Below are 576,716 nucleotides of genomic sequence, written 5' to 3'. Positions count from 1 at the left end.
GGGACCCGCGGCTTCACGGAAAGAAGAGCAATCTGAGAAACATTACCAATGTCACAGGATACAAGCGAAGTTTGCCCGTTTAGCGGAGGCTTCAAAAAGGCTGGGGAACTTCAAGTGGCCCGTGAACTAGGGACTATGGTGACCCCACTCAGTTTGACACAAACTAGCCAGAGAGTATGAACACAAGCTACCACTGGGAACTCACACTGTCATTAGCTCTACAATGTAAGTGCTTCAAAAAACACATGAATGGAATCTTTTTTAAATTTTTTTATTAAATTTATTAGGGTGACATTGGTTAATCAGATTACATAAATTTCAGGTTACAGCTTTATCATATGACATCTGTATACCAAAGTGTGTGTTCACCACCCAAAGTCTAGTCTCTTTCCTCACCATATATTTGACCCCCTTTACCTTCTTCATCCTCCCCCCAATCTCCTTTCTCTCTGGTAACCACCATATATGTTGTCTATGAGTTTATTTGTTTTGTTTGTTCATTTGTTGCTTTTTGTAAAAAGCAATATTTGCACAAATAAGTAAAAGTATGCGGTTCTTGTCCTTTTCTGTGTGACTTATTCCAGTTAGCATGATGCTCTCAAGATGAATCCACAGTGTCCCAAATGGCAGTATTTCATCCTTTCTTATGGTTGAGTAGTATTCCATTGTGTATATGTACCACATCTTCTTTATCCAATCATTTGTCAAAGGATACTTACTTAGGTTGTTTCCATGTCTTGGCTATTACGAATAATACTGCAGTAAACATAGGGGTACATATATCTTTACAAATAAGTGTTTTCAAATTTTTCATGTAGACACCCAGAAGAGGGGTTGCTGGGTCGTATGGTAGCTCTATTCTTAATTTTTTGAGGAGCCTACATGCTGTTTTCCAAAAAGGCTGCATCAATTTACATTCCTCCCAACAAGGTATGAGGGTTCCCTTTTCTCCACATCCTCTCCAACACTTGTTAGTTTTGTGTTATTGATAATAACACAAAAGTCAATTCACGTAGTACCTGGAAAATGATCTCTATTGAGTGATTTACGTAAGGGCAATATCTGAGTGCGATTCACCATAAAGGCCAGAGACTGGAGGGATGTTCAGAATATCACACCGAACATAAAAAACACTGGCCCAATCAGAATGGATGCCAGTACCTACGCCTGACATAAAATATATATAAGAGAAGTGTAATGATGGAATTCTAGGGCATCAGAGCTGCAAAGTACCCTCAAGATCTTCTTACCCCTTCCCCCACGCCCCCTTGTGGGGGGCTCCACTTGTCCCAGGGTTTTATCTGCCACGTGCATTGGGTTTTCCCAGAAGTTCAGCTCATCAGGTTCCCTTTGGTACAACTAGGAACTTTTTGTGTTTTGTCCATGGACGGTGAGTAATGCAATTAGGAAACATAATTACACAGAAGCATTTTGGTCTAAATTCTATTTATTGAAAGCAAGCTGATCTGAGTTTCCTTCCAAGAATAAATCATGGTGACACTTATCCTATCCCAATGGGATGGAAAAGCTGGCCTAGGGTTTTGTGCTTCGGACCTAAGGTTCTATTTGAGGCCATCTCCATGCAGAGAGTCACCAGGGTTCCTGTGCTGGATTTGGAGTTAAAATTGGGGTTCCATGAAGAAACTGCATCTAGTGAGAGCATCTAATATTAACCTGGCTGACAAATCAGAGCATGAAAAAGCACAAGGAGAGCAGGGAATTAATGTTAAACTCAAAAAGTTATAATTAGTGCAGGGTGCCCCTGAGATTGGCACCATGAAGGAGGGACCACAACTGAGAGACCACCCCACCCAAATCGCTGTCACAGACGAGTGTGAATCCAATTGAAAACTAAAGACACATGGAATGGGATCCTAGGCCGCAAACCCAGGGAAGCACACATCTCAGGGTAGGGATCTGCAACAGGGCCCAGAGAGCAGGTTTGGGGTGACGGTTTCTTGCTATAGAAGAACAAGACTCTGCCCTTCTCCATCCCAGTCTCATCTGTCTGACAATGGCCAGGTCTCCCAGCAGATCTGACCACACATCAGGCGAAGACGTTCATTCAAAGCCCCCTGCTGCCCATTCAGAGATGAATGAAGCTCTGTTGCACCTTACCTCCTGGAGTACTTGAGCACTCACTTGAATACTCGAGTACTCAAGTAGTACTCCAATGCTCAAGTACTTGAGTACTCCTCCTAGGAGTACTCAAGGTAGTCAAGGCTGCAAGGAGGTAGTGGTATGGTCAGGGAAAGAGGATGTGCACCAGGGAGAACCAGGTCACAATGCAAGGCTGAGAAGTGATGTATACGTATTGGGATGTTGAGGAAGACCCATAGATCTGACCAGCAGCATAATTATACCAAAGACCAATGGCACTTTTTTAGGGTCATACAGCTTGGTGTGGAGAACACATAACAAAAAGCAAGAGAATAAAGGTTTGAAAGTACAAACCTGGATCTATTCATGGTCCTTCTACCTCCTAACTATGTGACTGAAGGCAAGTCACTATAGATCTCTGAGCTTCAGCCTCATCAGCAAATTACACCCAACAAAAGCAAAAGAAACAAAACCAAAAAATCTGAATTCCACTGCTGATTAAATGAGGTAACGGACTTAAATTACCTAGCACCATTACTGGAAAATATAAACATTCAACAAACATTCATCCTTAAGAATCTTAGTTCTCAACAGAAAGAGGAAACCTGAGCAAGCAAATGCTTGTTGGAATTTAAGTACACTAAAAAGAGCAGCAAAATGAACAAATGTGACAAACCCCAGACTTGACCCAGATAAGTAAATTTACTGAATGATTCAGCAATGATTGAAACCAAAAAACTGAAATAATAACGCTTGCCCTGCTCATACCCAAAATGAATAGCAATGTATTATTCATTACTCCTGAACTCAAGCCAGGGTGTACAGTAAGCCAAATTAATATTGGTCTGGTGGCGTACCTCGAATTCAGTTAATGGAGGAGGAAACATCATGGCAGCATATTGGAGCCCAGGGCAGAATTCTTGGTCCATAAGCTGCTTCAAGTGCAGGAATCTGATTTTTTTCCATATATGAGAAGTTTAAGAATTTCACTCCCTGTCTCACACCAGCAGAGAACGTCCTCAACGGTTCCCTTCCAAATGCAAGCACAGTCTTTTAAAGGACCTTCTCTGAAGCCCAGACTCTCAATGGACTGTGAAGGCTGGCTATCTGAGCCTGGCATTAACTCTCTAATGATGGATTTTTTTTTAATTTTTTTTTTATTTTTTTTATTTATTTATATTTTTAATTAGTTTCAGGTGCACAAGACAAAGCAAAACTTAGACGTTTATCATTTATATCCCTCACACTGTGTGAACCCCCCTCCCCCCATCCACTATCCCTCTGTACGTTCCCAAAACCTCTCACCTTCCCCTTATCCCCACCCCCCCGCCCCTCTAGCAACCCTCTGTTTTTCCTCCATGTTTCCAAAACTGTTTCTGATTAGTTCATTCACTTATTCTTTTCTTTAGATTCCGCATATAAGTGAGATCATATGGTATTTGTCTTTCTCTTTCTGACTTATTTCACTTAACATAATGTTCTCTAGGTCCATCCATGTTGTTGCATAATGATGGATTTTTTAATGAATAGTCAAGGGCTTTACTTTGAAGAAGAAGCTGCTGGTTAGATTTTGCATTTCTGTCTTGGTATAACCTACACCCATAATTAGGGTGACCATATATTTTATAATGGAGACTGAGACACATGAATGTGAAACAGACACTTAATAATTTAGCAGAGCCACCACAAAAACCAATATGGTCACCTTATCATATGGTCATAGAGTGTATCTTCTATGAATTCCAGTTAATTCTTTAAGACACTTCAGAAGTAATCTGAGAAGATATCTACACCCCTCCCCCCATCTTCCACAGTTACTAAATCCATCCTAATTTGACAGCAATAATTTTGGCAGCTTGCCTACATGGAGACTTTCTCAAATATTCAATTTAGTTTTCATATACATGTTTCCTTTTATTGCACTCATATTGCACCAGTTTATATAATAATTACATTATGTAATCACAATAACAAGTGCCACTGGCATAAATACACCTGACTGTTGATGAACATTCAACTCACTAGAGGGTGGCAGGGCACGGCACAGTGACAGTAGCCCAGGAGCTATGGAGATCATTATAATATGAGTTAGCATGTCTCCCAGAGGTAAAAGGTGACAAAGCATAGTGGTTAAAACCACGGCTGGTGGCTGAGTTCAAGTCCCACCTCTGCCACTTAATGGCTGTATGAACTTGGCCGAGTACTTAACCTTTGAGCTCCCCCCTCTATAAGATGAGGTTATAATAGTATCTACCTCTTAGTGTTGTTATGAAGATTAAATGGCTTCATAGAAGTAGAGTGCTTAGAGAATATGTCTAGAACATAGCAAATACTGTGTGAATCTTTGCTATTATCATTATGATTGTTATTAATAGAAAGCATTTTTAATCTAGTGAACTGGTTAAGTGGAGTTTGGTTGAAGGTGCTTTTACTATATGTGACCAAAAAAATGTCTACATTGTCTAGAAATAAATATATAAAAGACAGTGAGACAGTCTTGAATTCAGAGGGAAGATAATTATATCAACAAAGACTGGGAGAGGCCCATCATAATCAAAACATCTAGAAATGGGTGCTCTGATGGGTGACTCTATTAAGAATTGGGGGACTATCCAAATAAGGGCACACAGGTAAAGTGTTCAGCCCACACCAACGCAGTGTGACTTGAGAAATCATGCCATGTTCAAAAATGATTGGAAATGTGTTGGGAGGGAAAGGGAAGCCAGAAAGGTAAATAGGGGTCAGGCCCATTCCCTGGAGGAAATGAGAACAGACATGGGGCACAGCTTCTGGAGCTGCTGTGGTTGCTGGCGGGGAACTCCCAAGGGGTCTCCTTAGCGAGGAGGGGCAGGTCATGGCCATATACCCACTCAGCGTGGAAGTCAGCAAAACTACTCCAATTGGAAACCCAGATAACAGATATGAACCCTACCGTGCGAGAACAGCTCAGGTCTCTGTGCAAGCTGTCCGTCACATCTGGTTGTTAGCACGTTTACAGCAGGATGTAAACTGATGTTCAATTACCCACGGAACTTTATCATTAAAACAGAACTTTAAAATATGCATGTAGAATTTTTAAAAATAGCTTGCACTAACGAAACCAATTTTTAAAAGTCTGAAACATGGCTTCGCCAGGTTTTCAAAACCATCTGTTTTCAAAGCCTACCTTCCTCCTTGTTTACCGCAGTCTGTCTGCTGTTTTAACAACCTCCAGTGGGATTTCACATGCCTCATTATGCAAAATCACTGCTTATGCATTCACTCTGCCACTTGCCTAACTAATCTCAACTCATAACACCTTCCTGAGGAAGATTCCCAGCCTGGAGTTCTCCTACAGGACTGTAGATCAAGAACAGCGGTAGAGAGCGTCGGAGCAAAATTAAACGCATCCTCCAGTGTATTACTGTTATGAGACAGGCTTGATCTGAGACCCTACTTGAGGTAAGAAGCAAAAAAAGCAATAATGATTATAACATAAATTCAAAATCTCTCTATTCAAAAATAAAAAAAATAAAAAAAAGAGGAAGACCTTGCATCAGGCATAAGTTAGACAGTCAAGTTTGATCCCCTTCTTATCCAATGCTCTCCTCCAATAAATCATTTATTCAAACATTTTGAATTTCTTCCTGTGCATAAGGCTTTGGGCTTACCATCCTTTGGTTCAGAATAGTCAGAGCCTAGGTTCAAATCCTAGCACTTCTGTTTCTCGGCTGCATGGCCTCAGCCGGGACACTTAGGACGACTAAGAGCCAATTAATCATCATCTAAATGTTGAACCAGGCAGGTAGGCACCAGGGATAGAACTGGTCATGTTAATTGGCCACCAGAGAAAAGGTTGGATTTCCTGTGGATGGATCAGAGTCTCCAGTTCAATGATGCACCTTCAGGGAACCGACCACTGAACCAGACCCCCCACCAGATGCACCAGGACAAAGTAATGAGCGACGCCTGTGCCAAGTATGCAGGTTCATGGGCTAGGGCAGAGATTCTCAACCCTGGTTGCATGTAAGAGTCACCTGGTAGATGAAAGGCGCCAGCATTTAAGCCCCAGTACATCTCCTACATTCTCGTTCAGTTAGTGCAGAGTGAGGTCTGAGGGCCAGATTTGTTGTTTTCAGTAAACTTTTATATCGAAGAACAGCATGATACAATAAATGACACAAATCTTCAATGGACAGCGCAATAAAAATTTTTAGAAGGTGAACATGCCCGTGGAAGCACTGCCCAAAACAAGATATAGAACATACCAGCACTCCAAAGCTTCCCTCCCGCATTTCCCCGTCCTTGATTCCCCGCTGCAGGTAACCGCTATTCTGACTTCTGTCACCACAAAATCACCTGCTGTCAAACTTTGTAGAAATGAAATCATACCGTATATTTTCTTTTTTTTTTTTTTGGTCTGACTTCTTTTGCTCAGCTTACGTCTATGAAATTCACCAATTCCTTGTGTATAACAATAATCTCTGTGTAGTGTTCTATTCTGTATTTTATAGTTCATCCATGATCCTGATGATGTACTTTTGAGTTGTTTCCACTTTGGGACTATTATGAATCATGTTGCAATGAACATTCCTATACATGTCGCTTAATGTCCATGTAGCTGCATTTTTTTTTTTTTTTTTTGATATGTATCCAGGGCTGGAATTGCTGGACCAAAGCATATATGAGGTTCATCTTGAGTAGAAAATGTCAAACAGTTTTCCAAAGGACTTGAACCAATTACATGCCCACCAGCAGTGTATGACCATCTAGTTACTCCACATCCTCATCAATTTTGCAAACGTTGGTGTATAGTGGTACCACATTTTGGTTTTAATGTGCATTTCCTGATGACTCATGATGTGGGATCCTTTTTCATATGCTTACTGGCATTTGGATATACTCTTTTGTGAGGTGCCTCTTTTGCCCAACTTTGAAATTGTGATGTGTTTCTGTATAGATTTGTAGTTCTTTAAATATTTGTTATAAGACTCCTTTGGAATCTACGCATTGCATATATCTTCTCCCATTCTGTGATTTGCCTTTTCACTTCCTTAATTCACGTCTCCTGACGAACAGAACTTCTGAATTTTAGTGCTCCAATTCATACATCCTTTTCTTTAGGGTAAGTGTTTTTGGGGTCTTCCACACTTTTTGCATAAACCCAAAGCCATAAAGATGCTCCTGTATTACCTTCCATAAGCTATGTGTTTATCCTTTCTTACTTAAGTCTACAATCCAGCTGGAATTGATTAGGGGATATTGTTTGAGGCAGGGGGTCAAGATTCATTTTTTTAAAGAGAGATACCTAATTGCCCCAGTTCTCATAAAGACAAAGCTTCCCCACTGCATAGCGGCTGTCAGTATTTCTTTAAACATTCATGGTGAGAAAGTTGATTTTAATATGCTTCCAGGGTTGAGATTTACTGCTCTAGATCATAGAAAAATAAGAAGTCCTCAAGTGTGAGGAAAAACTGCAAAGATATGTAGACCTCTGATGTGGAAAAACTGTCCACACATTTGAGTGTAGGTTTAGGGAAAATTGACGTTGAGCTGAGATATCTAAACATCCACAAAACAAAGCAGAGCAACATCCAAGAACAACTGAGCTTGGATCCTGTCCCTGACTCTTCCCAGATTCCTCTCAAAGGACCCATGAGAAAATGGTGACCATGGCACCAGCTTCAGGTCCAGGATATGCTCAATGGTGAAGCAGGTGAGCGCCCTTGAACCTCACCCAGGAACAGCGAGGCAGCATTGCTGGAAAAGAAGGGGGTGCATCCCAACCCACAAGTCTTATTTCTCCTGATCATTGATTCTTATGAGCAAAATGAGGCAGGAACCACTCCCCTTTCCCAGGAGAAGAGACTGAAAGATGGGCAGGGTGAGGGACTTGCCCCAAATCACCAGCAACTTGTGTCAGAGCCAGAGCCAGAAGCAGTCACAGGAAAAACAAGTTCCCGAAGGTGTCCATGTCTCCGAGCCTTCAGAATAAGGCCTCCATTCTCAGAGGAACAACTTGGCTTTCCAAGGCTCACTTGGGAGACTTTAGTAATTAATTACTGGTTGCAAACTGGCAAATTGGAGTTAATTATCTGGACAGATCTAATTGCAACTACAACTTTGTTGAAATTAAATAAAACTACCACCACTTTAAAGTGCACAAAGCCTTTTAAAGGCATTACTTAAGAATGTCTGAACATGTCCAGCCAAGACTGAGCTCTCTGGGATGCTGAGAAGAATTGGTCTACAGCACAGCGGTCCTAGGTGTGCCCACCCCTGCACCTCATCCACCTCCCAGCTGTCCTGACATCCCAGGAAGAAAGGAACCAGCTCCTCCTTCCTGCTTCTGTCCCATAGTTTGTCCGATTCAAGTCTAAGGGGGCTGCCATAGCCTGATGGCTTCTTCCCTGCAGCCCGCATTTCTCTCCCCACCTTGAACATAATCTTGTTATGAGCCATGGGCTCTCACTCCAACAGAGCCTTTTCAGGAGGGCACCTATGTCAACAGCCTCAGGAATTCAGCTTCAGGAGGTTACACTGAGTCTGGCTGGTGCCTGGAGGAAGAATAGGAGTTAGCCAGAGAAGGAAATAAAGGCATCCCACAGAGAGGGAAGGGATATGCAATGTGCTGAAGGCAAAACAGAGTCTGGAGCAGAAGAGAAGCTACAACTCATTCAATGTGGCTAGCGGTGAAGGCGCTTCAGGTGCAATGAGGCTGGAGAGGTTGGCAGAGAACAGGGAGAACCTGTAGGCCATCATAAAAAGTGGAGACTTTGCCCCAAAGAACATTCTGGCCATAGGAGTGTATTGAAGCAGGGCAAGATGGAAGGACTTCCCGGTCTTAGAAGACAAAGTTGTGTAACTGAAAAATGCTCTGAATTGGGAATCAGGACACCTAGATTCTTATCCTCATTGGGCCAATGGGCCAGCTGCGTAAGTTCTCTGCTTCTTCATTTCCTCCTCTGTAAATGGGAGCAAACCCTTGTCTAACTTCTTCACAGGGAAACATTGGGGAAATTGACACTTCATGGCTAAGTTGAGAAATCTAAACAGCCACAAAACAAAGCAGAGTTGGACAGCAGTAGCAACACCCAAGGACGACTGAGCTCGGATCCTGTCCCTGACTCTTCCCAGATTCCTCGCAAAGGACCCATGAAAAAAATGGCGACCATGATGCCAGCTCCAGGCCTAGGAGCGGCTCAGTGGTGAAGCACATGAACGCTCTTCAACCTCACCAGAAAGTGTCTCAGACGAGATCACGCGTGTACACTTGGAAGCCTCAAAATACTACCCAGATGTCTAAGCCTTGAAAGTCGCTCGTATTTGAAGACACAGACCACCCCTTCATAGCTGCCTTCCCCACCACACACTCAGGAGTCACCATGGACATAACCTAGAAGCCCACCAACCCCACAGCCCATCCTGGAGCACGAAGGGCACCACGTCATCAGCCCACCTTCCAGTCAGGTGTGGAGTCACCCTGCTGATGTGTTTATCCAGGCAGTGGAGGAGGCTCAAGCCTCCCCATCATTTCCCCCGGCTCCCACCCTCACTAAGTTGGACCCCGTAGGTAACTGGTTTCTGGGTTCCATCTCTGCCTAAAATTCTGATTTACCACTGACATTGTGACCTATTGAACCATGGCCCACCTGTCTGGGCTGCAGCATAATTTCTAGCTGTGTCTGTCCCAGTCCTTGAGAAGATCCTTTGGCCAAGATGGAGCCAGGGCTGACCTCTCCCCAGTGACCAGAGCCCTACAAGGGTCAGTTCAACTTACGTGGTAATGTGTACAAAACTCAGACGGGCAGTGAACCTGAGAGGTAGGGAGGAAGAACCAGTCTGAAGGGCAGGATTCCTCTGTGTGACTTTGAGCAAGACACTTAATGTGTTCATGCTCCCATTTCCTGCCCTTCTGAAAGGTCCTTTTTAGCTTAAAATTCCCTGTTAATATTTTGATGACATTCATGCAGGGAGAACACAGATGTGGGCTGGAGCAGAGAGAATCCCACGGTACCCATCCACCTCTGATCACTCAGCACCAGACGTGTCTTGTGTGGACAGGCAGCTATGGCTCTGCGTCCGCAGGGCTGGCAAAGTCAGGGAGACACACAGCTGACACTCACCTCCCAATGGCCGTACAGCCACCGCCCGCTAACTCTGAGCACCCCAAGTCCAAAACACCAGCACTGTGTGAAAAGAAAGAACTCTAGCCTGGGCTCCAAGACAGCTGGGTTCTGGTCCAGTCCTCCCACGTGGCCTGTGTGATTCTGGGAAATGCTTCCCCTCTGTGAATGTCAGCTTTCTCAATTAAAGACATAGGGATTTGAACTAGATTCAGCTCTGAGACACAATAGCGATGACACTCGTAATGACAGCAGCTGACTCCGAGGCTTAGTCAGTTGCAGATACTGGACACCTTACAGACGTTGTCTTCTTCAGTCTTGTATAACCCATAGAGGTGGGACCTGTGTTTACATAGTTTTAGGATTAGGAAATGGGCACCTGCCAAGTTCCTACAGAAATGGGCTCCCGTGAGCCTTACCCACCACCCCATACTGCCTTAGGACTCGGTTCCAACAGTGCTTTTCTGCTTCAGCCAACCCAGTGTGTGGCTTCCTGTATGCAGAGGACCCACGGTATTAGAACAATGCCAGCTGGAAGTAGGAAGTCATCTTGAAATTCGATAGGCTACAGAGAGAAACCTCAGACAGGGAAGAGGACACCCCCTAGAGAAACTGCTTGTGGTTAGCAAGAAGTAAAGAAAGCTGGATTTCAAGTCCTAGGCAGGCCTTCAAGACTGTGAAAATCACTGGAGTGAGCCAAACCCAGCATCAGAATACAAGACCAAGAAGAGGAAACTCAGCCAAGAGCCGAGAGCTGCCCCCAGCATGTCTGTGAGTCACTGGAGAGGACAGCGCACTTGAGGAGGCCCTGCCTGGCCAGTGGGTCCCTCCTCCCTGCGAACACCAACCAGGCCTGTGCCAGGCACTGTGAATGCACTGGGCAGGGCCCCTGCCTCCAGGGAGCCAACAGCCGGCCCGGAGAAGACAGGCCCGGGCAGACCTGCCCACAGCACAGAGAGAAGAGGCGAAGCTGATCCAATGAGCAAGGGCTGGCGATGCCTCCAGAAATCAGCTCCTCTCGCCAGGGTCAGAAAGGCTACAGAGAGGAAGTGATTTTTGAGCTGATAATAGCACTTGACAAGGTGATAAAGAGCATTTCAAACAGAAAAGAAAGAAGGAACAAAGTTGCAAAGACATGGACATAGGTCCAGGGAAGGGAGGTGGCTGGCGCTGGCAGTGCCCAGGAGAGTAGAGGGCAGGGAGCTCAGAAGGCCCACAAGGCGTCAGCTAATGCCACACATGCAGGAGTGTGTTCTCCCTCAGCTTCAAATGTCCTAAGCAGGCCAGCTGTATTGAGAGCAACCAACCAGACAGCAGAGCGCGGAGTGGAGGATGGATTGGGATGGGAATGGCTCCAGGTGGAGACACCCCTGGCCAGAACAGATGTGGAGAGGAGGCCACGGATCCAGGAGACAACTCAGAGGCCAAGATGTCAGGCCTTATTGGGGGCCACACTGTATTCAGGTGGGGGATCTCGGGGGTTGTATGCCCCAGCCCTGCACTCTGAGGCAGCCATGCTGTGGGTACAGGGTAGCACTGTCATCCTGAAGCCAAAACACAGAGGGAGGCAGCTGCTCACTCAGTTTCTCCCAAGGCTTGTTGCTGCCACTCAAGGCAGCTCAAACTGGCACTTCAACATCTGGCAGCTGGCTGCTCAGCAAGCTGGTTTCTCGACACTGATCTGGCCACACACACATATGCACTCATACAAGCATGCACAGTCACATACACACACATGTGAGCACGCAATGCATGCATATATGCAAGCACATACATGCACGTGTACAGTCACACACTTACCCAGGTCATGCATGCACACACCTGCATACACACACACACACACAGGCAGCTCCTCCATTCCAGGCAGGCTCACCCCCTCCCTCCAGGCCTTTGCCTAACCAGGGCCCTTTCTTCATCCTTCCTGCAAAGACTCTGCCCCGCCTGACTGGCTGCAAGCTCTCTTCTCCAAGAAGTCGGTCCTGAATGCTCCACACTAACCATTCACCATTGGGGCCCCATGACATCTTTCTTCCCAAATCTCTTACAATGCTATTTTAGACAACAATAACAAGGGTTATGAGGGGAGTAAGAATTGGGGGATCCAAGGAAAGAAACTAAGTGCTGGCTGGGCCTGGGGTGGGGAGAGTCTTGGGGGGAGAAGATACTATTCCATTCTATTCGCTGGGGTCTGGACACTAGGCTGATAACAGCAGAGAGAGCAGCCCAGGCCCAGTCCCTTTGCTCAGGGTGCACAGGTGGCCGGAGTGACAGATGACTGAAAGTGGAGTCACAGAGAGACAGGGCCCTGAGGTGGGCAGGGGCCCTTGGGAGCTCTAGGGCAGGGAGGGGTATGAGGCACAGCGCTTTGAGGGCCTCCCTAGGTTCCCAGAACTAAGTCCGAGGCACACCCCAGCCAGAGGCCCAGGCTCAGCCTCCAGCAGCCTAGCCCCAGGCAGCAGGCCCCCAGGCAAGGGTGAGACCACCTCCCTGGCTGGCTGGGAGCTCAGCGAACTGAAGAAGGAGAGACGCATAGGTGCAGCAGTGCCCGCAACTCAGGGAAAAGGTGCTGAGAGCACCAGTGGCCACAGCAGAGGGGTCTGGTGGGTGGAAAGGGAAGGAAGCAGTTAGTATGAGCTGGGCCTGGTGACCCCCTGGGGTCTCCGAGGGAGATAGTAGGGGCAAGTGGAGGGAGCTGAGGTCTATGATTAGCTGGTAGGGCTTGAGGCAGCCAGACTTGCTTTGTTGCTGTCACCGAGACACTCTCCACATGTCTGAAGCCCCAGAATTAATCCATTCTTCCTCTGACAGATCCTGCTGAGTCCCTGGTGTGCCTGCCCCCCACAGCCTCTGCCTCAGAGAACTGACGAGCTCCTTAATGTCAAGAATATCAGAGGGTGTTGCAGAGCCAGGAATAATTTTGCAGGCTGGTTTAATTTGTCCTGATGCTTGCACTCTGAGTCCGCCTAGATGAAAGACACCGGTAACTTGTTTCATCCAGTCTGCCCTATCCTGGGGCAACGGAAACCAGCCCTGGTGGTCCCTGAGCCCCACTGACAGCAGCACCCTGTTGATCAGCCAATTCCCACACCCCAGAGCACCTGCCATTTTCTGGGGATCATTAGACTGTTATGAGGACCGTTTCCTGAGAGGGAGATTAGCACATAGTCTAAGAGCTGAGGGACTCAGAGAGAGAGAAAGCGTCCTCTTTTTCTTGTTGCTCAAAGATGGTCTTGCAGTATAGTGATGGTGAGGAATCAGACAGATTCTTTCATTTCAGCTCTGCCACTTCTTAGCTGTGCAACGTTGGACAGGCTACATAACCTCTCTGAACCTGTTTTTCTTCATCTGGTAAGTGAGGCTAAAAGAAGTAGGGCAGTCAGAATGAAGTGACAATGTGAAGTGCTTAAACCTGTGCCCAAAACGTGGTGGGCGTTCACCAAAATTAGTCCCCTTCATTCTTCATTGCTGCCTCTGACCTCAGGGGTGGTGAGGTGTGAAGGGATAAGCCCAGGCTTTTGAGATACGTTTCCCTGAGTTCAGCTCCAGATCTGCCATGTATCATAAGTCACCCTGACTTTCAGCGCCTCAGCTTCGGCAATGGTAAAATTGGAACAATATTGGAGAAACCAGAGGGCAATGCAAGAACCTAACACTAGGCGTGGAGCCCAGTCATGCTCAGCACTGCACGTCCGCCCCCTTGCTGGGAGGAATACGACAATGGCCGCCAGGGGGCGCTGTTCCCAGGTCAAGAGCGGCAGGGTCCTAAGCCCCAGCATTTATGCCTTCCAAGGGCTGAAGCAGGTCTGACCAGGAGCTTTCTCCATCTTGCACTCAGGGTGACCTAGAAACTTGTTCAACTCCTACCATGAGTGGTTTGGTACAGATCCACTCCCCTCACTTCATGGATTCTAGCGCGACTATGAGCTATTGCTAATGTTGACAATAAAATGATTAAGATGGGGGGTTCCTAATGGGCAGTTTTTAAATGTTTCCACTTAATGGCTACAGAGAAGATCAATCCTTGCAATTTGCAGTCTGTGAAATGTCTTTAACAGCTGCCATTTTCAGAGTACTTCCGCCAGGAACTGTGTGGGGCAGATTGATTGTGAAAGTGGCTGCTCTTTTCAACGTGACGTTGCAACTCCTCCTATCAAAAGGTGGAATCGATTCCCCCACCCCTTGAATGACTTACTGTGGCCAATAGAATGTGGTAGAAGTGATGTGGTGCCAGTTTGAAAAGGTGTGAATGCTTCTGCTGTTCCTTTGGGCCTCTGCCATGTGAATAAGCCCAAGCTAGCCAACTGGTGGCTGAGAGACATCCAATAATTCCAGCTGCCCACTTAGCCAACTGCCAGACATGTAAATGAGGCCATCCGAGAGAGCCAACCCTCAGCCCGTCCATCAGTTCAACACAGACACATGAGCCAGCCCAGCCAAGATCAGCCATGCCTGACCCACACCAGCAGAATGCCTTGTTTTTTGTTTTTTGTTTTTTTGGCTCCTGAGTTTTGTGGTACTTTGTTACATAGTAAGAGCTAACCAACACACTGTGTTAAGTCACTTGATTCCATTATCTCACTTTGTCTTTATAATAATATCAACCCTGTGAGCTAGAAAATTTTATCTCAATTGTACAGTACAGGAAATTAGACTTTAAAAGGCTTTAGCAACTCACCCAGGTTGTTGCATCCAGAAATTGGTAGAGCCATGAGTAAACCTCTGAGCTGCTTGACCAAATAGGCTATGTTCTTTTCACGACAGCCACTTCTCACTTTGCCCTAGGTAAGAATCACAGATAACAGGTTACTTTAAAGGGGGGATTGGCGAGGTCCAAGCCAGGGTGATTGCGCTCAGGATGGGACAAATCCTACTAGGTAGCTACCGTGGCTGGCCCTTGTTAAAAACCCTTTCAGAATTTGGGGGGGCAGGTATTTTTTATCTTTACATGTGACTTCCCGTCAGGAATCTCAGTCCTTTCCGGCAAGTCTAAGAGCTGTAGCTTGGACCTTTTCTTGCTTTTTAGTTATGGTATTGGAGGACAAACAAAGAGACCATGCATAGGGGCAGAAGGGGAGTTTTCAAAAAGAAGTGCTCCTCAGGACCCCTCAACTGCAAGTGTTCATTAATTCATTTATTAAGATATACAGCATGAGAATTCCAGGGAAAAGAACAAGTGCCACTTGCACTATGGAATGGCCAAATTTTCCTTTCAGCCTCTAAGACCCAATAATGAGCACATGCCCTGAATTATTCTCCAAATTAACTGCTTTGTGGGGGGAGAGCAGTATTGGCAACCCCATTATCTGTCAAACGGTACTCAGCTGCACCCATGAGGTTTGGGAGTGACATTCTTGGGCCTAAGTTATAGGGAGGCAGGCTATCTATTGCTGAACATAAAGCCAGAGGGACGGAATGGGCTGCCTCACAAGGTGGTGAGCCCACCAGCACCAGGGGTATGCAAGCTGAGCCTGAGTCCGACTGGAGGGATTGCTATTTTCCATAAGACGCTGGGAGCTAGATGAAATGACCACTCCGTCCCCTTCCAATTGTGAGATTCTGTTTCATGACTTGTAACAGGTGAGCCCTTTATCCACAGAGAATTATTTCCTTGACTATCTCATTAGAGTATCTGCGGGCATGTGGTCTTCGAACATCTTCAGCGGCCACAGCAGCATGCGGGTATCAGACACTATAGATGACTTGCCAGCAGGATGCTGAGTTCAATGAATCATTAAAATTGAAAGCATTTTCCCACTTGGTTTAAAATTTCCAGCTTTGATCGCTCAAATTGGGGGCCTAGCAGGAGGCGTTTCAAAAGCAAATTGTGACTGATGATGTTATTTTGGCCTCAGTCGGGTTGGGACTTTGGGTGACCATGAGGCATCAGGCAAGAAACCTCTTCTGACACGTTACAAAATGTTTAGATTAATCAAATTTTAAGGCTGGCTCCTGCATGGGGAGGATGGCGCTTGTGGGAGTGGCTGGAACATTTTACAATATCTGGGTTTATCGCAGAGGGCGATGCATTTGCTTTTTCAACAGTTACAAACATTGAGTCAGACAAGTGTTGCATTGCTATGTTTAATTGGTAAAAAATACTCTAATTAGATTTTTAATAGATGTCTTCTGACAGCAGACACACAAAAAATGATTGATTTTTCTCATGAAATCTTTGGAGGGGAAAATCTCTTGCTTTCAAATTTGTTTAGAAGCCATTTCTCTGAAGCCCCTTCAGTTAACATTTGGGCTGTAGCAAGCCTCTCATGCGCAGAGTATGTTTCAAATATTAATGGGGGTCTAAATCTGTGTTCTTTCTCAGCTCAACCTTATGCACTCAAAATTCATGAGTATATATTGATTTAGGCAGCCTTCCCAGGACCCTTATACCACTGGGCTCTTTTGTTCAATGTTAATATGCCCCAACTTATCAATTATTCACTTGCTAAGTGAAAGCAATATAAATCTAGCAATCTGAGCAAAAAAAGAACTGCTCTTTCCTTTCGACAATGGCAGCATTGCCTGGTGACTTAGCCAACCGAACGTTTGATTTAGTGGTAACAATGCCTGTGGGTCCCACTGTGTTTTCTTCTCTTTTGTTGGAGGTGCACATATAATAAAACCAAAATTAAATATTCACCCTCTGAAACAGGTTTTCACATCATACTTTGAGAAGAAAGAACAATAAGATCAGCGTCAACGGTTTAATACAAGGGAACGTTGGGCTCATCCTAAGATGGAGGTCTCTTTCCTGCATTGTTTGTTTTAGTCCATCTCTGCTCCCCTGTGATGGCTGTGACCTTGGGCCATGTTGATGACAGTAATCACAGCTGCAGTTCATGTAGAACCTACCTCTGGCTGCCAACAACCCTGCAAGGCAGGTGGTGGTACATTGTGCCGATGAAGAAACTGAGACGCAAAGAGGAAAAATTGCTGGCTGAAGATCACAACCCAGAAAATGGTGGAGTAAGAATTTGAACCCAGTTTGACTTACTCAGAGTGCATGCATGTAATTACCTTGGTATGCTACCCTTCAGCCTAATCAAGGTCACATAGCTGGTTGGGATCCAGACCAAGGGCTGACATACTCCAAAAGCCCCTACTCAACCTGCTTCTAGCATCGATATTCCAAAGATGCCTCTGAAACTCACCCATGTTCTCAATTAACAAAGCAACAGTCAGTAATACTAAGATATTTTTCAGTTTTATGTATAAAATGGGATAGTAATGTACACTTCATATAATAGTTACCAGGATTAAAGCAGATAATAGTGTTTATATTAAGTACCAAATGTACCTTAGACCCTCCATGAAAACTGGTTTTTATCCCCCTTTTCCCTTGACTCCTTTCTTGACCCTGGTAGGAAAGAGAATGTAGATATGTTGGAATATTTGCAGCATAACTTAGAACTACAAAAGGTTTCTGGTTAATTAACTCTGTTAATCAGATAATTCAATTAACCACAATACTCCCATTAGCCCTGAGCAATTGATTAACGGAAGTTTTATTGTACACAAAGCATTACCGAGTGTCATCCAGTAACACTATTTATTTAAGAAATGGAGGGAACAAAGGAATTTAATGTAAGAAGTGGCAGAACCAGGCTCCTTCTCAGCCATCTCTACCCCTTCCCTGTCCTGGGTGCTTCTTTCAATCCATTTGCTACACACTGTGGCCAAGCACATCAAAGCTCCTGCCCACCCAGGACTGGCTCCAGTGGAATCTTCATCCCACTGGCTCCACCCTTCTCTTCTCATGCTGCTGGGCAATGCAGTGGGGCGGACTCTATGTCTAATTTAATGCGTCAGGGTTCTTTAGAGAAATAGAACCGATAGGCTATAGAGTTATATTGAAAGAGATGTATTATAAGGGATTGGCTCACACAGTTAGGGAAGCTGAGAAGTCCCACCATCACCATCTGTAGGTTGGAGGCCCAGGAAAGCCTGTGGTGTGCTTCCAGTCCAAATCTGAAGGCCTGAGAACCAGGGGAGCCAGTGATGTAAGTCCCAGTCTGAGTCTGAAGGCCTGACAACAAGGAGCGCTGATGTCTGAGGCTGGGAGGAGCTAGATGTCGCAGCTCCAGCAGAGAGCAAATTCTCCCTTCGTCTGCCCTTCTTTTCTGTCCAGGCATCAACAGATTGGATGATGCCCACCCACAGTGAGGAGGGTGATCTTCTTTACTCAGTCCACAAATTCCAATACTAATCTCTTCCTGAAACACCCTCATAGACGCACCCAAAAATAACGCTTACCAGCTCTGTGGGCATCCCCTAGCCCAGTCAAGTTGAGACATAAAATTAACTTCCCCCTCTTTATCTTCTTAATTTACTACCTAACCATGGCTCTTCCACATTTTTACCCTCCTAAAAACTCCTCTCTTAAGAGACATCTTGAGGGGGTGCTGATTGGCTCAGTTGGTTAGAGCGCAGTGCTCATAACACCAAGGTCACCAGTTCAATTCCCACATGGGCCAGTGAGCTGCGCCCTCCACAACTAGAGTGAAAAAAAACAATGACTTGACTTGGAGCTAATGGATCCTGGAAAAACACTCTGTCCCCCAGTATTCCCCAATAAAAAAATAAAAATAAAAATAAAAATAAAAAAAAAAGAGAGACCTCTTGGGAAGGGATGATACATCCAACATAAAGAGTCGTATCCCCTATCGCTGGCTCATCACTCATCCCAGTTTGCCCAGAATACTCTTGAATTACACCTATGTCCCTTTGGAGCAAGCAACTCCTTCTTAAAGGCAAATCATGTCAGGTTTTCTGCATTTCCCTTTCAACTACATTATCAGACTGGCTAATGGGAGAAATGCTGCAGCAAAGTGGATTGGAGGAAGTTCATTGGACAACGGCTCTCGTAATTTTATTGTTAATGAGTTGGGCAAGAAGTTTTCCTGGGACTGGCCATAAAGCTTATAATCATTTCCTGTTTGCATCATTAAAATTTGCATCAACATTTGTGAATGCCATGAGGAGGAGAGATCCAGAATGACGTCAATAGACTGGAATAAGAAAAGTCTGCAGAGACTGGGAATAAAAATAAATCATAACATGATGATACTGAGAAGGAATAAATGTTACCTCATGCCTCCAAGTCCTTAGCCAGGCATCACAAATGCAGAGTGGCTATGGCCTAGCTCAGGAACAACGTGTGTCAGAAAGTCCTGTAAAGATGGTAGCAGCCTGGGACTGCCCAGGCATCTGTGTCACCAAGCAAGGAGACCCTCCCTGAAGAGAAAGATCACCTGGAGGAAGCAGGAAGATGGAGACAAGATCGAGGGCCTGATGCAGCGGGAGGCAGAGCCCCGCTATGCCCGGAGCAGACACACTTCCAGGCCAGTTCAGTAAGCCAATATATTTCTTTCTTTTTTTTCTCAAACTATTATGAGTGAGTCTATGAAAAACTTGCCACCAGGAGAAGCCTGAGTAAAATAATAGTTAACGTTTATTGAGAGTTTCTTTGTGCCAGGCACGGTGTTACGTGCCCTGCAGGGCCATCCTGTGTAATCACACAGCACACGCTGCCATAGGTGCTGGGCACACTCATGCAGCAGAAGATACAACAGAGGCACACAGAGGGTAAGGGGCTTCTCCAGCGGTTCACCCTGGAAAATGACTGGTTTCAAACCCAGGTCCTAGAGCTCCACAGTTGGTCCCCAAACCAGCAGCAGTGGCACTCTGGAACTCGTTAGAAACGCAAACCATTGGGCCCCACCCAGACCTGATGACTCAGACACCTTAGGGGTGGGCCCCGAATCTGTTTTAACAGCACTACCAGGTGTCTGTGGTGTGCGCAGGTGTGAGAACCCAGCTCCCAGAGTCCCTGAACCACTCTGCTTCACCTGGAATGCAGGTTGTGACAGCCCCACGCTGGCAGCACTGAGGGGCATTTGGAGTCACTGCTTTGACCACACCAAATTTTAAGCACAATTCACCTGGGGCGACAAAGTGAGCACAGGCATTGAAGGTTTGGGAAACAATGTCATAAAACTGAGAGTCCAGAGCCACCAGATGAGAATGAGCACCACCCCAGTCCGGGAGACCCAGGCCCCCACTGCAGCTGCTAGAACTCGCGTGCTTCATGACGTTCTGCCCTCTGCCCCTTAGCTGACCTCATGGGTCTTTCTTAACCGTGGCTGCATATTGGAATCCCCTGGGGCACTTAAAAAGGGCTGCTGCTCTGGCACTACTCACAGAGATTTGGAGTGACTGGTCTGGGGTGTGTTCTGGTCACCAGCATTTGTCAAAGCTCTCTATGTTGTTCTAATGCACAGCCAATCTTGAGAACCACTGGCCTGGCCAAGGGATATTTCCAGCCTTTTCTTCAACACCATTCTCATGGCCAGATGAATGGGACTCCCCCTTTCACGGCTGCTGGAGGAGCACCTTCTCTGTGCAGACGCTCTTCTCCACTGGGGGGTTCCCGCCAGCCCTATCTTCTCTGCAGAGTTGGGCTGCATGTGGAGGCCTTGCAGTGGAGGAGAGTGGGCTTTCCACCAACTGCACTCACCACCATTAGTTTCAGGAGCTAAGACCCTGGTTCATAAACCCCGGGAAGGAAGGCAGGCAGCGGCTCCACCCACAGGGTGTACCCAAATCTCATTGGAACAAGCTCCCCAGGTGCTGGGCTGAGAATCACTGGTAGTGTTAAAGAACATCTACTTAAAGTCAGACGTCCTGGGTTCAAATCCCAGCTCTGTCACCTCCCATCTGATAAGCCTGGGCAGCCGAATCTTCCCATCCTCAGTTCTTCATCTATTGCTGCACAACAAGTTACCACACACTTCATGGCTTAAGACAACACCCATTGATTGGCTCACCATTCTGTCAGTCAAGTATCCAGGTCCAGTGTGACTGGCCTCTTTGCTCAGGGTCAAAATGAAGAGGTCAGCACTGCAATCTCATCCGGAGCTCAGGGTCCACTTTCCAGCTCATTCATGTTGTTTTGGCAAATTCACTCCTTGCCACTTTAAGACTGAGGTCCCCGTCTTTCCGCCCAGCTCCCAAACAAGGATCACTGTCAGCTACTAGAGTTGGCACTCACATTCTTGCCGTGTGCCCCTCGGTCCTCAAAGCCAGCGGGGAAATTTCCTCACCCTGGCTCCCTCTCACACTCTGTATTTCTGAATTCCTCTGTCTCTGACCTCCAGACCCAGATTTATTTTTATTTTCTTTTTATTGTCCGGTAATTAGGTCAGCCCCACTGTGATAACCTCCATTTCGTAAAGTCTGCTGTGTCAGATGACATATCTAACCCTGGGGATGAAATCCATCATATTCAGTGTTGGGATTATGCAGGGTGTGAACACCAGGGAGATGGATCTTGGGGCCATCTTAGAACTCTGCCTACACCAGGGAATAATAGCACTTAGCTTGCAGGATTGCCGTGAGAACTAAGATAAGGCCTGCTAAGCCTTGAGCACGGCGCCAATCACACAGCAAGCATTCCATACATGAGATGTTGCTTTTCTTGGCAGACTTCTGAGTCCATGTCCCGATCACTAGAATTCCTTTTCACAGACAGCCTTTGCTGGGCTCTCCACCTGAAATCCACCCTCTCCCCACATCAGAGCTCAGCCCATTCTGCCATGTTCCCATGGCATGGATGCCCAGGAAGCATGAGTTGATTGGACACCCAACTTAGGAGCATATGAAGAGGTTTCTGCTGGGATGCCAGGGCAGCAATCCAGCTGCTCTCCTCTGAAACCAGCACAACGTGCAGTGTGAGAGTTGTGGTGATACATCAGTATTTCCCCCTGATGCTTTCAGAAGCACAATACGAGTACTGGAGCTGTCAGTGTTAATAACACACTACAATCCTGTCCAAAAAAAAAAAAAAAAAGCAGCTTCTAAAGGCAGATAAAGAGAATCTAATTGAAAACATCATATGCAATCTTCTCTAAGTAGCAACTACAGCATCAATATTTAGTAACAAAATTCTGTTTTGTTTTATACCCCTACTCCTAAATTATTTACAGGAAAACATCAAAATGCCTGCTAGTTCCTACTTAATGAGGTTTTCTTTATAAACCCTGGACTGTGAAATAAGGGGCCTAAAATGGTATTTCTTGCTTTGCAGCCAACTCTCAAAGTGACCTCAGGCAGATCTCTTTCTCTCTCTGGACCTCAGGTTCGTCATCCATGGGTGGGGCAATAGTGATAAATGATCCCTGAGGTTACTTTAAGCTCTAGAATCACAGGAAATAATTCCCGAATACTCCTGTCTACACTCTTCTCACTAAGTAATCATAGGGCCTGCATCTCACAGCAGAGCGTGCAATCATCCTATGACAATGTCTCTTCAGGTGCATGATGCCTCTCCAGGTGTGAGATATCTCCCCAAGTGTCCATGTCTCCCCAGGTATGTGATGTCTCTTCAGGTGTGTGATGTCTTTCCAGGTATGTGATGCCTCCCCAGGTGAACTTTGAGGTCCTGGAGGCCTCAGGCTGTTGTATACTTCATTCATTTTCTCCTTGGATATTCACTGTGTGCTGACTCTGGGTCACATATTGTTCTAGGCCCAGTGGATACAGTGATAAATAAGACACCATCCAATAAAATCAGGTTGTAATGTGGCTGCAGTGAAGCTTTGGATGTACTGGGCACAGGGCTCAGGGAGAAGACACAGAAGGAGGAGGAGATAATACTGGCTCTTGAGGGGGGGTGGGAAGGCGGCAAATACACAGAGCAGGAGAGGAAATTCTGGGGTGTTGGTATCTGGAAGTTGCAAAATATTGGAGATGAATGAAGGATAGCTCTTGAGGGACCTAGGAGGATGGGAGATGATGGAGAGGCAGGCAAGAGCCAGGGCTGAGAGGCTTCGTGTAACAAGCTGAGGATCTGAGGTTGAGCCTTGCAGACATTGGGGAACACTTGTGAGGACTTAAATGTTAGTCAGCCAGTATTCACGCATTGCATGACTGTAGAGAACATCTTTCACATCATGTCCTAGGTTAGTGATGCCCCCACAACTCCACTGCACATGTGAACAGGGCCCCTAGAGTCAGGGAGCTCAGCAGCTCTGCAGACAGCAGTGACAAGTGTGACCTGGAGGGGACAAGACTGAAACAGAGAGATGTCAGGGGGCTGTTGCCATGGCCTACGAGAGAGCAAATGAATTCAGTACCAAAGCAATAGCGCAGGCTCCTTCGTTCACAACTCAGAGCACCAAGGTCCAGGCTAGACCCAGTAATAATACTTGACTGGAGTATTCAAGTGGGTTAAAAGCAAAGCAACCATACACCAAGTCGTGCCGGCAGCAGTAAAGGGGCTGGATAAGAGATGAGAATGGTGCCTGCTCGCCTCTTCTCTGCAGACAGTGTGAACGCCGTGTGGACAGGTAGCGCATTCATTAGGAACACAAATGGCCTCTAGTAATTCTGAGAGCTATGTCAGTCACAAGCGACACTCATGCCAGGCATCTCCCCAGTGAACGTCCTAACCAGATAAGTCTAGATGCAGGGTAGAGTGTGACCACCTGTACAGCTTTGTGGGACTGCAGATGGGGGCACCGCACCCAGTCTCCAGCAGAACATCAGAGCTCCCTGACGGCTCCTCGCTCAGGCCTCAGCCGATGAGCTGACAGCCACATCTGCACTCGTCCCAGATTGAAGCCTCTCCTCCTGGTGTCTCACCAGCCAGCATGAGACCTGATGTTCTGCACCCCAACACCGAAGGGGCTCTCACTGGACACCAGACGCTCTCTCTCATCGTTCTTTCTTAAGACTCCGTTCACCTTGCCTAACCCTGTCGCTTGCAAACATGTGTGACTCTCTTGTGTGGAACTGCTCTCCCTAGACTATTGGAAACTATTCTCTGGCCAGAGCCTTGGTTAACGCCCATGGAAAACCAAGTCAGTAGGACTAGATCCGTGGCTTTATCCTAATAAAATCTGGTATTGTGGAAAGACACCAACGTGTGTGAGACTGCTGCTTCGATAGTCACGTCCTGCTCACGACACCATGTGCCCTCTGAAGGGTTTTCTGAGCGGATTTGGAAGTTCTCACGGGGCCTGCAGCCCTGGAGCCCCCAGGACTGAAGACCAGAACTCCCTCGTTCCAGAGCACGTCCCTCTTCCTCTTCACTGGCGGCACCAGGGGCCACACGCAGGGAGCTGGGAGGAAGCAAGGGAACCTGCAGATGCAGCACGGGGGGAAGCCTGCCAGCCCCCGGGGTGGAAGATGGCCTCCTACTGGAGTCGCTGAGCCCCACCTGCAGCCCCTCTCACCCTGAAAGCCCTTGGTTTGGATGGAGGAAGCCTCAAAGCCAAAGGCCTGGACTGAACCATAAATCAGAACCAGGTGTCCTTTGAAGTTCATTCACTCTCAAAGTAGGTAAATCAAGAGGAGTGTGAGGGCCTGGAAGGATAGTGTGACAACATTACAAAAGAAAGAACTCTCAAACACATGGCATCATGCCCACTTTCCATTATGACCTGGCACTACACAGTAATTAAAAGGACGCCCACGAGACGAGGCAGATGACCATAAAGCCCCGACCCGACTCTCCTGGTAATTATGGCATCAAATTAAGAAGGCCTCTGAGCCAACATCTCAGCTTCTATGATGCGGTGACAGACCTGTTGACCCTACTGGAGGGAGAAAGGACAGGACCGTGGAAAGTGTCTCACTACCATCCCAGGGGTTCACTTCTCCCTCCTCCACATTTCCTTTGAATTATCAGGGGCAGGCAATTCTCTCTGATGTGTCAGTATAGGTTCAGTTTCTTATCTTCATGTATTTGTCATTTGTAATATGGAATGTGTCCTGTCCTGGGTGGCTTCCTCCACCTTCATGGGTATATTTAGATCTCCAAAGTCTGTGAATGCAAATTGAGGCCACATTTCCATTAATGCCCAAATAATAATGACGTGGAGGCCTACCTGCCCATGCAGCTACTAGGGGTCCCTCATGTGTGTTTTTGAGAAACCGGGGTGTTATCCATGACACTTAGAGGGGGTCTGTTCCTGTTCCTATACTGAATGTCTGCATCAGCCCTCCTCACTTCTGGCCCTTCTGAGGAAGTCATCCTTGAGAGGGCCCCATGGTGCCAGGGCTGGCCCCCCCAAAGAATAGGATCCAGAAGAAGGAATGCACCAACAACCATGAGCCTCACTTTGTCATGTGGATCCTGGAGCAGCATGGCTCACCCAGAGCCTCACACAGTTCCTCAGGAAAACTGGCCTCAGCTTCTGGATAGAGCCTCTATCATCCCACAAGTAGAGCCTCTATCATCCCATGGATTGAGCCTCTCCCATCCCCTTCCATCCTAAACACACAACTAGAAGCTGCCTTTGTTATCAAGCCAAAGGTCCGGCTACTTGACACATGAAAGCCAAAACTGGTGAGGCGACGCTGGTAGAAAAAAAAGCAGGTTTATTATGATCCAGCAATCCCACTCCTAGGTATCTATCCAGAGAAATCCAAAACTCCAATTCAAAAATCTTTATGCACTCCTATGTTTATTGCAGCACTATATACAATAGCCAAGACCTGGAAACAACCGAAATGCCCATCAGTAGATGACTGGATTAAGAAACTGTGGTACATTTATACAATGGAGTATTACGCAGCCATAAAGAAGAAAGAAATCTTACCATTTGCAACAACATGGATGGACCTAGAGAACATTATGTTAAGTGAAATAAGTCAGAAAGAGAAAGACAAATACCATATGATCTCACTTATATGCGGAATCTAAAGAAAAGAATAAGTGAATGAACTAATCAGAAACAGTTTTGGAAACATGGAGGAAAAACAGAGGGTTGCTAGAGGGGCGGGGGGGTGGGGATAAGGGGAAGGTGAGAGGTTTTGGGAACGTACAGAGGGATAGTGGATAGGGGGAGGGGGGTTCACACAGTGTGAGGGATATAAATGATAAATGTCTAAGTTTTGCTTTGTCTTGTGCACCTGAAACTAATTAAATAAAAAAAATAAATAAAATAAATAAAATAAATGAGGTAATATATGTAAAAAAAAAAAAAAATGTAGTTACTCCTAGGAGCAATAGCACCAATTAGCTCTCACCTGTGGAGGGAGAATTGGTCTAGAAGAGAACCTATGGGCAAGGGGAGCTTCAAAGAAGAGACTGAATACCTGTAACTGTGCTGTGTAGTATGGAGGCAGAAAGCTCCAGAATCCCCTAACAATCCAGAATATACTATTAAAAACTGGCTATTAAAACAAACAAACAAAAAAAAAAAGCAGGTTTATTCCAAAATGCCTGCATTAAGGGAACACAGTGGACTCCCTGTTACAAAGACTGTCTTGCCACTCTTAATACAACCAAAAGTTTTTATAGGCATACAAGGAGGGGCAGAACAAAGGAAAGGAGAAGTTGACCAGCCAGCTCCAGGAAAAAGTGCTTCCCAGAGTCTGGTCTGCCTCAGGGTCAGGAGCAGACGGAGCCCATTCAGAAGCAAAAACCTCTTCCAAGTTACCGGGCCAGGCGCGCACTCAGCCAGCCCGTTGAAACTGGTGAGTGTGCACAGTAAATGCATAGCAAACAGAACCATTACGCTTTGGTGGGAAGGCAGCAAAGAAAAGAAAAAAAAAAGCTTTCAAAATGTCCCAAGCCAATCCATACTGTCAAATTGAATTACATCAAAGATTTAAATCTCAAAATAGAAGGTATAGGGTCACGGTTACACCATGTCTTTTTAGAAGTAAGCAATTTTATCTGAGCATAAATGTAGCTTAAACCTTACTCACAAATGCAACGGTTCTCTAAAGGACAAAAATCTGCAGCATTACCCCTGTGCCTATGGTACAGACAAAGCTTTTCAGATCAAACAGAGCAGTTTAGTTCCAGGAAGCCACACTGTTTCAAGCATCTCCATTTCCAAAGAGGGTTTGAGCTGTATGTGAGTATATTCCTAACCTAAAGCTGCACATTGATGGTTTCCATTGAGCAAAGGATCACCTGGAGACAAAAGATTATTCCAGAAAACCAAAAATACTTACAATCTGGCGTTTTACTGAAAATGGTTGTGGCTCCTTATCCTTGTTCTAAGTGACCATCAGAGTTCCTTCTATTCCACGACTCTAGTCACGTCCGTCTTCTCATTTAGTCTTCAAACTCCTCGGGACAGCAGAATTTCTGTTGAGAGTTGAAACTGAGCTTTTATCACTACTTCAGTAAGGGGGTGGGGGTAGCAGAGAACCCTGTGATTTGCCTTTGGGATGAACCCAATGAGCAGAAAGAGCAAAGCATCTTGTGTATCAAGACTGGGCCTCCTTGGGGACAATCAGACAATCAAGTATGATTCTCAAATAATGAGGGAAGAAACAGCTTTGGATTTTAAAATGAAAAACCAGAGGCTGCTCTCTGGGTGTGCCCTTTCCTCCAAAGAAAATGTGTGCACACAAACCTTTACATTTTGAAAATCTAGGTGGCCCAGCAGAGGCAATCAAACTATTGTGTTTGATAAAGAACCCGAGATAAGCCTCTTTGTGTTCAAGAGACTCTGAGAAAGAAAAGTGGTTGGCAGGGGGAGGAGATGGTTCTAGGTCTTGTTAAGCTGGCAGATCCTGCATGTATCATCTGTCACTGTCCAAGGAAGAGCTGGGACCTAAATTTAGAGAAGAAAATAGTAAGTTAAGTAGCATCCTGCTAATGCCAAGAACAGAAGTCTGACAGAAAGGCCTAACCCAATACCATGCTCACAGACAGGGCTTGTGGGGGTGGGCACCCAAGCTTCCATCAGGATTCCTTTAGAAGGAGGTGCTGCTGCCCCATAAACTCCCTGGCCACCACCTGAGTCAGCATTTCAGCCAGTGCACGGTGGCAGTTCTGTGTACCAATTTCCCTGGATGTACCTTGAGTTGGTTGCTGGGCCTCAAGCTCTGTACTGTTGGGATGTTCTAGAACATGCTGGTAAACACTGAGCTGGAAGACAGGAATGGACACCACTGTTACACGAACATGACATAGCAAGCCTTTTCACTACATGTCCCATCACTGGTTTACAGCTGGACCTACTGCTACCCACTTCCTTTGCTCCAGCCACACTTAGCTACCCTCTGTTCCCAGACAACCCATGCTCTTCCAAGTCTGCACTTCCCTCTGCTCGAAAGGTCCTTTCTCCTCTCCATTAAGTGAAATTACATTCATCCCCCGAGACCCAGTTTAGATGTCACCTCCTCTGTGATATGTCCCAGACAAACTGAGTTTAGCTAGGAGGGCATCAGTTAGAACCTATTCATTTCCAGAAGGGAAGGTGGTGGGAGATACAGGAGGCAGGACAGGGATGGAAGTGTGTGCCGGGTTCGGCAGAAGAGGATGAAACAGGGCACGGTTGCCATCATAAGCTCCTCCAAAGAATCTTTTCAAGTATTCTAGAGAAATTGCCAAACGAACACTTTGCTAACTCTCTGTCCCTGGTAGATTCAGCAGCCATGACCTCAAATGCACTTAAATCATGGTGGGCAAAGCACTTCAACACTTTCAGTCTTCCCACACGTCCACACTTGAGCAGAACAAGCTGCTCTCCCACCCCCTCGCTAAAGGGATCACTCCACGTCAGGCCCAGTGTGAGCCCCCCATTCCAACCGGCTCCATACCGCAACCTTTCTCATTCTCTCACTGCCTGGTTACTGTTCATCTCACTTTGAACTTCAAGCCATATGCAGCCTTTGTACCTTGACTTGTCTTTCAGCTATAGTTTTGCTTTTTAGGGTTGCTTTTTTTTTTTTTTCCTCTCTTCTTTGGCTCAAAATGCATGTGGGTAGCTTTTTCCCCCTTTTTTTCTTTATTGAGGTAAAATGTACATAACATACATTTTACCATTTTAATCATTTCTAAAGGGTACCAGCAGCACCAGGTACATCTGGAGCATGTGTAACCATCATCACTATCTAGCTCCAGAAAGTTTTTATCACGTCAAATGGAAACCTTGTGTCCCGTAAGTAGTCACTAACAATTACCCCCATCCTCCATCCCACCCCAGCCCACGGCAACCACTCATCTGCTTTCTGTCTCTGTGGATCAATATTTTATATTGATGGAATCATACACTGTGTGATCCTGTGCAACTGGTTCTTTCACCTACATAATACTTTCAGTGTTCATCCATGCTGTACTTCATTCTTTTTAGGGGTGAATAATACTTTATTGTATGGACATACCACCTTTGTTTATCCATTCATTGGTGGACATTTCATTCATTTCATTCATTGATTATTCATTCATTGATGGACATTTGTGTTGTTTCTATCTTTTAGCTATTAGAATACTGCCACTATGAACATTCATGTACAGGTTTTTGTTTGAACACCTATTTTCAATTCTCTTAGGTATATATCTAGAAGCATAATTGCTGGGTCACATGGCAATTTAGTGTTTAACTTATTGAGGAAACACCAAACTGTTTTTGTGGATAACTTAAAAGTAACACCATTACTACTCAATCCATTCCAGAAGATCTTTCTTCTATATGCTGGCTTAGGGGTAGTACCTGGAACTTGGAGAAAACTCAGACTTGCCCTGATTTATTATAGAATGTCTTGGGTTTCCTCCAATCTTCATACCTTTGGATAGAAAGTGCCAGATCAGTATACGGCTCCAGGTTCTTTATAGCAGAGGCAGAGAGGGCTGGAAGGTTGCACAGGCTTTTGCAAGTCGGGCCTAGCAGGGCATGCTTGATTTTCTCCTGAATTGTATTTGGCCAAAACTCAGTCACTTCATCTCAAACTGCCCTCAAAGAAGGAGGGAAAGTGTTCTCTTCCTGAATATTGGGGAAGAGTCAAGTGAATCAAGGCTTGGAAAAGATAGCCATGTTTCTGGAAAAGGCCTGAGGTCCTTACTGGCATGAGCCATGGAGGGTTATGGAAAAGCAGCTCTGGGGCCTGAAAGAAGGGTCAGGAGAATGGATATGGGTGGACAACAGGGTGACAGAGTGAATGGCAGTAACTCCTAATGACCGGGCACCAGGATTCGCACGGTGCCCCAGAGCACGTCTTCTGAGACATGTCCAAGTCCAGGGTGGCGTCACAGGGCTTCAAAGCTGGAAAGAGCCAGAAACGTCATCTTATGCCATCTTGCCATTTTATAAAAGAAGAAACTGAGTCCAAGAATGGGGAAGTGACTTGCCCACATCAAAGTCCCGGCAACACAAGTCACTGGCCAGCCATCTTGCAGAATTACATTTCTCCCAAGAACAAGCCACTGCAGTTCTCCCAAAAAGGGACCTCCAAATATGGAGCAGGAGCTACTTCAGGCCACTTCTGAAACTGAAACACTCCAGGTGCCTCAGGGATACACATCAAGACCAATTACTCTCTTATCATCCCCCGAAGGCCAGGCAGCATTTGACAGTCCACGCTGTCCTGGGAGACCACGCTCCCACGTCCACGGGTTTCTCTCACTCTTCTTGCCCCCATTCACTTCAATCATGTTGAAAGCCTCTCGGACAGCACTCCAACTATTCCACATGCTAAAGGCATCAAGTTCAGGAAAAACTAACTTGACAGGTTAAAATAAAAACAAGACAATGAAATGACTGCCAAAGTCCTGTGAATATTTTAAAGCAGTTCAATAATGCAGAATATTATTGTTAATAAAAAGAGGCCATTGCATATGATTGTTACAATAATGACAAAACCAACTATCATCATTGAGTCATGTTGTATAAATACCAACAGAGACAAGAAGCGCTTGATTCCAGAGTGTGCCTGACTTGCCAATTTCAAATCCCTTAAACTTCTCATTAGGTGTGATTTTTAGTTGATCAATCTTTCATCTCAGACAGTAACCTTTAATGGAGTTAATTAATGGAACATTTTTAAAGTCCCCTTGTAATTTTTTTGATTACAGTTATAAAATACACCATGATAACCTTTCCTGCTTTTGTAATTACTGGTTTGTGAAATTCCAATTATTCCCTTTTTATGAACAATCACCTTTAAAGAAAGTTTCTCTGGTCATTGTTATGTAGCTTTTGGTTTGAGAACAGAAATTATAAACCACCACAGCCCACTATTACGGGCCATAAAATCCATGTCTCATAATGTTCTGTGTAATTACGGACTGCCTTAAATTACTCATCTCTCCATTGTCAGCCTGCATTGTGATTATCTGTTTATATGTCTGGTTCCTCCACTAGATTCTGAAATGTTCAAGGACGGGCACCTGCAAGATGTAATTCATCTCTGAACCCCTCAGGTTGAACGCAGGATCTGCCCCACTCAAGATTCTTATTTCTTGAGTAGATGGGTGGCTGGATAGGAATCAGAGATACCATTTGGAGTGCTTCATTTATTTTGTTCAATCAAAAACCACTTCCTCCTTCAAGCATTTTTTTTCAAATATAATACTGGTTTGTTTGATTTTGAGTTCTTTCAACCCAATCTGAAGGAAATGATCCTAAATGTTAAAAATCGTTATCTCTGAAAAGCTAGACAAATGATGGTTTTTGTTTTTTCCTTCATATCACTTTGTATTTTTCAAATTCTCTGCAATGAATAAGTAGTTCTTTCCACATATTAATAAAGGGAACCTTTAAGTTCTAGTTAAATAAATCTGATCTTAAGGAAAAAATATGTAAGAACTACTACGCGCAAAGCACAATGTATAAAGGCAAGCGCAGAGCGCCCCCTCCAGGTGGGAGGCGGCATTCACTTATCGCCTGGGCCACCTTGAGGCAGTCGTGTCAGAACTCTGCTGCTGTTTTCTCAAATACAAAATTAGGGTGAGGGATGTCACGATCTCTAAAATCCCCTCCAGATCCTCCATTTCTGGTTTGAATAATTTTTTATAATAAGTAATCCATATCACTAGTGAAACATGGATAAAATTATCTGAGATGGTGAGATGACTTCTAGTTAGGCGGTCAGGACAAGTTTCATGAAGAAAGTGATAATATAACTGGGTTTGGAAGCATGGATAGCATGTCATTCTGCAATGAGGAAGGGGAAGGGTTATACAGAAGGAAGCTTCAGGAGCAGAGGTGTGCGGGGGAGAAGCAAAGGGGGGAGGGAAAAGTGAACTGGCTGCAAGTAGAGCAGCAGGGAACTGGTGAGGCTAACAAGGTAAAACCATTTACTTGACGAGTAGAAATCCTCAAGATGGCAGAGCTGAAATCATATGACTACATCTTTGCATAAAATAAAGCCATCGTGTGGCTGAAATGGTTGGGTAGCATAGGTCACAACAGAATCCTCTTAGCCAGCAAAATTGGGACTAATGGCATATCATCAGTGAAAAGTGGGTTAAAATATGAAATCATAAAAGGTGATATAAGCACAACTGCAAAATCACATTTTAACTTAAAAAGGCACAAATATGCATCCTTCATTTATGTACGTGCTCACTACTTGGCGTTCCACCTGATTTTTGAATCTCCCGTTTTATACAATGAAGTGGAACAAGAACTTAAAGACACTTCAAAGCAGCTAGGACCCAGGATCCTTCCCGATTTATATCTTTCCCAAAATTTTACAGTTGCTTTGCCTGCACTCAATTTGACAGCAGTTTTTAAGCAATTTGCCTTTATTAAGTCTTTCCCAAGCATTCAACTTAATTTCCATGGAAATGACAACTCTATTACTTTCATATTCACATTCCATCAGTACTGCAATATTTACCTAATTCTGTAATTGCTATAACAAATATATTTTGCATGAACAGGTTTGGGACAAGTGCAATCAACTCTTGATAAGGATGCAGTTTCCCTGAATGGAACAGCTGTGAACCTCAGTGGGCTAAGCATTGGTCAATGGGTTTTACATAGGGAAAGAAGACCACTGGTTAGGACAGCAAGATGGGTAAGTGGAGGTCAGTTAGGAGTACGGTGTGCTGGTAAATGTTTAACAACAGGCCCTTGGTGGGGGACTGATTTGCGGTGTTTGCACATTTATGTGGTGTCAATGCTCTAAACGTGACATCACTGAATGTAGAGTTGGGAAGAAATGTACAATCAGCTCTAATGACCAATAAAGCCAGCTCTAGTACACACCAGTGAAGAGCATACGTTTGGCCATGGCAATAATCGATCTTTCTAACTGAACTGTGAAGCATACAAAGAGGCTGTCAAGAATTTCCAGGGGCAAGATGGTGAGGAAGTAAATGCTGTGCTTGCCTCCTCTCATGACCACATTAAAATTACAACTAAATAATCAACTTGGAGAACCAGGTTGATTCAGACTAGCTGAACAGAACTTCTATAACTAAGGATATAAGGAAGAAGACACATCGAGACTGGTATGAGGGGTGGGGACATGAGACAGCCTGGTCCCACACCAGCCTGTGGTGTTTGAGCACCAGGAAGGATATCTTGGTGGTGGAGGTGCCCCCCACCCCAAGGAGTGAGGGGTCCCAGTCCCACACCGGACTCCCAGCCCAGGGTTTCAGTGCCAGGAAGAGGAGTACACACAACATCTGGCTGTGAAAATCAGTGGAGATTGTGGCTGAGTGAGATGGAGGGCTGCTGGAAACCAGACATCCTCTTAAAGGGCCCATGCATAGATTCACTTGCTCATAGGCACTCACCGTGGGCTCTGGCAGAGGAGTGGCAATTCAAGCAGCACTAGAGGCGTACAGTGAAAGACTGAGTTGAGTGGCTTCAGGGTAAGAATTGGAGGAACATCCATCACTATCCCTGTGTTGAGCCCTTCTCCTGTGCAGCCAGTAGGTGGGCACCATTTTTCCTGTGTTGAGCCATCCCCTAAAACAGCCGAATCTGAAACTGCATTGGTCTGGTGAACTCTGCTTGCTCTACCCCAGTGACTCCCTGGGGACACTTTGGACAGCCTGGCAACCAGCCTCACCACCGTATTGCCAGAGGCACTGTCAGTGGTAGGCAACCAGCCCCAACCCATGCTGCAGTCTTTCTCGAACAACTCTCAGGGATCCTGTGAGCTGGAGATGGGTAACAGCTGGCCTTGGTGTGCTCTAAGATTTTTGCAAAGGGCTATAGGCTCAGAACTGGTGCCAAACCTGAAACTGTATTAACCTAGTGAATATTTGTCCCACCCTGGTGACTACCTGGGACCCTGACTCACCCAACTTGCATACCATCTGAGGCTCTTTCAGCAGCTGAGCCTGACAGGAAGATGGCAGGTGGCAACAAGCCTCAGAGTGCCCTGGACTTTCTGTTAAGCTGTCCCAGGCACAGTACTGATGGCAGCCAGCCTTGGTTCTCAGTGTAGCCCCTCCATCAACGCTCCAGGTCCAGCCCAGGCAGCAACCAACTGCTGATAGCTTTGTAGCTCCTACCAAGCAGCCCCAGGCTGGTCACAGGAAGTGGCTGACATTGGCCTGCACAGGAGTCCCTCCCAGAAGGCCCAGAATCAATACACCTGAAGGCCAGCTTCAGACCATAACAGAGCACTACCCAATCAACCCACAAGTGGTGCACCCAAAGGGTGGTCTCAACAGACACACCCAGACAAGCCCTCTGGGGTGAATATCCCTGTAAGGTCAGCCCACACACAGCAGCTCAAACACTGCGGGCATGGTCAATTCTCACAGTCAGTTAGACTGAGAATCTATTTCACCCACTGACTTACCAACAGCAATCAAGTCTCATCTACCAGAGGAGGGCAACCAACAAAATGGAAACTCCTGAAGTACATGGCAGAGGTCATCAGGGAGGCTGTGCCACTGGGCCAACAGGACACCTACTAAATAAGGCCATGCAGAAAAGATGAGCGATATATGAGATCTACCTAATACATAGAAATAAACACAGAGAAGAAGCCAAAATGAGGAAACAAAGAAACATATTCCAAATGAAAGAACAGGAAAAAACTCCAGAAAAAGAACTAAATGAAATGGAGGCAAGAAACCTGGATGCTCAAAGAGCTTAGCGAGAACTTCAACAAAGTGACAGGAAGCACAAAAAACGACACAGAAGCCATACGAAGAACAAGTCACAAATGAAGAATACAACAACTGAAATGAGGAATACACTAGAGGAATCAACAGCAGACTAGATGAAGCAGAGGGCTGAATCAGCGATTTAAGAGAAAAGGTAGCAGAAAACACCCAATCAGACCAAAAAGAAAAAAGAATTTTAAAACATGAGGAGAATTTAAGAGACCTCTGGGACAACATCAAACGTAACAACATTCACATCATAGGAGTAACAGAAAGAGAAGAGAGAGAGCAATGGATCAAGAACCTATTAGAAGAAATAATGATGGGAAACTTCCCTAAACTGGGAAAGGAAATAGGCATACAAGTCCAGGAAGCGTAGAAAACCCCAAACAAGATGAACCCAAAGAGACCCACACCAAAACATGCCATATTTAAAATTACAAAGGTTAAAAATAAAGAGAGAAATCTAAAAGCAGCAAGAGAAAGACAACTAGATATTTACAAGGGAGCTTGATTGTCAGCTGATTTTGAAACAGAAAGTTTGCAGGTCAGAAGGGATTGGCACAAATTCAAAATTATGAAAAGCAAGGACCTACAACCAAGATTACTCTACCCAGCAAGGCTATCATTTAAAATTGAAGAAGAGATTAAGAGCTTTCCAGATAAGAAAAATCTAAAGGAATTCATCACCACCAAGCCAGTATTATAAAACTGTTAAAGGGAATTCTTTAAGAAAAAGTGGGGGAGGGGAAAGAACATAAATATGAATAATAAAATGGCAATAACTACGTATCTATCAATAACCACTTTAAATATAAATGGATTATATGCTCCAATCAAAAGACAAAGGGTAGCTGAATGAATAAGAAAACAATGCCCATATATATACTGTCTACAAGACACTCACTTCAAATCAAAAGATACACATAGACTGAAAGTGAAAAAACGGAAAAAAATGTTTCATTCAATTTGAAATGACATAAAAAAGCTGGGGTAGTTATACTTATATCACACGAAATAGACTTTACAACGAAGACTATAATAAAAGACAAAGAAAGGCATTACATAATGATAAAGGGATCAATCCAACACGAGAATATGAGCCTTGTAAACATTTATGCAGCCCACATAGTAGAACCTAAATAAAAAGCAAATATTGACTGACATAAAGGGAGAGATCAACAGTAACACACGCATAGTAGGAGATTTTAACACCCCATTGACACCAATGGACAGCTCTTCCAGACAGAAAATCAACAAGGAAACCGTGACCTTAAATGACACTTTAGATAAGATGGATTTCATTAATATTTTTAGAGCATTTCACACCAAAGTAAGAGAATATACATTCCTTTCAAATGCACATGGATCATTTTCCAAGATAGACCACATATTAAGCCACAAAACAAAGTCTCAATAAATTTAAGAAAATTAAAATCATATCAAGCATCTTCTCTGACCACAATGTGTCACGTCCTGCATGACGAGGGTTGTGGGGAGGGAGAAGGGTGGTGCAGGGTTAAGAAAAGACAGTAGCCATGAATATAGAATACAAACCGCAGAGCCAAGGGGAACAGCCTCAGGGACTGAACCCCGAATCAGGTCAACGTGTAGTTTTTATTGGTAAACTTCTAAAGAGGTAAAAGATTGTTAATCTCAAGATCTGTGTGTTAGTAGCCTGCTGGCTGTCTTTCTGAAAGTTCCCATTGTGTTTCAGCCTGGATTTTGCCTTCACACACACAGTCACATCTCCAAGGAATCCATTGAAGGGGAGGGACCGATATAATTCCATTGGGTCTCAGTTTGCTGAGACTTCCCCTCAAAGGAGCTTTTCCGATATCTCTCCATCAGGCCTCAGTTTGCTGAGGCACTCCCTTGTGAAATCCTGGGAAGAGCGTGGGGGAACAAACGGTTTGACAGCTGTAAGGCAACAACAATGGCATGAAACTACAAATGCATTACAAGAAAAAAAAAACTGAAAAAAAAACACAAATACATGGAGGGTAAATAACATGCTACTAAACTGTCAATGGGTTAACAATGAGATCAAAGAAGAAATCAAAAGATACCTTGAGACAAATGAAAATGACAGGACACAACGAAAGCAGTCCTCAGAGGGAAATTCATAGCAATAAAAGCCTAACTCAAGAAACAAGAAAAATCTCAAATAAACAATCTAATCTTACACCTAAAGGAAGTAGAAAAAGAAGAGTAAACAGACCCCAAATTGTGAAAAAAAAAAAAAAGGAAATAATAAAGATCAGAGCAGAAATAAATGAAATAGAGTCTAAAAAAACTAATGAGCAAATAAAACCAAAAGCTGGTTCTTTGAAAAGATAAATAAAATTGATAAATCTTTAACCAGACTCATCAAGAAAAAAAGGGAGAGGACCCAAATAAATAAAATCAGAAATAAAAGAGAAGTGACAACTAACACCACAGAAATACAAAGGATTATAAGAAAATACTATGAACAATTATATGCCAACCAATTGGAAAATCTGGAAGAAATGAATAAATTCCTAGAAACATATAATCTTCCAAGACAGAATCAAGAGGAAACAGACAATCTGAACTGACCAATTACTATTAATGAAATCGAATCAGATATTAAAACAAAACAAAACGAAACAAGAAGCAATAGTCCAGGACTGGATTCCTTTATTCCTCCACAGGTGAATTTTTCCAAACATTCAAAAAAAGAATATTCTCAAACTATTCCAAAAAATTCAAGAGGAGGGAAAGCTCCCAAGCTCACTTTACAAGGCCACAATTACCGTGATTTCCAAACCAGACAAAGACATTACAAATAAAGAAAGTTATAGGCTGATATCCCTGATGAACATAGATGCAAAAATCCTCAACAAAATATTAGCAAAGAATTCAGCAATACTTTAAAATGATCATACACCATGATCAAGTGGGATTTATTCCTAGGATGCAAGATTCATTTAATATTTGCAAATCAATTAACATGATACACAACATAAACAAAATGAAAGATAAAAATCATATGGTTGTTTCAATAGATGAAAGGAAAGCATTTGACAAAATCTAGCATCCATTTATGATAAAAACTCTCAGCAAAGTGGGAATAGTGGAAACATACCTCAACATAATAAAGGCCATATATGACAAAATCATATCTAACATCATACTCAATAGTGGAAAGCTCAAAGTGTTCTCCTTAAAAGCAGAGACAAGACAAAAATGTACACTTTCACCACTGTTATTCAACAAAGTGTTGGAAGTTCTAGCCATAGCAATAAGATAAGAAAAGAAATAAAAGTCATCTAAATTTGAAAGGAAGAAGTAAAACTGTCATCATTTGTAGATGACATGACACTATATAGAGAGAACTCTAAGATTCCACCAAAAAGCTATTATAACTGATACATGAATTCAGTAAAGTAGCAAGATACAAAATTCAATAAAGTTGCATTTCTACACACTACTAACAGATTCTCAGAAAGAATTTGAAATTAAGAAAACAATCCCATTGACAACAGCATGCAAAAAATAATAATAATAATAATAAGTACACCACCCACAACAGCAAAAAACACCTAAGGAGTAAATTTAACCAAGGAGGTAAAAGACCTATACTCAGAAAACTGTAAGACATTTAGGAAAGAAATTGAAAAAGGTACAAATAAATGGAAGCATATACCGTGCTCATGGGTGGGAAGAATAACATCGTTAAAATGCCCTACCTCTTAAAGTAATCTATAGGTTAAATGCAATCCCTATCAAAATACTAATGGCATTTTTCACAGAACTTGAACAAATAATCCTAAAATTTATATGGAACCATAAAATACCCCAAATAACTATGGAAATCTTAAGAAGAACAAAGTTGGAGGTATCATGCTACCTGATACCAAATAATATTACAAGCCTATACTAATCAAAACAGCATGGTACAGGCATAAAAACAGACATATAGATCAATGGAACAAAAGAGAGCCCAGAAATAAACCCACGCCTACATGGTCACTTAATCTATGACAAAGGAGGCAAGAATATACAATGGGGTAAAGATAGTCTATTCAATAAATGGTGCTGGGAAAACTAGACAGATACATGCAAAAATTGAAACTGGACCACCTTCATACTCCATATACAAGAATAAACTCAAAATGGGTTAAAGGCTTAAATGTAAGACTCAAAACCATAAAACTCCTAGAAGAAAACATAGGTAGTAGACTCTCAGACATTGCTCTTAGTAATATTTTTTCTGACATATCTCCTCAGACAGGAGAAGCAAAAGGAAATATAAACCAATTGGATGATGTCAAACTAAAAAGTTTTTGCACACCAACAAAATGGAAACATGGCCTACTGAATGGAAAAAGATATTTAACAATGATACCTCTGATAATTTATAAAAAACTCATACAGCACCAAAAAAAAAAAAAAAAATGGAATTTAAAAAATGGGCAGAGGACCCAAATAGACATTTTTCTAAGGAAAACATACAGATGGTAAATAGACACATGAAAAGATGCTCAAAATCACTCATTATTAGAGAAATGCAAATTAAAACTACATTGAGATATCACCTCACTCCTGTCAGAATGGCTATCATCAATAAATCAAAAAACACCAAGTGTTGGAGAGGCTGTGGAGAAAAGGGAAACCTTCATACACTGTTGGTGGGATTGCAAATTGGTGCAGCCACTATAGAAAATGGTTTGGAGAGTTCTCAATAATTAGAAATAGAACTACCTTATGACCCAGCTATTCCACTTCTGTGTATTTATCTGAAGAAATCTAAAACACTAATTCAAAAAGATATATGCACCCCCTATGTTCACTGCAGCATTGTTTACAATAGTCAAGATATGGAAGCAATCTAAGTGTCCATTAATAGACAATTGGATAAAGAAGGTGTGGTACATATATACAATGGAATATTACCCAGCCATAAAAAATGAAACCTTACCATTTTTTACAACATACTCATAGATGAACCTAGAGGGTATTATGCTAAGTGAAATAAGTCAGACAGAGAAAGAAAAACACCATATGATCTCACTTACACGTGGACTGTAAAAAACAAAATAAGCAAACCAAACAAACAAAAATAAAAACAGAAACAGACTCATAGATACTGGCTCAAAGAACAAACTGATAGTTACAAGATGAAAGGGAGTTCGGGGGGATGGATAAAAAAGGTAAAGGGATTGGGAAGTACAAATTGGTGGTTGTGGGAATGCAGAATACAGCATAGTGAATACAGTCAATAATATTGTAATAACTATGTATAGTGTCAGGTGGGTACTAGATTATTCAGGGGAATCATTTCATAAATTATATAAATGTCCAACCACTGTGCTGTACACCTGAAACTAATACTAAATAATATTGAACATCAAATATAATTGAAAAATTTTAAAAAAATAATAAATAAATTTAAAAAGTAATACAATGTTTTTCAAAATTTCCAGGTTAATGTCTTTCAAACAGGCTACTTATTTTTTAAAACAAGGAAATAGTCTTGTAAAATAACCTTTCAGCATGTTGCACTCGATTTCCACTCAGCCGTGTCTGTGCCTTTCTCTGTTCCCCATCACTGTGCTGATAACTACGACCTACTCTCCAGGTTGAAAGTTTTCCCGAGTCACCCACATCATTCATATAATCCCTCAAACTCAAAATAGATCCCCCGGATGGACCAGACCTGATATACAAACGGGGACCATTAATGAAGAGGAGCTGGAAAAGGAGGAAATGGAGTCTGCTATAGACTAAAATGTCTGTGTCCCACAAAATTTATTTGTTGAAAGCTAACCCCCAAGGTCATAGTATTAGGAGGTGGGTTTTTGAGGAGGTTATCAGGTCATGAGGGTGGAGCCCTCATTAATGGGATTGGTGCCCTTATAAAAGAGGCCCCAGAGAGCTCCCTCCCCCACTCCACTATGTGAGGACACAGTGAGGAAGATGGCTGTTGATGAACCAGGAAGTGGGCCCTCACCAGACACCAAATCTCCCAGCACCATGATCTTGGACTTCCCCGGTCTCCAGAACTATGAGAAATAAATTTCTGCTGTTTAAACCACGCAGTATATAATATTTTTGTTACAGCAGCCTGAAGAGTCTAAGACAGAGCCTGATGCCTAAGAGGAGAGGGGCTGTGGGGTCTCCGCTGCACAAGCTCAGGGAGCTGGGTGCTTTGTGCACCTCTCCACATCCACCCTGCCTGGCATAGGCAGCCCCTCGGAGACAACTGCCGTTTACTCCCTGGGATTTGACAACACACATTATTTTGGATGGGAAGTCATGAGTCAGGGGCTTAGTCCTACAGTTTAAGAAACTTCAACTGTGTGCCACTAGCCAGGCATTCCCTGTGCAAGGACCTAGTTCCAGCCCTGCAGCCCTCAGCCTTCTCGGGTGGTGAGGGAGCAGTTTGACATGCCTGAGTGAGTGGTTTTCAACATCCGACACATTATTTACCATCTTCTACTCCATCAAAGAACGTGGGTCTCAAATCAAGTGAAACCAAAAACCCACATTTTCTGAGAAGGAAATTAATGTGTTTACAAATATTCTGGGTAGCTGTCATTTATAGAGCCAAGGTCTCCAACAGCACAGCGCTTTTGTTGATGCTTTACAATGCAAGCGAACAAAGCAGCAATTTCATTAGTAATCGGTGATTGTTACAAATCTGGTGAGCATAAATGTTATTATTATGGCAATTACCGTAAAATGCACAGTTCAAAAGAAATTGTCATAGATATGGAGGTGGGGACCACTGAGGATAACAGAAGTCTTAGAAATCATCATGAAGACCCCATGCAGCTCCCTAGGGTTCACTCTTTACCTACTTGTTACCTGTCTGAGCACCTGCTTAATAACCACTGAGGACTGGATGGTTTCAAGGACCGTTTTATTCATCTCAGCCACTTCTACAGATTTTGATTCTCAGAGGCTTATCTCGCATCACCTCTGAGGAAAGCCAGCTTCACCCACTCTAGCATTTAACCAGCCTTCCTGCAGCAGTGTCTCGGCTCCATTCCTTCCTCAGACCTCCCTCTGCAGGAGAATGGCTGAGGGCCACAAATTTGAGAGTTGGTGAGTGTACTAAAGCAGATCCCAACCTGGTGGGGCTGTCACTGATGTGTCCACTGACCTTCCTAAACACAGGCTCCCAAAATGTCCTCTCCCCATTCTCAGAGCCCCACTGGGACTCTGACACCCTCATTAGGGCCCCCTTTCAGCCTTGCTTCCCTTCCCTTCGGTTCTAAGCTAGTTGTCCTCACACTTTCCATTTTCCTCGTGTATGAGCCACATAAAAGTGGACACTTTCTGCCCTCCTACTTGATCTTCCTCCCACACAGCATGGAGCCAGCATCTCCAGGTGCTGTGGGAGAATGGAAGGGGAAAACACCAACGGCACCAGGAAATATAATTTGGGGGTGGGGAAGAACAGTTATTCTTTCAAAATATTATGCCACCACACTTTGAGATATCACTGGGGTGGGAGTAGGTGATGAGACCCCAAAGAATATGCTCAACTCACCAAAGCTGGGCCATCATCCCCCTCTGAAGGAGGGGGCCCAGGCAGCACTGCCTCTCTGTGATGTTGAGCAGCGAGGCGCACAGAGCTTCAGTGACACCTCCTGCAGGTCTGGCAGTGTCTCCTCCTCAGCCTCTACTGCTGAAGGCAGGGTCCTCCCCTCCCTGAAAAATGCCTCCCAAGCAAACACAGACAGCTTTTTGTTTGGGAACAATATCAATTAATGTTTATAGTCTCATTCTTTCTCCTTCCTGTTCTCCCTCCCTCCCTATCTTAGTCAGGGCTACTATACCAAAATACAGACTGGGTGGCTAGTAAACAACAGAAATCTATTTCTCACAGTTCTGGACCTGGAAGTGTGAGATCAGGGTGCCAACAGTTTTGGGGGAGGGTCCGCTTCCTGGTCTCAGACTTCTCATTGCATCCTCACATGCTCACATGGCAAAAGGGACAAGGGAGTTCTCTGGGGCCTCTTTTATACAGGCACTTATCCCATTCATGAGGGCTCCCCCCTTATGACCTAATCACCTCCCAAAAGCCCCACCTCCTACTACCATCATCTTTGGGCGTTAGGATTTCAACAATATGAATGGGAGGGGGGGGGCACAAATTCTTAGACCGTGACATAGATGGTTTTTTCAATAATGAATTTTCTCTAATTAGGTTTGGAAGGTTCTAGAAAGGTGATCCCAGCATTGTTCCAAGGGTTCTGCTTTTGGCACTTGAGTTGAATCCACTGGTTCCCTGCATAAGCCTGTGGGTTAACATATTATACGTGAAGCTTTCTAAGGGACATCAATTAGTTTTTCCAAGAGGTTGAATGGGGGGCGGGGGGTTTGGAGAATCTTGGGACTGGAATGAGAAGGACTTTGAGATTCTAGAAGAACCTTTAGCTGAGTAAATAAGGTGACAGTCAGTCTCTTGGACTTTTGGTCATGCTCAAAGACACACTTGAGCTAGCTTTTCCTATTACTATTTTACTTCTACTAAAAAGTAAAGATGGGAAAGACTGGTAAAATAATAGAGAACAGGTGCTCTAGAAGGTAAAAATATAAATGGTGAAAGACGATCAATTATAATAATAATAACTAATAGAGCCTGTTTTTCACCTACCAATTTGGCAAAGATGAAAAATAAATCAATGCCCAATGCTGATGTGTACACAATGATAGAGGCATCTTATCTACTACTTGTTGTGGTCTAAATAAGTGTGGTGGGCAGAATAAGGCCCTTCCCCCAGATGCCCATGTCCAATTCCCAGAGCCTACGCCTGTGTTACGTTACATGGGATGGGTGAATTAGAATTGCTGAAGGAACTGTGGTAGCAACCACAATGATAAACTGACCTTAAAACACAATTGTCCGGGATATCTGGATGGGTGGGTATAGTCACAAGGGCCCTTAGATGTGAAGAGGGAGGCTGAAGAGAAGATTATGAGATGTGAGAAGGACTCAGCCCACCATGGCTGGCTTTGAAGATGGCGGAAGGGGCTCTGAGCTGAGGAAGGCAGGTGGCCTCTCAAATCTGAAAAAGACCAGGAAATGGAATCTCTCCAGAACTTTCAGGGAACAACACTAATACAATCGGTATAATTTTCATGGAATCTACTTTGATAACATTTTTTTTATTTAATTTTTTTTTAATTTATTGGGGTGACAATTGTTAGTAAAATTACATAGATTTCAGGTGTACAATTCTGTATTACATCATCTATAAATCCCATTGTGTGTTACATATTTTAAGAGTCTGAAATGTTTATGTTATTTGACTTGGTAATTCTATCGTTAAGAAACTATCCTGAGGAAAGGTATCTGTGCTCAAAGGTATTCCTTGCAGCAGTAGTTATAATAGCAAATAACAGAAACAACCTAAATGTCCAACAACATGGCACTCGTGAAATAAATCTTAATACAGTCATATGATGCAATACTATACAACCTAAAAACTCAGGTTTTCAGAGAATAACTGAGATAGGGACAAAGTTACTCAAGGTAGAATGAGGAAGGAGATTTTATGTAAAGTGTGATAGTCATTTCATAAAACCAAATTTATGTACACATATGATATATCAAAATGCCAAAACTAGTTGTCTCTGGACACCAAGATTATAGGTTATTTTTCCTTTGTTTCCTTTAATTTTCCTATTCTCTAAATGTGTACAATGACTGTGCCCTATTTTTCTAATCAAGAAGACAAAGACAAAAATCTCCAGGGGGCCTAACAAGGATACTTTACAAAAGAAAAACAATACAGGAAGTGTAGAATTCCTTACGTATCTGTAAATGAGGGTGGCTTTGTGTCCCAAAGAAAATGGCATCTTCGAATTCTGGAACCTCAAAGTCAAAGGGGCTCTTAGGAATCCACTAGTCCATGCCCAACTCTGGTCTGAATCTCTTCTTTGTAAGACAAAATCTGAATTAGGTTTTCCTATGAGGAACGCTGAGAATGGGACGACCTGTGCCTCTCCTTCAGGGTCACCGAGGGCCTGTGGCCTGAACGTTGAATATGTACAGTGACCTATGGAGATAAGACAGAGGAACTGTCTTCATGGAGCAGGCTCAGGTCCAGTTGCTCCCATGTCTTACTGGACTGTGAGGTCTCAGAAGGAAGCATATCTGTTTTATTCCCAGATGTGCCATGCACATAATATGTGGTCAATATATATTGCCTGTGGAATGAATCAAGGTAAAGGGATTGAGGTTGGTTCAGAGCAGGATCAGGTTTAGCAGTAATTGACAATGTAGGGATGGTGGGGTGGCTAGCCCTATGTGTACTCCACAGCATCCACAGGGGTGTGACAACCTGTGACTAACATTAGTATAGGGAGTAGGCCCTGGATACTTGAGGGAAACTGGTCTTGTAGGTTCAAATGAGATGGAAACATAGTTCCTTGGAGAGGGCCAAAAAGGGGTAGGAGATGTGAAAAGTGTCTTCGTGGCCAGTTCCCTGCCCTCCTTGGAACCAGCTCAAGGTCAGACCCCCGTGACTGGAACTGGGCTGACTGGCAGCAGGCAACACCAATCACAGGAGTTTGCTGAAGTCTTATTTGCATGTGACCAAAACAAGGAAGTTCTTGTGCAATATACTTATAAGGGATGAGAGTAGCGTTGGCCTCGCCATGCCAAGGCTCAGAATCTGGCTTTGGGGCCTTCTGATTTCTCTCCACCTCCCAGCTCTGCTTCTCTCTGTAATTTGGCCTCATTCTTTTCTGCAGTTGGGCTTCTTCCATGCTGTGGGGAAGGTGGCTCCAGAGTCACATCGTTCTAACCCCACGATCCCGAGGGCCAGAGGTAGTGCTCCCAATATAGCCAGTAGAAAGATACTAGGAAGGAGTTCTGACTGGCCCAAGCAGAGTCCTGTACTCACGCCTGAACCAACCACCCTGGCCAGAGGGATGGAGTTCTCCAAATCGCCAGACCTGGATGCCCACTCCTTTGCATGAGATGAGATCACCCCTCTGCAAATAACAGCCCCTCTAGAGCCATTTGGAATTGGGCGGCATGGCAGTTTCTGGAAGGAAGGGGATGCCTGACAGCCCTAAAAAACAAATACTTTGACAAATCCTAACTGTTCTTCCTACCTCTGCCCACCTCCCCTGTCACTGTGTCAGCACTCCCCCCCCCCATTTTATATATGAATCATCTCTGTCTTCTGCAGATTCCATCCTTTCAGAGTTTCAATAATGGGCCTCTTAATTAGGCCTGTTCCTCACTGTGCTTCGGTGCCTTTGGTTGTGTGACACGGGGCTGCAGGGAAAAGCAGCTAAAGAGGACTAATTAAGACTCAGAGTGCTTTCAATAATGTACATGGAAATGAACAAATTAACTGACGACGCCAAAAAGGCAATATTGCCCCAGTGGGGATTCCGCATATGGAGATAACATTAAGGAGCGCAATCGTCATTGAGAGGAAACTATGAATTATGAGTGATATTCAGTCCCATTACCTCTGAGGTGTCAGATGTAATAGCAGGAAAATGTCATAAGCTGTTAGGCGACAAAACAAACTGAGGTTAAGAAAGAACAAGTCGGAGAAGCAGTGAAGGGAACAGTGAGAACATGAGTTGGGAAGGAGTCGCTGGCTGTTAGGGGTCACGTCCCAGCGAAAACAGTCCCTGGTCGCTGACCAGTCTTTGCAAACATGTGACGTTCTGCTTGATGAAAGAAGATTCCTTTTCCATCTGTTTGGCTTGGAAGACAGCTCTACACACTCACAGAGGATCCAATGAGTTCCTCTAGGAGTACATTTAGGACAGTGGGCCTCAACATGCTGTCTCAGGACCAGCTTCAGCAGCATCTGGGAGTTGCTTAGAAATGCAAATGCTCAGGACCCACTGCAAACCTCCAGGGTGTGGATGGGGAGGGTGAGGAACAGCCAGATGATTCCAATTCAGGCTCGAGTCTGAGAACCACTGCTCTTGGAATGAGGAGCTTGGGGTCTGGTCCACCCATGCCAATTACCAGCTGATCTGACCACTTAGCCACGTTGGTGCTCCCATCGGCCAACATAACAGCCCCTGCCCTGCCTTCCTCACCAGGTTTCTATAGAATCCAATGAGATCATTGAAAACAGTGGAAAGTGACACAGATGTGATGAATTATGATTACTTCACATGCAGATGGTCCAGCTAAACTGAGGATCCCAATTTGGAGACGCAGGGGGAGATGATGTAAAGGTGAATAAAGGATGTGATGTGAAACTTGGATTTCTGGAAAACATTGCAATTTTTACTTCCCAAACAAAGGGTCTTTAAAAAGGGTTGCTGGCTCTCAAACACCTTCCCCTAGACAGCTTTCTGATGAGTTAAGTGTAAAGGTTTCAGAAACATCTGGTTCTCATTTCCCTTTAAATTCACAGGAGCATAAAGATTTAAAAAGAGCTAGGGCTGGAAACAAGTGCTTTGCCAAAGCCCCTCCACAGTTGAAATGGCTCCAGGTGCTCAGCCCGGGGACATGGGGTTGGGCTCTTCATCCAGGCCAAGGCCAAGTCCTAGGGAGCCAACCGCAGTGGAACATGGGGCCACGCTGTACCTGCCAAGGTGGTGGCCCTGGGACTCCTGGAGAAGGGAGAAGTTAGACCTGGGCAGACATAAGCTGCGTGCTCCCTTCCCCCCAGGATGAGCTACTCTGATGAGAGACGGGAAATGAATATTAAAGACATCTTCAAAGGGGGAAGGAAGCCCAAAGTAAACGTGCAGCTATTTGGCTGGTAGTAGGAAGGCAGAAGGATTGGGCAAACCCATTTTTACTGGATGCAGATTTGTAAGCTTCAGCGACATCTTAGTTGAACCACTTCTCATAGGATGTTAGAGCCTGAGAGGACTCCGACACCTCCAAACCCACTATCTCCTTTCCTTTCAGATGGGACGCTGACTCCAGGAAGGTACAGGTATTGGCAGCATTAGGGTTTGAACTCAGGTTTGGAGCTCCTGGCGGAAGGCTCTGGACGAGTACCCCAAAGGTCAGGACATAAGACATTTTCTGCTGTATCTTTCTCTAGGGGTCAGCTCTGACGGAGAGGGCTGAAAGCAAGTACTTGTGGGTAAATGCCAAACATCTTGTAAGTAACACAGACCTGGGCAAGGATGCGGATTTCACTGCTAGTATCAGATTCCAAATCAGTATCTCTGAGGTGCATGGAGGGATGTCCAGCCCAGAGCCTACCAGAGGGTCCTGGTAGGGCCCTTCACAAACCTTATAGCTTCCTCACTGGCCACTCCCTTCATGACCACTTGCTCTGGTTATTGATAAAAGCAGCTCTCAGCGGTATCAGGGTGGGAGGAACCTAGGGAACCTGAAGAGCCCGTGGAATGAGACCTTATTTGCATCACCAAGTCTGGTTGCTTCACATCATTTTGGTATCAGTGTGGGATGTAAATAAATATCAGATAAAAATGTAAAGCCAGTAGTGCCTTCCCCTTCCCCTTTCAGACCTGACCAGCTCTCAGTCGCTCTATACACACACCTTTCTCCCCACCTCTGCTCACCTTAGCTTTCCAACATGCTGCACCTACTGAGGGGCTGACAGCTTGCAACAACCCTGCCCTGGAACAAGGTCAAGAGCAGGCAAGGAGAGGGATTGGTGCTTCCAAATCCAAGGGCTGGGCTTGAGGTATGATGACAAGCTACACAGACCTGCATGGGATCACCAACATATGCAAATGACGACCCCAGGGGTCACTGCAGGTAAGGAGAGAGATTTATTTGAACACCCTGCCACAGAAAACCCTGTGATTGTCAAGTGGTTTATCAAATCTGAATGTGCGCGAGGGAATTTCTGGCTGCTTTTGTTTGAAGGAAGTGATTAGTTTTCTGAACTAATTGCCAGTCTCTGCACTGACACACAAACACATACACACATACCTAGCAGTGTCTTGACAAACGCTTGGCCCATCCATCAGAGCTGAGCATGTTCTTGGAGGGCTAATTGACCATGCATAAATTTCTTATTGAAAATTATAGCAAAAAATGTAAAAGGGAAGAAGATAGTTTCTGCAATGAATAATTAAACCAAAGGATGCTTCTTCAAGGAAAAGTAGGGGGATAAAGGAAGAGCAAAAGTCCTATTTCCAAACTTAATGAGAGACAAATGCAGAGATAGAGATTCAGAAACATTCCGGACTAGCATTCAAGGCCCCCTAAATACTGTCTTTTTATGGCCTTCTTCCCCATGGCTCCCGACATGAGCTCTGTGATCTAAATAAACCAGGTTGTGTTCCATTCCTGGAACACACTTTCCTTCCTCTCTAGCTTCATCTATGCTATGCCTCGGACTTCTCTTGGTCCACTATTTTTGTTTGCTAAAATACAACCAACCTTTTGAGACCTCAGCTATCTCTTACTGAGTGCAACCCTTTCCTCTTTTGTGCTCCAATTGCATTTTGTTTAGATGTTTCTCATGAGCTTAAATTTTAACTTTTATTGTAGTTATGTTGGACATTCCCCTCCTCATACAACTCTAAACCACTGAAAAACAGGAACAGTAAATGGTGTTTGATTCTGCATTCTCAGGCCCAGTTCTCCATCAGGACCCCATGAATGACATCTAATTTCTCTGAATGTCTACAGCATTCTAACAGTACTTGATTAAATTCAATTGTATAACCGGACTGTTGAATCCTGCCTCTTCTAGGTTGCTGACTCATTCTTTCATTTACTCAGAAAATATTCATCAAATGCTGAATTTCTTCCTGGCTTTCCCCTAAGCACTGGGAAGTGAATAAGATGTATATATATTAGGGCTACCATAGCAAAGTACCACAACGTGGGTGGCTTAAACAACTGAAATCTGCTGACTGCCAGTTCTGGAGGTTAGAAGTCCAAAATCAGTGTCAATAGGAATGGTTGATGCCTTCTGAGGTCTGTGAGGGAAGGATCTGCTCCAGACCTGTTTCTTTGGCTTGTAGATGGCTGTCTTCTCCCTCTGTCTTCACATCTTCTCTGTCTACATGTCTATGTCCAAATTTCCTCTTCTAATAAGGACACCAATCATATTGGATTAGGGCCCATGCAAATGAAATTGTTTTAATTTAATTGCCACTTTAAAGACCCTACCACCAAATACAGTTACATTCTGAGGTACTGGAGGTTAGAACCTCAACATATGAATCTTTAAGAGGGCACAATTCAGCCCATAATAGTATGATTGTTGCTTTCACAGAATTTATAATCTACAGGAAGATAGAGATTAGTAAAGTGGCAACTACAATGTTGTGTGATCAATGGACAGTAATAGAAGAGATATAAGAAGTATGGATGGAGGAACATTTACTCCAGACTTGGAGGAAATGTTTAAGTTGAGACCATTGTTCTCTGAAGAAGTTATAGAAAGTAAACTTTCCAGTTGCCAAAGCGAGTGGCATAAGTTGCCTCAGGTTCAAATGTAGGTAGTGTCCACTCCACCCTTAACAGACGCAAGAAACAGCAGAGGAGGCCAATGCCTGCTCCAAGGCCTGGAGTTTTACTCCTGCAGTCAGAGACGTCTGACACAATGTGGGAAGGACAGTTTGAGGATATTTGAAGAGGAATGAAATGGCCTGAAAAAGACTGTGCCTCTTGGTGACTTGAGATTTCACTCATTGCGATGAAAATCATCAATGTCTGGTCACGCTCAATTTGGAGAGATTCCCAAAATAGGCATCTCCCTTGCTCAGGACTCTTGCTGAAGGAAGTAGTATAGATTTTATTCAAACTACTACAGCATGGGAGAGAGACTTCAGGGTTAAGCGGGTCCACAGAAACAAAAGGCAAGCATGCTTTTAAATGGTGCGTTGATTCAGTCCATAGATAGCACCTGGGCAAAGTCACTTGGGCAATGAGCTTGTGGAATTGCTGTGGCTCAGCCTCTAAAATGTGATTCCCTCTTTAATCATGGGAAAGAAACTAACATTTATTGAGCACCTGCTATATGCAAAAATGTTCTTGGTTTCTTTACATGTGCAATTCCATTTATTGACTCAATAATACTATATAATAATAGTATGTAATAATACATTATGATTGTCCTTTACATTATTGTGGGAATAATCTATATTCCCATTGTAGAGATGTGGGAAGTAAGGTTAGGGGCATTAAAACAATTTGAAAAACGGCACATAGCCTGTGAGTGATGAAGCAGGATGTGAAGCTGGGAGAATTTCCTGTTCTTTCTTCAAGTTATACTGCCTATGGGGGGTGGGGGGAGGGAGACAGAGAGAGAGAGAGAATGATATGATCTGAATGCTTGTTTCCCCCCAAATTCACATGTGGAAATCCTAACCCCCAAAAGTGATGGTATTAGGAGGTGGAGCCTCTGAGATGTGCTTAAATCATGAGGTTGCAGCCCTAACTAATAGCATTAACATTTTATAAAAGAGGCAGCAGAGAAATCCCTAGCCCCTTCTGCCATGTGAGGATACAAGAAATCTGCGACCTAGAAGAGGGCGTCATCCAACCATGCTGGCAAGCTGGTCTTGGACTTCCAGCCTCCAGAACTGTGAGGAATAGATTTCTGTTGTTCATAAGCCACCCAGACTATGGTATTTTGTTATAGCAGCCCAAACAGATTAAGAAAATCTCCCATCTTTCTCACTCCCAAGCTTTGTTCATTTTCCCAAGGAGGCCTTACTAGAAATGGGGAAGGTAGAATCTTTTCCAGCCATCATTCCTCAATGGAACCTGTCCAGATTAATTGTCTCCACTCCCGGAGTGGTGGGGAACCTGGAATCATGCTATGAAACAATATGTCCTCTATCCTGTGGTGACCACATTAGAGATTTAAAGGTAGGAGCAGAGCCTCAGACTTGGGAGTTAATAAGGGAATCACCAAAGACCTGAGAGCCTTTGGCAGTGGCCCCAGCAAAGCCCAGTGAGGCCTCAGGGTGCCTGCAAAACAGACTTGCCAAGGGTGTGTATACCTCAGAGGCTGCAGGGAGTAGCGGGCAGTGGTGGGGCGAGAGAGAATGCACAAGGGATGTGTCTACATTGGATCAAGACTCTGGGATGAAGCCCAGTTTCCTTGCCATGGTGTTCAAGGCCCTTTTCCATCTTGCCTCACCCTGCTGTTTTGGTTTCATCTACCACAACAGCTCCCCACCATCCCTGAATCTGAACTCGCTGCCATCATGCTTCCATCCCTCTGGGCATATGCTGTTTCCTCTATTTGGAATCCACTTCCCCACTCAACTTATCACTGGAGCTCCATCTCCCATGTCACCTCTTCTGTGAAGCCCTCAGTGATCCTTCAACCCACATGGCCCATGAGATTAACCGCTGTCTTCTTCCTGTATCCATAACTTTAATGCATACTCTAGAATTCCTGTTATGAAATTATTGTACTCATGTGGAACTGTTTCTCAAGTGCCCAAAATAGGTCCCACTCTGAGAATGAAATGTAAATCAAGTAGACGCAGTCCTTGCCCTCAAATACATTATGGGGAATAAAGACAAGCCACTGGTTCTCACAGATAATGGTGTCCTAAAAGTACATCAGAGAAGCACGTAGGAATCAGAGCACACTTGCTGGAAGAAGTGGGATCCTCTCTGACACCTGTAAGATGAGCAGGAACCAGGAGAAGAGAAATATTCTAAACAGAGGAACAGCAATTTCTTTAACAAATGGTTATATAGCTCTTTACTGGTTTCAGTGAATTGCTGTAAACACTCTGAGACAGATATTATGTTCATGCCTGTTTTACATATGAGGAAATTGAGTCCCTGTGAGAGTAAGTAATCTGCCCAAGGTCACATCATTGTAAAAAGAGGAACTGAGATTTGAGGCCAGCAGTCTGGCTCTATAGTCCAAACTTTTATCTCTACATAATGCTGCATGTATAGCAGCTTAGAAGGAAGAGAGAACCCAAGAAGTTATGATGCTTAAAAAGTTACAGTGGCTGGGTCTCAAAATGTGGGCAGCTTGAGAGGAGGCTGAGGGCCAGCAGGGCCTTGAAGGTAAGACAAGGGCTTGGGCCTTCGTGCTCCCGACGGTGGGAGGCATGACTACAGGTAGCAAAGCCTTGCCTGACAGCGGAGAATGGGTTGGAGGAAGCAAGGGGGAAACAGATGTAGGCAGGTAAAGGCGGCTGTAGTCTTACAGGTAAAAGAAGATAGTGCCTTGTGCCAGCAACAATGGAGATGGAGAAAGCAAGTGGCTTTGAGAGTTATTAGGAGATTGGAGAGACAGCACTTGGCAATTGATTGGAAGTGAAATGAGGAAAAAAGAAGTAGAGAGGAGGACGCCTGGTTTCTGATATCCAGTTGGGCAGTGCACGATTGGTGCTTCCATTTCCTGTGATGAGGAACACAGGGAGAGAAGCAGCTTGGGAAAAGAATACAGTCAACTCAGCTTTGGATACAGTGGATATAAGAACATAGCATAAACAATAGGTGTGACAGGATACATAGATGTGAAGCTTAGGTGAGAGCTCAGGGGCCAAGATGTGGGAATAATCAGCATATAGATGGTTTGAAGAGGTAAACGAAACCACCAGGGACAGCATGTATTACTGAATATAAGGGCAAGACATCAACATTTAAGGACAGAGCAGTAAAAGAGAACACAAAGGAGATAATACTAGCAAGCAATTAGCCTGTGTTTTGTGCCAGACACTCTTTCAAGTATTTTGTGTGTTTTAACTAACTTGACCTTCACCACAGTCTTATGAGTCAGAGGCACAGAGAGCATATGAAATTTGCACAAACGCACACTGCAGGTAAGGGCTGCAGCCAGGATTTGAACCCAAGTCCACGTGCTCTAAATCCTGTGCTCCTCACACACTACATTACTATGGCCAGCAACCTGAAACATGCAAAGAGGCTGTTTCAAGTAAGATGGAGTAGTCAGCAGTGTCAAATGCTTCTGCAAACTCCAGAAAGACAGAATTGAGAAGGGCTCACTGGATTGAGCATGAAGCCCACCATTGTGGGCTAGTGTCGTTTCCTGGAGAGATGGGGCAAACAGCAGACTGCATTGATTCAAGGAGAGAAGAAAATAAGGAAGAATGAGTACAGACAATTCTTACAGACAATTTCTTTCAAGTACAGACAATTCTTTCAATGAATAGAAAGAAGTATAGGAAATACAGTAGTAAACCAAAATGGGATGGAGGAAATATCTGATATTTACTCAGGAGAGATTTGGGCATATTTAACTGATGTTGGGAAGCAAAGGAGAGGGGAAGAGAAGGAGGGCTCTGCATAAGCTAGGTACCCAGATAAGCGGAAGAGATGGGATCCAGGCTGTAGGTGGAGATACTAACCTTAGTATGGAAAAAAGGCACCCATCCCTCCATGGAACAAGAGGAAAGGGCGGGGAAAGGTTCAGATGAAAATGAGAGCATATGTTTACAGAGGGGAATTTGAAGCCATTTGTATCTGATGATTTCTATTTCCTCTCTGAAATATCAAGTGAGAGCACCTGTTGAGCAGAAAGGTAGAGGTGGCAAGTACATATGTTCTAGGAATGTCTGGGTGTTTTCTCTTATTGGAATTAGGGACAATGGACAATCTTTTTTTTTTTTAATTAACTAAAGTTCATTGGGGTGAGAATTGTTAGTAAAGTTACATATATACACAACGGAATACTATTCTGCCCTAAGAAAAGATGAAATAGTGCCTTTTGTGACAACATGGATGGATCTTGAGATTATAATGCTGAGTGAAATAAGTCAGACAGAAAAAGTCGAGAGCCATATGATTTCACTGATATGTGTTATATAAAACTGGAAAACAACAAAGGAACAAATGAAGAAACATGGACAATCTTTACCCTAGTATCTACCTAGCACAAGGTTGAGACATAGTAGATGTTCAATAACTGCACATTGCATTGTGTTGCATTGGAATTTCCTGAGAATCTCAAAATGAGATCCTAATAGCAGGAGTTTGATGAACATAGAATGATCCACCCTCGTCACAGCCACGTTTTCCCTGGGATAAATTTGAGCCTAGAGAGTTGAGAAGTATAAACCCCACCAGGTGGCCAAAGCATGTCCTTCCAGCAGGGATCTTGAGGCAGGATGAGGGAGCTTAAGCTCTCCCAAAGAAACTGAGCAAAGGGTAGCTGGACGAAGGCCACTCTTTGCAAAGCAGGAACGCTGAAGTAGCAATCCTTTCAACAGTGAACAAGAGCAGCCCAGGTTGCCCAGGATTCATATCCTCCTACAAATTTAGGGACTTTGCTGTGGAAACTTGTGCAACACTTAGTCAGCCCACTGAAGCAAGTCTTGCTCAAGCACCTAGTTAATCGTTCAACTACAACCTCTACATATGACCCAAATGTAAAGTTTATCCAGTCCTCATAAATGAAAAACACACCCTCCACAAAGTTAATGGCCATGGTCTTATAGGCTCCCTCTTCTAAAACAGTAGAAGGGAGTGTTCTTCCCAAAAAGTCACAAGACTGGGGCTCTCAGCCCAGCTTTACATGAGGAGCAAGTCCTAGGTCCAGTGGTGGCATTCCTGATCTTTGCTCTGAGCTGTTTCTTCTCATTCCTAAGTTAGCTAAGTGTTAGGTTAGAGCACCCTAACTTAATCCATCAACAGTATTTTATTTCATGAACCAGAGCCATTGGTGGCACAAACTCTGCAGACACAGCAAAGATCCAGTATTGCTACAGCTCTGCTAGGTGGGAACCACAGCATCGCTAGTGGAATCCAGTGGCGTGGAATGGAGGCTTGAGAGTGAAAGTGTTGGACTCTCTTTTGGCCTTAGATCTAAATACCGGATTCAGCTTTAGGTATTCAGGATATGTGCTCTCCCAGCAGAGCAACAGGATACACTTCTTTCTGCACATAAAGTCATGGCTTTATCGCCAGACACAAGGGTGATCTAGAAACAACAGAAATTGGAAAATGAAAATTAAATTCAAAGGACAGTTAATGACAACTCTGTAAAGCAAAATGGCGTGGCCTAAATAACTCCATCCCACAAGCCAATTCACTTGGTTATCTGAGAGTACAATGAGAAACTCACCACTTCTGGGGACCCAACCAGAAGACCAATTTGTGCAAAACTACACATTTGGTGCAAGTCATATTCTTTTGTGGCACAAGTGCCTGAAACACTTACTCTGAAATTTTCCAGGTCAAAACCGTTCCATAAGACTCTCAGATGTCAGCGATGCACACATCTGGGCCTTACAACAGACATAAACTTCTTTGAAAGGAAAAGAAAATATTTGTCTGGTTCACTGCTACTCCTAAGAAGTCTGGTCGCCTCCAGGATGAGAAAAGTCAGGCTTCTTTCATAAATAAACAGCAATTTTTATAGTCTTTATGTCTAGTATCTACTGTAGCTTTGTTGGATCTATTTTTACCTGTTTGAAAAATGGAAAAATCCATGGATCAAATCCCCTCATCCTTCCACATGCACATAAATATACAAACTTAAATTTTTCTTGCTAAGAGGATTATGGACTCCCTGAAGCTCTTCTGTGAACCCCTAGGATAGCTTAACCAGGAGGAAACTAATGCTATAAAGCATATGAATTCTGCTTTAATGAACAGATAATATCCACACTGCAAGCACTTACTAGAAAATTCAATCAGTTGGTTGGTTCACATGTGAGAAAAGCAGTCTTGAGTATTAGTCAGCTTTTGCTAAGTTGCTGTAGTAACAAGCATCCCCTCAGTGTCTCAGTGACTTTCAACACACGGGTTTCCTTCTCACTTGTGCTACTTGTCCCTCATGAGTCAGCTGCTCCTCTGCTCCTCACTTTATCCATTCAACCCCAGGCTGAAGGCACAGTCTCTCTCTGGACATGTTGATCCTATTGCAGAGATGAAAGTACAGTGACTAAACCTTACAGTGTTCTTTAAAGCCTCTGCTTGGATACAGATACAGCACTTTTGTTCATATTCCATCATCCTTAACAGGTAACATGGCCATGCCTGCCATTGATGGAATGGGAGATATTCTCTTTTCACAGAGTACGCGGGTAAGGGTTACTGTGGAATGGAACCCTGTGGGGTTGGGCCTGATAGAGACAGGCAGCAAATATTTTTATGAAATCATACAATTTACCACATTTGGGGACGTGCTAATCAATATCATAGGTTACAAAGTTCCATCTTTTATTCAAGGCAGGAAACAGAAAGAAAGCAAACCTTACTACCTTAATCGACACCCATCAAAACACTCCTTGAACTGTAATTCAAGGTCATGGCCTTTGGGCTGAGAGTCAATGTCTGAAAGAGGAAGAAATATTACTGTTGAAGACACTACCTATTAGCTATTCAGTGTCCCTGAGAAAATGATACATCAGCCTGCAAATATTCCTCGTCTAGTTTATTGTTTACTACTGGAATAAAAGTTGGCATTTCCTAAAGAACTGATTTGCTTCTTTCTATCAGATGATGAGCCTGAGATATTACTGAAGATTTTCATCTGGCTTCCGTTAGCAAAATGTTTAAACATGTAGTCTGCGATTTCAAGTTGAATTATGTCTTCCTATTTTTATATGGCATCTCTTTGCTCCTCGTGACTTCATTTTTTAAAATAATATTTTGAAGTGTTTTTTTTCTAGTTGGAAAAGTGACCAGACTTATTACAGAAATTTAAGAAAACAACAGAAAACACAAAGGAACAAGAGTTATCCATAACTTCATCTCTCCCCACAAAAAAACAACTCCTGATAACATTTTGGTATGTTCCTTGCAATGTTATATTTATACTTATTTGTATATAAATATATAAGATATGCTTTATTTATTATTTATATTTATATATTTAAATATATATTTAAGAGAATAAAATCACCTCCATTTCTCTTTTCCCTCAAGTTCTCCAAAAGAGACTGGGGACCAACATGGTCTATAGATCTAAATTTAAGTCTTTTCCAAACAGTAATTTTAAAGCTTTTGCTGTCCATTTTTCTGGCTGAAGCAGTAGCCACAGAGGTATGGTGAAGCTGCTTTTTATGTGCTTTTGAATTATTCAGTCTTGAAACGGTGTTTTATAATATTAGTGAAGCCTCATTTTATATACAATACTATAAATAATACCAGGCCACTAAACTGAAAAAAAGTGTTTCATCAAGAATTGCCTAAGTTCAAAGCCCGCGGGACAGGATGAGAATGACAGTTTGCACTCTATTGCGTGGAGAGCAAAGATGTCAGCTGGAAAACAGCAACACTCCCGCCCCCCAGTCTGTGGGTCTGGGTACTCCACGCCACCCTGTGTGTACATGAAAACTTCTCCTGGGAATCTAATAATTCTCGCACTATTATTTCAACATTTACTAGTGTTGTCATTTAAAATACCTTTTCATGTCCTGTAACAATGTCACTCAAGCGTTCATAAGTCAGGATACGCATGCCAGGGCTAATAGACACATCCCCAAATCAATAGCTAGCAGCAGAAGTTAAAGGTAATAAAGCAGCATGGCGTGCTGCGTGCTGACTTAGGAAGGAGGCGACTCTCAGCAGAAATGGACCGTGTGCACCATGAGACAGAGACGGCAGTGCTCAGAGCAGTGCCGTTTGTGACAGCCAAACACTGGACACAGAGCAAACGTCCATCGGGTGGAGCGGGAACTGCATTACGGTACACTCCGCTGACAATGGCGTGCACAGGCAGACGGACGCCAGCTACAGGCTGCAGCACGGATGAACCGTACAGACGTGGCATCGAGCAAAAGAAGCTGGACCCACAAATAAATCCGTACTCCATGACTGTGGTAATATAAACTTCAAGAAAAGAGAGAAGAACAAACTTGAGTGTTTGGGAATGCATGTTTAGGTAGTAAAATTGTGAAGGAAAGCAAGCGAGTGATTTCTAATAAAAGTCAGGGTGGTAGTTCTGTTAGGGAGCATGGGTGGTGCTTGGCGGGGTGAGGGCATCCAAAGGGGACTTCCGGGTGCTGGCAGAGTTCTACCTCTTAGCCCAGACATTGGGCACACAGGCGTCTGCCTTGTGAGAAACCATGAAGTCGTGCGTCTTTGTTTGTGCATTGTGTTGTACCTGTGTTACGTTCCACAGTATACAAGATGACAGATACCATGTGACAGGCTTGTATCCCAAATTGTGACTCTCGTTGTCCTTTGTGCATATCCTCCCCTAACATCTCTCACTTTTAACCCGAGGGGCCTCCTATCGTAAAATGAGAACAAAGATTCGAAGTGTCAGAGGGAGGAGATAGATTAAAACCAGTTTCTCGCCTTCCAGAAATTAGATAAAACTGGGGGTGGGCAGGGGAAGAAGCATCTGGGAGGAGGGAGGGAGATGGCAGGGGAACTGGAGAGTGGGGCCTTCCGCAGAGGTGCAGAACAGAGGGGTCCAGATTGCCCTTGAAGAGTGACCTTCACTACACACACGACTCACACAACAAACTCCCCACCCACAGAAGACGCCCTGCCTGCAACAGTCCAGAACTTCTGTATGAAGACCCAGCACACTCCCCCCAACAGAGGGGAAGGCACTTGGAATCACTATGTGGACATGGGGACAAAAGAGAGACCCCTGTCCACTGACCAAAGGATCCCAAATAGAAGGGGTGGAAATGCACCCATCAGCAGGAGGCCTGGGGACGCCCTCACTGTTACAGACATTTTGCTCCGTGAAGGTCAAGATGACCCTGCTGTAAACTGAGGACGTTAGCAAGGCATCCTCGCCTCACAGTTTTCATGGGCACAATTTGCAACCTTTGACAGAGCTTCCTTTTAACATTGTTGCTTTCCCAAACTAACAACATTTGCACTGAGCTTTCAAAACATATTCACAACTGTTATTTAAACTTAATTCTGTGTTTAAATTATTTCAGTGCTGGCTGTCATTTTCTTTGATCCCCACTCAGTTGTTTGTGGACGCTTTATCATGCACGTGCGTTGAGTGGCCGGCCAGCATTTTTGTTAGCTTTCTGAGCACAGGTTGGTGGGTGGTGGTGTCCTGAGTCATCTATGTGAGGATGCCTTCCTTGAACCTCACACCTGAGCATCATCATGTATCGGCTCCTTTCCTTTCAGAACTCTGTCATTTGTCCGTCTCATCTCCTATTTCATGCTGCAAAAGGGAAGCCTGACTTTAATTTTTTTGTCTGAAACTTTCTGTTTCTGGAGTATGTGTGGGTGATTACTTCTTTGTCATTAGAATTCAAGAATTTCACCAGATGATTTCTAGGTGTTGATCTGTGTTCATTCTTTTAGCCTGGCGCCTGGTGAGAACTTTAGATCTGCAGATGTAGGTCTTTCTCCAGCTCAGAACTGTTTTATTCTGTTATTTCTTTGACTGCCACTCCTATTCCCTGGTTGCCATTTCTCTTTCTGTGACAAGGTTTTCAGAACACTGCAGCTTCGTCGTGTGTCCCCCAGAGCTGTCCTGCCTCTCTGAGCTCTCATTTCTGATCACTTTGTCCTTTCCTGAGTAATCTGCTGAAGTTTACATCCATTCAGGGGTGTTTATTCAAATAGGTTAGTATTTGACCTATTTCCTCCCCTCCAGCTCACATAGATTGACTTTTCCACTGTGTATTTTCGTCAAAGGTGAATTCCACCCACCTGGCACTGAAACAAGAGATATGTTCCTTTCTGCCCCAAGAACAGACTGTTACAATAAGAGCAATGCATGAGTCAGCTGTAGCTGGCAGACTGTCAGAGATCCTGGAACAGCCCTTGTCCTAGCTCTCTTGCATATTCATTGTACATCTGGCATCTGACCTCCAAAGTGCAGCCAAGAGAAAAATCAGAAGCTAGTTCTCTGCTGAGCAATATCATCCAGATGCCCCATTTCTGATGCTGGCATTACACCCAGATTCTTTGCGGGAGCGCCTTAACCATTTACTCATTGGCCATCCAAGCAAGTGATACAATTGCTATTCCAATTACCTGCAAGCAAGAGATGAGTGAAAAAGTCAGCTCTGGCGGGATTTTAGATTGACCTCCAAATTGTGGGATTTAGAGTCATTCCAGGAAGTTGAAATCATGTCAATCATTCCAAGGACAGGAGATGTTTAGAAGAAAACACTTCTTAATTTTTTATCATTTTCTGAGTTACCCCACAATTGCCTCCATAAGGCTTTTCTCTTTAAGGTTCCCTGGTAGCTCTGTCACCCAGTGCATTCAACACAGAAAATGCCAGGCTTTGTGGTTGTAACTTTTGAAATGTAAATGATTTTTAGCGGTCTTCTTTATCTATAAAAGCATCTCATATCCTTTCTAGGAAAGGATATGGTATACATTTAAAGATCTTTGCAACCTAAGTGGACTTGGTTTCACAAACTTGTCAATACAAATGTCCTCACGTTAACACTAGCACTTAAATCTTAGTACTTAAAATTTGGTAAGTTTTCTCGCCTACTCACATGGCAGATCCAGCCTCTTGATGACCTTAGCCAGGTGTTTTAGCCTGTGCTCTCCCAAAAGGCAGAGGCTGAGGCAAGGGCTTATGTGCAGGTATTTTATTTTGGGAAGTAATTTAGGAGTATAATCTGGAGCAAGTAAAATCGAGGGGAAAAAAGCCAACGCGGGGCTGTGCCATTAAACTGACTGAGTGCTGTGTGAAACTGGGGCTCTGACCTCCAGAGCACAGCCACTAGAATGCCCCTCAGAATTGCTTTGCCTAGGATGGTAAAAAGGTAGCATTTCAGTGCCAGCTCCTATCCCCCTATGGTCAAGCATTGCCCTGTGGATGTTGGTTCTCTCACATTTCCAGGATTGTCAGGAGCATGTGTCAGAATGGCTGCATGGCTTTTGCTAGCATCCCAAGAGAGGCTTCAGGGAATAAGGCAAGAGATGCTTGGTACAGTCGAGGAGAGGTGCTGCCAAGGTACACCTGCAGGCAGCTGGTTGCCACAGCAACAACCAGACTGAAATGCAGTCTGAAAGGATACAAAGTAGAGCACAAAACGTGTCCTCTGCACTGGGCATTTGCAAGGAGTGGGTCTTCCCTGTGTCTTTTCAATAGTTACAACTATGGTAACTAGCAGATCCAGTATTATATAGGCATCGACTACAGAAGGGGACCCACCACCTTGTATATGGGGAAAGACGTGGAGATGATGAGAGAGAGAGAGAGAGAGAGAGAGAGAAATAGAGAGAGAGAAATAGAGATAAATATTCTAGTTAATAAAATTAAATGAATGGAACACTTTCTAAATAAATATAAATTTAATATAAATATAAAAGTACATATGCTGGTGGGTACTTTTACCCACACAAACTTAACTCTCACTGAAAACATGGGCAGTAGATATTATCTCTGTTCCATAGATTAGGAAAATGAGTTTCAGAGAAGTAATGCTCCAAAGATTACACCACTAGCAACTAACCATGCCAAGGTTTGGGTTCAGGAAAGTATGAAGAAAAACTACTGCATTGTATGTTACTCAGGATGCTCAGATCTATCAACATTATTTTAACAAACACACTGGTTTCAACATTGTTTCTTATTTAGTTGATTGGTTTTATTTTAACTTCTGTGAGTGCTTCGGGCTTTCTTTCCCATTAGCTGGTGATTAATGTTGTATTACCAATAAGAAAATGAAAATATAAACATGGCAGGGATGGCTTTTGGTAATATGCATGCGAAGTTGATACAAGCCAGCCCTACCATTGCCAAAACAAATAGAAATGTTGCATACATGACATAAAGTGTAATGCAGAGGTGGATTCAAAACTGAGAAGTCAAATAAAATGAGAAAAATAAAAATACAACAGAAACCAAGCTGAGTCCACAGTGACCCACTTGGTTTCTTCCCCAGATTATAGATCCCAGTGGCTTGTGTTCTAATTCCTATATGGGGACAGGGAATGTGTGTTCAGGGCTGAGAAGAGTGAGGAGTTATATCTAAACTATGTGTATGAAATCCAGAGATTTCAAAACTGCTTAATCCTTAACTAGGAAATCGATGAATTCCATCTACCTTCCTAAGGAGGCTAAAGAAGGTTTACAGTTTATCAAAGCTTTTGGAAAGCAAGTTACCTATAAAATATCCAAATTTCAGGTAAGTTCCACACAAAGGCACAAAGTTAAATTACACTATTTAAGAAATAGAGGAACTGCCAGTCAAATATTTAACACAAAATCTACACAAGTCTGTGGACCCCCGAAATGGCATCAACAGAAAGAAATAGATAACTGCTCTGGGGGAAAGAGACTTCCCACAGAATTAAATCATCCCTGACTGATATCAATTCGCAATACAGAATTGCTGAAATGTGAGAAAAATAAACTGCATTGAGGGAGAGTGAGTAGATCTCTCCTTAGAGAGATTTAGCTCCAAAGAACTGCGTATAATGGAATAAGGAAGAAAACTGAAGTAGGTAGGTTTGAAATGACAAAACAGTTAACAGTTTAAAAAATATATATAATGAAGAACAGATCAGTATGAAAAAGGAAGAAGCAGATTTGGAAAGGAGTTAATAGAACTTTTAGAAATGAGAGGGGGAACCATCAAACATTTAAAACTCAATGAATGGCTTAAACAAAGAATCAGAGAGAAAAAAATGTTGTAGTGATAATTGGTGAACTAGAAGACAAATTTGGAGAAACCACCAGAATACACCTGCAAAACAGAGAGATGGAAAAGATGACAGACAGATTAAGAGCCAGGGAGGATAACATAAAAGAATTAAAAATGAACAAACGCATTTGGAGTTTCAAAGGGCAAAAATAGAGAGGGTAAAGCAATAATCCAAGAATTTGTCCTTGAAATTTTTCTAGAACTGACATAAGATTGAAGAATCACAAGTTCCAACATCCAGCTAGTTTTTAAAAAGAAAGAAAGAGAGAGGGAGGCAGGGAGGGAGGGAGGAAGGGGGGCGGGAGAGAGGGAGGGAGGGAGGGAGAAGAAGGAAAGAAAGAAACTCTTACGAGTAATCAGGGAAAAAGGTAAAGTATCTAAAACTAAATTATAAACAGTAAAGTCTTCTCATCAGCAAAAGCTGATACCAGAAGACCATAAAATAATAAAGTGCTGCGAGAAATAACTGCTGGCCTAGAATTCTACATCCAGATGAATTATTTTTAAAAATGAAGGGAACAGAAAAACATTTGCAGGAAAAGTCAGATAAATATTTTCACTCACATGCCCTCTTCAAAATAACTACTGAAAGTGTAATTTAGTAAAAATAAAATTGATCTGAAAAGGATGGTATGGGGTGCAAAACGCAGTAATGAACCCCTCCCCCCAAAAAGATGGACATATTGATGTCTAATAAGCATTTATAGTAAAATAATAATAATAAAATTTTAAATAGGGAATGAGATAAAGCAATGTAGAACTAAAATATCTAATAACAATTAAATAGAAGAATGAGGGAGACTGGAGTTAAGGCATTCTAAATAACTTGTACTTTTCAAAAGTAAAACAAAAATAATTATTAACTTTGAAGTATCAGATGTGCATGCTAAAAATTTTTGAAGGAACTGCTTATAGGTCAGAAAACAGTACAATTTCTATAGCAATAGTGGGAAAAGAAGTACCTGTTAGACATTTATAGATGTCTGTTAAACTGAGGTCAGAGCCCAGAAGTTAAATATGGAGTCAATTTCTAAACCATTAGACAGGACGTGATCAGGCAGGTTGTAAGTGTCCATAGAAAAGGGAAGCGATCTGAAGAGGGGCCCTGGGGCACTGAAACAGGACGCAGCTGGACGAAGGAATCTTGTCCTGCGGATGAAACTGAGGAGGAGGAGCTAGTGAGGTGGAGGAAACTGGGAGAGCTGTGTCCTGGAATCCAAGGGAGTCAGCGACCAACTGTGTCACATGTTTCTGATAGGCCAAGTAAGAGTATGATGGGAATTGGCCACTAGATTTGGTAATGTAGAGGCCATGGTCAAGACACTGAAACGTTTTGAAAAGCACTCATTAGGGCATACAATATTGATGAGGAAATAGGCAAACAGAGAACCATTAACATACCTCTGCATGAAAGGGAACTTGATAAATGACACAGTTTGCATTATAAAATAACAAAAGAAAAAACATTTCGATAAGTGATGCCAGGACTACTGGTTATCCATATGAAGGTGAAATTTAAACAATAAAAATCAATCAATTAACTCTGTCTTTAGATGGGAAAGTATTTCTTCAATCAGTCGTAAAAAGCAGAAATCTTTGATAAATTTGACCTTATTAATGTTTCAAACTTCCTTCCAAGCCGCATAAACAAAGTCGAAAGTTAACCAGCAAAGCAGAAGATCTTAGCAATCTATATGCAAAAGATTGTCCTCAAGATTGTCCTCAATAGGAAAATGTAAATAACTCAGTAGAAAAAAGTGGCAAAAATATATGTGGATAATTTGCAAAAGAGGGAAAACCACGTAGTCCATAAATATGAAAAAGATTAAAATGCTTAGACCTGCTAGTTATCAGGGAAATGCAAGTGAAAAAAATAAGATATAATTTCGTACCCAGAAATCTGACAAAAATTAAAGTATGCCAGTGGAGAAACAGGAACCACAGTAACTGCCACTGGGAATGAGAACTGGTACAACCACTTGGGCAATAGCCATCGAAGTTGAAGATTTGCAGCTCATACAATGCAACAGCAGCACTCCTAAGTACATTCCTCAGAGGAACTCTCACATCCACGCATAAAGAGACTGAAGTATGTTCATATGTCAACCTGTATAAAACTGAGGTATTAGAAATGATATAAACACTCACCAGGTCAATTAACTAAAATATGTTCTAGAAATGCAATATTACACAGCAGTGAACATATAACCTAGAACTGTACAAATCAATGTGGAAAAAGCTCAAAAGCATAACTTAGAATGAAGACAAGAAAAGTTGCTGAAGGATAGTATATTATAATAACATTAACATAAAATTTATAACACAAAAGTCAGTCTAACATTTCTCGTGAATGCTAACGTAAGGACATCGATGAGAACGAAACCCTCCAATTTCAGAGTAGTTCATGCCTCTGGTGGAGAGAGACAGGGAAATGATATCAGAAGAGTCCAAAGAAGGCTAGAACTGTATCCGTAATGTTAGCTCTTGACAGATCTTTGAGATATGCAAAACAGTTAAGTGGTTAAATGTTAATCTGTATAATTACGGCAATGGCTACATGAGAGCTTCTAATCTTATTTCTGGCACTTTCCTGCGTGTTTGAGATTATTCTATGAAAAAAATAAAAGTAAGCATGATGGAAAGTATGGGAAAGGGAGTGATTGCAGAGATTAATAGATGGAGATCTCAATAGAGGCCAAAGATAGAGGTCTTGATTTGAGAGTTAATATTGATTGTTGTTTCACAATGAATTATCCACAGCCTATGACTGGAAACCCATACAATTCTCCCAAGGAAGTAGGAGCCAATTCAAAAATTATGTCCTTTTCTTGGTTTTACCGGAAAACAGCTTTCAATTTCACAGACATTCGTATTTATGTATATAGGAAGCCTACTTTCCAGATACAAATCTCTGAAAAGAATTTTTATGATTAACACAAGTAAGTCATAAACTAAAATTAGTGCATTACTAATGTTTTCCAAGGATTCTAATTCGGTACTCAATTAGAAAATTTGTTTACCATCCAGTTCAATACTGCAAAGCTTCCAATATGTATGTGTTCCAAATAACTGCAGAACTTCATGGCTTAAAGCAACAATAACAGCTATTTTGCTCACAACTCTGTAATTTGGGCAGAACTAAATGGAAATAGCTTGTCTCTGCTCCACTCAGCAGCAGTAGGGGTAAGTTGAAGGCCAGGCACTGGAATCATCTGAAGACTCATTCACTCACACGTCCGGTGGTTGATGCTAGTGTTGGCTCACACTATAGCTGAGGCTTTTGGCTGAAACATCTACACGTGTCTTCTCTTTGTTGCCTGGGATTCTGCATAACATGGTGGCTGGTTTCCAATGACAAGAATCCTGGGAGCGCGAGCCAAGGCCCACATTGCTTTTTACGACATAGTCTCCGAAGTCCCATAATGGCATTTCCTCCACATTCAGTTGGTCAAGACAGTCACAGAATTCAAGGGACCAGAAACATGGCAATGTCCATTGCTGGAAAATACAGCATGTACAGACATACAGAGCAGCGATCCATACAATCCCTTCCAACTCAGTAATTTTCTGAAAGAATATCTCTATGACTCTGTGTGTGTGTGTGTGTGTGTGTGTGTGTGTGTGTGTGTATCCTCAGTACTCTCAAGCTAATCATGGTTTACAGTTGCTATTTTTTCTTTTTAATTTTAAATTACAATTTGATAATTAGCCCATAATTATCTCTTTAGTTTGGTGTAGGTTATTTCACGTACATTAATCGTGCATTAATCATGCATGTTTATGTCAACAATGGTTTCGGTATATAGTTTTATAATAATTGGAAATTAAGATGTATACACGGTGTTTTAAGTATGAAGCATCAATAGAAATGTGAGCGATCACCCCAAATGGACCTCACACATGAATTATGTGCTGCTCATGAATTCATGCTCTTGTAATAACTTGCAATATATTATCAAGTGTCATTAAAGTATTTTTAAGTTTATAAGCATTTTATAAAGTAAATGGATAAGCTCGTCTTGAAACTTATTTAGCTCTTTGTATAATTATTAAAGTGAATTATTTTTCATTTGGAAGTCGGAGTGGGGAGGAGCGAGACTATAGTGCTTCCCGCCCCCCCCAGGTACCTCAGGTGGGTGCTGAGCAAGGTCTGCTGAACCAAACTGAAGTTGTAGAACTCATTCATTCATTCATTCATTCATTCACTTATTTATTCACTCAAGACAGTTGAGGAAGGTGGAAGAGAGGGGGAACCAAGGATGACCTCAAGGCTTCAGACTTGGGCGACTGAGTGAATAGTGCTGTTTTTCTAAGATGGGGCAGACAGCAAGAGGGGCAGGTAATAACCTCTCCAAGATGGTGACTTCGTCTGTACAATGGGGGCAACCTATGTACCCTGCCAACCTTCTTATCAGCATTGCTATTTAGATCTTAAGATCTCCCTACACTAAAGAGGTGCCAACATGTGTCATATTTTGGATGAGTCCCTCTCTACCTACACTGGGCTTGGGTTATCAACAGCTAAGACACTCACTCCCTTCACCAACCAATGGTAGGAACCAGGGAAAAATAAGGAGAGCATGGGGAAAACAACTGATTCTCCACTTAACAAAAATAAAACTTTAAAAAACACATGCACAAGACTGTGTACTCTTGCTAGATTTGGTGAATAAGACCTGTGATATGACTCCATCTTGCAATAGTAATAATGGGCTATACTGATCTGTCCCCTTGTCCACTTATTCACCAGAAGTATGTAAATATTGTAAAACTGAGGAAAGAGAAAGAGCGTGAATGACTGTACCTCAACACGACAGGACCTGCAATCTCAGGCTCATGACTTCCCATCTTCAACCTGCAAAACAAAAATCTTATACAAAAAATCTTATCAAAGCATATGCATTCCTGACCATCACCTGCAGCCCACTTACTGCAGAACCCCAGTCCACCAATTATTTGATGACTTTGAGAGTTCCAATCCATTTAATTCTATGACTTTTTCCTTATCTATCACTCTTCTCAAGTCCCCACTTCCAGCTTTACACAGTTTAGGTTTCGTGTGTCCCTTGCTATAGGGCCTCTTTACAAGCATCTCTCACTGCAAGATTCTCTACTGGCAGATCCCCACGAGAGCCGACCACCCACCTCTTCTGTGCGTGCACTCAGAACGCGAACACCACTAGAGAAGAATTCCCACAGTCATGACAACTCGTCTCACCTTAACTTTGTGACCATGTATCATCTCAAATCAGCGCTCAGCACTGGCCAACAAGCCTGTCCTAGTTCCCTAGCAATTTTACTTTCCCGCTTTCTGAGATGCTGTCACAACTTCTTCCTCATCAAACCTCCGAAAGCATCCCAACCACCTAGGCTGACAGCATCACTATGTGCTCCTTTAAGAAAACGAGAACTATCAGGTGAGAGGTACCTGTCTCCCTCATTATCAAATCCAGCTCTCTCCTGGCATCCACACACATATGCTCTATCTCCCGTCCAGTTGCAGGGGATGAATCATCCCTGATCTTATCAAAGCTGCCTGAGCTCTCCATTCTCTCCTCTTCACCCACTCAGGAACTATATCACTACAATTATCCCCTACAGTTCTATAAAGTGTTCCATTATCTCTCATTTAAAATACCATATCCCAACTCCACGTTGCCTTCTAACTCCTGGCTTATTCTTAGCTCCCTTTTATGGTAAAATTTATCAAAAATGTTTTCTAAACTTACTGGATTGCTTTCCTCGTCTCATTCCCTCATAAGTCAGTAAAATAATTTTCATGTAATTTAGTCCCACCACATTTTTTAGGTAAAGAAGCTGAGACCCACCTTCCTTGTGTAAAGGTTCCCACAGCTCATCAGTGGCAAAGGCAAGACTAGAACGTCTCTGAATTCCTGTGCCTTCTCGGATGTCCCCACCACACACACACACACACACACACACACACACACACACACACACACACACCCCTTTCATCTCACCCCTTATCCTGCTGACTTCAGTTCATTAGAAATGATGTCAGAAGGGTTTTTCAACCCACATTTCCCCGGAATAGACCCAGGTGAGCCAATCACTCACGTCATCGGCTCCTCCGCAGTCCACGCCCACGTTCAGGCCTTCCACACCTCCGCACAGGTTCCACAGGTATCTGCGCACTCGAGAGAGGTAGAAATGTGAGTTTGCCATTCACATTATCTTCAACATCCCTTGTTTCCCCAAGCTCAAATTGAATAAATCATAGCTGCAATTTAACTCTTAATCAAGAGGCCCTTGAGTCTGACTTCGGAGACTTACTTTTATGGCTCCTTATGTGTCAGGTATGAAAATGAAGAATGTCTTTCTTGCTCCGCAGTGATGCTCACACGCAGTAAATCATAGAGGCCTGGCAGTGAAATGAGACTATATTTCAAGATGTCAAATGCTGAGGGAGGGACCGGGCCCAGCGGCAGCAGGGACAGAAGAGGAGGGTGCAGGAGGCAAAGCTCAGAAGCTCAGGTGTTGGGGAAACATGCATTCTGGAATCCAGGCTGACGCTGAGTAAAGAGGAGGTGTTTCACTCTCAGTGTTTTCTTAGTAACAGTCCTGGGGCAATTGAGCACAGCATCCACAGGCCGGGAACCCTGTAATTGGAGGGGAAGGCTTCAGTTGCACAAACCAAAGAGGAATCTAGTCCCTGCCTTGCAGTCTGTTGGGGTCCCATGCACCACGCTGTCATTCATACAGTTGAGATTATTACCTTGGCCAATAATATACCTTTTCCAAGTGTCCCCCAAGGTGCCATCCCTCACACTCACACTCATCATTCTCTTCGTCCCTGTACTTTCTGGCCCCACACTTAGTTTGCATGAGCAACTTCTGGCATCATCTTACTTTGGTTACCAGGATACGTAACCCACTTTATGATAACTGCCTACAAGCTCAACCCTAAAAGCCCTTCTGATTTTACCGATAAATCCAGAAGAATCCTGCTGTCTTTCATAGTTCCCCAGGTCCTCCATTCTCCTATACTTTGTCTAAATTGGTGGGGGCGAGACGGAGTGGAGAAGAGCTCTCACAGAAGCTTCTTCAGAAAAAATGGAAAGTTTAGTTAACCAACTTTTCAGTTATGAATATCATTATAGAAATCCAACCTACACTAGCTGAACAAAATAAATCGTCTTTGTCTCCTACAACACAAAGTCCAGAGGTAGGCTTTCCAAGGCTAGTGCTATAGCTCCATGATGCCATCAGAAACCCTAGTTTCTACTTATTTTCTGCACAACCATCCCTTAGTGAGTGCTTCTTGCCTCATGGACACAATATGGTCGCTTTACCTCCCACATCACATCTGAGGTTCAGGAAACATAAAGAGAAGGATCTTCTGCTGGTCTTGGATAAGCGCATTCATGCCTCTGAGCTCAACTGGTCCATGATGGCCTCACTGTGATGGTTGGCTGGCTGTCAGCAGGAGTGACAAAGTTAACAGCACTACCTATCTCTCATCATCCAGCACACTAGCCTGAGCTCTTTTCACACGGCAATGGTCACAGCTTTTCAAGAGACGGTCATTTCCAATGTGCAAGCACTTTTCAAGCCTCTGCTTTTACTTCACTGGCCGCTTCCCATTGGCCCAAGCAAATCAGAGTCCATGTGGGGAGGACATGATGTAGCGATGGAAAGAACGTGTTGCCTTTATGCAATCTACCACATTATCCGAAGGAATTTGCATTATACCAGTTATAACCTACTTTGTTCAAACAAAAATTAATCATTTATAAGAAAAATCTTAATTTTAAATAATTTTATTTACTTATACACATTTTTGTTAATAAGCGTGTTTTCATTCTCCTTAGGTAAAACACTTAATGAGAGTAGTAGCACCACATCATTGTTCTATTTAAGTATCAGTTTTGGAAAAGTTAAGGTTATGTCAAAAGCATGTCCCTATTTGTACAATTCTCATAAACCTTTTTGTGCCTCAAGTGAGGCCTTTAGGCATTTGGAGAAAGCAGGAAGGGCCCTTCTCTAACCAGGTGCTCAGAAAAGATGGGGTCTGACCCTGGGCCCACCTGGCAAACAGAACGCGTGGAACAATTTAGGAGAAAGGTGGGGCAGGGAGGGTGACACGGACAGCATTGCCTGAATTTTTCAGTGTCATTCAGGGGAGTCCCCAGGAGACCTGAATGACTTAGGAGACCAAAGATCCAAGCAGGTGTGGTCATTCTCTGCTGCATTTTGTCAAAGGTCCTTGCACCTTTTCGGTCATGATACTTGGCTAGCTGAACTACAATTGTCCTCTGAACACCCAGTCTCAGCAGCCGTTTCTCTTAGCCATGAATCCTCAAAGGCCATCCTGGCCTTAGAGGTCTGCCCCACCCTAAAATGTTCAGTGGGTTCGCTTCTTGTTTTTTAGGCTCTCCAGTAGATGTCTCCTCAGAAAATCCTTCCCTGCCTGGGAACCTCCAGTAGCCTCCAACCCCTCCCTGATTTATTTTCATTCAATTGTTTATTGCTAGCTAATATTTTCTTATTGTTCAATTAGTTGCTTGACTGATTTGCTTCTCTAATTAGAAACGTGAGTCTCAGAAGAGCAGAAATGGCCGAAGCGTCATTCACCAGCAACTAGCACCGCGCTTGGCACTTTGTGGGTGCTCAGCAAATATTTGTTGAATGAATGACTGTCCCCAGTGATTTCTTTGAAGTCAAAGTCCATATTTTAATCATTTCAGAAAAAGGAAGACGGAAAAAGGAGAAGTGAAAGGGTAGCCGTACCAGAAGTTTCCCACCTATGTCTCATTGGCCAGCTTGTGTCATGCATCCACCCTGAGCTGCACGGGAGGCTGAGAAATGGAGTGTCTGACTAGGAATGAAGCTTCCCAGACAGTCGGGGTTCATTTAGCAGTGAGAGTAGGAAAGAATTTTGGCAGGCAGTGAGGCAAAATTGGCTTTTCTGAATTGGCCTGGGTTGTTACCAATAGCAGAAATGGTTTTGAGAGCTTGTCTCTTGATGCCACCAAGAAGAAAATCCCACCCATTGTAAGATATAGAGAGAGAGGGTGGTGCACACCTACAAAATTTGTGGTTGGCCATCAGTCCAGCTGCGAATAGCAGTGGAAAGAACAGGTAGGAGGGACATGGAGACATAAGACTGAAAAGAAGAGAGAAAGCCTCTCTCTCAGAGCTTCTATCCTCATGCTCAGCATCTCAAAAGCTTCTAGCCCCTTCTTCGTGGCCCTTGACTCCAGTACCCAATGCCAGTCCTCACTAACCTACCACCACCCAACCTGTGACTACAACCTTATACACTGCTGCCTATGCTGCTAATGACCCTTCGGAGGTGTCTGGACACAGCTGTCCTCCCCAGTACTGTTGCTGCTATCACCGCTGTGACCTCAGGATTGTAGATGTTGCCCTTCCACTTTGCCACTTCCTCCAGCACAAAGGAGAGGCTCTTGCCATATTCTCTCTAGTACAGCTGAGAAGAGGACTTAATGGCAATAATACAGAGGGAAAGCAACACAGATAGTAGCTTACTACTACTAAATAGGCTATACAGACCCATCCTGATTTGCACCTGGCCTGCTATCACATGACCAGGAAACTCACCTCCATCAGTGGAAATTCATCCAGAGTCCCTATGCCCAAGAGTGCAGGCCAAGCTCAGTTCTACCCATAGAGCAAGAAAACACTTTCTGCCTCAAATCTAAGATCTATGATTGCAGGTCAGACCATTTATCCCCTTCCAAGGAAGCTCAGCCCCATCCACAGGAGAATAGTGGGACCCTAAGGCCTTATGGAGACAATTATATAGCAGCGCAGTATCATTTCCATTCTCAAAATCTGGGTCATTCATTCTGAGTGTGGAGAACAACAGGAGGCTGCAGCAGGTCAGTCTACTTCCTTTTCAGGTTATCTTCATTAGGGCTCATAAACTCTAGGGTTGCTCCAATCTTGCCCATTGTATGCCCCCTTACCCCACGCTCCCTTATCCCAATTTTCAGACCACCACCCCAGTTGCCCAATGTACCCTAGCCCAAATCTTTCCAACTTCAATGTTTTAGAAGCTCTGACCCCACCCATAATTTCCACCTTGGTCTGTCACAGCCATAAGTCATAGATAAGCTTGTCATCTACAGGTATTTAATGTGTAGCTTTTATGAAAAAGATGATTAGGAAAATGAGGGTTAAAAATCAACCAAAAGGGGCAGCCGGTTAGCCCAGTGGGTTAGAGCGTGGTGCTAATAACACCAAGGTTGCCGGCTCAATCCCCTCATGGGCCACTGCGAGCTGCGCCCTTCTTAAAAGGAAAAAAAAAAAAAGAATTACCCAAAAGTACTGTGCATGAGAGATAACATGAGTCACCAAGGATGGTTCAAAATAACTAGAGGGACAGGACAGTTAGCAACACAGCAACTCCAGCATCCCAGCAATGGTTGCCTGCAAATCCAAAGATAGCAGCTCACCAAGAAATAACAGGAAGGCAAAAGTAAAGGCAGATATTTATAAGGTTTGGGGGTCTGGGTTCAAGTGACTTAAGGCAGTTCTTTCAATGTAGAGATCTGATTTATACTGGGCAAAATTCATGTTGTAAGAGTTTAGGATGGATGGACAAGGTAAGGGTCTTAAAGCAAGTCTGGATACATATGTAGTTGTTTGATCATTGAGCTGTTTGCCTAGATGAACAAACTATTGCCTGAATAAATTGGTTTTAAGAGACTTTCTGATCCAACCAGTGAAGTTATGTATTGGTTTACAGTCTCATCTTTCTGGGCAAGAATTCCCTGACACAATTTAATACTTATATTGATACATATGTGGTCTCATTTCTCAGTCTAGGTAGCTGAGGTCCACATGTGTAAGTGGTCTCAATCCAACACTGAACAAGAATATAGCCCTGCCCCAGGGGTGGCTAGGAGCCTCCGCGTGTCCTAAGAACACAAGACTGGTTAAGGGCTCATAGATATTCACCAGACTTTTAACAAACCAGGCCTAAAGATATGCAGAAGAATATCTTAAGGGGAGAATGGGAGCTTTTGAAGCCTAGGACTTCATATGAAGTCAACGAGAACATTTATTGTCGGAGGGAGATGAAAAAAGATGCATTATCTCATCAGTATTTTGTTGTTGTTGTTGTTGTTGTTTTCAACTATTACGTACATGCCCTTGCCACCCAGACTTCTTCTGTTTTCTGAGATACCCATATTCCATGCATCCACTGCATAGCTCCTTTTGGATATCTTTTTTTTTTAATGATATGCAGAAAATGCAGAGAAGCTCTCTCCGAAGAACCATCCTCCAGTTGCCTGAGAGTCAGGAGACAGGCCTGGCATCCTGAAGACAAGTACTGCCCTGGGGCACCCTGCAATATCCCAGCCTTGACCTAGGGCAGGCAGAATGCTTCCTAGTTCACTTGGAGGCAGCCTGGATTAGTTCTTTAAACACAGATCCGTCATGAAGTGAGGCGTGGTAAATTTAAAGTTTTTCAAATACAAAGTTTGAAAAAAACATAATAGTTTTAGGCATTGCTACAGGAGGAAGGGGGTCAGATGTGAGTGGGTCTCTTTCCTTCCTACCAAGAAGCTAGAAATAAGATTACACACTGAGAGTTAAGCTATGAAATCATCCAGAGAGAATCAGAGAAGAGCTTTGCCAAATCACATTGAAACAGAGTGGCTCCCAGGCCCAAGTAAGACTGGACTGAAGATATTAACAAACCTAAAGAAAGAACAGGCTCATCCATGGAAGCATAGAAAAGAGAGAACCAGGAAAACAACAGTTGGCGGTGACCACCCAAGCTCTGTCCAAAGCACAGGACACCTTGTTAAATGGACTTTAAATGTGACAGTCTCACTGGCAAGGGAGCTCCCTATTATAGACATGGCTTCAGCAAGCTGTCAAGCCCTGAAGCCATTAAACTCTCAAGATCACATAATTAAAAACCTCTTTGCTTAGATTCTATGCTCAATAGGAGACCTCCTGGTTATTATGCGGCTTCCCACAGAGCTTGCCTCCAGGGAGAGCATGTGCTGCAAGAGGTCTTAAGGGTCCACTCCCTCAACAGTTACAGTTCTCGTGACAAATTATAAAATTCTCACTCTGATTTTACACATCAGACTGCACTATCTAAATGAGTCATTTGCTGAGAGATGGATCCACAATTGGTTGTGTAAAAAATTACATTTCTGAACCTGCAAGACTGAAAACTAGATTTTGAATGATGGAGAATATATGCTGAGATAGCTACCTGGATTTCGCCTAATAAAACCCAAACCTTATTGCTCACCTCTCCTCAGCAGTGAAGCTTGTATTATCATTTATCTAATTATCACACTACTTTTATTTTTGTGCAAAAATACAGCCTGACATCAAAATGACTAACTTAACAAATAAATATTTGGAGCACAACCCATGTGCAACTTGGAAACTGCCGATAAAGAAGTGGAAGAGATTCCAGGTCAAGATGGAAGCTGTGCTCATGCATGAAGGCTCTCTCCCTCCCAAAACACACAGAAATACTACATAATGCATATGGATTTTAAAAATTCAAAATACAAACTCAAAAGCAAAAATGAGGAACTCCAGGTGACAGAAACACTGAAGAGAGTATGAGTTGAAACTCTATGGCCACAGAAGTAACTAGCCAGACATGTGCCTTGCAGGCTAAGGCTTTAAATCCTCCACAGAGGCTGGAACTCAGGCCACACCTCCACATTTGGCACAGGAGCTAGGTCTGAGCCCCTTAATAGGAGCCAGGAACCAGTAAATGTCTTTCCCGTCCTTTGAAGTAAAATTAGAAAAACTTCACTCACTGGCCCACAGCCCTTAAAAAAATGAATCCCCTAAGTTCCACTTCCTGAGAGTATGAGATTAGCATTCTCAAACTACTTATGAGGTGTGATCAAACAATATGGTGAATGTTTAAATAAATAAAAATGTATTACAGTAAAAGACATATTGCCATTAACCCCCCTCAAAATACTCCCCGTCTCTTCAAACACTCTTATCCCATCGTTCTTGCCACTTCCTGAAGCAGTTCTGGAGTCCTCTTTCATGAGTGTCTTTAGTTGCTCTGTCATGGCTGCCTTGATGTCCTGAATCATTTTGAATTTGGGGAAGAGACAGAAGTCACACAGTGCCAGATCCAGTGAGTAAGGTAGATGAGGACACACTGTAATTTTTTATTTGACAGAAATTGCCGTATACCAGAAGTGACGTGTGACACAGAGCATTGTCTTGATGGAGGATGATTTATGGCTCACTTGAAAACACACCTTCTCTCAACCATAGCTCACACTCTACTGATTGCACCAAACAAGTTGAAACTTGTCACACACTGTTACTAAGGTTCGGCGAGCCACTTCCCGTATTGAAGATCCCTGCCGTTTCGTTTAATGGCACTTGGCAGCCACACTCACCATAGATTTTTATGACAACAGAAAGGCTCTGTGTCACATATTGCTTCAGGTACGGCAATTTCTGTCAAATAAAAACATTACAGTGTGTCTTCATCCACTTTATTCACCAGATCTGTAAAAATGTAATTTCTGGCCCTTCCCTAAAGCCAAAATGACTCAGGACATCGAGGCAGCCACAACAGCACAACTAAAGACACTCATAAAGAGGACTTCCAGAACTGTTTCAGAAAGTGGCAAGTACGATGGGATAAGTGTGTTCCAAGCAAGGGGTGTATTTTGAAGGGGATTAATGGCAATGTGTTTTTTACTGTAATAAAGCTTTATTTAAACATTCATCGCACTTTTTATCATACCTCATACATGACACAAAAACATTGAGTCAAGATATATATGTAAAAAATTTGCTGCTAAGATTTCCCTTGTGGTCTCAACAGAACAAATATGAAAATCCCCATAGAAAATCCTCTGCAAGCCAGGACATGTACCACCATACTTCATGTTGAAGACATGGTCCAGACAACTCTTGAAGAAATCTAATGCTCTAGGAGATCATCACCAAACACATTAAATAGCCATATTCAAAGAATCACAAATAATAGATCAATATGAGTGGGACTTTAAAATAACATTACTTGATGTGTACATATATGAAGAAAGAAATAGAGTCTATCAATGGAAAGATCATAATGAAAACAAAAAATATTTTGAAAAAGAAACAAATAAAAATTACAGGAAAAGTGATAAAATACAAAAAAGAAACAAAAAAAAATTACAGGAAAAGTGATTGGGGGGAAATACTCTATAGATAGATTAAACAAGAAATGAAAGGTAGCCAAAGAGAGAATTCATGAAATGGAAGATAAAGCTGAAGCAATCTTCCAAAATGAAGCGAAGAAAAATAAAACATAGAAAAGAAGAATTGGGGGAGGGGTACTCCAAGATACATACAAAGGGAGTATTAGGAGTGAGTAGAGAGGATAAATATAGGAGTTAGAATGTGTTAGGCTACAAGTAATAGAAAGCCCAACCAATAGTGACTTAAATAAGGTCACTTTTCACCCACAGTAAGACATCTGAGAAAGAAGCTGTCCAGAGCTAAAACAACAGCTTAGCAATGCCAAAAACAAACAAATAAATATATAAAGAAATTCTAGGTAGATTAAGATATAAACATGAGAAGTAAATCTTAATAGCATTAAAAGAAAATACTGGAAAATAATTATATGACCTACCATAAAGAAATATTTCTACAAACTTTTTCTAAAAAGCAGAAAATTTCATAGGTTCAATAGATCAAAATTTAAGTTTCTTGAATGATAGAAGAAACTTTGGGCAAAAATGAAAGCAGCAGGTTGAGAGAAAATGTTTGCAGTCTCTGTAACCAACAATAATTAATATCCTGAGTTTCTACAAACGTCAAGAAAAAGAAAAGCAAAGCAATTAAAACTAAAAAAGGCAAAGCATAAAATAATGCAATGCATATGGAGGAATGACCCTTAGTAGACAATGAACATATGAAGAAGTACTTGTCCTCATCTTCACTAGTGACTGGGGAAACGCAAATTAAAACAGTGAGATGAATTTGCACAATATCAAACGTTGGTGAGAATGTGGTGACATGGTAAGTGGAAACTGTAAACCTTGCTGGAGGAGCTCCATTATAGTATAGCCCCTTAGAGCAATTTGGCAAAGTCTAGGAAAATTTAAACCTAGTAACTTACATCTAGGAATATACTAGAGAAATTTTCTCATGAGCACTCAAGAAATTTTTAGCAACCTTGTCAATAACAGCAATGAATTAGAAAAATTCTGAATGAATGCTCATTAAAAAGGGAATGTCTTGACAAATTTGGCCATTTCCGCAAAATATATATTACTACTAAAATTGTTAAAATTAATCAACTAAATTGACATATATCAATATGAATAAACCAAAGCCCAAATTATGAATGAATTAAGAGGAATAGTTACCAAAAACCAAACCATGAGTATAAAAGAGTTGCAGAAAGATATACACAGTGTGTACATTTTAATAACATTTATGTAAATATTAAAACATGTGAATCAATCCATGTACAGTTCACAGATAAACATGAAGTAGGACCATACCCTCCTAGGTATGATAATGTTTGTTTCTGGGGAAAGAGTGGAATTATCTTAGGAAGGGATACAGACGGGACTTCAAATTTACCTTTTGTTTTGTTTTTGAAACAACTAAAACAAGTATGATAAAACCTGTATTTGTTCATTACAAGTAGTAAGTGTACTGTTACTTGTTAAATTATTCTCTATATTGTCTTAACATTTATTCTTTCTAAATTAAAAAAAAATCAAGAAGGAAACTTTTTAAAATACGTGTAGCTATTTCTAAATGTGTTTTTGAAAGATTTGCTTTTAAATGTTGACAAACATAGAATAAGTACAAAGGTAACAAATAAGTGAAGTCCTACTATACCATCAATTCATCTGTTCACCCGTTTACTTATCCAAATAAATCATGTAGCTCAACATTTCTTGTTTTGGGAATTAGGAACATTGCTGAAAGAACCATCCTTATCTCCTACCCCCCATTCCCCCAAAAGCAATTTTTTTCATTAAGCAAAAACTGGGCCTGTGATAGGAGTCAGAGTAGAACCCAGGGATGACAAGTTAAGATGTCCTGATGAATTGCTGTTTCATCTCAGTGAGATCACTCAACTCTTGTTTTCGTGTTGGAAAGGGGTTTCTAATACATTACTCAGGATAAAGCGTCTCTCCTTTCCAAAAAGGGCTGTGTGTTGGAACCAGTCTCATATACATAATCATATATAGCCTCGTGCAAGCAGCGTTAGAGCCAGCATCTAATTGGTGCCTTGACCAGGCCTAAGACAAAAAGCCTGTTTCAATGCAATCAATATTCACAATGTAAGAAAATGAGGGTTGCACAGAGCAGAATAGGCAAGATATAGATTTCCACTCACAAGTCAGCGCAGAGCTAAGGATGCACCCAGATCACCTGTGCAGGGTGAAGTGTACCCTGAGAGAGCCTGGACTTCTCACCAACCCGCACCCCCTACATTCCCACCCCTCCAGTCTGGTGTGCCCAAGAGGAAACAGGCCCAGAGAAGAGATTACAGGGGCAGCATGGGTAACAGATAACAGAGGAAAGACCCTGTGAATGTTGGGATTGAGTAAAAAAAACTGTGTTTGTTTTTAAAGTCACTAATCAGGAAGATGCCGCTGCTCTTTGCCCCTACTATTACCCAGTAGTGAGGTCGTGAGGCATTTTCAACACCTCAGAATAAACGCTTGTTGTTTAAGGCATCCAGTGTGTGGATATTTGTCATAGAAGCCACTGGAAACTAATACACCCTCCTTTCACTAACCTGCTTTTCTCTTATCTGTGCCCTGATGGGAAAGGCCTCACCCATCCAGTTGCTTGGCTGAGAAGATCACCGGTCTTGTCCAAAGGTCAGGGACAGCTGTCTGGGTGCTCACAGTCCACGGCCTGGCCCAGCATGCTGCTCTACCTCACCGGCCTAAGCAAAGCGTTGCCTCTGCCTCTCCCTCTGCCTCTGCCTCTGCCTCTCCCTCTGCCTCTCCCTCTGCCTCTGCCTCTACCCCTGCTCCTGCCCCTGCCTCTTCACTGCCTCTCCCTCTGCCTCTGCCTCTCCCTCTGCCTCTGCCTCTCCCTCTCCCTCTGCCCCTTCCCTGCCTCTCTCTCTGTCTCTCCCTCTGCCCCTTCCCTGCCTCTCCCTCTATCTCTCCCTCTGCCTCCGCCTCTGCCTCTGCCTCTGCACATGCTGTCCCCATGTCTCTGGCTCCCACCAGACATTGTCAAGCCTTGGGACAAGTAAAGCAAACATCCTGAGTCAGGTGTCTGCACATCAGAGCTGTGCCGCTGCTTTGGCGATTCCAGGTGCTGGCACTCCTGCTATCGGAGTTCTGTGAAAGAGAGAGTCGACTCTGCCTGGCTGGCAGCGTATCTGTTTGTCTATCATTCAGCCTGTCGTTTCCTGAACGGAGTGTGAAACTCGGGCCTCCCACAAGACTGACACACACACAGGTGCTCCAGGCAGAGCAGCGAGGCGACAGCTCTCCCTGAGAACGGCTGCCTGCAAGGAAAAGAGGGCATGGAGATACCATGGCCCCACACGATAGAGACTTGACTCACAATTTCCGCCATGGCTAAGGAAATAGTGTAATGAATCCCAAACTGAAGTTTATTGCAGGGATCCGGCAGATGGGGCTGAGGCCCAGGCTGTTGCCCAGAATGACACTGACTTGCATGGGTATCAGCCGTCTTGTGAGGAACAAGCCTGAAGTTCACTAACTTTACAGATACAAAACTGCAGTGTGAAATACTCTATATTGGGGCTGTTTATTTATTATTTATACTCACCTGTTTCTCGATAATAAAGCATCTTAAAATAATATGAAAATAATACCAAGAGGAAAAACTGGAGGAAAGTAATCAATACAAATGAGGTATACAGTGGACACAAAGTTGAAAACATCATACCACCCACATACGAGGACTTACTATGAGAAGCCAACGAATTTCAAAAATAATGTGAAAGGGAAAGCCTAAGCAGTTAACAATGTCTGTGAGATGAAAAAAATTAAAGCAATTACTGAGCGAAAGTCTCTTTCTTTATACTAACGTGCAGTAGACACCATACTGTATCACAAAGCACCTCCCCGACAGTTTCTTATTAGTAGACATGACAAGGAGTCTCGTGGGCACTTTCTTCTCCTGATGGCCCTTGGGATCTCACCGGAGTAAATGCAGTTTGTGGAGACAACGTGGTGAGGGAACAACCAAAATAGGAAGAGAGCGATTTCTGGACTCCTGGCCCAGTGCTCATCCCAAGTTGCTAACAAGGCAGGATGCGGTGAAGCAGGACAAGAAAAATATTTCCTTAAGGATTTTCTCCAAAAGTGCGACAATGGGGTGGGATTAAAAAACAGCTCAGATCTCAAGGTTATGACAGTCAAAGGACGCCTGAGGAAGAATCATTCCAAACTGAAGGAGACTAAAGGGACATGACGATTCAATGCAACCTGTGATCTAGGAGAGTGTAATTGGGACAGTCAGTAAAATTTGAATATGATCTCGGCATCCATGCTAACTTTCTGATTCCGGCAGTTGTATTGTGGTCCTGTAGGAGAACACACTTGTTCATAGGAATTATGCACAAGAATATCCAGCAGTAATGGAGCATCAGGTCAGCAACTTACTCTCATTTGTTGAGGAAAAAAATAAGTTTTGATTGTACTTTCGTAAGTTTAAGAATGTTTCAAAATTTGAAAATAAATTTTAAAAACAGCTCAAAAAAATTCATGGGATGAATACATTCAAACTTGTACAGATATGGCCAAAAGAAAATGTCTTCTGGGAGTTGGCACAGGTGATGGAGGAGGAGGAGGGGGAGAAAGGCTGCTCCCTGAGGCCTGGCTTTAGTCATTTGGAGGAGAAGGAAGGTAGGAAGCCACATTTTGATAATGACTTCCAGGTTTAACAAAATTAAAGTGGGTCAGCAACTGCAAAGGGAGGAGCATTTTATCCCCCAGGCTGCAGGGAATTAGTCAAAGTTAATAATAGACCCACTAGCTCAAAGCTACAGGAACAGTTCCCACATCCAGCATGATGTACCCAATTCTGAAGTTGTCTACAGCTCTCACTATGGTCTGTGTGTCATCTCAGCCTGTTCTTTCTTGAGCATTGAGGCAAAAGAGGCAGCCAATGCTGAGGCAGAGTTTGAAATTGCCTCTGAAATATGAAGGAAAGGTTCTGGCTAAGCCACAGCCTGCAGACACGTGACATGGGAAGGCTGGGTGGGGTGGGTCCTATGAAGGTCAGTTGAATGAAGAAGCCACATGGGAAAGAAGTGCAAGATCTGGTTCCAGGGCAATGATCCACTCAGAAGAGGAGGAGGCATTCTGAACAGGATCGGATGTCTCACCCTGACTAGGCTTTGGTGCAGGTCCCCACTGGCTCTTGCTTCTGCCCTAGGGAAGGGATGTTGCAGTCAGGCCAATAAACACTCTCCAGCCTGACTTCATTTGTAATCAGGAAAGACCACCTCCCCCTGACCAAGTCATGTGACCCTCATCATCTACATGCCGTTACTTATTCAACAAAGCCCTGTGTTAATGTGTAAGAGCGGCATAATTCTAGGTATTTGCTGATTACAGCTGTGAGGCACAGGAAAGGACACAAATATGCAGCTGTCAAGCTGAGTGTCTCATAATCCAACAACTCACAAGGAAAAGAAAGAAAGAGCCTTCCCAAAGCAGATCTGTCTTGAGTTAAAAATGGCTGTTTCAGTGGCAGGCTAATTTCTCCTCTCTTCCCTAATAATGGCTCATCACCTGTCGTAGGATGTGAGTTGTCAGTGTTGCGGACGCTAAGAGTGGAGAGCAATTGCATGTTGAAGGCAGAGTTTTCCTCTATCTTTCATGATCTCTGTTCAGAATGTTCCCTTTGCAACCTTGATCATGTCCAGTGTTTCATGATGCTTGCCCTGGCTTTCTAGATTTGTCAAAACCTACCAATGATCTGTTAGCCAGCATGGTCTGGGTCCTCGGGGTAGTTCCCTCAGGACAAGAACCATGGATACCTGCAAATAGATCCCAGCATGGGCGGGAAGACATCAGACCCTTGACTTCAGCCCCAGCCGCCCGAGTGCAGATGCCAGCGGCCGTCAGTAGTGGTTCTTCTGGTGAATGCATTTGTTTCCTAAGGTCATGAGGTGGTGGACACCCCCCCCAGCCCACCCTCTCCCCATTTCTTGGGTCAGTTTGGACCGGGGAAAGAAGTGGGGCCAATGAGCAGATACAGAACTGCTACAAACCAGCATCACACCGGTGCCTGGGGCAGGAATCACAATCGGGAACCCAGTCAGCTGCACAGACCCAAATACAGTGGCATGTCTGGGCGGGGGCTGGCTGCAGCATGACACTCCTCACTGCTCTCCCTGGCTGCTGTGGGAGTCGGAGGCTGGAAGCCTGAGCCCCAAACTCTGGGGATGGACTGGCACACACTAATGAATGCTAAGATGGGACTTGGGAAGAGAAAGGGGGGCCCTCTGTTAGTGCATAACATAATATATAGTATATACTATAACACCACGTAATATTAGGTCCAATATGTATTAAATTATGACATATTTTTCATGTTACCGTGGACTTTTTTTTTAAAGCACCCAATGGTGGACAGTTAAAAACAATCGAACTGATGACTCCTCTGTTTCTCTCTTAATGTGACACTGTGATCCTATGAATCCCTCACTTGGCAAAATCAAGGCTGCCTGTGGTTAAGCTGGTTGGGGCTGGCGGTTTACAGACGCTGACTGCTCATCAAGCTCGGTTACACCATTCAATATGAGACCGCAGCCCGATGTTGCACCATTTTGTACAAAGCGCCCTGCAGACCTCGCCTTCCTCTTCTCCTCTCCTCCCTCCCTGGAGAATTGACAAAGACTACACAGGGCCCTCAGCTCTTGGCTGAGACCCTCCAAGGAAACTTCCAGATCAAAGTTTCAATGCTTAGAGGGCTCAGCCCTGCCACCCCAGAAACGATCCGATGACTCCACAAACGAGACAGCAGTGCCAGGTGTCTGTGCCCAGCGGGTGCAAATGTGAACAGCAAAGTTCCTAACCAGCCACGTCCCCCGAGCCTCCCGGCCGGGGGTCCATCCTCGGAGTTCCCCACTTGCAACCACTGGACAGCTTTCCGCCCACGCTCAGAATTCTTTGCAACCGGACCCCAGCCTCTCCTGTCCCACCACGTCTGCGTCCTATCCTTCACTCCAGGCACGTAGAACTAACCTCCACGGCCTCAAACGCCCCGTTCTTAGGTTTCGTGGCCTTTGCGCACGCTGTTCTTTCTGCCTCAAATTCCCTTCCCTTTGACTAACGCCCACTCAACCTACAGGACTGAATCCAAATAGCAGCCACCGTGCTGCCCTCTCTGGGTCCCCCCTGCACACCACTCGTGCTGCTGGCACACCTCCAATCATATTGGGTTATAAATTCATTTCTGCTCAGTGTCTGAGTTTCTCAAGGACGGGAGTATAGCTCATGTTTCCAGTTTCTTCAGGAAAGCCTGGAATGAGGTCCAGTCCAAATCCAGCTGATAAACACTTTCGAATGAACTAGAATTTGAGGAGTACATTGTCACTTCCAAAGAACTTCCCCACCCAGCTTCCAACGGGGCTGCTGCTGCGGACGGCACCTATCCTAGTGCCCCCAGTCCTGAGACACCCACTGTCACATTTCAGTGAAGGTTAGAGGACACAGTTCATTTCGCTGAACTACAAATGCTGGATTAGGACTGAGCTAATTAGTGGTGGTGGGGGGGGGATTCAAAAGCAAGACCTTGCTTGGAAAGATTTGCATTCTAGGACTTGCATAAACAAAACAGTGACAGAAAGGTACGTGGCAAATCACTTGAGTTAAAAAAAAAAGTAGGAACAATGATTTTGAAAATTGTCAAGTTCTGATGCATCAGTGGGTCGTGAAATCAATTTGGTGAATCATGACTAAAATTTTGAAATGAAGTGGAATGGGGTGGGAGGGGTAAGACAAGCTAGGATAGCGCAGCACACAATATCAGAGCTAGTACATCAGAGCTAGTAAGAGCATTCTGAGTGTTCTGAGCAGGCATCGTACATGTTTCTTACTCTGGGTCATGGCCAAAAGTGTTTGAAAGCCACTGTCTTACAATTCAGAGATCAGCAGGGAATACAGCAATGAGAAAGTTAGCCACAGTGCTTTACATAAGAAATTTTCTCCCAAAAAGGATGGAGAAGGAAGGAAAAGAGAGGGAGAGAAACAGGGAGTAACCTATGATCGAAGGTTAGAAAACTTCCCTGGTAATGAGTTGTCAAAAAATATTTGAAGGATGAGATAACTAATGTTCAATTAGAGGTTGTTTGGCGGAAACAGGAAAGATTTCTGAAGTCTTTTAACACATACTCAGCCCTTCCTTGACCAGTACACGCACATTAACCCACTCTGCAAATAGCAAGTAATGTGTGTTTAAGCAACAGGACCATTGATTCCTGCTAATTATATGCAGAACAGAGACAGCAAGACAGCCAAGAGGTGTGAAGGGAGAGGAGCTCACAGCAAAGGAGAGCATAACAATGCAAGCCCTCCAGGAATTTGCACAAACCTTAGTGAGTAATTTGTACAGTCACAGGGAGCAAATGGGGGCCTGGGTCTCTTCTGTAGGTCTGAAGGGACAGGGGACATCAGACAACATCCAAGTCTTCTGTGCACGTTCATACTGCTTGGTGGTGAGGAATGCCACAGTCGGGTTACAAGGACAGCTAAATGACACACCACCCAATCCAGCCAGATAACCCTCTATCTTCTCCTCCAGAAGCCATCCAGATGCCATCACATACATCTGCAGAGATGGAGATTGTGCTGCTCCCTGCAGCTGTCATCTCTACATCAGTTATAACACTGAGGCACACAGAACAAGTCTGATATGCTATCCCCTCTGAATCCTGAGTGCATACTCTCTATCCCCTGCCCTAAATCCACTCTTCTTCTGACCGAACAGCCATAAATCCCCCAAGATTCCCTAGGAGGCCACGTGTTCTACTCCCCCTCACTATCTAGTCACCCTCATCCAAACACATGCCACCTCATCCATGGTTCCTTTACAGCGCTCTAGTTATGGGGGGCCGTGCACAGGATCCAGAAGCCTCGCGCCCCCACCCCCACATTAGATGATATACTTGCAGTAAGGCAGTCCACGGTCCCAGGAATAATTGTGGCTGGCGGCAGTCATCGAGTTTGTCTAATTAAGCCGGTAGGAAGTAAGAAATTTGTGCACGTCTTGTCTAGCTGCCCCATGGCTTTCAAAGCACGAGTTCTTGCTAATTCAATATAGAGAGTCTGTATTTCCTCTATGGATCCTAACAACAGAAAATGTGATTTCCTGCAGCTTATTCATCATAACCAAGTTCCACCATAACAAAACAATTGAATGTTCCTGCAGTTATAATAGTGTCGTTGCTATTTTCACCCAATAATCAGTCTCATGGAACTTTTTCCTTGGTCTGAGTTTTTGAAATCGTGATATTGATGGATATTCAGCTTTGTGGAACAGAAAGAGAATGGGCATGAGTGAGGCTGCCTGGGCTCAAAGCCTGGCTCCATTGTTTATCAGCTCTGTGACCTTTACAAGTGACTTGACCTTGACCTCTCGGTGCCTCACTTTCCTCATCAGTAAAGGAAGGACAATAAAAGAAGCGATTGGCTGTTGTGGGGTTTGCATGCAATAGTGCATGTGAAGTCCTCAGCGGAGGGCCTAGCTCCAGGTGAGAGTCCCATAAGCACTGTGACAACATAGTCTGTTGCCCAAGTTGGGGTAATTCTAAGACTGAAAAGGAACACTATTAAAATTACGTAGAGACACAGTATTAACTGGGACATAGGGCACACCTGTCCATGTGCATCAGCCTTGATGATAATGATGCCGACATTGTTCATACCAGAGCCCTCATTTCCCAGACTACTAAAGAATGAGATAACATCTGTGTTCTAGGATTGTTGAGAGGATTTGAGACGATCTGTATAAATTGGCTGGCACAGAGAAGTCAATCAGTAAAAAGGAACTTTTTAAATATTATTTTTATGGCTTCCAGCCCAAAGTTCATTTTCTTCATGATATAACCCTTCTGACATTATAAATGGGGGAGGGGAGATTCCTGCATCCCGTGGCTTTATATTCAATTACAACCAGTTAATAACTGAAAAGAAGGAACAGCCATGCACTGAGAGTCAATCTGAGTCCTTTCTTGGCTCCAGCTGATGAATATAAATGATTTGAAAATTAAAAAGCCATTAGGTTATTAAAAATAGCTTCTAAGAACAATCTCTCAATAAATTATTTTCATGCTTAAAAACCTAACTAGAAAGAATATAAATGGTAATACAGGCCATCTGAAAAGTCAATAACCAGATATAATGGTCAATTTCTCTGATATTATTGTCTAATTAAGCAATTTTGCTTTAGTAGAGATTGCATGTAACTGAGTCAGTACAGTCTAAAAGTAATGTAGAACCAATTTCTTTCTAGCTAAGGAGAAAAAATATAAAACTTTAGGACAAGGAGGAACAGATTCTGATTTATGTTTTGTGCTCAACTGGCTGACTTTCCAAAGTGAGATTCAAAAGCTAAAAGGGAGCCTGTCAAATGAGCCAGGGGCTCTGGGACGCAGCAGCCCTCTGCAGGCGTGTGTACCTGGCGATGGGAAATGCTCTGTCTTCACGGCCTCTTGCCCACAGAAGCAAGAGGCTCTGAGTGGTTCTCTTTCAGTTCAGTGATTCTCAGGCTTTGGGAAGGGAGCTTTTAAATATCCCCATGCCCAAACCTCTCCCAGACCAATCAATTCAGAATCACTGGGAGTGGGACAGCAGCTGCAGTAGTTTTTACAGTTCCCCAAGAGATTCTGATATGCACCCAAGGTGGAGAACCCCTGTTCTGTATGGTTCCTGAAGCATCTATTATAAGCACCAGTCAAGAAGTCAAAAACTTCCTTCAGAACACGACTTTTCCAGTTCCTGGCCTCGGTGCCCTGGAACTGAGCAAAGCAGGCCAGCAGGTTCTCTACATGGCTCACTGACATGCCTGAGGAGCCTGGGATGACTCACCCCACATGAAAACTGCCACATGAAAAATGAAATTTCCTTGGGCTGAGAGCAAACCTCACTTGGACGAGTGTGAGGGTTCATTTTATGTATCAACTTGACTGGGCAACCGGGTGCAAAGACATTTGGTCAAACATTCTGAGTGTTTCTGTGAATACATTTTGAATGAGATTAATTTTGGAATTGGTAGACTGAGTAAGCAGATTGTCTTCCCTAATGTGGACAGGCCTCATCGAATCAGTTGAAGGCGTACATAAACCAAAAGGGCTGACCCTCTCCCAGGAAAAGAGAATTCCCCCCGTCTGACTGCCTTTGAACTGGGACATCGGTTTTCCTGCTTTTGGACTTGAACTGAATCATCGGCTCTTCTTGGGTCTCCAGCCTGCCAGCCTTCAGTCTACAGCAGAGGGTTCCAAACTTTTTTCAATGTTTTTTACCAAGGGCCATATGTGGTAAAATACACAAACAGCCAGGACAGTCACTCAAGGTGAAGTACGTATTGCCTCACCTGGTTTATTTAAGTAAACTAAATATATTTTTGGAATTTGCTGAGGGCCAATTAAAAATGGATTGTGAGCTGCAGTTGGCCCACGAGCACAATGTGGACACCGTTGGTCTAGAGCTACGCCATCATCTCTCCTGGGGCTCCAGCTTACCCACTCACCCTTAATATCTTGGGACTTGGCAGCTTCCATAATCACTTGAGCCAATTTCTTATAATAAATCTCTTTCTATATATACATGTATACATCCTATTGGTTCTGTTTTCCTGGAAAACCCTGCCTAATACAATGAGTCTGCTCCTTACTGTTGTCCCCCAACTACTCACCTCCCTAGAAACCGCAGCCTGCCCCTGAACCAGTGGCGTAACTGGTAATGCATGTGTGAAAAGCAGCTTCCAAGATGGCCTCCTAGGATACCCAACTCCTGGCATTCACACCCTTGTGTAGTCCCTTCCCACACTGTATCAGGGTTGATCTGTGTGACCAATAGCATAAGGGACCGAACAGTGTGTCACTTCCTAGGCCAAGTTCTCCAAGGCATTGTGGCTTTGGTCTTGCTCTCTCAGATGAATCACTCATGGAAGAAGCCAGCTGCCATGTCGTGAGGACACTCAGGCAGCCCTCTGGAGACATGCACGTGGCTAGGAATTGAGGCCTCTGACCAACAGACAGCAAGGAGTTGAGGTCTCCTGATAATAGCCGTGTGAGTACGTTTAAATGCAGATCCCCTGCCCCAGTTAAGCCTTTAGATGATCTCAGCTGATGGCATCAATCCCTGTCCTGCTCTCCATGCTCACCTCCCACAGCAGCGAATCCTGTCAGCTCTCTCTGAACAAGGTATCTTGAGTCCATCCGTTTCTCTGTCTCCTCCTAGTGCATGCCACTGCTATGTCTCACTGGATCTGTTTCAGTAGTCTGCTGACTTATCTCCCTGCTTCCGCTCTATTCCCCTTCCAGTTGTTCTCCACATATCACACAGGGAGAATTTTCTACAACAGCGGTTCTATCAAAGGTTACCAAACTTTCTCAGTTCACATCACTCTTAGTGACTCAGTAATTTTTTTTTTTTTTAACAGCACCTCTCATCCAAAAGGAATGCCTGTTTTGTCAAGGTCAAACAACTTAATAAGTATTTATGTCCTAACAAAGAAGTAGCTATTTGAAAAAAAGTAATACATATAAACTGAAAGAAAAAATTAATATTTCTGTATCATCCTTAAATAATCACAGTTATGTGTGCACCTGTTGGGCAGTGCACAATTCTTAAGCCTCTGCCATCCTCATCTCCTGTTCCATGTTGATTGTGGCTTTTTATCACAGCAACTGCCAACCCTAATAATACGGTTACATGTGCTTCCCTTGGGTCTAATCCTGCTGCTCAGTTCTGCAGTGAATAATACTGACATAAGCATGTTATTGTAAATGCTATCTGTGAGTGCTTAGTGCTTTTCATCAACCCATAGTCAAAGCTGAGAAGACTATCCTATGGTTTCAGAAGAGAATGTAAGTATGCTGAACCTACAAATACTAACCTGATGCAGGGGGAGGGGAAGGAAAGAGCAGCAGCATTTAGTTGTGGAAGTATTCCCTTCAAAAATAGTTGTGGAGTATTTCATTCAGGGTTATGGTGGGAGCCAGCGGAAGAACTAAACACTGAAAGTCAGTTGAGTCTGCAGAGTGAGCCTACGGGTGGAGGTGGGAAAGACTTTTCATTTTTGTACACTCTTTTTTATATCCTTCTGAATCCTTTGTGTAACCACATGAATGTTACTTTTATAAGGAAAACAGAATCTTGTATTTCCTTCCATATGGGGCTTTAATACCCCCTTCCACCAGTCTTTCTTCCATTTAGCTTCCCTCCTGACAAACCAGTCTAGTAACTCTTTACACATGTGCCAGGCATGGTGTTTGACTCCAAGGTTTTGCTAATATCCTGTATCACATTGCTTGTTCCCTCTGGGGACATTTCTTTTCTTTTTTCTCTTTCTTTCTGTCTGTCTGTCTTTCTTTCTTTCTTTCTTTTTAGCATGTTAAAAGTTTTAATATGCAGAGAGATATGACAAAATGTAATTTTATTTATTTTTTATAATTTTTATTAAATTTATTGGGATGTCATTGGCTAGTAAAATTATATAGGTTTCAAGTGTAAAATTCTATATACATCCTCTATGTATTGCATTGTGTTCATCACCCAAAGTCAGTCTCATATGGTTCCTTTAGACTCTACAAAGGTGGCTGCTAAATCCTCTATCTGACTCCTTAGCTTCTAGAAGACAAAGAGTATGTCTTAGTCTTATTAATATGTGAGTCCCCTCTCTTTGCCCAGATTAGCGCCACCTACAGAAGATATTCTATAAACAGTTGTTTTCTGACCCCAAGTCCATTTGGCTACCAAAAGAGAAGCCGAATATTAGCCTCAAGCGAGCACAGCATTTATTAGGCTGGTGCAAAAGTAATTGTGGTTTAAAAGGTTAAAATTACTTGCAAAACAAGTACTTTTGTACCAACCTAATACTTATTTGTCTTCTCTCATGGACTCTGTTCTCCTTGATGACAGTCATAGATTTTTATTCATTCTCAAGTTATTAGAGACTGATGGATGCTACCCAAAAATACAGGCAAAAACTACTGAACACCTGAGAGTGGAATGAATAAATGAATGAATGAGTGAATTCAGAAAGTTGGAGGGAGAATCACCTAACATCAAAACTCCTTGCATCTGCAGAAATTACCTCATTCCTTCAAATTCCATTTTCTGTTAATCTTTAACATTAAACATTGAACCCTTTTGTCTGTATCTACCATGCGTTCAAACCTATAGTATTTAAAGGATCTATGCTAGAGACCACTACACATTTATCAGAAGTCCTCATTTGGGCCTGAGTTTGTCTGAGAAAGGAGAAAGGGTTCTAGATTTGTTTTGTCTTTTGGTTTTGGTTTTGGTTTTAACTCCCCTCAGTAACAACACCCAGAAATTCAGCCAGGATATCGTAACCATATTCTCTCTCTCTCTCTCTCTCTCTCTCTCTCTCTCTCTCTCTCTCTCTCTCTCTCTCTCTCACACACACACACACACACACACACACACACTCACACACACAACATCCATCTCTCAGCCTCTTGAATCCCATTGAAAGCCCTGAGGATCTGCGAGGAGTTATGAAAAATGTCCTTTGTGTGACACATCTTCAAGTTCTTCCCTGAACCCTTGAAATACTTCAGGCTGAAAGCTATTCCCTGTGTTGAGTGCAATACTGTCTACCTCTTAAAGACCTTTTGACTTTTCAAGAAGTAGTATTCCACACTACTTTGGGTGCTAGGAAAGACTCCAGTTACCAGTAGACACGATTGGGGTGCGACCGTGAAAATATACCAGCAACCTGCTCCATATTATCCCACTTATGCTCAGCAGGCCCAGGACTTCTGTATCTGGCAGGCATTGCCCTTTCTTAACTTCAGCAAAAGGGCTGGTAAGAAGGTTGCTGGCTGCCACCGTTTATCAAATATCTCTCCTTTGTCAGGCACTATACTACATATATGAAGAACCTAAGACAGCGGGAACATAGTATGTGTCACCTAAGGACCAGGGATCACTCCCTCGGTGAGTCTATGGATGGGCAGCAGAACTCAGCATCACTGTCACCTGGCTGCTGGCACTGTGATGGCTCGGCCCACCTCCTTGTCTTTCATGCGAAAAGAATCAGGTGTCCAGTGTCTCGCTTCTGTTCACAGTCTGGGCTGGAGGGCAGGGTTCGGGGTGTGGAGGGGAAGTAGCCTCCCTCAGCAAGGCAAACACACGTGTGTGGATTTGGAAGAAAGATTAATGAGGTTCAGCCATTCTCCACGGCAGCTTCAAGTGACGAAACCCAATTCCTGCAGAATCCATGTAAATGAGGGAGCGGGTGTGGGAGTCCCCACTCTCGTTACCTTGTTCCCAGGACCCTCCTCTGCACATAGGGGCCCACATGCCTAGACTTGCAGGGTCCTTCAAGTGGCCACACCTTAACCAGCAAAGACAGAAGAGGAGAAGAACTTGAGAGGTGAGTTCTCCTCAGGTTGAATATCTTTAAAAACATATAGACTCAGTCCGATGAATTGTCCTATAAAGGTTTCTCCTTTGCTAATGCATCCTTAGATAGGGGCAGTCTAGTCGGACGGTAGGTAGAGAAATCGTACCCCCAAATTATAAGTACTCTATTATTGTTGCTGTTGTGTGGGCTTTCCATATAGTATCTCATTTGAGCCACAAACTAACTCAGCATTATCATCTCTGTTTCACAGGTGAGGGAAATATACTCAGAGTTTGCTGGATCTTCCTATTGTCAATTGTGTTGATTGTTTCCCGTAACTACCCTTCCCTATAGGGTTCTGAGTAAGAGATGGCCACAGTGGAAGTTGTGCAAGATTTGGTGGAACAGAAGTGAAGTGAAGCAGGGGCCATTGGTCTCTGAAGGATTGCAGGTCAGATAAAGTGATAGATAGGAACAGACATGCCCCGCAGCTTCTAGCTTATTCTTTCTTTCCTCCATTCTACGCCCAACTCTTCTTCCAAAATGTTGACTCTGCTGACCGATAGTGAACCTACCCCTCCCCCCAGCTTTTTGGCCGCAGACCCACAATGTCTCCCAATAAACCTCGACATGAGTTCCCCTTTGCTGGCCCATTTCAGCAGCGGAATATGCCCAGCCTCCTCCTCATCAGGGCTTCAGAAAGCCAATTAGTGACTTCTCATCTCCTGAAACTCTTCCTGGATCTAAAGTCTAACTCCCTGGAATGCATTCTTTATTCCAGATAGGTCTAGTTCTGCTTCCCAGACCGAACTCTAACCAGTAAAGAGACATTAAATAACATCTAAAGGCCACAGGCCTAGGATGTACCAGAACCAGAAACCAGGTAGCTACGAATCAGCGGTCAGTGCTGAGGGGGGAAGCGAAGTGCACAGCTCCCCTAGCCCCAGGCAGACACATCGCCCAAGTCCACGACAAGCCAGCTTGGCTACTGGAGGCCCTGGTCCCAGAGCGTTCCACCCAGCAGTGGTGTCTAGAGCCCAGAGGCAGTAGGTGAGACCCTCAGTTTTGTGGACACTCACTTCGTCCATAAGCAAACCCAATCAATGTCCAGGTAACAAGATGAGCCCTTCCTCTCCCTCCTTCCCAGGAAAGAGAACAGATCAGCTATCAGAATCCAGCCACACAGACACCACCTCCATTTGTAACTGAAATATGAGAGGCATCGGAACTTGACTTCAGGAAGCAGAAGTGGCTGCACACCAGGTATCCTTTGTAAAACCCACCTGGGGGCAGGCTGCGGCCATGAGGACCTGCCCGCCCTGGTGAGCTTGTCCCAGGGACCAAAGAGACTTCAGGAGGAAGCTTCAGTGATACCCTCAGGAAGAGGGTGCCTGGGGAAGCATAGGAAGGGAGGCACTGACACCTTTGGATTTTCCACGAAGAGCGTACTGAGCAGCATGACACCGTAACTAAGAGCTCACAGCCCAGAGACAAGCAGGTCAGGGGAGCTGCAGGAGAGCTGAAGGACTCCAGGCTTGCTGTGGAAGGAAGGCATCCTGTGTTTGATGGTGGACCACAAAGGACAAGTGAAGCGTCTCTACTAGAAAGTCTGAGCAAGCTGCGTGGTCTTGTGAGTGAACCCCGTGGATGCTGACGTCCTCCCAGCCCAGCCCCCTCTAGAAACCAATCTCCTCTCACACCCATTTGTCCTGTCTCTACTCACCACTCGGGATCAACTCATTCTAGTTTGTCGCCATGATCACTGGCTTAAAGTCCCAGCTAGGCCACTTCCTCTTGAGCCTGTTTCCTTCTCTCTAAAATGGGGGTAAAAGTAGTATCTATCTCAGAGCTGACCTGAAGATTAAGTAACTTAATAATGTAACTGGCTAAGAAAATGCAGCGCTCACTGCAATGGTTTCATAGGTGCTGGCTCTTATTAAGTACTTAATGTTTTCCAGGCAAAGCAGAACCCTTGACTGCATCAAAGGCTGATGGATACTCGTGTGTAGCTCAGCCCCGGCACAGAGGCCACTTAATAGGCATGACCTGCTCATAACAGGCAACTACAGTTGGATTCTGTTATGGGTGGAATTGTGTCCCCCTGAGAAAGTTATGTTGAAGTCTTAACCACCAATACCTCAGAATGTGATCTTTTTTAGGAAATAAGGACTTTACAAAGCTAATCACCTTAAAATGAGAACATTAGCATGTGTCCCACTCTTATATGACTGTCCTTATCAAAAGGATAAATTTGGACCCAGAGACAGACACACACAGAGGGAAGACAATGTGAAGACCCAGGGAGAAGATGTCCCTGTGACTGGAGGATGCATCTGCGAGCCACAGAACACTGAGGATGGGGGCAAACACCAGAGACAGGGGAGGCAAGGCTCTTCTAGGGTCCTCAGAGAGAGTACGGCCCTACCAACACCTTGTCTAGCCTCCATAACGGTAAGACAACACGTTTCTGTTGTTTGAAGCCACCCAATTTTTGGTACTTTGCAATGGCAGCCCTAGGGAACCAATACAGACCATGGTGTTTACCTTTCACAGAGGTGCCTGGACTCTGGAGCAGTGGGGAGACCACCTCCCACTTGTCACGTGGATGGGGAAGCAAGAGAATTCAATCAGCAAAGAGAGCAAGAAGAAAATAGAAATGCAGAAAAAGCAAGACATAGAGAAAGCCAACTTGATTGCTATTTGATTATGTTTGGTCTCTTCTTACAGACTGAGTGAATTCCTTCCCTGAAATCTGAGAGCACCTATATGTCCCCATAACAAATTTTCCTTTAGGTCTTAATCTAGCTCAAGTGGGTTCTTACTGTTTGCAACCAAAGAGACATCAAAAATGCAACAGCCAAAAAATAAAGAAAACAAAACCACAATGACCCCTGTGGTTCACCATTACAAGTGCCACCTCCAAGACCTGGCAGAGTGTGAGCACCAAGGATGTAAACTGTCACGGGCTCCCCACATGACAATGGAAGGCGGCTTCCCAATTAGATGGCCATTCTCCTTGACTTCATGGATGCCTAGAAGTTAACCAGCAGAAGAAACATTCCAAGTAGCAGGGACCCTGTTTTATTCTTGTGTTTCTGCAAGATTAACACCGAGCTGGTAGACGTTGGGAAGGTTTTTATTATTCTTGAGCTGAAAAACAATCAACCTGGAAACAAAACCACTGCCTAGTTGCCATGCTAAATTGAGCCAGGCATTGAGAGATTGAGCTGTCCCACATCCTCCTGCTTTCAAAAGGAAGCCTCAAATTCTCTGCCAATTGAGACCACATCTATTGATCCCAAAGCAAATTGACTCCCCTGCCTGTGTATTGCAATTCAGACTCAGACACTGAAAGATGTTACCTTCTAATCACAAGAGCAGCATTCGAGCTGCACAAATATTTGCTTTGTTCCTCCACACTCCAACAATTAAGCCAAAGTATAGAGGAAATTCACATTGCAGCAGGTTGAATAAACAAAGTGGTATGGTTAGTAGACACCTCAAGGGATGCGTGGAATTGGAAGGCAGGTTTCATGGTTGCACAATAGATCCTTCCCTTTCCCTCTCATCTCACGATAGAATAATCGCAGGATGTCACAAATACAGTGATCCAATAGACCCTTGATGCAAGTGTCCCCCATACGTAAGCATCCTTTTCTCAGCCTGCCCCAGAATCTCAACGATCCATTGTACCCTGCCCTCAGGTTTTTTCTCCTTCTCATTTCCCCTGTTTCCCATTCTTTCTCTGCTTTCCTGTTCGGTTATTCACTTGTTTCGTCTTAGTTGGGGGTCTAGTGGGAAAGCAGCCTTCTGCCAGAAAAGAGGGAAAAGGAAACAATGAAAGCATTGTCCATCTGCTGTGACATCAGGGGAAGAAAAGATTTAAAAAAATAAGCGTGGGATTTAATTCCATTCTAGGGTCAGTCTTGCGACTGACAGACCCCTTGGCCCTGGGCCAAGGTGTCCTGTGTCCTTGCGGGCCGAGCCTGGTATAACAGGGAGATGAACAGCCCAGCTCTGAGATGAGCTACTCATGCAGTCTGGCGGCTCTCATTCACGTCAAACCACAGGAAAAAGACACAGTCCCCCCTCGTTCGCAACCAGGAAGCTCAACAAACCCCACCTTTGAGAGAAACACAGGAGGAGCCATTCAGGAAATTACTGCTCCCTGCAGGCGGGCACCACACTGGGCACCACACTGGGCACCACACTGGGCACCAGCACAGCTCTCTGCTTGTGGCCAGGTGGTCACTGGCATCTGTTCTGTGCTGGGCCCAAGAGCTATAGAGACAAACAAGACACTCACCAGGCCTTGGGGAAGCTCCAGGTCTGGAAGCAGACAGACAGGAAGCAGACAGGGCCCCGTGAGGACACACAACGTGGGCGGAACACACTGTGCTGCAACAGAGCTGGGCCGGGAGACACATTCGAGTGAAGCAGGTGAGGAAGGAGACAAGGGATTCCAGCAGAAGGAGCAGCATGAGAAAGTCGAAGGCATGAAATCAACATGGAGTGCTGGGCAAAAGCAAAAGGAGCCAAAATTATCACCTGGCCCAGGGAGCCTGAAATAGATTGCAGGGAACAGTACAGAGCCAGACCTTACATCTCGTCCCCTAGGTGTTTAATTAGTGCTCCTTGACCATGAATATTTTTGTGGGAAAATACACAAAACATAAAATTTGCTATCTTAACCATTTTTAGTGTACACAGTTCAGTGGTATTAAGTACATTCCCATAGTTGTACAATCATCACCACCGTCCGCCTTCAGAATTCTTTTTATTTTCCCAAATTGAAACCCAATATCCATTAAACAATAACTGCTCATTCTCCCCACCCCACTAGCCCTTGGCAACCCCCATCCTATTTTCTGTCTATGAATTTGACTACTCTAGGCATTTCACATAAGTAGAATCATGCAGTACTTGTCTTTCTGTGAATAGCTTATTTCACTTAGCATAATGTCCTCAAGGTTCATCTATGTTGTAGCACATTAAAGAATTTCCTTCTTTTTTAAGGCTGAATAATATTTTTAAGAATGTTTATACCATGAGAGCGTGGAACTTTGCAATTAAATTAACTCAAACTCAATAAAATAGGCATGAAAGCTGCAAAATATAAAATTAAAAAAAAAAAAAAAAACCTTTTGTTCCTCACGACAGAAAACCCAACCCAAACTGACTGAAGCAGAGAAGGGGATTTGTCAGCCAAATGACTGAGTTATCTGGGGCAGGGCTGGCCTCAGGCAGGGCTAGATGCAAGGGCTCCTCACTGTTATCACCACCTGTCCTGGCAGGAGCCAAGCGCTATGCTGGATACTAAGGAGAGAGGAGGGACTAAAACATACATAAGCCCAGCCCTAGCAGAGCTTGAGTCTCACCTTCTTGTCTCCCAACTGCTATGCCCATGGCAGACATCTCTAATCGATCCCTGCACTCTCTATGCTGAGCTTGGCTAGGCCTTGGCGTTTGCCTTCATACAGTGCTCCAGAAAAACATCACTCTTGGATTGGAACTGACTCGTGAGATAAAGCCGCCTGCCACCTTTTCCTAAACCATAGTGACGATTGTTGGAGCCAGCAATTATGTGGAGCTCACTGCATGTGCCAGGGGGTCAGCCACACTAACCCATTTAGTCCTCAGAATAGCCCCATGAAGCAGAGACTCTGTCACTAACCCCATTTTCCTGATAAGGAAACAGAGGCACAGAGAGATTAAGTAAACTGTCTAAGGTCGCAACAAGTAGCAGATTGTTGAATCCAGATTGGAACCCAGGCAGGCTGGCGACTCTGTGGGGTGACCTGAGGAACTGGCCAGCCCCCTGCTGAGCCCCTATCCCATCTTTTAACCACCACAGAGACATGGAGCACAATGACAGGATTCTAGAGAAATTACAGCATTTTCTAAAGTGCTTTAGCTTTTTATCCAAACTCAAAGAGGAGCTAAAATGAATTAAATTATAATTGGACAATATGGGTTTTTGACTTGTAATTGTTGTAATTAATTTACCATCAATATAATGCAAGGAGTTAAAAATAATTGATTGAAAATGGTTGAAAACCCATTGAAATGTAATGTGTACAAGTGAAATACTCTTCTTACATATAAAGTACTTAACTGAATATGACATACGCTAATAAATCTCTGTCTTATTCATTACGGGCTGCATATGTTACAGTTCACAGACAAGCTTATCAATGGAGCATAAGAGCTGGTACAATTGCTCTTTAAATCCCTCTCAAGACCCCCTTTCAGCACCAGAATGTATTTCACAACACTGCAGTCCTTTAAGCCTCTGTTTCGCATGCTCACATGTGCATTCTGGGAGGAGGGCTCAGTTGAGGGCCCAGCGCTAGGGAATCACCACACAATGGCCCCGGAAGTGTCAGCTGGGCTTGTGGTTCAGGGAGTCAGTACGGTGAAGGGTACTGCTCTGGCACTGGACAAACCTTAGCTAGGCCACCTACAACTACAGGACTCTTAACCTCTCTAAGCCTTAGTTTCTTCATTTGTAAGAAATGGATAAGCAGATTACCTTCTTAAAGGGCTGTTGTGAGAATTTAGAGAGAGTTACCCGTAAGGCTATGATTTGTTTAAAATGGGTTTTTTTTTTATATTGTGATCTGCATACTAGATATATACTAGAACAAAATGCCAAATCTTCATGCATTTTTTGAATGATTTCCCCAAAGGCCACTGTTCAGGTGCCAGCATGTAAGTGGGGATAGTCATATGGACCTCACAGGATTGGTGTTGAGATAACAATTATCACCCAACGTGTTTTGGTATCCCTCCAGGTGCCAGGGACTGTGCTGGAACCCACACAAAGCAATGAATACGATGAGGCTCTTGCCTTCAGAGAGTTCACAGTCTAGCGCAGGATGGATAACTAACAGTATGGCAGGGCCACAGTGAGGTGTGTGTGTGTGTGTGTGTGTGTGTGTGTGTGTGATCTGCTGGGAAACACTGAGCTGCTTCAACCACTCAGAGGACCCGCCTTACACCTCCTCAGTGGTGTCCTGTGTCCGACATTCCTATCCAGCGGGACCATTGGTGAAGGAAAGCTGGAGTGATGGGACAGAGGGTAGAAAGAGCAAGGCAGGGCCGGCCCGGTGGCTCAGGCAGTTGGAGCTCCGTGCTCCTAATGCCAAAGGCTGCCGGTTTGATTCCCACATGGACCAGTGGGCTCTCAGCCACAAGGTTGCCAGTTCGACTCCCGCAAGGGATGGTGGGCTCTGCCCCCTACAACTAACACGGCAACTGGATCTGGAGCTGAGCTGCACCCTCAACAACTAAGATTGAAAGGACAACAACTTGACTTGGAGAAAGTCCTGGAAATACACACTGTTCCCCAATAAAGTCCTTCCCCAATAAAATATTTAAGAAAAAAAGAAAAAAGAAAGGAAAGAGCAAGGCAGAGCTTTCGAGAAACCGTGGAGCTGGCTGGCTTAGGAAGAGAACATACGGGAACACTAGGAGCTGGTTGGACTGGACCCCAGGCAAACTAAAACCAACCTCTGGTGGGAAAAGGAAAGTCGGAGCTGGAAGAGAAAGCCAGTCCTGATTTCCAGACACTCCAAACACAGGGCTGATGGAAGCCAAACTAGCCGTAGGCCCCACCTGCTGGTGTGTTGGATACAGCTCAAACATCACCTGCTAAGTCCCCAAAATGGAGGTCACAGCAAGACACATGCTCTGCTGCCAATGGCCCAAAATAAATCCACCTTCCCTAGATGGGAACTGTAGAGGGGAAAGCCCAATTCTGTGATTTGTCCTTCAAAAGGGAGGGAGGAAGAAAGGGGAGAAGGGAGGGAAAGAGAGAGGAGGGAAGGAGGAGAAAGGAAGGGAGGGAGGGAGGATGCATAAGTTTGGGGCCATTTCCAGAGCCTGTGAGGACCACGTGCCCTGAGCATGTGGATGGGGCTTATTGGAGAGTGACAGCCACTGCTCTTTATTTCAGTTTTACAGCCAGTCAAGGAAATTCTGTTTTGCTCTGAATAAATCCACATTAAGATAAAAGAGACATCTGGACACATTTAACCCAAAAAGAAATCTCTCTTTCTGAAAGGAACTCACTTTCTACTTGGTAGGGATATCAAAAGGCAGTTGTAAGGTGACATAAAAAGCATGGATTTTGGCATAAGACAGATCTATGTTCAAATCCCAAGTCTGGCACTTACTAAATACCTTTGTTCTGAGAAAATCAGAATGTCTCTGAGTCAGCTTTTCTTATACAAATGGGGAGGATCATATGGACGTCACATTGTGGCTGCTAGGACTGTAAGTTCACTCATATTCACTGAAACCCTTGCACATACCAGGAACTGTGCTAGGACCCACACAAACCAACGGGTGAGACGAGGCTCTTGCCTTGGGAGAGCCCATAGTCTAGCCCGGGACTGATAAGAAAGAGCCACAGTGCTGCGTGTCTGCTGGGTGCAGTAGTCTATGTAACACAGTCAGTAGCTAAGGCGGAATCAACTGCGCTGAATAGTAGAGCAGGTGGAGGAGAGTTCATGGAGGAAAGGTGTTGAGCTTGTCTCCAAGGATGAGTTAGAGCCTTCTGGTAGACCAGACATCACTGGTGTTCCAGGCAGAGCACCTGCAAGGGCAAAGGCATGTGCCAGGAGATGAAATGACAAAAAAATGGGAGGAGGCAGCGGAGGGGGAGGGGGAGCACAGACCCAGCTGGCGAGGGTCTCACATGGTGAACTAAGGAGTCTGTGTTATCCTTCTTCACCAATGTGATGATTTAACTCTTACCTTATTCAAACAGGCTTTGAGGAAGCCAAGTGTGAACTTCATCTGAAGGTCATTGAAGAATTTAACTTAGGGAAGTAACACGATTAGTCATAAAGTTGGTTAAAGTATCTGAAATAGAACATACTCAACACATCCTGGTTTCTTTCTGTGCACTGAGATGGGGATAATTTCATTTTCTCAACACATCCTGGTTCCTTTCTGTGCACTGAGATGGGGATAATTTCATTTTCTGGATGTTTCCATCTTCTAATCCATTCATTTTCTGAATGAATTTAGTGCTTCCATTCCATGCCATCATCTGTGGGGATGAGGAATAGAGAGTGGGGTCATGTCATCAGGGTTGAGATTGAATGAAGCCATTGTCAAAGGGAGAGGAGAGGTGAGAGGAGCAGAGCAAGCAAACCGCTGCACGAAGAACCCTGGATGCTGTGGCTTTGACAAGGTGGAAATGCATTTCTCTCCTGTGTAACAGCACAGGAAGGGTAGGCAGCATCTGCTCCATGAGGACCTGCAGGGAACCAGAACATCATCTTCACTCTTAACTTTGAAGTTGTGGCATTTCCACATCTGCACTGAGGAAGTTCAGGGTGAACTGTTCTGGCTTGAAGGGATTTCCACAAAGATCATACTGGCCTGAATTCAGTTACATGAGCCCATCTACGTTGAGTTTAAAGTGCCACCAGCCTGTCCAAGAGAAAGCTAGAAATGCAGCATTTGAGTGGAGTGGGGATGGGGTTCTCTGGAATTTATGTCGCCTGGAGCCCCTGGTCTTCTCACAAAATGCCATGCTGGCTAATGAAGGCAGTGTTGTCAAATAATAAGAAGGCAGCCCTGGGTTACAGTCACTGCTTGGCTGCTTACCAGCTTCAAGACCATGGACAAGTTGCTCATTCTCTGAAACGATATATTCATTTGTAAAAATCGGTTGTGATGATGATGGAAATATAAGTCTAATGAATGCTGCTTTCCTTTCCTTGTGAACAGAGGTGTTTGAGCTGAAGTCTCTGAGTAAGACTAGGGTTCATTGAAGAGGTTTATGGGTTCCCTGGAGTCTTTCCATCAGGGGAGCTTCATTGAAGATGCAATTTAGAAAGTCAATATCACAAGAAGTTAGAAGTCACAGAGCAGTAAGATTCTCCATCTTTCAACCAGCATCACTGAGCACCAGCACAGAAGCAGACCTGGGCTCAGCTCAGGGGACAGTGTGGCCAGATGGGAAAAGGGCTGGCTTTGAGGTGGAAAGTTTGGGCTCAGGTCCAATTCTGCCACCCACTGGTTGAGTGGCCTCAGGAGAGTCATTGGATCTCTCTAAACTTCAATTTCTTGATTAATAATGACAATAATGATACTTGCTGCTATGGAGGGTGGGGCCCTCGTGATGGAACTAGTGCCCTTATAAGGAGAGACTAGAGAGCATTCTCTCTCTCTCTCTCTCTCCACCATGTGAGGACACAGCGAGAAACAAGCAAGAAAGAGGGCTCTCACCATGAACCAAATACAACAGGACCTTAATCTTGGACTTCCAGCCTCTACAACTGTGAGAAATAAATGTCTGTTGCTTAAGCCACCCAATCTATGGTATTTTGTTTTAGCAGCTAAGCTAAGACACTTACCTTATTGGGATATTAAATGAGCTGCTGAAAAAGTAAGTCAGGTGCCTAAGTCAAAGCTGGCACATAGCAGGTGATCAATATATAGTGACAATAATTATTATCATCACAATTATTTCCACCATCATTTTTATTACATAACTCCTGCCCTCAAGGTGCTTAGAGTCTGGTGGGGAAACAGATCTGTAAAACAATGTTTGGGGCAGAATAACAGAAGTACCTCAGCAGCCCTGGGGGTTTTAGAAATAAGGAGATCTTCCCCTAGGAATAAATCTGGACTCATACCAATAGCCATATAGACTCTTCTGCTGTATCAGATACCCCAATATGGCTGAGACTGGAGCAGAAGCTCCTGGGCGGATGGGTGGAGCTGCAAAATATAGCTTCCCAACTAGCTAAGTACAGCTCTGGGCACACACAGCAGGCGTGGAAATGCAGGCGTGGAAATGCAGGCTGCCTCCCGAGTTGTGGTACACGATGGCACCCTTCCGGGTGCACAAGCTGTCCCTGTTGCTGGTGCCAGAAACATTGTTATGGCAATGTCATATGGAGATGGGTTTGCCACCCCACCCCCAACTACGCCTGGCAAACAGTTAACTGTGCTTTCTTTCACTTCAGGTCCATATGCCAGCTCAATTCTGATCAGAGTATTACAAATTACAGTCTGTCTCTACACAACATTCAAGGAGGCTCATTTCTCTTTCTGTGTCAACACATTAGTTTCAATTGTTTGAAAGACCGTGCAAGATTGCGTTCTCTTAGTTCAAAGATAATTTCTTTTCTCTGTTCCCCGATGACAGGGCCCCTGGTTAAGATGTTCACCTCTCCTTCCTACCTCATGCCCCCCACATGATTTAATCTGCCTGGGGCAAGCAGGTTGTTTTGTGATCAAAGTTTGCAATCTAGCAATTGGAAGAGAGATTAATTAAGGAAGAAAGGATTTTCTCCCTTCTTGTGGGTTCAAATGCTTCTTTAATAAGAGGAATCAATGGGAATCAAAATAAAGGAGCGGAAACTAGGTTCTGTGTCCCCTCCCACCTCCCGCTTGAACCCTCCCCCCCAGTCTCAGCTATCAGGCCCGAGGGCACGTGAGCCTTTGGCAGTCTTTCCACTGCAGCCCACTTCAGATGCCCTCAGAGAAATCAATTGAGCGCCTCTGTAGGGATGAGATGGACAGAAGGAAATTTAAACAGGATTTTTATAAATTTCATCAATACCAGCACAAAACAGAAGCAGGACAGCTTTATTGATTTAAACATTAAAATAACATGTGCTTTCTTTGCATTTTCCCAGAGGTGATAATGTTTCTTATTTTTAATCTAGATTGAAATCTCAGAGACTTTCCACAAGCCCCTTGTGGTGATTATCAAAGATTAGTAATAACATGTCTAATTAGTGTAGAAAGACATAAAAATCAATGGCAGTGTGAAATGTTACACTGACTGACAGCGCTCAGAGGAGAGCCTGCCGGGCCTCCTGAGACAGGGCAGCACCTGGTAGCCTCCCAGCTCAGCTCCAGGCCCCAGGGGTAGGCTTAACCCCATCCCGAAGGAAGCTGAGGGCTTTGCAGAGGCTTTCCAAGTTCCCACGTACCTTGCTTTGAGCTTCTGATGTCTTTGTTGGAGGAAATGATAAGAAAAGAGAGCATGATTCACTGGGGTCTCGATTCTGCTTTTTAGTGCAATTCAACAGTGTTTACCCAGCACCCCCAGGAAACAAAGGGAGGAAAGACCCAAGCCCTGGCCTCCAAAGGGCCCTGCTCCACTGAACCAGAGGGTCCTGTGGATGGGGACCTCCTCCCGGCCCCTCTTGCACTCAGAACTGAGGAGGAAACTCCCACCGGTTCGTTCAGTTGCATGCGGACGGGAAATGAAGGTTCCCCTTCCATCCCACACAAGGCAGCCAGGCGTCCACTCCCTGGCCAGCTCATCCTCTGAGACCCTGTGCCCCTTCTCCCCCGGCCTCCTTCCCTCCCTTTCCCGAGGCCCAGTGTGACCTCGGCCAGACAACGAAACACTGCCATGCAAACTCTTCCCCGAGGACCCTGCCACACCCAAGAGGGCGTCTTCTTGGAGCTTCCGTTTCTGGCTTCACCTTATGAGGAGGCAGTGGGGGAGAGTGGCTCTGGGGGTCAGAGTGAGAGAGACAAAGAGAGAGAAAGACACCGAGGACATTCAGATATAAACACATGGATTATAGCTTATACATAGCTATGTCGCCCCATTCAAGTCATGCTAATAACAGTGTCCTAAGAGGTGTGACTTAGGACCACAAATGAAGGAGGTGTTCATTCTGCCTAGGAGACAGGACACAGAAAACAGGTACATTGGAGACGGGACTGGAAGAATACAGAGGTGGGAAATGGAGGTCACGTTCATGAAAAGCACATGTACAGGGGTGGAAGCATCCAAGCGAGGGGGAGTGGAGAGAGGGGTCCGTGTGGTTAGAGCAGTGACTGTGTCCCCTCCCCTCATGGCTCACCCCGCCTCGCCACCAGAACCACCAGGTGCCTACTCAATGGGCAGTGTCCAGTGTTTATTTGGTTACATCTTGCTACTACATCTGGCCCTGTAAACCACTCCTGCCTTCTAAACACATCTTCTTCTTTGTCTTCAGCAGCTCAATGGCCTGTTGAATTCCCCTACTTCTCTCAGTCTTTTGTCTGGGTCTTTCTTTCTCCCCCCTGTTGATAATCTCCGTGGCTCCTCCAGAATGCACCTTCTCAACCTTCTCCCATTGGATGCTGTCATTCAGACCCATGGCTTTACCTCCATCTTTATCCTGATAAGTCCCAAATTGCCCTCACCAGCCTATGCCTCCCTTTTCATCTCCAGACCCACATGTCCAGTGCCTTGCCTGACATTTCCTCTGGAGTGTCCTCTAGACGGGAACCACTCACTCCTAGAGTCCAGAACTAAACTCATGTCTCCTCCAAATAAGCTTGTCCTCTGCGAAGCCTTCTGGCAGGGAACGTCAGAGCCATCCCATCATGACCCTGCCAGATCCCGCCAGAGTCCTTTCTGTCACCACTGTGCCCTGTCAGCCCTGCTCCCCCGGGGGTGTCTGCCACATTCCTTCTCTTCAGCGCCACACAGCTGTGGTGCAGGGCCTCTTTGCTACGTGCCCAAACCCCACGAGAGCCTCCTACGGTCTCACTGTCTCTCCCATTGTCCCCTCCCGTGATGCCCCTGGCTGGTGCAGAGCTAGTCCTAAAACACAAATGTGATTGCGTTGTTCTTCCTTTCACTATATCCCCAGGCTCCCACTGCCTTCAAGATGAACTGAAAACGCCTCAGCTTAGCACACAGGTTCTAGTTGACCCATCGCTGGCAACTGCTGGCCCCCAAACATTGCCTTGCCAGCTAGATGCAACCACTACTTGTATTGTCATTAACATATTAAGGCATTTCTTTAATTCATCATTTTTCTAAACTGAGGCTCCACCATGGCCCAAGCACTGAGAACATGGTCGACACTGCAGACAATTTCCTTACTCGCTTGCAGCTCACAGACCAGCACAGAGATGCAGATGAACAAAATGCAACAAAATACATAGTGAGTTAAACCACACTGGATGTGCTGGGGAGCCAGTTGTGGAAACACATTAGGGGCTCAAATTCAGACTTAGCATCTTCTAACTTGCTGCTTCCTCGGAGACAAATGTCCTTCCTCCCTCCTCCCTTCATATACCAGCCAGTACCTTTGTCCCCTAGGACTCAACTCAAGGGCTGGCCCCCATAGTTGACTCCATTAGCAACCTCTTCCTCTCCTGTTCCCACAGCACCCTATCCTTATGGAGCCCTCAGCTCTCTTGATTTGCTCCATGGCCTCTGCATCTACCGTGTTTCCCTGAAAATAAGACCTGGCCAGACCATCAGCTCTAATGTGGCTTTTGGAGCAAAACTTAATATAAGACCCGTTCTTATATTATATTATACTATATTATATTATATTACACCCAGTCTTATAGTAAAATAAGACCCGGTATTATATTATATTATATTGTATTATATTATATTATATTATATTATATTATATTATATTATATTATATTATATCTGGTCTTATATTACAGTAAAATAAGACCAGGTCTTATATTACAGTAAAATAAGACCATAAGTATTAATTTTTGCTGCAAAAGTATTAATTTTTGCTGCAAAAGACCATTAGAGCTGATGGTCTGGCTAGGTCTTATTTTCAGGGAAACACAATAGGTTTGCAATCAATGCTGTGTCTTTCTCTTTTACAAATCCCTGGAATCTAGCACAGGGCCCAGCACAGAGCAGGCACTTGATAAATATGCATTGGAAAAAGTGAATAAATGCAGTGTCACAGGGTTCAATTTTTTTCTCTTGTCAAATGAGAAAGGAGCCAGAAAATAATATTGGAATTCCTATTCCCTCCCAGAAAGGTAGGTGCCAACACCTCAGACTTACTAGGGAAGAATCCTTTAGAGGCTTCACCCTGGACAGTCTCCCCTCTGAGTGGGAAAGAATGAGGACCTCCATGACCTGGGGTGTTTTGAAGGTCAGGGTCCATGGAGAGAAAGTAGAGGGTCTATGAGCTGTGAGGCGCCAGCCCCAATCCCAAACCAGTGTTTCCAGGGTGAGATGGGTTCTGGAAGCAGGCTGTGAATGTAAACTGAAAGGGCTGCACTCTAAGAACAACAATCTCAAGGGACTGAGCCTGGAGTGCTTTCAGCCATGCTGGGGATGAGAGAGTGGCTCATTCTCAGAAATTCCCAGGCGTCTCTGCAGAGATTTGGATGCACCCAGCCTGGGAGAGTATGCAGGACAGAGTGCCAATAGCGACACTGTGTGGCCATTAGAAGCAACGGCAGGCTCTGATCGGATTCTGAATGTGGATATGGAGTTGAACCCACTTCATTAGGGACCATGATGCTTGAAAAAGTCAAGATTCAGACAAGCTTCGAGAGAGATACTAAGTTTTTGAAAATAAGGCATGTTGGCTCTTAAATAATCATTTGGGAAAATACAACCTAAGTCTTTACTGGCAGTTGAAGTTCGGGGAACTGTTCGAGCAAAGGGTAGGGCTGTGGGGCTGTGGGAGAAGAGCCAGGAAGGTAGCCAGGGCCCATTGGCAAAGGCCAGCGAATGTCACTATGCAAAGTTTAACTTTTAAGTTTTATTTTTGAAGTTTGAAACAAATTTAGACTTATTTTTTTTAAAAGCTTCATCGATAGTATAAATAATTCCCATATGCCCTTGTCTGCCTTCCCCAAATGTTAACATCTTAATGCAACCACAGTACAACGATCTAAAGTAGGGAATCAAAATTGGCACAATACTGTGAATCAATCTACAGACCTTATTCGAGCGTCTCTGATTGTTTTACTAATGTTCCTTTTTCTGGGCCAGGATCCTTTTTGCATTTAGTTGTTACATCTCCTCCAAGTCTCCAAGAGTTCTCAGTCTTTGTCTTTTGTGTCCTTAATATTTTTTGAAGAGTGTTGACCAGTTATTTTATAGAATGTTCCCAAATTTGGATTTTTCCTAATATCCAAACTTCTAAATTCAGCATCTCATATTTTGGCAAGAAAACCTTTGGAGTGAAGTGACGCCCTTCTCAATACATCAGATCAGGGGACACCTGATGTCACTATGTGTTTCACCACTAGTGGTCTTAACTTTGTCACTCGATAAAGTGGGACCTGCTGGCTTCTCCACTGTAAAGTTGCTGTTTTTGTGATTAGTATCTGAGAAGGAGATACTTTGAGACTATGTGAAAATCCCGTTTCTCATCATACTTTTGCCCATTCATTTTACCATCTTTTGGTGATTTTTACCTGAAAAAAATCATTACTCTGGTGTGTGCCTAGTTCCACCATTCCTTCTGTATTCAACAGTTAGGACCCTACTATAACGAAGCACTTTCCCTTCTCTTCAGCATGTTTATTTCATTATTTACACATATGCCCAGTGTGGATGCCTAGATAATGATTTTCTTCTAGGTATTATAATCCATTACTATCATTAATTTCATTGCTCAATGTGTATCAGATTTGGTCATTGGGAACTCCTTCAAACTGGTTTCTCTGTCCTTTTAACATGGCCCTGACATATTTTTAAAGCAATTTTTTACACGTTGTCACCAAGCTATTCCAGGCTTATGTTGTGCTTCCCTTGGCCCAGCCCAGGGAGCAGCCACTCACTAATGCTGTTACACCCAATAGCGCAGTCCTTACCACTGGTGTGCAAGCGCTCTGCAAGCTCACTCTGTTGTCTGGGTTCTCTTTGTTCCCTCCTTCTGCACCAGCATAGGGCCCAGCATTTGATCATTTCTTTGCTTGGTAAATTACTGGTTATTGGGTAAAAGAGAATTTGTGGCATTTCTTCAATGGTTCAGCAAGGATTTGCCGAGCACTGACCATGTGCTGGTTGTTGAAGACAGAGCTCACCCAGGTCTGCATCTCCCTTCCTGGAGCTCAGGAGCAAGTGGGGGACGTACCCAAGAACAGCATGATGCTGAGACCCCGGCACCAAAGACAATAGGTATTACATTCCAAGGAGGACCCATGGCACATGCAGAACTTACCAAAGAGCTCTCTAAATTTGTGGAGTTTAACAACTCTTGAACCTCCCACCCACGCCAAGGGTTAAGAGTGGAGGTTAGGGAAGGAGTCTGAATACAGCTTCTTTGGAGAAAGCTGGGCTCAGTTCCAACCCCAACCCTATCTCCCAGGGGAAGAGACACTCTCCTAAGCCAAGCCTGGTGTCAAAGACTTCAAGGAAAGGATATTAAGAGAGGATTTTTAGAACTACCTGTTGATGGTCTGTGAATCCCACGCCCTACAAAGGGAGAGGGCTCTGGGGTGTCTGTACCTCACCCTAAGCTTAGAGAGGGGGTTATGGGGCTTCCATAGAAGCCCCCAGAGTACTTAATACATATTCCCTAAATTGGAAGGCATAAAGGACTGGTGTCTGTTTCTTACTGAGAAATATAAAGGGTGAGAGATAGGTTAGCTAGTTATTGATAGGCAAACTCTAGCAGAGATGGAAGCCTTTGGGTTCTTCCTTTCCCAGTGTGTCACGACAAAGCATGCATGTGTCTCCCATGGATGGGTATGGTTTTAGACCATATCCAACAGGGCCACTTGAGGGGCAGTGGACCTCAGAAGAGAGAAGCTAGAGGCACCCCTGGAAGTATCGGGGCCAGATAAAGAGGAAGCGATAGATTCAAGGAAGATGCATCATCACACCAAGGGAGCTACAGGTGACAGGGCCTCACAAACGGAGTGAAAAAGCAAAAAAAAAACAAAAAACAATAAAGCCCTACAAACGTGCCCCCAAAAGAAAAAGCCCCTTAAGCCCCCGAGGGGCAGAAAATGTGGCATCAGAGTTCTCAAATACCAGGCACACAGGATGCGGCTTCCCCCCTACCTCCTCTCCCTCCTCAGACCCCAACCCTGTAAGATCAGAAGCTGGTGGTGGAAAGATTAGGTACAGGGGTGTCCAAACTGCGGCCCGCGGGCCAACTGCGGCCCGCAATCCATTTTTAATTGGCCCGCAGCAAATTCCAAAAATAAGTTTAGTTTACTTAAATAAACCAGGTGAGGCAATACATACTTCACCTCGAGTGAGTGGCCTGGCTGTTTGTGTATTTTACCGCATATGGCCCTTGGTGAAAACCGTTGAAAAAGTTTGGACACCCCTGGATTAGGAGGAGGAGGAGGAAAAGCAAGGAAAGGAGGAAGAGAGGAGCTGACAGCCACCCCTCCCTGACTTCCCTGTCTGCACCGGGCTCAGCATTGGGAGCATCAATCAACTGTCAAGCAGGTAGCAACTTTTGATTTTTAAATGGGACTAGGATTCTGTTTTACAACTTCGCATGACCGCGAGTGTTTCTTCCCTCTCGGGACCACAGGGGTCAGTCGCAGGGCCTGGCCCAGCGGTCACCAGCGGACAGGGAATGCACTAGTCCCACAGAGCAGACTTGGGGGGATGGGAAGGCAAACATAACGTTGTTTTATGATCACAGCCCATTTGTGTGTGACTTACACAAATGCTGCGACAGGTGTGTGAACACAGCACTGTAAGAGCCCAAAAGAACTCTAAACAAGCCCTTCATTTCCGGGAGCGTCAGTGTCTTCATCCAAAAGCAGAAAGAAAGGAAGTGTTTAGGACCAGATCCTCTGAAGAGGGTCAAGACGATAACAAGGAGGAAGGGACTGTGTGTCCAGGCTCTGGGCCGGGCCTCTTACCTACGTCACCCTATTTAATCTGTGCCTAAAACACAGAAATATGGTTAGGTGCCAGAAAGAGCTGCAGAGAAGAAAACCCCTGTTCTCAGAGGACGCCTCCACACCAGAAATCTTCATTTGTTGCTGGGCCCAGAGGGAAGGAAAAACAAAAGGCTCAGAACTCCTGGATTCAATCAGCTTTCTCTTATTTATTTTCTTCTTTCTTCAGGAGCACTTTTCACCACCTGGCAATATTTCTCCTTTTAAGCCAGGATTTGTGCTTTTAAAGCTTTGTAAAATGTGCGGCTCAGGCTTCGTTTTCCTGGCAGGCAGCCTGCTCCCCCGGGCCCGCGGCCCCCCACCGCCGCTCTCTCGCTGATGTCACTGCTGGGAGGTGGCACTGTCGCCAGCCCCGGAATGCGGAATGCGAGCTTTTGCTGCGAACCGAGCCAGCGAAAGGCTCCCAGGAGCAGATGTTTCTGTTTAAGGCTGATAGGAGCTGCAGGGACCACTTTTCTCCCCATCAGTTTTCAAGTTCAGCAGGCAGCTGTTTGCCAGGAACACAGAGCCGGATTCTAATGAAGTTCGTGGCTGAGCCGGGCCTGAGCGACGGAGGCCTGACCAACACCAGGACGAGGTTATTAAGGAACCCTGGGAGAGAGCTGGCGACGGGCCATTCTTACGTCGTCTGGAGGAGAAGTGACTTGTTTTCTGGGAGGCAGTTTCATATTTTAAAAAGCGTAATCAATGGGAATTGCCAATTTAGTCTAATTTCAGCCAGGGATTATTGCTGGGCTTAAAGGAAGAGCTGCCAATGTTTCAGTGTATTGTTTCTGCCCCAGAGCACGCGACCCACGGCGCATGGCGCAATCACGCATGGCGTTCCCATAACGCTAACCTACCGTTCGTTGTGGAGTTGGGCGGGAAGGTTGGTGCTAAGCAGCGTGACCAACACCCCGCCTAATGGCCACTCCCTCGGTGGGCACCTGCTGCACCCTGTTATGACGTGGGGGGAACCAGGAGTCCTCACACCTGCACCCACGAGAACGCTCCTTCTGGTGACATGGTTCCCATACTGGTCCCACCCGCACAATCAGCATGGGCTTTGCAGAAACCCTGGTCTAGTCAAATAACCACATGTAACTTTGCTAATACAGATTCTAGTTCAGCAGGTTTCTACTCTGGTCATTTCAGTAGCAGGAGACAAGTGTTTAAGAATAAGTTTCTGATGTGGTTTTGGAGTGGGAAAATTTTAACTGAGAAAATTCCTAGGCGTTGACTTCAATTTTTCTACAAATTGGAAAATGACTCACTTATTCTTTATTTAGAAAGTTATAGAAACAAACCTTTCATTTTACAACAAAAACCCCATCATAGAATAAAACCCATCTGGGGGGAAAGAGATATTAATTTAAATTCATTGTAAAATAGGACCTCTCCTATGTGCACGTTTGATAAGGGAGAGAATATATGAGAGAAAATAAAGGGCATTGCTTTCATTGAGTGATTAATGTAGATCAGGAGCTTTCATACATGTTACCCATTTCATCTGCACCACAATTCTAAGGGGTTGATTTGCTATGCAAATTTTGCAGGTGTAAAACAGGCTCAGAGAGATTAAGTAATTTGCCTAAGATAATACAGCTAGTAAATTGTTAAGTTCAGGGTTTTTGTTTTAATTAAATATTTGTTTCTAAAACTGCTTACACAAGTGATAGCTATATAGGAGAACACTGAAACTCACTGAGAAGTTACCCACAATACTCAAAGATACCTACTTTTATTTCCATGTATGCACGTATGCACACATACATTCATATGCACATTTTAAATGGAATCATATGCATATTATTATATATTAGCTTTGTCGTTTTACGTGTTCTAATCATGATTCCTTGTCATCCACATCATTTTTCATTGTCCCATAATACTCCCTTGCATTGCCATCCCAAACTGTATTTAACCATTCTTCTATTAGATAATTAGGTTGTTTCTAATTTTTTTCTGTTATAAACAATGATGTGATAAATATACTCGCAAATAAATCTTTGCTGTCCCCAGAATTGCCCTTTAAGATGAATTCCTACAAACAGAATTTCTAGATCTAAAAACAAGCACATTTCAAGGCTTTTGTATATATTATAAAATCACGCTCCGAAAAGGTTGTAGGTACCAGGTTAAGTCAGTGTATGCAAGCACCCTGTTCTCAAACTCAAATACTGTCATCTTTTGCAAAATTACCAATTATGCAGTAAAAAAATGACATCTGTTTAAATTTTTGTTTCATTAATTAGTAGTGATAACTGAGCTGGTTTCGTGTTCCTTGGTCATTTGCATCACTTCTGTTGTGAATTGCCATTTATGTCTTTTTTCCATTTTTTAACCAGGGAAATTATCTTTTATCTTACTGATTTGTAAACACTCTTAATATATGAAGATTATCACACCTTTTTCTGTAATATATGTTGCAAATAGATGTCCCAACTTATGTTATTTTTCTAATTTATGGTGGTAACTTGCCAAACTTAAACTTTCAGGTTGTCAAATGTACTAATCAATCTTTAAAATTCCATCTTTGACTGGAACATAAAAATCAACATATATGTATCCTAGTGTTATGGAATTTTTTAAATAAAATCTGTAATGTACCCTGAAATTTAATTTCCAAACTGTTAGCAATTCTTTGATTAAAATCATTGCCCTGACTTTATTGTACACTAAATTGCTAAAATATGCTTGGGCCTGTTTGTGTACTTTATACTCTGTCCTTTGATTTACTTGGCTCTGAGCCAGGGCCACCTGCCTGAGTCATTGTAGGTTTACAGTTGGCTTTCATACCCAGTCATTAGACGCTACTTCTTTCTGACCACAGAGCCTGTGTTTTTCCACAATAACTTATCTGGGGGCTCAGGGAGGGGATTGTCACCATGATGGGGTAAGGAAGAAAAGCTCTTACAGAAGCGTATCACTACTTCCCAGTTGTCACCAGAGCTGGTCTTGCCAAGAAAAATGAAATGAACAGAAGACTGAATGAACTGTGTGTATCAAAATGAGACAGTTTTCTGGAGAGTTGAAAGACTCATCCCATCTTAAAAATATGAATGGAAGCTAATGGACGGCTACTATGTGCTAAGAACTATTCTAGGCTCTGGGGATATGGAGATGAATAAGACTCAAAACCTGGTTTCAAGAAGCCACAGAGTAGTGACGTGTATAGGAAATCAGACACACTGACTTCATCTCGTGGCCATGTCTCAGCTGGGGCCACCAGCCCTGAGCCAGGGTTGGTTCTGCCTTGGTTTCTGCTAAGGCAGGAAGTACCTAAGCAGTCCATCTTCCCTCCCTCCAGTGAATTTGCTACTAAACCAGCTGCCTACTTTTCACCAAGTGCTAAAAGATTTTAGTTTTGTGTCCTAATTGTTAATATGGACCAAATACAACAAATAAGAACACAATTGCAATACCAGAAAAAACAAATTTTAATAAATCAATCAATCAATAAATCAGGTTCCTATGAGCCTTCCCCAGAGGAAAACAGTATCCCTTCCCTGAAGGCTGTAACTCTGAACAGTGCTGACTTGTCCTAAGGTCAAATTTCACCCCCCTCTACCACACCACGCTGGGGCCCAGACTCCCGCAGTCGAGGACCTACATACAGATCATTCCAAGTAGTTCAGTCTCCAGGTTTCTTCTTCCATTCTTGTCCAGACATTGTTAGTTGACTGAACCAACACCCCTTTATTTCTGGCATTTACCCATCATATTCTTTGATGGATCTAGGGGTGATCCTCCGACCCAATTCTGTTGGTGATCAGGACGTCTCCAGGAAAGCTTATTTTAAAAGCCTGACTCAGCTAGAATGTCCTTTTGACTCTTTGCAACTTCTTCCTGCCTGGAACATGGATGTGGTGGCTGGGACTACAGCAGCCACCTCGTGATTATTAGGCAACAAGAATGAATACAAAAGCCTACACACTAAGAATAATGTACCAGAAGAATGACATCCTGTGTCCTGCCCCTGACAACCACTAGTCTGCTGTCTGTCTCTATGGAGTTACCTGTTCTAGACATTTCATGCAAATGGAATCATACAATATGTGGTCTTTTGTGACTGGCTTCTTTCCCTTAGCATGATGTTTTCAAGGTCCATCCATGTTTTAGCATGTATCAGTACATCATTCTTTTTAATGGCTAAGTAATATTCCACGGCACAGATATAACACGCTGTGTTTATCCATTCATCAGCCGACGGACATTTGGGTTGTTTTCACCTTTTGGCTATTGTGACTAGTGCTGCTATTCATGTACAGGCTTTTATTTGAACATCTGTTTTCAATTGTTTTGAGTATATACATAGAAGTGGAATTGCTGAGGCATGTGGTAATTCTGTGTCTAACTTTTTGAGGAAAGGTGACCTAACTCTTGGAAACTCTTTTCCTTATCACCCGGAGGACCCTCCCTGAGTGCCCAGCCAGGGGCTAGAGCTCTGCTCCCAGAGACCAGTCTGCAGGCTATGCACGCTGTCCCGCTAGAGACACTCCCCCCTCACCATGCTCCCTCCACAAGGGGCCCACCCAGAACTTCAGCTTTGAGCCCAGCGCTGACCATAGGCCACTGTCTTGCCCAGTGTTTGCTGTTCCTCTGGAACCCAGCTAGACTGCCTCCCTAACTCCAGGTATTGGAGAGAGCACCTCAGGCATGAGAGAAAAATCAGAGATGGATGAGTGTTCCCAGCTCTCCTGGGTAAGTAGACTCAGGTGGAAGTTTTAGGGGTGAGAATGAGGGCCAGAGAGGACAGGACTGGCACACTGTGGAGCCAACTGTGATGACCGGGTGCAAGGAAAAGCTAAGACAACAAACTAAGTAGAACACTCAGGCGAGTGCCAGACATTCTCAGCTGGGCGCAGGCAGGAAGCAAGGAAGAGGCAGAGGGAAGAGCTATGTGTCATAAACTGGACGGAGTCTCAAGATGCAGAGGCTTTTTAGGGTGTCTGAGACTCCCAGAGTGGAATGCTACTAGAGGCACGATGACACTCATGCCAAAAATACGAGTCTGGGCTTGAAACAATTCTTCAATCCCCCACTCCCACTAAATTGTGTTAGAGACTCTAAGAAAGTCCAAATCCCAGTCAATCTTTTCAATGAAATGTGCACATAAAAGCAGTAATATGTTTCTGTTATGAGTGGATAGACCAGTGCATTTTTCATATTACAGATACAAGAGTTTCAGGCATAGATCTTTGCTTTATGTAATCCCTAAGTGCTAGGAAAGAGTGTCAAAATTTAGAAAAGTTTACACACATTTATGTAATAACTCAAAGTGGTGAAGAATGAAAAACCCGAAGTTTCATCTTCTTTTTGTTTCCAAGGAGACTAAGTGTATTATATTGCAGTATTCTATTACTTTGTAAGTGAGAGAAACAGACACACACACTTCCCCTACCCGTAAAGAAATAAAGCTCATCACTCATACAGAAGATGTGGGGCTGTGTTCTCCATTTCACAGAGTAACAGAATCGCAGAGCAAAAAGGGCCCTGGGAGGCCACCTGGTCAAATCAACTCATTTTGCAAATTGAAAAGCTGGCCCTGCAAGGTTAGGTGACTATTCAAGGTCACCGCGAGTTATCCGTGGAGCAAGGACAACGGCTTGGGTCTTTTCCCGTTGCTCTCCCTCCTTTCTTGTGCTCAAGATGAGATTCCACAGAAAGGTAGGAATTGGGCATTGCACACCAGTACGCCAAGGGTCCTGCTTTTGCTTCTGGTCACAAATAACTGCCCAAACCTTGACACCTCATACACAGAGTCTACGTTCCAAATCATTTTCCTCCTCCCAGTGTTGTTACATCTTATTCAGGACGTCTGAACATGGGTGTTTGTGAGGGTGGGAGACTGGCCACTTGGAAAGTCTGACCCTTGAGGCTGATGCATTGAGGCTGTAATAAGAAGAGGACAAATTAGAGATGCCCCCTCGGGAGCACTGAACTTCTGTCATGCACGTCATCAAACTGACTCCTATAAACCCCACAAGACCCTAACAGTGGGTTTGATCATTGCCTCCACTCCTCGCCTGATGAGACAGGCACAGGGGCACACAAGCGTGCCCAAGGCTACAGAACTAAACAGTGAGTGGGATCTCAACCCAGGCCATCTCCCCCATGGCCCATGTCCTCAGGTACTTCCCTCTGGCAGAAACAAGGGAGTAGGGTGGGCTTATTTACTGATTTGTCCATTTCCTGCCATATACTCTCCACTATAGCACAGCTGTGCCACCAAAACCAGACATACACTTCACAAGCTGGTGGTGTCCTTTGTCTTACGTAGGACTTTTTAAAGAGGAGAGAAAGGTTCTCTGAGAAAGGCTGGACCCACGTGGGGAATGGGAACTACATTGAATATTAGCTTAAAAGCAGAATCACATTTAAGTGCCGTTAAAGACGCATGCACACGTGCCCAGGCTCGTCTTCCCCTCTCCCCATTTCACCTCTCAAGTGCCTGGCTTAGTGGTAGGAAACAAGAGTCAGACACACCTAGATCCAAATCCAGCTCCAGCCAGGAGATACGCAGAGTGGGGTCCTGACATTCATTTCCAATTCATCTCTCAGTAGAGAAGACAGGAAGACCCCCAGCTCACTGGGGTTGGGACAGTCATCTCTTTTCATTGCATCACCCACTTCTGTGACTCCTTCACAACATCCCAAATCCTTGTTCCCAGCTGGTTTGGGACGTGAGCTCCTGTAATTCTATAATATATTCTAAATTCCTCATGTAAGTACTAGGAATTTGTGAGGATTTGCTGAATCACCTTACATCTTGGCTTGTCGACAGGCTCAAAATGTACCCTACATACTAACTATTTCTCCAGAGTATAGCTGAGGAAACTGCTTTGGCCCAAGGCAGCCTGTGAAGTGGCCCCCACCATTCCCCATTTCTGCAATGGTGGCTTTTGTCTGGGTGTGGAGACTGCTCTCGCCGCCTACCTTCTGCAGCTCTCTGCTCTGCCCTCACACGCAGGAGGATATTTCCGCCTGAGATCCTGAGAAGGCAATGTTTAATATCACTCCCTCACCTTCCTCCCCACCCTATGAGTCCTGGAGACCTAAATATTGAATTACATCATGGCCCTACTGTGGACTTCCATGGTATACACACTCACTGTGGGGACAGAGCCAGGAGTGCAGTTTCCAGGCTCTCGGCCTCACGTGGAAAGGTGCTCACTCAGGTAGTAAATGGCCATCAACTGTGATTGGATGGCCATCAGCTGTGGCTAGTTGGCCGTCAGCTGTAACCAGTGAGCCATTGGCCACTAATATAACTGCCGTGGCTACGCTAACAAGAAAATGGGGACCAGCAAGATGGGGCCTGAGCTCGCAAGCACGGATTGCAGTTAGCAAGTGAGGTTGGTTTGCAGATCGTGTGGCTCCTGCTTCCTATGTCTCCAACCCAGCCACCAGCGAGACTATAGTGGTATGACTCCCCTATCCATGGCTCCGTGAGTGTTCCTTTTTGGCCTCACCATGTCCTGTGTTCTTATGTGGGGAGCGGGAGCTGAGACCCCGACTGTCACCCCGCACGACACTCACACGCGTGTGCAGAAAGACTAATCTCTTCGTTTCTGTGGCTGAGAACTGATGGAAGTCAACGCTCATCTGACGCATGGTCTTTCTCGGGACACGTCTGCGGAGACAAATACAGTTTTCATCTGCCATACAAATTTCACCGTGATGAAACAAAGATTGGGCAGAAGGTCTCAAATCAGTGGTTTGAGACGTGGACTCTCCATATGCTGACAATAATTGGTCAGATAGCCTGCCTGCAGCCCTGTAAATGCAGTGGAGGTGTTACAGATGCAATTCCTGGTTATCATTGGTTCCATCACAGAGCATCGAGCATTAAGGAGAAACACATTTGCGATTCCATTTTCCTCTGGAAGAACAGATGCTCACCGGCCTTGGCCCTCTCCATCACCCCTCCCGCCCCTGGATCACTCCTGTCTCTCTACAGCGTCTTTCACTTTCCGCATATTAACATTGTCCCATCTTTCTTGTCTTAAAAAATAATAGTCCCTCCCTAATTGCAAGTAACTCTTAAGTTCAATTAACACTGAACCATCTAGATTCCATAGTGCGGGAGGAGAAACGAGCTTCGTATAGTCTTCCGTGATTGGTCTCTTCAAGCCCACTCCCTACAGTAACACTTTCCAATATAGAATTTTCTGAGGTGGTGGAAATGTTCTGTGCCTACACCGTCCAGTAGTGTACCCAATAGCCAAGTGTAACCATTGAGTACTTAAAATATTGTTAGTGTGACAGAGGAACTGAATTTTTATTTTCTCTCATTTTCACTAATTTAAATGTAAATAGCCCCACATGGCCTGTGGCTACCATACTGTTTGGGGTTTGCCACCACCAGATATCATTGATGTCCACTGCCCTCACTTTATAAGTCACTTTCAGTAGCAGGAAGTCTCATCTTAGTGATGAAAACATCTTGCCTGGTGTAATGATCACATAATTACAGTCAGGTCTAGAACAATAGCCACACTCCACGCTTCTGTCCACTTACAACCCCTCCCCTCTGCCCACCCCACCCGCTTTAGGGCTTGGGTGGTATGTGTTTGGGGTGGCAGTAAAGGATAGTTCTTGTTTCTTTGTTCCACCTTCTCCTCTTCTCACCAGCTTCATGTCTCATCCATCCAGGGTAGAGCAGTGTAGACTGGCTCCCGTTCTGAGGCCCTCTGGACGTGGGAGACCCACCGTCGCCACGCTTCCTCTTCTAGGACAGATTTATGGGGTCTTTGGACATCCCCAATCAGGGCTGATGAGGAGAAAAAGGGTGAACAAAAGTGAGAAAGTGAGCCTGCAGGGGGACTGCCTAGGCCTGCCTCCCCGCCCCAGGGACCGCCCAGGTTCATCCCCTAGAAAGAAATCTCAGATGTCCAAACACTCCTAAAAAAAGGAGATAAGATCCAACTGGTATTAACTGGTTTCTCACTCATGCACAAACTGTTAAAACTTGTCTGTTACTTGAACTCTAGCCTCATTATAATATAATTAAAATAAAATGAACATTAAAGCTTGCGCCCCACCCTCTACCGTGGGTTTTTCTATATGCATTCTGGGTAAGAGCATGCACAGAAAGAAACTAGTTGTACAACCAACATGTGTCAAAAATGACCTCAGTCTATACGTCACAGCTCCTGCTGTAAGGAAATGTACCTACCCTTTCCTAAAGCTGACCCCAAGTTAGGTGCAGTGGTCCGTCCTGGCAACTTCTATGCGGGCATCTTTCTTCTGGAATAAACTCACTTCCTTGCTCTCCTCGTTTTAGGCTGAGTCTGTGAATTTTTTCACCTTTTGCAAATGACCAGGGGTTAATTCCAATGACACAACAGGGACTTCTTACTGTATTGTCCTGACCTGTGTGATGCCTCACCTCCTTGGGGGGCCACTTAGCTCAGTACACACCCCTCAACCCTGTCCGCCCCTCATTCAGGCCTCTTAAGTGTCCTTTAAAGACATCCCCAGGTGGGGTCGGTTTCCCTGTGTCTACAGCTGGTCCCCAGACACACAGCCCTCAACGGAGATGCAGCAGCCAAAGACTCCCAGTTTCTGTCCGTGGCCCTTGCAGTCTACTCTCAACTCAGCAAACCCCAGGATCCTGTGAAAATGTAGTCACACAGGCCCCTCCTCTGCCACACACTCCCCGCTGACCGAAAGCAGAAGCCCTCACAGTGCCCCACACACGTGGCTGTGCAGAATTGGGATCTCCTGCTAGACCTTTAAAGTACTGATTCCTGGATCCACCCCCGGGATTTGGATTTAATGGGATTCTGATATGAGGTCAGGTGTGAGCGTCAGGATTTTTAAAGCTCTCCAGGTGATTTTAATGTGCAGCAAAGATTAAGAGCCACGGCCATGCCATCTCCACCACCGGGACCCTGTCTCCTCTCTGTCCTGCTCTCCCCCGTGCCCACTCTTCTCCAGCCACAAGTGCCTCAGTCACTTTGGCTGGCTTCGGCCCCAGGGCCCTTGCACTCGCTGTTCTCTCTGATTAGGCTGCTCCTCCATTACCTCCTTCAGGGCCTTGCTGAAATGTCCCCTTTTCAGTGACATCTTATTAAAAACAGACCCCCCCCCACTCATCTACTAACAGCTGCCCCTCCCCGGCTTTCTTCTTCTTCACTGTAACTAACACATTTGGTATACAATATATTTTGCTTATTTACTAGAATTCAAGCTCCACCAGGTTAGGAGTTTTTGTCTGTTTTGTTCACAGCTGTATCCTCTGTACCTAGAGCAGTGATGACACATGATAGGTGCTCAATAAAGCTTTGTCAGGTTAACGACAGAGATGTTGTCATATTCATCATGAAATCCCCAGCACCCAGCAGAGTAAAGGAATAAGTGGGCACAGACTAAGCCTGGCCTGGGCTTGGTAGAGACCGTTCGGGGCATGAGAAGGTCGTGGAGGGAAAGAGTGACCCCCTGTGAGTCTCTGGAGGGTCCAGGTGGGTTCTGATCCCAGTCTGTTTCCTGTCCCAACAGACAAACACTCCAGGCAGTGTCCTGGGCAGCAGCCAGCCTCCTACAGCCAATGAGTCTTGTTAGGTCCTGGCTGTGGACCACACCACGTGCTGAGAGACATTCTTCAACAGGCCCAAGGTCACAGGAAGGAAGTAGGAGAACCAGGACTTGACGCAAGCTTCTAACTTGGTCTTTTCCAAACACTGTGCTGTTTCCTTGTGCTCCAGCAACTCAAGGACCCACCTCATGAGTGTCACATGCTCTGCTCCTGGTTTGTTTCACGTCTCCCACTGCAAGATAATGGTAGCACCTTACTGCTCACGTGCCTGTTTGTGCTGAAGCAATGTAGATCCTCAGGCTCCTGCCATACCCACGGTTGAGGGCTAGTCCATCACTATTCACGGCGCCAATGCCGCCCACAGATGCTGCTTCCCACAACTCTTCCAAAGATTGCTCTGTGGTGGCTGAGGAACCAGATACACGTCTCACCCAGAATACACAGGTTGATGTGAGCAATGATTCATTTTCCATTACATTTACTGTTCTGAATTTTTTTCGCTTTATTGAGCTTTATTGACGAACAGGAATTGTATACATTTAAGGTGTACATCACAATTGGGCATGATCACACCACAATCACGCTAATTAGCATAGCTGGCACCTCAAATAACTGTCCTCTTCTTTCTTTTCTCTCTTTTTTTATAGCAATAGCACTTAAAATCTACCCTTTTAGCACATTTCAAATACATAATATAGTATTGTCAACTATAGTCATTATGCTGTACATTAAAGTTTTAAAATTTATTCATCTTCCACCTTTTGACCAAAGTCTCTCGTTTCTCCCTCCCCTACCTCCAGCAACCACCACTCCATTCTCTGCTTCTACAGTTTGACTATTTTCATTTTCACACATAAGTGAGATCATGCAGTGTTTGTTTTCTGTGTCTGGCTTATTTCACCTAGCATAATGTCTTCCAGGTTCATCCATATTGTCACAAATGGCAAGATTTCCTTCATATTTAAGGCTGAATAATATTTCGTTTTGTGTGTGTGTCATGTTTTCTTTATCCATTTAGCTGTAGATAGAAATTTCATATCTTAGCTCTTATAAATAATGCTGCAATGAACAGGGGAGTGCAGATGTCACTTCTAGATCCAGACTTCATTTCCCTTGGCTATGTACACAGAAGTGGGATTGCCGGATTACACAAAAATTAATTCAAAATGGATTAAAACTTAAATGTAAGACCTGAAACTGTATAACTACTAAAAGAAAACAGAAGGGGAAAAGCTTCATGACGTTGGTCTTGGCAACAATTTTTTGGATATGACAACAAATGCAAAAATAGACAAGTGGGATGGCATTAAACTAAAAAGCTCCTATGAAGCAAAGGCGTAAGCAGGGTAACAAGGCAACCTACCAAAATGAGAGAAAACATTGGCAAACCATGTTTTTGATAAAGGGTTAATATCTAAAATAGAAGAAACTCATGCAACTCAATAGCGAAAAAACCAATACAGTTGACCCTTGAGCAACATGGGAGTTAGACGCACCGACCCCCCTGCTCAATCAAAAATCCACATATAACTTTTGACTCCCCCAAATCTTAACTACAGTACACACCCATTCCTCAGTATCTGCAGGGGATTTGTTCCAGGATCCCCTCCCCACCCCGCCCCCTGCGGATGCCAGAATCCCCTGATGCTCGAGCCCCTTGTATAAAATGGTGTAGAACAACGCCTACAGTCGGCCCTCCATGTCTGCAGATTCTCAGTCTTCATGAGAAAGACTTTTCGATCTGCTCTTGGTTCAGTCAGCTGATGCAAAACCCAGGGATACAGACAGCCAAGTGTATATTTATTGGGGGAAAGTCCATGTATAAGTGGACCCGCACAGTTCAAACCCATGTTGTTCAGAGGTCAACCGTAATTTGACTAAAAAGTGAACAAGGGTGGGAGATGAGGGTAAGGGGGATCGAATATATGGTGATGGAAGGAGAACTGACTCTGGGTGGTGAACACACAATGGGATTTATAGATGATGTAATACAGAATTGTACACCTGAAATCTATGTATAACAATTGTCACCCCAATAAATTTAATAAAATAAAATTTAAAAAAAAAAAAAAAGTGAACAAAAAACCTGAATAGACATTTCTCAAAAGAAGACATATGAGTGGCTAACAGGTGTGTAAAAAGATGCTCAAAATCACTTATCATCAGGGAAATGCAAATCAAAACCACAAAGAGATATCGCCTCACACCTGGTGGAATGGCCATCATTAAAATGACAAGATAACAAGTGTTGGTGAGGATGTGAAGAAAAGGGAACCCTTGGACACAGTTGGTGGGAACAAAAATTGGCACAACTATTGTGGAAAACAGTATGAAGGCTTCTCTAAAAGTTAAAAATACGGTTTTCTGAATTTACTAGTTTAAAAGTGGAACAAAACATTTTCCAACCATTGAACACCTTAGACTAGTATCTCTGAATTTGATGACACTTGAGGTTGACCACAACACCCTGCCTTCTACATGCCAATGCCATCAAAGAGCATGGGGAAGGACCCAAGATGGACTGAGAAGCATGGTCACATTCCTGCAAAGAATACCCATCCTTCTTCCAGCAAGGATAAGCATGCCATTCCAATTGAAGTCAAGAGAGGACATGGATTGGAAGGACCTTTAGACATTGCAGAGCAGTGGCCTTGGAAACCCTCAGAGGAAATGAGCACATCTGCCCACAGAGGGCTGCCTGACATCTAGTGCACAGCCATGGGTGCCACCCACAGATGCACATCTGTTGTAAAGTATACCTGTTGCCACTCTACCACCTTCAGGTGCTGAAGACTAGAAGTGGCACTAGTGGCACCACAGTCAGAACAGAGATGGACAAATGTCAACTCATGGGCTCACAGGTGTGGCTCAAGCCAAGGGGTTGGTGCTAGACTGACCCCTAGACCCCTGAACTCAACTTGGCCTATCAGATGTGAGTGGAGAGTCACCCCAAAACAGCAGGTCAGCAACAATCTGCCGGACCTCGTGCAGTCTCATAAAAGAAACATACTGACCAGCAGGTGCAATCTGCTTGCCAGGCTGCCCTCCTGGACCTGGAGCCCAGCTACAAGGTCCTAGAATAACATAACATCACAGGCAAGATTCCTGGAGCTCCTTGGGCATCTGGCCAAGCCCACGGGTGAGGTAGGGGTCAAAAACACCCTGACGGGGAGAAAAAAGATCTCGGACTCAGTATGAACATAGGCTATAGTAACCTGTAATAATGACCTATATGAGCACAGGCTCTAGTGACCAGAATCACTGGGACAGACCTGGGCCCGGGGCATCTTGCATAGACGGCAGAGGCAAGCCAGCCACTCCCAAGCACTGGAGAGGAACTCAGATATTTTGAGGGAGTCACTATAAAGCATGAAACCCCCAGAGACACAAGGCTCAGGGCAGGGACCCAACTCACCTGAGTGTAAAGGTGATGTTGTTTCCTGCCCTGTAGGAGCCCAGAGCAGTAGAAGGAGTGGAACAGAAGGAGAGTAAGAGCAAGGTGGGAGGACAGGGAAAGACATTCACAGGCTCACTGCGGCGGGGCTGGGAGGATGGATGAGCAATAAAGGCACAAAAGCCACTTGAATGCTGGTGGCAATGCTCTTGCTGTGCCGTCTCATGACGGGGGTCCAGTTGGTCGTTCCTATTTTCTGGTGGCCACTTGCATGGGTTCTTTCCCTGGGCAAAGAGACTCCCAGTGGAGACCTCCAAGCTTTCACCCTTCACTGATGTATGTCATGCACTTTCCCACTAGCCTCTGTTTCTGCCCCTCAGCCTGTGCCTGGCAGGACCCTCGCCTCTCATCGCTATTTTCCCTGGGGTCTCTTTGCCCGGGCGTGTTGTCCTCTTAGTTGGGATCCTTACAAGGCGACTCCAGCCCAGCTATCCTCTCTGAGTCTCTTTGGCCTGTGAGGACACATACTCTTGCCAGCAGCTGGTGGACAAGTCGCTTATTCCAACTGCAGTCTTTGGTCCTCAACTGCACTTCCGCCTTCCTCAAACTTTGGGGTCACTTACATTAGTTTCCCCGTTTTGTTCCATCCTTGAAGCAGCAGCATAAGTCCTCAGCCAGAGAGTCAGAAGGCAGTCCCCCATCTGGCAAGTATCCACTCCCCAAATGGGATTAAATTTAGGAATGAGATTGAGGAGCACACCCCCCCACCACCAACCATTGAGAAGAGCCAACACCAGAGCACTGCACTCTGACTCTGGGGTGACCTGAGTCCCAGAACTCATCTTGGGCCACCCAACTCACAGATCCTGCCCAGGTGGCTCCAGCGCTTCTAGTCAGAGATGTTGTTCAAGATCTGAACTGATTGCCCCACACTTTCAGTAATGCTAACATTTATTGAGGCCCTACTAACTGAATGTACCATGGAAAACGCTTTGCAAGGATTCCTCCCGTCAGTGCTCACGTGGCCCTGTAGGTAGGTATTATTGCTGCAACTCCTTTACAGCTGAAGACACAGAGCCTTAGAGAGGCCACAGAAGGTTCCACGGGGTTGCACACCTGTTAAGAAGTGGAGCTAAAGACCATGCCTGCAAGTCTGACTCTAGCGTCTGTGCTCTGAAACTCAGCTCTCAGCACTCAGCTCCCTGCAGGAGGCTCCCGTCACCCCTAGAAGTCAAACGATTAATTGTATAGCAAATGGTTTAATGCCTACATGTCCCCCCTTCCCCTTGAGGTCAAGAACCTCTTATTCACTGCTGAATTTTTAATGTTTAATATTGTACTGTTTGCATAGCAAGTGGTACTCTAAGACAAAGGGAGAGAAGCTGGCTATGCCTAAGACCCCAGAGCTAAAAAGGCTGATTACAAGGATTTATAGCCCAAGGTCAACTAGACATAATACAAAAAAAAAAAAAAGAAATTCAGGAGAATGAAACACACAGAAACTTGTCTTTGCCACAGCATCAATTCAGCTCATTCGCTGTGGGAACTAAGGGTTGCCGCTTCAGGACCCAACACTGTTCTGATTGGGAACCTGTGAGCTCCTGGGCTTGTCAGAGGGGTCCCTGCCCAGGCAAGTGGGACCTTGGGCCAGGACATTGAGACGTACAAAGCCCAGGGCCTCTGAAGTGTAGAAAGGGATGTGGCTCATGAGAAACATGGTTTTGTCCTCTTTAATCTTCCTGCTTCTTTCCCAGAAAGGTAATGCTCTTGCAGCATCTCAGAATATGTCTTTCATAGGATAAAATCTGTCCAAAATGTGCCACCTTTCTCAAGAAAATATCATCGCTAAAGTCACCAGCATCGATCCAAGAGAGTGAAAAACAATGGCTGTGACGTCCCCATTCTTCAACAGAGCTGAAAACCAGAAAGTCAAAGCCAAATCAATCCCATCCAGGAACCCGAACACGCTGTCGTATATTTTGCAAATTAGTGAGAAAGTAGCAGAGTTTATGCTGTGCATATACAGAGACTCGTGTCCTTGCTAAGACCCAGCGGTTTCAGCTAATTTAGGATGTGCCTCTGTCTGCGGGGTGTGTCACATGCCCCCCCTTTATTTCCACTGATGCGTTTGATTCCCCTTTCAGATGTAACAAGCTTCCTGGGCTGCTACAAGAAAATAACCGCAACCTCGCTCCACAGCTCACGGTCTTTGGGGAGCAAATGCCCCCTTTTGCTTTCCCCATTGTCACCTTGGCTTCTTCTAGGGAAAAGCATGTTGAATCGCCAGACCTCATTATAAGGAATTATGTATGACCCAGTCGAAAGGAAGCACTCAGTTCTTCCCTCAGATCTGCTATGACCTTGGTCCTGGGGTCACAAAGGTCAACCACGTTGTCCTCAGAGTTTGGAGACAGATATGCTCACAACAATTGCAGTGCCACTCAATAAAAGTTGTCATAACCACTTTTACTTAGTGTTGAGGGAACATGGGAGAGTTAGCAACTAACTCTGCCTTGGAGAAAACAGCGAGGTCTCCATGTAGGAGGTGACATCTGAGCAGTGTCCTGCTGTGGACCAGGGCTGGAAGGAGTGTCCCAGGAAGAGAAAACAGCTGAGGAAAAGGCCCAGAAGCATAACAGTGTGAGGGTTATCAGAGAAGACACAAGTGGAAAAGGACAGGTATAGCTTTTCAAGGGGTGGCCAGGTCATGTGCTTGAACGACCTTGTTGGCCACGCAGGTGGTTACCACCTTTGTGTGCATGTCAGATTAGCCACGACCTGATTCATACCAGAGCCACACTATTACGGATTCATAGCATTTTCAGGGCGGAGAGAGTCTTTTGAGAGGATCACAACAACCCATGCATTTTACAAATTAGGAAATTTAGAAACAGAGAGGGTAGGTGACTTGCAAAGAGATCACACAGAAATTTAGGGTGGCTTCCGTGACCTTGAGGTGGTGGCAGGACCACATGTGGCTCCAGAGGTGACGTCACCAATTCCGAGCACATTGTTGGGCATGAAAGTTATGCTCCCAAATATAAACTATGGTATGATTATGAGTGATTTTTATTACATTTTTATACTTTTCCCTATTTGCCAAAAAGTTCTACAATGAATATGTATTACTTATGCAATCATAAAAGTACATATTTATAAGGAAAAAAATAGTCGTTTTAGTCCCTGGTGTGGCTCACAGCAGACCTGCCCTAAAGAGGATTTCACATAACTTGGAAGAGTGGTCAGAACAGGTTCCTGCTAAATGCGAAGGGAGCCAGGAAGCCGAGTTTTTGTAAACAAATTTATCTCCACTTGGATCTTTGGGGCTTTATATTTTAAGAGACATTCTTTGGCTTCTAGTTGACTTGTTTCTAAAAGCAGACACCTCGCTTGCTCTTCAAATAAAAAGTGTATACGGTTCTTCAAGAGAATGAAAAACAGTGGCTGTGACATCAGTGCTGAAATTCACCAGAGTGAATTTGGCAATAACGCTCAGAACACTTAAAACATCCCATCTGGATATTTATGCTGTGCAATTCATCAGAGATGTGCATAGAGGTTGTTTGTGGGTCACTCAGCATGGTGCCCAGTGACCCATTTTTGGTGGAGGCAATAGAGAAGGGAGGGAAGGAGGAGGGAAATGAAAAGATCTGAAATTGCCTAAAACAGCTAAAAGCCTGAGAATCAAAGACTGGTTAAACTATCTGTACATAAATATCCTGTTTGGGGTACTTACATCTATGTACGCGATGTGATGAAAGCAGAATGCAGACACCGCGACTTTTGTTTTCCAGAATGTCTGTGTGGGTGCATATGTTTGTATGCTCAGACCCTGGATGGGAGCGCCGTGTGTGATCTTCGTTTTCTTTCACATATGTCTACTCTCCCAAAGCTTCTGCAATAGACACGCGGTGTTCCTATTACCCGAATATTCACAAAAATGTACTGTGAAAGAGCATAATTTAGACTGGTCAGGAAAATGTCAACAAGAACAAAATTAACCTTTTGGGTGTGCCTACAATGGTCTAAACACGGTGCTATATGCTGGGGTCCCAAGGAAGGGTCAGATACGGTTCCTAAGTCCTTGAACCCAGCGTCTAGTGGAGGAGACAAATTTAGACAGATTAATACAGTGCGACATGATCAAGTGTTGCCCAGGACCAAGAAGAGGGCTGCAGGAACACAGAAGGGAAAACATTCAGCTGGGGGGATGGGGGGAGAGGGGATGTACAGGGGGAGGTGAGCGATAGCCGTGAAGAAGGGGCTATTTGAGCTGGGCTCTGACGAGGAAAGAGGAGTTCATCAGGAGACCAAGGTCAAGATAGGGCGTTCCCATAGCCAGAGCAGCATGAACAAGGGGAGAAAGCAGGGTCAGGGCTGGGCAACAAGGAGGGACGCAGTGAGGAAAAGTCCTGCGTGGCTGCTCACAACTTGGACTCCATCCTGTGGGAAATGAGGAGCCCACAAGAGATTGGAAAAGACGGCTTCTGTAGTCGCATTAGGACAGCCTCAGTCAGACTCCAGCAGAGAACACAAATTTAGCCAAATCATTTCTTAACAGTTAGCTGTTTTTTGGTATTTTTTTTTCTTCAGGAGATTACGGGTTGTTCCCTTTATTTCTATTCTCCCCTTTTTATATATGCCGCCCTGTTGCAAAATTAGTTTCATAATCTAAAATATTTGGGGAAAAGAGTTTCATAGATAGTCAACATATTTTTCACTTCAGATGCTATCTCTTCCTGTGATTGAATAGTATTAAATCAGGTGAGAAATATCTTCCCCAGAGAAGTCATTGCTTCCTCTGGATTTGCTTCCGGTTGCTCAGCCACGTGTCTCTGCGCAGGTGTGAGCACCCCAGCTCTCAGCGTTTGGAGCCTGCTTTTTTCACTCCCGTAAGCGTTTCCCTGGGTTGTCATCCGCTCTCTAAAGCACTCCTCCACGTGCCCTTTAATTGCCCGTGAGCAGATGCTCCGTGGCTCACTTGAATATCCCCCACCTCTGGACTTGTAATTTGCTTCGAATGTCCTAAAGTAAGTCTTCCATGAACCACTTTACATGTCAACTTCTTCCCTTGGAATTGGTAACTAGAAATGAGAGTTTCTGCTAGGGGTGAATGGAATCGATCCCAAAGGATTTAGAGAATATGGACGTTTTTCAGACTCATAAGACTTATTGCCAAGCTGCTTTTGTGTGTGGTGTGTTTCCATTCACACTCCCTGTGGAATACGATTTTTCAGCTGTTGCTCTTTTTCATAGCAACTGGCCTGGATTTTAGTTCTATATCTATCAACCGAGGGCAAAACTTCCTTCTTTTCTCACCCTGAGTTTCCTTACTGAGGGAGAGGAGGCGGGAGGTTTTACAGCTAAAATGTGTGTTTCTATTCTCTATGACTAATACATTTGGAATTAAAAGAGTCTGTGCTTTTATTTTTGAGCTATTGCACTTGAAAAAGTCATTTATTTTCGGCCTCCCTTCTTTGGCTCCATTTTTCCAAGGTGAAACTAGGCATGAGACAAATCTATACAGTATTTTTGCCACACACCCACACACCAATCGCATTTGCTGCCAGATTTAAAATGCAACAGTTACAGAGCAGTGCCTATTATTTGAGTCAACACGATGCCCTTACCCTAAAGTCTGGTCACCATTCTATATAATTTATTAATCCAACCCAGAAACAAGGCAAAGAGAAAATGCACATGGACTTGAAGTGTCTGTGGTAATGAAATCGCTTTTCGGTTTCGTGTCCGTATGAGTTCATGCTCATTTTCATTTCTCGATTTCTTCCCAAATTTGTTACCCCAGTGACTGACGCTCCAATTACAATTTCCTTCCCTCGCTTGCTCCCATGTTATCCAATAAATGCCATGGCCTTTCACGGCGCTGTGCATTTATTTTCCAATTACTGTGGGTAAACAGGGATGAGCTAGCAACTGAATTGAAGCTTTTCAATCATTTGATTTGGTTCTGAGCAAAATTTCAGAGATTGAGACATACACATCAAGGCCATTGTCTACAGAAATTACCAGTGTTGAGAGAAACTGCCTGAATAGCCCCTCTGTTGCAAAGAGCAGTTTCCGCGGGGACATCTTTACCCCAAGTGACTTCATGTTCCAAAAAGACATGTTTCCAAGTCTGTCAGAATGATGTCCTCATTTGTTTCAATTCTGAGCTAGTGCCCATCAGCCTCTTTCAATCTCCATTAGCAGGTTGGAAATTTATTTAGCAAGCCGACAGGTACTATTTGGGGGATTAATGACCACTGATTTATGAATATTGAGCAGCATTTCAATAATCGGAGGCAGAGTAATCGCTGGTGGCTGTTCTCACCATTACAACCCACAGCAATCACTCAAAGCCAGTTAAATGATTCTGATTTATGACCTTAACCTTCAGGGTCCACTCCATGTGCTCTCTCAGTGTGTAAACTCTAAAAATGCAATTCCCTTCACCTCCAGAGAGCCAATTTAAGTCAACATTATGCATGAACCGAGAATGCAGGAATTCTCAGATCTCTTATTTCACTCATTAAATTTGCACCGAACATCTTGCAATTAAAATTTCGTATAGATTTCTTCTATGACTGACATTTGGCCTTGATGAAATGAGTTCAAATTTGGTCTCTCAGAAGACTTCGAAGGAAAGAGATGGGTCTGGACATTGTTTCGAGAGAGATAATGATGGGCATTAATACTTTGATTAGCAATTTGGACAGACTCATGGGTTGCCTCCACCACAGTGAAAGACACTGGGGGGCCAGGCCAAGAATGAGAAGCAAACCCAATCTGCTTTGAAAACTCCGCTTGTGTCGTTTGGTAGTAATGAAACAAGAGACTCAGGAACTCTTAGAGCAAGAAGAATCCTTGCTGATCTCATAGACCAATGTCTCCGTGTTTCAGACAGAACCTGGTGCTGGAGGGGAAAGGCCTTCCCCAACAAGGCAGCGATACAGGTGCTCACGAACGTCTCCGTCCGTCAGCCTCCTCCAGTGTGACCATGGAACCACATTCTGACCCATGGAGTATTAGGGAAAGCAACGACTGCCCCCTGCAGGCTGCCACATAAAAATCTTCCACAGCCAGCCCTCACTCCCTTCCCCCATCCTATACAGAGGCAGCTGTGTGAGTGAGACATAAACATGTGAAGCCACTGCAGTGCAGGGGTTGCGTTGGCTGTTAAACTCCTCTGACACGTCCAAGGGCACATGTGGACCAGTAAACCTATCCATGAGTAATCCACCCAAGGGCACACAGTTGGGAAGGAGTAAGGTCTGGAAGCCAGGCTTCAAGACTGAGAGCCCAGTGCCTTTCCTCTCCGTTCAGATTGGATGGGGCTTTTATTTTGTTTTTGTTTTTGTTTGTTGAGTAATCCAGATAAAAAATGTTCGCATCTACGTAGGTATCAGGACCTCACCTGACCTAGAATTTGGAAAAGTAACTCCCCTCTCCATGTATCTATTTAAATGGATATATATGCACCAGGGCCATTGTTTTGTTTGGTTGCAATGCATGTGCATGGGGCAGGGGGCATTTTGACAGGAGGAGGATAAAGAGGTTTATTGTTGCAGAGTTTTTTGCAGGAGTAGAGTCGAGGAAGAAAGAGGAAAGATGGAAAAGCTGCCATGTTGCCCACCTCTGCCAAGAAGACGAGGGACTAAAACAGCATTGCAGCCTGAAGAGTCAGGTCAATGGAAGACTGCCTGGGATTCTAGGCACTGAGGTGCTGCTTCAAGGCTCAGGACACAAAGCAAAGCGGGGAGGGGATAACGATGTGTAAATGTTAACAACAGGCTGGGGGATGGGGATCCTTGATACATCGTGTTTGCCAATTTCCGTGGTGTAAATACTCCCACTGTGGCCAAGTTCAAGCTACCCACATGACGTCCTTAACCTCGGAGTTGGGAAAAGATGTACACAATTCTCGTAAGCCAGTAGGACCCAGCTCTGCCACACGACTGGGAGGGATCCAGGAAAACTAAGTATAGCATCAGCACCCTGTAGGTTTGAGGGGGCCCCAAAGATGAACAGCTGAGCCCAGTGCAGCAGACTCTCATGGAAGGCACCAGCAACATAGGTGAGAAGGCCCCTTTCATAGAAGATCTGTGCACAGGGCACTGCAGACAAGGAAGGTGAGATGGCAGAAAACACATGGACACATCCTAGGCACAGGGACCTTGTTAGAGGGACATGGGAGCAGCTCAGAGGCATTTTTTCACCGGTCAAGGAGAGAATGTAGCATAGTTTGGGTATTCATGTTAATATGTCTTAACCTTTACCCAGAGGCTGCCAAGACCTGGGCCATGTTGGATACCCAAGAAAGACAATGCTGAACAAACTATTTTCCCACCTAGAAGTCACTAATACCTGCCATATATTTGGTGGGAGCAGGAGAGGATCAAAAACAAAAGGGCACACAAAGCACATTGCGTGGTAGCAAGTGAACTGGAATTTGAGTAAGAATATCCAATTTTAGTCTCCGTTCTATCACTTCACATCTTGAATTCAGTTTCTTCAACTATAAAATAAAAAGTAGGCTCCACACACACACAAAGAAGGAAGCAGTCTTCCTGTATTTCACAGGTTCCGTAAGAGTTCATGAGACAGGATGTGTGAAACACCTCCTGCCCAAGAGCCATCTCTCCATCACTCAGAGAAGCTGAGTTCACTCCGACGCTGAGCCAGAACAGCTGTCTCTCATCCTGACGGAAGACTTCCCCTGTGCTGGCTCTGCTAACCTCAGAGCCAAGTTGGAGGCAAAACAGCGTTCGGCTGGCCTGCCTTCTTCCTGGTTGGCCCAGGGGACGTGCAAACCCAAACACAGGGCGAGCACAGAGGAGTCAGCCAATCAGCTTCACTGATTCAGGCCGACTGCTGTTTACTGTGTCAGCTCCAAATGCTAGGCAGGACCGCTCTGAGGACATGAGCAGAATTCAACAAAGATGCATCAGGCCCACAAACATGTGAGAAAGACCCTTGCTCCCTGGGAAACATGGCCCAGGAGAGGGAAGCGCAGCCATCCTGCTCAAAGCCAGCCGACAGCAAGACAAAAAGGAGGCAGTGCACTTCCCCGAGCCTTCTCCGTGCCCACGGCCTCTCTCAGGGTGTCACCCCAACTCTACCTCACCAGGTAACAGCAGATGTGACAGCCTGTAAAGGAGGGTCAGTAAATGTGACACAGGGCATACCACTCATCACACACCCTTAATCTAATTCCTTCATTGGCTTATCAGTGAGCGAGTGCTTGGCAAGCACCTCAGTCCCAGGCACAGAGCGAAGAACTGGGACACAGGATGTATGAGGCCTGCCATCTAGTAGCTGTTTGGGCGGAGCAGAGAGGCAGGGAAATACATTTGTAAACAGATCACAGCAATAAGATAGTACGGATGCGAACCTATTACATACATAGGGCCTGGGGGGACCCAGCAGGGACCCAGCGGGGACAGTGGCCAACCTCGCCTGATGGGGAGGCTCAGGAAGGGATCCCTGACAGGTGCGTCACTTAAACTGAGTGGGTATTGGAGAAGCAGTCAGTCTAGAGGGAAGTGGTGTTTAGGGCATAGGGAACAATGCAAGTGAAGGCACTGATACGTGAAATAGTGAGGCAGTTTGGGGAGCTGCTGATAATTCAGTAAGTCCAGAGTGTTGGCAAGAGGAGCTTTCATGAGAGACAAGGTTGGAGAGGCGAGCGGAAGACGAATCAGGGCTGACCTCACTTTGCCCCCCGCTGGCAGATGCACTCTATGTTCTCCTGATGGGCACTGCTGCCAGCTTTTTTTCCAGAACCAAAGCAAAGGACATCTGCATGGCTCAGGACACAGGATATAGTGACGGGAAGCAGGATGTGTATCTCCAAGCTGTGGGGTCATGCAAAGCTGCCCTGGACCCTTGTGGGGAGAGAAGGTACAAACACAGTGCTGGCCCCGGGAGCCAATTATCTGGGCCATGCCACTGTCTGGCAACATGATGTGAGGGGCAAACGTGGGACCAGCTCCTGGGACGCACCTATGGGGTGTGCTGGATACTGGCTCACAAAGGGCAACGTGGATTATCACAGCCTATCCAGTCCTCATCCACACACGTCCATGACATCAGCCATCTTGTGATTTCTCCGCCCCGTGCGATCCCACTTCACAAGATGTGGCAATGCTGCCAAAATGCTGCCCTCACATTGCAAAACCCCACCGTGCTCTACAGAACTGTCCCAGGCCATCATCCCACTGGCACCAATAAGTAGGTGGGATGGGGAGCATGATTATTACATACTGGAGATCTCAGCCTGCATTCATAAGCTCCCTGGGCTCCGGGCGCACACGTGTGCATATTGCCTCAGTGGCTCTGATTGCCGGGAGAACAGCTCGCACATGATTAAGGCAGACTCCTCGCAGTCAGGAGCTCCTCGAGGGGGCTCTCGAGTCGGCCTCTCTGTTCATTACAGGCTTGTTTCTTCCCCCATTCGTTTAGTGGTTAGCATGGAGCATATGTCACTTCATAGATAAGTGCTACTCTAACAATAAGCGCTGCAGCAGTAAGTCGGTGCCTGCACGTGACTATTGGCACTGCACACGCATGTTAACAGGGTGAGCATTACCATTCCCATTTCATAGAAAAGAGGCTGAGGCTGAGAGAGAGGCAGCGCCCCCGAGGCTCACAGCTGCTCCCTGTGAGAGCCGAGCTCCACCAGCTTTGTCAAACACTGTCTCCTAATAAACAGGCAAGTAAGTGATCCTGGCTGACCCTGAGACAGAAGCACTGCACAGCAGCACCCCCGGGGCTGTCTACAAGAGCTCCGTGGGCTGAGAGACCCTGGAGGAAACACACCATCCCTGTGAGGGGCGTCAGCAGAGTGAGGCCTGAGCTGCCAGGCCTCGAAGGAGATTATTAAACAACCTTTGTCAAAGTCCAGTTAATCCTCCCTACCTGGAAATTCTTTATGGCCTCAGAGGAGAAGAAAGAGAGAGAGAGAGAGAGAGAGAGAGAGAGAGAGAGAGAGAGAGAGAGAGAGAGAGAGAGAGAGACTGTATGTGTGCATGAGCGTGCATGTGTGTTCATGTGTAAGTGCCAGAGAGAGACAGAGAAACACAGAGACAGAGAGAGCTCTAGACTGATTAAGGGAGACAGAGGGCCCCTCAATTTTCAAAGTAACATTTGGGATCAGTTTTTAAAAAATTGAAACATGTTTCTTTCAGTTGGGGTGAATATACGGAGTGCTGAGCTGCAAAACATGAGTGCATGTCAGACACAACAGTTGAGTGTTTTCCCCAACATGGGGCTCCCCCGTCCAATCCTCACGCTGCTTTTTATCCTTGTTTCGGCTCTGATGGCAGTCTAGCCGGTGTCGTATCACACCAGGCCCACTGCGTGTGCACCTCAGGTAGGCAGAAGTTCCCAACAGTGAGGACTTCTAGCGTGTACGTCACTCTACCCACAGTGCCCAGCCAGCCGTCAAACACATGGGAGATGCCCAACACAGACTTGTTCACACTCCAGACAGGAAATCCAGCGTGCAAACAAACAGGTGTGGATAGGACATGGCCACCACAGGGGAGAAGCAGGGGCAACGCACAAGGGGCCCCAGACAGATACTTATACAGCCACGTTCAAGGCAGCATCATTCACACGAGCCAAAGAGCCATCAACAGACGAGTAGATAAACCAAATGTGGTCTCTCCATACAATGGACTGTTATTCAGCCATAGAAAAAGAAATTCTGGCATATGCTACAACATGGACGAATCTTGAGGACATTATTCTAAATGCAAGAAGCCAGATACAAAGAAAAATTATTGTATAATTCCTCTTATGTGAAATATCTAGAAGAGGCAGATTCACAGAGACAGAAAAGGAAATTAGAAGTTACCAAGGGCTGGGGGAAGGGAGGAATGGAGAATTATAGCTTTAATGGTACAGAGTTTGTGGGATGATGAAAAATTCTGCAACTAGGTAGTGGGGATGGTTTTACCACATTGTGAATATAATTAATGCTACTGAATTGTACACTTAGAAGTGATTAAGATGGTAAAAATTTACGTTATACATATTTTGGCACAATAAAAAAAAAAATCCAAAAAGACGAAAAGGAATCGGGTTGACGGATGGATGACATTGGCAATTGCAGAGTCTGGATATTTGGGGGAAAAGAAAAAAAAACAGCAGGTCAGAATGGAGAAGAGTTAATTCATCCCTGAGCATAAGAGAGGGCTTCTAGGAGGAGGTGATAACCAAATGTGCTGTGAAAGGCATTGATGAAGGTCATTCCAGGAGCTGGAATAGCACATGAAAGGTTTTTGCCTCTTACAGTTCCTGGAAATGAGATACATATGACCTATTGCACCCTAAGCATCACCTTATTACCCCCACAAGGGCTCTCTGGGTTCTAGAAGGAGGACCATCTACGTGCCCCAAGGAGTCCACTCTGCACTCTCACTGCCCAGCTCTGCTCCGCCTCCATGCGCCCCCAACCTCCTTTGCCCAGCCAACACCGACTCTCCCTGCTCTGAATTCGGTTGTACTCCCAAGCTGTTCCACACATTCTAAGAACTTAATTACACACTGCTTTGTATTACTTCCTAATTTAGGGTCCCCAAAGCCATTCTGTGATTTACTAATCCCCTGAAATGCCCTGTGAACAAGCGTTTCTATCGTCAGATAATTTGGGGAAATGTGGCAGACAATCTCTCCATCTTGAACAGCACAATGCACAAACGCTTAGTAAAGACTCTGAGAAGCACAGCAGTGTTTAACTTTGCCCAGTGTGTTTTGCAAAATTATTTGTCCACACGACTCTTTTTTTAACACTAGTTAACATCTTGCTGGACTCATGGGACCCAGGTAAGGAAATTCTGCCCTGAGAGATTCACAAACACAAACCTTGTCTTCCCAAGAAGAATGTAGGCTCCTGGAGGGTAGCACCTGTGTTTGCAATTCCTTTCCTCCCCTCCCCTCCCAGTGCCAAGCACAGCACCTTACCATACATCCTGAAGGATCCTGTTGCCTTGGCGACCAGCGCTGAGTTGCTATTTCCGGACGTTCTCTTCAGCTTTGGAGCCCCAGGAAAGCAGCAAATGCCATAAGGCATTAGTCTGAGTGTGCAGCACTTTCAGCAAAGTGGCGTTAATAGCGTTCTGTGCATCTCATCAGCCAGCGCTCCCTGAGACAAGCAGGACGAGCTGCTGCCCGGTGGCACGTCACCAAAGCCGCCTCCTCCAGAGCCCGCTGCTAAAAGTAATGCTTCATTCTCTTTTATTTTCCCAGCTAGTTTGGAAGGAGGGAAGTGGTGCTGCATTGTTTATGGCCTCATTCTTGGAGGTAATATGAGCCCTCCGGTGAGTAACTCCAATCTCTGTCACACCATCTGTTTTGTCATCGTCAACAGCTCCACTGTGCTTGTGGAGCACTTTATGGGGATGCCAAGGCCCAAGGGTGTTCTTCATGCCTCTAATTATAAGGAGAGCGAAAACTCCACCTGGTCGCAGAGAAGGAGGCACAGACACGACTTCCTCCTTCCTCCCTTAAGTGCCCCCTGCTGGACCCTCAGCTGTTTCTCCTCCATGTTGCAGTGAGCTGGGGGGCTCTGCCTGGGATGGAGAGGGGCCTAAAGCTCTTCATAATAGCACCAATCTGCCCACAAAGCTCAAGGAAACAGCCCGTGAGTGGTGGGGGTGTCTATGGCCAGTTGACTAGATATGGTCAAATAGCTGCATTGTGACGATAAGCCATGTTTGGGATGAACTTTCATCATGGCTTGTGTTCATTTCTTCCAGGACCTTCCTGGTGCCTCCACACTGTTGGTGGCACAGCATGTGTTTGTTCCAGTTACCTGGGGCTTTGTAACAAACTGTCCTAAGACTTAATGGCTTAAACAACAATCATTAGCTTTGCCCACAAATCTTCAATTTGGGCAGGGTTGGGAGGGGCAGCTCATCTTTGCCCCATGAGGTACCAGCTAAAGCAGCTCACTGGAGCTGGAGGGCCCAATTCCAAGGTGGCACACTCACTTGGCTGGCAAGTTAGCGCTGGCTATGGGCTGGAAGTGCAGCTGGGGCTTTCATCTGAGGACCCTGCTTCCTTTCCACATGGCCTTGCTTTCCTCTCCATGGGGCTGCTTGGGCTCCCTCATAGCATGGTGGCTTGACTGGCTCCAAGTATTCCAAGAACAAGGAATGGAAGCTGCCTGTCTCTTAAGATCTGGGCCCAGAAACTGGCTCAGCATCACTTCCGTCATATTCTATTTTTCAAGCAATCATCGAACCCTCCCAGGCGTAAGAGAAGGTACCACAGAGCCCATCTCTCTGTGGGAAGATTTTCAAAGAATATGTGGTCATCTTTAACCTACTACAGTGCTAGACACTCATGATTTATGGCAAGCCCTCACCTTGGTCCGTGTGAGCTGGTACAAAGCAAAGCTATCTGCCAGTCCTCAGCACCAGTCCCCATCTGTGAAGAGTTTAGCTGAACTACTCCATACTATTGCTGCCTTGGCACCCATTCTGTTTAGCCAAACAGCCTACGGGGGCCTTACACTGACATTAGCCCTTCACGCAAGCACATGCCCCAGATGACACCTCTCAGAGTCACAAGCAAATGAAAGTTTCTGACGTGACTGCCCAGCGGTCCATGGGATAAAGTCTCCCCACCTCTCAGGGCCTGCCCCTTGTACACCCATTATGTAAGACCCCCATGGAGCTTGCCGCAATCCCACTCTTTTTGGTTTGAATTGACCAATCCGGCCTTAGTCTAGGAACCCGACACATTCCACCCACGTACGTAACAAAGGCACGCGCAGCTCCTGCTGCCTGCACCTGGCCTTGACCTCCCTGCATGGCCCCTCAGGGAGTGCCATGGACCGCCTCCAGGACCGGTGAGAAAAAACTTCTCTGTGTTAATTCCCCCTGGTCTTTGTTGAAAATAGGCTCACCATCTGACACACAGGGGTTCTAGTCTACAGGTGTCAACGTAACAAAGTCACAAGGCCATCTCAAAAGGAAAGGAAGACTATCACTTATGAAGTCCCACTATGGGCCGTTCACTGCAGGTGAGTCTGTCAGAATATCATCTCACTCATTCCCACAATGACTCTGGCAGGAGAGATGTGCTCCCTCGTTTAACAGGTGAAGAGACTGAGCTCAGAAAAAGATCGGAAATGTCCCAGGTCACACAGCCAGGAATGGTGGAGTCAGGATTTGAACCCAGGTCTGCCTGGTTCCCAAGGCTCTGTTCGTCCTGTCTTGTCCAGGACTGCATAAGTCTCACCTGAGCTGAAGCATCTTTTGGTTCATCTTGGGGCTCTCCACCCAGGAGCCCTGCGAGCCCCACTGAGAGGTGGCTTGGTGCACACTGCTGGACTACCCCTTGGCCTATCCCTGACCTTCCCCCCACCATTCATTGTCCTGGAGAGGCCGGATGCTGATCTCCTGTGGTGAAGAGAGTGCTGCATTCTACTGCTATCCTCCCGGCACCCAGCCGACCTGGAGCAAGCATTCCACACCCTTGTACATGGGTCTGACTTCTTCTGTGCTAAGGGTCTCCATTTAGCACTTAGTATTAGTTCTTGGGCTGGACCCCTGCCCTGAACCCCAGGCTTCCTGCCTAGAACCTTAGGCCTCTGCCCAGCTCTTCCCAGTGTCCTTCTGGTGGGATCATGGATGCATGCTGTTCATTCTCTCAGCCCATGGCTGGGGACATCACCCAAGTGAACAAGGTGCTCGTAAACCCTACAGTGATGCCTGGAGACCTAGCATGCCACATGCTGCTTGAAGCCTCCTGCCATTAAGGGTCACTGCCAGCTTACAACCATCCCTATGATCTCTACACCTGCCCCAACCACACCTGACCTCTTTCTACCAAGCCTGTTGCTCCAGCCCATGTGCAAGATCTTCTGTCTCTTCTCTAAAGTCTGGCTGATGCCCCCAGCTCCCAGCAGTTAATCTGATCACGCAGCCTAGTGTTATCATGCCTCAGGCGATGGGCAATGACAGGAAGAGTATTAGGGGGAAGCACATCAGAACTGCCAATGCATTTCTGAGCTGCAAATATATAACCCCAAGCCCCCACCCCACTAGATGACCAACCACAGAGTCTCAATAACTACCTCATTCAACACACTGCTTCTTCCTGTCTTGGGTTTTCATCCTTTTCCTCTTTATGGTTCATCCCCCAGCCAATGCTACTCCCTCCCTCTGGAATCTGACCTCCAGATTCCATCTTTGTGGCCCTAGACTTTGTTCTCACATTTGTCATCCTTGGGGTCAGATTCCTGTAGAAACCTCCTAACTGGTTTCTGCCTCATGGGTTCTCTGCTGTTCCTAAAACACAGTATGTATTACGTAAATGAAAGCTCTTATTTAGTTTTGGTTATTACCTTCATTGTTACCTCCCTCATTGTTTCTATCAAAGGACAGGAAACCAGAGAAGGGCTAGGACTTTTTTTCTAATATATAAAATAAGCAGCTCAGGCATGATAATGAGTTGGGGTAACTTCTCTAAACCCTGAACATCGTTCAAGAATCAGCTTAAATCTTACCTCCTTCAGGAAACCAACCCTGATTGCTACAGGAGGCTGTCCTTTTTCTACATCAGAAAATAAGTAGTCTTCACAGGAAACAGTGCCATGGTTGATTAGTCATGTCTGCCATGAGAGCAGGAATAGGAGAATAACGTTTTCCATGCCATGCATCTTTTATTGCTGGGCTAGATAATCTCTATGGACCTGTCAGACCCTGTGTGTGTGAGTGTGTGTGTGTGTGTGTGAGAGAGAGAGAGAGAGAGAGAGAGAGAGAGAGAGTGTGTGTGTGTGTGTGTGTGTGTGTGTGTGTGTGTACCCAGTATTTGATCTCCTTTATGGAAACAGACCATGAATCTTGCCACAATATATGCATGCCATCAATTGTCACTCTATCATTGTAGCATTATTTCTCCACGTTTTGCAAATGCTTGCTCCTTTTGAATCCTATACTACATACAATACAAAAATCCTTGATAGGTGTCATCTGACCTTTTCTCAGTTAATGCCAGTAGTAGCCAGGTAAGTGAAGGCCTCAACTCATTAGCATATAAACATGAAATGGATTCTATTTTTTCTCATTGGAGCTACAATTGTGCTGTCAAACCTCCCTTCTTCCTGGGCTACAGGCTGCTCTTTTAACATCTAATTCAATTTCATAATTTCTGATTCTGCTCCATGTAATAAAACACCCCTTTCTGTTCTTCGGGTCGTCCTACTCATTTTACAACATACCCTTGTGTTTGGTGCTAGATTCTTGTCTTCCTCTCCCTTTTGGTGCTAGCTGAGACTGGACATGCAAGAGATTTGTGAGAGAGAGTTTCTGTTCTCTCAGACAGGCCACCACTCAGCCTCTTGCTGCTGGGGTCTGCTTGTCAATAGGTGGTCCGGAAGCGGGGAGTTTGCCTCACCATAATGGCTTAAGTGTGGCTGCCACTGACATGGGGGAGCTCAGCACTGCCTGGCCAATCGGCAGGACTACCTCTGCTTCCCCATCCCACCTCCAGCACACCTGTGAGTGAGTCTTCTCCTTTCTTCACTTCCTTCACCCCCTGCCCCAGCACACCTGGCAGCTCTGCCAGCCAGCAACAGGCAAGTAAGAGCCATATTCTAGCCTCTGATGTAGTGGTGGGAGGTATTTCACACATTCCAATCACACAGGAAGTTGTAGAGAGAGCAAGGAATTTTTCAAAACACATGCCTGTTAAGAGTGATTGCTCCTTCCCCACAAACTCCATGCTCTCCTTAGAGACTTGGTCCTGTCCTCAGGCCCCCATGCACTTTCTTCAGTGACTGGAGGCTGGGAGACGGGTGGCGCTAGTTCTGCTGAGTTGCCACTCTCAGCCAACTCCAGGGTGCAGGAGCTGGCTCTATCGCCATAGTTCTCTGAACTCAGAATTCAGGTGCTTACTAAGCACCTTTTGTTCTCATTTGTGGCTTCAATAGGTAATAGGAAACAGGAATAACTCCCTAGGCACTGCACACCATCCATCACACAGGGTCATTAGTTACCTCCCAGCAGAAGAGGCTGGTGGCTGAAGCCAAGGTGACCCCTGTCATAAGCACTGGCCACAGCCTGGGCCCAGATATGTCAGGGTTCCTAACATGAGTGGTATCCGTGGCAGAGGACTGCAGGCCTGAGTGGGAAGCTCACATTTCTGTCCTCAGGAGCTAGCTGCCTCGGACGTGCTCACAGTGACTGCTTATAAAATGGAAGTGTAAGGAAGAGAAAGCAGGCAGCCCTAAAACCTGAGTCTGAGTTCTGCTCACACTCTCTCACCTGGCTCTCAGTGTCATGGGCTGAATTGTGTCCCACCGTCCAGAATCCATATGTTAGAACCCTAACCTCACCCCACCCCCGTACCTCAGAATGTGACTATTTAAAGATATAGGCTTTAAAGAGGCAATTAAGTTAAAAATGAGGTCACTAGAATGGGTCCTAATCCATGTGACTGGTATCCTTATAAGGAGAGGAAATTTGGACACAGAGGGAAGACGATGTGAGGACACAGTGAGAAGACGGCCATCTGCAAGTCAAGGAGAAACCAGCCCTGTCGACACCTTGATCTTGGACTTCCAGCCACCAGAGTAGTGAGAAAATAAATTTCAGTTGTTTAAGCCACTCAATCTGTGGTGCTTTGTTGTGGCAGTCGGAGCAGACTGACACTCAGGAAAGGACAGGGTTTCTAGTTACTTGAATCTGGTAGGCAGTCCCTAAACCAGCCTTCAGGAGAGTTGAGAAGGGCCAAGGGATTGTAAAAACAGCCACGTGAAAGGCAAAGGCAGCTTCTGCAGGGGTCACCCCAACCGGACAGCAATGGCAGCAGCTGGGGCCTCCACAGGGTCAGGAGGCCGAGGCCTCTCCTGGGGTCACTACCCTGCCCAAGCCCACCCCCACCCCCAGCAGGAGTGGCCAGGGCAGCCATGAGTGTGGACATTAAAGAAACTTCAATTCTCTCAGAAAAACACATCACCACCCTGGCATGCGAGAGAAGAGTAACATCTCTCTTTCATAATGGTCCTGATTATTCATTTTTTAAAAATCCTAGAGACAACTCCTCTAAAATATCATATTATGCTATAAGGTATAGTTCACAAAACTGCAGACACGTCCTATGTCTCCATTCCCTCACTTGTCCAGAGAAGTGGTTTTAGTCAAGACAAACAAAAATCAATACATTTCTTTATTCTCACAATATTCCATTCACATTTGTGTCAAAAACTATAAAATACTTCTGAATACAGTTATGAAGAAAGGTACAAGACACACATAAAGAAATAACACATGTTTATTAACATACATAAAACAAATTCTGAAAAAACGGGAAAAATATGATATGCTCAGTGTTGATAAAATTTAATATATAATTTTAATGCAGTTCTACATAGAATCCTGACCAGAGGATTGTGTGTGTGTGTGTGTGTGTGTGTGTGTGTGTGTGTTGGAACTGTATAAGTGTCTTAAAAAATCATCAATCAATTTAGTTTTGATCAAGAAATGGATAAATCAGTGGAACATGGCAGAGAACCCAGAATTAGATGCCTTTGTAGATGAAAAGTTAATTTATGACAAGGATGGCAATTTAATTAAAAGGGAAATGAATGGATTATTTATAAAATGTGCTGGCAAACTCATTATCTATCTGAAAAAAGTGGAAACAGACACCCCACATTATCTCTTATATAAAAAAAATTCCAGACGTACTAAAAACATGATTATGCAAAGTAAAACCTAAAACTTTGCAAGAAAATTTAGATGACCACATGTAAAATCAGAATCTAAGTAAATCTAAGACTAGAAACCCCAAACTATAAAATACAGACCAATATACTTAACTATGTAAAATTTCAGACTTGTGTGCAAAAAAGAACAGAGTCAAGAGACAAATAATCAATCTGGAAAAAGTATTTTAGTACAGATGCTAGACAAAGGTTAATACCTATGATATAGAAAGAGCTTTTGGGAATTTAAAAGAAAAGATAAGCATCGCCATATAAAAATGGAGCCACCCATACATTCCTAGACAATTCATAGAAGAACAAATCTACATGACTGATCAATGCATGAAAATATGCTCACACCCACTGCTAGTCAGTGAAATGAACATTGAAGTTGCAATAGGATATCACTTTATACTCCTCAGGGTGGAAAATACTAGAAATAGATCTATAGCATGTATTGCGAGCAGGGAAAGAGTCTCCTCGGATGTGAGACATTTCTGCCTTTGGGAAAGCAATCTGGTAACATTTATCACAAAATTAAAAATCAGATATCCTGTGACCAAGATTCCCACTCTGAGAAGCTTTGCCACAGAAATAAAAGCAACAATCAGTAAACTGCAGCTTTCTTCATATAGCAAAAATCTGGAGTCAGAATGAATGGTCATAAATGGAAGAATAGCTGAATAAACGGTAGTTCATCCCCACCATGGACTAGAGCGCAGCCATTAAAAAGAGAAGATCAGAGTCATACCAGATGATTTAGAGCAGGGTTTTCCAAGATTTTTTCCATGATCACCCTCCCCATGAATTTTAGTGCCACAGATACAGTGTACATCTGTTTATGTTGTCAAACAGGACTGTGCTTTGGAGGCCACTGCCCATTGTAATACCTAAGATTTTGTTCATCTCTTAAGAACCAATTTTTGTCTCCTTGTGGTCAACATTGCCCTTGTTAAAAATGCATGATTTAGAGAGAATTCTACGTCTTCTAGAGTAATACAAAAAGCATTTATAAAAAGGCACCATTATTTTTTAAATAAACAGTGACCAGAAAAACTTTTATATGTGTGTGTGTGTAACCATCTGTGTAGAATTAGACAAATACAAACATGGAAGAATGCAACTACGTTAGGAACATGGGCATGTGGGAGCGGTGCAGTGGTGGGGGTGGCAGTGGGGTGGGAAGGAACCCATGTGACTGGCTGGGGAAAGAAAAGAGAGAGTGAGACACGTAAGAAGAGGAAAGGGGGAAAGAGTGTAGAGGTTTTTTAAGCATATGAATGATTGAATTTATGTATTATGCAAAATTACGTGTATATGTGAATATACAAATAAAGACTATAAATAAAAAGTAATAATTATTTTTAAAATCATAGGGACTCACTTAACAGCCCTGAACATTCCTTTAGAGAAATCTCACATGTGGCCAGCCGAGAGTCACCTCCAGCCGAGCGTCACCTCCAGCCGAGAGTCACCTCCAGCCGAGCGTCACCTCCAGCCGAGTGTCACCTCCAGCCGAGAGTCACCTCCAGCCGAGAGTCACCTCCAGCCGAGCGTCACCTCCAGTCCAACCAGATCCATGTCTCTGTCCCCCCATTAGGCTGATCTCTTCAGAACCCCTGCCTTTGTGCATCCCGTTTCCTCTGCCTTGAACGCAGTTATGAGTTGGATAGTATCTCCCAAAAATTCATCTGTTGAAGTCCGAATCCCCAGTACCTCAAAATGTGGCTTTATTTGGAAACAGGGCATTTATAGAGACAATCAAGTTAAAATGAGGTCTTTGGAGTGAGTCCCAATCCAATATGACTGACATCCCTATAAAGAGGAGAAAGTTGGGTGCAGATACAGACATGAACTGAGGAAAGCTGATGTGGAGATACACAGAGAAAGCCACGTGAAGATCAGCGTTACACTCTACCACAAGCCAAGGAACCACTGGAAACTAAGAGAAGCCCAAAGCAGATCCTTCCCTAGAGGCTTCAGAGGGATTGTGACCTTGAGGACACACTTGATCTCCGACTTCTATCCTCCAGAACGGTGAAAAAACAAATCTCTGTTCTTTTAGTCACTCAATTTGTAGTAGTTTTTTTAAGAGAATCCTAGGAAACTAATACCTTTTCCTCTTCTCTGGCTGGTGAATGCCTATGCATCCTATAAGATCTATGTAAAATTTCCCATCCTCTGAAAAGCCTTCCCAAATTAGTCGCCCCTCTCCTCTTCTGTGTCCCAATAGTACTTTGTGCATGCCATCCCATAATACTTACAGATCTGATTTAAATTATTTAATAATTTAAATTATATTTAAATTGTCTTTTCTGCTAGATCTTGAGTCCATTGAAGATGTGGGTCATGTGTCTTTGCACCTACTTTTGCATCCTCTGTGGCCTAGCACAGTACTTACTAGCACAAAGCAAGAGGTTCACAAATATTTGCTAAGTGAACAACAAATACCCAAAATAAAGCTTTTCTCTGTGTCCCCTCAAAGCAGAAAATGAGAGCGGGAGGCTCCTAGGACAATAATTCTTCTGTCTTGGCCAGCCTCCTCAATCCTAACAAATTGACTCGATAATGAAAATGTCTTTAATGGGGGCAATATGGCAAAAAGTAATTAGCTCCCTAATTGAAATCTAGAACTTTAAAAGCAATTAATGGGCCGGCCAAATTGTCCTTCAGAGCAAGAGTGCCACAGCAAGTAGCCAGGAGGAAAGGATTCCAGGGAGGTGTCGCCCGAGCAAACCACATGGGAGGCAGGCACGTCCACATGGGGAGTGTTCCCCTTCATCCACGCACAGACGCCATCAACCAGGGCTGGCAGGTTCCACTTTGCTCCAGAAGAAGGGGCTTTTCTAAGTGAGCAAAAATGTCCACCACCACCTCACACTCATGCTTAGCACTTGGAGGAAGGGGGAGGAGCCCCTCTTTCTGAGTCAGTCACCATTGCCAGTGCCTGACTATTGAAGACACAGAATCCTGAAATTCTGGTGTCCTTCCATCTTCATGGAAGCCCTGACACAACTGCAGGATTTTCTCTGGCCTCTGTCTGGCCTCCCGCAGGGCGGGCCAACCTCCTCGGATTTAGCACAGCCCTTCTTCCTGCCTCTAAGGAAGCCGCTGGAAAGTGGGGATCAGTGATAACATACTGCAGGGCGGCAGATGGCATCTATATTTAGAGGCCCTTCGGAGGAAGGATTAATGCCATTAATGAGAAAATGAGAGTCGAGTGTTCCAAACGAATTCTAAAGAAAACCTTCAATTTGTCCCATTACGACTGAGATGTGTCCTCCTCCAGAATTCATACATTGACATTTTGACCCTCAGGACCTCAGAATGTGACAGTACTTGGAGATGGGGTTTTTAAAGAGATAATTAAGTTAAAATGAGGTCATTAGGGTGTACCCTAATCCAATAGGACAGGTGTCCTTCTAAGAAGAAGAGATTAGGACACAGACACACAGAGAGGGACGACCATGTGAAGACACAGGGAGAAGACGACCATCTACAAGCCAGGGAGCGAGGTCTCAGAAGAAACTCTGTCAACAGCTTGATCTCAGACTTCCAGCTGCCAGAACTGTGAGAAGATAAATTTCCGTTGTTTAAGCGGCCCTGTCTGTGGTGCTTTGTTACAGCGGCCCTGGTACACTAATACCTCCCCCATGTCCACAGGACCCAGCACCATCTCCTTAGCTTAGCATATATTGCGCTTGGTATGCTGGCCCCACCTGCCCTTTTGGGCCCCTTCCCTCCCTCCACCAGGCATGTGGCCTTTCTCCATTACCCTAAATACATCATGACCTTTTATGCCACTGGGCCTCAACACATGACCTTCTGTCTGTGGGGATCACTCTCCTCACCGTCACCCTCCTCTTGACTCAGTTCAAATGCCCAGACTCAACTGACCTTCCAGACTCAATTCAAATGACCTCTCCTCAGAGAGACCATCCCAATCTCCCGCCCCTACTCACACTAGAATCAGCTGCTTCCTGCTCTGCCTTCCTCTTACTTTCTCTTCATCAGGCCAGAGTTCCATGGGGGTGGGGGGGGGAGGCAGCCTGTGTCTTTCCCAGCTTTGAACTCCCACACATAAGCACCCCGCAGTCAGTCTATGGAATGAGGGAACTCATCAGTGAAATCCATGTCCTATGAAAGAGTCACAGAGTGAGAAAGAGGAGTCTGCATATTGGCCAGCTAGTCTTGGCCACCTGAAATGGCCCCATGGATGTGACAGATACAGACAACTAGGACAATGGATGTAATGACAGCAGCCACATATAAGCAAAGAAAAAGCTTGGGGCTTAGAGTTAGGAATGCTGTGTTCTAGTCCTACTTCTGGCACTAGCTTGCCTTGTGACATTGACTGAGTCACCTAACCTCACTCTTGAGTCTGAAGCTGGACCAGTTCGTCTTTAGCTCTGAACAAAATCCTAAAAGATTGTGATTCTACAGTCAGGGACAAAATAAAATCCAGACCTTTTGCCTTTCCACGCCCAGACTTATTCATGCATTAATTTATTGTGCATTTACTGAGCACCTATAACTTGCCAGGAGAGTTAGAAGTTTCCAGGGGAAGCAATATTGAGAAGAATCTTGCAGGAGGCATAGAAATGAGAAAATAGCATTTACACGGAAATTGACTTTCCCAACTTCAAAGAACCTTTCCAACTCTAAAAATATGATGTTTTGCCATTCCAGACACAGACAGTACTTCAGTTAAGCATGAGGGGTGGGAAGAGGATGCAATGAGTTCCAGCATTGGGAACAAGGCAGACAAAGGTCAGAGGCAGAATAGCCAAGAGCCAACTGAAGAGAAGAGAGCCACATTCTGGAACAGTGAGCACGAGGACACACGGGCTGTGGACGCACTTAGAAAGGGTTTAAATATTAACCTGAGGAGTCTTCACTGTATTTAATGGGTAACTGTTTCTGATCGGGGAGCAAGCTAAGCAAATGTGTGTGTCGGAAAAAACCTACGGGAAGATGCTTGGAAGTGGGGTGAGGAGGGTGATTCTGGAGGCAGGAACCCATTTCAACCATTTCAGAGACCAAGGAAATGGCTCATGAGACGCATGATGAGTCCTGGGGCAGGTCTAGGGCTGGGATGGAGAGAGGGTTTTGTAGGTTCACTCAGGATTGCTCAGCTCTCGGAGACTCCAGCTTCTTCCAGTCGCTGTCTGTGTCAGAAATCAAGGTAGGCCAGGCCCAGCAGGACTGCTGAACATTCTATTATATCCTAAATCCCCAGGAAAAATGAAAGAGCTTCCAAGTCAGTCGTGAGTTGGAATGCTTCTCTTCTCATCAGCCCCAATCCATTAACACACACACACACACACACACACACACACACACACACACACACACACACACACAGCTTTTGTCTTTTCATGGGAAGCCAGAGAGTTGTGTAGCCGATTATTTACTTTAGAGAAGATCCATGTGGTTTAAATTGGAGGCTTCAAACAAATTGCATTTGAAATTGAAAGGGGGTGAAGTAGCCAGATGTATCATCAATTTAGGAAGATAACTAGCATTTTCAGTTGCTACCCTAGCCTGTTTTATCCCACTGTTACTTAAAATAAAAGAGCGCAAGCTGAGGGACTAAATTTCTCAATCTGGGCCTTTGACAGGAAACTGAAGGATTCATCTGCAGAATTCTTCCTTTTTCATTAAGACCCAGGCCTTTTCTTTCCCAATGAATGAAGATGATGCATCTGAATAGCAAACTGAACCTCCTTCTCTTCTTCCCTCTCTGCAGCGTCCATTTGCAAAACAGGCTAGTTAATTGGGTTTGGATAGAAGGGAAGTGTAGAGCCAGGGTTTCTGAGAAGAGGGAGGAGACAAGAGTCCAGCAGACAGCCCTGCCCTGCCTGAGAAGGAAAATGGAGCTCCGTGAGTCTGTGAAATCACTAGCTCGGAGGCCCTCGAGCAAAGAACAGCCTCTTCATGTCCTATAGCATCTGCAAGGACACGTTGGGAACACGTTTTGACATGTGACTATTGCAGTTGTGTATACTATCACGACAATGTTTATCAGGAAGGGACCCCCCCCCCAGAATGATGGGACCCTAATTTTACCCAGAAGCAGAGGGAAGAAAGTACTTCCGCCTCTGAAATACCACCCTTACAGACCTGCTTCTATGTGACACGAATGTCGTTAGATGTCAGAGTCTGAGCTGTCAACTCAGACAACACTGGGCTGGAATCCTGCTTCAAACATTTTCAGGCTGTGTGATGTTTGTCTGGGAGGCAACCTTTCCGAGATCTGGGTTCCTTGTCTGTAAATTGGAGTAATGATGGCACTTCCATCCTCACACAGTTGCTCTTAGAAATAAATGAGATGATGCATGTAAAAAAATGTTTTTTGGTAAAAGGTTGAATATAAGGCCCAGTGTGGAGTAAGTGCTCAATAAATCATAGCTATTACAACCATCACTGTTGCCTTTTATTAAATTTGGAAAAAGCCAACTTGGAATCTCACCCCAGTCTCTAAAAAAAGCTAGAGCTAGTCTCGGGTCTGAGTGTTTAAAAATATTTCACATGAAAGACAGACTGGCTGGAGGGGGAGGGAGGATGAGGTATCTGGGAAGGGAACACATCACAGATGGCCCATCAGGAACTTCACAGAGTGTCGCATCAAGAGATACCTGCCAGCTCAACCAGGGATGAATCTTCGATGAGGACCAGATGCTACTAATTGGCGAGGAATCCTGTGGCTGCCACCCAAAGAAGAGAACAGATTCTTTGTCACCACATGGTTGTTTTTCCTTTCAAATGGAATGTGTTAACTCTTTCAAATATTCGCACTCGCTTCATTCTCCGAGTGCCAGTGTCCATGTTTAGGAAATCTGTAAGAAAGACACTGGGCATTTATTTCATTGATTCTAATTCTCTGTTTAACAAGCAACCCTCCGTCCCATCTGGCCTTTGGGAGGCCCATCGATGACACCCTCTGGATGGGACATCAGTGCAGTGTCCCAGTGTGGGACGTAGAAGCTCAATCCTTCTGCTCTCTCCGCCCGCGCCTCCCTTAAATCATTCCTCTCCACCTCTCTCTCTCTCTTCCAAATTGTTAACTCTTTCAAAGACAAGGACTGGTCTTCGCGCCCTCTATGGGGGGCTCTCAGAGCCTAGTTAAGGGCTTGCCACAGGGGAGAGCTTTGCTCAACAAGTAGACAAATACAACATGAGCCACAATTACATTTGCAGCATTTCCTGCCTCCTCCATTCCCATGCCTCAAATTAACACCATCTGCTCCCATCTCATTAAATTATTTTCTGTCTCTTGACTACATCATGCACGCCCACACATCCATGCCTTCCTACCCACTTGTCTTTCTGTCTCGAGTCCTCTGCATGGAAAGGGGCAAACCCCAGAAAAGGAGAATTTTATAGAGCAGAGGTCATCAAAACTGCATCCCGTGACTCCAGCCCACAGCCTTTTTTTGTCAGTAACAACTTATTGAAATGCATCCACTCCTATTTGTTTTCCATCACTGCTTCCATGCTACAACGGCAGCATTAAGTAGTTACTTGAGAGGTTGTATGGCCTGTCCAGCCCTAAATATTCACTTTCTGGCCCTTTTGTAGAAAAAGTTGCTAACCCTCATTTTAGGGGCAAAAGCACAAGCAGCAGAGTGATACAGACTTCAGTTTGAATCCTGGCTCTGCTAATGGTCAATAAGTAGCCATGGGAAAGTTTCTTCACCCCTTGGAATAGTAGTTACCGTATTTCCCCAAAAATAAAACCGGGTCTTATATTAATTTTTGCTCCAAAAGACGCATTAGGGCATATTTTCAGGGGATGCCTTATTTTTTCATGTACAACAATCTGCATTTATTCAAATACAGTCATGTCATCTTCTTCTGGAACATCCTAATAATGTACTAAATGCGTCCGTCTGGCTGATGATCTTAACTGGGGCTTATTTTCAGGGTAGGTCTTTTTTTCTGGGAAACACGGTATTTCTCAGGAGATAATAAAATCTGTTTGACAAGATGATTATAAAGACAGGATAAAATAATATGTGAAAAAGGTCCTAGTGTGGTATCTGGCAAAGAGTATATGCTCAACATACACCCTCTCTCCCCTTCCCTCCTTCCTATGTGTATCGGTCAGCTCAGGCTGCATAACAAAGTACCACAGACTGGGGAGCTTAAATAACAGGACTTTATTTCTCTCAGTCTGGAGGCTAGAAGTCCAAGATCAAGGCACCAGCATGGTTGGGTGAGGACATTTGCCCTGGTTCACAGACAGATGACTTCCCACTATGTCCTCGCAGGGCAGAGTGAGAGAGCTGTGTGGGGTCTGTTATAAAGGCTCTAATCTCAATCATAAGGGCCTAACCCCCCCCCATTTAGTCACTTCCCAGAGACCCCCACATCCTAATACCATCAATTCAGACATTAGGCATCCTAGATGGCATAGCTACAATATGGAGGAAACCTCGGTCCACAAAGAGGCAGCGAGATGCCCTGGGGAATAGTGAGACCTACATCAGACTATATCAGCAGCAAAATGGGTTTATTCTGCTTGAGCCACTGAATTCAGGGTTCATTTGTTATCATGGCACAGCATAGCCCCTCTTATCTAAGGCACGTCCCTATCACAGCAAAAACAGGCACAAAAACTCAGCTAAATTCTGTTTCCTAAGTACTCTATTCCTTGGACATTGGTATTGGCAAGTCATGGTGACGGGAACATGGATCATAGCAGAAGCTGGCAATCCAACAAAAGAGAAAAGATAAGCAATTGTCTATATAGACAACAAAATGGAATAAATGTCACCAGGGAGAGACAAAAGTACTATTAGCAGCCTTCTGGCAATGCTGTGAACTAGATAGACCAAAAACATCCAGTCACTGCAAAATAACTAAACATGCTAGATTAACAAAAGAAAAATGTCTTCTTAAATACAGAGCCTAGTAGTCTAGAAAGTAAGAAATCCTTCAAAGCCAAAAAATGAAATGGGAGCAGAAATCCGGGAGTGTAGTACAATGCTGCACCCAACAGCTGTCAAGCCTGGGGTAGCTTTCAATCCCCCCAGGATCCTGTACTTCACCTCATGACGACACAGGGAAAAGAAGACATCCAGGGACCCATACCGGGTTGGCAATGAGAGCACACATTCTTGCACAACGCCAGGTTACCTGGGGCGCTACTTTCAAGGTGGCAAGAACAGAGAAGAGCTCTCCCCTTGCAAGAGCGGATGAAGCGGTAAGCTTCCCTGCTTAAAAGGAACGACATGGGGGTAGGAGGTGGGGATTATTGCTCAATCTCCCTGGAGAATTCCCAGCCCAAGTGGACACCTACAGGGCTTTGGGAACTGAACTTATACTATTTAATTTTTTTTTTTAAGCCCACTTTGAGAGTTTCATTTAAAGTGGTCCTGAGTTAGTAGTACCTTCAAACAACTGGACAACATTCCCCCCAAAAAAACTGATGTGAATGTACATTCTCTGAACAAATAATTATCACGGATATGTAGTTCAATAATTTGAGTTTACAATTATAAATCACAAAACTTATGAGAAAAAAATATGACAATAAGAACCAAAAAAACCAGCAGCATCAAAGTCACAATGAGGGCCTGATATATATAGAATGTCCTATGGGGATGTCACACACCTGGCAGTCCCAGGCGACAGTGATGGGGCCCAATCTGAGAACCAAACATGAGAGTTAAAAGGAAATGCTCAGAAATTGGCCAGAGGTCTGGAGTGTCCCTACTGATAGTCAGGTAGTCCCCTGTAGTAGAAGAAGACAAGAAAGGGCTAAAGGATCACAGCACTGTCTGGAGGAGTGGCCCCATCATGAAGGAGGCAGAGGACACGCCCAGGTGCACAGGACACACAAGCTGGTCAGGGAGGCCAGCACCTGCCCTCACCCATTGTCATGGGGCTAGCTAGTCCCCAGTGGCGTGGGCTTCTCCAGCTGGCACTGGTCTGTTCCATCCTCTCCTGTGTCAACAAAAACAATTGGAATAAAGAAACGCAGCCCATCTGCCACTTAATGAGAATGAATGCGCACTAACAACGTCAGTGTCTTAGCCAGCTCAGGCCGCCATAACAAAGTACCAGAGGTGGGGTGGTTTATCAACAACAGAAATTGATTTCTCACAGTGCTGGAGTCTGGAAGTTCAAGATCAGGGCACAGCATGGCCAGGGTCTGATGAAACCTCTTTTCCAGGCTGCAGACGGCTGGCTTCTTGTGGTTCTTTACATAATGGCATGAGGGCAAGAGAGGTCGTTGGTGTCCCTTTCATAAGGGCTTCACCTCAGGACTTATTTACCTCCCAGAGTCCCCACTTCCAAACACCACGACATTGAGGTTCATAACTTCAACACACGAGTTTTGGGGAGACGCAAATGTCCAATCCATAAAACTCTGTTTTATTTGACTTTCAGAGGAACATAAACTCAAAATTGTGAAAGAAATAAAGTTAGTGGATAATAAAAATGAATTAGCCAAACTCTTTCCAAATGAACGGGCAGAGGGAGAGACAAAGAGAGATATCTGAGTTCCGAAGTGGCTAAGATCCAGAGTAAATATTCAGCCTCACCAAATTACCCTTTTCAGTTTCAATCTTTTATACTTTAATCATCTCCAGCCATGGACACGGTTCTTATCAGGAAGACAAGGGCTCAGAATGGGCACAAGGATACTGAAGGTGAAATACTATTACATTTAATGCTATAATATCATTAATGCAACTGCAGTCAGAGATCAAGGACTTTCCAAATTAATTATTTCTTGTTCCAACACACACCATGAAATGGGCTTTCTAAATCAGAATGACACATCCCAACCTTTTCTTTATTAAGATAATTCTATTTTATTTCTTGGATCTTTGCAGCCTAGACAAGTTTTATAAATATTCAAGAGAAAAATTAGGCAGGAAAATGCTGGATAATGCATGAATAGCAACCGGTTGACTGAGACAGAGGTGCCCTGAGAACTCGCTTTAGAATCTTGCTGCCTTTCGTACACAAATTCTGCAAATCTGGACAGTTCTCTCCCTTTGGGGTAAGATTAGCAATCCCTGTAAGTACACTGAGAGCCTATATATCCTTCTTGATTTGCATTTTCCATTTTAATGCAAGAGTAAGGAAGGGAAACTCACTGCTTGAAATATGCTCATTAAGTTCCCTCTGAATTGAGTCTTTACGGTCAGCAGTAAAAATTAGGCAAAATATTGATAACTTGCCTAGCAATGATCTCTCCAGGGTGGGCCCCTAATTGCTGGAATAACCGATCACCTGCAGAAACTGCTTCCACCCCTCATTTTGGTCTCCAAAAAAATGTACATGTGCACAAAGACCATGAACCTCAGAAATATTTGAGGAACTTGTTACCCGTCCACACCAAGCAAGCAGGGGGACGCGTCCATTATGCCGGTGACAACCGCTTTTGTGGTTGGCAGAGCATTTTACAGGAGCGTATTTGCTGATTTCCAGGATGGGACCATCAGCTTCCCGACCCCCAGGTTCTTCTGCTCTCAGGCAGCTGGACAGCTTCTTCAAAGGAAACGCTTCCTGTGAAAGGCCTCCAGTCGGGGTGTCACCGTTGACTAATGGCCACGATAATTGGTTCTAACCTATATACCTTCTGAAAGCATCACTCTTGACTTGATCACTTAATTCTCCAAACGCCTTAGACTGACGGGAAAGTCTGCTATTTTACTTGCAAAGCTGATTGCAAATTATTTTCTGATTGCAGGTTTATTTTGTTTGTGACAAAATGTTTCCCGCTAATTGCTAAAATAATCTTGTAGGAACTGGCAGTTGAACACCTAATTTATTAACCCACTGTAGTTTTCTCCCTAATCCCTGTTTTCATCCTTTTATTTATTTTAAACACCTACTTACAGGATCATTAATCCTCATCAATATTGTCTGCTATCCTTGAACTACCAGGGCTTTTTCTGCAAAGAAAACCATACAGTCAATAAAACTCAGCACTCAACGATTCGTCTTGCTCGCCAGGCTTTCTTTCTGGGGGCTGAGGGACAAAGAGAAAAGCCCTGTCAGCTTGATCCATGATGGGCAATGGAAAGCAATAGAAGTGAATCTTGTTGCTCAATAGAGAAATATCCATTCTTCATTTGCCTCTGGCCAGCCAGAATATTTACAGTTGCCAGATTCTTTTTTTGAATAGCCACAGGTAGACAGAGCAGTACAACTCTTTCAACAAAATTCTTATCTGAATAGCATGCTTTAAAGATATTTTGACCTAATATTAAGCAGGAGGAAAATAAATACAGACTCATCAGAGTAAAAAACACTAGTGGCAGAAGTGACCTGGTACAGCTCACTAATTATACAAGTGAGGAAATTGAGGCACTGGGCAGTTGAGCAACGTGCCCCGAGATCCTGTGCTAATTAGGACTGAGTTTGGATTGACAAAAAGAATCCCCACTGCAGCGCAGTATTTGAGTTCACCTTCCATCCTCAAGACTTCCTCTTGGTTATTTTGCATTTGAGATGGAAGGAAACAGTGTTACACATAAAAGTTCATTTTTCTAGGGGCTTGTGCACAATTACAGACGATAATTGACTTTTCCTAAATGCTCACTGTGGAGAGAGCAGTTTTATTTCTTTAAATATTGCAGAAGGTTAAAGCACATCACATCTGAACCCAAAGACCTATCTCAGAGACTGCCTTTTATGGAGGGGTCTTGACAAATGTCAGTCCATGCCAAGCACCTGAGAACCCTCTCAACACTGCCTTCCCATCATTCAAACCCAAGCAGAGAAAGAAGGAACCCAGGTTTTGGGTTGAATAAATGAGTGTATGACATTTTCTCTGGGCTTTGTTAGGAAGTAGTAATTCTCAAGAAAGGACTCTTATCGAACTCTAATTTTCCCAGGTCTGCTTGGCCAAAGTTCATGTCAAGTTCACCTTAATTCATTTACCTTCTTGGCTGTGCTTCAAGCTTAACTACATTAACTCTTCCTTCCTGGTGGGCTCCCATGTTCATTGCAAACCCTTTTCTGTACCTGGCAGGGAACTGCCTATAATTAGCCTTAATGTACTCTTGGAGCAAAGATACGCACGTTAACAGCCAAAATAGAAGGTTAACTACAAACTGTGCAGTAATGCAATGACCTCCCAATTATCCCTCTCAATGCTTAAGGAATGAATAGGAGGCATTAAGCCCAGTCCTGCAGTAGGGCCCCTGGTTATTGGAGGTGGGGCAGAGGTGGGGGAAGCGAGGGGCGGGGAATTAGTAGGGCTGCTGTGGGCAATGAACACCAGGGAATTCTGCTGCTATCTCACTGGAATTTTTCCTATTGGTATTGGATTTCTTTCAAATTCTTCTGCTTGGTGTACCCTGTAGAAGGTGGATTGGGTTAGTAGAGTATCCCATATCTCTCTGGTTGAGAGTCTCTACTCAGCAATGGCCTAGTGCAATGACCTAATGCACCCCCTACTCTGTATAGAGGGGTGCATTCCCCCAGAAGTACATATCTGGGGGGTAGCTAAGACCTCTGAGACAAGCAGCTCATCAGACATTGGCCAGTCATTAATTTGGGACTGGGATGAATAGGGTACATATCCTGTCTAGGTTGGGCTATCCCACAAAACAGGGGCCCTGCTCATCAGGGGAGACCTAAAAAGGGTGTTTAGCCAAGGTAGCCTGATTTTAAAGCCAAGAGGAAGGACTCTAGTGCAAAGAGAGATGGGGAAAAGCATTTCAGAACTCAGTCCGCCCAGGGAATGCTGGCATTCCTCCTTGGCTAGAATATGGTACCGGGCCTTGGAAATGACTTAAAGGAGCAACGAGGGTTGAGGAACACAGGCCATTTGTGTGCCAGCCATGTCAGCACCCACACCCGACTGATGTCCCAGGTGAGGTCAGCTACTCTTTTTATTAACAAGGACTTTATCATTGGTCAGCTGCAGCAAGCGAACCAGTATTCAAAACATACCTTTTATTTCTTAAAGTTCCCCTTGCTCTTTCTCATCCAGTTAACAGAGATCATTTTCATTCTAATTATATTCTGTGATCATATTGGCTGCTATGGTTACCTACAGCTTTGTGATAAACCATCCCAAAACTTAGTGTGTCTCGTGGCTCTGCAGGTGGGCCAGGAAAGTGGGTGGGTCTCTCTCAGGGCATCCCCTGTGGATGGCAGCTGAGAGTGCAGTCATCTGAAAGCTCATCAATGTCCAAGGTGGTTCGATCACGTACCTGGCATTTGGGGCTGGCTGCCGCTTAGGAACTTAGCTGAGACAGTTGACAAGGGCACCTATACGTGGCCTTTCCATTTAGCTTGGGCTTATCACAGCCTGGCAGTGGGGTTCTGAGAGGAAATGTTCCAAGGAGAAACATTCCAAAAGACCAGGCAAAAGCCACAAGGCTCCTGATGACCTAGCCTCAGAAATTCTAGGCCATCGCTTCACCACATGCTATTGGTCAAACGAGTCACCAAGGCTAGCCCAGGTTCAAGAGGAAGAAAATCAGCCTCTAGCTCTTGATGCAAGAATCACCACACACGTACTTACAGAGAAGGAAAGAATTGGTGGTGGGCATCTTCAGAGACTGCCTACCACATTAACAAGAATCTAAACTTTATGTCATCTGAAAACCTACTATAAACCCGTTCTTCATTCAGTGCTATCATTGAGAAAAAGCAGTAAACAATATAGGACAGCAGAAGAGCATGGGGACACATTGCTGGACTTCTCCTTCTAGGGTTTCCAAAGTTAATTTTAACACTTTATTAGATGGAATTAAGTTCATCTAAGAGTCACAGAAAAACCCCAAACAACAGTGGCTTTAACACAGTAACAATTGGTTACTCATGTAAAATCTGTCCAGTGGGGGAAAGCCCTGGGTAGGTTTTCATAGTCTCTGCCCCACAAAGTCCTCAAGGACCCTGGATCCTGTTAGTCCAACACTCGGCCATCCTCAGGACATGGCCCTCATCCTCAAGGTCCAAGATCTTGATAACAATCAAATAATGAATGAAATCCTGAAGAGTGAGTTATCAGTGTGGGTGAGACTTCCCAGCTCCCAACGTGGGGAAGGCTGACAATGGATGGGGGCAGGATGATTGCTCAGGATCAGCAATTGACAGACAGGAAGTGAATGCAAACTGGATCTAAACAGGAATCCTGGAAAAATTATATCAATCGTCCGGGGCCAGAAATAGGAAACAAAACACATAGGTGAGGAGCCAGGTGGGTGCCAGACCCAGTGGGAGGTGAGAAGTGAAGGTGAGAACAAAGACAAGAATCCAAGACATCTAAAGTAAACAGGTCAAGGTGTCCAAAATCCATCCCACTGGGCACAGAACATGTGACAAGGGGATCATCCGCCTTGCCAAAGAGTCCAGGGTCAAGGCAGACACTTCAGTCAGAAGAGAATCTACTCAGCTGGGGCCCAGAGGAGAGGAGAAGCACTTACTGCAAGCAAGCCTTGGCCACCTTTGAAGAACCCAGACAGCCAGGAGCCACTTCAGATGGAAAGCTGCCCCAGCTCCATCGAGCGCTTTCCAAGCGCAGCCCTGGAAAGCTACGGCTGCGGCTGTAACAAAGCCAGCTGTGCCCCCAGATAAGCCTTTTGTAAGGCTGGTTACTCCATTTTGTTTCACATAATTTATTGTTCAGTACATATTGATAATACGATTGTCAGCCCAGCAGACATTTTCATTTTAATAGTTCGCATGAGATACCACATTATTGATCCTACACCACTAAATAAAAAACGCGTTTGTCAGGGGAGCACAGAATGGCTTTTAATGGACACAGCCAAACACCTGCTACTAGTTAGGGAAGAAAAATAACCATCCTGCTGCAAGGACATCTGGAAGCACCATTGAAATGCTCCGTTTTAAGGATTAGCAGAACTCTCAGAAAACAGAGGGTGCTTCTCCAAATGTCCAAAGACTGACGTTTTCATTGATCGTAGGAAAAGCTACCATTGACCAGGAATCTACTATGTGCCAAGCGTTTTGATTTCCTGTACCTTATGTGGTCCTCATGGCAATCCTGCAAATGCACAAATCGCTACATTAAAGGATGCTCTTGGGAGCGAGGCACAGCATACACTGCCGGATGAAACGAGCCGTCACAAGTGTCTGTTCCTCACTTAGCGGAAGTCTGACGGCAGGTGCTCCCAGGGTGGCACAGCTGCTCATTGATGTCAGGGCTTGACTAGCCTCGCACCGCTCTCCGCAGGCCCACAAGACAGATGCCGGGCAAACCAGCAACAATGGATGCCACATTCAGATGGGAATCACAGGGACCATGAGTGACTGAAGTGATTCAGCCCCTATTCCATGACTAAGAAGGAACAAAGAAGCCAGAACCTTCATCTGCTTGGTTTCAAGCTGAGTTTTCTGGCCATGCACAACAGCACCGCTTTACCAAATACACCAAATACACATGCTCTGGGCTGAACTGTGCCCTGACCACCACCACCGAAATGCGTAAGTTGAAGCCCTAACCCCCAGTACCAAAGATGAGACTGTATTTGGAGATCCATTCTTCAAAGAAGTCATTAAGTTAAAATGAGGTTGTTAGGGTGGGTCTTTAGTGGATACGACCAATGTCCTTACAAGGAAAGGAGATTAGGACACAGACACACACAGAGGAAAGAGCATGTGAGGACACAGGGAGAAGACGGCCATCTGCAAGCCAAGCACAGACACCTCAGAAGGAAGCAACCCTGCCAGCTCCTTGATTTCGGACTCTGAGCCTCCAGAGCGGTGAGAAAATAAATTTCTGTTTATCTGTTAAGTCTCTTCTCTCTTCAGGAATTCCCCCCCACCCACCCCGCACCAATGAATATATGATTTTTTTCCCTCAGTCACTAATTAGTATTTAACAGTGTTATTGATGTATAATTTACATACAATGAAGTGCACGTATTTAAATTGAACAATTTGATCAGTTTTGACATGTGAATACACACATGAAACCATCACCACATGCAACAAAACGAGCATATCATCAAACCCCAAATGACAAACCCCAAAAGGCTTCTTTGCACCCCTTTGTGACCCCTCCTTCCTGCCCCATCCCTACCCCAGACGACAACTGACCAGCTTTCTGTCCCTTTCAGTTAATTTCTGTCTTCTAGAAGTTGTATACAGCTCTAACAATTAAGTTTGCGAACTTATTGCAATCATGTTGCTAACTTTTTCTTGATATCAGAGGGATTATTCATTATGAATTTGTACCAACTGGACAAGTAACCAAGTTTACTATTTGCAAGTGCTGAAAGGCTGTGTGAAAAAGACGAAAACGACCTGAACTTGTTCCCAACAATTCATGGCTCTTGCATCACGACAATGCACCAGCTCACACGGCACTGTCTGTGAGGGAGTTTTTAGCCAGTAAACAAATAACCATATTGGAACACCCTCCCACCTCACCTGACCCAGCCCCAAAGACTTCTTTCTTTACCTGAAGATCAAGGAAATATTGAAAGGAAGACATTTTGATGACATTCAGGACACCAAGGGTAATACAATGACAGCTCTGATGGCCATTCCAGAAAAAGAGTTCCAAAATTGCTTTGAAGGGTGGACTAAGAGCTGGCGTCAGTGCATAGCTTCCCAAGGGGAGGACTTCAAAGGTGACCGCAGTGATATTCAACAATGAGGTATGAGTTCACAAACTTAATTGTCTGACCTTCATATATCCTTTCGTGTATTTGGATCTACTTTGGAAACTTCTGTCTTGTTCCATTGATCTTCTTGACTCTCCACATGTAAGCATCTTACTATTGCCAAGGCTCTATAATGTTTTAATATCTGCCTAATCTTCCCAACACACTTTTCAAGTTTTCAGTGTAATCATTATTATTTAAATTTCCATTTGATCTTTACCATCTTATCTAGCTCCAAAATGGGAATCATTAAAAAATGCTATAGATTTCCATAGCCCATCCTAGACCTACTAAATAGGAATCTTCATGAGAGGAGTCCAGTATCTGTTTTTAACAAATGCCCAAGGCACCAGTCAGTCAGCCAGCACGTGCGAACCAAAGCTGAGGAAAGCTGATGCTCAAAACAGCCAAGTGGTCTTGCAACTACTCAGGTGACAGCCTGACAGGTACCTGTGGAGTTTGATCGCTACAGGAACAACGAGTGTCTGGCAACTAGTGACACTCAATGCATTTACGCTTGATAAATTAATAGACAAAAGGATGAACTCAGAGAGAAAACTGACACTTCTAATGGAAAGGGCCACTGAAAGGATTGGCTGGGAAGCACCTGCCAACTCAGACACCACTACAAGAGAGGCCTGCCAAGCAGAAAGGAGGGGGAGAAGCGGTGCCTTCACTGAAAGGGCCAGCAGGGTCAAAAGAAGGAACACCAAAAGGTGGAGAGTGACACACAAATGATACACACGCCTAAAGGCAATGCTCGTGTGAATGGTCTTGTGTTTGCCCAGGTGATTGAAGCAGATGTCACAGCTTCAGGCTTTGGAGGAGGAAGCTAAGGAGAGTTGAAGGAGCTATGTGAAATGAACAGTCCCTGCGAGGACTAATTAATGACAGCCAGAGCTAGCCTCAGAAGAAGAAAGCCCAGGGGCACAGGCGTCAGTCCTCCTGGGACAAGATGGCTCCTGCTGCTGGGGAGGAGGCATTCATCCCAGCAGGGCAGAGTCAGGGGCTGCTCCACGGAGCTGGTCCGGGGAAGGCTACTCAGAGTAAGGGAGCTCTCTCTCTCTCTCTCTCTCTCTCTCGCTCTCGCTCTCTGTCTCTCCCCTCCCTCATGTTTCTGCCTCTACCCATAAAGATAATAAAATTCCTGGCCAACTTCTTACCTGCTCTAAAGAATGCAATATTTGAGGGAGCACACCTGTGTCCCTCCCCAATCATTTATTATGTCTTTCCCACTGATCACCTAAAAGCAGATTTTCTGGGGAAGGTGTCAACATGGACATCTAGGAAGGGGAGGCCAGGCCAGTAGAAACTTCAGGCAATGGAGAGGACCAGGGAGGACCAGCTAAGGCACGGTATGTCTGAGAAGTTGATCTTCAACTCACCCATCTCACAGGAATGGCTGGCATTGCTTTGTATTCATTTTTGCACAAGCTGAACAGGCAGGCGCTTGGCCAGAGTCACCAAAATGTGTGTGGAAGGTGTGCCAAAACAGCACAGAAATCTCTCTGAGCCTCTCTGGCAAAGGCATGCTTCTTGTGCCTTGTAAAATCATTATGCCACACAGATGCAATCAGCAACCACTGCATGTCTTCACAGGGCAGGGGGGAGGGGAAGCCCAAGCCACCCCCTGGGAGCTTGCTCTGTTGTCCCCTGCTTTAGGTAACTCTCTCTATAAGCTCACATAGTCTTTGCTGTTAAAGAAATAGTACATCCTCTAACTGTATCTGTTGACATCTTTCCATCAATCATGTCACCATCCCATCGTGACAATAATACAGTGACAGAGGGTACCCTTGTGTCAACTTCTTTCCACTCACATGCAGCTCATTAACAGACATAGATTGCAGCTCGTGGATTCCTCCCAGTTGGAGGCACCATTAATTTGTACTAGCAAGGCCTTGATTCCTCTGGGCAGATAAGCTTGCAAGAGTGGGGGCATGTACATGGAACCAGGCAGCACACTGGGAGAGCTGAGCAGTCTCTGGAGAGCAGAGAACCACCCACCAGCCTTCAGTCTATACTTCTGCAGCTGGAGAAAATTAAATGAAAGGACCAAAGGCTGCTTAGAAAGAGGAGAGAGACACAGCATTTCATAGTTTATCCAGACACGGTGAGACCTAGGCTTTACTGAGTGCTCACTAGGTCTGAGTACTAAGCCTCCCACATTCTCTCCTGGTATCCCCACAACAGCTTAACAGCTCTGGGGGTATCAGCTACCATTGCCCCCGTGTACAGATAAAGTAACTGAGGCATTGCAATGGTAAAGGATTTGTCCAAAGTCACACAGTTAGGAAATGCTGAAACCAAGATTTGAACTGACAGCAAAGCCTGCAACCTTCATGGCCCCCTTAAAATAAAAAAATAACATTTTTAAAGTTAAACACATACATTTGAGTGAGTGTGTGTATATGTGGGGAGGGAGTTATAGATCCCAGTTCTACAGAAACAACTTTTATGGCTGCCTCTTTATAATCTTGGAGTGAACACTCCCCAGGGAGTATAAAGAACTGATAAGTGAGACATTGCTACCTCTGATCAGGAGTGCAAATGGGGCTGGTGCAGGCCAGGTAGAGCAGACGACGAGCCCAGGGTGATTGGAAAGCGGGGTCTGGACCTACATACAGCGCACGCACAGCACAAGCATGGGCCTGGCAAAGGAGAACACCCACCTCCTTCGTGACGTCATTTAAAGTATAACTGCATTCAGCATGTCATAGAGACGAAAGTGCTGTTCCTCCATGCGATTCCGTGCTCTCGACAGTGATAACTCGTTCAACCTGTGAGCAATTACTTAAATATTCAGCACTTTGCATGCATGACTGACTCAGCACAGTAATCGGAATCATGGGAACATGAAATTTTGGAATGGAACAGACCTTAGAGGCCACAGAATTCGATACCTGGATTTCTACAGATGAGGAAATGGAGGTCTAAAGAGGTCCTGCTGTTTTCCCAACATCTCTGGGTGAAGACATATCCCCCTGACTCCTGGTCTTACATCATTTTAGCGAATAAGGCTGGGAGAGCGGAACCTTGCTGCTGGATCATTGTTTGATCTGTGCAATCATCTAATAATTGAACACAAACACAGGTTGCCAAATAGATGTCCAAATCACAAGTTACACAGCTATGATTCTGTTCTCGGGATTTATAAAATACCCAAGGATAGAATCATATAACCATGGAACCATATAATGCTTAATTAATACAAAACATATATTCATGGTACCAATAACGCTTAACTTATGCTAAATCTTAGCTACCTGGAATATGTAACAAAATATAAACAGCTCACATGCCTTTTCATTTCACAAAAACCTGTCTCCTATCTTAATAAATTGTTCCTTCCATTTCTGTACATTTCTATTCTTGCAACTTCCAGTTCATGTGTATTAGAATGCTAGTTGACATTCAGCAGATATAACCCTGACAAAGAAAAGAGGGAAACAAAGCTGATCATTTTTCAATGTTTCTCAACTCGTACATGCACAAAATTTTCATTGGAGGGGTTGTATATATGTTCAAAAATAGAAATGTCAAGTTAAGTTTATTAAGACAAGAATGTTGACTTATTTCAAATGTGCAACAACTCTTCCTTAAATGGTACCACAAAGATGTTTGAAAAATAAGACAACACTGTGTTGCTCAGGGTGTGCTCAGGATGGACATGCTCATTAATTGCTACTGGAAGTGTAAGTTGGCATACCCACAACAATACACTACTACTGAGTGGCATTAATCAAGGAAGACCTGTTGGAAGAGGTGGGCTTTAAGCCAGGTCTCAAAGAAAGTTATGGACTTGGAGGAGCGGAGGAGGCCAAAAGGTCAGAATGGAGAGAGACAGAGGCCAACGAGAAGTTGCTGGGCTCCTTGACTCATGATGCCTTTCCTCCATCATCAAAGTCAGCAGGGTAGCAGCTTCAAGTCTCTCTCAGACTCTGACTCTCTGCCTCCCACTTCCCTCTTTTAAGGACCCTCATGATTCCATTGGACCTTCCTATGTAATCCAAAATAGTCTCCCCATCTCAAGATCATTAACTTAATCACATCTGCAAAGTCCCTTTGCCATGGAAGGTGACACTTACTGGCTTGGAGCATGTGGGCCTCTTTGGGAGCCATTCTTCTGCCTGCCGCAGAGCGTAACCTGCCACGCCTTTATTTCCTCATCTGTATCATGGGTTTAATAATATGGTACCCACTTCAGAGGATTGCTGTCAGGATTAAAGGACTCAATACTTCTCAAGTGCTTAGCACAGTGCCTGGTACCTGGAAAAACTCAAAATTTAGTACTATTTCTATCTGCCCACCTGAACAAATTGGTGGGATTCCCTCCTTCACCCTGGATTCCTTAGGACAGTGGTTTTCAAAGTTTATTGACCATTACCCCGTCCCCCAAAAACACATTTTAGATCACATCCCAATATACCCAAAGGTTTATACACTTACACAGTGAAAATAAATGTTTCACAAACAAAACCCCACTATATGTAATGGATTCTGACATAGTCCTTTGCAGTCCATTTCATTTTTCACACAATGAAATAAGCCGGTGGAGGCCTAGTCAAGACTTCAACCCTAAGGTGAAGAGATCAAGAAATACAAATTGATAGTTACAAAATAGTCACAAGGATGTCGGTACAGCACAGGGCATATAGTCGATAATATTGTAACAACTATGTATAGTGCCAGGTGGGTACTAGAATTACCGGGGGGGATCACTTTATAAATTACATAAATGTCTTTCAGACATTTATGCTATACACTTCAAACTAATATAATATTGAATGTCAACTGTAATTGAAAAATAAATTAAATAAATAAAATAAAATGACTTCAACTCTGGAGTCCAAATGCAACATCTTTTCTTTTTTCTACCTGGTACAACCAACACCCAGCAGAAGCTGTGCAAGGCTGCAGAGACCTTGCTGTTTCTTCAAATGGTCCTGCTTTATGCTGCGGTGAGTTGGATAAACTGAAAGGGGAGAACTGGGAAACAGGGGCCGTAACTGCCATGGCAGACTTCTGCCTTCACATGTCAGCATTGCACAGCTTGTGATCAGCGAGTGGCTTTAAGGAAGCTGACAAGCTTTAATTTGTCAGCCTTCTTGTCTTAACGCTGGGGAGCACCTAATTGCCCTGTCCTCCTCATTCGTGCGGCGTGACTGTGGTGACTTGCCACTGGCTCATCGAGCCGACAAGGTTTCTATGACAGCTTCTCTTGTCCACGCAGAACCAAATCTGGAGAGGCTGTCATTCGATTTGACAAACTGACAAGATAGCGCTGTCAATCTCCCAGACGGGTGAGGAAGCACAGTGACTGACAAAATCTAAGGGTCACGATGAATCCGATCGTCCCCGTGTTCAGTGGCTGACAGCTGATGAAGCATTCCTCCAGCGCTTCAAAGCCGACACATTTCTCACCTCAACTGGCCTGAGAAGTATGTAAAGGTGACTGACACACGTATGCATTTCACTCGGGATGTGACAGGCCTGTTAAGGCTTTTGAAGAATCTTCTGCTGCCACTGCCCACGTGGCCAGTGTAGTCACCCCTCAACATTGCCGTTGGCTCCCAGGTCACTTGACAAGATTATGCGCTTTCCTGATTCACAGACACCTGGGATGTTAGATCTGAGGGGCCTTAAACACCCAACCTAAGCCACAAAGGGACGTGACACCCAAGGACACTCACGAGTAGAGACCTGAGGGTGGACAGACACACTCATTAATAATAATCATGGACATGAGTCTCATTTGCAGTTACATTATGTCACCATTCTTGCCTCAAATAATTACAGTCAGTTGTTCTCCACCCTGGCTGCACTCCAGAATCCTCTAGGAGCTTTTAAGAAGTATCCATGCCTGGGTCCAATCCCCAGAGATTCTGATTCTGTTGGTCTGAGGTGGAGTCTGGCATTCAATATTTTTTAATAGCTCCCAGGGGACTGAGTTGCACAGCCAAAGTTAAGAAGCCCCTGGAGCCTGACTGCCTGGGTTTAAATCCAGGCACCACTGTTTACTAGCTATTGGGCAAGTTACTTAATTTTTCTGGGCCTCAGTTTCCTCAACTGTAAAAACGGGAGTGATGATAATAATACTTCATAAGATTGTTTCAAGGTTTAAATGAGTTATTAGGTATAAGACCCTTAGTGCATTGCCTGATCAATAGATGTCAGTTATTTCTATTATTTAATGTTAAAAAAAATAAAGTTAAACTGAGCAAATTTGAAGATCTAGTTGGCTTTATTAAGCAATTCATGAATCAGGCAGCAATCTCTCTCCAACTAGAAGGGCGTCTCCAAGGAGTTGTACAAAATGCAAGGATTTTTATAGGAAAAGAGTGGGCCAAGGGAGCTATCAACTACAGAAAAGAAAGGATTATTTGGGGGCTGGGACATCCTTTCTTTGGGGGAAGAGTACTGGAAGAGTTTTTATCATGCAGATTGCCTCTTTTTTCCATAGGGGATGGAGAGGGCAGATTCCCTTTCTGGTGCTTGACTGGAAAATTCCATACTGGTTAATTAACGTGGTGTTTCTGGGAGAGGCTAAAACTACAGTTAAATCAGGCATTAAATGTAGGTTTGATATCATGGGCTTTTAGCATGAGTGATGCCATTTTGTGCCTGTGGTTGGTTGGTTGGTTGGTTTGTTTGCTTGTTTGTTTGTTTTTAACAAAGGACTTCCTATATTTTACAAAGGGCTCAAAGAGGAGACTTGACCAAACCATGCAACACTGAGTTTCTCTTCAGGGTCTTTTTTCTAATGTGGACTGTGAGAGAGAGCAGTAAAGAATAACTCTTAAGATAGGGTTTTCTCTAGAAAACCATTAACCACCAGTCAGAGACAAACAACCAGTGAATTCAGATGAGAAAAGGAGACCAGCCAGAATTGGTCAAAACCAAGACGGTGACAAACGTCACCTCCAAGTAACCTCCAGCCACATTATACGGTCATTATAATATGATGCTAAATGACACTCCCCTCAGGGCCATGACACCTCTAAAGAGGGCCATATAAGAATCAAAAAGGAGTGTATCCCCAATTCCCAGAAAAACCCACCCCTTCCAGGAACTAATAGGAATATTCCTCCCCCTTATTTCTATACTAAAAAGCTTAACTAATAAAAACCACAGCCAGGGAGGATGCAGCTGTCTTTCACTCAGAGGCAATCTCTGCTCTACCTATGAAGCAGATCTTTATTTAATAAACTACTTTCACTTTACTTCCTGGCTCATGCTTGAATTCTTTCCTGTGTGAAGGCAAGGACCCTCTTTTCCTGTAACACTCTAATGGTTTTAGCCTAAGCAACTGGGAGAATGTTTTGTTCTGCTTCATTTTGTCTTGTTCAGTCTTTGTAACATACCCATTATACAGATGAAAACACTGTATAGACTCTGAAAGGTTAAATAACTCACACAAGATCATAAGATCTTGGGAAGCAGTCAACCCAAGAGTGTAACCCCAGTATGTCTAACTCCAAAGCCCATTCTTTCTTCCTACTCTGAGTTCCCACATGGATCTGAGTCTGGTCTTAAAGAAGGCGATGAATATGAGTGTGGGGCAGTGAAAGGAAGGGTATTCCACTTGGGTGGGAGTCATGGATATAAGAATGGTCTAGGTTCTTTATGCCTTAACGGTTTATGATTTTGTGAAGGTGACAGTGCTATCCCAGGTGACAAGCAGGCTGGCCTAGCTAGAAAAAAGGGCCCTCAGGCAATGAGGCGTGTGAGCCCAGATGGAGAACACACTGATAAAGGGGCCCAATACCACAGACTGAAGATCCTGGATGGTATGCTCTAGGAAAATGAATGTGTATCTCTGTTGCAATTTCTTGTTAAATTCTGCTTAAATGTGTTATGCTAAATCATGCAAACTGCAAAAAAACACAATGTGAGAAATTATAGAGCATGGATGATCCATTTTCTTCAACAAATAAATTGCAAGAAAAACAAAAAGAAGGTAGGAGAAACTGTAGATTAAAAACAAATGTAATGGGTGGATTTGATTGGATCCTGGTTCAAACAAACTAAAACATGCACGCACACATGTGCAGTCTCTCTCTCTCTCTCTCTCTCTCTCTCTCTCTCTCTCTCTCTCTCTCACACACACACACACACACACACACACACACACTTAAGAAATAATCTTGGAAATGTGGATGCTGACTGGATGTCTGAGGAATTAATGAATCCTTTCTTGGAGTATATTATAGACTAGTAAGCAGATATAAGGAGGTAAGTTGTATATCTTTGTTATTATAAGACACAGGTAAGGGAGTTCCAGAGAGAAACATAAAATGCTGTGAAGGTTCTGATGAAGGAGTTTAGTGTCAGAAGAAGGGAAAGGAAGCTCCCTTTGATACAGCATCTTCTGAGCACAATTTGAGCCAGGCCCTGCCCTGAGGCATCTTATAATTAGCAGTGGCTCTCAAACTGTCCTTGACAGAATCCAGAGGCCTTCTTAGGAGTCCTGCGCAGGCCCACATCAGTGGCAGAGTGCAAACTGAATGGTGAGACTTCTTTAACCAGAATAGCTTAGCTTTTTTGAGTCTCCTGGGGAGACTTGAGCCAGAGAAAGTGTATAATTGAAAAGAACCTTGAAAATCTCTGGTTTATGGGTTTCCTGGTTATCTCCTCTCAGCAAGCTACCCTGAGCTCTTTCAAAGCATCAGCTTTGCCATTAAGGACTTTGCTGAAAGTAGAAGAAAGCCTGCTTTTCCATGATCTGAACACAGACACCAACTAACTACAATTCAGCTGACGTCCCTGACTTAAGTCACACAAAGCACATTAGAGGTGTGCTATCTACTTTGCCTTATTAAAAAGGACACTGGAGCAGATCAATTTTATTGCAATAAATCTTATCATTAACAAATGGCAGGCATAGATCTGCATGGTAAATCTGATGGTTATAAATTGTTTCAACTATGTATTGGGCCAATGAGAAAGACATAATTCATAGCCAAGAGTTTCAACCAGACGTGTGGGTCCTTATATGGGAAGGAAGGTCCTGGAATTTTGTCTACAAATGGAAAAAGGAGATCTGCTACGGAAATTGGAATTTTGGAAACACAAATAGGTCCTTCCAGGTTTGATCTCGACAACAACAATATGGCAAGGCAGGAGAGAGGTGGCAAAAAGTTCTACTCCTGCCACCAGCACCACCGTGAACCCCTACTTTAGAGACCCAGAGTCTAACCACCAGCCAGAAACCAAGGCAGGGAGCCTCCGTCCAGTGTAAGAGCTGCTCCCTTAGCCAGAGCTCCTCCCCACCCCCACCCCCACGACCTTCCCCACCTCTCTCTGTGTCCTTTAGGACATTACCTCCACAAGGTATTCCTCACAACACTAGTTCCTGAGATGCTCGCCAAAACCAAATACCTGTGGTCAAATATATCTGGAGAAAAGCCGCATATAACGTGCTCCTTTTTGGAAATCCATATCACCATTACTCTGTATAATGGACACTATCTTGTCTCCCCAGTCGCCTTGGCTCTGCTGGAAAGTGCCCTTCCCCACGCCTCCCTTTCGTGTAGCTACTCAGGGAGCAGCCATTTTGTTCAATGTGACCGGCTACACCCTTGGCTGCAGTCGATTGGCTCAAGAGTAAGCACCTGACCTAATCTTGGCCAATCACAGTCCCTTTCCCAGACCCCACCTGCTAGCCACATTGACTGGTCCCAGGATGGACAGTTGATGCAAGACAAGGCAGTTTTATTCCCTGGGAATTTGAGAATGACACAGAGAAGTCAGTGTCTTTCTAGAGCTTGAAGCTATAAGAAATAAAGCTCTGAAATCTGTAATCACTACATATTCCACCATGATGACTAGAGCGGTGAAGGAGGCTAGGATGTTAGGGGAGGAGGGGCAAGGATGATAACAGATGCCCAGTAAGGAGTAGAGATGGGAGACAGCTTGGGAGCTTTTGAGCCCAGGTCTAAGCACTTTGGGAGCCCACTGTACTGCCAGCCTGAGTAATGTGAGCCCTCCATGGAGGCCTCGGAGATAAGTTTCCCTTTCACAACATTGATTTCTCCGCTTCAACCAAAAGGGCTCAGAATGATTTACTGCAGTAAAAAAAAAAAAAAGCCCATTTAGCTTTGATGAACCTAACATTTCCAAATATATTTGACCACTGACTAGTTAGCTAGTTAATTGAATTATCTCTTCTATCGTCCTCACTTAGAATTTCTATCCCCTTCCATGAAATACCCTTTTGGAAATGCTGTTTTACACAGAAAACTCCCCAAAACACGACATGGCCCAAAAAATGCGACATATCTATGAAAGTTTATTTCATAGGTGTGAACTGGAAGCAACAGATTCTATGGACTGTAGATTTTCATAGGTTACTCATAGCAAAAGAACTATTGACTATTTCAATTATCTGGAAATACAATCATTTTCTCTCACTCAAGGGACCAGATGATGGGAGTAAGAAAAAATTTTCAGTTGTGAAGAGCTACCCTAGATAAATTCTTGCCACTCACCAGAAATGTGGTTAAGGGTTGTGCACATCAATTTACCTCTACCCTGAGATCTAGAAAGGGAATTCTGGCAGAATGCAGGCACCCTATCAAGGGGATGAAAGAGAATATACAGACCTGGAAAAAACTCTCTTTGCTCAAGGATATAAATATATATAAATATAAATATATACATATGCGAAATTTAAAATTGGATCTTTTTGAAGGTTGGATTTCATACACATAGGAAAACTTTGCCCTAGTATACAGAGGTAAAGTTTATCTTGGAAATCACTTGATTGTAGGACACAGAAGAAATGTTTGGAATGCACATGTTTTGTGTTCTTAATTTTTTTTAATTAAGAAAAGGAATTTTATAAAGCAAGTTTTGAATGACAAAATGGAAAATCAGAAATGGAGACTCAGACAAAAATGAAACTGGCAGAGTTAAGAAGAGGGCATGGAAGCAAAAAACAGTAACAGAATTAAAATCCCAGTGGCGGCACTAACAAGCAAAAATCAACAATGGGAAAAAAACAGATTGGTGGTAGAGATGATTAACCAGATAAACTCAGTAAGATTGAGGGGGATAAGAGGAAGTACAAAGAGATAAATATAATAAGAGAGAAGATAATACACATGTAGGCTACAAATCCAATATCTAATCTCTAGATTAGTAATATTCTTAAAGATGAAACCAGAATATGTTGGCAGAGAGCAAAAATCAATGATTTAATAGGAGACAATTTTCCTGTGCTTGAAAAAAACCTCTGAGCATGCAAATCAAAAGGACTCACTGTTTTAAGTAAGGTTATGAAAAGAGACAAATTAGCCACATTTTAGTGACATTTTTTCAACATAGAGGTTAGAGGGAAAATGTCACTAAACTAAGCAAAAAATAAAATATAATGACAGGTCACTTAACAAAAGAACCAAAATCCAGCTGACCCCAGATTCTACCAACATAAACAGAGAAAAAGAAAAACCAAAAGCAATGTCTGTAGAGTGTTGAGAGGGAATTCTGTGACCCAAGAATTCTTTGGCTACCCTGGATGCTGTTCATATGCCAATGCAAAGAAAGATAGTCTGAGTTCAGAAATGCCATTGAAACTTCTGTTATTGATGCACTCTTCCTAAAAACCTTAACTAAAGTTATAATTCCTAAGCCTAGCAAATGAATCAAAAGTAAGGACCCAAGACTAAAAGTTATAAAATGAAGCATTGCCACCATTAACCAGAGATTGTTTAAATAATTGACATAAATATAGTAATTAAATGAATGTCCAAATCTACAAGGATTCCTGAAACACAGGTTAATATATTATTAAAAATGTCAATATGAATAAACACATGTCCTACAATGTAGGCCAGATGAGTCTGGCATGGCCTGGCAAGTTGACTGAGAAAGTTAAAACACGTAACGAATTCCTCATTTCAAAAAGAGGAGTCACAAGTTCTTGTATCATCCTTGCTTTTATTTTTTATAGGAAATAAACAAGCAAAAATTTTTTTGAAAAATGTAAAGTTAACCACTTAGTAAAATTAAATATTGACTGCATGCTATCAACTATCACAAGAGAAAATCAAAGCAAAGAAAACATGGTCCATAAGGCAGGCTAACAAAATGTGAATGAGTAAAGGCATGAAGTAATATGATAAAAGTGAAACCAAACATATTAGTCACGATAATAAGCAAAAATGGGTTCAATTTTCTTTCTTTTTTTAATTTATTGGGGTGACAATTGTTAGTAAAATTATATAGATTTCAGGTGTACAATTCTGTATTACATCATCTGTAAATCCCATTGTGTGTTCACCACCCAGAGTCAGTTCTCCTTCCATCACCATATATTTGATCCCCTTTACCCTCATCTCCCACCCCACACCCCCCTTACCCTCTGGTAATCACTAAACTATTGTCTGTGTCTATGAGTTTTTGTTTCTCATTTGTTTGTCTTGTTCTTTTGTTGTTTTTGGTTTATATACCATATATCAGTGAAATCATCTGGTTCTCTGCTTTTTTTTTGTCTGACTTATTTCGCTTAGCATTATACTCTCAAGATCCATCCATTTGTCACAAATGTTCATATAAATGGGTTCAATTTTCCAATGGAAAAAAAAAGTACAGATTCAGTTTAATTAGCATTGTGCTGAAAGTCCCCAAGTGCTCTAGAACATGTGCAACAACCTAATATGCCCTTCCTTCACAGATTATATCATAGCACAGAATATATATTCCTACATTTATCAATTTTTGTAATTATCTATTATGATTCTTATTTATCGAAGATACAGATGTATATATAAAATATATATGATAAGTATGTTTTAAAGAAAAAGATCATTTGAGCTCCCAAGGAACCACTACCAGAAGAAAAATTATAGCCAGTATTTATTAATGAAAATTTCATAAATATTTAGATATCAAAAATAAAACAGGGGCAGCTTGTATGCAATGTGCAAAAATAAAATGTATTTTAAATGCCTTGTAATTTTCTAATCGACTCGTCTTTATGGCGGCTGAGCTTTTTGCTCATCTCCAACCCTCCCGTTCCTTTTCCAAGTGCCCAGCAGCTCAAAGGTAGGTGATTTCACATTCCAGGTTTCCAACATCATGTCACTCTAGGTCAGGGGATCCATAAGGCTCTTCTTCCTGCAGTCTAGAAGTTGGAAGGAATATTCCAATTTAGTGATTTCACCCTTTCATGCCTTGGGGTAAAACAATCAAGCAACTTTGTGTGAGTAGAAAGACACAGCATGATCTCTTTATTCTCCAAATTTTTCTGGAGCTAATGGAACCCACCTGAGTTGTCCTTTCTTGCTCTGTCAGTTGCCAGTCTCCCGGTGTGCAAACCTAGTGCACAACTCTTAAACTACTTGCTAATCCACCTGCACAAATCTGTTACAATCATAGGTTCCCCAAAAAGAAAAACTATAATCTGTTTAGGTTGTACTTCCTAAGAAAATTAAAGATTCATATTAAGTATTTCCTTTTGGAAGTTGAAAAAAAAATGAAAGAATTAAGAGGACAAATAGTTGCTGTCCTTGCGATGCTGTGCTGTTAGAGGGATTCCTGGCATCCAAAAGTGAGAAAATGCAGACAAAACACCAGGTGGTATGCAAACACACTTGTCAAGTTCACAGAGCCAGGAAAAGCTATGCCTGTAGCTTATCTGCCCCAAGTGGATTAGCTACTAGCGGAGACATGGAGAGTTTGTTGAGTTTACAATTTTCATTGTTAAATTTGAAAAGAGGAGAAACATGAGGAAAATAAAATGAAGAGAGGAAACTGAGATGTCAGAGCTGGAAAGCTGCTGAGAGATTTGTTCTAATTCCTCCTCTGATAGAGAGAGGAGGAGGCTAAAGCCCAAATAAGTAATTTGACTCATCCCAAGCCCTAAAAAACAAAAACAAACAAACAAAACCTCATGTGGATATGATTAATAACAGACACAAGGAAAGGAAAATGGGGAAATTGACCAAAAAAAAGCCCAATCTCATGCTTGTCTCCCCCCAGCTGCAGTGGGTGCGGACCACAGTATTCAGGAGTGAAATAGACAGAGGGGCCAAGTCTATTCCAGAACACATCTCCCATAATCTGCCAATGGCATAGTCTCTTACGCTGTTTTGACTTTTATTTCAGTTACTGCTGCTACGTAACAACCCACCCACCCCAAAATGGAGAAGCTTAAAACAATAACAATCGTTTCTTTTACTGGTGGACGTGCAATTTGGGCAGGACTCAGTGGGGACAATTCACCTCTACTCCATCATGTCTGGGGTACAGCTGGTAAACCTCAGCCAGTGGGGGCTCTGAAGGTGCATTCATTTGTCGGTGGTTGATGCTGGCTGTCAGTAGCTTCCTCACCTGGCTTGTAATTTTCTGAATTGCATCCTGTTGGCTGGCACCCTTACACGTGGTCTCTCCTTGTGGGCTGGGCTTCCTTGCTGCACGGTGGCTAGGCTCCAAGAGTGAAAGTCCCAACATGACCAGGAAGATATTTCTTTTTATGGCCTAGCTTCAGAAGTCACATATGCCACTTCTCCCATGGTCACCGGTGACCCATTCCATTGGAGGGGGTACAGACCTCATCGCTCAGTGAGAGGAGTTGTTACATTGTTACATTGTTAAAAGAACATGTGGAATGGGAGATCTTATGATGCCATCTTGGAAAATGTATTCTGCCACAGCTTGAGACAGAGATCTTCAACTGAGGCTTGAGTGGGGAGAGAAATTTGCACTTTTTTAGGCTACTTTGGGGTTTCAGGGCTAAGGCAAAGGTGGGGGGGGGGGGGTTGAAACAGCATAATCAAATGTTTTAATTCATATTTGGAAAACACGAAAATGTTTTCACAACACAGACTTCAGAAAACAAAGCTTAACAAAGTCTTCTTGATTGGTAGGAATACACAGACAACACTATGGTTCCCAGAGGGCCATGTCAGGAAGGTCTAAGACTTTTATATTCACAAAAGAGAGAGAGCATGGGTTTAAAACGTTTGAAATTTACTGGCTGAAGACTTTGTCTTGCAATAAAAGTTTAATCTCCCAGGAAAGTCAGTACATTTAGCCTGCTATATACTCTCCAGTAAAAACGGGTTTGTCATAACTTTTTATAAAATGAGATTTAAGTGAGCGTGACAAAATATGCCAAGACCCTGAATGTGTGGGTGGGAGAGACACTGCTGAAAAGAGAAATTGGAATAATAGCAAAAATTAGAACTCTCTCATCATTTTTCCCAGGGCCAGCTCCGCCTATAAGGGTCACTTGTCTTCACGGGGCCTGTGCTGCTACTTCTTGTGCTATTATCTAGTCCTTCCAGAATGTTCTGAGAGCATCCAGAACATTCTGAGAATGTCCACAGAGTCAGAAACATGTTGGAGGGGCCTTTATGGATGGCACACATGCCACTATGCCCCCTTCAGGGCCACAACAGACATTAGTAGCTGATGACTGGACTCTTCCTGCTGATTCCAGACGACCTCAGGCTCCTTCTCAACAGTCCTCCCTGCAGTCAGCTTGTAGTACATCTGATATAGTGTAGCAATTCTCAAACTTTGGCTTCAGAACTCTGCATTCTTAAAAATTATTGAGGACTCTGGTGGGCAGAATAATGATGGAGCCATTAGCCAGGAAGGCAGAACCACAAACCACAGAGGTTTATTCACAAGGTTCAAAAGGACTGAAACCTAATGGAGTTTGCCCCAGCTGAATTTCAAAATTGTTTAGGACCAGTGGTTTTTTTTGGTTTTTTTTCCCTTCCATTTTCTCCCTTTTGGAACCAGAATGTCTGTAACTGTTATCCTGTGCCTGTCTCACCATCGTATTTTGGAAGCAGAGAATTAGTTTCATTGGGAGGAATTGAGCCCAGGATAGCTCATACCCAGACTCACATATACCTGATTTAAATTACTTAGATGGTAACATGTGAGACTTTTGGAGCTGAGGTTTAGATAAGATTTTAGACTTTGAATTGATGCTGTAATGGGTTAAGATTTGGGGGGACCTTGGATGAGGTGAATGTATTTTGCATGTGGGACAAAAGTGAATCTTTGGGAGCCAGAGGGTAGACTGTGGTAGGCAGAATAATGGCCCCTCAAAGATGGCCACACACTTCCCCCGTGATCCTTTGAATATGTTACTTTACATGGCAAAGTGAATTAGCCAATGCTATTAAGGGTAAGGATCTTAAAATGGAGTAATTACCTTAGATTATCTCTGTGGGTCAATCTAATCACATGAATCCTTAAAAGTGGAGAACCTTTCCCAGTTGGGGTCAGAGAAAGATATCTGGCTATGGAAGCATGGTCAGAGAGATGCATCATTGCTGGCTTTGGAGGAAGGGGGCCATGAACCAAGGAATGTGGGTGCCTCTAGAAAATGGAAAATGCAAGGAAACAGATTTCCCCCTAGTGCCTCCAGAAAAAGACAGCCCTGCCTACGCCTTGAGACCCAGGTCAGATTTCTAACCTACAGAACTATCAAATAATAAATTTGTGTCATTTTAAGCCACTAAATTTGTAGTAATCTGTTACAACGACAATAGAAAACTAACACAGACCTCAAGGTCTTCTGTATCTATAGATCTTTACCATACTAGAAATTACATTCAGAATATTTAAAATTTTTATTTAAAACAAGAATAATTACCCAACTATGTCTTTACATTAATGACATATTCTTATGGGAAGCTGTCAAGCTCATGGTGGCAGATACAAGTTTCTCAAAATTCAAATAGTCACTTAAAAGCTTGAATTTTATCATTGGTAACAAATACTGTCAATTATTATACTTGAAGTGACAGCCTCACTTGGTACATTTGTGAGAAAGTGGTTCCATGGCTTTGCTGTCAACTGTACTTCCACGTAGAAACGGTATTCCGCGAAAAAAGGCAGGTAACTCAGCTTACAACTTGAACAATTACACAGGTGCTCTTTCTCGAGGCAACCACTGCACTTCAGTGTGTATACTGCCCATCTGGTCACTCAGAAGAGTAGAAAGAACTGTAGTCAAGGGCTGAGAGTTAAGAACATCAATCATTTTGACTGCTTCATCAAGTCTGCCTTTTTTTTTTAACCGTGAGTGCATGTGTGAAAAATATGGTAAGACTAGTGATTTGATCCCACTGTGAAGGCACCATTGTTTTTACACCATCAGTGCAAATGGCAACTCTGTGACAATGGCAAATAAATACTAACAATAACAATAATAATAATAATGTGAAAATAGTTTTGTCCTCATGAATATCCTGAAAGCATCTCGGGCACCCTCAGGGTTCCGTGGACCATACTTTGAGAACCTCTGATCTAGTGCACCATTTGCATTTTGAAGGTGAAGTAACTGGGGCCCAGAGAGGGAGTGACTGACTCCAGGCTTCAGAACTTTCTTGCCGGGTGCCATAGGTCGGGTTTTCCAGGCAGCAGACTCTGAGATGGAGTAAGTCTATAGGATATTTTTAAGGGAGGCTCCCTTCCACACCTGTGAAGGGCAAGGAAGGAGGCCGCAGTGTCGGGGAGGAGTTTAGCTGCTATCAGGCCCACTGACAACCTGAGCTGACCATCCGAAGCTGAATGACCTTCTGAATTTCCCGAGTAGGACAAAGAAGCGTTGGCCCTTGTATTCCCATATTGATCAGTCACCGGGTGAGGATCTCTGAGAGGGTGTGACTTTGGCCTCAGAGCCTCTCTGCAGTAGGGCAGTCCCTGAAGGGCTGACAACTCCCCCAGCAGCTGGGCACCAAAGTTTTCATTGAAAGGGATCACACAATGTGACCACTGGCAAGTGAAGTCCCCTCTCAGCTTTGATTTCCCCGTCAATAAGCTGTTTCCCAGGACGTTTAAGGTTAAATAAGCAGTCACGGGAAACGCCAGCATGGGGTTCAGCATCCATGGGTGCCGGCTCCCCCATGTTGCTCACGGTCACACAGTGGGACTGTGACCAAGCAGGGCCTCAGCCCCGGTGGCCTGTCTGCCGGTCACTTTCCCTCTGTATTTTGCCTTTGCCTGGTGCACAGCGCCCTAACTAACGAGACTGAGAAAAAGCTGTGTATGCTTCAAACACGCTTGCTGTTCAAGGCTTCACACTGAAAGTTGCTTTGCAATGAAACATTCTGCGCTTGAAATCGACAAGCTATGACTTGTGAACAGATCCACAGACACGGAGGCTTAAGGATTTCATTTGACTCCACTTCAAAGCCATCTCCTGCTGCCAAGGTGTCCCCGGGTTTCCTGGGACCTAGATAAATATTCTATTTGCTTGCACAAAAGGCTCTGAGAGTGACTTATTACTCGACACAATAGGTGACTTAATCTGTAGGTCATGGTTAAGTGGCAGCACCACTTGGCAGCACAAGGCAGGCCGCCTAATCTCCCAGGAGGCTTGGATCAGAACAGAGGCTGAGGGTGGCTGTGCTTGGAGCCAGAGCGCACTCTCAGCCTCCAGGTGTCAAGAGAACGTGGCTGTTTCTAGTCCTTGCTCCTCGGCCACACGCTCAATTCATCTTGCAGCCATCAGGCCAACCTCCTAAGATACTCCCAAGAGGTCGTTCCACCTCTGAAACTTTCCACATCTCTCTAGAGTACACTGCATTGAGTTCAAACTCTATCACCTTTTAACTTCCAACACATACATCCTGCCCAGAAGAAGCTGGCTCTGGACTCTTTTCTGTTCAAATTATATGCACCATACAACTTGAGACTTAATTATACACCATCTTAGATGTTCACATTTATCTCTTGTGTTATGATCAACTCAGAGCAATGCACTGAGGTGTTACAGTGCTCCAAGGTTTGGTCTGAGCAGGTGACACAAAGATGAGCCAAGCATCCCCTCTGTCCTAAAGGGGCTAACGTCGGAGTCCCACACACAGAGCCATGCTCTAAAACAGGCTGTCACTCTCTTCCAAAAAGCTCCTCTGACTCCTGGCCTGAGGAGGCAGCACCAGGCAGTGAACGACCCCAGCTTTGGAGCCCAGCCAATCAAAGGTACATCCATGCCCTTCCACCAGCCATCCTCAAACTACTCACTGTCCAGCTGGCCTTAACCAGGTGTGGACTCCTGCCAGTTTTAGCACCAAAAGGCAGGCATCTCCTCTACGTATGAATAAACATAAGTGCAGAGATAAATAATAACTACACTATGTGCCAGGAACTATGCTGAGGGCATTAAATGCATTAACAGACTTAATCTGAATTCTCTGAAGTAGGTGCACCTATTATCCCCATGTTATAGATGAGGAAACTGAGCCTTGGGGAAGTAAGGACAAGCCCAAGATCACACAGCCAGTAAATAGAAGAGCCAAGAGTTGAACTCAGGTGGGCCTTGTTCCAGAGACCCAGCTCTCAATACTAATTTACTTGGGAGAGCCACTGATGTTTGTAAGCAGAACATATGTATATAGCCCGGGCCAAGTGTATTATCTAGATTGTCTCCTTAATCCCAAAAACCCTATGAGATGGGGTTACTATACCCATTTTACAATTGCATCTCAGAGGTGAACTTGTACAAGGTCTCTCAGGTAAGTAAATTCAAACCCCAGGCACCATAAGGCCAGAGACAAATGCTTAATTCATATGCTATGACACTGTCACCTCAGCTACCCAGAAATCAGACACTGGCGTAGCTGCCTCCTGTAGTAGAATCACCTGTGACTCAGGCAACATCATGAGCAGTGACAGGACCTGAAGTGGCTCCCCAGTCTCATCCACGTGCGTCTTCTGTTCACAGGAAACGGATGCCTGGCTCTGAGGAGAGTCTGTGTCTGGCTGGGGAACCATCCGGCCGCAAAGCCCCAGACAGAGCCAAAGCATGGTGTCCACAAAGCCCTGTGCTACAGGCTGAATGTGTGTGTCCCCCAAAAAAGGGATTTGCTGAAATCCTAATACCCAATGTGAAGCTATTAGGAAGTGGGGCCTTCAGGAGGGGCGTAGGGCATGAGGGTGGAGCCCTCATGAATGGGATCACAGCTCTTATGAAGGAGACCCCACAGAGCTCCCTGTCCCTTTCCCCATGTGAGGATGCAATGAGGAGTCTGAGACGTTGAAGACAGCCCTCACCCGACCATGCTGGCTCCCTGATCCGGGACCTGCAGCTCCGGAACTGTGAGAAATAGATTTCTGTTGTTTATTAGCCACCCAGCCTGTGATGTTTGGTTATAGTGGCCCAGACTAAAATCTCCTGGCTGGGAATTCGCAGGCTGCCCCTGTACCCTCCCAGGCCCCTGGCTCCGCAAGACCTCAGGGCCAGGTGCTAGGGCCTCAGGCTTTTGTCACACAAACATGGATTGACGTTCCTCCCCAAAGGGAAGTTTCGTTTTAAGAGACCTTGGGCAAACCCCTTCCTGCTTTGGTCCCCAGTTTCTCTGTCCCTGAAATGAGAATTAAATGAGCATGTACGAGAAGGGTTTGTCCTTTCTAGTAGCTTGGCAGATGGTAGTTACAATTATTCACAATTGTTGTTATTGGCCGTGCCAGGCCGCCTGGACAATTCCCTCCACTTGGTCTGGGATCCAGGGACCAAGTCTGGGGAGGACCTAAATGGATCCAGTCCTTTTCATCAAGACTCAGCTCCTCCATGCTGCCCTCTCCTTCATCACCTGTACCTTCAGACTGAATTTCCACGTAGAAAGAGCACTGTTGGCCTCAGCTTTCCCCGCCCATTTGTCTCCGGGGCCGGCTTCGAGGCTCTCATCCGGACATAATCAATGTGCTAAGTGCAGGTCGAGATGAATGGTCTGTTACAGTTTTCCTGCGTATCTCATTCATCCTAATGGAGAGCTAATGCGATAATATTTAAAAAGGTAATATTGTAATATGTATCTCAATTAGCTGCCGCCGCCCCTGTCAAGCAGAGCTGGCAGGTTGGGAAAAGCAGGCTCTGAGGGACGGACCCCACAGATGACTGAGGAGGCAGGCGGGGGAGAAGCGAAGGGAGCCCAGCCCTGGCAGCCCAGCCCTGACAAGAGCTGCTGGAGAATGTCGCCACCTCGAAGACCCTTGGGCTTCATTACATTAACAGTGTGACCTCAAGGTCCTTCCATCCTTAGGAGAAATGCATTTCTCAGCAAATTATTCTATGGCCGGTATATCTCAAAATTGCATTTTGATACCAGAAACCTTCCAAGCAGGGCAGGGAACCCAGCGATGCACATTGTGGGGCATGAGGGTATTTCTCTCCTCTTGAAATGCACACATGTATTATTGCCTCCCCCCCCCCATAATCACTTACTCCAAGAAAAGCCTCATTAACTTTAAAAGAGAGAGAGAGAGAAAGCTGGAGCGTCCTAACAATAGTCCGTAATTACTTCACAAATGGTTCTAAGGAGTAATTATGCCATTAGTCCAAGTGCCTTCTACTTCAAAGATTTCTCTCTCTCTCCTCTGGTGCCATCCATCTGGGTTAGGGAATCAGAGGGAACTCCTGGGGACCTGAGTGATAGAGACCCAAGCTGCATGCACAGGGATTTAGAGATGCCCTTCTTAGCTTGTCTATTGTCCAACCAACCATTCCTGCAAAAGACACCTCCCCAGGGGAAGGCAGGATGATGCTAGAGCAGAGTTTCTAAGGGAAAGAGATTACCAGCATTAGGAGAAAGCACGTGCAGGCAACCGCCTCTAAGGGTTTCCGGCCACACTAGATAAAGGGGCCTTTGAGCCTTGGTTAGCTTTACTCATGGGTTTGGAATGACAGGCTGTGGCCATGTGATGGTCGCCCCACCCACAGTTAATCTATTTAAGTGGGGAAACCTGTGGTTTCCCTAAATCCTGATGAGAAGACAAAAAATACAGTCCACCTCCGATGGAGGCCATACTCCACGTCAGTACCTGTCCTTGGCTCATATTATCTAATAATCCATGCTGTGTTTTAGACCCCCTCATTTTACAGATGAGAAACTGAGGCTCAAAGAAATGAAGTCACCACCCCACATCACACACTGGTAAGCTTCCGTGCTAAGGTGATCACGCAGGTCTGTCGAGACCCAAACTGGAATGTGCGTTTTCAACAAGGAGCTGGTGACTTTGTAAGGGTGATGGTGTACTTTTCAAAAGCCACAGTTTAGTTTCCTTTGATTTTTATTTTTATTCTTTCTCCTTTCCCTCCTACCTGATTCAATAACTGTGTTTCCTTGAGGCTACACCCTTACCTCTGTAATCTGATTAATTGCCAGAACGCTGACCTGCAAGAAACTGAGTCAGCCCTCAGACATCTGGATGCCGGCAACCAGGCCTCAGGTTTGGATTGCAATTTTCCATCAGATGGCATATGATCACCCCTAAGACCAGGTTGGAGGTAACCATCACAGAACAAACCGGACCCCAGGAGATGTTCTCCTGGACGTTAGCCCCAAGGAGTAGCCTGACTATCTCCCCCTTTCCTTTGTTCTGCTTCTTCTCCCGTACTCATAAAGAGTCCTGACTGTTCTACGAATAGGGAAAATGGCCTTTGAGACAGCAGTCCACCATCTTTCCAGAATGCTGGCATTTTAAATAAACCTACTTTTCTTTCCACTAACACTTGTCTCTCAATCATTGGCTCACGTGCAGCAAGCAGCTGAACCTGAGTTTAGTAACAACGTCACTGCAAATAAGAAAAACTACCTTACTTCCCTGGCAACTCATTATGATTTGTTAATTTTTCTTCTCTGCCTTCTCACGACCTCTGGGAGCAATGGTGGTGAATGCCATTTGTTCAGCAATCACTTGTTGATGGGGAGGGCATTTAGATCACCTCAGTATGGATCCATAGGCAGATGAACAAACAAGCCAGCACCCTGCGACGGGCCAGCCGTCACGAGTCGGTGGGTTCCCGAATGGGGGAGTGGGAATGAATAAAAGACACTCTCACATATGATGGCGATCGCGGACTTCAGTGATCCTGAAGACTCTAAGTTTATTTTACTGCTCCCATATAAGCAGTTTGAGCACGTGCAAGTGTGTATTAACATAACAAATGTAAATTCTTTAGCTTTCACATAGAGGATACAAAATTCACCGAAACTCACAAGTAATTATCTTATCAATTGCCCTGATAGGCATCAGCCTTCTGTGTCTGGGAACTGGCCGTTCCCACCAAATTCCTCAGCAGCTTACAAGCTCAAGCTCCCCTCAGGTGCAGGCAGAGACAATTGCCTCAGGGGGAGGAAACAGGTAGCATAAACCGAGCCATTCTGCAAAGCTCAGAGTTTCCTGTAACCATGGCTCCCCACATCTCCCCCTTTTTTATTTTATATGAACAAAATCCATCCGGCCAGGATGGTGAGGTGACGGCGCCTGTCTTAGGCATCCCAGGACGCCTGCCTCAACTTACCCGTCATTGGTACTTATATTTTATCATACAAGCCCTGTCTTAGGTGTTGAAGCGGCTCCCAAGTATTTGCCCGTCGTTGACTAACCCGCCCCTCATAAATGCACAGGGGTGAGAGTCTTAAGACTTGCCTTAAGCTCAAGCTGATGGATGTCTAATGAGGATGGGGAGTAGGCACAGAACCAAACAGACACAGAAGCCCAATAAACCTACTCAAAGCATACTCAATTTCTTTAAAAACCTACAAACTTCTTTCAGCATACCAAGGTCCAGAAATATTAACAGGAAGCATAACAAAAGATGGTTGTTTAAGTATCATGAGTTCCTAATGGTACCCAAGAAATACAATTTGCTAAAGAACAATTACTACAGGATACACTAAATTGATTTCCTATAAAGTGTACATTAACATTTCCAATCAACAGTGCATAAGGAGAAAGAACACAAGCAGATATATTAACAGTCTTAGCAACAGTAGTCCAACCTCTAGTCCCATCTTTCAAGACACTCACATGACTGCAGGGAGTGCCTGATTTACAGAACTCAACTATTTGAACAACTTCACCCATTACTCCCATAAGTCTCCATAATGAATTTTGCTGATATTGTGTATCAGAAGTCCAAAATCCAGAAATCAGTTCTCGGGCCCATCCTGACTGGTTACTTCTTGACCAGTTAATGATGTATCTGCCTGTTCCAGGAATGTCATAACGAACAGGATCATTGCCAGGACAGTCTCTCCATGGGACAGTCTCAATATTTAATTTCAATCTTTTATTGCAAGATGGATGTGATGGAGGGATGGGCAGATTTATTCTGCGTCCTCCTGACCAATCACCTAGCATATTAAGACGAACAGTCCATCCAACTAAAGAGTCATTAATGTGCATAGTGACAGGAGAACTACGCAAGCACCAAGATGTTGACCTATTATTTGCAATACAAATAGGCAAACCTGTTCCTGTACCATTATAAGTGAAATTCTTTTCCAAATGCTGTTTCATATGTCCATCAGAGGGCAATCCTAAACGCCTGAGTATCATTAACATAGACTGGAATCTCAGGACCGTCCCACACAGCGGGGTGGAGGATTGGTGGATCAGGTACATAGGCCCAATACGTCTGGTCAGGTTCCGCTTGGCAAAGCATCAGTAGCATCATCAATGGGCTGAGGGTCCACATGTCGCACCAATCGTTCTGGCAGCCACCGAGGGCCTTCTGCATCCTGTGGAAAAACACATACATGTCCTCGTCCCCATATGAGGACTGGATCTGGGCCTTGCCAAGAGCCCGTAAGTGGGTCTTTCCATTTGACCAAAGCCTGAGGGGCAGTAGAAGGATGCCAAAAGCGCTCTGCAGCACTCTTGCCATGGGCATCCAAGGTCAAAAAATTTTGAATAAAGAGAGAATGAGACAAATAATTATGAGGTGTCAGGGGGTATAACTCCCCCTTTTTTATTTTTTGTAAATTGATTTTTAACGTTCCATGAGTACGTTCAACAATCCCTTGTCCTTGGGGATTGTAAGGAATGCCAGTAACATGATTGATCGAAAATTGCTGGCAAAATAGAGCAAATTTTTTGCTGGTATAACCTGAGCCATTATCTGTTTTAAGTTTTTTAGGAGTTCCAATCATGGCAAATGCAGCAAGACAATGTCTAATAAACTGCATCAGGCCTTGAATCTGTGCTTTTGTAAAAGGAATAACAATAGAATCTGGCTCCTTTCCATAAAATTTTCGAGCTTCCAAGCGGCTCTCCTGAATTAAACTGGCCACAAATTCATAATAAGGTGTAAGATTTTTTTTGTGCAGCCACATGGAGGTGTATCCATCTAAGTGGCCCTTCTTGCCACAACACTGCTGTGGGTGTATGCTTGGTGTCTAAAACATACACATATAGAGGTTTAGAATAATCTAAAAAAGAAACATGCTGTTGCTGAATGGCTTCCTCAACCTTAGAAAGAGCCTTTCGTGCAGGCTCAGTAAGAGACCTGGGCGAGGTCGGATCAGAATCTCCTTTTAAAATTTCAAACAGTGGTTTAAGATCTCCAGTAGTTAGTCCCAAAGAAGGGCGCAGCCAATTAATATCTCCCAACAGTTTCTGAAAATCATTAAGAGATTTAAGATGATCTTTTTTAAGCTCTATTTTTTGTGGAGTGAAATACTGAGCAAACAACTGAAATCCCAAGTAAGAATAAGGCTCACTTCGCTGTACTTTCTCAGGTGCAATAATAAGACCTGAGGCTAGAAGATTCTTTTTTATATCTGTAAAGCAAGCTAACAACATTCCTTCTTTCTTACAAGCCAATAAGATGTCATCCATATAATGAATGATATACACAGAAGGAAACTGTTTTCTGGTGTTATCAATTGCTTCACTAACAAACTTCTGACATAAAGTGGGGCTATTAGCCATACCTTGGGGGAGAACTTGCCATTGATATCTTTTCATAGGTTTTGAAAATTTGGACTATGAATACTAAAGGCAAATCTCTTACAATCTTGGGGATGGAGTGGTATATTATAAAAGCAATCTTTTAGATCTAGCACTATTTTATAAGTATCCTTTGGAATAGCAGAAGGATGAGGTAATCCTGGCTGGAGAGCACCCATAACTTCCATAGTTTCATTTACTTTTCTCAAATCCTGTAACAATCTCCATTTCCCTGATTTTTTCTTAATTACAAAAATGGGTGAATTCCAGGGCGACTCCCTGAATTGAGTCTTGCCTGTTGATACAATACTTCTTTCATAGGCTTTCCCTGTATAGCTGCCGCTATGGCTATGCCTTGAGTAAAAGAGGGGCCCACATCAGTACACAGGCGAATGTATTCAGATAAATCTCCTTTCTTCCTAATTGGCCTGATAACGGCTTGACATGCCGAATTGGCATTTTCATAGGCAAGCTGCGTTATAAAGGACTGGGTAGCCATTGACGCCCCAAAAATCCGTCCAGCCGCAGTGGTAAGGCGGGACACAAAATCTTGGAAGGGCTCATCTGCTCCCTGTCTTATCTGAGATACATGTTCCTCTTTGCGGGAAGTTTCTGGTAGCATACGCCAGGCTTCATTTGCAGCGGCAGAAGTCTGAGCATAAGCTCCTGCCGCAAAGCCCATTTGGTTTCTTATTTCAACATAAATGCCTTCACCGGCCAACATCTCAAAAGTGATGGGAACTCGCCTCAAATTGTTCTGATTAGCTTTCTTTTTGCAGTTTTCATAAAACTCAGATCTCCATAAGAGATGATCGCCTCCCGAAAGGCAAGCATGAGCAATAAGCTTCCAATCCTCTGGAGGGGTGGCTTCAGTAGACAGAATATCCAAAATTGCCAGGGTAAAAGGGGCAATAGGCCCATACTGCACACAAGCCTCTTTCAATTCTTTTATCTGCTTCCACTGGAAAGGCCTCCAATCCCTAACCCTACGTCCTGCCTGATCATATCTTTCAAAAATAGGATATACGCCAAACTGCTCTGTAGATTCCCCTTGTTTGTGAGCCTCTTCACAAGCTATTTGAAGAGGGGATAGTACAACAGAGTCCGATCCTGGCTTAACATAACTTGGCGAAGGCTCTGCAGGCATGTCCCAAACCGGGGACTGCGGCGGAGGTCTCCACCTACAGGACTCCTCAGGAGGTGGTGCAGAGGGATCAACTATGGGGGGATCTTTACCCCGAGGACAATTTCCTCCGTCTACAGCAACTTTAAGTTCTATCAACTGTCCCTGAATCTTTTTTATTTGATCTGCAAGAGAAAGTGCAGTATCTGCAAGTTTCTCGTCCTCCCGAGCCACAGCCACTAAAGGAGGGTTTTTGTCCCTATCATATTTGACTCCCTCATCTTCTAATTTTTCCTGATCCTGAGGTTTTAAATCTTCCCGGTGCTCGACCGGAGTTTTCTGATAAACAGGCTCTTTATTAACCTTAAGAACTCCCTCTAACAACTTTGCGCTCTCTCCCTCCTCATCACCGGCTTGTTTCACTTTCTCTAATTTGCATTCCTCATGTTTAAGGTTCAAACAGTCTCGGATCAAAGTCCACAACCCGAATGTTTCCACAGGGACCCGCTGAGGCCCGTGGTCAGTGTAAAAATCCTTTAACTGTTTTCCCACTTTCTGCCAGGTTCCCAGACTGACCGTTCCTTCTTCAGGAAACCACGGACAAACTTCTTTTACAAATTCTAAAAACTTATCTAACTGTTTTCTGCTCACCCGACTGCCATGGGCGGCAAGCAATTTCTTAAGTCCTCTAACATACAGGTCCTTGCTGCTAGCGTGACCCATTCTTTTCCCTAACTCGGTCCTTCTTTCAAACAAAGAAACAATCAGGTGCCCTTCTGGATTGGGGCCCAATCAAGCTCCGTGACAAAAAGTCGTGGAACTATCAATCATTCACACATTCATTCAACCGAGGGGATCGTGTCTCACTCACCGTGCATCCACTGATTCAGCTCTAATGAGCCGGGGCCCTTTCCACGCGGTGTTCCTCACTGTTACCCCCGTATTCGAGCCCCACGTTGGGCGCCAAGTGCGACGGGCCAGCCGTCACGAGTCGGTGGGTTCCCGAATGGGGGAGTGGGAATGAATAAAAGACACTCTCACATATGATGGCGATCGCGGACTTCAGTGATCCTGAAGACTCTAAGTTTATTTTACTGCTCCCATATAAGCAGTTTGAGCACGTGCAAGTGTGTATTAACATAACAAATGTAAATTCTTTAGCTTTCACATAGAGGATACAAAATTCACCGAAACTCACAAGTAATTATCTTATCAATTGCCCTGATAGGCATCAGCCTTCTGTGTCTGGGAACTGGCCGTTCCCACCAAATTCCTCAGCAGCTTACAAGCTCAAGCTCCCCTCAGGTGCAGGCAGAGACAATTGCCTCAGGGGGAGGAAACAGGTAGCATAAACCGAGCCATTCTGCAAAGCTCAGAGTTTCCTGTAACCATGGCTCCCCACAGCACCCATGGCCTCTAGGACCCCAGCCCCTGCACAGGCAGGCCTGGAGCCAGGACCCAGGAGCCAGGACTCAGGGAGCACAGAGTAGGTGGCAGCCACAGGCTGCTACAGAAGGATGGGGTTCTGGCCTATGGGAAGAGACAGGGGTGGCCTCACAGACATGGAATTTCAACTGTGCCAGAAGAATGTGGTGAGTTTTGAAATCCAGGGCAGGCCTCACAGGCCCTGGGTGGCTGCACTGGCTGCTCCCACTTCCAGCTGCTCTTGTGTTGAGTTGAAACCTTTTCCAAAGGGTCCCAGCTCTGTCCAGGCTTCCTCCTGCTGCAGCAGTAACTCTGCACCCCCACCCCAGGGCTGCCTAGTCTGGCTTCTCTGCCCCAGCGAGGCTGGGAACACAAGCAGAGAATCCTCCCAGCCCAAAGACGGGATCCCTCGGGGCTGCTCCATCTGCTGGTCCTTGAGCAGCTACTATTGGCAACTGCTCCCAAACTTCGGTCCTGTGTGGAATGTCTCACCAAAGCAGGGACCCACTCCAGGCAAGTCACCCAGAGTCCCCCAAGTGTCTAACCATAGAGGGTCAATAAATATTTGTTGAATGTGAAATAAACTCTTTACAGGCTTTGTAAAAATTAACAGAATCCTCCAAGGACCCTCATTACTATTCATTTTTTACTAGATGAAGAAACAAAATAAGGTAAATCATAGAGATAACATAGCAAATGAACAGCATTTGAACCCAGGACAGCCAGAGGTCCAAGCCCAAGCTTCTTTAACCAAATGCCTCTTCACAAGGCCAGGACCATGTCGCCTGCATTGCCCTGGGGCCTTGAACAGTGTCTAGTCTATTTCACAGAACTGGCATCAGCTATTTAGTGCTACATAACAAATCGCCCAAAGCTTATTAGCTTAAAACTAATAATTTATCACCTCAGTTTCTATGGGTCAAGAATCCAGACTGGTGCCTCTGGCTTAGGGTCTCTCAAAGCCTGCAGCCACGCTGTCGGCTAGGGAAGAATTTGCTTCCAAGCTCATTCTGTGGTTGTTGGCAGGATTCCGTTCCTCAAAGGCTGTTGGGCTTGGGGAGAGGACCTCACTTTCTCCCTGGCTGTCAGCCCAGAAGTCTCCTGCAGTTTCCTGCCACATGGGCCTCCCCATGGTGCAGCTCACAACATGGCAGCTGGCCTCATCAACGCGAGCAAGAAGGACCAGAGAGAGTGGGAGTGAGACAGAAATCAGTCTTTTTATAACTGTCCTAGTCTGCTTGGGGCGCCATAACAGATACTGCAGACTAGAGGGCTTACACAACAGAAATGTGTTGTCTCACTGTCCTGACAGCTGGCAGGCCAAGATCAAGGTGTCGGCAGAATTGGTTCCTCCTGAGGGCTGTGACAGAATCTGTTCCCTGCCTCTCCCCTAGCTTCTGAGGGTATGTTGGCAATGTTGGGCGCTGCTCACCTCGTTAATGAATCACCTTATCTCTGCCTTCACCTTGGTGTTGTCCCTGTGTTTGTCTCTGTGTCCATATTTCCCCTTTTTATAAGGACACCAGTCATACTGGACAAGAGCCAACTCTAATGACCTCAGCTTAAGTTGACTACGTGTGCAAAGACTCTGTCTCCAAATACAGCCCCATTCTGCAGTACCGAGAGTTAGGACATCAACATATCTTTGGAGGGAGGACACATTTCAACCAAACAGCAACTTAATCTTGCAAGTGACTTCCCATCATTTTGCCATAGTCTGTTTATTAGAAGTGAGTCAACAGGTCCAGGCTCTAACCAAGGGGTGGGGACTGCACACGGCATGGATGTAAGGAAGCTATCGCTCCCCACGTCTATACATAAACTCTTGAATGAGTGGTCTACCATCTATCGTACTTCTGCTGTAATAGCTTGTACAGTTATTTCTCCCCTGACCCCAGGCTGTGTGTGGGCTTCATGGAAGCAGGGACCATGCCAGATTCATCGCTAGAACATTCCTAGCACCTAACACTGACTTGCCACATGACTTGATAGACACCCAGTCGATATTTGTTGAAAAAAATGAATAAATAAGTAAATGAATGAGTAGCGAATAATGTTTCTCTCTGTCTACTGGAGCAATCGCTTCTAAACTCTGGATCAGGAGCGCATCATCATAGGCCATTGCCATTCTGTATGTCTAGGATTAAATGGATTCTCCTCTGGCAAGTCCAATCTTAACTATTGATCAGAAAATTAAACACTTGTTTATTCAAGGGGGAAAAGGCAGCATTATCTGCATACAAAGACTTCAAGGGGCAAGTCAGTTGTCTGATGAGTAATTTTCCCTACCGTTTAATAAGACCCACAAGGTACATCTGTTTCCATCACTTTGATCAGAACTTAAAAACAATCTCAAACATGCTGCCTGATGTGGCATCTACCTGACAGATGCACCGGGAGCGATTATATTGTCTTGTTCCATCTCGGGAGCAATTAATGAGAGACAATTTGACTGGCAGCCTTAGATGTGGCTTCTGAAAGGCGGTGGGGAAAGGGGTGGATCAGAGCAAACAGACTCCACAGAGAAGCTGTGGGAGGTGTGCACAGGGCCCACAGGGAGTCCTGACAAGGAGGAGAAACGAGGGCCAAGTCCAGGGCTGTGGGACCTTGTTGAACAACAGACCATGTTCTCAGAACTGGAATTGAGTGATCGGATCTGCTCTTGACAATCATGGGAAAGCCAGTAGATTAATTCCAGAGAGCCAGTTTGTCAAAATAAAATAATTATCGACAGAGCATATATGGAAAAGAGTGTCTGCATTATTCTGGACGTGTGTGGACTGGAACTCAGAAGGCGTGTGTTTGCATCTGTCCCTGTCCTTTGCTATCGTGCTTCCCCGAAAATAAGACTGGGTCTTACACTAATTTTTGCTCCAAAAGACACATTAGGGCTTATGCTCAGGGGATGTCATCCTCAAAAATTATGCTAGGGCTTATTTTCTGGTGAGGTCTCATTTTCGGGGAAACACGGTAGCTCTCTGATCTAAGAGCTCTGCCTGTGCCTCAGTCTCTCCAACTGTAAAGTGGGGGTAACAGTCCTTAGAGTAGAGTGTCATGGACATTATGTCTGTGAAAGAGCCCAGATGAGCACCCAGCTTACGGCTGTTGCTGGTGTAACACATTCAGTCAATCAGCTTTCTGTTGCATTCGTCAAGCTTGGCCTTGGCTTGGGAAGTAGTTTGATAATGATTTCTAAAACGTAATTTTTTTGACTGAACAATTAGGGAGAAATCGGTGTGTCTGTTCATTAACTCTAGCTTTTGTGACTTCTTGAGCTATATCCTTTTGTCACGTGTGTATGTGCACGTGTGTATGTCCATGTGGTGTGTGTGCATATATGTGAGTGTCTGTGCATGTGGGTGTGTATGTATGTGTGTGTTCCTGGGCTTCCAGCAATTATTTGTACTGTCAAAAACTTTGATAAAGTCCTAATAGCAGGGCAATTGATAGTCAGTTTTCAGGGGTTCCATTCAGTCCACTGCATGGAAAATCATCTGTATTCAACCACCACTCATGGGGGATATAGTGCAATGTTTAAGAACACAGACTCTGTTTCCAAAGGGCCTGAGTTCGAATCTCAGCTCTGCCACTATCTTTTGGACCCATCCCCTGTGCCTTATTTTCCACATCTGCAAACCAGAGATAGTAACGAGCCCACCTCGTAGGGTTTTGAAGATTAAACAAATTAGGTTCTACTGTAGAGTCACAGCCTACAGGGCAATCCCCTGGTCCTAGTGTGGCCGCGTTCTGCTTTGCTTGGATGACTCTGGGAGGTAGAGCACTGCTATCATTGCAACGTGCATTCAGGGAGGGCAGTTTCATCCAGCACCCAATGCACAGTGAATGCAGGTTTGACAGGTGAAAATGAATTAATAAGTAGATGCAAAGAATTGCACCTGCTGTAATGGAGTCCATTGAGAAAGAAAAAGCCCAATCTATATGTTAGATTATTTTTAATAGACAGAGGCTGTCTAAGTATTTGGTAAGGAGGAAACTATTGATAATTGATCCCCTCTATCTTTTAGCTGGGTCTTTGAATGTTCTCTGCCAAGCAGAGCTGGACAGTTTACAGAGAGAGGGAAAGGGCTGTCCTGAGCAGCCCACTGGAAGCCCGATCACAGACTGGCTTCCCCATCGTGGCCAAGATATGTCTATACTCAGCAGGATGTCTGCATGGCCCAAAGCCCTGGGGTAGCCATTCCCTTCTGGTCACCCCCAGTGCAAAACTCTCTGAACATGTCTTTCCTTCTCTTGTCAAAATCTACCTTCTGTATGACTAGATGCTGTCAGTGTGATCTATAACCTCCAGGCAGGCCTGGAATAGAAGCTAAATTGCCTGAGTCACTAGCAATGATAGAGTCATTCGGCAGGAAATTGGAAATCAATTCTTGTCATCACTGTACAGAACTCCTTTATCAAGAGTTCCAGCACTCCATGTAATGCAACCGAGAAGGCCTTGAAGGCTGATACAGGAACAATATGAGAACAAGAGAAAGGGTCGTGTGTGTGTGTGTGTGTGTGTGTGTGTGTGTGTGTGTGTGTGTCCAAAAACATATCAACATATCAACAAAGACAGTGCCAAGACCCCTCAGGCTGGTAGAACACCTTGGCTTCCAGTGGATGGAGACATTGCATCTTAGGAAGGCTGAGGACTAAACGGTGCATCCACTACAGCCCACTTGAAAATGAGATGCTTTTCCTGGAGCTTGTTGCAGTCCCTCCTCAGAAGAATACCTTTGCCTGCATTGGGTTAGTGCAGGACAGAGAACAACATAGCCGTGTGCCACTAAATGACAGGGCTATGCTCTGAGAGATGCACCGTTAGGCAATTTTGTCCTTGTGGGAACATCACAGACTACCCTTCAGCAAAACTGAGTGGACTAGCTCACTACACAGCTAGGCTGTACGGTACAGCCTATTGCTCCGAGGCCACAAACCTGGACAGCACATACTGCACTGAATACTGCAGGCAATTGTAACACAATGGTAAGAATTTGTGTATCTAAACATAGAAAAGTCACAGTAAAAATATGGTATAAGAGGTAAAAAATGATATAGGGTACTTACGATGGGTGGAGCTTGCAGGACTGAACGTTGCTCTGGGTGACTCAACGACTGAAGGTGGAGAACATGACTGTACACGACTGCAGACGTTGTAAACGCTGTTCACTTAGGCGGCCCTAAACTTACAAAACAACATGAGATCAAATCAAGCATGAAAGGAAATGACGCAATCAACAGACGCAGTAAACACAGATGTGTGAAGCTGCTGCATACTGTAACATTGCATACTGTTTTACAGCAAACTTTTTAATAACACTCTAAAATAACGATAAAAAGTATACTATAGTAAATACATTAACCAGTTACATAGGCATGTAATGTCATTATGTACTGTACACAATTGTGTGTGTTTGCTATACCTTCCTAGGAAAGGCAGTGCAGTGGGTTTGCGTGCACCAGCATCACGACCGACACGTGACAATGTGTTAGGCTGCACTTATGGCGGCCATGACATCATGGGGCAATGAGAACTTTGCAGCCCCATTATAATCTATGGTGCTACCTTCATATATGAGGTCCAATATTGACTGAAGCATCATTATGGGCGCATGACTGCAATAGCAATGGGTCCCCCTTTCCAGAACACTGGAACATCCTCAAGGAATTCTCAGGTGTGTTGTCCCAACAGACAGCACGAAGACCTTGGGGTTGCTTTTGATCTTCAATGGGCTTGGCCTCCATTGTTTGATTGTTTCGTATTTTGAGAGGCAACAAGGCCATAAAAGTTACCCAAAAGATTTGAGTTCAGGTTCTGACTCTTTTACTTCTATATACTCACATATATAAGTGTGGAATTCTTCTGAATCTCATTTTTCTATATTGTCCATAAAATATAGAAAGTAGCACACATACAGTTGTGGTGAGCAAAGTAAATAAGTTTGTATATGAGATATGCCATGTAAATGTACAATGATATATAATGATTGGTTACTAATATTGGTGTAGCTACTTACCCATTAGACCAATGGGCAAACCAAGTCCCAAAGAAGTGAAATGACTTATCTAAAACAAGTTTATGTGAAAAATAAAAGGAAAACCAACCATTGTTTTAGGTTATAAAACACTTACTCATCAATAATGGATTTTGGAATAAGGGTGTAAAAATCATACTCCTCCTTCTAAGGAAGATGTTTGGAGAGCATTGGGTAAGAGCTCACAAATTGGGGCCCTCGGTCTTCTTCTCCACTGGCACTCACTCCTGGTTTGCAGACACCTCTGAGTACCCCAAACCTCACCCTTCCTAGTGGTTGTAGTCAGCTTCCCCATGAGAATCATTCTAGAGAACTCTGAACACTATGGGCTCACACTATCGAATCCCCCTCACTGCTCAGTACAGGAGCATACATGTTGAAGAGGGGTGTCAGATGGCTGCTCCCATATCACCTTCATCAATATCTTACCCTCCCACAGCTTGGCTCAAGGGCCCATCTCCCCCAGGAAGCCTTCCTGACTGAACCAATGCTCAAGGATCTCTCAAAATTATTGCCTTATTTATTTGACACCTATTTCCTGCCCTCCACCGCCATAAATCTTGAGTCCCAATCTAACTGCAAGTCCCTTCAGAGATGAGGCCACATTTATATCCTTGAATGTCCATGTGCTGTGCTATGGATTAGGGCCACCAAGCGATGCCCAAGAAATCTTTGATGAGGATGGGATGATGGTAATAAAGTGCTTCCATTCCTTACTGGACACTAATAGTTGTAGGTCTAGTGGAGAGGCAAGGGCTAAAAGTCACAGATTTGGCAGACGTAATGGCATGACATCAGTATGTCACATAGGTCCTCCCTCCAAAATCTGTGGCCACGTGGCATGATACTGGAGTCTCAGCAACACAGCTGGCAAAAAAAGAGAAGAACCAAATCAACCAGTGATACACTGACCAGCCCTGAGAGGGTCAGCCAAAGTCCAGTAGACAGGGTCCAAGGCTGCGGTGAGCTAAACCATGGTTCAGGAGTGCACAGAGATATGAAGGAACCCATCCAGAGGGCAGGACCCTGCTGAGGGAGACCAAGCAGCAGAAAGTGCTCCAAGTCAGGAGATAACACCTTCCCTGTCCTAGGCATCAAGCCACAGCCCATGACCCAAGTGCATGAGGGAAGCCCGAAGGAGAGGGCTGCTGTAACAAAGAGCTAGACTCCATTTTTGGCGTTTCACTACTGACAGCTTCCAAGTCCCATCACTCCTCCTTCCACTTCTGCACACATCTGGGCAAGATGGTAAGAAAGCCCAGATATAGGTGGGAAGATCAAACCAGATGTACACAGGAGCTCTCACTTTGGCCCCACTCCATGAACACCTGCTGTGGGCTAAATTGTGCCCCCTACCCCAAATTCATGTGTTAAAGCCCTAACCCTCAAGTGACATAGGAGGTGAGGCCTTTGGAAGGTGATCAGGTCATGAGGGTAGGACTCTCATGAATGGGACTAGTGCCCTTGTAAAAGACACCCCCCAGATCTCACTAGCCCCTTCAGCCATGTCAGGTTATGACAAAAAGACAACTGTTCAGGAACCAGGAAACCAGCCCTCACCAGGCACCAAATGTTCCGGCACCTCAATCTTGGACCTCCAGCCTCTGGAACTGGAAGAAACAAATTTCTGTTGTTTATAATTCACCCACTCTATGGTATTCTGTTATCGCAGCCTGACAAGGACAGGACAGGGCGTGTAATTAGGTTCAGAGGAGGTCCTGAGGTTGGGCCCCTCCTAGTGGAATTAGTGCTCTTCTAAAAAGACACACTGGAGAGCCTGTGCTGTGTCTCCACCCTGTGAGGACACAGCAAGAAGGTGTCTGTGTGTGAGCTGGGAAGAGAGTCTCTGCCAGAAGCCGACCAGCTGGCGCCCTGATCTTGGGCTTCCAGCCTCCAGAACGGTGAGAACAAATTTCTGTTGTTTAAGCCGCCCAGTCTGTGGTACTCTGTTATGGCTGCCCACGCTGACTAAGACACCACCATAAAACCCAAGCCAATCTCCTCTCCCTGTGCTCCATGCCATTGTCAGAGCAACATGGGAACCCCCACCCCTCCCCTGCCCCTGCTCTCCCCAGAAAGCCTCATTAGGTGAGTAACAAACCCTTTCATATTCTCTTAGTGCATCTGCAGCATCATCGTCTCAATATCCAAGCCAAACTTGGGGAGGGGGGCCATCCCACCTTTGTGGGGTGACCACAATAGCTAGCAATCCCCAGGGAGGATATTCAACCCCACACAGTCAAACAAGCTGGGTTTTGGGGCAGGAGAACTACAATTCAAGTCAGTTGTTCTAGCTGGGCTGACATGGAGCAGAGGTCAGAAAAGACACAATGTGAGAAACTACGTGAAACCCTAGCTCCCACAAGACCAACGCCAGACCCTACTTTCTGGGGCTCTGCGGATGACAAGGCAACTGCAGGGCTGAGCCCACAAGTAGAGGCACATATGCTGCCACCCAGGAGGGACCAAAGAGAGCAGGCACTGATTCAGTACGACATGTTTATGTAAAGAAATTCCCCCTCTAGGGAAAACCTTGGCCCTGCCCCAGCTATGCCCAACAGTAAACTTCACAGCGAAGCATTCAAGATGCAAGCTGAGCTGAAACTGTAAGTTGGCTCCCCCTAACTATTCCCAGCCCTGTGTTTCAGACCTTCCTCTTTTTTTAGAGATAAAAAAGCTAAGATAGTCTATATTTATTCTCCTTTCTAGCTAGGGATAGCATTGTGACATTGTTTTGGACAAGGAGCTATAAACAGAAAATTTCTAGGGAAATGAGATCCTCCAGATTGAAAAAAGTGATGCCCAGCCAAGAGAAATCCTTTTGTCTCTTCCTCCTTCTTTCTGCCTGGAATGTAAGTGCAAAGCAGCGAAATGCAGCAGCCACACTGTGGCCACGAGGCTAGAGGAGACGTGCCAAGGCTGACGGAGCAGAAAATACCAGGACCTGAACTCACCCTGGGCTGCTCTCCTATGAGCTTCTGCTTATGTGGGGAAAATAAACTCGTGCTTGCTTAAGCCACTGTAGTTGGTGTTCTCTTACTCACAGACAAATTGTGAGACAATAAAAAACCTGGCACATCAGCAAAGCTAGAAGAGAAACCCACTGATGGCTGATGGGGGACACAGTCTTTAGCATTAGACAGACTTCATCTGTGTCTCACCTCTGATTTCTCACAATATGAGTGGGCTTGGGCAAGCTACTTATCTCTCTAACCCTTAGTTTCTTCATCTGGAAAATGAATGTGATAATAGTACACACTTCAAAGAGAAAATGCCAGGCTTAAACGCAAAGCACTGAGCTTAGGTCCTGGCACAGAGAAAGTCCTCCGTAACTGTGAGCTATTTTTGTTAAACTGGTTGTTTCAACAAGGTCATTGTCTCATTTTCCTTGAAGTAACAATTACAATAGTCCCCCTTCTCCACGATTTCGCTTTCCGTGGTTTCAGTTACCCACAGTCAAATAGAAAATTCCAGAAATAAACAATCATCAGTTTTAAATTGCACGCAATTCTGAGTAGTGATGAAATCTCACCCTGTTCTTTATCCTGCCCAGGACGTGAACCATCCCTGTGCCCAGCGTCTCCATGCCGTGTATGCCCCCTGCCCATTAGTCACTTAGTCACCGTCTCCGTTATCAGATCGACTGTCTGGGTATCACAGTGCTTGTGTTCAAGTCACCCTTTTTTTTACTTAACAATGGCCCCAAAACGCAAGAGCAGTGATGCTGGCAATTCAGATATGCCTAAGAAGAGCTGTAACGTGTTTCCTTTAAGTGAGAAGGTGAAAGTTCTTGACTTAAAGAAAGGAAAAACATAAAACTATGATGAGGTTGCTAAGATCGACAGTAAGAATGAATCTTCCAACCGTGAAATTGTGAAGAAGAAAAAGGAAATTCGTGCTAGTTTTGCTGTGGCACCTCAAACTACAAAAGTGACGGCCACGGTGCGTGATAAGTGCTTAGTTAAGATGGAAAAGGCATTAAGTTTGTGGGTGGAAGACATGAACAGAAAACGTGTTCCGGTTGACAGCACGGTGTTGCGCCAGAAAGCACTGAGCCTGTATGAAGACTTCAGCAAGGGATCCTCTGAAAGGACTGACACCAAACCATTTACTGCAAGTAAGGGATGGTTACACAGATTCAGGAATAGGTTTGGACTGAGAAATGTAAAAATTACTGCAGAGGCTGCGTCTGCTGATGAAGAAGCTGCTGTCACATTTCCGGCAGAGTTGAAGTTGGTTAAGGAGGGAGGTATGTATGCATAGGAAAAACATGGTATACACAGGGTTTGATATTATCCGTGGTTGCAGGCATCCACTGGGGGTTCTGGAACATATCGTCCACAGATAACGGAGGACTACTATGTGGATAAATTAATTATAACTTTACCATTTTTTTTTACTTTTTGACCATTTAGGGGCTTTTGTGCTGCCATGTTATTCCTATTCAGAGGCCAATGGGTCACACGAATGAGTCTCTAAATACAGAGGGAGACTGTACTGTGAGCTGTTACTTCTTCCTTAAAATGAAGAGCAGAGACAGGTCTTTCAAAGGGGCTTTAAATATATCCCCAGAGGAGTGTCAAGGTCAAGCTCCTGTGTTCCTAGGGCAGTGGACTGGACCAGTTTTTCATTTGGGAATCAGAAAGGTAAATATAATGGGCAAAACATCAGAGACATTGGAAAATCCTTCCCCCGACTTCTCTCAATGAAATGTTTCTAATACACGATTGAAGGTTTGCTTCCATAATGAACATTAAGCTTCAAATACAAATCCACTGGGGACAGAGGGTACATGAACCTCAGTTCTCTTTAAAGTACAGATGACTGGCATCGGGTCTTTCTGGAAAGCAGTGGAAAGGGAGAAAAATGTAAATGCAGAAAGAGGAGGGCAACTGCCCGATGACACACTTTGCAACGTTCACAATTTTGCCAGAAGCTGGTTTTCGATGTTGGTCCAATCACAATCCCTGAATAACGCATTCTGTCTTTCCAGGCCTTAGGATCACCCTTTCCTCCCCACCCAAAGGTCACCAGCCAACTGGAAGCCAAAATAGCCAGGACACCTGCCAGGCAAGTGCCCCATCACGTCCCAAATCTCAGCTTGAGACGGCGACTGTCACAATAAGGATTGCCATGGGTGTGCTGTAGCCTACGGTGCCCACATCCAAGACCTCCCATCGCTGGCTGCATGATGACGTCCCCTGGCGCCACTGGCCCCCTCAGGCAGGTGGGGCTGGAACAGACAGCACCTGCCAAGCACTCTGGGAGTCACTGGGGGCCTCCGCCCATGGCTTCCAAGCACTGACCCGTCCATTAGACAAGCCTCTCCTTTCCCCTGAAGCAGGAATGCAAGTGTGTACACACCCGTGCACGCACACACACGTGCAATTTAAATATAACCTCATCTGATCTTCCCAACAGCCCTGTGAAATGGTCCGAACAAATATTATCCCAATTAATGGGTGATGAAACTGAGGCCCAGCCAGTTTAAATAACTTGGCCAAACTCAACCCAACTAGTAAATGCAGGCCTAGGCTCTCTGCATGTCCACTCGCGGCCTCTCTGCATAATTGCCCTAAATAACTCCTGTATGCTCCACGCAGAGGATCATGAGGCCACCTTGCCCCTCAAGAGCAGCAAGAAGGTTTTAAATTTTCCTTTTCTTAAAGTGCGGAGATATTTTCAATAGTTCCCACCTCGGTAAGCGTCCTCTGGAGGAAAAAGAACCCGATTGGGGAACAGGCCCCGCATAAGGCCGCAGCTAAATGCCTAACAGCTTGGGTCCTGGGTTTGATTGCGGGCGATGCAGAAAAACAAAGGCATGCTTACGCTGTGAAGAGGCCTGCCCGGCCTCAGCGCATTGTTTCCTGCCGACATTCAAGACGTGTGAGAAGCGGCCTTTCAATAATTTTAGTGTGTTATTCTCTAGGACCTTTGAAGTTTCTCTTATGGAGAAAACATTTTCTTAAGTTATTGGCTTTAAAAAAAAGCAAAATATGGGAGCCTTATGATCTTAACTCTCGCAGCTCATAAATACTTGTGCAGAAGCAGTAGCCAGGCCCCATAAGGGCCGTTCCCTGTTGTGGAGGAGGAAGAAAAGTGCCTCACCATGTGACCCAGCTCCCGCCGCCCCTTTGTCAGGGGGAGAAGGAAACGCTGGCTGCCGGGGCCTCCAGGCTGCTCCAGCAGACGCACAGAAAGAGGCTGAGAAAAAGCCACTTTTCCGTGGTCGATAAGATCCAGGTTCATCTGCGAACTGAGGCAACACACAGAATTTTCTTTTAACATGTCTCCCCAACCCCTCCTTTTTTCGAAATTCTGCCTTGAACCGAACTGCACAAGCAATCTTTTCAAAGACTATTTTTACCCCAGCATTCCCTCTTCCGGAACCTTCCCAGGTTTCTGTGGCCCACTGTGTTCACTCAAACTCTCTGACCCCAGGCCTGCCCGCCCACTGTTTGCTTCCCTTTAGAACCACCCACAGTGGCTGCTCTGTGAGGGCCCCACCTCACCTGGTCTCTCCCCCTTTGCCTAAGTGGCCTCTTTCACCTGTCAAGCCCTCCTTGTCCTGGGGCCTTCCAGGGCTTCCTCCACCACTGTGTTTATAAAAAGTGTGCCTTTGGCTTGGCAGTCAGGCAGACCTAAGTTGCCTCTGCCACTTAAGCTGGCTCACACTTTTTGGACAAGGTGAGTAGGAGAACTAAAACCAATCAGATGACACACACCTGTAGCTTCCTGCCTGGCACAAAGGAGGCACGTTACCTGCCTGGATAAACACAGCCAAGCACTTCCTCCCATCCACGTAAAAAGAGACCAAGTGTTATGTGTGCATTTCTTGGTTCTTCCTTTTAGTAAAGATGTTTAAGTGCATTTAATACACGTATTTTTAAAATTAACAAGCAACCCTTTCCCCCAAGCAACCTATCCTGACTCACCTGACATCTCTCTGACACCCCCTTCCTTTCTTCCTAGTGAAACTGCCAAATCGGGAGCTGGCTGTGCCTGCGAGCCAGCCTTGCCCTGAGCAAGTCTTCACTGCTTTGCTCTGCATCCTCTATGGGTGCTAATAGTCTCTGCCCTAAACCAGGGCAGTTTGGCAGCAGTTTGGACAGGACTGGGGCCATGCAGGTCAGAGGAGAGAGAGAGGAATACAAGGGTATGGGCGGGTGTAGGGCATCCCCGGGGCTAGGAGCCAGAGGGGCACCCTGAAGTCTGGCTTGTCCCCAGTGGGGACATGCCATCTTCAGGCTGGTAGGGCCCACGGACAATCCCTGCTTTGAGAAAATAAATAAATAAATGAACAGACAGACTGCCCATTGTGCAGCCTCCAAATCAGAGTAGCCACATCCTGCACCTGAACACCACTGAGATGTATTCAGCCAACCCACTATTACCCAGGTACATTGAAATGTGAAGGTCAGTTTCCTTCAATGGCCTTCTGCCTGATAACGTATGGCTGTAGGTGGTCTTGGGAGGACTGCAGGGTGAGCGGAGAGTTACTAAGGGCACCTTGAGAAGAAGCTAGGAGCCAGGAGATTAAGACATATGCCCCTGCCCAACCAGAAGCCAGGAGTCCATGTGACCAGCCCTGTGGGGTAGGGTGAGCTCAGACCCCATGGGGTGAGGCAGGTATCAGCAGCCAGAAGATGCATAATGCAATTAGGAGGATAAATGGAGCTGATGTTCAAAAAATCTTCCAGAATTGGCACAGTGAATAGAGCAACCTAACTCCAGGCCACCCCATTACCAGAGAAGGTGCCTTCAGTTTACTGTGTAGGCCAGTTTAGCAGATGGTAGTAGCAGTAGGGTTTTGTTTTGTTTTTAATGCTTTTTCTGGTAACAAAATATATCCTACTTACAATGAAGCACGCAGATGGACCTGATACCATCCCCATCTTCAGCAGCAGTTATGAGACTAGGGTCTGGATTATTAGACTAGTCCATTCCTCTCACGGTAGTGATTGGTTGGTACAGAGTCATATGACTTGAGATGAACCAATGGCACTCATCCCTGGGACTTTGGCTGGAGCTGTGGTTTGAGGGGTGGGGTTTGCTTTCTACTCCCTGGGATTCCTAGTTTTAAAAACAACATAGATCTATAGCTGTTGGAGGCCATCCTCTCCAGCACATGGGGAGAGCCTGCCTATGAATGAAACCCACCCAAAAAAAAAAAAAAAGAACCAGGAAATGAAAAAGGGAGAGAGAGCCCTGATGATGAATGGGTGAAAATCTGGATCCAACCATACCTGAAGAACATTTTTGCTTCCCTTGGAATTCGCTGGGACATGAGCCAGTAACTGTCTTCTTTTCTTTTAATTCAGGTTTCTGTTACTTATAACTAAAATCATTGTGACTTACACACCTGGCTCATTGGCTCAGGGCCAGGCTGAGCTTCATTCTTCAGGTGTCTTGTCTTCATTCCTGGATGGCAAGCAGAATTGGGGCAGCACCACGCAGAAGCACCAGCTTCACAAAAGTGGGGCTGGGGAGCGCATGGTACCTCTCAGGTTACACCCCCTTGGCATAATGAAGAAAACCCAGAACTTGGCATCAGGCAGATTATATTCAAGTCTCCATCCATCCATTTACAAGCTGTGTGACCTGGCTTGGTTATTTAATCATTCTAGGCCTTCATTTTCCCATCTAAAAAATGGTAACAATAACATCTACCTCGTAGGCTTTTTGTGAAGTTTTAATGAGATCAGGAATATAAAGGACTTGATCCTGTGTCTGGCTCACAGTGGGAGTTTGATAAATGGCAGTAATTTTATGTCACTGTGGTGTATCTGTCCTCACATGTTCAGCCCTGGGAAGAGGAACAGCACAGATTACAGAAATATGTATGTAAGATCTTCAGAATAGCATTGCAACCAATTGTTTTGATCTATGTTTTGTTTTTGTTTTTTGTTTGTTTGTTTTTTAACCACAGCTGCTAAAATCCAACCAAATTTCCCAGAGGGATAGACAAAGAGGAGAAAAATCACCGTGCTATAGCCTCTGGGTGATAACGACTAGACCCAGGGAGGGCATGCAGAGCTGCCTCTGTTGGGGTAGAGAGGTGAACATGAGAGGCCCGCCTCATCCATAAAGAAAGTCTCACTCTCTGCAAGTGACGTCTGTGAAGTCTGCGTCACAGCCCCTCTCCTCCCCCAGCTCACACACAAAGGCAGGGTGGAGTAGAGGCACCACAACGGGCTCGGAATCTGGAAACCAAGTTCTGGTGCGGGGTGTCACCTGTAAACTGCACTTGGATATCCCTCAGTTTCCCCATCTGTAAACTGGGAGTGCAAATCAGATGGTTCCTAGGGTCCCTCTCAGCTATGAGCCTTTGAGTTTATAGAGACCAGTGTTAATTAGGGATCCGTCTATTTGTTTCAAAATAATGTTCCCGCCTAAACGTTCTGAGATCTCCTTCCGTGGACGCCTCCTCATCCCGGCTCCCATCCCATTCATTAGGGGTAAATTTGAATCAAATCATAACACTGGTACGTCATCGAGCCTTTTGTCCTACAGCAACCGGCGTTCGGAGGTGTTCAGCGTGGGGAGAGACTAGCAGGCAGTATGGTTCTCAGAGTGCTGTCCCCAGACCCACAGCATCAGCATCATCTGGGAACCCAGGAGAGAGGCAAATCCTCAGACCCCAGTCCAGACCAACTGGGGGTGGCCCCCAGCAATCGTGTTTTAACAAGGCCTCTAGGGAATTCTGATACACACCAGTACAGTACAGTCTAAAGCTGCACTGTCCAATATGACAGCCACTAACCATTAGCTATTTACATTTAAATTAGTAACTAAATAAAACTTGAAAATCAATTCCTCAGTCACACTAGCCACAAGTCATGTGCTCAGTAGTCAGAGGTGCCTAGTGGCCACCACCTTGGACAGTGCAGAAATAGAATATCGCCATCATTACAGAAGGTTCTATTGGAAAGGGCTGCTCCAGACAAGCCTGGCTTTCTGAGTGTGGTCCACACGCCAGCAGCACTGACCTTACTGCGAGCTTCTTAGAAACATAGACTCTCCCACCCTACCCCAGATCTGCTGAATCAGAGCCTGCAACTTCATAAGATCCCTGGGTAATTAGAATGCACCTTAAAGTCTGAAAAGCACAGGGTTGAAGGATTGGGGCTACTGCCCCAACACTGCCAACACAGAGTAGAAAAGCACAGAGCCCACCAGCATTAGGACACAGCAACATCACAGCCTCCATGAAACCAAAATTGCCGTGACCACACATCCCAACAACACAATGGCTTCCAAACAGCTCAACCTTACAATAGACATGAGTCATGGGCATTACGCCCTCCATAAATGACAACCGCATAGCTAGGACTACAAACAAGATCCTGGCTACATACAATACACCACCATTGTTGCCAGAAGTTACATCGCTGTTCTCTCTATCATAGTATCCTCTTGTCATCTCCCCCACCCAACTGGGTTCCAAACTGGCCTTGGGAAAGGAGGCTTCTCCACGAACCTGTACTATGAGGGACAGAGACCCTTCAGGACTCACTGTCACAAGTTCTCAATGGCTGTAGGGCTGGCCATGTCTGTCTGTGGTGTCTGATTTCTGCCGAGGTTGAAATTCACATTCAGCTTCAGCTTCCTGTGTTGCCACGGAAAGTCTCCTTGTCAACAACCCCTGAGCCCAGAATGAGACTTCACTGCTCGTCTCAGAGAAGAGGATCCCACCAACTTGTAATCCAGACTCACTGAGAGGCTGCAGCCCTCCCACCAGGAAGGTCTGCTCACCCCCAAATTCAGCTCTGATGAGAACATCCACTGACAAGACCATCTCAAGGTCCCATGCCACAAGATTGGTCTAAGGCGGTTTCCTGAAAAAGGTGTTAGTGGCCAAGGCAAATGGATAGCAGTGATGTCGTCATGGCAACATTGTGGTTTGTTGGGGTTTTCCCTGCTCTGTGGCCTCTTGGCTACACCCTCAAACATGGCCCATCGTGATCATAATAAAATCAACTAACCCCTGCGTCAGAGTTGTGACTTTACATTAGCCAGCTGCTGGCAGATTTGCAGGTCTGGGTGAGCGGTTTTCAGAGGGTCCTAGCACTGGCTGATGCTCCTGAGACCACTAGTCTCAGACCAGTAAGTTGCCCTGGACCGGAAACCCGAAACGGCAAGCTCCACTCTCATTGGCTGGACCCCAGACAGATCTCAGAGCCCACGTTCCTGCCTTGTTGATGTCTGAACAAAGCCAAAGGCTTGCCCCAGCCTCGATTGACCCTGAACTGAACCCATGTCTTTTCTTCAGCCCCAGCCTGGCCCTGAAAGCTGATGTCAGGAAAGGCACCCTGGGCTGAGAGTCAAGAGAGTGGGGTCCAAGCGCCAGCTCCACTGTTCATTAAGCCTCAGTTTTCTCACCTCAAAGAGTGGGGGATAATAAAGTGTTCCATTACTATGACTGTATGACGAATCACACTAAAATTTAGTAGTGTGAAACACCAATTTGTTATGTTCACGGATTTTGTGGGTCAGGAATTAGGACAGCATAGCATGACACCTATCTCTGCCCTGTGGTGTCTGAGGCCTCTGCTGAAAGATTCCAACAGCTGGGGCTAGAACGGCTGGGGCTCCTCCAGCAGCTCTCTCTGCCTCTCTGTCTCACTGTGGTCTCTGCTTGGGATCTCTTCTGCATGGAGGCTCTAGGGTAACTGAATTTCTTACATGTCAGCTCTGGATGAGAGAGAGAGAGAGAGAGAGAGAGAGAGAGAGAGAGAGAGAGAGAGAGAGAGAGAGAGAGAGAGAGAGAGGTTGACGAAGGGGAAGTTTTCCTGCTTGGATGACGCAGCCTCAGAAGTCACACTGCATCACTTTTGCCATTCTGTTGCCTGGGCAGTTACAAAGTCTGTCCAGCTTCAACGGGAGGGAACACTGGCCCCATCTCTTGATGGAGGAACGTCGAGGTCACATCGCAAAAAGAACATGAGGATGTGCTGCGTATAGCCATCATTTGAAACAACAATTGGTGCCAATAATATCTTCCTTAAAGAGGCGATGCAAGGATGCAGTGCCACAATGGCTGTAAAATCGCTTGGGAAAAGTGCCGTCTGTGTGTTCCTACATCCCATATACACCGCCTGAGCAACTGTGCTGTCCTAGACACCAGGGGATGCCCTCAAATACCCTGTCCAGCTGGGACACGGTTCTCATTCAAGGGGGGAATGTGAGAGAGACGAGCACTAGCGAGGAGGGAACTAGGAGGGAGCGGGGGATGGAGTGATGGACAGAGAGGTGGACAGACAAACATAACATGAGTGCAAGATTTTTGCTAATCATCAAGGGCTAATATTTGGGTGGTAGCAATAATGATGGCAGAAATCCTGGAGAGATGAGAAGACACTTGAAAGCACTTTCCTTTTCCTTTCTTTCCTTTTTGTGTTGTTTTGCTTTGTTTGTTTGTCTGTGTGAGTGTATGTATTTTCAATTGAGGAGACTTACTGTGTTCTTTCCCCAAACGCAAGATTCAGTCAGTCAGTTACTTATCTGACAACCGTTTATGGAGTGCCTGTTACATGCCAGGCACATGGAAAACTAAAAGATGAACAAGACTTGGTATGAGCCCTGAAGGGAGGTTGAAATGCACACTTTATGTAACTGACACGAAATGGGCACAGGAGGAAAGCAGGAAAGCCCCCATCACCACCCCTCCCTCATTGCCCCCTGCCAGTTTCCAGTTGAATCTGGCTCTGAAAAACCAATGCTCCCTGCCTGGGGTTGCTGAGAAAGCCCTAGAAGACTCTTGAAAGCCCTCCAGAGCCCTGGGTAACCAGAACCCTCAGCCCCAACAGGGAAGGACGCCAGCCCCCAACATCTTGGTGGTCATTCCTTTTCGGGCCCTCTGCTGGCCCCTGCCTTTCTCCAGGCCTGGCCTCCACCATGAAGCTCCCCACATCTGCCTCTAGTCCCTTGTTTCCCCACTATTTAGGGGTTAACATTTTCTAATGTTCCCTGCAGGGTTTGAAGTGCAGCTGTTACTGCCACTGGAAAATTGCTTTTTCAAATTGCTTGGCTGGCTCTTGGAAACGACCACAGTGCCATCCTCTGGTAAAAGTCAGGATTCCACTTGCTACAAGTTTCCCTCTGCTGTAGGAGGCTTTGAAATGAGTCCTGGGCTCCTTCTGAAGGATACCCCACTCCACGTGAGACCTCACTACCATCATGTAGCAAAAGTCCTGGAAGAAGAATTCTGGAAATCAACAGAAAGTCACCAAGAAGCCCAAATCCTCAAAGATAAAGAATGCTCAGGCAAGGGAATTAAACTCCGTGGTCCCCCTTTCGGTCAGCAGGAAACTTAGCCTGTGGTATAAGTGCAGAGTGGGCTGGACCCTCTCTCCTGAGATGGGAGTTCACTGGCAGAGAGCATAATTGGAGGGACAAGAGGTGGCATGGCTAGGTGTCCAGATTGGAACTCAGTAGTTTGCACTGAAGCTTTCTGGCTGGGAGAAAAAGAATTAAGAAATTGACAGATATATACCTATATATGTAACACATATTTTCTCAATAAGTGAATTTTATTATTGTGTTGGAATATGAGTTTCTAGATTCATGTACTCATTTTTTAGATTCATTCATTTGTTTATTCTATGTGTATTTTATAGTGCCAGGCACTGATCTAGGTGCTAAGAATACAAAATACACCAAATTCCTGCTGTCATGGAGCTTGCATGATAGTAGAAGAGACAGACAATAAATAAAATATATAAGAAAAGTATACAGTATGTTAGAAGCTGCTAAAGGAAACAACAGCAATAAAAGATGATAAGGAGTGAGGGGGTAAGTCATTGCAAATAAGGGTTCAGGGAAGGTCTGAGGTGATACTTAAGGAAAGACTGAAAGATGGTGAGGAAATAAAACCACGGGCTTCTGGAGGAAGGGGATTCCAGGCAGAGGGAACAGCAAATGCTAAAGCCTTGAGATGAGAGTGTGCCTGCCACGTTTAAGGACACTGAGAAACCAATATGGCGGGAAGAGACCAAGTGAAGAGAAGAGTAGACAGAGAAGCAGAAAGACAAGCACTTGGAGGTCACTGTGCAGACTTTAGCTTTTCCTCTGATGAAAGGGGGCCCTTGCAGGGTTTGAAGACATGGTCTGACTTATATGTGAACCTCTGAGCACTCTGGCTGCATATTGAAGGTAGAAGGAAGGGGGGATAATCGTAGAAATAGGTGGAGTAGTTAGGAGGCTACTGCAATAATCTGAGCAAAAGAAGAATGGGTGGGACCAGGGTGGTAACAGTGGGGGCCATAAGAAGCCACCAGAATCGGATATATCATGATAGTCAAGCGAAATATTGATATTGCTGACAGGTTAGCTATGGTATGAAAAGAGAAAGAGGGTAACTAACGAGGACTTCGATGTTTCTAGGCTGAGCAGCTGTAAGGCTCAATCCAGGGACCAATCACATCCTCCCTCCCAAAAATGTGAAACGAGAGAGAGAGATTTTGCCACTCCCGGGCAGGGGCTGGAATGGAAAAGTGATCAAAGTCGGGCGAGAGCATAATGGGTAGCCATGTTGGGCCACATGCAAGGAAAATAAACAGAAGATGGAAGAGAAAGAGGGATGGGGAAGACACACACAGATGAGAAGGAGTGAGAGGGATCACCACAAACTGAATGGAGAAAAAGGCCTCCATCCCTAGCTCTCCAGAGCTGTTCCAGTGCAGAGCCACCATGTCACACAACTCTCACGACCACCATGCACATCATAATCCATGGAAATAGTGCCTTTCAAGTTGTGCAGTGCACAGCTTGTGCAACTGAACATAGCAATCCCGTCCCCAGCTATATTTCATGCCTGTGACCAGATATCCATGGATTGCCTATTGTACCTTCCTTGTAATCCTTCCCCTTGGGATAACACAGTGCATTTCTGTTCGTTTCCAGGAAAAGAGTTTTGACAAAAAAAAAAAAAAAAAAAAAAAAAAAAAACAGCCTCAGGAGGCAAAGACCATTATGTTGGCCCCAACTCCCTTGACTGACTGAGTGATTGGCTCCAAGACCATCAGTATCTCTGTGTTGCACATCTCCAGGAAGTATCATTCATCTTAGGGGCACAGAACCTAACTGCTATTATGTGTACTGCTGCGGGGCCTGGCCATCCCCTTCACAGAAACCATGATCACAGTCTCTTCTGCACGTTTGTCGTGTTTTGGCACTATAGACCTATACAGATGAGATTCTGAAAGACAGTGTCCTAAAGCTCTCACCAGCCAGCTGGGATACTGGTTTGGTTTTGGGCTGAGTTTCCCCCAGGTCAGGGATTTTGAGTCAGGGCTGAGTGGCTGGTGGGTCCCCTACCTGGGGGTGAACTGCCAGTCCCTTTTAAGCAAAATCATCTGTATACATCTCACCATCTTTTCTCTGCCCACCCCCATCTTTGCCTGGGAGAGCAGCAGTGTGATACAAAAGCTATTGCCAGACTGTAATCTACAAGTAGCACTGAGAGAGGCTGCTGGTCAATAAGATTTGAAAATTATTCCCTGCTTCTCATCTTCTTCCCTTTTCAGCTGCCTACAGCCTGAGGTCCCAATGTTCAAATCTCCAATTTATCTGTGTTGCAACCCATAAAAGTTTTTGTCAAATCTCGTTAAAAACCAATTTTTTTTCACATCAAAAACAACAAAAAAAGGAATTTTTTAATAGCAATCTTAATATTTATTCACATTTCATGTGCCATCTACACTTCGGATAAAGTACATTTCCCCAAAGACATCCCCCATGTATTCTGAACACATTGGAAAACCCACGGTTAGCGTGCTTGTCGGTTTTCCAAATATCAGAGTGTCCTCCTCCTCTCCAGGCTGCCACTGATACATCCAACAATTTAATTCTGTTTTTAATAAATGGAAAGATCAGAGCGTAATTCAAATGCTGTGGCATTAGGCATTTGTTTGATGGAGGTAACATTTTCCACAAGATACATTTCTGTTTCCTAGGGTTATTATTAAAAACAGAAATTGAGCTGTGTATTGATGGAATCAAACTGCCGCAAATACATTGTGTGGATTCTGAAAACAAAAGAAACAATGGATACTCTCAAAGACAGCCTGAGTGTTGCCTGGCATTCTGGTACGTGATGTCTCAGGCAGCAGTTCCAAGCGGTCCCAGACCAGCCACAGCAGCCTCACCTGGGAAATGGAAGGACAGGAATATTCTCCAGCCCACTCCTCACTCACTGACTCAGAAGCCCTGGGATCTGTGTTCTCACCAGCCCTCCAAGTGATTCTGATGAACTCTCAAGTGTGAGAACCAAAGAGTTCTAGGTATTGGTACTCATTAAAAAGTGGCAGTAAGTTATTGCTTAAGAAAGACATATCAAATTGGGATTTAAAAAATATACGAGGTGTGGCCAGAAAATATGGTGAATGTTTAAATTTTTAAAAAATTTATTACAGTAAAAGACATATTGCCATTAATCCCCCTCACTTCGTACACACGTATCCCATCGTTCTTGCCACTTTCTGAAGCAGTTCTGGAAGTCCTCTTTCATGAGTGTCTTTAATTATGCTGTCATGGCTGCCTCGATGTCTTGGATCAATTCAAAACATTTACCTTTCATTGTCATTTTGACTTTGGGGAAGAGCCAGAAGTCGCACGGTGCCAGATCTGGTGAATAAGGTGGGTGAGGACACACCATAATGTTTTCATTTGGCAGAAATTGCCACATACCAGAAGTGAAGTGTGACACGGAGCCTTGTCATGGTGGAGGATGAAGTAAAGACGCTCACGAAAGAGGGCTTCCAGAACCGCTTCAGAAAGTGGCAAGGATGGGATGAGTGTGTTGGAAGTGAGGGGGAGTATTTTGAGGGCAATTAATGGCAATGTGTCATTTACTGCAGTAACTTTTTTTATTTAAACATCCACCATATCTTTTGATCACAGCTCATATAGTCCCTGTGTCTGAAGAGAGGTGGATATCACCAGGCAGGGGTAGCTGACAGCAGGAAAATCCTAGCATATTGTGCTTTAGGAGGGTTGTTCACTTAAAAATATCAGTGAAGGTCCTACATTGTTCCACAAGTGGGGATTTGGGGCAAATAAGCAGTGCTCCCTGCCTACAAGGGTACCTGGTTTTGTGGGAGAGAGACGGACAACCCTAGGGATCATTACATGCCGTAGTATTAATTCAGACATGTGGACTGAGCCATGGAGTAAGCACAGAGGGAAGCCTCAGTCTGGCTGAGGCAATAAAAGAAGTATCCACAGGGAGGAAACCCCTGAACTCAGCCTTGAAGGAGCAGGAGGAGCTGTGGCGGAATCAATGAGAATTAGTCTTGGGCAAGGAGAACTGCATGTGAAGAAAGCACGCGACGGCCCAGGAAGCACTGAGAAGTATGTGGCAGTTTGGGTGGCTTTAAAATTATGCTCCAAAACCAGCAAAGGGTGCCATTTTTTGTGAAGAGGTGAGCCAAGGGGTTCGGAATCATGTCCCAGTAAAACTCTGCCTGCCTGTTGCCCAGGAAACATTTTAAAGTCACTTCTTCATTAGATGCTTGAATTTTTTTTTTATAATATTCCTGCTGGTCATATACCATCTCTAGGACAGCCCCTAGCACTTCTGCATTCAGAAGACCACATATGTGCTGAGCATGGCCCCTCTCAGAAGGAGACAGAAGAACTATATCAGGGAAGGAATGAAAATCAGGGATCCCAGGGTCAACATCCTGTGCTGGTCAGCAGTTCTTCCCAGCACACTCGCCAGATGGCCATCCAGCCCACCATCTACTGGCTGATCAGCTTTGGGTAAATTTTGTAAACTCTCTCTGCCTCAGTTGCCTCATCTGTGAAGTGGGTATTATAATAATCTCTAATTTATAAGATTATTATGAAGATTAAATTACTGAATATGTATAAAGTATATAGGCCAGTGCCTGCAAACAGTAAACATCATACACGTGTTAGCTATTCTCACCACCACACCACCATCACCACCACCATCATTATCACCACCACCATCACCATCATTATTACCACACCACCATGGTCATCATCATCTTCGCCATCATCATCCTCATACAGTCTGTTCAAGCTCAGAGCTTGATGATTGGAGTTGGGAAGAGCAGGCTAACGGTATGACCATAGCTGATCACAGTGAACTGACAAAAGAAGTGACTTGCTTGATCTGTAAAACATAACAAATGGCTTCCACCCAAGGTCTCTTGAAATACTCTTGGAACCCAGCCATCGCCTCCTGTGAAAGCATCGTAGAGATGCTCAGGTGGAGAGAAACTGAAGACCCCGGCCAACAGCGCCAGCAGCGCGCCAGCTGGCAGCCAGCACCAGGTTACCGGAAATGTGAATGAAGCATCTTGGAAGTGAATCCTCCAACTGTTCCACCCAGTCCTGCACCCAGCTGATGCCACATGACACAGACCCAGCCGTCTCCATCAAGTCCTGTTCAAATTTCAAATGCAGAAGCAAAATAAATCATTATCATTGTTGCAAGTTTCTAAATTTGGAGGTGATCTGTTAAGCTGCAATGAATAATTGAAATATCCTGAAATAAGTAAAACATCTTATCACTTACCTGTGAAACACCCTTAAAGTCCTGCAAAACAAAGCATGTAAGGGAGCCATTAACAGCTGATCTGAGTCGGTGCTGGAAATTAAACATAATCCTGGTGTTAGTTAGAAGACTCTTCTTTATGATGAGGCACAACCTTGCTCTCCTTAACCTCATTTATCCACTCAGCAAACACTTCTGAATACCCACCACACAGGAGGCACTAAGCTGGAGCCTATGGAAGGCAAAGGTGAACCAGCCACTGTCTCAAGGAGTTTATGCTCTAATGGAGGAGCTCAGAACCCCTGAACGAGGCAGTGTGTTACATGAGAAGAGGAGCATTATATAGAGCTAAGAAAACTCAGAGAAGGGAGAAACGTGCTCTGCCTGGGAGGGCGGTGTGAGGGGCACGGATAATCGTGAACTGACTCCAGAGGGATGAAAAGGATTTCCCAGATGGAGAAGAGGAGGGTGATGGGGTAGAGGAAACGGGGTTCATGAAAGGACCTGGCACTTTCAGAGATCAATTAGGAGGCTGACAATGTGGGGAGCAAATGGAGTGAAGCAACGCATGGAGAAATGAGGCTGGGAAACTCAGGTTGGGGTCAGATCAAGAAAGACTTTGTAAACTAAGACTTACTCTACCTTGAACACAGTAGAGAGCTACAGAGGGCTAAGCAGGGCATAGCAGAAGCAGATTTGCATTTCTGAAAGAACAGTCTGGCTGTAGCCATAGGATCAGACTGAAAGAGGGCAAGCTACGAACCTTTTCAGCAGCCTGGTCAGTAGATGAGGGGGTGCTGAATTAGGGCAGTAGGGATGTAGAAGGCACTTCTTCAGAAAGTTTACAAGACCCTATTGGAGATCAGTTGGGTGAGGCGGAGAAATCACTCAAGGATGATTCCGGATGTCTGGCTGGAGAGGTGCCATTCCACCAACTACCAATGACAGCAGGAACAGGCATGAGGGTGGGGCAGACAAAAGGCTTCTTCGGTCCTTGGGACACCCCAAATGCTGATTCCATTTCACATGCTCAGTCATAACATCCCAAACTTGTTGCATGGGTATTTGCTTGATTCTCTTTGTTCCCATGATCCTCTTGTTTTTTAATTTCCAATAGGATTAGAATGCACGTCTGACCAATGGGGAGAGTCTGATCCCCACACCAAGAAAGAAGGGACACTGGTAAGGGTTTTAATATCTTTTTAAACGTCTTTTTCAAGGATTACAACATTAGCATGTGGTGTTGAAAACATTTGAAAATGCATAAAAGTATAAAGAATTATACAAAAATCACACTCAACCCCATTTCCCAGAGAGATTATTAATATTTGGGGATATTCCTTTTCAACGTTTCTTCTGTTCATACGTATTTGCTTTATCAGATTAATATTATATGAGCATTCTTCTATGTCTCTCAAGTTAACATAGAAAATACGCTTTTTAAATCACTGAATAGAGTCCAACATAGATGCACCGAAATGAAGTTAACTTCTGCAATTGGACATTTCAGCTGTTTTCATGAGTGTGTGTGTGTGTGTGTGTGTGTGTGTGTGTGCATGTTTTGTTTTGTATTGTGCTTTTGTTTTTGTTTTTGCTATTATAAAAACCTATGTCAAGCATGTTTGTGTCTAAATCTTAGGTGTCTTCTTCTAATTATTTCTTTAAGACAAATTACTGGAATGGTCTAAGGATTAAAAGATTTGAACTATTTTTCGTTTTTTTTTTGTTTTGGGTACTTATGGCAAAGTTTCTCCCCAAATAAAAAAGAATGGTTTTTCTTTTTACCCTTCCCTAGTCTACTGTGGAGGAAAACACGTGGCCATGCTTTGGGAGCCTGAAGTTTCTGGAAGACATTTACTGACTCTTTCTGGGTGGAAATTTGAACCACTTTCCTCCCCCCAGGATGGCCCAACCCTGTGATTTACAACCGGTCTGAGCAGGCTCAGCTGCCGCAAATGCTGTCATCACAGGCTGTCTGTCGACCAAATGGAATAAAACCTCCAGGGTTATTTGGTCTCTGAGCAAACACAGGGGAACAGTGGCTGGTCTCTTCTGCTTCCAAAGGAACATGCTGCTTTAATAATACCCAAGAATGCTTTTCTGGACTCCTGCTCCCCAGAACTTTTCTGTCAGGCCAGGGGCCTCTTTCCTGAAATGTCACGGTCAGCCAGCCAAGTCCATGGCCACCTCCATTGCCAAGCCCCCAAGCCCTGTGCAAGGGCTGTGGGACATGCTAATCAACTGGTGTCCAAGGAGCATGACCAGCGTGCCTTGACCCAGACCATGGACCCCCCCACCCCATCCAGGGGCTGGACAAACTGCAGCTGGCTGTGTGCCTGCATTTCAAACTTTAGTCCAAGCCAGACAGACATAATAGTGCTTCACTTTAGGAAGAACCCTCTGTGCATTGAGAAGACGTGCAGAAGGCAAGACCTTGAGGCTGTAGGACATTAGGAAGATACTACAATTGTCAAGGAGAAAGATGTTGACGGCCAAACCAGAGATGGGCAAGGAGATGGAGGGATGGAGAGCTCAGGAGACAGAACTGATGAAACGTGATGACTGCAGAACATTCAGACTGCAGAACCGTTAACAGACTCCAATTTTTTCAGCTAACAATGATAATCGTACCTGCTGCAAAGAGACTTTGTGGGTCAAGTTAAATGACACATGCCAAGTGCTCAGAACAACGTCTGGCTTAGTCAAACTCGATTATCGATTAAGTCCTAAAATAAGTATGACTTATAACAATATCATTATTTTATAAGCCTGCAGGTCATGGCCAAACATATAGAGTTAGGAATCAGCATGTAGATTGCAGGTCAAGCCACAGGAATGGACAGGACTGCCCAAAGCAAACCTGCACAGAAAGGAGAGAGAGGAACAGGGTGTAAATATGGGGGGCACCGATGCCAAGGAGCTGCTCGGGAGGGATTTGTGGGGGAAAAAGAGTAGAAAGAGCAGCTCACGTTGAACCAGGAGAGAATGTGTCACAAAAGCCAAGGAGGAAAAGTATTATCAAAAGGAGAAGGTGCCCAGAGTGGCTGACGAGACAGGCAAGACCAAGGTGGGTGCCACCCGCTAGCGACGTAACCTTGAGAGAAATCCTTAACCACTCTGTGCCTGTTTCACTTATAAAACAGATATAAAGTAGATAGAAAATGGATCCAGGGAGTTTTCTGAGGAAGTAGCCCAGCAAGATCGTGTTTGCTCATCCCTTCTCACTTTGGGTTCTTGAGCCCCAGTCTATGCCATTAACATATCGATCATGCTGGGGGGTTTGAGTGGTGTTGAATTCATCCTCAAGCTCTGAAAATGTGTTGGAGCCCTCCTTGTTGTGGAAATTTGGGGGTTTTATCCCCAAAGGTACAAGGGGCTTTGCATAGCTTTCTCAGCTCTAACCCACAGTTCCTGCCTTATTTACACACAACTGTCCTGTGGAGTAATGTTAATGAAAGCCGGGACAACAAGGGTCCCCAAGAGCGGTCATACACTATCAGGGGCTAGAAGCGTGTAATCCTCCACCACGGAGCTAATGTCCAGCTCTGACTTCTGGACACTGGACACAATGGCAAACAAGGAACAGGCTTTCCTTCCCAACATCCCACAACACTGTTTTACCACTAGAAAGCCTCAAAAATCCTGACAGAGCCATCTCAGTTTTTTCTGACCACTACACAGAGGAAAACTGAAAGGGGTCGTTCATCAAGGTCCAAAACAGCCCAGAAGAAAGTCCACAGGTGCTCACCCTGCTACACTCCTAGTATCAGAAGGCCACTAGCCCCTTGCAAAGTAGTGGAGGGTCAGACCCCACGAAGGACTGGGCCCAGGCAGGTTCTCCATCCCTAGACTCAATTGAATGCCTCTCCTTGACTCTCACACTTTATCCCACCATCTCCAACTACACCTCCTTTCCTCTTTCTCTTTGCCCTCCGGCTATGACACTTGGGTTACGCTTCCCAAACCCTTGGCTCCTCTCAGGGAGGTCTCTGCTTTGGGGGGTATGGGGACAGGTAGAGCTGATCCTACTAAGGCACTTTGTCCTTACAGGTCATGGAAACCCCCTGCTTAGGCCTTGCTGGCTCTGCCCTGCCCCCAGCCTTCCGTTTTCAGAAGTCTCCTCTCACCTCTTCCCTGAGCACCCTAATCTGGTCCCCATCTGACATTCTCTCCAGCTCTCACTTGGGACCCCACTCTTACCATACAGTGATTCACCATCATGGCTAAAAACCTTGTTTTTAATACTTTTGACACTGAATTTACAGTGAGACCCATCATATCCTCCCACCTCAGCATCCTGGGGCACACAGGTGTCTGAGGTACCAGGTTCTATTCATGGAGTCTCTCCCCTTGGAGAGTCCATAAAAATCATCCAGGAAGTGAGGTGCAGAGAACTTGGTATAAGGTACCATGCTGTGCCCTCCACTCTTCAAATGAATGTTTTCAAAACACATTGGCATCCATGTGATCACCACTAAGTCTTCAAAGTTGCCCTGTGAGGCGGGCATCATCCCTATTTTTGGATGAGAAGACTGAAAACCAGAGTGGTGAAGTGCTGCCCAAAGGCACACAGCAAATACGTGGCAAAGTTGGCATCAAGAGCTAAGTTTTCAGATTCAAAGCCCAGGGTTTCTGTCCCAACCACACTCTCCTTCTGCAGGTAGCAGGGACTGAGCCTTGGGCAATCTCCAAGACTGAGGCCACAACTCAGTGTTAATAGCCACAAAGCACAGACCTCATGACAGTGACAGTTCAGTGACTGCCAAGGCTGAGAGGGCACAAAGTGAGCAAACACTGTCAGAACGAGGAGGCTGAGAGAGGCTAATGAGGGAAGGGGGCCAGGAAGTCAACTCCAGAACAGGGCAGGGTCCCATCAGGTGCCCCTCTCCCATAATGTCACTGCTGTCCCCTCTGTATACTTGCAGATGGCCTCACTTCACAACAGCCACCCCCCTTTTCTGCCCCCTCAGGGAACTGTCTATGCACCCTCCTCGATATTCTACCCCATCCTGGCCTCTCGCCTGGATGGAGTGACTCACGTTGAGGCATTGTACATGAGGACTCCAAAAGACACCATCTTAGCCAGGATCCCCCAAAACAGCCTGAGACAAGGAGCTGGGTGCAGAGAGTTTATCTGTGAGGTAATCCAGGCAGGGGGAAGAGTGATATCAGAAGGGTGTGAAAGCTGATAAAAGATGAGTAGCAAGGTCACCACAGTATATAGTATAGCAATTACCATGTGTTCTGTTGTATCTTGGAGGGCTCAGAGACGAAACGCAGCCAGCACCCCCACTTTCCAGCACAGCCAAAAAACAGTCTGTACTGTATAGACAGACTCTATCCAATTCAACCTCTGAGAAACATTCAGAATGCTCAGAATTATCCTTCTGAAGGCTGGGGTGTTTATCCACAAGTCCCCACCCCTATTGGTCATATAACATAACTTAATCAAGAAAATGACATCCCTTTATCTTTGCCACATGCTATTGGTTAGATGCAAGTCGCAGATTTTACCAACACTCAAGAGAAGGAATTATACAAGGGAGTGATTCACTGGGAGTCACCCTAATGTGTCTCTACCACACTAGGTCAATGGTTCTCAACCTGGCTGCACCTTAGAATCACTTGGGAAGCATTTTCCAAAAACCAGCATTTTGGGGCCATGCTCCAGAAATCCTGATTTAATTGTCTTGGCAAGGGCCTGGGCATCATCATTTTTAAAGGTCCCCAGGTGATCCTAGTGTGAAGCTAGGGTTGATTACTACTGACCTGAGATATAGGAGAGGAAATGGAGTTCCCAGAATAAAGCTGTCTCAGCCCAGTTTATGAATCTCAGTCATGACCTTCTCAAGTCAAGAGCAATCTCTATTTTTCATCCCCAGCAAAACTAGCCACCCCAGCTTCTCATTGCACAGTCCCTGCCTTTGAATATGGAGTTAGCTGGGCTCTTGCTCCTCGCCTTTGTCCATCCCAGTCCTTTTCCTTCTTCCCACACCATTCCATAGTTGCACATAACTCTGGATCCATATTATTTTCTTCTACCATTATAGTCACCTGTGTCATTTTCTTTCCCTTTCACCTCCTGTATCCATCAGGCTTCTACCAGAGAATCAGAACACCAGGAGATGTGTATAATAAGGAACTTATTATAGGTATTTGACCTTGTGCACCTAAGGCAGATGATCACAAGGTTATGTGAGGCTGTTGCTTCTGTGTCTGATGCAAGGAGCCTGAGGTCCACAGGGCAGGTGGTCAGGAAGGGAAGATGGGTATGAAGTAAGGAACAGCAAAGACAACCTGCAAGCTGAGAGGATAGACTAGAGCTCTCACTGGTCTCTCATCGCCTCTGAGTCTCCACCTGCAATGATGGGACTGATCTGCAGGAGAAGCTGGTGTCCTTCCCCCCAAAGCCAAACAAACACAGGGTCCAGGCATCAGAGAGGCCAAAGCCAATTAAGTAAGCCAGAGACCAGCACACGAGAGCTGCAGACGAGCCCACAGCTTGCTCCAACCTGCCAAGTAAATAAAGAATGTGGCTTCTGTTCAATGTACACCTTCTAAATATCATGTATGATGTCCCATGTGACCCAGGCTAACCCAGAACTAAGCAGGGAAGGTGATTCAGGAAACATACTTTCAACTTAGCTAAGCTGACATGGCACAGACCCACTGTACTCCCTCTTTCTCTCTTACTTTTCTCCGTTTCTCATTGTCTTTTTTCCATACAGATATCTGAAGGCATTTTCATTTGTGATAATCTAATCCTGTGTAAATCTAAATATTTAATTAGAACCTACAGGTGTTCAATTTTGTGCTAGTATTATTGGGTGGAAGGTGGGGAAGCGATCTGGTCAAGGTAGTGGGGGAAAACCCACAGTGGAAGTCAAACCTTCACCTTCTCACCCAGGCTGAAGACGTTACAGGGGCCCACATTGATGTAACCCTGCGGGCTGACTCCCTGGGCCTTCTAGGTCAGGGCCAGGACACTCCCTGCTGCTTACTAGGTCCTTACAGAAAAGAGTTTTCCCTGGGTTCTGCAAAACTGAGACACTGTCCCTGGCCTGGGGCTTGATGGTAACTGCCACTGCTATATTTCTTTATGCTGATATCTTTTGCTAAAGAAGTCCAGGCTGGTGCCCACTGCTTTCGACAACACTCATCTCTGAGAAAACTGTGAATGATTAACACAATGAGCATCAGATTTTGAAAAGATATGAGTCCCTTAAGTTACAAATGAGTAAACTGAGGCCCTGGAGAATCAAATCACTTGTCCACGATCATTCAGCCAGGAAGCAATAGATTCATGTTTCCAATTCAAGTCCCTGGCCAGGAATCACCCTCTGACTGTGGCTACTCTGAAATAAAGACTCTGAAAGTAATAGGTTTGGTCGCCAAGGGGCAGGCCAAGTCAGGTAGCCTCCTTCAAATCTAGGGCAGACATTTCTTTGAAGTAAGAGTTATACCTCAGGGAATAAAACTCTGTCTGCTCAGAAGGGATCATGTGAAATTGGGGGCCCTCTTGTAGAATCGTCTGGCCTCTTAGCTTAAGCAGTTAACATGTGTTCTGCTCTCTCTTAGAGGTCTCTGAGATGAAACACAGCCGGCCGCCACACTTCCCAGCACAGCTGAAAACAGTCTGCAGGGGACGACTATCTGGAGCAAATCAGTCTCACTGCAGTGAAAAATAGCAGATGTCAGAGTTCGCCAGCAGCCCCAGGAAACCCGAGCCCTGCTGCCCTCAGCTCTGCCCTCACAAATCATCCCCTGAGCAAATCACTCACTCACGCAAGGCAGCTTCTTGGCTCCTGACTTCCTTCTGCCCCGGAGGCCCAGCTGTGGCTGCCAAACAGGTTCATGAGCTGGAAAGGAACCCTAGAATCTCCTGGGGTGGGGTGGGGTGTATCATCCAGGAGGTTTCCTGGCTCCAAGCCAAAGATTCAGGGACTCGTAGGGCTTTCAAGTTTGAACGGACCGTAGGGAGCCTCTCGTCCAACTCTACCATCTTACAGATGACGAGGCTGAGGCCCTGACTGAGCAGGCTTCTGAGGCTTTGACAATGACCCTCACCAAAGCCAGCCTTGGAAAAATCCAGACCTTGGTGAAGTTTGTGTCGACCCTAAATACCTTCTGCAACAGCCAGCTTTGACTGGATAAAAAGGATGGATGGATGGATGGATGGATGGATGGATGGATGGATGGATGGATGGAAAGGTAAAGAGGGAGGGCAACAATAAGACAGAGGTAAACAGAGATAAATAGAAGGAAGGAAAAGAGAGATAGAGGAACAGAGAGAGGAAAGGAGAGAGCAACAGATCAGGCACTCACCTTTTTGTCTTTGACCCACTGGAGGTCACAGCAACTCACAGGTGACCTTCACTGTGGCTCTTTTCACCTTGATTCCCAGGCCAGAGGTGTTACAGGGGCCTCTGTTGACCTATCCCGGTTGGTTGCCTCTGTGAGCCACCAATGTCAGAATGCAGGACCCCTCACTACTGCTCACTGTGCCTAGGGATTGCCTTGGTAAAGGACCATGCCAAAAAGAGTTTTCTTTGTGCATTTGCCTTATCTTTGGAACTTGCCAGAACTTGCTTTCCAATATTCCTACTCATCCTCACTTATTCCCCAGACACATGATGTCAACTTGACCATGTCCACCAAGGCCAGGCCCCTCTAAAATTCTCCCCTCCCAGTCACCACCCCCAGCCCAGAGCATGGCTCATCAGACGGTGCTCACTCCCAGCGCAGGGCAAAGTGGCAGCTCAGTGTTGGGGATAGATCTATGGGATCCCACCCTGACTCTCTTCTTCACCAGCAGGATGATTTTAGAGGGATCATGTGACCTCTCACCTATAAATGGGGGCTATTTTACCCAGTGTTATTGGGAGGATGAAATGAGAGTAAGCATTTAGTACAGGGCTGGGCACATACAAAAGGGCTTGACAAATGGAGGGCTCGACAAATGGAAGACACTTTTAGGAAAGCACCCAGCACAAAGGCCCAGCAGAGCAGATTCATAGCAGCCATGAGTATTATGGGCCACATTGCCAAAGCATGTGGCCTCTGTGACCACAACATCTGGGATGTAGCAAACCCTTTCTGATGGATTAGCTGTTGGCTGATGCCCTATTTTCTCCAGCAGGCACCGGGGAAGGAAAGGAAGAACTGGTTTTGATTTCTTGGCAGCAAAATGGCCAAATTTGTGAAGCCCATGAGCTATAGATTTCTCCAAGAGAACACAGTGTTGGTCTCATGTCCAAATCCCTGCTGATCATAATGTATTCATCCGCCCTCCACTTCCTGTGACCATTTAGCACCACTCGGAAAGCAGAATGTGGAGCAGGAGCAGCTGTGCGTGTGATGTGGAGGGCTGTGCCCCATTGCTGGCATCTGCAGGGTTGGGGAGGGACACTCCTTCAAGCTTGTACCCAGGGTGCAGGGTGGTTTGTGTCCACCAAGATTCGGGTATTCCATCTTTAATCTGGATCTTTAAGGAAGGGGGAGTCTTAATTGAGAAGAGAACATCAAGTGTGAATGATACATGATTCCTTTCAACAAACATCTGTTGAGTACCTACTGTGTGCTAGGCCCCATATCACCCTAAAGGAGTCCACAGTCTAGTGATACAGTCACACACAGATCATTTCTCTCTGTGGCAGTTCTGAAAAGGGGGCCTAGGGAAGGAAAAGGGAGGGACGGCCTGCACAGCCTAGTATTCAGGTCCCTAAACAAGTTACCTGAGCTGATATGGAACGACCAGGTAACTAACCCACAGGACACACAGGTGCAGCTAATACCAAGCACTTCTCCATAAAAACCAGCTAAGCTTTCCAGCCAAAGTCTCTGTCCAGATTCTGGTCCCCACGTCCTCTTTGCAGCATCTTTCCCTTGGACTCCCTGGACCACCAGGACGACCACTTTCTTCAGGCTCATGTCTCCAGGAGCTGGGTGGGCTCCCCAGAATCCCTCATTCCCTTAGACCCCGTGACTAATGTGTAAGTGTTTCTGTGTGAGCTGCTGTGGCTGCCCCTCAGGACACCTCTATCTCTGCCTCTGCATTTTCTTGCTGCTAAGTGGGAAGTTATCTCAGGAAGCCCAGCATTCCCTTTCCGTTTTTGCACTTGGCTTTAGGACTCTGCATTATCTATGCTGAGCTCCACTTCCCTGGGTCCCAATAACCTGGGAACCTTAGATTCTACTTGTCAAACTACACTCTTTCTCTCTGGCCACTTGCCTTAAAAGGTAAATCTCAGAAACACACCACCCACACCTCAGTAGGGACGTACTTGATGGCATCTGCCTGTGGACTCCTCTGGTTACACTAGCCAGTTGCTACCTGGGCTGTTTTGGCCCATGGTCTGTCCTCAGCGCATCCTGGCTGTCACATGTCTGTGATTTCCTCACCTCTGAGGTCTTCAGCAGATTGGCCCTCAAGAAACTTTGTCTTGATAGCCTTTCCTTGCTCACTTCTTGCAGAAACACACTTACCATTCCCTCTGTTGTCCCAGGCATATGAAGACACTCTCTCTCCTTCTTTCCCCTTGTCCCTTGATAAGAGCTGAATTCTGATATGCCACTGGGGACAGAACCATAGAGACGAACACCCCAGATGATCTCCAATCCTTTCCAGCTTGCTATCTACCTGCTTAGGGCTCCATCTGGTCAGTTTCAGGCAGGTCAAGCCTGCAGGTGGGATACAGGGGCTGTAGGCGTGGCAGTGGTCCAGGATGCGCCGAGGACAGACCATGGGCCAAAACAGCCCAGGTAGCAACTGGCTAGTGTAACCAGAGGAGTCCACAGGCAGATGCCATCAAGTACGTCCCTACTGAGGTGTGGGTGGTGAGTTTCTGAGATTCACCCTTTAAGGAGTGGAAGAAGGCAGGAGATTAACTTATTCAACAGCCATTTATTGAGTGCTTTCTCTGCACAGGGGCCAGAGTAGACCTTGGGATTCCCAGTAAACAGGACAGATGGATTCTCTGCTATTGGAAATGTTTTATTTAAATGGAGAGAAACAAATATAAATAATGTAATTTTAGATCATAGAAAGGGCTATGAAGAAGAAACAGAACAGCAGACCAGGAACCAGAAAGTGATGGGGGTGAGGGAGATGTGTTACAATGATGAAGTGATGTAAGCTGACGTCCGAGTGGTAAAAAGGTGGCAACTGGGCAAAGATCTGAGGGCAGAGATTTCCTGGGTTGGGAGGGGGTGGGGGAAGACGAAGTTAATGTGTAGCAGAAACAGAAATAAGGACAGTAGCTAGAGAAAAGTGAACCAGGAAAAGTGGAGAGGGGGCTGGGCAGGAAGATGAGGAGGCGGGGAGGGGTGGAGGGGGACCTGTGTTCGCTCCTGAGAGGGGACTGGATTGTGTAGCCAATGTTTACACTTTGGGATTGTTTCAGCTTCTGGTTCCTCACAACAGGTATGAGCCCTGGTGTGGGATGGCCTCTTATGGCCCTTCGGGCTCAGAAGCTGCCAGTCCTGCAGCTGTAGTTCTGTTCGGCCGCCCAGCCAGATGAGCGTGTTGAGTCCTGAAATGTCCACTCCCGGGAGCCAGACGACTCTCAGCGCTGGTCCAAAACAAAAGCAAACTAGCCTGCCAGGCCCCAGGCGTCACATCAGAGGCTCCGGGAGTAGGTCAAATTCATGTTCGCGCAGAAATAACATTGATTTGACCTGGCTGCAAGGCCTCTGCCTTTTCTCTAACCCCCTCCCTTGGGCCTGCTCCTTGTTTCCCCAAACCACAATTCCAGCCATCCCCACCCCCACTCCCAGCCAGCGTTCTAGGGGTGGCCTGGCTGACAGTACAGATTCTGTAAGGGTCTGGCTGCCTGTGTTTTCATGCACTCCTGCTCCCCTTCCAGAGCTTCACAGAGGCCAATAAAGCTTCAAGGTCCCCAATTTTCAGGGGTGGGGATAGCTGGAGGAAGGGGAAGGGGACATGACTTACAGAGCAGAGGTGCCTGACCCAGGCAGCTCAACTGCAGCAGCCACCCCAGGTTTGTCCACTTAACTCTCACATGAGAGGCGGGCTCGGGGTCCCTGGGCCAGGCAGACGAAGTGGAAGGCGGTGGTTCTCACACTGTGAGGTGCTGCAGAACCTCCTGGAGGGCTGGTCCACACGGATCACTGGGCACCCCCTCTCCAGGAGTTCCTGACTCAGTAGTTCTGGGGTGGAGCCCGAGAATTTACATTTATAACAAGCTCCAGCTTCTGCTGCTCCCAGCACTTTGAGAATGAGGGAGAGAAATGTGGACACCCATGGGGGAGGGGGGTCCTCCCAACAGTTTCAAGGAGAATGAATTCCACTTGGTTCATTGCTCTCTCCCCAGGGCTAGACACATAGTAAGTCTTCTTTTTTTTTTAATCTTTATTAAATTTATTGGGGTGACAATGGTTAGTAAAATTATATAGGTTTCAAGCGTACATTTCTATAATACATCATCTATATATATGAGGCATATAAAACGGAAAGCAACAAATGAATAAAACAAACGAAAAATCATAGACAGTGTAAGTCTTCAATGAAGATTTGTTGAATGGATAACCCGAAATCAGAAAATAAAGGCCCAAGAGCCTCCTGTCTTTTGGGTGGGAGAAGGCAGCTCTGAGGCAGAGGGCCGGTTCCTTCATCCATTTAACTCCTCAGCTCAGGCACTGGGGTTCAGCTCAATGTCAGCGGCCCCATCCCTCTCCTTCCTCCTTCCTCTCCTCTGAGCTGGGAGCTGCCTCACTGACATGCACCCTCACAGCTGCAAGGCTCACTTCTGGATCACTGAGAAATTGGTCCGATTTGAAAATGTCAAGATCTCGTTAGCAATTCCAATGGCCACAGAGTAATTATGCCTTTTCATGTTCTAGTGTGTTACACTGCATCAAAACTGACACCAACGCCTGGTTTTATAATACCACGGCCTGGAAATAAATGTCCAAAATGATATGAAAATGTTCTAGGAAGAGATTAATAACTGCTCTTCCAGGAAGAAAGATAGCCCTTTTCAACCAGTATATTATGTATTTTTTCCTCTTAAAAAAGCCTCTCTGATAGCATCTCTCCTTGAGGGGAACCGAATTATATTATCACTCACAGGCAGTAATCAATTCTGTCAGCTGCAGGGCTCAGCTGCTAGAGGCAGGAGTGTGGCGGGAGGCATGGGAGGGAGGCGGTTCCAAGGGGTGGGCCCTGGAAGGGACAACTCCCCACCCCACCCCACCGCCAGCCCAGAGTTTTTCTTCCCAGAGTAGATGGAACCTGGATCTGCTGATTTATGAGCACTTAATTACAAAGCAGGAAGGCTGGATAGGGGCAAAATGGCATCTGTTTACCTAGAAAGACCCTGACTGGACACCTGGGAGAGAATCCTTCTCTAGTCCCAGCAAGGAACTAGGAGATGCTGGCCCAAGGATGGGCCTAAATAGCAACTATTTCCTGAGCCTCCTGCCTTGAAGGTCTCATAGTCCAGCTGGGTAAAACAGAAAAGGGGCCTTGCCAAGGGTGGGCTGGGCACTTCCTAGGCATCACCTCCTTTAATTGTCTCAACAACTTTAAGAGGTTGGCATAATTATCCCCATTTTATTGATAGCAAAACTGAGGCACAGTGATGTCATCACTTTCCCAAGGCCACACAGGTGAAAGAGTTGCAGCGTCTGGAATCTTAGCAGGTACTTATGACTTTGAAGGCCTCTCTCTTCCAGTACTCTATTGCTTTCAAGGCAGCAAATGCCCCCACATAGGGACCCAGACAGGGAGCAGATGTCCGAGCCAGAGGCAGCAAATTTCAAGGAGGCATCACCCAGTGCTGAGCTGGACAAAAGATCAAGATTAAAATGCAATGGGGGCCCGGCCCGGTGGCTCAGGTGGTTAGAGCTCCGTGCTCCTAACTCCGAAGGCTGCCAGTTCGATTCCCACATGGGCCAGTGGGCTCTCAACCACAAGGTTGCCAGTTCAATTCCTCGACTCCCGCAAGGGATGGTGAGCAGCGCCCCCCTGCAACTAAAATTGAACATAGCACCTTGAGCTGAGCTGCTGCTGAGTTCCCGGATGGCTCAGTTGGTTGGAGCGCATCCTCTCAACCACAAGGTTGCCGGTTCGACTCCCGCAAGGGATGGTGGGCTGCGCCCCCTGCAACTAGCAACAGCAACTGGACCTGGAGCTGAGCTGCGCCCTCCACAACTAAGACTGAAAGGACAACAACTTGACTTGGAAAAAAGTCCTGGAAGTACACACTGTTCCCCAATAAAGTCCTGTTCCCCTTCCCCAATAAAATCTTTAAAAATAAAATGCAATGGGTGTGGTGGGAGATGGGTGTGGCTGTAAAAAAGCCACAGAAGGGATCCGTGTAGTGATGGAACTGTTCTGTATATTGACTGTGTTGATAGCTACTCAGGTGATAAAACTGCAAAGTAAACACATATACACATGAGTACATGTAAAACTGGGAATGGCTGAATAAGCTCAATGTCAGTTTCCTGGTTGTTGACTGTACTATGGTTTTACAAGATGCTACCATTAGGGAGAGATGGAAAAGGGTGTACCAGACATCTGCATTATTTCTTACATTTGCATGAAAATTTACAATTATCTGTAAACAAAATGATTATTTTTTAACTAAATGGGGAAAGCATTCCAGGCAAGGGCCATCCCATGAGCAAAATGACACAGGCTAGGAGTTGACCATGGACATCCTCCAGGCTGGGAACCATCTGTTGTCTGATGGGAACAGAAACTCCACATGGTAATAGGTGATGTGATTGGCTGTCCTCGAAGACAGGGACCATGGCTTCTTCTTGTCAACCCTCCAGCTCCTGGTACAAAGACTGGCAGGTTTGCTTGTTTGTAGCTCACCCCCGTATATATCGGTACCACACTAGCCATTGATTTGGGAGATGGTATGACATCATGGAAAGGTAAAGGTTTAGTCACACAAATCTACATTCAATTCTTGCCTCTGTCACTTAATCATGTGGGCCCTCAGGTAAAATGTTTAACCTCATTAAGACAGTATTTGCTTATCTATAAAATGGAACTAACAGCCTACCCCCTTTGATTTAGGGGATTCAAGAAGATATCTGTAAAGTAAGATGCAGGGTACGTGGTGGGCACCCCGTAAATGACAGCCGTTGGTAGTACCATCTGGATGGGGGTAGGGACAAAGAACAGAGCTTCTCATGCCTGAGACGCGAGTGGCGCCTGGCCCTGTGAGGAGAGGCCATCTGAGGTGTGTGTAGAAGAGGATGGAGGGGACCTCCCTTAGTGGAGATTCAAGCCCACAAGGAACTGTCAAGATGGAACATCAAGAATTCCGTTTGCCTGAAGATCTCTCAACCTCTTAAGCTAGGTAATAAAAGAGGTCTGAGACTAGGAGTTAAGGCCATCAAATGGGAGAGGGCAAATGAATGGCGGACCAATCCCTGCCAGGGGCAGCAAGGAGCTCTGGCAGGGGCAGTGGCTTGAGGTCCAAAAGGAGGGCTCTGAGCATGGTGATGACAAATGTGTAATATTAGCCCAGCCCCTGGGGAATTTACAAGGGTCCCAGGTCTCATACCACCTTTGGTTTTTTAACGGTCTCTATGCATCCCTCAGTCACCGCAGGAAAAGAGCTCCACTGTTCTCTCACTCTTCCCAGCCCGGTTTAAAAATAATTAGTCATTTTATTCAGAGATAATTGTAAGTTTACATGCAAGTGTAAGAAATAATGCGCATGTCTGGTGCACCCTTTTCCACCGCTCCCTAATGGCAGCATCTTGTAAAACCATAGTACAGTCAACACCAGGAAACTGACATCGACCCTATTCAGCTATTCTGTTTCACATGTACTCGTGTGCATATGTGTTTACTTTGCAATTTTATCACCTGTAAGTTCAAGTATCCATCAGCAAACATACACATACACACATGCACACATACTCATATACATATCCATACATACGCATGCATGTACATATATACACACAATTATACACACATACACATGCATGCATATGCATATACATGTGCATGCATGTGTGCACATGCACACATGTATAACTACACATGTGTGCATGTATGCATGTGTGTGCGCACATATACATATGTGTACATAAATACACATATGCACACACACTCCATCCTGCTCTCGACTCCTTGCTCACACCCAGTTTCCAGCCTCAGCTTTGTCCCCTGGGCTAGACACTCATCACCGTGTCTCCAGCCATGACCCTTTCACCCTCTCCTCTACATAGCGTTGCTCTAAAATCAATAAACACTATCTAAATCATCTTGGTTCCAGAACTTGTTACCTTAGCATCTGAACTGCATGGCTCCCACTGGCCTCCTTACCAAAGGCTATATAAAGAGGAGAAGATTGACAAAGTTTGGTCAAATTTTAGAGCCCAGGTGACAGGGAGACACTAGACAGCTTGGAATTCCAGCTGCAAAACATAGTGGGGGAGCAGAGTGGAGAGAATTCCCAAGAGTAAATATTTAAATGATTGCAACTGGGGGGACCTTGACTCTCTCCCAAGGCCTGGGGAAGCCAGGATACGTCAGGCAGACCTGGGTGACACCCTATGCCCTGTCATCATGCTCTGTGACCTCAGAGCAAGGCCTCCAGCCTTTCCCAGGGAGAAGCACCTTCCTCCCCTCCAGACCTTGGCTGAGGGGCTGTGGATGAGCTCCCAGGCGCCTGGCCACGTTTTCCCCGCAAACCTTGGACCTGCAGTGGAGAGGTAGGAAACAGCGCTGAACAGAGCATCGTTCCTAAAGCAAACCAGCCATCTTCCGAAGATGGGAATTGGCAAAATTAATGAGGCCGATTACTGCCAGCTGCTAAAAGGAACTTGAAGGCTTTTGATGTCAGTACATTTATGATGACAGAGTAATTAGAGCCAATTAAGGAAAAAATGGAGCTAAGAACAGTGCAGTCAGTTCATGCTGGCTGATTCTCAAGGGGCCTCAGACCCTCTACGGACACCCCAGAAATGCTCTTGGGGAGCAGTCTGCAGTCATGGCATCCTCTGGCCTGTAGGAATACAGGATAAACTGAGCAAGGACAGAGCTACGGGTGAGGTACACTAAGCCTAGCTCTACTAATCTAACAAGCTTCTTAGGACACCGTGAGGGTAAGGAGAGCAAGTTAAATCCAAAATCAAGACTGTCTTGTCGAGGTGAGAACCAGCAACTGTTCCAAAGAATTTCTGTTTCAAGTAGGAGTGCAGGGGTTATACAAGGTTAACTAAGACAGGAAGCCCTCCGTTGGATTCTTGCTCCACAAAGCATGACAGGAAAGCTGCATCTACATTGGACAGATGCATCCCAAGGCATAAATGGATGCAGGGTGTTGCTACCAATGGTGGTCCCATGACAAGCAGCTTTTCTAATAGGTGGGTGGACTGTCCAGAACCATCAGCATTCCTTCTCTCCAGCTTCCATCTCCAACCAGAGGCACAGATTTGCAAGTAGGCCAGCCGGGACTGGGCAGAGTTGGTGGTCTGGAACAGGAAGGAGGTAACTGTTCTTACCCCAAAAGTCAAGATGTGGGAAAGCAGCTGAATTTACAGCTCAGAGTGGCTCATGACCTCGGTTTATCTGCCATCCTCTATCTACCCTGATCTTCCCAGGGTTTTTCGAGAAAGGTATTCCCTTGACCTTATTCATAGGCTAACATAGGAAATATTGACATAAGATCAGGGGAGCTCCCAGACACCCCACCCACCACTGACTTTCTGACCCCTGAACCTTGCTACCATGAATTGAACTCCTTACCCCGCCTGGAGAAACCCAGCCTAAAATGCAAACTCCCCCAGGCAGGGGGTGTGAGAACCAAAATTCTCACTCAGACGATAATGGCGCTACTCCTCACTCAGCCACCATGAGGTAAAGGCGGCCCCCACTCCTGCCACTGTCCTCGCCCCGTCCCTCCCCACGGCAGGCCCAGGTGGGCCAGGGCAGGGTTCTACAGGGCCGAAAGTGGGGCAGATTTTCATCACAATTGAAATAAAAACAAAGAATAAACTCTGAAGCCCATTTTTTGAAGACCCACCCCACCAGATGGAAGTAAGAGGCACCTCTCAACCATTTAGTTACAGCTGCCTTTGTGCTCGAAGGTCTTTAAGACAAGAGTAGAGTGAAAAATAAGCACAAGCTCATAAACGTCCAAGTCAGATTCTTTCCCAACAGGCTGAGGAAACCAAAACACATGTGCTAATCCCACTGCTTACCCTGACCAGCTGCTTCCATGGCTGGTCTGTCTGCCTCTCTGGGCCGATTCACTCATCTGTAAGGTAACAGAGGGACATCATGTGGTCCTTAAGTTCCATCCACCTCCATGAGCCTAAGGTTCTGCACCCACCTCTGATTCTCAAGTACTTTTGCTTAAGTGCAATCACAGCGGGGAGAGAAAAACCCTATAAGAACCAATGGCTATATTTCTTGGCTAAGAAGAACCATTTATTCTGGAAAATGAACTCCATCCCTGATGTGGGCATTAAATCAGCAGCATCCTGAAAGCACATGTTCAAGGCCGCAAGAGACATGCGAGTCCAATTAAAATATTTAAGCGAGTTTTCTTTCTTCAGAGGAGCACAAAGTCTAACTACATACACATGTCTGGCATTTTCTGAGACTCATGATGAGGTTTTTGCATGAGCTGTTTGGTGTTTGAATTTTATTGGATCAATACCAGGTGTGGGTCATGTAAGGAAAAAAATTGGAAAAATAATGTCTGGAGTGCTATTCTTTCCTTATGGTTTCTATGCCTTCTCTTTATTTCTTTAGCCATTTTACAAATACAGGACTTGTTCTGTAGTTTCTTTCAGCCTGTTCTCTGTTATCTCAAGTGCCTTTGTTCTCATGATCAGAGTTAGAGGTCTTTATCGGGCACCAACATTGATGCTTTATCTCCATGATACCAGGGCAGGCACCAGGAATGCCACTGGGTGAGCTGCTGTTGGGCTCTCCAGGAGAAATCGTGAAGCAGACCAGGTATGAGGTTCAGACTTCCTGTTGGTGATGGACAGTGTCCTTCTATTTCTGAGGAGTGTCCTGCAGAAGGAGACCAAACTAATGTATAAGCGAATTACCGACTCCTGGATCTTATGCCAGGAAACTAGTTCGTCGATAGTAGAAGTATATCTGTTAAGGGACAGTCTGAGCTGCTGCAACAAAAGAGACCCAAAACACAATGGCCTCGTCAAGATGAAATCATATTCATTTCTCACTTAACAATCCAGAGAAGTCATCCCAGAGCTAGGAGGGCAGCTCTGCCATCCTCAACATGCAACTTCCCTCTCTGGGTCCAAAATGACTACTTCAGCTCCTGCCGTTCATTACACCTCCCTCTAGTCAGTGGGGAGGGCGAAGGAGCAAGGCAGGTGCATGCCCATTTCTTTGAAGATTATGCGATGAAGACTGCTAATTATCCATCAAGATCTGTTGTCCCTTCTTTGGAGACACTACATTTTCCCACCTGCTGGCCGTTGGTTATGACCATGAGATAAAATTCTCTCCAATGGAATGTAAACAGAAGTGGAAGATTAGGAAGGAGGATCTTATGGGTCACATACGGAAATAGCACACATTAATCGTGCCCCACTTCATTGGCTGGAACTCAGTCATATGGCCCCACCTGCCTGCAAGAGACACTGGGACATGCAACTACTTGTGTGCCCTGACTCAGGCTCCCCTGGCCTCCAGCACTCAAATTTCCCCCGTGCAAAAGAAAGGGAACCAGCCCTCTTGGTGCACATGCCATGAATTACAGCCGTCATTTGTAGACATCAGCATAGTAAATTCTGTGTGGTAAGAATAATCATTTCTGTTTTGTAAATGGGGCTCAGAGAGCTTAAGGAACTTGCCTAAAGTCACACAGCTAAGCGGGACTGTGATACAGACACCGGTCCCTCTCCACAACCCTTGCACTTTCTTTCCTCCACACCAGGATGTCTCTGGGTTCTTCCTAAGCAAAGTACCTTTGTCTGCCCCGTAGAAGGGATCACTCTGCCACTTCACACTGACTTATACACTGTAACTGTCCAATGGGGATTGGAGCCAATGTTGATATCATAAAGACATTTCCTTAGAAGATATTTGCTCTCCAGATAAAGGCAGAAAAGTGATCCAGGAAGGAGTCCAGGGCTTTCTGAGTCACTGCTGCAAGAAACACAGGTCTAGAACCCTTCAGGAGACCATGAACCTGGGCTCATCATGACAAAGTCCTGGAAGGAAAGAGGTCAGAAGCGAGGTGTGTTTACAACAGCAGGATGATGGGGACAAGGGTCGTATTACCACTGTCACCCACAGATGCCAAAACAACACCTTCTCTGTCTTACCCCCAGTCCCCACATATGCAGACCTGCCCCAACCTCTCCTTCCTGGCCCTGGGACTATCGTGGTGCGATTCCAAGGAGATCATGCAGTGCTTCTGGCTGCATGGATGGCCTGTCTCTCTGATTGTGAGAGGCGTGTGTTTTATTTTGACATCACTATTAGTTCGTGAGCCATAATAATCCTTCCTGCAGCCCAAGATGAGAAAGTCTAAAATGGGATCATTCATTCAGTCATTTTGTTAGGAGGCAGAACAGCATAGACACCAGGGACAGACTGAGTTCAAAACTCAGCTCCCCAACTTACCCAGATTTGTGACCTTGGGCAAACCATTTAACCTCATTGGGCCTTAGTGTCCTCATCTGTAAAATGGGATGATAGTCTCAACTGATGCCAGGAGACACTTGGAAAATCTTGCATTTCAGGCTTGGTGGCTTTTTGGCATGTGTCACTTCTGTTTCCTTCTGAAAAGGCAGGAAATTAAGAACATCCACAGTATTTCCTCCCCATCATGATACCCAAAGGCTGGATGTTTGCTCCAAAACATCATTTATCCTTGTTATATTGAGGGAAGGAAATGAAAGCATAAAATGCTTTGCAAAATTCCTTTATCTTCCTCTCTAACTTGAAAAATTATGCACACTTGCTACATTGTTATATTCTTATTAGAAAACAAATGAAGTCTTCCTCCTAGGGTTCCAAATGAGCAAGGAGTAATTGGGTGCCACCCCTGTCAGTCATCTCAGATCTAAAGGCCCACCCCCAGGAAGGCCAGGTTGTGCCCACAGAGCTTGCCCATAGACAAAATTCTCTTTTTTTTTCAACCCCTCCACTATTTAGACATTTTTAGAGGAGAGGGTGGAAATTTATCCAATAAAGAGCTGATAAACAAGGGAGAATATTATCTCATTTCATAATGTTATCTTGAGTAGAAAATAAAAGGAAATTTGTTTTAAATCCCTTTGGTGTCATGTCTACATCTTAGTTCAGAATCTTTTGCTCATCTTTGCTTGGTGAAAGAACCAAGACATAAATGAAGGCCCACCAAAGCAATGGGGCGACCCTGATCTCTGGCCAGAATGTCCCAAAAGCCACCAGGTGCGGTTATAAGGACCAGATGATGAGTGGTCCACGTAAAATGCTTGGAAAGGGCCTCAACAGTCAAGGACTGTAGGAAGGAGAGCTGACTGGTCCACGTACCCCAAGAAAAAGAGGTCAGAGAACACTTCCCAGGACCGTGCCCCTGATAAGGAATGGGACAAGTCCAGCAGAAGGACGCCAGGAGAGAGCATCCAGGCAGACTCAGAAGCAGCTGAGCATATCGGGGTAGGCAGGTGTTTCCGAAGAGCAGGAGTGTCAGCAGAAGTGAGAAGTGGGGGCGGGCCTGAGATGAGGTCCCCAACCAATAAAGGAAAAAGACGAAGAGATTTTCATGAAAATGAATGGATAGAAATATCTGTGAAGGGGGAGATGAGATTAGAAAAAAAAGGACAATAAAAGAACTGGAGATGTTTCCCTCCAAGCTGAGGTGGGGTTAGGGCAAAGGGAGCATGACTTATGTTCCACTGGGCTCAAAATGAAGCAGCAACAGCAATAAAGACATCCGTTCCTGCAAATAAAAGAAGGCTAGGAGTTAAAAATGCTAGATTTGGTGTAGTGGCTCAACCATGTCATCAAAGACACAGGCGTCTTCTGTCTTCCTTCTTTGTCATCCCCAGGATGTTGTTTGCTTTCTGTCCCTGAGATGATTGCCTCATGGTCACAAAAGGGCTGCTGAAGCACCACACAAGCACATTCAAGGCAGAGAGATGAAAAAGGGTAGAAAAGTAGCCTTGTTCCTGTAGCATCCTCTTTTATCAGAGAAAAAACATCTTTCCCAGAAGTCCCCAGCAACTTGGCTCATGCCTTATTGGCCAGATAAGTCTCAGGCCACCTCTAGACCAATCAGTGATGATGAGGAAATGGATTATCATGACTGATCTGGGGACTCGAGTTTTATGCTCTGGGTCGGGGGCAGTTTTACTTTCCCTGGGCACATTGCTGCCTGCCTGCGTGTGGAACAAATTGGGACCTGTTCACATAGAAGGAGCGGGTAGAAATGGCTGCTGAGTGGGCCGCGTCCTGGCACAGAATGTACCCGCCTGGAACTGATGCTTCAGCTCCGTGGGCCATGAGGGAACTAGGAATGCCATTCCCAGGGAACCAGAAAGTGTCCTCTCAGAGACAGAGGGCCAGAGCCAGAATGGGACTTGCCCGGGGTTATTCATCTAGAGTCTGGCAGAGAACTCCCAGCCAGTGCCACCTCCCAGGACCATATTTGGGTTTTAGGTGATTTTATTTACTTTTTATCTGTGGTAAAATATACATAACATAAAACTTACCATCTTAAACATTTCCAAGCATTCAGTTCAGTCGTGTTAAGTACATTTACATTGTTGGGCAACCGATCTCCATAACTTTTTCATCTTGCAAAACTAAAACCCAGACCCATTAAATAATTACTCCACATTCTCTTCTCCCCCAGACTCTGGCAACCACCATTCTACCTTCTGTTTCTCTGAGTCTGACTATGCTGTGTCCTTCATATAAGTGGAATTGCACATGTACGGTTTGTCTTTTTGTGACTGACTTATTTCACTTAACATAATGTCCTCAAGGTTCATCCATGTTGTAGCATGTCAGAATCCCCTTCTTTTTTAAGGCTGAATAGTAGCCCATTGTATATGTCCATTATACTTTGTTAATTCATCTATGGTATCAGTAACACTTGGGTTACTTCCTCCTTTCAGCTATTGTGAATAATGCTGCTGTGAACATGGCTGTACAAATATTTCTTTGAGACCCTGCTTTCAATTCTTTTGGATAAATGCCCAGAAGTGGAAATGTGGATCATATGGTCGTTCTATTTCTAATTTTTTGAGGAACCTCTGTACTGTTTTCCATAGGGGATGCATCATTTTATATTCCCACCAATAGTACACAGGGGTTCCAATTTCTCCATAGCTTCGCCAACACTTGTTATTTTCTTCATTTTTTGTTTGTGTTTGTTTGTTTAATAATAGCCATCCTAAGGGTATGAGGTGGTATCTAACAGTGGTTTTAATTTGCATTTCCCTAATGATTAGTGATGTTGAGCATCTTTCCATATGCTTTTTGGCCACTTACATGTCTTTTTTAGAGGAGTAGCCAAGTCCTTTGCCCACTTTGTTGTTGTTGAGTTACAGGAATTTTCACATTTGTTTTGTACTTCGGAATGTAAATTTGTGGGTGGCCTCTTCTCTTCTAGCTGCCCTCACAATGACTGTTATGTTGAACCTGTCTTCTGCATTAGGGGCCAAATTCAGCCACCCCCCAGGAGAGCAGCCTCGGGATGGCTCCGTGCCTGTTTCCTGGGCGAGAATGATGCCAGACCCCAGCCATGTTGCCTGTGGCAGGGTGAAGCCTGGAGGTATGCAGACAGAGGGCACTACTCCCAGCCTTGAGGCCTCTGACCCAGGGTGGGCAATGGTCACTTCACCCTGTGCATGACGTCACTCTGCCAGGTCCTCCCCCCTGCAGGGTCCTCCTGCAGCTGGAAGCCTAGTGCTGGGCACTGTACAAACAGGTGGGGGCCAGACCACAAATAAAAATGAAGTCTGACCCCTTATCTGTAGCAACCAGTCCAAGAAGCCAAACGAGGGCTCCTATAGCAATCAGCTCAAACAGCCAAGGCTCAGTCAACACCAGACAGCTTCCAAATGCTTGTCCCCACTTCCAACTTAGGACCAGCTGAGGAAAGCCAAATATGGTCCCCTAACCAGTCATATAGGATGTAACACAGCTAGTGAGCCGGCCTACAATTTCCTGGTGCCAACAACCTCCAATCCTTTTTCCACTATAAATCTTCTAGCTTCAAATCTCTGCTAAATGCAGGTGAGGGTAGCTGACTCTCTTGCTAAGCAAGCTTCGACTAAACAGCCTCTGCTTTTCTTTTGTGGGTGGTCTTCATTTATTTCCATAACACACATGACCTTGGGGAGGTTGCTAGCTTCACCTGTAAAATGGAGAGATTAAAAAGAGTATACGCATGGGCCAGCCCAGTGGCTCAGGCGGTTGGACTCTGTGCTCCTAACTCCGAAGGCTGCCGGTTCGATTCCCACATGGGCCAGTGGTCTCTCAACCACAAGGTTGCCAGTTCAATTCCTCGACTCCCGCATGGGATGGTGGGTTGCGCCCCCTGCAACGAACAATGGCAACTGGACCTGGAGCTGAGCTGCGCCCTCCACAACTAAGACTGTAAGGACAACAACTTGACTTGGAAAAAAGTCCTGGAAGTACACACTGTTCCCCAATAAAGTCCTGTTCCCCTTCCCCAATAAAAAGAAAAAAAATCTTTAAAAAAATAAAAAGTACACGCACATATGTTATAGAGTAGCTGTGCGGAAGAAATAAATTCAAACTTGCAAAGCAGCCAGCACTTTTATTATTTCTCCTTATCATCATCATGATCATCAGTATCACCTCTTACATAGTCCTCTGGGAGACCTGGGTTGGGGATTAATGGCCCCAATTCACAAGTGAAGAAACAGACCCAGAAAAGCAAGCGGTTCACCCATAGTGAGTTGGCGGTAACCTGGGGGTGAAAACCAGGTCTTTAGGTACTAACTCGGGGCGTTTTTATGGCATCACATTGCCTCCTCATTCCAAACAGAGGAGGTCTTCTATTTAGGGTAACACGTTTATAGTGACATCTCTAATAGTGGTTGTCTAGTCACCTCGGGCTGCCATAACAAAGTACCATAGACTGGACAGCCTTAACAATACACATTTATTTTCTCATAGTTCTGGGGGCTGAGAGTCCCAGATCAAGGTGTTAGCAAGTTTGGTTTCTTCCGAGGCCTTTCTCCTTGTCTTGCAGACAGACGTCTTCTCCCTGTGTCCCCACGTGCTCTGTCCTCTGTGTGTCAGCATCCTAATCGCCTCTTCTTAAAAGTACACCAGTCATATTGGATTAGGGCCCAGCCTAAGGACCTCTTTTATCTTCATCACCTCTTTAAAGACTTGATCACTAAATATTGTTCCGTTCTGAGGTGCTGGGGTTAGGACCTCAACATATGAATTTGTGGGGGACACAATTCAGCCCATAAGAAGGCAGCCTATGGGCCCCGCTGCCTGGCTGTCAGACTGTCCACCACTTACCAGCTGCGGAACCTTAGGCAGTTACTTAACTAGTCTGTGCCCCGCTCTCCCCATGCGTAAAATGGGCTTAATAACAGTGACTACCTCACAGGGTAGTTGTGCATTTAAATAAGTTAGAGAGTAAAATCCTTAGAATAGCCTCTGGCATACAGGAAGTGCTACACAAAGGTTGGTTATTACTATTAACTATTATTACAACTCTATCACATCTGGGTTCGTTGTTATGGAATCACCTTTCCAAGGTGAAATTTTGAGAAATAATGACAATGAAGCAATAACATAATGCTACCACGTATTAGTCTTAATAAACACAAGGCTGCAGGCCAAGTGATTTTCAGGTTTATCACCTTGAAGCTCGAGAGATGCTGTGGTCTCAAATGGTCTCAAGTTTTTAAAAGGCCAAGAAGATTTTCAGGCAGGTCCCAGCTAGACATGTAGGGAAAATGCTAGATAAACTCAAAAGCTGCTACTCGGTCGTAGTTAATATTGGTATAAATTGTCATCTTAGGATTGTTGTTAACTATTTAGAAGGGGACAGCATGGTGTAGAGGCCAGAGTGCAGCTTGAGGACAGACATCGAAAGGCTGGTGGTCCCTGTTTCTCATCAGGCCAGTCCTCAGCTGTCCACAGCGGGACCAGGGAGAGGCACATTCTGAAGTCACTGTCATCTCTTGCTGTAGAGGTGGAACCGGTCTCTTGGTACAGCCAGGCCCCTCGAGACACAGTGTGTTTACCAGCTGAGAGGAAAGCCTGAAACAGCCCCATTCACATTTCACACACCGTGGCTCAGTACCTTGCGGCCAGCCATTCATGACCTAGTGTGTTCCTAAAAAAAAAAAGTTCTCCCCCAGAGAGTTATCTTGTAGTGGGTCCCTGACGTAACCTTTTTATTTGCCATACCACTTTCCATGTACCATTCTCTGTTCTGGTCTGAGCACACAGTAAGCACCTAGGCGTGACTTGTGGTTCAGTAAAGAAAAAAGGAGCAGGCTGGGCTCACAGCAGAACACAAACAAAAGGGCTTTGCCTTGCCGTCGCCTCCCCCAGCCAGATAAGCCTTACAAGTGTTACAGCTTCAGAAGGAGAAATCTTTAACCCAATTATGTCAAACCCCACTGGATACATTTGATCCGGGGAAAAATATCATCTCTGGCACTCATAAAGAATATTAAGGTATTAGCAGCCGTCGTTTTAGAATTGCACTGGAAGGGGAGCTGGAAATAATTGCACATCAGTTGCTCAAAAATCAGCAGTAAAAGAAATTTACATTAGTGTATAAATTACCCTCTCAGCAATATAAATTAGGATTTTATACCTCCTAATGACAACTGTACAGGCCCTGGCTGTGCTAAGCAGAGATTTCTTGGAGGAAGGAGCGGCTGTGCTCTGAATCCAGCAGGCACCTGGGCCTCAGTGCTGAGCTGGGGAGCACAAGTGATTTGAATCTGACTGTCACCAGCCTGGAAGCCCGCCCTCCTGGAAGATTCTCCAGTTAGCCGAGCACCAGGGAGGCATGCAAACCCAGGGCAGGCTTTGCAAAGAACAAAAGTGATTTGCCTCCCTCATCCCAACAGCACATGCGGGGACACACACACACACACACACACACACACACACACAGCTCTCCCTTGGAAACAAAAGGCTCTGGGTTTACTTGGAAAGCTGTTATGTTATCAACACTTTGGTTAGGAACATTTGGTGGCTTGAGTTGCAATTCCTCAGCTTTGTGACAGAGCAGCCTAAGCCTAAGTTTAAAATCAGAGGCCATCTTTGCTGGAAGGGCCAGCAGAAAAACCTAGAAACTCCTCCCAGTTGGGAGGCCAAGGCCCAGGGAAGACGGGTTGAGAGGACGGGTGGGGTGGGAAGAATAGGGGGCTCTTCCTGGGGCAGAAGACAGATGCCAAAGGCAATGTTGCTGCACAGGGCAGATGGCTGGGACATGAAAGGATGTCTCTGGCTTCAAAGGTAGAGGGTCCATGAACTCAAAGTCCACCTGTCCATCTGTGCATCCATCCATCTACCCATCTACCCAACTATCTATCTGTCTGTCTGTCTGTCTGTCTGTCTGTCTGTCTATCCATCCACCCATCTTTCAGGTCTGTATGCTTCTTATGTTGCCTTCTTTCTCTCCTACTATACAGACTGACTTTTTTCATTCAGCCAAGGAAGATGATTGCCAAACAAAAGCAAAACAAGAAAACATACAAATAAACAGAGCTATTTCTTCTCAGTCTGAGGGAGAGACTTGGACTGGTTCTTCTTGGTTACATGCCCACCCGCTGGACCATTAACTGTTGAGAGGAGATGGAATATTACAATTAGCTGGGCTTGAGTCACGAGTTCACCACTATCATTTGAATAAGTTGTCGTGGTGGTGATAATGGGTTTACAATTCCACCAAACCCATGAAGAAAGGAAGAAGAGTAATTCTCCCAGAGGAAAGAGGGGTGCTAGACCCTCTAGCAAGTACTTTGTTCAAAGGGCCCAAAGAAATGAGTGATGAAGCCAGAGCCAGGACGCCCTCCTCTCCTGGTGACCCGAGCACCTTCTCAGGGCCCTGCTCCCAGTGGGAGACGTGGAGGTCGGGGCAAGACCGAGCAAGGGAAGAGCAGCCCCCACATGCTCCCTCTCTGGACCATTTAGAGACAGCAGCCCATGTACTGGCCTGTAGGAGAGAGAAAATGGAGCGCCGTGGGCCTCAAAATACAGCCCGGGCTCTGGCAGGCTTGTCATCTAGGATTTTAAACAGCTCCCCAAGCGATCTCAGTGAACAGCCAGCATCACAGGCTCTGGCCTCAGGCGCTGGGATCTCCAGAAAGGCCCTCTTCAAAGTGTACATGGGGTCCGGGCCATATCACACAAGCAGGGGTTGTGCTGTGTGGTTTCCTGTGGGATTCATCGTACTAACCGGTTAAAGTGAAGCCCTAGAATCACCGACTCTTCCAGCCTCCCCCAGGAAGAGGATAGTTGGTGGGGAAACCCCCATCAGAGGTTCTGAGACAGAGAGGGCCCCAGCAAGGTCATGCTAAGGTCGTAGCTGAGATGGGACTAGAAGCCACACCCCTCCTGTGCCTTTCCAGCCATCCATCCACAATGGCTGCAAAGTGGCATCTTCTGACCCACTCTCCCACCCTCATTTCCCTCCCAATTTAAGCTGTGGCTTCCCTGCCCTTTCTCTGTGGGTCCCCAGGAAGTCTGGGGGGCTCCCTGAATCGGAAAATCAGGGCCAATAAAAAATATCTGGGGCCATGACTGCTTGTTTCTGCCATGTTGGGGTCTTACATCTCCCTTTGTATCAGAAACCCTTTGAGGAACGCAGGGCAATAGTGAGATTGTGGGGAAATGTGTCGGGAGAAGCAAGAAGAAGAGGGGTTGGTGCTTGCTTGCTGTGTAGAAGCTGTGTGAGAGCATCCTAATGACTGAAGAGTCTGGAGCCTCAGTCTCCTCCTCTGCAAAATGGGGGCACTGGTACCTCCCTCCCAGGGCAGAGGTGAGGGCTGAGGAGATGAGCTGTGCAAGGATCTAGTCCCTTTGCCCAGGGGAGGCCTCTACTTCCTGCCCTCCTAGAGGCCAAAGCCAACGCTTGCCCTCTCTGCATCCCCTGTTTGCTGAGAGCCAGGCCCTGACTGACTGTTGATTAATTAATGTGGAGAGCAGATCTCCACAAGGGTGTTTTCTGATGATAAAAAAAATCCCCAGAGAATGAAATGTTATGTGTCACTTGTCAACAAAGCCTAGCACTTTTCAGTGAAATAAGCATCTGATTCTGGAAAAACTTAATTAAAACTGCTGCTGGCAATCAAGTGATTTACACCATCATTCCCAGCCTGCGCCTGGTGACTCCCTGGGGAGACACCAATTATCTCCTGGGGATGTTGTGAAATTCTCAAAATACTCCTCTAAACAACATGAATCTTTCATTCATTTTAACTTTTTAAAAAATCAGATCATGCAGCAGTTTTCCAGAAGAAAACTCCAAAGTTTGGAATCAAGTGAAACCTAAAAGAAATGGGAGGCCCTTGCAAACAGGCCCAGTAGGCACAGATCTAAACCCCAATGTTCTGTATTTCATAAAACACTGGTTGAAGGCCCACTGTGTGCTAGCCACTGGGAAAATCTCAGGCCCACTCTTTCCCTGGTGAACTTGAGAGGAAATGGGCTTTGTAAACAGAGATGGTTCGGCTCTTGGCCTCTCTGCCCCAGGAGCAAAGCCTGGATTATCTGTTTCTTGCATAAACCCAGGACTGGCAAATGCCCCCTGGAAAAAGCAGCTGCAGATCATTGGCTCACCTCTCTGCCATCTCCGTCCTCCAGAGTCTCAGCCCCTCTGGGCCTTGTTGCTTCCACACTTCTCTTGCCTTTAGACAGATAGTTTTTGTATTTTTTTTCTAACTTTTCTCATTGTTCTTAGCAAGACTGCTGACCTGCCACATATCATCCCATCCTCCCCAGAAGTGCATGTTCAAAATTGTGTGTTTGTGGTCATGAAACACAGCCCTGAGTTTATATGGAATAAATGTGTTCATGCTTTCATTCAATAAACATTTACTAAGTGACAGTTGATGTCTCCCGGCCCATCACTTTGTAGGAAAGAGGGTGCCTCCCCATCAGAGAGTGAACATTAAGCTGAGTTGTTACAAAAGCCTCAGCCTCCACCCCTCCTGACTGACTGCTGTAGAACAGTTGTCTTACCTTCTTGCAGCTCTTCGGGTAGCATTTTACCCTTTATGACCCCCTTTCTCTTCTAATCTGCCTTCCAGGCTCTTTGTAACATTGTTTCATCTGGATAAGTAAAGAGCTGTGTAGATATGGTTAACATTTGGCATATATATCGTATTACCCATGTCTGTACCCATGTCAGGCATCATTAAATAATCACAGGAATTTTCCCTCTGAACTAATATATGGCTTCAGAATCACATTTGGTGCCATGCTCCAGTCAGCCACTACCAGTCAATCACAGAAAGCAAGCACGATGAAACATACTTACCAGCCCTGGGTGAAACAGTCCTTAGCCCTCTCCACACCCTAAGGTTCTTCCCGGACTTTCCACCTGACCCTGGCTCCTGGTGCCTCATAGTTGAGCTTCAGTCCCTTGTACAGACCTCATCGGCTCTGACCTTCCACATTCTTTATCCCACAGCTGCAGATGACCCCTGGATTTGCAAACCTTCCGCTCACTTCAATCAATTGTTCCTAGTCTCAGTACGGGTTCACCCTCCCCTGGTGACAGTCCCCTTCCTGTCCTCCCAGCCAGGCTCAGCTTCTTCCCCTTTATCCAGAGCCCCTCCATCCTCTTCCCAGCAGTCTGAGTACCACTGGCATCACTGCACTGGCTTGAAGGCTACGTTGTAACCCAGTGAGGCCAGTCTGAAGCATGGCCACATTGGAACCGCAGATCAGGAGGCCTGACTTCCAGGCCTGGCTTTGCCTCCAACTGTGGGAACTCAGACAAGCACTCTTCCTTTCCAGGCCTGTGTGTCACCCTATTGAAGGGTTTGAACTACATTCAGGATACCAAGTACCTGGCAGGCATGATGCCCCTTCCTATTCCCAAGTCCCTGGCAGACACCACTAATCCATCATGGGACTCTTTCCCACTGGGTTCTGACCCACTGACCCAGGACAAACAACTGGAGTCAGCCCATGGGGTACCATTTGTTCACCATCCCTGCGCCATTAATATCCTCATTATTTGTCCCACAGCAACTCTGAAACCAACCTTCTCTAGCCTCCTTAAACACTCAGCTGTAACCATTCCCATGTGTGGGAGGCAGGATAATGGCCCCACAAAGATGTCCACATCCTGATCCCCACAGCCTGTGATGATTTTGCCTTAAATAGCAGAAGGGACTTTGCAGGTATGATTAAGTTAAGGATCTTATGACGGGGGATTATCCTGGATAATCCGGCTGAGTCCCTTGTAATGACAGGGTTTAATAAGATAGAGGCAGGAAGATCAGAGTCAGAGAGAAGATGTAAGTACAGAGCAGAGATGAGAAAAGAGAGAAAATGCTTCATGGCTGTGAAGATGGAAGAAGGAACCACGAGGCAAGGTATGTAGGCAGCCTGTAGAAGCTAGAAAAGGGCAAAGAAATGTCAGGGATTCTCCCCTGGAGACTCCAGAAGGAACACAGCCCTACCCAGAACTGTATGAGAACAAATCTGTGTTGTTTTAAGCCACTCAGTTTGTAGCACTTTGTTACAGCAGCCACAGGAAACTAATCTGGCATCCTACCACCAGCCCCACCTCTATATCTCTGTGCTGTGAAATTCCACCTTCCCTCCACCAGGTGCCCGAGGCATCTGTCTGGAGAGCACGCTCTCTCTCACCTGTTGCACAGGTATCCAGAGCTGTGTTTTGCCGGGACCACCAGCAGACTCTAGACCCCATGGGGAAAGAGCTGTGCCTTGTACCCTCATGTTTCCATGATGCCCGGCAGCAGAAAAAAATCCACAAAGATGGGCCAGCCCGGTGGCTCAGGCGGTTAGAGCTCCATGCTCCTAACTCCGAAGGCTGCCGGTTCGATTCCCACATGGGCCAGTGGGCTCTCAACCACAAGGTTGCCAGTTCAATTCCTCGAGTCCTGCAAGGGATGGTGGGCTCTGCCCCCTGCAACTAAAATTGAACACGGCACCTTGAGCTGAGCTGCCGCTGAGCTCCTGGATGGCTCAGTTGGTTGGAATGCATCCTCTCAACCACGAAGTTGCCGGTTCGACTCCCGCAAGGGATGGTGGGCTGCGCCCCCTGCAACTAGCAACAGCAACTGGACCTGGAGCTGAGCTGCGCCCTCCACAACTAAGACTGAAAGAACAACTTAAAGCTGAACAGCACCCTCCACAACTAAGATTGAAAGGACAACAACTTGAGTTGGAAAAAAGGCCTGGAAGTACATACTGTTCCCCAATAAAAAGTCCTGTTCCCCTTCCCCAATTAAAAAAAAAAAATCCACAAAGATGCCTCTGCCCTCTACTAACTGTGTCACTTTGGCAATCCTACTACCTCATCTGAAAAACATAGGCAGAGGAACAGTACCCAAAGGGATGTTGTAATGGTTTAATGAAATGATACTCAGAAGTGGTCCCAAGGACCCATGGAACCGGAAATCTGTTGTTTTCCTGACCCACTGATTTGATCATGTACACTATGGGCCCAGCCCAGCAAAGCCTCACAGCCTCACTGCTCCATCTGTACTCATTCTTAATCCTAGTGAAAACTCTGTAGACCCAGGTAATCCCACTTGACAGGTGTGAAAACTAAGGCAATGATTCATGACCTTGCATATACAGTCTCAAGACTGTATAAGGAAGTGGTTATCACCTCCAGACACTAAAGCCAGACAGTGAGTTCAAATCCCAGCTTCACTACTTATTAATTATATAAACTCGGGCAGATTACTTAAACTCTCTATGCCTCAGTTTCCCCTTCTGAAAAACAGGAACAATAATACTGTCTACCTCCTAGGGTTGTTGTGAGAATCCAGCGACCACTGACAGATAGGAGGCCTCTTCCTTCTCCCCTCCTCCATAGGTTCTCGGGAAATTTTCTCAAAGTCAATTGACTCTCACAGGTTTCTTCCAGCCCTAAATCCTGGGGGTGTGTGCACCTCCTGATTGGTTAACGCCCATCCACGCTATCACAGTGACCAATGCAGGGTTAGCTGAGGTCCACTGGCTCATCAAAGGCCACTCTGGACCTTGGCTGCAAGGAAGACGAGAGGCCTGTGCCTCCCCTTTCTCCCACCCACCTTGGGCCCCAGCTATTCTTCGCGTCTGCTAGGCCACATTCCCTCCATTACTCAAAATGTCATCGTAGAGTCGGGCTACCGGCTGCAGGTGCTAACGGAATCCTCCCGGGTGTGCAGCAGAGGGCCTTCGCCGAGGTTCCACCTTGCAGCCAAGGCGCCTGAGCTTATGCCGCTGTAGCCCGCCTGTTGCAGCTCTCAGCACTGGCCTTGGGGAGCTCCAGCCGCCTCTGCTCCTTGCTGGCTCCCCCAGAGCCTGGAATCCCGGAGACCAGAACAAGCCTCTCCCACAGCTGCCCCCTATGACCCAGGGAACGATGGACAGAACGGAGACCCAGGGATACACGAGCAGCAGCTACTCACTGCAGGACCCAAAGATCCAGGTGTGAAATCGTGCGACAGACATCTGCACTAGAGCTGACAAGATCTCACCGCTGCTCTCTCCTCTGAGAGAGCAAGGAGCCTTCTGCTTCTCCTCATGTCACCACAGACACAGGACCTGCAGTACACAAGGAGCTAATAAATGCTAAAGGGATGAAGGGAGGGAGGGAAAGCGGGAGGAAGAGAGGGAGAGAGGAAGATAGGGAGGGAGGGAGGGAAGGAGAGAAGGAGGGAGGGAGAGAGGGATAAGTGAGTGAACAAATAAATGAGAGAATGGATGAAACATTTGCTTCCAGTTAAAATTTTTTATCCCCAGATAAAAGAAGTTTGAGGCTTCAAGGACTGGTGTGTGAGATATTTGCGCTTGGAGGGCGTAATAGGGGGTAGGGGGCAAACCACATGAGACCCACGCTGTCTCTGAGGATGGTAAGTGCACTGAGTCTGACCCTGCACAGCTGGTAACTCCACCAGGCACCTTGTGGCTGCCACCCAGATCCTTAGAGAAACTAAGTCCCCAGAAGCAGGGGACTCAAATCCACAACTTACTCAGAAACCTAGGCTGGCTGGCCCAGACTAGGGCTTTCCCACCCACCAGAACAGTTTGGAAGGGCCAAGAACACTCTGTCCCTTGCTTGAAGAGACATTCTAGGGCACGTCTCCAGTAGTGTTTTATCCATGGTTCAGCCAGCCTATGGGATTAAGGATATTAATCCAGGAAAAATCATATAAATTGTTCCTTTAAAGGACTCCAGTCACCCTTAAAAGAAAAGATGGGAAGCGGGCTATACAGAGATGAAGAATGAAAGCTCTGGACTCAAACCAGCTGGCCCAGCTCCTCCTCTCACTAGCTGGGTAACCTTGGGAAAGTCACTAAACTGTGTCTTAGTTTCCCTCACTACAAAATGAGTGTAATTCCCATCTCATGAGACTATTTCAGGGATTAAATGGAACAGTGTCTGGAAAACCCTACATGGAAGTACCTGCGCATAGTGGGTCTCCAGTGGCGGCTTCAGTGACAGTAGGGGTGATGTGAAGATGGTGACAGCGTGGTTCCTGGTGGGGACAATCAAGCTTGAACCCAATCACCATGATAAAAGGAAGAATGTAGTACGTGACTATGGCATAATAAAAAATATAGCTGATCTTTGTTCTCAGTTCCTGGAACAAACCGAATTTCTTGAATGATAGAAGTATCTTTTATTATTTATAACAAGTCCCTTTTGGCTCCTGGCAGAGGGGCCCCTAGACAGCATCAGGATCTGGATTGGGCTCCAGGAAAACCAATTTGATTAGAGAGCTGAAACTTTCAGCCCCACCCCCGACCTCTGGGGAAAGGAGAGCAACTGGAGATTGAGGTTAATTACGCGGACAACGATTTAATCAATCATGCCTGTATAATGAAAACTCAGGTAAAAACTCTGAAATGATGACGCTGGGGAGCATCCATATTGGTGAACGTACCCACGTGCCGGGAAAGTGGTCCACCAGAGAGGGCACGGTTCTGTGCCCCTCCCCATACCTGGCCCTGTGTACTTCTTCCATTTGGCAGGTCCTGAACTGTATCCTTTCTAATAAAACTATAATCATAAGCATCATGCCTTCCTGAGTCCTGAGTTGTTCTAGCAAATTCCAAACCTGAAGGGAGGTTGTGGGAACCCATGAATCTGTCGTTGGCCAGGCAGAAGTATGGGTGGCTTGGGGAAACCCTAGACTTGCAGGTGGCATCTGAATTGGAGGCAGTCTTGTCGGTTGAATACCTAACCGGTGGGTCTGCAGGACTCCAGGTATTTAGTGTCAGAACTAAATTCAATTGTAGGACATCCAATTGGTTTCAGAGAATTGGTTTCGGAAAATTGATGTCGAAACAAAGCAACATGAATGGGGAACAGACGAGGAGCTTGGGGGTGAGTCCAGAAGAGGGGAAAAAGAGGACATCTCCTAGTTGAAGGTGTTGAAAGCCTGCTGCCTCATCCCCCTCCCCCTGCTTCTCTCCAGCCTTCCTGTCCTACCTTTGCTACGTCCTAGGAAACAGAAAGACAAGGTGGAATATGAAGAAGAGACATGACCAGGCCCAGGACTGATGGGAGAGGGAGAACCTCAGCCCCACCCCTCCCTCATTTTCCTGCACCCGCCACAGCTTCCCTCTGTTCAATCTGCAGGCTAATGATTCCGGGGAAAGAGGGTGAAGTGCCTGGGCAGATGAGAGCCAAGCCCAGGGAAGAAAAATGCCCCAGGAGAGGCAGCCATCCTCCCAGCAGTGGGACAACACTCGGGAAGATCTATTCCAAGTAAGGTCTGTTCATGATGAATTCCCCCCCTCCGCCCCCCAGAGAAACACTTCCCCTTAAGTGTTAATAGCAGAATCCATAAGAAAAAAAGTTTCCTCTGAACAGAGCATATTCCTCAAGGGCCACTTTGTTTCTTGCTGTGGAGTTATGACCCTCCAAGGAAGGCTATCTTCCCATCAATTGCTTATTTCTAGTGAGGAGAGGGCCTGAGTTTGACAGACAGGACAAACATCTTGCAGCCAGTCAGGCAACAGGCAAAAGGAGCAGGGGATGGGGGAAACCAGTAGCCAAAATGGTGCACTGAAAAGTGGGTCTGGAGACCTGGATTTAAAACCCCAATCTATTCTCACCAGTTTTGGGACCTTAAGCAAGTCATCCCTTCTCTCTGCCTTGGTCCTCTCAGTTTCCAAATGGGGGTAATGCTATCCACACCTAGGGTTGTTGGAAGACAAGATAAAATGATCCATATTAAGATTCAGGGCCCAGAGGAGGTACTCAGTCACGTGTATCGACCCCATCCATCATCCAGCTGGTGCTGTTCCAACCAGGCCCCACATCAGAAACACCAGGAAACACTCTGAAAAGACTCCTGGACCCCAGGATGGCAGGAAAGCACTGCAACGGCCGAGGAGCTGCTCTGCGGAATCAGGACACTGCTGACCGATGACCAGAATGGTGTGCGGAGGCATGGGGGCGGGGCGGGCAGAGAGGTTTCTCCGTACTATTACTTATCTTTTGGTATTCTAGAACGATCACATCTTCCTTTCACATTTTCCTTGGCCAAGATGCCTAACAAATCTGTCTCCATTCTCAAAATGCTTCTACCATATTCGCCGATTTGTGCCAACTTCCAGGCGGGTGACCGAACTGGAACACACATCAGCATCCCTTGGAGATGCAGGAGGGGAGCTTATTAAAACCCAGCTCCCTGGGCCCCACCCCCAGAGAGTCTGGTGCAGCAGGATTTGCATATCTAGCAAGTTCCCAGGTGGTGCCCATGCTGGTGGTCCAGAGATGGCACTCCTCCTGTTCACTGAAGGCCAGCAGCCTACTTTGTGCCCACTACGTCCTGCTCAGAAAGCCATTCCACCAGAATGTCCCATTCTCCATCCATCTCCATGGCCTCTGTTTTTCCTATTCAAAGTGTGGGATTGAAATCCACATACTTGGGAGGGGAGTGGTGCACCCAGATCCATTCTCGGCTCTTTTCTGGCTGGCTCTTCTTCTGGGGGTTGCCACTACCCTGGACAGTACCTCTTAGGTGCCTGCTGTGTCAGCCCACTTCCTGGGAATAGAAGGCAAGAACTTAGATGCGTAAGAGGGCTATACAAATACGGCATTATTATCCCCAGGAGCAGAATAATAATTACAATGTCTAGGCAGGACTCACTGGGTGCCAGGTCATTCTCTGTGTACTCTACACATACTAACTCACTGAGTTTTCTCCAGCAAACTGTGAGGTAAAGGCTAGCCTTAATTCCATTTCACAGATGAGAAGATGGAGTCACAGAGTAGGTAAGCAACTCGCCAAGTTCACACAGGCTGCAAGTGGCAACTCCAGGATTGGAACTCAGGTAGTCTGGCTCCAGAAACCAGTCAGCTTTTAATGTTACAGTTGACCCAAAGCTGTTCCGTGTTTAGTTGACCGCAGACCCACAAACACACATAAACAATGTGTGTAGAGGTTACTTTTCCATCTCAACCATCTACAGGGCAGTAGGCAGCAAAGCAGTGGCCTCTGAACTTACCTCCATCATTACGTGACTGTGTGACCTTGAGGTCAGGGTTACCATGTGCAGTTGTGCAGGTTGTTTACTGCACAAAGTTAGCCATTTCAGTGGGCCAGTAGCAGCTGAGATCAAGCTTGTATTCTACTCTGCTCACGAACCCTTGCCCCCAGGCACGGGGCTGTGTCTGCCTGAAGGGGGAACCTTTTTCTAATACTCACAGATGATTAAAATGGCCCTACTTAAATTATTTCCTTTCTAGGTCTCAGTTTTCCGCACTTGCAACCTGACAGTGTTCTGTTGAGGTGACCTCTAGGCCCCTTATAGCTAGGAAATTCTCTCACTCAACAATGATTCACTTTGTGGGCTCACCCAGCAGCCATTCCAAGCCCTCTTGCCCATAGATTGCTTTTATAAGCACTCAAGCTGGCTTTCTTGGACTAAATCCCCAAAGATCTGCTTCCTCTCCCTCCTGAGAGCTCTGACTGAAGCTGTGGATTTTGATCACACAACTTCCTCCTGGCCTTTTCTTCCTGGCTTTCATCATTTTGCTCGTTGCCGCAGACGTGCACTGAAGAAAAGCACAAAAAAGCTCCCACTGGCATGGAAAACAGAAACATCTGCCGGCGTCCGTGGGCAGCTGGCTGTGGGTGTCCGGCGGCAGAGTCGTTTGCACTGAATCAGTTCCTGCTCAGATCTGCACACAGCTCTGCAAGCAATAAACTTTCCAGACAGGACGGCTGCATACAGTAGGAGAGCATTGGCTGGGCTTCAAAGGCCTCCGTGGAAAGTGCAGGAAAAAATGACTTGAGTAGGAGCGCCCCAGGAAATATTATTGCCCTCCCTCCTCTGATCATTGCCAAGCAGCTCCAGTTTCTAGCTAGCACAGCACAGCTTATTTTAGCCATTTCTTCTTTCCTTCGGTTCTTCCACATTTACGGAGCACCTCCCCCGTGCCAGCCACTTTGTCAATCTACACATATCTCCAGGAATCCAGGTCCTGTCCTCGAGGGACCCACACTGTAGTGGGAGATAAAGATATATATAATCAAATAGCTGTCATACAATGGGAGGGTTGATGCCGCTTTAGCAACGACCAAATAGTACCATTGTTCACCATCCCTGGGAGGCAGATTCATGAATCAGAAAGAACAGTGGGTTGAGGAATGCAAAGCTGGTGTTAGACACCCACTCCACCATTACCATTTCTCATTTCTAAAAAAAAAGTTGCTAATAGCACCTCACACTTCCTGGGCTGTCCTGGCTCATTGCAATCCCCTGCTATTTCCATCACTAGTTGAGAACTATCAGACGAAACTACTTGTATTCTCACCCCATAACCTCTTTTCACTAAGTTCATGTGCAGAATCCAGACATAGTTCACCAGCCACTGAAAAGACTGTCTGCTTGTTTCCCCGCATCGGGCTGCAAGAACAAAGCAGTATCAGAGCGCCTTTCCAAAGTCTGCAGTCAGCAGATTCCACCATCCTCCTTTGTCACCCTTGACCCCTGCCCAAATGCAAAGCTCTCCCATTACCCCCTCCCACCGGGGGCACCTCTCCTAAGGACCCACCCTCTCGCCATCTGGAGTCCTCATGACAAGGAAAACTTGCTCGCTCTCCTCAACCCTCAGTGACATCACAGAATGCTCCTTTTACAGCTTGCCTTAACTCTAACCCAAGGTACAGGACAGTTTCAACAACACAGTGGCATCAAATGGTCCCAAAAGACTGTATAAGATAAGGGCAGAAAATTATACTTGGGTTTTAACAGCAAGGCCATTGGAGAGCTCAGTGTGGCCAGTTTTAGTGGAACAAAGTCAAAAACGCCAGATTGTGTTGGGTTGATTTGTGTGTGGGAGCTGAGATAGAGGAAGAGGATGCAGTGCTTTCCAGAGGCGTAAGGGAAGGGGAGACAGTGTGGCAGCAGGAGGAGATCAAAGGGCCCAGTGGAGGACACAGGTGGAGAGCCACCTGAGAGAGAACTCTTGTGCCTTGACGAATGTTCTCTAACTCCATGATGACTTAGTCCATTAGTGCATAAACTGGCGCACGCTACACATCACAGCGTAGGCTAGCGTACTCACCCTACAAGTCAGGACACTCGAGAGAGGCCAAATATCTTGCCAAGGTCACCCAGCAAGCAAGTGGCAAAACCAAGGGTGGAGTCCCCGTCTTCTTATCCTCTGAACTTGGTTACGCTCCCCGTGCCATGCAAATCAATTCCCTGCAGTTAAATAAATGATGTGTGTCTCGGGGTGTCATAAGCATAGGCAGGTGTGCCAAGAGTCCACTTGCAAAAGGACTGGGAGAGAATTCATCCTGGGAGAGGAACGATCTCAGGACAATGAGCTTGAGGCCTCAGAAGGAAGCATGCGTAACTCAGAATGTGGCACAAGTGTGGCACAGCAATAGAGTCACAGGGGACCTCCCCCAGCTGTTCCCTCAAACTCACATCCAAGTCCTCTGAGGACAAAGAAGTTATTAGCAGAACCCAAATGTGTTGTTTCTGTAAATTCTGCTATGACCTTGGAGCAGAAGCCACACCCTGGGGAAGATCCTGTGGCTGAGGGTCTTGCACAAGTTAAGGGACCTTCTCCACCACCTAGCCACGTAGTATGTCACGATGCACATGCACTGCTCTGAGCCGTGAGGGCAGAGGCAGAGCAAGGGACGGTCTGAAGGGGGCCAGCAATTGATGGCAAAGCCACAGAGCCTGGGGCAGCCTCGCATGCCCAGCAGGCCCATTGGGGATGCAACTGGATACAGCAACAATGCCCAGCGAGGGGCAGTGGGGTCAGTGGCCAGGCCTGGCAGGACCAGGCACAGTCATGAGCCATATGAGCTACCCCTGAGGGCTCCAGAAACACATGGGCAGGGAACTAGAGGTGCTACATCCGCAGGTCATGCACCAGCAAGAGGGCACGAGGCCTCCCGAAACTCAGATTACAAATGAAAGCCTGAGAGAAAAAGAATGCCCACATGTACAGACATCCCCCTTTCCACTCTGTCCATGCCTTTACTCACGTGGCCCCCTGGCATACCCCCTTCTTTCCTTCTACTTATCTCCATCCTTCTGATTGCCAAGGCAAGTGAGGCCCGTCCAGGATCTTCTGTCTGTCCCTCTGCCGCCCAGGCCTCTGAGGCTTTGCTCAGACAGCATCACTGTCAGCGTCACAGAGGAGCCTGTACTTGTCTCTTGCTTTGACAGTGTTTTCTCTCCCTCTGCCAGCTGACAGGACCCAGGAAGTCTGGGACATCCCACTCTGCTTCCGGCACAGGGCCTGGCATCAAGAATCCCCCACAGTGAGCCTGCACAGACTCAGCCTGGCCACACCACCTGCTCCACTGGGCCAAGCGAAAGCGGCCGGTTAGAATGGGGTCAATTGGGATGAAGCCATGAGTCCTCATGGAAGCCTTCTGCCCTCCTCAGGTTGCACAATGGCAGTATCCCATAGCCACCAACTGTGACTATGCCCCGTAGCCACCGAGTGTGACTGTCCACACTGCTGGGACAAGACGTGAAGCTCTCATTAAATTGTCAGGATCTCTGTGACTTCCTCCTGTGTTCTGTTTCCCATCCTGGCTCTTATAGGCTGAATTGTGTCTACTCCCCAACCACCACCTGCCAAAAAAAAATTGCAAATTTTGAAGTCCTAACCCTCAGTACCTCAGAATGTGACTGTTTTTGGAGATAAGGTTTTTAAAGAAGTAATTAAGTTAAAGTGATGTCCTCAGGGTGGACCCTAATCCAATATGAGTGGTGTCAGAAGAAGAGGAGTTTAGGGCACAGACGCACAGAGAAGACCCTGTGAGGACACAGGGAGAAGGCAGCCATCTACAAGCTGAGGACAGAACCTCAGGAGAAACCAACCCTGCCCACAGCTTGATCTGAGACTTCCAGCCGCCAGAACCATGAGACAACAAATTCCTGTATTTAAGTCACCAGTCTGTGGCATTTTGTCATGGCAGCCCTAACAAACTAATACACTGGCCACATTGCATTGAGTGGTTTTTCTATTCCAGGTCATAAATGAAAATGACTGGTCACAAAGGGCCTCTATTCCCTCTCCTGCTCAAAATTCCAGAATGAAACCATCACTGTTGAAATTTTCATTCTTGAAGGTATACAACTTGCTCAGCCTCTCTAAATACCTGGTCTGAGAGGAGTGCTGGGACAGGGGGCGTGACTATGCAAGTCCCTTCACTCCTATCCCACCCTGCCTCCCACAGTCATGCATCCAGCCGGCCAGCTCCTCCTGTAGGTTCCACCTGGACCAGGTAAACTAAAATCCCAAACCTTCCTTCTTCCCTTCTGTATCACCCAGACTCTCTCTATCACATTCTGAATTCTCTCACAGCCTCTAAGTAACAAGGTCAAGGGCAATTCAGAAGGAAATCTACCTGGGGTTCTCTAAATATTGATGAAGCAGAGGCTCATCCATAGTGTTGAACTTTGATTTATCATTTTAATATCTTTGCAAGGGAATGGCACATTTGTAAAGCAATATCACAGCCTTTGTTTTTTAAACATATTTTTATTTTTTCAATTACAGTAAACATACAATATTATATTAGTTTCAAGTGTACAACACAGTGATTAGACATTTATATAACTTATGAGATGATCATCCTAATAAATCCAGTGCCTATCTGACACCGTACATAGTTATTACAATACTACCAACTATATTCTCCATGCTGTACTCTATACCCTCATGACTATTTTGTAACTGCCAATTTGTACCTCTTAACCCCCTGTCCGCCTTCACCCATGCTCCTCCCCAATCTGGCAACCATCAAAATGTTCTCTGTATCGATGAGCTTGTTTCTGTTTTAAAGTCTATTTTGTCTGATATAAGTATTTCTACCCCAGCTTTTTCTTTTCATTTCCATTTTCATGAAATATCTTTCCCATCCCTTTACTTTCAGTCTGTGTGTATGTGTTTTGATCTGAAATGAGTCTCTTGTAGGCAGCATATGTAAAGGTTTTGTTTTCTTATCATTCAGCCATGCTATGTCTTTTGATTGGAGAATTTAATCCATTTACATTTAAAGTAATTCTTAATAGACATGTACTTATTGCTATGTTATTGTTCATATTTTTTATCTTTTTTTCTTCTTTTTCTTAAAGAAGTCCCCTTAATATTTCTTGTAATACTGTTTTTGTGGTGATAACTCCTTTAGCTTTTTATTGTCTGGGAAGCTCTTCAATTCTAAATGATAGCTTTCCTTGGTAGAGAAATCTTGGTTGTAGATCCTTGCTTTTCATCACTTTGAATATTTTGTGCCAATCCCTTCTGGCCTGCAAAGTTTCTGTTGAGAAATTTACTGACAGTCTTATGGGAGCTCCCTTGTAGGTAACTAACTGCTTTCCTCTTGCTGCTTTTAGGACTCTCTCTTTGTCTTTAGCCTTTGGCATTTTAATTATGATGTGTCTTGGTGTGGGACTCTTTGGGTTCATCTTGTTTGAGAATCTCTGTACTTCCTGGGCCTATATGTCTATTTCTTTCTCCAGGCAAGGGAAATTTTCCATCGTTATTTTTTAGATAGGTTTCCAATTCCTTGCTCTCTCTCTTCTCCTTCTGGTACCCCTATGATGTGAATGTTGGTAACTTGATGTTGTTCCAGAGGCGTCTTAAACTATCCTCATTTTTTTGGACTCTTGTTTTTTTTCTTTTTGCTGTTCTGATTAGGTGTTCTCTGCTACCTTTTCTTCCAAATCACTGATTCGATCCTCTGCTTCATCTAATCCCCTATTGATTCTCTCTAATGTATTCTTCATTTCAGTTATTGTATTCTTCATTTCTGACTGGTTCTTTTTTATGTTTTCTGTCTCCATTTTTATGTTTCTTGTCTCTTTGTTAAAGTCCTCATTTAGATCATTAAGCATCCTTATAACCAGTGTTTTGAATTCTGCACTTGATAGATTGCTTGTCTCCACTTTGTTTAGCTCTTTTTCTGGAACTCTGTTCTGTTCTTTCATTTGAGACATGTTTCTTTGTCTCCCCATTTTGGCTGCCTCCCTGTGTTTATTTCTATATATTAGGAAGAGCTACTGTATCTCCCAGTGTTAATAGAATGGCCTTATATAGTAGGTGTCCTTTGGGGCCCAGTGGCAGTGTCTCCCTTGTCACCTGAGGTGGGTGCTGCAGGTGTGTCCCTTATGTGGGTTGTGTGCACCCTCCTGTTTTAGTCGAGCCCTGGTTGCTGTTTGCACATCAAGGGGAGAGATTGACCCTCTGGCTGATTGGTTGTGAGGATTGGCCATGACAACAGCGGAAGAGCTATTGTGCAGGGGCTGACTCTATGGGACAGGATTCACTTTAGTGCAGCTCTGGTGCCTGCCCAATCTTTCCTTTGGGTATCTCTTTGTGGAGGTTGTTGGGTGATACTCTGGTATGGTCTGAAGCTGGCCTCAAGGTGTGTTGATTCTTGGGCCCCTTAAGAGAGGCTCTGTTGCAGGCCAAGGTCAGCCACTGCCTATGCCCTGCCTGGAGCCACTTGGTGTGAGCTACAAAGTGGTCTGCAGATGGTTGCCACTTGTGCTGGGCTTGCAGGTGCCTGGGGAAAGCTAAGCTGCAAGCTGAGGCTGACTGCCCCTAGTGCCAGGCTCAGGGCTGCTTAGCAAGAGGTCTGAGGCACACTGAGGCTAGATGCTGCTTGTCTGAGGTTGGTGAACCTTTGAGAGATTTTAGGAAAGAGTGCAGCATGAGCCAAGACAGACCGCTTGAATGGAAAGTGGCTTGGGTGTGCCTGAAATGTGGGTGGAGTGGGGTTTCATGGAATCACTGGGGGGGGGGGGGGTTGTGAATGGTGTTGTTAGCCAAGAATCACTGGGGGGGGGAGTGTGAATGGTATTATGTCAGCCAGGATGATGGAGACTCAGATATGGCAGCCACCTGTGTCTGCACTCTAGGTGTGAGGAGCACTCAACAAAAGAACTATGGCTTCTGCCAGCACCTTAGTCTGGGAGAAAACTGCCCCTCCTGCCTCTGCCCTGAAGCCAGTCAACTCAGTTCCTCTCCGTATGTCCCTGACATTTCACGTTGCTGCCCCAATGCTGCAGCTCAGAGCAGGTGCATCCATCAGTGAGTAAGTTCGTGTGTGGGTCCTTTAAGAGGAACATATGGGACTCCAGCCACACTTTCCACTGTTTTTCACAGCCAAAAGTTGTGAGGACTTCTCTCTGCAGCACTGGAAACCCGGGCTGGGGAGCCTGGCGTGGGGCTGGGACCCTGTACTCCTCAGGGGGGACTTCCACAGCCAAGATATCCCTCTGGAGTTTTAATTGCCACACGTGGGTGTGGCACAGCCTGCTGGGCATTCCACCACTCCTGCTAGTCTTGACACGGCTTCTTCTGTATGTCCTTGGTTATAGGACTTCTATTCAGCTAGACTTCAGGTGATTCTCAATGGTGATTTTCTGTGTAGTTTAGTTGTAATTTTGATGTGGCTGTGAGAGTAGGCAAGCACAGAGTTTACCTACTCTACCATCTTGACCAGAACTCCTTGCAGCCTTTAAATGGAGAGAAATCATTTCTCTTGTGCCAGGGCGATGAAACTCCACTCTTATAATCTGAGGTCCAAGAGGAAATCTTCAGGAGAGGTTAAGAGCTGCTGTTTGTACTTACTTAGTACAAACTAAGTAAGTTTCTTTCACATCCTACTGAGCAAACCACTTCACAACCACCAACGTGCCAGTATTAAGACAAACTCACCTTCCATTCAGAGCGGTGGCTTGCAGCAGGTGGGTAGAAGGGATTATGGGATGAAATGTCCAGGTCCTTTTTCCAGGGAGCCCTTGCTGCCCAGTGGAGGGACTGTAGTCAGCTGGCAGCCTCTAGCTGTCCACTCCTTGAAAGTCAGCCAAGAACTGTCTCACCCAAAGTCACATCCTTCCCAGGCAGCCCAGGCCTGGTGACTGAGGGAGGCAGAGATATAAAGTCCTAGCCATATTGGCCCAACATCGGACAGCTCAGAAGGGCAATACTTTCTCCAGAATCCCCCACTGGAGACATCACCATTTAACTTCTTCCTGTACTCAAAGCTGCTTCTTCCCCCTTCCTTCTACAGGTGTGATCCCTAATAAATATCTTGCACCCAAATTTCATCTCAGCATCTGCTCATGCAGCATGAAACAAGTTGAGGATGCCACAGAGGAGCTGGGAACTATGGCTGGAGTCACAGCTGGCCCTGCCCTGCACAGGTCTGGGTACAGAGGATTGTGCAGAGGCAGTGAGCCTGACCTTCCCTGTAAGGGTCACCATCCTGCCAAAACTTTCATGACACCAAGAAATGCACAAAATAAATGAGCTGTGCCAGGAGACTAAAGAGGAAGTCTGGAGCTCAGGTGCTGTGGGCCATCCCTCATTGGATGTTAGGAGTGAGAAGGAAGAACACTTTGGAATTGCAAGGAGAGGATCTAATTGGGAGAGGAAGAAAGTGAATTCAGTTCTGACTATATTAATTCCAGTGGGATCTGGAGTAGAGGGGAGAAGGAGGAGTGAAAGTCTCGGAGGTGGGGGATGAAAGGGTCTGGAACTCTGAGCAGCAAATCGTCCTAGAGATATAGATCTGGGGGGGCAGTCATTAGCATTTTGATGATGCAATTGGAAGCATCTGAACACAGGAGCCTGCTCACAGAGTGTGCAATGTAAGAGAAAGGGAAGACCTGGGATGGGCACCAAGAGTAAGGATTAATTGGTTCCAACCATAAGGCTTTGGGAAATAAATTCCTGTGGATGGAGGTGGTCATCCAAGTGTTCCCCAAAGAGAAGGGTCTTGAGCTGAGACTGGAGGGGCAGGTAGGAGGAGACCATATTTAAATCATAACAAAGAAGGTGTAGTCAAGAGGTGAGCATGGGAGTTTTGGAAATGGATAGTGGTGACGGTAGCACATTTTAAGTGTATTTAATACCACTGAACTGTACACTTAAAAGTGTTATGATGATAAATTTTATGTTTTTGTATTTGTACCACAATAAAAAAAAATTTGGAAAAAAAATTACTGACAACACATGTAATGATACAATGAAACAAACATTGGCCAAATGAGCTTTAAGACCTTAAATAGGGATACTGGGAGGCTAAAAAAAAGAACAATTAAATATCATAGCATTTTTTTAAAATTATAAATGGTCTAACTAACTCTCCAAGCTGCGATTACAACCTAGCTCTTCACAGTCTCAAAGATGTGCTAAGAAATATAGAGCAACTCATTTCAAAATGGAGATTCAAGAATTATGGAAACAAATTGTCATCTTTAAGTGGATTCACCTTTTTTTCAAATCAAAGAAATGAATGGGAATCCTAGAGTTCCACGAATATTATTTCAAAGCTCCTAAATGTTAGCCTGTTATATACTAAACAGGAAACAGAGACCGGCCTCTCTTCCTTTGTGAGCTGCCCTGGCCTTTCATGGGAGACCTGGAAAATAATGGCAAGAATCTGAGATATTTTACACTAGTTAAAAATCTTAAGAATTATTTTTCCTATAAAGACAATGTTTCGGGAAATGCTTCCTCCTTCCAAACAAAAATGCTAGCCAATAGTTATTGTTTAAGTGATCTTTTTGAAGGTGTTCCAGTTAAAGAACAGGCACTGGGCCATATTAAACAACAGGCTTGTAACGCAAAAAAAAACTTAAAAGATGAGAATGGGAGACAAAGAAGAGAAAAAGGTATTCGCTGTTGTCAGCCACTCACTGCTCTGTGTCCTCATATCACCAAGCTTCACTCTTCATCTATAACATAAAGCCACAGATGCCTCCCTTGCAAATTGTTGTAAGGATTCAAGAGGATGCGAGGAAAACACTTGACACAGTGCCTGTCACTTGGTAGGTTCCAAACAAGTTGTAAATATCGTGATGGTGGGGGAAATCTTGCATTTTAATATGCAACAGCAGATACAGTGGTTCTGTTTTACAAATCATTTTCCAGGAGCAGAAGCATTATTCACCATATCAACAGACACCTTTGGGCTGGTGATCTATCAAATGCACTTCGGGAGGGATCGTGATTTGATCCGCGAGACATGCAGACAGATGTACTGAGCAATGACACCGTAAAGGGTCTGTTCCCAAGTGGCTGTCTTACAAACACCACCCCCCACCTGCAGCCCACAGGAGAAGACCACCATCTCTGAAAGCAAGCTCAATTTTAGAGGGAACAAGAGCATGAAGTGCCAGACGCCTCATTTTTGTATTTCGTTTTGTCCCCAAGATAACTGTACTGCGTAATTGCTATCATCCTCATTTTTACAACAGAGGAAATTGAAGCTCAGAGACACTAAGAACCTTGCCCAAGGTCACACAGCAGTAAGTGGTGGGACCCGGATTTGAAGCTGGGGTTCTCAGCATCCCACTCCACTGCAAGGCTTGCTGCCTTCTTTCCACTTGTGTTGCCATGATCTCGCTGCTCTGTATGCCTCCCCCTAGCTTGCTTACTTTGCTTTCCAGAAACACATCTTCATCACAACTCTTCTCCATGAAGCAATCTGCTGACACCTCAGGTTAAGCGCAGCCGCCTTAGCAGGGTCTCGGGCAAAGGGTCAGTTGGCCTTTCTCGCTCCAACAGACTTCTCCCACTTTATCCCCTCTTCTACTCCACTTAGACAGCCCCAGCCAGGCCCATGTTCTCAGTGTCCCCAACAACCCTCCCACCCCAGGCCCAGGGGGGTCTCACTGTGCCCTCTGGATCCTGGCCTCTCCGGCCCCACCTCACCTGCTCCAGGCCGCTCTCCACAATGGGTGGAGGAGACAAAGGCCGCTCCTCACTGTGTCACGGTGCCTTAGTGCCTTAAAATGACAGACTTGTTCTCTTACAGTTCTGGAGGCCAGAAGTCTAAAATAGGTCAGCAGAGCTGCGTTCTTCTGCAGACTCTAAAGGAGACTCTGTTTTCCTGCCTTTTCCAGCTTCCAGGGGCGTCCGCATTCCTTGGCTCACAGCTCTGTACCAACTTCCAAGTAACTGCATCATTCCAACCTGTGCTCTGTCATCACGTCTCCTTCTGTCCCTCTGCTTCCCATTGTCACATCACCTCTGACTCTGACCCCCCCGACACCGCTGCCCCTCCTGTGAGGACCCTTGCAATTGAACTCACCTATTTGGATAATCCAAGATAATTTCCTTCTCTCAAAACCTTTGACTTAATCAGACCTGTAAAGTCGCTTTTACTCTGTAATTAACATTCGCAGGCTCTGGGGACTGGGACGTGTTCATCTTGCACCTACCACACCCACCTTTTAAACTGTCCTTATGCAACAAATATGAATTGTGTGGTCCCAGCTCAGATGTGTCCATTTTCCTATGGAAACTCAGTTTCCTTTTTGAGTCGTTTCTATTTAGCAGCGGAGAACTTAACCATGTTGCTTCTAGATATTCTGATCACTTCTGGTTTGAACCAAGTCCTTGAGGCATAACTCTTCAAAGCCAAAGATCATTATCTTTGACACTACTCACTTTCCTCTCTAAGCTTCCAAGGAAGGGACATGTGTAGATGAAGAACAAATGGTGGGTGAGTGACAGTAATCCAGGCTCTCAGAACATTGGTTTCCGGTGGACTCCAAAGCCAGAAGAAGGGCAGATGTCAGCCCACCCTGCATGCCACACAGCCTCCCGGTCACACGTGTGCTGGGTATCATGTCCGTTCCCCACATGGCAGCGGTCTTCACGCCCAGTGCACATACATCACCAGGGCTCTTGGTAAAATGCAGAGTCTGATTGAGTCGGTGGAGGAGGATGCGGGTCTGAGGGTCTACATTCGTGACAAGCCCCTGGTGATGCCACGGCTGTGGGGCCACAGGCCACCGGGGACCCTCAGGGTGTGGCCTGGATGGGCTGCCAGCACAGGACTCTCCACACTGCACAGCACTTGCCGCCTGACTGCTGCCACACACCTCACTGCTGAGAGGAAGACGGCAGGGTGGGGTGAGGGGCAGATGGCCATCTTAACCTCACAGGCACCCACAGCCCCCCTGTGGTGAAACTTGGTGCTTATTTCCTCCCTTATACAGGACCAGAGACAGCCTTGCGTGCCAGCTGTTAGCAGCAGAAACAAAATACAAGTTGCACCACCAAGTCCCATGCCCCAGCTCCCAACCTGCACCATTTATCATCCATTCCTTCGGCCTGTTATGACAGGAGTGCTCCATGTAATAACACACGTGCACACACACACATGTATGCACAGGCATACACATGCACACACACACATGCACACACGCACACACACACACACGCGCACACGCGCGCGCACACACACGTCACTCACTGCGTATTTCCTCAGCCTTGCCCTTGGCCCTCAGTCAACTCACCTGTCTCCTGCCTGAGCTCATGTCCTCTTCTGCTTGCTCTGAGGCCACATGGCCCCATTGGGGTCAATCAGACCCTCAGGCCAGACCAGACATTTGCACGTGTGGGCTCAAAGAGCAGCAGCAAGCATGACCGTGACAAGGGCAGGACCACAGCTAACCCATAGGGTGCCTTTGTGCAAATTAGAAACAAGTACCCCCTCGGGGCAGATGTGGCCCCCAGGAGGGGGCATTCCAGCTGCCACCCTCCCACCCTATGGCTGGGCACCTGCACTGCGGAAAGAGGGATGAGAGGTACCTGGTCTCAAAGGGCTTCCTCAGTCCCTCTTCCCACACCCCTGTGCCCCAGAGTTTCCAGCCAAGCAAGCCAAAATACCATCTCCAGGAAGAAATGGTAAGGTTTCGGGGAGAGGGGTAGTCAAGCTTAAAATCCCTAAGTGCCAGACAGTCAAGGCAGCAAAACTCAGAAGGAAAAAATTAAACTTAGGGCTAGAAACATATTCATCAGCATGAGAAAAAGAATTGCTTCTTTGAAGCCCCCATCAGCGAGGCAATGGCGTGCAAGGAAGCGGCCCACAGCTGGGCGAGCACCGCAAAAATCCCAGGTAGCGGCCGGCTGGCATGAAGGGAGACTCACTCATCGCCAGAGAATGAGAAAAACGCTTCCACTTCGGGAAATCCACTTCTCCCGGGAAAATTGTGATGACAAAAACTCCAGGCAACGAGGTTCCCAGCACAAGCGCACCCAGCAGCTTTCTCACCGAGGTTGTTGGCAGCTCAAATAACTCTCCTCCGCCTCCCTCTCCTTGTTGGCCCACTTCCTTTGGCGCCTCCAGAGCCACACTATGTGCTTACTGAAAGGAGCTGGGTTGGCCCTGTACTGAAAGATGAGTGTGGACACTTCAATCTCTTCAGCCAGAAGAGCGAGTCGTTCCCAGGGTTCTGGCTTGGAGAGCATGTGAGTCAGGGCAGGAGAGGGGATGATGCCATAGCAAACAGTCTCCAAGTCTCAGTGACATAAAACAACAAACGTTAGCACTCTTTGCTGCTAGGCGTCCAGCGTGGGTCAGCTGGGGGCTTGGCTCTGTGTCATACTCATTCCAGGATCCAGGCTGATGGGACAGCCAGGGCGTCAATCATTGCTAGTCACTGTGGTAGGGAAAGAGAAGCAGACAGCACAGGAACTAGCTCTTGAAGCTTCTGCCCAAAAGCAACACACACATTCACTCACACTTCACTGGCCAGAACAAGTCACGCAGCCAAGGCTCACGTCCAACAGGAGGGGAAAGGCAGGCCTACCCAGCGCCCAGAGGAGGGAGCCAGGACAAGTGTGAACAGTCCTACCCAGGGAGGGGGAAAAGAAGAGAGGAGAGAACCGAGGAGGGGGCGGGGAAGGGAGAGGAATTGAGGAGAGGGAAGGGGAGGAAAAGGAAGGGAGGGGGAGAGAGGGGGGGAAGAGGAGGGGAGGGGAGGGGAAAGGAAAGGAGGGGAGAGGGAGGGGAAGTGTAGAGAGGAGGGAAGGGAAAGGAAGCAGAGAGGAGAGGAGAGGAGAGGAGAGGAGAGGAGAGGAGAGGAGAGGAGAGGAGAGGAGAGGAGAGGAGAGGAGAGGAGAGGAGAGGAGAGGAATGCCCAGTTGTCCAAAGCTGAGACGTCCTCTGAAGAAAACTCCTGGATAATTGAGAACAGGCTTTGGTAGTTTGATTTGAGGGAACCCTGAGGATTTTTAGCTCTCTTCTGGCTCTGTTGGAAGGAGCTAAAGCCTGGGGCGCCAAGAGGGCTCTCTCCCCTCTCCTCCCAGAGGAGGGAGGGCCGGCCACTGCCACCAGGGCCAGAGCCCAGATCATTCTCTCTGATTCACCTTGGCTGTCTCCTGACTGACTCCCCAGAGGCCCCTTCAGCCCACTGAATGTCTTTCTGGGAAATCTCATTTCGCACCCTGGCAGCATGCTCAATTCCTCCTGTCAGATCCTGGAGGCAGTCCTATAAATAAGGCCGGGGTTCTTTATTGCTGGAGTCAGCAGAAGGCTTGCGCTCAGGATGTCCTCAGCACACTACAGTCACATTTTCATAAAACCTGTTCTTAGAGCTTGGTATGAAGAGGGTCATGGGGGGGGGGGGCAGGGGCTGTAAAACAACAGGCCTGTCTTTGCAGCCACGGCTCCTCGCCCTTTGGAAGGTCTCAGGCCTGCATGGAAGCCTGGAATTAAAAGAAAGCGCCAGTGACCTTGTCCACTTTCAGACAGAGGGTGCAATGGCTGTGATTCATGGGGACTTCTCTGACAGGGCTTGCCTGCCTCCTGGTGACCCCGGGCCTGCAGCAGTGTGCTGGTATAAGCCAGGCCACCTACGGCTAGGCCTCTCGCCCAGCCAACCTCATTCTCAACCCCCCACCTTCTCTGGCCCAGCACCATCTTCCCACCGACCCCCATGGTGGCAGGAAAGTGCCAGTGAATTCTTCATATAGTCAAAGTCAAGGCCTCAGGAAAGGAGGAGTCCTGTTCCCAGACTCTGCTGTGCTAGTGGAGCAGGAATTGGGCTGTCCAGAGAAAGCAGGCCAGGGAGAGGGACATATGTGCAGGTGGTAGATGCTAGGGCAGGAGGGAATGTGTGAGCTGGAGGCAAGCTATCCTCACAGTGAGAAGCCTGTGCAGCCAATGCTGTGTTCATCAGTTCACCCAGTTCCCCTCCCCCCAGTACATGGGCAGCCACACTTCTCAGTCCCCTTCAAGCTAAGCTGGGCCATGTTCTAGCGGTCGATTTCACCAATGAGTTTAGGAAGAAGTGATAGGCATTGCTTTCAGTCCAAAGCATAGGAAAGCCAGCACGTGGCCCTACAGTTGTCTCTCCACCCCCATTCCCATCACTGGATCATAAAAGAGCCCCATGTTTAGATGGAGCAATGAGATCAAACGAGCCTGGATCACTGAATTACCGCATGAAGAGTTGACCTGAAGCATCACACAAACCCTCAGTGAAATTAGGAGAAACAAGAAATAAGTCTTTGGGGGTTAAGCCACCGAGACGTTGGGGTTGTTAGTTACCATAGAACTATCTAACTTATCTAACCTATCTTGACTGACACTGTCTTTCTATGTCTGACCTAACTTCTTCTGAGAAGTGGACAGCTGGGAGTCAAGATACCTGCCCTCTGATAGAGAACTGGACCCAGCTCTGAATCACATCTTTAAAATCAGAGACAAAGACTGAACATGAAGAAAAGCCTTGGCCAAAAAGACCTCACTATGCTTTCTTATGAACCTCAGTGTCCATCTTTTTTTTTTTTTTTTTCTTTTTTTTTTTTTCTCTTTTTATCTTAGTAAGTCTAGCCAAGGGTTTGTCAATTTTGTTAATCTTTTCAAAGAACCAGCTCTTTGTCACATTAATTTTTTCTATTGTCTTTTTGTTCTCTATTTCATTTAGTTCTGCTCTAATTTTTGTTATTTCCTTTCTTCTGCTGACCTTGGGTTTTACTTGTTCTTCTTTTTCTAGTTCTTTAAGGTGTAACATGAGGTTATTTATTTGGGAGTTTTCTTGTTTCTTGAGATAGGCCTGTAATGAGATAAATTTCCCTCTTAAAACTGCTTTCGCTGCATCCCAAAAATTTTGGTAGGATGTATTTTCATTGTCATTTGTTTCTATGTACCTTTTGATCTCTCCTCTAATTTCTTCTTTGACCCAGTCCTTCTTTAAAAGTATGTTGTTTAGTCTCCATGTATTTGTGTTTTTCCCCGCTTTCTTTTTACAGTTGATATCCAATTTCAAAGCCTTGTGATCAGAGAATATGCATGGTATGATTTCAATCTTGTTAAATTTGTTGAGACTGATTTTATGTCCCAATATATGGTCTATCCTTGAGAATGTTCCATGTACACTAGAAAAAAATGTATAGTCTGATGTTTTAGGATGAAGTGCTCTATAAATGTCAATTATGTCCATTTCTTCTAATGTGTCATTTAGGGCTACTATTTCGTTATTTATTTTCTGTTTGGATGATCTATCCATAGCTGTCAATGATGTATTTAAGTCCCCTAGTATAATTGTATTTTGGTCAATTTCTCCCTTTAGTTCTGTTAGTAGTTGCTTGGTGTATTTCGGTGCTCCCTGATTGGGGGCATAAATATTGATGACTGTTACGTCTTCTTGTTGTACAGTCCCCTTCACCATTATGAAATGTCCATCTTTGTCTCTTGTTATCTTTTTCACCTTGAAGTCTGTTTCATCTGATATCATTATGGCTACACCTGATTTTCTCTGGGCACCATTTGCTTGGAGTGTCAATTTCCACCCTTTCACTTTGAGTCTATGCTTGTCCTTGTAGCTGAGATGTGTCTCTTGGAGACAGCATATGGTTGGGTTTAGTTTTTTGATCCAATCTGCTACTCTGTGCCTTTTTATTGGTGAGTTCAGTCCATTTACATTTAGGGTGATTATTGATATGTGAGGATTTCCTGTCATTCTATCCTTAGTTTTCTGGTAATGTGTCTCCATTGTTTCTTTGCCTTTTTGTTGTTGTCTATTATTTCTGTGTGGTGGTATTCTATGATGTTTCCCTCTGTTTCTTCTTTTATTTCAGTATATATTTCAATTCTGGATTTATTTTGAGTGGTTACCCTTAAGTTTATGTAAAAGAAAGTTTGATATTTAGAGTATTCCATTTTCTTCAGCACGCTTACTTTCTCCATTCCCAGATTCCGGTTCAGGCCTTTACTCTCCCCCTTTTTGAGTTGTGGTTGCCACAAACTGTCCCTGTTGATGGTGGTCGAATAGCCTCCTTTAGTATTTCTTGTAGTGTAGGTCGTGTATTAGAAAATTCCCTCAGCTTCTGTATGTCTGGAAAGGTCTTTATTCCTCCTTCATATCTAAAGGATATCTTTGCTGGATATATTATTCTTGGCTCATGGTTTCTCTCTTTCAATCGTTTGAATATTTGGTTCCACTCCCTCCTGGCTTGTAGAGTTTCTGCTGAAAAATCTGATGATAATCTAATGGGCTTTCCTTTGTAAGTTACCGTCTTCTTTTCCCTGGCTGCCTTGAGGATTCTTTCTTTGTCGTTGATTTTAGACAGCTTCAATACAATGTGCCTTGGAGAAGGTCTGTTGGGATTGAGGTAACTAGGTGTTCTATTTGCTTCTTGGATTCGAGGGTCCAGTTCTGTCCACAAATTTGGGAAGTTCTCATCAACAATTTGTTTGAATATATTCTCTGTTCCCTTCTCTCTTTCTTCTCCTTCTGGTATGCCCATTATTCTTATATTGCTCTTTCTGATGGAGTCAGAAAGTTCTTGTAGAGTTTTTTCATTTCTTTTAAGTCTCAAGTCTCTTTCTTCTTCTATTTGTGTCATTTCCAGGTTTCTATCTTCGATGTCACTGATTCTTTCCTCCATCTGGTCAACTCTACTACCTAAGCTGGTTATTTCATTCTTAATTTCTTCTATTGAGTTCTTAATCTCCAGAAATTCTATTTGGTTCTTTTTTAAGATTTCAATCTCTTTCGTAAAATGCTCATGCTGTTCTTTGATTGAGTTTCTGAGTTTCTTTAACTGCCTATCTGTGTTTTCTTGTATCTCGTTGAGTTTTTTCAGAACTGCAATCTTGAATTCTCTGTCATTTAAGTCACATATTTCTGTATCTTTAAGTGCCTTCTCTGGAGATTTTTCACTTTCTTTCTGAGCTATCTTGTTGCCTTGGTTATTCATGGCGATTACTCGTTTACTATTTCTCTTCCTAGACATCTACAGGAGTGACTTCTGCAACAGGTTGATAGAAAGCGGTCTTTCTTTTGTTTGCCAGTACTTGTTGGTAGAATGTTTTATTGTTTCTCCAACTGCAACTTATTTTTCTTCTCCCACACAGTAGTGCTATGTTTTCTCTGCACTATTTCAACTTCTCACACAATGGGGGGATTCCCTGGGAGACGGGCTTCTCCTCTGTTAATAGTTCGTCTAGGTCACAGGGCGCAGTGTCCCGGTGGGTATGCGGAAAGCTTTTGATGTTCCAAAGCTCTTCCAGCTCCTGATTCAGAGCCCGTAGGTTTCAGCAGTTCTGTTTACTCCTGCAGGGATCCGCCCAGATAGGTGGGGTCAGGGGCGGGGTGAGTTGTGAGAGGTGGCCCAGAGCAATGGCGGCGACCACCACCACAGCCGGTCCTGCTTCCACAGCTCTCTCCCCTTTGCTGGAACTAGTTGGGCTGTGAATTTGTGTTTGCGGCCCACAGTTCTCAAAACAGCAAATTTTCTGTTGTTTTGTTCTGACACTGCTACTGTTTCGCTCCTAGCACCGGGCAGGTGGGGGCGGGGCGAGCTCTGGAAGGGGAGGGAGGGGGCGGCTAGTCTCAGTGCCTAAGGCTCCGGTCTCTGCTCGGCAGTGCGGGCTTAAACCACCATTTTCAGCCTTTTCCCTCAGTCTTTTCTCCGAGGTCTCTGCCGTGAGCGTTGGGTTCAGCCGTGTTATATGCTGTCCCCTCAGCCCTGTGGAGCCCTGGCGGAGCCCTAGCAGTCCGATCTCCCGCAGCTGCGGTAGTTCCGGGAAGCAGCGAGCTCGGCGCACTGAGCTAGGTCTGCGTCCTGCGCCTGCGGGGCTCCGTCTCCCCGCACTTCTCCGTTTCCTCCTCCCTCCACTCGCGCGAATCTCCCACCTGTAGGTGATTTCAGTCGGTAGTGGGCCTCTTCGTGTTGCCTGTCTGCTGTGCAGGGAGTCCTTTGTGGAGTTTTTGTTGTTCGATTTGTTGTAAATTCCAGGGGAGCTTTACAGAGGCTCACCTCACTCCGCCATTTTTCCGGAAGTCTCCTCAGTGTCCATCTTAACTGCCATCCTTTCTGGACATAGACTGGATCTACTGAGGTACCTGAGATTAGATGTTGGCTGTTCTCAGGTATATAACAAAAGGAAAAACCAAAATTGTGGAAAGTGATCATCTTTTCTGCATTTTTTTTTCCAAGTGAATGGCCCTTCTCCACCACTCCCACAAGAGAAAAGTTTCAAATTTCAGGTCATGATCCACTCGTGGGTAAAAAAATCAATTTAGTGGACACAGACAGCATTTTTTGGAATGGATCAAGATAAGTATTCATGAAATTTTTGTTAGGTTTAAATGCATTTATATGTACATGTGAGCATATAGAAATAAATGCAAACTCTGTTTCTTACACTTTGGATCATGCTCAAAATGGTTCCAGGAAACAACCCACACATCCATTGACAGATGAGTGGACAAATAACATGTGGTATAGTCGTTCAATGGAATGCTACCCAACAACAAAAAGGAAGAACCCACTGATACACTTATTAATATGAATGAACCTCAAGAACAGCACAATGAGCAAGAGAACCAAGACACAAAGGAGCACATACTATATGATCCTGTTTCTATAAAACTCTAGAACAGGAAAACTAATCTAGAGTGCCAGAAAGCAAAGTGATTGCCTGAGGTGGGGGTTGGGTATTGACTTTGTTATAGGTTGAAGTGTGTCCTCAAAAAGTCATATGTTGAAGTCCTTACCACGAGTACCTCAGAATGTGAACTTATTTGGAGATAAAGTCTTTATAGAGGTGTCTAAGTTAAAATGAGGTCATTAGGTCATTAATCCAATGTGTAATAAGGTGAAATTTGAACACAAAGACATGCATAAAGGGACGACCATGTGAAGAGACACAGAGAGAAGACGGCCATCTACAAGCCAAGATGAGAGGCCTGGAACAGACCTTCCCCTTACAGCCCTCAGAAGAAACAACCCTGCCAAACCTTGACCTTGGACTTCCAGCATCCAGAGCTGTGAGACAACAAATTTCTGTTGTTTGTGGTACTTGTTACAGCAGCTCTAAGCAGATTAATGGAGACTACGAAGAGGCATGAGGGGATTTGATTGGGGACAGAAAGGTTCTATATGTTGGTTGGGATGGTAGTTACATGAGTATACACATTTGTCAAATCTCATCACACTGTATACTTAAAACAGGTGCATTTTGTTATAACATACATAATTCCTCAATGAAGCTGATTTTTAAAGTTTTTTAATAAAGGACTCAGGGCCGCTGAATTAGATCACATGGAGAAGCAGGGAGATACCCCCACTATCTTAAGCACTAGCTGTGTGCCTCAAATACACCACCACCTGTAACCCTCACAGCAGCCCTTTGACCTGAGGGGTGGGAGTTTCCTCATTTTTTAAATTAAATTTATTGGGGCGACATTGATTAATAAAATTATAGGTTTCAGGTGTACAATTCTATAATACATCATCTATATACTGCATTGTGTGTTCACCACCCAGAGTCAGTTCTCTTTCCATCACCAGATATTTAATCCCCTTTTCCCTCATCTACCACCCCCCCCACACACACCCTCTTACCCTCTGGTAACCACTAAACTGTTTTCTGTGTCTATGAGTTTTTGTTTCTTTCTTTCAGTTTTCTATCCCGTGACTTCACTCATATGTGGATTCTTTCTCATTTTAGAGAAGAAGAAACTGAGGCCCAGAAAGGTCACTTATCCCAGATCACACATGGTCTGAGTGGCAGAGCTGGCTTTTGAATTCAGTCTGCCTGACTCTCAGGCGTGAGAAGGTTTGTTGCAATTCTATTTCCTAGCCAATATCATGGACAGTCTCAGACTCCTATAAATAAGGGTAGATCCTAGGCTTTCAGCTCTGCAGATAAACAGACTTGTGAGAGCCTCTCCTTCACCGTGAAAAAGAAGTTTACGGTACAAGGAATCAAGTCCTTGGAAGAAAGCCACCACCTGCCTCCCGGCTACAGCTGTGATTCAGACGAACACGCATCCGTCCTCTCTTGAACTCTCCTTATGGATGAGAATAAGAGGTGGCCCAGCAGGAAATTTTACTAGAGAGAATACATAGGAAGCACAGGTAAATAACGAAAAGAAGATAAAGGAATGAAAAGCTATCGCAAGAAAAGGTCCACAGGAAGCTGGTCAGCATCTTAGGGAAGGGTTGTCACGTGGTGTTGGTCTAGTTCAGAAATTCACCAAAAGAACATGTTTCCCTGAGCAGATTGACAATTTCCTTCAGTTCCGACCAGTATTGTCTAATAAGTTTCAATCTGTCTGTCATGAACAGGAAGACATTTGTTAACTGGAGAAGGGTTTGGATACCAGCCCTGTGAGTGGGGTCCAGAAAGTCTGGACAAGTCCAGGACACTGACTGCCAATTGCTGGCGTGAGTGCAGTCTGACAGGTCACACAGAGGGTGACAACCCCGGGGTCTGAGCCCAGCTGGAAAAGGTGTTGATCTTGGGGGCTTGGAATTAGAAGGAAACCATGAACTGCAGTTGTCTTCATTTGGGTCCCCTGGAAACAGAGCCTGAGACAAGGATTGGAACACAAGTAGCTTATTTGGGAGGTGATCTTAGGAAACTCTGGTAAGAGTGAGGGAAGGGGAGGCAAACGATAACGAGGGGTTATGGAATGGGTGAGCAGTGGGGACAATGGAGCAGAATCCTACAGGACTCTTGGAGATCACGTGGGACACTCACGTCCAAGTTTTCCCATCTGAGGGGTGAGGGAGCTGAGCCATGTTTCCCTCTGACTCCCCCCACAATTGGTGAGGGCTGCTGGCAGGTGAGAGTAATTCTCCAGCATGCAGGACCTGTTGGGCCTGCCTAAAGAAAGGCTTCAGGCAAGGAAACAATGCTGGCTTCAAAAAGTCTGAAAGTGCGTGCAACAGGTAAGCGCCCAGGAGATATGGGTGTACTGTATCAGTCAGAAACTTATTTCTGCTGTTCTGGAGACTGGAAGTCCAAGATTAAGAGGTCGGCAGGGTTAGTTTCTCCTGAGGCCTCTCTCCTTGCCTTGTAGACAGCTGTCTTCTCTCTGTGTCATCACACTCTGTGGGTCTGTGTCCTAATCTCTCCTTATAAGGACACCAGTCATATTGGCTGAGGACCCACCCTGAGGACCTCATTTTACTAAATTATATCTCTAAAGACCATATATTCAAATACAGTCACATTCTGAGGTCCTGGGGGTTGGGTAAGGGGACCCCCCCTTACCCAATGAAGTATGAAGCGTAAGGGGCCACAATTCAGCTTATCATAGGTGCCACCAGCTTCTGATCAGTACTCAATAAGAGGTATCTAGTTCATAATTTAGAAAGTCAGAGTGAATATACACATATGAAACCATTATGTTGTACAGCTAAAACGAATACAATGTTATACATCAGTTATATCTCAATTTAAAAGTTTTTAACAAAAAATAAGAAAGGTGAGCATCAGGTTTGAAAGTGAGCAGCCATAATAGAGGACATTCCACAAGTCACAATCCAGAGGGCAGTTGGGACTCATGGCGTTTAGGATCGAGTGCTGGGAAGGATGGGATAGTGTTGGAGGTGGCTTTGTGGGGTGCTAACCGTGTGCTGTCAAGGTCATCAGCATCTGCCCATCTCCTTGCTTCCAAGACTGCAGGTGGTGGGTCCCAGGCCCTGTCGCTCCCCTGCACAGGCTTGTCAGCTAGTGATCAAATAGGTCCGTCGACTTAATGATCCAATGATATAGGGGCGTCCACAGAGCTCAGGCCATAGGGCTAAGGCAGCCTTGGCTCATATGTCCTCCCTCCCACTTGCAAGCAAGCAAGTTCCTTCACCCAAATCAGCCTCTGTCCCCAGATACATACATAAAATGAGAGGAATGAACCCTGCAACAGTCAGAGAGCCCCAGCCCAGTCCCTGCACATATGCAAAATCAAAAAACTGTGCATTCCATCACACACATTGCTAATGGGGGTCAAATGGTTCAACCTCTTCGCAAAACTATGGAACTATCTACTATAGCTAAAAACACCCCTACCCTATGACCCAGCACTTCCACTCCTAGGTATAGACCCAACAGAAATGACCACATGTGTCCACAAAAAGTTACATACTATCTGTATTCACCGTAAGCAAAAATGGGAAACACCTACTGTCCATCCACAGGAGAACAGATGGTACAGAGAGTGTGATACATTCATACACCAGAATGCCCACAGCAACTTGGGTCAATAGCACAGATTGAGATCCCTCAAGAGAGTGACGTTTCAAAGTCCAGGGACCAGGTATTACTCATCCCTATATCCCAGCACCCTGTACAAAATAGCTGCCCGCTAAGTGGTTTTTGGAATCAGCGTGTGTGTGTGTGTGTGTGTGTGTGTGTGTGTGTGTGTGTGTGAGTGTGTGTGTGCTCACGCACACACCTGCCCACATCCAAAGCTACCTGATAATCAAGCAAGGTGACTGCCAGCTGCCACCATGGCCCGGGTGCTGGGAAAGGGCCACAGCTGCTTATGCATCCAGTCAGCCAACATGAGGAGTTTTCAATAAACTCACCCCATCCCAGCCAGCCTGTGGCAGCTGGAGAACCCTCATTAACCCCACACACCATGGTGGCTAAGGGGACCCAGGGCTGTACTTCGCCAGGGTGGCACCGGAAGGCTCCCTTGTTCCTTCACTTCTCCATTAGGTTCATGACTCTCTGAGCTCTAATTCACCCAGCAATCATTAGAGGTGGAACCGGCTTGTGACAGATTTGTTCACAGATCAAAGTCATCTGACAGAGCATCTGGAACCTGCGCCCGAGCACAGCGTGCGGCTCCAAGTGTCTGCACACAGCCTGCATCTGGGCAGGTGGAGTAGCAGAGAGGGAGAGCCGTAAGAAAGCCTGGTAACCCCCGCACCTTGAGGCTGCCAAAGCATTGCATTGGGACCTTCAGTAAAGCCCTTTCACACCACGCCCCACCACAATGTGACAGGAGCAAGATTTATTACCAGGTGAGATTTCCTCTACCCTCCCCCATCTCACTGCCTCTCTCTCATCCTGCTAAAAATACTTTTTTGTCAACTGGTTCTAGGATACTTATGATACCAAGCCAAACTGATCTATGTAATGAAAACCTGTGAGAAAGAAAGTGGGGGAGCAGGGACCCAAACACCAGGACTAAGGAAGAGGAAGCTTCGATCTGGCAGGTGATAGTTTTGGAACTGCCGTGGAAAGTGGAAATAGAGGTGGGAAAGGTGGTTCCAAAAGTGTGACCAGAGATTATAAATGGGGACCTCACTGGTGTTCTTCAAGACATCTAAATTGGAATCTCGTTACATCACCACATAAGGGGCTAGATGCACAGGAACCCCTGCTTCCACTTCCATGAGTTGGTCATTGTGTCACTGACTGATTCTCGCACTAGACAGTGAGTCTCCACCCAGGTGTGAACCAAGCTCCACTGGTTACCCCTGAGGGTGGGCAGGCCAGGAGCTGTGTGCCTGTCACTGAGTTCAGGGAAGTGCTCAAGGTCCTGCTGACGCTGGTACACGTACACCTGCTGCACGGGAATCGGCAGAAGGACAAAAAGCCCACCTTCCCCTGACAGGAGCCTGAGGACTGTCAAACAAAAGTAAATCCAGACTCACTAGGGAGAGCCTTACTCCAAAGAACTGGGGTGGGGAGGGTTGTTGCAGTAGGAGGGACAGGAACTGTTGACAAAGAAAGAACCTGCTGACCATGAGGTCTGCCAGCATCTCAAGAATAGGACAAAAAGAGTTTTTCTTTTATAGGCAGGAGTAAGCAAGACTAGAAAGAACGAGTGTGGGGAGATGGGATGAAAGAGTGGGGTGAACGAGTGTGGAGTAGGGCAGAGAGTATTTGACCCTGAAGCCAGCCTGCTCTGAGAAGGGGCCGCCTGCTGCCAAACATAAGGGGCCTGGGAGAAGGAGAGAAGCTTAACCAAAGTTTGGTGAACGAGCATTTGTCATTGATCAGTGGAGACAGCATTTCACCTAACCATTTATGAGGCAAAGAATGCGAATTTGGAGGGTCTGTGTCTGGCCTTGCCATCAGTCAGGAGCACAGGCTACAGCACAGCCTGCTCACCTGGCAGGGTGGCTGCACTCAGGACAGGCCCCCCGTGCAGTGAGGGACACTCCACAGGCGCCTAAGGAGACAGATGAGCCCCAGGCAGGAGGAGCTCTCAGCCCAGGCTTCACTTCCGAACACCAATCTCAGGCCACTCTCCAGCCTCCATCCTGCTGGCGGGGTGACCCACTGTCTGCGCTTTATTTCCTAACTTCTGGGTTTCCTTCCATCTTTTATGACTCCTCACACAAGCGTTAACAGCTCCCCCCTACCCAAGGAAGAGCCACTGGGCCACTTGTTTCAAAAATCTTTCATGGGGGGCCGGCCGGGTGGCTCAGGCGGTTAGAGCTCCGTGCTCCTAACTCTGAAGGCTGCCATTTCGATTCCCACATGGGCCAGTGGGCTCTCAACCACAAGGTTGCTGGTTCAACTCCTTGACTCCTGCAAGGGATGGTGGGCTGCACCTCCTGCAACTAGCAATGGCAACTGGACCTGGAGCTGAGCTGCGCCCTCCACAACTAAGACTGAAAGAACAACAACTTGAAGGTGAACAGCACCCTCCACAACTGAGATTGTAAGGACAACAACTTGACTTGGAAAAAAGGCCTGGAAGTATACACTGTTCCCCAATAAAGTCCTGTTCCCCTTCCCCAATAAAAAAAATCTAAAAAAAAAAAAAAAAAAAAAAAATCTAAATGTGAAAAATCAAAACTTAAAAAAAATCGAGGAAAAAAATATAGAATAAAAAGAAAAAAGTCTTTCATGGCAAAAGACCTATTCTTGCTGTCAAAGCTTTGCCACAGCTCAAGCACATGGCGGTGGATTCTTGTAACAGCCACAGTTGAGCTTGGCTAGGCTTGTAGTCTGCTATTGGCGGGTCTTTTTGCATAAATTGAAGAGTTGAGTCACTAAGTTTGACCTCACTACACAAATGATTCAGATTTTCATATTTTTAAAGACCATCAAATGTTGGTAGTTTGCTAACAATTACTAGTATTTCACCTCACACCCATTGGGGTGGCTACTATCAAAAACAACGGAAAAGAAAAACTGTTGGCGAGGATGTAGAGAAATGGGAATATTTGTGCATTGTTGGTCGGAATGTAAAATGGTGCAGTCACTATGGGAAATAGTATGGGAGATCCTCAAAAAATGAAAAATTGGATTACCATATAATCCAGCAAATTCACATCTGGGTATATGAACTCAGTCCAACTGAATTGAAAGCAGGGCCTCAAAGAGATATTGCACACCCATGTTCACAGCAGCTTTATTCACAATATCCAAGAGGGGGAAGCAACCGATAAGTGGATAAACAAAATGTTATCTATACATACAATGGACTATTATTCGGCCTATAAAAGGAAGGGAATCTTGTCCCATGGATGAATCATGAGGACATCATGCTCAGTGAAATAAGGCAGTCACAAAAAGACAAATACTGGATTATTCCACTTGTATGAGATGTCTAAATTTGTAGAATCAGAAAGCACTATGGGAGCTACCAGGGGCTGGAGGAGGGAGAGAAACAGGGAGCTGTTGTTTAATGGGTTCAGAGGTTTAGTTTTGCAAGATGAAAAAGTTCTGGTGCTCTGTTGCACAACCACGTGAATCTACATAACACTCTGAACTATAAACTCAAAAATTATTAAGATGGTAAAGTGTATGTCACGTTTTTTTACCTTAATTAAACAATTTTTTTTGATTCTTTAAAAAATGTTTAATTACCAGTCCTTCACCCTGAAGGAATGCATGGTATACCGGAAGGCCAGAACCCTCCAAACCAGCGGGATGGTCACTCTTCACGGTAGTGGCATGCTGTCTCAGCAGAGGAGTGTTGCTGCTGTCTCACCTGGGTCCTGGGTGTAGACATCACCTTCATCTCCCAGCACGCCAGCACTTTGGCCCACAGGCCAGGACCCTGCCAACCTGTACAGCATCCTCATGCTCATCAGGAACGCACCTTCCTCGGAGCCAGCGCTATCTGCACATGCCTGCTGAGAGACAGAAACCCTGCGCAAAGAAAAGGGCAGCCTTTCCTTTGGCCAGAGCAGGCCTGTTCACGATGCATGACTTGGCCAGCAAGGTACATACTGGAATTCAGCCCACACACCCTCCTGCCAGTTACCTTTTTTCAGCACACAAACTACATAACCAAATGTGGCAGACCCGCCCCTGCCTTCCTCCAACCAACACCTCCAGCATCTAACCTGCCTCCACAGGGCCTGTCCACCCAACACGCCATTTCCTGTTAGGCCTTTCTTGGGTCTCTGCTGGCCCTCAGCTGGGCCTAACTTCATTTCTGGCCTTTCCTCCTGCTGAATGTCTGGCCCCTAGGAGGTCCACATCTCTGATCCCGCCACTGCTGCCATCACCATTTAAATTCTTCCATAGCTTGTAGTGTATGAAAGAAAAGATACAATCAATGTATTTACATTCAAACCGAATGTACAGAAGTTCAAGTACATTTGCTTTCCCAGCCTCCTTTGTCTTCTGGGCTTTTCCTCCTTGGGAACATCTGGGACGGGATGAAGTAGTTTTCTTCCTCCCAACAGCCCTCCATCCACATAGTCAGCAGGTTTGTTAAAAATGCCTCATTTTCGGCAGACGACCCGAAGAGACATTTCTCCAAAGAGGACATACAAATGGCAAATAGACATATGAAAAAATGCTCAACATCACTAATCATCAGAGAAATGCAAATCAAAACCACAATGAGATATCACCTCACCCCAGTCAGAATGGCTATCATCAACAAGACAAATAATAACAAATGTTGGAGAGGTTGTGGAGAAAAAGGAACCCTCATACACTGTTGGTGGGAATGCAGACTGGTGCAGCCGTTATGGAAGGCAGTGTGGAGGTTCCTCAAAAAACCTGAAATCTATGTAATTTTACTAACAATTGTCACCCCAATAAATTTAATAAAAAAAAAAAAAAAAAATTACGAATAGAATTACCATATGACCCAGCAATCCCTCTCCTGGGTATCTACCCAAAAAATCTGAAAACATTTACACATAAAGACACGTGTGCTCCAATGTTCACTGCAGCTTTGTTACGGTGGCCAAGACATGGAAACAACCAAAATGTCCTTCGATAGATGAATGGATAAAGAAGTTGTGGTATATATACACAATGGAATACTATTCGGCGGTAAGAAAAGATGATATAGGAACATTTGTGACAACATGGATGGATCTTGAGAGTATAATGCTAAGCGAAATATGTCAGACAGAAAAAGCAGAGAACCATGTGATTTCACTGATATGTGGTATATAAACCAAAAACAACAAAAGAACAAGACAAACAAATGAGAAACAGAAACTCATAGACACAGACAATAGTTTAGTGGTTGCCAGAGGGTAAGGGGGGTGGGGGGTGGGGGGTGGGAGACGAGGGTAAGGGGTATCAAATATATGGTGATGGAAGGAGAACCGACTCTGGGTGGTGAACACACAATGGGATTTATAGATGATGTGATACAGAATTGTACACCTGAAATCTATGTAATTTTACTAACAATTGTCACCCCATTAAAAAAAAAAAAAAGCCTCATTTCCCAGGCCTCACTTGTTACTTCTTATGTTGTATAAAGGGTTTAGAGCAACAAAAATCAAGACCCATTTCACAGCACAAAATGGAAGAGAGTAAGTTTGGCTGGAGTTAGTCTGGCTGACCTCATGGGGGTTAGTATGTTCTTTCAATTTCTTCTCTCAGTGGAAACATGATTTTCATTTATTTTTAAGAAAAGGAGTAGAGAAAGAAGATAAATAGTTGCTTACATGTGACCTGTTCATGACTTTGTGGCTCCCCGCATTTTTCTTACAGAATTTTTCTTTCCCTTTCTGGCTCTTACAGATTAAACTAAAATTAGTCTGGTAGGAAACGTTGCAACCCTGTCACGTCTCGGGAAGAGGGAGCCACCTCCATGCTCCCATGCTCCTGTCCCTGCTCTCTCAGGAAAACGATCAACGTCATCACCAAGGCTGGCACGTCATCGGCATTGGCAGGTACCACTGTGAGCACGGCAGAGAAGCGGCTGTCCCACTGACAGCATCAGCTGTTGTTTCGCGTGTTCCCAGTCAGATGCCACATACAACAGAAGGAGACGGCAGGAAAGAGCCCCAACAAGGAAGGAGTGTCACACGGAGAATTAGCCTGAGCAGCCCCTCTGCCTCCAACCACCCCGTATACAACAGAGACTCCACAGCCCCTTCACTCACTCCCTCAACTCATGAAAATGAACATGTAGATTTGCCTCTGACTCACCTCATTCGTTCATTCATTCATTCGTTCACTATTTCTTGAATCCTACTGTTATGGGCTAAATTGTGTCCCTCCCAAATTCACATGTTGAAACCCTAAGCCCAGGTACCTCAGAATGTGACTATATTTGGCAATTGGGTCTTTAAAGAGGTGATTAAGTTAAAATGAGGCCCATAGGGTGGGCCTAATCCAGTCTGACTGGTGTCCTTATAAGATGAAATTTGGACTCACAAAGGTGACACAAGGGATGCGCATACAGAGGGAAGACCCTGTGAGGACACGGCAGGAAGGTGGACGTCTGCAAGCCAAGGAGCGAGGCCTCAGGAGAAATCCACCTGCCCACACCTTAATCACAGACTTCCAGCCTCCATCGCTGTGATAAAATTAACCTCTGTTGTTTAAGCCGCCTGGTCTGTGGTATTTTATTATGGCAGCCCTAACAACCTAATGCACTTACTGTGTGCCAGCCTCTGTGCTGAGTGCTGGGAAGGAGCCATGAGTCAGCGTCTTCCTTCAAGGAGTGTCTTGGGAAGGACCCTAAAAGCCTTCACAAGCTGCCCCTGCCCTTGCCAGTTTCTGTGACACAGCAGGCTGCTTCACCCCTGTGGCTCATGTGCCAGCTCTGCCTAACACAGCCCTCCTGCCCCCTTCACCAGGCTGAGCCTTCCCCATAGATTCAGCTCAGGTATCACCTATCCCTGATCTCCTCCCCACCCCCTAGGTTGAGTTATGGCCTCTGTGCTCTGTTCCTATAATCGCTTCTCTAACATTGCATTCACAGTATTGTATTATAATTATTTTTTGTGATCTTGTCTTTTCCACAAAACTGTAAGTTCCTCCAGAGTAGTCATTGTGTTTCATTTATAATATATTTCCAGAATCAAACAATAAATAAGTAATAAATACTCATGGGGGATTGGTGGGTGGGTGGATAGATGGATGGATGGAACAAGAAAGGAGGGAGAAGGAGAGGGAGAGAGGGAAAGAGGGAGGGAGGGAGGGAGGCAGAAAGGAAGGGAGAGGAGGAAGAGAATGAAGGAGAGGTGAAGGAAGGAAGGAAGGAAGGAAGGAAGGAAGGGAGGGAGGGAGGGAGGGAGGGAGGGAGGGAGGGAGGGAGGGAGGGGACCCAAAGTCTCAAGAAAGGACGCTAAGGCAGCCCTGTCCGTCCAGCACCCGTCTGTCAGCAGGAGCTCGAAGCAGCAGCACGATCAGCTCTTACACAACAAAAATCCCATCCTGGCCACCACTGTAAAGACACTGGTCAGGGAACATAAAAGTGGGGGGAATAAAAATACCTATTTCTGGGGCAGGTGACAGTGGCTTCTGGTACCACTGCAGGATTGTCCTAAGGAGAGGAAAGGCCCCCAGGCCTGTTTCCACTCTGCCTTCATTTAATCCTCACAGAACCGTCTGAGGGTAGCAGTCACATGATCCCAGTTCTACAGGAGAAAGCATAGCACTGAGCTTAGAACCAGACCAGGCACTATGCATGACACAGCACTGCCTCCCCACAGGGAAAAAGCATCTAAAGAAGGATGCTGCCATTCCAGAGCCCCCAGGCTACTGCTCTGAGGAGGGAGGTGAAGCATAGAAGCAAAAGCTTGGCCTTGGCCATCAGAGATGGTTCCCCACCTCCCACACAAGTTGCCTACACTTTCCAAAGCTCAGCCCCTTTTCTATAAAATGATAACCCATCCTCACAGAATTGGGGTCAAGATTTAAAGAGTTAGGGTGTATATGATGGTGCTCAGGAATTATCACCAGGAGAAGTCATATGAGCTGGTTTTGAGGAGCTGAGATTTCAGCACAGGGCAGAGGAAGATGAGCTTTTTCATAAGATGGAAACACTCCCTTCACAAGCATCCTGCCTTGAAAACCAAAGTGTGTTCTAAATGGGGGTCAGAGTTCAACTAGATGCCAGGCTTTAAGAGCTGCGTCAAAGGACGAGCCGGGCACCCTGATGGAGTAAACCAAGGAATCCTCAAGGAGTCCATGTACGCCTTTCCTGTAAACCAGGACTGCGGCGCCCCTTCCTGGGGCACAGCAGTGCTCTGCGAGGACGGGTTTCTTTATAAAAGTGAATATAAAAGTGACTATAAAGGAAACCATGGAGTCTGGCTGGAAGAGACACCCTCTCGTCCTTCTCAGAGGTGAAAAAGACGATTCCCAGTAAGGGGGAGATTTGGCCAAGATCATACCAGTCACAACACCCTGACTACTTCTGCCTGTTAGGATATTGTCCCCGCCTCACCCCACTGCAAACGCTCTCTCTGCATCGAGTCCAGCTCCCTCTCAGTAACACATGATATTAAAATATTTTCAACAGAGGTAGGAGCCTAGAATTCAAGAGGTAAATGAACTTTATTTAATATCTGTAATTTGTTCACTAAAGTCTTGCTACATGGCAGACACAATGTCAATTTGCTCTCATCTTTACCACATACCTCTAAGAAAGTGTGATAATGTCCATTTTATAGTTGTGGAAAGTGAGGCTCAGAAAAGCTTAAGGGACTTGAACAAGTATTTAAGTTGGGATGCTTTTGTTGCTGGTAGCAGAAAACTCAACTAATGTGGCTTTAAGCAAAAGGACCTATGTTGTTTATGCAACAGGAAGTCTAGAGTTAGATGGCCCCATGGCTGTTTCTGCAATTCAATAATGTTTTCAAGGACCCAGCCATTTTCATCCTTCTGCTGTTACCTCAGCATGTTGGATTTCATCCTCCCTATTGTCACTCATGGCTGCAATATGGCTGCCAAAGCTCACATATCCCCATGCAGCATGCAAAAGACAAAGGGAAAGAAAGGGGATGAAAAGCTTTGTCCTCACTTGCCTCGCTCTTATTATGGGGGAAAAAAAAAAAATCTTTCTAGAAAATGCCAGAAGACTTCCTCTTGCATCTCATTAGCCAGTCTTGGGTCACATGCCTACCCATAGGCCAATCACTGCAGACCAATCACTGGCAAAGAGGAAGAGGGCTGCCATGACTGACTTAGGCCAGTTATAGTTCACTCTCTACAGCTGCACATTTCATTGCCTAGATAAAACCAGTTTCTGTTAGGAAAAGGCAAAGGCTATGAGTGGACAGACAGCAAGGTCTACCACACCAAACTAGTAAATGTTGGCACTGGGCTTTGAGCCTCTGTAAATCTTATTCTTAAGCCAGGCATCCCGTTATGCTGCCCTGCCAACCTCATCTCGTCTGACCCTCTCCCTGTGACTACTAAGAGGCAGGCCATGAAAAGGATATTCTCATGGTAGGAGGGCCTTTTTCAGGTCCATTGATTTGCAGGACTTGGATTCCGTAGGTACTAATTTCTTATAAAACCTGATGTTTCAAAAGTCAGTAGTTTTCAAAGTGGGGGGCATCACTTGTGAAATGGCACCATATGTCATCAAAGGATTAGATGTCACTCCTCACTTTGTAGATTTTGCAAATACTTACACTGAATAAAAATAAAATAAATCTGAACAGTCTGCAGTTTTCTTCTTATAATAGAAGAAATTCCCATTACTTGCAGAGTGGATCAGTTCAGATGCTGTTGCTTGTAAGGAATAGAAAACCTAACTCAAATGGCCTTAATCAATAGGGAGAATTGATTGACTCCATAGCTAAAATTTCCAAAGATAAGATAATCCTCAGAAATAGCTAAGCAGGGTTTCATGTCTTTTCATATGATTCTCTTGGTTCTGTTTTACTCTGAGTGTCAGCTTTGTGTTTGGGCTGGCTTCCCGCATGGTTGCAAAACGGCTGTAACAGTTCCAGACCTCACATCTGTACACTACACCATGCAAAGCAAGAGATTATCTTTGTCTCAGCATTCCCAGATGTAGTCCTAAGATTCATTCTGATTTATCCAGCAAGGTCCTATGCCAGGACATCCAGAGTCAATCCTAGTGGTCAGAATGATGGATTGGCTCGGCTAGGGTCGTGGTTTAGTCCCCTGGAGTTAGGAGTAAAGTGAGTTCCCTCAAAATCACATGCATCCCCAGACAGAAATTGGGGTATATTGGGTGTCCACTACAGCCAGGACCAGGAGAGGGGTGCCAGAGAGGAGATCCTGGGGATGAAGGAACACTGCCCATCCTGAAAGTGCTGAGGTTGAGCGTGATGGTTAAGGAGGAGGAAAAGTGAGAGGAGAGGGACAGGAAGAAGAAGGAGGAGGAGAAGGGAAGAGAGAGAAGGGGGAGGAAGAGGAGGAGAAATGGAGGAGGAAGGGGGAGAAATAAGAAACCATTATGGAAAACAATAAGAAGATTACTAAAAAATTAAATATAGAACCGCCATATGATCCAGAAATCCCACTTCTGAATATTCATCCACAAGAATTGAAATCAGAATCTTGAATAGATAGCTGCACTCCCATATTTGTAGCAGCACGATTCACAATAGTCAAGATGTAGAAACAACCTAAATGTCCATTGACAGATGAATAGATTAAAAAAATGTGATATATATATATATATATATATATATATATATACACATATATGTATATATGTATATATACATATACATATATATATATACATATGTGTGTGTGTAGATATATATATATATATATATATATATATATATATATGTAGTGGAATATTATTCAGCCTTAAAAAAGAAGGAAATCTTGCAATATACAGCAACATGGATAGAGCTGGAGGGCATTATGCTCAATGAAATAAGCCAGTCACAGAAGGGCAAATACTGCATGATTCCACTTCAGTGAGATATCTAAGATAATCAAACTCATCAAAAACCAAAACAAATAATAAAATGGTGGTTGCCAGGGTATGGAGAGATGGGAAAAGGGGGTGTTACTCATCAATGGGTGTACAATTACAGTTATGCAAGATAAATTCGTTCTAGAGATCCACTGTACAACATTATCACCAATACTGGATTGATCAGACACTGAAAAACCTGATGTGACAGGTAGGTTTCATGTTAAGTGTATTCTTACCACAATAAAATACAATTTAAAAACCAAAAAGAACCACTAGCACAGAGCTAGTAGTCCTGGCAGTGAGGATAAAAGCACCTCAGACAGAGGAACCACCAAAGCCTCCGCGTGGTGGGCAGGGGACTGTGTAGTGTGGTGAGACTGGCCCCAGTGGGGAGGAGAGAGAAACGGGATAAGAAGCGTGGGTGGGGCCCTGTCTCCAGGCTGCATTTCAGAGATTGGGCTCTTCTTAAAGGGGGCAGGATGAGGAGGGAGGAAATGGTATGATTTGCATTCTAGAAAGCTGACTTTCAGGAGTCCAAGAGGACCAACCAAGGAATAGGAAAGGGGGCTCAGAGCAAATTTTACACGAAAGGTCTGAAAGCCAATCAGTTGGTCCCATATGCACCATTTCTTTGCTCTCAGAATGCAGCTTAGCCAAAGGTATCCACGCCCAAGGCTGGCTCAGGGACTCTGGCATCTTTTAAGGTATTGGACTCCCAGAAATCTCTCCACGGTCTGAGCTGGCAGCCTCACTACAAATGGCTGTTCCAGAATCCACCTGCTGCTTGGACAAGACAATCCTGATGGCTTCCACGAAGGTCTAGTAGTAGGAGGCCCTGGGCCTGGCGTCAGGACCCCCACATGTCAAAGGGGTGTGTTTGTGTGTGTGCTGGGCATACTGCTCCCAGGGGTGGACGGAGGCCCCAGCACAGGGTCCTGCTCATGGAAAAAGGCTCCCGCATGCACCGGTACCACCTCTATGCCAGCATTCCATGTAAACCTCACGATCTCCCATTTTACAGATGAGGAAAGCAGAGCTCCAGAAAGTGAAGGGATGTGCTCAAAGTCATACAGCTGATGACCACACTTAAACCAGTTTCCTGACACCAGGCCCTGATGGCCTCTCCACCCAGCCCCATCCTCTCACCTATAGGCTGGAAAGGATGATTGGTATCATCGTCTTCATTTCCCCTTTATTGGGGAAGTTAGTGCTGAGTCTGAGTGAAAAGCTCCCTGAGAGTCTCAATATTCTAAGTATGGATGCCAAAGGACCCTCTTGAAAGACTGGTAAATGAAGGCAGAGATAAGTCCAACCCACAGATTTTTCTATCCTGAAAAGGCTGAACACTCCTCTGGGTTCAAATCCTGACTCCAATACTTCCTGGCTATGTGTCATTGGGCAAGTTACTGAACCTCTCTGTGCCTTGGTGCCCTCAACTGCAAGGTGGGAAAGTGGTACATATCTCAGGGAGTGCTGTGAGAATTAGATTAGTTAAGATGTGACATTACGTCATCAAAATGGTGGCATGAGGCGAGCCTCTGGAAATCTCCCCTGGAATTTACACCAAATCAAACAACCATAACTCCACAAAGGACTCCCTGCACAGCAGACAGGAGACGAAAAGGCCCACTACTGAATTCACCAAAAGGTGGGCGAATCACGCTAGCGGGGGAGGAGGGAAGGGAGAAGTGCGGAGACGGAGCCGCGCGGGCGCAGGACGCAGACCTAGCTCAGTGCGCCGAGCTCGCTGCTTCCCGGAACCACCGCAGCTGCGGGAGAGGGAAGAACTCGGACTGCTAGGGCTCCGCTTATGGCCCACAGGCTGAGGGGGCAGCATATAACACGGCTGATCCCAACGCTCATGGCAGAGACCTCGGAGAAAAGACTGAGGGAAAAAGGCTGAAAACGGTGGTTTAAGCCCGCACTGCCGAGCAGAGAACGGAGCCTTAGGCACTGAGACTAGCCGCCCCCTCCCTCCCCTCCCAGAGCTCGCCCCGCCCCCACCTGCCCGGTGCTAGAAGCGGAACAGTAGCAGTGTCAGATCAAAACAACAGAATATTTGCTGTTCTGAGAAATGTGGTCCGCAGACACAGATTTGCACACAGCCCAACTAGTTCCGGCAAAAGGGAGGGAGCTGTGGAAGCAGGACCGGTTGTGGTGGTGGTCGCCGCCATTGCTCTGGGCCATCTCTCACAACAAACCCTGCCTCTGTCCCCACCTATCTGGGCGGGTCCCTGCAGGAGTAAACAGAACTGCTGAAACACATGGGCTCTGAATCTGGCACAGGAAGAGCTTTGGAACTGCAAAAGCTCTCCACATCCCCACAGGGACTCGGTGCCCTATGACCCAGGCGAACTGTTAACAGAGGAGAAGCCCGCCTTCCAGGGAATCCCCCCATTGTGTGAGAAGCTGGAATAGTGCAGAGAAAACATAGCACTACAGTGTGAGAGAGAAAAGGGCTGCAGTCAGAAAGAAAATAAAACATTCTACCAACAAGTACTGGAAAACAAAAGAAAGACCTCTTCCTATCAACCTGCTTCAGAACCCACTCCTATAGATGTCTAGGAAGAGAAATAATAAATCAGTAATTGCCATGAATAACCAAGGCAATAAGACAGCTCAAAAAGAAAGTGAAAAGTCTGCAGAAAATGAACTTAAAGATATGGAAATATGTGACTTAAATGACAGAGAATTCAAGATTGCAGGTCTGAAAAAACTCAACGAGATGCAAGAAAACACAGGGGGGAAAAAGGCAGTTTAATGAACTCAGAAACACAATCAAAGAACATGAACATTTTACCAAAGAGATTGAAATTTTAAAAAAGAACCAAATAGAATTTCTGGAGATTAAGAACTCAATAGAAGAAATGAAGAAGGAAATAGCCAGCTTACGTAGTCGAGTTGACCAGATGGAGGAAAGAATCAGTGACATCGGAGATAGAAACCTGGAAATTACACAGATGGAAGAAGAAAGAGACTTGAAACTTAAAAGAAATGAAAGAACTCTACAAGAACTTTCTGACTCCATCAGAAAGAGCAATATAAAAATAATGGACATACCAGAAGGAGAAGAAAGAGAGAAGGGAACAGAGAATATATTCAAACAAATTGTTGATGAGAACTTCCCAAACTTGTGGACAGAACTAGATCTTTGAATCCAAGAAGCAAATAGAACACTTAATTACCTCAATCCCAACAGGCCTTCTCCAAGACACATTGTATTGAAGCTGTCTAAAATCAATGACAAAGAAAGAATCCTCAAGGCAGCCAGGGAAAAGAAGACGGTAACCTACAAAGGAAAGCCCATTAGATTATCATCAGATTTTTCAGCAGAAACTGTACAAGCCAGGAGGGAGTGGAACCAAATATTCAAACTATTGAAAGAGAGAAATTATGAGCCAAGGATAATATATACAGCAAAGATATCCTTTAGATATGAAGGAGGAATAAAGACCTTTCCAGACATACAGAAGCTGAGGGAATTTTCTAATACACGACCTGCACTACAAGAAATACTAAAGGAGGCTATTCGACCATCATCAACAGGGACAATTTGTGGCAACCAAAACATAAAAAGGGGGAGAGTAAATGCTTGAACCTGAATATGGGAATGGAGAAAGTAAGCGTGCTGAAGAAAATGGAATACTCTAAATATCAAACTTTCTTTTACGTAAACTTAATGGTAACCACTCAAAAATAAAAATCCAGAACTGAAATATATCCTCTAATAAGAGAAGAAACAGAGGAAAATATCATAGAATACCACCACACAGAAATAACAGACAACAACAAAAAGGCAAAAAAAATTTGGAGACACAATCTTACCAGAAAACTAAAGATAGAATGACAGGAAATCCTCACATATCAATAATCACCCTAAATGTGAGAAGATTTTTGCAAACAGTGCCTCCGATAAGGGGCTAGTATCCAGAATATACAAGGAACTCATGCAACTCAACAACAAAAAAACAAACAACCCAATTGAAAAATGGGCAGAAGACTTGAAGAGACATTTCTCCAAAGAGGACATACAAATGGCAAATAGACATATGAAAAAATGCTCAACATCACTAATCATCAGAGAAATGCAAATCAAAACCACAATGAGATATCACCTCACCCCAGTCAGAATGGCTATCATCAACAAGACAAATAGTAACAAATGTTGGAGAGGCTGTGGAGAAAAAGGAACCCTCATACACTGTTGGTGGGAATGCAGACTGGTGCAGCCGTTATGGAAGGCAGTGTGGAGGTTCCTCAAAGAATTACGAATAGAATTGCCATATGATCCAGCAATCCCTCTCCTGGGTATCTACCCAAAAAATCTGAAAACATTTACACATAAAGACACGTGTGCTCCAATGTTCATTGCAGCTTTGTTTACGGTAGCCAAGACATGGAAACAACCAAAATGTCCTTCGATAGATGAATGGATAAAGAAGTTGTGGTATATATACACAATGGAATACTATTCGGCGGTAAGAAAAGATGATATAGGAACATTTGTGACAACATGGATGGATCTTGAGAGAGTAATGCTGAGCAAAACAAGTCAGACAGAAAAAGCAAAGAACCATGTGATTTCACTGATATGTGGTATATAAACCAAGAACAACAAAAGAACAAGACAAACAAATGAGAAACAGAAACTCATAGACACAGACAATAGTTTAGTGGTTGCCAGAGGGTAAGGGGGGCGGGGGGTGGGGGGTGGGAGATGAGGGTAAGGGGGATCGAATATATGGTGATGGAAGGAGAACTGACTCTGGGTGATGAACACACAATGGGATTTATAGATGATGTAATACAGAATTGTACACCTGAAATCTATGTAATTTTACTAACAATTGTCACCCCAATAAATTTAATTTTAAAAAAAAAGAAAATAAGTAAAAAAAAATAATAATAATAATCACCCTAAATGTAAATGGACCGAACTCACCAATAAAAAAGCACAGAATAGCAGATTGGATCAAACAACTAAACCCAACCATATGCTGTCTCCAAGAGACACATCTCAGCTACAAGGACAAGCATAGACTCAAAGTGAAAGGGTGGAAATTGACACTCCAAGCAAATGGTACCCAGAGAAAATCAGGTGTAACCATAATGATATCAGATGAAACAGACTTAGGGGTGAAAAAAATAACAAGAGACAAAGATGGACATTTCATAATGGTAAAGGGGACTATACAACAAGAAGACGTAAGAGTCATCAATATTTATGCCCCCAATCAGGGAGCACCGAAATATACCAAGCAACTACTAACAGAACTAAAGGGAGAAATTGACCAAAACACAATTATACTAGGGGACTTAAATACATCATTGACAGCTATGGATAGATCATCCAAACAGAAAATAAATAATGAAATAGCAGCCCTAAATGACACATTAGATGAAATGGACATAATTGACATTTATAGAGCACTTCCTCCTAAAACATCAGATGATACATTTTTTTCTAGTGTACATGGAACAGTCTCAAGGATAGACCATATATTGGGACATAAAACTAACCTCAGCAAATTTAAGAGGATTGAAATCATACCAAGCGTATTCTCTGATCACAAGGCTTTGAAATTGGATCTCAACTGCAAAAAGAAAGCAGGAAAAACCACAAATACATGGAGATTAATCAACATACTTTTAAAGAACAACCGGGTCAAAGAAGAAATTAGAGGAGAGATCAAAAGATACATAGAAACAAATGACAATGAAAATACTTCCTACCAAAATTTTGGGGATGCAGCGAAAGCAGTTTTAAGAGGGAAATTTATCTCATTACAGGCCTATCTCAGAAACAAGAAAAATCCCTAATAAATAACCTCACATTACATCTTAAAGAACTAGAAAAAGAGGAACAAATGAAACCTAAGGTCAGCAGAAAAAAGGAAATAATAAAAATCAGAGCAGAACTAAATGAAATAAAGAACAAAAAGACAATAGAAAAAATTAATGTGACAAAGAGCTGGTTCTTTGAAAAGATTAACAAAATTGACAAACCCTTGGCTAGGCTCACTAAGATAAAAAGAGAGAAGACACTAACAAACAAAATCAGAAGTGAAAAAGGGGAAGTTATCACGGACACCACAGAAATACAAAGGATCATCCAAGAATACTATGAAGGACTATATGCCACCAAATTCAATAACCTAGAAGAAATGGACAAGTTCTTAGAAACATATAGCCTTCCTAGGCTGAACCATGAAGAATTGGAAAATCTACAGACCTATCACCAGTAAGGAAATTGAATCAGTCATCCAAAACCTTCCCAAAAGCAAAAGTCCGGGACCAGATGGCTTCACTAGTGAATTCTACCAAACCTTCAAAGAGGATCTAATACCAATCCTGCTCAAACTCTTCCAAAAAACTGAAGAAGAGACTGTACTCCCTAACTCATTTTATGAGGCCAACATTACCCTGATACCAAAACCTGGCAGGGATAACACAGAAAAAGAGAACTACAGACCAATATCTCTGATGAATACAGATGCAAAAATCCTAAACAAAATTCTAGGAAATCGAATGCAAGAATGCATTAAAAAGATTATTCATCACAATCAAGTGGGGTTCATCCCAGGGGCACAAGAATGGTTCAACATACGCAAATCCATCAATGTGATACATCACATAAACAAAATAAAGGACAAAAATCATATGATTATATCAATTGATGCAGAAAAAGCATTTGACAAGATACGACATCCATTTATGATTAAAACACTTAATAAAATAGGTATAGAAGGAAAATACCTTAACATAATAAAGGCGACATATGACAAGCATTCAGCTAATCTCATAATTAACGGTGAAAAACTGAAGCCCTTTGCTCTACGTTCAGGAACACGACAGGGCTGTCCCCCAGCACCTCTGCTTTTCAACATAGTGTTGGAAGTTCTTGCCAGAGCAATCAGGCAAGAGAAAGAAATAAAAGGCATCCAAATTGGGAATGAAGAAGTTAAATTATCACTCTTTGCAGATGACATGATGCTATATATAGAAAACCCTAAGGACTCCATCAAAAAGCTATTAGAAACAATCAACGAATACAGTAATGTGGCCAGCTACAAAATCAAGGTACAAAAAAAGTCCATTGCATTCCTATATACTAACAATGAACTCGCAGAAAAAGGAATAAAAAAAAAAAATCAATTCCTTTTGCAATTGCAGCAAAAAGAATAAAATACCTAGGAATAAACTTAACCAAAGATGTGAAAGACCTATATGCTGAAAACTACAACATTTTTAAAAGAAATTGAAGAAGACACAAAGAAATGGAAAGACATTCCGTGCTCATGGATTGGAAGAATCAACATAGTTAAAATGGCCATATTACTCAAAGAAATATACAGATTTAATGCAATCCCCATCAAAATCCCAATGGTATTTTTTAAACAAATAGAACAAAAAATCATCAGATTTGTTTGGAACCACAAAAGACCCCGAATAGCCAAAGCAATCTTAAGGAAAAAGAACAATACTGGAGGTATCACACTTCCTGACTTTGGCTTGTACTACAGGGCTACAATAATCAAAACAGCATGGTATTGGCAGAAAAACAGACACGTAGACCAATGGAATAGAATTGAGAACCCAGAAATAAACCCCCATAAATATGGACAGATAATTTTTGACAAAGAAGCAAAAAACATACAATGAAGGAAAGACAGCCTCTTCAATAAATGGTGCTGGGAGAATTGGAAAGCCACGTGCAAAAGAATGAAACTGGACTGCTATCTGTCACCATGTACCAACATTAATTCAAAATGGATCAAAGACTTAAGCATAAGACCTGAAACAATAAACTGCATAGAAGAAAACATAGGTACTAAACTTATGGAATCTGGGATCAAAGAACATTTTATGAATTTGACCCCAAAGGCAAGGGAAGTAAAAGGTAAAATAAACGAATGGGACTATATCAAACTTAAAAGCTTCTGCACAGCAAAAGAAACCATCGATAAAATAAAGAGGCAACCAACTGAATGGGAGAAACTTTGCAAACAGTGCCTCCAATAAGGGGCTAATATCCAAAATATACAAGGAACTCATGCAACTCAACAACAAAAAAACAAACAACCCAACTGAAAAATGGGCAGAGGCCCTGAATAGACATTTCTCCAAAGAGGACATACAAATGGCAAATAGACATATGAAAAAATGCTCAACATCACTACTCACCAGAGAAATGCAAATCAAAACCACAGTGAGATATCACCTCACCCCAGTCAAAATGGCTATCATCAACAAGACAAATAGTAACAAGTGTTGGAGAGGCTGTGGAGAAAAAGGAACCCTCATACACTGTTGGTGGGAATGCAGACTGGTGTAGCCGCTATGGAAGGCAGTGTGGAGATTCCTCAAAAAATTACGAATAGAATTACCATATGACCCAGCAATCCCTCTCCTAGGTATCTACCAAAAAAATCTGAAAACATTTAGAGATAAAGACACGTGTACTCCAATGTTCATTGCAGCTTTGTTTATAGTGGCCAAGACATGGAAACAACCAAAATGTCCTTCAATAGATGAATGGATAAAGAAGTTGTGGTATATATACACAATGGAATACTATTCGGCGGTAAGAAAAGATGAAATAGGACCATTTATGACAACATGGATGGATCTTGAGAGTATGATGCTAAGCGAAATAAGTCAGACAGAAAAAGCAGAGAACCATATGATTTCACTGATATGTGGTATATAAACCAAAAACAACAAAAGAACAAGACAAACAAATGAGAAAAAAAACTCATAGACACAGACAATAGTTTAGTGGTTACCAAAGGGTAAGGGGGGGTGGGGTGGAAGATGAGGGTAAGGGGGATCAAATATATGGGGATGGAAGGAGAACTGACTCTGGGTGGTGAACACACAATGGGATTTATAGATGATGTATTACAGAATTGTACACCTGAAATCTATGTAATTTTGCTAACAATTGTCGCCCCAATAAATTTAATTTAAAAAAATGTGAACTATGGTGATATATGCACAAATCTGTGAATATATTAAATGCCATTGAATTGTACACTTTAAATAGGTGAATTCAATTCCAAATCATATGTATTTATGTCTTGATAAAGCTGTTTATGGCCAGATGACCATATGAGCTCAGCTCTCTACTGGAGCCCCCGTAGCTATTCCTCAAGTGCATGACCAAACTTTCCATTTCAGAGAGATGCTTGTTTCCTGCTGGGCATCTACAGCATCAATAGGAGCACCCAAAATATGGTGCAGGTCATGGCTGCTGTGCAGGCCCAGCCCCTTCCGTGCAGAGCCGGCCATGGTGTACAGAGAGCTGCAGCTCCTTCACCCGCCTACACAACACAGGCACCAAGATGCCAGCCACTGTGCCAGTGTCAGCGCTGACTCATCCACACACGGTGCTGAGCCAGGAGGGACCTCATGGGTCCTCCAAGTCTGTCTCCTGTAACAAGTCCAGAGAGGAGATGTAACTTGCCTAAAGGCACACAGCTTATTAGTGGAAAACTCAAACACTACCCAGTGAGCATGAGCCACAGAAATCTCTTTGATCAGATCAGAGTATTAAATTTATGCCTACAGTGAGAAAAATCCACTTCTTTGTCCAGCTAGAGCTTGCAAAGCCCCGACCTTGGAAGTCAGCCAACATAATGTGCATGTGACATAAGGCAAGGACCAGGGAGGAGACTGTCAGTCAAGGTCTCTGCCGCGAGCTGTCTGCAACCTCTAATAGGATCAGACAAGCTGGTGGCAGGGGAGGTGCCGCTGAGCTGGCATCTGCCCGGCTGTATCTGGTGAGCCAGGCTAAGCACACACCCCCACATGGGAACACAGCATCTTACAATTACAGAGTAATTTAGAGGCACTTTGTCAGCTCCCTGCCCATAACGGAGTGGAGACTCCCAACCTTTTATTACCTGGGGGAAAAAGAGAGAGAGAGAGAGAGATGTTTACCTTAGCAAGTGTTTATGACGTACTGCTTTGTGCAGTTCTGCCTTCAAGGAGCTAGTAAGGATAAGAATTTCCACAATTATCCAGAATATAGGGCACATGTATGATCAAGTGGCATTTGTCATTAGGGCAGGCAGGAGCCTACAGCTGGGACACGGGCGCTGAAGCAAGGCAGACGCTGAGGTAACGAGGAGGAACACAGGTGGGGGAGCCACGGCTGCCTGGCCCACGGTGGACACTCCAGAAACGCTGCCTCCTCCTTCAGACGTCTGTTATTCCAGAGTGAGTGGAAGCTGTGATCTTGTGATTCATGGGAAAAAGTATATACGCCTGGTCGTCATCCCTGTTTCTGGCACAAAGCTCTTGAAACCCTCGAATTTTCCCCTGATAGGAGCTTAAAGGTGCCTTTTGTTATATTAATGAGGTGACTTTGGAGAGCACCTGAAGATGGGGGCTGGTCAGCAGTGCAGCCCACCAGGTGACTGGTTAGAGGGTTGCCACGGAAAGTCAACCTACAGTCACCCTCCAGGGAGAGGAATGGGGCTGGAGTTTGAGTTCAATCACCAGTGGTCAGTGATTTAATCAATTGTGCCTGTGTAATGAAGCCTCCATTAAAACCCCAACAGATGAGTTGGTGAACATGTGGAGATCTGGGGAGACTGGCCTGCCCAGAGAGGGCGTGGAAGCTCCGTGCCCTTTCCCCCTACCTTGCTCTCTGCATCTCTTCCATCTGGCTGTTCCTGAGTTATATCCTTTTATAATAAGCCGGTAATCTAGTAAATAAAGTGTTTCTCTGACTTCTGTGAGTCTCTCTAGCAGATTAGTCAAACCCAAGGAGAGGGTCGCTGGAACTTCCAGTCTATAGCTAGTGACAACTTGGATTTACTATTGGCATCTGAAGGGGTGGGGGACAGTCTTGTGGGACTGAGGCCTTATCCTATGGGATCTGACACTATCTCCAGGTACACAGTGTCAGAACTGAGTTGAATTGTAGGACACACAGCTGGTATCTGAGAATTATTTGGTGTGGGGGAACATTGGAACTGGGTGCAAAATCTCAGAAGCATAAACTCCCTTTACCCAATCACTGACCATAATAAGGTGCTCAGTAAAGTGAGAGATGATGATGATGAAAATGATGGTGGTGGTGGTGGTGGTGGTGGTGGTGGTGGTGGTGGTGGTGGTGGGGGTGATGTGATCTAAATTCAACGAAAACCGAAGGACCCAGGAGCATCGCCAAACGATGGTGCATTTCCTGCAGGTGTATAAGGAGGAGATCTTTAAATCCCTCCCCTGGAACCAGCCCAACTGAGCCCTAAAAGGAATCAGGAATCATTCCAAAGGTGTCTCGGTTCAGGACTGAAGAGTAACATTCAGGAACGAACTGAATCCTGAGACGTGGAACCAGAGGAGAACACACACTGGGTTTGGCTAAATCTCAAGTGACAAATCACCAAGCTGGAACTGTTTGGGGACACCCCCAGACAGCTTCCCACCACTTCTGGCCCAATCTCTCTCCTGGGAAGGCCCGGCTTGGCCTCTGAAGTTGAAGGAAAGGAGCTGACCTGCCAGGAGGTTAGTGGGGCTCAGTCACATGGACTAGTGGGAAGATCTTGAAACAAGGAGTCGGGCACCGTACTCTCACCAGCTCCTGCTAAGTGTCCTGACAGGCTCTGGAATCCTCTCAACCACCAGCTACACAGTCCTGCTGATGCTTCCTTCTTGCTTTAACCACTAGGACTTTCAGAGTCAATTTGCAGGGCCCTCCCACCCCACCCCGAGGGCCCCCTCTTAAATACCTGACTTTATGGCAACATTACAAAGTCCCTTCACGAAACTATCTGACTTCATAGCTTGTAACCCTGCATATCATAATTTTCATTCTGGCCTCATCTTTCTCTTCCACTTTTATTTTCCCTTTATCCTGAGCCATTCTTCTCTTTATTTTAATGTGTTGTTTTAGTGTTCTAAGCTGCCTCAGGTATTTTTGGAATGAGATGGGGAATACATAAAATAGTAAATAAATAATATCTAATAATAGCCAGCCTTCACTGAACCTTCACTGTGGGCTGACGCTAAACTAAGCCCTTCCCGTGCAGTAGCTCATTTAATCTTTACAGGGCCCATGCAACAAACATAACAGAAGACCTATGATCAGATCAATTGTATACGAGGCCTGACAATTAAGTTCACGAACTTGCTGCAACAATGTTCTAAACTTTTTTGATATCAGAGGGATTATTCATTATGAATTTGTACCAACTGGACAAACAGTTAACCAAGCTTACTATTTGGAAGTGCTGAAAAGGCTGCGTGAAAAAGTTAGACGAGCTGAACTTTTCACCAACAATTCAGGGCTCTTGCATCACGACAATGCACCAGCTCACACGGCACTGTCTGTGAGGGAGTTTTAACCAGTAAATAAATAACTGTATTGGAACACCCTCCCTACTCACTTGATCTGGCCCCCAATGACTTCTTTCTTTACCCAAAAGACACTTTGATGACAGTCAGGACATCAAGGGTAATACGATGACAGAGCTGATGGCCATTCCAGAAAAAGAGTTCCAAAATTGCTTTGAAGGGTGGACTAGGCGCTGGCATCCGTGCATAGCTTCCCAAGGGGGAGTATTTTGAAGGTGACCGAAGTGATATTCAGCAATGAGGTATGTAGCACTTTTTCTAGGCTGAGTTCGCGAACTTAATTGTCCTACCTCGTAGTTCAAGAAACTAGAACAGTGAGGCTACAGAATTTAACCAAGATCAGACAGTGCGAGGCGGGCCCTGGGCGTGGGCAGCCAGTTCCAGTCAGGCTATCCACCACCAGGTTGCCCTGTCACCCTCCCTCACACACCCCTACCACCCCCAGACACTCAGAAATAACAGCAGCTCCCAAGTTCCTGCCTCTTGCCTCCACTGTTTATGGAGAGAAACCATTTCCCAAGTTCTCAGAGCAGGTAGTTGGGAGAAGTAGTAACTAATGAAAGTTTGCAGTTGGCAAACATCACATTACCCATAGGTGGAAGTACATTTGTGAAATTCAGACACCGCAAAATAAGTCACCCAGGGTGAGCATAGTACCATGTACTCTCACAAGCATATTGCAGCTCAGGTCTGCAGAACACAAATTTATCTGCACCCTGCTCTGCACACCATCATGTTTGCATTATCCAAGCTGCACACACAGCCCTGCCGCTGACAGGCTAAGCTCCCCTGGACCCGCTGATCTGAAATGCCTCCAGCTGCCACCTCTGCACTATGGCCCCCTGCCCTCCAAACACCGTGGAGCCAGGTGCTGGGCAGGGACAGGGAGACTGGGAAAAAGCCTTCTAACTGGAGCGAGGCGACCAAGGTCCTGTCCTCCCAGACACCCAAGTGCTCCTGAGCCTCTAAGAAAATGTCAAGTGCCTTCCAAGTGTCTGATTCAAGGGCCAAACTCCATCTGTCCCACAGAGCCAGCTTCCCTTCCATCCAAACTGAAGTCCCCTACAGGCCTGATGCAGGTCATAAAATCTGCCTGGAGACAGTCCAGGGGATTCAGACTGTCTTCGGGTGCCCTGGGCTCCCACACCTTCCCAGGAAACCCAACCCCCTCCATCTCACATGCACATGTGCTTGTGCATATACACACACAGGCACAGGGCAAGCACGCATGTACATGCACCGTACACCATGCACACACCACACACACACACTTTCCCCTTTGACTGCCTCCCAAAAGCTGAATCGTCGGTCCACAAAGACTCTGGAAAGTACAAGACACGAACTGGTCTGCCCAAATTCACATGAAGAGCTCAGGCCACGTAGAAATCAGACTGAGCCCTGAGGACACGTGGGGAAAACACACAGAGGTCATGTCTACACGGTCCCAGACACCACTCTCACTGGTCCATGGGGTCCTTAGCGGGAAGCAGATCAGAAAATAAGCAATGCTGGCCGAGCAGCGGCCCTGATGTGTTCAATCTCTGCCGGCTGGTGTGCAGATGTTAGAGGCAGACAAGCCAACAGACAAGTGGGGTCTCTCTCTTCCAGGGGGGACGTTGACGCTGGGTCAGAGAGGCCCCTGGAGTGTGGCCCAGCCAGGAGGGCCCCCGCTCTCTTCCAGACCAACTGGCTCATCTCACAGTTCAGGAAGCTGCGTCTCAGAGGCCCGTGGCGCGCTGTGTGCCCGCGTGGCAGGCCAGCACCCGGGATGCCATACTTCTGAGGACTTCTGGAAGCTTCTTTCAATCTGAGGGAACTTACAGTCCCTCCTCGCCCTCCCTCTTCTCTCCAATATATTCAAGTCCAGAGCCTGACAGCACACAGGAGCAGAAAAGAGACCCCTTCTCAGAGAAAAGAGCCCTGGCGTGGGCAATTCGTTCCCACCTCGGGGCCTCAGTTTCCCACCTATAAAATGGGAGCATTGGATAAGCTCCCTTCCAGCCCTGCTGCTCGCTGACCCCGTGTTGCGCCATGGATCCAGCAGAACTGTGATGGTTGCCCTCTGTTGCCTTTATGTAACCTCCTTTCCAGGACTTGCTTTCCTGTCCTGCTCCTGCCCCAACAGAAAAGCCCAAAATTCTGGAACTATCCCAGTTTCTCGGGTCATGGAGAAAAGATCATTAGGAAAAATAGCTCTCAAGGGGAGAGTAAGAAACCAGGGCCTGAAGAAGACAGTGCTGAACCCCACAGAGTGGCAGGAAATGGCCAAACCCAGCCCTAAAACCGGGTCACCTGACCCCCAGCTCAGTGCCCTGCCCAGGCCACCTCTGCTCCTTTGGGGCAAGTCCTCTCAGGGCTGGGATGGGCCCCCCTCCGCTTGTCCTGTCCTGTGTCTCAGCCTCCCAGGGCCACACATGCATTCCTGAATATTGACTAAATGAAGAGAACACCCCTTGTGGGGGAAACAGCCCATGTGTGTCGACTCTTTGAGAAGCCTCGGCCAACCCTTGTTGCTGTTCCTGCCCCAGCACCAACCCATCCTGTGTGGTCTTAGACCCCCTCAAAGGTGTATCCACTGTGCCTCAGCTCACGGTAACACACGCCTCCCACCTCCTGACGGGGCAGCCCTGTTGCCATGTGGCACAAGACACAGACTGTCTCCAAGCCCATGCCACCTGGAAAGGGGGTAATTAATGCCCAGTGGGGCAAAACTCTGGCCAGTAGGAGACTGGAGGCAGTAGGCACGTTCTTCTCCTTCCTCTCCCACGGGCTGTCCTGAAAAGCGGCAGACTACAGCCTCTGAGACAAAGGTCCCCTGCACCCACCCTGCCCACCCCGGCCCAAGAACAAGCATCATCCATGCTGCCCCCAGCAGTGGCAGCTCAGCAGCTTCGTCACCCCGGCTCTGACCTCCCCTCCTCTCACTCTCTGTCCCTCACTCACTCCCTAGGACCCCAAAGCCTTTGAGGACCACTCAGGCTATACTTTCTGGGAGCCCAGACTAAGACTCTCCGTTTACTCCTGCATCGTCTCTGTACTCACAGGACACTGGGTGAGCCCCTGCTGCATGCCAGGCTTGCGCTGGGCACCATGGGTGCTGAGATCAATAGCATTTTCCACTCTAGGGGCTGGCGGACCAAGGGAAAAGAGACACACAAAGAAATCCCTACAAGAGAAGTTGGTTGTGCCAAGTAGATCTCTTACTAATGGAAGTTCCACCTAAATGACAAAGTAGATTAGAGATGCTGAGCAGGGGCAGGAGGAGGCTAGAAGCCGGAGGCTCCCCAGATGCTGCTTCATGGGTACCCTCCTGCCTGCCTGCCCAGCTCCACACCCATGTGGGATTTAAGGCCCACAAAGCCCTACGGCATCAACCATCAAGGCTCCTTCCCAAGGACAATGTTATCATTTAGAAGAAGGGCCTACAGGAGAAGGAACGACTAGGGGAATGGGAGCAGGGACTCAGTGCCCCAGTGTTTCCATCTCTAAAATGGGACAGATGATAGTAATTGTACCTACCTGCCCCGAGTTAAAATGAGATAATACATGGAAGTGTTTAGCCCTGGACCTAGTATATAATAAGAGCTCAATAAATATTACCTACGTACCCTACACACACACACACACATACACACACACACACACACACACACGGATCAGACTGAGAATAACACCCCTACTTTCTCTCACAGGCCCCCCATGACCTCTGACTTCATCAGGTGCTACTTCCGCTTTCACGATGTTCCAGCCATGCCAGCCTTCTGGCTTCACCCACACGGAGCCCAGCGCCCCTGCTCTTGCTGTCCTGTTCGCACTTCCCCCAGATTGTCACGTGGTCAGTTTTTCACTCATCGGGTCATGCCTCAGGGATCTCGTCCTCCGTCCACCCAGCCTAAGGTAGCACCTGCCTCTCCCACCTCTTCTCTGTAACATCAGCCGCACTGTAGTTTCTTTGTAGCATCACCTCTGTTGGAGACACGCTGGCTGACTTCTTGGTCCACTTGAATACAAACTCCTTAAGAGCTAACCGTATATCTGTTTTGTTTGCTGTTGGGTCCCTCCAACTAGAATGGTGCCTCACACACAGTAGGCCCTCAATAAATGTGGGCTGAATACACAGACATGGTGCTGTGGACTGTTCTGTTTGGCATAGGGTGGTAGACAGTGAGTCTTTCTAGAACAGACACCACCTCCCTCCTGCCCTCCAAGCTAGTCTCCTGTGGAGTGGGGTGGGGGAAGGAAGGAGATGTGGGGGGAAAGGGAAGGGGCAGGATCTCCAACATCCATGCCCACCCCCGCCCACCAGCCCCTGGAGCCTTCTTGGTGAGGGCAGGTGAGGGAGAAGGCCCCAGAGGGCCATCCCAGCCCATTGAGGAGGACATAGACTGAAAAACCACTGACCCTTCCGTCTGCCCCGGTGCCAGCAACAACCCACAGAATCGGTCAGTTATTCTTTTGACCATGGATATACCAGAAAGACCTTTGCCTTCCAAAGCTCGAATTCCCACCTGAGGCCGGATGTGTCACACTGGCCGTCTGAAGCTCTGGGGTCCCGAACAATGGTTGTTCTACTAATGACCATGAACTGAGCCTTCACAGGTGCCAGCAGCTTGCTCTAGTCTGCCTGGAACCGCCTTTACTCCACCCCCAAATCCTGGCGGTGAGCGCTGAGGTACAGGGCGTAGTGCCAGCCGCCCAGACTGCTGACCACAGCAGGCCAGGCCTGAAGCAACAATACTGACGGCTGCTGTTTGTCAGGATCCCTAGACTGGAAAATGCCATGCGTGTGGCCACCCAGCTGGGCTGAGAGCAGAGCCCTCATTCCCACCCCACCACCACACCACCAAAGCCCACGCTTTTCCAGGCCTCCCTCAGCTGCAGACAGGCCTGCAGACGTTTTCCATGAATCAAGAGAGACACCTGGTGGCTGTCACGAGTGCGCCTGCGACTTGCTCAGGCTGCCCATCACCCATGCAGCCCGGCCTTCTGGGCCTCCAGCCCAGCCCAGCTGTGTCAGCCAGTGCGCCCAGCCTGGGGGCCCACCCCTCCTCCCTGAAGCCAGCGTCTTCCCAGAGGATTTGGGGAGTCCTGCCATGTAGACAGGGAACTCAGCCTTGAAACCCACCACTAACTAGCCCTGGTGTCTCAAGCTGAAATGGTGGCCCTGCCCTGGGAGGGACTCTTACTAGTAGAATAAGGTACATAAATCTCTTACTGGTAGCACTTCTCACAGCAGGGACCCTTAGAAGCCCTGCGCTGGGCCCGGGAGGCCCTACACACCCCCTACCCAGCTTTCTACCACCTCCCCTTCAAGCTACAGCTGGAGGGCCACCTCCGGAGCCTCCCCCGGTGCCCTCCCCAGAAATGCATCTCCCTGTAGGGATCACACCTTTCAACCCCATCCTGGGACTCCAGGTGGGATGAGGAACTTGGTTCTTCATCCTCGAATGGACTAGAACATTCTTAACTTTCTCCCAGCATAGGTTGAAACTGAATTAACGTGGGATTTTTTTTTTCAATGAATGAAGGTTTTTAATGTATCGATGCACATGGTGGGTTCTGCAGAAGCATTTTTTTCTAGATACAAGGGATTTATTTTTAATTGCAGAGAAATACACATAATATACAATTTACCAACTTAACCATTTTTTAGTGTACTTTAATTAGCATTAAGTGTATTCAGGTTGTTGTGCAACCATCACCACCCTCCATCTCCACAACTTTTTCATCTTCCCAAACAGAAACTCTGTTCCCATTAAACGCTAATGCCCCACTCCCCCACCCCAAACCCTGGCAACCACCTCTCTACTTTCTGTGAATTCAACTACTGAGACTGTGAATTGAGAATTGTATGCATTTTGTGTTCATCGCCCCTGCTCCCTATGAGTGGCAGTGGGGGTGTGACTGGATTTCTCTGATCCCTTCACACAGACACACCCTACTGTCAGCACCCCGCAATGCCTGGCCCTGGTGAGGGGGGCACAGGAGAGACTTGGTAATTCCTGCATTTCACAAACATTCTCTGAGTCTCTACAAGGTCCGGGCATGTGTTTGGCGCTAGAGATCCATTTGTGCAGAAGGCAGCCATGGTCTCTGGGAACTGACCCCGGAACCAGCGAGAAAAACATAGACCAGTCACGATACAAATGTTTAAACAATTTTACAATGGAGATGCTGAAGCAGGACCTGGCTGGTGCCTCCGTGGTAGAGGTCTCTCTGCTGGCCCAGCCTTCCCTTGACCTACCTATAGCTTAACAATAGATCATGCCCCTGCTGCTTGAGCTCCAAATGTCCCCTGTCCCACCCAGTTCCCTGTTTTAGAAAATTACCCTGTCAAATATATGGTGATGGAAGGAGAACTGACTCTGGGCGGTGAACACACAATGTGATATATAGATGATATATTACAGGATTGTACACCTGAAACCTATGTTACTTTACTAACAATTGTCATCCCAATAAACTTTAATTAAAAAAATAAAATTACTCTGAAACCTGTGATTAAATACCCTTAGGCTTACTGATCACAATCGCAGTGTTCTACCAGGGTCCTCCCATCATTGTTCCTGGGTTGCTGAACTCCACCAGAGAGCCACGTTGCCGGAGGGAAGGCTCTGTGCAGACCCCCAGAACCATCAAGTAGCTTCTGGAGGAACACCCAGATTTTCCCTTAAACACCCCAAGCCGGTTTGAGAATGTGAAGGCAGTTTTTGGAGGTGTTAACCCGCTGCCTTCTCAGACCACCAGTGCTGACAATAAACGCTTACTACAACCCAACTCCTGTGTGGGTCTATTGGCTGAGCAGCGGTGTAGGCAGCATGAGCCCCGGACTCGTTTGGTCTCCAATTTCACTGTCACTGATTCTGACACCTTCCCCTGTGACTTTGGAGGCCACAGCACAGCTGATCTGTCCTCAGTGCTTGGATCTGCAAGGCCCTGGGCACCTCCCAGTGCAGGAGCCATGATCCTTCTCCCTGTGTTACCTTCTCCCAGGCAGCAAGTGAGTGCGATTTCTTTAGTAGTTTTCAAAGCATGCTCCACACAGCCTGAGAGCACAGAGGGAGGGGAGGGAGGGCCACATGGAGGGTGGGCCCAGACCCCCACCCACCCAGCCCTGGCCTCCTCCAGAGCATCTCTGTGTGTCCCGGGAGCCTATTTAAGAAATACAAGGAGTACCACATCAAAGAGGGGCAACAAACCTGAAACGGTCTCATCTGTCTCCATTTGTCACTCTGGCCATACTCTGCGGGGAAAAAGTCTCCCCTTCCCCCGCCCTCCCAGACTTCTCAGAGGAGCCCATCTAGTTCCAGGCACTTCCGGTTAGTACAGACCCAGTGTGGTCCAGTCCAGTCAAGTACCGAAGTTAACACCCACCTTGTCTTCTTCCCCAGGTGCAGAACAGGCTTCCTCCCAAGGGGCTTGAAGTGGGGAGTGCAGCTGGGCTTCTGGCCCCTTCTAGGGTCCTGGCCTCTCTGCTGGGTTTGGAGTAGGGAGGAGACAGTGAGAAGAAAAAGGAGGGGCTGTCTTGGTCACAGGCAGGCAGCGGTTGGTGGGTCTGGCTCTGACTTGGTCTTGGTCTGCTATCGGGGTCCCTGCAAGAGATGGCGGGATATCAGTCAGAACAAGGAATGAGCATAGCCAAACCAGGCAAGCCCAGATCTCAGAAACTTCACCTGGCCGAGGCAAACCTCCTCTCCCTCACAGGCTGATGGGCTTGGGCTGCCCTCGGACTGGGAGCCGGTCTGGATGTTACTCCAACAGTGGAGGAGAGAGAGAGGACAGCCCAGCTCTTCACTGCCTTCTGCCAGGAGTGACAAGTCACTTGGCCAAGACTGACCCATGGCCCCAACTAAACTTAGAGGGGGCGTTAGAACCAGCCCACGGACGGTTGAGAGAGCACTAACTGTTTGCTCAGTATGGCTTTCTTGGGATGTTGTAACACTTTGCACAGCCTCCTCCATCCTTGGGGTCCCCGTCTGAAAGGGGCAGCCAATAGGCCGTGCCCCTAAGTCCTTCCTGAGTGTGGTGTCATGTGCCTGGGTGCCCAGGCTCCGAAGTCTGGTTTACCCTCAGAATTCCTTCCCAGGGAGCTACAGAAACCTTGAGGTCTCCTCACAGAGCCACAGGGAGCTGGCGATACATGGGGGCTAGAGGGATGAGAGTGAGGAGAGGAAAGGGAGTATCTCCAGCCAGACTGCTGAATTCTCCAGACCAGAAACAGAACACAATCGTGACAAGCTCTCCCAACAAGCCCACGGCCATTGCACTCCAGTCTGATGGCAGGGCCAGAGCACACGTGCTGACTCAACAAGGGAGGTCGGGGCAGGGAGTGAAATACCCCCACCCCTAACCTCACCCTTCTGACCCCCTCCAGCTATTCTTTCTTGATCTCTCAGTGGCTTTGGGGTCAGGGAAAGGAAATGCCACCAGGAGATGCTGAGAAAAGCTCTTTACTTCAAATTCTACCCTTTCCCCTCCATCACTGGATGCCATAGACCCAGGGAGGAATAAAGAGTAAATAGTTTGGCTTCAAGGGGGTGCGTGGCCTCATAATTTACAGCTCTCTATGAAATGTGGGTGACAAATAGCTTTTTTCCCCAGTCAGAAGAACAGAAAATATCCCCTCACTACCCTGTTTCATTCTACCCACCTTCCATAGAGGGTCTCATCAGAATGAAACGTTCTGGAGTTAGATCGTGGTGACGATGGTTACACAACTTCATTAATATTCTAAAATCCAGCGAGTTGTAAACTTTAAAGGGATGAATTTTATGGTAAGTGAATTCTATCTCAAGTTTTAGAAGGCGGGTGCGGGGAAGGGGGCGATCTCACCAGAAGAAAGGATCCAAGGATGAAACAAAACCACTGGGCTGGCTGCTGTCCAGTCCCCTGCCGCCTGGGCAGCCCCAGCTCCGGGACCAGCATCAGCCTTCTGAGCCCTGGGCTTCTCCGGATTAATAGGGGACCACTGCCACCTAGTGCTCACAGGGGTGAACAGCAAGAAATTGAGGAGGCGGGGAGAGGAAAAGCCGCCTCAGGAGAGCACAGGGCGGGGCCCAGACAGCCCACATTGTCCATGTCTGCTCACACCTTCCCTCCTGCCAGTTACACACCAGCAGGCTGCAGTAGCTCAGAGATAGCCAGTGCCCCAATCCTGGGCAGGTGTGTAAATAACATTTGGTTAAGACTTGAACCCACACTTTGTGATGACACTATCAAACTAGGTCCAGAAGGCTCTCAGACAGGTGTGACCGAGTCCTTCAGTGGCTTTCTATAGCCCCTTACAGTGGTCTCAACTGAAAAATGAAGAGGTTGGACCCAGCAGGAGTTGCACACTTAGTGCCTACCTGGCCAGGTGTGCTCACCCAGGTGAGGGGACAGGCCAGGTGGGGGCTGGCACCCGAGTGTTCCTGCCCCGTGTAGGGTGCCCGCCAAATCAGCTCCAGCAGGATCCCAGGCCCAGGGGACCAGAACACAGCTATTTATTCACAAGAGGATCCAGAAATTGAGACAATATGTGAAAACTCAGATTTTTATTTACAACTGGCTCAATATTTTTCAAAGACTACCAGCAGAAGATCCATCAGTTATGAATTACTCCTGCCAGAAATGCATTACCTGCTTGGAAAACATCAGACAAGCCCAAATTGAGGGACATCCTACCAAATAACTGGCTTGTGCTTCTCAAAAAATACCAAGATAAAGAAAGACAAAGAAAGACCGAGTGAGGGTTCCAGATTAAAGCGAAGTGACAGGACAACTATAATAAATGTAGCCTACAGTCTTGGAACAAATACTAGATCAGATCAAGTGGAGTGGGAGGGAGACTGCCAGAAAAGTCAGTATTTGGAACCACTGACAAAATTTAAATGCATCTGTATATTAGAAAATAATATTATATCAAAGTTAAATTGGATAAAGGCACTTTAATAGAGAATGTATTTTCATGATCTACACACTGAAATATTTAGGGGTGAAGGGCAATGTTTCAGTTGGTTAAAGAAAAATGTGTACGTACTGAAAGCAAAATGTGGCAAAATGATAATCGTTGGTCTTTATGCTACTGTTGCAACTCTTGGGCTGTATGTTATTCTTGTTGTATACTGTCATTATACTATCGCTGCAACAGTAAGTTTGAAATTATTGCAAAAACAATTTTAAGATCTAGCCTAGGCCCCCAGTTTCCACCCTCAGGGTTAGGCTTCCTCCAGAGCTAGCAGGGGCTAGCGGGTCTGACCCTCTGTGAAACGAACGGGCCAGGCTGGCAAAGCCGGGTTGCAGGAGCAGCCCCGCCTCCGGCTCAGCTCGCCTCTTTCTCTGCGCGTCGCTGTTCCTTCCCCCTCTCAGTAGGCGGGTGGTCTCCTCCTGTTTTTCCCTGATTCACAGGCGGGTCCTGCCTGAGCTGCATGGGGGCCTTGGGCGGAGCAGTGAGTACAGCGCCGGTTGCATTTCAGTCCCAGCAGTGCCTCCCGGTGCCCGGGTGACCTCGGTGAGTGGCTCAGCCTCCCTACGCGCCGCTTTCCTTCCTGGTAAGATGGCACAGCAGGTATAACAAGATGTCGTTTGGGGATGAGGGCAGGGGCGAGACCTGGACGGAGAGGCCTTGGAGAGCCACTAGGAGCCAACCGTGGGGGACAGGAAGAGTGGGGTGGGGAGAAGAGGACTGAGAGACCACACCCCTTCCTCCATCACCGCAGAGTTCAGCAACACTTGTGCGTTAGCTACTTGGCGTCCTATGATGGGGGAGACGGGGGAACAAGAGCTGATGAGTCTTGAACAGAGAAGAGCTGGAATGATGGGGAAGGGTGCCTTGGTTGCCATTCGGGGCATGCTGCTGGGCCAGAAGACAACGCTGATTGAGCATCCACCTTACTCCCTGCCCAGGCCACTTCCTCACTGTCAGCTGTGCTAGTCACCCCAAACCTCCTTTGATTCCAGGTTCCAACAAATCTGCAGTCCACGCCCCAGGTTTTCTTGGGCCACCTTCAGGTGCAAAGGCATCTGAACATGACCAGTTCTTCACAGGCCCATTCTTCTCTCATGTCCTGTAACCCTGCCACTTTTCCCACTTCCTGCTGATGCTAAAGCCACTGGCGTTGGGCGTCCCTGCCATGGTGATGGCACTTTAGTTAGTAGTGCCCCAAGCTCGAAACGAGGTCAGCCAAAGCACCTCTCCCTCACGACGCCCCACATCTGCTCAGTCTCTCAAATGATCCTTCCGGTCAGCTCTCTGCCTCATGCAAATCTCTCAGTGCTGTCAGCGTCACCCTTCTGCTCACTGGTCTCCTGCCCCGAGCTGCCTTCCAACTGCTGGCAGCACGGTCCCCCGAAAAGCACGTGTCTGACCCTGTCATTGTTTGCTTTCGTCATTTCAACTATGCTGGCTCCGCCCACCCCACCCCAGTGTTCAAGACGATCCCTTCATATGAGGGAAGAATATACTAGAAGCTCTATTTGTATTTGTTTTATCTCATTCCTTACTCATGGGGGGGGTGTTTTATGTTGACAAATATATGTATATCACTTACAAACAACAAAAGTACCTGTTTTGGGAGTGACCGCTCAAAGTTTTTTACCCACAGGGATGCACGATCAGAAAAATCTATTGCTGACACCCACGGGGTGAAGGCCAGTGTCCTCAGCCAGAGAAGGTCCTGGCGGCGGGGCAGCACACTCCCCTCCCCCCCACTCTGGCCTCATTTCTCTGCACCCCATCCTTGCACCTGATGCTCCAGCAGTGCTGGTTCTGCCTGGCATTGTGCCCACTCTGGGAGACTAGCAAGACTTAAACACTTTGTAAGCGGGCATTTTCCCGCCAAATCGCGTCGTAACGCGGGGCTTTTTTGACATTTTCTGGCCAAAATTAGACTTTCCGTAAAATATTCATATCTTTCGATCTATTTGATATTTTTCTATGAAACTTTCAGTGTTTTAGTTTAAAAAGAGGTCTCTATTTATTTACTTTGCAAAATTTTTGCCGGTTCCAACTAGAGGCGATATGATGAGTTTACTCGTTTCCCGCAAAAAATGTGTTAAGTGGCTCACAGACATGTCGTTCCTCCACCCATCAGTAAAGCACCCTGACACGCATCACCTTGTCTATTCTCACAGTCCCACAGCTAAACTGCTCAGGAGTTATTGTCTCCATTTTTCAGATGAAGAAACTAAGAGTGTAGAAGAAAACACAGGCGGTAAGCTCCTTGACATTGGTCTGGGTGATGATTTTTTGGATCTGACACCAAAAACAAAAGCAACAAAAACCAAAAAGGAACAAGTGGGACTACACTGAACTAAAAAGCTTCTGCACGGCAAAGGAAACCATCAGCAAAATAAAAAGGCAACCTACCGAATGGGAGGAAGTATTTGCAAGTCATGTATTTGATACGGGGTTAATATCCAAAATATATGCAAAACTCATACAACTCAACAGTAAAAAAAAAAAAAGACAATCTGATTTTTAAAAATGGGCAGAGGATCTGAATAGACATATTTCCAAAGAAGACATCAGAAGGCCAACAGGTACATGAAAAGATGCTCAACATCATTAATCATCAGGGAAATGTAAATCAAAACCACAATGAGATATCACCTCACACCTGTTAGAATGGCTGTTCTCAAAAGACAAGAAATACCAAGTGTTGGTGAGGATATGGAGAAAAAGGAACCCTCATACACTGTTGGTGGGAATGTAAATTGGTGGAGCAGCTATGGAAGGCAGTGCGGAGGTTCCTCAAAAGCTAAATATAGAACTGCCATACGATCCAACAATTCCACTTCAGGGTATTTATCTGACGGACATGAATATACTAACTTGAAAAGATGTATGCACCCCTCTATTCATTGCCGCACTATTCACAGTAGCCAAGATGTGGAAGCAACCGAGGTATCTATCAATAGATGAATGATTAAAGATGTGTATACATATACTGTGGAATATTATGCAACAGTAGAAAAGAATGAAATCTTGCCATTTGCGACAACATGGATGAGTCTGGAGGGCATTATGCTAAGTGAAATGAGTCAGTCAGAGAAAGACAAATACCATATGATCTCACTTATATGCACAACCTAAAATAAAAAGCAAAAACTAAGAAGATGAGAAATTGTCCAAGGCCACGCCCACAGTGGCAGCAGAGTCAGGACAAGAACTCCCATCTCCTGACAGGTAATGCCAGGTTTTCCCATGAACTCTTGTGTCTCCAAGGAGCTTCTGGAAAGCCTCCAAGCAAAGAAGAGTGGGTGTGTCTAATGTGCTAAGGAACTTTGGGGAGGAGGGAGGCTTCACCTTCAAGGGACTTTTCCTTTCTTGCCTCCTTCACAGGTGCTGCCCCTGAAGGCAAAGAAAGAAAGAATAATCATGCCTGAGCAGCTGCCCAGAAGAGACCAAGACAAGCCAGCCCAGCACCAGCCAAGTCCCACCCACTGCCTGACCTAGCCGGAGACCAGACAAGGAGGCCAGCTCATCAGAAGACACGCAGGACCAGTCCACCCAGTCCTGCCAGGCCAGAGGCACCCAGGGAGCCCACACAGCATCCAGAGCTCAGCCTGGCCTATCAAACAGCCCATCCCAGCAGCTAAAGGAGCTTAGTGTGAAGCCTCCCAGAGCCCAGCCCTATGCTTAGCACAGCCCAAAGGAGAATCAGCCAGAAGTGAGAGCCCAAGACCAGACCAGGTCACTGTAAAACCGGAGCTCAGCACTCGATGTTAGCTACTGTCTAGCAGACAGCACATTCAGCCAGCCCAGGCCACCACGTCCTCCAATACCAGAGCAGCTCGAAACCTCAGCAAGGCCACTCAGCCACAGTCCAGGCAGCGCCTCAGCCCAAAGTTCCCCCCAACTCCCCCAACAGGACGTCCTAACAAAATAGCCCAGCAGAACTCAGCTCCCCTCTGCCCAGCCTGGCCTAGCTGACACATCACGGGGACCTTCCTCAAGAGATGAGCAGGAGGCCTGGGCCGTGGGGGAAGAGGGAGAGCCAGCTGAGCAAACCTCCTTCCAGGTTTCCATCACACCCCCAGCAGCCCGTGCCACGTTAGTACCATACTCCCACTGAAACAGACAGAATAATGCCTTTCCTCCCCAAGTTTGTGCGGGTTCCCAGGAAGGAGCTAAGAATGTCAAGAGGCATCCAAGGCCAAATCTTATACTCTGAACGTGAAGGTCTCTGTGCAAGGGCTGCGTGTCCGGTGGCTTCTCTGGGTGGGGAGAGGTTGGGAGAGGGGGAATCCTGCACCTCAGAAATACAGCAAGGATACTGCTTCAGGGACCCTTGGGTCATCCCTGCTCTAACTAAAGCTGTGAGACCTTGAAGCCCAGAACAACCCAAGGTGGGTGAAAGCCCAATCAAGTGGCCGCAAGAGACACTACCAGTGATTGTGCTGTTGAGTTCCCCCTCCTGAGTCTGTGGAGCCTATGGTCAACAGGACCGGCTCTGGAGCCAGGTTACCTGAATTTGACTCCTGCTCTTCTACTTCTACTTGTGTGGCCTTGGGCTAGTGTCCCAACTCTCTGTGCCCCCACTTCCCTCATCTGTAGACTGGGAGTAAATACTATCTCCCTCCAAGGGCGCAATTCAAGGTTTAACCACCAGTGTTGTCCATGTGGGACAAACCTGCACTGCGCAGGGTCCCCAGAGGGCTTTGCTGGGCCAGGAGTTGACCGTCTGGTAGTGCACCATGGGCCAGTCCAGTGGCCGGGATGGCGGGGGCCACATGACCCCAGTGTGAATGGAGCTATATGATATAAAGGCCTTGGTTAACTACGACCCCTGTGTGCCGAAGAGTTACAAAAATTTTCTCTAATCCAAAATGAGGTGTTACTAACATGTGTTCACAGTTGGGCAAATCAAAACTCAGAGACGATAAAGAGGTGAGGTCAGGATTGGAACAGGCATGTGTCCAACTCCATGTTGACTGTAAGAGGCCAGACTTGAGCCAGGACCGGCTGCCAGGAAAGAAGGGGTTTTTAATCTTGCTCTAAGGCGGGAGATGCTGTGAGAGAGGGGCAGAGAGACAGGTACTGAGCTATGAAAATGGCGTCCACCAAGGAAGTGCCTGGGTCGCCATGGAGTGAACTGCAATCCTTGTAGCAGAGAGGGTGAGTGGCTCCGTGTGGTTCACCTGAGAGGACATTTGAGGCCTCCTCTCCATGTGTTCCCTCTGCCCAGGCCAGCCCTGCCAGGCAGCCCTTGACTTCGGGGCTTCTGAGTGCCTTCAGGGTCTAGGTGCAGACATGGAGATAAGTGGCCTCCACTAGCTCTGAGGGAGAGGCCAGGAGCAGGCCTGAGAGTCTTAGAGGCAAGAACACAGAACAAAGCCTCAGGGAGCCACAAGGGCATGACAGAGTGTTGGGGGCCGGGGTCGCAGGTTGGCAACAATGACCAGTTTGGGCCCTGGTGTGGAGGCTGACATGACACTGGGCAGCCGAGAACACCACATTCCATAGAAAGAACACATTTGATGTGGTTGGCACTGGAAGAGAGAGAAAAGGGGCTAATGCAGGTGACGTACTTAGACTAGAGTCGTCACCTAGGAAAAGCGCTCTATGATATTTGGAGGTGGAGGTGGAGACGATAGAGATGGACTATGTATAGCCAGAGTTCTCCAGAAAAACAGAACTCATAGGATGTGTCTCCATAGAAATTCATTTTAAAGAATTGGCTCACATGATTATGGAGGCTGGCAGGTCCAAAACCTGCGGTGTGGGCCGGCAGGCTGGACACCCGCAGAAGAGCTGATGCTGCACTGCAAGTCTGCAGACATCCACTGCAGAATTCCCTCTTGCTTGGGGAGGATTGGTCTCTTTGCTCGATTTAGGCTTTCAACTGATTGGCTGAGGCCCACCCATGTTAGAAAGAATAATCTGCTTTCTTCAAAATCCACCAGTTTAAAAGTGAATCTCACCCCAAAAACCCTCACAGAAACATCTAGAATGTCTGACCACATATCTGGCCCCTGTGGCCCAGACAAGTTGACACATAAAATTAACCATCACAGACAATAAAAATGGATGTGGAGGGTAGGCTAATGCCCCTTCCCAGAGGTGCCCATATCCTAATCCCAGAACCTGTGAATTTGTTTCCTTACATGACACAAGGGACTTGGCAGATGTGATTAAGAGTATGGGCCTCGAGGTGAGAGATTATCCTGAACTATCTGGATGTGCCCAAAGAAATTACATGAGTTCCTAAAAGTGGAGCGCTTTCCTAGCTGAGTTAGAGAGATTCTAATATTACTATAAATTAAGTAATCTTTTCTCATTATTTGTGATGTCTGCTTTAGCATATAGTCTATTCTATTAAATAATTGGTTCTGTTATGGAAGGCAGTGTGGAGGTTCCTCAAAAAATTACGAATAGAATTACCATATGACCCAGCAATCCCTCTCCTGGGTATCTACCAAAAAAATCTGAAAACATTTATACATAAAGACATGTGTGCTCCAATGTTCATTGCAGCTTTATTTACAGTGGCCAAGACATGGAAACAACCAAAATGTCCTTCGATCGATGAATGGATAAAGAAGTTGTGGTATATATACACAATGGAATACTATTCGGCGGTAAGAAAAGATGATATAGGAACATTTGTGACAACATGGATGGCTCTTGAGAGTATGATGCTAAGTGAAATAAGTCAGACAGAAAAAGCAGAGAACCATATGTTTTCACTGATATGTGGTATATAAACCAAAAACAACAAAAGAACAAGACAAACAAATGAGAAACAAAAACTCATAGACACAGACAATAGTTTAGTGGTTACCAGACGGTAAGGGGGGTGGGGGGTGGGAGATGAGGGTAAGGGGTATCAAATATATGGTGATGGAAGGAGAACTGACTCTGGGTGGTCAACACACAGTGGGATTTATAGACGATGTAATACAGAATTGTACACCTGAAATCTATGTAATTTTACTAACAATTGTCACCCCAATAAATTTAAAATAAATAAATAAATCAGAAAAAAAAATAATTGGCTCTAATTTGATTTTGACTTTGGGGTCTGATATATTCAATAACTTCCAATGCTCTTCTTTTCTTAATATATTATTTTATAGTCTATCCTTTTGTTTATTGTATTAGTCAGCTTTTGCTAGATGGTGCTGCAATAACAAATATGCCCCACATCTCAGTGGCTTACCACTGCAAAGGTCAGCTGTGGCAGCTACTGTGACTCTGCTCCATGAGCCTCCTCAGTCCAGGTCCCAGAATGAAAAAGCAGTACCCATTGGGGACATGCTATGCTCACAGCAAAGGAAAAAGAGCAAGAGGGCTGTTAGGAACTCACAATGCCTCCTAAAGCTTGTATTAGGTTATGGCGTATGTCTCATCTGCTCACATGCCATTGGCCAAAGCAAGTCACATGACCACAGCCAATGTCCACAGATAGGGGATGCATATTCCTCCCACAAGAAGGCAGGCAAGTCACACGGCAATGGACAGGATGTATTGTTCTCTTGGAGAGAGGTGAGATGCTATACTGGGAACAAAACTATAATCTACCACATTCCTCCTTTTGACAAAAATCCACTAAAAATGCCTGTGGGGCTTTTAAATAATAGGACATTAAATATACAAACTAACTTGAAAAATCATACACTTCTTACAGTCTTTAATCTCCCAGCCAGAAAGATGGCATTTCCCTCCATTCAGTCACAACTCCGGGTCTTTACATAAATATCCTGCCTTTCTCACATACGTGTACGTGTGTGTGTGCGTGTGTGTGAGTGGGGGGGGGTGGAACATATAAATGCTGTCATTTTTTCCATGCAGATTAAAGAGCTAAATATAAAATATTGTAAAATAGGACTAAAAAAATGAAATTGAGTAATTATCACTTCTTTGATAACATTATTACTTTCCAAGCTTTGGAACAATAGAAGAAATCATGAATGAAAGTTCATCAGTTTAAAACACATAAAAGGCCTGAAAGAAGTACAATTAAAATTTAAAAGGAACTACTGGAGTCAATAATTGCTACAACCATGACCAACAAAGTGTTAATTTCCAAGTCTTAGAAAAGACTAGTACATGTTTGGAGGTGGGATGTACGTGGGGAGAGGCATGTTCCTCAAAAGAAGAAACTCAAGTCACACAAAGGGGAGGGAATACCTATTTTTAAATGGTTCAACCTCATTGGCAGTCAAAGAAATGCAAATTCACATTAAAATAAAAAATCATTTATGTGTTGTAAATGAACTCTGAACTCTTTTCAGAGTTGATGCTTATAATATTGCAGTAAAAAAAAAGACTCACATGCACTGCTGGAGCAATGTAAATGAGAACTGCTTGAAACAACCCCTTTGCAAAACATGGACAATGCATATCGAAAATCTCAAAAATGCTCATCCCTTTGACCCCACAAACCCACTTCTAGCACCTTCACCTCAGGAAATTATTCAAAAAGTGAGAAAAGGCTATTTTTAAATATTCGCTGCAGTTTTATTTGTAAAATCTGAAAAAGCAATATAGCATTGAGGATAGAGTAAAGGGTGTGGTTTCAAAAAAAAGACTGGACTCAAATTCTGGTTGTGCCTCCTTCCTTCCTTTGTTACCTTTGTTGCCTCTTAACCATCTCAGCCTCCACTTGTCCTCTGTAATCCTTTGCAATAAAGCAGGACATCCACCTTGCAGGCTGTTGGAAGCAGTGAATGAAACATATATACACAACTGTTTTGTAACTGAATATGAGACATTTTTATTACCTTTATCATCAAAGTAAAGACTTGGAAACAGCCCATCCAGGCAACAAGAGGAAACACGTTAAGTAAATTATGCTACGCCTATCCCACGAGACTCGTGCAGCCACTGGGGACCGTAATTATGAAGATAACCTGAAAGAACACTCCTGATTTTTTCCAGCAGAAAACAAAATGATGTTACAACAATGTAAAACTATGCCTATGAACAAAAGCAGAGAAGAAACATGGGGCGGAAATGAGGATCGCTTCTGCATTAGGGTGGTAGATTGCAGGCAATTTTTTTTTTTGGGGGGGGAAGGGGAACAGGACTTTATTGGGGAACACTGTGTACTTCCAGGCTTTTTTTTTTTTTTCCAAGTCAAGTTGTTGTCCTTTCAATCTCAGTAGTGAAGGGTGCTGTTCAGCTTCAAGTTGTTGTTCTTTCAATCTTAGTTGTGGAGGGCACAGCTCAGCTCCAGGTCCAGTTGCCGTTGCTAGTTGCAGGGGGCACAGCCCACCATCCCTTGTGGGAGTCGAACCAGCAACCTTGTGGTTGAGAGGACGCGCTCCAACCAACTGAGCCATCCGGGAGGCAGCTCAGCTCAAGGTGCCATATTCAACCTTAGTTGCAGGGGGCAGAGCCCACCATCCCTTGCGTGAGTCAAGGAATTGAACTGGCAACCTTGTGGTTGAGAGCCCACTGGCCCATGTAGGAATCGAACCGGCAGCCTTCGGAGTTAGGCGCACGGAGCTCTAACCGCCTGAGCCACCGGGCTGGCCCCGGCAATCTTTCTTTGATTTCTCTTCTTATCACTATCATTTGTCTGTGCAGTAAGTGGCAGTCGGGGATGAGGAGAATTGCAGCTGGATGGTGCCATGCTTCCTCCTGTCTTCTGAGATACCGAGGGCTTCACTACCTTCCCTGTGGATGGGATAGATTTGGAAAACTTTCCTCCCGTTACCCAAGCCTCAGTCCCCTGGGCAAATGTCTACTGGATCATAGCATATTCTATTTCATTCAATCTGAAAAGTTTGACTGAACAACTGCTTTATACTAAGTTATGTGGACAAACCCAGGCCCTCAGGAGCAGAGAAGGACCCATCAGGTAAAGGGGGGAGCTGAGGCCCTCACTGAAGGCAAGCGGCCCGGCCAGTGTGAGGTCATGTGGGTAAACACTTTGCCATAGGTATCAGAGCCCAGCTGGGGGCTTGGCATATAGTGGGCGCTCAATAAATATTTGTTGAATTGAATGTAACTGAACTGCAGGGAATGAGGGCGCCTCATTGCCATCTCTGCCCTCTCCTACTCCAGCCCAGGGTCCAGGAGAAGTTGTGGCCCTCCTAGGGAGCCCCCAGCCTTATTCCCAGTGACGCCCTTCACCACAGCCTAGCCAAAACCACGGCTCCTGACACCTGGAAAGTGAGCTAGAAAACAGCCCTGCCTGTCCCCTGAAGACCTCCAGGTCTTTGATATTTGATAGATGAAAACTCCAGACCTGAGGAAAACTGACAAAGGACATTTTCCAATTTGTCAAGTCACTTGTAAAGAAAAAAAAAAAAAAATCCTGCAAAGAAACAAAAAACGGTCACAGTTGGGTTTAGATTTAATGAACCACTTTTATTGAAAAGAACAAAACTGCACGGGAAGACGATTAAATCCCAGGGAACACCGCCATTGCATCTGCCTTATCTCCTTTGTCATTCATCCTCTGTGGAAGGTGAAGAAGACGCACCGTCCCCCCATCCCGTGTGTGTTAAGGGCCCCTTGTGATCCATAACTGCTTCTTCTTCTTCTTAATGTTTCCCAGGACCTCTTGGCAAGCCTCATCGCAATTGGAACGGCTAATCAATAGACATTTTGCAGCCCACTGGCGTGAGCAGCAGCCACCTCCCTACCACACTGTCTGGAAGTGATTGCCTGGGGATGGTCTCTTTTTTCTCTTGCACAGTTAGATTTGCAATAGGTTTTCTTTCCTTGACCTTCTTATTCATTTTTATGCTAAAATAACGTTTTATAGCTAAAGAATTTCAAACACACTGAGAGCCAGGTGACATCATCAGGCAAAGTAAACAAGCGGCCCACTGAGAAGACGGACAACTAGGGTCCCTCTCAAACCTGATGGCTGCCGAGAATTGCTCCTCAGTTGACGGCACTTTTATGCCAGAGCCTTGTTCCCGCCTTTGCTACTCAAAAATGCAGCCACGTGCTCACATCAAGAGGCGAGCCTCTGGGCATCAGAGATGTGCGAGTCTTCATTCCTATGATGTGCATATTTTACTTAAAATGTTTACTGAGTTTATTCCTTCACACACGTGTTTCCAAAGCATTAGACCTGCGGGGGCATTTTAATGGTGTGCAGAGCAAAGGGACAGAATTGGAAAATCAGGAAGACTGCTCAGAAGATTTGGTGTAGGGGGCAGTAACACCCAGTGTCCTTCCTCCTATCTCCGGCCCAAGGAACACCTGGGGACGAAATGGCACATGGAGTTAAGTAAAGCCCTTCTACCCATTTCTACATTAGGGAAGAGCCACTGGGTGGATGAGTAAAGTAAGACTCCCCAGAACTGCACCAGAGGTATTCCTTTGCTCGCTGAGATCGCTTCTGGCCATCTCCAACATTTTCTCCTCCCTGTGGTCCCCCCAGTGTCTGTATCCCCAAGTCTGTCTCTGAGCACATCCTTCCAAACTAATCACTCTCTCAGACTTTCTCCAACCCCCAAATCAGCTTTCTCTGCCCTCCCACCTTTGCCAAATGTTCCAGCCCAGCCCCTCCCCTCACTGCCACCTCTTTCGCCAACCCCCAAGTTGCACAGTTTGGATTCCACCAAAGATATTGGGGGCCAAAGAGCAGGTAGATGACATTGGGGGGGTGGCAGGGGCTCCAACTCTGCTGATAAAGCTTTGTTTCTTAAGCTGAGCTCTGAGTACAGTGATCACTGGTGTGTGATTTACGTGTTACTTTACATGTGTCTAAAACAGCTTATAACACATATCTATTTTAAAGACACTGGTGTGATATTTATCCCTAAACCCAGAGACCGGGCACACCCCAGCCTTCTCCTCAGGGCCTCAGAAAGTCAGGTGGGATGTCTGCATAGCCCTCCCTTCCATAGCTGCCGTCCCCTCTCCCGCCACCACCACCATCCGTCCTGGTTACTGCTGCCTCATCCTGCCCCCACTGACCATGGCGGATTAAACCAAGGGCGATCGACCAGACCAATTAGAATCTTTCCACCAATATCTGAAATTTAACTGAATGACGGCGAGGTAATGTGCCAGGTCATGGGTGATTTAGGAGTTGCAGATGGATTTCTCACAAAGAAAACCAGTCTGCACAAAAGACAAAATGAGGCAGATGTGTAGAGAGGGGGCTGAGACAAGTACTTGGTTCCCAGGACTTGGTTCCAATCCCTTCCTGATGTCCAGTCCTGGGAGATACTTCCATAATTTTAGAATAAATTCCAGTTTTGTGGTATAAAAAAGGCTTTGCCATTGCCCAATCCAGGGGAAACCACTCACGTAGTCTTTCAATGTAAATGTCATCTCTTGGAGAAGATGCTGTTCACATGTAATGCAAAAAGAACAGCGCCCCCTGGTGTTGTGCAGCGGCTGGCTTTAACGCTTGACCTGATCACCCCACTTGACAAATGGTGGAAGCCAGCATTACTGGGGGAAACAGAGAATGGGATTCTAGTCCCCTCGCAGTCATCTCGGGCAAGTCACTCCTCTTCTCTGGTACTTGGTCTCCCATCTGTCAAAAGAGGAGCTGCAAAGAACGGCCAGACAGTCTCTTCCAGTCCCAACACTGGTGATTCTGGTGTTTTGAGAATGTGTGCTGGTAACAACACCGTGCACTTATCGCAGGAAAGATTCCATTTAGGTACCTCGTTAGAGAGCCTGTTGACTTTCTTGTGGAAGGGGATGATTTGTGCTGAAAGTCACCTCCGCGGCAGGATGCTGAGATTCCCGCTCTGCGTTTTTTTCCAAGTCCTCCGCATTTGTTTATCCTGGGGACAACAGAATAAAACAGAGACATTTAATATCAGCTTCACCAGGCTCAATTTGCCGATTCCCACTGAGTCCAACTGCCTTTGGCTTAGGAATAGGGTTAGGGTTAGGGTTAGGTTAGGGCTAAGGCTAGGATTCAGGCTAGGTTTAGGGTTATAATTAGTGGTAGTCTTAGGTTTCGGGTTAGGGTTAGGGCTAAGACTAGAGTTAGTTTTAGGGTTATGTGTAGGCTTATTCTTAGGGGTACACTCAGGCTCTGTGACTTTGCCTTTTACTTCTAACTATTTTCCCAGTCTTCTTTGCATCTTCCTTCTTCTACCTAGTCTTTAAATACCAGTGTTCCAGGAGTCCCTTCTATCTTCCAGAAAATTGTCTTAATGTACTGACTTTTCTCTTCAGGTATTACTTACAGCGAAATATGAAGGTCTTAAGTTTATAACAATCAGTTTGATAAATGCTCATTTCTAAGTAACCTGCACTTCTATCAAGACCTGGAACATTCCATCACCCAGAAAGTTGCCTGTATTATTAACCCCAGAAGCAACCACTGATCTAATTCCAATCGCTATTGATTGGTTTCACCTGTTTTAGAACTTACCATAAATGAAATGACACATCACATACTCTTTTGTGTAAAGCTTCTTTCAAAGAGTATCGTGTTTTTCAGATTTATTCATGTTGTGTTATATTGACTTTTTTAGCATTCTGATATTTGTATGAGGCATTTTATTGCTGCCTGCCCAAAACTTGTCACAGAAAATGTACAGCTCTCACCTGTCTACAGTGTTTCCTTCGACCTTGATTCTCAATACAATGTTCTCTGCTGAACCATCTAGAGTCTTAGACGACTCATCATTTATTCCAACCATGGTTTGCGAGAAGAGACTAGATGTCAGCTCCTTCTTCATCAGCCTGTCCAATTTGCACCAAGAGGAATTGGAATAGAATGTGACAGGGAAAGGAAGGGGTATAGCATCATTCTGGAAGCAGATAACCTGACTGGAAGTGGTCTGGCATGATGGAGAGACTGACAGATAGGGAGTTGGGAAAAACAAGATTTACACCCAGCTTGGTCACTGGGCTTTGCCACTTTAGTCCAATCACTTAACCTCACCTCATCCATAAGATGTGGGTAACACACTTGCCCATAATAATAATAACTGGTATTTGGATAATAACTTATTTGCATATTGCCTCAGAGAGCCATTGAGACTCTGGGGTGAGAGATAAACGAATAATCAGAAGTACTTTGTAAACTGTGAAATGCTTATTGAAGCCTCTGCCCAGGGTCTGCAGGGACAGACAGGCTGCATTGTCATTCCTCAGGAATCTTGCAGTTCAGCCCCACAGGATGATTCACTCATGGACTTTCTCTTGTCAGCATCATCAGCCTAAGAGTGTTTCCCAAACCCGGCCCCACTGCAGACCTGCCCTCAGAATCTCTAGGCTCAGCTCCCACAGCTACCTGGTTTTAAGTTTCCCAAGCAATTCTGATTTTGGGACAGCACTATGTTGCTACCACTCCTTGGGGAAGCTGGATTTTATGTAGTGGGTAGGAGCGTCATTCCCCAGAGAACAGATGCTCCTGGGTCTGTCTTTTATTAATTCCTCTCATTACCCTGGGAGTCAGACAGTGGACACCACCCCATAGTAAGGTACTGATGGAGAGGGTACCCACATTCCCACAAGGAGAACTGCTATGACAGAGAAGTCAGTGTTCACCAAATATGCCAGGTGTACCTCTGTTTCCCAGCCACACTTACAGATAGGTTGGAACCATATCAGTAGTTTTGGCCAGTGGACTGTGAACCAAAATAATACCTGTCACTTCTAGTTCAAGGCCACAGGTTCCATCCATCCCTCCCTTCTCCTTCCACAGAGACCTCAGAGTTGGCATGTCCTCAATGATGTCTCCTTCAGCCTGGGTCGCTGAGGGACTGTGTGGAGCAGAGGCTCCTGTCAGTTCTCACTGGAGATTTAACAGGATTGAAGGATAAACCTTTGTTGTCCAACCCACTGAGATTTGAGGTTCTTCTGTTACAGCAGTTAGCAATAATTATCCTGACCAATGCAACTGAATACCAAGTGGTTTCTACTTACTTCCAAATATCTCTTGGAAACTGAAATGTTCAGAATGTTAGTAGAAGAAACTGAGGAAGTTTAGCAGCCTCCATAACCACCAGCTAGAACTCCCAAGTAAATGACCAAGTCCATCTTCTGAAAGCTTTGGAACAGCTCTGAAAAAGTCATTCTGAAAGCTCAACATCAGCCATTTTTAAGACACCTCCCTGCCTAGGGACCCCTCAGATGTTTGCTGTAGCGCAAAGCCAAGCGACTGGCCACCCGTTCAGTCCCTGCAATTGCACCTAATAAACATTTTATGGACCTGTTCAATTGCAAAGCAATGCAGGCAATTAACTTCCATCATGGTTTTATTGTGGAAATATGCTGCAAGCTTGGGCCATGAAAGTGGAGCCACACATCAGTTCAGGACACACACGGCTGCCAAAGCCCAGTGGGGTCCATCATCAGAGCAGGTGCAGAGCTCAGGGCAGCTGCTCGTGGCTAATGGACTGCTCCCAATCTTGCCCACGGCTGGCTGGCACTGAGCCTGAGGCTTCATTCTCTCAGCAAAGGTCCTGGAAAACACTGGAATGAGACAGCCCCACACACACACAAAATAATATGAGGTGCTGTTGAATTCACCCCCAGAGAGATGTGTAAGCCATAAAAATCTGGTATGTCAGCTTTGCTGGCTTAATCTTGTGCCCACTACAGACCCACTTCTGTAGGGTAAGATCTATTAATGAGAGAGAGAGAGAAAGAGAGAGAGAGAGAGAGAGAGAGAGAGAGAGAGAGAGAGAGAGAGAGAGAACACGGCCACTGAGAGACCGAGACAAGGAGTAAGAGAAGGGCAACTGGCTGATGCCCCCTCCCCAGTCCAGAGGCATTTGCATGGAGCAGTATTTCCCCAGCAACAGTCTCCTATTGGCCCGTCTGCCCACCAGCTGATTCGGGTCCTAAACAGTCTGTTCTCAGTCCCCTGCAGGGCAGAAACGTGTAGAAGAGGCTGGGAAATCCCACTTGCACAGGCTGGATTAGTCCTTTAGAGGCTCTGAGCCTTGATGGCCAGCCCATCTCTATACAATTCACAACAAAATGGCATTTTTCAGAATGATACTGAGCTTACATTAACACTGGAATTAAAATAACCTCCTTCTCAATTTTCTGATTCCAAATTCTAGATAAGCTTTTCAAAAGTGAGCTCTTCATCTCTTCGTGTGTGTGCTTTTGTACGAATATATGCGTGTGCATCTGGATATGAATGTGAGCAAATGTGTGTGCGTGTGTGCTCCTTCCTGCTTTCCTGGGCCCCTAAATCTGTCCCCTCACCGCTCTTTCACGTTTCATCTCCCCCAGTTTCTCCCTCTGTGGAGGATCCCAGAGAGGCTCTGCCTCTCCAGAAAAACCAGGTAAAGCCATGTGGTTTGAGGATGTGGCTGGAGGGTCAGGAGGGCCTGCAGAGCAGGAGCGTGCCAAGGGGAGAGGGTGCAGGGGTGGGGCGTGGAGGCAGGATGCCCACAGGAGTTGGACCCGAGGAGGGAGGTCCTGAGGTCTGACAGGTGACAGTGCTTCCCTGAATGCCCGCCCACCCACATCTGGCCCAACCAAGGGCTCAGAACTGCCACCACCGCCACTGATAAGACAGGAGGGATTGTAATGGTGGCACTTAATCTTTTATTTTGAGATTTGGACCTCTTGTAAAATTCAATTTTAACAAGTATAATTTAGCTTGGGACTTTTAGAAAGGTTTTTTTCTCTTTTCTTTGCCTATCTTCCTTGTCACTAAATCTTAATGACTCTGTTTACTATACAGTTACTGCGCAGTTTCAATGGTTCTGTTTACTTCTGCCATGCCAGCCCTGTGACTTGGGAGAGGTTTTGCATCTGTGTGGGATCCACTCCTGGCTCCAACTTAAATCTACGTAACATATGCAAAGGTTGTGATAACCAGTTTAACTGCAACTTCCCGCCACAAAGCAGAACTCAATAGAAAAAACTCAATAGAAAATTCCACTACTGACCGAAGCAATTTACATCCTGGTTAGAAAAATTATTAAAGTAAGAGAAGGGTTTTACCCTTCTAACCAGGATGTAAAACTTCAGACAAAACAAAGACTCAGCACAGTAGTTTCCAGCAGACTCTGCCCAGCTGACCCTTCCCTTACTTTAATAAATCATCCTTCTGTATTTCTACCTGCCTCATGAATTCTTTCACAATCCAAGAGTGAATAGCCACGACAACCACTTTCACCCCCAATATCCCCATAACTGAGCTCAGTGGTTTGTATACATGGTCCTTTTAATCCACACAGCAATCCGTATGTACTCTTGTCTCCAGTTTTACAGATGAGAGCTGGAAGCTCATAGAAGTTAAGTAACCTTCCCAGAGTCACACAGCTAGTAAGTGGGGGAGCCAGGATTCAAACCTAGTCTGTGTCACTCTAAAGGCCTTGCTTTTTCTGCTCAGTCATGCTACCTCCAGGGAGTAAAATATCAGGTATCAGAAGTGGCTGGACTGAACAGAGGCCAGTGCCCAGGGAGCTATGTGGGGAGGCAATGAGGAAGCAGGGAAGTGGGCAAGTTCAGGATAAAGAACCTAAAGGCTCTTCCTGGGTCAGGCCAAGGGGTGTCTTGGAGGCAATGCTGGAAGTCACACCAGAGACTCTGTCCCTGAGCTGTGCTAGGAGGTAGGGTGGGCAACTGGACCACCATCCATCATTTGAAAAACTCTAAGTTCCAACAAAACCAGTCCTCTTTTCACTGTATGCCCAGGAGGAAACGGCTTACCCTTTGTGATTTTCCATTGTCCCCATCTGTAAAATGGCGGCAGTGGTCAACCCACTCCCGAGACAGAGGTCGGCAGCCATAAAGTAACATATTGCCGAAAGTCAGCCAAGTCCTTAGAGCCTCTTGGGTGCTCTGAAAATAAAGTTGCTTAAATAAATGGCCAATGCAACTGCAAAGCCACTGCATGTGTTCAAGATTTCAGTGGGCTTGTTTAAATCAACACTGGGGGAAAATAACACAGAGCGATTGTTTTTCCTTGGAGAAAATGGTTGGGCTGCGGGATTGATCCTGAATTAGCTGTGAGTGGGTTGTCCCTTCTGCGGCTCATCCTAAGCAAACTTGCCTTCTCTTTTATTAACGGTTTACAGTCATTCTGCTTAATTACCTGTTGTGCTGACATTTGGCACTGCCTTTATTTACTTTGCATCTGACCCACATCCCAGGAAAGACCATTTGCTAACCCCTCCTAAGATGGACCTCACAGTGTATTGTGTTTCCCTGAAAATAAGACCTAGTGGGACAATCAGCTCTAATGCGTCTTTTGGAGCAAAAATTAATACAAGACACGGTCTTATTTTACTATAATATAAGACCCAGTCTTATAATATAATACAATAATATAATATAACAAATACTGGGTCTTACATTAATTTTTACTCCAAAAATCACATTAGAGCTGATTGTCCGGCTAGGTCTTATTTTCAGGGAAACACGGTAGCCTCATTTGGGGTGTGAAGTTTCCATGTCTCTGGCCCATTCAGACTCAAATATATGCACGGTGAGCTCAAATATCAGAGAGTTTTGGAGAAGCGGTGCGACATGGGAGAGAGCACTGACGATCTGTATTCTTTCATCAATTGTCTGTGAGTGAGCACCATTCCCTGGCCCTGGTTTCAGTTTCCTCAGATATAAAATGAAGGTGTGGAGTTAGATCAAGGCTTTCCAACTCTAGCATCAGAATCCCCTGGAGAACTTGGTAAAAAACAGATCCACTCCCAGAAAAGGGGTGTGGGAAGAAAGGGTGTCAGGATTTGCATTTCTGACAAGCTCCCAGGTGGTATTGATGCCACTGGTCCAGAAAAGAGGCTTTGCAAACCACTGGCCTCCACCACTTCCAAGTGCCCTTCCATGCAGGCTCCTCCTCCACGTGCGACCACCCACCCCTCTCTTCTCCTCTTTCCAAATACAGGGGGAACTGGTGGTGATGACGGTGGGGAGGCTAGAGCTTAGAAACTAAGATGATGACCCATCAGCAGAGCTCCCTGGTGCTCTCTGCCTGACACTATATGTGGCTCTGCCATTTCCTAGCTCTGTGACGTGGCCCAGTTCTTTATCTCTGCAAATGTCCTCTTCTGTGATATGGGTCTCACCTGAGAACTAAAGGAGCTATGCATGGAAAGCACTTAGTGCCTGGGACATGCTAAGCCTTAGTAAGTGTTAACAATTATTAAAGTTTCAAATGCCTAGTCATTAATCCACCCTCCTGGGAGGCCAACTAAAGAGCGTGTCCCTACCACGCCAGCATGTTATGAAGTGGCACCTTTACTTGGGCCTGTGAGTCTCAAACTGGGGTCTGTGAACCCCAGGGGCCTGGTACCCACAGGGTAAAGAGGGCACCTCTTCCTGAATCATAAGCCATTTCAAAGTGCTTCCCAAATCGTAATGTAGGGACATCTATCTGGCCACAAGAGCCCTCCCAAAAGACAACTCGTCCCAGGAGGAAAGAAACCAGGTTGACCCAGGAGCTAGGCCTGTTACATCCTGATTCAGTAGATTGGTGCAGGTGACAAGGGTCTGCATGTCTAACGAGTCCCAAGTATGCCTGAGCTCCCAGTCCACATGCCATAGTTCCAGCAGCAGAGTTTGAATAGTATTTTCTTATAAAGCAAGTGTGGATATATTGCAGAGTAAAATACAAAATGTTTGTGGATTTTTAGTATTGTTAAAAAAATAATTCAACAGAGTAATTTTAAAGATCGTATTCGCTTTATTCAACTTCATGAATCAAGCAGCATCCGATCTAGCAGATAGAAAGGAACTCTGAAGAACTGTGCCAGGCAAGAGGTTTTATAAACAGAAGGGAGCAGAACGAGGAATTTGTACTAGGCAGGAAAGCAGACTGGTTATTGCAAGGTTACTTTCCTTTTAGGGGATGGCAGGGCTCTAGTAGGCAGATCTAACTAATGCTAATCAGGAGATTCCTGGTTGACTGGTTTAAGATTCCACTTCTGGGAGAGCTGAAACTGTAATTAAGTCTCAGTTTGGTGACATGGGGTTTAGCATAAGTGACTCCCTTTGGGGGTCCATCATCTTGTTTTTAGCACCAAACGCACACTAAATGCTACCCTGTGGTTGACCATTTCAGATGACACCACCACCATCACCCCTAGTCCTTTCAGGATGCAAATTCTCTGGCCTGAGGTCTACTTTGGGGGAAAAAAACAAAGGAGCCTTGTCTGAAGCCATAGTGCCCTGTGACACAGGTGGACAAAAAGGATGGGCCAAAAGCACCCTCACAGGAGACAGTTCATCCTGAGGGGAAAGAAACCTGGCTGCTCAACTGTCCCAGCAGCAATGACTTATGTGACAGAGGGTGTATGGATCCTAAGGACGCGATGTCTACTGGGCAAACCTGTCCCTCACTCAGCCCTCAGATTCATACCACCATCCATAAAGGAGGAAAGGCTACAGGTTAAAACTGAACCAGCTTTTTCAAAGAATTCAGCCTCGCATAAGGGCCCAGGCCATACTGGGCCCAGGAATCGAAGCAGAAGGGGTGTTTCCACCCCATCCCAATACTGGCCTTGGACAGCTATGATAGCCTGGGGTCCCAGAGCGGCCACCAGCAGAGCAGGGCTGGTGCAGATGTGGAGCAGTTTTGATGGCCCAAGGAAAGAACCGAACATCCATTCATTAAAGTCCTTCAAGGAGAATGTATCCATAACGGACCAGGCACACACAGATGAATCAATGACCTTGTGGGAGTGCTCAGGCAGGAAACTGCAGCTACTGGAGAGAGAGCGAGGGCCCTAGAACCCGACAGGGCCAGCGACTCACTCAGTGCGGTTATGGCTTGGGAAGTCACGGGAAAGATGGTGCCAAGTCAGGAGCAGTGAGCCAGGCCAGGTCGTGGTAGACTTTTACATTGTGAGACAGAGTTTGGACTGCATCCTGGGTACAATGGGGAGCCAAGGATGCTTTTAAGAAAGGAAGTGGCCTAGTCAGCCTCATGCTTTAGGTAGATCACTCTGGAGGCTGGGTGGAGACGGGGAGACAAAGGCAGGGGTGCCAGGTGGGAAGTGACGGCCTGAACAGAAGCAGCCACAGAGAGAGAGAGGTCCTTTGGTCAGGCCTGCAGGAATGGGGCCCTGGGCTATCTCGGGGGGCGGGGAGCTGGGTCTCACTCAGATGCATCTGAACCTGGGGTGGGTGTGGAGGGTGTCCCCCACCTTCCCTGTAGCATGGGGAGACACCGTTGGGGCAGGAGGCAGGTGGGAGGTGGAGAGCTGACCTCCATTGCCCCCTCCTGCTCATATCATGCCCCCTTTCCCAGGCATATACACGCATGTCTGTGTGTACATACTTTTTACCCAAACAATAACGCCATGTACATCGTTCCTCTCAACACTTCGCTTTTCTCACCAATAATATTCTTGGAGATTGGCCTCTGTGGGTGCAGAACAGCCTCCTCATTTTTTATGGCTGCACAGTCCGTGGTATGTGGACCATGTTATTTAGTGCTTCTCCTTTGGATGGAGATTTGTGTTGTTTTCTCTTTTTTTACTGTTAACAAGCAACACTGCAATAAATACCCTTCTAGATCCTGTCATTCCTTGTATGTTTCAGGACATCTATATTATAAAGCCCCAGAAAGCGAGCTGCTACATCAACTGGCATATACCATTTCAATTTAAATGGATGCTGCCAAATTGCCCACCGTTTGTACCCATCTACCAACGGACGCTGACGTGGGACAGCCTGCATCTCCTGGCCTTCCCAAGTCAGTGTGTCAGCAAGCTGGTTGGTCTTTGTCTAAAAACACCAGGTTTTCCGAGAATCTCTCACACCTGGTTCTATGAGCTGGAGAATCCCCTGTGCACTATGCTGAGCCCCCGGGCCTGACCAGCTGGGGTCTGACACCTGTGTTAGCCGCCACCACTTTCCATCTCCTGCTAGTCCACGTGCCTCTACTGGACCAGATTTCAAAGACTTCTACTCTCCCTGTATCTCCTACCCCCAGGCTGCAGGAGCTGTGCCCACCCAGCCTCAAGACAGAAGAAGACGAGTTCCAGCAAAATGCTTTGAGAGTTCAGAGGCCTAACCAAGGGGAGAATGACTTTAAACCTTGTGAGTTCCGCGCTCACTGGGCACCTTGGGTGGGGAGGTTGTGGAAACCACGTATGCTTTTAAAACCCTATTCAGGAATCCACTTGATTTTTTATCAGACGTTTATTTTTCATACATGTTGCCTTCATCAAGGCATGGAACGGACCCCAGGGGGCAAGAAATGTTGCCTATGAGCCTCACAAGGGCTGTCTGACTGTTTTCAGAGCAGCAGCTCCACCCGGGGAGTCTACAGTGATGCACAAATACTCAGCTGCCTGCAGATGGAGGGTGTGTTATACCAGGACACTAAGCAAACAGCTGCTGGGTATGCAGTGTTAGGGTCTGGGGGCGCTGCTTTCCACCCTCCTCCAGTCAGAAATCTCAGGGACCGCAGAGGCCCACTCTTAGCTCTTTTTCTATTGTCATGTTTAAACAGCTTCATGAAAGTGTAACTGACATATGATAAACTGCGTATACCTAAGGTATATTGTTTGACTGGTTTTGACACACGTAGATACCCATCACACAATCAAGATAGTGAATTTATCCATTATCGCCAAAGGTTCCCCTGAGTCCTTAGCAATCCCTCCCTCCGACCCCTCCCTGCCTTCCAGCCCTGTGGCCAGACAACCACTAATCTGCTTTCTGATACAACAGATGAGTTTGCATTTTCTAGAGTTTTATATAAATGGACTCTTGCTGTATTGCTCTCCTTTGTCTGGCTTCTTTCACTCAGCAGAGTCATTTGAAGGTGCATCCACGCTGTTGCATGTATCACCAGTCCATCCTTTTCCGTTGTTCAGTAGTATTTCATTGTGTGATTAAACCACAATGTGTTTATCAGCTGCCAGCTGGTGAACAATTGGGTGTTCTATTTGTGGGCTATTCCAAATTAAGCTGCTACAAACATCTGAGTACCAGTCGTTGTATGGACATGTATTTCCCTTTCTCTTGAGTAAATACCTAGGAGCGAAATGGCTGGCTTACATGAGAGAGGTGTGTTTGTGTTTTAAGAAACTGCTACCTGTTTGCCAACGTAATTCTACCATTTTACATTCCCACCTGCAGTTCCAGTTTCTCCACATCTCAGCAACACTTGTTTCATTTCATCCACCATTACCTCCTCAGCACTCTGCATCTAGATGCTTTATCTCTCTCCAAGAGAAATCTAGAAAAACCTCTGTCGTTTTTCAAGGCACTGAGGTGAAGCCTCGGGGTTGCGGGGCCTGGGAGGGGTGTTTAGAATTTGGAGGATGCGGATGAGGGTCTCTGTGTCATGGGCTTTTTAAACTAGACAACCCACCCCTCATATCACACACGCATGATCAAGCACCACTGAGCCTCAGGCACACACACCAGTTGATCCAAGACCCTCCCCAGGGATTCCTTCCCTGCTCCAGCTCAGCCCCAGCTTTTCCCGGCTTTCACCCTGGGTCCACAGCCTCCCGTGTGCCCCTGCCTCCGACCCTTAGGATTTGATCTCTGCAGATTCCCACCCCTACCCCCATACACCCCCCACCTGTGCCCCTCAGATTTTGTTCTCGTTGGGGTACTCACTGGGGCACAGGCCACACCAGAGAGAACCTGCTCTATCTGCCTTTCAGAACCCCGGTGGACGCTGGTCCCTGGCCAGTGCCAGCAGGTCTAGCACCACCTGCCCCGTGCTCCTTGACCTGCCTGGAGAGAGAGACACAGAAAGGCAAGTGGGAGGGAATGGAAGCCCATCTCCACCGGCTCTGAGGTGGACCCAGGAAAAGCTCCTTTCAGCCACAGCAAATCCCTCCTGCCCCTCCCGTGCCCTCTGGCTACGTGGGGCCTGAAGAGTGTCCCAGAACATCCAAAGGGCCCTTTAGAAACCATTCCATCCAGGGCTTTTCAGGCCCCTGTTTAGCAATGGGATCTATTTTCCAGTAATAGCTTAGCCACAGGGCATAAAACAGTTCAGGACAAGGCTGCACCAGGAGGAGGTGTGGCTGTTCCACAGGAACCCAGAACCTGGTCTGTTCAGCCCTGCCTTTCCGCCCGGGGTGGCTCTGACTTTCTCCTCTGGGGGGCCCTGTTTGAATGGCACCAAACCAATGTCACCCTCTGAGGTGAGCATAAATATGAGATGGCCCCTGTAGGGGTTGAGTTGTGTCTCTGGGAAAGATATGTTGAAGTCCCAACTGCCTGTAACCGTGAATGCAACCTTATTTGGAAATAGGGTCTTTGTAGATGTAATCAAGTTAAGGTGAGGTCATCCTGTGTTAGGGCGGACCCTAATCTAATACGACTCATAATCTTATATAAGAGGAGAAGAGACACAGAAGAAACACACAGGGAGAACCCACGTGATGATGGAGTAGAGACTGGAATGATACTTCTACAAGCTGAGGAATACCAAGGATTGCCAGCAGCGCCAGAAGCCAGGAGAAGGCAAAGGATTCGTCCTTAGTGCTTTTGGAGACAGCATGGCTCTGCCAACACCTGGGTTTGGACTTCCAAGCAACAGAACTATGAAAGACATACGTCATCAAAATGGTGGTGAGAGGTGAGCCTCTGAAAATCTCCCCTGGAATTTACAACAAATTAAACAACTATAACTCCACAAAGGACTCCATGCACAGCAGACAGGCAAGACGAAGAGGCCCATACTGAATTCACCTAAAGGTGGGCGAATCGCGCAAGCAGGAGAGGAGGGAAGGGAGAAGTGCGGAGACAGAGCCACGCGGGCACAGGGCGCAGACCCAGCTCAGTGCTCCGAGCTCGCTGCTTCCCGGAACTACCGCAGCTGCGGGAGAGAAAGAACTCGGACTGCTAGGGCTCCGCTTATGGCCCACAGGGCTGAGGGGGCAGCATATAACACGGCTGAACCCAACGCTCACGGCAGAGACCTTGGAGAGAGGACTGAGGGAAGAAGGCTGAAAATGGTGGTTTAAGCCCTCACTTCCAAGCAGAAAATGGAAGCCTTAGGCACTGAGACTAGCTGCCCCCTCCCTACTCTCCCAGAGCTCGCCCAGCCCCCACCTGCCCTGTGCTAGAAGTAGAACAGTAGCAGTGTCAGATCAAAAGAACAGAATATTTGCTGTTCTGAGAACTGTGGTCCTCAAACACAGATTCGCAGCTCAACTAGTTCCGGCAAAGGGGAGGGAGCTGTGGAAGCAGGACCGGCTGTGGTGGTGGTCGCCGCCATTGTTCTGGGCCATCTCTCACAACTCACCCCGCCCCTGACCCCACCTATCTGGGCAGATCCCTACAGGAGTAAACAGAACTGCTGAAACATACAGGCTCTGAATCTGGAGCTGGAAGAGCTTTGGAACATCAAAAGCTCTCTGCATACCCACCGGGACACTGCGCCCTGTGACCTAGATGAACTATTAACAGAGGAGAAGCCCGTCTCCCAGGGAATCCCCCCATTGAGTGAGAAGCTGGAATAGTGCAGAGAAATCATAGCACTACCATGTGGGGGAAGAAAAATAAGCTGCAGTTAGAGAAAAATTAAAACATTCTACCAACAAGTACTGGAAAACAAAAGAAAGACCTCTTCCTATCAACCTGTTGCAGAAGCCATGCCTGTAGATGTCTAGGAAGATAAATAGTAAATCATTAATTGCCATGAATAACCAAGGCAACAGGATAGCTCAGAAAGAAAGTGAAAAATCTCCAGAAAAGGCACTTAAAGATACAGAAATATGTGACTTAAATGACAGAGAATTCAAGATTGCAGTTCTGAAAAAACTCAGAGAGATGCAAGAAAACACAGATAGGCAGTTAAATGAACTCAGAAACACAATCAAAGAACAGCATAAGCATTTTACGAAAGAGATTGAAATTTTTAAAAAGAACCAAATAGAATTTCTGGAGATTAAGAACTCAATAGAAGAAATTAAGAATGAAATAACCAGCTTAGGTAGTAGAGTTGACCAGATGGAGGAAAGCATCAGTGACATCGAAGATAGAAACCTGGAAATTACACAGATGGAAGAAGAAAGAGACTTGAAACTTTAAAGAAATGAAAGAACTCTACAAGAACTTTCTTACGCCATCAGAAAGAGCAATATAAGAATAATGGGCATACCAGAAGGAGAAGAGAGAAGGGAACAGAGAATATATTCAAACAAATAGTCGATGAGAATTTCCCAAACTTGTAGACAGAACTGGACCCTCGAATCCAAGAAGCAAATAGAACACCTAATTACCTCAATCCCAACAGACCTTCTCCAAGGCACATTGTATTGAAGCTGTCTAAAATCAACAACAAAGAAAGAATCCTCAAAGCAGACAGGGAAAAGAAGACGGTAACTTACAAAGGAAAGCCCATTAGATTATCATCAGATTTTTTAACAGAAACTCTACAAGCCAGGAGGGAGTGGAACCAAATATTCAAACTATTGAAAGAGAGAAATTATGAGCCAAGAATAATATATCCAGCAAAGATATCATTTAGATATGAAAGAGGAATAAAGACATTTCCAGACATACAGAAGCTGAAGGAATTTCCTAATACACGACCTGCACTACAAGAAATACTAAAGGAGGCTATTCGACCACCATCAACAGGGACAATTTGTGGCAACCAAAACTCAAAAAGGGGGAGAGTAAAGGCCTGAACCGGAATACGGGAATGGAGAAAGTAAGCGTGCTGAAGAAAACGGAATATTCTAAATATCAAACTTTCTTTTAAATAAACTTAAGGGTAACCACTCAAAAAAAATCCAGAACTGAAATATATACTGTAATAAAAGAAGAAACAGAGGGAAACATCATAGAATACCACCACACAGAAATAATAGACAACAACAAAAAGGCAAAGAAACAATGGAGACACAGCCTTACCAGAAAACTAAAGATAGAATGACAGGATATCCTCACATATCAATAATCACCCTAAATGTAAACAGACTGAACTCACCAATAAAAAGGCACAGAGTAGCAGATTGGATCAAAAAATTAAACCCAACCATATGTTGTCTACAAGAGACACATCTCAGCTACAAGGACAAGCATAGACTCAAAGTGAAAGGGTGGAAATTGACATTCCAAGCAAATGGTACCCAGAGAAAATCAGGCGTAGCCATAATGATATCAGATGAAACAGACTTCAAGGTGAAAAAGATAACAAGAGACAAAGATGGACATTTCATAATGGTGAAGGGGACTGTACAACAAGAAGACATAACAGTCATCAATATTTATGCCCCCAATCGGGGAGCACCGAAATATACCAAGCAACTACTAACAGAACTAAAGGGAGAAATTGACCAAAACACAATTATATTAGGGGACTTAAATACATCATTGACAGCTATGGATAGATCATCCAAACAGAAAATAAATAACGAAATAGCAGCCCTAAATGACACATTAGATGAAATGGACATAATTGACATTTATAGAGCACTTCATCCTAAAACATCAAACTATACATTCTTTCCTAGTGTACACGGAACGTTCTCAAGGATAGACCATATATTGGGACATAAAATCAGCCTCAGCAAATTTAAGAAGATTGAAATCATACCAAGCGTATTCTCTGATCACAAGGCTTTGAAATTGGATATCAATGGCAAAAAGAAAGCAGAAAAACACACAAATACATGGAGATTAAACAACATACTTTTAAAGAACGACTGGGTCAAAGAAGAAGTTAGAGAAGAGATAAAAAGATACATAGAAACAAATGACAATGAAAATACATCCTACCAAAATTTTTGGGATGCAGCGAAAGCAGTTTTAAGAGGGAAATTTATGTCATTACAGGCCTATCTCAAGAAACAAGAAAACTCCCAAATAAATAGCCTCATGTTACACCTTAAAGAACTAGAAAAAGAAGAACAAGTGAAACCCAAGGTCAGCAGAAGAAAGGAAATAACAAAAATTACAGCAGAACTAAATGAAATAGAGAACAAAAAGACAATAGAAAAAATTAATGTGACAAAGAGCTGGTTCTTTGAAAAGATTAACAAAATTGACAACCTTGGCTAGACTCACTAAAATAAAAAGAGAGAAGACACTAATTAACAAAATCAGAAATGAAAAAGGGGAAGTTATCACGGACGCCACAGAAATACAAAGCATCATCCAAGAATACTATGAAGGACTATATGCCACCAAATTCAATAACCTAGAAGAAATGGACAAGTTCTTAGAAACATATAGCCTTCTAAGGCTGAACCATGAAGAACTGGAAAATCTAAACAGACCGATCACCAGTAATGAAATTGAATCAGTCATCCAAAACCTTCCCAAAAGCAAAAGTCCGGGACCAGATGGCTTTACTAGTGAATTCTACCAAACCTTCAAAGAGGATCTAATACCAATCCTGCTCAAACTCTTCCAAAAAATTGAAGAAGAGACAGTACTCCCTAACTCATTTTATGAGGCCAACATTATCCTGATACCAAAACCTGGTAAGGACAGAACAAAAAAAGAAAACTGCAGACTAATGTCTCTGATGAATACCGATGCAAAAATCCTAAATAAAATTTTAGCAAATCGAATCCAACAATGCATTAAAAAGATTATTCATCACGACCAAGTGGGGTTCATCCCTGGGGCACCAGGATAGTTCAACATCCGCAAATCGATCAATGTGATACATCACATAAAATACATCACATAAACAAAATAAAGGACAAAAGTCATATGATTATATCAATTGATGCAGAAAAAGCATTTGACAAGATACAACATCCATTTACGATTAAAACACTTAATAAAATGGGTATAGAAGGAAAATACCTTAACATAATAAAGGCCATATATGACAAGCCCTCAGCTAATCTCATAATTAATGGTGAAAAATTGAAGCCCTTTGCTCTACGTTCAGGAACACGACAGGGCTGTCCCCTATCACCTCTGTTTTTCAACATAGTGTTGGAAGTTCTTGCCAGAGCAATCAGGCAAGAGAAAGAAATAAAAGGCATCCAAATGGGGAATGAAGAAGTTAAATTATCACTCTATGCAGATGACATGATGCTATATATAGAAAACCCTAAAGACTCCACCAAAAAGCTCTTAGAAACAATCAACGAATGCAGTAAAGTTGCCGGCTACAAAATCAACGTACAAAAGTCCATTGCTTTCCTATATACTAACAATGAAATCTCAGAAAAATAAATACAAAAAAACAATTCCTTTGCAATTGCAGCAAAAAGAATAAAATACCTAGGAATAAACTTAACCAAGGATGTGAAAGACCTATATGCTGAAAACTACAAGACGTTTTTAAAAGAAACTGAAGAAGACACAAAGAAATGGAAAGACATTCTGTGCTCATGGATTGGAAGACTCAACATAGTTAAAATGGCCATATTACCCAAAGCAATATACAGATTTAATGCAATCCCCATCAAAATCCCAATGGCATTTTTTAAAGAAATAGAACAAAAAAATCATCAGATTTGTTTGGAACCACAAAAGACCCTGAATAGCCAAAGCAATCTTAAGAAAAAAGAACTATAATGGAGGTATCACACTCCCTGACTTTAGTTTGTACTACAGGGCTACAATAATCAAAACAGCATGGTATTGGCAGAAAAACAGACACATAGACCAATGGAATAGAATTGAGAACCCAGAAATAAAACCACATAAATATGGACAGATAATTTTTGACAAAGAAGCAAAAAACATACAATGGAGAAAAGACAGCCTCTTCAATAAATGGTGCTGGCAGAATTGGAAAACCACGTGCAAAAGAATGAAACTGGACTGCTATCTGTCACCATGTATCAAAATTAATTCAAAATGGATCAAAGACTTAAGCATAAGACCTGAAACAATAAACTGTATAGAAGAAAACATAGGTACTAAACTTATGGACCTTGGGTTCAAAGAGCATTTTATGAATTTGACTCCAAAGGCAATGGGAGTAAAAGCTAAAATAAATGAATGGGACTATATGAAACTTAAAAGCTTCTGCACAGCAAAAGAAACCATCGACAAAATAAAGAGGCAACCAACTGAATGGGAGAAGATTTTTGCAAACAGTGCCTCCGATAAGGGGCTAATATCCAAAATATGCAAGGAACTCATGCAACTCAACAACAGAAAAACAAACAACCCAATTGAAAAATGGGCAGAGGACCTGAAGAGACATTTCTCCAAAGAGGACATACAAATGGCAAATAGACATATGAAAAAATGCTCAACATCACTAATCATCAGAGAAATGCAAATAAAAACCACAGTGAGATATCACCTCACCCCAGTCAGAATGGCTGTCATTAACAAGACAAATAGTAACAAGTGTTGGAAAGGCTGTGGAGAAAAAGGAACCCTCATACACTGTTGGTGGGAATGCAGACTGGTGCAGCTGCTATGGAAGGCAGTGTGGAGGTTCCTCAAAAAATTAAGAATAGAATTAGCATATGATGAAGCAATACCTCTCTTGGGTATCTACCCAAAAATATGAAAACATATATCCATAAAAATGTATGTGCTCCCATGTTCATTGCAGCTTTATTTATGGTGGCCAAGACATGTAAACAACTAAAGTGTCATTCAATAGATGATTGGATAAAGAACATGTGGTATATATACACAATGGAATACTATTTGCCGGTAAGAAAAGATGAAATAGGACCATTTGTGACAATATGGATGGATCTTGAGATTATAATGCTAAGCAAAGGAAGTCAGACAGAAAAAGCAGAGAACCATATGATTTCACTGATATGTGGTATATAAACCAAAAACAACAAAAGAACAAGACAAACAAATGAGAAACATAGACACAGACAATAGTTTAGCGGTTACCAGAGGGTAAGGGGGATGGGGGGTGGGAGATGAGGGTAAGGGGGATCGAATATATGGTGATGGAAGGAGAACTGACTCTGGGTGGTGAACACAATGGGATTTATAGATGATGTAATACAGAATTGTACACCTGAAATCCATGTAATTTTACTAACAATTGTCACCCCAATAAAGTTAAAAAAAGAGATAAACAAACAAAAACAAAGAACTGTGAAAGAATATATCTCTGTTCTAAAGTTACCAGGTTTGTGGTAATGAGTTACAGCAGTCTAGGAGACTAGTATAGTCCTGCCCCCTGGTGTATGTACCCACCATAATGCCATCTCCCTGTCGGAATGCAATGGGGTAGTCACCTTGATGGTGTTACATGGCATGGTTGTCTAATCAGGTGTCATGGTTAATTTTACATATCAATTTGAGAGGGTCCTGGGATTCCCAGATGTCTGTGACTTACACCACCAGGGCTCCTGGTTCTCAGGCCTTCGGGCTCAGAGTGGTGTTTATACCACTGGCTTTGCTGGGTTTCCAGGAACCCTGAGAGCGTGCGTCTCAGTGCAAGGGCAGGAGAAGACTAATGTCGGCGCTCATGCAGTCAGGCAGAGAACCGATTCTGCCTTCCTCTGCCTTCTTGTTCTACTCGGGCCCTCAACAGGTTGGATGGTGCTCACCCATATTGGGGAGGGCCATCTGCTTGACCACTTTAGAATTCACCACTTTAAATGCTAATCTCTTCTGGAAACACCCAGAAATATAACGTTGAATCAGAGAGCTGGGCATCCTGTGGCCCTGTCAAGTTGACACATAAAACTAACCATCACAACATCCAAACACGCGGGCAGAACAGCCTTAGGACCAAGACCCTGCAGAGGCTGGCTGGGCCTCCCCAGTGTCTACCCGCTCCACCTAGGAAGGCACACACCTGCTAGCTGCATTTACTCTTCCTTCTGCTCTCTGCGCAAGTCGTCCTTTCCGCACACCTGCAGGTGCTTGCATAGGCAAGGCAGCACGCCTGAGCTGCCAACAGTGCCCGGCCCAGAGGACAGAGAGGTGAAGGCCACACAGCCCCTGCCACTGCAGAGAATGGGCTGGAACTGACCCCCTCTGCCCATAACAATGAGCTGTCCATGAGAATGAAACGTGTCACCACTTGGGTCTGGGGTTGGTTGTGGGGAAGGGGTGGGAAGAGAAAGTGGACAGCTGGTGGATGGTTGATCAAACAGGGACCTTGTCTGGGAGTACAAACCAGATACCAGTGTAATTCAAATTGCAGGCACAGAGCAAGCCTGGAGCTCAGGACCATATGGCAAAGAGGGTGACCAACAAAAGCCCAGTAATTTTCCAGGCATTAAAGAGAAGTTCCTCCCAGCCTGGCCGTCTCCACAACTACACTCAGGGATGTCCTGGTTGCCATGCTGTGGAATGACCCCCTCTCCGGCTCACAGAAGTCCTCAAATGCCACCTCTGTGACCTCTTCAAGGGCCAGAAAAAGACACTGAACAACAAGACCACATTTGTAGACACTGCACAAATCAAAGGAGCAGCTTCCCCATCATGTGGGTGGACCGTGTTCATCAGCAGAAAACGGTGCCCTCCCCAGAAAACCTGCAGCCGTCAGGTGACCAAGGCCCTCCTCAGGCTGCAGGAGGCCGGGACCTCTGTGCTCTGCTTGCAAATTCCAATTGCATGGATTCTGGAAAACAAACAAGGGCTACCCTGGGAGGGCAGGCTGCTTAAAACCCGAGAGTCAAATCCAGGAACTGTCCCAGCAGCTCAGCCTACATGCCACAGGTGAGCCCGAGTGTTCACCTCTCAGTAAACAGGTCTCAGAAAAGATGTCTCTGAATGTCACACCAACAAGATGCCTGCATCACACTCATCTCTGCCCTGAGGGTAACTGGCCATAAGCGTGTGAGTGTAAGACAAATGCTTTCCGAAGACATTTTTTTCAAGAGTCTTTGGCTAAGTTCATTTTAATCCAGATCTGGAATAAGAACTTTAAAAAGAAGGAACCCTCAGAGGTCTTCCCAAGCAAACCCTTCTTATAACAGACAAGAAAACTGATGTCTAGAGAACAGAGAAAATTTGCTCAGGGCTCATCAAAATTAGTGATAGAGTGCTGACCCTAGGTACCTGACATCTTTTTGAGAACTGAAATGCAAATCATTACAAAGATATTGGTAATGTTCTATTTCTTAAATTGTGTCATACGTTTGTGGACATTTTGTAATTATGCTTCATAAGTTTTAGTTACATGCATCCTTTTGTGTGCATTATTTTAATTTTAAAATTTTAAACATTTAGCTCTTTGAATTTCTGAGTGCAGAGGCACTTTCTGTGAGGTGCACCCCCAAAAGCTGTTTGTAAGTCCATCTGGGCATAAGCCCAGAATGGCCATCGGTGCCTCTCTTGGCATAGAAAGGGTTGGTGCACTAGGCCCTGATGGGAGTTCTGTTTGTACACATGGACGTTCACGACTTGGAAACTTGTCAATAGACACATATCCCCTCACGCAGTAATCCCCAACTCTAAGTCTTCCTCTCCTACCAACCCTGATCTCCAGGCTGGGGATGAGAGGGTGAGAGCAGGATGAAACTCAAGCACCAGGTGGAAAATGGGGTGGGATTTGGGAATGGCTGGAGCATCAGAGGAGGGTCATGGATGGGATGGAGGAAGAGGTGTTCTGTACCGATTACCTAGCAGTCAAAAACACACGGTTTTCCACTGTTGCCAGTCCATTTTGTTATGGCAACATCAAAATAGCTGTGTAAAACTTTCATTAATACACGACAACTAAATGTAATTAAATGTGGGATCCTGACCCAGAACCAAGACATGGGTGGGAACACTGGGGAAACCTGAATACGATCCATGGGTTACTTCATCATGTGGTACCAGTGTTCCTGTGCGGGTTTGATCATTCCCCTTGTTTATAGGAAGCCAGGTGAAGGTTTACAGACTCTCTCTGTACTAGTTTTGCAATTTTTATGTAAGCTGAGCATTACATTCAAATAAAGATTTTTCAGTTTTATTCTTTGTTTAAATAAAGCACTCAACAGTGGGCTATATCACCACTATCTACATCACCACCACCACCACCACCGTCTGGGAAAGAACCTGTGTCAAAAGACTTCAGTGGGGCTTGGGGTTCAAAGAAGGGGTCCAACCACCTGCTCCTGGAAAGGCCTGGAAGGAGTTTTGCTCCAAGGTGCTAGTCAAGGTCTACGAAAGTCATCAGCTGCAGCTGGCCTTGCTAAGCCCCAGCTTCTGGCCTCAGGGGCAGGTTGGTCGGAGCCTTTTCACCTCAAACTTTTAGTTATGCCACCAGAAGTTAGTCCTCCGGAGTCCTCCACTGCGCTGAAGCCAAGACTAGGGAGAGGTGAGTGAGGCGCTCACCTCGGGCACAAAACTTACGGGGGAGCCCAAAGCTCAATGCGCTAGGCTGAATAACGACCTCCAAAGATGTCCAAGCCCTAATCTCTGGACAGTAAATGTCACCCACATGGCAAAGTGGACTCTGCAAGTGTAAGTTAAGGATCTTGAGATGAAGAGACCATCTTGGTGGCCCTACATTTAATCACAGGTTTCCTAGAGATGGGAGCAGAACACATTCACTACAGACAGAAGTAGCAACGTAGCAAAAACTGGAATGATGCACTTTGAAAACGAAGGAGGGGGCCACAAGCCAAGGAACAGGTGGCCACTCGAAGCTGAAAACAGCAAGGAAACAGTCTTCCCTAGAGTGAGTGTGGTCCTGCCAACACCTTGATTCCAGGTCAGTGAAACTGCTCGATGGCTTCTGGTCTCCAGATCTGTACGATGATAAATGTGTGCTGTTTTAAGCCACCAGTTTGTGGTGATTTGCTACAGCAACCATAGGAAACTGCTACACTCAGTAATCAAAACCAATGATATTTAATGTAACGTTTTTTAAAATCCAAATTAATGTCAAAATCCATGGTGAACAAATATCAAAATGTTAAAGACAGGCTGAAATTACTGATTCTTCCTTCAGCCTGAGGCACGGCCCTATGACTGATCCTGTCAAACGCTTCTCACCAATTGGGATCCATGGCCCAGCTCCCAGTGTCACCCAGCAGCATTTCTGTCACTCCTCCCCTCTGCTCCCCCTTGTCCCCAGCCTGCCCTGCCCTGGCTGACAAAGTTGCATGGTGGATGGTGGCATCGATGTGTCAGGTCCAAGAGGAGCAGTGAAATCACCACTCCTAGCAAAGGACCCTCAGTCAAAAGTGATCCAGACATGGGAGTGGGGCTCAGAGGAGAACTTGAAATCTGGGAAGAACATCCAACCCAGCACCTGGCCAAACCAATAACTTGGCTGTCTGAGTCACAGCCCAGGCCCTACAGCTCCTTTCCCTTCCCTCTGAAGTGGGAATGAGCAGCCTCAGGCCAGGCACCACCCCCTCTAGGAATCACAGGGTTGGGTCAGGGGCTGTTTGTGGCACAAGCCACACAAGCAAATGTGTGGGGTTTCCATGACAGTCTTCTGGAGACTTTTGTCCTTGTTTGTTTGTTTGTTCATTTGATATTGTCTTTGCTCCTTTTAAAAATGGAGCTTGGAGTAGCTGTTCCACTACTGTTTGCAAAATGTCAAATCTTCAGTCGCTACAGAGAGAAACACAAAGACTCAGAAAGTAGACCTCTCCTGCATGAAATTACTAGATGACATACCATGGCCATCAAAGGCATAAAATAAAATAAAGAGCTCAAACATGAGCAAGTGGAAGGAAAAAGAAACCAGCGAAAAACCCTGTAACCAGTAGAGCAGGGTATTGAATCTGGAAGGCATTGTTGTCATGGTGATAGAACAATGCAAATTTCAAAATCCCCGAATAAAAATATATGTAATAGGAATAACTTAATGGCATTTTTCTTATTTGAAAACCCCAATTAAATCAACAAACGCTGGGAAATATGGAGGAAAAAGGAAATAAACTTTATTACCTGTTGATCAACACCGAGAGGAATCAACAGCATCTCCCCTATAATTGTGAAGAGTAAAGACACACAGGTCCGTAGCTGGGCTTTTTAAAGCCTGAAAGGCAACTGACAGAATTCTAACAGGAGACATATCTTATGACAGAAATATCAAAGCAAAGAGGTATAGCCTATGTGGAAAGGAGTAAAGCTCAGAAAATAACAAGAAAGCATACACTCCAAAGATGATAAAACACAGAGGGTACAAAAATCTACTCTTCTCATATGGTTAAGTGAGGCAGACAGGCTACAAAACAAGGTTTACAGAGCATTTCAAATCTTTTTTTAATATTTGAGAGAGACTGTCTGAGAGAAACACCCAGAAGTATACACCTTAAAGAATGCGCGTAAATAGTGGTGTCCCTGGGCATATACTGGGATAATGGTAATTTTCATCTTATATATGTTTTACTTTGTTTAAATGTCTGGAAGTAAACGTGGGAATTATTTGATCAAGGGATCCTAAGGACTAAATGTCTATGTCCCCTCAAATTCACATGGTGAAGCCCTAATGTGATGGCATAAGGAGGTGGGGCCTTTGGGAGATTAGTATGTTTGGATGAGACACGAGGGTGGGGCCCTCATGATGGGATTAGTGCCTTTATAAGAAAATGCCCCAGAGAGCTTCCTTCTTTCCCTGCTCTCTGCCGTTTGAGGACACCAGGAGAAGCCTGCTGGCTGCAAACCAGGAAATGGGCCCTCACCAGGAACTGAATCTGGCGGCACCTTGACCTGGACTTCCCAGCCTCCAGAACTGTGAGAAATAACTGTCTGTTGTTTAAGCCGCCCAGCCTATGGTAGTTGTTATACAGCAGCCCAACAGATTAAGACAGGAGAAAAAACATTGCTTTAAAAATCAGTATATGCGATTTGGGGAAATTTTAAAAACTGTCAAAACCACAATCCCATACAGGGAGATAGATAAGACGGGCCCGTCCACAAACACTTGCCTCCATTGCCAGGCTCTGTGTCAGGGGTGGGCTGTGGGGGACCCGCAGACGCTAAGAGGCAGCTGTGTTAGAAATGACAGCACAGCAAGTGGTGGGTCGTGTGTGCAGCAAGTGAGGCATGGAAGGCTTTGTGGAGGAGGAGACAGGGATCCACACCCTGAGATCCCCTCTGAGGCCAAGGAGACGAGGCCCAGGAACAGTGTGTGCAGAGGACTTGGGCATGAGGAAGCCTGGCGCCATGAGGGTCCGGGGACAAGGTGCAGTCCCTCGAAGCTAGGACCTGGGACCAACGAAGGGAGAGGCAGTGACCCTGGCTCTCAAATAATGAAATGATTTGGAAAGCTCATGTACCGCAAGGAGGTAGCAGCAGATTTAATTGACCTTCCCAATAGTGTGGAAATGTGGTCAAGTTTAGCAAAGGTCCTCCAGGACCCCACAACCTAGGTTCAAGTCCAGACTCCCCTACTTAGTATTGAGTAAAGCTGCTTAAGCTCTATGGGCCTTAGTTTTCTTGTCTGTAAAATGGGCATAATAATAGAACTTATGTCCCGAAGTTGCTTCCATGATTAAATGAGACATATCTAGAATCTGTATTACTTCAACAGAGATTAAATTAAAATTAATTAAATGATATCTATTTTCATAACAATGCCAATTACACAGGGACAATGAGCTCAGTAGAAGTAGGTTATTATTATTAAGACCGGCCATGGTGAGCATTTTTACATATTTCACTTCATTTAATCCTCATAATAACCCTATGGGAAGATCATCATTGTTATCCCCATTTCACAGAGAGGAACTGAGACTCAGAGAAGTTAAGTGCTTTGCCCAAAGTCACACAGCTAGTAGGTAGATGAGCAAGGTCTCAACCTGACTCGACTACACCACTAACTCCTTCATCATTCCACCTGTCACCAAGCGTCAGTCAAAACGAGAGGGCCCTGAGCTTGTCCCACACCACACATGCAGAACGCTGATGCCTGTCCTCCAGGAGCTGTGACCGACACAGCTCATCAATTCACCAAGCGTCGGAGCAAGAGGGACCTCAGAAACCACTTTGAGGAAGGGGTTGGTGATGCTTTCATTGGATCTTGAAGGATGAGTCAACATTTTCTGGTCTGTCAAGGTAAGAAAACATTCCGGGCAGAGTGAATCTATGTGCAAAGGTTCAGAGCTGTTGGCAACATCAGGAAGAGTTGGCTGTGAGGCAGAGAATCCCCAACTTAATCTTACGCAACAGGGACATAATTTCATAATTTAAGAAGTCTAAAGGTAGGCGATTTCAGACTGGGAGGAGCCAATCAGTGATGTCATTCAAGGCCCAGGATCCTACTATCTGCCCTCTCAGCTTGAGGCTTTTTGTCTTTCAACTCCCATCCGCTTGGTTCCAAGATGGCTGGCACAGCGCCAAACATCATATCCTCACACAAGTATGTTAGAAGTAGGAAGCAGGAGGCAGCAGAACCTAACAGCTCTCTTTTCTCCCTTTATCAGGAAAGAGAATTCTTTTCCAGAAGCCCCAGCTGACTTTCTCTGACATTGGCCAGAGTCATATCAAAAACCCAACGTTATACCCATCACTGGCAAGGAGGAATGGAATTGCCGTGGCCGATTCAGACCAATCACAGATCATCTCCTGGGCCTGGCAGAGGGTCCCAAGTTCCCTGAGCACACTGTGGCCCACCCTATACCTGAAGACGGGGGAGGGGCGGGGGAGGCCACAGGGTCTGCCCCAGATGGGAATAGCTCAGCACATCTGGGGAACTAAAGGGCCTCCAGCAGTGAGGAGGGATGGGAGGAAGAGGTAGGAAGAGGCTGACCAGGTACAGGTGAGCATGATTGTGAAGCCCCTGGGGGCCTGCAGACTCAGGGAGCCCTGGAGGTGGGGGGGGGGGTCTGGGCAGAGTAAGGAAACTTGCCCGTTTAGACTCTAGTGTGCTTCCAATCCAACCGCCCCCCAACCCCACTGTGAATCCTCACATCCAGCCAAACTCCCACAGTCTGCTCTGGATGCACACCCCATCACCTCTTCGCTTGTCTCCATCCTCTCACCTGAGCCACCTTTCTGTCTTAGGTGCATCTCCCCAGAAGCCTCCCCTGACCACTTGGCCCTCTGAGCCGTCCTATCTTGTCTTCCCAACCCTAGGCCCTCTAAGAGAGGTCCACATCTGTCGCCCACCTGACACATGCTGCCACGCCTGGTGCAGCCAAAAGGGGCAGAGAATGCCGAAGAGGGGAGATATGGGCCCCACTCCTGTGGGCCTCGCAGCCTACTGGGGAGGGGACAGGAGAATGCATAACCAGAACATGTTCAGAAAAATAAGAGCATGGAGATGTGTGCACAGCACAGGGCAAGCTCGGGGCTCAAGAGAGACGTCAGAGAAGAAGGTTTTGAAGAGTTCATAGGAGTTCACCTTGGGGCATCCTGGGTCCTGGCTGGCCAGAGACTCCCATTCCATTCATTCATTCATTTATTTACTGGGAGCCTACCATATGGCAGGCACTGTCCTGGGCCCTAGAAATGCCACAGTGAACCAAACAGACAACCTCCATCCTCAGCTAACAGCCTGGGGCAGGGAGGAGAGGGGGGATCCTTACCAACAAATCAAAATACTTAATAAATGAGTAAATTAAATAATGTGTTAGGAGGTGCTAAGTGCTTATTAGTTTCCTAGGTCAGCCATAACAAAATGACCACAAATTTAATGGCTTAAAACAACAGAAATTTATTCTCTCACAGTTCTGGGGGCCAGAAGTCAAAATCAGTGTGTCACAGAGTGACGCTCACCCCAAAGGCTCTCGAGCAGGATGCTGCCCTGCCCCTTTCAGCTTCCGGTGGTTCCAGGCATTCCTAGGCCTGTGGATGCACCTCTCCAAGCTCTGTTTCCATCCTCACATGGTCTCGTCCTGTTCTCCCTATCGTCCTGGTCTCTAAAATACCTCTGGGTATCTCTAAAATGCGTGTCCAGGGACACTTGCCATTGGATTGCAGGCCCACCCAGGTCATCCAGGATGACTTCATCTCAAGACCCTTAACCTAATTACATCTGCAAAGACCTTGTTTCCAATTAAGGTCACACTCACAGGTTCTGGGGGTCAAGATGTGGACATACCTTTTAGGAGGCCGAGCCCCCTACAGTGTTACGGGGGGGAAAATAAAACATGGTAAAGGGGATCAAGCATTTGAGGGAGGGGCTGGGATTTTAATGGATGGTCAAGGTAGACTTCATTAATAACAGTGATAATTGAAGAGACTTGATGAGAACAGAGTAAACCGCACCAATAAGTAGAGAAAAGCACTCCAGCAGGGACAGGCCAGTGCAAAGGCCCTGAGGCAATGAGCGCCAAGGGTCTTTCAAGGAACAGGGAGAAGGTCCATAGTCTGAAGTGGAGATGAGCGTGGGGGCAGAGAAGTGAAGCCAAAGAATAGTGGGGGTTGGAGGAGGGTCCCACCAGCCATGGGAAGGACTTGTCTTCTACTCTGAGAGAAATAGGGGCCACCAAAGGGCTCAAACCCAACTTTCTCCTGCCTCAAGCCTGCATGGGTCATGTCCTGGCCCAGGTGGGTAACAGACTACCTGACTCCCCAACTAAGCTACTCAAATACACATCAAAGGATGCCATGACTTGGGATTCCTGGGATATTCTTGGGGAATTTCTGCCTCAGCTGAACCCAGGGAGGCACATCTTTTAATCCAAAGCATGCCAAACATTTGGGGTCAGGAAGAACCGTTCATGGCCCTGGAGGCAACCACAAACCCTCCCACTTGCACTCAGAGCCCTGGGTGTGGGTGAGCACCTATTGTGTCTCAGACGTTTTCACAAATGCTTCTTAACTTAGCCCTCACAACAACTGCCTAGTGAGGAATTATCAGCTCCATTTCATAGATGTGGAAACTGAGACTCAGAGAAAGGAAAGGGCCTCCTTGCGATAACTTTGAAACATGGCTGCCAATTCTTCGACGCTCCTCTCGCCGAGAAGTAGGGGGTAAATGTCCCCTCCCCTTGATTCTGGGGTAACCTTAGTAACAGGAAAGTCAATGGAGTAGGGCAGAAGTGATGCTGCTGTGTAGGATACTTGCTCCTCAGCCTAAGCGGCCGTGCAAGCAATCGGGCTGCCCCGAGACCACCACGCTTTGAGGAAGCCCAAACGAACCCTGCAGATGTACCTACATGAAGAGACATCCCCAGCCAGCCCTCAGCTACTTCAATCCCCTCTTCCTGCCCCTTCCCATGCCATGCCCCCTAGAGACCCCACCTGTCTGAAACAGCCTGAGACACCCCTCATGCCCAGAACGGCTCAGCCAAGCACTTCCAGGATTCCTGACTATAGAAATCATGATAGGCACTAAGTTTGGGGTGATCCATTTTATGCCACCACATTTGGGGGTTTGTTTGAGCAGCAATAAAGGACAGAACACTCCTCAAGTTCACACAGTGGCCAAGCTGTGATTTGAACTTGATTCTACATTGCCTCTAAGATTCACAAGCAGGGGAGAAGAAATCCCTGTTTAAAATGCCAAAAAGAATTTTTAAATCATTATGGATCGTGGAGTCATGTGCCTTGGAGAGAGAGAAGTCCTGTCAGGCAAGGAGAGTAGGAAAGGGGAAAAGTCAGCAGGATGACAAAGGGACGTGGACACCAGTGACGAGTGCACTGCAGTGCACTGTGGGTGACGAGTTACTCAGTACGAAACGCTGGGAAGGCTGCGTGGCTTTGGAATAAAAAGTAGGTTAATAAAGCTGATTAATGGGAGGTGGGTCTGAATGCATTACTCCGTAAAGGATGGCTGCTTTAATGAGGAGAGAGGCAGGAGAGAGACCCTGTTGTCAGGCCCCAAACTCTGGGTCAGCACCCACGTTGCCATCGTCTTTGGAGGAAACCATGGCAAGGTCAAGGTCTTGACCTGTGTGTTGATAATCCGTGCCTTCTGTTGGGAAAGGGGCCTCATGCTGCCGGAGCAATGGCAGGTGGGTGGCAGGCCTAATTAGGAGGAGGGGACAGGGCCAGGCCTGCCGGCTGTGCCACGACAGAAGGCACATGGCTCACTCTGACCACAAAGGCGAGTCCCATAAGGTGAAAACCTGCCCAGGGCTGAGGGGTTCATGCGATCCCCCTTAAGCCAGCCCCACGATGTTCAAGGCAGAGAGGAGGGAAGCCAGGAGTAACCTCATCATGGCCACAGCCTGCCCCCAGTTCATCCTCGCCTCGGCTTTTTCTCCTTTTCTTTGGGACTCGAGCTAAGCCTTTCTGGTCGGGGTCAGGGGCTGGCCAGCTGGAATGATGTTCTCTGCGAGCCCGACAGGTTTCATCAGCTCTGAACAAATGAGTGCCCATGGGGTCGAGTCTTGGACTCAGTAGTGGGGAAAGTGGGGAGTGGGAGGATCTCTCTGGTTGGTTTAGTGTCTGTATTAGCTCCCTGTTACCACTATAACAAATTACCACAAACTTCGTGACTTTAAACAACACATTAGAATTGAAAACAGATCAATGTTTGTGCCCAAATGTTCATAGCAGCACTATTCACAATAGCCAAAAGGATGGAAACTACCCAGATTGCCATCAACTGACGAATGAATCAACAAAATGTGGTCTATTCACACAATGGAATAATAATATACAGCCATGAAAAGAAATGAAGTACTGAGAGGTGCTACAATGTGGATGAAACTTGAAAACATGCTTAGTGAAAGAAACCAGACGTAAAAGGTCACAGGCTGTGTGATTCCTTTTATACGAAGTGTCCTAAATAGGTAAATCCATAGAGACAGAAAGCAGATTAGTGGTTGCCAGAGGCTGGGGGGACAGGGGAGTGACGGTCTCCTTTTGGGATGATGAAAATGTGTTGGAGTTAGAGCTGGTGGTGACACCAGGGAGGATGCAGGAAACACCGCTGGATTGTGCCTGAATTTATGTTCCATAAATTTCACCTCAAATAAACAAGTTCTTTATTTTTTATCTTAGACTTCTAGAGGCCAGAAGTCCAAAATCAGTCTCATTGAGCCAAAGTCCTGGTATTGGCAAGGATGGCTCCTTGGAGGCTCTAGAAGGAATCATTTTCCTTGCTTCTTTTAGCTTCTAGATCCTGCCCACACTCCTTGGCTGGGAGCCCCTTTCTCCTTCAAATCCCACAGTCTGTCTGTCTCTCTCTCCACTTCGCGTTACCTTCTCTTGACTTTGACCCTCCTGCCTCCCTTTATAAGTACCCTTGTGTTTACATTGGACCCATCTTACATTTTTTTATAATCTCCCTTATGTTAAAACCTTTAAACTTAATCACATCTGCAAATCCCTTCTGCCATCTAAGGTGACAGTCATAAACCCCAGGGATTAAGAAGTGGTTAGTCATCTTTAGGGTCTGTTATTCTGCTGACTATGGTATCAGCCTTGTTTCCTTGCTGTTTAGATCCCTCCAGACTGGGGACCCTGCCTGTTTTTGGTCATCAGCCTGAGCCCACTTTGTCCCAGGTAGTAGCATGGACCCGCCTCCCGAGGCACCAATGGGGCAAAGTGGGAACTGCCTGCTCTCTTCCCCTGGGAGTTAACCAGGTGAGCAGAGCAGAGGGCTTCAGACCTTAGGCTGGGCACATAGGAGTCTGGCAGTGGTGAGCTGATAAACCAGCTTGCAGAGGGCAATGCCCTGATTTGTATTGTGTGCCAAGGTGTACCAATGGCCAATTTCATGCTACCAGAGCAACATGATTGCATGTGGCATTGGGAAGAGAAACCCATCACCTTGAGCCATCAGAGTGGCTGCTGCCCACTGCTGCCCACAGGGACACCAAGGTTGGCCAAGGTCCAGCTGAAGAGACAACTGAAATGTGTCATCAAAGCCAAGAACCCCGAGGCAAGTGATGGGAGTTTGGATACAAAACCAGATCAAGCCTCAGAGAACAAGAAGCCACGCCCAGGGATATCTTGTCAAAGGGCGCTCATTGACGGGCATTGACACCCATCAGCGTATTGAAGAGGACAGACTTACTGTGCTGCTTCTCCTTTAGACCCCAAAGCTACACCCCTGATCTGTGAGTTCTCTATAGTTCCTTTCTGAGGGTAGGAATAGAGTTGAGTTAAGGGCGTCTTTGAGATGCTATATTAGTCTGCCATTATAAAGAACCACAGACTGGAGGAGCTTACACAACCAAAATTCATTGTCTTCCCATTCTGGAGGCTAAAAGTCCAAGCCAAGGTGTTGGCAGGTTTGGTTTCTCTGGAGGCCTCTCTCCTTGGCTTGCAGATGGCCACTTTCTTGCTGGGTCCCCATATGGTCTTTCCTCTGTGCACACATTTCTGTGTCCTGGTCTCTTCTTATAGGGACACCAGTCGTATTTTATTAGGGGCTACCCTAAAGGCTTCATTTTGACTTTGTAACCTTTTTAAAGGCTGCATCTCCAACTACAATCACATTCGAAGGCACTGAGAGTTAGGGCTTCAATATATAAATTTGGGTGGGGGAGATAGTGACAGATACTTACAATGAGCTTGATGCTGTGACTAGACAGACAGCCAGTCAGAGGCTGCCCCACTGGCCCTTCCCTCGCATAGCCTCCCTCCCTCAACTGTTATGTTGAGCTTCACGCCCTCCCGTCTCCCTCCCTTCCTCTGCTCTCCTCTCCCGTCCCCTCCCCTTCTCTCTCTTCCCTCAGAATCAAAGCAAAGGATGGCTCTACGAGAGACCTTGTTTGGTGTAACTGAGTCTGATGGATGGCTCCAGAGCTAGGTTAAGACCAGGAGATTTGTTCAGGTTCAGGTTTGTGGGTCAGAAACAAACAAAAAGGTCTAGCCACAGGTGGGACTGGGGGAGCATGGTGGAGGGGCAGGGTTATAGTGAGAATTTGCAGGCTTGTCTTCAGAATATTGGGATATAGTGGTTGATAGGAAGTTATTGCCTTTGGTTTTACCATTTGCTGGACACCATTTACTGTTTACCATTTACTCTTACTGGACACCAGAGCAGGGAAACTGAATTCCTCAGGCCAGCTCTGAGACTTGGTTTCCCAATATGAAAACACGCCAGTGCAGGTCCACTGTCCCTTACCCAAATACTCAGAGCCAAATGTGTTTCAGAATTCAAAATATTCTTTATTTTAGAAAGAGGATACAGTACATATATTATATGCTACGTAGCATTTCCAGTGGGGTCTAGGGTGGTACCCCATAATCTAATACGTTGATAGTCCTGAGCAAAATAGGGGAATATCCACCTGATGTGGGATTCATGAGGACTATACATAGCCTGACATCAGCCCCACTTGGGTTTTATAGCCAAATGAGGAAGAAGAAAACATTGGGTTTAAAGAGCTTTTCGGGTTTCAAAATTGAAAAGTAATTTTAGACTCTAAAGTACACATATATTTTGGAGGACTGCTTAGAGAGTCAATAAAAAATGACAGTGGGGAGAAGGGAGTTTAAATAATACTTGCTAGAAGAAGACAAGGGAAGCCTCTCTGTGCCGGTACCATGGAAAACAGCATGGAGGTTCCTCAAAAAATTAACAATAAAGCTACCACATGACCCAGTAATTCCACTTCTGGGTATACATCCAAAGGAAATGAAAACAAGATACCAAAGAGATATCTACACTCCTATGTTCATTGCAGCCTTATACACAATAGCCAAGACATGGAAACAACCTAAGTTGTCCATCCATGGCTGACTGGATGGATAAGATGTGGTATATACACACGACGGAACACGAGTCAGCCATGAGACAGAAGGAAAGCCTGCCAGGTGTGACAACATAGATGGATCTCGGGGGCACCATGTTAAATGACAAACCAGACAGACAAATACTGTATGATACCATTTATATCTAAAAAATCTAAAAAAAAAACAGAAGTCAAATCAGGAACGGAGTAGGAAAGTGGCTGCCAGGGGCTGGGGGTAGAGGAAATAGGAAGATGCTGGTAAAAAGGTAAGAGGCTTTAGCTATAAAATGAATAAGGTTTAATGTACAACATGGTGACTGCAGTTGATAACACTGTATTGTAAAATGGAAATTTGTTAAAAGAGTAAAACCTAAATGTTCTCTCTCACGCATACACACACACAAAGATAAACTGAGGTGATGGTCGTGCTAATTAACTAGATGATGCGAATCCTTTCACAATATGTGTCAACCCACCGCTTTGTATACTTTAAGTATCTTATCATTTTATTTGTCAATTATACCTCAATAAAATAAACCAAAAAAAGCCTCTGTTGCTTCTACCCTCCTCTGGCTCAGAGGTGGGTTCTGGAAACCATCCACTGTCCCAGCCCACCCCTAGGAGCCTCCCTGTAGCCCACCTGCCATCTGCTTTGGAGGCTACAGACTCAGGAGGTGTGGCCAGCAATGGGGGGCGGGGGTCATTGAGCCCACTCCTAAGGCTGTGCTGTCTGTTGACCCCGTCACAGACAACCGGAAAGACACTTCCTCTGCCTCCATCTCCCACAGGTCTTTTCCTTCTGCGTCTGGGTGGCTGAGCCCCTCTCCTGCCACTTCTAAACCAGCTAGTCAGCATCTGGCCAGAGGCCTAGCCACTGAGGAAGTGCCTGAGTCCCAGGGAGCCCCAATAAACCTGCAAATCAAATAGCGAGGCACAATCAGACCTAAGTCCACCACCTTTGCAGCTGTTAACCCCAAGGCCTTGAACGGCCTGGGCAAGCCCTCCCTCCTTCTGCCCTTGTCCCACTGCCTCCCTTCTACCTGTCTTTGTTCCATCCTCGCCAGCCTCGTTTAGGGGCTCTGAAATCGCCAAGCTCTTTCCTATCTTAAAGCCTTTACACAGCCTCTCCCTGGCTTCTTCACTTCATCATTCAAACATTCTCCCATCAGTTAGGCTGACCCCACTTCAATTAGCACCCCCACCCACGGTCACTCCCAGGCCATAATTTGTGAGCCAGATCAAGTCTCAAAATGACCCACCATGCAATTAATCCGGATTTTTGTGCACAACTTCCAGCAGACACCATCAGGGCCAAAGCGGAGGGAGAGGGGCTGGAATACACACCAGGGGTTGGCAATCATTTTCTGTAAAAGACAGAATAGTAAATATCTTAGGTTTTATGGGCCATATGGTCTCTGTCAGACTATTCAACTCTGCTATTGAAGTGTAAATGAGTAAGACTGTGCCCAACAGCACTTTATTTACAAAACAGGCAACGGGCTGGGCTGGGCCCCCAGGACACAATTTGCCAGCCCCTGATATAGATATTTAGTGGAAGAATTAGGTCAACGCCAAGCACAGGATTCCCAAGATCCAAGTATGAGGAGAAAAAAGAGAAAAAGAGGGAGCCAATAAGAGAAGGGACAGACGGAGTAAGAATGTGCTTTAACTATATATGCCTTGAGTAGCATGGCCTGGGTCTACTCACAAGCTCTTCCACTCTGGACAGCTTCTTTTGTGAGACCCTAAATCTGACTTTAGGATTATGTAGAATTTAATAAGGAGATACAATTCGATTTACAGGAACTTATTTTGCAGTCAACTTTGTTAAGAACCATCCTAGAATTAAATTTCTAAGCACCTTCAAAATCAATCAGCGCTGGAATTCCTCCTATGTAATTCCTGCTAAGTGATTGGTCGGCCTGTGTTTGAACATTTAGTGACAGGACGCTTGTGTCCTCACAGCGCAGTCCATCGTGCAGGCAGATGCTTTCTGCAGGGAACTGTCTCCCTGCATCTCCTGTAGACTGACCCTAGTGTGACGCTCAGTAGGCTGTGTTTGTCGGCATCATAAACCGAAAGTATCTTCAAGACCTGAAAGACTCTCTCCGTTACCCAAAGGGTATTCCTCCGTCTGTTACAGACACCTCCACAACATCAAGCCAGCCCTGGCTACCCAGCTCGGGCTGACCTTTGGGGGTCAGCTGCTTGCTGCTCGAGTAACCATGTCATGTCCTCGCACTGGGCTTCACCAGCATCACTCAAATTCAAGTGGACAACAAAAGCACACACTAAGAAGTCTTCCAGCCCTTCCAGAACGAGGGTGGACCAGTGATGAACATTTCCAAATTCTTGTCCAGAAATTTCATGAGCTGCAGACTTAGTGTTTCTGGAAGCATTTATGCAGAGGCAGCAGGAGCATCTGTAAAGGGGATGGTGTGCAGGGTACTCTCATCCTGAGTAAGAAGTTTGTGTTAGTCTGTATTGCTTATCTACTACTGTGGAACAAAGTACCCTACAATTAGTGGCTTAACCAACAATAAGCATTGATTATCTCTCATAGTTTCCATAGGACAAGAATTTGAAAATGGCTCAGGTGGGAGTTCCTGGCATGGAGCTGCAATCAAGTTGTTGACTGGGCCTCTCACCACCAGGAAAGCTTGACTAGGGCCGGAGGGCCAGCCTGGCAAGTTGGCAAAGGCCTTAGCTCCTCCCTGCAGGGACCTGTCCACAGGACAGTTGGAGTGTCTTCATGACACTGTCAGGGAGGAACAAACTTTTCTCTGCCCTTAAGGTTCTTCTGGCTGGTCTAATAATCAAATCAACCTGAGACAGATTAGAAACTAACCAAATGTGATGCATGCATATGTATGGGATCCCCGCATATATGACAGTCAGAGACCCCACATGCACAAGAGGATCAGAGACAGAAAGGGAACATGGGTGTTTAAGACATTCTGAACTAGGGATGAGGTGAGGTGCCATGGGGGCTTCAAAGGGTCACTGCAGAATGATAAAAGCAGACATTTAGTAAATAAAAGTTTGCCCTGCCACATAGGCGGGTCAAAAAGAGATTGTCTCTGATAATCTCTCCTAATGGGCAAGGCCCCTAATTCAAGTTCTTCCAGTAGAGGCAGAAGTTTCTCTTGAGCCTGAAGCTAAAATTGCTTTTAGCTCAAAATAATCCACATACTACAGAGGCACATCTTGGGGTGGCTTCTTCTGAACTCCCACAACATGGCAGCTGGCTTCCCCCAGAGCAAGTATCCAAGAGAGGACACCATGAAAACGCCAATGTTCTTTATTGACCAGGCCTCAGAGTTACACCACTGTCACTTTTACAATATTCTATTTGTCACACAGGCCAGCCGTGGCGCATTGTGGGGAAGACTACAAAAGGACATGAAGGCTCCAGGTTCCCGCTTGGCATTTAAGGGACTTAGGGGTCCTCACTTCCATTCGCACAACGAGAAAATAGCTGGACAACCTGAAAATCAACAACTCTTCTCAGATCCCTCAGAGAATTGAGGTCTCAGAGTAAACCGCTGCCCCCTAAATTGGAGAGACCGACAGGTGAGTGCCGAGAGCCAGAACAGAGGCCCAGGAGCAGAAACCTCATGAACCAGGGCCGGGCTTGGAAGCCTGACCTGCAGCTGATGGCTAGCTGGAGGCTCAGCCTGGACAAGTCTGAAAGTGAAAAACTCCAGAGGGGCCAGTCTTAGGAGGCCCCACACTTTTGTAAGTTTTACCACCAGGAGCTCCACCAGCTTCTCACACGGAAGAGTGGAGAAATGTTCAAGCTTCACGCGTCCAACATTGGAAGGGAGAAAGGAGCCATTTTGAAATATACCCAAAGCATTCTGTTCTTCTCAACGAGGACTGCTGTCCTCAGGAGAAGCTACTGTACCAGAACCTAACTGACTAGGGTTTTTCCAGAGCCCAAATGGCCTGTGGTTAGGGAAATGCCCAACTCCAGCTCCTTCTAGTCTTCCTATCTTAACTAAGGAGGAGAGGCGGTGGAATTGAGAGGAGCCTCTGAAGGTCACAGCCCAGGGCACAGGCTCACTAAAGGACTGAGACCTAGTCATAGGACTGCAGCATGCTTCACACACACACAAACACACACGCACACACGCACACGCACACGCACACACACCTTACCAGCACATCAACAGGACTCCTGTAATGACATGGGAATACGACTGAAAGTCCTGCACATCCTACACCTTATTTATCTCTAGGGAATCTCAAAGACCACGGGGGAGACAAAAATAAGGACCTCAGAGGAAATCGTAGTCTCTGACAACGACAGCAAACAGTAAACAGAGCCTAACTGTCAGCCAGATAAGTACAAAATCTCAAACCAAAGGTCTGTGTTCCTCAATTTCTTTAACGTAGTACCTCTAAATTACAACACATCCTGAAAAACAAAATCACAGTTTGAAAAGACAGCAGGCATCAGAATCAGGCCCATATATGGCAGAGATGCTGTGATTTAAAACTCAAGGACAGTCATTTTTAAAAAAGAAATATAATTGACATGCAAAGAGAAAAGAAAAATGGAATCATATAAAATGCTCAATTAAAACCAGAGAAGTCAGAAAAAGAGAAGACCAAAAAAAGGAAAGAAAGAATAAGGGCAATGCATATAAAACAGTAAAAAATAAGGTAGATGGATCACTTTAAACATCAATGGTCAACTTTCCCTAATTAAAAAAGAGACTGTCGGTGTCAGAGTGGATTTAAAAAAAGATCTCACTCTATGTTGTTCATAAAAACTCCACCTTAAATATAAAAATGCAGATACATTTAAAATAAAGGAAGGCTACTCAATATAGTCTATGGATTCAATGCAATCTCTTCCCTGTGTGAGATCCTTCTCCCATGGAGCCAGCAGGCAGGCGTAATCTTTCCTGTGTTGAGCCCTCCCCCACAGGCCAAATCTGAATTTGATTGACCTGGTGAGCTCCACTGCTCCACCCTGCTGACTCACTGGAAACCCTCCCTACCCAACTCCCCCAGCTCCAGGGACACCTTCTCACAAGCAGCCAGCCCTGCCCACATTGCACTCTTTCTTGGAAAACTATCATAGTCCATGGGCTCCAGGTAGGCGGTGTCTGGCCTCGGTGTGCTCTGAGACTTTTGCTGAGTAGCTCCTGGCTCAGCACTGGAACCAAACCAGACTCTACATTAACCTGGTGACAACTCTTCCTACTCTAGTAACCCTCTGAGACCCTGCCTCACCCAACTTGCTTACCACAGGAGGCTTTATCAGTGGCTGAACCTTAGGGGAGCCGGAAGGTGGCAGCAGACCTTGATGTGTGCTGACTATTTGTGGAGCTACCCCAGGCCCAGTACTGGTGGCAGCTGTCCTCAGTTCACAGCATAGCCTTTTCCATGCACCTCCAGAGTTAGCACAGGCAGCAAACAACCACAGATCACTTTGTAGCTACTAGTAGGTAGCCCTTGACTGGTCACAGGCAGCAGGTGACCTGGGCCTGCACCAAAGCCCCTTCTGAGAGGCCTCAGAACAAACATTCCTGGAGGTTGGCTTCAGACCACAGCAGAGCACCACCCAATTAGCCCTAAAGGGCAGTCTCAACAGGCACCACTGGGATGACTCCCCTTTAGTGTGTCAAACCCTATGCACACCAGCCTATAAGCTGTGGACCTGGCCAAACCCCATAGTCAGTCAGCCTGAGGGTCAATTTTACCCACTGACATGCCAAGAGCAGTCAAAATTCAACTATAACAGGAGAGCACACACAACCCACACAAGGGACACCCTTGGGACACCTAGTTCAGATGACCAGGGAGACTGTGCCAGGGTCCCACAGGGCACCTACTACCGTGTTTTCCCGAAAATAAGACCTAGCCAGAAAATCAACTCTAATGCATCTTCTGGAGCAAAAATCAATATAAGACCCGGTCTTATTTTACTATAAGACAGGGCATATAATATAATGTAATATAATATAATATAATACCGGGTCTTATATTAATTTTTGCTCCAAATGATACATTAGAGCTGATTGTCCGGCTAGGTCTTATTTTCAGGGAAACACGGTACATAAGGCCACCCAGCCAAGACTGGGAGACATACCATGTTTCCCCGAAAATAAGACCAGGTATTATATTAATTTTTGCTCCAAAAGACGCATTAGAGTTTATTGTCAGGGGATGTTCTCCTGAAAAATCATGCTAGGGCTTATTTTCCGGTTAGGTCTTATTTTCAGGGAAACATGGTAGTAGATCTACGTAATACATAGAAATACCCACAGAGAGGCATCCAAAAAGGAAACAAAGACATACATCCCAAATGAAAACAGGAGAAAAATCCAGAAGCAGAGCTAAACTAAATGGAGTAAAGTAACCTATCAGACACAGAGTTCAAAACAATGGTTATAAGGATGCTCAAGGAACTTAGTGAGAACTTCAACAAAGAGATAGTAAACATAAAAAAAAAAAAAAAAAAAAAAGGACATAGAAACCATAAAAAAGAGCCAACCAGAAGTGAAGAATACAATAACTGAAGTGAAGAATGCACTAAAAGGAATCCCCAGCAGACTAGATGAAATAAAGGATTGAATCAGTGATTTGGGAGACAACACAGCAGAAAACACTCAATCAGAACAATAAAAAGAAAAAAGAATCCAAAGAAATGTGGATAGGTTAAGAGACTTCTAAGACAACATCATGCGTACCAACATTTCCATCATAGGATTACCAGAAGGAGAAGAGAGAAAACAAGAGACTGAGAACTTATTTGAAGAAATAATGACTGGAAACTTTTCTAACCTGGTGAAGGAAATAGACATACGAGGTAGGTGTGATCAAACAATATGGTGAATGTTTAAATAAATAAAAAATTATTACAGTAAGAGACACATTGCCATTAAACCACCTCAAAATACTCCCCCTCGCTTCAAACACATTTATCCCATCATTCTTGCCACTTTCTGAAGCAGTTCTGGAAGTCCTCTTTCGTGAGTGTCTTTAGTTGTGCTGTCGTGGCTGCCTCGATGTCCTGAATCAATATTCTGTATGATATTATAATGGTTGGTACAAGTCATTACACGTTTGTCCAAACCCATTGAATATACAACAAACACTAAGAGTGAACCATAATATAAACTATGGACTTTGGGTGATAATTATGCATCAATGTAGTTTCACCAATTGTAAAAAGTATATATATAACACTCCAGTGTGGGATTGATAGTGGAGGAGGCTGTATGTAGAGGGGAGTACGGGATATGTGAGAACTCGCTTTACTTTCCTATTAATTTTTCCATGAACCTAAAACTGTTCTAAAAATTTGTCTTTTTTTTAATGGAATGCTGAGTTTGAGTAACTAAGGGGAATGTGAAGGATATGTGTCATTTGTGGATGCCCAAAATATTTTTGAATTTTTTGTATACTGCTTCGAATACAGCAATCTCCAGTTTGAATCACAAGAACTACATTTCCCAGCGTGCCTTGCCATTTGGGGACATGTAACTTAGACTCTGCCAATCGGATGCAACCATATGAAACTGACCAGGAAAAGAATTAGCTGAGGAAACCGGTGGGTCATGAGATATTCCTTTTGCTGCACTGCAGAGGCTGCATGGTTACAGTTTATATGGCAACAGATTCCTGGCCATAGCAGAGACAATGTGGTGTGGAGTCAGCTCCTTTACGGGCCAGTTGTACTGTTCTGGAAATTGTTCCTGAAAACCCAATATAGACCTTGTTTCTCTGTTCCTTTCAAGGAATCTATGTGCTCTCTAGTGCCTTTTAACAAATCCCTTCCTGCATAAAAGTAGCTAGGGTGAATTCTGTTGTCTGCAACTAAGAAAACTGACTGATATATGTAGGTTTTGTTCTACGATTTCTTTTGCTATTAAAATTAATTAAAAATAGATATTTTCATCCATACCTATTTGCATTCTGATTATTTCATGGAATTATTATGAATTCCTGAAAATTGGTTATGAATATTTTTTGGATATTGATTCACAATATCAAAATGGCTTTCTAGATAGTTGAAACCAATTTATATCCCTGACAGCAATGTATGAAAGGCTTGTCTCACCCTCACTTTTGCCAGAATTGTGTCTGTTCATTTTTATAGCATGGGAGTGCATGACACGGGCTCCGAGTTGGGCCAGAGAAGAATCTCTGTTCTTCCTCTCACTTTCAGAGAAGGACCCAACCCGTTCAGCCCTCTGGGCTATCGGAACTCAAGGTGAAGCCAAGGTCTCTGCTCTGAGCGTGGCTACAGCTGAGGGAACAAAGGCCCCGCTGGCAGCTTCTGGGTGGGAGGGGATCCCTGCCAAGGAGCTCCAGGTTCCTGAACCAGCACCTTGAGTCGCCTGTTCCTCTTGGTCCCATCTCCTGATGGCTTTTTCCTTGACTATTTAAATTCAAACTCCTTGTTTCAGATGTCTATTCATTTTGCTTCTCCACTTGGGAGGTTACATGGTTTCGTTTTTGTTAAAAGACAAAACCAAAAATAACCTGGACTTACAAAGGAAAAAAAAAAAAAAAAAGCCAGACTACAGAATCAGAGGGTTGTGGGTTTGTATTCGAATCCACTGAAAATGAGCTGTGTGATCTTGAGTAAGTCTTTTAACCTCTCTGAGCTTCAGTTGCCTCTTCTTTAAAAAAGGAGATTATAACGCCTACTCCCCAGGGCTGGCATGAGGAGCAAAGGGGGTCATGTCTGCTGAGAACCGAGCACAGTGCCTGGTACAAAGACCCACAATGGATGCTCATCTTTCTTTTCCTTTCTCTCAAGTTCCCAACAGCAATCAGTTCCTGCACATTGTCCTGGGGTCACTACTATGGATGCCAGGGGCGGGGAGTTCTGTTCTTCCTAACGTCAGCTTCCTGGGAGTCGCTGGAGGAGCCTGGGACTCCAGGCCAAGGCTGGAGCTGTGTGCCCTGCGGGTTGCGTCAGTGCTGCTGGCTGCACAGGATGCCTTGTGCAGACAGTGCACAGCCAGGACCAGGGGCTTCTCCACACACCAGCCCTGGAGGGACAACAGGATCAGGCCGACTAGCTCTCCTCACCCCTCGTTCTCAGTCCCCATTGGGAAGTCCAGAGGGTGTTTGCCGAGAAGCCCCTCCCTGTGTGTGACACGCCCAAGAGTCACCTGTGGAGCCACTGAGGAACAAGAAGCAGACTGCCCGGGCAGTACCTGGCAGCAGACTCTGAGGCTTTATTTTTTGTTGTTGTTGGTGCATATTTAACATTAACTGGGAATTATGCCTTAATTTAACGTACTTTTATCTTTTTAAAAATTAAGATTTGTGTGAGTTATAAAAAATGTTTCGGGGCATTGCAAAGCAGGCCGTAGACCCAAGGCCTGTGTTTGCCTGAACAGGCTCCTCCTAACAGAGGCGGACTTCCTGTTCTGAGGGAGGAGGCGGCAGGCCTCTGACCGCCATCACGGGGCTATGGTCAGTAGGGTCACATGGCTGCTTGGGATTAACAGGGGACAAACTGCAGAGGGTGGAGCTGGACTAGTCTCCCCTCCGCAAGCCTGACCTTCCCAAACCTGCTACATTAACGATGCTTTTTCCCTTCAATTAGCAGAGCATCCAACTAAAAGGGGCTAAACAACCAGGGGTTGTTATTTCCCCAAAAAGAAGTCCAACAGTAGGGCAGTTCCAGGGTTATTTCAGTGTCTAAATGCTGTCATCAGGGACCCAGGCACTTTCTATCTCTTCCCTCTTCTACGCTCAGTCCGTCCTCACGGCTGCTCCAAACTTTACACACAGGCACAACAGTGTCCGCTGAAAAGGAAGAAAGGCCTTGCTTCCTGCACATCACTTTTTTTCCTTGTCCCTCTTATTGTGTGTTTCTCTTCAATCACACCCCTCTTCCCCCCTTAGCAATAACCACCATCCTGTCTTTATGACAATCTTTTCCTTGCTTTTCTTTATAATTTCACCATCTATGCCATCTACGTATGCGTTCTTGAATAGTGTTGTTTGTTTTGCCTGTTTTCAGACGTCATATGCAGGAAATTATATTGTATATACTCCTTTGTGTATTATTTCTCTGTTTCATCATTGTTTGTAGGATTCATCATAATGTTTCATGTAGTGGTGGATTGTTCCTTTTCATTCCATGGGCAGAATAGAGCATAACACATTGCCCTGCTGGTGGACATTTGGTCCTTGTGGGACCGCGGTGAACAATGCCGTTAAGAACATTCCCGTGATGTGTGTGCATTTCTGTAGGACACGCACCCGGGAGTGGAGTTCCTGGCTGGTAAGGTCTGTGCAGGGCCACCTCCAATGCTGACTCCCCTGGTGTTGCACAAGCTCCACTCCCCTCGGCATGGATGAGGCCTTCCTGCGCTCCACATCTTTAGTATGACGAGATTGGCCTTCCTGAAAATATGAATCAGGTCATGTCACGCTCCTGCTTCAGGTCCATTTTATTTGGAATAGAATCCAAACACTTTACCCTGGGCTTCAAAGCGCCCCGCTCCCTCTCTGCTTCCATCTGTCACCACTGGACTGGAACTTACCACCTACTATGCTCCAGCCACACTGACCTTGTTTCTGTTCCCCAAATTACTAAACTTCGATCAGGCGGGAATGGGAATAGGTGAAGCTGAAGAAGGGGGCCATGCCAGGCCCAGGAACTGCACCAGGAACTCATGGGACTGTGTCCTCTGCAGGACATCCCCATAGACACTCCCCTCTACCCCTCAGGGAGCCACAGCCCTCTCCGCCCTTGAAGCGTGGTTGTCCCCTGGCCTGGGGTCTATGAGTTTTCCTTGCATCACGGCCCCTAAACCTAAGTCAGCCATGTCACCAGTAACAGAGATCAGCTCCAACTGCGATGCTGGAGGAAACGTGCTGCGCAAAGAAGAGCAACAGGGGAGAATTGAGCATATCGATGAAGCCAGAGTGAAAAAGGGAACAAGCAAACACATCAGTGAGGGCGATTCGAAAGCTAGAGCCACACCCTAACAAACGCCACCAACCATTCTTTCAGAACATGTCAAAATCGGTTGCCCAAATCCCAGATTTCCAGGAAACAACATTTGTGAACCCTCTATGAGGTCCACATTGCCTGGGGAGGAAGATGAAGAGTTTGTGTTTTTTTAGCAGACTTGAAGTGACAAATCGTAAATCTGATTACTAAATACATTTGCATCTTGATGAGAACGCTAACTTGGGAATGGAGTCCTCTTCACAGGGTCTCATCTCAGAACGGTGAGCCATCCTCAAACGCAACTGAAATTAGTGGAAATCTGGGAGGAACTTGGCCAAACATCCGGTCAGGGACTGGGAGAGCCAGCAGGAAGAGGCAGCAGGAAGCAGAAGCTTCTTTGCCTGGTGTCCTGACCAGTAATGACCAGATACTGAACCAGGTGCACGTGAGTGAGGCCAGGCCATCAATGATGGCATCTGGCCAAAGCCCCTGCAGACCTGATACAGAAGGAATGGCAGATTGTGTGTTCCAAATATGGCCACAACAGTCTCTCCCTCCCTTAGGCCCTCCTTCAATGTGGCCTTGTCTCTCCTCTATCAAGAGGTATGGCCCAGGTCCTCTCCCCTTGAAGCTCAGCAGGCTTATGACAGCTTCTACCCATAGAGGATGGAGGAAGTGACGGTGACTCTCCAAAATTTAGTCAGAAATAGCTATGAAGCTTCCACCTGGCTTTCTTGGGATGCTCACCCTAGAGGAAGCTAGTGAGTGTGTAACAAATCAATTATGCAGACACTTCCGCTAGAAACGCCACGTGGAGCAGCTGACAGCCAGTCAGCATCAGCTGCCAGGCGCACGTGTGCCATCTGGGAAGGCCAGCCCAGTCGTGCCTTCAGATGACTGCATTCCCAGCCAGCAGCGACCTCCACCAAGGGGGAGGCCCTAAGAGAGAGCTGTCCAGTGAACCCTTTGCCAATTCCTGAACCACGAAATAGAGCAAAATAAAATAGTTATTTGAAGCTGCTCCACCTGGGAGTAATTTGTTATGCAGCAATAATAACCAGAACCAGAAGGAGAGAGAGCGGAAAGTAGAGTGGAGGGGGCAAGGGTGGGGGAAGGGAAGGAGTGTTGGCCATGGCAGCCTGACGGACATTGAAGAAGGAGGAGACAAAGGTGAAGGTAAAGAAGACAGGGAAGGGGGAGAGAAAGAGGAAGACGGATGAAACATTGATGGGGTCCAACCTTCCTTTTCTGATGAAATTTTCTCATTTTCTCCAGACCCTGGTAGCAAGGAGATGACCTGGTCTTTGTCTTGTATTTCATAACCTGGAGTTCCTGAAATCTCCCTTCTGACCTCATTACACCTTGATACACCCTTTTGGGGAGGGGGGCAATGTTTTCTGTTCCAATTCCCTTTTTAGTCCCTTCCTTTCTCAACAAAACCTTTACAGAATCTACACCCCACTGTGCTCCATGGGAAAAAGACAACCACCCACTTTCCTGGCCTGCTGGCCCGCCCTGTGGGGAGGTACACAGAGCCTCTGCCCCTTCCTTCTTTTCCTGCATCTGCACCCATGTGAATATGAACAACACACAAATACCAACACATAGGTCTCTACTCTGTCCGTGTAAAACAAAAACAGTAGGATTAAAGGTCAGACAATAATCTAGTGGTTGCCAGAGGGTAAGGGAGGAGGGAGGTGGTAGATGAGGGTGAACGGGATCAAATATATGGTGATGGAAGAACTGACCCTGGGTGGTGAGCACACAATGTGATATATAGACGATGTATTACAGAACTCTACACTTGAAACCTATGTAACTTTACTAATCTTTGTCACCCCAATAAACTTTAATTTTTAAAAAAAGGTCAGAGAAGGGTGCTTTGAAACATTTGGGAGAGTTAAGTAGGCATTTTGACAATATGGCTTCCCCTTGGGTGATGCGTACCAGATGCTCTTGCCATTTAAACTTTAAAAATAAAACCCTCCGGGCAGACCGGTGGCTCAGTTGGTTAGAGCACGAGCTCTGGGCAACGGGGCTGCTGGTTCGATTTCCACATGGGCCAGTGAGCTGCGCCCTCCACAGATAAGATTGAAAGGACAACAACTTGACTTGGAAAAGTCCTGGAAGTACACACTGTTCCCCAATAAAGTCCTGTTCCCCTTCCCCAATAAAATCTTAAAAAAAAAAAAAAAAAAGGAAATACCTGATTTCTCCTTTAAAAAATAAACATATAAAACCCTCTCCCAGTGATGACTGGAGCCCTGCCATTTAGAGAATCAGCAAAACATAAAGGATCTTATTTGGAAATGACATTCTGTATTGTAATTTTTGTTCTGCTTTATTTTTACATTTTCTTTTTATGACATGTCTTTAAAAGATTGCAGCCAAGAAAAAGTGGGGATGGGGAGAGTTGACGCAAGACCAGCAACATGCTGATTCTTACTTATGCTGGGTGATGGGTCCATAGGGGTTCATTGTACTATTCGCTCTGCTTTTACCAAAGCTTAAAAATGTTCCATTATAAAAAGTTTGTTGTTTTTCTTTTTGTTTCACTGGAAAGTAAAAAAGATGTTAGGTTTTAAATAATAAAATGTGCCAGTTGCCTTGTTACAATAAAACCAAATGTGTACACAGAGATTTTGATGCCTCTCTCTCCCTCAGAACATATTATACTTCAGACCTTCCCAGTTTGGCTCACTTAATAAATATATCGTCAACCTCAGTGTCTCTAAATCTAGCCCAGTCCTGCCCTGTGTACATTGCAAGCCCAGATGGACTGACCTAATACAACGCCTCAGTCAGTGGAGTTTATCAGCAATTACGTCATCAACACACACAACCTGGGGATGCCACACTGCCCAACACTTAGTCCTTGATTTTTGTTTTAAATTGTTTGCTTTAACAAAGGGTCTACCAATTCCACGCTGAAGCTAAGATCTGCCACCACCAAAAGGATCCTAGGTGCTCTAATGCCCAGGGACCTCATGGTCTTTGTTGAGACGTCTTCCTCTAGAAACCATGTTCAAGGAAATAAAAGAGGCTCTCAGAGTGTTTGTAAGGAAAATTTGGGAAGAGAGTACTTTTTCTCTTTATTTAGGTGCCAGCTGTCAAGCGTAAAGCAAAGTAAATGGAACTCTCTGTGACCTCCACCTGACCTGGCTGAGGCAGCGACCCTGCTTGGCCTGCTAAATGCTGTTGTGCATGCAGGAAATGCTGTAAGAACGATGCCACCAAGAACATGAGCTCAAGCTGTAAAATTGAGTGGCTGAAGTTCAATGCAACTTACATTTTTGGATACGTGGTTTAACACCAGTTTGTTGAAGACTGATATGAGCTTAGTTGTATCTCCCCAAAATTCCTATGTTGAGATCTTAACCCCCAGTACCTCAGCATGTGACTGTACTTGGAGATGGAGCCTTTAAAGAGATCAGTAATTTAAACTGAGGTCCTTAGGGTGGACCCTAATCCAATCTGTCTGGTGTCCCCATAAGAAGAGGAGATTAGGACACAGAAATGCACAGAGAAGAGCACCAGGTGAGGACACCAGGAGAAGGCGGCCATCTGCAAGCCAAGGACAGAGGCCTTAGCAGGAACCAGCCCTGCCCACACCTTGACCTTGGACGTCCAGCCTCCAGAACTGTTAGGAAATAAAATTCTGTTGTTCAAGGCCCCCAGTTTATGACTTTGTTATGGCAGTCCTGGCTGACTAACACAAAGGCAAAGCCTTATGATGTATAAAACTTAATGAACATGCGTTATATCGAGTGTTCTTATAGTACTAAAAATATTCTCTCTAGTAATCTGTTGATATAACAAATTATGTTGATGAACTTCTTGAACCATGTTTGCATTCCTGAGGTAAACCTACATGCTAATAGTGAACTGCTTTTTATATATTTCTAAATTCTATTTGTTGATATTTAGAAATTATGCATCTCTACGTATCTGTGAAATTTGTATATATTTTCTGTTTTGATACCGTATTGAATTTTGCTATTTAAGTTACCATGATTTCATATAATAAATTGGAGTGCTGTTCATTGTTTTCTTTGCGTTGGAATAATTTAAGTAACAGAAATTATGTGTTATTTAAAGCTTAAATAAATATAATTCATGAAGCCAAAAAGAGGAGCAGTCCGTGAAGAGGCAAAATAATTACAAAACCTTTTAAATGAGTAGAATGGAATTTCTCTACATGAGTCAGGAATTTTGGAAATAAAGGAATGGGAATAATGCCAATAAGAAAATAAAGATTAAAATAAAAAGACAACAAGTGCACTCTTGCTTTAGTCTTTGCACTTTCTGTTCCTTCCACTTGGGATGCTCTTCCTGCATTCAAGTCTGGCTCGTCCATGTCACTGGACTCTGAGCTCTAGGTCACCAGTCCTGGAAGCCTCCCCCTGGCCCCCCAGGCCAGATTATGCACTCCCATCACTACAGATCACAGGATGGCATTCTGAGGTTTTTCCACATCCTTGTCACTGTCTGAATTACCATTATTTATATATTTATTTAACTTTTTCTGTCTCCGTGACAGCAAGGAGCTCATCCACTGTTGAAGTCCCAGGGGCTTATCAAGCAGCAAGTTGGTGCCAATAATTATTTGTTTAATGAATGAAGCTGGCCAGTCTTACTTTCTAAGGCTGTGCTGTGCCACTCAGTGGCCACTAGCTGTATGCAGTTACTTACATTTAGATTAATTAAAATTAAATTAAATTTTTTTAAAAAACTGGCCACAATTCAAGAGCTGCAGAGGGCCTGGGACACACGTGCTGGGGTGGCCCGTACATTGGATGGCACAGACAGAACAATTCCATCACTGCAGAAGCTTCTACTGAGCAGCGCTGCACTTGTGTGGGGGTCACGGCAGCAGACCCTCTGAGACGGTCGGGAGCAGAGAGATGGAGAAGGCTGCTGTGAACACCAGGAACCATCATCGCCACCTTACGCTGAGCACGTGCTACACGCCGGGGATGGAGTTAGAGGGGCGAGAAACAATATCACCGTCTCTTCTGACAGCTCTGCAGGGCAGTTGACGTCATCCCTATTAACAATAAGGAAACGGAGTCTTCAGAGGTATAGGGTCCTAACAAGTGACCAAGGGAAAGGCACAGTCCTGGTTCAGCGGCTGGAGAGAGGCATCAGGGGCCCAGCCATGGCGGCTCGATCTCAGGGAGGAACAACAGCCCTGTAGGGACCACAAGCACAAGATGGGAAACTAGCAGTTGCTCTCTGTAGTTGGGGATACTTGACAAAGGAAGGGGTCTCACATAAGTGTGCCCAGGGCCCCCACACACACCGGGTACCAGGCCTGCGGCCAGGAGACCCATGACAGCCCCGCTGCTGGAGGAGGTGACACTGATCCACACTCTGCCCAGGCCAGGACTGAGCCAGTGTCCCCTCCCCGCCATGGGGAGGCCGTGGTGACCCTGCCTGCCAAAAAATGGCTGAGGAACACAGAGATGACAGAATGGCCTGTGTGCCAGGGCACCTTTGAGACCCCAATGCCTGGGCCATTCCTGACCTGCTCCAGGCTTCATGATTGGTTCGTAAAGTGCCTGGAGCAAGCTGCCTCCTGGGAGCAGAGTAGGGCAGGCGCCTGGGTTCCATGGGCCTCCATCTGATGGTGGAGCCACCTTGCTCTGGACAGGAAGCCTCTGGCCTCAAGGACACGCTCTGCATTGTCATTTGAAGCAATCAAGAGGCTGGAGGGACAAGAATGAAACACCCACCCAAGTGCACATATCAGCCTTCAACCCTATCAGCATTTGTGCTACCGGAGCTCCACATTCAGACTCCAGGCGCCGCCCCCTTCCAGAGGGGTGGCGGGGGCGGGGGTGCCTGGAGCAGCCCCCTGGAGTGGTCCTCACCTCTTCTCCCGGGCCCTGGGAAGCCATGCAGAGAGGCCAAACTATCAAGGGACTGCAAATCTGCCTGAGGTGTTACTAGGCTGTTTTTAGAACAAGCACGTCACATTAGCCGGAACCAGTGGCCAGAGCTGGAGAGGGTACAAAACAAAGGAGATGACTGCCCGCCTTAGAGCTGCGGGTCTGCTGCCACGTGTGGAGGGCACATTTGCCCAGCACCGCTACCCGCCCTCCTCAGCTTTATGAAGCTGCTCTATGCCCAGCACTGCTGAGGCCCTTTGCATGTGTGAAGTCATAGCGCGCTCACAAAAGGCTACAGGCAGGTGGCATTGTCCCCACTTTGCAGATGGTGAAACAGGGGCCCAGCTTCTGGGTTAGGCTGAGAGGGTGCCCTGGGCTCCTCATTCCAGGACTCAGGATCCCATATCTGCAGCTCTTTGCTGAGGCTTTCCCTCATCTCTGAGTCTGCTCTGCCTGCACAGGACAGGCGCAAAAGCTGGGGAATGCACAGCCCCTGGGGGCTGCCCTTCACCAGTGACTGATGGGACTTGGTACATAAACACCTGGACACCTCCTTCCTGTTTCTACACTGTCTCCCAGGAGTCCCCACTGGATTCAGCTCAGCTGCCACAGTAGAACTTGATAACGTCCCTCGGTTGGCTGCCTTTCGTTCCCTGCCTTGCTTCTCAGCACCCCTACCTGGGTTTCCAAGATGACTTGCACTTGAATCTTTGTCTCAGGGCCTGCTTCAGAGGGAACCCAAACTAAGCAGAGAGAAATAAGACAACGCTGGGAACTGGTGGGGGCACTTGCAGCCACCTCATCCTATGGCCTGGACGACGGGGGTCCAGGGCAAAGGGAGCCTGGCTCAGGCAGGCTGGAGGTGATGCCCCAACTGGCCATCGGGATAGGATCCCAGCAGCAGGAGTCTCCAGTGTAGGAAGCTCCTCAGATTGGTGCTGGTTCAGGATTCTATTCTGCATCGCCTGTCCACATTAGAACAGGACCTGCAGACATGACTCGGGGTCTAGCCCAGGGAGAGGGGTCTGGCCAGGCCTGGGCAAGTGGGCCAGGGCTCAGGATCAAGGTATAACCAGTGTTCATCCCAGCAGGGGCAAAGCCCAGAAGTTCCGACTCAACACACCTAGTGGGTGAGAGAAGAGGTTAGTATTGGGTAAGGACAGGATTCTTAGGACCCACAGGACAACTGAACCACCTGAGACCCCATCCCCAGTAGCCAGTCTGAAATGGCTCAAACAAAGAGCAATGAATTCTGGATAGGAGGGTCTCACCTGGAGAAGGATAAGCCAGACAAGGGTTTGTGCCCAAACCTCCGTGCCTTCCCAGTGACGGCTGGGTGCTGGCCTCCCTCACCACCACCAGCCTAGCCCCATACAATTCATCACTATCCAGCTCGTGTCCTACATATCTTTCCATTCATCCTCTCCCGCCATCCCCAGCCACCTCTCTGGTCCTAACCACCAACAGTCTCTCACCCAGGCCATGATTGCTTCCAGCCTGGTCTCCCCACTCCTGCCCTTGCCTTTCTCCTGTCCTTTGTTCCACAAGGCAGCCAGAAGGATCTGCCAATGGATCAAGACTTTTCTTGCCCTAAAGGTTTCTGGTGGCTTCCAATTTCCAACCCTCCCTTGCTCTTCGTGTCATAAACCTTCTCCTCTTGGGACCTTTGTAAACCCTGCTGCCTCTGCCTGAAGTACTCAACCCACCTCACTTTCTCTGCTCCTAAATGATATCCTACCACACTTCAGATCTCAACTCAAACACCACTTTCTGAGCACAACCTTCCATGGACCCCCACTCAGATGACCCCTCTATTACAGGAGGTGTCCTGACCACTGTGAGAGCACCAAGAACCAAAGGGATAAAATATACAGAGGAGCAGTTAAGAGAATTGGAGGAGACATGAAAAGACTTCAACATTCATCTAATAGAAGTTCCAGAAAAAGAGAAAGGAGGAAACGACAGAGAGCAACGTGTAACGAGGTAATCAGCGAGAACCTTCAAGAGCTAAAGAGTGACATGAGTCCTCAAATCAAAAATACACTTCAAGAATAGAGAGTGTGAATTAAGGTAAGTCCATATATGGCTCTGTTATAATTAAACCACATAAAATCAAGGATAGAGAGGAAATCTTTAAAATTATGGTAAATTAATCATAACCAACAAAGAAAGAGAAATCTAATGTAAACCGCCCAAACCAGCAAAGTTTTAAATACACTTTGAAATAGGCATGTATATATGTGTATGTATATACATGTATATCCGATAGAGACAAAGATGAGAAAAGAAAGTAAAGAATATATATACAATGAGATGGTATAATAAATCCAAATATATTATTAATCACAATATGTCATTTCAACAATACAAATAATAAGTTTAATCATATGTGTGATATATATAGTGCTCCACCCAACAAATTGAGAATACTCATAATTTTCACACACATTAAAAATTTATAAAAATTTATCATGTATTAGGTCATAAAGAGAGTTTTGACAAATTTCAAAAACAATGTATATTATACAGACCACGTTCTCTCACCACAATTCAATTAAAATGGTGCTCAAGAAAAATAGAGTTTTAAAACTTTAGAGGCTGTCGAGAAAAAGATCCCCCATACACCGTTGGTGGAAATGCAGATTGCTGCAGCTACTATGGAAGGCAGTGTGGAAGTTCCTCAAAAAATTACAAATAGAATTACAATATGATCCAGCAACTCCTCTCCCGGGTATCCACCAAAAAAGTCTGAAAACATTTATCTGTAAAGATATATGTGCTCCGATGTTCATTGCAGCTTTATTTATGGTGGTCAAGACCTGGAAACAACCAAAGTGTCCTTCGATAGATGATTGGAAAAAGAAGATGTGGTATATGTACACAGTGGAATACTACTCTGCCATGAGAAAAGATGAAATGGTACTATTTACGACAACATGGATGGCTCTTGAGATTATTATGCTAAGTGAAATAAGTCAGACAGAAAAAGTCGAGAACCATGTGATTTCACTCATATTGTGTTTCCCCAAAAATAAGACCTAGCCAGACCATCAGCTCTAATACGTCTTTTGGAGCAAAAATTAACATAAGACCCGGTCTTATTTTAGTATAATATAATATAATATAATATAATATAATATAATATAATATAATATAATATAATATACTATAATACCAGGTCTTATATTAATTTTTGCTCCAAAAGATGCATTAGAGCTGATGGTCCAGCTAGGTCTTATTTTCGAGGAAACACAGTATGTGGGATATAAAACTGAAAACAACAAAGGAACAAGACAAACAAATAAAGAAACAAAAACTCATAGACACAGACAATAGTTCAGAGGTTACAAGAGGGTAAGGGGGAAGGGTGGTGGTATATGAGAGTAAACAGGATCAAATATATGGTGATAGAAAGAAAACTAAGTCTGGGTGATGAACACACAATGTGATATACAGATGATGTAATACAGAATTGTACACCTGAAATCTATGTAATTTTACTAACCATTGTCACCCCAATAAACTTTAATTAAAAAAATAAAAATAGGGCCGCTGGTTGGCTCAGTGGGTTAGAGCGCAGTGCTTATAGCACCAGGATCACCGGTTCGATTCCCACATGGGTCAGTGAGCTGCGCCCTCCACAACTAGATTGAAAGCAACGACTTGACTTGAAGCTGATAGGTCCTGGAAAAATACACTGTTTCCCAATATTCCCCAATAAAAAAAAATCTTTTTTAATGCATTTGCTTTAAAAAAAATAAATTAAAAATAAAACTTTGAAAATCTAAAAGTATATCCTAAATACCTCCTAGGTAAAAAAGGAAATTGTAGTTAAAATTACAAATGTTTTGTAATGAAGTGACAATTAGAATAGCACTTATATAATGCAACTAAAACAGTTTTTAGAGGTAAATGTGTAGTCTTGTGTTCATGTATTAGAAAATCAAGAAAGATTAAAATGAATTAGTTATGTGATAAAATAAAGAAGCTAGATAAAGGACACCAAAGCAAAATATAGAGAAAGTACAAAGATGGAAATAACAAAGATAGATCAGAAATAACCAGCTAGAAAACAAAGAAGCAATAGAAAGGATTTTTAAAAAAAAGAAAAACGAAAAACAGAGCAGAGACTGCCCTTGACCTCAATTTCCATTCCCTTTTTCCTACAATGTAATGGAATCTTTAGGAGATGCATAACCACCTAATCTCATTTGCAGCCAGATATGAGTCATGGAAGTGGACACAAGTATTGCTTGAAACCTCTGGGCCATTCCTTTAGAATGAAGTAGTATATTCTCCTTTTCCTTTTCTCTCTTCCAGCTGACTGGAATGAACGCATGATGGCAGGTCATGTTGAGGATGGCAGAGCAACAAGAGCCCCTAGTAAACTTCATAAAAGTTTGTACTTTTATGTGAGACAGTGTATTGGTGTGCTTGGGCTACCATAACAAGATACCACAGACTGGGTGGCTTAAACAACAGAAGATTTGTTTTCTCACAGTTCTGGAGGCTAAAAGTCTGAGGTCAAGGTGACGCAAGGTTGGTTTCTTCTGAGGTCTCTCTCCCTGGTCTATAGATGGCCCCTTCTCACTATGTCTTCACATGGTCTTTTCTCTGGCTTTGTACTTATCTGGTGTCTCTCTGTGTGTCCAATTTCCTTTGCTTATAAGGACGGGTTGGATTAGGGCCCATCAATTATAATGGTTCCTCATTTTAACTTAATTACTTCCTTAAATGCACTACCTCCAAATACAGTCACATTCTAAGTCAACGTGCATTTCAGGGGTAAAGGGGACATAATTCAGACAACAACAGGTAATAATACAAGGTCTAACCATTAAGTTTGTGAACTTGTTGCAACAATGTTGCTAACCTTTTTTTTTAATATCAGAGGGATCATTCATTATGAATTTGTACCAACTGGACAAACAGTTAACCAGGCTTACTATTTGGAAGTGCTGAAAAGGCTACATAAAAATGTTAGATGACCTGAACTTTTCACCAACAATTCATGGTTCTTGCATCACGACGGTGCACCAGTTCACAGGGCACTGTCTGTGAGGGAGTTTTTAGCCAGTAAACAAACAACTGTATTGGAACACCCTCCCTACTCACCTGATCTGGCCTCCAGTGACTTCTTTCTTTACCTGAAGATAGAGGAAATATTGAAAGGAAGACATTTTGATGACATTCAGGACATCTTTTTCTGGCCATTCCAGAAAGAGTTCCAAAATTGCTTTGAAGGGTAAACTAGGCACTGGCATCGGTGCATAGCTTCCCCAGGGGAGTACTTCAAAGGTGACCGTAGTGTTATTCAGCAATGAGGTATGTAGCACTTTTTCTAGGATGAGTTTGTGAACTTAATTGTCCAACCTCGTATATATAAATCGATGAGGAAAGGGAGTAATGTTATGCATATGGGGAAAATAAAATTAGATCTCTACTTTATCCCTTTCAAGTGAACTAAAGACTTAGATGTGAAAAGCAAAACTTTTAAAAGTTTACAGGAAAATATCCTTTATGATCTTGAGATAGAGAAGGGTTTTTTTAGAAAGGATACAAAAGGTATCAAACATAAAGAAAAAAAGACTAATAAATTCAATCACTTTGAAATTATGAATTTCTACCAACAAAAGATACTATTTAAATTGTTAAAAGACAATCCATAGACTGAGAAGATATTTGCTACCATACAAGGAATTGTAATCCAGAACAGTTTGAGGGAAAAATATCTAGAAGAAAGAGATGTGTAACATAATAGAAAGAGGGAAAAAAAGAATATGAAGAAAGAAGCCACGTAAGGAAAAACCCAAATTACCAACAAACATATGAATTAACCTCAGTGGTGATCAGGGAAATTATAAAATAAAACAAGATACCGTTTTACATTCATCAGCTAAGCAGGAGTCAAAGTCTGATAATACCAATTGTTGACGGAGACATAGAGAAATTAGATTCTCACACAACTGTTGGTAGAGTGTCAATTGGGATAAGCCCTTGGAGAGCAAAGTGAAAGTGCTCATACTCTTTGTCCCACCTGTTTCATTTAATAATCTAGGTAAACATCCTAGAGAAAAATCTCAGCACCTTTGCTCCAGGACACATTTATAGGAATGTTTGCTGCAACATTGTTTAAAACAGAATCAAAAACAGACACAAAGTAAATATTCCCCTGCAGAAGAACGGATAAACAAATTAAAGTATAATACATAATAGATATGATGTAGCAGTTAAAATGAACAAGAGCTACATGTATCATTATTATACACATAGTGTCAACTTGTATAAATCTCAAAAATAATTAATCGTTAGCAAAAAAGCAAGTTGTAGAAGGATACATATACTATAATCCCACTTATATAAAATGTTTTTTGGTTCAAATTTTTTAGTCTATTTTATTGAGATATAATTTGCATAACAGTAAAACTTACTCTTCTTAGTGTACAGTTGTGGCAAATGTGTGGTCACCATCAAAATTAAGATACAGAACAATTTTATCACCCCCCCCAAAAAAAAATCCCTAGTGCTTCTTTGTAGGCACTAAATCCCTTTCCTCACTCCCAACTCCTGTAATCATACCGTACGCAGCCTTTTGAGTGTGGCTTCATCCACTTATCATAATTCATTTGAGATTCATCCATGTTATTGATTGTATGCACATTTTTTTTAATTGATGAATAGTGTTCCACTGTATAGATGTACCAATTTATTTATATATTCACTAGTTACGGTGTGCTTAGGTTGTTTCCAGTTTATGGCAATTATGAGTAAATGTGTTGTAAGCATTTACGGACTGTTTTTTTTGTGTGTGTGACTATAAACTTTCATTTCTCCTGAGTAAATACCTGGGAGTAGGGTTGCTGGGTCTTATGGTAAGAGTATGTTTACTTTTATAAGAAACTGTCAAACCAATTTCCAAATTTTCTGTACTATTTTGTATGAGAGTTCTAGTTGCTCTGAATCCTCATCAGCACTTAGTGTTGTCAAGTTTGTTTGTTTGTTTGTTTGTTTGTTTGTTTGTTTTTTAAAACCATTGTAATGGGTGTCTAGTGGTATCTCATTGTGGTTTTAATTTGCATTTCTCTAATAGCTAATGATGATGAGTGCCCTGCAGTGGGCTTATTTGCCATCTGTATATCTTCTTGGCTGCAGAGTTTGTCCAAATCTTTTGACCATTGGGTTAATTGGGTTATTTGTTTTCTTATTGTTGAGTTTTGAAGATTCTTTATATTCTGGCTACAAATCCTTTATCACACGTTTTGCAATATTTTCTCCCAGCCTGTGGCTTGTCTTCCACTTTATGGGTGTCTTTTGAAAATCTGATCTTTATAATTTTAGTGACATCTAATTTAACATTTTCTTCTTTTGTAGCTCATGGGTGTAGAAGCTACAGATAAGAAACTTTTGTTTAACCTAAGGTCACAAAGATTTTTCTTCTATGTTTTCTTCTGGAATTATTTTAATTTTAGGTTTTGCATTTAGGTTTGTGATCCAATTTGAGTTTTTTTGTGTGTGTAAGTTGTGAGGTATAGGTGGTCAAGTTTCTTTTTTCTTTCTTTCTTTCTTTTTTGTGTGAATGCCCAGTTGTTCCAGCACCATTTGTTGAATTGACTACCCTCTCTCTATTGAATTACCTTTGCAATTCTGTCAAACATTAACTGACCATATATGTGTGGGTCTATTTCCAGTTTACAAAGTTTGAAAACATGAAAAACAAGATAGGGCTTTACCTGTTAGGGAGAAAACAAGAGGAATTTAGATAGATAAAATTATGTAATGTTTTCAAATGCTGGATGTGTAGTTGTCAGAAGTGAGGTTCCCAGGAAACAGACCTAGAGATGGATGTTTATTAAGTGCTCTTGAGCTCAACACCTGTGGTCAGGAAGGAAGCATGAGCAAGCAGAGAGAAAAGGTGCACCTCAATTGTTTGGGCCCCAGAGGGTGCACTAGAGCTGGTATGGCCCTTCACAGTCATGGAGTTGGCCAAAATGGCTGATGGGAGGTGGCACCAGGCCAGGTACATACAGTTGCTGACAAGGGCCTGCCTCCCAAGAAGCCCCAGAATCAACACATCTAGTAGCTGGCTTCAGACTACACAGAGCACACAATTATCTCCACCAACAACACACCCAAAGGGTAGACGTGGCAGGCACCACAGTCCCACTAAAGCAAATTCTGCTCCATGGGAACCGGCCCTACACAATAGCTTGCCAGCTCTAGTCATGGCCAGTCCTCACAGCCAGTTAGCCTGACGGTCAATCCCACCCATTGATATGCCAACAGCAATCTAGGCTCAACCTTAACAGGACGGCACACACAACCCCCACAAGGGACACCCCTGGAGCACCCGGCTCAGATGACTAGGGAGAGACTGCACCACTGGGCCCCACAGGACACTTACTACAGGCCACTCTGCCAACACTGGGAGATGTAGCAGATTTAATGAAGGCACAGAGACACAGGGAGGAAGCCAAAATAAGGAGACAAAGAAACATGTCTTAAATGAAAAAAAAAAAAAGGACAAAACTCCAGAAAATGCTAAATGAAATGGAAGCAAGCAATCTACCAGATACATAGTTTAAAAAACTGATTATAGGATGTTCAATTAACTTAGGGTAAGGATAGATGAATTCAGTGAGAACTTAAAGAGATGGAAACCATACAAAAGAACCAGTCAGAAATGAAGTATACAATAACTGAAATGAAGAGTACATTAGGTGGAATCAATAGCAGATTAGATGAAGCAGAGGATAGAATCATTGATTTCGAAGACAAGATAGTGGAAAATACCCAGTCAAAATAGCAAACAGAAAAAAAGACTTTTAAAATGAGGATAAATGTTAAGGGACCTCTGAGACAACATCAAGTGTAACAACATTTGCATCATATAGGAGATCAGAAGGAGAAAAGAGAGAGCAAAGGGACTGCAAACTATTTAAAGAAATAATGACTGAAAACTTCCCTAAACTGGTGCAGGAAATAGACACACAAATCCAGGAAGTGCAGAGAGTCCCAAACAAGATGAACCCAAAGAGGCCCACATGAAGACACATCATAATTAAAATGCCAAAGGTTAAAGACAAAGAGAGATTCCTAAAAGCAGCCAGAGAAAAGCAGTTAGTTACCTACAAGGGAGGTTCCAAAACACTGTCAGCTAATTTATCAACAGAAACATTGCAGGTCAGAAGGAAATAGCATGAAATACCCAAAGTGATGAAAAACAAGGATGTACAACCAAAATTACTCTACCCAACAAGGCTATCATTTAGAATCAAGGTAGAACTAAAGAGCTTCCCAAAGAAGAAAAAGCTAAAGGAGTTCATCACCACCAAACCAGTATTAAAAGAAATGTTGAAGAAGAAGAGGAGGAGGAGGAAGAGGAGGAGGAGGAGGAGGAGGAGGAGGAGGAGGAGAAGGAAGAAGAAGAAGAAGAAGAAGAAGAAGAAGAAGAAGAAGAAGAAGAAGAAGAAGAAGAAATAGATAAAAAATACTGCAGAGAAAAAACTCTCACTGATGAAGGCAAACACATAATAAGAGGAGTGGATCTAACAACTAGAAAGCTAGTACAAAGGTTAAAAGGTGAAACTAGGAAGATCATGTGTAATTAAGGGATACATGCAAACATACACACACAAAAAAAAAAAGAAGCAAAAAATAATGACAAAAACATAATCATGGAGGGGATGAGTAAAAATGGTAGTGATTTTAGAATGTGTTTCAACTTAAGTGACTATCAATTTTAAATAGACTACTATAAACATAGCCTGGAATATATGAAAACATGGTAATCAAAAACAAAACAAATCTGTAAGAGACATACAAGAAATAAAGAGAAAGGAATCCAAACACAACACTATAGAAAGTCATCAACATACAACAGAAGAATGGAAGAGAATAATAAAGGAACAAAGAATAACTACAAAAACAATCAGGAAACAATTAATAAAATGACAATAACTTGATACCTATCAAAAATCACTTTAAATGTAAATGGATTAAATACTCCAATCAAAAGACATAGGGTGGGTGAATGGATTAGAAAACAAGAGCCATACATGTGCTGCCTACAACAGAAGTCCCTTCAGGTTGAAAGACACACACAGACTGAAAGTAAAGGGATGGAACAAAAATATTTCATGCAAATAGAAGTGAAAAAAAGCTGGGGTAGCAATACTTACACAAAATAGACTTTAAAACAAAGGCCATAACAGGAGACAAAGAAGGACATTTTATAATGATAAAAGGATCAATCCAACAAGAAGATATAACCCTTGTAAATATTTATGCACTCAAAATAGGAGCACCTAAATATAAAAAGCAAATATTAACAGACACAAAGGGAGAGATCAATGATAATGCAGTAATAGTAGGGGACTTTAACAATCAGTGACATCAATGGATAGGTCATCCAGACAGAAAATCAGCAAGGAAACAGTGGCCTTAAATGACACATTAGACTAGATAGATTTAATTAATATTTTTTAGATTGTTTCACCCCAAAACAGCAGAGTATACATTGCTTTCAAGTGCACATGGAACATTTTCCAGGATAGATCATACATTAGACCATAAAACAAGTCTCAATAAACTTAAGAAGGTTGATATCATATCAAGCACCATCTCTAATCACAATGCTTTGAAACTAAAAATCAATTACAAGAAAAAAACTGAAAACCACACAAACACATGGAGGCTAAATAGCACACTACTAAACAATAAGTGGGTTAATAATGAGATCAGGGAAGAAATCAAAAGATACCTTGGAACAAATGAAAATGAAAACACAAGACTGAACATCTGTGACACAGCCAAAGCAGTTATAAGAGGGAAATTCATAGCAAACAGGCCTACTTCAAGAAACAAGAAAAATCTCAAATAAACAATCTCATCTTACACCTAAAGGAACTAGAGAAAGATCAGAGCAGAAATAAACAAATAAACAAAATAGAGTCTTTAAAAAAAATCAGTGAAACCAATATCAGAAAACACAAAAGATCAGTGAAACCAAGAGCTGCTTCTTTGAAAAGATTAAAAAAAAAAAAAAAAAAGATAAACTTTTAATCAGGCTCATCAAGGAAAAAAGAGAGAGGGCTCAAATAAATAAAGTAAGAAATGTAAGAGAAGTAACAACTGACAAAGTAACAACTGAAACACAAAGGATTAAAGCAAAATACTATGAACAATTATATGCCAATAAGTTGGACAACCTGGAAGAAATGGATCAATTCCTAGAAACATACAATCTTCCAAGACAGAGTCAAGAAGAAACAGCAAATCTCAACAGACCAAAAACTAATGAAATTGAATCAGTAATCCAAAAAAGTTCAAACAAAAGTCTTGGACCAAATGGCTTCACAGGTAATTTTTACTGAACATTCAAATAAGTAATACATATCCTTATCAAATTATTCCAAAAAATTAAGGTGGAGGGAAGACTCCTAAACTAATTTTATGAGACCAACATTACCCTGATACCAAAACCAGATGCAGACACTACTAAAAAACAAAATTATAGACCAATATCCCTGATGAATATAGATGCAAATATCCTCAATGAAATATTACCAACCAAATTCAGCAATACATTAAAAATATCATACACCATTATTAAGTGGGTTTTATTCCTGGGATGCAAGGTTAGCTCAATATCCACAAATCAATTAACTAGAACATATTCACCAATGATACATCCGATAAGGGGTTAATATCCAAAATATATAAAGAACTCATGCAACTTAACACCAAAAAAACAAACAATTCAATTAAAAATGGATAGAGGACCTAAATAGACATTTCTCCAAAGAGGACATACAGATAGATGGACAATAGACATATGAAAACATGCTCAACATCACTAATCGGCATAGAAATGCAAATTAAAACCACAATGAGATAACACCTGTCAGAATGGCTATCATCAACAAATCAACAAACAATAAGTGTTGCGGAGGATGTGAAGGAAAGGGAACCCTCATGCATTTTTGGTGGGATTGCAAATTGATGCAGCCGCTAGTGAAAACAGTATGGGGGTTCTTCAAAAAATAAAAATAGAGCTGCCATATCATCCAGCGATTCCACTTCTGGGTATTTATTCAAATAAATCCAAACACTAATTTGAAAAGATATATACATTCCATGTTCACTGCAGCATTGTTTCCAATAGCCAAAATATGAAGGCAACCTAAGTGACCATCAATAGACGAATGGATAAAGAAGATGTGGTACATATATACAATGGAATAGTACTTGGCTAAAACAAAGAATGAAATCTTACAATTTATAACAACATGGGTAGACCTAGAGGGTACTATGCTAAGTGAAATAAGTCACTTATTTCACAGACAGAGACAAATACCATATGATTTAATTTATAGATGGAATCTAAAAAACAAAATTAACAAACAAAATAGAAACAAACTCATAGATACAAAGAACAAACTGATGATTGCCAGATGGAAAAGGGGTTGGGGCTGGGTGAAAAAGGTGAAGGGATTAAGAAGTACAAATTGGCAGTTACAAAACAGGCATGGGGATGTAAAGTACAGCATAGGGAATATAATCAATAATATTGTGATAACGATATATGGTGTCAGGTGGTACTAGGCATATCAGGGGGATCACCTTGTAAGTTACATAAATGACTAACCACTATGCTGTACACCTGAAACTAACATAGTATTGAATGTGTAATGTAATTGAAAAAAGAAATTTAATTGGCTGGTGGGGTCACAGATCCATGGAAGGTGGTCTGAGCAATGCACCTTTGTAGTCAATCACAGTAGGGGTAGCTTTGGATTTTTTATTTTATTTTTTTAATTAAATTTATTGCGGTGACAATGGTTAGTAAAATTACATAGGTTTCAAGTGTACAATTCTATAATACATCATCTATATATCACATTGTATGCTCACCACCCAGAGTCAGTTCTCCTTCCATCACCATACATTTGACCTCCTTTACCCTCTTCTACCATCCCTCCTCCCCCTTACCCCCTGGTAACCACTAAACTGTTGTCTGTGTCTATGAGTTTTTGTTTCTTTGTTTGTCTTGTTACTTTGTTACCTTCAGTTTTATATCCTATACATGAGTGAAGTCATATGGTTCTCAACTTTTGCTGTCTGACTTATTTCGCTCAGCATAAGAATCTCAAGATCCATCCATGTTGTCACAAATGGCACTATTTCATCTTTTCTTACGATAGAGTAGTATTCCATCATATATATATATATATATATATATATATATATATATCACATCTTCTTTATCTAATCATCTGTCAAAGGGCACTTTGATTGTTTCCATGTCTTGGCCACTGTAAATAATGTTGCAACAAATATCGGAGTATATATATCTTTATGGATAAATGTTTCCAGATTTTTTGGGTAGATACCCAGCAGAGAGATTGCTGGGTCATATGGTAATTCTGTTCTTAATTTTTTGAGGAATCTCCATACTGTTTTCCATAGCAGCTGTATCAATTTACATTCCTACCAACAGTGTATGAGGGTTCCTTTTTCTCCACAGCCTCTCCAACACTTGTTACTATTTGTCTTGTTGATGATAGCCATTCTAACAGGTATGCGGTAATCTCATTGTGGTTTTGATTTGCATTTTCCTAATAGCTGGTGGAGTTGAGCATTTTTTTCATATATCTGTTGGCCATTTGCATGTCTTCTTGAGAGAAGTGTCTGCTCATGTCCTCTGCCCATTTTTCAATTGGGTTGTTTTTTGTTGTTGTTGAGTTGTACCAATTCTTTATATATTTTAGATATTAGCCCCTTATCGGAGGCATTGTTTGCAAATATCTTCTCCCATTCAGTTGGTTGCCTCTTTGTTTTGTTGATGGTTTCTTTTGCCATGCAGAAGTCTTTTAGTTTGATATAGTCCCATTCATTTATTTTAGCTTTGCTTCCCTTGCCTTTGAGGTTAAATTCATAAAATGCTCTTTGAACCCAAGGTCCATAAGTTTAGTACCTATGCTTTCTTCTATGCAATTTATTGTTTCAGGTCTTATGTTTAGGTCTTTGATCCATTTTGAGTTAATTTTGGTACATGGTGATAGATAGCAGTCTAGTTTCATTCTTTTGCATGTGGCTTTCCAATTTTCCCAGTACCATTTATTGAAGAGGATTTTCTTTCTCCATTGTATATTTTTGGCTCCTTTGTCTGAAATGTTCTGCCCGTATTTATGGAGGTTTATTTCTGGGTTCTCAATTCTATTCCATTGGTCTATGTGTCTGTTTTTCTGCCAATACCATGCTGTTTTGATTATTGTAGCCCTGTAGTACAAGCTGAAGTCAAGATAGTGTGACACCTCCAGTATTGTTCTTTTTTCTTAGGATTGCTTTGGCTATTCAAGGTCTTTTGTGATACCATACAAATCTGATAATTTTTTATTCTATTTCTTTAAAAAATGCCATTGGAATTTTGATGGGGATTGCAGTAAATCTGTTTATTGCTTTGGGTCATATGGCCATTTTAACTATGTTGATTCTTCCAATCCATAAGCACAGAATGTCTTTCCATTTCTTTGTGTCTTCTTCAATTTCTTTAATCTTTTATTTTTTTCAATTGCTTTTTATTTATTTATTTATTTTTATTTTTTTTTATTAAATTTCTTGGGGTGACAATTGTTAGTAAAATTACATAGATTTCAGGTGTACAATTCTGTATTACATCATCTATAAATCGCATTGTGTGTTCATCACCCAGAGTCAGTTCTCCTTCCATCACCATATATTCGATCTCCCTTACCCTCATCTCCCACCCCCCACCCCCCACCCCCCTTACCCTCTGGCAACCACTAAATTATTATCTGTGTCTATGAGTTTCTGTTTCTCATTTATTTGTCTTGTTCTTCTGTTGTTTTTGGTTTATATGCCACATATCAGTGAAATCACATGGTTCTCTGCTTTTTCTGTCTGACTTATTTCGCTCAGCATTACTCTCTCAAGATCCATCCATGTTGTCACAAATGTTCCTATATCATCTTTTCTTACTGCCGAATAGTATTCCATTGTGTATATATACCACAACTTCTTTATCCATTCATCTATGGAAGGACATTTTGGTTGTTTCCATGTCTTGGCCACCGTAAACAAAGCTGCAATGAACATTGGAGCACACGTGTCTTTATCTCTAAATGTTTTCAGATTTTTTGGGTAGATACCCAGGAGAGGGATTGCTGGGTCATATGGTAATTCTATTCGTAATTTTTTCAGGAACCTCCACACTGCCTTCCACAACGTCTGCACCAGTCTGCATTCCCACCAACAGTGTATGAGGGTTCCTTTTTCTCCACAGCCTCTCCAACATTTGTTACTATTTGTCTTGTTGATGATAGCCATTCTGACTGGGGTGAGGTGATATCTCATTGTGGTTTTTATTTGCATTTCTCTGATGATTAGTGATGTTGAGCATTTTTTCATATGTCTATTTGCCATTTGTATGTCCTCTTTGGAGAAATGTCTCTTCAAGTCCTCTGCCCATTTTTCAATTGGGTTATTTGTTTTTTTGTTGTTGAGTTGCATGAGTTCCTTGTATATTCTGGATACTAGCCCCTTATCGGAGGCACTGTTTGCAAAAATCTTCTCCCATTCAGTTGGTGGCCTCTTTATTTTGTCAATGGTTTCTTTTGCTGTGCAGAAGCTTTTAAGTTTCATATAGTCCCATTCATTTATTTTAGCTTTTACTCCCATTGCCTTTAGAGTCAAGTTCATAAAATGCTCTTTGAACCCAAGGTCCATAAGTTTAGTACCTATGTTTTCTTCTATGCAGTTTATTGTGTCAGGTCTTATGCTTAAGTCTTTGATCCATTTTGAATTAACTTTGGTACATGGTGACAGATAGCAGTCCAGTTTCATTCTTTTGCATGTGGCTATCCAATTCTGCCAGCACCATTTATTGAAGAGGCTGTCTTTGCTCCATTGTATGTTTTTAGCTTCTTTGTCAAAAATTATCTGTCCATATTTATGTGGTTTTATTTCTGGGTTCTCAATTCTATTTCATTGGTCTATGTGTCTGTTTTTCTGCCAATACCATGCTGTTTTGATTATTGTAGCCCTGTAGTACAAGCTGAAGTCAAGATAGTGTGATACCTCCAGTATTGTTCTTTTTTCTTAGGATTGCTTTGGCTATTCAGGGTCTTTTGTGATACCATACAAATCTGATAATTTTTTATTCTATTTCTTTAAAAAATGCCATTGGAATTTTGATGGGGATTGCAGTAAATCTGTTTATTGCTTTGGGTCATATGGCCATTTTAACTATGTTGATTCTTCCAATCCATAAGCACAGAATGTCTTTCCATTTCTTTGTGTCTTCTTCAATTTCTTTAATCTTTTATTTTTTTCAATTGCTTTTTAAAATGTCTTATAGTTTTCAGTATATAAGTCCTTTGTATCCTTTGCTAAGTTTATTCCTAGGTATTTTATTCTTTTTGTTGCAATTGCAAAATGAATTATTTTTTTCATTTCTTTTTTTGAAATTTCATCATTAGTGTATAGAAATGCAATGGATTTTGTACATTGATTTTGTAGCCTACAACTTTACTGCATTCATTTATTGTTTCTAATAGCTTTTTGGTGGAGTTTTTAGGGTTTTCTATATAAAGAATCATGTCATCTGCAAAAAGTGCAAATTGTCACTTTTTGTATTTAAATTTTCATCTCCCTTCGACTAAAGGAGTTGAGTGCCTTTTTGTATATGCTTATTGTCCATTTCAATGTATATCATTTTTGAGAGGAGCCTGTGAAAGGGTGATAGAGTGCCTTGGGGCCTTAGTGAGACACAGGGGGACCTCTCTGGAACATCAGCCTCTACACGTAGCACAAGGAAGCAGCCCCCAGGGCAGTGGAATGCCAGACAGATCTGGGTCCAAAGAGTCTTCCATTTCCTAGCTATATGCCCTGGGGAGTAATTCAACTTCTCTAAGCCTCAGTTTACGCCTCATAAAATAATTAAGATTGTGATTAGGGACGGAGGAGAAGAAGAAAGGGAAGATGTCCTTGTTTTAACCTAAACTCTGGTCTTCCGGGATTTAAGGGTCTCCAGTCAATTCCAGTGAAGTCACTCCCAAGAGTCAGTTTGTGAGCAGGACCCAAGAGCTTCCCAGGAAGTGACTCATCCTGAGGGAAGACAAGTAAATGTAAGGCCCAACTGGATGGAACGAGACCAGTTCCTCAGGTTGGCCCTGAGCTCAGCCTTACGGATCCACGTGTGAGTTCACAGATGGAGAATGCAAGAGAAAATTGGAAGAACCCCGTATCAGGGGTCTATTGCAGTGAAATAAACCATGGCAATCTTAGTGGCTTCAAACAACAGCAAACATTTATTTTACTCATGAATTCATAGTTTGGGCAAGGCTCAGTGGGGACAACTCACCTCTACTCCAGGCAGCGTCATCTAGGTTGGCTGAGGCTGAACGATCTCCTTTTCAACATGGTGCACGTATGTGGCTGGCAGGTAAGTGCAGGCTGTATGCAGAGAACCTCAGATCCTCTCCATGCGCTATATGGCTTCCTCATGGCATAGTAGCTAGATTCCATGAGCGAGAAAACCAGTAGGAGCCTTAGCACTTTTTACGACCCATTGTGTCACTTCTGGTACAGTCACAGTCTATCCAGATTCAAAGAGAGGGAGAAGGGTCAAAATCACATTGCATGAAGACCATGAGTGATAGGAGATATTTTTGGAAAGTACAATCTGCTGGAAGGCCTTTCCCCAAAACCTCTGCACAATTCTGAGAGCAGACACGGCGCATTTTGTAGTTGTGTGACCACACACAGCCAGCCTAGAGGGACAACCGAGGAAAGGAAACTCCTTTTTAGGGTGATGGGGCAGCTCAGAGGCCAGGGCTGTGGCCAAGTCAGGCTTCATGCGAAAGATGTCCTCAGTTTTCCAAGGAGCTGAGGACACAGCAGGGGAAGGAGACTCCAGCTACAGCACATCTGTCTTGGGCTCAGCAGAAAGCTCAAAAGCAGCCACCCCAGCTTGGAAGTCTGTCATAGGAGGAGGGAGACGGTGATGCCACACAGTGGGAGAATGTGAGGACAAGTGAGACACACCCTGGGGCTCCTGGAAACAACAGCAGAAACTTTGAAAGGCATAGAAGTAAAGAAAAGAAATAGGCATAGAGGTCCCATTGTTGCAGGAAGGAAATAAGCTAGAGGAACGCTTTATATTGATGTCACTTCATTTTGATCCCCAGACTGGGGAAAGAACTTATAGGAAAGAATGTACATGATGTGCCTGTCACATAGCTTAGCACACGATAGGACCTCAGCAATTCCTCTTCTGAACTGTCTCATATGTTCCCCACCCATAATGAGCCTTGATTATTCTACGGGGCAGGAGCGTCCACTTGAGGTTCTGTTACGGGTCCGCCACCGGAGGGCCCTGTGGCTGATCACCAGCAGATAACGCCTGTGCAGTTGATACAAGGTCCCCAAGCCCCTATGAGGATGGACAGGGGTCTGGCACTGCAGCACTAAGTGTCCAGGCCCCATCTAAAGGTTAATGAGTTCCCATCAGGGCCAGGACCATGGGGACCAGGATAGGGTCAGGGCCAAGAGCCAAGCTGGACCAGGCAAGGGATTTCCCCAGAGCGGATGAAAGAACACTGCATTGGTTTCCTGTGGCTGCTGAAACAAATGACCACAAATTTGGTGGCTTAAGACAGCAGAAAGTTATTCTGTCACAGGTCTGGAGAGCAGAGGATCAAAATCAGCAACACTGGGCTGAAATCAAAGTGTCATCAGGGCTGTGACTCCCTCCGGAAGCTATCCCGGTGCCCAGATTCCTTAGCCACTGACATTCCTTAGCTTGTGATCATATCGCTACAATCTATGCCTCTGCAGTCATATCGCTTCCTTCTGTCTGTGTCAAATCTCCCTCTGCCTCTCTTTTGTAAAGATACTGTGACTAGAGTAGGCGCACCTGCATACTCCAGGCTAATCTCCCCATCTCACAGCCTTAACTTAATCACATCTGCAGAGACCCTTTTTCTAGATAAGGTAACATTCATGGGTTTCAGGGTTTAGGACTTCGATATCTTTGGAGCCATTATCAGCCACAAGTACAGACACAGGGGTGAGTCTGAGAGATGAACAGGAGGGAGGCTAAGGTCAGACTGTGAGGAACAAGGTGTGGAGAGAGTGAGGGGAGGAGGGGATATTAACAGGAAGCAACCTGGGGTCAGGAACCGAGGAGTCAAAAGCCGGTCAGGAAGCCAGGCAGAGATGAGCTAGCAGTGCGAGTCATGGGCTGAAGAGACCCCGATAGCTGGTCCCTCCAGACCAGAACAAGAAGCAGAGGGCAAATGCCAGAATCCTACCATAAGGGGAATGTGGGGTTGAGCAGGAGAAAGCCACTGGAGCAGTGGGGGAAGGCCAAGCAAGCTATTCACCCATACCGACCTTTGGACAAATTAGAAAACACATTCCTTTCTCAGGGTGCTTTACTTCCATCTTTAGAAAATTATTATAACATGCTGATTTTGTAAGAGCAAGCAAACTTCACTGCTTTGTTGGGAGAGTATTGTAATTAACACGAATCAAATGGCACCCCTTAGATACACCCAGAGTCTGCACCACCGTATGTGTTGCACAATATGTGTGTCCAATAGAGGTCCAAGGAGGGAGACTGAGCTCAAGGAGCTCCCAGCTCGAGGTTTGGACAAGGTCCACAGGTGGGTTCTGATGCTGCCCACGGCTGGGTTTTTACACCCATCCCTCCATCTTCTATTTGCCCGAGTGGGCAGTGTCCATTGACATGGTAAAGGTGGGGTGGGCAGTTGAGCAGGAGGTGAAGGCCTTGAAGGCTGTTTTATTTGGTGCTGACGGTATGATTCCAGTTCAGGGCCATGGATGTGAACGTTCCCAGGACCAGCAGTGAGCACAATTTCCTCTGAGAACTTTGGGTCTCAGGGCTGTTTCACTACCCAACCACAACTGCCATTTATTGACCATCAGCCACGTGCCAGGCACTGCCCTCTTAGCCATCCCCAGCCATGTCAGTGTCATCATCCCCATTCTACAGATGATGAAACTGAGGAGAGTAAGTGACTTGCTTGGGGAAGGAAGTCCAAGGTTGGGATTTACCCCAGGCTGCTGACTCCATGCCAACTCCCACCAGGAGATGGGAAGTTCCAGCTGAGAGGCCATGACAACATGCCTGGTGCACTCAGCCTCCTGAGCCCGGGTCCAGCCTTCCATCACCTTGGGCCTGGGGCACTAATGACGCCTGACCCATTCACTCTGTGTGGAAGTTGAACAGTAAATTAAAGGGCTTCATTGTCTCATCAAACACTTTGGAAAGGCTGGTGCATTAACTGTAATCAAGTTCTGAAAGGTTCTCTGTCACTGGAAGGAATGTCCCCTGATAAATTACTCTTTTCACCAAGATGTGGCTAATATCTCACGAGCAATTCCAGCAGTGTCCACTGCAGATGTTTCTGCATCTTCACAAAGGATTTTAAAGAACCAGATTGCTTCCCAAGAGAGCAAATCATCTTTGCAATGTCCAAAAAGATGCCCTCGGTACACAGCTCCCTCTCCTATGACCTGCTGAGAAGGAACTGTGGGGCTGCTTCAAGTCTGGGGTCACTCGGGACCCCTAAGACACCACCCCAGTGACCAGTCACCACAGGTGCCCCATGAGTCATTTCACAAGCCTTGAATAAACACCACTGTGGAAAAAGCCACATGTCCCAGCACTGCTCTCTCTGGACTAAACTGTGTTAGTTCCACAAGATTCAGTAATGGTCTTCCTGTCTCAATTTAATGACCAACATCTCACCACTTTTCTGGGAGGCAGGCAGCCAGAGACTGGCATTTTAGTCATGAAACTGATGCACAATTTACCCAAAATCACACCTTCAGAATCTCAGGCCCTGGCTTTCCCCAGATTTAGTCCCCAGGGTATTAAAGAGCTATGGTAGGTTCAGCCTTAGGAACAGGCAGAATAACAGCAACCATTCACATCCGCCAGGCACTTCCCATTGGTCAGGCCTGTACGCAGCACCTACACTCACCATCTCGAATCCTGATAACCACCCCAATTTACAGATGCAGAAACTGAGGCACGGGAATATAAATGGTAGGGGTGTGGAGGCCCCTCAGCCTCTATCTTCCATTGTGTCAACCTTTTGGTTCTTGGAGGTTATGCAGGCTGGTTCTCAGACACAGATTATGATACACACAAAGAAAAGAAAAGACGAGAAGAGAAGAGAAAAGAAAAGAAAAGAAAAGAAAAGAAAAGAAAAGAAAAGAAAAGAAAAGAAAAGAAAAGAAAAGAAAAGAAAAGAAAAGAAAGGAAAGGAAGAGAAAAGAGAAGAAAAGAGAAGAAAAGAGAAAAAAGTCTGAAAGGGCACAGGCTGAGGAGTACATAGGAAGGGGGAGGAGACAGGAAGAGGGTATGGAAGGAAATGATTCAAGATGAAGAGAGAGAGAAGAGGAAAAGACTCAGTGGTCTCTTGTCCTGCCTGAGCCCTGCCCAAGGATGGCACAAGAGAGGGGCTGATTCCTGCTGTAACCATGGCACCTAACATTCACTCATCGATTCAATAGATGGGCATTCCTTAAGTACCTCTGCAGGCTCAGCCCTGGCATAGGCCCTTGGGAGAGTCAAGAAAAGCCATGTCATAATAACTATGTGTAGTGCCCGGCGGGTACTAGACTATTCAAGGGATCACTTCATAAATTATATAAATGTCTAATCATTATGCTGTACACCTGAAACTAAAATAAAATAATGCTGAATGTCAAAAAAAAGACATTTGAAATATTAAAAAGAAAAAGAAAAGTGGTGTCCATAGGCTCCTGCTCCCCAACCTCCCTAGCCTCAGTTTCCCAATCTGTAGTATGGGCATACAAATCCCTACCTCTCCAGAGGATCAGATACAACAACACACACGCTGGCACCAAGGAAAAGGTCTGGACACACCCATTTCCTTCCTTTCCTCCTTCAATGAGAGGAACCATGGAAGCCAGGAAGGAGTAGAAAGTAAGAGCCACAGAGGGGGCCTGCCTTTAAGGCCAGACTGCCAAAGAAGAGCATACCCATGCACGCATTCATTCATTCACTGGACAAATATTTACTGTGCTTCTACCAGGAACAGCACTGGATGCTTTCCCAAAGGCATTCTTTCATTTAATCCCCATGAAGGCAGGCATGAGCACACACACGCACATCGGCACATGCATACGTGCACACAGCACACACTGGTGCACACACACACGTGCGCACCCTGTGAGAGAGGTATCATCATGCCCATCTTACGTATCAGGGAATCCGAGCAGAGAAAGTCTTAACTTGGACAGCACAGAAGGGGATAGAGGTCAAATTTAGACCAGACCTGGCTCTCTAGAATGCAGGGTTGGTTGGTTGGTTCGCTGGTTGATTGGTTGGTTGGTTTCCCATAATGCACACTGTCTACCACAATGGGTCCAAATGATACCTGGTGTTTGTGTCTAAGTGTGGATCTGTAGCAGAGAGGCTGCCATCTGTTCCCTGGGAGCTCCTGGCAACGCTGAGCAGGGAAGGAAGACTCTGTCCCCAAGATCAGGATAATAGCTAGTGGGGATTAAGCTGTAACTACTTACATTAATTCAGTCCACCCTATTGGGGACCAGTAATCCTCTCTTGTGGAGGTGTGGGGGAGCACGTGGGAGCATCAGAGAACTCTCTTTCTACAGCCCTGTGGGAAAGTGTGGAAAAGGGAGGTGGTGGAGGCCTAGGACCCCGCCCAATAGGCCAATGGGCATCCATTTCATTAGGTTCCTCCCTTGCTCAAGAACCCTCTGTCACTCACCATGGCCCTCACTGCTGTTTGTCAAACTTAGGGCAGGAGATTCATGGTCAGCTCACCTAGGGACTAGATAAAGATCCAGAAAGAACCTGGCCCCAGAACGAGATGCCCCCTTGGCCAAATGGAATTCTTCTGACCCTCCCTACCCTCATCTTTTTTCCACTCCCACCCTGTCTGAGCAGCCTGTGCTGGTAAAGCCCAGGCCAGGCATTAGCTGGGCAGAGTGAAAAGTCCTGCCTGTCTCTGGGAGTTGCTTTTTTGGGTCCAGAGACTCTAGGCTTAAGTGGAAAGTGGTATCTGGAGTCTACACTCCCCCACCCCAACCCACCACAGCAGGGTGATTGAGGCCTGGAGAGCTTCCAGGATCCTGGAAGCAGGATAGGGCCTGGGCCTGGGTATTTTCACCAAGTGTCCCTTGTCATTCTGACACCATCCACAGTTTGAGAACCACTGTCCTACAGCTGTGCAGTCCAATAACAATGTAACTCAAGCCATGTGTCATTTTGAATTTTAAAAAGTAAAAAGAAACAGATGAACTTAATTTTAGTAATATATTCTACTTAACCTAATATCCAAAATATTATCTCAACATGTAATCAATATAAAAAATTGAGATATTGAGACATTTTACATTCTTTTTTCCATACCAAGACTTTGAAAGCCAAGGTGTATTTGACATTTCTAGCTCGTTTTTCAAATGCTTTGTTTTCATCCACAATACTTGATCTGTATTTAGGTTTCATAGATTTCCATAACCAAGTTCTCTCAAAGTAGTGGGATCAACTCATCCCAGTTTACCTAAGTCCTGGTTTTAAAACCTCAGTCCCAGGAAAACCAGGACAATTCGTCACCCTATTGCAAACTTACTTGAACATTTTCTAATAACTGAATCAAGCATTCATTTTTAAATTTAAATTAATTAAAATGAAGTGAAATTAAAACTTCAGTTTCTCACTACATTTCAAGTGCTCAATAGCCATGTTTGGCTGCCATATTGGAGGACGTGGGTCTAGGGGTCAGGAAGCCCCTTCCCCTTTACATGTGACCAGCCCTGGAGGATCTGGCCTTGCCTGGTTTTCTTAACTGGGTTGTGGTTTCTTCATGGCCCCTAAAGGACGTTAACCAGAGGTATGGAAGAGCTACTCTGACAACGTGAGGAGGGTGCAATGGGCATTAGGAGGCCACTGTAACCATCTGGGACAGGAAAGTTATGTCCTGACATGGAATTATGATGGTCAAGATGGAGAGAGAAGCAGGATTACAGAGGTGTGCAGTACATAAAATCATTAAGACTTGGTGATTAATCAGACATTGGGGTCGGCAGGAGGCAAAAGGTAACAGTCTAGGATGATTCTGTGGTCAACCTCTCCTGTCCCCACCACCGCCACCAGTTTGATTCCAGGGTGAATCAGTTATCTATTGCTGCTTAGCAACCCAGCCTAAAATGTAGCGGCTTAAAACCATCAGTATTTTATTGTGATCTCTCCTGGTTCTAGAGAAGCTCAGCAGAGTGCTTCTTGCTCGGTGCCTCTCATGTGACCAAGGCGTCACCACATGCCTGGTGATGATGCCGACTGTCAGCTGGAACCTCAGCTGGGGGTGCTGGCTGGAATACTGCTCTGGACCAAACTGTGTCCACCCCACCACCACCAGCAAATTCATATGTTGAAGCCTTAACCCCCAGTACCTCAGAATGTAACTGTGTTTGGAGATAGGGTCTTTAAAGATGTAATTAAGTTAAATGAGGTCATTAGGGCGGGCCCTAATCTAATAGGACTGGTGTCCTTATAAGAAGGGATTAGGACACAGATATGCATAAAAGGAAGACTATGTGAGACGCTTGAGAGGGTGGTCAACTATAAGCTAAGGAGGGAGACCTAAGAAGGAACCAACTTTACCAACACCTTAATCTTAGACTTCTAGCTTCCAGAATTGTGGAAAAATAAATATCTGTTGGTTAAGTCCCCCAGTCTGTGGTACTTTGTTATGCAGCTCTATCCAACTAATGCAAATGCCTACGTGTAGTCTTCCTTTGTGCCTCATGCTTCCCCACGGCATGGCAGATGGGTTCCGAGGTCAGTGTCCCAAGAGGCCCCAGTGGCGGCAATATCACCTCTTATGACCTAGTTTCATAAGTCAGGTGGGTCATTTCCTCTGGAGTCACAGGCCTGTTCAGATTCAAGGGGAGGGAACATAGACTCACCTTCTGATGGGATGATGACCAATGTCATGTTGCAAGAAGAGCAGGTAGAACACAAGATCTTGTTGTGGCCATCTTGGAAAATACAGTTTGCCATAGTAGGCTGGTAACTTGAGGGACTGAGGAAAGTGTCGTTAACCTACATAGGGATTATAGGAGGAAGAGGGGACGGTCTGAGGTGGGCTAGATGATGAGGTAGGATTTAAACAGGTTGGGTTGGTTGGCCAAGTCTGTGAACATTTGGGTGTTAAATATGTGAATCAGGGCCTCAGGAATATGTTTTGAGCTGGAACTGTCAATTTGGGGCCCATCAACGTATTACAAACCAGAAACTGGGTAGGCCCATTGAAGCAAAGATGAGGGTGGAGGAACTATATCAGCTATTTATTGCCGCATAATAAAACACTCCAAATCTAAGTGGCTAAAAACAATGATTTACCATATTTCATGTTTCTATAGATTAGCTGGTTAGTTCCTCTTCTGGTTTTACCTTGCTCACTTATGTGGCTGCATGTAGCTGGACAGTAGGCTGGAAGGTCCAAGATGGTCTTGCTCACATGTCTGGTAGTTGGTGCCAGCTGTCAGCAGGGCGCTGGGCTCAGCTTGGACCTGTCTCTCTATGTGGTCTTTCATTTGGGCATCTTTACATCATGATGGTCTCAAGGCAGCATTCTAAGTGGGCAAGCCCCAATGCAAAGGACTTAGCAAGCACAACTGCTAATACCTCATGGGCCAAAGCAAGTCACATGGCCAAACCCAAAGTCGAAGTGGGATGTCTTACCAAGAGGCATGATTCACTGGCAGCTCTTTACTGTAAAAATACACGACAGAAAGGAACACCAGGTGGGCCTCTACTCATTTAAGGGTTAGGCAAAGAAGAAACCAAAGCTGGAAACCGAGAAGAACCAGAGAAGGACCAGAAGAGTGCAGTGCAAAGGAATCAAGCAGGGAGCGAATGCCACTGGGAAACTTCCAAGCTGGCACTTGAATGACTTTGAGAGTGAATGTCTAACCCTACACCAAGCCAGACATTATCCTCTGGATTTGGCAACCCAGAGGCCAGTTTCTTTAACATCCCAACATTAATTTCAGTAGTCACAAAAATCTTAAGCACCAAATACAACTCTGTGAAAGCAATTCTGCAGGTCAAACTAAAACAGTCTAAATTTGCAAACTTTATGATGGTCTGGCTTGATTAAATGGAAAACCCACAGTGTTTTCAAATGTTTTTGACCAAGACCCACAGTAAGAAATACCTTCACCTCAAGAGCCACTGCATGCATGCACACACACACACACACACACACACATACATGCACACATGTACACACATGGCCAGAATGAAAGTTTCCTGAAACATAGAAAAGACAATACCCTTTTTAAAAAAACTTACCCTTACTATGTGCAAAGATCCGTGCCATTCTCTACTCTTTTTTTTTTTTTTTTAATGCTAGTCATGCCCTGCTAAATTGATTTCACCATGCACTCATGGGTCATGGCCTGTAAGACTGAAAAACACTGACTTGGCGATCCAGAGCAGAAGTCAGAAAACTGGCCGATTCCTGCCTTTAGCTTTGTTTGGTTTCACCTGTTGGTTGTTTATTTTAAAATGGAATTTTAAGTCTTCAGGAAGCTTTCCCTTCTCCTGCACCATTTCCGACTATCTGATACCCAAGTGCTTCATACATTTCTGTTACTTGCCTGGCCCCTGAATGCATTTCTGTTTGGGCCTTTTAGATGTCTAGATTCTAAAGGAATAGATGTATGTATTTATGCATTTCATAAATATTGAATGTGTGTCTCACACATTGCAGGCACTGGGGATACAGCAGAACAGACTAAACTCACTACCTTCATGGAGCTGAGATTCTAGAAGAGAAAGACAGACAACTAAAAAAAAGTAAATCTATTCTTTATTCGAGGGTATTAAATTCTTTAATGAAAATAAAGTAGGAAGGGAGCAGCGTGTTCTAAGAGCAAGCAGACTGCAGGCTTCACACCCTTTTGTGGAAATGAGGGGGCCTAACAGAGAAGGGCTACCTAAGGGCTACCTAACAGAGAAGGGCTAAGAGTGTGAAGGAACACAGCTAGAATATCCCTCAAAAAGAGAGTTCCCCGCCTGCCCCAGCAGGTAGACCTGACCCAATACACCGGCAAATTACTCTGCCAAAGGGCAAAGCACCAGTAACTTTAACCTAGAAAATTTCAAAACCGGTCAGCCATTGCGGGATATAGTCACTGGCACATTGGCCATGGGATGGGAAGCCCTTCGAATGTACTTCAGACTTCCCCCCAATTCGGCCTTCACCTTCCCCATCACCCCCTCTCGCACAGGATAAAGGGCCCCCTCATTAGCTCTGCACACATGACCCCTCTCCACCGTACTCCTGGTGACTGCGCCTGCCTTATCTCTGCCTCTCCTCCCTCACATTTTCCGCTCCAACAAAGCCAAACACAGCACCGTGGAGGCTTTTACGCTTCTGTGCCTTTGGACACGCTGTTCCTTCTGCCTGGAAGGCCCCTGCCCCACTCCTCGGCGAGCTTCCATTCATCCTTCAGAACCCAATCTGGATGTCCCCTCCTCCAGGAAACCCTTTAGACCCCTCGCTGCATTTTTGTCCCCAGCACCCCTCTCTGTTTTGCTTCTCTGCACTGTAATTACTGGTTTCTCTAGATCTCTCCCCTCCCAGACTCGGGCCTCCTCCAGCGCTGGAGTTGGGTTGGCGACTCGCTTTGCACCCCAAAGCGCTCAGTTCCGAGCTCTGAGTGACAGTGCTTTCACCCGGGCGCAGGCTGGCTCGAAAGCCCCCATTCCTGCCCTCCGCCTCCCCGGTGGACCCGCAGGGCCCGGCACTCGCGCATTTCCCGTGCAGCGGGTCGACCCCTCGCGCGGCCGCCAGCCCCTGACATCAGCAGCCGACAGCGCCGGGCCGAGCGCAACTACAAGTCCCGGCACGCCCCGCCGCGGCCGCGCATGCCCAGCGGGCCGGCGTTTGAGTGGCAAGTTGTTTGTTACAGCGAACACCAGCTGCTCTCCGCGCCGGGCGCCGTGCGCTGCCGCTCCGCCAGCGCTGCAGCCCTAGCCTGCCGCCCGCGGCCCCTCGCGGCTTGGCGGGCCTCCCCTTTGTCCGCCCGGGCCCGCCCGCCGCCGAGCTCCCGGTCCCCGGGCCGGCTGCCCGCGGCGCTCGGTGCCGGCTGGGCGCGCAGGGGGCGGGGGCCGCGGCTCGCCCCCCGCCGATGAGCCGCCGCGGAGCGCGGGCGGACGATGGAACTCCACATCCTGGAGCACCGGCTGCAAGTTGCCAGCGTCGCCAAGGAGAGTATCCCGCTCTTCACCTACGGACTGATCAAACTTGCCTTCCTGTCCTCCAAGACCAGGTGAGAGCGCGGGGACGCGGCGCCGGCCGGGGAGAGACAAAGAGGCGCACCCGGGCGGCTGTCCTCGCCGCCGCCGCTCGAAAACAACTTCCAGCCCCGGGGAGCGCCTCCGCCCCGCCTCTCGCCTTGTTTTTGACAAAGCCATCCAAACTGCCCTCAAACGGGGTGCTTCCATCCCGATTCCCCCAGATGCACCCCCGCCGCTGTCTCCCCCCATCTCGGCCCTCTCCCTCCCAGCCCCTCCCCGAGATCCGGAGGGTCGGGGAGGCTGCAGTGACGAATCCGTGAATGAATGAACGAACGAATGAATGAATGAAAAACAGGTGTGGGGACGCGGCAGTGGAAAAAACAAACTACCACCCCCCATCCCCCAATCCCTCGGTTGGGCCGGCCCCCGTCGCCAGGGCGGAGGGGAGGGATTCTGCTGAGCGCGGCTACCCAGAGCAGAAAATCATAAAATCATTAGTGGGTGTTTATCTCAAGGTGCTTCGAGGGTTGCGGATGGGGCGGGGGGGCTGGGGGAGAGCAGAAGAGGGGCTGCGGGTAAGGGTCGCTGTGGTTCTTAATCCTTGGGGTCTGCGAAGGTGGAGTGGGGGCTGTTTTGCCGAACCGTGGAAGGGGGAGGAGCAGGCTTGTTTATGGCTCTGCCTTGAGGCTGGGCTTGGATGCTGCAGGGGGAAAAATAGTTGAAGGCCTTGGGAGGTTGAAAAAAAAACAAGTTGGATTTTCCCAGTGCCAGGTCAGGTCTGACTTTATGAGCCCTGGTGGGTGCTTGGATTAGGTGTTGTTGTTTTTAAGGAGCCGGAGCCCGAGGAGTGTGAGTGAGAGCTAGCTTCTGTAACTTAAATCCCTTGTTTGTCCACCATTGTGGCTGTTCAAAAGGATGAAGTTGGTGGTGGTTGGGTTTTTCAGAGGCTGGGGCGGGGGTGGTTCTCCCTCCCTGCGAAATGAATGAATAAATTACAGGTCAAGGTTAACGTTAAAATGACAGGGCTCCTAAACTGCCCCCTTGGGCGCTGAGCTCAGAGGAGCTCTGGGGATGCAGGGAAATAATTCAATCCGAGCCTCTTATCTGTCTGGTAAAGTTCTTGCCTGGAAATCTCACTTTAATGTGTGTGTCTGAGCTGGGAGCTCAGTCCGGCCATTGTTTGCAAGATGGAATGAGATCTGCCAGTGGCATCTTGTTTACTTTCTTCTCTGCCTGCTCGGTGGGGTATGGAAGGTTGAAATCCTTGTCTTTGCTGGGCCCTGGCTTCTTTGATTGCAAAGGTAATTATTAAACAGGTCATTTGAAAACAAAAGCCCACAGCTCAGATTCTGAATCTCCTTCCCCCCCTTACCCCCCACAGCCTCCTCTGGCTGTTGACACCCACCATCCTGCATCTACCTGCTCTCTGCTCCCCACCCCTAGCCTGTCTTGAGTTCCAAGGCTGAAGTAAGAGAAAGCGGCCTTGTTTTTCCAACCCTTGGCCCTCAGCCCCAGGCAGCCCCCTGGCTGATTTCTCGGCTACCATTCAAACCAGGATGATGAGTCAGGCTGCGGCTGTGCGGGCCCTGGGTGCCAAGAGGAGGGGGCATTGGGGGACTTCTTAGAAAGGCTGGAAGGGGCCACTCCCTCTGCCCCTTTCCCTCTTCCAGCCCCACCCAAGAGTCCACTGTGGAGGACTCATAGATAGGCATGTCCTGGGGGTGAGCCCTTGCTGGCCTACCTAACTACGGAAAACCTACCCGTCAGTGGGTCCCACTTCTCCCTTTCCTGCAAGAGGCAGCTGGTCTGAGGCCCAGGTGACCAGGCCAGTCTCAAGATGACTCAGAGGTCAAAGGTCATCTCCATGTCTCCAGGGTTTGGCTCTAGAAGGTGCTGAGTTCATTTGTCAAATGGCTGAAGGCTGCCTCCACAGCACTCAGGGCCAGGACACTGACTTCAGGTTGTGACTGCCCCCCTCATTGCTTGCATGACTTTGGCAAGGTCCCTTTCCTTCTTTGGCTCCCACTTTGTCCTTCTGTAATGAAGACAGCACCACTTGGCCCACTAGTTTTCACAGAGCTGCTGTGTGTGTAGCATGGAGTGATGTGGAAATGGGCTTTTTAGCAAGCATAAGGCATAGTGGGTTGTGGATATATTATTCAGTGTAGTCTCAATAATAAGTCATCCAGGTAGAACTTTTGGTCCTCTTTGATCCTTCCTGCCCCCAAGTGATGGCCCATAACCCTGTCATTTTCCCTACCCCACCCCCAACCTAAATTCAGCCCCAAATAGTGCAGCATTCCCTCCCCCACACACACACACACACACCCGAACCTGCCCCAGGGTATCTGTGCTGCCTGTTTATAAGTTTTCAATCATTCCCTGTAGGGTCAACTCCTTGGTTTGGCATTTGAGGCCTTTCTAGATCTGGATCCAGAATCCTCCTCTTCAGCCACTCTCTGGCAAGCACTTGGGTGACCCACAATTTACTTATCCTTCCCTTCACACCTCCTGCTTTAGTGCTACCATCTCTGCCTGGAACCCCCACCCCAGTAAACTCCTATTCAAGCCTCGAGATCTGGTGATATCACCCTGAAGCTTTGCTGAACCCCCTCCCCCCCACCCCCAGCAGACTTAATCACTTCCTCCCTCTTGTGTCTACCTGAGCTCAGGCTTGGGGAGGAGGATAGCATTGGAGGATATCTGAGGTGTGGGGTGCAGCGGGGTCCATGAGATGCTGAGGTACCTGCCCCTCCCTCTTCAAAGCCCAGGACCTGCTGGGAGAGAAAGACAGGTGACCACAAACAGTACAGCAGTGGAGTCAGGGAAGGGGAGTCTAATGGGGTGGGGGGAGGTGTGGGGGGACTGCCGGAGGGAGGCAGGTGGGTTTTCTGCAGGAGGTGGCACTGGGTCTTAGGGCTTTAAAATAGGGACTAGCTGGGTGGGAAAGGGGATCCTGGTCCCAGGTCCTGTACCACAGGACAGCTCTCTGAATTAGGTTTTATACCAGATTTGCAAAGGGCGCTGAGGCTCAAAGGTTCCGTGACTTGCTCAAGGTCACACAGTAAGTGGTAGAGCAGGACTTGAATCTGTATCTTTCTGGCTTAAACTCAGAGATTTGCTATGACAGGTGGCAAATGATGCCCACATCCCAGTTATGTCCAGCCCTCCTGTTTTCAGCCCACTGTTCTAAAGGCTTTAGAAGCACAGAGTGGCACCTGCAGGCTTTCTGTATCTGCCTTTGTGGGCCTTTTCTCCACCAGGAATGTTTGTCTCTCATCACCTCCCATCTAGATTTCTACTTCCTGACAGCCCAGCTCAGATACTCCCTCCACTTAACCTTTCATCGCTTCTCAACTTTTGTCCATAAGAGCGTATTGTTTGCTTGTCTTATTCTCCCACCTAGATTATAAACTTTATGCTTAGGAAGCTTTTTGTGCATCTTTTTATCTACTCCCCACCCCTCCCCGTACCAGAGATAATAGAGCCACCATGTATATCACCATCTATCACAAAGAAGTAAAGAGGTGAAGACACTGGGTTTGGAAAAGTAAAGTGGCTTTCTCAAGGTCACACAGCTGGGAAGAAACAGAATTGGGATTTGAATCAGGTCCTATCTCCACTGTGCTTAGCACACTGTTTTGTAAGCACTTAGTAACTGCCTGTTTGATGGATGTCCCACTCGTGCACAGAGTGACCCAGATTTCAGCCAGTCCCTTATGAGTGCCCTGGGGGCCGGAAGAGGCATGGCAGGCAGAATCACACCTGGAGAAGCAAGGTCCAGTGCAGTGCCTCCTGGCCCTGCTCTCTGCCCCAACTCAGAGCACCATCTGGGTGTGACCGGAATAGGGGACAGAAGGCCGGCCGAGTGCACTTGTTCTAGGCATGAAGCTGGACTCTAGGCGAGACCCTGGGTGAGCGAAATGAAGGCTGTCCACAGAGCTTTCCTGCCCTGTGATCCCCTGAGGTTCTGTGTAGCCTGGCTGAGGACCTGCTGCATCCTTCTCTCCTGGCTCCCAGCCATACAGACCCACACACCCACACACCCTCTGTGGTGTCGCTAGCCTCACGCCTTTCTCCTGTCTGCCTGGAATGTTACCCTTCGCCCTCCCTGCCCCCTTTGTCCGCCTGCGCATCCTTTTAGATTCCGTTTTAGCCTCACTGCCTTTAGGAAGTCTTCCTTTAGTGCACAGCTGAGCGTAGACCCTTCCTCAATATGATGGGCTTAATCTCAAGAAGATGAAATGTAACCCACCATGGAATGTCAGCAAGATGCTTTGGGCTACAAATAACAAAAACCATGACTTAGCTGGCCTAAACAGTAAGAAGTTTGAACTGTGTCTGACACGATGTTATGAGTTGGGCTGCTCTAGGATTGGTAACTTAAAGGCTTAGTGGTGTCATCAAGAACCCAGGTCTTCCTGCCTTTCTATTTGGCCATCCTTGGCATGACGGTGGGGCTCCCTGTGGAGTCGCCAGGGCAGCTCCAGGCCTTAGGGGCAGTCGGGAGGAGATCTCCTGGAGGGACAGGGCTGTTGTCTCCAGGCGTCTCTGAGAAAACCTTTCCAGGAACGTGCCCTGCTCCTGCGTGGACTTCCTTGTCTCACCGATCAAACGGGGTCACGTGAACATGCTTGAACCAATCAGGTGCACAGGGAATGAGACCATCACAGACCAGTCAGGATTCACCACTGCAGCCGGGGCCTGTGGCCCCCGGGAGGTGGAGGCTGGTACGGTGCTTCTGGGACTCACATTTGCTCTCCACAACCCTGCAAGGCAAAACTGGGAGCAGTTAATAAGTATACAGGGAAAACACCTATGGTTACTCCAACGTGGCTGGATTGTCCCCCTTTTACAGACGAGGAAGCCAAGGAACGTGAGTGCCCAAGGACACACAGAAGTGGCAGAGCTGGGATTTGAACCCAGGAAGTCTGGTGGTAGAACCTGTCTTGATGACTGCTAGGCCAGGCCTGAAAGCACACCGGTTTGGGCATGCCTTTCCCAGGGGCCACTCAGCGGAGGTGTCTCACCCCTCCCCCAGCAACAAAGCGGAGGGCAGGGGGCAAGATCGTTATCCTGAAATGTATTCAGGTGTGGGAAACTGCAGCACACTTTTCCTTCTTTCCTTCCTGTCTTTTTTTTTTTTTTTTTTTTTTTGCCTGTGAAATGCTCTTATCTTTAAATTCCATCCTAAAAAGTCCATCTCATTTGAGTGGCCAAAAAAAAGAAAAACATAGGTGAGTCTGTAGTAAGCACATGCTCACAGAAATCCATACTGCCTGCCCTGGCCAATCTGCTGTCTGCAGGTAGGTCCCCAATCCATCTGTCTCCAGGGCAGTGCAAACTGCACAGCCAGAGCCCTCTGGGCAAGAGAATAGCATGAACAAAGGCCTGAAGGCTGGAAAGAGAAAGGTGTATGCAGAATGCAGGCTGTGACTTGTGGCTGCCACGACCACAGCCTGGGGTTGCTGTGCATGGGTTCATGCAGAAACCCTGCAGCGTGCACCTGCTACGTGCAGGGCTCCCTAGGAAACACAAAAGGAGCTTCTGTCCAGAGGGAAGGAAAGGTGTGTTTTCCGCCAAAGCTAGAGGGTGAGAGGCCCAAAGGCTGGACTGGAGGGAACAGCTGGTGCTGCAAGGGCTGAGGGGAGCCCTGGGGCCCAACTGGGGGATGCCACACTTCACTCTGAAACCCTGACCACAGCTCCGCCTTCTCGGAGCCCTTCTCACCCTGCACCCTGCTCCTGGTGGTTCCCTCTCCTTACCTGGCATTGTGAATATTCCTTGATCTGACTTCTTCTGTCCCGGAGCCCTTCTCACCCTGCACCCTGCCCCTGGTGGTTCTCTCTCCTTACCTGGCATTGTGAATATTCCTTGATCTGACTTCTTCTGTCCTCTCTGGCTTTGTCCTGTCTCTACACCACACATGCCCTATTTGTAGAGTAACTCTGGAAGTTTTTAAATATCCCAAATTCCTTGACACTGTTCTCTGCAAAAGCTGGAGCTCCCCTGCCTTTACATGAAGTCTGCATTAGTGGCTTTCTTCTAACATGTAGAAGGTGGCAGGAGCGAGACTGAGAGGGTAGCGCTACCTGGCCCACTTGCGTGCTTTCATCCCTGGCTCTGCGGAAAGCCAGCTGTCATGTGGTGAGGACACTCAAGCATCCCTGTGGAGAGGCCTCCCACAGCAGCCAGCCTGTGAGGGAGCCACCTTGACCACACATCCTCCTGCCCAGGCAAGCCTTCCAATGGCCGCAGCCCCAGCCAGCACCTTGGCTGTGATGTCATAAGATATCCTCTGCCAGAATTGCCCAGTTCAGCCGCACCCAGATTCCTAACCCATGGAAACTATGAGAGATAGAAACGTTTGTTGTATCAAGCCACTACGTTTTGGGGTCATTTGTTATGCAATAGCTAATACAGCGACTGTTTAATTTATCATCCTAATGGGGACACTTTTGAGAGTAACAGCGAGCACTAAACATAATTGCCCTGGACAGCAGGGCAAGCCAGAACGTGGGGTCACCGTAGCTTTAGTGCAGCCAGACAGCTCTCGCAAGTCCTTCAACCTAACAGACTCTTCCCGGAGTCAGCAAGAGCGTCAGCTTCCCCAGGAAGCCACCCTGGGGCTGAGTGAGTGGCTTTGCCGGATCGCCCATACCCCGGGGTAGGTTGGGATCGCTAGTACCCCCATCCCCATTTCAGGTGCATGTCCCGGCCTCAGGACCGGTGCTCCACAGCACTGACTTACCTCTTGTGGACCAAAAGAGGCCATTGTGAGGCCTGAATTGGTCTCTTCTGAGCCTGCACGTGGCTGGCAAGTTTTTTTCTTACGACAGACCTCTGGTACGAGGAACCAGCCCTCAATAAACCAGCCTCGTCCCACTAGAGCTGGAGCAGGCGGGATCTGGCCTTCCCGGGCCCTGTACCTTGGCATGGGCAGGCAGGCCCACTAAGCTCTCCAGCAGCTGACAGCTCACCCAGACCTTTAGCCCAGTTTGTTGTGCATGTGTTAAAGCTTCTAAGGGGGAACTCTCCTCTAGGTGCCTTACATTTATCCTTCACTTAAATATAGTGTAGTGGACATACTCCGACCTCTGAGATCTTTGCTTAAAAGCTTGGGGTCTTGTCTGTCCACCCATGTACATAGCAGCAGGCTTCACAGTAGCCATAGGTGGAAACAACTCAAGTGTGACAGATGAATGGATAAACAAAATGTGGTATACACATACAATGGAATATTATTCAGCCTTAAAAATGAAGGCCATTCTGACATGCTACAGCATGGATGAACCTTAGAATTCTGCTAAGTGAAATAAGTCACAAAAAGACAAATGCTATATGATTCCACTTACACAAGGCACCTGGAGTAGTTAAAATCATAGAGACAGAAAGTGGAATGTTGGGTGCCAGGAGCTGGTGAGAGGAGGGCACGGGCAGTTGTTTAATGGGACAGAGTTTCTGGTTTGCAAAACAAAAGCAGTTCTGGAGATTGGTTGCATAACAGTGTGACTGTACGTACTACTGAACTGTACACTAAGAAATGGTTAAGATGGTAAATTTTGTGTACGTTTTGTGAAAAAAAAGTTTTAAAAAGAGGAGCCTAGCGAGTGGGGAACCAAAGGGCAGTGTGGTGAGCAGAGGCTAGGGCAGCACCGGGCAGACTGAGGCTCAGGGAGAGACTCGTACCCAGGGGACGACCGCTCTGAGCATGTTATGTATTAACTTGTTCAGTCCTCACAACAACCCTGTCACATAGGCGCAGTTACTTGTCCCATTTTACAGAGGAGGAAACTGAGGCACTAAATAGTTCAGTACCTTGCTCAAGATCACAAAAACAGTATGTGAAGAGTAGGGTTTTTGTTTTTGTTTTTAAAAACAGCTTTATTGAAACCAGGCCGGGCTTCCTAGATGCTCTCCTGGACTTTTCTCTCCGCCCTCAGGCCTCTGCACCAGGCCTGCCTGACTTTTGGTCCCCTCCCCATCTCACAATGTACTCCCTTTCTTGAGCAGGAAAGGCAGTAAGTGGACATTTGTTCTCAAAGTTCAATCTTTCTCCTTGAGAGCTCAAGAGTCACTGATGCATGACTGATATGATGGATTTAGAACAAACGAAGCTTAACCTCAGAGATCTTTCTTGAGAGCCTACTATGCGCCAGGCCACAGTGGGGCTCTCTGTAATTTCACTCTTACCAGGGCTCTGTAGGAAGGAGGGATTGCCCACCCCAGCCAACAGGGGAGACAGCTGCTCAGTAACTCTCCCCAAGTCATGAAGCAGACACGTAGCAGGTTGGGGTTCAGGCCAGCTCCCCACTTCCAGCTCTTCTCGGCTTGTGTTTCACGCTGCTCATTCCTGCTGTTAAGATGGAAGATCTTATGCTGAGGACTGTTTCTCAGAGGATGGACGTAACAGTCCAGAAAACGTGTGTTTTATCCAAGGTCCACCACTTACCAGTTACGTGACTGCGGGCAAGTTGTTGGGAGACTCATTTCCTCCTCTTTAAAATGGGCACCTTAGTATTGACCTCTTTGGGTTGTGGTGAGGATTGATGGGGAAATTTTACGTCAGGGACTTAAGTGATCGACACACAGTCAGCTGATTTTTCATATGACTTCAGTGGATGCTTATTGAAGACTGAAGTGCCCTGGACTGGGTGGCAAGCATTGGCAAGAGGCAGTGGTGGCCCCTGCCCCATGGCGCTGATGGTCTGTCCTGCTTTTGAGTCACCGGAAAGGATAATCTGATGGTTGCAGGATGGAATAACAAAGTCTGATTTTTATTTGACGAGGAGTTTCTTTCAGATTGGGGTAGCTGTAGGGACTGACGTAGACTTTCCCAAGGTCCTGGGGAGGGGGCGGCCAGCTGGGGAGAAAGGGTTTGCAGGCACACAGACCCGAGAACCTTTGGGGCTAGTCAGGCGGCCGCCTGTAAGAGCAGTTGGTCAGAACCAAGAGCTCTGGTGTCCTTCAGCTGGCTTTTTAAAGGCGTGAGCTCTCTGCTCCCAGCAAGGTCTTGGGGGTCATTGTCTGCATCCCACACTGGCGAGCTCTGCCTGACTGACGTTTAGACAACCCAGACTTTGGCCCAAATGGTGCTCCTGCCCAGACCTGCTCCACACTCCTCTGTGTCCCCACATCCAGCCCATCTCCAGGTCCTTTCTCTAATCCCCCCTTCTTGGCCCTCCTAATGCTTCCCCCTGTTCTCCATTCAAGCCTCTCACCTGACCCTGTGGCCCTCAGGAGGAGGGTCTTGTGCCCTCTAGGCCCTCTTTCTTGGCAGGAGGGCAGCTTCAAATCCCAGAAATCAAATCCCATCCTACCCATGTGTGAACTGCTCTGGGATGAAGTCCAGACCCTGAGTGTAGCCCCCAAGGCCCTGCCCTCTGGACTCGGCCTCCCCAAGCCCGTCCCTGCCTCTCCTCTTTCCCACTTTGTTCTTGCTACCCCTCCCCCTGCAGTGCCTCTGACCCTCTTCTCTGACCAGGATACCCTGTACTTTGCCCAGATGCTCCCCCCATCAGAGTTCGGTGCCCTAGCTCTGCCGTGTGTGAGCTGTGCAGCTTCGGCAGGTCACTGCCCATCTCTGAGCCCTGCTGTCCTGTCTGTAAGACATGTCAGTGATAGTGTGAGGCAGTCGTGTCTGTGCAGCCTAGAAGGTCTGGCCCAGTGAGAATGGGCGTCTCTGAAGGCCGAGGCTGACAAGGGTGCAGGCTGCCTGTCGTCTCAGTGGGCGGGAGCACAGGGGCTCTTCCATGCTCGTCCCTCCCAGGAGTCCCCTCAGGGAATGGTCCTTCTCCATGGTCTTCAGGGCAGCAAGAAGGTGTCCATACGATGCTTTCTGTGGGAGCGTTTAAGCTCACACATCAAAGGCTTCAGGACAGGTACAGAGTTGTCACTCCAGCTGTGCTGTAAGCATAGCGACCATACAAGTCAGAGAAAACCCGCCCCACCCCATTCTTCTCAGGGTTAGAACTGGGAGCCTGCCATAGGATCTAGAACACTGGAAGGCGGTGGGGGAAGGTTTAGAAGGGACCTTGGACTCGACCCCCCGTTCACCCCTTTACCTTCCTGAGGGGTAAGAATGGGGCAGGTCTCTCCCCCCACCTCCCCCTGCCATCCTGCCCAGGAGCTGGGACCTGTCCCTGATTTATTTCTCCCCTTCCCTGATGGAAGTCGCCTCCCTCCCCATTTGGCCTCTGGGCCTCCAGGTGAATGTCCCAGTCCCCCAGGGCTCGGTCCCAGGCAGGTGTACTAACATGGGGGGATCCTGTGGTGAGCTACCTGGGAGAACTCATGCACCCACCCAGGCTGGACCCCCTGAGCTGAGCAGTGCTTTTGGAATGGGTCTTCCACGCAGTGTCACAACTGGAAGTGAGGGCCAGAAAGGTGTTGGGAGGCTCACCTGTAAATGACAGGGTGCCCATTGGGCATACTGAAGAACAACAACAACAAATCTAGATTCACGAGAATGAGAAGAAAGTTGAGGGGTGGGGGTGTGGCGAGGGCTGGGCACTGTCAGTGAGGAAGAGCATGAGATCCGAGTTGGCAGCCTCACTGCCACCTGTTACCGTAGTCTGCTCGGGATGCAGTAACAAATACCACAGATTGGGAGGTTTAACAACGGAGATTTATTGCTGGCAGTTCTGGAGGCTAGAAGTCCAAGGTCAAGGTGCTGACCAGTCCGCTCCCAGTGAGGCCCCTTCTCCCTGTGTCCTCAGATGGCTTCTCCTGGGAGCCCGCACACTGAGGGGAAGGAAGCGAGATCTCTCTCCCTCTCGTAGGGGCACTGACCCCATGGGATTTCCACCCTCATGATCTCATCTTAACCTAATGAGGCCCCACCACCAAATACAGTAACCACATCGGGGGGTAGGACTTCAACATGTGAATTTGGGGGAACACAGACATTCAGTCCATGATACCACCTTTGGAGAATGATTTCACTTTAGTAAGTCTTGCTGTTCTTATCTGGGAAATGGGAGTGGTGCTGCTGGGCCCCGGAGTATTGTGAGACTCTCGTGCTCATGTGTGTCCACTGCCCGGCATCCAGAACGTCCTCAGCAGGCATCGGCCGGCCGTCACAGTGAGGCTTCCCCAAGCGCCTGCCAGACTCCATAACCCTCAGGTCCCCCCGAGTGGTCTGGGGCTCTGGGAGATGCTCATTTCCTGCCCAGGAGGCTGTGGTTTGGGTCCTCTCCGACTGGGCCTGCGCTCTGCTCTTTCAGCAGGGGCTGAGCATAGGTCGGGCGTCCTGAAGGCCGGTACAGGTTCTTGGTCCTCATGTTGAGTCTGGAGATCTTGGCAGAGCTCCCCACCTATCGTTTACCGCCCCCTACCCCCCCCCAGCAGGGCCCAGGCTTACTAGGGGATCCAGCAGCTTCTACTGGGAGCCCTGTATAGAGAGAAGGCAAAGCGCCAGGGTCAGCTTTAGGATGACAGGTCACCAAGCCTGCTAGGTGGGTCAGGGTCAGAGCCCCTGCCAAAGAGAGGGTTGCAGATGGATGGGAGAGGCAGGGAACCCCTCATCCTTCGTTGTTCCTTCATTCTTCTGGCAGCAGGCTGTGACTGGGATGTGCCCTGGGCCCTGGGCAGGAAGGAAGAGAGGACTGGTGACTGCCAGGGTCAGACACAGGTAAACAGGGCTGGGGTTTGACCCCAGGACTGCCTAGCCCTCGACGCAATGCCCCTCACCACTGTGCGCCCCATCCTGCTCCTTCTCAGTGCACCTGCTCCCGTGCCTTTCCAGCCTACCACGGTCCTGCTGCCTCCTGCAGGAAGGCCTCCTTGCCGCTCTGGTTTATTTTGGTGGGTTTTTTCCCTCGTTTTAAATTGTTGGTAGATAGTAAATTCACAGTTTATTAGAATTCCAAAAATATACAGCTGCCCAGTACACGTTCCCTCCCACCCCTGTTCCTGCCCCACAGACAGCGAGATTCGTGGGATTCTTGCTGATATTCCGTGTGTGTGTGCAAATATGCGTATGTATTATTTCCCCGTGTTTTTTTTTAACAAATAGTAAGCCATGCTCACTCTTCTTGTCCCACGCAATGGCTTTTTCAGCTGGCGTTTATCTTAGTCATGAGTCGTGTCCTTCCTTTTAACCGCTGCATAGTTTTCCACAGAACTGGTGACCACTGTATCTTTAACCTGTCTCCCACGGTGGTCATTTGTTCCCAACCTCCGTTGTTCTGTACGTTTAATGCTATAACGTAACCTTGTGCACAGACCTCATTTCGCATGTGTGGGGATGTGTTTGTAGTGGATGCCTAGCAGCGGGCCTCCGGGTCAGAGCGTGTGTGCTGCTGAAGTCCTCCCGCGGTGCCTCCAGAGAGGGTTTCCAGTTTACACTCCCGTCAGGGTGGCCCAGGCCTGCTTCTGACCCCCTGACCACCCAGCGCGTCATCAGATAGCCTGAAAAGCAGGTGAAAAGACCCTCTTGATGTCACCTTCCGTTTGGGGGAGGTGTGTATTTGTGCATATGCATGCAGGCCCTGAAGCATCTTGTTTGGGGTTCTTTGCACTGTTCAGCTTATGTTTCCAGCCACCTTGCAGGCCCCCGGCTGCACAGACCTTAAGAGTCTTTCACCTCCAGAATACCCAGCCTGTAGCCGGCCCACCATAGTGAAGGCCCTGGGTTTTTGTGCTCTTGTATCTGGGTATTTGCAGCTCCTCCTTCATCCCCCGCCCCCCATGTGCAGGTGCAGGCAGCTGTCTGCCAGGCCGTGGGGCCCAGGTAGCCAGACCCACATTCAACCATTTCCAGTGTGCCCAGCCTTTGAAGGTGGTTCCACCCCACCCAGGGACTGTCCTCTTCCAGGTCAAGAGCTCTCACCTCTGCGAATGTTGGAAACTCCCACGTCCTGGCACCCCAGCCTTCCCACCCTCCTGCTGCGCTTATCTGAGGGGGAGGCTCCAGGCTCTGGCACCAGCTGGGCTGAGTAGCGCCCTCCCAGGGCCTGTAGGCTGGCCTGAGTGGCTCCCTGAGCAGGAAGTTGACAGCTGTCCTGGAGGCCGTGTGCCAGACCCCACAGAAACACCTTCCCTCCCCAGGTCCGTGAGTGGGCACCTTCTCGCCCCTTCCACCCTCAGAGCGCTCTGGAAGAGGCTCCTTGCTGCTGCCAAAGATGATTACCCCTGAGGTCACCCACTTCCTGTGTGGGCGGAGAGGACATGTTGACACCTCTGATGCCCAGATCTCTGGGGCCCAGAGGTTCTACCTCCCTTACTAGTCACACTCAGATTCTGTCCACTTACCAGCTCATGGCCTTTGGCAGAGTGTTAACCTCTCTAAGCCTCAGTTTCTTCATCTGCAAAATGGGGTGAGAAGGCTGACGTAGCCAGCTTGTCAGAATTGCTTTTTTATGTCATGCCCTGCTTACTTTCTCTCTTTTTTTCTAAGGCCACTGTCTCCCTTACTTTCTCTGACTCAGTGACTTCAGCAAGTTGGACAAGGCCCTAGGGATGTTGGCCATAGCCAAGTGAGAATTTTAATAAAAGTGGCATATTTGGCTCAAAATCCATGGAAGGCCCTTGGGGCCTGGACTTCCTCACTTGTGGGGCAAAGCCTGTCGGCCACTGGACCGGCACCAACCTGCTCTGGGCAGCTGAATAGGTGATGACAGGTGTAAACCATGCAAAACAAAACACAGTTAGTGAGAAGACTGGGTTGTGAGGGGCTGAACCAGCCCAGGGTGTTTGGGTAGATTTTAGGCCCCAGTCCTGACTGCAGGCAGTCGGTGCCAGGAGTGCAGGGCAGGGCGACAGCTCGGGCTGGGGGTCTGCAGTGTATTTTAGCCATCACTTAATTCCCCAGCCAGGTGCCTGAGCACTTTGGAAGGAGCAGGGGCTCCCCAGTTCAGGTAGTAAGCAAAGCCCTGAGCTGACTGAGCTGCCCTGGCCTGGGGAAGCGTGGGGCGTGTTTGGGGAGAGTGGACCGATGGGTTCTCTGCAGAAGGCCCAGAGGTGCAGGGCTGGCAGCTGGACAGAGTGGTCCCTTACAGCCCTCTCCTGCCCCCGCCCCGAGGTCGGGGTAAGCACTGCCCTTCCTGGTGGAGAAGGACAGACAGCGCATCGAACACCTGGTTCTCGTCTGCTCTGGGCTGGACCGAGCCTGACATCTTTTCTGAAGTTCAGCTCTTTTATTTCATGGATTTGGAACGGAGTCCCAGATGGAGAGGGCTCGCCGTGGCACACAGTGGTCACAGCAGCCCCCCGAGCTGCAGACGGGCCGTGGGGAGCCAGGCAGCTGGCCCTCCTAGGGTGTTCCGAAGCCCAGCACCAGAGCCTGCAGGTGGCAGCCTAACAGTTGTGCTAGGGTGGCTGTGAACACGGGCCTGTGGCCGCTGAGATGGGGTGGAGGTGGGGGGTGCAGACTCCCCTCCTTCTCTCCTTGCCCCCTTACGTCTTCCCAGCTACACCCTGTCTGTGTTAGGCCCTTCCCTGGAAGGCCCTGCCGTCTCTCTTGCTGGCCTGAGGACCCAAAATCGAGGCCGCATGGAGACAGCCCCCTTCTGGGAACCGTACCAAGCCCTCGACCTCCTCCATCGTTAGGCTACTGATACTTCCGCTCCTTTTCTTCTTCTTGAAAGCATCTCGTACAGGTTTTCATGGGCTTGCATTCATTTTAGCCTTTTGTCCATCATCTCTGGTCTTTTGTCCATTGCTTCATGAGTGTCTCTTCTCAGTAACTTATGACATGTTTAAGGGTGCTATGAACTAAATACCTGTGTCCCCCCAGAACTCAAATGCTGAAGCTCTAAGCCCCAGTGGGGCACCAAATCAAGGTTAAATGAGGTCATAAGAGTGGGGCCTGAATCCAACAGGATTAGTTTCCTTATGAGAAGAGACACCAGAGAGCTTGCTCACTCTGCGTGCACTCAGAAGGAAGTCCATGCGAGAATGAGGCAAGAAGGTGGCCGTCTGCAATCCAGGAAGAGAGCCCTCTCCAGAAACCCTGCCGGCACGTTGATCTACCTCCAGACTCCAGAACTGTGAGAAAATCAGTTCTGTTGTTTAAGCTGCCCAGTGTCTGGTACTTCATTCTGGCAGCCTGGCTCCCTCTGTCTCCCCGCCACCACAGCCCTCGTGAGCCCCTAGCAGTGAGCACTGGTGGAAAGAGCCCAGGATTTGGGCTTGTTCAGACCTCTTCCTCCCACTGATGAGACTGTGTCCCAAGCCTCAGTGTGCCCATCTCAGCAATGGGAGGATGAAGATAGAGGAAAGCATTGGGCAGGTGCTTGTAGACACAGTAGCAGTTTCCCTGCCCTTTCTTCCTGAATCAAGGTTGAGCTCATTGAAAGTGCTAGGCACAGGGCTCAGGTCCACGATAAACATTTCCTCCCATGAGCTAAGCCAACAAGAGGGGACTTTTCCTGGGAAAAGTAGTATAATTGTGAGCGTCAGACTCGAGACCCCACCTCATGCCACCAGTTAGTCATTCACTTTTGAGGGCCTCGTTGAGGTTTCCAAAATCATGGAGCCGGAGATAGAATCTGAGCCTGAAACAGTTCCAGGGCTAATGGCTTGGTGGTGAACCACAGCCAGATGGCCAGGCGGGGTGGGCCCTGGAGCTGCAGGCCAGGGCTGTGTTTCAGGAAGGGGTTGCTTCCATTTGAGTGAAGGATGGGCTGAAAAGTTCTAGAACCTCACGGTCCAAATTGGTGGCCTCTTGCCACATGTGGCTGTTGAAATTTAAATGAAAGAAAAGAAATTTTAAAATTCCGTTCTTCAGCCTCACGGGCCACATTTCAGACTGTTCAGTGGCCACATTTGGCCAGGGGCTGTCCAACTGCACCATGTGGGTAGACTGTTTCCGTCATTCCGGGAAGCTCTGCTCAGCAGCCCTGTTTCAGAAGGTTGTTGGGGCTCAGAGACAGAGAATGTCAGGTTCGTTTTGGCGGTGGCTGTCCTAACTCAGGGCTGGGCAGAGTGGGGTCAGACCTGGCCCCCTCTGCCCTGTGAGGGTAGGTGCCGGGGGTGCATGCCATGGGCTTCTAGACAAAGCAGTTGTGTGTGGTGTAGTGGCATGAGTTTGGGCCTGCACGGGCAGGGCTGGCAGGCACTGGCTCCGTTCTGAAATCCCAGCCACTCATAGTCTTAGGTCTTCAACTTGCTGCCCAGGCACTGCCACCTCCAGGATGCCTCCCCTGCGCCCCAGACCCCCCAGCACAGCCCAGTTGCTCTTGTGTGCTCATTCCCTGAGTCACCCCCCTGGAAATACATCTCCATGTCTGCCTCCCCAGCAAACACAATGCTGAGCCCTGGAACTGGGGTGGCCTGGGCAGGGGCTTGACAGAGCTGGCACCACGGCTTGACAGAGCTGGCACCACAGCCGACCACGGGTGCTGACAGGGATGCACAGGACGTGGCCAGGGTCACCCAGCTTTCTGGGAGTCCGACACTCCTTCTTGACTCGCAGCTGAGAGCTCTTCCATGAGGGTGACAGGGGAGGCCCAGCGTGCTGCACAGGCTGAGCAGCCCACGTCCCGAGGTGCCACTGCTGAGGCTCTGGGCTTGGGCAGCCGGGGATTCCAGAGGAGGCAGGCGCAGCCCAGTGGGCGCAGCGAGCTGCCGGGATGCCTAGGTTGGTGTCCAGAGCTGGCGGACGTCATGGCCGCTTCTGTTTTATCTGGTTTGCATTTTGCTTAACCTGCTCCTGACCTCTCCCAGGACGCCCAGGGAGCTCTGAGGAGTCCCCCGGGCCCTTAGCTGGCAACCTCCTTCATGTGCCAGGCCCTGCCCCACGAGTGGTCACACATACAGATACCCTTTGCCATTCAGGAAGTTGACTGCCTCTAAAACCCAAGACGCTTGAGAACTTAGGGGGGTCTGGGAAGGGAATATAGGATATTTATAGGCCAGAAGTGTTTTCTTTGGCCCGCCCAGTGTATTTTTTTAAATTTCACCAACATTTCAACATTGAGATAAATCACAAAAATCTGGATTTCCATCTTTTCTTGGAAAACTGGAAGCTCTTGCAATCCAGGGCCCACATGGTAATAGCTTATCTCAGCTGAGTGGCAGCTCCCCCCATTTCAGCAGGAAGGGAGCCCCCCCAACCCCAGCAGCTTCAGTCCCTTCCACTCCTGGTGTCCCTTCACACTGAGACCAGGTACTGGGCCCATTTGTCATCATGTTCTTACTGGCCTGTTTCTCCCTACTATTCTTTCCCAAAAGTGCAAGGAAGAAAAATAGAGTAAGAGGGCCACATGTTTCTTGGTGTAAATGAAGAATGTTCCTGGGTGTTTAATATGGAAAGTGTATCTTCTGATTCTTTTCACTTGTGTATCTTGCAGGCCTTTGAGCCGTAACCCCCATTCACCTCCATGCAGACGTGTCCAAGATCTTTCTTGATTGAGAGCCTTCTCCCACCCTCCCTCCCACCCCCTTTTGTTTTCTCTCCCTGGGACTCCTGCAGAAATACAACTTTCCATCTTGGGGGGGTTGGGCAGATACTGCCGATTTGGTAAAGCCAGTGGTAGCTGGCACGACTCCTCTTGGCGCTCCTGACCATCCTTCCAGGCTTCCAGCTGGAGGGCCACGGGGGCTGGGGGCTGCTTCGGTGCTGGTCGGACATGGCCCAACTCAGAGGCTCTGGTTCTGGGTCCTGCATCCCAGCATTCCCTGGGGACCCCTGTGGACCACAGTGGATAGAGTCTGAGCCCAGCTTCCCCCACCTAAGAGACGATGGGACCCACACAGGAGCAGAGAGGGGTGTGCAGAGATTGAACAGCAGGATCCCCCATGAGATGCAGAACCCGCTCCCCTCCATGCAGCCGAAGTGAGCTGCTTAAAACACAGACCAGATCTGTTGCTCAAACATTTCAAAACCTTTTTTTAAATGGATGTCAGGTGCAAGAATTTGATTACTCGTCATCTTTGATTCGTGATATACTTATTGATCCTGCTTTTACTTTCCGTTTGTTTAGTCTTTGAAAAACACTTCCCCCCACTGCAAACATAACCATGATGGTAACTGCCATCCACCCACGCTTGTCTTTCCCTTGACTCTTACGAATGGTTTTGTCCCTGGTGTATATCTGAATAGGGTATCCGGCTGTGTGTCATCTTCTGGGCCCTGCTTTTTTCCACTCAACGTTGTATTACAAAGTGTAGAAGACCGTTGTTTCCATGGCTGTAGACGATGCAAGCGCACTGCTGTGGAATATCTTCCTTCCTAGAGTCAGGGGTCTCCCTTGCCTGGATCTCATCCTCCGATCCTCAGCTTACACATCCCTCCCTGAGTCCTTCCCAGGCGCCCTATCCAAGGGAGGCCTACGCAGCCCCCTCTCCAGACCCCCCTTGTGTCACAGCCCTTACCACAGTAGACCATCATAATGCTTTGTGTGCTGGTTTCTGCCGGGCCCCACACCAGCAGGGTCCCATGCCGTCTCAGCAAGGCCTTGGCCTCAGCATAGGGTGTTCTCAGGACCCACCCCATGGAGAGGGCAGAGCCCAGGTGGGTGGGGGGGCCGGCTGTGCAGAGCAGTTCTGCGGTACAAGCTTGAGCTGCTTTTGTGGAATTACAGGAATTGGGGGTGTAGGAAGCCAGCCAGGAGATTTTTGTAAAGAAGGATGTTCGTAGCAGTTTTATTCGTAATAGCCAAAAACTGGAAACAACCATGTCATTCATTAACAAGAGAAAGGATAAATAAGAATATATTAAAATACATCATGAATATATATAAATATACATACATCAGTAAAAACAACTACAATACATAAAATGGATTCATCTCAAAACCAATGCATGGAACAAAAGCCAGACACAAAATAATACACACCGTATGATTTCATGACCCTAAAGTGCTATAACAAGCAAAATGAACCTATGCCAATAGAAATTGGAGCAGGGGTCGCCTCTCGTTGGGTGTAGTGACTGACAGGAAAGGACAGAGAAGAGTGCTGTGACGGGAAGGCTCAATTTCTTGATCGGGGGTAGTTAAATGGGAGTATATATTTGTCAGAACTCACAAACGGTACACCTGAAACCTGTACATTTTATTATGGTAAATTATGCCAGAGTTTAAAAAAAAAAGTTTGGGGGGGGGGGAAATGATATCTGGAAGAAATAACGGTCCAAGCCCAGATTTGACCTCATGGAAGACATTTGTCCCCTGAAACGATGAGCGCCATTCAGGGCTGCTCGGCACTGGCCCGGCGAGCGGGTATCGCCAGGGGGGTGGTTGGAAATCTTTTCTCTGTACTCATCTTCACATCACCTCCTCACCGACTCTACCCCCTCAAGCCTTTGTTTGGGGGACCCTCAAGGCCCAACCTGGGGCGTGAGCCATTGTGGCTGCCTCCAAGCAGACCACACAGCACATCTGCTTGATTGTGACATGGAGCAGACCCAAGGAGGGCAGGAGGAAAAGCTAGGACTTTCTTATCTGCTAGTGAAGCCCAGCTGCATGGGGCGTGCACAGATAGTAATACGTGCAGCTCGAGAGTCCTATAGACTGACTGTCCCCAGGGAAACAGCACCCAGGCAAAACCGAGAAGAGAAGGCCCCCAGGATTCCAGAAGCCTCCGCAGCACCGTCTTCCAGCCAGCACTGCCTGTCCTGCACGCTATCCCGACTTCTGTTGCCTGGATGTAATTCTGCCTGTTCTTGGTGCCAAGAAGGTTGGTCCCCTCAGTCTTCTCCCTGTCGCATTGAGGTAAACAGGGGTTGCTGTGCCAGCTTCACATGCCACCCCGGGTGCTGACTGCTGGGGGTGGACGTGCCTCGGACGCAGGAAGCGTCTTGCCCCCAGAAGTCGAGCAGGCATTCTCAGTTCTGTCTTCCTCCTCCAGCAGTCAGTGTGGTCCCCTCCATTTTGTAACTCAGGGTGCTGAGGGGCCTAGGCTTGGTTTAATAGCCACAAAAGTGGGATAAACTTGACCAGCAGTGGGAGGGGGGTGTCTCCCTCTGTCTCAGAGGGCCCAGAAATCCCATCCCCACAGCTGCCTTGGGCAGTCTGCAGACAGACAGACGGCAGGGCAGAGGCTCTTTAAATGGACCCTGCCCTGCAGTTAGCCACTCACCGGGGTGGGCAATCGGAATGTGGCAGCGGGTTCACCACACTGAAGTCCCTGGTTAGGTAGCTTCCAGTGGCCCTTCCTGGCCAGGAGGGCCCAGGCCCGGTGATGGAGGCTGGCCCTGCATCTCTGGTTTTCCAGTGGTAGCCGTGTGCTCTCAACAGGCCCACGGGGTGCTTTTTGTAGTTCAATGTGTATCCAAGGCTGAGCACCAAGGCTTTAAGCAGTAAAGAGCTGGGGGTTATGCAGTGTTTTTGCCCACAGCCCTGTTCCCACTGTGGGGAAAAGGTGATGGTCCTGCTGGGCTCCTTCCAGCTGGAGCAAATGTCCGTGGGTCCCTAAGGGCAGAATTAAGTCTATTCAGGTGTCAGTTAAAAGGAGGCTACGCTGGTAGAGTTTTCTAGAAATAAGCTACCCCCGGACGGAATGAATTGCCTCGCAAAGGAGTGAGCTCCCCCTCTCCTATTTCCATAGGGGTGTGCAGAGGCTGGGTCACCTTCCTCCAGTGTTCCATTACTGAAGGAGGCAGCACACAGTGGTCTCCCAGCCTGATTCTGGGCCGTTCTGTACTCCACCTTCCTGTCTGGCTGATTCCAGGAAGGTCTCCCCTTTGTGGTTTTGGTGGGGCACCTGTGGTAAACCCTTCCACAAATTAAACAAACTCTTGCAATTCTCTTCCCTCTACTAATTTATCTGGTTCATAAATCTGAAATCTCAGAGTGGGTTTGCTGGATGAGTTTACTTGGAAACAGCCCTCCCCAACTCCAGCTCCCCCTCCTGCTCCTGGTTGAAGGTCCGTGGCTGCAAAGGGCTCTGGCTGGCAGGGGCTTGTCGCCCAGGATGCTGGTGGAGAGGCCGATGTGACGGCCTCGCTCTGCTGGGTTAGGAATCTGAGAGTAAACAGATCGAGTTTCCAGTGTCAGCCAGCCACAGCAAATGAAAATGAGAATGTTCTCTGAGATGACTCAGCCTCTCTGGCCCCAGGGCAGGGGCAACCCCCGGCCTTGGCTCTGTCCTGGTGGTCGGCTATAGGCCAAGGCCAAAGGAAACAGCAGTGGGTTTTTAGAGTCTAGTGACTGGTGTGCAATTACTGCTCATCCCATCAGGATGAGGGCATGTGCTGCCATCTCGGTTATCTGACAGGTTGCTGTCCTCAGTTTTTTCACCTGTGAAATGGGGATCATCAGTTCCCCCCTCAGAGGGTGGGTGTAAGGAAGGAGTCCAAGACAGTTCCAGCCAATGTGGGCAAAGAACTGTACTCTGAAGCTTGGGGAGAAAGCATAGGTCGCAGAGGCTGGAACCCTGGGTGGGAGTGAGAACTGGGAGTGTGTAATGGGAGGCCCCCATAAGAGCCACCTGTATGGGGAGGAGAGGTCACTAGAGGAACAAAGGAGGGGTGTCCGTGTCAGAAGTTGGAGGAGGCCATGTGGTAGATTCCATGTCCAGGGGAAGGCCTTGGCCAGTCATGCGGGGGGGGTGGTGGGGTCCAGCTACAGGTCCAGGATGGGTGTGTGTGAGGGACGAGGCAGTCAGGTTTGGCTGCAGGAGGTCATGGTGGGCTGCGGCTGGCCAGTGGCAGCAGTGGGAGGGTGGGTGGTGACCAGATGGAGGTCTGTTCGGTGGTGAAGGGGAGGGAAGAAGGTAGTGACCTGAGGAGATGGGAATGCAGGAGACTGTTTTTGGGATGGGGGAAACTTGAGCCTGTTTGTCACTAAGATGAGGAAGCCAAGTATAAGAGAGACACCTGTGGGAATGGAGAAGGAAAGAAGATGGTCTTCATACTGTTTTTCTGAGGCCGGAGAGAAGGGCTAAGATGAATGTAAAAGCAGACGTGTTTTGAGAGGGGCCCTCATCTGTTGGCCTAAATGTTAGGAAACTGGAAGTGTAGGTGGGGGTCCAGATCAGGTGGGACCAGGAGACAAGGGGGAGAGGGAGGGTTGAAATGATCCCACAAGGGGGATGGGCAGGAGCCAGGCCCTGGGGGGTTTCCAAACGGGAGGTCACGGAGGTCATTGCTGAGGAGAACGGTGCTGGACAAGGGTCATCTAAGGTGGGGGTCAGCCCAGGAGGCCGCCCAGGACACCCTGCCCCAGAGGCAGCAGACGGTACAGAACTGGAGTGGCCGCAGGAGATGAGACAGGCCCTACTCGGGTGACCCAGGAGCCAGGGGCACTCGGAGTTGCCAGGCAACAGGACAACAACTCCATGCAGTGCCCAGCTCAGCTCCAAAGTCCTGTAATAGCCCTCTAGGGACTGTCAGTTCCCGATTAATAGTGTCAGGGACTTGGGGGCTGGGGGTGAGCATTACGGATTGCTTTAGGGGGGTCGTGTATTTTGATGATTGTTTTCAGCATGCTGATAAAAACCTGTTTGCTTCCTTGGAAGGATAGGAGGTTGTGTGTGTGTGTGTGTGTCCTTGCAGTGTGAGAAAACAGGGGAAGATAAAAAAGCTTTCAGTTAGGTCAGGAGAAAACCAGGGGAACTTCAGTGCCATTATCTGAACTGGAAGGAAGGAACGATACTGGTGCTGTTGGAGCCTCCATGTGCCTGGTGCTTGTACCTGCAGAGGTGCCAACCTGTCCCCTACCCAGCGATTGGTGGAGGAAGGCCCTCTTTACAAAGGGGGAGACAGGCTCAGGGGCTGTGTAAACCACTGAGGCCGTGGGACTGATGCCATCTCTGGGACAGCCACCCAGGACGCTTGCCTCCAAAGCAGTGCTCTTTCCAGAGCACTAACCGTTACTACAGCTCCATCAGAGGGTCAAATAGAGGCTGAGGTGTGGGGACCAAGTCAAGGAGTGAAGGTACATCTGTGGCGCTAACGTGAACGCCCAAATCACTGACCAGCCAAAGCCTCATTGAAGGATCCGGATGGCGGGGATTGTAGCCCTGGGACCAGTTCTGCCCATCCGTCCTGGGACCCTAGCCTGATTCTGGCATCGGGACCCCTCTCTGGCCGCTCCCTCTGTGTGGCTCTTCAGCTGCGTTTCCTACAGCTGTGTGTGCCCAGCGGCCTGCGCGGCCTCCAGTTCTGCGGTGGGTTCTTCACGCCCTTCTGCTGGATCCCAGGCCCATTCGCCTACTGCCTAAACTTCCCTGACCCAAGTCCCCAGAGAACAGCGTCTGCCTTCAGGACACCAGTGTGGCCCTGCAGCTTTGCCCCAGGGGACCTCAGCTCAGGTTCTTAACCCTTATCCATCAACCCTTGCTCAGCCACCTTTATTCATTTCTCTAACCAATCATGTTAATAATGTAATCAGTTCAGGTGAAGCCAACACACAGGTAGGATCTGGACAGTAGCCTGCGTTTAACCAGAGGTCTCCCTGTCCCCCATCCAGGCCCAAGGGAACCTGTGTTCTTTGCTTCCTTTTTATGTAGTTATATTGCAACTACGTGGAGTCTTAAAGGTGGTTTGTTGTTTTTTTGAGCTGCTTTTAACTCTAAAAGGAGTACTATGCTGCACTTAATATTGGGGGCTGCTTTTCTAGCTACTGTTATATTGCAGAGACTCAGTCATATGTTTGCAAGTCACTGTAGATTGTTCATTTTGCTGGGTAAGATTCTGTCATTGGTCCTCTTCTCCCCCAGTGATGTAGCCAGGTTTTTGTTACTGGGAACAGGCTATTATAAATCCTCTTATCCATGTCTCCCATTACACGTGTGTAAGAGGGTAGACTCCTTCCCAGGGAAGAGCTGAGTCATAAAGCATTCGCCGCAGACCACACCTGCCTCCAGGGCCCCCACCTTAGACACTGCACAGCACGGACCCAAGGCAGTAACTAACTGCCTTAACCTACCGAGCGTCAGTCATCCTGCCTGTGACAAGAGACGAAAGCTGCACATGCGTTCAGTTTGCACTATGTACAAGCCCTGTGTCAAGTCCTGCACTAGGCACGGGGACCTCGATGAGAAAGGCAAGGCCTCGCGATACCTCGCTGACGAAGACAGACCTGGAAATGCATTCTCTCAGCACCTGGCTGGGAAGGCCATGAGCTGGTGGCTGTGAGAGCGCCCTGGGACGGAGCTGGGCTGGGCTCAGCGGTCCCCGAGGGAGACGGACTTTCTGCTAAGGTTTGGGGTGGGGGCCGCAAGGAACAGGGACACTGAAATGAGGCAGAGACCATTGAACACAGAGCCCCGACAAGCAGAAGGCATGCTTGTCTGCAGGCCTGAGCACTCCCCACACAGGAATGCTGCCAGAGATGTCCCGAGGCCAGCGGCTCCACTCAGCTGCAACAAGTGACCACACATGCTTAGGCAGAGTCTCAAGCACGTCTGTGGATGTTCAGTACCTCCTTAAATCCTAAACTACCCTGCAGGGGAGGCATTGTCAAACCTCTTTCACAGATAAGGAGCCTGGAGCAAATTGCGGACCCATAAATTGCTCCACCTCATTTTGGCTAGGTAGTAAAGCCCAGACCCACACATGGGCCTTTTCTGTCTCAGTCCCCCACAGGGAAAAGGAAAAGCGCCAGTCAGCGTCACATGTGTGCCCTGCACTCGGAAACGTGTGCACAAAACAAGAGGCTGGCCCTTCCCAGACTGTTCCTGCCCTGGCATGACCCTTCTGGCTCCACCCAGCTGCCCCAGGCCATTGGGACAGCCAGCCCTTCAGCAACTCCCCTGTGGTCTGCGCTTTGCCCCAGGCTCCTTACCTACCCCATGGGAAAGGACTGAAGCAGTTGCTTGGGGCCAAATTCAGAGGTGAGTGAATTCTGCTAATGCAGGGCCCTCTCTGCCGCTGACTTCCCTCCCGGTGCCTCTGGCAGGATGTTATCCTGTCGGCCATGGAAGACGTGGAAGATGGCTGAGCCCTGCCTTGGCCTCATGTTTCTCCCCAGCCTCACCTGCCCAATTTGTTGAATTATTATTTCCTGGCCACAAACCGACCGTGCCAACCACCGCCGGCCTGGTCCAGGCCGTCAGCAGCTCTTGCCAGCTGCTTGCAGAATCGCCCCCTGACTGGTTTCAGGGCAGCCTCAGTCCTCACAGATGCCACCAGGCCTCATCCCTCCCCCAGTACCTCTGACATCATTGCCTGTCATTCCCCTGACCCACTCACCCTGGCCTCTGTCTTTCCCAGCATGTGCCCAGCTTAGGGCTTTGCACACGGGCCCCTCCCTCTGGCCTCTGTGAGACAACAGCATGCTTGCCCTCCTACCTCCTACAGGTCTTGTGGGGACCTTCCCCTCCCTGCTCAACTTTTTTTTTTCATGTCCAGATATACATAACACAAAATTGACCATATTTGTGGTGTGCAGCTCAGTGGCATTAAGTACATCCACATTGTGCAACCATCACCGCCATCCAGCTCTGGTACTTTTTCATCTTCCCAAACTGAGACTCTGGACTCAGTCAACAGTTGGTCCCCATTTCTCCCTCCTCAGCCCCTGGCAACCACCCCCTGCTCTGTTTTTAAATTACAAACCCCTATTCTGCTAACCCTTGTCCCTCCTGCACTGTTTCATTTGTTCCTCAGCACATACCACCAACAGACCCACTCCCTCTTTTCTTTGCCCTCCCATCTCTTGTCAATTCTAGTTGTTTTATGTAATGCGTGTCCCTCGCAGCTGAAACAGTGTCTGACTGGTTTGTTGAATGACTGACTGATCTAGCCACTGCTTTAGGCTGTTGCCTGGGTCTCAGAGGCTTTATCCAGACCCTACTGATTCCTTCTGCCCTACTGATTCCTGCAGTCCTGCTGTCCCCCTAAAATTGGTGAGCGATCACCCTGTCTCTCCTGCTGCCCATGACGTAGCAGATTTTTTTCTGTCTTAACAGAAAAGAATCTCCCGTTCAGGGTTACCCTTCAAATCACAGCACCAATGCAGGGCTTTGTTTCTAACTACAACTTGAAACAGCCACCTCTAATTGTTAAAGACAGTAGAAATAAAATGCAAATAACACAAGTGACCTATTGTGGATCCAGGGGAAACCGATGAAAAGGCCGTAACTGGTGAAGAGAACAAAGCCTGACTCGCCGCGTCCTCCTGGCTTTCTTTGGGAGGCAGATCCCCCGGAACGAGTGAGACCAGCACCCTAGGCAGGCCCAGAGCCCTTCGTCACTCACCATGTGTTGCCAAAGTTCTCCTGTGCTGCGCTGAGGAAAGCGGCAGCTGGGTGGGGCGGGCGGCCCTCACAAGCAGGTCAGCCCCTGCCCCTCCCGGCCTCGCTGTGATGTAAACCCCCCTGTTCCAGACTGAATGGCTACACTTTGCAAGACACACTCCCGGCTTTCCAAGCTGGTGCTGAAATTCAAAATGGGTTCATGGGCGTTCAGAGGCCCTACTTGAACAAAGGAATGAGAATGGTTTGTAAACAAGTACCTGGAACATGCTAGAAGCCTGTTTTCAGTCCTGTTTGCCAGGTCCATCCAGTGCGTGTGAAGGCTCTGGGCTTGTTTCAAAGCCTGACTGCCCCAGGCTCTTAACTGCAAAGGTCTGGACTTATTCTGTGAAGAGCCAGCAGGTGCCCTCGGCAGGGTCTGGCTGGCACAGGGCATCATAACCCTGCAGGCAGCGGGTCCCGGTCCCAGATGGGCCTGGCCCACAAAGCTCGCTTCCACTTCCCAGAGACCTGGGTCCTCTGCATGAGATTCCACATACAGCAGCCTTTGCTGGGCCCTGACTACGTGAGGGGGTCTTCGTGGTGTCTAGGAACCAAGAGGAAAGGAGCTCGCCTAGCCTAGTGAGGCCATCACTCATCCGGAGGGTGAATGGAGAAGGCAAGACGGATGCTGAGGAGCTCCCACCCAAAGGTGTTGTGTCAGGCCGCCCCCCGTGGCGCCCCATCTGGACGGTCCCTGTGCTGGAAAATGCACCATGTCTGTGAAGATCGCTGAGGCTTCAGCGTGGCATGTCAGGGAGCTGGGACCAGGTGGGGTCAGTGCGCAGGGCTGCAGGTTTGGCTCCAACACAGATTCCCTGGCACTGTTAGGCTAGGTCCCTCTCTCCCATCATAAACCATCATTCCTTCGCTGGCTAGGAGCTGGGCTACTGGCAGGTGAATGGAGACTTTTCGACAAAAGCTGATTGCCTGGGGTAAGTGTGTAGGAACCAGGTGTTTCAAAGAATTGGAGACTCAGCTTAATCCGTCCTCCCCAGTGAGGCAGCATCACCCCAGCGCCAGTCTGCCTGGGCTCAGCCCCTCAGAGAACTGATAACTCACCGCCTCCCAGGCCAGCCTGCTGGTCTCTGTAGTCGGCTGGCTTTAGAGCTTTTCTTCACTTGGAACACAAGCAGGCCTGTGGTCTCCTCTTCAGCTTTCTCTGCCCACCAAGAAGAAATAGCCAACATATTGAGTATTTACCATAATCATACTGGGTATTCACTCATTTACTCTTCAACTACAGCCCTATGAAGTGGATACTATTATTATCCCCATTGTACACATGAAGAAACCGAGGCACAGAGACATTAAGTAACTTGCCTAGGGTCACAAAGCCAGAAGCAGCAGCATTGCTTCCATCCCGTGGTCCATAGTAACTACAGAGATTTAAAGGTGGTGGCTGGAATCTTCCTCCAGGCCGAAGGAGCACCATCTAGATTCCCCTCACTTCATCTGGGTGTGCTGCATGTTGGCCATGAGGCTCTGAACAGACATGGGCTTCTCGTGTGGCCTGCCCTCACTCATCTCTATTCACAGAGCACAGGGATGCATTGGCACTCCCTAGGAGGGACCTGCATGATTCTTGGGGTGTGCCTGAACCACAATGAGTGAGGGCTCTCCCCAGAGCTGCTGTTCCCCAGTCTTCCTCCTTCATTGCTCAGGGCTCTAGAGTTTTGTATCCCATCTACCTGGCTCCTGCAGGACCTGCCAAGTAACATTGCACAGCACACAGTTGCACAGGCTGTATACTGCCACACTCTACAGGCACTCTTCACATAGACTGTCAAATGAATGAGTCCTCTCCCCAGAGTTGTGATGCACCAACCTGCCCAGATCCCTGGGCAGCAGATCTGTCTTGGGTTCTGATCGGAGCTGGTTGGGGGTTTTGCCTGCCCTTGAAAGATGTTTTCCAGACACTCCGTGGTTCTGGGGTCGTCTCTATGCCTTGTTGGCCAAGCCCCTTGAGGTCCACCCTGCTATGGAGCTGGCAGGGTTCCAGGCGGCCCATGCACGGCCCAAGCTGAAACTGGATGGGAACCAGTCCACCTTGAACCTGCCCCCATGGTGCAGAGGAATGAAGCAGCCCAGGGCTCAGCACCCCCAGGTGCCAGGTTGGGACTGAAACCCAGGCCTCTTGACTCCAGGACCGCGGGCTGCTTTGCTCTGCCAGGCTGCTCCCTCTTCTGTTGTTTCATCCTGTTCCTAAGTACCAGGAGGGCATCTCGAGGGCAAACAGATCTTCTCCTCCTCCTCCTCAGGTTTCCTAACAGCACTGAGCAGCAGGCTAGGTAATTGCTGGGTTTTGGTCCTCTTTCCAGCTCCTAGTAGACAAAGTACTCCGAGGCCACAAACAGCAGGGACCCAGCATCTGGGGTGTGGATCTAGCCGTGACTCATTAGAGTGCGAGTTGGGACTGGAGACTTTAGTGTCTCCCAGAGGAGTAAATCAAGGCAGTGCCACACCAGGGCAAGAAGAGTTTGTTCTGATTAGGGCTTCTCTGGCTTTGGAGGTAGGTATGTGGCCATAGTCTCTTCTTTTGCTCATCAATGAGTGTTGATTCAATGCCCAGCCAGTGTTGGTACTAGGGGTGCGTACAGAGAACCCACAGTCCTTGGCTATGAGAGTTTATGGTCCACTGGAGAAAACGTATTATTTGTAATAGATTGTGGAAAGTACTCAGGACCATCATGTGCAGTTGCACAGGTTGTGCACTGCCCAACTGTAAGTGCATACTTCACATACCCTAGGAGATGAATGAACCCTCTCCTAGAGTTGTGATGTACCACCAACCCAGCTGCCTACACTGGCCTTAACATCCCCTCATAGACATAGTATAAAGGTATATGTAGGCTGTCAAGGAAGGACCACTCTCATGGTGGGAGGTAAGGGAAAGGAGGTGGCTGGTGCCAATCAGAAAAGGTTTTGCCCCAGAGGAGATGCTTAAACTGGGTCTTGAAGGGTAAGACAGGTCACATCAGCGACGTATTTATACCCCGTTTACACAGAGGCCGCTGTTGCCTTCTGCTGGTGTTTGTACCTCCAGGGTGATTTATATTTTCTATTTCTGGAGTGTCCCTCACAGCCAAGAGGGCACTGGGAGCAAATGCCACATCTGTTTGCCTTCACAGGGCTCTCTCAGATGCTGGATGGCCACTCCCCCACCCAGGGAGTACCTACTGATGGCAATCCGGTGACAGTGGGAGGGGTTCAGGGGGTGGGGGGGACTTGCAAGGCTCTTAGTGCACAGGAGTCCCCAAGAAGGAGCGAGTCCAGACCAGTGATTACCACTTACTAGGGTGATAATTTGTTGTTGTCCCGAGCAATTATAGATTCCATTTGTCCAGGCAATAGTTGCAAATTGGATATGGGACAGGCAGGGACAGAGATGTCATTTGAAAACCAAAGAGCTGGAGGAAAATGGAAGAGTGTGTGCTGTTGGTTGAGGAGAATGTCAGAGGAGAAGAGAATAAATGCCACCTTGTTTACGATTCTGGCACATTTTCTTTAAAGTCAAGTTCATTGAGGTATAATTTACACACAGTAAAAGTCACCCTTTTTAGGGTACAGTTCTAAAGTTTTGACAAACGTTTATGGTCTTGTAACCACCCCCACAATTCAGATTATGAAACAGATGTTCCCGGGGCCCCTCTAAAGTCAGCCCCAGCCCAGCCCTTGGCAACCACAGGTCTGTTCTCTGCCCTGACAGTTTTGCTTCTTCTAGAATGTCATGTGAGTGGGATCACAGAGTATTGTAACCTTTTGATTCTGCCTTTAACTTAGCAAAATGCATTTGAGATTCATCCACTTTACTGCACAAATCAGTAATTCGTTCCTCCTTATTGCTGACCAGTAAGTAACACAGTTCATCCAGTTCTCCAGCTGAAGGGAGGATATTTCAGTTGTTTCCAGTTTGAGGTGATTACAAATAAAGGCTGTAAACCTTTGCATACAGGTCTTTGTGTGTGCATATGTTTTCATTTCTCTTGAGTAAATACCCAGGAGTGGGGTTGCTGAGTCGTGTGGTCAGTGTATGTTTAACTTCATAAGCAATGGCCAGACTGTTTCCCACATGGCTGTACCATTTTGCATTCCTACCAGTTCCAGTTGCTCTCATGCCCTGTGAAAAATGTAAAGAACAAAGTAAAAAGGGTGCTGCAGAGATTGTGTTGCTAAGGCCTCAGTGTAGCAGGGCAGCCACTGGGAAAGGAGGGTCACAAGGAAGGGCCGTGGACATCCTGGCCACCCCAACCCCTGTAATGCTGCACCCCCTTCACGATGCCTTTTCCATTTTAATCTTTGTAGAGACGATATTCAGGCCCTTGCTGGGATTACTCGTGGGGCCTCTTTCTGTTATGGTTCCCAAGGTGGATGAGTTTTACACATTGGGCCTGGAGCCCATGCTGGGCCTCGCTCTTGAGAGCAGAGATAGCAGGTAAATGACCACAGGCAGTTTCCTGCGCGCCAATGCCTGTGCAAACTGTCTCTCCCTGTAGCTGCACGTAGGGTGTTCCGGAGGCCATTCTGACCGGATGGGAGATGGGGAGACAGACGTTGAGGGGTGGTGACCCCTCCCCTCACCCCATGATGGAAAGCTTGGACACGGAACCCGGTGTGTCTGCTAACACTGGGAGTATGCTCACGGATGAGATACAGAGGGGCAGAGTGATTGCCGGGCCCTGGCCTTGGGAATTCGACGCTTTTGGGGTGGGGGTGGGGGATGAGCAACATACACCCCAGGCTAAGCAGTATTACCACAGTGGACGTGTTGCAGTTCAGGGATCCATACCCCAAAACTGGCAGAGGCGGCCATACCACTCCTGTGCATGGAAGAAAAGTACCCTAACGTCCGGGCTGTCATGGTGATGGGAATTTGGCCTTAAAGGAGTGGGAGCTCTCCAGTTGGTGAGGAGAGGTGCTGGGGCCGTGAATGTGGGGGGTAGGGCAGTGAGGTGGCCTGGAAGTCAAAGTGTGGGGCGCCCATGGAAAAGACAGTCATCTGCACGATTCCTGCCAGCGCACCCTTCAGCCACTTCCTCCCCTGAGAAAAAGATCTAAGATCCATGGGCCTGTATGGAACCCTAGACGCTGGCCAGCACAGGGGTCCCCAAAGATCGGAGGGTGCAGAGGAGATAATTGCCATTTCTAGACCTCTCTGAGACCTCCTGAGTCAGAACGGGATAAGGGGAAATGGAGAGAGAGAAGCAGCTTACTGGAGGTCAGCCACAGCCTGGGGTCAGAGCTCAGGTACGCCGAGCTATCTCCTGTTGGGTCATAGGTGGGTGGCTGCCACGGGGCCCTGCCAGGACTAATGCTGTATCTGTCTGTCCACCCAGGTGCAAGTTCTTCAGTCTGACTGAGACGCCAGAGGACTACACCATCATCGTGGATGAGGAAGGGTTCCTGGGTGAGTACTTCTCTCACTTGGAACTTGGCTGCACTGTGCTCTGTGGGCAGCCCTGGCTGCCTCCTCCTAATTTCTGCCTCCACCTGCTTGTGGGTTAGAAAGTCGGCAGAGAGTCTTTCTCCTCTCCCGGTGTCTCCCCCACCCCCCAACTGCTCGTGAGACTGGCCCCGGGGCTAAAGGGTCCAATGAAACACAGTGCTTACCCAGCCAAGAAGGAAGGCACCTGTTTCGTGGAGCATCTACCGTGAGCGAGGTGCTTTAAATGGTCCTTCGTCTTTGTTCCCATTGGAGCAAGCCCGTTACCATCCTTTCACGGTTGTCTTTACCTTTTCCCCATTTTCTCAACTGAAATAAATTCACGTACCATAAAATTCACCATTGTGAAGTACACGACAGTTCAGTGGTTTTTTGATATCCACAAGGTTGTGCAGCTGTCACAACTCCGATTCCCAGAGCGCAGTCAGCACCCCAAAAAGAAGCTCCATTACCCGCTAGCAGTTGCTCCCCTTCCCTCCCTGCATCCTTTTAGTTTTATTGTTAAAGTGTATTTTGTTTGTCCTGCTCCAAAGTAACAGCGAACATTCACTCCTGCCGACCGATACATGTTCATTTCTGAGGAGGTGGTGGTATTTGTATCCGTAGGAGCTGAGAACAGAAAGGGGTAGTCATGTGCCCCGGGCCAAGCAGGGGGAGCTGGACTTCCCCCAAAGCTGGTGTCCGCTCTGAATCACTAAGTTGCATTCTTCAAAACGTGCAGCAGATGCAACAAATTTGACATTTTTAAAAAACTAAGTCCCACCCCAAACACAACTATTAGTAACTATAATTTTTTCTTTCCAACTTCATTCTGTGTGCAGCTTGTCACTTTTTAATTTATAACCATATTGTATCTAGAAATGTTTTCACTTAACACCGCAACTTAAAATTTCCTGTGATATCACAGCCTTTCATAGCAGCCCTGGGTAAGGGTCTGCCCCTTTGGTTAGAATTAAAGTTGTTTTAATTTTTCTCCAGTGATAAATTTTTGAACTCTGTAAATGTGTAACATTTATTCTTATTCAGGTTGATTCCTAAAATAGGGTCTGAGAAATAGCATTATGGGGTCAGCAGTTGACTGTTTTATGGTTGTCAATTTGTGTTTGGAGAGCTGTTGCTGCCTAAGAAAAAGTTATGTGTGTTTAAAGTAGTATCTCTCATATTCCTTTTGTGGAGCTAGCTACAGGGGGAAAGTATACAGAAAAGACTCCCCTGTACCCCGCTGCAGAGATGAAGCACCCCCGGGATCATTTCAGTGACCTGAGGGTAAAGAGTAAAGACCCATTTTGCAAGAGGGAAAGCTGACATTGAGGTGCCCAGGGTCACTGTGAATGGGCCTGTCTAAAGCAGGAAGTGCCCACAGGGTGGCTCCAGCGGAAGCTTCTGGGAAGTGGTGTGGTGGTTCCCAACAGACCAGGGTCAGGAGCAGCTGAGAAGGGGCGTGGGCCAGTGTGTGGCCACAGCATTCTGGGAAGGCTCTCAGAGGCCAGGATTTGGGGTGGGGGCTGAGCGAGAGGCAGGGATGCCTCGTTCCACCCTCTCACTTGAGCTCTGGGGTGTTTATCTTAGGAGGCTCCTCTTCAAGGTTTGGTCTGTGGCTTCTCCTGTGGGACCGGGACGGATGCTGGCTATGCCGCGCCGTGTGAAGAATGGCACCCTGTCTCTCAGTTCCGCAAACACTGCTTCTCACCCCGGAGCCTCCCTCCACCATTGTTAATATCAACCAGGGTGCCTTGGTTAGGCGTAAAGCTCTCAGGTTAGGAACCAGCAGCTAGCCACAGTTCACATGTACGTTTAAATGCTGAGCCTCTCCTGGGAGGGTGGGGCGATTGTCAATGACATTACCCAGACAGCTTTCTGTTTAATGTGGAATTTTAGAGGTTCTTGGCTCAAATCATGCTGTATGTCTATGTGGCAAACAGAAGGTGTGTGTGTGTGTGTGTGTGTGTGTGTGTGTGCCTGTGCATAATTCAATCTTTTATATACTTAATGAGCACTTACTATGTGCAACGCTAGATGCACTCGGGGACCCAAAATAATAGGAACAGCAGCTCCTGCCCTGCCTGTGGGTAGTGGGCAGCATCTTAGGTTTGCAGCTAGAGGGGTGCAATGCTCATCAGGACCCCTCACTGGCCCCCACCCATCGCAGTCCCCTTACCTGCGTCATTGGGATCTGTAACACGATGGGGCATGACAGGCTCATTGGGCCTTGACTGGCTGAAAGGTGGACGGTGGAAGATGTTGAGAGGTAACACTGGGCTTCACACCGGACTAATACGGGAAGACCCAGGTTCCTGTCCCGCCTGCTACTTCCTGCTTGTGATTCTGGGCTAGCGACCTGGGGCTTCTGTGGCCTCATCCCAAACACAGGACCACCTCCCTCCCTCCCTCCCTCCCAGTTCCGTAAGGCGTGCTCAAGATGTATGAGGTGGGGGTTGGCCCAATGGCTCAGGCCGTTAGAGCTCCGTGCTCCTAACTCCGAAGGCAGCTGGTTCGATTCCCACATGGGCCAGTGGGCTCTCAACCACAAGGATGCCAGTTCGATTCCTCGAGTCCCTCAAGGGATGGTGGGCAGCGCCCCCTGCAACTGGGATTGAACACGGCACCTTGAGCTGAGCTGCCGCTGAGCTCCTGGATGGCTCAGTTGGTTGGAGGGCGTCCTCTCAACCACAGGGTTGCCGGTTCGACTCCCGCAAGGGATGGTGGGCTGCGCCCCCTGCAACTAGCAACGGCAACTGGACCTGGAGCTGAGCTGCGCCCTCCACAACTAAGACTGAAAGGACAACAACTTGAAGCTGAACAGAACCCTCCACAACTAAGATTGAAAGGACAACAACTTGACTTGGAAAAACGTCCTAGAAGTGCACACTGTTCCCCAATAAAGTCCTGTTAAAAAAAAAAAAAAAAGATGTAGAGGCGCATATGTGGACCCACGCAGTTCAAGCCTGTTGTTCAAGGGTCAGCTGTGCTCCTACACAGTGAAACTGCACATTTTTAAAACTCTTTATACATTTTACCCAACCCCCACCCAGCAGTAGCTGCCACCAGCTGCGTAACAACATACAGGCTCTGGCGTTTGGTGAGCACTCGCATGGACGCCCGGCACTCAGCTAAGCACTTCATGGGATTCTCTCATTTAATCCTCCAAGCATCTTCTGGATAGATCTTGATTGCATCATCCCACATTTGAAAACTAAAAACCCAAGGGATGGTGGCTTGGCCCAAGGTCACACAGCCAGGATGAAACCTGCCTGCCCTACCCCAGGACTCTTGACCCTGCTGCAGGCCAGGTAGGAGGGGCCTGAGACACACAGGCTCGCTGTGGAGCACATGGCCGTGTAGCACAGGGCACTGCAGGTCCTGTGGCCAGAGCGGGGACTCCTGGGGAGGTGCGGGGCTCCACCCAGCATCAGACTTGCCCGAATTTGTGGCTAGGGTGGGGGTGCTGAGACACTGTCACCTCCTCTCCCATGGTGTGTCCTCAGCTCTGAGACTATTTTTAGGGTCTCAGACAATGGGCAGTGACAGAGAAAATCCATTTCAGTCTTGGAATGGGTCCACTTTTTTTCTAGGGAAGAGCCAGCTTGCCACCTCCTGGTGGCTTATCTCCATGTGCCCAAAGCAGTGCCTTGGGCATCCCAAGGCTTGGCCCAGGGTGAGGATGGGGCCCAGACTGCCCTTCCCTGTCCCCCAGAATGCCAGGGCAGCGTTTGGGGTCCGTGGGGTCGGAAGCAGCGAACACCATGGTGTCTAGCTGCTTTCTCTGCTCTGACAGAGCTCGCCCTTCTGGAAGCCTCACAGAGGTAACCGCGGGTCCAGAGCTGCCCATCCTCTCAATCCGGACCTGCCACTTAAAGGACCTCAGGGGCATCTATCAAGGGCTGAGAGCCAAGAGCAGAATTATTACAATTTCAGAACTGAGCTGGGACTCCACTTCTGGGAAGTATGTTTGCTCTGGCAGCACTTCAGCTGAGAAATCTCTTTTCTGACACCCCAGACAATAGGTAGAGAGGCTAGACATGGCCACCTGGGCCTTTTAAAGCCTTCTGTCCTGCTCTCCCTCCCAAACCTTTTCCCTTTTCTGGGAAGTTGTCTGCCTCTCCAGCCATCCTGGAGGAGGACTAGCCCTCCTGAGCCAGCAGGACCAGTGGGCTCACTAGACTGTGGTCACCATGGCGCCCAAGCTGGGCAGGTAGGAGCCTGGTGGGGTCCCACTCAGTTTCCTGTCCTTGGGCGCCATCTTCCCTGAGGCCAGCACAGCCTTTCCTGGGCATTACCTTCCTCATCATCACCACGGCCCCCTCAGCTCACCAATGTTTGGGCCCCTTTTTATAGCCACCCCCCCCCTTCCTGGGGACCTGGCCCTTCTTCTCATTCAGTGCCTAGGACAGAGCATGAGGGTGTCGGACCTGGGTTTGAATCATGGCACTGGTATTCCCTAAGTGATCTTGGGCAAATCACTGCCCTCTCAGAGCTCTGGTTTGTGGTGTCTCCAGTGGTAACAACAGTCCTTTTGTGGGTGAGTTTGAGCAGGTACCTGTGATGCATGGAGAGTCCTGTGTGTGTGCAGCTGTGCTTGGCTCTAGTTGCATGTCCATGAAGACGTGTGTACTCGCGGCCCGTGTACAGGCTCCCCTGGGAGCGCGCTGCAGGACAGGGCAGAAGGGATGGTCTGAATGTTTGGACTCCGGGTCTTCATGAGCTAGTCAGGGAGACTGGGCTATTGCTGCCCCTCTGAACCTGCCCCACCCTGCCCCTGCTGGTGCCAACCCCAGGGCCCCTGGGCTCTCAGGAGGTACTTGGGTGACAGTCACTGCCCACCAAAAGATGGCATTATCAGGAGCCCTCCTGGAGCTGTGTGACTGAAACAGAGAAGAAATCCAGAGCCCCCACCCTGTCTGAACCTGGCCTCCCTTCCAACTCCAGCCTCCTGGTAGGTTCCTGGGAACCCAGTTGGAAAACGACAGGATCCGTTGCTGGTGATGGCAGCACCTGGCACCCAGAAGGGTGGGGCAAACTAAAAATAACAATTGGTTCTGACTGCTGGTTACTTATCATTTCATGGCTGAGGAAACTGAGGCCAAGCATAGATAAACCGCACGTCCCTGTGGTTCCTGCTGGGCTGAGCCACCTGGCTCGTCCAAAGTCTGCTCGGGACCTTCCCGCCTCTGTCCTCCCAAGGCAGGACCTTGGAGGCTGATCCTATCCTGACAGGTGTAGGCACTGAGGCCAGAGGGCGGGCAGCCGAGGTCCTAGAGCTGCTCCCAAGTCTCGGCCCCACCTCTGGGGCCTGCCCTGAGGACCTGGGGCCCATCAGTCACAGGCCTGCTTCGTGTCGTCCTCCAGAGCTGCCCTCCTCGGAGCACCTGAGCGTGGCAGATGCCACCTGGCTGGCCCTCAACGTGGTGTCAGGCGGCGGCAGCTTTTCCAGCTCCCAGCCCATCGGCGTGACCAAAATCGCCAAGTCGGTCATCGCCCCACTGGCCGACCAGAACATCTCCGTGTTCATGCTGTCCACCTACCAGACGGACTTCATCCTGGTAACCGCAGCAGAGCACCCGGGCCTTGGGCGATGTGGACACCCCCGCAGACGGAGTCTGTAAAGTTCTGTGGCCCCCGTTCTCTGATCAGATCAGAGAGAGGTCGGGGGTACTTTGGGGGCATCAGTCAAGTGTTGGCATGGCCCAGGCTGGGCTCCAGGTCTCTGCCCACCCCACCCGCCACCTGCCTTTTGCATGGTTTGACCTGGAGGCCAGGAAGTAAGGTTTGGGGGGCACATGTGAATGGGGGGCCCTCCCAGCTGGACACCTGGCTCCCCACTCCCTCACCCCTCCCCTGGGATGGCAAGTGTGTCTGGTCACGAGGCCAGCACCTGACCACCATGTCTTTCATTCTCTTCTTCCACGGGCCCAGGGTGGGACAGGGACAGGTCAGGGCACAGCACAGAAGGTGGGGTGGGGGACAGACGTGCACCTCCTGGTCCTCGGTGTGGTCTCCTCCCCTCTGCATCCCCCCTGGTGCCAGGCCTCCATCCCCCACCGGGACGGCAGGAGGCAAGGACAGGGAAGCTGGTGCTGGGGACACACTCTCAGAGGGCCAGTGAGCCAGTCCCACTCATTCAGGGACCACAGGACACTCATGTGCTCGGCTCCCTGTCCCCAGGTGCGTGAGCGGGACCTGCCTTTCGTCACCCACACCTTGTCATCAGAGTTCACCATCCTGCGGGTTGTCAATGGCGAGACGGTGGCAGCTGAGAACCTTGGCGTCACCAACGGCTTCGTGAAGCCCAAGATGGGTGAGTGGGGCGGGCGGGCGTCTGTGCAGGGAGACCTCAAGAAGTTACCAGTTCCTGCTGTGGAGCAGCCCATTGTCAGAGCACCAGCTGAGCGCCAGGCCTAGCATGGTACCACAGTCCTCGGCAGACCCTGTTCTCGAGGTCCAGCCAGGGTGACAGATGTGGATCTCGCCAGCGATGGCCCCAGGTCACTGCCGACCTGGCCCAGGGGTTCAGGCCGGACTGCCCAGAGGCAGTGACTCGAGCTGACACTTGGAGAACAAGTAGCAGCTAAGCCAGGTGGTAGAGGTTGGGGAGGGCATTCCCGCAGACGGCTCGGCATGTGCCAAGGCCCAGGGCCTGGGGTGAGCCTGGAGTGGTAGGGGAGCTGTAGGTGGTGGTGGAGCGACGACGGGCCTCCCCAGAGCGCCTGCTGGCTGGCTGTCCCTGTGCCCCGGCCCCTACCTGCCCCGTGCTGCTCCTCTCCTCCCAGCCTCAGCACCCCTTGTCTTTGTGCTCCCACAGTCCAGAGGCCAGTCATCCACCCCCTGTCCAGCCCAAGCAACAGGTTCTGTGTCACCAGCCTGGACCCCGACACGCTGCCTGCGGTGGCCACACTCCTCATGGATGTCATGTTCTACTCCAACGGGTAGGGCCCTCACGCATGAGGGGCTGCAGGATGGGCCAAGAGGACGCGGCTGTGCCTAGGAGCCCCTGCCTCATTTGGGGGACAGACGTGCCCTAGGAGCTCATCTGAGAGGGGAGTCACAGATGTGCCCTGGGAGCTGGTCTGAGGGGGGAAGCATGGCTCTACCCAAAAGCTTCATTCTAAGAAGGGAGACGTTCTTCCTTGGGAAGCTCAAAGCTTGGTGAAGCCCGGTGTATATGTAGATGTCATAAATACCCCACTGTCCCCTGCGCTCCAAGGGCACGCTCAGTCAGTTGGGGAGCCGGAAGCTCAGGTTTCTTCATTCTGTAGATGACAGGCTTTGCATTTTTCCTCAGAGCAGATTTTAAGTTTAGGCCAACGCCAGATTGGATGGGGTCAGGGGCCAGTGAGCTATCAGTGACCACAGGCTGTGCCCTGAGGTGTTGGTCAACACAGGGATAGAGACACCCTGCCTGGGGAGGGGCAGGTGAGGGCCGTCCGGGGGCCAGCTGGGTTTCCAGCACCGTGAAGCACTGTGCTCACTTCCGCAAATGCCATGGAATCACCTGCACCTCCCGGATGAGGAGAGCAGGGTAGGGACATGCTCAGGGTTACCCGCAAGGCAGGATAGGGGCCAGGGTTGGCCCTGCTTTCCCAGGCAGTGCTCTTCCCAACACCTCATGCCGAGGCCAGGGGGCAGGCAGGCGAGCTGGGTGGGTTTCGGGGTGCAGTGGGGCCCCCACTCCACCCCTTACCAGCTCCTCGCTTCCAGAGTGAAGGACCCAATGGCTGCCGGCGACGACTGCGGCCACATCCGCTTCTTCTCCTTCTCCCTTATTGAGGGCTACATCTCCCTGGTGATGGATGTGCAAACCCAGCAGAGGTGAGCTGGGCCCCAGGGTAGAGGTCAACCCAGGGTGGGCCAGCTCCGTGGTGGGGACGTCACCCACTTTGTCCCTAATAGGTGTTTACAACCCTTCACTGCAGGTGAGCTGGCCCTGTCTCACAGGTAACAGGCAGCTTGGAGAGACCGAGGCCCCGGGTCATCCACGTGCCATTTGTCCCTCAGCCCCCTCTGGAGCTGGGGAGGGCCATCCTAAACAGCCTTAGCAAAGCGGCAGGTGTTTCACAGCCCATTCTCAGCCTTGCCTTCCTGTCCCCCAGCCCTGAACAAGGAGGGTGCAAAGAGAGTGGGGTCAATGGCTCGCGGGGGTGGGGGGGATGGTCCTTGGGGTCCCTGAGCTCAGGCCTCTCCTGCAGAAAGTGGAGCCCGGCCAGCGGGGAAGGTTCCGTGGAGTGCTGACTGGGGAGCACTGTTAACAGCCTCTGGGGTTTTTCTCTCGCTCCTTTTTAAGGTTTCCTAGTAATTTGTTGTTCACAAGCGCATCTGGAGAGCTCTGGAAGATGGTGCGAATTGGAGGACAGCCCCTGGGATTCGGTGAGCCCTATGGGGTTCAACAGGGAGGGTTGTGGGGCTGGCATTGCTGAGAGCTTCCAAGCGCTGGGGACTCACACCATCCAGGGTGACTCAGCCTCTGTCTGTACCCTGTGGTTCCGATGGGGAGACTGAGGCTTAGGGAGCCTGAGGTCCCCACTGCCTTAGGCCCCTGACCAGTGAGTGACCAGAGGTCCAGGCTTCCAGAGGATGGGAGGAGTGGCTTCAACCAAAGTGCTCTTTTCCCCACTAGAAAACTAATACCTGCTTATTATTAGAGCATTGGGGATAGAATAAAAATTGAAAAGGGGGAAAAAATCACTCCTTAGTCCCACTGCTCACAGGTAATGCCTATTGTTTTTAATGTTCCCTTCCCATAAATAAATGTATTTGCTGAGCACCTCACAGTAAGTCTCAGACATCCCAGCACCTCCTCTGGATCACAGCGACCTAGTCCCACAGGAGGATAGTCACAGGGATTCCCTAAGACTCAGTGTAGAGTAAGTTTCCACAATTGTCCCAACAGTGTCTCTGGGAGGCCGTTTTTCCCGTGAGCGTTTTCCGAGGGGCCCCAGGCCTCAGACCCCTCAGTCCGCAGGGCAGCACGGCCCCCCTGCCAGCACTGGGCACAGGCTGCCGGCCCCGCTGGGAGTGAGTGCAGATAGCTGCCTGCAAGTGGAGCTCTGTCTTGATCAGAAATGATTTCCTTAGGCAGGATTGTTAGACCCAGAAACTTGAATCCAGAGGCAGCTCTTGGTAAATCACGGGGCAGTTGTTTCCGGGGAGCACCCAGCCGCGGGGGAAGCAGTGAGCCCTAATTTCCCATTGACAGCATTCAGAATGTTCTGGATAAAGCTCAGACTGCACCAGGGGCTGCCAGGTCAGCCCTGAGAGCTCTGCTCCTGGGACAGAACGTGGGCGTGGCAGGGCATTTTGACCTGGGGGCAAGGGGTTGGTGAGGGAGCCAGGTTCTGCCAGCTGGGCCTTTCTCTGGATGAGTTCACAGTGGATGGTAACTAGCAGGGCTGGACAGTACCCCCGAACTGCTCACATCAAGGCCAAAGCCAGAGCCATCCTGGGGGCAGGACAGTGGCTATTCTCTCGAGAACTAGGAAATGTACACTGAAGGCTCCTGGCCTGACCCTGAGGCCCAGTCTGTCTCTCGGGGCCTCCTTCTCCACGAGCCCCAGCATTTCTTTTGCCCACATTTGCTGCCCAGTGTACAGGGTCATGGGGTTGTGGAGATACAGTAGCCTGGGGAACTCACCAGTGAAGGAGGCTGGAAGAAACCACTGTAAGCTTGGGCAGATTGCTTAATCTCTGAGCCTCAGTTTCCTCATCTGTAAAATAAGGGTGAGGGTAGATGCTGCCCCATGGTGGTTCTGAGCATCCCTGAGGTGTCAGTTACACCAAGTGCTCAGCAAGCAGCAGTTGCCGTCGCTGTCACATGGAAAGACCAGGTGGCTTAGAGAAGGTTCAGGAAGGGAAGGCTTCCCAGAGGAGGTGGCTCTGGAGCTGACCAGTGGGCTGACAGGGAGGAGAGGGCAGTACCAGCAGAGGGAGGGTGACATAGCGGCTCCTCTCCACGGCACCCAGGTGGCTGCAGGCAGCTGGGCCCTGGGTGCAGCGTCCAAAGGTAGAAAGGGTGGGAGAATAACCTTGCCAGGTCATCCCAGGCAGAGGGGCAGGGTCCTGATGCCAGACCAGGGGGTCTGCTGCCATTGCTTCCTGAAGTCTGGCAGGCAAGGGAAGCAGCCGGGGTCAGCAGGGGGGACACAGCGATGGGCGAGAAGACGCATAGACCTGCTCGTCGTCTTATCCCCAGCCTTGGTTCTGAGTTTACCAAAACACACTCAGGATGACAATATTACCGAAACCATTCAGATGAGGGGAAGTGAACGTGGGGCAGTAGATGACACTCGAACCACCTCTCCATTGGCCGACGTCCACACACAGCTGTAGAGCTGTTTTACCTGCGTGGCCTCGTGGCGTGACAGTGAAGGAGTGTGAGCCGAGCAGGCACCAGCTGGGTCTGCCTTCCTGGATGCTGAGGGTTTTAGAGCCATGCTTATAGCTATAAACAGTCCTGCAAGAAAAATAATGTGCAATCTGAAAGATTCTAGACTGGTAGATTCCACACGTGTTTGACCATGGTTTGGAATCAGTATATTTCACATCATAACCCATCAGACACATAAAGAACTCCAACTGGTTTCACGAAACTAGACTCACTCTAGCCATATGCTGTGCTGTTTGACCTTTCCTTTTCTATTCTGTCATTTTGTAAAACGCTGGTCACCAGCCTTCTAAATTGATGGCACACATGGGTTACAGCCACAGTTTGAAAAGCACCATTCTAGATTCTAATCTCCTCCCGTCCTCCTTTTATAGAAATAGTTGTGTCTGTAGCCAAAGGTGCCTCGGTATACAACCAGCCTCCACCACACAGCAGCAGACGGTCACCAGGAGTGCAGGCATGAGGCCTGCACAGCCACCCAAAGGGCCCGCCAGGAGCTCCAGCAGACCAAGGGGAAAGCAGGTCCCTGGGGGGTCTAGCAAGCAGAACCAAGGCCAGGGAGTGGAGAGGCAGAGGGGTTGCTGGGTGTCATGAAAATGGGGATGGAGCCCAGGTTGATTCCCAGGCACTGGCCTCAGAATCCCATGGGAGCTGATGACCAGATCTGGAGTCTTCCATCCACTCCCCCTGCTCAGTCAGGGACAATGTTGGGGAAACGCATCATCGCCAAAATCAGAACAGTAGCTTTGAGGAAAACAACACAGGATTATGTTGACAGAGGAGCGGTCCTCAGATTCTGGAGGTCTTCCTGTAGGAGGAAGCTTTGGGTGGTGCCTTCAAATTAGAGAGGAAGCTGTGGGTGAAGGTAAGACCAGCTCTGGGCAACCCCAAGCCTGCCTGTCATCTGAGGTTTTTGAGAGGCCAGAAAGCACCTGCTTAAGAGATTAGAGAGAAAAGGAATTTGTCCCAGCCCCAGCCAAATACCTGACACTGCCGTTAGGACAGGCAGAGGCCGTTACCCAGTGGGGACTCTGATGAGGAAACTGAGGGAGGCTCAGAGGGAGGAAGTCACTTGGCCACAGTCATCTGGCTGGAAAAGAGTCAGTGACAGAAGAGAGGGCCTGAATCCACGTCCCCCATTGCCCACGCTGCCCCAGCTCTATCTTAGAGAACTCGAAAGATGGCAGGGAAGATGAGGTGGGACTGCAGAGCACAAAAACTGGCAGACAGTGACCACAGTTAGAACTGGGTGGAGCCCTGAGGGTGGAGAGCTCATTGCTGCTGGCCCCGGGGACCAGAAGGTTCCTGGATAGAGGGGCCTTTGCTCTAAGCCTGCAGGGGAGGAGTAGGAATAGGAATTCTCTGGGAAGATGGTGGGTACAGTACAGGCGCTCTGGCAGAGGGAGGGGAAAGGCTGAGAAGCCTGGCGGGCACCCCAAGTGATAACACCACGTAGAGGCTGAGCAGAGTTCCCTCCTGTCCCCAGATGAGTGTGGCATCGTGGCCCAGATCTCCGAGCCCTTGGCTGCCGCAGACATCCCTGCCTACTACATCAGTACTTTCAAGTTCGACCACGCACTGGTGAGTGTGGAGCACCGCCCGCCGGGCTGGGGAAGCTGGTTCCAGGGGCTCATGTGTTTGCCACCTCCTGCCCCTCGCAGGTACCAGAAGAAAACATCAATGGCGTCATCAGCGCCCTGAAAGTCAGCCAAGCAGAGAAGCATTAGAAGGGCCTTGGCCACTCCTCCCCGTCTGCGCTCCCAGCCTGGGTCCAGCCCCACCCGAAGATTCTTACAGTATTTCAACAGACTGGAAAATCGGCCCCAGGGCCCCCGAAGAAGGGGCCTAGGAGACACCCCCAATTGCTGACTCTATTAGGCCTGGAGCCCAAGCCAAGGTCTCTCCATGTCCTCTTGCCTTCCTAGAGCCCTCCCGAAAACCCCCCATTTCCTCCCCCCACCCCCACTCCAGAAAATTCTGTCTGAGGCCCAGGGAGCTTGTGTGCCGACCCTCCTCCTCATCCGGTCATGCCCGCAGCTGGGGGCAGACACCGAAGTAAGCTGGTGCCTCCTGTAAGACACTAAGGTACCCATCTGCATGTCATCCTGGGGGGCAGGCCGAGTAGGGCTGAGTTCATGGAGCCTGGGAAGGCCCCCATGAGGGCGTGAAGATGGATGCTGTGGTTGCTGGTCTCGGGTTCCATCAGCTCAGGGCTGGTTCCCGGAGTGGAGGCCAGTGAGCAGCCCATGAGGATGCAGGGGTCACAGGTGGGGCCCCGAACTGGGAGGCCCCACCCACAGGGCCTGGGCCCCAACTCCCAGCAAGACTGCCAGGGGGGCCTTGTCCAGACCCTCCCCACCACAAGCTCCTGGGGGTGCACTTCCCAGGGCGTGAGCTCCTGTCCCTTCTACTTGCCCTGGACCCTACTCAGGCAGGCAGAGCCTCAGTTTCCCCCCAGTGGGGGCACCCCCAGCATCCTGGGCCTGGGGTTTCTTAGGTCCCCCTCTCCTCCCCAACAGTTGACTAGACCAGCACAGGGCTCCCTCGTCATCCTGCCTCCCTCCCTTGCCCCACTTTGGGGGACATGGAAGGCCTCTGCCCCCAACTCACCTGCCCGCCCACCCCTCAGTCTGGGACTGTGGCATTCATGAGTACTTGACCTGGGAGGCAGCTTATCTGAGCCTTAATAGAGAAAACCGTACCTTGTTTTAGTTTCTTATTTAATGTATTTGCGTCCAGGCTGCGTTGGCAGCAGTTTCAGGAGATAGGGCCTACTGTTGGGGGGCTCAGGGGCTCAGCGTTACTTGGCTGGTGCCCCGTGGCTCCAGGAGCAAGCATGAGAACTAGGGGCCTTGGCCCCCTCTTTGGAGCAGGAAGCTAGGAGCAGAGGTCTGTTACAGGACAGGGACCCCGGTGCACCTCACTCAGGGCTGTCAGCCAGGCCCCCTGACAGGTACCCAGGAAGCCGTGCTTCCATCTGAGCATCAGAAGGGACCTGAGGGCCACTGGGAGGTGGACAGCCAGGCTGAGGTGGCCTTGTCCCCCTGGAGCTTCCCAGGGAGGATGGGGTGAGCCTCTGTGCTGCCTCTTTAGCTGGGGGTGCTTTCTGAGTGCCCAGGGCCCGCTGTGGCCCATGCCCCTCCTGCTGCTCTTTCTTGGGCAGCAGCTGACTTGTGCTGGGCCTGAGACGCTCGGAGGACAAGGGCTGTGCTCTTGGTCTGGGGAGGGGCTTCCCAGTGCCCCAACTCCCCGCTTCGAGCCATGTGGGACTCTGCGCCCTGGACGCCCCCCTTACACAGGGCTGTGCATCTGGATTCTTGCAGATGCTCAGAGCCCAAGCACTGATTAGGAGCTCACCTTTTTTTAAGTTAATTCATTTTGCACAAAACTCCAAAACAACCAAAATGTGTAAATTGCTGGTTCCAAAAGGGGGGTGGGCAGGGCAGTACTTGAAGCCCTGAGTCCCTTTTCTGTCCAGGGAAGGCCTTGGTGTTCTATGGCGCACCTTTCCAGACCCCTTCCTGTCCGTTTCCCTAATGTCACTTTGCCTTTCCTCCCTGCCGAGCAAGCGTGTCGGCCCCGTGACCCCAGAAACGCGTGAGTGCTCCCAGGCCCTAGGGCGTATCTATTGTACACACGTATAAATACCTGTGTTTTATGTTGATATAGATATATACTGTAAATAGCATATATACTTGAGCAATATATATGTTAATATATACTGTGTGGGCACACACGCATGTGTGTGTGCGCGGTACGTGGACACAGACCCCGTGTGTATGGGCGTGAGGGCCTCCCCCCACCATGCACACAGGCACGTTTGAGCCACCATATATTTTTAATTCAAGTATATAGGCAATACGATTTTGAGAGAACCCTGACTTAAGAGAAAACAAAACCAGCAGCCCAGGAGCTGAGCCCGCAGTGGGGGTGTCGAGGGCCTCTCCCCCTCCCCCACAGTCTCCCTTGGAAACTGGATTCAGCCCTTCCTGCACCCCTGTTTCCACAGCCAAGGCCCCTGACACCTTGTGTTTGGAGGATGGTAGAACAGGGAGGAGGAGCTGGGACCTCTTGCTTCTGAACAGCACAGCCCCCTCCCCGTCGCTCAGCCTGAAGACCCAGGGCGGCTGCGCGGTCAGCCCCAGCTCTCCAGCCAGGCCCGCTCCGCTCACATAGCTGTTTTCATGCTGATGGCTTACCTGACTTTTCACCTGCAAGCTTAGAAACCTCAGGCTCTTTTCCCAGGTCTCCTGGGGGCTGGCCCCATCTAACTGAAAAAGGATGCACGTGTGCCCTTGATGTGTCCAGGCAGGGTTGGGACAAGGCGGGAGCGGCCCCCCAGGAAACCCCTCTCTATTTTCCCAGTCCCCGTCCTGCTGTGTGAAGAGGCCCACAGAGACAAGGCGCGTCCTCTCAGGTGCCTGTGCGTGTCTGGCGGTGCCTGTGCGTGTCTGGCGGTGCCTGTGAGTGGCCGCTGCTGGTTTGGTCTCCACAGCACTTGGGGGGAAAGAGTGGCCAGCTGACTCCTGCTGTCTGCAGGTTTGCCGAGTGTGGGGTCTGCAGACCACAGTCTCCATTTGGATGGAGCATGTGCTGCTCAGACCCACCAGAGAGGTGGCCTGAGGAATGTGCCCTGTTGGGGCCAAGGATTTCTTAGCTCTGGCTGGTAGGGCATGCAGCCGGCGGGAGGAAAACTGGGTTCCTGGGCAAGGCTGCCGAGAGGCGGGGTGAGCAGGCCAGACCCTGTGTCTTTGTCTCTGCCACTCCCTGAGAAGAGAAATTCAAACCATCTAAACACCACCCTCGCCCCTTGTCCACCCCACCCCTGTACACTACAGAGTGGGGTGAGCTCAAGGAGGGGAGAGTGAAGGAGGGCATGCTGTGACCACCCCCTTCTCTTTGCCCCAGTTGTGAAAACCTGCCTCTTTGTTCCATCCTCAGCATGGGCTCCCCTGGTTCACAGGAAACCTTTATCCCCCTCAACCCCTAGTCCTGACCCAGCAAAGATGGGCAGTGCCAGCTTTACACCTCCTTCCCCAGGGGTCTCCAGAGCCCCACAAGAGGTGCTGCCCACGCAACTGCCCTCAACCCTGGGCACATACCCAAGCTGGAGAGGCATGTAGACCTCCTGCCCCAAGATTCAGGGGGGTAAGGAGTCCCCCCTCCCCCAAGCACCAGCACTCTCCCCCTGCCACCACCTCCAGGCCACAGGCCCCCGGTGGGCAGGGAGGGGACCAGGTAACGCAGAGCTGCCTCCCCTGGCAGGCAGTCTGACCTCCCCTGGCAGGCAGTCTGACCTTAGGGCCCAGTGTGGTCTCCAGAAGAAGATGCGTTGTCTGATGGGGCTTGTCTCTGAGATGACAGATGCCATGGAGGTCTGGAGCAAAGGCTCTAGGAACTGGAAAGGGCCAGGCCCGTTTCAAGCAAAAGGCAGCTTTTGCCTGATAATCAAAGATGAAGCTGCCCACCCACCACCAGCCCTCCCAGCCACATCTCCTCTCCTGGGCAGACCTCTTAGGAGCCCCACAGCTACCCTGGGCCACTTTTCTGAGCCTCTGGATCTGGATTTGGGGACAAGTAGGGCCCTTGCCAGCCCCTGCTAAGAGGGGACCTTGGGGATCTCCCAGGTGACAGCAGAGCACTTCAGCCCTGTGACAGAGAATTGTTGATGCCACTTCCTGAGTTGAGCACTGGGTGGAGGTTAGGAAGTAAACCCCCCATCACTGCCCACTGTAAGTCAGGGCTGGGGAGTGGCCAGTCCCTGCTGGCACAGCCACTGAGGGGTAGAGGTGGTGGTTGGCTTGAAAGAAGCTTAGGTGAGGAGGATTGTCTCCAGCGGCGGAAAGACTGGCTTTTCAGGTTTCCTAGCTACTGTGCTGAAGAAGGGGTTAGGCCTGGAGCCGCTGGAGCCCTCCATTCAAAGAGGCCGCCTGGGAGGGCAGCCAACTAAGATGGCCGACGGTGCTCGGCCCCTTGGAGAGCAGGCCGGGAAGAGTAGCCAGCGTTGTGGTGAGGGCAGGTGAGCCCTGGTATGGCTAGATACCTTTTCTTACATCTCAGAGACCACCCCAGCTTTTTTCTTTCTTTTTCAAATTAGAGGCACCAAAAGGTCAAGCTGAATTCCCTCTCATCCCCTTTGCATAGAATGTGGGAGAAGCCGCAGGGTGGGCTGTAGCCTTCCACTGTGATGCTCGCACTCCTGTGAAGCCTGCTCTCGGGAAAGGAAAGAACAGGAGCTATTGGCTTGAGGCAGCCTGTTGTCCTTGGGGCTGATGGCAGCAGGAGTGGCCTGGAGTAGAGGCAGAAGCCTGCAGCCTGGCCCGTGGCACCCATGGGCGGCCTGGTGATAAAGGGGTTTGTGGTTCTCGATTCCAGGGGAGGGGAGGCTGTGGGCGTCTGACGTGCAGGGCAGCCACTGCCCTGGGAGTCAGCACCTGTGCTGTGCATGGCCACACGTGTGCAGAGTCCAAACCTGAGCTAAGGGTTTGGCTCACTCAGTATTTTGAGGCCTCCCTAGCATTCTGACCCATGGGCCACATGTGGAGGTGAGGGGGCAGGCCCCACACGTAGGCTCTGGGTCCAGGGTGGGGAGCGGGGCCACCCTCAGGACTGCCCTAGCCCACTTGACTTTGTTAAAACTGCTATGTGGTGGGGGCAGAGATATCCCTGGCAGGGGCTCTGTCCACATAGCCAGCATGAAGGGCTAGGCCTGCTGAACCAACTCTTCAGAAGCATCTAGCCCTGAAGTCAGTGTTTACAGGGAGAGGCTACGGGTGCCAGAGTCCCTCGCCCACTGGGGCTCCTCCGAGAACGTCCAGCAAAATTGGAAGCTGGGTCAGGGGAGGGCAAAGATGAAAACCAGGCCATATTCAGGTCCTAAGACAGAGCTCAATGTGTTTCTGTCCACTGCCTCAGTTTATCCATTCAGAAAATGAGGAAGAACTGAGCAGGGTTGGCTGCAAAACTGGGGTGAGGGGGCACCTAACATAAAATCCCAAGCCCCCCCCCCTTGCTCTATGCCAAAATCATTTCCGTTATCCTGAGATGGGGGTGAGTGGATGTTGGATGCACAGTGTGGCTCTGAGGGGCCCCTGCCCTCCCCAGGGCCTCATCTTGGGGAGTCGAGCCCTCACCTGGCATGCCCCAGGTCACCAGCAGTAGCAGTGGCACCTACATCTGTCCCAAGGTCTGAGTGAGGGGAGAACTGGGCAGCCCTACACCCGGGCCCCTCACCCTTACTTTGTTAAAGAAACACAAAACCCTCGAGATTCATGTACTGTATGATGGAGAGAAAAAGTACCTAATGTTCCCCCAAAAAGACAGTATATTTTGTACTTTGTAAAGTGTTCATTAAAATGGAGAAAAAAGTGATGTCGGCTGACAGCTGTCTGATACTGTGTGGGTCCAGGGCCGTATCTTATCTCCCCTTTCTCCATATTGTGTGTGTGTGTGGGGGGGGGGGGGGGGAAGGAGGGCACAGGCCCAGAGCTGGGAGGAAGACAGGAAGGCCTTCCAGCCCAACTCCCAGAATCAGAGAGGAAACAGCCCCAAGCGAGAGGGGCTATGGAACAAGTTGCCCCAAAACTTAATGACCTGAAATGATTCTTTACATGTCACAATTTCTGTGGGGAATTCAGGAGCAGTTCAGGTAGCTCTGGCTCAGCCCCTTATGAGGCTGCAGTCACCTGAAGTATGGCTGGGACTGGAGAATGCAAGTCCCAGGTGGTTCAATTCACAGGGCTGCCATTGGCGGGAGGCCTCATTTCCTCTCCACTGGGGTCTCCCCACAGGGCTGCTCAAGTGTCCTCACAGTAAGGTGCTTGGCTTCCCTCTGAGCAAGGGATTCAAGGGCAAGGTCAAAGCCAAAATGCTTCCCCCTAGCCTCAGAATCCGTGCACCATCACCCCCCACCATCCTCTACCATCTTACAGCCCAGCTGATTTGACACAGGAGGAGACCACACAAGAGTCCAAGGTCATTGGGGACCATCTTGGAAATGGGCTGCAACACCCACCATTCCTCTGCCAGCCTCTGGCAGAGGTGAGCCTGGGGGGTCGGGGATCTCACGGAGCAGGACGGGGCCTTTCTGTTAACAGGACCAGCGCCCCTCCCACAAGCACTCTGACGTGTGGCTCTTGCCCTCTTGGCAGGTCGGCATTGGGGCTGCCCAGGCAGGAGAGAGAGGCCTGAGGCCAGCAGTTCCTGGGCCTTGAACACCCTTCACCTAGCCCCTCTCGGATGTTTTCCTTGGAGGGCAGGGCTGTGCCTGCATTCGACCCCACAACCTCCCTCCCCACCCCACCTCACTCCTGTCCTCAGGAGAAGCAGAGCTGGGGATGGAAGGGAGTGAAAATGGGGGCTGAAGCACTTTCTCACATCTGAACCCAAACAAGGTCTGGCTACTGTGAAGGCGTTTCTTTCTGGGGTCTGCAGACTAACGCTCTCTCCGTCCTTCAGATACCCCACTGGAGCTACGACATCCGCAGGGACCCTTGATTGCCCCAAGACTCTCCAGCCAGTTACAAAGGCTTCGCTTTCCCACTGCTCACTCACGTTCACTGTTACCCAGGCAGCGCAGACTTCGTGCTGGGAGCTGGGGACCCAGAGAAATCTGCCTTGGCCGGACCTGAGTTGCTCCCGGAGGTGTAGACAGAAGGAGCTGTGCAGGGAGTGCGGTGCTAGACCACAGGAGATGCTGTGCCCTGGGGCTGGGGAATGACCACTGCCGGGCAGCAGAGGGAGACCAGGAAGCCAGGACATGAGCGCTGAGCTGGGTGAGACCGAGCACTGAGCAGAGGAAACAGCAAAGGCACAGAGGGCTGGCATGGAGAGGTCAGAGAAAATGGGCAAGGCTGGTAGGAATGACGTAGGAATGAAAAGAGGGTGCTCAGGCCTGGCCAGGGTCTCCTGCAGGCCCTGAGGAGACGTGGAGGATGTACATGCAAGAGGTCTGGGTCACTGACTATGGCTGATAGGAGGAAAGTGGGATGGGGTCGTGGCCTCAGCGCTCAGGGCTCCAGGGCCTTCCCAGAGCAGTCAGGATGGCAGGGGCGATCACGGAAGTAGAGGACTGGCTGACGTGCCACCAGCCCTCAGAATCATAAATGTGCCCCTCCCCCAACCAGGGCATACTTCCTGTGGGACCAGCTCTGGCTGCTCTGGGCAGGGTTCTCACCCCAGAGCATATGGAATCCCCTGGGGGCTCACCCATGCCGGGAGTCCACCCCCAAGGTCTGATTCAATATAGTTTTAAAAGCTGTTCTCAAGAGGATCACAAGGCCACAGAAGGAAAGACATCATCTGTGGTCATTTTGCCTCCTGGTTTTATCGTGTGAAATTCAGCTGGGGGTCAGGGGCAAGATGTCACGATGGTAAAGAAAGGTAGGAAAACCACCTCTGCAAAGGGAATGTGTGGAATGAGATCATGGTGGTGGTGGCACCAAACCGACAATATGCTCAAAACCACTAATTGTACACTTTAAAATGATTTTGTTATTTAAAAAAAGAAAAAGGAATGTGGTAGAAAAGGTAACAGCTGTGGATGCACAGCGACAGCCAAGAAAGAAACGTGAGTTATTCTGACAACTCTTGACGGTTAAAGAAAGTTGCTATAAACACAGTGAAGGTTAGCACAGAAGGGAGTAAGAGGGAGGGAAGAACACAGAGGTCCGTCCTTACCTTGCAAAGGTTGATAGTGGAGCATCTCCTTTGAGATGTTTTTCCAGGAGCCCTGCCTGAGCAGAACCCGCGGAGGCGCTGGCAGCCACCCGCTAGACCCGCGGCCCACTCGTCACTCTGATGAACCCCGGGCGTGGAGAGGGTGCCGATGTGGAGGGAGAAGTGTGGAGAAGAAGGCAGAGAGCCCTTAACGAGCCTGCGTGCGGGGAACAGTCCACGTTGCTGTGCCTGGGAAAGCAACATTCAGTGTCTTGGAACTCAAGGTTAGAGTGTGTTATGGACTACATGATAATAACAACGGTCAAACATAAATGAAGCCCCCACAATTCCACTCCTAGGTATATACCCAAGAAAACTGAAAACATTCCCACAAAATCTTGTATGGGAATGTTGCTAAAAAATAAAGAGCTGGGCCCATGTAAAACGTGTACATGAATGTTTTGGCATCATTCCCAAGAGCCCCAAAGTGGAACCAACCAAAATGTCCATCGGCTGATGAATGAATAAATAAAATGTGGTCTATCAAAAATAAAGACTATCCCCCAATGATCCTATGGTACAGCTAGGGTTGAGAAGTGCAGGGTTAGCAGGTAGAATCTGCCCAAAAGGCCTTCGTGAACTCCGCCTGGGGGCAGGTGGCCTCACCCTGTCTCCTCCATTGTGAGGCCAGATCAAGCAGAGGCAGCCGTCCCCAGCCCGTCAAGCTGGAACGGACGCACCCTTCTCATCACAGCATCCCCAGTGCCTGGCAGGTCTTGGCGCACGGTGGGTGCTCAGGAGTATGGATACATATCCCATCAAGCCTCTACTTCACCCTCGATATTCTGCCACTGGAATGAGCCTCGACAACTGCAGCTGTGGAACACCTTAGGGCCACGAGTCTGAGCCTGTTCAGTTCGGCTCCAAGGGTGGACTCCAGTGGGGCGTTTGATAGGCATGGCTTCGTGTGCTCTGCTCCCTGGTCTCCTGGCACTTCAGCTGCCACCATGCTTCCAGAGCAATAACCAGATGTTTCTCTGCTCCCCCACCCAGGCAGCCCCCAACACCACCAGCTACAGTCTACCTGTTTGCCTGCCTAGCAAGACAGTCAACTCCTGGTCTGAGGAGGGAACAGTCATAGCGATTTATCCTTTTCAACTCGACTGCTGAGCACGCACCTCAGTGTGGCCCTGACAGGGACTCCACACGTTGTCTTCAGCTCAAGTGTAACGGCTGCTGCTGTTTCGTGTTAAATATCAAGGAAGTGTGGAAGGAAGCCTGGGATTTCTTGATCGGTGCAGCATGAATCTCTGAGGGCAGCGTAACGCAACTGGGAGAGAGAAAGGCAGGTGTGGCATCCTGGGGAGGGGCAAGTTCCTGGGGCACAATCACGGCAGGACAGGGCAGAGCAGGGGCCATGGCTGCCGCTCGGTGCCAGTGCCGTCCCCAAAGCCACCTGAGAGGGTCTGTCCACATGGCAGGCGGCATTGCTTAGGGCGACACAATCAGGTCTGACACAGTGATTCCAAGAGAAGGGTCCTCAGAACAGTTTGAGCAGCCCCACTGCTGTTCCGGAGAGGCTGGGCCCCTCAGCTGCGGGCACTGGGGTGTGATGTGAGAAAAGTGTGACCTCCCCATGCAGCCTGCGCTTGGCCCTGCGCAGAGCAGCGCTGGGCACTCAGCCCGACCGTAACCCGTGGGGCCGGCACAGCACTGTCGCGACTCACCGTCAGCATCCGACGTGCCACATGGAACAGTGGAGTGCATTGTACGTGTTTCCTGAATTCATGAAAATATGGGCCATTATTCAAGAACCAAAAACGGTCACGACAGGATCCTGAGTGTGTCGGGTTGGCCTTACATGAATGGCAGGCCGTGATTTTTATTAGCTTATCCCACTTATGGAGCAGCAGCCTGCAGGTGTGGTGGGAGCTCAGAGGAGGAAGACAGACAGGGACCTTGGAAACGACTGGCCTCAAGGGAAGATGATAGTGGCCAAGTGACAAGAGTCCCCACACCTCTCTGGTGGCATCTTTCACTTGGCTCTGCACTGGCTTTGGTTACTAACCCCAAATGTACGCATGGACAGAGTCTGAGTGTGAAAAGAGAGAACGGCCGGAGGACACGGAGTTGGCCTGTGGTGTCACTTCATTCAGGGTGGCATTCGCACGCTCACTAAAGTGAGACCAGAGCTGCAAACACCAACTTTGCACAGGAACAAAATAAATCAAAGCAACCAAGCTAATGGCATAGGTGGTTTCTGTGTGTGTATTGAAGGTTGGGAGGGGCTGGGGGCAAGGGGACACAAAAGCTAGGAGGGACACGGTTGTCCACAGAGGGCCCGGTGTGTGGCAGATGTACTCTGACCACAGACTCCTGTTACCCACTAAGAACACAGCCATGCCACCCGGCTGGGCAGAACAAGCCCGCCCGGAAGGGTTTTCAGGCAAATCCAAAGTTGTCCCTTATTACCCTGGTTGCCGTGTCCAAGTTATTTCTGAAGCTGAATCTTGGCTGCCACTGGATGGGAGGCTTAAAAACCATTCCAAAGTCACCGGAGACCCTCGACCACCGTCACCACCTACGGTCCCCGACCTGCTGGGACACTCATGCTCCGTAAATCAGTATGTGCTTGAAGGTGTGTGTTGACTAAGGACCCATGACTGCTTCACGGCTAGAGCGACGCAGTACTCAGCCCCATCCAGGGGTTTCAGGAAGAAAAATGACAAATCACTTTCAATTTCAAGTTTATCAGAAAGTTTTGCTGTAATAAACCTAAGAACTGGACCCCCGCAGAGAAGGGGAGTAGCATGAGCCAAGATAAGGGTTCTGGGGTCCGCTCCCCCAGACACCACCTGGTTGGTTCTTGCTGCTCAGGTCACAGCAAGGACATCTGCTCATGACGATTCCACTTCAAGCTACAACCCTCCTCCCATCACCCATCTCCTCCTGCTTTATTTTCCTCCACAGCCCACACAACCATCTAACGTACTTAGCATTCTGCTTGTTCATTGTCCGTTTCGCCCCCTAGAATGTAAGTTTCACGAGACCTGCTTAAAGGAATTTTTGTTACCACGTGACCCAGTGGGATACACAGCACTGGCACATCCGGGGCACACAGTAAGTATTTGTTGAGTGAATGAATAAAAGGAAGGGGATACAGGCAGTGAGTAAGATCCCAGTTGTGACATGACTACCAGTTATTTTTATACTTCATTATTTGCTTCCAATTGACCTGTGGGAGTAGACGGCTCAAAAAATAGTTTCCAAGCAGGAATGTCTCCTACTGTATTTTTTCACTGGCTCCTAGTCATCTCTTTATCAAAAGCCTTGGTTTTGAAACCTAATCTCTAAATGATCAGGTAAAATAAAGAGCTCTTCACTTCTTAAAAATAAAAAGGCAGAAAACAGACTTTATTCCAAATGAAATTTTTTTTTTTTAAAGAATAAGACAAGTCAAGTCACCAATTCAAATGTTTTTCACAATTTTGAAAATCTTCCTTCTCTAAGGCTGGCCTCCAGCCAAGCTCTTGTGGGATGTGTTCAGAGCCCTCAGCCCCCTAAGAACCTGGCCTCAGTCTCTTCCTGGGGGAGGAGGGGCTTCTCCACTTTCCAAGCCAGGCAGTGAGAATGGCCATAGGGCTGGTGAAAGCCGTGGGCTCACGGACTACCAAGCTGATGCCCACCAGTATTTTCAGGGAGAATCCCAATCCCAGGGATTTGGGCATGTGTCCCAGCAGTGAACTTGCTGTGGGCAGCTGACCGGAAGTGGCTGGGTGGGTAGGGGGAACCTGAATAAAACCTCAGGCTGAAGCCAGCTGGCTCCCTGTCAGGCTGGGGCTCACCCAGTGCCCATGCACCGCCTGCCCACATACCCACCAAGAGCTATGCCGTGACCCCAGGTGCTACAGAAGCCCTCCTGAGGCCTACATTTTGTCAGGTCTAAGATCAAACAAAATGGCATGCCGTGAGAACTAAGCTTTCCTGAGACCAGTTTCTCAGAGCACATGTGACACCAGAAGCCATTGTGTGTGTCCCGGAAAGAGCCGAGAAATGTGAATTATCCGTGCCCTGCCAGGGCCACGTGGCCCTGGGACTTGTCTTGCTGGAGATCGGCCGGATAAAGGCAGCCGTCCGGTGCTGAATTCAGCAGGTCCCCCCCTGAGCTGGAGCAGGGATCACGTCCCAGGACTCCTGGTATGTGCCTGTCAGGGCTTCAGCAGAGGCTGTCACACTTCAGGAAGGTGCCTGATCCTCTCTGAGCCCATCGCAGTCCCGCGGGGCCTCTGCTAAGCAGTCCGGGTGGTTCTGAGGCTAGGGTCCGACTTGAGCAGGGCCGGTAGGAGATTCAGATGAACGACTTGGCCAGAGTCACCATGTGATCCACACCACACGCCACATCCACGGGCTCCCCAGGCATCGTCACCTGAAAAACAAGACCCAGCACATTGTGAGGGAGGCAGACAAGCCTGGAGGTGGCCCCACTTGGGCCGGATCCTGGGTCTACCTCTTGGTCGGTGACTGAACCTCTCTAAGCTGTGGCTCCTTCCCCTGCAAATGGGGGTGCTTCCACCTACCTGGCAGGGCTGCTGGGATGAGTGAACGTGATCACCGTGGAAAGGACCATGCAACTCTCCACCTAGCCAACAGCAGACATTACTGCTCATGCCCCCTCAGAGGCCACTTCGGGCACCAGCACGGACCCTGAGTGCACATCACACAGACATTATTCCCCTCTGAGCATGACCTGCCAGAGGGCAGCACCTGCTCTCAAGCCCGGTGTTCAGGGACCCTTCCTAGCAGCCTTCACCACGGCTCACGGGAGCAGCTCAAGAAACCCTTTCTCCTGCCTTCAGGGTCCACTGTGAGAACGAGTGTCTTTACCCACTTTGCCCACTAGCTCCAGCTCCAGACACATGCACACAAGTCACGTGCACCCTTGAGGAGGGATGCCGAATGTCTCAGAAGGTGCCAAAGGCCTGGCTGGCAGTCCTGCCAACACTGCCCATCCATGTTGACAATACTTCGTCACAGGAAGGCCAAGGTCACAGCAGACAGCGCTGTGGGACGTGGAGGCTCCGGCCTGTTTGCCTTTAAACTGACTCTTTGTTCTACAGCCTGGCCTTGGAAATGGGTGTGCCCACGATGCAAGGGTGTCCATACCCACAGGGCCACACTAGTTCTCTAGGAAAGGGACACTTTTCTTTCCCATTCATTCATTCATTCATTCATTCTTTTCAATAGGTAATACATTCACACACCTACAATATGACATTCAGTGAAAAAGAATAAAAAGGTACTGAATACCTTTACCACCACCCATCGTCAACTGCTCCATTCCCCACCTTCCCTCTGAAATGGAAACTACTCTGAACTTGTTTCTCATTGCTCTTCCAGGGGTCCTGGATGCAAAGAGAAGCAAATGCCGAGTACGCTGTTTTCTCCGGTGGTACATTTTCAGACAGTGCCCCTGTCCCACTTTCCCCCAGCCTCGTCTGCCAGGACGCCGATGCTGCTGTTTGGACCAGATCCGAAGTCTGCCATCCGCCCTGCTGGCGGCACTCAGCTGGGCGGCGCGGCAGCTGGAAAGGGGCTCTGCAGCAGCCTGTGGAGCTGACTGAGCTTAGAGAGGAAAAGGCCTAATCCAGATGGCCTGGCCTAGAAGCCAGAGAGCAGTGCCGACCCTGAAGCGTGTGCCTGCGTCGTGTGGCAGACAAGCCCATGAGGCACTCCGGCCACGAGCACATGGGCACTGGTAACAAGCCCGCACCCCGCCCTCCCTGAACAAACGCCTTTAGCAAACCTATTAGAGAAATCACTAAACAGACAAGCAGCAGTGCCGCCCCCCCCTCCCCGTTCATCGCAAAGGCTCGCAGATGCAGAAAGCAGTCCAGGCTGGCCAGGGGAGCAGAAGGAAACATGCTGCCTCTGTGGTGACTGGGCCCAGCTGGACTCTTGGCCACCTGCGCAGGCCATCGGAGCACATTACTGACCATTCCGGGGAGAGGGCCACTCTACACACTAACCTGCAGCCAAGCTGCTGCACTGAAACACCTGTGTCCTTGCTTCCCAGGTTCTCTGGCCATTAGTGCCCAAAGCAGAGGAAAGCAGGCGGCCTTGGTTTACCCACCAGGACGATGGTCCTGGCTGAGGCTGGCCTGGGGCATGCAGCCCTGGCCGCCATCACCCCCTTTTGGGAGCAGCGGGCCGCTCACCCTGGCGAGCACTTGCTCGCAGCCTCACCCAGTCTCTGAACGGAGTCCAAAAGAAGACTGCCCTCAGCCATGTTTTATTTTTGTCCTCGTCAAGGTTAAAAGTTCTATTCTAAACCAATTTACACTCACAACATTATTACAAAAGGAACCAGTTCTAAAAACCAGAAGCACTTTTAGCCTGAGGGACTCAGAAGTGTGAGCAGAATCAGTTTAGGAACACCTCTCTCCACAATTATATGTTCCTAAAACAAGCGCCCACCAGGTGAAAGGCAGAGGGAGGCTGAGAAGGAACGCTGACTCGGGCTGTGGCCCGGCCCAGCAGACTCGCCCACTTGGCCACATCTGAAATTTCCTTCCTGGCACCAAGTGACCAGGCTGAGAAGGGAGCGAGCTCGGCCTGGAAGGAGGCACTGTGCCAGGACACCCAACTCCTACCGTCACCCCCTCGGGGGCCTCAGAACCACTGAGGCGACCATGGAAGAAAGCGGCCTGGGAGGCAGAGGGTTCCCCAGCCTGTGCTCCTGACCAGAGGGGCTCCCGGGGAGGGCGCAGCACAGCTGCAGGCAGAGGCCCACCCAGAGTGGCTACAGCCCCTTCGACTCCTCAATCAGGCGCACACTGTCGGGGGGAGCCCCAACCTTCACAGGCTGTTCTGAGGATAAGAGAGGAGTACAAGCGCCCAGCACACTGACAGCTCTGCCGTGCCCTCCAAAAGGCCGTCACGTTTGTCCAGGGAGAGTGAGAGCATTTCCCGGAGTTGAAAGGTGAAGGCCATTCAGAAACTGCCCCTAGCAGCCTGTTCCTATATGTGCAGTGCTGCCACTTAGGTCAGAGGGTCTGTAAGGCCCTGGTGACACCTGGGCAGTGTGCCCCCACACCTGCACAGCCAGGGACCTAGGTCTCCAGCTGAGGCCCTCACAGAGAATCGGATGACAGTGAGCAGACCATGTCTCACAGTCAGACATATCTGAATCCGAACCATGGTTTTGCTTCCTAGATGTGTGACCTTGAAGAAATCATTGAACCTCTCTGCGCTCTGAGTCTCAATGTGTGGCAGGAAAAATCCTGGAAAGCTTCCGGAAGGACAGGTTTAAATCAGGTGGTTCCGATGACACGACCCGGGCCTCCATACTGTCAGAAAAGCCCAGGTTCTGTGAGATTAAGAATAACTAATTAGTATCATTGTAGGCGCTACGCATAAGCCTTGACTTTTCTTTCTTTCTTGGAATACTTTTCAAATGATGTAATACAGCTCCCACTGAAGATCAGTAACAAAATACAGTCTTTTTAAAGAATTAAAATCACCTGTAATTTTTTTTTAAACGAGTACAACAGACTAGAGTAAGATCCAGCCATCCAATGACAGAGTAATCGAGTCTTTAAGGAACCCAGCTTCACTGATCCAAAACCTGGTTCTCATCACCACCACTGTCCCAGAGCCTCAGGCTCGCATCTTGGGGCTGCACAGCGTGGGGAGGGCCGGGCCACGGACCTCAGCACCATCTGTCAAGCCCTCTCCTTAGCCCATCCTCCTAACCACAATCAAAAAGTGACGAGGGAACAAAGTAGCTCCATAAACAGTTAGGGCTCAACAAATGTACAGCAGGGAGGACGACGGTGTGGCAAGAAAGCAGCCGTAACAGGGACAGACTGACTGGCCTTTCCCTGATGGCACAGAGGCAGGGAATGACATTCCTAGAAAGAGGCTTGGTGAGTGAGGAGTCAGTGAAAGCGAAGGGGTGTCTGGTCTGAATGGCAAGTGGTGTCAGCCCCCGGCCCCCTGCTGCTTCCAGCTTCACGGTAGGGCCCAAAGGTTAGCCCAGCTATTGCAATAGGGAAAATGCTGTCAGATTTCCAATCTTATTTCACAGCTGTCCTTACATCTTTGCTCTAATCTGGAGGAACTGAAGGCAGGTGGAGCGCCCCTGGTTGCAGGGGTCATCCGTCCGAAACACAGTTGCTTTACTGTTTCCCAAGGTTCCCCTCAGAAAGGCCTTTTTGATGGGCTTCAAGAGAGGACAGAAAGGAACTACCAAGAAAACAGGTAAGATGTCTAAATTATTGATGTTCACATTTCCTGAAGTGCCTGCCATCCACTGTCCACCAACAGACTCTCCATTCCTCACATCATGGTATTTCCAGGCTCAGGGAAAAGCGAGCCAGCACCAGACAGCTTGGCAACGACTCTGGTGCACAACTATTTTTTTTTTCTAACAAGTTGAAAGTCTCCATTTTGACCTGTTCTCTTAGAAACTGCACGTACAGTTTTTATAAAGGAGTCAGAGCCTGCCCAGTTCACAGGGACCCAGGAGAGCCAGCAGCAGAGGGAAGGACCTAAAATACTGAAGTGCCTCAAAACGTTCTACGGTAGGTTTTTGACAGACAAATCCTTATTTTATTTAAATTATACTTTGTTTTGCATTTCTACATGTATTTTTTACAAATGCTTTACACAAATTCAAAACATTATTAATAACAAACTTTCAGAGAAAATACTTAGGCATGTGCATGAGCACGCACACACACGCACACTCCCCTCTGCAGAGACTGTCATGGAGGGGAACATCAGAAACCAGTCCCGGTGGCTGCCTCTGGGACAAGACATGGGAAACTTATTTTTCATAATGTACTTTGTACGAAGTACACATGCTCTGCACTGAAAAAAATAAATAGCTTTTTTTAGAAGAACTTAAGAAACTCAGTAAACAACACTAAGATAAACTACAACTGAAGGAAGAACTCTGTTCCCCTTTAATTTTGAAATGAGCCTCTTTGTCTAACTGCACCCTCCCCTAAGAAAAGCTTTTAGTTATTCACTTTGGTGGCTGTGGTAAGGTACTCTAAATATTAAACATCCTGCTTTCTTTTACATTTGCTGTAAAACATTCCTTTGCACGGCCTCTGTAAACAGCCCCTGGCAGGCCGACTCCTTCCCTTCAGACCCCCCAGGCCTCCCACCGCCTCCCCGCACCTGGCCTGCAGCCTGCTCCTCTCCGAGGCACCGCGTGTTCCTGCTTTCCCGCTCCACAGCCCCGAGGACAGCCTCCCACGGGCTTCTTACAGGGCACTGTGGGACGGGAGCCCCACGCAGGCCGCTGCCGCCCTGAGCAGCGGGTGCTGGGCGTCCGTCCAGCTCCTCACCTGCACTGCCTCCCCTGAGGCCATGGGGCAGGAGGAGGCTGGCCTCCCTGGGAAGGGCGTCAGTTCCCAGGGAGCTGGGGCTGGCCGCGGCACAATGGGCGCTGCGACCACGTCACATGACTCTGCCCTGTGGGCATCCTGCACGCCCGCCCAGCCCAGCCTTACCCTCCATGGGAAATACTGGTCTTCCAGGCGGCCGATTCCCAGGCACCCTCGGATATTCTTGCCCCACACAAACAGCTCTCCTTTGTCTGCAAAGAAAGAAAAAGGGGCTTTGGTTGGGAGTAGGCCAAGGATACATCTCCAAGAAGAGGAAGGACCCTGCATGAGAACATGCTTTCCAGAACCTGGTACAAACACAGCCCAGTGTTAAACTCCCATTTCCACCAGACATGAATGCTTTCTTCTGCAGGGGAAAGCAGACTGCCTCCGTTCCAGAGACCTGTCCAAGTCCAGACTGACACTGTGCATCCCCAGGGAGATGAGCGTGCCCAAGGAGCCATGGGCTAAGGTGCCTGGTGCACACGGCCCCTCTGCTTGCCCCTCATGCATCTGCCCCTGCCCAAGACTGTGTGCAGGCAAACCCCGCCCTCACAAGTCATGAGATCTGAGCATCCTCAAATCCCAGGCATGTTCTGGCCTTTCTAATGTGACAGAGTGAGGAGTAGGACGATTTGTCATTCCTTGTCTGGATTTCCATGTCTCAAGAGCATTCGGTCAAGTGACACATGGTGACTGGGCACCTCTCTGGGCCAAGACTACGTCTGTGTCCCAGGAGCAGAGATAGCATAGTGACCAAACATTCCTACCCTCATGGGACTAGCTGAACAGCTAGAAATGAACAAATGCTCAAACCAAGATATACACGCTTACAAACTGTAAGAAGTGCCAATAAGGTGCTACAGGGGAAAGCCCAGGAGACGGCATCTAGACCAGGGCTCTAGGAATGCCAGCCTCTGGGATGGGACCCCAATCTGGTGGGGCAGCCCCCCACACCAGCCTTTAGTCCACATCAGCTCGGGCACTCCTTGGCACAGAAGCCCCATTCGCCACCCCACATCTGGCAAGTAGAAGAAAAGACATGGAGAAGCCAGGACTAAAATAACCTGGGCTGATTAAATAAGGAATCCTATTGTTAGGAGCTTGCAGAGCCCCCTGGTCTGACCATCACCCGTGGTCCTCCACCCTCAGATTTTACGTGTCTAACAGGACAATTCAGTCTGGCCCCCAAAATGGTAGCAGACCTCAGGGTAAACCAACCAACTCCAACTCCCAGCCGGCCATATACAAACACTGGGCACACAGATGGGAGAAGCCCAGGCTCTGACACTCCCGCTACTGAGAGGCAGTAACTGGCACGTGGGGGTGGCTGTTGGGTCTTGGGGGGACGTCTAGACAGGCATTTCATTTCAGCGTGACCCAAAATGGCCACACGGCATGATAGCAAAAAGAAAAGAGTCTACTCTGGTGGAACATTTCATATGGATTTCCAAGTATGTGACTCTGCACATAGTTTAAGCCTTAGAACAGTCTGGAAAATAGATCCCTGACACCTCCAGAAATAGTCCACAATGACTCTTACTAAGTGGCAGTAGCTTTAAAAAACTGACGTGAACTAGACTCATTTGCATATGGAAGCGGCAGTCGGCACTGCTGCCACTTGGTGCTGTAATACAGTCAGGCAAGACTCCACCCACCAGCACAATGGTCCACACTACAGCCCCCAAAGCCGGGAATTCAGACAATACTGAATGGTGGGGATCTGGAACAGTCCTCAGATTAGCACGGGGCCAGAGAACACAAACAAGGATGACCCGAACTGACTGTCCCAGGCCAGATGTTCAAAAGAAAACAATTACCATGAGATGAAAAGGTTTTTTTTAATTGCAAGGAAATACCGAATTTACTTGACAATCACAAAATGAAATTAAATTAATACAGTCTGACAATTCAAGTCAACTAAAGAGGAACAAACTGAACCAACAGCCACTGTGGTAGAATGAGAGATGTAATCAAGAGGGCTGTAGAGTAACTGGATATGTTATGGCTTTGTAACTTGGCAAGTCTTTGAGAAAACCTCCATTCCAGCCTCCCCTTTGATCATTCTCTCCCCCAGCACTTTGGAGCAATCGGGCAGATTTACTTCCACAAAACCACAGGATGGTCTTACAAATCTGCCCCTTGTCATCCCACATTCCTGGGTCAGATCGGGGTTTGGGCTTGGCCAGGCAATGGGATTAAGCCCCACACATTCATTTCCTAATTACCCACCGTGGGTCTGCCAAACCTCTGCTGGTTGCCCCCAGCACCCCAACATGACTCAAGGGTCCCCTCTCCTATCACCGACTGGCGTCCTCTTGAGAAAATTCACTTTCACATTAGCTTAACCACAAACCAAATGAACTGAAAACAAAACTCCAGGATGAAAAAAAAACATACATTATACAACCTCAAGCCAAACAACTTCTGGAGTAGCCACTCTCTTTAACTACCCACACAAGGTTCCACTCCACGGATGGGTGGAAGCTGAGAGCTGCCCACAGTTTGGGGCTGAACCTGAGCGAGTGCAGCTGTCAGTCTTCGGGGCTGCACAGGCTGGTCACTTACTGGTAAGGGCAGCGAAGTGGCTGAGTCCACACCAAATGCGGGAAACCTGGACTTCTGGGCTGAACTCCGTCACGCCAAAGAGAGTGGGTGGAATCATTTCTGGAAGAGCAGTTTCCACTAGGTTTGGTCCTTTCCCAAGAATTCCATAGCCCCAGACAAAAACATGTCCTTCTCCTACGTCACAGGAAAAACAAGGGTCAGTAAGTCAAACCAAGAGCAGCCCTCACTCACTAGAAATTCAAACTGTACCACCAAGACGCGTTATATCCATATGGATCGTTTTTCTCCTTGCTTGGCAAGAACATGCTGACAGATATTTAAAATGTTTCTTTTCTCCTCTTTCAAATTCTTGCTTGTGGACTATGTCTAGCCAGCTCACCAATCTCAGAATATAAGCTTCCCACATCTTGAGGGTTCCCTGGACGGGAGCAGTCCATAAATCACCCAGAAACCCCATGTGAACGCAGGAGAGCTTTCAAAGGACAGTTTTTCCTACTAACAGCCTACGTTTCTCACTGATCAGAAGACCAAGCCAAGCACTAAACAACTTCTGGCCAGATTCCTAAAACCCTTAGAAATGATTTTTTGGCTATAAAAAGTGTAATACTCATTAGTGGGACCAGATGTTTAATCCCAGAAGCATGGATCTCTATCTAGACGCTGAGGCTCTCCTCCTACCTGCCTTTTGTTTCCTGGCACAGCCTCCCTACAGAAGGTGGAGAGGAATCTCTGGCCCAGGCTAAGGGACAGTGACAAAGCAGTTTGTTCCCCACTCCTGAGGTCTGCTACACAATTACTACACCCCGTGCTATCTAATCGTCTACTTATAAATCACAGCCACTATCTTTCTGTCAAGAATGCCACCCTCTACTAACTGAACTCAGCCTAACTAGATCTCCCCCAGCCGCATTCCCTTCTTTGGCCTGCGGTCAGCCGCCTCTGAGTCCAATGGAGCCAGCCCTTCCCCAGCCAAACCACCCACAGCTGCCCAGTGAACTGCCGGCAGGAGGCTCTCACCATTTAACACAGCACAGCCGGTCCCACCGCACGCGGCCTGCTTCACCTGGCCTACTCCCGAGAAGGGTAAGCACCGGGGCACGTTCACCTGAGTTAAAGGAAGGGTCCACAGTTAGGAGGAAAAAAACGCAAGAACCTGGAAATATCCTGGTCTTGTGTACAGAGTAGGTAAGTCCCAGTTCAATCATTTACACCACAGATATTCCCCAAACACTGAACATACGCTAACCATCTAACTGTTGGGAATACGAGGGGGAGCAAGAGATGTGGTCCCTCCCTCAGAGGGTGGTCTAGTGGAGAAGCCAGATGCCTGCCCAATTTAACGTAAAATTAATGTGTGCTGAATCCAATGGAGGAAAGTACAGGGTCTCTGAGAACGAATGTCAGGGAGACCGATCTAGTTTGGGGGAGGCGCGGTTGGGGAAGGCTTCATTTCTCCTGCGACCTGAAGGACGAGTAGGAATAAACAGACAAGGGAGAAGAACAGGGTATTATTCCAAGCAGGGGAGAGGCACGTGCAAAGGGAACGAGTGAGCACAGCACACTCAGGGCGGTTCAATGAGGGCAGGGGCTGAAGCAGGGCCCGTGGGGGAATGTGGTACAAGATGCAGGCGGAGGGAGGGAAGCCGGGCATGCAGGATGCCAGGGCCACAGGAAGGGTTTGGTCGTCACCTAAGCGCACGGGGGCCAGTAAGTGCTCTAAGTAGGGGAGAGACATGGTTTCTAGAGAACATGGCGGATGTGGTGGACGTGAAGAAGAACCAGGGCGTGGGATGAGCACGAGTTCACTCTCAGACACACTGAACTCAGTGCCTAGAGATGGCCCCGTGGAAACGTCCACTGCTACTTAGTAATGTCTGCAACACTGACATGTAAGCTGGAGACTCATTAGCATATAGATGGTAACTGCAGCCATGGGTGTGGGTAAGGTCTTCTAAAGAGGGAATACAGGGAAAAGGAGAGCAAAGCCCACGCCAAGGGATCGCCAGCATTTAAAGGCCTGACACAGAAAGAGCCAGAAAATGAGACCAAGAAGGAAAATAAGACAGACAGAGAGCACTGGGAGAGTCTTGTCACAGGGATGGAAGGAAGTATTTTTCACAAGTCATGCTCAATATCGAATGCTGCTGAGAGGTCAAGAAAGATGAAGATTGTAAAATGTTCTCCAGGTTCTTTATTAGTATTTTTAGCAGCATGGCGGTTGCTGGTAACCCTAGCAAGAGGCACTCTGCAAACTGGGAAGGGTGGAAGCTACGTGGAATGGACTGAGGAATGAGAGACGAGGAAACAGATAGTAAATGAATGCAGCTCCTGAGAAGGGAACAAGAGGTAAAGCAAAGGGGTTGGAAGTGGGGAGAACGGGAGAGGGAAGAGTCCACATAGGGCTTGGTAAGAAGGAAGACACGAGTCAGGGGTAAAGACTGACGAGGGGCCAGTACACAGGGAGAGGCTCAACTTAGGGGAAAGAAGGCCCAGCAGGTGGAGTATGGCTTCTGAGAAGGTGGCAGGAAATGGGATTCAGGGCACAGAGAGAAGAATCAGCTTTATCAGGAAGAGACACACCTCCTCCGATGCCAGGGAAAGGAATGGGCCCCGGGTGGGCACAGACCCAGGTAAGTATGTAGGAGTCACAGTGAGAGACTGAGGGCATTCTCATCTGAGAGCATCTGTTTTCACTACTAAACAGGAGGCACGGTCTTCCGCTGAGTGACATGGGAGGGTCAGGGCTTTGGAGAATGAAATGTAGCCTAAAACTTCGTTTTCCAGTGGGATTTGGTCTTGGCACTTCTACTGAGGAATAACTTTGGAAACAGATTCACTGACAGCCATGAATCTTTGCAGATTCCTTTTCAAGTAGAGACAGCTGAAAGGTAACAGTCCCGAAGCTGACTGAAAAGGAATCAGGGCTTTCTGGCCCAGACAATGTACGCCTAGGTGAAGGGGGCTGTCAGGGCTGGGCCTGGCCTCTGCTGCCGGGCTCTCGGGGAGCTTCTCCTCTCACTGTGCTCCGGGACGGCGCCCTCGGCAAACACCGAGAAATACTGACAAGGAGCCCCGGAAACCACCACTGTGGTCGCTGACAGGATGAGGATCAGGCCACAGTGAAGAGCCACGGCTGCCATGGGCTCCCACTAAGAGGACCCCAATAATCCCCGCCCCCTCATTCACACCCACGCGTAATCTCCACCCTTGTGTGGGGGATGGACCTACTGCCTTGCTCCTAATGAGCAGACTGCCAGCAAGACTGAGGGAAGGTCACTGCCAAGATTAAATTATAAAACACTGGCTCCTGGCTCCTGGCACTCTCTCTTGCTTTCTCGTTTGCTCACTCTGATGAAGCCAGCTGCCATGTTGTGAGCTGCCACATGGAGAAGCCCACATGGCAGGGAACCAAGGAAGGCTTGGCCAACAACTGTTAGCTGTCCTACTGCCAGCAAGGGACCGGAGCCCCGCTCCACAGGCCACGAGGACCTGGGTCCTGCCAGCAACCACCAGTGTGGTCCTGGAAGCAGAGCCTTCCCCAGCTGAACCCTAAGATGACTGCAGCCTCTAAGAGACTCAGAGCCAGAAGACCCAAGCCACCCCAAGATTCCTGGCCCACAGAAACTGAGATAAGAAGTGTGTGTTGTTTTAAGCCACTAAGTTTTGGGGTCATTTGTTATGCAGCAATATATGACAATGACACAGCACTGAACCTGTCCCCCACAGGAAGGCTGTGGGAGACATTTTTTTCAAGCCTTGGTATCTCGAAGAGCAGTACTTCTCCTGAACACTTTATTTGCTATTTATCATACAGAAGCAAGGAATCATTTAAATGACCATGCTTTCTTCTTTGCTTTGGCTACTAGGAAACTCAAAGCCAAATCTGCAACCACTTTTAGCCACTGTGCCAGACCATGGAGAATATATTTTTTCATCTTATTAGCTGATCTTTAGTTTCCCTTTGTACACATTTCTTTATCATTAATATATATTTTTTATTTTTTTCCATTCATCTCACATCTTTTTATTTTTCAATTACAGTTGACATTCAATATTATTTTATATTAGTTTCAGGTGTACAGCATACGAAGTGATCCCCCCATAAGTCTAGTACCCCTCTGACACCATATAGTTATTACAATTTTATTGACTATATTCCATACGCTGTAATTTAACATCCCGATGACTATTTTGTATCAATTTTTACTTCTTAATCCCTTTATCCTTCCCACCCAGCTCCCCAACTCTCATTAATATATATTTAAAACCCTTCTGTATTTGTCAGAAGTTTTATGATATTAAGGAATGTAGTATGTTTTTTAAATAGTCATTACTTTCAGAGATACATACTGTAACTTTTATAGATGAAAGTTGGTATCTAGCATTTGCTTCAAAATAATCCAAGGCAGAGAAGTAGACGGAATTATAGATGCAACAAGCCTGGCCATGAGTGAGTATGGGTTTTTTAAGGAGGGGAGGGCAGGGATAAAAATGTCTGGAATTAGATAGTGGTGATGGTTGCACAGCCTTGTGACCATACTAAACACCACTAACTTACACACCTAAAAATCATGAGTTATATCTCTGTATTTTAAAATGGGCCATTAGTTGATCGTTGTTGAACGTGGGTGACGAGTACATAGAAATTAATTACGCAATGAGCTCTACTTTTTGTTTATATTTGAAGTTTTCTTTAATAAAACGTTTAACATTCTACAGTAGTGCACTGACTCACTTCGGTGAAAAGGAGGGGTGGTAGTAAGGAGAGGCTACAGGCAGGGCTTCTACTGCTTCCCCTGTGATGGGTCGCCCAGGTGTCGTCACCGAGCTGCACTCAGGATTTGTGTGCTTTGGGGCCTAGGTGTCATACTGCAACAAAGAGCACACGGTGACGTCACAGAAACCCCGGTACACAGCCTCACAGCCCTGTGAGAAGAAGAGAGGGCACCCAGACATACCTAAAATAATGCTTTAAACCAGGGCTATTTCACTGAAGTATTGATCATGATGGCTGTTGAACCTAAGCTTTCTTTCCAGGCCCCAATGAGATTGCCAAGAACTCGGAACCTTGAAGAGGCAGATTACAATTGGTTTAGGCCTTAACATCTCAGCACTTTGTACATCACACGTTGGTGAAAAACCTCTTACAAATGGCCTTGATATTTGCAAACCTCCCAGCACCATGCTGTTAGTGACCTCATACCTGTGTGGAGTCAGTGACAGAGGCCAGCTGCAGGTACTCGGAGTTGCCCCAGCCAAAGAGGCCTCCGTCAGCAGACACAGCCAGGCAGCAATCACCGTAGGTGGCCACCTGGACAACACTCACGCCGGCGAGGTCTCCACCCAGCCTGGTGGGTACGCTGGTGATATTGTAGTGACCCAGACCTGGCATAACATAAATACTTGTGTTTAATGATCTATTCTCTTAACAAACACTTAATATAGACTTACTATATGCCAAACACAGTTTTAAGCCCTTTATAAATAAATATCAATTCAGAAATCCTAACCTGTTCCTCACATATATACAACTTCCTTCTCCACATTCTCTCAGAGGAGGAAAAAGACATCATTGTTAATTAGATCATTTAAAAACCCTTGGAATTTTCTAGGCCTGATTCAAGTTAGACAATTTCTCAAGATGAAATACCACTACACAATGAACCTATTAGACCTTGCATATATCACAACAAGCAATTATTAATTCACTGTTGGGCTTGTTCGAAAATAAAGGCAATCTCTAAAAGCCCATCCCACCCAAACCCCCATACCCCACCCGCCAAAAACACAGTAAACAGAAACAGGCAAACTGGCACGGTCGACAGCACACAGAGGAAAAGACAGGGCTTGCCTGAAGGACAGTGTCCTTATCAGCACTGTGAGGGACGGTAACCCCGGGCAGCATCCTGAGGCAGAGCCTGAACCACAGACACCTCCTCAAACCAGCTTCCTCACAGGGGCTCAGAGCAGTGTCAGACTGGCAGCACCCCTTGGCAACAGGCAAAAGCAAATCCAAATCCTCTCTGGAGGAAAGCATCTCCAACCCAGGCCCTTAGAGTTTCCACAGATTAAATTCAATAAAATATGAAATCGCAATCAAAAATTACTAAACTCATAAGGAAAGATGCCACTATGAGTGAGGGTAAAGAGAACCAGCAGATAACTGATTTAATCCTCCAGACTTCAGATACCGCAATTATGATACACAAAACAAAAAATAGCTCTGTGTGCAATGTTCAAAGAAATAAAAGCAGGAACAAGAGATAATCAAAAAAGGCCAGGTAAATCTAAAAAGGAAGCAATTAGAAATGAAAAAAATACAGTTCAAGTTAAAAACTCAAATGAATGAACAAAAAGACAAACCACAATCTGGGAGAAGATATGCACAAGACTGTAACTGATAAAGAATTCACATACCCTAAAAATATAAAGAATCCCTAAAAATCAGTAAGAAAAAGACCAGTGAGTCAACAAAAATGGTCAAAGACACAACATACATTTCAGAGAATAAAAAACAAGACTGGTCAATAACACATGAAAAGAGCATCACTCGCAATAATAACTAGGAAAATGCAACTTCAAGCCTCAGTGACACACTATTTCACATCCACCAGACAGGCAAAAACTCTGGGGTGGACAACACCAAGATTTGCCCAGGCTGTGGAACATCCTGCTGTTGTGGGGGTTACTTGTTATAAAGATTCTGGAAAACAATCACTGGACTACACGTGCATATCCTATAACCCAGCACTTCCACTCACAGAATCTTCACTAGAGCTTCTAGAACTCTTGGGCATGTGTACATGACACATACAGATGGTCACAGAAGCACTGCTTATTCTATGACAAACAGCTGTAAACCATACACATCTATCAACAGGAAAATGAATAAATTCAAGTGTGCTGCATGGTTGACTATCATTCAGCTATAAAAATGAACTACTTTCATCAAAGAAACAGGATACAAATCAACACACAGAAATCAATTGTATTTCTATACACTAACCATTGAATAATCCAAAAAATGAAATTAAGAAATTAATTCTGTTTACAGTAGCATCAAGAATAAAATATTTAGAATCATCATAACCAGAGATAAAAAACTTGTACAATTTCTTTCAGCAATATAATAATATTGCTGAAAGAAATTAAAGAAGATATAAATAGATGGAAAGACATCTTATGTTCATGGACTGGAAGACATAATATTGTTAAGATGTCACTATTATCCAATGTGATATGCAGACTTAATGTAATCCCTATTAAAATCCCAACAATGTTTTTTGCAGAAATAGAAAAACCCATCCTAAAATTCACCTAAAATCTTAAAGGGCCCCAAACAGCTAACTGATCTTGAAAAGGACCAAAAGTTGGAGGATTCACACTTAGTGATCTCAACTTACTACAAAGCTACAGTAACCAAAACAGTGTGGCCCTGGCATAAGACAGACATTCAGACCAATGGAGTAGAACAGGGAGCCCAGCAATAAACCCTTGTTTACATGGCCAGATGATTTTGGACCATTCAATGGGAAAAAGGACAGTTTTTTTCAACAAATGGTGCTGGGAAAGCTGGGTATCCACATGTAAAAGAATAAAGTTGGACTCCGAGCTAACACCATATACAAAAATCAACTGAAAATGGATCAAAAGACCTAGACGTAGAGCTAAAAGTATAAAACTCTTGGAATAAAACATAAGGCAAAAGCATCACGACATTGGATTTGGCAATGATATCCTAGTTATAACCCCAAAGACACAAGCAATAAAAGAAAAAAATAAGTTGTTAAGAGAGTAGATCCTAAGACCTTTCATCACAAGGAGAAAAACTTTTTTTCTTTTATTTTTATTGTATCTGTATGAGATGATGGATGTTAATTAAACCTATTGTGGTAATTATTTCACAATACATGTAAATCAGGCCATCATGGTATACACCTTCAACTTATACAGTGACGTATGCCAATTTATTTAATAAAACTGGAAAAAAAACTTTAAGAAAAAATAGACAAATTTGACTAATGAAAATTAAAAACTTGTTGTGCATGAAAAGACACTATGAACATAATAAAAAGGCAACCCACAGAATGGGAGAAAATACTTTTAAATCAAATACCTGATAAGAGATTAACATTCAGAATATACAGAGAACTCAACAACCACAACAGAATCAAACAACCCAATTAAAAAGTGGGCAAAGGACTTGAACAGATATTTCTCCAAAGAAGATATAAAAATGACCAACAAGCACATTAAGGAAATGCAAATCACAAATGAGATACCACTTCACACCCAATAGGATGGATACTATTTAAAAAAAAAAAGAAACGCAAAACAGTTTTGGCTTTTTCGGAGGCGGCCAAGGTGCAGCTTTCTTGATCGTCCGGAATCCGGGTCCATCCGACACCCGCTGCCTCCACCAGGCCACTGAAGTTCGACCCAATGAGATCAAAGTCGTAAACCTGAGGTGCATTGGTGGGGAAGTCAGTGCCTCATCTGCCCTGGCCCCCAAGATCGGCCCCCAGGGTCTGTCTCCAAAAACGGCTGGTGATGACATCGCTAAAGCAACTGGTGATTGGAAGGGTCTGAGGATGACAGTGAAACTGACCACGCAGGACAGACAGGCCCAGATTGAGGTGGTACCTTCTGCCTCTGCCCTGATCATCAAAACCCTCAGAGAACTGCTGAGAGACAGGAAGAAGCAAAACAACATTAAGCACAGTGGAAACACCACTTTTGATGAGATTGTCAACATTGCCCGACAGATATGGCACGGATCTTTAGCTAGAGAACTCTATGGAACCACTAAAGAGATCTCGGGGACTGCCCAGTCTGTGGGATGCAATGCTGATGGCCGCCACCCTCATGACATCATAGATGACATCAACCGTGGTGCAGTGGAAGGCCCAGCTAGTTAAGACTACAAAGGAAAATATTTCAATGAAAGATCATTTGGCAACCAAAAAAAAAAAAAAAAAACCCAGAAAATAACAAGTGTTAGCTAGGATGTAGAGAAATTACAACTTCATACGTTGCTGGTAGAAATGTAAAATTGTGCAGTTGCTATGAAAAACAGTATGGCAGTTCCTTAAAATTTTAAAAATAGAACTACCTTATGATTCAGGAATTCCACTTCCAGGTTTATACCCAAAAGAATGAAAAGCAGGTCTCAGAGAGATATTTGTACACTCATGTTCATAGCAGCATTACTCCAACAGTAGAAGCAACCCAAGCATTCATCAATGGATGGATGGACAAGCAAAATGTGGTGTATACATACAAGGGACTATCACTCAGCTTAAAAAGGAAGGAAATTCTGACAGACGCTACAACACGGATGAACTTTGATGACATTATGCTAAGTGAATCAAGCTAGTCACCGAAAGATAAATATTGTATGATTCTCTTATATGATGAGGCACCTATCGTTGTCAAATTCATAGAGGCAGAAAGTAGAATCACAGTTGCCAGAGGCTGGGGAGAGGGAGGATGGGAGTTAACTGTTTAATGGGTATAAAGTTTCAGTTTTGCAAGATGAAAGAGTTCTGGAGATGGATGGTGGTGATAATTACACAGCAATGTGGATGGACTTAATACCAATGAACTGTATTTTGAAAAATAATTTTAAAATGGTAAATTTTGTTATGTGTATTTAACCACAATTTTTAAAAATTGAAGAATAACTAAAAACAAGTTACAGGCTAGAATTGACCTCCCCACCTGTAAGGAGGAAAAAAAAGGAATGAACCACAGATATTTATAACATAGCTGAATCTTAAGAAACATAGTGTTGAGTTAAAACCAAGTTACAGAAGATATATACAGTATGACCCCTAAAATAAGCAAAATTAGTCAATACATTATTTAGGCGTGTGTGTGTCTGTGTATACATTTTTTTGTCCCTTCAAAGGAATAATAGAAATAAAATTTAGAATGGTGGATCCCCCTAGTGGGGGAATACAAGTATATGAAACAGGAGAGTGGCACACTGGTAGAATATGACACATTGAGCACGTTCTAGGTCTTAAATTGGGTAATAGTTTCACAAGTTGTTGATTTTATTATCATTAATTAAGTTTTGTAATTTACATTTATGTCACATATCATTTTTGAGATAAAATTCACATAACAATGTCTCCATTTTAACCATTTTAAAGTTGACGATTCCGTGATTTTTAGTATATTCATGATGATGATGTGCAATTATCACCACTAACTAATTTAAGAACATTTGCATCACCCAGAAAGAAATCCATGTCCATTTGCAGTCATTCCCCATTTCCCACCTCACCCCCAGCCCTGGCAACCACTAATCTACTTTCTGTCTCTACGTATTTTATTCTGGACATTTCGTATAAATGGAATTCCACAATAGGTGTCCTTTTGTGTCTGCCTTCTTTCACTGAACATAAGGTTTTCAAGGTTCATCCATGTCATAATATGTATCAAGACTACATTCCTTTTTATGGTTGAATAATATTCCATTGCACGTATATACTGTATTTTGTTTATCCATTTATCAGTTGATGGATGTCTGGGTTGTTTCTACTTGGCTATTATGAAGAATGCTATGAACATTTGTGCACAAGTTTTTGCATGGACAAATGTTTTCCTTTATCTTGGGTACATACCTGGAGTGGAATTGCTGGGCTATATGGTAATTCTACATTTAACTTTTTCAGAAATGGTCAAACTTTCGCACAGCAGTTGCACCATTTTACATTCCCATCAGCAATGAAGGGTCCAATTTCTCCACATCTTCACCAACATTTGTTATTTCCTGGGGGTTCTTTTGATGGTAACTATTTTAATGGATATGAGGTAGTATCTCATCGTGGTTTTGATTTGCATTTCCCTAATGACTAATTATTTGTGTTATCTTTCCATGTGGTTATTGGCCATATGTATGTCTTCTTTGAAGAAAGACCTACACAAAACTTTTGCTCATTTTTTAATTGGGTTGTTTATGTTGTTATTGTTGTTTGTCTTGTTACTAAGTTGTAAGAGTTCTTTATGTATTCTGGATACACAGACGCTTATCCAGTATCCTTATCTGGATATTAGACCCTTATCAAATACATGATTTACAAATATTTTGTCCCATTCTGTGTGTTGTCTTTTCACTCTATTCATAGTGTTTTGTTTTGTTTTTAATAGAAACTTGACTTCCTTTTTTGTTTAGATTTTATTGGGGAAGGGGAACAGGACTTTATTGGGGAACAGTGTGTACTTCCAGGACTTTTTTCCAAGTCAAGTTGTTGTCCCTTCAATCTTAGTTGTGGAGGGTGCCGTTCAGCTTCAAGTTGTTGTCCTTTCAGTCTTAGTTGTGGAGGGCGCAGCTCAGCTCCAGGTCCAGTTGCCATTTCTAGTTGCAGGGGGCACAGACCACCATCCCTTGCGGGAGTCGAACTGGCAACCTTGTTGTTAAGAGGACGCGCTCCAACCAACTGAGCCATCTGGAAGCTCAGCGGCAGCTCAGCTCAAGGTGCCGTGTTCAATCTTAGTTGCAGGGGGCAGAGCCCACCATCCCTTGGAGCAGTTGAGGAACTGAACTGGCAAACTTGTGGTTGAGAGCCCACTGGCCCATGTGGGAATCGAACCGGCAGCCTTCGGAGTTAGGAGCATGGAGCTCCAACCGCCTGAGCGCCAGGGCCGGCCCCATAGTGTCTTTTGATGCACAAAAGTTTTTAAATTCATAAAGGTCAATTTATCTATCTTTTCTTCTTTTGCTTGTGATTTGGGTGTCATATTTAAGAAATTGCTGCCTAATCCAAGGTCACAAAGATTTACACCTATGCTTTTTTCTAAGTTTTATAGTTTTAGCACTTACATTTACAGCTCTGATCCATTTTGAATTAATTTTTATGTGTAACAGAAATTCACATTGATTCTTTTGCACATAGATTTGTTGTGCCAGCAACATTTGTTGAAAAGACTATTTCTTCCCCAATTAAATGGTCTTAGCACTTCTGTCCCAGAAATAACAGAGCACAGACATATGGGTTTACTTCTGAACGCTCAATTCTATTCTATTGATCTATGCCTATTCTTACGCCAGTACCACACTGTTTTGATTACTACTGTAGCTTTGTAGTAAATTTTGAAATCAGTGTGATTCCTTTATTCTGCAATTTTTTGGGGGTATTTGTGGTCCCTGGTAATTCTATATGAATTTTAGCATCAGTTTGTCCATTTCTGCAAGTAAGGCAGCTGGAATTTTGATAGGGATTGCACTGAATCTGTGGGCCAATTTGGAGAGTACTATCTACACATCATCTTTTGTATATACTATAATACTATAAATTAAAAAAAGATTTTTAAAAAGTAATTCAAAATGTTGAAGGTTTAGGAAAGAAAGAAATGGGATGCTCAGATACAAAGTACAAGGCAGAAGGAGAACAACCTGTAAGAAAGAATGGTCACAAAAGCCTTCACTGAAGACACCCACACTAATGCCTACAGGATGAAAAGGAGAGCAAAAAAGAGCATCCCAGGCTCAGGGAATGGCATGTGCAAAGGCCCTATGGCAGCAAAGAGGAGGGCAGCTCCGGAAACTGACTGTAGGGGCCCATGTGGCTGGACTCAGCCAGGCGAGCAAGGCAGTGAGGCCGGAGGAGGTGTGGCATGTGACAGCAAGTTTCCGGAATGGCACCAGGAAACCGTTAGCCATGGTTATCTCCAGAAAGTGGGGCTTTTACACTTCACCTCATTTCTGTCTATGCTGTCAAAATGTATGAACAATTTCATTATGTTTATAAAAATATGCGTTTTAAAAATGACCCACACAAGATTTTAAAAATAAAGAGATGCTTCAACTTTACAGTTACCAAAGAAATGTACCTTTAGAAAACTAGCATAATAATTAAATGAGCACACTTAACTGGACAATTCTCACTGCCAGAGAGCCTGTGATGAAAGTGGTCCTTCTGGACATTGCTCATGGCAGTATAAATTGGTAAAACTTTGGGGAAGCAATTTAATAATACATTCTGAAAACAAAAATATTCGAAGTCTTCACCACTCCTGAGAATTTATCCTAGGGCAAAATCCAAATGAAAGAAAAAGCTACGTATGTATACATGACGGCACAAAATCTCCAATGGCTACTGCCCATCCATCCCCAAAAAAGTATGCCTCCTGACAACAGAGTAATGATTAAGGAATTGTTTGATTAAATGATCAACTGATTAAATGATTAATTTAACTTGTAGTAAATTAGTTTCATGCTATATCATACAACTATTAAAAACCGTAACTGTGAAAATTGTACTGATGTGGAAAAATGTTTAATGTAAATTTAAATGATAAAACAAGCATATTAAATCACACTTATGCTAGTATTACAATTTAAAAGACGTACACGTATGAACAAGGACTGGAAGAAAACATGAGAGAATGAACGAAGACAATTTGGTGGGGTGGTAGGATTACTGAGGATTTATGCAAGATTTAAATGTTGAATTTAAAGGCCCCCCCTTCACACAAATATCAAACGATTAAATACACAAGGTTGATCAAGCTTATCCTTCACTCCTCCCACCGTTAATGATATTCTTCTCAAACCAGTGAAAATCGAGCACGTTTCTTCTTTAAAAGGTTCAGAACTCCTTTGTTGACGGATGGCTCTAATCTTTTATCGATTCATTTCAATGGGCACCAGGGGTAAGGGGTGAGGGGAACAGGGCAGGACAGACAGAACAGTGCTCCCCAGGAAGCGATAAGAGAGGTGAGAGTCAGATGAAGGAAGGCGGGGACGCGCCCATGAGAGCCCTGCGGGACACCACCGAACGGCACTACTCCAGGGGGGGAGGTACACTACCTGTTTGCCCATCCGCGCCCCATCCACAAGAATAGACTTCTCCTTTATCCGTGAGGAACAGACTGTGGTCCTGACCACAGGCGACCTGCCGGACAGACAAAGGTGAGGTTGGTGAGAAGCCCTTGGAAGCCCAGGGTCCCAGTCGCTAGCCCCCGAGCCTGGCAGCATCCATTCCCTCCGGCGCCTGGGCACCCAGCGGGCCCCACCTGCATCACCTCACTCTCTCCACACCACAGCCTAGCTTTAGTCTCCCACTCCGCTGAAACTGCTCCTGCTAAAGCACAGTGCCAGGTGTCCTAAGGCGCAAACCCAGGAGCCCCTCCGTCCTCTCCACACCTGAGGAACCACTCCCTCCTCCAAAAGCCTTTCTCTTTGCCATTCCTCTCTTCCGCCTAACAGCATCCAATCTTTGTCGCTTGCCCAGCCTCTTCTTCCTACCCTTCAGTGTTGGAATCCTCCAAGGTTCTATCTTTTGCCCTCTTCTCTCTTCACACTTCCCTGGAGACTGCACCTGCTGTCACCTCCACTCTGTTAGCTCCAGTCCCAACAACTCTTCTGAGTTCCAGACCTATTTTCCCAATGAGAAGCACCCTTTACTGAACAGCTATTATGCCAGGCACTGTGCTAAGTCAATCACCAAGACCACCCAGTGAGAAACTGAGTCTCAGAGAAGGTTGATAACTTGCCCAGTCAGCCAGTTAACATGCGGAGAAGCAGGGACTTGAACTCACATCCCTGTGACTTGGACGTCTGTGCAGGAAGCACTGCTCTACTGCAGATGCACTCCTGCTCCTCCCAGCGCCCCCTCCCAGCCGACCCGCACCTGTCCCCCTCCAGCCCACTGCCATCTAGGTCAAGAACACCAGCAGCCACTCACTGGCCTACGGAGTCACACTCGACTCCCTCTAGCTCACTCCCCGCCTGTCCAATCGAGCCCTAAATCCAGTCAATTCTCCTTACATTCTCCTCAGCTGTCCCTCCTCTCCATGGCTTCCCAGGCAGCTGTCACCACTTCTTCCCCCAATTCTACTCCATACCATGGCCAAAGTTATATTTCTAAACAGATCATAATTTGGCTGTCACTCCTCCTGCTTAGAACCTTTGACAGCCCCTAACTGTCAAGAGGATGAAGTCTATACTCCTGAGCAAGGCAGTCAAGGTCCTGCATTGTTCACTCCGAACCTTCTCCTAGCCTATCCCCTACTGCTCCCCCAGAAGCACACGAAACTGCAGCCACACTGCATGTTCTCAGCAGGTAAAGCCCCCTGCTACTCCCTCCCCTCTCCCACAAACATTTTCCTACCATCCATCCCGCCCATCTAACCAATTCCTCTGCCACCTCTTCCATGATGCCTTCTCTCCCTTCCATTCCACTATGTAGTTATTACAAGCACCTACTATGTGCCAGGCACCACACCGGGGATGGGAATAAAACGATAAACACGGTAAAGCCAGCCGGAACATCCACAGTGCTGTGATACACTCTGATGTAGCTAGTTGTTTTTTTTAACTTGTCTCACCCACTAGCGTGTTATCCCCCAAACCTTATTAAACTTTGTACCCTCATGATCTACTGCAAATCCTGGCCTCCAGTAGACAGGCAATAATTTTCACTAAAATAACTTATTAATTCAGAAAATCTGCCTACCAAATTTGCCATCACTCCACCCAAATCTCACCCTTTCAAAAGCGCCTCAGGGGCCAGGATGAGCCCACGCCTCTTACCTGGACCACCTGTCCATCGAAGTCCTGCATTCTGTGGACTTTGTGACTTTCACTATGGCCGGGAACAATTTGGGGAGAAGCAAGAGGCATGGTCATGGTAAGCACTGTGGGTTTCTGTCCCCTCCCAGCACCACTGACTGGTGGCCCCCCCACACACACACACACACACACAGTAACTATTAGGGAAACTCTTCTCAAGGTCAAATATAAGGTAGAGGTAGGCCTAGGCATGAAAGTAAAACAAAACAAACAAAATCCTTTGGTGATTTTCATGTGCTGCCAGAGTTGAGACTGGTATTTATAACCACCAACATCATACAAGGAATTAGAGGGAATTTGTTTTTTTTAAGACTGAATGACCATGAATGAGAGGAATTTTTCAAGTTAATCAATTTGGTTAAAAATACAAAACCAATCCAAAGAAGTCCTATACATTACAATCAATGCTCGAGCGCCCTCCCCTCCCACCAGCTTAAATCATGCAGCTCAGCTTGCAACATCCTCTCCTCAGTTTCCGGTGAGTTTTCACTGCTCCCCTCACACACGAGGAACCTGCTTCCTGCTCTGTGGGTCTGTCACATAGTAATCACTCAAGACATGGTTCATGCTTAACATAACTGGGGGAAAGGGTCATCCCTTCGGGAACTCACCTGTAAATTTCATTTTCGACCACCTTTCTTCCACATTGCCCATAAGAATTGTTTCCCATGCTGAAGACTGAAAAATAACACTCCCAGTTAAATCAGTTCTTCAGGTTCATGAAGGCCTAGAATGTCAGGACTGGAAGAGGGGTCTCAAAAGTGGTCGTGGGCCAACCGCCCACCCTCGCTGCCCCTTGGTGTCCTTCTCCAACATTCCCAGCCTGTGCAGGCAGAGCCACAGGGACACTGGGGTCCAGGCCGGCCACAGGGCCTGGGTCACCTGTACTGTTCCTTCTGCTCCCGCCCACCCTGCCCCTAGTCCCACTTCTCAGGAATTCCACCTTACACAAGGCAGGCACCTCCTGTGAAAGGCCCCATTTCCTGAACCTGTCACTAGGTTGCCCTCAATGCAAAAGCCCTCTTGAGAGAGTTGCTAAACACCACCGTCACCTTTTCCTGCAAAGCACGCTTAGTCAGAAAATATTTGAAAAATTTAGTCAAGTTGGCCTTTCCCTAGAAACAACCGCTCTTCTGGAGAGCTTCAGGGTTACCCAGTAGCTTGGACTCTGAAATCTCCCCTCTCCCCCCACCCCAGTACTTGGACGAAATGTTAGCCAACAGGCTTCTTTCAGGACAACAGAAAAAGCCATCTGCATGTGCCACCCAGCTCGGTGACTTCACGCAAAGGCAGTGGGAGGCCTTGAGAAGGCTACCTGGTGTGCACTGTCAGATTTACAGGTACTTGAGACTCTCCAAGAACCACAGAGAGCAGAAGCATAAAAGATTTAGCAAGCTCTGCTCAATACAGCTCTCCCAAGCCACCCTACTGATTGGCTCAGGAAATGCCAACAGCCTCACTAATTAGATGAGGCTCCAACAGCTGAGCTACTTCAGGATCAACACCAAGAAAGTGGTTTCCTCACTCCTCCATCAGTCTTGAGCAGGTCAATTCACCTCCTTCGCTGTCTGTGAGGACCAGAGAGTGGGCTCTGCCACAGGAGACCTGTAGCACGTGTGTCTCCTGAGGTCTGTCCAGAGGCAGTGGAACTGGTGAGGGCTCCAAAACATACTCGTATCCCTTTGCTGAAACAAAAACCACCAGTCATTACAGCGACTGAGAGTCATAGCACTTCTAACATTAGAACTCATACTGTTTGATCCCCACATTTTTACAGAGATCGGAATGACTTACTCAGGCACAGAGGCTAGTGACAGAGCAAGGACTAGAACCCCTGTCTCTAACTCCCACCACTGCACCACACTGCCTCCATTCACATTGGGTTACTGAAAAGCAAACAGTCTTATTTCAAAAATCTCTTCACGTATCATTTAATGCCATTTGAATTTTTTCAGAAAGTAAAAGCATTTTCTTCCTGCAATACCCACTAAAACTTCTCAAGTGAAAAAGAGCAAATACTGTTGTATTAAAAGGAGGCAAAAAAAAAAAGAAAGAAAAGGAGGCAAAAAGAATGTGTAGACGCATTTACTTGCATGTATATTAAATCTCTCTAAAAGGGTAACCTAGAGACTGCTGACACAGGTTGTCTTCAGGGAGAAAAGCCATGTGGCTGGGAGGCCAGAGGCGGAAAGCAGGCTTTCATCACATTCTACTACACCTCTAGGATCCTGAACTATGCAAAAAAGATAACTTTAACATTTAAATAAACAAGTAAGGGGAAAGGTTTTTTAGAAGTCACTCTAAAGAAGAACCTTATTGTTCTTTACAATCCAATCAAATAAGCCAGATTGATCTATGGAAAGAACTCCTCTTGGAGGTTTTCAACGATGAGCTTTCGAATATTTACAATGCACGCTGGAGTTAAAGATCTACAAATGCACTGGTCCTCAACCGAAACCCCACTAAATAACCCCTCTATTTTCTCCTTTGAACCCCATGTTTAAAAAGATTTTGTCTATCAGATAAATGGCATTACTACTGTTATAATAATATATTTGCCCATTTGTATTCATTAGTGACTAACACAATTTTCAGACAGAGCTTTTGATCAGCATGGAATAACTGGCTTATCACAGTAAGATGATGTGCCTCTAGGCAAAAATCAAAGAAACTGGACAATGTTGTTAGCTTTTCCAGCCTTATTAGTTGAAAACATACAGTACTTTAGAACTCCGAAAACTGACTCACACCCCCCATTAGGATACGCATAGACCCCTAAGGGCCTGGAAGCAGGAAATACATGACATTTAAAGAGAACACGGCTCTAGATCCAACTACCAACTGACAGGAAACCCCAGACTGGAAAATTCAATAGCATAAACCACGCGATTTCTTTAATAAATAAATTTCAAGGAAAAAAGATTAAAACAGACTTAAAAGACTTCTAAAAGTCTTATCAACCAACTGCAATGTCTGGATCTTGATTCAAATAAATTTTTAATATTAAAGTTAAAAATTAATGACATTTGTGAGATAACTGGCAGTTTGAACACTGGCTATTTAATGACATTCAGGGATTATTCTGTTATTTTCAGGTGTGCCAATGTTATGTTTATTATTTTTTAAAGAGTCCTTATTTTTTAGATATGTAGTGAAACATTTGTGAATGAAATCAATAATGCTAGGATTTGCTTGAAATTTATTTAGTGAGGGAATGGTGGGGAAATGAATAAAACAAGGCTGGCATAGCTAATGACTGCTGAGACTGATGACGGCACATGGCATGCATCGCACTGTTCTGTCCATTTCTGCGTATGTCTAAAATGGTTCCTGATAAAAGATATAAAACAATGTGGCGTGGCATCTTACAGCTAATAAGATTTCAATACTAACTTATAAAAGAACTCTGATATAAAATTAACTGAAAAAAGGCAGAAAACAAAATATATGCTGTGATCAAAATAAAATATTTGCATATGAATGTGGTAACGGGGAAAAAAATGAAAAGAAAGGTCTGTCTGGTATGTACGAGTATATCCAGTTAATTTCTTCCTTAATTTAAAAAATGTTTCTTATTGTTCTTAGTACTGCTTAGCTAATGTCTACTTTTAAAAATGTCATTATAAATCATTTCTAACATTTTTACAATCCAAGTTTCAAACAATAATTTGGAATAAAGCCTCCATATTAAGGATTTCACTGAATTTTTCCCCCAGGCCATAGTCTACATACTGTACAGTATTTCAGGCTATCTCTAAGCTAGAAAAGAAAGGTAATCTCCTTGGGGCCAAAAAGGAACATCTTTACTTCTCAGGAAATGCCTTTTTGCCCAAAGGTTCAATATTATTACCAAAGAGGCTGAAAAACAATCTAATGCAAATGATTTCAAACAACATCCCTTTAAGACTCCATCTATTTTGCTGTTATGTTTTGGTTTATGTAATCATACTCATGAAAATCCAGAGGGAGCTTTCTCAGCCCAGTCGCAGCAGAGAGAAGCTAAGATAAGAATGCTCACTTTTATCTTTCCGGCTCCTGTGAAATCCAAGCTGAGAATCTTTGTTGAGTCCCATACCCCAAACTTTCGTAACATCCTTGGTTTTAGATGACAGCAAAGTGAACCCATAGCCACAAGCAGCTGATGAAATCTGAAAAAGAATTCCCATAGGGCATTAACCGATATGTGATATCAAGTTTTTTCAGCAATTTATGACAGGTTATTTACCCAATCCAAGAATACATACTATTAATATAGCAACTAACATTTACTGAACACTTACTGTGCTGTTTGATATGTATTGTCTCATTTAATCTTTATCATCACCCTATGAACTAGGTATTACCGTCATCCCCACTCACCCAGACACAGACTAACAGAGTAGTTAAGTTGAAGACTGCCTGAGTTTGAATCTTGGCTCTACCCCTTCCACCTGTGACTTAAGATAGATTACTTAACCTCTCTGCATCTGTTTCCCTCTCTGTAAAGTGGAGGCAAGTGTCTCTCTCATTGGGTTGATGTGAAAACTAAAGTAGTTAAAATAGCTAAAGACCTAACAGTAAATAATATCTGACTTAATGTAAGAGCTTTGTAATACACTTATTGTTATTGTTATTAGTACTACTATTTGGTAGATGAGAAAATCAAGGTTCCTGGTGATTAAGTAACTTGCCTAACGTAGTCAGAGAGCTAATAAGTAAAGGCTATCTAATTTCAGAGTGCATATAATATATCATTAAAAAGCAGTTTCAAAGAAAAAGTAAGACATGCAAAGAAAAAATAAAGTGTGTCCTATACTGAGGGGAAAAAGAAACTGACATGAAGGGGACCCAGACGTTAGATTTTTCAGACTTTAATGAACTATTGCTCAAAGGATTTTTTAAATTGTGTTTAAAGAATTAAAGGAAAATATGATGACAATGACTCAACAAATATGGAAGCTGAACCGAGAAATAAAAATATTAAAAACCTAACTGGAAATTCCAGAGTTGAAAAGTACAATAACCAAAAGGAAAAAAATCATGATATAGGCTCAACAGCAGATTTGAGATGGCAGAATAATCAATTAACTTGAAGAAATAACAGTAAAAATTATTCATTCTAGGGGCAGCCAGATGGCTCAATTGGTTAGAGCGCAACCTGTGAACAACAGGGTTGCCAGTTCAATTCCCACATGGGCCAGTGAGCTGCGCCCTCCTCAACTAGATTGAAGACAACGAGCTGCCACTGAGCTTGTGGAGGGGCAGCTAGACGGCTCACTTGGTTGGAGCGCGAGCTCTCAACAACAAGGTTGCCGGTTCAATTCCCACATAGGATGGTGGGCTGCGCCCTCTGCAACTAAAGATTGAAAGCGGCAACTGGACTTGGAGCTCAGCTGCACCCTCCACAACTAGATTGAAGGACAACGACTTGGAGATGATGGGCCCTGGAGAAACACACTGTTCTCCAATACTCCCCAATAAAATTTTTTTTTTAATTATTCATTCTAAAGAACAGAAAAAAAAGTAAAATAATGAACAGTGCCTCAGAGACCTGTAACACAACAGTGTATCAACATTTACATAACAGGAGTCCCAGAAGGAAAACAGAGAAAAAATGGCTCAAAACATCTAAACTATGATGAAAACATGAATTCAGACATCCAAGAAGCAAAATGAATTCCAAAAAAGATAAACTCAAAGACATCCACACCTAGATACACCGTAATCAAACTGTCAAAAGCAAAAGACAAAGAATCTTGAAAGCAGCATCAGAGAAGTAACATCACATACAGGAGATCCTCAATAAGACTAAAACTGATTTCTCATCAGAAACCATGGAGGCCAGAAGATAGTGGGATGACATAGTCAAAATGCAAAAAGAAGAAAAACCTGTCAACGAAGAAATCTATATTAAGTAAAACCATCTTAAGAATGAAGGATAAAGCTCTCCACGCCGCACTCTGCTCCTCTCGACCCGCACGCCGCCCGCGCCCACCATGGCCTCCATTCAGCAGCTGGTAGGAAGATGGCACTTAGTGGAGAGCAAAGGCTTTGATGAGTACATGAAGGAATTAGGAGTAGGGATGGCTCTGCGAAAAACGGGGGCCATGGCCAAACCAGACTGTGTCATCACCTCTGACGGCAAACACCTCACCATAAAAACTGAGAGCAGTTTTCATGCAACCTGGGAGAGAAGTTTGAAGAAACTACAGCTGATGGCAGAAAAACTCAGACTGTGTGCAATTTTGTCAATGGTGCATTGGTGCAACATCAGGAATGGGATGGCAAGGAAAGCACAATAACAAGAAGAGTGGAAAATAGGAAACTAATGGTGGAATGCGTCATGAACAATGTCAACTGTACTCAGGTCTATGAAAAAGTAGAGTAAAAATTCCATCATCCTTCTGGACAGGAATTAGCTGCTCGAGTAAACAGGCTCAGTTCAATGAGCAAATCTCTCCGTGCTTTTTTTTTTTTTTTTCCATCTCTGTATTCGGTTGTCTTTATCATAAACATTTTGCATGCAACTATTTCCAAGTGTTGGTTTAATTAAGATCGTCCCTTTGGTTAGTGAATAAATGTGTTTATGCTTAAAAAAAAAAAAAAAGAATGAAGGATAACAAGGGTAGCTGTTTAAAAAACACAATGAAAACAAGTGCTGGTGAGGATGTGTGGAAATTGGAATCCTCACACAATGCTTGTGGAAATATAAAATGCTGCATCCACTGTGGAAAACAGTTTGGGAGATCCTCAAAAAGGTTAAACATAGAAAGAATTACCATATGATCCAGCAATTCCATTTCTAGGTATATACACTAAAGAATGGAAAACAGAGACACAGATACTTGTACACCAATGTTCCCTGTAACATTATTCACAAAGCCAAAAGGTAGAAACACAAGCATCCATGGACAGGTGAACGGATAAACAAAATATGGTATATACATACACTAGAATATTATTCAGTTGTAAAAATGAACTAAGTTTTGATACATGCTACAACATAGATGAACCTGAAAGATATTATGTTAAATGAAATAAGCTAGATACAAAAGGACAAATATTGTATGATTTCACTTATATGAAATATCTAGAATAGGCAAATTCGCAGGGACGAAAAACAGATTAGCCGTTACCAGGGATTAGGAGTAGGAGAAAATGGGGAGTTACTGCTCAACAATTACAGAGTTTCTGTTTAGGGTGATGAAAAAGTTTAGAAATAGATAGTGATGATGGTTGCACAACACTATGAAGTAATTAATGCCAATGAATTATAATTACAAATGGTTAAAATGGCAAATTTTATGTTATATATTTTTACCACAATTTAAAAAAACTAATAATGTAATATACCAAAAACCATTGACTGTACACTTTAAATGGGTAAATTGCATGGTGTGCGAATTATACCTCAATAACACTGTCTTTAAAAAAGATTTTTAAAAGAAGAAATGAAGACATTAACAAATATACAAAAACTGACAGAATTCATCACTAGCAGACCTGCCCTACAAAAAACACTAAAGGGAGTCCTGAGGCTGAAATAAAAGGACACTACACAGTAACTCAAATCCACATAAAGAAAGAGCACAAGTAAATCACTACATAAATAAATAAATTTTCTTAATGGATAAAAAAATAAAAGACAGTATAAATGTATTTTTTGTTTATAACTATTTTGTCTGATTTAAAAGAAAACTGAATACAGCAATTAACTGTAAATACGTATGTATTAATGGGCATACAAGACATATACAAGGTATGATCAAACAATATTGTGAATGTTTAAATAAAAAAATTTATTACAGTAAAAGACACATTGCCATTAACCCCCCTCAAAATACCCCCTTTGCTTCGAACACACTTATCCCATCATTCTTACCACTTTCTGAAGCAGTTCAGGGAGTCCTCTTTCATGAGTGTCTTTAGTTGCACTGTCATGGCTGCCTCCATGTCCTGAATCGATTCAAAACGTTTACCTTTTGTGGTCATTTTGACTCTGGGGAAGAGCCAGAAGTCATACGGTGCCAGATCCAGTGAATAAGGTGGATGAGGACACACCGTGATGTTTTCATTTGAGAAACTGCCATATACCAGAAGCGATGTGTGACATGGAGCCTTTCCTGTTGTGATCACAAAATACAGTGAATGCTGCTGCCGAGTGCCATCCAACAGAAAGGCAGGGATCTTCAATATGGGAAGCAGGGCATAAAACCTTAGTAAGAGTGTGTTACAAGTTTCAACTTGTTCAGTGCAGTCAGTCAGGTGTAAGCTACGGTTGAGAGGTGTGTTTTAAAGTGTGTGGTAAATCATCCTCCATCATGACAATGCTCTATGTCACACATTGTTTCGGGTATATGGCAAAGGTAAACGTTTTGAATCAAGTCAGGACATCAAGGCAGCCATGACAGTGCAACTAAAGACACTCATGAAAGAGGACTTCCAGAACTGCTTCAGAAAGTGGCAAGAATGATGGGATAAATGTGTTCAAAGCAAGAGGGAGGGAGTATTCTGAAGGGGATTAATGGCAATGTGTCTCTTACTGTAATAAATTTTTTTTATTTAAACATCCACTGTATTGTTTGATGGCACCTCGTATGTGTAATTTATAACAATAGCACAATAAAGGGGGGAAAGGATGGAGCTATACAGAAACAAAGTTTTTATGTAGTACTGAAATTAACTTGGTATTAATCCAAACTAGATTGTTTTAATATAAGATGTAATTCCAAGGACAACCTTTAAAAAAACTCAAAAACATAGTAAAAGAAACAACAAGGGAATTCAAATGGTACACTAAGAAATAGCTATATAACACAAAAGAAGGCAAAAAGGGTGGGGCAGAGGAAAAAGACAACAGACAAATAACAAAATGATAGACTATATCTTACGTTCAGTAAATTATATTAAATAGAAATGGATTAAACATTCCAATTGAAAGGCAGAAACTGGTAGAATGGATAAAAAATATGATCCCACCATATACAGTTAAGTGACACGTTTAGATTCAAAGACACAAACAGGTGGAAAGTGGAGAATTAGGAAAAGATATAATATGCAAACAACAATGATAAAAGAACTGCAACAACTACACTAATATCCCACAAAATTGACTTGAAAACAAAAAAAACGTTATGAGACAAAGTAGACATTTTATAATGATAAAGGGATCAATGCATCAAGAAATACAACAACTATAAATAAATATGTACCTAGCAACAAAGTTGCAAAATACATGAAGCAAAAGCTGACAGAAATGAATGGAGAAACAGACAAGTCAACAATAGTTGAAGATGTCACTATCCCACTCTCAATAATTTTTTTGATAGATTAGGCAGAACATCAGAAAGGATATAGAAAACTTGAACAACGCTATTGACCAACTTGACCTGTCACCTATAACCTGACACCAACCCAAATAAACAGCAAAATACACATACTTTTCAAGCACAAGTGGAACATTCTCCAGGATAGACCATATGCTAGGATATAACAAAAAGTCTCAATGCATTTAAAAGGACTGAAATTAAATAAAGTATGTTCCCCAATCACAACAGAATTAAATTGAAAGTCAATAAAATAAAGAAATTAAGGAAATCCACAAGTATTTGGAAATTAAGTACTTCTAAATAACTCCTGGGTCAAAAAAGAAATTGAAAACTATTTTAAGGTGAATGAGACAAAAATGCAACATATCAGAATTTATGGGTTGCAGATAAACAGTGCTTGGAGGAAAAATTACAGCTACAAACATCTATATTAAATAAACAGAAAGACCACAACAATAGCTTAACCTTCTACCTTAAGAAACTAAAAAAGAAGAGCAAACTAAACCCAAAGCAAGCAGAAGAAAGGAAATAATAAAAACTCAAGTGGAAATCAATGAAACAGAAAACACAAAGGAAATTAATTAAACCAAATGTTGGTTCTTTTAAAAAATTAACAAATATGTAGCTACACTGACCAACCAAAAAAAAAAGAGAAGATACAAATTACCAAAATCAGAAGTGAAAATTGTAAATTGTAAGTGAACACTATAAACAACTTTATACCAACTGACATAAAATGAACAAATTCCTAGAAAGACACAAATTATCAAAGTTGACTCAAGAAGAAACAGAAGAAAAGATAAACAAAAGTGTTTAATAACAGACTCATCCAAAAAAAGAGAGGACCCAAATAAAAATAAAATCAGAAATGAAAGAGACGTGACAATGGACACCACAGAAATACAAAAAAAAAATTAAAGAAAATACTATGAGTAATTATTTGCCAACAAATTGGACAATCTGGAAGACATGGATAAATTCCTAGAAACATACAAACTTCCAAAACTGATCAAGAAGAAACAGAAAATCTGAACTGACCGATTACTACCAATGAAAGTGACTCAGTAACAAGCTCCCAACAAACTAAAGTCCAGGACTAGATGGCTTCACAGGTGAATTCTACCAAACACTCAAAAAAGAATTAATAAATAAAAATCATATGGTAATATCAATAGATGCAGAAAAAACATTTGACATAATCCAGCAGCCATTTATGTTAAATCTCTTAGCAAACTGGGAATAGAGGGATCATATCTCAACATAATAAAAGGCCACATATGAAAAACCCACAGCTAACATCATACTCAATGGGGAAAAGCAAAAACCATTCCCCTTCAGATCAGGAACGAGGCGAGGTTGCCCACTTTCACCACTTTTATTCAACATAGTGCTGGAAGTTCTAGCCACAGCAATCAGACAAGAAAAAGAAATAAAAGGCATCCAAATCGGTAAGGAGGAAGTAAAATTGTCATTATATGCAGGTGACATGATACTATATATAGAGAACCCCAAAGACTCCATCAAAAAATTATTAAAACTGATAAATGAATTTAGTAAAGTAGCAGGATACAAAATTAATATTCAGAAATCAGCTGCAATTGTATAACTAATAATAAACTATCAGAAGGAGAAATTAAGAAAAGAATTCCATTTACAATTGAGTCAAAAATTATAAAATACTTAGGAATAAATTTAACCAAAGAAGCAAAGGCCTGTACTCAGAAAATTATAAGACACTGAAGAGAGAAATTAAAGAAAATCCAAACAAAGGGAAACACATACCACGTTCATGGATAGGAAGAATCAATATAATTAAAATGTCCATACTGCCTAAGGCAATATACAAATTCAATGCAATTCCTATCAAACTACCAAGGACATTTTTCACAGTAATAGAACATATAATCCTAAAATTTATATGGAACCATAAAAAACCCTGAATAGCCACAGCAATCTTGAGAAATAAGAACAAAGTAAGAGGTATTATGATACCTGACATCAAATCATACTACAAGGCCATAGTAATCAAAACAGCATGGTGCTCGCATGAAAACAGACACAAAGATCTATGGAACAGAATAAAGAGCCCAGAAATAAATCCATACCTATATGGTCATTTAATCTATGACAACGGAAGCAAGAATTTACATTGGGGTAAAGAAAGTCTATTCAATAAATGGTGCTGGGAAAACAGGACAGACACATGAAAAAAAATGAAGGTGGACCACCTCCTTAAACCATATCCAAGAACAAACTCAAAATGGATTAAAGACTTAACTGTAAGATCCGAAACCATAAAACTCCTAGAAAAAAATATAGGAAGTAAATTTGCAGACATTAGCCTTAGTAATATTTTTACTGATATATCCCCTCAAGCAAAGGAAGTAAAAGGAAAAATAAATATATGGGATTATGTCAAACTATAAAGTTTTTTCACAGCAAAGGAAACCATCAATAAAACAAAAAGCCATCCAACTAAATGGGAGATTTTTGTCAACAATACATCTGATAAGGGATTAATATCCAAAATTTATAAATAAACAAAAATCATTCAACTCAACACCAAAAAACAAACAACCCAATTTAAATAACGGCAGAGGACATGAAGAGACGTTTTTCTAAAGAGGTCATACAGATGGCCAATAGACATATGATAAAATGCTTAATCTCACTAATCATTAGAGAAATGCAAATAAAAACCACAATGAGATACCACCTCACCCCAGTCATGGCTATCATCAATAAACCAACAAACAAGCGCTGGCGAGGATGTGGAGAAAAGGGAACCCTTGTGCACTGTTGGCGGGATTGCAGATTGTTGTGGCCACTATGGATATCTGTGTGGAGGTATAACAAAAAACTGGAAATGGAACTACCTTATGACCCAGCAATTCCATTCTTAGGTATCCATCCAGAGAAATCCAAAACGCTAATTCAAAAAAATATATGCACCCGTTTATTGTAGTGCTATTCCAATAACCGAGAATAACCAGAATATATTAATAATTCTTACAACCCAATATTAAGAAGTCAAAAACCCAACTTTTCATTCATCCAGAACTTACATTCCCTATTTCTCTTGGTCTCCCCTTTTCAGTTAAAAGATCACTTGTTGTGCCTGACAGAGAAGTCAGAAGCCAAAGTGGTCAAATGCGCTTCTCCATCACCCACCCAAGTTTCCACAACCATCTCCAAGCAACAACCTATCCCTAAGCATCCATTTTTGCTCTTCTGGGTGTTGGCTTCGGAGATAAGCCGCCTCCCGTGGCTGTCCTTTGCTCTGATCTTTTCAAATCTGAGTCAAGTCTGCGGCCTCCTGTTGCAACCATTCTAGTGTGTTTAGAGCGCGCCTCCTTCCTCGCTCCTTCCTGTTACTGCTCCAGCCAACATGTCCTTTCGGAGCTGTTCACAAACTCCAGCCCGCCCACCTTTTCTCTGACCTTCTGAAGTCGCCTTTCCTAACAACCGAACTTCTGGAATCACACTGGCCCGACTGCGAGTCCCACCGTATGTGCACCTACCAGCTACGGGACCTGGGGCCTGGGGCTTAACCCTGAGTTTCCCTTTCCTGCTCTGTAACTGTGGTGACAACCACAACTCGCAGGGTGATGTGCGAATGACACGAGCGGGACACAACACCCGACACGTGTCAGCCGCTCGGTAAAGGTTGGCAGCATCACTAATGCCTTCCCCTTCTGGGCCTGCAGCGCGCTCGAAGGTCGTCCTCCCCCAAGTCTGCCCATCCAACTTATCAAAAGGGGCCGAGTGCTACGCACAGGGCTTAGAAGAGGGCCGCGGCCCGCACCTTTTGGTCCAGGTCCAAGCGGTAAGGCACGGGCTGGATCCTGCGGCGCGGCCGCGAGCCGGCGCGGGGCTGGGGCGCGGAGCTGGGCAGCACGAAGGTGGGCACGCCCAGCGCTCCCGAGAAGCTGAAGCCCCACACGAAGATGCGGTCCACGCGGGCCGCGCGCTCGCCCACGTACTGGAACACGGGCGCCTCCGCCTCGGCCTCCGCCGCCTCGCGCCGGCTCCGGGAGCGCCCGGCCGCCGTCCAGTGCCCGCGCCCTGGCCTCGGCCCGCGCAGACGGCGCCCCAGCCGAGCCCCTGCCGCCAGCGCCACCAGTGCCATCCTCAGCTTCACGCCTCAGCGGCTCCTGGGCGCCGCCATCTTTCGTAACCCTTGACCCCACGCCCCGGCGGAAGAGTCCGCGATCATGTTCACTCCTGGCTGAAGGCAGAGGTGCTGAGGGCAGCCAAAGGCGGAGCCAGGTGCCCTGATCCGGAGAGTCCGGCTGTGGAGGCCCCGGTCTGGCGTTGCCCTCCTTGTGCGCGATCTTTTCCGAGCTCTAGAAGACGCCCTCAACTCTCCCCTCCCCGCGTAACGCACAATTGCTGAGCAGTTTCCCTGACACGGCAGGCGCTGGCGCTTTTATGTTTTGCCAGGCCCTTCGCTTCTTAGCAATAGCAGGGGTAAAACCTAAGTGGTTGCCCACTCTGCGCAACTCCAGTGTAGTGCCCTCCCCCGCCCTATTTTACCCCCTTTGCCACTGTCCCTCGTCGTTTCTTTACCTGGTTGCACCGTTCCTGCTCCCATGAGCTACCAGGCCACTCAGTCCGTGCTCCTGCCGTAGTGAGATAGAGTGTATCGCTCTTACTATTGTCATTCGCTGCCTAAAACCCCGCAGCTATTTCCCTGCGGTCTTCAGTGCATCTTCCCCAGCGTCACCTCGCCCCTCAGCTGTCACTCCACTTGAGTCTGGTCGTGATTTCTGAATCCCGGTGCTGTTTCAGGCCTCCCTACTTTGCACACAGTGCCTCAAATGCCTTTCGCACCGCCCTCCTGCAGATGTCTGGCAAACTCCTACTTATCTTCTAAGATACAACTCGAGCATCTTCTTTGAAATTCCATGAAGGCAGCAACTTCAGTTTATTCAGATTGTCCTCACCAACCGTGTACTGGAGTTCAGCATGCAGCAAGGAGCAAGGGACACCCTCATGAATGAATGACCCAGGAGTCTAGGGACCTGGGTTCTAGTCCCGGCTCTCTGCTAATGGCTTGCTACATGGTATTGGAAGTTGTCTCTTTTCTGTGGGTCTCATCTCCAAAATAAAGAGGTTAAAAAAAAAAAAAAAAATCAAGACCTGAAATGAATTTTTGAAAATGAATGAGATGTTTTGACTTTAGGGCCTGTAGGATCTCTTGCAGCCCATTATGATCCGTGAAAGCATTCCCACGTATATACTAGTCCCAAATGCTGAGGGCAAACTAGTTCTTTTTTCCCTCCCTTGCTTCCTTTTCTCTCATTTTCTTTATATTGTCTGATACCTAGAACCAATCCAGTTTTAAAGTACTCCCAAGACCAGTTCAGTTTACTTTGTTGTTCTGGAATGTGCCTTGTATCCAGTCTGTGAACCATGTTTTTATAGTCCGTGGAGAAATGTGGTTGATGTTTAATCATTGTGTGGGGCTGTTTTATGGAGGGTGTCAGGGAAAGCTGACTGATAAGATGTGGTAACCATGAGACTGCTCCTCAAAGGCCTCCAACTACAGGGAACGTAATTAACCAAAGCTATGAGGTCAGCAGTCTGCTGGGCTGTGAAATCTATCCTCTGTTTATACTGAGGTCATGCTTCCCTTGGACTGCTCCAATGACAGAGCAAGGCAGGAATACACACTCAGGCAGAGATGTTCCTGGGCAGCATGGGCTCCTCTGATGGTCAGCTTTGGCTGGAGGATTCCCCAGTGGACTTCCTTGGGCTATATGGTACTCTAGGACTTTTACCCAGCCTCCCCCCTCTCTCCCTCACTTAGGTTCAGACTTGTGTCATGGCCTAATGGCTGTCCCAGGTTTCCCAGGCTCCTCCCACCCCTGTTTTCTTTTACAGAGGCATTTCTCATAATAAAATCCTTGCCCATTGAATTCTGTCTGGGTGTCTACCTCTCAGAGAACACAAACTAACACATAAGGAAATATTTGAGCCAAAGCACAGAAAAATTAGTGAGCCATTAGATATCCTGGTAGAGTGTACAAAGGCCCAGAAGTGACAGACTGCCTGGGTGCTGCTAACTGACCCAAGCCACGGAAGCTAACACAAAACAGTGCTGTGCAACTCTTAGCTTATTTTTCGTAGATGATGATAGCCACCAAAAACTTTGCCTTGGTCATGGTTTGCTAAGCCCCACAACCTCATTACTAGGTTATAATGAAAGCCAAATTTTGTCACACAAACAGACATTTACTTAAAAACATTCACTAGGAAGCAGGGATCAAATGATCCATAAAACCTATTCTGTAAGTTTAAGAGAGTCCCAGCTCTCTGTCCTTTTAGATGCACCTACCAGCCTGGTGCATGAAAGTTTTTCTCAAGGCAAATAGAACATTCCAGACACAGAATTTTGTTTCCCTTTTAACAGGAGTTGGCATTAGACTTGGCAGAACCACTTGGAAATCAAAACCTCAGGTAACATCTCTTAAAAGTAAAGGCCTCGGCCGGCCCTGTGGCTCAGGCAGTTAGAGCTCCATGCTCCTAACTCCGAAGGCTGCCGGTTCGATTCCCACATGGGTCAGTGGGCTCTCAACCACAAGGTTGCCTGTTCAACTCCTCGTGTCCCGCAAGGGATGGTGGGCTGCGCCCCCTGCAACTAAGATTGAACACGGCATCTTGAGCTGAGGTGCCTCCCAGATGGCTCAGTTGGTTGGAGTGCGTCCTCAACCACAAGGTTGCCGGTTTAACTCCCACAAGGGATGGTGGGCTGTGACCCCTGCAACTAGAAACGACAACTGGACCTGGAGCTGAGCTGCGCCCTCCACAACTAAGACTGAAAGGATGGCAACTTGAAGCTGAACGGCACCCTCCACAACTAAGATTGAAAGGACAATAACTTGACTTGGAAAAAAGGCCTGGAAGTACACACTGCTCCCCAATAAAGTCCTGTTTCCCTTCCCCAATTAAAAAAAAAAAAAAACTTTAAAAAAAAAAAAGTAAAGGCCTCACTGGATCCTCACATCCCGTGTATACAAAGGAGAGAATAGCTCAAAAATCTGCTTCCCAAGTCTTGACTACCACTAATTTCACAAATGAAAGCCCATTTCTCACATCCTCCAACGCCAGTTATGTCAAGTATCAGTTTATTGCCTCTCAGCAATAAATCTACTCTTCATTGACTGCTTTGGGAAAATGAAGATGGGCCCTTTAAATATTTTTCCTGGAGAGACATAGCAGGAGAAAGAGGCCTTCCTTCCTGGTTTCAGGTGCATGAATGGCCTCCTAGCAGCCAGCTCTTGCAGCAGTTGATGGCCAGCAGCACAGAGCGGCCACCTCGGACAATGTCATAGCAGAGTGCCTCCTAGGAGGCCTCCCATGGAAGACTTTCCTTGGCCACCAATGGATGGATCTCTGCAAAGTTCCCCAGTGCACAGCATGAGAGTGACCCCTACCATCTGGGAGCCATGGTTGTGCCTTTTCCAACAAGGTCTCAGCTCTGGGGGTGGCCTCTTTCTGGGGTGCCCTATTTCAGCCTAAGGAGTGGGGCTGCTCCTAATGTCTACTATTTCTGTATTCTTGAGAGTTCTTCTTACCAGACAATCCCTTTTGCTACAATCCCTTGTTATCATGATTAAGTCTTTATATTAAACTTTCCCTATTCAAATCACTGGATGGTTTCTATCTCCTCATTGGACCCCCACTGACACACCAATTAAGAAGCCATTAATTTCGCCAAACCCATTTCTAACACTCATTAAGCTAATTAGCAAACCCTCCAATGTTGATGGAAAGAGAGAAGGCTGACTCTAGTGTGTGGTTCTTCTGATTAAATGCTAACTGACCACATCTGAAGAGTGTTTGGGACCTCCTCCCACCCCCAACACACACACACACAAGAGGGCAGGATAGTTGGAACTGAGTGAGGAAGTGGAGAGAGGTAGGAGACGAGGTTGGGAAGATGGAGGCAAGATCGCCTTTTGGCCATTGTAAAGTTTGGGGATTTTACCTAAATTTCTGAATCTAGAGAATTGTGTTGGAGTAGGCAGTCCAGTAGCCTTGATCATTTGCCCCAGCCTGATGGGCAATATCTCTGTCACGGGGAGGTACAGTTCCACAAAGGCTTTGACTCTTTTCAAGCTTTCTGTCCCAAGTGCATATCAATCATTCTATAACTTCCACCAAAAAATCTCCACGGACACCTCGGAGACACAGAAAGGAGTCCCTGGGGCCCACACATACATGCAACTTGGAAGGGAGAAGGAATTAACATCCTAGAAGCAACCTTCAACCAGTCCAGGGGACTCTTCCTTCACTAAGGCAATAAGAAATGCCCTGGTGAGGAAGCTGTAGCATCTTTGAGAAGCTCAGCGTGACGAGGCTAGGGTGACAGTACTAGATGCTACTCTGCCAGAAACTAGACTCCCAAAGTAGATGGTAGGGTTCCAGAACAGCAGAGCCAGGTGGCTGGACTCCAGCATCAGAGGCAAGGTGGATGGACGTGGTCAAACAGGAAGCACGGCAACAATCGTGCACTGACACCAGAGACTGTGGCATTGGCTATCTGACCACAGTGTTCCGAGGGATGAGATGGAAGGGCAGACAGTAGGGTGCTTCCTGGATGAGTATAACTGGGAAAAACTTGGTGAGCAGGAGACTGACAATGGTTAGCACAATGGAAAATTAACGCCCCACCCAGTTTCAGTTTCTGACCAATTCTCAGACCAGAGTCCAGCAATTGTGCGGGGCGGCTGGATCCACTTGAGGAAGGACCCTGCAGAGCCACCACAAACAGAGTCAATAAATATTCTCCTTATCACTTCCCAAAGGAACCTGTGGTTACTTACCATGGTTAACTAGACGTTGGAGAATGAGAATAACCAGGTCATCCAAGAGCTGGGTGCAGGTCTGAGTTGACACTGACGCCCTAGAAATTGAAACACCAACAAGGCCCCCAGTTGGAGTTGGGGCTTGTGGAGGGCATAATTATGTCTCATGAGAGTCAAATGTGTCCAGGCATCACCCTGTTAAAACATCCCTGGTTCCCGAGGACACGGTTGGGAAGGCCATACTGAAGAGCTCCCATTGGTTCCCTTACCCTACCTGGACCCGGCGAGTATTAAGTCAGAAAACATACTGCATTCCAGGTAGAAATGCGGACCTGAGCACCATCTTCAAAGATGTAAGGATTCAGGAGTAGTGAGGCCCATCAAATTCCCACTCAGTGCACGTGTTTGGCTCCTGTAAAAGCCAGTTTATAACTAAACTACTATAAACTTAGCTAAGTGCACAGCCCAATCATACTTGTAGCTGCTGTGTCAGGAGCAGTATTTTACTGGAACAGATCAACACAGCTTCCGGAACTTCCTAGGGATCCTGATGTGGTGAATGGGTTCTTTTCAATCCTGGTGGTAAAGAGGATGAAAGGCAGTTTGCCTTCCTCTATATGGGAAGGACCGGATTACTCACTAATGCTCGCAAATTAAGTATCTGTGTACACGTCTTTGTCTCCAGCTCTGCTTTTATTGATCAAGTTGAGACATACAGGAGAATTATGCAAATATTATTGTATTAGAGTTCTCCAGAGAAACAGAACCAGTAGGTGAAATGGGAATTTCATTGTTTACTGTCTGCAAGCTGGAGACTCAGAAAGCAAGTGGTGGGTTTCTAGTCCGAGTTCAAAGGCCTGAGAACCAGCAGCACAAAAGGAGGAAGCCCCAGTCCGAGGGCAGGAGAAGAGCAATGTTGCAGCTCAGTCAGGCAGAGAGAAGGGGAGAGAGAGAGAGAGAGAGAGAGAGAGAGAGAGAGAGAGAGAGAGAGAATTCAATCTACTCCTGCCTTTTTGTTCAGCGGGAGGGTAGTTTTCTGTACTCAATCCACCAGTTCAAATGCCAATCTCTTCCAGAAGCACCTTCACAGACCAACTCAGAAATAATTTTTTAACCACTATCCGCACATCTATCCTGTGGCCCAGTTGAGTTGACACATAAAATGAACCAATGATGACAATTATTAACATAATTAGGAGATATTTATGTATTTATGAAATGCATATACAATTTTCAACTGTTCTTTTATAAGCAGGACTGTCCCTTTATCTAAGTGTATGGCCTCTCTGAGTTTTTGGTTTTAAATATCTGTTCTTTTACAAACTGGCAATGCTGGTAGATGGTAGGCTTTTAAAAAATCTTTACTTGGCAGAACTAAATGTATAACCCTACGTGGTTCTCTCAAATTTCTAAAACATTTTACTTGTAAGGGCTATCCAAAATACAGAACTGTTGGTTTGAGATTTGGGACACAAAAGGCTGCCGCGACGAGCTCTGCGATGTGAGCCCAGACACTAGGTGGTGATGCTTGCCTGTCGATGTAGCTCCTGCTAACCGAGAAACAGGATAAAAGCCTACAAGCCGGTTTCCTCTGCTGGAGGGTTGGGCTGATAGTCACAACTGGGCTTTTATATTTTACTGTCAAAACCTGGTTGGTTTTATATATGGGTTGTCTGCTGGCAAATACAGTACGTGCATTTTTGTCCAAATATCAGCTACCCCAGTTTATTAAAATGTCTGCTAATGTTAGCCAAGCTAAATGTTCCCACCGCCTGTAAGGACATTTTCCTGTAGATGGTCTAATTTGTTAACTTGGAGTAGCCGAAATTCTCTAGTTTCAAACAGATACCTGTACGAAAATAATTTATTGGCTATTAACAATCTTTATTTGAAGATTTGAACTGCCATTTATAACATACGATAAATTTCCATAAAATTTCTGGAAATTCTTTGTTTCTATTGATTTATTCTTGAACCAATATGACAAGGTTTAAGCTACTACAGCTTTGTCATATGCTCTGATTTTTACTCAATCAAGTCTCTCTTCTTTGCTCTTTCACAAAATTACCTTTGCTACTCATAACATTTACTTTCATATAAATTTTAAAATCATCTTGTCAGTTGCATTTAAAAATCCCACTGGGGATTTATTGGAGTTGCATTAAATTCATGAGCTAATTGAGAGAAATTAAGTAGGAAATGACATTTTTTACAATCTGGAATCTTCTATTTCAGTCACCTACTTGAATGAATTTAGACCTCTGCTTGTAGATAAATTCTTCTTTCAGTTTTCCAAGAACAGAATCTTCCAACTTTTTAGGACAGTAGTCTCCAAATGATTTGGATTACACATCCCTATGGGTAAAATATGTGAACATGAAAAAATATATACCACTTATTTACACACATTATTATAGTAATATATAGTGTATAAGACATACAAAGAAATTATTTAAATAATGAGATAAAGATTAAATAAAAAATGATATGTCTTATTTTGTTTTGTAAGCCATTTACTGTCATTAAAAATCACAGTGGTTGGAAAATAGCAGTAGTAAGATGATTTTAGCAAGAACAGTGACCATACATGCATAATTTAAAGTAGTTTTAACATTTTATAATACAGAAATGTGAGGGGCTGATTTTTAAAATCAGCATGGGGGTATAATTTATAATAAACTGCACTCATTTAAACAGTACAATGTGATAAACTTTGAAAAATGTGTAATGTATTTACCTGTTTGAGCATCACCACAATCGAAATACAGCATAATTCCATCCCCTGTAAAGCATCCTCGTGTCTTTTGTAGCCAATTCCTTTCTTCATCTCTGGAGCTAAGAAATTGATATGTTTTCCGCCACTGTGAAATAGTTTGCACTTTCTAGAATAATATGTGTGTGTAATCATAAAATATGGACTCTGTTATGTCTGGCTTCTTTGACTCAGCATGATGATTTTGGAAATTAATCCATGTTTTTGCATGCACCCAGAATTCATTCTTTTTTATTGCTGAGTACCACTCCATTATATGGACATACCATGATTTGTTTGATTCACCTGTTGATTGAATCTGTGGCTTGTTTTCTGCATCAAATATTATGAATAAAGCTGCTGTGAATATTCATGTACAAGTCTTTGTACTGATATACAGAGGGTGCCAAAAAAATGTATACACATTCTAAGAAAGGAAAAAGCTGTATTAAAATTACGCTGATGGTAACCACTTTGAGCACCTCTTGTAATTGCAGAAGTCAAATGTGACTTGTATTCATTCATCTTTTGCTATCGGTATATATTGAGTATTACAATTCTAATACAGTGTTTTCCTTTCTTAAACTGTGTATACTTTTTTTTTTTTGGCACCCTCTGTATATTACTCTTATCTTGGGTAAATACCTGGGATGGCTGCATCATATAGTGGGAGTGTTTTCAACTTTAAAAAAAAATTTTATTGTGGTAAAATACAAGGTCAGACAATTAAGTTCACAAACTCATCCTAGAAAAAGTGCTACATACCTCATTGCTGAATATCACCATGGTCACCTTCGAAGCACTCCCCTTGGGAAGCTATGCACCGACGCCAGCACCTAGTCCACCCTTCAAAGCAATTTTGGAACTCTTTCTGGAATGGCCATCAGAGCTGTCGTCATATTACACTTGATGTCCTGAATGTCATCAAAATGTCTTCCTTTCAATATTTCCTTTATCTTCGGGTAAAGAAAGAAGTCACTGGGGGCCAGATCAGGTGAATAGAGAGGGTGTTCCAATACAGTTATTTGTTTACTGGCTAAAAACTCCCTCCCAGACAGTGCCGTGTGAGCTGGTGCATTGTCGTGATGCCAGAGCCATGAATTGTTGGCAAAAGTTCAGGTCATCTAGCTTTATCATGCAGCCTTTTCAGCGCTTCCAAACAGTCAACTTTGTTAACTGTTTGTCCAGTTGGTACAGATTCATAATGAATAATCCTCTGCTATAAAAAAAAAAGGTTAGCTTTTGCAAACAGTGCCTCTGATAAGGGGCTAATATAAAAAATATACAAGGAACTTATGTAACTCAACAACAAAAATCAAACAACCCAATTGAAAAACGGGCAGAGGACCTGAAGAGACATTTCTCCAAAGAGGACATACAAATGGCAAATAGACATATGAAAAAATGCTCAACATCACTAATCATCAGAGAAATGCAAATGAAAACCACAATGAGATATCACCTCACCCTGGTCAGAATGGCTATCATCAACAAGACAAATAGTAACAAGTGTTGGAGAGGCTGTGGAGAAAAAGGAACCCTCATACACCGTTGGTGGGAATGCAGACTGGTGCAGCCCCTATGGAAGGCAGTGTGGAGATTCCTCAAAAACTATGAATAGAATTACCATATGACCCAACAATCCCTCTCCTGGGTATCTACCCAAAAAATCTGAAAACATTTATCCATAAAGACATGTGTGCTCCAATGTTCATTGCAGCTTTATTTACGGTGGCCAAGACATGGAAACAACCAAAATGTCCTTCCATAGATGAATGGATAAAGAAGCTGTGGCATATGTACACAATGAAATACTATTCGGCGGTAAGAAAAGATGAAATAGGACCATTTGTGACAACATGGATGGGTCTTGAGATTATAATGCTAAGTGAAATAAGTCAGACAGAAAAAGCAGAGACCCATATAATTTCACTTATATGTGGTATATAAACCAAAAACAACAAAAGAATAAGACAAACAAATGAGAAACAAAAACTCATAGACACAGACAATAGTTTAGTGGTTACCAGAGGGTACGGGGGGAGGGGGGTGGTAGATGAGGGTAAAGGAGATCAAATATATGGTGATGGAAGGAGAACTGACTCTGGGTGGTGAACACACAATGGGATTTATAGATAATGTAATACAGAATTGTACACCTGAAATCTATGTAACTTTACTAACAATTGTCACCCCAATGAACTTTAATTAAAAAAAAAAAAGATTAGCAACATCATTGCAACAAGTTCACGAACTTCATTGTCAGACAAAATTTATCACTGTAACAGTTTTTCAATGTATGATTCAGTGGCGTTATGTATACTCACAATGTTATGCAACCATTACTACTTCCATATGCAAAACTTTTTCATGACCCCTAACAGAGACTTTGTAATCATTAAGCAATAAATGCCCATTCTTCCTTCCACCCAGCTGCAGGTAGCCTGTAATCTACTTTCTGTCTTTATGAATTCACCTATTCTAAGTACCTCATGTAAGTGAAATCAGATTTGTCCTTTGTGTCCAGATTATTTTAATTAGCGTAGTATCTTCAAGGTTCATCATGTGGTAGCATTTATCAGAACTCAATTTCTTTTTATGGCTTAATGCTACTCCACCATATGTATACACCACATTTTGTTCATCCATTCACATGTTCATGGACACTTGGGTTATTTCCACCTTTGGCTATTGTGAATAATTCTGCAATGAACATTGGTGTAGAAGTATCTGAGTCTCTGCTTTCAGTAGTTTTCGCTATATACCTAGGAGTCGAATTTTTGTAATTCTATGTTTAGCTTTTTTAGGAACTACCAAAATGGTCTCCACAGTAGCTATACTACTTTACGTCCCCACCAGCAATGCACGTAGTTCCAACATCTCCACATTCTCACCAACATGTTATTTTCTGGGTTTCAGTTTTTTGTGTTTTTTTTTTTTTGTTTTTTTAAGAATAAATGTCCTGGGGCGGCCGGGTGGCTCAGGTGATTGGAGGGCTGTGCTCCTAACACCAAGGTTGCTGGTTGGATTCCCACATGGGCCAGTGAGCTGCGCCCTCTACAGCTAGATTGAGAACAAACGGCTCAACCTGGAGCTGAGCTGCGGTAAGCTGCCATGTGCTGCCCGTGAGTGGTGGGCAGCCAGAGTGAGTGGCTGGCAGCCAGTGAGAGATGCCGTGATCTGCTGTGAGCGGTCGTGAGCAGCCAGCCAGTGGCCGGCGACCAACTAGCTCAGCGGGGTAGAGCGCAATGCTCATAATGCCAACATGGGCCAGTGAGCTGTGATCTCCACAACTAGACTGAGAACAACGGCTTGACTCGGAGTTGAGGTGGGGGAAGGGGGAGGGGGAAGGGGGAGAAAGAATAAATGTTCTAATGGGTGTGAAGTGATATTTCATTGTGGTTTTGATTTGCATTTCCCTAATGACTAACAACATTGTGCATCTTGCCATGTGGCTGTTGGCCATTTGCATGCCTTCCTTTGAGAAAGGGCTATTCAATTTTCTTGCCCATTTTTGAATTGGATTGTGTGTTGATGTTGTTGTTGAGTTATACCATGTTTCCCTGAAAATAAGACCTAGCCGGACCTAGCTTATACTATGTAAGACCGGGTATTATATTATATTATATTATACCCGGTCTTTTGCTCCAAAAGACGCATTAGAGCTGGTTGTCCAGCTAGGTCTTATTTTGGGGGAAACATGGTAGGAGTTTTTTACATAGTCTGGATATTAACCCCTCATCAAATATTTGATTTGCAAATATTCCTATTCCATGGATAGCCTTTCCACTCTGTTAAGCGTCCTTTGATGCATAAAGTTTTTGCTTTGATGAAGTCCAATTTACCTATGCCAAATCCAATGTCATGAAGCTTTTCCCGTTTTCTTGAAGAATTTTGTAGTTTTAGCTCCATGTTTATGTCTTTGATTCATTTTGTGTTACTTTTTGTATATATTGTAAGGTAAGGGTCCAACTTTCTTCTTTTGCATGTGGATATCCAGTTTTCCCAGCACCATTTGTTGAAAACACTGTCTTTCCCTGTTGCATTGTCTTGGCACCCTTATTGAAAATAAACAAGAGGAGGGAGTTTGTGACCACTACACCTGCCCTGTAAGAAATGCTCAAGTGAGTCCTGTAACCTGAAATGGAAGGATACTAGACAGTAACTTGAAGTCATATGGAGAACTGAAGATCTCAATTAAGGTAAATAAATAGACAATTATAAAAGCTAGTATTATTGTAACAATGGTTTGTAACTGCTTATTTTATTTTCTACATGATTTAAGAGACTAATGCATTTAAAGAAAAAAAAAGTCTAAAAGCTAGTATTATTGTAACTTTGATTTGTAACTCCAAATCTTGTTTTCTACATAATTTAAGAGAGTAATGCATTTAAAAGAATTATTAAATTGTGCTTTTGGGCACAGAATATGTAAAGATGTAATTTTCGTGACTTCAACAACCGAAAGTGATGGGGACAGAGTTGGAGGAGCAGAGTTTTGTGTTCTATTGAAGTTAAGCTGGTATACATGCAAATTGGAGTTATAACTTTAAGATGTTAAATGAAATGCAATCCCCATGGTAACCACAAAGAAAATATACTCATGCATCACTTAATGATGGAGAGACCTTCTGAGAAATGGGCTGTTAGGCAATTTCTACATTGTGGGAACATCACCGAGTGCACTTACACAAACATGGTTGGGCTAGCCTACTACACACCTAGGTTATATGTTATAGTCTATTGCTCCTAGGCTACAAACCTACACAGCAATTGTAACACAGTGGTATTTGTGTATCTAAATATATACGAGGTCTGACAACCACCTTGCACTTACATTGGCAGCACTGTACAAACAGCTTGGTAAGGTTTCATAATCTTGGTACATCAGTGTCTCACAGCTGTGTTTGTGTCAATATGTTGTGGTGTCTTTGCTGAGTGGTGTTCATTATGGTTGTTGTGTGTTTTTGTGTGCCATCGCGAGAATGTCTGAGCTCGAATTAAAGCAATGAACAAACATTAAGTTTCTTGTTAAACTTGGCAAGAGCGCAAGTGATATCAGGGACATGTTAGTCCAAGTTTATGTGGATAATGCCATGAAGAAAACGGCAGTGTACAAATGGATTAAATGTTTTTCTGATGGGAGAGAACACGTCACTGATGAAGAAAGATCAGGCCAGTTAATAACAAGCAGAACTGACGAAAACATTGCAAAAATTCATCAAATTGTGCATCAAAATTGTCGGCTGAGAAGCATAGCAGACCAAGAAAACATTGATAGAGAAACAGTTAGGAAAATCTTAACTGAAAATCTTGGCATGAGAAAGGTATGTGCAAAAATGGTCTCAAAGGAGCTCTTGCATCACCGCAATGCACCAGCACACACAGCACTGTCTGGGAGGGAGTTTTTAGCCAGTAAACTAATAACTGTGTTGGAACACCCTCCCTATTCACCTGATCTGGCCCCCAATGACTTCTTTCTTTACCTGAAGATAAAGGAAATATTGAAAGGAAGACATCTTGATGACATTCAGGACATCAAGGGTAATACGACGGACAGCTCTGATGGCCATTCCAGAAAGAGTTCCAAAATTGCTTTGAAGGGTAGACTAGGTGCTGGCATCAGTGCACAGCTTCCCAAGGGGAGCACTTCAAAGGTGACCTTAGTGATATTCAGCAATGACTGTCAGATGTCATAAAGGATTTCTAAGGTTTGGGCCTGAGAAATCCTTGGGAAGAATGGCGTTTTGTTAATTGAGAAAGGGAAGAAGACTGCAGGAGGAACTGGGGAGAGAGTGGGGTATGTTATGCATGAGATGCCTGTTTATCCTCCAAGTGAAGATTTCAAAGTAGGCAGAGTATAGATTGGTGTTGGGGTAAAGGGTCTGGGCTGGAGATACATACTTGAGAGTAATAATCATATCAGGGGTATTCAAGGTCCCAAGTTTAGATGAGGTCATCCAAGGAGTGAGAGCAGACAGGAAAGAGATCCAACCCTAAACCCTGAGTTACTGCTCTGCGTAAAGGTTGGAAAAATAAAGAAGGACTTGCAACAGACTGAGGACAATACCCAGAAAAGTAGGCAGAACAACAGCCAAATATGGTTTCTTAGAAGGTCAACAGCGATTAGTTATGTAAAATGCTGATAGATCAAGTAATTGATGGACTGAAAAATGACTATAGGATTTAGCAATTCAGAGGTCACCAGTGACCTTGGGGGGGGGGGAATGTCTTAGTGGAGTGATGGGCGTTAATTGGAATGGGTTCAAGAAAGAATAAGAGAGAAATTTTGTATTTGTAAATTTACCTACTCACTAAAATTTATAGGTAAACCCAGAACCACTACTCACAGTGATTTCCCTGGTCTTTTGTGGACAAGTAGAGAGTGGCAAAAAATTTGAGTTGCCTGCTGCACACATTCCCAGTTGCGGTAAAACAAAGCGACCATCTTTTGTTTCATCTATTGCACTATAAACAAGTATCCTTTTCCTGGTCTGTTTAATGCTATAGTCTTCACATTTTTTTGTATGTGGTTTTTGTTGGTTTTGCTGTTTAAAATGCCCCTCAAGCATAGAGCTGAAGTGTTGTCTAGCGTTCCTAAGCACCAGGTTATGATATGTCTTATGCAGAAAACACCTGTTAGATAAGCTTCATTAGCCATGAGTTACAATGCTATTGGCTGTGAGTTCAATTAATGAATCAACAATGTATATTAAGTAAGGTGTCTAAACAAAAACACACACAAAACAAGGATATGTAGTATAGGGTCACAAAATGTAATGACCAGAGGCTGGCAGAAACCTAACCTTGTTTTTCCCCTGGGGGCAGTGGTTCAGTCTTGCTAAGCCAGCAGTCGTGTGGGGTGGCCTGCGGGGTCTCAGTTCCCGCTCCCCACATAAGAACACAGGACATGGTGAGGCCAAAAAGGAACACCCACGGAGCCATAGGTAGGGGAGTCACACCACTATATTCTCACTGGACGCTGGGCGAGACACACGCAGTAGGATCCACACGATCCGCAGCCCACCATTCACTTCTCTGCCTGCCAACCAGCCAACCAATCAACGCAGCCCCATACTTACATCAGTTACAGCTGATGGCCAACCAATCACAATTGATGGTCACTCACTCCCAGAGCCAGCACCTCCCCACACGAGGCCGCAAGGCCAAGAGCCTGGAAACTGCTCTCTGGGACTCTGTCCCCACAGCATTTGCTACAATTTATAGAACATTAACTCCTCTGAATAAAGAGAATCAACTGTAACAGAATGGAAGTATTTTCAAAACTTTCTTTTAAAAATGTCAAAAAAGCAGGTACTTTCTCAACTAATTGAATTATCTTTATTTTGAAAGGACAGATTTTTTAAACAGCATCTGCTAGGAAGCTTACGTTTGATAGCCCCCTGAAGAAAAATGTCAGCAAATTTGGGACACTTTTGTCTTTTTGGAAAAGAAAATGTGTGTCAGACCACATATTAACTTCAAGACAGCAGCGACCGCTGGTCAAGGAAAGACAGGGGAATGAGAACGGCGCCCTCAATTGTGTAACATTTCTGTATGAAGGCATATTGTCTCAAGTCTGAGCACTGGGTAAATGGTTTCTATTACCCTATTCTTTTGGCATATTTGAAATAGATAGGTAACTGCAACTTAAGCAACACTACTATATCATTTGACTGATAAAACGCCACCATGATCTGATGGACAGCTCATGAGTGGTTGGCTACGTCACTGACCCATAGAAAGGTCAGGACATGCTGTTGGTTTATAATTTGATGACTTTAAGGCAATTTCACCAGTCACTGGAGTTGGGACTTCACGGCTCTAAAGCTACAAATTGCAATCATGCAAAAGTGTATTCAATAAGAGCAAGAAAGTACATCCACGTTTGTCTATGGATGAGAACAGACATATGCCAGTCACGCATCAAAGGTTGGAGATGGATGAGCCTGTCCGGCCTTCAGCAGAACGGGACTGAGAGCCTCCAAACAAACTGCAGCTGAACTGACTTAGATAGCACCGGAAACGGCAACTCCCACTTGGGGCGCTGCGGACACACGAGTTGAGGCTGCCTTCCAGGAAGCCAAAAAAAAAAAAAAGGGAAAAGAAAGAAAAAGGAGGGATAGTGGGGAGCAGGGCCTAGGCCGCCGCCCACACGCCGCGCCCCCGCCTCTTCGCCGTCCCGGCTGCTGCCCTCGGCCTTTGGCCGCTCCCTAGTGGCCCAGCCCTCGGACCCCGCGGTCAGGCGGTCGCTGCCCGCTAACGGGGACCTCAGGTGCGTACCCCGCCCCCGCCGCCATTAAACGCGGGTGCTTTTCTTGGAACTTTCTCCTCCCACGGGCCTGGAGAAGGGGAGGCTTGGGGACGCCTCCCACCAAGGCGCACGAAGGGAAGCGCCCCTTTCCTCGCCGGCTCAGCGGCCCCCAGAATCCGATTGCCGGGGGCAGGGCCCAAGGAGTGGGGGTGGGGCAGGGAAACCGGCCGTGTGGGCAACGGTCGCAGGCAGGGACCGCGCATCCTTCTCCTTTCTGATTGGCTGGGCGGGGCGATGGGAGGATGCTGGGGACTCTGGGCTCTCTGGGGTCCGGTGCGGGTGAGGTCACGCTCCGCCTGACGTGCGCGGGGCTCTCGCGCTGTGTGCGGAGTGTCTGATTGGTTAGGTGAGGCGCTGCAGTTGCCTGGTAACTGCCCCCAGCTCCTCGGGGAGGCGCCCTAACAATGCCCCTCACCTTTCTTACCCAGTAGCCGGTGGCTTGGGTTTTGTCAGCGGTGCAGCCTCCTGTGGCCTGTTGGCAGAAAACCAATTCTGAGGCCCTGAGCAGAGCTTCTGGCCTAGGACTGCAGTCCAAACTGTTATGGTTTAGAGCAGGAGTGTCCAAACTTTTTTCAATGGTTTTCACCAAGGGCCATAGGCGGTAAAATACACAAACAGCTGGGCCACTCACTTGAGGTGAAGTATGTATTGCCTCACCTGGTTTATTTAAGTAAGCTAAATATATTTTTGGAATTTGCTGTGGGCCAATTAACAATGGATTGTGGGCCGCAGTTGGCCCGTGGGCCGCAGTTTGGACACCCCTGGTTTAGAGATAAAGGGGGGAAAAAGACTCGCATGGCTATATTTTACAGGCTTCAAATCCAAGCTTTGCTGTTTAATAACAGCTTTATTGAGATACAACGTAAAAGTTACCCTTTAAAAGTGCATAATTCAGTGGTTTTGAATTTATTCATAAGAGTTTTGCAAACATCCCCACTATCAAATTCCAGAACATTTTTCATCATCTAAAAAGAAACCCCATGTGCATCAGGCAGTTGTTCCCCATTTCCCACCTTAACCCTTGGCAATCGCTAATGTACTCTCTACCAATTCTGGACATTTCCTGGAGTCTTTTGGGTCTGGCTTCTTTCGTTCTTTTTTATGGCCAACTAATCATTGTATGGGTAAACCACATTTTCATTATCTGTAGATTTACGGGGACTTGTTTCCCCTTTTTCGCTATTGTGAATAATGCTGCAATAAGCGTTCGTGTACATGTTTTTGTGTGCATGTATGTTTTCAACTCTTGTATATATGCCAAGGAGTGGAATTGTTGGGCCAAGCTTTGTGTTTTAAAGGGGAAATTTTTCACAGTTTGGTAATTTGAAATAAGCAGATGTCTAGATAAAAGATGTGACATTGCCCAGAGCTGCAGCTAAAGAATTGAGCAGCCTTTCTCCTCTTTTCCACCTGGAGAGGGAGGCTTGATCTGTGTGACTGGCCACCTTGCCTTTCGTGGACAGGGCTTGGCACCCGCTGCAGCAAGTGATAATGTGCAGTGACCGTTTGGAGAGGAACACTGTTCTTCCTGCCTGCGTGTTATTAGCCCTGAGGTTTGCTGCCCAGAGTGCTGGGTCTTTGCCCACACCTTCAGCCTGGACCGCCTCTGTCCTTATTCTCAGACTGCAGAGCTGGCTCACGTGCCGTCAGGCTCTCATCACCCCAATTGTTGACTCTGCTTTCCCACACACCCAGGACCATTTCAAGGATGTCTGGCTTTCATTTTGCCTTTATGACCTGCTATTCTGCCATGTTTGTTTTAAGTATGTCTCACGTGAGCGCGCAGGAGGTGGATTTTATTCACCTCTGTTTCCGCCCTACCAGCAGTGCTTGTTTTCACATAGCAGGTGTGCTTTACATTTTTGTTATTGTTGTTTTAATTTTTATTCATTTATTTGGCTAAACTAAAGTTCTTGACTATCTATGAATCATTTAAATTTTTTTGAAAAGACATGTTATTTGTAGCCCACTTCCATAACTCACTGATCATTCCAGAATAGAATACTTTGTTTTCTTGAATTTTGTTGCTATTTTTTAAATTCCGGTTTTATTGAGACATAATTGACATTTAACATTGTGTTTGTTTTAGGTGTACACCATAGGAATTTGATACATGTATATATTGTGAAATGATCATCATAATAAGTTTGTTTAGTCAATATCCATCACCTCACATAGTTACGGGTTTTTTTTCTTGTGATGAGAATTTCTAAGATCTACTCGCTTGGCAACTTTCAAATATACAATATGATATTGTTAACTGTAGTCACCATGCTGTACATTACACCCCCAGGACTGATTTATTTTAAACCGAAAGTTTGTACCTTTTGACAACCTCAATACATTTCTGTTGAATGCTGAAATGTATTGAGGTGGTCAAACTCAAACTATACTTGAGTTTCTAGTTTCTGTTTACTGTAGGCCTGGGCTGAGTTGTGCAGAAGGTGGCACCTCAGGAACTTCTTTTTTTTTTAAATTTTCTATTTTAAGTGTGTTTTTCCAGGACCCATCAGCTCCAAGTCAAGTAGTTGTTTCAATCTAGTTGTGGAGGGCGCAGCTCACAGTGGCCCATGTGGGGATCGAACCAGCAACCTTGTTAAGAGCACCGTGCTCTGACCAACTGAGCTAACCGGCCGCCCCTCAGGCACTTCTTAATTAAAATCAAGGTCTCAGAGAACTGAAAAATTAACCTGTAGAAAGGAAAACTAGAAACACTTTAAAAAATAAACCAGGCCTCTATTTCAAGATTTCAGAGATTTGATAAATGGAGTGGATGACATTCCAAATGATGAAAATTGTAAGTGATGGACATGAATTCTAGACCAGGGATGGGGAAACTTTTTCTGTAAAGGGCCAGATAATGAGTATTTTCAGCTTTCGGGACATGTGGTCTGTCACATGCATGCAACCCTGCCTTTGCAGGAAAGCAGCCATAGACAAAATGAAAACAAATGAGAGTGACTGTGTTCCAATAAAACTTTATTTACAAAAATAGGTAGCAATCTGGATTTGACCGCAGGCCGCAGATTGTTTATCCCTGTTCTAGATGTTTGCTTTTCATTGCTAAAATATTATGTTGAAAAGGTGAGAAAGTTCCCAAGGATTGCTGGGAAAACTAAATGAGATTTGAGAGTCTTTTTAGTACACGTGTCCAGTTTTAAGAGAGCAAAAAATTATTATATTAAAATCTGTGATCTAAATGAATGTTGCTGCTGAAAAGAAGTTAATTACCAGGTAGCCTTTGGGAGATTTTACTCTGTAGTACAAGCTCTCATTGTCTAGGATTTTTAGCTTTATTAGAATGTAATGACTTTTTTCTAAGGGAAATGTTTTCAGGGTGGGAAACCCCATCTTAGCTTATAATTATGTTTTATTATTTTGAATGCATGGTGTGTTCGAAATCATAAAATGTAAAAGATGAGGTTTCTGCCTCCATTTGTCGTTAAGGGTGAAGCAAAGCAATAATTATGAAACATTAATTTTTTAAATTATTGCTGGTAGCTCAGTTGATACCAACTGATATCCTTTTGAGTTCCACCTAGTTTCATTCAGCCTGTTATTTTATTCTCTGTTGAAAATCAGAGTTTTGATATCACAGTCCTCTTAGGGAATTACTGTGGTAATTAACAAAACAAAGTCTTTACTATTGGTACTAGTAATAGATGTCAATCGAGCAATTTACTTTTGTGTTTTAGAGAAAGACTCGAAATTTTCTCTAAGGAAAGAATTGTGTAATATAATAGATACAATGGAGTCACACTACACAGATGTTCTGCTTATGAGAATTTAAACATGGTTGAGCTGCAAAAATGAAATGAGAAAAATAGCTATTTAAATATTTCAGGCCCTTTCTGCCATTCCACTATAGAAGCATCTGATTTAGGTCTGCACATGAGATGGGAGTCTGGAATATGCGAGTCCCTTAAATGATCTCAGTTTTCTGTAGCCTCTCAGCATGAGCATCTCACAACCTCACATGCGAATCTAGTGTTTAAACATGCCCATTTTTTACATCAGGCCCCTAAACTTCATTGGATGAATAATGTTAGAAACAACAATCTATGTCAACACTGAGAGAAAAGTCGCTCGTGGGACTTAGTGAGAGGTCACAATTAGAAGTGTGGTCACAATACATCCAGTATTCATGCCACCAACACGAGAGCCATCAAACTGTGGTGTCGAGTGTTCCAGTAATTGCTTGGTGGCTAGACAAGTATGTGATAATGTCACTGGAGGCTTATGCAGCAGTGACCAGGTTCTTGTCTCCGCATGGAAAGAATTCAAGAGCGAGACAGATGGGAGAAAGCACAGGGAGTTTATTGAAATGAAAGTACACACTTGAGAGGGAATTGTTCAGAGATTGAGTCTCACTGAGGAGGTCCTGACCAGGGGTATTTATACCTGGGGCAGGATTTGGTAACATCCTGTTGACATGGCTTCCTCCCAGTAGGTGGGATCCTCAGTTTCCACTTTTTCTTTCTTATTTGTCTCTTCTGGGATTGTCATGGTGTCAGATGCTTGATGGGAGTCGTAGTAACCACAGTGTTAATGAGATTATAATGACATTAAAATTGGCTAAAGGTCAGGTCCCGGTCAAGGGGATTCAGCCTAGCTGGATGAAACTGGTTCTTGTTCTTCTCCAGCTGCGGGTGCCATATACAGTCACTTGTTACTTGTGTAATCAGTGAGGTGCATTGCCTGGAGGGGGTTGTCAGTTTCCTAGGCTACCTGTCCTGCCTCAGTAAGATTTAGAGAGACTGGAAAGTATTCAAGTTATTCCTGGAAGACATTAACTATAAAGACATATCGATCAATGGCAAAATTCTAAGAGAAAAGGGTACCCCACCACCACCAAAGAGGGATGGCCTGCCGATAGACAACTCAGAACCAGCAAGGGTGGCTGACATACGAGGTCCAACAATTAAATTCACGAGCTCATCCTAGAAAAAGTGCTGTATACCTCATTGCTGAATATCACTACGGTCACCTTCGAAGTACTCCCCTTGGGAAGCTATGCACCAACACCAGCGCCTAGTCCACCCTTCAAAGCAATTTTGGAACTCTTTTTCTGGAATGGCCATCAGAGCTGTCACATTACTACCCTTGATGTCCTGAATGTCATCAAAATATCTTGCTTTCAATATTTCCTTTATCTTTGGGTCAAGAAAGAAGTCTTTGGGGGCCAGATTAGGTGAATAGGGAGGGTGTTCCAATACAGTTATGTGTTTACTGGCTAAAAACTCCCTCACAGACAGTGCCATGTGAGCTAGTGCATTGTCATGATGCAAGAGCCATGAATTGTTGGCAAAAAGTTAAGGTCGGCAACTTTATCACGCAGCCTTTTCAGCACTTCCAAATAGTAAACTTGGTTAACTGTTTGTCCAGTTGGTACAAATTCATAATGAATAATCCCTCTGATATCAAAAAAGGTTAGTAACATCGTTGCAACTAGTTTGCTAACTCAATTTGCGAACTCATATTTCAGAACTACTTACCTGAAAAAATGTGCAATGTTGGCAAAGTTGCATCTGCTGATAAAGAGCTAGAAAAGCCTCTCCCTGAATGTTCTGGCGTGGAATTAACCACTAAATGTTCTGGTGTGGAATTAGGTTAGCTTTTTCTTATATAGGAAAGGACAGGTAAATTTTCTTACAACAGGAGATATGACATCCCTTTGAGGTCATTTGATTGAGATATGCAGGTTATATGACTAGTTTCTTTCTGCACATACTGTCATCCATAATGCATACAGAAAAACCCATGGGGGGACCTTAATGTTCATTTTATTTTAATTGTATCATAATGAGGCTGGAGTTCATGCTGGGGGCAGGCCTCGGTGATCTGCACAGGCGTCAAAAACTTGGTTTTACTGGTTGGGTCTTATCTCCTTTTTCTAAGGATGTGTGACAGGAAGATTTATCTCTAGGGGCTGAGTCTGGGCAGCCCCTTGGGAGGAGGATACAGGCCTGGGCGTCCCCCATGGGCCCACCGTCATTAACACTTTCTCTGCCTCATCACTAAACAACTAAAGAAATTGTACAAGAAAAATGTTCAGAGACAGACATTTACTGCTCCTTCAGATAATTTTGACCATGCTTGAGTTTGCCTTTGGGCGTACCTACTTCCACTATAAATAGGACTCTGCTGTATGAGACTTTGTTCGTTGTTTCTTTTCTTTTTGTAACAGTGTTTAAAATAGTTTACTCTGAAAGATGATGGTCAAGAATATCAGTGTCTTAGTCCTAACTTTAAATAGCAATAACATATTAAAGATCTTTGGTTGCAGGTTTATCATATAGACCAGTGCTAATTTACTCACATTAATCCTTTTTTAAAACAAATGCTTCCCTTATTTTAGATAAAAATGGAACACGTGTTAAATATATTTAAAATCTATTTTAAAATCTTTGTGCGATTTCTATAACTTCCATGGAAAAATAATTTTAATATTTCAACCAAGTAATGCATTTGATTTCTAAAAATACAGAGGAGAAATTGGAGTGAAAACTCTATGATTGCTGATGGACATATTTTCCATAAAATAAAAATCATTTCAAGAACTGGATCCTTGAATCCAAGAAGCAAATAGAACACCTAAATACCTCAACCCCAACAGGCTTTCTTCAAGGCATGTTGTATTGAAGCTGTCAAAAATTAATGACAAAGAAAGAATCCTCAAGGCAGCCAGGGAAAAGAAGATGGTAACCTACAAAGGAAAGCCCATTAGATTATCATCAGATTTTTCAGCAGAAACTCTCAAAAGCCAGGAGGGAGTAGAATCAAATATTCAAACTATTGAAAGAGAGAAATTATGAGCCAAGAATAATATATCCAGCAAAGATATCCTTTAGATAAGAAGGAGGAATAAAGACCTTTCCAGGCATACAGACGCTGAGGGAATTTTCTAACACACGACCTGCACTACAAGAAGTACTAAAGGAAACTATTCAACCAGTATAAATAGGGATAATTTGTGACAACCAAAACACAAAAAGGGGGAGAGTAAAGGCCTGAACTGGAATATGGGAATGGAGAAAGTAAGCATGCTGAAGAAAATGGAATACTCTAACTATCAAACTTTCTTTTACATAAACTTAACGGTAACCACTCAAAAAAATCTAGAACTGAAATATATCACATAATAAAAGAAAAGAAACAGAGGGAATAATCATAGAATACCATCACACAGAAATAATAGACAACAAAAAGGCAAAGAAACAATGGAGACACAGTCTTACCAGAAAACCAAAGATAGCATGATAGGAAATCCTCACATATCAATAATCACCCTAAATGTAAGTGAACTGAACTCACCAATAAAAAGGCACAGAGTAGCAGATTGGATGAAAAAACAAACAAACAAAAAAACCCAACCATATGCTGCCTCCAAGAGACACATCTCAGTTAAAATACTGAGCTACAATACTAATACAATACTAATACCAGTACAATACAATATAATACAATACTAATACGGAAGTATTAGTATCACTAAATATCATTAAGTAACCTGAATATACAATCAACGTATAATCAATAACTTTCCAATACACCAGCAATGACCAATTAGAAAGAGAAGCAACACAACAGCAGCAACAAAAACCATAAAATATCCAGAAATAAACGATTAAAAAATATACAAGACCTTAACAGTAAACTGCCACAAGACAAAATAGATCTGAATAAGTCTTAAGTACGGGAAGACTAATATTTTCAAGATGTCAGTTGTTTTTAAATTAACATGAAAAGTCTATAGAATCCCAACAAAACCTCAAAATAACTTTTCTTCAGACTTGGTAAGCATATTCTACAATTCACACAAATGAGTAAAAGGACAGCAATAGCCAAGACAACTTTTTAAAGGTGGAAATATTTGACAAACATAGACTCAAAGTGAAAGGGTGGAAATTGATATTCCAAACAAATGGTATCCAGAGAAAATCAGATGTAGCCGTACTGCTATCAGATGAAACAGACTTCAGGATAAAAAAGGTAACAAGAGACAAAGATGGACATTTCATAATGATAAAGGGGACTATACAACAAGAAGACATAACAGTCATCAATATTTATGCCCCCAATCAGGGAGCACCGAAATATACCAAGCAACTACTAACAGAACTAAAGGAAGAAATTGACCAAAACACAATTACAATAGGGGACCTAAATACATCATTGACAGCTATGGATAGATCATCCAAACAGAAAATAAATAAAGAAATAACAGCCCTAAATGACACATTAGATGAAATGGACATAACTGACATTTATAGAGCACTTCATATAGAACATCAGACTATACATTCTTTTCTAGTGTACATGGAACATTCTCAAGGATCGACCATATATTGGGTCATAGCCTCAGCAAATTTAAGAAGATTGAAATCATACCAAGCATATTCTCTGATCACAAGGCTTTGAAATTGGATAGCAACTGCAAAAAGAAAGCAGGAAAAACCACAAATATGTGGAGATTAAACAACATACTTTTAAGGAATGACTGGGTCAAAGACGAAATAAGAGGAGAGATCAAAAGAGACATAGAAACAAATGAGAATGAAAATACATCTTACCAAAATTTTTGGGAGGCAGCAAAAGCAGTTTTAAGAGGAAAATTTATACCATTACAGACCTATCTCAAGAAACAAGAAAAACCCCAGATAAATAACCTCATGTTACACCTTAAAGAACTAGAAAAAGAAGAACAAGTAAAACCCAAGGTCAGCAGAAGAAAGGAGATAATAAAAATCAGAGCAGAACTAAATGAAATAGAGAACAAAAAGACAAATAGAAAAAGTTAATGTGACAGCTGGTTCTTTGAAAAGATTAATAAAATTGACAAACCTTTGGCTAGACTCACTAAGATAAAAGGAGAAAAGACACTAATAAAATCAGAAATGAAAGAGGGGAAGTTATCACGGACACCACAGAAATACAAAGGATCATCTAAGAATACTATGAAGGACTATATGCCACCAAATTCAATAACCTAGAAGAAATGGACAACTTCTTAGAAACATATAGCCTACCTAGGCTGAATCACGAAGAACTGGAAAATCTAAATAGACCAATCACCAGTAAGGAAATTGAATCAGTCATCTGAAACCTTCCCAAAAGCAAAAGTTCAGGACCAAATGGCTTCACTAGTGAATTCTACCAAACCTTCAAAGAGGATCTAATACCTGTCCTACTCAAACTCTTCCAAAAAATTAAAGAAGTGACAATACTCCCTAATTCGTTTTGTGAGGCCAACATCACCCTGATACCAAAGGATATGGCAAGGATAACACAAACAAAGAAAACTACAGACCAATATCTCTGATGGATACAGATGCAAAAAAACCTAAACAAAATTCTAGCAAATCAAATGCAACAATGCATCAAACAGATTATTCATCACGACCAAGTGGGGTTCATCCCAGGGACACAAGGTTGGTTCAACATACGCAAATCCATCAATGTGATACATCACATAAACAAAATAAAGGATAAAAATCATATGATTATATCAATTGATGCAGAAAAAGTATTTGACAAAATACAACATCCATTTATGATTAAAACACTTAATAAAATAGGTATAGAAGGAAAATATCTTAACATAATGAAGGCTATATATGACAAACACTCAGCTAATCTCATAATTAACAGTGAAAAACTGAAGCCCTTTGCTCTACGTTCAGGAACACGACAGAGCTGTCCCCTATCACCTCTGCTTTTCAACGTAGTGTTGGAAGTCCTCACTAGAGCAATCAGGCAAGAGAAAGAAATAAAAGGCATCCAACTTGGGAATGAAGGAGTCAAATTGTCACTCTTTGCAGATGACATGATGCTATATATAGAAAACCCTAAAGACTCCACCAAAAAGCTATTAGAAACAATCAATGAATACAGTAAAGTTGCTGGCTACAAAATCAACGTACAAAAGTCCATTGCATTCCTATATACTAACAATGAAATCTCAGAAAAAGAAATAAAAAAAACTATTCCTTTTGCAATTGCAGCAAAAAAAATAAAATACCTAGGAATAAACTTAACAAAGGATGTGAAAGACCTATATGCTGAAAACTATAAGACATTTTTAAAACAAATTGAAGAAGACACAAAGAAATGGAAAGACATTCCGTGCTCATGGATTGGGAGAATCAACATAGTTAAAATGGCCATGTTATCCAAAGCAATATACAGATTTAATGCAATCCCCATCAAAATCCCAATGGCATTTTTTAAAGAAATAGAACAAAAAGTCATCAGATTTGTATGGAACCACAAAAGACCTTGACTAGCCAAAGCAATCCTAAGAAGAAAGAACAATGCTGGAGGTATCACACTCCCTGACTTCAGCTTGTACTACAGGGCAATAGTAATCAAAACAGCATGGTATTGGCAGAAAAACAGACACAGATCAATGGAATGGAATTGAGAACCCAGAAATAAACCCACATAAATATGGTCAGATAATTTTTGACAAAGAAGCCAAAAATATACAATGGAGAAAAGACAGCCTCTTCAATAAATGGTGCTGGGAGAATTGGAAAGCCACGTGCAAAAGAATGAAACTGGACTGCTATCTGTCACCATGTACCAAAATTAATTCAAAATGGATCAAAGACTTAAGCATAAGACCTGAAACAATAAACTGCATAGAAGAAAACATAGGTACTAAACTTATGGACCTTGGGTTCAAAGAGCATTTTATGAATTTGACTCCAAAGGCACCGGAAGTAAAAGCTAAAATAAATTAATGGGACTATATGACACTTAAAAGCTTCTGCACAGCAAAAGAAATCATCGACAAAATAAAGAGGCAACCAACTGAATGGGAGAAGATTTTTGCAAACAGCGCCTCCGATAAGGGGCTAATATCCAAAATATACAAGGAACTCATGAAACTCAACAACAAAAATCAAACAACCCAATTGAAAAATGGGCAGAGGACCTGAAGAGACATTTCTCCAAAGAGGACATACAGATGGCAAGTAGACATATGTAAAAATGCTCAACATCACTAATTATCAGAGAAATGCAAATCAAAACCACAATGAGATATCACCTCACCCCAGTCAGAATGGCTATCATCAACAAGACAAATAGTAACAGGTGTTGGAGAGGCTGTGGAGAAAAAGGAACCTTCATATACTGTTGGTGGGAATGCAGATTGGTGCAGCTGCTATGGAAGGCAGTGTGGAGGTTCCTCAAAAAATTAAGAATACAATTACCATATGACCCAGCAATCCCTCTCCTGGGTATCTACCCCAAAATTTCTGAAAACATTTATCCATAAAGACATGTGTGCTCCAATGTTCATTGCAGCTTTGTTTACGGTGGCCAAGATGAATGGATAAAGAAGCTGTGGTATATATACACAATTGAATGCTATTTGGTGGTAAGAAAAGATGAAATAGTACCATTTGTGACAACATGGATGGGTCTTGAGATTATAATGCTAAGCGAAATAAGTCAGACAGAAAAAGTAGAGAACCATATGATTTCACTGATATGTGGTATGTAAACCAAAAACAACAAAAGAATAAGACAAACAAAGGAACAAAAACTGATAGACACAGATAATAGTTTAGTGGTTACCAGAGGGTAAGGGGGGAGGGAGGTGGTAGATGAGGGTACAGGGGATACAATATATGGGGATGGAAAGAGAACTGACTCTGGTTGGTGAAAACACAATGTGATATATAGATGATGTATTACAGAAATCTATGTAACTTTACTAACAATTGTTACTCCAATAGATTTTAATTTAAAAAAAAATACTCATTTCAAGTTGTGCCTTTCATGTGAAATTATTTGATCTGAATTCTTTTTTTTTTTTTTTAAGATTTTATTGGGGAAGGGGAACAGGACTTTGTTGGGGAACAGTGTGTACTTCCAGCACTTTTTTCCAAGTCAAGTTGTCCTTTCAATCTTAGTTGTGGAGGGTGCCGTTCAGCTTCAAGCTGTTGTCCTTTCAGTCTTAACTGTGGAGAGCGCAGCTCAGCTCCAGGTCCAGTTGCTGTTGCTAGTTGCAAGGGGCACAGCCCACCATCCCTTGAGGTGGTCGAACCGGCAACCTTGTGGTTGAGAGGTGCTCCAACCAACTGAGCCATGCGGGAGCTCAGCAGCAGCTCAGCTCAAGGTGCCGTGTTCAATCTTAGTTGCAGGAGGCGGAGCCCACCATCCCTTGTGGGACTCAAGGAGTTGAACTGGCAACCTTGTGGTTGAGAGCCCATTGGCCCATGTGGGAATCGAACCAGCAGCCTTTGGAGTTAGGAGCACAGAGCTCTAACCGCCTGAGCCACCGGGCTGGCCCGACTATACAATTTTTAAAAACAGAAATGTACAAATCATTAGGAATATGCAATTTAAAACTACAAAGTGATAATACTGCCTACCTGTTAGAATGGCTAAAGTTTGGGTTTTGGGGTGTGTTTTTTTTACAGTTTTTTTATTTTTTTAAAGCTGACGATACCATATGTTTAAAAAGATGCAAAGCAACTGGAGTTCTCATGTATTAGTAGTAGGAACACAAAATGGTGCAGCCACTTTGGAAAACAGTTTGGTACTTTCTTATAAAGCTAAAAACAAAACTTAAGATATGACCCAGCAATCCCATTTTTAGGTATTTACAAAGAGAAATGAAAATTTTGGTTGACACAAAAGCCTACGTATGAATGGTCATAGTAGCTTTATTCATAACCATCAAAAAACTGCAGACAACCCAAAAGTTCTTTTACTGGCAAAAAGATAAATAAACTGTGTTACATCCCTGCAATGGAATACTCAGTAATAAAAAAATAAACTATCAATAGATACACCAAACAACACAGCGTGGGATTCCATTTATATGACATTCTGGAATAGGCAAAACACCAGGGATAGAAAACAGATGAGCTATGACCAGAGTGGATTGATCAGGGTGTGAATTGACTACAAAGGGACATGGAGGAATTTGGCAGGTGGTGGAACTTTCTGTCCCATACCTTGATTTTAGTCGTGGCTACAGACTTTATATTTGTTAAAACATATAAAACTGTACACTAGAAAAGATGAACTTACTATATGTAAATTATGTCTCAATTTAAAAAAGTTTTATGACATGAACAGGTATTTCACCTTTAATAATCAAAGAAATGAAACATAACCCTAATGAGGATCTAGTTTACATCAGTTGAAAGGATTTTTATAACAAAAACTTGTTCCTTTACTTAAAGTGAAGAGTGAACGATCCTTTAATTGCTTTTTGGTCTGCTTCATGGAGAGACCTCTGAGCTTGAAGGTTGTTTTAAGGACACACAATGCCATGTCCTAGTGATGGTTTTTCATTTCACAAACCACCACATGGAAACATTTTATAATGTATCTTCCAGGCACTTGAGTGAAGGGAGCTCTGTTACTAATTTCACCTGTAAGGCAGAGTGAACTAGGCGTGTCCTGGCCCAGGACGTGTGGTCCCTCTAACCATGGGGCACTACCCCCGCGAGGTTCTTTATCTAGGCTCCAAGCCGGCTCTCCACTGTGGTCCCAGCCCCTGCCCTACCATGAATCATGTACAACCCTGAGCAAGCTTCCTCCCCATTCTGGGTGCTTGCATGGGAATAACTTTTCTCTTAGAGGACGTATGAGTATTAAATTTGATGTTCAGAAAAGCACTGGCCCCTAGTATATGTTTGCTGGGTGTTAATTTCCTTTTTCTCCATCCAACCTCCTTTGATTTCATTTGATTTTTTAAAAAAAGCTTTTTTTGAGATAAAATTCACCTACCACACAATTCACCCATTAAAGTATACAATTCAGTAGGTTTTAGTGTATTCACAGAGTTGTGCCGTAATCACCACAGTCAATTTTGTAATATTTTCATCACCCCAAAAAGAAACTCTGTACCCTTTAGACACCCACCCTTCAGCCCTAAGCCACCACTGATCTTTGTATCCCTATAGATTTCCTTATTCTGGATATATCATACGGGTATGAGGCAGGATATGTAGCCTAGGAAATTGACAACTCCCTCTAGGGGGTTCACTGGTTACACAAGTCACAAGTGAGTGTACCCCGCACCTGCAACTGGAGAGAAACAAGAACCAGTTTCATCCAGCAAGACTCATCCCTATGACTGGGACCTGATCTTCAGCTAATTATAATGTCATTATAATCTTATTTGCATTGTGGTTACTATGACTCCCATCTTGCACCTGACACCATGACAGTTCCACAGAAACCAAATAAGGAAGAAAAAGCAGGAAAGAAAGGGTCCCACCCGAGGGAAGGAGATGAATGAACTACATCAATAGGACTTCACCAAGTCCCACCCCGGGACGGATAAGGACCCTTGATCGTGACCTCTGTGCAACTTGTTCTCTGAGTTCCCCCCCACTTTCCTCTCAAGTGTGTACTTTCATTTTCAATAAATCTTTTTTCCCTTTCCTGTATCTGTCTCCCTCTTGAATTCTTTCTTGTATGGAGACAAGAACCCAGTCACTGCTGCTCTGGGTTGAGTCCTCTCTTGAGTCCTCTCTTGGACGTCTCCACGAGGCTCTGGTGACATCTCAACTCATATAATATGTGGTTCCCTTGATTTTAAATTGAGGGGGCTGAGAAAAGGTCAGAGGCGAAAGTGATTGATTTAGTGTTCCCTTCATAGAAGAAGAGCCTGGGTGCAGCCCACGGGGGTCATGGAGCTGGTTGGTGGTCTGCGAAACCCACACCGTGGCTCTCATGGTTGCTGGTTCCTCATGCTCGATAAGCTTGCATCACCAGCCTGGCTACTTTGCTTGTCTTTTGCTTACAAATATAATGAAGCCAACCATGGCAGGGGCATGACACATCTGACAGGTATTTATTTTGCATGCTGTATTTCAAAAAGCTCTTGACGGTGCTGGAGAAACTTTTTCAAAAAAATTTTTTTAATGCTAACTTGATTTAGAGTTTGCCAAAGTTTGGAATGAGTTTTTATGCGGAAGTCCTAGCAGGAAAGAAAAGAAGGGATTTTTCTCTTCCCGGCTTTAATATACAAACTCACTTAGCGCCTTTTTCTGTGTATATGAAATGGCATGTGGGATCCCTTTGGGTACCACGTGCTGGCACTGCCGTGCTGAAATCTGACTAAACATCTTTGGATCAGTGAGGTTCATTGTCTTCTCTTCCTCATCTGGGAAGTAGTCAACATGCTTCTCTAGCATAACACTTGAATTTATTTTGTGAGGAGGTGATGTGAAAAATACACTATGTGAAAGATAGCATTATCATACAGAGATCTCGGGCAAATCATTTAATGTCTTTAAATGTGAATTTCTCCTACTCTACGGAAAGGTTTGATGTAGGTCGTTTGGGAGGACCCTCAGCTCTAAATGTGTGTTTAGCAGGACACTGGGTTTCACTTTCTTCTTTCTTCTCTTGCACAGGGATCATGGCCCAAGTAGCAATGTCTACTCTGCCAGTGGAAGATGAGGAGTCTTCAGAGAGCAGGATGGTGGTGACATTCCTCATGTCTGCTCTCGAGTCCATGGTGAGGCGGGCTACAGTTCTGTAAAACGTCCCATGATTGGATCACTGTCGGAATAACAGACCTGTGAAACATTTCACTGTCATTTTTAATGTTCAGCTTAAGTTTTCATCCTGTCTGTGTAAGCGTACCCTTCTTCACAGAGGATAATGGGCTTGTCAGATGATTTTTTTAAATTAATTATCTTTTTTGTTGTTGTTTTTCTTACATACGGATATAATGATATTGATTTAAGCTTTCCAGATCTGAAAATTTAATGAAGGCATCTGTGTAACCTTGTTTGAGAATTTTTTTTGGTCTAAATTCAAAAGTAAATTAATAATCCGCTTATATGCATCTGTTTACATCGAAATGTCAACTGTACCTTGAGGGTAAAAATTGGATGACAGATTTACATAACCTCAAAGTATCAAATGCAAGATAATTATTGATTAAAAAGGGAAAATCAGTAACTTTATAAAAGTGAAGAAACCTGACAGACACCCCCTTAACAAAGTGATCAAAATGAGCATCAGCAGCAATGGGACAGACTGACACCACGTGCCTCCTGACAGGGTGCCCTGGGAAGGAGCAGTACCCATTGCTGTGGCATTCCCACCAGAGTGCACAGCCTGAATCTAATGAGGAAACATCAGACAAACCCAAACTAAGGGACATTCTACAATATAACTGGACTGGACTTATGTAAATGTCAGTGTCGTGAAAGACAAAGAAAGGATGGAGAACTGTACCAGGTGGAAAGAGACTGAAGAGACAGGACACCAAATAGAAAGAATAACCCTGGATTGGATCCTTGACCAGAAAAAATAGAGAGAGAGATGTATTTATTTTTATTTTATTTTACTTGTATTTATTTTTATTTTTCTGTAAAGAACATTATTGGGTGAATTGGCAAAGCATCAAACACACACATAACTCAGTCACATACACGCATGTGTGCCCACACATACACATCATATTTTAGCTGCAGAAAACCAAGTATAAAGAGAAATTTTGAAAGCAACCTATGATGGTAAACTGAATAATTGCCCCCAAAGACATCCATGGCTTCACCTCTGGGCCTGTGAGTGTTACCTTATTTGGCAAAAGGAACTCTACAGATGTGATTAAGTGAAGGCTCTTGAAATGGGGAGATTAGCCTAGATTTTCTGGAGGTAACTTACACTTTAAAAAAAAAAAAACTTGAAATAAGTTTTAAAAGAAAACATCAAGGTCTATTTGAAAAGAACTAGAAATACCTTAAGCAAGAGCTGATCACATTCCTTCATCTGACAAATATTCATGAAGTAAGTGCCTTCTGTATCTAGGCCGTATGACTTGAGAAGACAGATGACGTTCCCCGCACATACTTGTAGAGCTCATATTCCATTTGGGGAGACAGACAATAAATTCTGTGTTTGTATTAATAAATATAATATTATAATGAAAAGAAAGGTCAAGAAGCAGGTTTAGGTGAGAGAACAAATGGTTAGATAAGCAGATGGTCTGGGAGAAATTCTCTGGGTAGTTGCCTTTTCTGAAAAGACCTTGAAGAAGTGAGTCCTGCCAGTATCCAGGGGCAGAGTATTCAAAGCCATGAGAACAGCTGTGCAAAGGCCCTGAGGTGGGAACAAGTTTGTTGTTTTCAAGGAACATCAGGAAGTCCAGTAGTACAGGAGCAGACTGAGGAAAGGAAACGTGGTTGGAGATGAGGTTCAAGAGGCACCTCGCAGTCAGATCATGAGCCCTGGACGTTGTTCCTCAGTGCGGTGGGAGGCCATTGGAAGGCTGAGTGAAGAAGTGCTGTGCAGGAATGGTGTTTGTGTGAGCAAAATCGATACACATGGAACAAGAGTTGAAGCAGGGAGATCAGTCAGTGAGCTGTGGCTGTGGCTCGGGTAGAAAACGTCAGTGTTCTGGTCCAGGGTAGGAATGGTGGAGGACGTAAGAGTCACGGGACTAGAAAGATCTGTTGAAGGGAGAATTGATAAGACTTACTGATGGATTGATGTCAGCTATGAAGTGTTCTTGAGGGGAAATCAAGAGGTCTTTTTTATATCATATAAAATTTACTACTTTAACCATTTCTAAGTGTACAGTGCGGCGGCATTAAGCACACTCGCATTGTTGTGCAGCCATCGCCGCTACCCATGTGCAAAGCTTCATCTTCCTAAACGGGACGCTGCACCTTAAATAATTACTCCCCCTCCATTCCTGCCCTACACCTCTAGGAACCAAGGAGTCTGCGGGTTTTCTAAATGAATTTTTATTGAAGAATACTTTTAAGATTTACAGAAAAGTGGGAGAGTACAGAGTTCCCATATACTCCTCACCTATAACTTATATAACCACGGTACATTGTACGTCATTATGACACCTTTTTCAAAACGAATAGGCCAAGATTGGTACCTTACTGTTAACTAATTCCAGACTTTTTTCAAATTTCATCAGTTCTTTTCTATTCCAGGGTCCACCCCACCCCCCTGGTACCACATTGCTTGTCGTCATCATGTCTCTGTAGGCGACTTTGATCTGGGACACTTTCTCAGTCTTCCCTTGTTTTATACACCTTGACAGTTTTGAAGAGTACTGGTCAGGTATTTTATCGAATCTCCTTTAATTTGGGTTTCTCTAATACTTCCTTCTTGTCTAGACTGGGGTTAAGGGTTTTTGGAAAGAAGACCACAGAGTGAAGTGCCCCTCTCATCACTTGTATCAGGGGTGCATGCCATCAGCATGTCTGATACTGGTGAGGTTCACCTTGATCGCCTGGCCACGGTGGTGTGAAGATAAATTTTACATGTCAACTTCACTGGGCCATAGGATGCCCAAATAGCTGGATAAACAGTATTTGGGGTGTTCTGTGAGGGTGTTTCTGGAAGAGATGAGCGTTTGAATTGGTGACCTGAGTAAAGCAGATGGCCTTCCCAGTGCGGGCGGGCCTCATCCAATCCATTGACGGCCCACACAGCACAGAAGGATGGAAGAAGGTTGACTTTGTTCTCTGCCTGCCTGTTGAGCTGGCCCATCGATCTTCTGCCCTCGTGCTTCTGGTTCTCAGGCCTTCAGACTTGGACAGAATTTATGCCATCAGTTCTCCAGCTCTCAGGCCTTTGAACTACACCACCAGCTTTCCTAGGTCTCTAGCTTGCATCGTGGGACTTCTCAGCCAATCACCGGTGCCAATTCCTTATAATAAACCTCATGTTATATGTATATAATCTCTTACCGGTTCTGTTTCTCTGGAGAACCCTGACTAATACAGGTAGCACCTGCCCCACTTCTCCATTGTCAAGTTACTATCTTACCCTCCCCATGTCTTATTCTGGTGAGTCACTAAGCCCAGCCCATAAATAATGATGCTCAGTGCTTGTAATAGTAAGGTGACATGTCCTCTGTCACTGTGTGTGGGTGGGAGTGCGAGCCCCTCTGAAATGCTATTGTAATAAGTTTCAAGAACCTTAAAAACATTTACACCTTTTGACTCAGGTATTCCACTTGTCTGATTCCATCGCACAGAAATAATCAAACATGCACAGAAATACTAATGTTCTTAGGCATTTATTATAGTATTATTTGTCATAGAAAAAAAAACTTTTCAATAATATTATGTTTAAAGTGTCATATGATGATTACATTGGACCCTACTGAATCATCCAGGACAGAATATTAGAAATTTATTTTAAAAACCATGTTTTTCAGGATTATAAATCCTCAAAAATAAGTAAATAAAGCAGAATGCCAACCTATGATACAGTAGTACGATTCTAATTTTTTTCTTTAAAAGTATGTGTGTGCATATTTCAAAATGTGAATAGTGATTGATTCTGCGTAATGAAGTTACAGGGGATTTTGTTTTTCTTCTGTATACTTTTCTGTATCTGCTAAAATTTTTATAATATACATATTTCATAACAAGAAAAATGTTTTTAAAAAGATCTCTTCTTGGGCCGGCCCGGTGGCTCAGGCGGTTAGAGCTCCGTGCTCCTAACTCCGAAGGCTGCCGGTTCGATTCCCACATGGGCCAGTGGGCTCTCAACCACAAGGTTGCCAGTTCAATTCCTCGAGTCCCGCAAGGGATGGTGGGCTCTGCCTCCTGCAACTAAGATTGAACATGGCACCTTGAGCTGAGCTGCCTCCCGGATGGTTCAGTTGTTGGTTGGAGCGCGGGCTCTCAACCACAAGGTTGCCAGTTCAATTCCTTGACTCACGCAAGGGATGGTGGGCAGCGCCCCCTGCAACTAAAATTGAACATAGCACCTTGAGCTGAGCTGCCGCTGAGCTCCTGGATGGCTCGGTTGGAGCATGTCCTCTCAACCACAAGGTTGCCGGTTTGACTCCCACAAGGGATGGTGGGCTGTGCCCCCTGCAACTAGAAAACAGCAACTGGACCTAGAGCTGAGCTGCGCCCTCCACAACTAAGACTGAAAAAACAACAACTTGAAGCTGAACAGAACCCTCCACAACTAAGATTGAAAGGACAACAACTTGACTTGGAAAAAAGTCCTGAAGTACACACTGTTCCCCAATAAAGTCCTGTTCCCCTTAAAAAATAATAATAATAATTTTTTAAAAAAAGATCTCTTCTACTGATAAAGTCCAAAGTAAGGCTAAAAATCGATAACTTCACCTGATACCAGAGTCTATATGTTGGATTAACTACTGAATTTTTGGCTCATTTGACACGATTTGCCATGAAGCTAATGGGGTCTGTGCTTCTGGGCCCCCCTCTTACACTGGCACCTTCTATGGCTTTGGGAGAGTCCTGGAAATATGACCACATATGTTCCTGTAAAATTTGCTAGAATAAGGTATTTTAACCCATCAGTTAAAGTTGCTGTCTCCTCCTCTGACTTTCCCTCTGCCCCAGCCCCTCAGCTAGTTTCCTGTGGCTGCTGTGACACATTACACAACCTTAGTGGCTTTAAAGAACGCACATTTATGATCTGACAGTTCTGGAAGTCAAGGCAGAAAATGGGTTTTATAGGGCTAGAATGAAGTTGTCAGCAGGCCTGCGCTACTTCTGGAGGCTACCGAGGAGAAGGTGTGCCTGGCCTTTTCCAGCTTCTAGAAGCTGCCCACATTCCTTGGCCCACATTGCTTGGCTTGTGGCACCTTCCAGCAAAGGCACCTCTCTACCCTCTGATTCCATTGTCACATCTCCTCCTTCTGTGTCCCTCTTTGTGTTTTTTTTTTAAGATTTTATTGGGGAAGGGGAATAGGACTTTATTGGGCTACAGTGTGTACTTCCAGGATTCTTCCAAGTCAAGTTGTTGTCCTTTCAATCTTAGTTGTGGAGGGCGCAGCTTCAAGTTGTTGTCCTTTCAATCTTAGTTGTGGAGGGTTCAGCTTTAAGTTGCTGTCCTTTTAGTCTTAGCTGTGGAGGGCGCAGCTCAGCTCCAGGTCCAGTTGCCATTGTTAGTTGCAGGGGGCGCAGCCCACCATCCATTGCAGGAGTCGAACTGGCAACCTCATGGTTGAGAGCCCGAGCTCCAACCGACTGAGCCACCCGTCCGCCCCTCTACGTCCCTCTTTTTCTCATCAGGACCCTTGTGATCGCATTGGGCTCTCATTATTCCAAGAAAATCTTCCCATCTCAAGATCCTAAATGTAATCACATCTGCCAAGTCCCTTTTGCCATGTAAAGTAACATATTCACAGGCTCTGGGGATGAGGATATGGACGTCTTTGTGGGGCCATTATTCTGCTGACCATAATCCACCATGTCTGGTGATGCTGGAGTGGACATGGCATCTTTGGGGTCTCGAGAAGGGGAAGCTGGGCTGGGGATACATTTAGTTTCATTTAGTGGCAGGTATTATGTGGCTTGCTGTTATTTTTGTGTCTGGGTAAGTTACTGCTATTGGATGCCTTGATACACTAGAAGTCCCAGTGTAAGAATGGTTCCAGGAATATTCCTGCAGTCCACTGTGTCAACTCATCCGGTAACATGACATCAAGGGGCAAGGCCTGAGGTCGTATGGTATCCAGAAGTATCTGAGAAGTAGAGGCGAAACAAGGTTTTAAATGTACAGAGCCAGAAGCTAGTCTGGAAAATTCTTCCAGTCTTTAAATTGGTAAAATTGTAAACAGAGGATTTGTTTTTAATTGATGCCTTGTCAAAACAGAAGTTCCCTCTGGTCAAGAATATACTCAGTAATGTAGCATATGCGGTATTAAATAAACATTGTGTGAAATTTGTGAAAGGAGTTACACAAAGTAGCCCGTATCAGGATGCTTGTCTGTAGGGCATGCCTGGAGCCCTGTGATGAACAGCAAGTGTGTCTGTGTATCAGTCTCCATGTTTTCTGCATCCTGCCCGTCGATGATAAAAATGTGATCAACCATGTTGGAGGAAATATTAAATTATTAAAATGATATTAAAAAATTATTGTCACAGGAAGAGGCAGTCAAAGAGTCTGCAGCCAATATACCGTAAACATCATAAAACTCAGAGAAGAACATAGGAAAAAAGATTCTTACCCATTTCCAATGCAGAGGGGAGGGTTCCCACACCAACAAGCAATTCTCTTCCGACACCAGCGGGGTGTCCTACAATTAAACTCAGTTCTGACACTGTCTTCCCAGACATAGCATCCGACCCCACAAGACTGCCCCCGCTTCAGATGCCAATTTTAAGTCAAGGTTGTCACCTATACCTCTGATCTATTGGCTATAAATGGGGGTTCCTACACCCCCTCCTTTGATCAGTTAATATGCTAGAGTGGCTCACAGAATTCAAAGAAGCATTTTAATTATTAGATTCCTGGTTTATTATAAAGGGATGCAACTCAGAGCAGCCAGATGGAAGAGATGCATAGGACAAGGGATGGAGAAAAGGCAGGTAGCTTCTGTGCCCTCTCCAGGCACCCCACTCTCCCCAAATCGTTTGTTCACCAACCCGGAAGCTCCCCCACCCCATCCTTTTGGGTTTCTATGGAGGCTTCATTATGTAGATATGATGGATGAAATCACTGGCTATTGGTGACTGAATACAACCTCCTACCCTCTCTCCTCCCCAGAGGTCAGGAGGTAGGGCTGGATGTTCCAACCCTCTGATTGATCCTCGGGTTGGTTCTCCTGGCAACTAGCCCCCGTCTTTAGGTGTGGTCCAAAAATCAACTTCTTTAACATTATAAGAGACGCTTTATTGCTCTCTTCACTTAGGGAATTCCAAGGGTTTTAGGAGCTCTGTGCCAGGAACAGTGGACAAACACCAAATGTATATTTCTTATTATATATCACAGGTGGTTAATAAAAATGTTTTTCTCTGGGTTTTATGATGTTTATGGTATTTGCTTGATAAATTTTTGTGGGGTTTTTTTGGTGGTTTTTCTCATTCTAAATAAATACTCAATGTGTACCTAACTTTATATTCTTTTCTTAAAGCAGACCTTTCGGGCCCCACAAACTCTGGATCTGCCATTGTATATACCACTTTATTCTTTGTTTCTATTTCAGTGTAAAGAACTGGCCAAGTCCAAGGCGGAAGTGGCCTGCATCGCAGTGTATGAAACAGACGTGTTTGTCGTCGGAACTGAGAGAGGACGTGCTTTTGTCAATGCCAGGACGGATTTGCAGAAGGATTTCGCAAAATACTGTAGGTGTTAATAATTGTATCCTTTGTATTAATAAATCTTAAGATATTTGCAGGCAAGTCTTATGTAATGTTTTCTTCTGCGATACATAAGCGTTATTCTAAAAATGGTTCTGACACATCTTTGACTTGTCACACCGGTGAATATTTACTTAATACTGGTGAGTCCAAGAAATATGGCTGATTTATTTTGTACTGTGTCCTCAACAGGGTCTGGTTTTATAGAGTAAGTTTGAAGCACATAGAGTAAATTGTCTTTGAAACCTAAAATAAACCCACATTTAAAAAAAAAAAAAAAACTTTTATTTTACTCCTTCCCAAAGGAAAGGGAAAAAAATGCCTTCAGGGCTTGTTGAGTATTATTTTTGGTTAATAAACATTATACTCCTTTTTCCCTTTTTTTACTGTGGGACTTTCAGAGCCTTCAATATGCCGATGTATTGTGAGTGCGTGGGAACCTTAGTGAGCATACCTGGCCATATGTGAGGGACACTCTATGGTGTCAAAACCTACACCTTATATAATGTTTGTCTCTGTCACTGCAGGTCATCTACCATGTACTGAGTTAGCAATTTGGCATTTCCTAGAATCAAGATAGGGAAAAAAACAAATAGGAAAATTTAATCAGAGGATAGATATAGATATAAATACAGCTGTATAGATATATAGATGTCTCCAAGGATGGGCAGAGCAGATACATCTATACCGGGGTGCCAAAAAAATGTATACACATGACTTGTATTCATCTTTTGTTATCAGTATATATTGAGTATTACAATTTTGATACAGTATTTTTCTTTCTTAAAATGTGTATACTTTTTTTGGCATCCTCTATATAATTTTACTGCAAAATAAGTGTATATCTACCTACCTAAGATTTTATATACACGTATATATACGTGTGTATATACACATATATACATATATAGTGTGTATATATATTACGTATATATATAATGTATATATATATATAAAGTGTGTGTGTATGTGTAGATATATATATATATATATATATATATATATGAGAGATTGATTCAGATTGACTTCTAAAAACCTAATTGACTTTGTTCCAAAGACTTTCATATGTTGTGTTTTTATTATTATTTATTTCAAAATATTTTCTAATTTCCCTAGCAATTTCTTTTTGACCATGGTTACTTAGGAGAATGTTGCATACATAACCTATTAATATTTGGGGATTGCTTGGTTATTGATTTCTAATTAACTCCCATTGTGGTCCAGATATATACTCAATATGATTTTAATCTTTTTTTTTAATTAAAGTTTATTGGGGTGACAATTGTTAGTAAAGTTACATAGATTTCAGGTGTACAAGTCTGTAATACATCGTCTATATATCCCATTGTGTGTTCACCACCCAGAGTCAGTTCTCCTTCTATCACCCTATATTTGATCCCTTTTACCCTCATCTACCACCTCCCTCCCAGATTTTAATCTTTTTGAATTTATCAAGATCCAATTTATGGTTTAGCACACCATTTATTTTGGTGACTATTCCATATGCACTTGAAGAGAATTTTGTATTCGACAATTAATAGACCAGGTAGGTCAGGTTGTTAAATAATGTTATTCAATTTGTCTTGATTTTACCTACTTATTTTATCAATTACTAACAAAAGAGTGTTAAAATCTCCAACTAGATTGTGTATTTGTCTGTTCCTCCTTTTTGTTAGTATATTCTGCTTCATATATGTTGAAGATAAGAAATGTTTTCCTGGTGAATTGACCCTTCTGTTCCTCATGAAATGTTCCTCTTTGTTTCCATTTATAAACCTGATCTTGAAGTCTACTTTGTTTTGTATTTATATGATATACATATACATATGTGTGTGTGTGTGTGTGTGTGTGTGTGTGTGTGTGTGTGTGTGGAGAGAGAGAGAGAGTGGCTATATGCATATGCATTAATATATAGTGGCTAAAAATAAACATAGCCACATCAACTTTCTTACGAGTAATATTTGCACATGGTATATCTTTTTCCCCTCATTTACTTTCAGCCTTCTGTGTCTCTTGTAAACATATGCAGTTAGATCTTTTTTAAAAAAAGCAGTCTGAAAATCTCTTACTTGGATTGTTTCATCAATTTGCATTAAACATAATTATTTATATGGTTTAATTTAAGGCTGTTATCTTGCTGTTTCTTACCTATTGTCTCATATGATCTTTGTGCCTAATTTCCTGCACTGTTTTAAATTGAGAACATTTTTATATTATGTTTTTTCTCTATTGACTTTTTAGCTCCTGGTTTTATTTTTTATCGGTTGTTCTTGGGATTACAATATGCCATCCTAATAGTGAATCTAAAATTAATATTTTACTACTATACATACAATGTCAGAATCTTAAACTGTATAATTCTGTTTACTTCCCTCTAACCCTAATATGTTATATATTCTACAGTATCTTATTATGTTTACTTTAAGCAATCACTTTCCAAACTTTTAAAAAATAATCTTTTATAGTTATCTACATTTGTACCATTTCCAATACTCTTTTTTCCTTTTTGTAAATCTAGATTTCCATCTGGGGTTATTTCCCTTTAGCTTGAAAAACTTTCATTAGCATTTCTTTTAGTGTAGGTCTAATGGTAACAGATTTTCTCAGATGTTGCCTATTAGAAAATGTCTTTACCTTGCCTTCGTATGTGTGTGTGTGTGTGTGTGTGTGTGTGTGTGTGTGTGTGTTTAGAAAAATAACATAAAATTTACCATTTTAACCATGTTTATGTGTACAGTTCAGTAGTGTTAAGTATATTCACATTGTTGACAGCCTACTGAATGGAAGTAGATATTCGCCAATGATACATCTAACAAAGGATTAATATCCAAAATTTATAAAGAACTTGTACAACTCAACACCAAAAAAAACAAAACAAAACAATCCAACAATTTTAAAAATGGGCAGAGGATCTGAATAGACGTTTCTCCAGAGGACAGAGGGCCAATAGACATATGAAAAAATGCTCAACATCAGTAGTCATCAGAGAAATGCAAATTAAAACCACAACGAGGCATCACCTCACACATGTCTATCATCAATAAATCAACAAACAAGTGTTGGAGAAGACGCGGTCTTGGTAGGATTGCAAATTAGAGTAGCCACTATGCAAAACAATTTGGAGTTTCCTCAAAAAATTAAAAATAGAACTACCTTATGATCTAGCAATTCCACTTCTGGGTATTTATCCGAAGAAATCCAAAACACTAATTCAAAAAGATATGCACCCCTATGTTCACTGCAGCACTATTCACAGTAGCCAAGATATGAAAGCAACCCAAGTGCCCACCAGTAGACAATTGGATAAGGAAGAGGTGGTACATGTATACAATGGAATATTACTTGGCCATTAAAAAGAATGAAATCTTACTATTTGTGACCACATGGATGGACCTAGAGAATATTATCCTAAGTGAAGTAAGTCAGACTGAGAAAGACAAAATCCATATGATCTCACTTACAAGTGGAATCTAAAGAACAAAATAAATAAAATAAAAACTGAGTCAGATACAGAGAACAAACTGATGGTTGTGAAAGGGGAGGGGACTTTGGGAGCTGAATGATAAAGGTGAAGGGAGTAAGAAGTACAAATTGGTAATTACAAAATAGTCATGGGGATGTAAAGTACAGTATAGAGAATATAGTCAATAATGTTGCAACAACTATGTATAGTGTCAGGTGGGTATGTATAGTGTGAGACTAATTGAAGGATCACTGCATAAATTATATAAATGTCTAACCACTATGCTATCTATAACCTGAAACTAAAATAATATTTAATGTCAACTGTATTTGAAATTTTTTTTTAAATTAGAAAGGAGAGAGCGAGAGAAACATAGCTAATTACGTAGAAAATATATTAAATGTACTGTCCATGGATTTTATTTGAAAGAAATTTATGATTTCATTTGACCATAGCAGGGCACTTTATACAGAACTGGGAGTGTGTAATTAAATGGCAACCACGCTCATTTCAGGATTGTCTCTCACTATCACAAACTGCATTCTTAAGGTAATTACTTTGATTATTGTTTTAATGATGCATTTAAAATTATTACTGATATTGAGAGAAGAATCATAAAATATACACACAAAACAAAATGGCTGTTGTGCTATATATGGCTTGATGAGAAAAAATAAATTAACTTTTTATTCTGTAATGAAATAAAATTCCACTTATATAAAAAACTGATTTTTAGAAATAGCAGTGTCCCATAAGACCTTTAGGCTCTCTTCACTGTGTTTCATTCTTTTTTGTTTTTGCCCCTCCTACTCGATGATTTCAAATGACTTGTTTTAGAGTTTGTTCATTTTTTCTTTTCCTGATCAAGTAGGCTGTTGAACACCTCTAGTGAACTTTTCAGTGCAGTTATTGTATTTTTCAGCACCAGGTTTTCTGTTTGGTTCTTATTTGTAGTTTCTATTAGGTTGGTGCAAACATAATTGTGGTTTAAAAGGTTAAAAATAATTGTAAAAACCACAATTACTTTTGCACCAACCTAATACCTTTGTCAATGTTCTCATTTTGTTCATGAATCATTTAATTTCATCTGTATTCTCTTTCAGCTCATTGAGCATCTTTGCACTCTGACATTATGACAGTTGTTTTAAATTCTTGATCAGGCAGTTCGTAGATGTGCATTTTTTTAGGATTACTTTCTGGATTTTTATTTTGTTCCTTTGATTGGGCCTTGTTTCCCTTTTTCTTTGTATGCCTTGTAATTTTTTTTCTGGAATTTTGTATTTGAAAAAAAACAACCGCCCCTCCCAGTCTTTGTATACCGGCTCCTACAGGGGAAGACCTTCACTAATCAGTCTGGCTGGCTGTTCTAGAACCTCTCAAACCTTTTTGAATCTCTTTCTCCTTCTGGTTTCTGCCCACAGAACTGCAGCTCTAATATGCTGCTCACCTCTGTTTTCAGCAGCTTCCAAACTCTGGTGCCAATTCCATCAGTGCTCTGAGTCAGGCAGGACAGAAACCAGCAGCCCCCAGACAGGCCAGAATGTTGGATGCACAGTCCACTCTTTTGCTTCTATCGAGAGGAGCCCCAGCATTAGGGAGTTTCCTCTCAGGAGCGCTGCACTATGCCACATAGAGCAAGAGGCACAAACAGGTGCACCAAATGCCAGGTATTTTCCTTCCCCTTGCGCTGGAATCCCTTCTTAGTTTTACAGTGGCTTAGATGCTGTAGCTTCTCAACTGGTCGGTGGACTTCTCCTGGAGGTGTTCTGACCTATATATTGTTAATTTGCTGTATCTGTTTGGAAGTGAAGGCCTGTTGCTTCTTAGCCGTATTGCCGATGTCACTCTCCTGCTTTTGTTTTCTTTTTTAAATACTTTTTTTAAAGTTTTCTTTTTAATTGGGGAAGGGGAACAGTGTGTTTTTCGGGAAACACTCTAACCAACTGAGCCATCCGGCCATCCACCGGGAGCTCAGTGGCACCTCAGCTCAAGTTGTTGTTTCAATCTAGTTGTGGAGGACGCAGCTCACTGGCCTTTGTGGGAATCGAACCAGGGCTAGCGCTCTAACCACCTGAGCCATCTGGTTGCCCTCCTGCTTTTGTTTCTGAGGAATATTTTTACTTGCTGTGGAATTCTAACTTGACAGTTTTTTCTTTCAACCCTTTAAAAGTTTTATTCCACTGCCTTCTGGCTCCCACTGTTTCAGATACAAAGTCAGATTAGAATTCTTATTTTTGTTCTTTTAAAGGTAATGTATCATTTCTCTTAGCTCTGTTTAATCTTTGGTTTTCAGCAGTTTGGCCAGGATATGTCTATTTGTGCTTTTGGCCATTTTGGCCATTATCTCTTCAAATATTTATTCTGATCCGTTTTCTTCCTCATTTACACATATAGAAGAAAATTTGATATTGTCCCACAGGTCATTAAGGCTCGGTTCCTTTTTTATTTTTATTTTTCCCATTCTTTTTTTCTATTCAAGGTTCAGATTGGATAGTTTCTGTGACCTTTCTTGAAGGACACTGATTCTTTCATCAACAGTGTGCTCTTGTTGAGTTCATCTTGTGAAATTATCATTTCTGATTATTTTTTATTTATAGAACTCTATTTTCTTTTCTCTCCTCCCTACCCCCCCGTGTGTGTGTGTGTGTGTGTGTGTGTGTGTGTGTGTGTGTTTTGTTAGCATTTTCATTTCTCTATTGGGATCTTGTATATATTCACCCATTCTGTTCAATTCCCCTATAAATTCTTTAATGTGTTTATAGCAGTTGTTTTAAGTCCTTATATGACAATTTCAATATCTGGGTCATTTGTGGTCCTGCTTTTATAGATTTTTTTTTTTCTCTTCATCATGGGTCACATTTTCCTGCTTGTTCACATTTCTACTAATTTTTTATTTTATCTTGGGTTTTATGCATATTCGTATGTTACATAAACCTACTAAATAATGTTGCATTTTGTTAAATTATTGGCAGGTCACCTTGACCCTGTGGAGACCCTGTGTGGACGAGTCTATTTTGGTTTTGCCCTTAGTCTTGGAGTGTGGCCCTTACTCCTAAGCTGTGCCTGTAGTTTCACTAGGTGTTTAACCAGCTTCTCTGACTTAGCGGGACTTGAATTCTAATCTCTGTCTTTCTAGTACCACACAGCCATTTAAATCTCTGCTCAGCTCCTTTTTTTTTTTACTTAAAAGTTCTTAGTTTATTAATTCTCTCATGAAAAATCTGCTCAGTCACCACAGAGAAAGTCACTGACAAATCTTGACTCTTTCTTTGTGCACCAACATTGGCCATCGCAGCCCCCCTAACTTTCTTCATTCTGTTCTTGCATTCCTTCCACTGTTTTCTTGAGGCCTTTTTCTTCTCATACAGGTCGTGTCTTGCAAGTCTGTGTTTGGGTTCACTTTTCTTTGTGTAATCCAAGGAATCATAAATCATGCCAAAGCCAGGTGTCTTGCCACTACCAAAATGGGTTCTGAATCCAAATACAAAAATGACATCTGGTGTGGTCTTGTACATTTTGGCCAGTTATTCCTGAATTTCTGTCTTAGGTACTGTTGCCTCCCCAGGGTGAAAGACATCGATGACCATTAGTCCCCATTGAAGTCGTCTATTGGTCATGAACTTCCTGGTCTGGATAGTCACTTAGTCATTCATGATGGTGGCCCTCCCTCAAGTAGCCAGGGAGGAAAAAAGCTCTGCTCAGCCCTTTAGCTTCCAAATGCTGCTTTTCCTTAAAGTCTCACCCTGTGCTTGCACAGTTGTGAGGCCAGTCAAGAATTTGGGGGAAGTTTATATAAAGACATTGGGTCTCCCATCTGTGACTCATGCCTTTCCAGGATTCCCCCCTCAATTTCTGACCCCAGTGGCAGTCCCAACATGTGACATAGGTTTTCCACAAAGACTTCTGCATTTTGGTTAAACTCTATTTCCCTGAGAACCACAGGAACTAAAGTGTCCCTATAGAGGAAGAGCCAACTCAGCGTGAGTCTCCTCAGTATGTAGTATGCTTCCCTTCTTTCAAAGGTAGCATTCCTTCCAGTTTCGGCCTGGTTTTGGTTATATTATACTTCACTGCCTTCAAATACTTGATTTTAATATTTTGTCCAGAGTTTCTCACTGTTATTGGCAAATACACACCACTTCTCTTCCATTGGTGGAACTGGAATAGTGGATGTGATTCTTGAACATGTGATGTTTATTTCTTTAGAAGTTGCCTTGGAATTAAGGAAAAATTACTGTGGAATTGCATCAAAAACACAGTTACCTTCTCTCTGAAGTTAGAAGCCATCCCCTTGTGGTATAAGCATTTATTCACTAATTGAATCCTCAAAACAACAGAAATTTAGACTCAACTTATATTAGGGCAATAGTTGCTTAGTATTAAAACAATATAGAGTACAGCAGGTCCTCGAATAACGTTGTTTTATTCAACATTATTTTGTTATAAAGTTGATGAGATGCTGTAGGAACTTAACCATATTTTGCCGTGTATAATGAGCGCACACTTTTTGCCCAAATTTGTGAGGGTAAAATATGCACATTATACATGGGTAGTACTAGTTCTGTATCCATATAAATGTTTTTAATTCTTTTATTTATGCTTATGGCTAAAAGTGTAACTCTAGAAATCAATAACAATATGCAAAATAATACCCTGGAATATGACAATCGGTTTTGTTGAACTTATGACAAACTTGTAAAAACGAAGAGCTCTTGGCCTTCTATGCTGCGTAAATATCATAAATTTGTTACCAGTACATAAAATTTCTTGCACCTTATATCTGTTCTTGTGTTTTGTAATTATTTGTTACATAAAATTTCTTGTACCATAATAAGTTAAAAACATAAATGCTCGAGTTCCTTTTTAATACAAAAAAACAAGTACCTAGATGTAAACAAATAAAAATTTGAATTAAAAAAACGGAACATGTTTCTCCCCTGAAAGTTTGGGCCCAAAACATGGGTGCACATTATACACGGCAAACTATGGTAACTCTTGTTTATGTCAATTAGCCTATGGTAAAAATTCATTTCATTATACGTCATTTTGCTTAAAGTCGCAGGACCTATTGACAATGTTAAGTGAGGACTTACTGTAATCCAGGGATTGGCAAACTTTCTGTAATGGGACAGATAGTAAACGTTTTAGTTTTCGTGGGTCATTACTCTTTGTTGCAGCCACTCAACTTACTGTTGTAGTTCAAAAGCAGAACCAGGCAATATATAAGAAAATGAGCATGGTCAATAAAAGTTTATTTGTAGACACTAAAATTTGAATTTCATATGATTTTCCCATGTCATAAAGTGATATTCTCCTTTTGAACTTTTTTAGCCATTGCAAAATATGAAAAACGATTCTTAGTTCACAAGTCATACAAAAACAGGCAGTGGGCAGGAGTTGGCCTTCAGGCTGTAGTTTCCTAACCCCTGGAGTACACCCTGCAGGCAGAACTGTCAATTCTCTACCACTCTATTCACCTCTTTCCCCATATGCCAAAACTGTTTGAAAGACCAAACAAACATAGGTTTTCTTCTGCTTTCTTCCTCTAGCCTAATTGACTTGTTCTAAAATATAAATGTACATTAGAATTGAATTGCAAAACTGTATACACAAAACTATAAAGTTTCTGTCTCCTGACTAGCCCTGATTAAAACCATCAGTTTCAAAACTTTTGAAGTAGCAGCTGATGGCGAGCCCATGGGGGAGGGCTGGTCCTGTACAATGTGGTGAGGGTCTTCCTATACAATGACTGTTACTTTTAGACTATAGCAAATAACATGTGTGTTTAAAAATAACTTCCTTTGAACTACTAATATTTCCTTGTGTGTTGAACTGATCAATAGATTCATTTTAGAGATGATCACTGTGTTATATTATCCTGTTCATCCTAAATAGCCTGTTCTTTGTTTTTATGTAAATAAACTAAGATCTTGCTTTATGTTTATTACTTTACTTTTCCTTTTTCCTTTCTGGTATAGAGATGAAGGACGCGTGTGGTACAAATGCCTGGATACTGACTTTGTGCTGATGACTCATTTGCAGGCGTCGCCGAAGGCCTGCCTGAGGTGAAACCCCCGTGTCCTGTGAACGGGATGCAGATCGACTCCGGAGAAACAGAAATACTTAGAAAAGCAGTCGATGACTATTTCTGCTTTTGTTATGGTAAAGTGTACTCACAGCATTAATTCTCTGAATAGTTCACTACAGGCTAGGACACTGTTAGATAATCTTCTTGGTGTGACTATTTAGAGGGTTTCTAATATTTGAAACTCCACGTTCTCATCAAGCGAACAGCCAGTTCTTAAGTACCAGGTCCAGTCTTCTTACAGAAGAGAACTTGGTCTCTTCTGGTCCATCAAAACCTTCAGATTGATCTGACTTCCATCTTTGCTCCCATTTTAGGGAGCCCCCACTCCTTGACCAACACAGTTATTAAAGATGTTCATTGCTGTTTCGGTCACCAGCCTCACCCTCATTGATCTCTCCACCTACCCATGTCTTTCCACAGGCAGTAAGACAGGGCTTTTTAAAAAAATACCTACACAGTGTTTTAAAAACCTAGATAACCAGGTAACGATACCGGTGTTACACGTAATTGTGATATAAATACCTTAGCATCTTAGGGCCTTGTTTATCATTCCTGGACAGCCGCACACATTTATGTGACCTGCAGGTCACTGGGAGCATTTGACTTTGGGGACCCAGCACAAGGGAGCTCCAGGTCTCAGGCTACATTTCTCAATGAGAAATGAGGCTCCAGCCCCTCAGGGCTGCCCAGCCAGTGCAGAAAGACTGACAGCCCCAGATGTGACATGAGGCCATGGTGAGTTCATACTTCTCCACAGGCAAGTTGGCCTGACTTGTGTAGTGTGGCATAAGGACAGTGCAGCTTTGAGTGGGGGTCTTCTCCTCTTTTGGCAGCAGCCTGAGTAATCATGGGGTGCTCTCTGCAGCCCTGAGTGTGCCAGGGCGAGTACCCCGAACTGCACAACCTCTAAGAGAATGGACAAAAAGACCAGTTATTTTTTTCTTTCTTATGTGAAGGTTTAAAGTAAATATAAATCTTTTGTTTTGGCCCTTTGGTTGGGAATTGTACGAACTTGGTATATAGATGAATAGGATACCTTATGTCTCTAATGTATCTTCAAATCCAGATGACACCACCAGTGCTTATTACACTAAAAGAAACTGAATGGTAGGGTTTTATGCTCATACCATTTAAAGACATCTTGCCTCTTCTTCTAGGTAAAGCCTTAGGAACAACAGTGATGTTGCCTGTTCCGTACGAGAAGATGCTGCGAGACCAGTCAGCTGTGGTAGTGCAGGGGCTTCCAGAAGGAGTTGCCTTTAAACACCCAGAGAACTATGATCTTGCAACTCTGAAATGGATTTTGGAGAACAAAGAAGGGATTTCATTCATCATAAATAGGTGACAGGCTCTATCCCATCATAATAGTTCATTTGAAGATAAACTGAGAGCTTGATTTCAATTAGTTAATTATGTCCTGTTACACTTAGAAGTTGCTTACTCAGATGTTTAATGTCTTTCTTGTGTGTTCATGTTGGGTAATAGTATTGGTTTTCTTGCAGACCTTTCCTAGGTTCAGCGAATCAACCAGGTAAGTGACAGCTTCTTATACTTGGTGACTGCCCTTGGCTGCTTAACCAGTTCTGCTTTTCTGAATTAAAATACAAGTTCAGCACATTCTAAAGCTTGTTTAGTCTTTGACTTCTCACTGAGGAGGCAATCTCTGACATTCCAGGGTGGGTGGTCGTGACGTTTGCAGGGTATGCTGCTCAGGGAAACACACACCTTGCCTACAACACTGAGACACCACCCTCCTCCCAGCTTGCATGCTGGCGAGCTTCTGCATCCAGACCACAGATGGCAGCAGACCTACCTTCAGGAGTGGGTCTAGGACGTGTGACTGTTCCCGTGCTCCTGAAACTCACCATTTAGGAGAAGGAATGAGATTGTCCAGCAGAGAATCAGGGGTGACCCGCTGTGCTCTCAGAATGGCTGGAGGAAATGCCCAAGAGTCCTTGGAAAGGGGTTAGAATTGTATGATCAGAAGGGCTTCAGGGAGAAGCTGGCCTTCAAGATCAAGGTGTCAGTAGGCTGGTTCTTCCAGGAAGCCCATTCTATGTGGTCAGATGGAAAGCTATGCAGAAGGATGTTTGAGGCCACGTTTGGGAACCCATCACCCCTTATAATCTGCTGAACTCATGCTAATGAAGGGACAAAAAAATTTTTTACCAGAAGCGTTTAGAAATCCACCTATGTCCACTTCTTATTTTCTCAGATTATTATTCTGAATGTAATTGGAAATCTTGGGCCACAGCTGTTTATGAAAGATCAGGTCTAAAGCGTGTGTTGTGCTGAAGCTGCATAGGTAGAGATGGCCCAGGGGGGCGTAGGGTGGGGGACACACAGTTCACAAGGCATACCGTGGGGTACAGGGGGTGACGACACACTGGTTCTTTTGAGCACAGAGTACTCATGGAGCAAAGTCTGTTTCTGGAGCAATTGTGAGCTCCTGGAATCCTCTAGCACACATTGAAGGAGGGACTTGAAGGTGAAGGATGGCAGGTGACTGTTGTGCCAGATGACTTGTATTTCATTATAGAATAATAATAATAGCAGCTGATACTTATGTGCCACTCATTGTTCTAAGCACTTTGCATGTATTAATCCTCTGACAACCACCATTTTCAGATGAGGAAATTGAGGTACAGGGAGGTTTTAGTAAGTTGCTGGAGGCCACCCAGCTGGTGAGCAGCAAAGTGGGATCCACAGCCATGCTCGATCCCATCTGCTCCTCAGCTCCCATTCTGGCCACACAGGTGGCCCCAGCACATGGGGCCTGGCTTGAGTTGGTCTCTCCTCCCACTGCTATCCCATGATGATCTAGAGCTGGGAGTTCTGTTCTTTCTGTGCATGCTTTCACTTTTTATGCCTTTGAATATTGTCATATTTCAAGACGCAGAAAAGGGCTAGTGTGTGTCTTTTCACTCTTGTACAGGTGGGCCTGGGGTGGTAGCAGATGCTGAGAAATCCATGACATCGCCAAGTGAAAGGTAAGGAATAAATAAAAAATAAAATCCACATGTAGCCCCAAAGTGTTGGTTTTTAGACTATGGAAAGTCTTCCTTATTTTTGTTATACAGTTGACCCTTGAACAACATGGGTTTGAACTGCGCTGGTCCACTTCGCATATAAGTGGAGCCAAGTGGTTTAAACCCATGTTGTTCAAGGGTCAAGTGTATTTTCGTATCATGGTAGGGAATGTGCCTATGTAGAGGGCCAAATTAATTTATATTCGGATTTTCAACTGCATGGTGGATAGGCACCCCTAATCCCCACATGTCCAAGCATGAACTGTGTATTCTTTATTCAACTGTAAATTCTTTATTCAGTTGACACTTAATTTTGTAACAAATTGTTAAGAAAGTTAATGTTGAAGTCATGGCAGTTTTGCTCTCAGTTTGTTGTGTGCAGAGGGGATTTGATGGCATGGCAACCGGAGGATTTTAATTCTGCATGTCCAAGTGCCTATGGTCGGTTCTCACCCTGCCTGTCTTGACCAGGGTTCCCTTCTCCTTTCAGTTGTGGTCCCATCCATGTGAAAACTGAACCCATGGAAGATTCTGGTATGTACACCAATGCTTTTAGAATCAAGTATTTAGCATGTGATCATTTGACTCCTTTCTTTTGCTTTATTAGAAAAAGGGGAAACTGTCAGTAAATTAAGAATGGAGGGGGACTTCCTCAACTTGATTTTTAAAAGATCTACAAAAAAACATACAACTAACATTATATTCAATGGTGAGAAACTAGAATCTTTCCCCCTAAGATCAGGAATGAGGAAAATTTATCCTGTCACCACTCCATTTCAGCTTCATAGTAGAAGTCCTGGCTAATGCAATAAGACAAGAAAAGGGAAGGAAGAAATAAAACTGCTTGTTTAAAGATGACGTGATTGTCTATGCAGGAAATCCAACAAAAGAATAAAAAACAACAAAAAATGGGGATTAGGGCATTAATTAACCTCAAGTGAGGCCTTATCTGTAGAATAGTCTTATTCTACTCAAATATCTAGAAAAGAGCCTTCTTTTTTTTTAAGATTTTTATTGGGGAAGGGGAACAGGACTTTATTGGGGGAACAGTGTGTACTTCCAGCACTTTTTTTTTTCCAAAAAAAGTTGTTGTCCTTTCAATCTTAGTTGTGGAGCGTGCCATTCAGCTTCATCAGCTTCAAGTTGTTGTCCTTTCCGTCTTAGTTGTGGAGGGCGCAGCTCAGCTCCAGGTCCAGTTGCCGTTACTAGTTGCAGGGGGCGCAGCCCACCATCCCTTGCGGGAGTCGAACCAGCAACATTGTGGTTGAGAGGACGCGTTCCAACCAACTGAGCCATCCGGGAGGCAGCTCAGCTCAAGGTGCCATGTTCAATCTTAGTTGCAGTGGGCAGAGCCCACCATCCCTTGCGGGACTCGAGGAATCAAACTGGCAACCTTGTGGTTGGGAGCCCACTGGCCCATGAGGGAATCAAACCAGCAGCGTTTGGAGTTAGAAGCATGGAGCTCTAACCGCCTGAGCCACTGGGCCGGCCCGAAAAGAGCCTTCTGATTTAGTAAATACTAGGTACTTGAAGATATTAAGTAAATATATTTGTGGATAAAATACATTTTAATTATATTTAAATTAGAACCTGACTGCGAAATGAGTAAGAAGTCTTGAGTATACATTTGGAATTATGACTTGATTTACAAATAGAGTAGTGTTTTCATTTTTGGACATATCTTATTTTACTGCTTTCTTGCATTCTTTCGTCATTTCTAAATGCTCTACAATAGGCATACATTACAATGACAATACTTGAAAATTGGGGGGAAAATCCCTCTTCAGTGGATGAGAGTAGTTGATACCCATCACTGCCTCTTCTCCTTAAAAAAAGAAAAATAGCATTAATTAGAGTGAAAATGTTAAAAGGTGAAAAATAGAATTTTTTTAAAAACTCAAATATTTAATTAAGAGATGGAAAAATATTGAAAGCATTAAAAGCAGAACGATTAGAAAACCTAAAGTAATCAAGTACATAAAACTAAAACTCAAACCTCTAAAAGACAAAAATAACACAAGCTGGTTATAAAAGGTTCAAATTAAAATTTAGTAATGCTCACAAAAGCAACTAGAACACAAAATAAACAGTTTGAAATATAAAGTTAAAATTAAATCTAAGATAATCCAAAAGAAAAACAATATTCGATATTAAGGAGAAAAGATGTAGAAAAAGGAAAAATAGAGATTTACTTCGAGTAAAATGAAAGACAGAGTACCAGAGTGATAAAGCTGTCGAGGTGTGGTTTATACTCAGCAGCTCCTCCCCCAGTGCTTGGGGGACCCTGGGATACGAGTGGACCAGTCTCCTCCTCTGTCATACCCAAGGGTCCCCCACCACAACTGTGGGTGCTTGCGTCCCTCCCTTCCACATGTAAATATGTGCTTAGTAGTAGCTCTATCTTAAATGACAGTCTGAAAAATAATGGTGCTTGTCCACTTGAGTTATTCTAGGTAAAACCAACACAAGTCAACAAAAAGAAGGAAGCCACGTTTCTCAGCTGAACAGAATTCAGCTGTGGCGTCTTCATCTCACACATGACGTGCCTCCAACCCTCACCCATTTGATCTTAGCCTTGGATGTTTTTCAAAGCTCCAATGTATTCTGCCTGCAGTCTCCTCTTAGAAACTGGGAAGACAAATGTTGGGGAGAAGGGGGGCTGTCAGCTCTCCCCAGGGACCCTTTCATGAATTTAGACCTAAGGCTCCCATCCCCTTCCTCACCAGCTGTTGGGCCCAATGAGTGTTTCCCACCACTTTAGGCCTCTTTTGTTGAGGCCTCTCTTTGGAGATGTGGTTTTGTTTAAACAAAAATATTCTCCCTATGAAAATGACTTTCTACTGTGGATTTCATGATGCAATACGAATTGCTTCCAGCTGCCTGCAGGCCTCTGAGAGCCAGCCATTAATCAGCCTTACTTCTTAGGATATTTGTATTAGCACTTGTTACATAAAACAAGTGTTTTAAATGGTTTTGAATTCCTTTTTTCTCTGTCTCTCCCTTTCCCCTCTTCTCTCCCTCTTTCTCCCTCCTTCTCTTTCTCTTTTCTGTTTTGTGAAATGGTCGAAGTAAATCTGTTTCATTAGCATTTCAAACATTCTACACTGTCAAATCTGAATTCAACTGTCTGGATTAAAAAAGAATTTTCTTTGACAGCCCAGCTGTCACATGTTTATCAAATGTTTCTATTAGTAGAGTCTTTTGTGCCTAATCAACTTAGAAAGTGTACTTTAATTAATATTTTATAAAATACTACACAGGTTATACATGCTTAGATTTTTAAAAATTCAGACTCATAAGTAATAATAAGGAAAATTCCTTTTCATCCTTTCACTCTCTTCTCAAAACTCCACTCCTATGAAGCCTCCCACCCCAAATCCCATCCCCATATTAAGGCAACAACTCTTAACCAATTGGTGAAATTCTTTCAGATCACTTACAAATAAATACATAAATACCTTTTTTCTTTTTTTTTATGCATAAGTAAATATACCTCCATTTGTTGACTTTTCTTTAATCTTTGCATCAGATTACCTTTTTATTCCATTTCTGAGCAAATTCCTCAGCTTAACCTGCCATTTTACTAATATGGCCATCAGCTGTGTCCATTCTGTTCCTCAGTTGTTCTAACAATTTTTCCTTTTTGCTAATCCCACTTTAAATATCCAGCCTCACTATCCTTATACCAACAACTGTTAATTTTCAGAAGACCCCTCAGAACTTTTAAATTGATGCTAAACAGTGAAATCCAAGCTGTGCCATAAGTTTTGCTTTTCCTGTTATTAACATTCATGGTTAAATTATATGTCTACTTCAGTAGCAGTCATCTATTGGTGTATTAAAAAGCACCTCACTTAGTGTGGCTTCAATGATTTAGTCTTTCTCACAATTCTGTGTTGGCTGGGCAGTACGTCTGGTCTATGCTGGCTCCTCTCTGGGTCTGAGGCCTTAGCTGGGGGAGCTGTGCCCCCTCCGGCCCCCCTGCTGGCCTGACATCCTCCAGGCAGGCTTATTCACCTGGCCACTCAGCTCCAAAAACTGCAGGTTCTGATACACAAGCATTTTTAAAGCCTCTGCTTGCATCCCATTAGCTAACGTCTTATTGGCCAAAGCAAGTCATGTGGCCAGGCCCAGCTTGAAAGGGTGGAGAAGTAGAATCCACTTCTAGAGAACAGGAGTAGGAAAGTCACATGGTACATACTGGATGGGAGAAATTTGTGGCTAATTTTCGCAATCTACCACACCCTTCCCTGATAAAGCCTTTTGGTTTTATTAATGTAGTTAGTTTCCCCAGGTTTTGAAGTGCATTTTATTGTAGTGGGTAAGTTAAGATTATATGTACCAATTCAGGTCCTATGACAAAAGAATGTTTTACGGTATTTCATGTAAGTGCATATATATTCAGCCATCTTGAAAGGGGAAATTTCCTCAAACTGAGACCTAGATCTCTTCCTCCTTCTCTTCTTTTCCTTCTTCCTTCCCTCCCTCCCTCCATTCCTTCCTTCTTCCTTCTATCCATCCTTCTTTCCTTTTATATTGAATTTACATTATTTTATTTTTATATTATTTATATATTTATATGAATAAGTCATTTGTTCATAGTGAGTGAGCTACAAGTCTTTTTGTTGGTTACATATTCCTGTGTTAATCAAAACAAAACGTGGAAGTTCTATCAGGTGGTCATATTTCTCTGTTGGTGGGTGTGGCCTAACACGTCATTCTGTAATTTCCATTGCATTCAAAGGCATTTCAGCGAAAGCAGCAGCTGTGTCAGTTAAGAAAGAATCAGAGGATCCCAACTACTATCAGTGTAACATGCAAGGTAATGTTATTTTACAATCATTTCGTCCTCCGAAAGTTACTCATGATAAAACATTTTAATTATCACCTATCTGGAAAACAGGCAAAGTGTAATAAAGATCCACGCACATTCACCTATGCTCTAGCATGTTGTCATTTGGAGTAAAAAATTTTACAGTCATTACATGGATTCTCTTTAGCCTAGTCCGTATGCTAAAAGGTGCTTCAGGGTGCATTTTACTTGAGTTTGTCTATTAAATACTCTTATTTTGTGTGTTCTAAAAATTTCCCCCTTAATCCTCTCTTGTGTTACGAAGAAAATATTCCAAGTTAAAAGGGATGGAGATGAGAGTTAGGAAATTCAGACGCCCATTCTGATAATAGTTGCTTCACTGACATCATGTAAGTTAAATGGGGAGAAGATGGTTATTACCAAATACACACAGTTTTCTAATGTGACAAAGGTAGGTGGTCTGTGCAGCAACCCTGCCCAAGACCAGAATCCTGCCGGAGCCCAGCGTGAGGCTTTGACACTAATGTCATCATATCGATATCACTGTTGTACAGCCTTGCGAGCCTTTCTCCATCTTTGGCTCTGTTGTGCATGTGGGCAGAGTGCAGGACAATTTTCAGTTTCACCCCTCAAACATTATCATCAGATTTCAAATGTTTCCTACAAAAATCTTAACTTTGAAATTGTCCTGCATTTACGGAGCATTATGTAGCGCCGTAAATTTTACTAAAAACTTTTTTACAAAAAATCCAAAGGCAGACACCAATGGAAGTGTCCGTTGTAATTGCTATCCTGGGCCAGGCTCCCCACCTGCCTGTTGCAGTCCCTGGTGACCAGTCTCCTTCCCTCTGGGCAGAGGATCCCTTTTCAGTCCATCCTGCCCCGCCAACTGTTATTCTCTGAAAACTGGGATCTGTCCAGAGCCTTTCCCTGCTCACACACTGTCTGGCTCTCCACCTCTAGAGTCCCAATTTATGACGGCAGTTCTGCTCTTTCCAGCCTGCCCTCCTATTCCATCTGCCTTCCCCACCATCACCCTCCCTGGATTCTTTGGACACACTGCTCAGTCTGGGATTCCAAAAACGAAACCCGAATCCTCCTTCTACCTGGCTTTTATAGAAGCCCATCCCTCCATGCAACTCCCTTCTTACTCTGCAGAATTCCAGTGAGTTCACAGTCAGAATCTCAGCTCCCTAATTGCACACGGCATTTAGTGCGGGTTGCTGTGTTCTGTTCGCCTTTGCTGGGGACTCCCTCAGTGGGCAGCAAGCTCCTGACAGGAAGACCCACCATCTTACTCCAGCCCCAGAGACCCAAGCCCGGGGCTCTGTACACACTGAACACTTACATATACTTGCTCAGATGAGCATATCCCTCACAAAGAACCGATGTCACCTCTTTCTAAATTACTGTTGTTTTGGAAAAAGTACTTATAATTATGTCTTGATTCCCAAGAACATATTTTTGAACTTAAATGATCTTGGTGTTGATCAAAATGTATACAGTCGGGCATAGGCTACTGGTAGATTCTGCTCCCACAGGTAGCAGTGAAATAAATGATTAGATGTATCTGCAATCCTCCTGTCTTAGTTTTTCAGAAAGAAGTACATTTACTTTAAGAAAACCATTTAGGTTAAATGTATAATACGTACATAACCTTTCTCCTGCTTGGCCTGGGAATGACAGGACTTTTCAGCAGTTATTCTTTGTAGAACTCTTTATGTTGGGCAGCTTCTTTCTTGATGACCAAAGAGTTAAAAATGCCAGCTATCATGGACTATATTTCATAGCATTGAATGTTTTTTGTAACCATTTAGGTTAAATACTCATGTATTGAAGTATTGATGTAAGGGAGAAATTCTTAAAGCCATAAAAGCAAAAGTGTGACCAACTCAGAGTTGCGACTGGCCCTTGAGGAACCACTAGTAAAGTCAGCCATTGACCCACAGTGCTCAGAGGCTCAAGTGACATTTCTGTGAAAATCTGATGCCCCACTCCCCCCCCACCAGGACCTCAGGCTCTGTCTGCAGCACAAACATCTTGGAAACCCCCTAACCCAACACACACACACGCACACACGTATCTTGGACACTGTGGGGCCCACGGAAGTCCCATAAGGTCATTTACATGTGCAAGGACCCAGTCTCCGGGGCCCCTAGAGACGCAGAACACACAGTACAAGCTTGGCTGAGATACACTACACCCCAGCTCACTTGGCATTGGTGGCTATAAGAATATCAGCACCATTCAGTTTTCTTCCCGGCTGACAATGCATGATTTGGGGGAGGAGGTTTCCAGGCAGAGAGAGAAGTGGATGGAAAAGCCCAAAACCAAGGAATTAACATTATCTACTCACATCACATCACTCTGACACTGACTCTTCTGCGTCTCTCTTCTACACCTAAATGACCTTTTTGATTACATTGAGCCCGTCTGGATAATGCAGAATTATCTCCTTTTCTACAGGGCAATATTCCTTATTAATATAGAATATGAATACAGAATACTAACAAATGAATCCCATAACATATAAAAGGATTACACATCATGACAAAGTGGGATTTATCCTATGAACACAAGGTTGGTTCAGCATATGGAAATCTATCAGTGGAATACAACATAGTAATAGAATAAAGGACAAAAACTATACAGTCATCCCAATAGATGTCGGAAAAGGCTTATGACAAAATCCAACACTCTTCATGGTAAAAAAAGAAACAAACAAACAAACAAAACACAAAACACTCAACAAACTAAGAATTGAGGGGATCTTCTTCAACCAAATAAGGAGTGTCTATAAAAATCCTACAGCTAATGTAATACTTAATGATGAAAGACAGAAAGTTTCCCCTCTAAGACCAGGAATAAGACAAAGATGTCCGTTCTTGCCACATCTTCTCAACATTGTACCAGATGTTCTAGGCCGAGCAATTTAGAGAAGGGGCAAAACAGGCGTCTAGATTGGAAAGGAAGAAGTAAAACCATTCTATTTGCAGATGCCGTGATCTTGTATAAAGAAAATCCCAAAAACTATGTGCGCGCGCGCACACACAAACACACACGCACACACACACACACACACACATACACACACATAAACGATTGGAGCTAATAAGTTTAGCAAGGTTGCAGGATCAATATACAAGATCAATATACAAAAATCAATTTTATTTCTATACATTAGCAATGAATCAAAACATTAGATAAGAAAATTCCACTTCTAATGGTATCAAAAAAAATAAAATGCTTAGGAATAAATTTAACCAAAGGAGTATAAGACTTGTACACTGAAAACCACAAAACACTGTTGAAAGATATTAAAGACCTAAATAAATGGGATAATATCCTGTGTTCATGGATTTGAAAACTTTCATAAGATTCATATGGAAATGCATGGGACCCCCGAATAGCCAAAACAATCTTGAAAAAGAACAAAGTTAGAAGACACACACTTCCTGATTTCAAAACCTACTACAAAGCTACAATAGTCAACACTCTGTGGTGCTGGCATAAGGGTAGACATGAATCAATGAAATAGTCCAGAAGTAAACTGATCAATTTAAAAGTGATTTTCAACAATGGTGCCAAAACAATTCAATAGGGTAAGAATAATCTTTCCAAAAAATGGTACTGAAGCAACCGGATATTCACAATAAATCTGGATTTACTACATACTATATACAAAACTTAATTCAAAGTGGGTCAAAGACCTAACTGTAAGAGCTAGAACTATAAAACTTTTAGAAGAAAACATAGATGTAAATCTTTGTGACCTTGGATTAAGTGATGGTTTCTTATATACCTAAAGCACAAGCAGACAGAGAAAAAATAAATTGAACTTCACTGAAATTAAAAATTCTTGTGCTTCAAAGAACACTATCAAGAAAGTGAGAAAAATCACTAACAGAATGGGAGAAAATATTTGCAAATTACATATCCAATAAGAATCAGTATTCAGAATATATACAAACTCAACTCAACAATAAAAATATAGTCAATAATATTCTAGTAACTATGTACAGAATATAAATTGGGTATATTTAAAATGGGCAATTTAAACTACCCAATTTAAAAATGGGCTAATGATTTAAATAGACATTTTTCTGAAGATATACAAGTAGCCAGTACATACGTGAAAAGATGTTCAACATAACTATTCATTAGAGATATGCAAACCAAAATCACAATGAAATACTACTTCATACTCACTAGGATGATGATAATTAAAAAGGCAGACAATAACAAATGTTGGAGAAATACCAAGTGAAGATATGAGAAGTTGAGATGCTCATACATTTCTAGTGGGAATGTAAAATGGCCCAGCCACTTTTTAAAACTTTATTTTATTAGTTTCGAGTGTATAAAACAACATAATGATTAGACATTTATAAGGCTCATAAAGTAATAACCCCAGTAATTCTATTACCCATCTGACACTGTGCATAGTTACTAGAATATTATTGACTGTATTCCCTATGCTGTACTTTATATCCCTGTGATGATTTTTTTATTATAGTTGGCATTCAGTATTATTTTATGTTAGTTTCATGTGTACATCATAGTTTGGCATTTATATAATTTATGAAGTAATCCTCCCAAAAAGTTTAGTACCCATCGACACTATACATAATTTCTACAGTATTATTGACTATATTCCCCAAATATATTTTACATCCCCATGACTATTTTGTGACTACAATTTGTACTTCTTAATCCCTTCATCTTTCTCACCCAGCCTCCCATCTAGTAACCATCAGTTTGTTCTCTGTATCTATGGGTCTGTTTCTATTTTGTTTGTTCATTTATTTTGTTCTTTACATTCCACATATAATGAGATAAAATAGTATTTGTCTTTCTCTGACTTATTTCATTTAGCATAATACCCTCTAGGTTCATCCATGTTGTTGCAATGGTAAGATTTCATTCTTTTTATGGCAGAGTAATATTCCATTTATATATGTACCACAATTTCTTTATCCTGTCATCGATTGATGGGCACTTGGGTTGTTTCCATATCTTGGCTATTTTGAATAGTGCTGCAGTGAATATAAGGATGCATCTTTTCGAACTAGTGTTTTGGATTTCTTTGGATAAATAACCAGGAGTGGAATTGCTGGGTCATAAGGTTGTTCTAGTTTTCATTTTTTGAGGAGCCTCCATACTCTTTTGCATGGTGGCTGCACCAATTTGCAACCCCACCAACAGTGCATGAGGGTTCCCTTTTCTCCATATCCTCTCCAACACTTGTTTGTTGATAGCCATTCTGACAGGAGTGAGGTAGTATCTCACTGTGATTTTTATTTGCATTTCTCTAATGATTAGTGATGTTGAGCATCTTTTCATATATCTATTGGCCATCTGTATGTCCTCTTTGGAGAAATATCTATTCAGGTCCTCTGCCCATTTGTTAGTTGGATTGTTTGTTTTTTTGGTGTTGAATTGTATGAGTTTTTTAATAAATTTTGGATATTAACCCCTTACCAGATGTACCATTGGTGAATATCTTCTCCCATTAGGATGTCTTTTCATTTTATTGATGGTTTCCTTTGCTGTGCAAAAACGTTTTAGTTTGATATAGTCCCATTTGTTTATTTTTTCTTTTGTTTCCCTTGCCCAAAAAGATATATTAGTAAAAATATTACCAAGGGTAATGTCAGAGAGTTTACTGCCTATGTTTTCTTCTAGAAGTTCTATGGTTTCAGGTCTTACATTTAAGTCTTTAATCCATTTTTACTTTATTCTTGTATATGGAATAAAAAGGTGATCCAGTTTCTTTTTTTGCATGTATCTATACAGTTTTTCCAATTCTTGCTTCCTTTGCCATAGATTAAATGACCATATAGGCTTGGATTTATTTCCAGGTTCTTTATTCTGCTCCATTTATCTATGTGTCTGTTTTTATGCCAGCTCCTGCTCTTTTGATTACTATAGTCTTGTAGTCTAGTTTGATACCAGGTAGCATGATACCTCCAGCTTTGTTCTTATTTCTCAAGATTGCTGTGGCTATTTGGGATCTTTTATGATTCCATATAAATTTTAGGATTGTTTGTAGGGATTGCATTGAATCTATAGATCGTTTTGGTAGTATGGACATTTTAACTATGTTAATTCTTCCTATCCATGAGCATGGTATATGCTTCCATTTTTTTGTATCTTCTTCAGTTTTTCAGTTCAATGTCTTATAATTTTCTGAGTACAGTTCTTTTACTTTCCTGGTTAAATTTATTCCTAGGTATTTTATTTTTTTGATGTAACTGTAAATGGGATTGTTTTCTTAATTTCTTTTTCTGATAATTTGTTATTGACATAAAAATGCAACTGATTTCTGAAGATTCATTTTGTATCCTGCTACTTTACCAAATTCATTTATCAGTTTAATAGTTTTATGGTCAGCCATTTTTAAGAATATTTTGACAGCTCCTCAAAAAGTTAAACTGAGAGTTACCATATGACCCATCAATTCTACTCCTAGATATATACAGTTCTATGTATGTACCCAAGGTAATTGAAAACATATGTCCTCACAAAAACTTGTACATTATTCCCAATAGCCAAAAGATGAATACAACCCAAGTGTCCATCAACTGATGAATGAATAAATAAAATGTGGTATATTCACACAATGTAATATTATTAATGGAATATCAGCCATAAAAAACAGTGAGGTAACATGCTATTACCATGTTTTCCCGAAAATAAGACCTAGCCAGACCATCAATTCTAATGCATCTTTTGGAGCAAAAATTAATATAAGACCCGGTATTATATTATATTATATTATATTGACCAGGTATTATATTATATTAGACCCGGTATTATATTATATTATATTATATTATATTATATTATATTATACCCGGTCTTAATATTAAATTAAAATAAGACTGGGTCTTATATTAATTTTTGCTCCAAAAGACAGATTAGAGCTGATGGTCTGGCCAGGTCTTATTTTCGGGGAAACACGGTACATGGATGAACCTTGAAAACATGCTAAATGAAAGAAACCAGACACAAAAATCTACATATTATATGAATCTATGTATCTGATACGTCCAGAATAAGCAAATCCATAGAGACAGAAAGTAGATTAGTGGTTACAAGGGTCTAGAGAGAGAAGAGAGTGGGAAGTGACTGCGAGGGGATACAAGGTTTCTTTTGAGGGTGATGAAAATGTTCTGAAAATAGATAGTGATGATGGTTGTACAACCTTGTGACTATATGGAAAACAATTGACTTGTATACTTTTAACAGGGTGGATTTTATATTGTGTGAATTATATCTCAATAAATTTAAAATATAAGCAGATTCAATATAAGAGTAACCTGTATCTACAATCTGTAAAAATAATGTGTAAAATAAAATTTGTGAATAATTTTAACTTTTGACTTGAAAAGACTGATTATCAGATCATTTTCAACACATTTGATGCCTCTTCAATATGTATGCTTTTCACTGTTAAATCTCTAGACCAGGAAAATATTTTTGTTATAACTGTGGATAAATTTATCGGAGTCCTTGTCCTCTTGGTAAATTGACATTAGTCATCTTTCACTCACTTCCCTTTTTTTATGTTATTGTGGTAGAATATACATAACATAAAACTTATCATTTTAACCGTGTTTTAAATGCATAGGTCGGTGGCATTAAGTACATTAAGTTGTGTGACCATTACCACTATCCCCCTCCAGAACTTTATCATCTTCACAAACAGAAGCTCTGTACCCATTAAGCAACGCTGCCCATTTCGCCTTCCTCTCTGCCACTGACAACCACCATTTTGTTTTCTGTCTCTATGAATTTGCCTATTACTAAGTACATCACATAAGTGGAATCATACCATAGTGGTCTTTTTATGACTGGCTTATTTCACTTAGCATTCAAGGTTCATCCTTGTAGCATGTATCAGAATTTCATTGTTGCCCATTTATTTTTAATTTTGCCTTTTTTAAAATGAAATGATCTCTATTCTATATCTTTAACCCAAATTTGATGACTAAATTTGTACTCCAAAGCAGGTCCTTCAAAAAGTTGTCCTGCTGATGAAAACATCCTCGTTTTGAAGTATTGCAAACGTATATACTCTTCCACCTCCTAGAGCATGTCAGTATTTTAGAGTTAATATACACTGAATTTATCGAGTATCATACTCAGTTCTGGATTTTGACTTTTGAAATGGACGAGGAGGAAAAGAAATGCATTGGCCTCCTTCTGTTTTTATGTAAACTTTATCTTGCTTAGACGTGAACCTAATACGGAGAAATTTGTTTCTAAATTATTCTACTTCTGTTTGGTAAAGTCATATAATAAGACTCAAAATGGGTAAGTGACTGGCCTTTATATTTAAGTGATTTGTATTTTGTAGTATTTGTGGCTCCATGTCGCACAGGGTGAACAGCTTGCTGATGCAGTGTTGAAGTTAGTTGGTGTTTTAGAAATGAGGCAAAGATGCCCTCTGTATGTTGGTCTCTACATTGTTTATTTCTTCACAGCAGGCTGAGACCTATTAGCTCAAAAGCCTGTTGGTGCCATACTCCCAAGTGCACCCAACATCTGCTAGGCTAAGGTAAGGAAACCCCCCAGGGCTATAAAGACTTCCAGCCACTGCTACCCCTCACAACTCTCTGACCCAGAAACCCACCTCCGTGCTGCTGAGCGCTGTCACCTTGACACAGGAGCCCCCTTCCCTATCTCCCTCTCCCCAGGAGTTCCCTTGCCCCTCCCACTTTTGCAAGGTGGTCCCCGCACTGAAGCATAGGACCTTTATTTAGGTGAGGACTTTCCCCACCCCTCCATGCGAACTTGTCAAAGCGTTGCCCAAATAAAGCTTTGTGTGGTAGCGCCACCTCGTGGTCATATCTCTTTCCCTATCAACCCAGAAATCCCTCAACCCCCAATCTTGCTCTTTAGCTGTATTGTGACAGACATAAACGAATTGATGAACCAGGTTGCACATTCAGTTGCCACATTATGTCCTTTGGCTGTAGAAAGGCCTTCGCCGGTGTCTGTTCTGCCCATGAGCAGCCCAAGATTTACTTGTCTTCCATGTCACCTCAGAACATGTGTGGCAGGATGCTGCAGATTTCACAAGGCAGTGAGAATCACTGGGTAAGGGAGCCAGAGAGCCCGTGAATATGTGAGTGCTGGTGGGACGGCTCGCCAGGAGTCTGTCCTGCCTCCTGCCGGCTGCCCTTCACCACCTTCCCAGTAGCTTCTTCTCGGTTGGCTCCTTGCCGTCTCAGCTGCCTCCTGCCCCTCCCTTCCAATATGGGCAAACATGGGGCAAGAGGCTAGAAAGAGAAAAAAAGCTTAAATTAGTGTGTGCCTGATATATACCCTCTCTCCCGCTATCCCCATGCTTTCTTCAAGTAATTGCAGAATTGGTAAATGAACAAAAAGCTGTCTGTTATCAGGCTGTGGGCCCTCCTACAACACTGCTGGCTGTGAGTTTCCAATCTCAAATATGAAGGAGTCTTCCTTTTAGACCTCAGTTACTCTGATTTCAGTCATGAGAATGGGAATTAAAGCCCCACGATGTTAGTCCCCACACACCTGGAAAACAATAATATGACCGGTTTGGTTTTTGTCCCTTATTGGAAGAAACTTAATATCAGAATCTAAAGTTCCGTATCTGCACTTCACAATGAGGAAAAAATATATAAGAAAAGCATAAAAGAAATGCTTTGGGGTTTTATTTGTTGTTGCTGGCACACATTTATTAATAATTTTATAGTAAGAATCACTGATAATAAAAACCAAAATTTATTTGGATTTAATCTTTTACCTAGTAAATAAAGTATGTACTGAATTCTTCCCCTCTTTTTTTTTCTCATTTTTACTTAAAATAATTTTGGGCAATAAAACATAAGGCTTTGAAAAAGAAGTCATACGATGTCCCCATTTTGAAACCCCTAACATAACAATGCACTTCGGCAGTAATCACCAGTGGTTATTAAAACCATTCATAAAATGTTGATGGGTTCATTGCAGCTTTATTTACAGTGGCCATGACATGGAAACAACCAAAGTGTCCTTCCATAGATGATTGGATAAAGAAGTTGTGGTATATATACACAATGGAATACTATTCTGCCATAAGAATAGATGAAATACTGCCATTTGTGACAACATGGATGGATCTTGAGATTATAATGCTAAGCGAAATAAGTCAGACAGAAAAAGCAGAGAACCATATGATGTCACTGACATGTGGTATATAAAACTGAAAACAACAAAAGAACAAGAAAACCGAAGAAACAAAACTCATAGACACAGACAATAGTTTAGTTTTACCAGAGGGTAAGGGGGAGGGGGGTGGTAGATGAGGGTAAAGGGGATCAAATATATGGTGATGGAAAGAGAACTGACTCTGGGTGGTGAGCACATAATGTGGTATATAGCTGTGATGTATAGATGTGATATCCTGAGAAGGACACACCATCACCTAGCTGAAATGCAAAACCTGAAATCATGTCCTGAAGAAACATAAAACAAACTTCAAATGAGGAACATTCCATTGAGGGGAAAAGGGTGGGGAAGGAGTTTTTAGTCTTAAAAAATGGCAATGCCATAAATATCAAAGACACACTATGAAACTGTTCCAGATTAAAGGAGACTAAAGAAACGCCACAACGAAAACACCAGACCTCAAACTGGATCCTGCACTGAAAGGGGAAGAGCTATAAAGGACATTTGGGGCAGGTGACAAAACTGCAATACAAATAATAGAATGAATAAAAGTCACAATGTTAAATTCTGTGATTCTTATAAGTGTACTATGATCATATAAGAGAATACCCTTATTTTTAGGAAATACTTATGGAAGTATTTAGAGATAAAGGACGGTAAAGTATGTAGCTTTCCATCAAATGGTTAGGGGGGCGGGGAGTACATATATCTACATCTGTCTCTATATAGATAGATTGGGGAAAAAGAGCATATAAATGATAAAGGAAACAATAAAATGTTAATATTATGTTATCTGAGTAAAGGATACATTTTTGCAACTTCTCTGTAAGTTTAAAACTATTTCAAGATAAAAAGTATTTTTAGAAAAAGATATTTATGAGAAAATTAAGGAAATTTGAACACTGACTAGAGATGAGATGATGATAAAAAACAGTTGTTAATTTGGGGCTTATCATGGTATTGGGGTGGTGGTGACGGAAGAGAGTTCAGTCTTACTGGTACCTCCATAGTACTTGCACACTGAATGCTACCACACCTGGGGTTTATTTTACACAAGCAGCAGGAGTAGGGTGGGCACAGACGAAACAGGGCCGCGGGCGTCGATGACTGTAGGTGCTGGGGGGCGGGCGTTGGCTTTATTACCATCTCTCTGCTTTTGTATGTTTGAGATTTCTCCATAGTACAAATAAAAGAACAAAGGAAAAATGGAAAGAAAGGATCATGTGTGCAAATTTTATTTCAAGGAGTCAGAACAATTTCATGCACATTTCTGGTCAGGTCTTGAACTGTTTGCATTGTTTTAAAAGGTCTCTTTTTTAAAAATTTGTATTTCTACCTTTTTTATATATTGTCTGCTTTCCTTTCAGAAAGCCATCATTGTTCTGCGATCAATGAAGTAATCGAAATGGAATTACCAATGGAAGGTTAGAAAACCGAGACATTTGATTTGTTTGTTTGTTTGTTTGTTTTAGTTTACAATATTTTACAGAGAACACACTCTTTTAAAACACACACACGTTTGAAAATAAACAAAGGGACTTCCTGGCATGCTTTCTTAAAAAACAAAACTGGCTGAGTCCTAGTCCTAAGATGTAATATTAAGAACTATCACTCTCTTTGTTTCCTGATCTGCAATTCTGTTTAAAGCATCTGGATGTAGAAGTGATGAGAAAACTTAGCACCACGGCCATTGTTACGGATACCAGGATGGGAAAGAACCCAAGCAGTGCTCAGAGAGTTAGGAGAGTCAGCTTTATTATGCCAGCGGGCTCAGCGGGATCCTTCCCAAAAGACTGAGCCCCTAGCAAGGTTTTGAGCAGGTTTTTATGGGTTGGGGACTTCTTTGAGTTGGGCAAGGGGTAGGTGTCGTCTGGTGATTGGCTCGGGCTGTGGCTTGGAGGGGAGTATGCGGAAGTGGGCTGGGGCTTAGGCTGGGGACTTCTCTCTCCGCTCAGGGCACCATTTTAGCTCAGTTCCACGTGGCAGGGAACCATGTTAGGTCAGTTTCTCCCTCACCATTTGTTGCTTTATTTCATTGTGTCTTCTTGATAGGCATGCCAAAATTCTTTTGAACAGAGTTGGAAAGGACTTTAGGAAATTCTTGAATTAGAACTAAAATGTAGTAATACTTCCCTCCATTCGTGTATAGATCTTGAGCATTGTATTTAAGGCCTGAACCCTTAAAGTGGTTTATAAATGTCCATCAACATTAACAAAGGAAACTTCCTCACCAAACCTAGAGGCATGGAACGTCTTTGTCAGTTTATAGGCAAGATGATCTTGCTTTTAGGAACTGTATATCTATCTTAGTATCAAAATGATTTGTACTTTTTCTCTTAAGTCAAAAGTGTTCTCCAGGAAACTGATTTGCAGTCATTTTAACAGCTTCTCTTTTGACTTGGGGGTGTCTGGAGTTCTTCATTGTGGAGGACGGTTCCAACAGCCCCTGAGCAGTTTGTCCAATTCTCTGACCTAAGAGAATCTGATAGATTTTGCCAGAGAATAGACTACGATAGAGTCCGGTCTTGGAATTGTTCATTCACTCATAAAGTTCATTATTTTGAACTTATTTGCTTTAAACCAAGAAGACAGATTGATTCTGTCATTATTTAACTTCAGTTTATTTTTCTAAATTATATCTATTTTATTGTGGTTAAAAATAAAAACACACAACATATAATAACCATTAAGTATGCAGTTCACTACTGGCTGAGTCCTAAGTGTTAAGTATATTCACACTGATGTGAAACAGATCCTCGGAGCTTTTTCATCTTGCAGACCTATCCCCATTAAAAAACTTTTCTCGCGCAGCAACCCCATTCTACTTTCTATCTCTGAAGTGACTACTCTAGATGCCTCATATAAGTGATCGATCATACAGTATTTGTCTTTCAGTGACTGGCTTATTTCACTGAGCATAATGCCCTCAGGGTTCATCCCTATTGTGGCAGGTGACAGATTTCTTCCTTTTGTGTCTTTGTTTCTTTTCTTTATCTTCAAGGCAGGCTCTGACCTCTGGGTGTGAGGGAGCAGGTTATTTCTAATTCAGTTGAAATCTGTTTCTCCCTTACATTGTTTTACTTCCCTTTGTAAAGTCTGTTAAGATATTGTTTTTTTAATGGATAGATAGTATTTTAGAAAGAAAACCAATGAAAGAAACAGTTGTAGAATTGGTATTGAGTGTGGAAACAGTTGTAGGATTGGTATTGAGTGTCAGAAAAGATTTCATTGGATATTCTTTGAATTACTTTATTTCTGAAGTATATATCACACGGTAGTGGGAAGCCCATTTACAACAGAGTTGTTCGTTTGATTTTTTTTTTTACTTTTTATTTTGAAATAATTATAGATTCCCAAGAAGCTGCACGAATAGCACAGAGAGGTGCTGTGTACCTTCACCCATTTTTTTCCCAAAGGTTACATCTTATATCACTATAGTGCGCTATCAAAACAGCTAAATTAGTTTTGAGTTTTAGTCTTTTTTTTACTAACAATTAATGTAAGCTTTGCCAAATCTTTCTAAAATGAACCAGAGTTAATGAGATAATCTAGCTAGGCTTTTGTCTATATGTGGAACTTAATGTACAGAGGGTGCCCAAAAAATGTATGCACATTTTAAGAAAGGACAACTGTATTAAAATTGTAATACTCAATATATACCGATAACAAAAGATGAATACAAGTCATGTTTGACTTCTGCAGTTACAAGAGGTGCTCAAAGTGGTTACCATCAGCATCCAGACACTTCTGATTGCAGCGAACTACTGCTTGAGTAACATCGACCAAAGTGTCCACTTGTATACATTATTTTGGGACTCCCAGTATGTGTCATAATTCTCGTCCACCAGAAAACTCGATTATGCTTCCGTATAATAACAGACTGAACCCTCCCGGGGCTGCTGGCAGGATAAGAGGGGAACTATTAACTAAAGCAAATGGCTTTTTTTTTTTTTTTTTTTTTAGATTTTATTGGGGAAGGGGAACAGGACTTTATTGGGGACTTTTTTTCCAAGTCAAGTTGTTGTCCTTTCAATCTTAGTTGTGGAGGGTTCTGTTCAGCTTCAAGTTGTTGTCCTTTCAGTCTTAGTTGTGGAGGGCGCAGCTCAGCTCCAGGTCCAGTTGCCGTTGCTAGTTGCAGGCGGCAGAGCCCACCATCCCTTGTGGGACTCGAGGAATTGAACTGGCAACCTGTGGTTGAGAGCCCACTGGCCCATGTGGGAATCGAACTGGCAGCCTTTGGAGTTAGGAGCACGGAGCTCTAACCGCCTGAGCCACCGGGCCGGCCCACAAATGGCTTTTTTTATCCTAGTAATTCCTGATGACAACAAGAAAATACTATGACCACATGATGTGGGTAACTCCATGTTACTTGATAATATCTGAAAATTTCTTATCTCTCCTTATCACTTATAAAATTATCCTGTATTACCCTGTTATCCCTTTTAAAATTAAAATTACTTTATCCTTGTACCTATATGTTTACTACGTATGAAATGTATTTAAAATGCCAGGATAAGCTACTTTTTTGGTATAGGAGCAGTAAGATGTTGGAACATGAGAATACATAATAATGAATGTCATTTTAGAAATTTTTTTTTCAAGATTCTACTCAGCTTGTCCCTTCAGAACCGTGTGAGGACCCTGAAGCTGAGGTGAAAATTGAAGGTCAGTTGCCAAAAGCCTCATCACATTCACTCTGCTAAGTATAGTTTTCATTTCTTGTTAAAGGATTATTGTGGGGAAAAGACAGAAGTCCACGTTTGTGTGTGTGTGTGTGTGTGACCAGAACAGCCCGGTTCCCATCAAGTACCCAGTACTCTAGGCATTTTAGACAACTAATTAGGCCATGCAAATTAGCACTGAGCCACCTGGGACCAAATTGTGCTGTCCAAGTGAGGAACAAATGAAGAGGACAGGGTGGGGGAGGGAAAAGGGAAGGAAAGGGCTTGTTCACTCAGAAACAAATTCCCGCTCCTCCTGGAGTGTGAGAGACGAGTTCAAAAATAACAACTGATCAGGCCTGAAATCAGCGAACTCAGTTTAAGTGCAAATATCTAAATGAAGTAAAGTTCAAAGTGTGATTTGAAATAGATTTATTTTTTATGATCCATGATAAAAGGTTATTTTTTTTTACAATACAAACCAACACATAATCATTTGGGGTTTTTTGTTCATATGCTTGTTTAAAAACTACATCCAATAGTTAGAAACATATTCTAAGGATATTCTTTGCAATCAAACGTTTTTTAAAATATTTTTGACTTTTCATAGAAATGAATGAGACCCTTTATCCTGGGATTTGTGGATTTTCAGCCCTAAATGTTAAAAGAATGTGCCTGTTTTCTTTCATTGTGATCCATTTAGTAATCTGCTAAATAATACTTTTATCTCTGCTCCTGGAATATGAGCAATCTGTAATGTCTTCCTAATATGACAAGTTATTTTATTTTATGTGTCTAATACTGTTATGAGGTCTCAGAATTAATGTTACTAGGTATGTAATTCTATCCTAGCATTTAATAAAATCTCACTCGTCTGTCAGATGAGATTTTGACTTAGTAAAATCTGTATTATAAAATAGCATTAAATAATTGCAATTTATCATTTTTTTCCATCAGAAACATGATTTAACAAGAAGACAGTAGTATTTGGATTATAGTAGTATTGGATTATATATATACAAATTATGCTTTTAAAATAAACATTTATCCCCTCAAAGTTGTATTTACTTTTTTTTTCTGAGTGAGTGCTTTTTACTTGGAGATAATATTACTTCACTTGAAACATCACAGCATCTGAGCTGGTTTTGCTGTGATTGGGGGAATTTTGCAACTGAGTGGATGTTTCCACCCTGATTTGATTCTTATGTTGTACTTCATTTATTTGAATTCTAAAAATGGGTTCATCAAGTTGATTGCTTTAGGGGGAAAAAACCTTTCTTATCATTATTTATAACAGTGAAAAAGGGGGTGCAATCTAAGTGCCCAACAGTTAGAGAATGGGTCGTGGTGATCCATTTGGAAAAATGCTCACTGTGTGTTCAGTGAGAAACAAAACTGTCTAGTTCAAGACAAGTTATACAGGAAACAGAAAAAGACCAAAGGAAATCACAATTTATAGTATAATCTCAATTTTGTTTAGAAAAATTAGTACCTATAAAAAAGAAGAAAATACCAAAAAAGAAACTATACCAACAGTATTGGTCTTATGTGGGATTTTACTTATTTTCCTTCTGCCTTCACTATTTCCCTAATTCTCCACAGGAAGTATATATATATATATATATATATATATATATATATGTATATGTATATATATGTGTGTGTGTATATATAGATATATAGATACAGATTTTTTTTTTTTAAGGAGGGCACAGCTCGCAGTGGCCCATGGGGGGATCAAACGGCAACCTTGGTGTTATTAGCACCACACTCTAACTAACTGAGCTAACCGGCCACCCCTAAGGAAGCATATCTTAAGCATTAAAGGGGAAAATTCAGGTGTCGATGGCGTCTGTGCAAATGGACAGCCTTCCTGCCATGCTTTAGCCCTGACAGCTTTGCTGGAAATTATGTGTGATGCCATCAGGGTAACTGAGCCCAGAGGAGGTGCTTCCAGTCCTGGGAGGATGTCCCTGACCCACAGATGGATTTCCCACCAGTGAGGATGGATTTGTGCTGATTCGCCTGTACTTGAAGTCCGTGGGGCCTGGGCAGGTTTATGGATGAAATACGATGTTCACATGGCCCAGTTTCAGAGTCATCAGAGGGCATCAGTGGCATTAGGTCCCACTATTCTGAGCTATACATACGGTGAGATTTCTTTTCCCCTTAAAATTCCATGAAAGGAAACCCTTAAATTGCTTTTTAAAAATTTTGAGGTGAAATTAACATAAAATTAACCATTTTACAGTGAACAATTCAATGGCATTTAGTACACTCACAGTGTGGTACAACCATCACCACCTCTAGTTTCAAAACATTTTCATCTCCCCAAAAGAAATCTCCCCGTTCCGCACTCACACTCCACTTGCCCCTGGCAACCAGCAATTTGCTTTCTGTCTCTATGGATCCACCAGTTCTACATACTTCATATAGATGGAAAAGCATGTGACCTTTTGTGTCTGGTTTCTTTCACTTAAAATCATCAAGGTTCATCCATGTTACAGCATATGTCAAAACTTTCTTCCTTTTTAAGTCTGAATAATACTCTATTCTGTATATAAATCACAATTTATCCATTCTTCCATTGATGGTCACGTGGGTTGTTTCCTTAAAGTACATTTAAGACTATAAAGAGAAGAATTCCACATTAGAATCGAAGTCCAGCAGTCATGTGAACACCAGAAATGTTCTCCATAGCAGCCTCTCTGCCGTGCTGCTGGCTTGTGGGTCATCCGATTGTACAGGAAATGGAGACCAAATCACCCTTTTGTTCTGGATAGCAGTTTTTTAAAGAATTAGCTATGACTTATTTGGCAAATCACTTAGCCACCAACGAGCGTGCATCTAGCAAAGGACTCAGCTTCTGGAAGTCCAGCTGGGGCTGTTCTTATCCTTCATCTGACAAGGATTATTCTGATGGCTCAGAGTATGAGCCACATGAGCAGCATCAAACTAACTTACAAGGTAATTGAGCGGTCAACTCAAAAAGAGTCATTGTTCATGTAACACGAGTTTTAGACGAGTTAAGACTTAGACCCATTAATGAAAAATCCCATCCATTTATTTGAAATGTGCAGGGTAATTAAAATGGATTAATGCCAATTTATGCATTGATTATAATTGGATTTTCATCAATTTTTAAATTTTGTTTGGTGTGTTTTGTGACAGATTTTAGTATTTTGAGGAGTCCGTCTTAATGATAAAACATTAGCACTTCATCAGAGCATAAGGCCTCATCTTCTGGCACTCTCTCTCTCTCTCTCTGTCGATTCTGATGACCTGAATTTGGTTCTGAGTTTTCAGAGGCTCGATGAGGTTAAGTTCCCTGAAAGATTTTTCTTATCTCTAGGTGATTATAGAAGCTCACAGTAGTTTTAGTAGTCCCTTAATGTTAAACCTGACTGTTTAGAATCAGACCTTCAGAATTATTAGATTTATCAGAAAAATGAGTAACTTTGAGGATAACAGCAGCAAATTTTCCCACGTTTTCTCCAAAAATCCTGTGTTTGAAGCAGCAGGAACGCTGCAGGAAAATCTGAGGGCTTTGGTTGCTGGTGTGCCTCCTTGAGTCCTTCTGAGGTCTTGCTCTTCAGATGCAGAATCTCCAGCGCCCAAATGATTCTTCCTTCACACAACACTGGGGACTGAGCTTTGAGATCCTGGCAAAGGACTAGACAGGCTCATTTACATCTCTCACCTAGAACTTCAGGGAATGTTGTGTTTATCATTTGACCAAAAAACATGATAACGTCAACTCTGCTTTTACTACTTAACCCTGTCTGAGCCTTTCCATGACTTTGTTAAATCATTTTTCATACGATGTCTGTCTGCTACTTAAATGTCCTCTTGGGCACATTTATGTCTTATTTCCTTTTTTCCCCCTTTAAACTGAGAATAACAGCAAGGAAATATACTTTTAAGCACACTTCTTTTAAAAAATAAGTAGACTGAAGTATTGGGGCTACAAACTAAATAAAAGCAATTGTGCCCTTTTCCCCTTTTGACATCACCAATAAATTGCATAGACTCAAATATTAATTAATGCCAAGCCATCTTGTTACCCTGCAGCTAAGTGTTCTCTGGATTTAAAAAAATTCATTCTGGGCTTCTGGTCAGTGGCACTTTGACATTTTTAAAGGAGAATTGGCCTAATTTTCTGTAAGTTCTGAATTTCAATTTCTATTTTAAGGAAACACAAATTCATCCAATATTACAAGTTCTGCAGCAGGTGTTGAAGATCTTAACATCATTCAGGTGACAGTTCCAGGTATGGAAGTTTATCTGTCTTTATCATAATTTGTATTTTTATTTTGTTATGTTTTAACCATTTTATGACGTGTTAGTCTCTTGGAGTTATTATTTTCTGCTTAGTTCACCCTGTCAACAAAGGAATGCCAATTCAGGAATATAAAATATGCTGCAGATTGCCACACGCCACATATCTTGCTTGTATCAAACATTGTTAATCAGATATATTGCTTCTCCCAGCCATGGTCTGGAATTACCTGGAAAATACACGTCAGGGCAGGCGACTCCAAGCACTGGCCACCATTGCATTGGAATTAGCCACAGAGGTTAAATTTATTTGCTGCCCATCAAATAATCTTTTCTGAATAAGTATATGTAAAATATATCTGGAGAAATACAACAGAATCTAACAACAGAGATCCTCCAAGGGAGAAAACTGAGAGCTGAGATAGGGATGGAAGAGAGACGTTTCACTATGTACTATTTTATATCTCTTGAATATTGAACCACCGAGTTGCTTCAGTTATTCAAAATTAAATAGAATAAAAATTTTAAGTATTGAAAACTATTTTCTTCTAATCTTGATACATCTTATTCCTTTTACATGTCATATTGCATTGGCTAGGATTTCTATTATAATGTTGAAGAGTAGTGGTGAAAGTGGACATCCTTGTATTACATGATATTGAAAATGTTCCCGAAAGTAGTATGTTTATATAGAGTTATAATTAGGAAAATTCTGTACCATCTATAATGGCTTCCATTTACAAATTTCTAAAATGCTTAATTTTTGCTAAAACTAAACTGAATAAGCCAAGGGAAAAGCTTTTGTTATGTGCTAACAGGCATCTCTGCCATAGCTTTCTTGGGAGCAAATATATTAATAACCCTAGTTTGCTTATTTGTTTCATTATTTTTAGATAATGAGAAGGAAAGATTATCAAGCATTGAAAAGATAAAACAACTAAGAGAACAAGTCAATGACCTCTTTAGCCGAAAATTTGGTAAGTGTTTATATCGTTACATATCCAACAGTTATATATTTGAAATATTTCTTTTTAATTGAATACTTTATCTAAGAAACTGACCTTTCTGGGATCGAAATTAGTGTGTATTTTTACTGAGAAGCTTTTACATGGAAACACTAGTAATAATAATAGCAGCTATCTTTGATTAACTGAGTTCTTACCATGGCTGAGCATTGTTTTTAGCACTCAACACATGATTAATCATTTAATCCTAACAAAAACCTTTTTCAGTAGATATTATAATAATCCCTAATTAATGGATAGAGAAACTGAGTCTGTTGTACTACCCAGTGCCAATTTCAAAATCAAATTATTCATACATCATAGTACTACTGGAAATTAAATATTGGCTGATCACCAATTTTGTCACTTGATATGAGTGATTTTAAAATCCTGACATTAAAGATAAAGCATGGTTTGGGAAAAGTAAATGACAAACGCAACTAGTTTTTTGCTGTTTGTCTCATCATAGGTGAAGCCATTGGAGTGGATTTCCCCGTGAAAGTTCCCTACAGGAAAATCACATTCAACCCTGGCTGTGTGGTCATCGATGGCATGCCCCCGGGGGTAGTATTCAAAGCCCCTGGTTACCTGGAAATCAGCTCCATGAGAAGGATCTTGGATGCCGCAGAATTCATCAAATTCACCGTCATTAGGTAAGTGAGAGTCCCCTGTTGGTCATGAGCATGAACCTACAGAGCATCATTTGCCCTAGGCCAGGGGTGTCCAAACTTTTTTCAACGTTTTTCACCAAGGGCCATATGCGGTAAAATACACAAACAGCCGGGCCACTCACTCGAGGTGAAGTACTATTGCCTCACCTGGTTTATTTAAGTAAACTAAATATATTTTTGGAATTTGCTGCGGGCCAATTAAAAATGGATTGCAGGCCGCAGTTGGCCCGCGGGCCGCAGTTTGGACACCACTGCCCTAGGTGGACAAGGGGCAGTGCAGGGACTTTCTCCCCAGGAGATGGGCGGTGGGTGGGTCCCTGCAGTCAACTGCTGTGCCAGGCTGCCTCTCACACTCATTTTTTCGTATTTGCTTCTGTGAAGTGTATATCCCTGTTCCTGTTTCTTCGTGATCATGGGCAGCCTGTCTCGTTTTATCTCTCATTTTATCTCTGTGCTGTGCCTAGCAGAGTTGACACTCACAAAAGTCTGTCAAATAGAACTAAATGGACAAAAGAGGAAAAAATGAATGTTGTTGCATTCACCAATTTCTCTTTCTCTTCAGACCACTCCCAGGCCTTGAGCTTAGCAATGGTGAGTATTCGGGGTGGTGAGATCATTCCAGCCCCCCGCGGTGCAGTGTAAAGTGTCTTGGTGGGCACTCACCATGGGGGTCCATGCTTCCTGAGCCTTAGAGCAAAGCATGCTGCTCTTTATATGTATTTTATTTTTCTTAATTGTTCGAAAGTCTTTTAATTCTGTTTCTTGAGTTTCATTAGCCAGACTTTTTTTCTCGTACATCAGTTTGGTGGAGCTTGCCCCACATCGGACTGTGTGATGTGTGACGTAGCCCTTTATGGTGGGGCTCCTGTCCTAATACTGAACTACTCCATCTCAGTTGGCAGATAGTGCCTGCCTGGCCACCTCAGCCTCACCTCCTAGAGCCCCCACCCCCAAAATCCCACAGTTTCAGAACCAGAATGGGTACCACCTGGTACAGCAGGGGCTCCTGGAACCCCCACCCCCACCCCCAGTGCTGAGGTTGACATCTGTTCTGATTGAACAATGCCCCAGCCAATCTGCTGGTTAAACATTTTAAATGTCTCCCCAGGAGTCCTTGCAAGCAAGTCAGTATCCCATAGGGTGGATAAGGCAGGTGTAGAGATGTTCTCGAGAGTTTGAGTCACAAGGAAACCTCCTCATTTAAAGTCTGGAAACTAGGGGTGACCAGTTGGTTAGAGTGTGGTGCTAATAACACCAAAGTTGCCTGTTCGATCCCTGCATGGGCCACTGGAGCTGCGCCCTCCTTAAAAAAATAATAAAAAAATAAGTTGTCACCCCAATAAACTTTAATTAAAAAAAAAATCTCTATAAAAATAAATAAATCAATAAAGTTTGGAAACTAAAGTATTCTATTCAAATGCTCAATTATTACTCCTAAACCCATCTGATTGTTAAATGAATTTTTACATTTTTAACAGCTTTATTGAGGCATAATTTACATGCCAGAAAATTCACTTATGTAGACTGTACACAATTCAGTGGGTTCTATTATAGTAAATTTACAGAGTTGTGCAACTATCACCAGAATCTAATATTAGAACATTTCCATCACCCCCAAAAAGATTCCTCCCACCCATTTTCAGTCATTGCCTATTCCCACCCCAGCCCCAGGCAACCACTAAATTACTTTCTGTCTCTGCCTGCATTTTCTTAAAGTGAATTTTTATGTCTATGTTCTCTCAAAATAAAGCTTACCTGCATCGTGTCTAGGTTCTTTAAATTGAAAAAAAGTAAGTTCTGTGTAGTTCTGTGGCTATCTCCAGTGTCCTCTGTGACTCACAGCAGGTAAATCACACACCATTTGTGCTTGTTTCCTTCTCTGATTTCAAAGTTCTCTTGAGAATCAAATGAAAAAATATGTTAAGATGCAAATATATTTTCAAGTCATTCCTGTTTAAAATTCAAGTGGCAAACAGAGCTATTTTCTGAACCTCGCCAACAATATCTTTTGTTTGGCTCAGATACCTTTTAAAAAGGGGAATTAGTAGCCAACATTAAAAAGCCAGGGACCTTTTCCCTGAAAATCAATTTCCAAGTTTTGTTGAGAAATCTGGAGATCCAGCCTCAGCGGCCCGTGTTCCCTGTTGCAGCATTTTACTGGAGCTGAGTGTCAGCTGTTCCTCTTTGCAGGGATGTATTCCTCTCCAGTTAACCACGCCCCTCCCCCCACCTCTTTATCTGTCCTGTTTATCATCATGCTGTTTTTCTAATAGTAGAGGTATGAGAAAAGTGAAATATTTCTTGTCTCCATGTCTCTATCAAAAGTGGGAAAAAGAAAGATAGACCAAGAGGGCCGTGTATTTCAAGAAAAGTGGGAGAGAGCATATTTCTTCGTGGAAGTGCAGAATATTCCTACGTGTTTAATATGCAAACAGAGCATGTCTGTGTCAAAAGAATACAACCTAAGACGCCATTATCAAACCAACCACAGTAAGCACTATGACCAGTATACTGAGAAGATGCGTGACGAGAAGCTTCATGAGCTGAAAATAGGACTCAGAAAGTATCTCTTAGGGTCATCAGAAATTGTGTGTCCTGAGCAAAAACAAGTGTTTGGAAATGTGAGTCCCAATGAAACAGCTGCCATGCCGCCTATGGAAGATGTGACTGGGAACTTATGGGAGAAGTTACGTGAAAAAATCAAATCATTTGTGGCATATTCTCTTGCAATTGATGAGATTACAGATATAAATAATACCACCCAGCTGGCCATATTCATCCGTGGCGTTGATGAGAATTTTGATGTGTCGGAAGAACTTCTGGATACGGTGCCCATGACAGGTACAAAATCCGGAAATGAGATATTCTTGCGTGTTGAGAAAAGTCTTAAAAAATTTAATATTGACTGGTCAAAATTAGTAAGTGTGGCCTCAACTGGCACTCCTGCCATGATAGATGGGAACGACGGACTTGTTACAAAACTTAGGTCCAAGGTGGCAATGGTTTGCAAGGGCTCAGATCTGAAGTCGGTTTGCTGCATTATTCACCCAGAATCACTTTGCGCTCAAAAGTTAAAGATGGACCACGTCATGAATGTGGTCGTTAACTCCGTGAACTGGATATGCTCCCGTGGACTGAACCACAGCGAGTTCACAACTTTGCTTTATGAACTGGACAGCCAATATGGCAGCCTTCTGTACTACACAGAGATCAAATGGCTCAGTCGTGGGCTGGTGCTAAAGAGGTTTTTTGAATCGTTGGAAGAAATTGATTCCTTCATGTCATCCAGAGGAAAGCCCCTGCCTCAGCTGAGCTCTCAAGACTGGATCAAAGACTTGGCCTTCTTGGTCGATATGACAATGCATCTAAACACTTTGAACATATCTCTCCAAGGGCATTCGCAAATCGTTATGCAAATGTACGACTTGATTCGGGCGTTTCTGGCAAAACTGTGCCTTTGGGAAACTCATTTGGCAAGGAATAATCTGGCTCACTTTCCCACACTGAAATCGGTTTCCAGAAATGAAAGCGATGGTCTGAACTACATTCCCAAAATCGTGGAACTAAAGACTGAATTCCAGAAAAGGTTGTCTGATTTCAAACTCTATGAAAGTGAACTGACCCTGTTCAGCTCCCCTTTCTCCATGAAGATTGAGAGCGTTCCCGAAGCACTGCAGATGGAGGTTATTGATCTGCAGTGCAACACGGTACTGAAAGCCAAGTACGACAAGGTGGGAATACCGGAATTCTACAAATACCTCTGGAGTAGCTACCCGAAATACAGACACCACTGTGCGAAGATTCTATCCATGTTCGGGAGCACCTACATTTGTGAACAGCTGTTTTCCATTATGAAACTGAGTAAAACGAAATACTGCTCCCAAGCAAAGGACTCACAGTGGGACTCTGTGCTTCAGATCGCCACATGATGAAGAACGCTCCAGGCAACACCCCGCAGGGGGTAAGACTAGAATCCTCTAGGCCCAAGGGATTGTGAGGTGGGCAAGTGAATTATTAACTATTTCTGTTTTTCAGAGGTTTTTCCACTATGACTCGGAATTATAATTTGCAGTATCATACCTCTTTGTATGACATTTTATGCTTCACTGTAGTCCAGTAAAAATCAAGGTTTTCTTGTATTTCTAGTAGTTGGCTTTTCTTATGCCTGGCCTGTGTCACTTAATCGCATACCTGCTTGACCCCTGCTGGCATCTTGAGGTTTAAATCAATCAACAGAGAACAGAGAGAGATAAACAAATGTGTGTATTCATTGAGGGGCACATATGCACACACATTTATCTCCCCCCCCCCCCTGTTTTGCATGCTGTCCCTTGTGATCCAACATGATGTCAAGTTTAAGGAGAGTCGACTGGAGACATATGGACAGACTGTACTTGTCCTGCGTTATCAGCCTCTGTCGCCGCATGAGATACCGGAAAGAGAGGACTTAAAATGGAAAACACCCAAACAAATAACATTTGCCTTGAAAAGGCAAAGAAAGTTAATTTAGATTTAGAGATTGTCTTTTTGTTTTGTAACTTTATTTTAAAATAATTTCAAATTTACAGAGAAGTTGCAGAAATGAAAATAGTATAAAGAACATTTATATGCTTTTTAGCCATATTCTCATAATATTTTACCCGTTTTATCATTTGTTTGCTCTCTCCCTCTTTTATGAGTATACATGTGTGTACAACATTGCCTGTAAGTGTATAAATGAATGTCTGAGTACCTATAATATGTAAACATCATATGTGCATAATTTTTTTCTGAACCATTTGAGGGAAAGTTACATACATCATTTAAACCTAAATACTTTAGGGAGTATTTTCTAAGAATAGGGATATTCTCTTATATTACCAGGATTTAGTCACCAACTGCAGTAAATCGGACATTGATGCAATACTTTCATCTAGCTTACTGTTCATACTCCAGTTTTGTCAGTTGACGCAATAATGTCCTTTCCTCCATAGCATTTTTCCCCTGGAGGGTTGTGTTTGAAAGCATATATATGTATAGGTATATGTGTATGTGTATGTATGTACGTATGTATGTATGTATGTATGTTCTCAGTCTCTATTCATCACTGGAATTAGTGACCCAAAATTGTGAATACTTTCCAGGTTGAAAGAGTTAATCTGACTAAGGTGCAAAAAGGCTGAGAATCCTGACCCAATGACCCATTCAAAAAGCGATAGAGAGGAAGGCTTTGATAAAAGTGAAGGGAGGCTGCAGGTGGGAGAGACCAACCCCCAGGTGGAGCCTGAATGCATGTCCTTAGACACAGGGGACATGACCCAACTCCAGCAGTTCCTGTCATTGGGAGGTTGACTAGCTATAGGTGGGTCTTGCTAGCTCAGAGGCTCACTTCCTGGGGAAGGGATCCAGGATGGACTGGTTTACAATGGGAGTTGGGGGGACCAGCTCCTTGTGCACCAGAGCAGTTGTGGATCCCGAATATCAGAGGAGGGGCCCTGCATCAAGCAGATTTGCCTGGGACTCCCAGCCCTCTTGGAATTGGGGTCTCACATAATCTTCAAACAACCTGGCATGCCCCGCAGGAAAAGATTATCTCCTCATTTCATAGACAGGCGTCTGAGGCTCAGCATGGCGGAGCGGCCTGCCCCAGGCCACACACCCACTGGAGGAATCTTCAGGATTCATACCCAGGTGCACGTGACTCCGCGTTCTTCCTTTTCTAAGTGGCCACTACCTGTCATGGAGACCTAGCGGGTGTCTGTTATACAGCCTCAGCTCATCGTCTGTCATGTGTGTGCCACCCTGGTGGTTAGCCCATTGGTGACGGAAGGGACAGCAGGGTTCAGCCTGGGCTGCCTTCTTTTAACTGGACCATTCATGGGGTGCTTTGACTCAACTCCTAAGTCCCCTCGATTCCTTTACCCTGCAATGTGTGTTGGGACCAGGGAGGCTTGACCAGCAGTGTCACTCATGTGCCTGAGCCAAGACTGGGAGAAATGACTGAACGAGTGGGATGGGTTTCAGTAGTCATGGTGATGTGGTGTCTGCAAAGGGGAGCACTTAGGAGTGCTGTGGTCACAGAGATGGGGAGAGGCCCAGCCCAGGATCGGGGGGCTGGATTTGGTGGGTTCCTGTCAGTTCCTGGGGTGGGGGTGCACAGCCTCTGTCCCAAGGCCCTGTCTTCCCATCCAGGGTGGGCAGAGGAAAGAGCTGAGCACTGCTCTAGTACAGGGCCCGGAAGTGGGGCACTGCCGAGAGCTCTGGAAGTCAGGCCACATCACACTTCCTTCTCCGAGCTTCCCTCAGTCACCGCACAGCCCACCAGGACTGATGCACACGTCATGAGCTCTGCGGTGTCGGGATCATGTAGTGGGCCCAGTAGGGCCTTGGAATCAGAAAAAAAAAAAAAAAAAAAAAAAAAGGATGGATCCACCTCCCAATTCTGCCACCTACTTGCCCTATTAAACAAATCACTTCCATTTTCTGAGCCTTAGTTCTCTCGTCTGTAAAATATCTACCTGACAGGATTGTTCTCAGAACTAGAAACGATGTAAAGAACCCGGCACCATGGTTGGTCTCAAGAAAACTGTTGGCATAGACAGTGCAGGCCTAGCTCAGAGCAGGGTGCCGACAGGACATACCCCCCCCCCCCCCCCCCGCCGGAGTTCTCATCTGCTTCCCTGTGCATGGCAGAAGCCTGCAGGGGTGTCCTCCTGACCTCAGGCACACCCACCACGGGGCCTCCACGCCAGCAAAAGACCACCTCCAGGGGACCAGAAATACAGAAAAACGTGGGGGAAATGTTTGATCAGGGCTTTACCTTGAAAAAAAGTGAAAGTGAAAATTATGAAAAGTATTTTATACTGTGTTTACTTTTTTAAAAGTTATAATTGCAAC

General features: G+C 45.3%; 3 protein-coding genes, 3 long non-coding RNA genes and 3 pseudogenes across 14 annotated transcripts; 4 read left to right on the top strand and 5 right to left on the bottom strand.

Moving 5' to 3' along the window:
- Window positions 1-14,881: 14,881 nt before the first annotated feature.
- LOC141570659 (uncharacterized) lies at window positions 14,882-70,089 on the bottom strand. Of its 2 annotated transcripts, none has more exons than XR_016020750.1 (6): window positions 69,769-70,089; window positions 69,303-69,629; window positions 68,279-68,329; window positions 28,026-28,095; window positions 27,171-27,778; window positions 14,882-14,983 (listed from the first exon to the last, which is right to left on the bottom strand). It is a non-coding gene; the product is annotated as an uncharacterized LOC141570659 (long non-coding RNA). The 2 variants fall into 2 exon arrangements; XR_016020751.1 differs by having other exon boundaries at window positions 69,553-69,629.
- A 44,975-nt stretch (window positions 70,090-115,064) lies between these two features.
- On the bottom strand, window positions 115,065-138,999 carry LOC109453538 (uncharacterized). 5 transcript variants are annotated; one of them, XR_012494937.2, is made up of 5 exons: window positions 138,546-138,999; window positions 129,316-129,474; window positions 126,696-126,803; window positions 120,277-120,418; window positions 115,065-119,278 (listed from the first exon to the last, which is right to left on the bottom strand). It is a non-coding gene; the product is annotated as an uncharacterized LOC109453538 (long non-coding RNA). The 5 variants fall into 5 exon arrangements; XR_016020747.1 differs by lacking the exon at window positions 126,696-126,803 and having other exon boundaries at window positions 129,316-129,524; XR_012494936.2 differs by lacking the exon at window positions 126,696-126,803.
- A 62,155-nt stretch (window positions 139,000-201,154) lies between these two features.
- Window positions 201,155-573,979, top strand: LOC109460015 (general transcription factor II-I repeat domain-containing protein 2). 3 transcript variants are annotated; one of them, XM_088796794.1, is made up of 16 exons: window positions 201,155-201,447; window positions 523,954-524,057; window positions 531,495-531,633; window positions 541,154-541,273; window positions 542,357-542,540; window positions 542,702-542,730; window positions 544,135-544,189; window positions 544,719-544,762; window positions 548,973-549,050; window positions 560,594-560,650; window positions 563,829-563,891; window positions 568,080-568,157; window positions 569,059-569,142; window positions 569,639-569,822; window positions 570,403-570,431; window positions 572,166-573,979. In XM_088796794.1, the coding sequence occupies exons 1-16, from the start codon at window positions 201,165-201,167 to the stop codon at window positions 573,767-573,769; spliced, it is 3,135 nt and encodes a 1,044-aa protein (XP_088652920.1). In that variant the 5' UTR covers window positions 201,155-201,164; the 3' UTR covers window positions 573,770-573,979. The 3 variants fall into 3 exon arrangements, with proteins under 3 accessions (XP_088652920.1, XP_019610572.3, XP_074184547.2); XM_019755013.3 differs by lacking the exon at window positions 201,155-201,447 and adding an exon at window positions 508,335-508,522; XM_074328446.2 differs by lacking the exons at window positions 201,155-201,447; window positions 523,954-524,057 and having other exon boundaries at window positions 531,498-531,633; window positions 541,090-541,273.
- CASTOR2 (cytosolic arginine sensor for mTORC1 subunit 2) lies at window positions 399,903-449,542 on the top strand. The gene is made up of 9 exons (XM_074328449.2): window positions 399,903-400,261; window positions 431,690-431,760; window positions 437,143-437,336; window positions 437,959-438,091; window positions 438,596-438,719; window positions 439,492-439,602; window positions 440,075-440,157; window positions 443,658-443,752; window positions 443,833-449,542. Exons 1-9 carry the CDS (start codon window positions 400,149-400,151, stop codon window positions 443,896-443,898), a joined length of 990 nt encoding a protein of 329 aa, XP_074184550.1. The 5' UTR covers window positions 399,903-400,148; the 3' UTR covers window positions 443,899-449,542.
- On the bottom strand, window positions 455,222-493,379 carry RCC1L (RCC1 like). 2 transcript variants are annotated; one of them, XM_019754991.3, is made up of 11 exons: window positions 492,488-492,875; window positions 483,393-483,522; window positions 480,931-481,059; window positions 479,986-480,052; window positions 479,336-479,387; window positions 477,611-477,695; window positions 468,995-469,176; window positions 464,809-464,896; window positions 463,792-463,965; window positions 461,350-461,435; window positions 455,222-456,254 (listed from the first exon to the last, which is right to left on the bottom strand). In XM_019754991.3, the coding sequence occupies exons 1-11, from the start codon at window positions 492,809-492,811 to the stop codon at window positions 456,177-456,179; spliced, it is 1,395 nt and encodes a 464-aa protein (XP_019610550.3). In that variant the 5' UTR covers window positions 492,812-492,875; the 3' UTR covers window positions 455,222-456,176. The 2 variants fall into 2 exon arrangements, with proteins under 2 accessions (XP_019610550.3, XP_074184548.2); XM_074328447.2 differs by lacking the exon at window positions 492,488-492,875 and adding an exon at window positions 493,252-493,379 and having other exon boundaries at window positions 456,031-456,254.
- Window positions 471,719-472,709, top strand: LOC109459970 (large ribosomal subunit protein uL11 pseudogene; annotated as a pseudogene).
- Window positions 485,131-485,883, top strand: LOC141570389 (fatty acid-binding protein 5 pseudogene; annotated as a pseudogene).
- LOC141570388 (uncharacterized) lies at window positions 498,731-501,259 on the bottom strand. The gene is made up of 3 exons (XR_012494391.2): window positions 501,013-501,259; window positions 500,233-500,330; window positions 498,731-499,850 (listed from the first exon to the last, which is right to left on the bottom strand). It is a non-coding gene; the product is annotated as an uncharacterized LOC141570388 (long non-coding RNA).
- Window positions 538,156-538,856, bottom strand: LOC109459971 (small ribosomal subunit protein eS24 pseudogene; annotated as a pseudogene).
- Window positions 573,980-576,716: the final 2,737 nt, after the last annotated feature.

The sequence above is a fragment of the Rhinolophus sinicus genome, chromosome 3 (genome assembly GCF_057876585.1).
Source record: "Rhinolophus sinicus isolate RSI-liver-muscle chromosome 3, RSI-T2T, whole genome shotgun sequence".
Lineage (NCBI taxonomy): Eukaryota > Metazoa > Chordata > Mammalia > Chiroptera > Rhinolophidae > Rhinolophus > Rhinolophus sinicus.
This window is presented reverse-complemented; position numbering and strand designations above follow the sequence as displayed.

Coding starts and splice junctions, on each gene's coding strand:
- LOC109460015 (XM_088796794.1), top strand. CDS start 201,165: ATGGAAAAGGCATTAAGTTTGTGGGTGGAAGACATGAACAGAAAACGT. Junction 524,058..531,494: donor TGTCTGCTCTCGAGTCCATG/GTGAGGCGGGCT, acceptor TTTCTATTTCAG/TGTAAAGAACTGGCCAAGTC. Junction 544,190..544,718: donor ATGACATCGCCAAGTGAAAG/GTAAGGAATAAA, acceptor TTCTCCTTTCAG/TTGTGGTCCCATCCATGTGA.
- CASTOR2 (XM_074328449.2), top strand. CDS start 400,149: ATGGAACTCCACATCCTGGAGCACCGGCTGCAAGTTGCCAGCGTCGCC. Junction 440,158..443,657: donor AGGACAGCCCCTGGGATTCG/GTGAGCCCTATG, acceptor TCCTGTCCCCAG/ATGAGTGTGGCATCGTGGCC. Junction 443,753..443,832: donor TCAAGTTCGACCACGCACTG/GTGAGTGTGGAG, acceptor TGCCCCTCGCAG/GTACCAGAAGAAAACATCAA.
- RCC1L (XM_019754991.3), bottom strand. CDS start 492,811: ATGGCACTGGTGGCGCTGGCGGCAGGGGCTCGGCTGGGGCGCCGTCTG. Junction 481,060..483,392: donor CAGGAGCCGGAAAGATAAAA/GTGAGCATTCTT, acceptor TTTTTGTTTCAG/CAAAGGGATACGAGTATGTT. Junction 477,696..479,335: donor TCGATGGACAGGTGGTCCAG/GTAAGAGGCGTG, acceptor TCTGTCCGGCAG/GTCGCCTGTGGTCAGGACCA.